The 576,716-nt window shown below is 38.2% G+C and overlaps 2 protein-coding genes across 10 annotated transcripts; one reads left to right on the top strand and one right to left on the bottom strand.

Annotated features, from left to right (window-relative positions):
• Positions 1-90,369: 90,369 nt before the first annotated feature.
• C21H8orf48 (chromosome 21 C8orf48 homolog) lies at positions 90,370-94,059 on the bottom strand. The gene is made up of 2 exons (XM_057537476.1): positions 93,015-94,059; positions 90,370-92,832 (listed from the first exon to the last, which is right to left on the bottom strand). The coding sequence occupies exons 1-2, from the start codon at positions 93,800-93,802 to the stop codon at positions 92,781-92,783; spliced, it is 840 nt and encodes a 279-aa protein (XP_057393459.1). The 5' UTR covers positions 93,803-94,059; the 3' UTR covers positions 90,370-92,780.
• Positions 94,060-153,989: 59,930 nt separating this feature from the next.
• On the top strand, positions 153,990-563,448 carry DLC1 (DLC1 Rho GTPase activating protein). 9 transcript variants are annotated; one of them, XM_057537468.1, is made up of 18 exons: positions 154,068-154,292; positions 166,122-167,267; positions 253,970-254,119; positions 261,195-261,335; positions 353,944-353,977; positions 534,784-534,855; positions 539,999-540,080; positions 545,884-545,947; positions 547,669-549,092; positions 549,572-549,748; positions 552,212-552,371; positions 552,480-552,678; positions 554,714-554,927; positions 556,491-556,605; positions 557,958-558,176; positions 558,958-559,175; positions 559,907-560,080; positions 560,877-563,448. In XM_057537468.1, the coding sequence occupies exons 2-18, from the start codon at positions 166,245-166,247 to the stop codon at positions 560,995-560,997; spliced, it is 4,587 nt and encodes a 1,528-aa protein (XP_057393451.1). In that variant the 5' UTR covers positions 154,068-154,292; positions 166,122-166,244; the 3' UTR covers positions 560,998-563,448. The 9 variants fall into 9 exon arrangements, with proteins under 9 accessions (XP_057393457.1, XP_028020270.2, XP_057393458.1 ...); XM_057537469.1 differs by lacking the exons at positions 154,068-154,292; positions 166,122-167,267; positions 253,970-254,119; positions 261,195-261,335; positions 353,944-353,977 and adding an exon at positions 386,251-386,475; XM_057537470.1 differs by lacking the exons at positions 154,068-154,292; positions 166,122-167,267; positions 253,970-254,119; positions 261,195-261,335; positions 353,944-353,977 and adding an exon at positions 518,091-518,512.
• The last annotated feature ends 13,268 nt before the right edge of the window (positions 563,449-576,716 follow it).

The raw sequence follows: 576,716 nt of genomic DNA, 5'->3' as shown, positions 1-576,716 counted from the left end.
CGACTATTTGGAAACAGCATTTTATTCACTATTGATATGAACAGACACGTAACACAAAGATCCCACAGTCTGCTCCTCGGTATATTGCCAACAGAAGTACACACATCTAGGACTTCCGTGGTGGCACAGTGGTTAAGAATCCGCCTGCCAATGCACGGGTCACGGGTTTGATCCCTGGTCCAGGAAGATTCCACATGCTGTGGAGCAATTAAACCTGTGTGCCACAACTACAGAGCCTGTGCTCTAGGGCCCGTGAGCCACAACTACTGAGCCTGTGTGCCACAACTACTGAAGGCCCCGCGCCTAGAGCCTGAGCTCCGCAACAAGAGAAGCAACCGCAATGAGAAGTCCGTGCACCACAACGAAGAGTAGCTCCCGCTCGCCGCAACTAGAGAAAGCCCGCGCACAGCAACAAAGACTCAACGCAGCCAAAAATAAATTAATTAAAAAATAAAATTTTTAAAAAAGTTACACATCTACATCTTTATCTCTATATCTAGCTATCCATCTATCGATCATCTATTATAGGTAGATATTATATAGATTAATGTATATAAATAATGATTCTAATTAAATATATTTCCAAGGTAGGGAAAACTAAACTATTATATTAGAAGTTAAGCTAGTGGCCACATTCAGGTTTAATATTTGGGAGAGGATATAGAGGTGCTTCTGAACTGCTGTCAACATTTTATTTTGACTTGGGCAGTGGTCAAATGGGTGCTCACTTTGCAAGAATTTACTGAGCTGTACATTTATATTTCATGTATACATTGATATTCTTCACAGTTTGTTTAAAACTTAATAACTATGTTTTAAAAATAAATATGGATCTTCGTATTTCCAAATGAAGTGGAACTTTTGTTACCTGAACAGGCAGAGATTTCAGGCTTACAAAATATAGATGCTCCTTCAGTGCCTGATGTGGAATATAGACTCCCACGCCACCTCACAAAACAGAGCTCTATCAACTGAATTTCATTGGTTAAAAACTAAGGATAAGTGTGTCTTATCAACGAAACAGAGAAAAATAATTCCATGCTAATTGGAGGTTGTCTAAGCCCTTACCCTTCTTTCTTCTTCATAGAAATTTGTTTAATTCTGTGAAGCCTGTTAATTTAAAAAACAAAAACAAAAAACAAAGGACCTTGAAAGAGTTCAAAGTCAAAGTGGCATTGTTTTGGGAAATTTTTATTTGGAAAATTATTTTTCCCTTACATTGTTTGATGGAAATCCTGCTCTGCAAAAAAAAAAAAAAAAAAAAATTAGGTCTTAGGCAAGGGCAAATTTCCTTGAGAAATACAAATTAATATTTTTAGGGGCTAAATTATTTTCATATCAGAGCATGATACTGATAAGCAGCATATAGTCAGCCTGAAAGGTTTTATTTAGCAGATGAATCCAAGTCCTCCAAAGTACCATGCCTCTGAAGCTACTCGTAAGGTGAATTGAGAGCTGTTAGACTTCCAGAAGAGCAATTGGATGCTTTGGGACCTATACTCATCTCTGAAGTAAAACCAGAGACAGAATTCTGTTCTGAGCAAAGAAAATCAATCTCTTTATCTTTTATAACCTGTGAGTAATGGTAAAATGTAGAGTGAAAGAAATGATGAAAACCTTTCTAGGTTATTAAACTGCTTATATTGCCCTTGAAACATGGTGCCCAAAGTCAGGTACTGCTGTTGGACAGAAAGTAAAAGTCTGGGCTTTGAATTCAGGGCTTAATAGAACATTAGCAAATAACTTGGTAAGTGAAGAGCCTGCCCGTCCATGAGTGTGTGCCAAGGTGGTTATTAGAAGAAATCAGACCCTGTCTGTAGGAAGCATTCAAACCAAAATGAAACCAAATTGACTACCTGGACTGGCCCAGCACTGCAAAGGAGGAGAATTCGTTGTACTTTCTAGTACAGACCCCAACTAAAGCAGTAAATCAAAGAAGAGATTCCATGACCTTTTTTTTTTTGCCCATAAAATGTAGTTTGCTCTGGTACAGAACTGCATAAAACATGAAGAGAAATCTATTTCAGTTAAAGAAAACCCTGAGGCAGAGGAAGGGAATCCTTGTTCTGGCCGGTAGTCGCCATTCTGAGTTATTATCATGCCAGCCATTCAGCATGTGAACCCTGTCTCTAATTTAGACGTTGCCTCTCCTACCAGCTGCCTCTCTGGAATGAAAGGGTGCGTAATTGGGAATAGAAACTCCTCTTGAGACCCCTCCCAAATAATCAGGAAAAGGAATCTCCTCAGTATCTCAGCCCATCACCGTCTTGCATCTTCCTGTCTGAAGGCAAAATAGTTTCACTTTGCTTTAGAAATGCTAGGAAGAGGAAACCCTGCAAAATGTCAAGTCCTTCTCTGGATACAGCAAATTGCATTAGAGTTTTCTCCCTGAATTACTCCCAGATAATTGCCTTAAATCTCTTCTATGGAAATACAAGCCTGGCCTCTGTGTACAACCCCCTAAACATTGACTGTCATTCTTACAATAGGGGAGCTTTACTTAATACACTGCAATATGTACCTCTCAAATTATATGACGATGCTGTTCAAGATTTTAAATCTATCTTTTTTTTTTAAACCTCAGAAATTAGATGTATCATTACCAAATTATATAGTTGATATTTCTTTAGACTTACCCACAGGTCTTCCATTTTCAGAGCTGACTCATTTCTTGCTTCTCAGATTTTCCTCAGGGATCATTTTTGTTCTTCCTAAATCACATTCATTAAAAATTCCTTTAGTATAGTCTACTGGAAATAAACCCTCTCAGTTTTTATTTGTCTGAAGCTACCTTTATTTCACCCTCATCCTTGAAACATTTTTCCCAAGTCTACAATTCTAGGTTGACAGCTATTTTCTCTCACTCTTTTAAATCTATTATTCCACAGTCGTCTGGCTTCCTTTGTTGCAACTGAGAAGAAAGGCATCAGTTTAACTACCATTTATTTATGTGTAACCCATTTTTCATTCTGACAGTCTTTTATTTTTCTTTGATTCTTTTTCTGTACTATCTGTTATACATAAATTTAATGTATCTTAATTTATATTATTTGGTATATATTTTGCTTCCCCTATATCAAGATTATTATCTTTAATCCATGCTGGATATTTATTAATTTTCATTGATTTGTATTTTTATATTTAATATTTATATTTTTATATTTATATATTATATATATTTTTCATTGTGTTTATCCTCTCGTTTACTTATAGAATTCAGATTATAGCCATATTAGACTGTCCCACTCTGTCTTCCAGTTCTCTTTACACCAATAAGACAAAAAGAAATAGCAACACACCCAAATTAGAAAAATTCAAAGAGAAAGAGGTTGTATATAAAATGTCTATTTAAAAGCTGAGGAATCTAAAGTACAACACAAATGAACATATCTACGAAACAGAAACAGACTCAGACATAGAGAACAGACTCGTGGTTGCCAAGAGGGAGGTGGGGGAGGGATGGAGTGGGAGTTTGGGATCAGCAGATGCAAACTAGTATATACAGGATGGATAAACAACAAGGTCCTACTGTAGAGCACAGGCAACTATATTCAACATCCTGTGATAAACCAGAATGGAAAAGACTATAAAAAAGAATATATATATGTATAACTGAGTCACTTTGCTACACAGCAGAAATTAATACAACCTTGTAAATCAACTATACTTCAATAAAATTAAAAAATGAATAAATAAATAAAAGCTGAAGAGATGAAGGGGAACCATGACACATGCAGCGACCAAATCCAGCAGCAGTGACTCTGTTAACATCCCAGATCCTAAGGAACAAGGAGGTGGAGGGGTTACCAGAACTCAGAAAGACAGACCTGTGAGTGGCAGGCCACTTTGTGATAAGCAATGACATTCTGTGCAAGGATAAAGCTAGACTAAGGCAACTTGCAGGGAGATAGAAGACTGACTATCCTTACACCATTCATCTTCCTCCCTCTAATCCTCTGCCAGGGCTCCAACCAAAAGCAGAGGGCATGGCATGTTGTCCATACAAGTCAGCCTGTTGGATAGTCACAGTGTTGGACCATGCTGACAAAGACTCACAGGCTATCAGAGTCATGTCATTGCTCATTAACCCCAGCAACAAGAACACTGCAGCTCTCTCGATTTTGCTTAGTGTCTGTGGCATAGCTTTTTTAATGGCTCCACCTTCTCTGCGGAGGTGACTTTCCAAATGTGATCAGGAGACCACCTCATTCGAAATCACCTGAAACCTTTATAAAAATGCAGATTTAGGACCCTAAAAGCTAATAAGGATCATTATGCTTAGGAATAGATCCAGAAATCTTCATATTAATTTAGTCTCTCTATGATCAAGAAAAGTCACTGAGTTATAAAATAAGAATTTTGTGCAAGCACCTTCATTCTCTTTCCTACTAGGTCCCTTGGAAAGGAGTTGAAATACTGTTAGGTGGAAATAATCATGACTTTCTATAGAAAGTAGGAAGTTCTCAGAGTCCTGTGACTTCTTTGTTTAAAATGATTAAACATCTCAGTAAGAGAGGTTCCCAATGCATTCTTTTATTTTTTTCTATAAAGCATATGGATATTATTCACACCCTACAATTTAAAAGCTACAAATATATCACTTATTTTAAATGGTACCTATCAGTACATTTTAAAAATGTGAAAATCAGTGTAATGTAGATCTGTGGAGAAGATTTCATGAAGCAAGTAGGACTTAAAGAAAGAATATCAAGGAGAGGGATCAGACATGTGCAGTAGAAGCAATATTAATGCAGCATCTGAAGAAGCGTGAGGGATCCCTGCGAAGGAGTAAAGAGTCCCTGTTAGTTTAAATAGAAGATAAGTCAGATTGTAACCGGCTGCTCGCCGCTCAAAAGCCAATATAGTAAGTCCCCTACATATGAATCTTAAAGTTGCGAACTTTCAAAGATGCGAACGTGCATTCACACGTCCAATCATGTAAGTTAGTTCACATGTCTGGTGTACATTGTCACATGCGTGCATCCTCTACAAGTGGTTGTGCTTTTGTGTACTTTACTGTACAGAGTACAGTAAAGAATAAAGTAGCACAGTATCTTTATTTCAAGCTAGATCTGCAAGAGGACGACTTCATTGAACTCCTTGCTGTGCAACACAAGGAGCTTACTAATGAAGACCTGATGGAATTGGAGGCCCAGAGAAAGGACAAAGAGAGATAAGAGGAAGAAGAAGTAACTGAAGAACTGAAGAGATTCATGATGCAGGAAATGGCAAGGGGATTTTCTTTATTTCAGGAGGCACTGTTAGTTTTTAAGGCACATGACCCAAATGTAGAATGGTACACAAAGGTTGCAGCAGCCGTTCAGAATGTAATCCAGTGCTACCGTGTCGTCTATGACGAGAAAAAGAAGAGCTACTACCCAGACATCACTGGATTATTTTTTCAAGAGGGTAGATAGAATTGAATCCAGCAAGGAACCAGAACCTGTGCCATCAACATCAGGCGTGAGGGAAATGGCAGCTTGCCCCCCATCTCCTATTGCTGACGATCCTTCAGCTCTACCATCTCCCACCTCCTCTCCCTCCTCCAGTCAGTAACGCTTCTTGCCTGTTCACTTGATGCCAGCCCCTCTATGCCAGCTGTTGTACTGTACCACTGTACTTTTCAAGGTACTGTACTGTAAGATTTAAAATGTTTTCTTTATTTTTGTGTTTATTTGTTTTTATGTGTTATTTGTGTGAAAAGTATTATAAACGTATTACAGTACAGTACTATATAGTCGATTGTGTTAGTTGGGTACCTAGGCTAACTTTTTTTTTTTAACATCTTTATTAGAGTATAATTGCTTTACAATGGTGTGTCAGTTTCTGCTTTATAACAAAGTGAATAAGTTATACATATACATATATCCCCATATCTCTTCCCTCTTGCATCTCCCTCCCTCTCCCTCCCACCCTCCCTATCCCACCTCTCTAGGTGGTCACAAAGCACGGAGCTGATCTCCCTGTGCTATGCGGCTGCTTCCCACTAGCTATCTATTTTACGTTTGGTAGTGTATATATGTCCATGCCACTCTCTCACTTTGTCCTAGCTTACCCTTCCCTCTCCCCGTATCCTCAAGTCCATTCTCTAGTAGGTCTGCATCTTTATTCCCATCTTGCCCTTAGGTTTTTCTGACCATTTTCTTTTTCTTTTTTTAGATTCCATATATATGTGTTAGCATACGGTATTTGTTTTTCTCTTTCTGACTTACTTCACTCTGTATGACAGACTCTAGGTCCATCCACCTCACTACAAATAACTCAGTTTCGTTCCTTTTTATGGCTGAATAATATTCCATTGTATATATGTGCCACATCTTCTTTATCCATTCATCTGTTGATGGACACTTAGGTTGCTTCCATGTCCTGGCTATTGTAAATAGAGCTGCAATGAACATTGTGGTACATGACTCTTTTTGAATGATGGTTTTCTCAGGGTATATGCCCAGTAGTGGGAATGCTGGGTCGTATGGTAGTTCTATTTTTAGTTTTTTAAGGAATCTCCATACTGTTCTCCATAGTGGCTGTATCAATTTACATTCCCACCAACAGTGCAAGAGGGTTCCCTTTCCTCCACACCCTCTCCAGCATTTATTGTTTGTAGATTTTTTTGATGATGGCCATTCTGACCGGTGTGAGATGATATCTCATTGTAGTTTGGATTTGCATTTCTCTAATGATTAATGATGTTGAGCATTCTTTCATGTGTCTGTTGGCAATCTGTATATCTTCTTTGGAGTAGGCTAACTTTTTTGGACTTAAGAACAAATTGGACTGAAGAACGAGCTCTTGGAACTGAACTCGTTCGTATGTAGGGGACTTACTGTAAAGAGGCAAGGTTGGTGGAAAGGAAAGTTTGCTTTATTTTGGATGTGGCAACAGGGGGAGGGCGAACTCCTGTCCAAAGGCCAACTCTTCCACCCCCCCACCACTGACAATCAGCGGGCAAGAGCTTTTATAGACGGAGGAAGGGGGCTACATGCAGAAACAGCACAGTCAGCTCTGACAGTCATATTCAAATGGTCATGCAGTGGTCTGGTCAGTGTCATCTTGATTGTTTAAGTACAGTTAGTGTTCAGTTCCAGGGTCGGTTTGTTCCCATTTCTTTGAGGCCAGTTCTCAGAATTGTGGCAGCTTATGTGATGCTACAGCCTGGTCATCATGTAGTTAACTTCTTCCACCTGGTGAGGGTTTCAGTATCTATAAGACAGCTCACAGGATACGGCTCAGAATATGATCTACAGCCCTTGAGGAGGAACTAAAGGTCCTTGACTTTGTTTAGTGCCTAAACTATTACTGTTTTGTACTGTTTGACTGTTTTCCTTTGCTTTTGTATTTTTTCATTTCTCTGATTAAACTTATCCTTTGGCTAAAGTTTTTCCACAGACAAAAGGTAGGCAGAGGACATGGCAGGGAAGGACCATAAGGTCCTGCTCCGTTTCAAGATCAGTAGGGGCTAGACTTGGAGGGCCTTATGTACGAGCCAGATCACTTTGGAATTTCAGTGCATGGCAGATCCTGTGGATTCGCTGAACAATACCCCATATGAACTCCCTATTCCTTGTTTACTGCCACTCTAGGCTATGCAAAAATACTCACTTCCCAGGATCACAGTTAGATGTGGTCAGGAGAAAGGGTTCTTGGCAAAGGGAAATTGCTGGGAGGTTTCAAGTACATCTGTTGCTTTCCCACGAAAGGAACAACGGGGATCGGCACAGCCCCATTCCCTCTTCTTGCCCTGAACATGGACACAAGCCTATATCTCTCATGGCTCACCTTGTGACCCTAAGATTTAAAAAATTAACAGAAGAATAGGGTCAACATGCTAATTTGGGCAGCTGGACACTAGCGCTCAGCTGACCTCTGAGCTTGGTGTTTCATGAGAAAAATGCACCCTTATGTTGAAACCACCTTTGGTTGAGTTTTCTGCTCTTTGTAGCCAGATGCATTCCTAACTTCGACTTTGTGGACGTAGGAAGTATGACTTAATTTTGCAACACTAGTGGGAAAGAAACGCCACTTCCCCTTTATTTTTCCAAATGGAATATAACCTGCTTCAGTTTTCCAGTTGCCTGACTATTGGAAAATCCGATGTCACTCGTGCTCGCGGAATTCCAACTTCTACTTTTAGGTGTTTTAACTGGTCATAAACATTAGAGGAAATAGCCCCATACATCTTTCTTCAGTAGTCGTCCATAATATGCCTCTTGTTCATGCTTCTTTGGCAACCTTGGCCTTGAAGCCTTCTGTTGTTGTTCCCAAGGCCCCAGGTCTTCAGCAGTCCTCTTTGACGTCTTTCAGCAACACTAGAAGGACTATCATGAAAGACTCTGCAGGAAATCAGGTAGTTGTACTCAGATATTCACAAGACCCATAGAAGTCTCATCTGATGTCTAGGCTAAGTAAGGTCTCCAAATATTTCCAGGTCCAACTATCTCAGATCTCCAACCAAACAATCCTTGCCTCCAACCCATCCCTTCTGGAATTATTATCCATAAAATCCCCTCAATATGCAGAAGTTTGGAAAACTTGGATACTGTGAGTATTTAGTTTGCCTAGCAACTTCTCCTTTTGGCTCCACAACATAAAATCTCCTAAAGGAGGGCTTCCCTGGTGGCGCAGTGGTTGAGAATCTGCCTGCCAGTGCAGGGGACACGGGTTCGGGCCCTGGTCTGGGAAGATCCCACATGCCGCGGAGCAACTGGGCCCGTGAGCCACGATTACTGAGCCTGCGCGTCTGGAGCCTGTGCTCCGCAATGGGAAGGGCCGCGATAGTGAAAGGCCCGCGCACCGCAGTGAAGAGTGGCCCCCGCTTGCCACAACTAGAGAAAGCCCTCACACAGAAACGAAGACCCAACACAGCAAAAATAAAAAAAATAAAAATAAAAAAAAAATCTCCTAAAGCAGAGGGCAAAGGAAGCTTTGGTTACCTTCTTGCAATGAGGGAACTGGTAGTGGGGAGGAAAATTACACAGAGCAGAAAGAAGAAAACATACCTTACTATCTAAAATGTTATCGAGTCACACCCAGGTGGTGTGGAGCCATCAAAGCTTTTTAAGCAAGTCAGTAGCATTTTAAGGATGATTAATCTGGTAGCAGTGATGGCATAAATAAGAGAGGATAATTCTTACGTTGAGAATCAAAGATAATTTATCATTTGCAAGTAAATAATCTAAAGTAATTTTATAGATATATGTTTCTATTGGAGCCAAAGATATTTATTCATTAAATACAAAAAGAGTATGATCATCTATGAATGTTCTGATACGCCATAGTTAAAAACTGGAAACTACCCAAAAGTCCATGGAGAGGTGAATAGATGAGCAAAATGGTATGTCCACACAATGCACTATTCATCAGCAATCAAAAGGAACGAACTATTGATATATATAGAACAACATGGATGAATTTAAAAATAAGCACTTTGAATGAAAGAAGGCAGACAAAAAAAAGAGTCCACATTGAATGGTTCCATATATATACAATATATAAACCTAGACCACACAAGCTAAGCTATAGTGACGAAAAGCCTACCATGGTTGCCTGGGGCAATGGGGGGGTTTGGGAAGGGGCAGGAAGGAAAGATTACACAAAAGCATGAGGGAGCTTTTGGAGATGACGATATGTTCACCATCTTGATTTTGATGGTGATTTCCTGGGTGTACGTGTACGTCAAAATGTATCAGATTATATACCTCAAGAGTGTGTAGCACATTATACGTCAACTATCTCGAAAACACTGTTTAAAGTGTTTTTTGTTTATTTGGTAAGTGCACTCTTAACATTACTTCCTAGAGCCACTGATTGTATCATAATAATGCCTAAATATATTTCAAGTTACAGCCCACATATATATTTTTAATGTGTTTGATACAAAGATTTTTCCTCTTTTACTTTTAGCATTTTGTTCCTTGATTCATAGGCTATTGCTGATCCCGTTCTTGCTTTATTTTCTCATGACCTCTTTTGTGCCCCTTCCTTCCAAGTTGATTTGATTTCTCTTTGAAAATGGGAGTTTTATAAAACTTATTGAAAGTACAATTTGTTGTACTTATAATTACCCACTAATGGAGTGCTTCAATTCTGATCACTATGCTAGATGCTGGAGATGTAAAGATAAGTAAACCAGTCCCTGCCCTGAAAGACAATACTTAGTTAGACTGCAACATCAATAACCGGTGGGAACTTCTGCATTCAAATACAAAGTTCATGCATGCAAAGCCCTGTTGTTTATAGGTAGGGAAGGTAATAATATACACACACAATAAAACCTTGCAATAAATCACATTGGAAGGATTATAACAATCATTTAGATAAATAAATAAATAAACAAACAAATAAAACTTTAGGTTGAAAGATGACCTAGGTAGAAAAATACCCAGAGTCAAAAATTCAAATTTTGTGAAGGGTCACGTTCACATCCTAGTTTCTCTTTATGCTTAGATTTTTTTTTTTTTTTTGGTAATTCATAAACTCTTAGGAAGTGAATTTAAAAAGAGTTGTTATTACTAATACATAAGGCACTCACTCTGCTAGCTTCTGAGGATTTGAGGATGAGTAAGACATCTGAGCCTTCCAAGAGTTTTCAAACTAGTAGTGAGGTTGACAGATACACACAACATACACACACATAACACTTACACACATATGCAGTCTCAACAACTGTGAATATTGGGTATTTTCTACCTGTTTCCTGCTCTATAAGCTTCATAAACACCTTTAAGATAGATAGCATTATCTTCCTTATACAGATAAGAAATCAAGGCACCTAGACATTAAGTAATTTTTCTAAAGTTCACACAGCTAGTAGCAAAGTCTGTTACAATGAGCTACTTACTACAATTAAAAGAAAGAGACTTCACAGTCTAAAAAGTACAAGAGTAATTACTGGAGACAAAAGGCCAGAATATTTGAAACCATGTTTGTTCTGAAAATGTTAGGATGTGTTGTTATAGTAACTATGCTAGAACCAAATTAATATAATTGCTATAAAACAAATATAGACAAAATGTTATAGAGGCATAAAGAAAGGAGTTAAAAAAAGAACACTTCTATTAACTCAATTTTCAGGCATAGGCAAACATAAAAATGAAACAAATGGCTCTAAACTCTCACTATACAGATAACCCCAATTATTTTATTAGAAATAAAGTAAAATAAGAGGAAAGTAATATATGTGCAAGATAGAGATTCAAACAATATAGACAGGGATTGTTTTAAAAGTAATGAAGCCATACCTCCACCAAGAATTTTCCTCCAAAGTAAACACTGTTAAGAGTTAAAATGGGGCTTCCCTGGTGGCGCAGTGGTTGAGAATCTGCCTGCCAGTGCAGGGGACACGGGTTCGAGTCCTGGTCTGGGAAGATCCCACATGCTGCGGAGCAACTAGGCCCGTGAGCCACAACTACTGAGCCTGCGCGTCTGGAGCCTGTGCCCCGCAACAAGAGAGGCCGCGACAGTGAAAGGCCCGTGCACCGCGATGAAGAGTGGCCCGCTTGCTGCAACTAGAGAAAGCCCTCGCACAGAAACGAAGACCCAACACATCCAAAAAAAAAAAAAAAAAAAAAAAAGTTAAACTGTCAACATGTATAATACATTCTATTGAAATTATTCAAATATATTCATTTACATACAAAATCTATATTTGAATTAAAGCAATAATACAATAAAACACACTGTTCTGCACTTTTAGATTTTCTAATAAATCTTGGAACTACTTTCATTTCAGAGTCATTTCGTTGTTTTAAATACCACATAGTATATTGTTACATGGGTATACCATAGTATACGAAGGAAATGAGTTATTATTTCAAACAAAGCTTATAGTTATTCGTAGCTCACAGGAATTTAATCATGTTTGTCTATGTACATCTTTGATAGGCTCCTTTAAGTCTTTAGTGTCAACCTCCTCAAGTTCCAGCAGATGGCGCTATAACAACACTCCAGGAAAAGTGAACTGCCTAACGGTGCCAAGCTGTTTAAAGTCAGCAAAGGACTGTCTCCTTCCCAAATGAAAAATCTACTTCACAAACGTCAGTCTTTCATGATATAAGGATGATTTTGGCCAATATATCATTAGGTATTATGTGCTTCAATGGTTTAAGTGTTCATTTAAAAGCCCTGCAAAAGAGTAGTAACAATAGGAGATGGGTCAAAGCATCTAAGCACCTACAGTCAAAGTAGTAGTATTTTTTAATAGCTTATCACTAGTGACACATCACTTCCACTTCCAATATCCAAACTGGTCCTTACAATGACCCTACGAGTTTAAAAGGTCAAAAGTTATCTTCATCATACAGGTAGGAAAGCTGAATTTCTCATGCTTTGCAAAAGTTCAGTCCAGAAACTGGGCTCAAAGGCTGGTCTTCTGACTCCAAAACACTGAGCTATTCCCAATCCACCCATTCATTTGCTGGATCTATTCTTGGTTTTGTTGTTGGTTTTGTTTACTTGTTTGTGCATGAGAGCTGTAGATTATAATATTTTTAAAATAAGATAATGCATTAGTAAGCAATGCGTACCACCAATATTCTCACCTAGTTGAGAGAACAGGAAAGAAAAGAATAAAGGAAGGACAAAGGCAAATTAGAAGGGAGTACAGGGAAAAGGCAATGAAGATGGAGGAGGCAAGAAATGCCGAAGGACTGAGGAACACGAAAAGGAGATGCATATACAATTGGACAGACTTTCACTTGGTGTTAGATTCAGTCCTAAACACTGATTACGCACTCTACTGCTCACATTTGAACTTGTTATCCACCGCCCACAGAAATATTTTAACTGCTTTGATTCTTGAATGTATTTATTTGATGTGTGTGTGTAAAATGTTTGGCAGATAAATATTTTACTATTTTATGTTAAAGTCACCTAAAAAGGAGCACGGAAAACTGGATACTTCACCACGGTTTGCCACACATTTTCTGGTGAAGTTGAGCATTTAATCCTCTTAAGTAGGATTTAATCCTCTTAAATCCTACTTCTCATCTACAAAACTGAGCATTTGAAAATAGAGAGTTATTGTGAGTCTTTAATGAGATTGTCACACAGCAGGTGTACAAATGTTCATTTTATTTGGCTGATACACAATGCCTGTATGTTTTGGCATTAGAGCACTAAGCCTGTGTGATCTGACCCATGTTTATTTCTCCAGCCTTATCTTGTCCCAGGTTTCTCTTCAATCACAGCGAGGACAATATCCTTCCTTCCGGGGTTTTGTTTATTTGTGTGTGGGGGGGGTGTGTGTGTTTACTTCTCTTTACTCTTTTCCTCTTTAAACTCCTTTTTATCTTTTTTTGTTTTGTTTTTTTTTTGGTCTCATATGCCCGCTAGACTGTAAATAGCAAGGTGGGGATCATGCTTGGTTCACCCCCATCGTGAGGCACGCAGCTCAGAGCACAAAGCAGATATGTGGCAGAAATTCAATTAAATTCTGTGAAGCTCATTATTTCAGGCAAATTAGTATGGCAGCATCTCTAATTGCTAATGAGGAAATCAATTTTTCTTCCAACGTAGGACCAACCAAAACTGGGTACCATGTCTTTGTAATAGACCAGGTCTTACTTAGCTTGTTTGCATCACAATGGGTTGGAAATTTCAGGACACCAGGAAAGTGATCAGTTAATCTCTGTCAATGTAATGTCAGGAGGGATGCTGGTGTTGCCTACACAGCCTCCAGGACTCCGCCTAGGGCGGGGCTCTTCTCTCTTGAGGACCCCCATGTTTCCAAGGTTCACTTAGTCATAGGAGCTGGTAAGAAGAGTTAGTACAGACAATAGCTCAGTTTTGTGTGGGAAATAAGGTAACTGCTTCAAAGAGAAATTTTTCTGATTCCTTTTATTACCTTCTCTAAAGCAGAAATATGAAGTACAAGGTGTCATCCATTACTGTCACCTTAAGGCAGGTTAAATGGAGACATCCAATCACACACTAATTTGAGGCACTTAGTAGGCAGAATTTTCTTTAGACAGCCATAAAACAAGCCAGAATAATTTGCAGACAAAGAAGCTTAGAGCAGGAGCTTCTTAAGTATACTGATTTCCCCTTCCCAACATTATTTACATTCCTGGAAATGATGTTCACAGATCTGAGCACATCTTATTTAACAATGGACAACAGTCATAATTAGATAATTCCAACTTTTCCACAACAAAAGAAAGAGTATCACTGGATAAATGCCAGTGTTCATTTCTATAAGGGGAGATTAGCCTAAGCATCTCATAACTCATTTCAAACTTGAATACTAATTCTTGGTTGGATTTGAGAAAAATCCTGAAGCTTGCTTTAATAAATGAGAATGTCATTTTGTGATTAGATTTTATTTCTATTCAATATGAGGCTCATGCCATGGTCCTTGATCTGGGAAAGAAAGAGAATCAGCAGTGGGGATGAGGCCTCCATCTCGACTGTCATTCTCTTTTTCATCCCAACCCTCTTCCTAAAGTTTCCACCTGGTTTCCAACATTTTCAAACAGTAGATAAGACATAGACATAAAGCTTATCTGCTTTACCTTCCCATAAGTTAAAGCAGAAAATAATGAATACATACTGAGGTACAGTTCAGGTTTTTAGTGCCCTGAAATCTGAGGGAATCCTAATTATGACTAATACTCCAAGACTGTGGTTTTCTTCATCTTCAGTAGAATGTTATTTTATTTTGTGTGTCTACAAATTTCAAAGATATGCAATGGACAAAATGCAAATGCATCAGCACACTTTCATAAATCCTTTCTGAGAAGGCAGGAGTGCCCCTGGTATAAAGATTAGCACAAGGTGGCACTCTTTCTTAATGTTAACCTCTTTAAAAAATCTAGATTATGCTGATGGTATTAGACTTCCAACCTGGAACTGGAAGATTCACTATATTTTCCATATCTCCAATAATTCCATTAGTTTGGTGTTTTGGTAGATTAGCTGACTCATTCATTCTTAAGTGACCCAATTTTTCTTACCATAAAATTTAATAAATGTGTTTCATGGAAGTGATGCTATTGTGAAGAGGTGTTTCTGAATATGGAGGTTGCTGATTAAGGAAGTGCCTCAGTAGAAAGTGCAGGGGCTCTAGAACCAGAAGATTTGGGTTTAGATTCCAGCTCAATTGATTTATGCCCTGAATAAATTGAAAACCTACTAAACTAAATGAGTCTGAATTTCCTCTTCTAGAAAATGACCATCATTGTACGTTCCTCAGGTAGTTGCTTTGATTATTAAATGAGATCATGTACATAAGCACTGAACATAGTAGTCTTTTAGAAAGGTGCCCCTCCTGCACATACATATACCCTTAAAAGCCAACCTGTGCCTAACTTGTCTAGACTTCACAATGATTTCTTCTTATTCTCAGAAATGAAAATTATCTAATAATTTGTGTAAGCCTTTTTAACCCCAAACCTTTTCTTTGAATTATTAAACCAAGGAAAAAATCTATATCATATTTAAGATATTAAGAAACTTTATATCATATTTAGTCTAATATTTATCAAGTGCCCACTATATGCCAGCTACCTATATCTTATATGCTTAAGAAAAAGCAGTGAACAGAGAACAATGTCTTCCCTAAAGAAATCATCAGTAAATATGTAACTAGAGAAGATGAGGTAGTGAGGGAACCAATGAGATAGTACAAAGCAGCCAAGTAGGCTTCGTGAATAAGGATATTTGAGGTAAACCATAATGTTGAGAAAAAGAGAGCCTTGCTCAAATCTGGGAGGAGAAAAGGACAAGAACAAGGAGCAGCAAAGGTCCTGACATTGTAATTCTCTTGAACTGACTGAAGGCAGAAAAGAAAGCTAGCACGACAAACGTGTGGTGAATCAGTGAGACATGGAGTGAGAAAAGTTGGAACTGTAGGTAAGGACTAGATCATGTGGTGTTAGTCCCTGAAAGTAGCTTAGATGTTTTGCTGAGATGAAATATCTCTGGGGTTTTAAGCTGCAGAGTGACTATTATTTCATGTGTGTTTCAGATTCACAAACATGATGTAAACAATAAATGATGGCTACTTTGCTTAGTTATATTGTTTAATAATTCCCAAACTGGCGCTTGTTTACAATCAATGACATTGTACTTTCTGAATATTTGAGAACAAACACTTGATCCTGTGATTGCAACATAATTTAAGAGTTGCTTATAAGGGAATGATTTTCAGACCACCATGAAAACACTGAAATTATTTCTTAATGGCATTAACATCGTGTAGTAGTACATAGTTTCTCCTGCCTCAAAGACTCAACTAGCTGTTCTCTAAAAATGTGTGCTTTCCCTTCCAGAGGCCTTGGAACCAGGTATAGCCAACTGAAAAGTACTCACTGATAGATTATGAGCAGAAGTGATGTTGGTCACTTCCAGGCTAAGGCCGTTAGGAAGTTGGTGAGTTTTCTCCATTCTGTTTTTCCCCTTCTTCCACTAGAAAACAAAAGTCTACTAGAACTGAGGCATTGGGGGACCCATAAATGGAATGAATCATTTCCCTGAATTACTGGGTAGAAAAAAGCAGCCCACCAAACTGAAACACCCCCATTAGGCTGTTACTTTACTCCACCCTCCCTTTCTTCCCCTCTCTACTATATAGATAGTTTTCTTCCATGAAGTTCTATTCATTCCCTGCAAGATAAGTAGTACCCTCAACAAGACCATTCTACTCTGTCAAATCTCAGATTGCTTGTGTGCTCTGCATTTCATCCCAAAGAACCTCTTGCCTCTCTTTCCTGCTCTGGAGAGTTTGGGGTGGTAGAGATCTAAGAGTTTAGTGATCATTTTCTCTGAGGGATATTTTTTCCCACTCAGTTCTTATATTCATTAAATGACATTCGTGTAGCTTGGGAACCCAAAGCCTTTCCTCCCATGTGTCAAGTTTTCCTGATAAAGACATGTCATATTTGTCATGGAGCAAATAATTAAATCTGACTGCAAGCTGCAGAGAATGGTGGGGCTGACGGAAATCCCATCAGTTTTTCTGGCATTTATCCCCTAAAATCGCTAAGGCAGGAGGTCAGGTAGTGAGAATCACAGAGTTATCAAAACTGAGGTGGTTATTCTCTTACTTCTTGGAAGAGCTATTCGTACCAGGAAAACCAGTCTTGAGTCAGATATTTAATAAGGACATGGAACAAGCAGCTGAGAATTTAGGAATACAAGGTTGTCGTTTCCTGAAGAATCCAAGCATTTGACCACAAACTGAAGTGATTAAGGGAAACGGTCCAGATCTTGTAAAGATGCTGGCAGAGTAGACTGGGATAGAGCTGCCATTTTAAAAAGACGCTCCGGGTTTCCCACACATCCTCACTAAAAGGTGTCTAGCCAAATCTTATGGGCCTAGACTGAATCTTTTTTTTTTTTAACATCTTTACTGGAGTATAATTGCTTTACAATGGTGTGTTAGTTTCTGCTTTATAACAAAGTGAATCAGCTATACATATACATATATCTCCATATCTCTTCCCTCTTGCGTAGACTGAATCTTTTGAATAGACTGGAGATCTCCACTCATGGTCTCACATGTTCAAGGAAAAAGAGATTAATTAGATGAAAGAACAAGGAAGACATTAGAGGGACATTGGGAGGGGAAGATATTTCATTAGTGATCAGTAATACTAAATGGTAAGATTAATGAGGGTAAGGATCCCTGCTGTCATGTTTAGTACTCAGATAATGTCTGGCATGTAATAGATGCTGAATGCATGAGTGCTGTGTGAGTGAATGTATGAATGGATAAATGAATGAATTAGTGATGACAATGAATTTTAGCTTTCTGGTTATCGTATCAACTTGGCAGATGGAGATGAAACTATTCACATTCAACTGAAGATCCACACTCAAAGATTTGGATATGTGACCTGTCCTCCTGCACAGCGCTACTCCTTGTAAGAATCATTCTTCAAGAATCACCTTGAGAGATGTTAGGGAGTGAGTATGGAGCAATGATGAGCTCAAGATTACTAAGGTGAAAGAAGACAAGAGTGAGGAGTTGGATCTCAAGTCCCCTGGAGCCAAGGTTCTAGATAAGCAATGAGGACTGGATATAAAGCAAGAAAAGAAAATCTAATTTTAGCCTCAAAGCGGTGAGAGAAAGAAGAATCACATTTTGGAAAAATACAAGGTCAAATACTAGATTTGATATTAAAATAAAAACCTATTTCTGGGCAGCTTCCCTGGTGGCGCAGTGGTTGAGAGTCTGCCTGGCGATGCAGGGGACACGGGTTCGAGCCCTGGTCTGGGAAGATCCCACATGCCGCGGAGCAGCTGGGCCCGTGAGCCACAACTGCTGAGCCTGCGCCTCCGGAGCCTGTGCTCCGCAACAAGAGAGGCCGCGATAGTGAGAGGCCCGCGCACCGCGATGAAGAGTGGCCCCCGCTCTCCGCAACTGGAGAAAGCCCTCGCACAAAAACTAAGACCCAACGCAGCCATAAATAAATAAATAAATAAAATTAAAAAAAAAAAACCTATTTCTCATTCAGTGCCTACCCCACACCCTTTTGTATACTATCTATGCATCAAGATTGTATTCCTTTCTCCCCATGAGAAATATTCAGTATTTCAACACAATTGTGTGGTAAATAAATTGGCCTCTGACTTCCCATTTAGAATAGCTGTCTCTGCAAAAAGAAGTATGTGCCTATAAGCACTTAAACAATTTTTGGAACACAGCCAATAACTGGGTAATTGAAAAATGTTCTATAAATATTTTCCTTTGCTTAACAAATACAGATTTGATTTTCCTAAACATGTGGAGTACTAATCTTAGGAAAAAAACAACACAAGTCATAAAGTGAATATTTTTAAAAAGAAAGAAAACAAGTTAATAAATTTTAAATATTTTAAAAATATTTAATCCTTTTGCTAATAGTGAATTAAAAGAGTGATTAGCAATGTCTACAGGCAATTTGTCTGGTGTATGTTAAGAACAATAATATCCTTAAAGTATATATTTTTAATTTATTTTATTTAACATCTGACTTCGAAATATCTACCCCGAGTCCAAATCTTGCTATGGCAATGCTACATCAGCTCTCTAGCTTACCTCTAGATGGCAACGTTTCATTAAAATTATAATCGTAGGCACTATAGGCTCTATTTACAGTAGATCCTGTCAAGCAAATTCTATTGAATTAAAATGCCAGGTATACAACCTCTGTCTATATAACTTGTCTCTTAGCAGACTGAAAAACAAACAAACAAAAAGGGTAGATTCGACCTAACCAGCAAGTTCAAAATGGAAGGCTCACTTTGAGCCCACATTGACCAGCTGTGGATAGTTTACCTGACTTCAACGGATTCTGAAAGTCACTGATTTGACCACTCTTGGACTCACTCAGCTCTGAGTTGTATTTTTGTGTTTGCATTCTCTTCTTTTCAATATAAGCTGTATGTCCATTCTCAAGGTTATTTTTCAATTTGGCTACCCAAGACAGATTGTAGGTTTTCTGATAGTCTAAAAACTGCATAGCAGGACTGAATGAGTTCAGTGGTCACAGAGCACCAGACAAATGTGTATTTGAATCCTTTTTGACCTTAAGCTAGTTACTTAACCTTTCTGAGTTTGGTTTCCTTATTAGTAAAATGGGGATAATAATATCTAACTTGAAACAGTTGTGGTGAAAATTAATGCATGTAAAGCAATACACACATGGGGTCTGATACAGTAGAAACTAAATGGTAGCTGTTATTGTGTCTCTTTCTCATTTTCATTGTGAGTCCTGCCAAGTTGCCACCCAGGATCTAATCTTCCTGAATAACATCCTCCATCATCTTACCTGTGACTGTGCAATCTCCATTCATTCTTCAGGAGCCAGGTACCAGTTTTTCTGTTTAATTTCCCAAGTTCCATAATCAAACTGAGTTGTCCACTTCCCTGGCTCCCACCAAACTTGTTGGTACTTGTGTTACAACCTCGCCACGTGGTTTTGTTACTTACCTCTTTGCACGCATCAGCATCTTCCAAATAACTATGAACTCTGTGTGGCCAGAAACAGTGTTTCTTTCACCTCTGTCTTCCCGGTGCATACTACAAAGTACACCACATAGCAGATTCTCAGTAAAAGTTTGCATCAGTGAATGAATGAATGAATGACCCTTCACAGACTCACCTTGACCACATTTCAAATCTCATATTTCCCACAGTCTTTTCTGAGTGGATTGCAAAATCGGTCTGCTCTGCACTTTTCCCAGGATGGTGGGAGGAATTGCTTATCTAGTCCCTTTGATTTGAGGCCAGAAGGAATTATTTTGGGGAAGATTGCCCTGCTGGAAACAGCAAACCTTTCACTCTTTTTTTCCTCTTGATTTCCCTTTTCAAACTCCCTTTGTTGTATCAGGCTGAAAAGGATTTAAGCCCTGTTTCTGTGCCCACTAAAAGCTCCTGCCAAAGATAAGAAATGAATAGGCAAAATTGGAATAGCCTTGTTAGAATTCTGGCATTATGGATAATTGAGCTTTTTATGGTATGATTTAATTTTTACAATTAAAAAACAGAGAAAAGAACTGCTGTGGTTGAAAACAGTCCCACTGCTATGTTAAAACCTATTTTCTACTCTACCAAAAATAATCAGGCCAATAATGTATTTAAAAAATTATGGCAGAGGGCTTCCCTGGGGGCGCAGCGGTTGAGGGTCTGCCTGCTGGTGCAGGGGACGCGGGTTCGAGCCCTGGTCTGGGAGGATCCCGCGTGCCTGTCGCGGAGCGACTGGGCCCCGTGAGCCGTGGCTGCTGAGCCTGCGCGTCTGGAGCCTGTGCTCCCAACGGGAGGGGCCGCGATGGTGAGAGGCCCGCGCACCGCGATGAGGAGTGGCCCCCGCTTGCCGCAGCTGGAGGGAGCCCTCGCACAGAAACGAAGACCCAACAGAGCTAAAAATAAAATAATTTAATTAATTAATTAAAGGGCTTTCCTTTAAAAAAAAAATTATGGCAGAGTCAAAGCATTTTGGAGACTAAAGAACAGATTAGTTGACTGTTTCATTTGGGGTTTTTCTTTTTTTTTTTTTTTTTTCAAACATCTTTATTGAAGTATAATTGCCTTACAATAGTGTGTTAGCATCTGCTTTATAACAAAGTGAATCTGTTATACATATACAATATGTTCCCATTTCTCTTCCCTCTTGCATCTCCCTCCCTCCCACCCTCCCCATCCCACCCCTCTAGGTGGTCACAAAGCACCGAGCTGATCTCCCTGTGCTATGCGGCTGCTTCCCACTAGCTATCTATTTTACATTTGGTAGTGTATATATGTCCATGACACTCTCTTACCCTGTCACATCTCACCCCACCCCCTCCCCATATCCTCAAGTCCATTCTCTAGTAGGTCTGTGTCTTTATTTTCGTCTTGCCACTAGGTTCTTCATGGCCTTTTTTTTTTTTTTTCCCTTAGATTCCATATATATGTGTTAGCATACTGTATTTGTTTTTCTCTTTCTGACTTACTTCACTCTGTATGACAGACTCTAACTCCATCCACCTCATTACAAATACCTCCATTTCATTTCTTTTTATGGCTGAGTAATATTCCATTGTATATATGTGCCACATCTTCTTTATCCATTCATCTGTCGATGGACATTTAGGTTGCTTCCATGTCCTGGCTATTGTAAATAGAGCTGCAATGAACATTTTGGTACATGACTCTTTTTGACCTATGGTTTTCTCAGGGTATATGCCCAGTAGTGGGATTGCTGGGTCGTATGGTAGTTCTATTTGTAGTTTTTTAAGGAACCTCCATACTGTTCTCCATAGTGGCTGTATCAATTTACATTCCCACCAACAGTGCAAGAGTGTTCCCTTTCCTCCACACCCTCTCCAGCATTTATTGTTTCTAGATTTTTTGATGATGGCCATTCTGACCGGTGTGAGATGATATCTCATTGTAGTTTTGATTTGCATTTCTCTAATGATTAATGATGTTGAGCATTCTTTCATGTGTCTGTAGGCCATCTGTATATCTTCTTTGGAGAAATGTCTATTTAGATCTTCTGCCCATTTTTGGATTGGGTTGTTCGTTTTTTTGTTATTGAGCTGCATGAGCTGCTTGTAAATCTTGGAGATTAATCCTTTGTCAGTTGCTTCATTTGCAAATATTTTCTCCCATTCTGAGGGTTGTCTTTTGGTCTTGTTTATGGTTTCCTTTGCTGTGCAAAAGCTTTTCAGTTTCATTAGGTCCCATTTGTTTATTTGTGTACTTATTTCCATTTCTCTGGGAGCTGGGTCAAAAAGAATCTTGCTGTGATGTATGTCATAGAGTGTTCTGCCTATGTTTTCCTCTAAGAGTTTGATAGTGTCTGCCCTTACACTTAGGTCTTTAATCCATTTTGAGTTTATTTTTGTGCATGGTGTCAGGGAGTGTTCTAATTTCATACTTTTACATGTTCCTGTCCAATTTTCCCAGCACCACTTATTGAAGAGGCTGTCTTTTCTCCACTGTATATGCTTGCCTCCTTTATCAAAGATAAGTTGACCATATGTGTGTGGGTTTATCTCTGGGCTTTCTATCCTGTTCCATTGATCTATATTTCTGTTTTTGTGCCAATACCAAACTGTCTTGATTACTGAAGCTTTGTAATATAGTCTGAAGTCAGGGAGCCTGATTCCCCCAGCTCCATTTTTCGTTCTCAAGATTGCTTTGGCTATTCGGGGTCTTTTGTGTTTCCATACAAATTGTGAAATTTTTTGTTCTAGTTCTGTGAAAAATGCCAGTGGTAGTTTGATAGGGATTGCATTGAATCTGTAGATTGCTTTGGGTAGTAGAGACATTTTCACAATGTTGATTCTTCCAATCCAGGAACATGGTATATCTCTCCATCTATTTGTATCATCTTTAATTTCTTTCATCAGTGTCTTATAATTTTCTGCATACAGGTCTTTTGTCTCCTTAGGTAGGTTTATTCCTAGATATTTTATTCTTTTTGTTGCAATGGTAAATGGGAGTGTTTTCTTAATTTCACTTTCAGATTTTTCGTCATTAGTGTATAGAAATGCAAGAGATTTCTGTGCATTAATTTTGTATCCTGCTACTTTACCAAATTCATTGATTAGCTCTAGGAGTTTTCTGGTAGCGTCTTTAGGATTCTCTATGTATAGTATCATGTCATCTGCAAATAGTGACAGCTTTACTTCTTCTTTTCCGATTTGGATTCCTTTTATTTCTTTGTCTTCTCTGATTGCTGTGGCTAGGACTTCCAGAACTATGTTGAATAATAGTGGTGAGAGTGGGCAACCTTGTCTTGTTCCTGATCTTAGTGGAAATGGTTTCAGTTTTTCACCATTGAGGACAATGTTGGCTGTGGGTTTGTCATATATGGCCTTTATTATGTTGAGGAAAGTTCCCTCTATGCCTACTTTCTGCAGGGCTTTTATCATAAATGGGTGTTGAATTTTGTCAAAAGCTTTCTCTGCATCTATTGAAATGATCATATGGTTTTTCTCCTTCAATTTGTTAATATGGTGTATCACATTGATTGATTTGCGTATATTGAAGAATCCTTGCATTCCTGGGATAAACCCCACTTGATCATGGTGTATGATCCTTTTAATGTGCTGTTGGATTCTGTTTGCTAGTATTTTGTTGAGGATTTTTGCATCTATGTTCATCAGTGATATTGGCCTGTAGTTTTCTTTCTTTGTGACATCTTTGTCTGGTTTTGGTATCAGGGTGATGGTGGCCTCGTAGAATGAGTTTGGGAGTGTTCCTCCCTCTGCAATATTTGGGAAGAGTTTGAGAAGGATAGGTGTTAGCTCTTCTCTAAATGTTTGATAGAATTCGCCTGTGAAGCCATCTGGTCCTGGGCTTTTGTTTGTTGGAAGGTTTTTAATCACAGTTTCAATTTCAGTGCTTGTGATTGGTCTGTTCATATTTTCTATTTCTTCCTGGTTCAGTCTCGGCAGTTTGTGCATTTCTAAGAATCTGTCCATTTCTTCCAGGTTGTCCATTTTATTGGCATAGAGTTGCTTGTAGTAATCTCTCATGATCTTTTGTATTTCTGCAGTGTCAGTGGTTACTTCTCCTTTTTCATTTCTAATTCTATTGATCTGAGTCTTCTCCCTTTTTCTCTTGATGAGTCTGGCTAATGGTTTATCAATTTTGTTTATCTTCTCAAAGAACCAGCTTTTAGTTTCATTGATTTTTGCTATTGTTTCCTTCATTTCTTTTTCATTTATTTCTGACCTGATCTTTATAATTTCTTTCCTTCTGCTGGCTTTGGGGTTTTTTTGTTCTTCTTTCTCTAATTGCTTTAGGTGCAAGGTTAGGTTGTTTATTCGAGATGTTTCCTGTTTCTTGAGGTAGGCTTGTATTGCTATAAACTTCCCTCTTAGCACTGCTTTTGCTGTGTCCCATAGGTTTTGGGTCGTCGTGTCTCCATTGTCATTTGTTTCTAGGTATTTTTTGATTTCCCCTTTGATTTCTTCAGTAATCACTTCGTTATTAAGTAATGTATTGTGTAGCCTCCATGTGTTTGTATTTTTTACAGATCTTTTCCTGTAATTGATATCTAGTCTCATAGCATTGTGGTCGGAAAAGATACTTGATACGATTTCAATTTTCTTAAATTTACCAAGGCTTGATTTGTGACCCAAGATATGATCTATCCTGGAGAATGTTCCATGAGCACTTGAGAAAAATGTGTATTCTGTTGTTTTTGGGTGGAATGTCCTATAAATATCAATTAAGTCCATATTGTTTAATGTATCATTTAAAGCTTGTGTTTCCTTCTTTATTTTCATTTTGGATGATCTGTCCATTGGTGAAAGTGGGGTGTTAAAGTCCCCTACTATGATTGTGTTGCTGTCAATTTCCCCTTTCATGGCTGTTAGTATTTGCCTTATGTATTGAGGTGCTCCTATGTTGGGTGCATAAATATTTACAATTGTTATACCTTCCTCTTGGATCGATCCCTTGATCATTATATAGTGTCCTTCTTTGTCTCTTGTAATAGTCTTTATTTTAAAGTCTATTTTGTCTGATATGAGAATTGCTACTCCAGCTTTCTTTTGATTTCCATTTGCATGGAATATCTTTTTCCATCCCCTCACTTTCAGTCTGTATGTGTCCCTAGGTCTGAAGTGGGTCTCTTGTAGACAGCATATGTATGGGTCTTGTTTTTGTATCCATTCAGCCAGCCTGTGTCTTTTGGTGGGAGCATTTAATCCATTTACATTCAAGGTAATTATCGATATGTATGTTCCTATTCCCATTTTCTTAAATGTATTGGGTTTGTTATTGTAGGTGTTTTCCTTCTCTTGTGTTTCTTGCCTAGAGAATTTCCTTTAGCATTTGTTGTAAAGCTGGTTTGGTGGTGCTGAACTCTCTCAGCTTTTGCTTGTCTGTAAAGGTTTTAATTTCTCCATCGAATCTGAATGAGATCCTTGCTGGGTAGAGTAATCTTGGTTGTAGGTTTTTCTCCTTCATGACTTTAAGTATATCCTGCCACTCCCTTCTGGCTTGCAGAGTTTCTGCTGAGAGATCAGATGTTAACCTTATGGGGATTCCCTTGTGTGTTATTTGTTTTTTTTCCCTTGCTGCCTTTAATATGTTTTCCTTATATTTAATTTTTGACAGTTTGATTAATATGTGTCTTGGCGTGTTCCTCCTTGGGTTTATCCTGTATGGGACTCTCTGTGCTTCCAGGACTTGATTAACTATTTCCTTTCCCATATTAGGGAAGTTTTCAACTATAATCTCTTCAAAAATTTTCTCAGTCCCTTTCTTTTTCTCTTCTTCTTCTGGTACCCCTATAATTCGAATGTTGGCACGTTTAATGTTGTCCCAGAGGTCCCTGAGACTGTCCTCAGTTCTTTTCATTCTTTTTTCTTTATCCTGCTCTGTAGTAGTTATTTCCACCATTTTATCTTCCAGGTCACTTATCCTTTCTTCTGCCTCAGTTATTCTACTATTGATCCCATCTAGAGTATTTTTAATTTCATTTATTGTGTTTTTCATCATTGCTTGGTTCCTCTTTAGTTCTTCTACATCCTTGTTAAATGTTTCTTGCATTTTGTCTATTCTATTTCCAAGATTTTGGATCATCCTTACTATCATTATTCTGAATTCTTTTTCAGGTAGACTACCTATTTCCTCTTCATTTGTTAAGTCCAGTGTGTTTTGAGCCTGCTCCTTCATCTGCTGTGTGTTTTTCTGTCGTCTCATTTTGCCTATCTTACTGTGTTTGGGGTCTCCTTTTCACAGGCTGCAGGTTCGTAGTTCCCGTTGTTTTTGGTATCTGTCCCCAGTGGCTAAGGTTGGTTCAGTGGGTTGTGTAGGCTTCCTGGTGGAGGGAACTAGTGCCTGAGTTCTGGTGGATGAGGCTAGATCTTGTCTTTCTGGTGGGCACGTCCACGTCTGGTGGTGTATTTTGTGGTGTCTGTGGCCTTATTATGATTTTAGGCAGCCTCTCTGCCAATGGATGGGGTTGTGTTCCTGTCTAGCTAGTTGTTTGGCATAGGATGTCCAGCACTGTAGCTTGCTGGTCGTTGAGTGAAGCTGGGTCTTGATGTTGAGATGGAGATCTCTGGGAGATTTTTGCCGTTTGGTATTACGTGGAGCTGGGAGGTGTCTTGTGGACCAGTGTTCTGAAGTTGGCTCTCCCACCTCAGAGGCACGGCCCTGATGCCTGGCTGGAGCACCAAGAGCCTTTCGTCCACACGGCTCAGAGTAAAAGGGAGAAAAAATAGAAAGAAAGAAAGAAAGAGGCTATAATATAGTGAAGTAAAATAAAGCTATTGTAAAGCAAAGCTATACAGACAAAATCTCACCCAGAAGCATATACATATACACTCACAAAAAAAAGGAAAAGGGGAAAAATTAATATCTCCTGCTCCCAGAGTCCACCTCCTGAATTTGGGCTGATTCGTTGTCTATTCAGGTATTCAACAGTTGCAGGCACTTCAAGTTGTTTGTGGAGCTTTAATCCGCTGCTCCCGAGGCTGCTGGGAGAGATTTCCCCTTCTCTTCCCTGTTCGCACAGCTCCTGGGGTTCAGCTTTGGATTTGGACCCGCCTCTGCGTGTAGGTCGCCTGAGGGCGTCTGTTCCCCGCCCAGACAGGACGGGGTTAAAGGAGCAGCTGCTTCGGGGGCTCTGGCTCACTCAGGCCGCGGGGAGGGAGGGGTACAGAGGAGGCGGGGCGAGCCTGCGGCGGCCGAGGCCGGCGTGACGTTGCACCAGCTCGAGGCGCGCAGTGCGTTCTCCCGGGGATGTTGTCCCCGGATCCCGGGACCCTGGCAGTGGCGGGCTGCACAGGCTACCGGGAGGGGAGGTGTGGAGAGTGACCTGTGCTCACACACAGGCTTTTTGGAGGTGGCAGCAGCAGCCCCAGCGTCTCACGCCCGTCTCTGGGGTCCGCGCTGATCGCCGTGGCTTGCGCCCTTCTCTGGAGTTCGTTTAGGCGGCGCTCTGAATCCCCTCTCCTTGCCCGCCGCGAATCAAAGAGGCAAGAAAAAGTCTCTTGCCTCTTCGGCAGCTGCAGACTTTTTCCCGGACTTCTTCCGGGCTAGCTGTGGTGCACTAAACCCTTCAGGCTGTGTTCACGCCGCCAGCCCCAGTCCTCTCCCTGCGATCCCACTGAAGCCGAGCCTCAGCTCCCAGCCCCGCCCGCCCCGGCGGCTAAGCAGACGAGCCTCTCGGGCTGGTGAGTGCTGCTCGGCGCCGAGCCTCTGTGCGGGAACCTCTCCGCTTTGCCCTCCGCACCTCTGTGGCTGCGCTCTCCTCCGTGGCTCTGAAGCTTCCCCCCTCCGCCCCCCGCAGTCTCCGACCGCGAAGGGGCTCCTAGTGCGTGGAAACCTTTCCTCCTTCACGGCTCCCTCCCACTGGTGCAGGTGCCATCCCTATTCTTTTGTCTCTGTTATTTCTTTTTTCTTTTGCCCTACCCAAGTACGGGGGGAGTTTCTTGCCTTTTTGGAGGTCGGACGTTTTCTGCCAGCGTTCAGTGGGTGTTCTGTAGGAGCAGTTCCACGTGTAGGTGTATTTCTACTGTATCTGTGGGAAGGAATGTGATCTCCGCGTCTTACTCTTCCGCCATCTTCTCTCCCCCCTCTGGGGTTTTTCTTTCACCCACTTTCCAACTGGAAGTTGTGTGCTTGCCTGATAAAGTTCAATCATTTGGCTAAGTAGAGAAGTGCAATCTATCTTCCTGTGTTCAAATAAGATCGTTAGTCACACCTTTTTAACTGACTGAGATGGTAATTACCTTCTGTACCTCATGCCTGTTCTAGATGAAATCCAAATCCATTACTTAGTGGAAAGGGTCATACCATAGTCCATCTTTGCCAAAATTTAACAGTGTAGTAGTTTCACAGGAATCTCCTATGTCCAAAAGGCTTGAAAAAAATAATTCATTCCAGGAAGTTTCAAAAATTGAGATTAATTACCAAGTGGAAAAGAAATTTTAAGAATAACATAGTAAGCCATAGTAAGATCTCCCAAGTACATAAAGTGTTACAGGTGTACAGGTGTTGGTGACCAGCCTGGTTTCTGCCGGGAAGGGGACCTGACTGCAGATCTTCTCGGCCTAGACAAAGCCGGGGAGCACATCCTCCTGCAAGACCTGGGGAAATCCAGCAACTCTCTCAGGTGGTGCCAGCAAAAGGATGCCCCATAGGAGCAGCAATTTAACCTTTTAAAGACTAGGTTCTAAACGTTTTAGAAATTGAGTCCAAGTACTTTGGGCACACCTCCCCATTAACCCACATACTGGCAACACATTCTAAGCTACAATCATGCACGTCATACATGGGGGAAAATCGTGTGAAGGAACAGCTTGATCTTCAGGTAAAGCGTTAACTTCTAAGGATAATCTCTAAGGATTTCAGAAGCTAAATGCTCTCTCAGGTGGTTGCTTTAACCAGCTTTGATAATTTAAGCAGGTTATCTTCATTCACATATATCATTTCCCCTCCCCCTCCTCTTCCTTCTTCTTTCCCAATTCTCAATGTTTTCTCCTTCTACATATCTTCTGATTTGGAGGTTACTAGTATATAGCTATGTGGGAAAGGCAACATCTTCCACAAAAATCGGCTCTAATGGGTATTACTCCAAATTGTGCTTCTCCCCAACACACACAAATTGGGAATTTGAAACAACTTAACTGAAAGAGACACAGAAGGCAGTTAATAAATTTGGTCTAAGCCAACTTCCTAGAATACTCCATTCCTTTCTCCACACCCCAACCGTCACCAGATGGTTATGTGACATTTGCAAATTTGGGGGGGGGGTCATATACAATTATCTCCTATGTAATACAAGTGGGTTATGTCAAACATGGGACAATAAACCAAAAGGATAACTTAATCAGAAAGTACCTTTGAGTGAATACTGGGTGGTATGTATTTTGTAGTTGGCCATTAAGAAAATTATTCCAGATCTGTATAACTGTGTAGATCAAAAATGGAAATTGTGTGACAAGTCAGAGAAATAAACAAGGGAGATACAATAAAGAAGAAATCAACCTTAGGATTCTGGATTTCGAAAGCCCTACCTAAGGCAAAGTAACCAAAATCAATTTCATACCCAAGGCAAAGTAACCAAAATCAATTTCAAAGTTTAGCATCCTGATTCCAGGGTGTGTTTTAAATGTCTGGAAACTGGATCAAAGTAAAAATTTAACAAAAATCTACTTTTTTAAAAAAAAATGTGAATATCTCTTGTCAGAGTCTGCTTTTTCCTTTCTGTGGTCCCTCGGAGATGTAAAAGTCCTTGGATTGCTTTCAAGCTCATGCCTTCACAGTCACATGCCATGGAAGCTATAATTAGCCAAGAAATAAGAACATGACAATCCAGTTTGTGCAATATTAGTGCTCCAGAATATAAAGACTGCCAACCTTATGAACATATTGCTACAAATAACCCGGAATAATAAATATGATAGTCTTTTAACATTTATACAAGTTATTTCAATTAAAAACCATTCAGAGGTTAATAGATAATCTGACATCAAGAAATGGCAACACATCAAACATAATTGATTAGTACCCTTAATTTATGCTGCTATGTGATTTATCACTAACAACTATTGAATATCCCCAATATACAGTGAATTGAAACCTCATGCTACTGAATAATTATTTGATGTTAACAAAGAACAGATTATATTCAGATCTTGTGCAATTTATAGTGCATCTGATTTTTATTAGTGCTTGGCTGCTTGCTTCCTTAATTCTTCCAATTTTTTTCTACTAAAATTGTTCTCAATTGAGTTTAGTGAGCAAGCTGAGCTCTCATTTTATTATCAAAGTTTCCAGCACATAATAATAAAAAGCTGTGATGTAACTGTATAAATATCTCAATTGCCTAGCAATGAGAAAGAACGTACACAAATAAGATAAATAATTATCAACTGAGGCATACTCCAGAAAATTATCACAGTGTTTTTCTTTTATCAATTCTAAATCTATTGCTTTTTACTTCAAAGGTAATGAAATGTATCCAATTCTACCTATTGGGATACAGATATACTTTTTATCACATTCATTTTTTTAATATTACTGAGAAGTAGTTACTGGATGGACATATTAGGTAGATATATTAAGAAAAGCAGTATCATAACAATTAAAAGCTTTTCAGCATATCTAATGTTTCAGAAATTCTATACTAATTAGCAATAACAGACCTTTTTTAATGTTTACCCAAGAAATTCATGAAACATACACATAGTTTAAAAACTCAAATATTTCTGAAAAATTTAGGATTAAATACAACCATTATCATCCTAATCACTATTTTTCTCTGTTTCTGCTTTCAGAGAAAAAAATCATTTGCTGTTCTCAATTCTTCTGGTGATTATCTCTTCATTTCTAAATCATGTATTTATATTGATGTTTTTGATTTATTGACTATAGACATTGTTTATTGAATTTCTGACAGGAGAGGGGAGAATTCAGCTCACTTAAGCTTTATTTTTCCTGCTCTTTCCTTCCAATAGTGATTTCATTGCTTATAGATGCTTCCCTGGTTACTGTTGCCACTTTAAATAATCAATTTAAACCACTTATTCTTTTTATTTATTGTGTGTGTGTGTGTGTGTGTGTTTTATTTTTGAATCTTATTTATTTTTTTATACAGCAGGTTCTTATTAGTTATCCATTTTATACATATTAGTGTATATATGTCAATCCCAATCTCCCAATTCATCACACCACCACCCCTCCCCCACCACTTTCCCCCCTTGGTGTCCACACGTTTGTTCTCTACATCTGTGTCTCAATTTCTGCCCTGCAAGCTGGTTCATCTGTACCATTTTTCTAGGTTCCACATATATGTGTTAATATACGATATTTGTTTTTCTCTTTCTGACTTACTTCACTCTGTATGACAGTCTCTAGATCCATCCACATCTCTACAAATGACCCAATTTCGTTCCTTTTTATGGCTAATATTCCATTGTATATATATACCACATCTTCTTTATCCATTCGTCTGTTGATGGGCATTTAGGTTGCTTCCATGTCCTGTCCTGGCTATTGTAAACAGTGCTGCAATGAACACTGGGGTGCATGTGCCTTTTTGAATTATGGTTTTCTCTGGGTATATGCCCAGCAGTGGGATTGCTGGGTCATATGGTAATTCTATTTTTTAGTTTTTTGAGGAACCTCCATACTGTTCTCCATAGTGGCTGAATCAATTTACATTCCCACCAACGGTGCAAGAGGGTTCCCTTTTCTCCACACCCTCTCCAGCATTGGTTGTTTGTAGATTTTCTGATGATGCCCATTCTAACTGGTGTGAGGTGATACCTCATTGTAGTTTTGATTTGCATTTCTCTAATAATTAATGATGTTGAGCAGCTTTTCATGTGCTTCTTGGCCATCTGTATGTCTTCTTTGGAGAAATGTCTATTTAGGTCTTCTGCCTGTTTTTGGATCGGGTTGTTTGTTTTTTTAATATTGAGCTGCATGAGCAGTTTATATATTTTGGAGATTAATCCTTTGTCCATTGATTCGTTTGCAAATATTTTCTCCCATTCTGAGGGTTGTCTTTTCGTCTTGTTTGTAGTTTCCTTTGCTGTGCAAAAGCTTTTAAGTTTCATTAGGTCCCATTTGTTTGTTTTTGTTTTTATTTCCATTACTCTAGGAAGTGGATCAAAAAAGATCTTGCCGTGATTTATATCAAAGAGTGTTCTTCCTATGTTTTCCTCTAAGAGTTTTATAGTGTCTGGTGTTACATTTAGGTCTCTAGTCCATTTTGAGTTTATTTTTGTGTATGGTGTTACGGAGTGTTCTAATTTCATTCTTTTACATGTAGCTGTCCAGTTATCCCAGCACCACTTATTGAAGAGACTGTCTTTTCTGCATTGTATATCCTTGCCTCCTTTGTCATATATTAGTTGACCATAGGTGCATGGATTTATCTCCGGGCTTTCTATCCTGTTCCATCGATCTATATTTCTGTTTTTGTGCCAGTACCATATTGTCTTGATCACTGTAGCTTTGTAGTATAGTCTGAAGTCAGGGAGTCTGATTCCTCCAGCTCCGTTTTTTTCCCCCAAGACCACTTTGGCTATTCGGGGTCTTTTCGGTCTCCATACAAATTTTAAGATTTTTTTGTTCTAGTTCTGTAAAAAATGTCATTGGTAATTTGATAGGGATTGCATTGAATCTGTAGATTACTTTGGGTAGTATAGTCATTTTCACAATATTTATTCTTCCAATCCAAGAACATGGTATATCTCTCCATCTGTTGGTATAATCTTTAATTTCTTTCAGCAGTGTCTTATAGTTTTCTGCACACAGGTCTTTTGTCTCCCTCGGTAGGTTTATTCCTAGGTATTTCATTCTTTTTGTTGCAATGGTAAATGGGAGTGTTTCCTTAATTTCTCTTTCAGATTTTTCATCATTAGTGTATAGAAATGCAAGAGATTTCTGTGCATTAATTTTGTATCCTGCAACTTTACCAAATTCATTGATTAGCTCCAGTAGTTTTCTGGTAGCATCTTTAGGATTCTCTATGTATAGTATCATGTCATCTGCAAACAGTGACAGTTTTACTTCTTCTTTTCCAATTTGTATTCCTTTTATTTCTTTTTCTTCTCTGATAGCCGTGGCTAGGACTTCCAAAACTATGTTGAATAAGAGTGGTGAGAGTGGACATCCTTCTCTTGTTCCTGATCTTAGAGGACATGCTTTCAGTTTTTCACCATTGAGAATGATGTTTGCTGTGGGTTTTTTGTATATGGCCTTTATTATGTTGAGGTAGGTTTTCTCTATGCCCACTTTCTGGAGAGTTTTTATCATAAATGGGTGTTGAATTTTGTCAAAAGCTTTTTCTGCATATATTGAGCTGATCATATGGTTTTTATTCTTCAATTTGTTAATATGGTGTATCACATTGATTGATTTGTGTATATTGAAGAATCCTTGCATCCCTGGGATAAATCCCACTTGATCATGGTGTATGATCCTTTTAATGTGTTGTTGGATTCTATTGGCTAGTATTTTGTTGAGGATTTTTGCATCTATATTCATCAGTGATATTGGTCTGTAATTTTCTTTTTTTGTAGTATCTCTGTCTGGTTTTGGTTTCAGGGTGATGGTGGCCTCATAGAATGAGTTTGGGAGTGTTCCTTCCTCTGCAATTTTTTGGAAGAGTTTGAGAAGGATGGGTGTTAGCTCTTCTCTAAATGTTTGATAGAATTCACCTGTGAAGCCATCTGGTCCTGGACTATTGTTTGTTGGAAGAGTTTTAATCACAGTTTCAATTTCATTACTTGTGATCAGTCTGTTCATATTTTCTATTTCTTCCTGGTTCAGTCTTGGAAGGTTATACCTTTCTAAGAATTTGTCCATTTTTTCCAGGTTGTCCATTTTATTGGCATAGAGTTGCTTGTAGTAGTCTCTTAGGATGCTTTGTATTTCTGCAGTGTCTGTTGTAAGTTCTCCTTTTTCGTTTCTAATTTTATTGATTTGAGTCCTCTCCCTCTTTTCTTGATGAGCCTGGCTAATGGTTTATCAATTTTGTTTATCTTCTCAAAGAACCAGCTTTTAGTTTTATTGATCTTTGCTATTGTTTTGTTTCTATTTCATTTATTTCTGCTCGGATCTTTATGATTTCTTTCCTTCTACTAACTTTGGGTTTTGTTTGTTCTTCTTTCTCTAGTTCCTTTAGGTGTAAGGTTAGCTTGTTTATTTGAGATGTTTGTTGCTTCTTGAGGTAGGACTATATTGCTATAAACTTCCCTCTTAGAACTGCTTTTGTTGCTTCCCATAGGTTTTGGATCATCGTGTTTTCATTGTCATTTGTCTCTAGGTATTTTTTGATTTCCTCTTTGATTTATTCAGTGATCTCTTGGCTATTAAGTAGTGTATTGTTTAGCCTCCATGTGTTTGTGTTTTTTTGCCTGTAATTCATTTCTAATCTCATAGTGTTGTGGTCAGAAAAGATGCTTGATATGATTTCAATTTTCTTAAATTCACTGAGGCTTGATTTGTGACCCAAGATGTAATCTATCCTGGAGAATGTTCCGTGCGCACTTGAGAAAAAAGTGTAATCTGCTGTCATTGGGTGGAATGTCCTATAAATATCAATTAAATCTATCTGGTCTATTGTGTCATTTAAAGCTTGTGTTTCCTTATTAATTTCCTGTTTGGATGATCTGTCCATTGGTGTAAGTGAGGTGTTAAAAGTCCCCCACTATTACTGTGTTACTGTCGATTTCCTCTTTTATAGCTGTTAGAAGTTGCCTTATGTATTGTGGTGCTCCTATGTTGGGTGCATATATATTTATAATTGTTATATCTTCTTCTTGGATTGATCCCTTGATCATTATGTTGTGTTCTTCCTTGTCTCTTGTAACATTCTTTATTTTAAAATCTATTTTATCTGATATGAGTATTGCTACTCCAGCTTTCTCTTGATTTCCATTTGCATGGACTATCTTTTTCTCTCCCCTCAGTTTCAGTCTGTATGTGTCCCTAGGTCTGAAGTGGGTCTCTTGTAGACAGCATATATATGGGTCTTGTTTTTGTATCCATTCAGCGAGCCTGTGTGGTTTGGTTGGAGCATTTAATCCATTCACGGTTAAGGTAATTATCGATATGTATGTTCCTATGACCATTTTCTTAATTGTTTTGGGTTGGTTTTTGTAGGTCCTTTTCTTCTCTTGTGTTTTCCACTTAGAGAAATTCCTTTAGCATTTGTTGTAGAGCTGGTTTGGTGGTGATGAATTCTCTTAGCTTTTGCTTGTCTGTAAAGCTTTTGATTTCTCCATCGAATCTGAATGAGATCATTTCCAGGTAGAGTAATCTTGGTTGTAGGTTCTTCCCTTTCATCACTTTAAATATGTCATGCGAGTCCCTTCCGACTTGTAGAGTTTCTGCTGAGAAATCAGCTGTTAACCTTATGGGAGTTCCCTTGTATGTTATTTGTCGTTTTTCCCTTGCTGCTTTCAATAATTTTTCTTTGTCTTTAATTTTTGCCAATTTGATTACTATGTGTCTCGGCATGTTTCTCCTTGGGTTTATCCTGTATGGGACTCTCTGTGCTTCCTGGACTTGGGTGGCTATTTCCTTTCCCATGTTAGGGAAGTTTTCGACTATAATCTCTTCAAATATTTTCTCGGGTCCTTTCTCTCTCTCTCTTCTCCTTTTGGGACCCCTATAATGCGAATGTTGTTGCGTTTAATGTTGTTCCAGAGGTCTCTTAGGTTGTCTTCATTTCTTTTCATTCTTTTTTCTTAATTCTGTTCTGCAGCAGTGAATTCCACCATTCTGTCTTCCAGGTCACTTATCCGTTCTTCTGCCTCAGTTATTCTGCTATTGATTCCCTCTAGTGTATTTTTCATTTCAGTTATTGTATTGTTCATCTCTGTTTGTTTGTTCTTTAATTCTTCTAGGTCTTTGTTAAACATTTCTTGCATCTTCTCGTTCTTTGCCTCCATTCTTTTTCCGAGGTCCTGGATCATCTTCACTATCATTATTCTGAATTCTTTTTCTGGAAGGTTGCCTATCTCCATTTAGTTGTTTTCCTGGGGTTTTATCTTGTTCCTTCATGTGGTACATAGCCCTCTGCCTTTTCATCTTGTCTATCTTTCTGTGAATGTGGTTTTTGTCCCACAGGCTACAGGATTGTAGTTCTTCTTGCTTCTGCTGTCTGCCCTCTGGTGGATGAGGCTATCTAAGAGGCTTGTTACCACTTATTCTTGATCCATTAGTGACAGTGTCACTTCTTGCTTTGTGAAATAAAGAACCTCTCACTCCTACCTTTCCTTCCACTCTCCTATCCCTTCCACATATAATGTCAACTATGCATTTAACTTTTATATCAGCAGAGTTGGTAATAATTATATTCTGTTGTGTCTAGTTAATCTCTGAAATGGGTCGATTAGTGGAGTTTAACAACAACAAAAAATATTTTAAATCTCTACTTACCTTAATCATATTCTCAAGTTTTTCTAAAATTTCAATCGTATTTTAGACTACTCTTTTTTCCCCAGAGGGGTGAGTCCCAGATAACTCCATTAACTCTTCTCATTCTGGTTTTCTGGGCCTACAACCTAACTGACCATCTCAGAAGTCCCTTTGTTATTACTTTGGGTTGGATCTACTATTCCCGGAATCCCATATTTTTTTCCATGTTTTGCTAAAGGTCATTCTCAAAAAGAAATGGTATGTAGAAAGGAAATTTTATGAGATTATGCATATCTGAAAATGACTTTATTTTACTTTCATATTTGATTAGTTGTTTGGTTGGGTATCGAATTCCAGGCTGGAATAAATTTTCTCCTCAGAGTTTTCAAGGCACTGTTGCATTGTCTGTGAATAATTAGGGCTGCAGATGAGACTAATGTTGCCTGGATTTTGTTCCTTTCAAAGTTATCTGGATTTGCCCTCACGAAACAGTATGGAATATCATTTTATATCAGTTATATTCTTCACTTTTTAAAATATTTTAAAGCACAATGATCCGCTTTGCCTCATTTTTTCAGTCAGTATATCTAGTCTACTTGTCCTACACTCTGGGAGTTTAACCTCAATTTGTTTTCTAAGACTTCATTTTTATTTTAAAAATTGTATTTTTGGGGGCTTCCCTGGTGGCGCAGTGGTTGAGAATCTGCCTGCCAATGCAGGGGACATGGGTTTGAGCCCTGGTCTGGTAAGATCCCGTATGCCACGGAGCGACTAGGCCCGTGAGCCACAATTGCTGAGCCTGTGCTCCGCAACAAGAGAGGCCGCGATAGTGAGAGGCCCGTGCACCACAATGAAGAGTGGCCCCCACTTGCCGCAACTAGAGAAAGCCCTCACACAGAAACGAAGACCCAACACAGCCATAAATAAATAAATAAATAAATAAATAAATAAATAAATAAATAAATAAATAAATAAAAAATTTTTTTAAAATTGTATTTTTTATTACACAAGAGATTTTACTATTTCCTGATTTTGTCCCCTCAGAAACGTAGCTGATAGTACATATATGTGTCAAAACTCAGAAAACTTCAAATGTGTGTATTTTATTTTATGTAACTTATACTTCAGTAAAGTTGGCTTTATAAGCTGGAAACTATCCATTTATCTCCATTTCCACTGTTAGCCTGCATTATTTTCTCATTCTTCTGAAACATTTTTGTTGATGATTTCTTTGTTTCTACTCTTGTCAATCTCAAAAATATCCTACCCAAATTTTAGCATGTGACCCACATCATGTAAGGCTTTCCACTGGACACGGAATAGTATTCAGACACCTTGGCATAGACCAGAAGGTCTATCTGGTGTCTGACTTTCTCTCTGACATCATGTCATGAATTATCTCTCTTATTTGCCAAGTTTTAATAATAGAGATTTTTTGCAGCTCATGCCCGCCTCATGGCTGTTACTTCAACATGGAACTCTTTCTCTGTGGCTGCCTGCACACCAGACTCTTTTTCATCACTTAGGTTTCAGGTATATTTCACCTCTTCAAAGAGGTCTTACCTGACCACCTATGTAAAGGTATCCTCCATTTACCAATCTACATTTACATTTTCTTTATAGTGCTTAGCACTATCTAAAATAATCTTGTTTTGTTTTCTGTCTTGCCTCAGCAGAAAAAAAGCTTCATGACAGGTAGTTTTGTCTATTCACACGTATCAAGTATTTTGTAACATGCTCATGTATCTGCATTTCATCAGCCTCTACCCCAAGATTATTGATATTAACCAATGGATTATACAACCTTGATTCTTAAAAAAACAAAAAAAAAAACCCAAAAAAACCTAGATAGAGGATGCATAGATTAGAGCCAGAAAGATCACTGGAGGAATTCTGGGTCTCCACTTATTTGTGATCTTTGTTAAGTTAGCCTCTGGGCATCAATTTTCTAATCAGTAAAATGAAGGTTATATTTGCAGTGGAAGGGATTATTGAATAAATTATATGACTGTTTTTTAGACAGGAAAAAAAGTAGGTGCTCAATAAATTTAAATTATCTTGCCTCTCTTCACTTATTCATTCCAAAAATATTATAGAACACCTGCTATCTGACTTTACAGTTCCAGGTCTGCATGAACATCCCTAGTGCTGGAAACTTACAACCCTCCAAGAAAAGTTCCATTTTGAATCAACATGAATGTTAGGATGTTATAGTTTATGTTAATGGGAAATTTGCCCTCCATTATTTTCACAGATTCTTCCATATGGCAGGCCTGTGACAGTGCTTTGTCTCTTCTAAATCTTCTTTGCTCCAACTTAAATATTTCCATTTGTAATAAGCATTCCCCATATGACACAGCTGCTATTTTCTGGGTGAATTCCTATTTGTCATTTTTCCATGTAGTGCTTATTGCCTAGAACTTCACAAAATTCCCCATTTGTTTTCATGTTAGGGCATACTAGAACAAGACTGTCATCTCCTGAATTTATCTTCCTCGTCATCACATTAAGTTTTATTTTTTCAAGTGGCATCCCATGAAGTCTTATGCTGAGGCTCCCAAATGTTTCCACATATGTTTCTGTTAAATAATGTCATCTTACTGTTGCACTTCTGCAGATGACTTTTTATACCTTAATTCAATATTTACAATGATCCTTAATACATTTCAGGCAAAAAGATTTTACCTATATACTATCCTACCTCATTTTCCATGATTTTAAACGGACAGCAAGTGTAATAGTAGAGAACATTCTCAGCTTTCCACCCGGAATGTGAATAATATTGAACGCTAACCATCATGTAATGCATGTTCATGTTCATCTCCACTCATTAAAAATGAAGTTTTGAAAATATTGACATCTGGGCTTTATGTACTTATACCATCTGGTGGATGTTACTGCCTTGTGGAACAAAAGAATTACATAGTATTCTAGGAAGGCAAGTTTGGCACACATAGCCATAAATATAGAGTGAAATGTAAAGAACAAATTTCTCAGTTAATTACAAATCTGTATTTATAAACAAGTAAGTAATAAATGTAAACATCTGGAATATGTAACCACAGGAACAAATTTAAATCTAATCCTTAAATACATCCTTATTTTGTTTTCGCTAAAATTGATATTTTGGTGGTATAGATTATTGTATTTTATGTCCATGTTACAAATTCAGAGTATTCATGTATCAGGATAGTTTTATATTCCAAATAGGTTATTTTCATTGTATCTTAAAAAAGAGAATTTTCTCTAATACGTGCTTGATAAGCTTCCTCTGAGGGTAGGAACATTGTGTCAGTTTTTAACTGAATCAAATTTTGTATTCATAGTGAGTATCCCTAGGGCTTGACTCAACTTCATAATATTTTTGTGCTTTTCCTTATGCCCTCCCCCAGAGCAATCATATACAAGGCTTTTAAAAAATATATGCCCTTAAAGTTTATTGAGAAAGCTGTGAATAATGAATTCATTAAATTATGGTTGACACCTGTTGTTTTGGATCTCCTTTTATGTATTCCCTCAGTTTCTGGTATAAAAGCTTGATTTTCTTTTGGTTAACCTCATCCATCTCACTTTTAATCCATACGGTATTGTTGGGATCCAACCTATCACATATCTCCAAAGAGTGGGAATGTGATGCATGCCTGGCCAATAAGTTATTCCATCCTCTTAGCCAGCAGGTATAAGGAATGATCATTTGATTTAGATTAGAACAGTAAGCAATATCCCTACAACTTTTGGTGAAATAGGAAAAGAAGATCCATATATTTACTGAGATTATTAAGCAAGCAGGATATAAGCCCAGAGATGTTGGAGACTATTTTCGAAACTGATTGGAAATAACTGACCTAAAAGTGAAAGACCACAGAGAGAAAAAAATACAGCTGAGAGATAGAGATATATTTCTAAAGATATTGTTTAATCATTTGGATCTTGCTGTATACCTGAAGATCTATTTCTAGACTCTTCAGTTACTTGATCCAAATGGTTTTTATGGATCCCAGAAGAAAAAAGAAAAATAAAGTAAATTTATCTAAGACTATCTTGAGGTTATATGTATGGTTATAAAAGCTAGAACTCACCACACTCTTTTTATGCAGGAAAAAAATGACTGAAAATAACTTTCTTATAATATAAAGGTATCAAGAAACTTAGATCACAGCAAATTTTAGCCCAGGACCTAATTCATCTGCCTTATGTGTTTTTGCCAGTAAATCTGTCTATGGTTGCAAGAAGACATCGTGACTTTTATACGACCATTAGTGGGTTATATTTCTATTTTCAGATACCTCTTCCCAAGGAGTCTGACTCAGTGGGTCTGAGATGTAACCTAGGCATCTACATTCCAAAATGCACACTAAAATGATTCTGACAAGAGGTGGAAGGGCTCTGTTTTGAAAAACCACTGCATTTCCTGCTTCCAATGGAATGAATTTTCCTATCAGGCTGTAGTAGTTAATTTTTGCAGTGAAACAACAAAATGCAAAATCTCAGTAGCATATGACAATGAGCATTGAATGTTCAAATGGCCGAAATCAGCTGGGTGTCTCTAAGCAGCTCTGTGTATAAAGGCTGGGCTTATGTGTCTGGGGGTGAGCTGGCAGATCTGCTCATCGGGACTGGCCTCCGCTGATGTGCCTCAGGTACTTCTCAGCCTCCAGCAGACCCGCCCAGACGGGTCCCTAAAGTGATGGCAGAGAAGCAGAAGAGCAAGTAGAAGCACTCTAGATCTCTAGTCTTGGGCTCAGGACAGACCTGCTGCCACTTCCACCTGACTCCAGCAGACAAAGCAAGTCACACAGTCGAACTCAGAATTACAGGCTGAAAAAATATTTTCTAACTCTTTAGTGGGAGGAACTGCAAAGCAACCTGACAAAGGGCACGGAGACAGGGCAAGGTGGAAACTTGAGGCCATGATTGCAGTCCACCCTTTAGTACTGAAAAGGCAAGTACTCTGAGTAGAAAGTGAGTCATGAGCCACAAATTTTATTCGGGGGAACATGGATTTGTAGATATGCTGATTCAAGGGAATTTCTAGGGTTTACATCCAAAGGGAATGGAGCAGTACACTCTATTCCTGTCAAGATATCAATACTTATCTAAAGCCTATGCTGTCTTTTCTTCTGCTACATAGGGAAATATGTATAAATAGCTGTGCAAGTTCATGTTTAGCATAAATACAACTTTGAGATGTGCTAACCTAATACAGTGCCAGGTATCACATACATTTCAGTTCATGAAGCCGTCCAAGGAATCCAAGCAAACAAATAAAATGGTTTTGTGTGAAGTTTTAAGAGTCCCAAACAATAGTTATAAATGTTAAAAATATCATCCACTTGAAAATCACTGAATTACGAAAACTCTGAAGATTCCACATTTTACAATGCATGATTTTCTGGGATGACGTGTGCGCACGCTTAAAGCTACTATAGCTTTGATAAAATGTATTTTTGACTGTGAGAGAACATACATTTTCAAAGCAGGACTTGAAATGCTAACACCTTATTTTAGTTTTTTTTTCTTGAATTATTTTCATATTCTGGATGGATTTTGACTCTAGCTCATTCCTACCTGTTTATTTAACTACATAATCTCAAGACTTTGACCAGTAATAGTTGTATTTCTCTAAGGCATATGTGTGTGGCAGTAATGAGACTGGCTTCGTTTAAACTTTTCCTAAAACTGAAACATCTTAATTCAGTCTGGTTTTTGTTTTAATTAATGTGGGTTCATGGGATTTGCATTATAAAAATATCAATATATCTTTATTTTAGTAGATTACTCGTACTCTGAAAATTGAAGCTTCTGTGTACATAACGTGTAAATATTTAACAGAAATCACTTTGACACACATGAATCAGTGCTGGAAGCGTTACTGTTCTCAAAGTAAATACAGGGAGTGAACAGATAAATTATTAGCCTTTTGCCTCTTCTTGTCATGGGAAAACATGAAGAATCTCACTGTAATAAATAGACAACTCTGTCTTATAAACTCACATGATCTCACATTTACAAAAGTAGAAATTACTGTTGATAAATACTCTTGAATTGTAATGCTAAAGAGACATCCTGCTTAGAATGTTTTTTACCCAAAGTCTTTATTAAATCCTAATATTCAACGAAGTTTCTAAGGACAAACTTGAGAAGAGAGGGAAGGGTTGATGGGACTTGAGTGTCGAAAATCAAAGTCCTCATTTTAAGAACGCGTTCATTGTTAATTAGAATGAAATGTCATTAGCTTATTTTTGTTACCTGGCTGGAATTTCTACCAGCCTTTGAAAAATGCAAAGGGCACTTTAAGGGCATTCAAACATGCCACGGGTACAAAAAATTTATTGAGTTGATGTTATAGACTCAGTAACATCAAAACAAAGTGAACATTGGGAGAAGGTTCCTGCTAATTTGGAGCTATTTGATGATAAATTAACTAAGGCAGGTCCTTAAACCAAAAATATCAACCACAAACTGCCCATCAAAAGATTGTCTTACTTTATTTCTTGTGATTTTGACACATAAGTTTAAAAAATTTTGTTGTTGTTTCTGAAAAGTCACTTTAAAAATGTAATAGCTCCAGAAGGATCTGTCCCTGAAGATTTTATGGAATTACAGTTGATACTTAAGTTCAGGATAGATTCCAGATTCTAGGGAAAAGACTTCCAAAGAGGGAAGCAACAAAGAAAAACTTTTCCTACATCCAATGCCAATTAGAAACAAGTTTAGACTTTTCAACAGGAGGCAGTTCTGCACTATTGTTTGGGCAACAAAGGACTAATTTTCTGTGTATGTGCCAATTGTGTTGGGCACCCTTGAGGTACAACTTTCCTGAGGAAAACTGAAAAGGTGCGCTTTTCCACCAGTTACTTGTATTACTAAGCAGTCAGTGGTAAGTTCCATGGCACAGGGAATTTGCTTGCTCGCTTGTATATGAGCAAGACCCCAAACCCTCTTGGCAAATAGTTTGTGCATTCAATCGACTGAATGAATTACAAACTTAAGGTATTTTTTAAAGTTCCCTGTAAACTTGGTGATTCTCTTACAAATGTAAAGGTCTCATTTAGATGTATGCTACAATTGCATAGTTATTGATCTGAGACAAAGATCTAAAGCATCTATGGTAGGACCTTTTGGAGAAAGGGTTTGCACTTAATCCTGACAACAGTGAACATTCATTGCTAATCCATCCACCACCACCAAGAAAAATATTCTCAAATTCTTTTTTACACCGTTGTTGATTAGAAGTATAACAAATCAATGCCATCTTACCTGTTTAATAACAGCGTTGCCTAATGTTCTCTACTGAGTCTATACGTGAATGTAAGTGATGAAGCTCAGGAAGTATAAATGTATTCTGCAACTGATGCTTCATTAAAGCAAGGGTAAGTATACATCGAGGGCTAAGACTTCCCAGAGAAAATTCTCATAAACATGTAGGTTAGGACAGAAGTCAATGCTTCTAGAAATCCCTTTATACTGCTAAACCATGCCCCCCCAAAACAAATAAGAAGCTCAAGAGAGACATCCCCAGATGAAGCAACTTCACTGGCCACTTCAAAAGAAAAGTCCCTTGAAGGTCACCTCTGGCCTCTCTTCATCAGTCTGTTGTCCAGATTCTGGTTTAGACTCCACATGTCTTTATCTGTACTTCCTGAAGGGCTCTATTCTTCTATAATGTCAAGTGAGCCAATGGCCGATAAAGACCCAATGGACTTCCCCAGGGTTTTCACTCCACACTCCGTTCCTCACCTCTCCTTGCCCCATACAACCTAGGCTTTCCTACCTACTTTTACTTCTTTAGGTAAACAAAGCTTGGAAGAAGGAAAACCGTAAAACACCTTTGAAAGAGTTTACCCACTTCCTTCTCCAAACCCTGGTTTATTCCTAAATGACCCCAAGCAAAATACCTCTATTACCAAAACATCAACAAATTAGTAACTTTAATTAAGATTTTAAAACTCAAACTTAACATTTTTTAAAACCACTTTTTTGAAATATAGTTGACTTACAAAAAGTTGTACAGTTTGGAGATAAGTATACACCCATGAAACCATCACCACAACCATGCCATAAACATATCCATCACCTCCAAAGGTTTCCTCCTGCCTTATTCATTTCTTATTCTTATTCTTATTCTTATTCTTATTCTTATTCTTATTCTTATTCTTATTATTATAGCAGAGAATAGCATGGTAGTTGCCAGGGACTGGGGGCAGGGGGATATGGGGAGGTATTAGTCAAAAGGCACAAAATTTCAGTTATGCAAGAATAAGTCCTAGAGATCTACTGAAAAGCATGGTGCCTCTAGTTAACAATACCATATCATACACTTAAAAGTGTGATAAAGGGGCAGATCTTACATTGTGTTCTTACCACGCAAAACAAACAAACAAAACCTGTGAGTTTCTTAATTCTTTCATACAGCTCTGTCGTGATTTTTAAATGAACAAACTGAAATGAATAATACTAGAATTGTTTGTCTCAAATAATGCTAAGAAATGCGGGACCATTTTCATTCTTTTTTATTTGGTCCTTCCTTCAAGAAAAAAGTGTACTAATTTAGACAGGGAATTTGATCCACAGAGGAAATGCATAAGGATGCTGAGGGAGAAAGGAACCAGGCACTTGGATTAGCCTAGCAAAATCTAGGAAATCTGTAGTGTGGGAAAACTAACAAGCAAAGAAAAACACATGCTCCAAATATTTTTCAAGTTTAAGAGCCAATTGTTGACTGTGAAAGACTCGGTCCTGGTAAATCTCCAAGCTTCTCTGCTTTCCATTTCTTCAGAACAACAACAAAAAAAGATGATTTTTAAAACTATGACATCATATTATTTTTTCTTTAATCGAGAATCATAATCATAGTCTACACATTATTAATAATATACAGTTTTATGGCATATTTTACCATGTATCATAGAGTGTTCACTTCCTTGACCATTTCCAGTATTATAAATTGAAATGTGTTTATATTTTTCATTGTCATGGGAATATTTCTAGTCTTACAGATCAAATTCTTCATTCCTGTTGTCTGGAGAGCTGACTGATTCCATTAGTTTTCCTTGAATGGAGAAAATTCTCTTTACATGTGAGTGAGGAAAACAGCACAGGTCCACCTGTAGCACGAAACTGTTCCTCCATCTGTTAGATGTTCTATTGTCCATTCAAATCCACCCTCCTTTCTTCTCCTTCGGCCAATATGGACATCAACAAAAGATTCCTTGCCCTCTGCCTTCTTTTGAATGGGGAACACCAGCAAAAGAGAAGAAAGGGAGAGACCAGAATGGGATCAGGGATTTAACCCCGTTTCCCCCTCCCTGGTTGGATACTGGCAACATCCCTCAACTAAAAAGGTCATAGGTAATGTCAGGTCAAACTCTTCACACAATCCTCTCTCTCTCTCTCTCTCTTTCTCTCTCGATGCCATTATCTTACTTGCCCTGGGATCCTTGCATCCGCTCTCTTAGTTTCTCTTGGTTTCCTTACACCTAACTTATCCTTGTAAAAGTATTCCTTTATTAAACTTACCTCTTCCTTAGTTCTCCAACCACTACCCTTCTCCTTGCCTTAATGGTTAGAGCAATTTACTTACTGAAAAAAGAACCTACGTCTTCTACATACAAGTCCTCACTGCCCATCACTCCACTGAACCTGCTACCACTGAAGTCACTGGTGGGCATCCACAAGGCAAATCCATTAGAAATAGACTTTTTATACTACGTGTGCCCTTCAAAGCCCTGGAAAATATTATTCATGCTTTCTTTCTCATATATTTTTGGCTCAGCTTTTTGCCATGTCACTTTCTTTTCTATCTCCTTAAAAGTTCCTGTTTGATGATCCCAACTTAAATGATGGTGTTCTTAAAGTCTCCGTATTCACTGTTCTAATTTTTATGATCTCTGCAGTAACTATGGTTTCAATGACCACGCATATGCTGAAGCTTCCTAAATCCATAATTCTGGATCTTTTTGCTAATTCAAGGCCCATATATTCAATGGCTTCATTACTGGTTCTAAGTCGAGGTGCTCTTCCTGTAGGATACATACAACTCTAGACATTCCCTTGACAGGTGCCCCAATGAAGGGGGACCTTCATGTGAAGCAAGGAGTTTTCTGACCACTTTCTTCTTTGTATTTACACCAGCTGTTACATGTAAATTTCCAGTGTTCTCCTTAAAAGTTATAGGGCATTCTCCCTTGAGCAGAGACCCACTCATCTTTTTAGTAGAGATGCTGTCACAACTACTGCTGGCATGGCCCTTATATATCATCACCCTTCACTTTCTCTACCGGGTTAAGCCTAGGTAGCTTTTCTCCGAAGACTAGTAAGAACCCAAGGGCAAATTGATTTTTCTGTAGCTGTATTGAGGTATAATTGACAAATAAATTGTACAAATTTAAGGTGTACAATGTGATGATTTGATATATACATATATATTGTGAAATTACTACCACAATACAGTTAGTTAAAACATCCATCATCTCACATCGTTACCTTTTTTTTTCCTTTGTGGTGAGAACATTTAAGATCTACTCTCTTAGCAAATGTCAAGTATACAATACTGCATTTTTAACTATAGTCACCACGCTGTATGTTATATCTTCAGAACTTATTTACCTTGTAAGTGGAAATTTGTACTCTTTGACCAACATCTCCCCACTTCCCCATGCCTCCTCCTCCCCGCAGCCCTGGCAACCACCATTTCTACTCTGTGTCTGTGAGTTCAACTTTTTTAGATTCCACATATAAGTAAGAGAGATCATATATGTCTTTCTCTGTCTTTTTGCACGTAGCATAATGCCCTTAAGGTCCATACACGGTGTCACAAATGGCAGAATTTCCTTCTTTTTTATGGTAAATACATATACCACATTTCCTTTATCTTTTCATCTGCTGAAGGACACTTAGGTTGTTTCCATTTCTTAGCTATTTATGAATCATGCTACAGTGGACATTGGGGTGGGAGACATCCCTTCAAGACAGTGATTTTGTTTCCTTCAGGTACACACTCAGAAGTGACATTTTTCCAAAGAAGACATACAAATGGCCAACAGGCACATAAAAAGGTGCTCAACATAACTAATCATCAGGGAAGTGCAAATCAAAAACACAGTGAGATATTACCCCACATCTGTTAGAATGACTATTATCACAAAGACAAGAAATAGCAACTGTTGGTGAGGATGTGGAGAAAAGGGAACCCTTGTACAATGTTGGTGGGAGTGCAAATTGGTGCAGCCACTATGGAAAACAGTATGGAGGTCCCTCAAAACATTAAATACAACCACCAAACTGATTCTTTTCCTTCCATGTTTGTTTTATTCATTGCAGAGGTCATGCTAGGTTTACTAGGTTTACATAATTTGGGGGAGTTTTAATATTTTAAAAAATTTAAGTAAGTTCTACATAATTTCTGCTGTCCCTGTAATTTTGCCTGAGAGCTTCAAAGAACCCCAAAACAAGTGTGTTTTTTGCCCATCCATCTCCATCTCTATTTATAAAAACAAAAGAAGGTGGATAGCTCACCTGATACACTTGAAGGAAGGAGATCTCTCAGACATCAAGACAAACCTGAGTAGCTTACCTGGATTTGTAAGATGATTCAAAAGTAGCTGTGTGACATCTAAAAAATTAACAAAGTGAAAGGGATCTTGGTGAAACTGCTCAACTCCTAAAATTTTCATTCTCTCACCGGGTCATTGTTTGACACATGAAATAACATAAAAGTGCCAGGACAACTTTAAGTACGAATCCACACAGTGGGAGGTCCATTCTCTCACCTACCTGTGGGGCCACACTGTACCCTCTGGCCCTCTGGACTTCTGCCTTGACAGGTAGATTTTACTTAACATTACACATTGGTCACACTCCCTCCCCTTAAGTTGAATATTTATAGCTAATGACTTTCTCTGCCATCAACTTAGAAAATCTATATTGCAGACAACACACACACACACACACACTACACATATGCAGCACATAACACATAACAACGACAAAAATATTTTTACAGCTTCTTTGAACTAAAGGTAAAGTTATTGTTCAATTCCATGGGTAGAAATATTTCCCCTTAAGCCCTTCCTCCACTGGAGGGAAATAATATATCAGAATCTGCTAGTGGACATTTTCAGATCAGGTAAGTTCTATCTGGAAATTTGGATATATCATGCTTACCTTTTACCTGATTTGAAAATTCAGATATATCATGTTTACCTTTTATTGTTCTATTTTCTGATTCTGTAACCCTAAGACAGTCAATTAAATGTCTCTCAGAATCAATTCTCCTAATTGCAAAAAGGGGCTAAACATTTTACTCTCTTACTGTTGCTTAATTCTGTCATTAACTAGTTAGATATCATTGATTAAGTTATTTCCTCCCTCTGGACCTTAGTTACCACTTAATCAATCAATCAATGAATCAATCAATCACACATATACAGTAGTTCCTCTGTACCCACATCTTTGGGGAATTGGTTCCAGGACACCTCCCCTTGGACTCCAAAATTTGCAGATGCTCAAGTCCTGTATATGAAATGGCATAGTATTTGCCTATAATCTATGACATGGATCCATATACTTTAAATCATCTCTAGATTACTCATAATACCTAATACAATGTAAATGATATGTAAATAGTTGTAAATGAAATGTGAATGTTATGTAAATAGTTGCTGGAGCAGGGCAAATTCAAGTTTTGTTTTTTAGAAATTTCTGGAATTTTTTCCAAATATTTTCAATCTGCAGTTGGTTGAATCTTCAGATGAGAGACGCATGAATACAGACAGCCAACTGTACATCCATAAAAGCATCAAACTAGACTAGATTTATTTAAAAATCTGTATCCTTTTGAGAAAAAATGTTAAGAAATCATTCTGACACACAAAAAGGCATAAACAATAATATCAACAACTGTGTATTCAATACCCATGTTACAAGTACAATTAAAGCTTCCTCAACTCCCAAAATATATTCCCCAACCTACATCATAGAGTTATTTGTATGATGGATTTAGTTTTTATCCTTACTAAGAATTTCTTTGTACTTTACTACATATGTATGTATCCTAAACCATATATAGCATACTCTTTAGGGCTACTAAACTTTCTATGACTCATAGCAGACTGGTAAATGCCTAGATGGCTTTCTGTTTCCCTCCCAACAGAATATTTGTTTGGAGATCCATCCAAAAGTGTATATTAACTCATGTTGACTCATGTTTTTACTGATGTTTATATTACTTTTGGTAGACACACTACAGTTTACCCACTCATTCTCCTATTGATAACATTTAATTTTTCCCGGTATTTGCTATAACTCACAATGCTGCCATGATTATTGTTGTACAAATCTCCTTAATCTGTAGGATATATGTTTAGGAATGCAGTTGCTGAGACATAAACTATATACATCTCAAATCTACAGATAATAACAAACTACTCTCCAGCATGGTTAAAAGTATTTATATTTCCTCAACCACGAAAAGAAATTCTGTTGCTCCATATCTTCACTCCCATTTGTTATTGTTGGACTATTTAGATTTTTCCCAGTCTGAGGACTGAGAAATGGTATCTCTTTGTGACTTTAATTTGCATTTTACTGATTTCTAGTGAGGCTGAGCATTTTTTCATGTGTTTATTGGCCATTTGTGTTTCCTCTTCTGTGAATTGTCTTTTCATATCTTTTTCTATTTTTCTACTTGGTGGTTTTCTTTTACTTCTTGATTTGTAGTTTCAAAAATCTAATTTGAATACTAATCTTGGTTAATTTTTTTCATTCCAAATATCTTCTTCCAGACTGCCCCAGTCTTTTCATTTTTATTGTGTCTTTTGCTACCAGACATTTTTCGTTTTAGCAGTCAAATGTATTAATCATTTCCTTTGGCATTTTTGTTCTCATGCCAAAATTTTATAAATATTCTACTTTCTTTTATTCCAGATGATTTTAAAGCTTTTTTTTTGCCTCTCTCTCTCTCTTTCTCTGTCTTTGACTTATCTACAATGCCAACCTTGTCATCTATAAAATTTCTAAATATATCAGAGTCAATTATTACCTCCATTAATTTTATTTTATTTTTTATTGTCTCCATTAATTTTAAGTTCTTCATATATACTTATTTTCTTCAATATCTATTGGTAAAATATTATACTTTTCTCCACATAGTTTCTCTGATCTTATGATTGATTTATTCCTAGGCACTTTCTATTTTTTGTTGCTATTCTGAGTTGAATATTTTGAAGTTTGTATTTTCAAAATGTTTTTTCTGGAATGTAGTAACTTAAATTATTTTTTGTAGATTGTGTATCTAGCAAATCTGATACATACATAAACATGTATCTATCACTAATTGTATTCCATTTTAAAATTCCTAATATCATTTATTTGTGCATTCTCTTTCTCTTTTTCTTTGAAAAAGATCTTCCAGATTTGACTATTTTACTAACCTCTTCAAAGAATCAGCTTTGAACTAGTTGGTCTTCTCTACTGTAACTTTTTCTATTTTATTAATTTCATACTTATTTTTATTATTGTCTGTTTTTACCATCTTCAGGTCTATTTTGTTTCTTCCATAATTTCTTGGCTTGAATATTTATGTCACTAATTTTTAAGCTTTTCCTCATTCCTAATATCTACATTTATGGAAATATGTTTTTCTAAGTATTACTACATTGAATACGCAATAATTTATTATTATTTAATCATAAATATATCTATATAATGATGTTTTATTGGCAAATAGTTTGAGAATATGCCTTTCTTTTTTCTAGATATGTCTATTATATAAGCTTGTTGTGTTGTTCAAATCATCTTTATGAATTTTTATCTGCAGAGTCTATCAATTATTGAGAGATTTACATTAAAATTTCCCCTCCAAAAAAGAACTTTTCAATTGTTTCTTACAGTTCTGACAATTTTTGCTCATAAATATTTATGTGATAGCTACATTCTAGTTAAGAATTCTTACATTTCTTAGTGAAGCTGGACCTTTTTCATTATGCAATAATCCTTTTAAAACACATTTTTCTTTTTTGAACTTAAGCCAATTTCTTTGTACCAGTACAGTCACTCCAGTCTTCATTTGTATTTGCCTAGTTTATTATTTTCCTTTTTCTTTCAACCTTTTTCATCCTTTACTTTTAGATGTACCTTGAGCTCGTAGATGGACCTTATGTATTCAATGTAACAGTCTCTCTCTCATAACTGACAAAGTTAATTCATTTATATTTATGGAGATTACTGATATTTTTGGATTTGTTTCTATTGTCATTAGAGCTAGCTTAGTTTTTTTCTCCATTCTCCTTTATCTTTCCTGACATATTTTTTTGTTGATTGGGTTTTTAAATTTCATTTCCTTTATTATTGTGAAATCTTGTTCCATCTTTTTCCTAGCCCACTGCTCCTTTAGACTTAGAAGATTTACCCACTTCATTTATAGCTCCTACAGACTCATCTTACTCTGTGTGTGTGTGTGAGTGTGTGTGTGTGTGTGTGAACTCAGCTATGCATTTGACTTTATCATTATTATTTTATCCACCTTATTTAACTTCTCTTTTCTCATTGGGAAGGCTTTTTCCTCCTTACCAATCCATGACGTTAGCTGAAATGAAAATCTCCACCATGCATTCCCTTTCCTGTTAAAGTTCCCTTTAAATTGATCATTTTAATAATGAGGAAGGTAGCTTCCACCCAGGGATAATGGAAATTTTTAATGATTATTAAAAGACAGAAGGGAAAACTCACTTTTTCCTTCTTTCTGACTGTCCATACTGATATCAATAATCAAAGTCTATGTGGAGGAGTAGTTCTCTAAAACGTGTTCTACTCAACTTCTGCCAATAAATTTGGTTGCAATACCCTCTTGTAGACCCTGATTCTCTATAGTCAATAAAGGCAAGTTCTGTATTACTTTTAAAAGTTGCCCATCTCTCAATTATGTTAAGTTGAAAAAAAGATGGAATAATTATCTGCATTTCTCTGAAAAATTATCTTTAGAAACTGTCGTTAGGTTCTACATAGGTGGTATTTTCTCCAATTCTCAGCTGCTCACCATATGTCCGCCTCCCTATGGCCTTTCTAAGAGTTTGAAATCTATGCTTGGAGAGTTGATGATGGTGGCAGAGAGAGCTGACTACCAAAGTTTCATGTTCCCCTTCCGTAGTATAGAATAAGTTCTTGGAAGTGGCTGAGCAATAGGGAGCTACATTCCCAAGTCCTCTCTCCTTTGCGTGTAGGTCAGGTCATGCATCTATTTCTTGCCAATAGAATCTGAGTGAAAGTGATATATATCTGCTTCTGGACTGAGGTAGTTAAGTATCAAGTGTGTGAGATTCTTCACTATTTCTGCCTTGTAGAAGCTTGATGCTGCCAGGATTATCTTGAAATTATAAAATGGAAGGCTCACAAGAGGGAATTCTGAGTTATTGCTCGGAGAGCCATCTAGCTCATTCTAGACTCTGATATGAGCAAAAAAAAAAAAATTTATATTAATCCACTGAGATTTGGGAGTTATTTATAATATCTGTTGCCTAACCTAGCTTATGCAGTGACACCCTCTTTCAATAGGCACCTTGTACCTTAAACTTCCAAAATTCATTGACCTTGCTGGTCTCTTTCATAGTAAATATCTCCACACAGTAGGTATAAAAGTGGAGATGTGCTTTCAAGGAAATGTGTTATATTATTTTATCTTTTAAGTTTTATTCTTTTGATGAAATCCCCTTACACTAAACATTTAACTATGAACATACACTTTTTTGGAAAAAGCTATATTTGAAGTTAGAAGCATTTTGTAGTGTATATCTGGATAGCAAGGAAAGTAAAAGTGTTATTTGCATTAAATTTGCTCTGCGTTATCAATAGAGTAAATTAAATTATTGTTCAAAGTGGTGGTAAGAACAGCCAATTTCATTATTTTAAGTGGTACTTAAAATGCTTCTAAGTCTTCACTCATTTATTATCTTAAGGCATTAGATGAAAAATATGCTAGTTCCTCTTTTCTGAAAATGCTTATAAAAGTAAGAGAAAGCTGCGAAATGAGCTTTCAAATATCTAGTCCAGTAACTGTAATTTTACTTCTTAATAGCTAGATAAAAATTAACTTCACCTTTAAATAAACACATGAAAATTTACTCAGTTGTCTAATTATACTCTATTCCATTATTAGAATTTTAGATGAGTGCAAAAAACAATGAAGATTTTTTTAAAAAAATAATGATTTAGTCCATTAAGCTACTGATATAAGCCTTCAGCATCTAATATCCTAAAATAGAATGAGTAAGCTTTTCTCCAGTCCTGGACTAAGTAAGGGTGCAACTTACACCACATATTACTCAAAAAGAAACTGTTTACCTCTCTACCAAAGTCATGATTAGAAACTGTATTTTCCTACCAAATTTGAGCTCTATTTTACAATATTGGGATACAATATCCATAGCATTTAATTCCATGATACTTTGTAAATGAGTCTGCAAGAATGGAAAGTGTGCCCTTTGCTTAGAAATCCTTATTTTAATAGCAAACAAATATATAGTTCAGTTAGCCTATTTATACACCAGATTGTTAACCCTATTTAAGTGATGATTTGACTGTATTAACAAGAGTGTTACAATGCAAACACATACGTTTTCCAGATGGAGCATATACACCCCTAAAAACACATTAAGATCATAGGTTTTTGTTATGATCAAACAAATATATTAGGGCATAAACTACAATAGTTACTACCGTTTATGAGGCAGCTGGTATGTGCCAAGAATTGTGATAAGTGCTTTACATACATAATCTCATTGGATGTTCACAGCATCCTGCATTCTTATTTTACATGAATAAACTGAGTCTCTAAAAGGATAAATATTCCAAAGCTTGTGCAACTTCCACAAAAACACACTGCCTGATTTCCCAACTATTTGATAAATCTCTGTTATAAATTGCATGTTTTATATTTTATTTAAACAGAATTTAAGTACTTTTTGTGAATGTACTGATTCTATCCCAAATCGGTGGAAAAGAGAAATGCCATTATTGTTATTGTTTCAGAAAATGATGGCTACAGTTTTCCAGATTATATATTAAACTACTGCAAGAAAAAAAATACAAATCTGCTTTTTAGCAGAAAGAATCCTAAGCAAGGAATCCCATCTGGTGTGACGGCCTCTGACACTGGCTACTGCCAATCCAATGTCAATTTCCTCTTCTTTCCCAGATCACAGTACCAATGGTGGAGACTCCTTAGTTTTAGGGACAGAAGCGGTTACTATTTGGGCCCCTGGGGATGAAACTTGAGTACTGTATGCCAATTACAGTAACTTCTTTCTCCTTGGGAAGTGACTGGAACTCAAGTGTTCTGCATGGGGCTTCTAGAAAGCCTTTGCTTTCCTAATGCAGACATAATTTCTTGAGATGCAGCACTCATATTATGGATGTGGAAGGTGGAAAGAACAGCTTAAAACTGGTTGATAAAATTGTTTAATCTTTCTCAGATCCAGTTTTCAGATAAATAAATCAAAATGGAAATACCTTATTATCCTACATGCATAGATATCATACACCCATGGAGCTGGCTGTTCAGAAGATAAAATTAGAAAATAATACATAAATGAGAGCTAAAGAACTTCAAAAGGCACATTCAATGTTTCAAACAAAAAAAAATCAGTAAAATTAAACGAGATTTTCCTGTGCCCATGTTAGAATATTAGAATTAAAAGCAAAATTTTGCATTCACTCCTCTAGCTTGGGGTTTTCTAAATATGTCCCTCAGGGGCCTCAATAAGTACAATTTAGGCTATTTTCACACATAACGGCTCCTTTCTGCTTGCTGACATTCAAGCCAATGCAGATGTAATTTGTCCCCTCCCTCCCATAACCCAACCTGGCCCCTCTCTACCTAGGGAAACCAGACTAGCATTAGGACTGGGGAGAATAACTAGATAATGAAGGGTAAAGAAGAAAGGGGAGTTTTAAGACTTAGGGTACAGAAATTAGGGTAATGGAAACATACTTTCAACATGCAGATAACTCTTTAAATCCAATTTTTTACAAATGTATTGTTAATCCTGTGGCTTAGGCCAGAAGGGGCAGAAAAGATCACTAAGATAACAGACTTTATTTCAACCTTTTGGCGCAGAGGGCTTCTAACAACCCCAGCACCATGTAGAGAGTGCTTTATGATGTTCTTTCTCATGAAGAAAAGCTAAAGACACAATAGCATGCTTATAATTCTAGAGCACTTTAGAATAATGATGTTGCGAAATGCAAATTGTCATCTCTCACTTCTCAGCACTCAGAGAAAAGGGTTTGATTTTCAATCATCAAAAAAATGTTTATTTTCAAATATAAAATGAGCTTATCCCAGGTGTATACATGACTTCAATCTCTTCTTGAGACACTGTCTTGATTATGAAGTACGTCATCTTTTCCATCACACTATGTACTGCCTCAGAAGGTAGAAAGGCAGCTGCTAACCATGCAAAAAGGTTTTCTATTTCCAAGGGAAAAGAATTCTTTTACGAATTTAATTTTCTCTAACAGAAAACACAATATACCTGCAAAATGGAGTAAGATAACTTAGTTAACATCTAACTATACCTTGGTTGCTAATGGGTACAGTGTTCCTTAGCCAGTAGGAAATTCAGAAAACGCTGCTGCCAGATTAAACCTCCCTAAAGCAGCAATAAGAAAATATATGTATCTAATCCGTTTATATGAGGAGAAATGACCTGGGGCAGTAATGTTATTTTCTATTAAGGTAATCCAGAAAGTGGATGGAAACCAGTTAGACAGTAATTTAATAGAAGCACAACACAGAACTCAGAAAATGAACAAAATTATTCCTTTACTGAAGAACAGTTAAATGGTATCTTAAGCTTGTATTTGATTTGAGAAATGGATTTCCAAAGCCAGGAATATAGTATTTTACGAACACTATGGAGAAGTATTTTCCAAGACAAATATAAAGGACATAGTTCCTCTTTAGTGACTATAAAAGAAAGCCATTATCTTAACTTCTGTATTTACAGTAAAAAAAATTTTTTAAACTAAGTTTAAGAAATCTTTACTAAGAATCAAATATCTGTCCAACATCACAGTAACACAGTAGATCCCATGATAGAAAGTCTCCAAGTAGACTTTTTGCATATTTACATTTTTTAAGTTATTATATATTTACATTTAATCGTTGCTTATTAGAAAATAAATGTTGTCCTCATAAATCTGATGTCTACAAAACAACTTACACATCCATTTATAAAAAGTCTCTGTGTGGTGTGTGTGAGCATGTGTGTTTAATGTTCAAAGGTCCTTCTAGATCTATTGTCTATGTAAAAACTGTTCTAAGCTGAAGTGGCATTTCTCTGTGCTCCTGCCCTGTTTCTCCATTCACAGCTCAGCCTGGGGAAGGACTGCCAGAAACAGCCACATGAACTGAGCAGTAAAACTGACAAGAAAACTGGTCAAGTTCTAGTTAGAGAAGAAGGATCACATTGCTCTATTCGGATTTGCCCCCCAAAGCTCCTAATATTTCAATGTTGAGACATTATTATGAGGCAAGTGAAATGTTCTTTATTTACATACATATTGTCTGCATTTGAAGACAACTTTTTGTAAAATACCTTTTTTTTTTTAAAGACGAGTTTTATTTATGTATTTGGTTGCATCGGGTCTTAGTTGCGGCACGCGGGCTCCTTTGTTGCAGTATGCATGTGGGATCTAGTTCCCTGACCCGGGATCAAACCTGGGCCCCCTGCTCTGGGAGCGTGGAGTCTTATCCACTGCGCCACCACGGAAGTCCCCATAAAATACCCTTTTAACAATGGCTTTTTCAAAGAAACAATATTAAATATCCACTTTTAAGCAATCAAAATAGTTTTTGTCTAATAACTACATTTCATCTGTCTTAGTAAGTGAATGTCTTCTTCAGTATCAGAATGAAAGTCTGAGTATAAGCTGTCTTCAAATCCAGAGAATAAAGATGCTTCTGAATCTCTTGCCTTCTTCGGCAGTTATACCTGGTGGCAAAGTCACACCTTACTCGTGATAGGTTTTGCTCATGATCTTGACCTCTTTAGCATATCAATGGCATGAGGCTTTTTCTCAAATTTCCTGTGGCTTAACTCATGGCTTCACCTTTTCCTTGACTGATTTGTGCATCTCTGGAAATGAAACAATCTCCACTGAAGCCAGCCGTAGGCTTCCGCTGGAGAAGCGTTTACATTTGCTTGACAGCCCACAGGGTGCATAAGTTTGCACGTGCAACCTTTTCTGCTTCTCCCCAAATATCATTATGATGGATTCTAATAGCACATTTGGCAATTTCTACTCTAAAGTTATCAAATTATTCAGTTGCATAAGCATACATGCCTTTTCATCATACATGATTCAAATAACGCAAACATAACTCAGATTCCGTTCCTTGGTTGTCACCTAATAGTTGAACATATATTTTACCATAATTTATTATCTGTAGCAGTCAGACCACAACTGTTGCAATGATATTAGGCCTGAATAGTGATTTCAGGTCGACATTATAAACAATCTTGCACTGATATTTAATAATTTAGAGAAAGACTAGCATAGACTGCCAAACACTTTAAAAAACTAGGTTATGGCTCTTTTTTCTTTCTTTTTAATGATGAAACAACAGAAACTGTTTATTTATTATTTTGTCTGTGTTGGGTCTTCGTTGCTGCGTGCGGGCTTTCTCTAGTTGCGGAGAGCGGGCTGCTCTTTGTTGTGGAGCACAGGCTCTTGTTGCAGAGCACGGGCTCTAGGTGCACAGGCTTCAGTAGTTGTGGCTCTCAGGCTCAGTAGTTGTGGCTCGTGGGCTCTCGGCACGTGGGCTTCAGTAGTTGCAGCATGCAGGCTCAGTAGTTGTGGCTCGCGGGCTCTAGAGCACAGGCTCAGTAGCTGTGGAGCACAGGCTTAGTTGCTCCGCGGCATGTGGGAGTCTCCCCGACCAGGGCTCGAACCCGTGTCCCCTGCACTGGCAGGCGGATTCTTAACCACTGCGCCACCAGGGAAGCCCCAGAAATGGCTTTGGAGTTTGTGTTACTTATATCACACATCCATTACTTAAACTGATTTGTTTGTTTATTTATCATTTGATAGTTTGTTCTAGTTTCTCAACAAGACGTCAAATCCCTAGAACACAAGTGTATATTTGTATCTGTACTTATCACCAGTATCTCCTACTATACCTGGCAACATAGATTGGGAAATATAAAATTCTGTTCAAGAACAGTATGGAGGTTCCTTAAAAAACTAAAAATAGAACTACCATACGACCCAGCAATCCCACTACTGGGCATGTACTCAGAGAAAACCATAATTCATAAAGAGTCATGTACCAAAATGTTCATTGCAGCTCTATTTACAATAGCCAGGACATGGAAGCAACCTAAGTGTCCATCAACAGATGAATGGATAAAGAAGATGTGGCACATATATACTATGGAATATTACTCAGCCATAAAAAGAAACAAAATTGAGTTATTTGTAGTGAGATGGATGAACCTAGAGTCTGTCAAACAGAGTGAAGTAAGTCAGAAAGAGAAAAACAAATACCGTATGCTAACACATATATATGGAATCTAAAAAACACACAAAAAGTGGTCATGAAGAACCTAGGGGCAAGACGGGAATAAAGACACAGACCTACTAGAGAATGGACTTGAGGATATGGGGAGGGGGAAAGGTAAGATGGGACAAAGTGAGAGAGTGCCACGGACATATATACACTACCAAATGTAAAATAGATAGCTAGTGGGAAGCAGCTGCATAGCACGGGGAGATCAGCTCGGTGCTTTGTGACCACCTAGAGAGGTGGGATAGGGAGGGTGGGAGGGAGGGAGACGCAAGAGGGAAGAGATATGGGGATATATGTATATGTATAACTTATTCACTTTGTTATAAAGCAGAAATTAACACACCATTGTAAAGCAGTTATACTCCAATAAAGATGTTAAAAAAAAAAATTCTGTTCAAGAAATGGTCATTAAGGGATGTATACAGCCCAAGATTTATGAAGATTGGGGGATACACCAATGGATAAAATGACTCTTTTTCGTGAGGAGCTCTTTATCTGGTTTAGAGTTCTCAAAGTTACAAATGAAGACCTCCTGTCCTCAACCCCAAAGAACAGTCTAGTAGCCAAATCAGGCAAGCATCACAGGAAATAATCACATGCAATGTAATAAAGGCTTCAAGAGTGGCACAAAGTTCAATTAGAGCAGAAAAAGCAATCTATTTTTTTTCCAGACGATAGCCAATTTTTTTTTTCTTCTCAATGCTCTGTACTGATCTTAGTGGTCAATTACCATTTATATATTGAATATTGAATATAATAATAAGAAAAAGATGGGCTTCCCTGGTGGCGCGGTGGTTGGGAGTCTGCCTGCTGGTGCAGGGGACGCGGGTTCGAGCCCTGGTCTGGGAGGATCCCGCGTGCCGCGGAGCGGCTGGGCCCGTGAGCCACAGCTACTGAGCCTGCGCGTCTGGAGCCTGTGCCCCGCAGCGGGAGGGGCCGCGATAGTGAAAGGCCCGCGCACCGCGATGAAGAGCGGTCCCCGCACCGCGATGAAGAGTGGCCCCCACTTGCCGTAACCGGAGAAAGCCCTCGCACGAACCGAAGACCCAACACAGCCAAAAATAAATAAATAAATAAATAAAGTAGCTATAAAATTAAAAAAAAAAAAAAAAATTTGAACTTTAAAAAAAAAAAAAAGAAAAAGAAGAGGAAGAAGAATACAAACAAAAACAGCAATAAGAAGTTGGCAGAGCTGAGTTTTCCTTCTATTATGTGTTCTTCATCAGCAAATTTACAAAGTAAAATCTCACAAGGTCAGCCAAATTTTTTTAAGCTTATTTGTAATATGAATTTCTATCCACTAATGTTAACAAGCAACCTTGCTATGAGAGTTTGTTGTGGCTTGAAATATTAACTGATAATTATGCACACATACCACAGTTTTTATCTTTACTCCATCCTTTAAATTTGTTTTCTTTGTGTGTAATTTAAAAATGCAGAGCTTACATAATTTAAGCAACCCTACCGCTTGTTAAATATCAGAACACTTCCCTACCAATTGGTCATTAGCTACTGTATCACGTGCCCTAAGTGCCCTTATACAGCTCATCACTGACACTGGGACCCTGTCTCTGTAATCCAGCAAATCAGAGTAATGCCTAGCAAAGTAAGGAGCTTCAAGACCCTGCTTCAAGGATTATGGCCAACATTCATTCCATTTAGTTACTGCCCCAGCTAAGCCTGCTGTTAAATATTCTGAATATCTCCCCTTTAAATAAGTGTGGTAAAATATAGATAGATGGTAGGTAGGTAGGTAGATCGGTAGAGACATAGACAGACAGTTCATGCTAAAATCCTAAAAGAAATATCCAATAAAAAAATATTTGGAAACAGTTTGTTTTAAAACAATCAGATCAGGACTCTGGTGTTGTTCATCCTCTGATTGGTTTACCAAGTTTACAGCCGCCTCCAATACACAGTTGTATATATTTTAAACCAACTTAATAAAACATGTAAACATTCCAACCATTCTGAAACTACCCCAGTCCTATGCATTCTACATTCCCTGAGTTCTAACACATTTGCTCTCACATCACCTCCCATATCTTGATCGATGACCTGGCAGAACCTTTAAAAGATTTACAAATTGATAGAGGCCTTTCACAAAATGAGAGTTACATGTTGCTTGCACCATTTTCCCTCACACTGTCTGGAAATAACCACTGGTGTTAACTAAAGGTAAAATTCAAAGGTTAAGTCTCGCTTTAAATGGGGGCAAAGCTACCTTTACTTGTATGCTGTTTCATAAAACTGATACCTCATATTTGAGTCTTTAGCTTTTAATATAGATGTACAGATTTTGCTGAAATGAATATGGAAATACATTTTTATTGTGAAAGATGTAAATTAAGACATATAGTGAATTAGGGCTTCAAAAAAGCTTCACATATTTTAAGGTAGAAAAAAAAAAGGCCTATTAAGAGATTTTCAGAGTCTTCTGAGAGATTATTTGTGGAAATAAACCAGTTTTTATGCAAAGAATATTTTCATATAATAAAGGTAATTAAGCCAATTGAGTGGATATAAAAGGAGATCAAGAAAAAACTGTCCCTAGGTTAAATTGTAGACCAAAATGCAGTGCAGCCTGGTAATAGAAGATGAATCATGATGAATGTTAAGGGGTTTTCAGGTTCCGAGATTTTAAGATACATTTGATAGTTATGCTGTCATAACTATCACAGTAACATACGCCATTATTAGAATAGACTGATATTTCATTTATTCCATTAGATTCTATTGGTTAGAATATTCTATAAAACGGGGAAGAAAAAGCAAAGCTTAACCATTCATTCATTCATTTAAAAAATGTTTATTCAATGCCTACTCTGCAAAGCCTTGTTCAGGATGCTAAGATACATCAGTAAATCAAAGTCCCCTTTCTCTGGGAGTTTATATTCTATTTGGGCGAGACAACTAGTAAACAAAAACACATAAATAACTAAATGCTATGAAGAAAAAAATAAGGTCAGGAGAACATGGTGAAGGTGTACTTACTGTTTCTATAGGTAGTCAAGGAGGATCCCACAGTTAAACTGACATTTGAACTGAAAATTAAAAACAGAGAACTCCATCTGGAGTAGAGTGTTCCGGGAGAGTAATCAGCACATCCTGGTTCCTGAGGCAGAAGTGCCCTTGACACTTTTAAGGAGGGGCAGGAAGGCCTGGGTGCCCAGAGTTCAGGGACCAAGGGAGGCAGTGCCAGAGAAGGGCCAAGCGTTACGTGAGGTCAGGGAGCTGGCTGAGCGGCCAGGCCACTGCAGACCATCAGTAAGAATTTTTATTATATTCTAAGTTAGGCTGGAAGATACTAAAGAATTTCAAGATCACTTATTAAAGTAGGACCTTACTGGAGGAGCAGGAGAATGACATGATCTAACACGTTTTAAAAGGATCAGCCAGGCTGTTGTATGGAGAACAGGCTGTGGGACTGAGGTTCAGCAAAGGGCAAGCTAGCTGGGAAGGTGAGCTCCTGGTCAGCTCTGCCAGGGTAGAAGAGGTCAAAGAGAGCTGTTGGATTCTAGATATATACTTAAAAGAAACAGACAGAATTGGATAGAGAACGTGTCGAAACAGTCTAGAAAAACTACACAGAAGGGAAATAATACTTCCAGAAAATGCATCTCTCAGACAGATGATCAAACAAAGCTCTCTGTTTGTAATACAGAAATTAGATGTATGAGTCTGTATACAATTATGGTGAAAATACTATGCCTAAATAACCATCAGATATAGAGACGTCTAATGGTAACACTGTCCTGAGCTGAACACTGAAATTTTCACTGCAGAGACCATGTATATCCATCCACAAGTATTGTTTCAGAGGGCTTCCCGGATCATTAGGTGAGACACTACACTGCCTGGAGTTAAGCCTTTTTGTGCTTTTCATCCCAATAGGGGAAAAATGAGAAGAAATGAATACACAGTGGAAAAACTTCAAAGAAAGGAAAGATCAATCTTATTTTCGTGTAATCCTTGTTTCAAAATATTCTTCATACCATAAATTTCAGTGAAATATATGTCAGTTCCTCCACTGATGCCTGAATACACCCACAGCAGATTGTACTTAGAAAACTAGGGTCAACAAATGGAGAATGGTTTCATTGTCTGCGATAGCATTCCCTGATTGGAAACAGTCCCTTGGGAATTCATTGCTGAAGACAAGTCCCACCCCTTCAAACTGCGGCCACTCTCACTCAGGATCATCCAACAAGACATTGCCGGGGAATCCATTTGTCCTACCCAGCTTCAGACAGACCAACTCAGGTGATAAACCAGGTAAAATCCTTACTTCTCCTTTTATATTTAATACCATATATAACAATATATGTGCATTCTTATGTGAGCAGTTTGCATCTTAAAGTGTTTCTGAAAACACAGTCATAATACTTTGTTCATGAACTGAAATTTTATAAGCAGAGAAAAATGCCTAAGATTAAATATACCTAAAAAAAACTTGAGATGCTTGCTTAGTGTCACTTTCTGGCATTGACTGAAATTGTATTCATCTAAAAATGTGGAATGCTTTCTCGTGGATGTATGAATTTTTAACAGTAAGTGATAATTGCAGCTCACTGGTGTATAATTGTTTGGAAAGATGATTTCCTCTACAGAGTTCAAAGTGAAAACCTTTGTTTCTTCTAAAGCAGATGATACTATTCGGGATTTACATTTTCATTTTTGTTTTTGTCTCCATTACTTTATTGAATAATTTCAGTACAGATACAAGATTATCACTGTATTTTGAAATAATGTTCATGTATGTTTATTTTGACTAGAAAAAATAATTTTATACTGTTCTTTTTATCATGAACTTTTTCATTGAATTTGATCAAGATCTGTTAAATAAATCATTTACCTCTTCTGACAATTAACTAATGTACCAAATATACCCAAGCAATCCCAGAGAAACATATTGCCAACGTGTTATTGTCTAAAGGCATAGCTTTTTTTTTTTTTAAATTCAGAGCTGCTTAATCAACAATGTTACTAATGAAATGATTGGTTGCCTTGAGGTTGAGAGTTAATTGAATGAACAGACAGCCTGTTTTCCCTTACAGCAACCTATAATGCTAATGGATAAGCTCATTTTTTCTTCCCTAAAGTAATTGCACAGTCTCTTTAATTTAAAATCACTTGCATTTACTCAGTTGTTTTCTAACAGGGCAAAGGTCCTGAACATTTAGACTGGGGAGATTTAAATTGTCAATATGATGTAGAGTGTAGGACATTTCAGCATAAGTAATTAAAATCTACCATGCAACTTTGTTTAGGTTATGTTGAATACATTATCCATTATAATTTGCAAGAAAGGTAATATTACTACAAATTAATCTTATAAAACCCTAATTATGATCTTGTTACTTCTTTGTTGATTTAATAGTTTCTCTTCTGTTAAAGAAGAAAACTACTGATCCTCATCAAACTCTGTCTAGATCAGTGAACTGTATATATTAATTTATGTTTTAATATTGCCAAGACTCATAAACCAATGAATGATGTTAGAAACGTTACATAGAGATAGGTGACAGTGAAAGTCAGAATCCTCATGAGAAAAACCAAGTTCATATTTCCAACAGCATCTCTAATGCACAATAATAAATTACTGCATGTTAAGTATTAATCTGCAAGTTTTCAGTATTTCTTATTACAGACGGTTTGCAGAGCAAGAAAGTTTTTTGAATTTTATTAAACAAAATTGCTCATTCTTTGAACAGTTTAATTTATTCATTATCTTTAATTATCTTAAAATTTAGCTTGTTCACTTTATACTAACAGCTGTGTTATCTAGGGTATTGTCACCTAAAAACCTTAAGAAATCTTAATTTCTGATATCTTAAAATAAATCTTCAACCTAGCAAAATGACCTATCTCTTAAAATTCAGTTACATTATCAGTACATGTAGAAATGGTCTGATGACAGATAAAAAATTACATTAGCTACAGGTGTTTTCATCTAAACAAATTTTAAAAATAAGGGGGAGAATACAAAGTTCTTCCCTCGAAACCTTCATAGAATTGGAAAGTTTATAGCCAAAATTTGGGGAGATAGTAGGAATTTGAAAAAGTTTATTTTATTTTGGTTTAGTTTAGTTTACTTTGTTCAATAGCCTGGAAATGCCTTTATTTTGGGCTAACTTAAAAAAAAATCTATGAAGAATTTTAAACATATACAAAAACAGAGCAGGGTAATGAACTTCTAGGTACCTAGGACCAAGCATTAACGATTAACACATATGCCCATTCTTGTTTCACACATAGTCCCTTCAGTCTGTCCTAGTTCCCATGTTATGTTGAAGTAATTCCTAGACAGAATGTCATTTCATATGCAGACATTTCAGTAGGCTTCTCTAAAAAAGCTTTCTTCTTTAAACACTATAATACCATGATCACAGTTAAAAAATAAACATCCTTAATATCACCAAATATATAGTAATATATAAATATCCTGTAGTCTCCTAAATGTCTTTTTTTTTTAACATTAAAAAAAATCAGGATCCAAATAAAGCTCACACATGGCAATTGATTGATTTGGGGGCAGGGAGGGGTGTTAATCTGCAAATTCTCCTGTCTCGTCTTTTCCTTGCACTTTGTTGGAAAAAACCTTAATTTTTGTCTTATGGAATTTCCCAGTCTAGATCTTCCTGATTGTAGTACCATGGTGTAGTTTAACAGATTTCTCTGCCTTCCATATTTTTTCTAAGTTGGTGTTTGGGTCTAGAGAATTGCTCAGATTCAGGTTCTATTTTTCGGCCAGAAATTACAGTTGACCTGGTGACCTTCCATCAAGAGGCACTTAACTTGTGGTTGTTTTCCTTTTTGTGATGTCAGTAGTCACTGGTGCTCAATGTCATATTATTTTAACTTGAAACGTAAAAACATAGAGTTAATCTGAAAAATAGTGCACACATTGAAAATACTTATGGAAAAACAACCCAAAATGAAATAGGAATTTTATTTCTGGGATACTTAGCTAGCAAAATCACCAAGGCAGGTTTTTTTGTTGTACATAAATGCAGTTTCTAGAACTTGAAATTATATGTAGTAAAAATTAAATATCTCAGATGTCTTAGATTCGTTCCTCTCTTTCCTTTTCTCTATGTTCTTGTTTCTTTGTCCTATTAACTCTAGCTCTTCACTGGCCACTTAGCCAAGTTATCCCAGTTGCCATCTCATATACGAGCTTCATAGTGTTAGCCTGATTATTCTAACAAGTACTTCCCTACAAATTAACTTGATTATAGCCATGATGTTTCCAGGAATCAAAAAGAAGGCCCATAGCTTGAAAAGTAACATTTGTCCCATTTCCAGCAATCTGAGAAATATGGCTCCCAGGCTAAAATGCCAGCATTTCTTTCAAAGTTCTGTTATTCATGAAATCAAATGGACAGAGTATTTTAAATGATAGTCTTCTCAGACAGGAACTTATTCTGTAAAGCATAAGATAGCATCTGCTATCAGAAGATGGGAATTTGAGCTCAAGAGCTGGTCAGAAACCTGATTACTGGAGCTAAAATATGAGAAGCCACACCTAGTGCAAGGCTAGCTTATTGGTGGATGGTTTTGTGTTGTATTAGAGCTGCTTGAGGCTGCCACACCTAGAATAACATAAACGGGACAAGGGTATGACTTCAGGAGGAGTTCACATGGCTTTATTTTGAGTGATTGGATGAAGATAGAGACCCATTTTTGAAAATGTATGAGGCCCAAAACAAATTAATATCCATTTGTTAGAAAGTACTGACCAAGCAAAGAATGAAACACAACTTAAATTGGGAAAATACCCATGATGATTTTATAAAATGGGTATTACATATAAAATGTGAATACTTCATTTGGAGTAGTTAAATGATTTTACACTGTAAATAGGCAAATATACACAAAGGCCGTGGAGTTGATGCTTATAACTATATATGTGCACAATATGAAAATAAAGTTAATGAAAAGGAACTTCTTTTTGGATGCTGTTTATGGCAATTCCATTATTTTATGTTAAAACAAGTTTAAATAAAAAAGAACTTTTTAATGGCCTAAGATTTTTTTTTTTTTTTAAATTCACGTTCTTTTATTTATTTATTTATTTTTATTTATTTATGACTGTGTTGGGTCTTCGTTTCTGTGCGAGGGCTTTCTCTAGTTGTGGCAAGTGGGGACCACTCTTCATCGCGGTGCGCGGGCCTCTCACCATCGCGGCCTCTCTTGTTGCGGAGCACAGGCTCCAGTCGCGCAGTCTCAGTAATTGTGGCTCACGGGCCCAGTCGCTCCGTGGCATGTGGGATCTTCCCAGACCAGGGCTCGAACCCGTGTCCCCTGCATCGGCAGGCAGATTCTCAACCACTGCGCCACCAGGGAAGCCCGGCCTAAGATTTTGAAAGGCACAAAAATGAAATCTCTATTAGGAATAAAGGTAATCATGTCCAAGAATACTATGGTATATTTTTATATTGCCACTTTTCCTTCATTTTAACTATGTCTGTACTACTTTCTGATTTGAGTGAAGATGATTGCTTGAGGGTTGTGCTAGTAATTGACAGAAAAGGCAAAATTTCTTTGACGTTGAGTTATTTTTAAATTTCCTTGGACACTCCAGTTGTCGCTAATTTTCTGGGGTTCTGATAACATGAGGAACTGTACATATCTTTGAGTGGAAACGTTGACTACTGAGCCTCATTGAGACATTTTAATTACTTTAGGTCTTAATTTCCCCTAGGAATTCTTTAATTCATTTCTTCTTACTAGGTTCCAGTCACTGACTTCTGTACAACCCATGCCTTAAGAGAGTTTATAAATTAAATGAAAGATTATCCAAGACACAGGTATGTCCCCTCACAGTCCACTTGCTTAAATACAAATCCATTAAAAAATAATTGAGAATTATATAACGTGGGGCCCCATATAGTCTGAACCTTTGGCCCAATTCCTAAGAGGAGAAAAGCATGTTTTCTACTGATTTCTCATGTTTAAAGTTCTTGAGATACTGCCATCTGTGTCAGTTTCTCCAAATAATAAAACCACTGAGCTGCTGATTCAGGCGGCTCAGTGGAGAACGGTGAACAAGATGAGGATGTTAAACTTGAATCAGACTGTTCAATATGCTCATATGTCGTACAGACTGACACACCTACTCATTTTGAGATTTGCTTTCCTTTCTCAACTGTACGTTTTACTTATTATATAAGATTTTTAGAATGCTTTTTCTTTCTTCAGAATTGTCCTGGCTAATTAAGGACTTTGCATTTCCCAATTTACAAGCATCTTGTCAATTTCTACCAAAAGAGAGAGATTTTTTATTTGGATTAAATTTATATATAAATTTGTCTAGAACTGACATTTCAAGTCTTCTAATCCATGTATTTGGTATATGTGTCTGTTTATTTAGGTATTTGTTAGTGTCTCTTAATAACGTTTTATAATTTTCTGGCAGAATGATTCTACAGGTTTTGTAGTATATTCCTAGGTATTTATGTTCTTGGTTAATCTTTTATTCCTGCCCTCTTTATCAGTATTTGGTAATAAAATCATAAGACACTCTCCATCCTTTTGTCATCCGAAATATCTTGACTAATATAAAAATGTTAGAAAAAACCACCTGAACCTAGTTTCTACTTTAGTGATAAATAATTAACAAATTTTTTCCTATAGATCTTGGCTGGTACAAGTTTTCTTGTTCTATTCAAATCACTTTTCATTATTTATATTGTTCTATGACATTACCCATTTTATTGAATGTGCAAAATCAGTGACATGAGATTAACATAATGACCTTTGTAATTCTTTAATTGTCCCTACTGTTGTGAATATATCCACTTTGTAATTTCTAATGGCAGGTATTTTTCTTTTCTTTCTTTTTGTCTTAATCACACATGAGGGGTATTTTTATCATTGATCTTTCTATAGAAGCAGACTTTTTCAATCAGTATACTTGTTTGTTTTCCAGTTCACAGTTTTCAGGGTTCATTTGTGTTAATTTTCTTCTGCTACTTCCTTTTGCCCTATTTTTTGGTACTTAAGTTAAATGTTTAATTTGATTTATTTTCAATTATATTTCAGTTACAGAAGCAATGAAGGCTATAATTTTTCTCAGAGTATAACCATAGACGTAGATCACTTTTACATTTATATTCTATACAGAATCTCATATTTTCCTATTTAAAATAATGAAATATTAGTTTTGCAATGGTAACATTCCAAATGGCAAAAACATTTCCTAATTGTTTTTCAAAATTTTAGCTCATTCGTGGAATGAGGCAACATTGATGTAACAATCTGCACTAGGGAACTGACTTTGGGCTGATTTGTCATATTCTAAGGCCATTGTGTAAACTGACTTATCTAATACTGATTATTAAAGCAAAGTAACAAATGTAATAATGCAATGGTAACAAATTTTACATTGAGTCATTTAAAGAAAAATCCAGTGCATGCAAATGCAAATGTGTTAATATCTGCTTGTAAATTGAAATAAAAGAAAGATAACTACTTTGGGGAAATTTTATCATATTTTCAGGTTCATAAAAGAGAGAATACTAAAATAGCAGATTAGTTCTAAAAGGGAGCTTAGGAAGCATTTGGCAGTCACTCCTATATTTTATTTAGCCAAGAAACTCTTTCTTCAAAGAAAATATTTGTTGGGTATGTAAATAATAAAAGTGACCAAAGCAGAACCCCTCTGAGTGGGCTCAGCAGAGATGGAGAGGGACTTGCTTGTCCCATTTCCCCCCAGCCTGCTCAATGTAGGGCAGCCCCTGAAAGGGCTCTGGTCAGCAGCGTGCACCAAACGCTACTCTTAAGTATTTTTAAAAAATGACATGAGTGGAAAATAGTGAAATTTTAGTAGGATTTTATTTTCTTTGTTGTACCTCTCTGAATTCTTTTTTATCTGACATTTTAATCATTCTAATTATACTTAAAAATCTGAACTGTCAATTCAAATACGCTAAAAGATAAGCTTCTCTATCAGATGAGAAAATTGAAGCCTAAAGGGGTTTATTTAGACAATGGGCAGAACATTACTAGTGCCAGAGTAAAATTAGTAATCAGACTCTTGATACCTCTTTTTTTTTTCCTATATAAATTTCCTTAACTCCCAATAATTTATGCAAGTCTACATTCCTCACAAAGGTGGCTAAATTTAGTTGTCTGGTGGCTCTCTTATTCTATATATGATGTAATTTCAAATCTTGCATATAGCAATTCAAGTTAAAAATAGATCAGAATGTGTCTACAAGTTTGTTTTTTTAACTTAGTCATTCTATGCAGTTATGAAAGGTATTTTCAGTGGGGACCTGCAAGAGAGCATGATGTTGACTTTGAATAAGAATATCTTCACTAAATATATATTTGTATATACACACACACATATTTCATATATCATAATATCATTTGTTATAGCCTGGTCAATGCCTCTTATGTTTGTGCACACTGCAATTCCATTCAAGTTTTTAACCTCCATCACACACACACATACACACACACACACACACAGACACACACAGACACACTATGATCTTTATCCTAGTGTAGATATATAAAATAAGAGTTGCCTATTTTAACTAAAAAGAGCAAAATATCTAAATTTATCACTATGCTAAGACTAGGCCAGTAAATGGGATGGTGTTTCAGGCAAATTTTTTACTAGTTTTAACATGGTATTAAACTCATTCAAGTGGCCAAAATTAACAGTCTCAACAAAGACTGGATGATTAATTGGCATAAGAAATGGGAGAAGCAAAGCAGATGGCCCAGTCACTTTTTATGTCATTCCTCTAGTTTGAAAATTGTCCAATGTCAGCTATAATAAAATCTTGAGATATAAGCTGGAAATGCATCCATCTTTCATCTGAATTTTTTTCCAAATCAAATGTGGATAATCTGTTTCAGAATGTTAAAATAATATCAATAAATGTGATAAGAACTTTTGGCTCCAATAGTGGAAGTGTAATAGTTTTGATATATGGCCAATAAATGTTCAAGTGGGCATAGTCAGATGAAAAATCTAAATTTTCCTTGTCTTTTCTGGACATTTTGTGAGGAACAAAATGGCACCACTGTTTTAATCTCTCCTTCAAACAACTGAACTTTGAAGAATAAGAGAGTGTATTTATATCATTTAGAGTTCAGAGTTGTAAAAGCATTGTTCCGATCTGCACCCCGCCCCTACACTGGGTGCACAGGTATTTAACACAATAGAACAATTATGATTCTAAAATAATTCCCTCTCTCAGGATTTGCATTAAGAAGACATTGGCTATGACAAGTGTTTGATAAGAAAGCATTCCTGAGCTTTAGCTTCTTAGCACAACTGTGGTTTGTGTGAAGTGATACATGTGATTATTTTTAGTTCCATGAAGCCAGGGTTTTGGAAGGAACCTGGAGGTTCCTAGGAAAATTTATAAAGGAAGTAAAACTTTCACTAGAAAGACTTCCGTATGTATCCCAACAAGCATCCCTGTTCTCTTTCTGCCTCCTTCCTCAGCTCACATGCTCTCATTCAAAACACAAGTGCCCCTGAAATCCCCAGTGCAGCTCTTCTGTGAATTTCCTAAGCAGTTCAAGCGTTAGCTTTACCACGAAGATATCAAGTACATTTAAAGAAAGTCCTCTAGAAATCTGATTATCAAAATGTGTGAGCAGGGCTGGGAAATTGCCACAGAGCCTCTGTGGCCGAACCTGAAATAAGAGACGCTTGAGGCTGAAGGCTGTTCCTTCTGGGTGTTGTGAGCCACAAGGCTGGGGGCTCTGCCAAAAAAGGCCACCCTTCTCTCTCTTTTTGTTTTTTTTGGCCACGCTGTGCAGCACATGGGATCTTAGATTCACAACCAGCGATGCAACCCGGGCCCCTGCGTTGGGAGCGCGGAGTCTTACCCGCTGGACCGCCAGGCAAGTCCCAGAAAGGCCAGCCTTCTGTCCTCAAACTGTCTTCAATCTCACCATCCTTCTACTTCCAGAGGACAAAGGAATAATGAAATCAAAGGCCACATGTGAGAGGCTCCTAATGTTTTGTGCTGAAGCAGCCACACGTAACCGACTATAAGGTGTGATACTATTGGAATTAATTTATTCATGATTTTAACTCTCTCCACATGACTTCAATCATTTTCATCTCAAAAAACATATCGAAGTGAACCATTTGGTATAGGTATACTAAAAATGATTTAACTCAGGGAACTGTTAAGCTCATCACATATACTTCTAGAAGACATATGCATATATATGTAAGGATTGCTCTATAAAAAGAAGACTTCTTAATATCTTATTTTTCTTAGATCATTTTTGAGTGACATATTTAGAAACAAAAACTCCAATACCATAACGTGCAATGATCACAGATTTCCCACAAGATTTATTGAAACTGTTTTACTTAGGTTGATTTAACATTTGTGCGTCTACAGGGGGAAAAATGTGCCGTTCTATTTAAAGATCTTTTTAAGGATATTAGTGTAATAAACCAGAGGCAACTCTTGGCACTGTGTTAATGATACATATTTTCACAATTAGTAATCTTTCTCTACTTCAGAGTATGTTTATGTTTAAATATGTATCTCTAGTAGTTACCAGCCTATCTTTCACCCAGATTTCTTTAACTCAACCAGAGTCATAGCTGTTCAACGAATTTGGTGTATGCGTCTTACTTCTTTTCTTTAATTGCTTCTTCGATAATTGTAAAATGTCTTTGAAGCCTTCAAGATTAAAAATAAATTTTAATATCCATTCGATATTCATTTCATTTTGATGAAATTCTCTTTGACAAAATTCCAAACACAAAAATGACATTTGAGTACTGAAAGATATGTTATTTCTCTTTACCTAATTATTCTTTTCATTATTGCAAGATGCCGTATTAGCTGATGTTGGTTTGATAGTGAGCATACGTTCATGAAAATGAATACATTTATCATAGAACAGTCAGGAGAATTGTCACCTGACATCTAGAACACTACCTTCATTCAAAAGGAACATGCTTGTGATTTTTATTAGCCAAAAAATTTGAAAGTAACTAAATGTGCCTTTGATTTGGGAAGAGGGACAGGAAGCATCTCCATCCTTTCCTTCTCAGTGATCTTACTTCTTGTGACTGTGTAAAACAATCATGAATACAATTTCACAAATGACCTTTATCCATTCCAGTCAGATTCTCTAGATGTCTAAAGAGAAAAATGGTGCCTGTGATTCAGACTCTCTCTCTTTTTTTTCTCAGCAAATAAAGACATCTATACAGAAATCTATAGAAACTCACAATAAAATAGAAATCAAAGATTGAGAGTCAATCAATTGTCCAATTTGAGAGGAGCTTCCACAGTCTATAAGACTGATTGAAAGGGAAGGTGAAATAAATTGACTTAAACATTCTTTGCATGAAATTTTAAAATAAAATAAAAACAACCCACTCTTAACTTGCTTGCAAACCTTCTGCAACAATCTCTATGTTGCAAGTGTATGTCTTGAGGGTAGTCAGAATATTGTTTTGTTTTGAAAAGACAACAACATGAGAGGTACAGAGATTGGCTGTAGGAGAAAAGGAAAGGTATCTGCACAATTAAAACGAGGACTGCAGACACCAAGGAGAAGAGAAAATTGAAGAACTGACGTAAAAAGCATAGATTTGTGAAATTCTCTCAGAATGGGGGCAAGTAGACGAAGGTAACTTGGGAAAATTTGGCACAATGTTAGTATAGAGAGTAGTGATAGAGCAAGGAATTAGCTTGTTCCTAAAAAATAAATCAAAATAACTTCCATAGAATCAACAATTACAGAAAACTGCTCTAGACTCAATACAGAGCTAAGTAGGCCACATGGAAAGGTCTTACACTATCCCAAGCAAAGTCATTACGAGGACTATACTTCAGAAGATCAGGAAGTTTTTTGTTTAAATCAGGAAGTCTTATATTTGGGCTTTATGTTTATTTTATTCAAGTTTTATCATTATCATGTGGTGAGAAGGTCTTTACGTGAACATTTTCTCTCAATTTCTTGGTCTGTGTTTTGTCACAATATTACAGTTTCACCCTGGTGTACAGCGGGGTACTCGTTATGAGCACAACCACAAGAATGAAGGATTTTGCCCACACTGCAGCCTTCCCTCAAGAATGTGCACAACTGATTTCCCAATTTTTACTGTATCATTTCTGGATATGACTAATATCAACGTCTTCTTTTAAAAAATATTGTCAAGTCAGGCTTGTCGCACAGGAACCCACTCTAAGGTACCAATTCTGTATCAGTCAGCAGGTGCTCCATTAGATTCTAACAATAATGACCCCATAAAGTAAGGGACTTAAAACAACGAAGGTTTGTTTCTCAGTTGAAGCTCCTGGCTGTTGCTCTTTCATGTTGGACCACGTCTGGCATCCAGGCTGACAGGGCAGCCACTCTAGAACTGGCAGGTTGGTGAATAGTGAATTGACACTTAAAGTTTCCGGAAGTGACATGCATCACCTCCACTCAACATCTCACTGATCACTGCAGCTCAGGTGATCACACTTAGTTTCAGGGGAGCAAAGAATTGCAATCCTACATGGACCCAGAAGGAGAACTGGTAATATCTGATGAACAGAACTCATGGCTGCCACATGTTCCCAGTTGAATTGAGGCAGTTAAATTCTCTAATGCTCCTAAAGTTGGTGTGATGATTAAAAAACAAAACAAAACAAAACCCTCAGGGATCGAGGCATTTGGAATTAGGGAGGCCAGATTCCCTCTCCAAAACACCTCCTCTTGGCCTGTTGCTAACAAAATTGATGACGGCGCTTATAAAAAATCACATCCAACTGGGACAAAGATTGGGTGAGGTGTGCTGGGGAATACTGCAGTGCAAATTCAGAAAAAATGTGAACAGCTGTGCTACCTTAGACCATAATACCTTATACCTACACTGAAGCTAAATCCCTTAAAAAGAAATGAAAGAGAAATAGCACTCAGGCTTGGAATATTTGGGGGAAAAAAGGGAGGCGGACGTAAGGGTGTGACCCTGTTTAAAGAGCATGACTCAATAAGATTTCTGGGATTAATTACAAAGCAACAGATTCAAACAGAAAAGTTGGGAAGCTAACATGACCAAACCTGGTTAACAGAGATTAATCATTGCTTAGCCACTAAAAAAAATTAAGTCTCACAAATGTGTACCAAAATGAATCTGTTGGCTCAGGCAGTAGGGTCTTCTGCTGAGCACTGCTATTAATGCTCTTCTTAGGGGTAGGACTCAGGATCTGAATGAGGGAAATTCTCCCAGTGGGAAGAAACTTAGCAGCAAGATTGACTACCCAAGATTCACACCATAGTTTCAAGAAATGTCTGCTCAGTTACCAAACTGCATTCCAGATGAAATAGAGAGCAAGGGTTCTGGTTTTTTTTTTTTTTTTTAAGATTTCATAAAAACTGAGAGAGATGTATTTGCCAATGTTTAGTAGATTTGGGATGGACAAGAACACTTAAAGAAAAAAAAAAGCAATGCATTACCTAGTACATTAAGAAATCAATCGATTTGGCTACAAAAAAATGGAGATATCAAAAGATAAATGAAACAAACAAAAGACAAATGGGGTGTGTGGAATTTAAGCATTGTATTATATATAACAGAGTCTATGTCTTTGATGTATGAAAAAATTTTGCAGTTCAATGAAAAGTCACAAATATCCCAATAGAAAAAATAGGCGTAGGAGGCAGAATAGTTGAATTTAAAATTTCTAAAGTCATTTCAAAAGTCAATAAATACAAGACCTTTTGCCTGGATACAGCTATTCTTTTTCATTCTACTTGCTTGATCCCCTTGCTCTGTTTGGTTTCTGACTGTTGGATTGCCCAGGGACCTCATCCTTCTTGGCCTGTTTCTTTATCAACAGGTGCTCCCTAGGTGACTTCACCCAATTCTAAGCCTTTATAACCCATATGCCAATGAATCAATATCTGATCTCTGCCCACCAACTCCAGTTATTTATATCCAACTGCTGATTTTAAATCCCCACAATAATATCCAAAGGGTACATTCACTAAACTTAACAAGGTCAAACAGAACCCTGGGTTTCTCTCCCCATTCCTAAATCTAATCTTCCCTTAGCTGTCTTCACGTTAGTATATTTCACCACCATCCATCTCACTTGTCCAAGTCAAAATTTATTTATCACCAAGAATCTACTCTCTCCTTATATCTGTGAGAAAAAAAATAGAACACTTTATATAGAACTGGGCAGAAAGGACACAAAGAACAATCCACAAGATAAGAAACATGCAAGTAGCTAATCAACATGAAAAAAATCCTCAAGGTCACTAAAATAAGATAAATGCAAATTAAAAATGATTCTCCATGATCCAGCAGCTGAGCTTCTGAAGAGCACAAAATCAGCTCAACAGAAGTCAATAAGCACCTGAATGTGGCTTTCAGAGAGCACATGGCGTCTACCCAACCAAGTGCCTATCTCAAAGCTGTGGGGAAGGTCTGCTAAAATTTTCCCAGAAGAAATGGAGAGTCATTGCCCTTGACTGTTGTAACAGCAGATGTTGTTCCTTTAGAGATTCCCATTCTTACAAAGATTTGGTTTTGCTTTTTTGTTTTTCCATTAGCTTTTTCTGTAATTATATGAAATGCAAAAAACTCCATTTGTTGTAACTTTGAAGAAGCATGCATAAGCATGTCTGAGCTAAGAACAGTTAAGTTTCGTAAACTAACAACAGCCTGTTGTTTAGACAGATGAAGGATAGTGTAATGAGGAATATGGATCATGTGGTTAAAATACAAAGAAAAACTTGGCAAGGACAGGCTTTGGTATTTGACTTCTCACTGTGCACTAGCAACTCATAATTGTTATCAGATTCTGTTTTATGTTGAGTGGATATGGTCCAGAACTGTGAAAAATATCTTCTCTTATAGGAATGTGAGGGCAATATGACTCCGTCTGTCACCTGGTCAACTGCCCTGGGGTGATCTAGCTTGTTAGCCAGGTGACCCTCTTCTTTCTTACTTATCTCAAAACTATGTGCTTGGTCACAGAATAAAAGAGTTTCCCTAAACGTGGAGCAAAAGAGTAGCCATGACCTCTCCCAGCCCCCATACTTCTCCTAGTCTAATAAATATCACTTAACCATGAATCCCGTGTCTGTATCTTTAGTCTTTGTGAAAACAGCTGCTGAGATAGTAAAGTAGCCATAATTTCTGAATCATTTTATATTGAGCCAAAAGTTCAAGGTAAATGGTACCAAGATTTTTATTTGAACTTTTGTTTAATACTCTTTCTGTCATTTTTATGGAATACACTTTAATGTTATTGCTTTATTATCCAGTAAAATTGGGGGTTTTAAATATGCTATACCTCCAGGCTGTATTTTTCTATAGTGGAATGAATTTATATTTAATGATCTTACGTTGGATGAACCTGGTGATTATAATTTTCTACTGCCTCCAAAATTTTTATCTTTGTTCTCTTTCCTGGCTCTTAACTGCTGTGGAGTAAATATATTCACCTAGTTGTCATACACCAAATTCAAAATAATGATTTCCTCCTCATTCTGCCAAACCTCTCTTCCCTGGATTCTCTCTCTCAGGTAATCCACACTGTAGCTTAAGGTAAATATCATGCTTGATACCATATTCTCTCTTTTAATCAATTTGTCACCAAGGTTTATCCATTTTATTATCTCCAATCTTTTTTTCCATTTTTAATCTGTTTGCTCTGCCATTACCTAGTTTTAGACCCTCAAAACTCATCAGTTGGGTTAGGACAATGGAATCTTTGCAAAATGTGTTTGTAATTGGAAGAACTGGAATTTGAACCAAAGACTTTTAAAACCTAGGCTTTAATACCTATTGAAAAGTGAAGTAGGACCTATAAAATAAAAGTCAAGGATCTGGGATTTTAGTCTATACACCATGGAAGTGATGTTACCAAAGTGTTTTTAAGAGATTAATTTGGAGTTATTATTTAGGGTCTATTAGTATAAAAGCATACTGCCATCAGAGAAAGAATGAGAAAATTATTATAGTAATTGGAGCATGACATGATAAGGATCTAGCAACAGTAGTTTTGGAGGGGAGATTTAAGGAAAAAGATGAATAAGAGAGTAAAGTACTGACAGAAACTTGAAAGATTGGTTAGCATATTGTTCTAGTTTTCTAATTATTCTATTCAAATATCAACATATAATAAAAGACTTCATTTTTACTTCCCAGATAAATACACCTACTGGTTAAAGTCTCAGCATTGTAGCTGGGAACATTGCCCAATTTCAAATATACATTAAATGTCACATCACCCACTGAAAACTCTATTTGCGATGTTCAAAGGTTTAGTTTTATGTTTGGAAAGCACACCAACGCTTTCGATTCTATAAAGCTCTTCAAACAAAAAGAGAATCATACATGTCTCTTCCACATTTATCATTCTGTTCAGCAGAGTTTTGTTTGGAAAATGTCTGTGATATCCAAAAACAAAGTTCCAGATGGAGGAGGTGAAAACAGACATATGTTCCAGCTGTTTTTAATCTCTCTTTTTTTTGGCTGCAGTTAAAATGAAAGCACACCCTTTAAAAGACAGAATCGTCACTCTCTTCGAATATGAGGAGTTCATATAAGTGGTCACTCACAAAATTGTGTGTCTTCTAATAAGAGTTGCATCTGTGTGTATACATGCTTGTGGCGTATATGTGCATGCATCTGTGGGTGTGCATGCATGGGTAACCGTGTGTTTAAAGAATTTCCCCAAGTAGATCTTGTTCTATAGGTGAAATGGTTACCTATTTGTACTCCCAAGTCACTGCTAGATATTCATTACATAAATCCAAAGTTTAAAATATTCCTTATTCCTTATTATTATATTGAGGTAGCGAAGTAGGTGGATCTTACTTCCACTTAGTTTTGGCAGATTTCTGGTACTTTTAGAGAGATCAAAACCAGGTAAGCACACTTCTAATGGAATGCCACCTTAACAAGTCTCACTTGATCACTATCTACAGGCACCTCAAACTCAGTATATCCCTGTGTGATGTTCTGTATCTTGACTGTATCAGTGCCAACATCCTGTTGTGATATTGTGCTACAGATTTGCAAGATGTTACCATAGAGAGAAACTGCGTAAATGGTATATGGGACCTCTGTATTATTTCTTAGAACTGTATGTCAATCTACAGTGATCTCAAAATAATAAGTTAATTTTAAAAAACTCAATTCAATTATTATGCTTTCCCCCAAGAAAACAAACTTCTTTTAATATCTGCTGACAATACCAACATGTACCTGATGGGAACTTAAGTATTACCTTTTGCTCTTCCGTAACGCGCCCTCTCCCCACAATTCGATGAGTCATCAAGTCCTGCTGATTTACTTCCTATTTCTAGAAAACATCTATCTCTTTCTCTTTTCCTCTTTTCCACTGCTGATGCCATGTTTTGGAGTCTTATTATATCTCCTTGATTAACAAAACAGCCTCCAAATTGGTCTTCCTGCCTTATCATCCCAAAACAGTAGTTCTAAATGCAGCTGTATATTATACTCTCTTAGGAAGCTTTTTGAAAATACTGCCAGATCTCCACCCCACAACTCTTAAATAAGAATACATAGAAGGAGGGCCTGGGCATTGGTACATTTTGAAAGCTTCTCAGATAATTCTAGTGTGCAGCCATGGGTGAAAATTATTACCTTGAGCATCTCTCTTTATTTAAGATTCCAGAATAAGTTAACTAAGATGAAATTCTGGTCATTTCATTCTTCTGCTTTACTGCCCTCTCTGTTATAGTTTGAGTTGTTTTCCTCTCAAAATGTATATGTTGAAGTCCTAACTCACATTACTCAGAATGTGACTTTATTTGCAGATAGGGTCTTTAAAGAGGTGATCAGGTTAAAATGAGATAATTGGGGTGGGCCCTAATCCAAAATGACTGGTGTCTTTTTAAAAATGGGATTTTGGACAGAGATATGCACACAGGGAGAATGTAATGTGAGCATGAAGGCAAACATTGGGGTGATGTTTCTATAAGCCAAGGAACATCAAAAATTGTCACCAAACCACCAGAAACTAGGCAAGAGGCATAGAACAGATTCTCCCTCACAGCCTTACTTCCTTGTTCCCCTAAAGAATCAATATGTTGCTAAATAATTAAAAACTTTATCAGTGTGGCCAATACTGTGAAATGAAAATATTAACTATCACATTTATGGTGTTGTCTTGAAGAGAGTGGTTGCAGAAATGTTTCTTTTATTTTTTTTCTCAGCATTACTTCATTGTAAGAGAAAATCTCTCTGGGGTACACATTGCTACCTCCTGACTTTTGGAAAAGCTGTTGACCTAGAGCTCTGTGTGATTAATTCCACAGGCTATAGTAATAGTCTCTCATATGAGAGATGAAGTTATTCTCCAGGGAGAGTGGATGGGATGTTTTTTCCAAAACTTCCTTTCTCAGGGACCCTATAAGACTATAACTTTGTCCATTTGTTCTACATCTTTCACACACACACGCACACACACACAACTTTTTATTTTATTTTTTAATGCATTAAAATTTTTTTCTAGGTGACTTGACATGTGTACTTTAAATTGCATGAAATACAATAAATCTCTTTTTAGACAGGAAGATAAAACTGAAAAAAAAATAAGAAGATGAGGAAGAGGAGGGGGAGCTTAAAAGAAAAGTGGGGGGTGGGCATTTCCCTGCACTTAGTACAAGGCCCTGCAACCTTGGTGAAATTCCTGAAAAGTATTTGGTAATCTGAGGGCCCCAGCATCTCTAACACTGTCAAGAAGTAGCAGTCGACCCTCTCTGCACTCACAATGTTAAACAAGCCCAGTATCTTTTAGGACTTTTGGGGATCTGGAGGCAAACATATTCCTCATTTACAAGTTTTACTTAAGCCTTTTTATGGGGTTATTCACAATTTATCCCATCTTGAATTGGGGCTCCCCTACAACAAAGGACTCTAGAATGTCCAAATGGTAATACAACAGTCTCTCCCATTAGTGTTCCCTTTCTCTGCCCCCAGAGAATCATTCACTGTAGAAGCTAGAGCAACCTCCTCTCATACCTCCTGAAACCTCTGGACCACCCATGATGATCATAAGTTGCCCATGCAGACAAGCCTCTCAGGCTGATAGAGCACTGAGCAACAATCGTATTTTGCTTAAGGAAGCTCACTGCATACAGTTGTTCCCAAGACATAACAGCAGATTTTCTTTGATGAACACACTGGAGCCAAGACATGAGTCTTTGAGAATGGCGTCGGAGGGGGGCAGCCATAGCAGTTCCTGACTGGTACATTTCCAACTCGGTGTCATATGATCACAAAAAGAAAAAAGAAAGAGAAAAAACATAAACAGGTTTCCCCTGGTCTGCTGGAGCCCACGAGCCCCGCCACCCGACTTTGCCACCGGCCAGAGGTGAGGAGTGAGGGACAGGTGAGGAAGCTGAGACAGGGTGCATGGTGCTCTCTAGAAGCCTGGATGAGGGGGAGAGAAGAGAAGGTGGCATTCACAGGGGGCGCCTTCAAGATGGCAGAGAAGTAAGACATGGAGATCACCTTCCTCCCCACAAATACATCAAAACTACATCTACATGTGGAACAACACCTACAGAACACCTACTGAACACTGGCAGAAGACCTCAGACTTCCCAAAAGGCAAGAAACTCCCCATGTACCTGGCTAAGTGGCTGACAGGGTCTTGGTGCTCTGGCTGGGTGTCAGGCCTGAGCCTCTGAGGTGGGAGAGCCGGGTTCAGGACACTGGTCCACCAGAGACCTCCCGGCCCCACGTAATAGCAAACGGCAAGAGCTCTCCCAGAGATCTCCATCTCAACGCTAAGACCCAGCTCCACTCAACGACCAGCAAGCTCCAGTGCTGGACACCCCATGCCAAACAACTAGCAAGACAGGAGCACAACCCCACCCATTAGCAGAGAGGCTGCCTAAAATCATAATGAGTTCACAGACACCCCAAAACACACCACTGGATGTGGTCCTGCCAACCAGAAAGACAAGATCCAGCCTCATCCACCAGAACACAGGCACCAGTCCCCCCAACCAGGAAGCCTACACAACCCACTGAACCAACCTTACCCACTGGGAGCAGACACCAAACACAATGGGAACTACAAACCTGCAGCCTGCAAAAAGGAGACCTCAAACACAGTAAGCTAAGCAAAATGAGAAGTCAGAGAAATCAACAGCAGATGAAGGAGCAAGGCAAAAACCCACCAGACCTAACAAATGAAGAGGAAATAGGCAGTCTACCTGAAAAAGAATTCAGAGTAATGATAGTAAAGATGAACCAAAATCTTGGAAATAGAATGGAGAAAATACAAGAAACATTTAAAAGGACTTGGAAGAACTAAAGGGCAAACAAACAATGATGAACATCAGAGTAAATGAAATTAAAAATCCTCTACAACGAATCAATAGCAGAATAACTGAGGCAAAAGAACGGATAAGTGACCTGGAAGATAAAATAGTGGAAATAACTACTACAGAGCAGAATAAAGAAAAAAGAATGAAAAGAATTGAGGACAGTCTCAGAGACCTCTGGGACAACATTAGCATACAAGGAACTCCCCATAAGGTTAACAGCTGATCTTTCAGCAGAAACTCTGCAGCCACAAGGGAGTGGCAGGACATATTTAAAGTGATGAAAGGGAAAAACCTACAACCAATATTTCTCTACCCAGGAAGGATCTAATTCAGATTCGACAGAGAAATTAAGACCTTTACAGACAAGCAAAAGCTAAGAGAATTCAGCACGACCACACCAGCCCTACAACAAATGCTAAAGGAACTTCTCTAGGCAAGAAACACAAGAGAAGGAAAGGACTTACAATAACAAACACAAAACAATTAAGAAAATGGTAATAGGAACATACATGTCGATAATTACGTTAAATGTAAATGAATTAAATGCTCCCACCAAAAGAAATAGACTGGCTGAATGGATACAAAAGCAAGACCCATACATATGCTGTCTACAAGAGACCCACTTCAGACCTAGGGACACATACAGACTGAAAGTGAGGGGAGAGAAAAAGATAGTCCATGCAAATGGAAATCAAAAGAAAGCTGGAGTAGCAATTCTCATATCAGACAAAATAGACTTTAAAATAGACTATTACAAGACACAAAGACGGACACTACATAATGATTAAGGGATCAATCCAAGAAGAAGATATAACAACTGTAAATATTTATGCACCCAACATAGGAGCACCTCAATACATAAGGCAAATGCTAACAGCCATAAAAGGGGAAATCAACAGTAACACAATCATAGTAGTGGACTTTAACACCCCACTTTCACCAATGGACAGATCATCCAAAATGAAAATAAATAAGGAAACACAAGCTTCAAATGATACATTAAACAAGATGGACTTTATTGATATTTAGAGGACATTCCATCCAAAAACAGCAGATTACACTTTCTTCTCAAGTGCTCGTGGAACGTTCTTCAGGATAGATCATTTCTTGGGTCACAAATCAAGCCTTGGTAAATTTAATGAAATTGAAATCATATCAAATATCTTTTCTGACCACAACGCTATGAGACTAAATATCAATTACAGGAAACAATCTGTAAAACATACAAACACATGGAGGCTAAACAATACACTATTTAATAACCAAGAGATCACAGAAGAAATCAAAGAGGAAATCAAAAAATACCTAGACACAAATGACAATCAAAACACGACAACCCAAAACCTTTGGGATGCAGCAAAAGCAGTTCTAAGAGGGAAGTTTACAGCAATACAATCCTAACTCAAGAAACAAGAAACATGTCAAATAAACAACCTAACCTTACACCCAAAGCAATTAGAGAAAGAAGAACAAAAAAACTCCAAAGGGGGCAGAAGGAAAGAAATCATAAAGATCAAATCAGAAATAAATGAAAAAGAAATGAAGAAAACGATAGCAAAGATCAATAAAACTGAAAGCTGGTTCTTTGAGAAGATAAACAAAATTGATAAACCATTAGCCACACTCATCAAGAAAAAAAGGGAGAAGACTCAAATCAATAGAATTAGAAATGAAAAAGGAGAAGTAACAACTGACACTGCAGAAATACAAAGGATCATGAGAGATTACTACAAGCAACTATATGCCAATAAAATGGACAACCTGGAAAAAGTGGACAAATTGTTAGAAAAGAACAACCTTCCGAGACTGAACCAGGAGGAAATAGAAAATATAAACAGACCAATCACAAGCACTGAAATTTAAACTGTGATTTAAAACCTTCCAAGAAACAAAAGCCCAGGACCAGATGGCTTCACAGGCGAATTCTATCAAACATTTAGAGAAGAGCTAACACCTATCCTTCTCAAACTATTCCAAAATATAGCAGAGGGAGGAACACTCCCAAACTCATTCTATGAGGCCACAATCATCCTGATACCAAAACCAGACAAAAAACTACAGGCAAATATCACTGATGAACGTAGATGCAAAAATCCTCAACAAAATACTAGCAAAGAGAATCCAACAGCACATTAGAAGGATAATACACTATGATCAAGTGGGGTTTATCCCAGGGATGCAAGGATTCTTCAATAAACACAAATCAATCAATGTGATAAACCATATTAACATATTGAGGAGAAAAACCATATGATCATCTCAATAGATGCAGAAAAAGCTTTCCACAAAATTCAACACCCATTTATGATAAAAAAAAAACCCCAGAAAGTAGGCATAGAGGGAACTTACCTCAACATAATAAAGGCCATATATGTCAAACCCACAGCCAACATCATTCTCAATGGTGAAAAACTGAAACCATTTCCACTAAGATCAGGAATAAGACAAGGTTGCCCACTCTCACCATTATTATTCAACATAGTTTTGGAAGTTTTAGCCACATATATCAGAGAAGAAAAAGAAATAAAAGCAACCCAAATCAGAAAAGAAGAAGTAAAACTGTCATTGTTTGCAGATGACATGACACTATACATACAGAATCCTAAAGATGCCACCAGAAAACCACTAGAGCTAATCAATGAATTTGGTGAAGTAGCAGGATACAAAATTAATGCACAGAAATCTCTTGCATTCCTATACACTAACGGTGAAAAATCTGAAAGAGAAATTAAGGAAACACTCCCATTTCCCATTGCAACAAAAAGAATAAAATACCCAGGAATAAACTTACCTAAGGAGACAAAAGACCTGTATGCAGAAAACTATAAAACACTGATGAAAGAAATTAAAGATGATACAAACAGATGGAGAGATATACCATGTTCTTGGATTGGAAGAATCAACATTGTGAAAATGACTATACTACCCAAAGCAATCTACACATTCAATGCAATCCCTATCAAACTACCAATGGCATTTTTCACAGAACTAGAACAAAACATTTCACAAGTTGTATGGAAACACAAAAGACCCTGAATAGCCAAAGCAATCTTGAGAAAGAAAAATGGAGCTGGAGGAATCAGGCTCCCTGACTTCAGACTATACTACAAAGCTACAGTAATCAAGAAAGTATGGTACTGGCACAAAAACAGAAATATAGATCAATGGAACAGGATAGAAAGCCCAGAGATAAATGCACGCACATATGGCCACCTTATCTTTGATAAAGGAGGCAAGAATATACAATAGAGAACAGACAGCCTCTTCAATAAGTGGTGCTGGGAAAACTGGACAGCTACATGTAAAAGAATGAAATTAGAACACTCCCTAACACTGTATACAAAAATATACTCAAAATGGATTAAAGACCTAAATGTAAGGCCAGACACTATAAAACTCTTAGAGGAAAACATAGGCAGAACACTCTATGACATAAATCACAGCAAGATCCTTTTTGACCCACCTCCTAGAGAAATGGAAATAAAAACAAAAATAAACAAATGGGACCTAATGAAACTTAAAAGCTTTTGCACAGCAAAGGAAACCATAAACAAGATGAAAAGACAACCCTCAGAATGGGAGAAAATATTTGCAAACGAAGCAACTGACAAAGGATTAATCTCCAAAATATACAAGCAGCTCATGCAGCTCAATATCAATAAAACAAACAACCCAATCCAAAAATGGGCAGAAGACCTAAACAGACATTTCTCCAAAGAAGATATACAGATTGCCAACAAACACATGAAAGGATGCTCAACATCACTAATCATTAGAGAAATGCAAATCAAAACTACAATGAGGTATCACCTCACACCGGTCAGAATGTCCATCATCAAAAAATCCACAAACAATAAATGCTGTAGAGGGTGTGGAGAAAAGGGAACCCTCTTGCACTGTTGGTGGGAATGTAAATTGATACAGCCACTATGGACAACAGTATGGAGGTTCCTTAAAAAACTAAAAATAGAACTATCATACGACCCAGCCATCTCACTACTGGGCATATACCCTGGAAAACCATAACTCAAAAAGAGTCATGTACCACAATGTTCACTGCAGCTCTATTTACAATAGCCAGGACATGGAAGCAACCTAAGTGTCCATCAACAGATGAGTGGATAAAGAAGATGTGGCACATATACACAATGGAATATTACTCAGCCATAAAAAGAAACGAAATTGAGTTATTTGTAGTGAGGTGGATGGACCTAGAGACTGTCATACAGAGTGAAGTAATTCAGAAAGAGAGAAACAAATACCATATGCTAACACATATATATGGAATTAAAAAAAAAAAAAGGTCTGAAGAACCTAGGGGGAGGACAGGAATAAAGACGCAGACGTAGAGAATGGACTTGAGGACACAGGGTGGGGGAAGGTAAGCTGGGACAAAGTGAGAGAGTGGCATGGACATATATACACTACCAAATGTAAAATAGATAGCTAGTGGGAAGCAGCCACATAGCACAGGGAGATCAGCTCGGTCCTTTGTGCCCACCTAGAGGGGTGGGATAGGGAGGGTGGGAGGGAGACGCAAGAGGGAGGGGATATGGGGATGTATGTATATGTATAGCTGATTCACTTTCTTATACAGCAGAAATTAACACATCATTGTAAAGCAATTATACTCCAATAAAGATGTTTAAAAAATAAATAAATAAATCTTCCAAAAAAAAAAAAAGTTGCCCATGGATTTCTGGTGTGAGAAACTGCTCTCCTCAGCCGCAGGGCAACTGGGGACTGCATACTGAGTCCCCTGGTAACAGAGATTCTCACAGGCCCTGAGCCTGTGCAGCTCCATACCTTTCCATGGATCAGGGAGGCAGCCTTCTATAAGCTCAGATCAGCCATCAAGGCCTCCTCGCTAAGCAGAAGTGTTACCTACAGGATAGAGCTAAGTCTGGGTCCTCTGGTGTATCCCACCTGCAGGAAACGGTGGCTTCTTCTGTCCTCAGTCCCTTGCCAGTTGAGTAGGTGCCTGAAGAGGTCACTCCTCTCTGGAACCCTTGTCTATTTGGGGAGCCCCTTGGGATCAAATGAGTGAACAGCAATGGGAGTTTGTACACTTTATGGACAGCATCAAAACTGCACATCATGGAGCTTTCTGGAGATCTGCTGCTTTTCATTCCTTAATCTAGACATCCTTGATAAAGGATGGGATCCAAGCACCTTGAAAACTAACTGAACCTCAGGCAGTCATCTTACCCTGGCCAATAACTGGCTCCATTGCTGCGTGTTTACAGACGCTCAGGCCATTGCCAATGGTCTAGCCACCTGGTTCCCCCAATGGTCTAGTGACCTGGTTCCACCAATGGTAGCCACAACAATTACTTATCCAAGGCTTCCATCCTTGGGGAAAATAACTGTGGGAGTCTCTTGCCTCACAGATACCCAAAATATAAATCAATGTGTCCTACTAAAGCCACAATACAGGCCTCACTTGACCCACTTTGGCATTCCAGATGTTGTTAAGGGTGACCATTTCACTTCTAAAAATATTCAATGCTGGGCTCTTGAACAAGGTGTTCAGTGGAACTTTCCCCACCCTTGTCAGTCTCAGGCTACAAGCCTCACAGAGCTCCCTTATGGCATACTCAAGCAAGATAAAATTTAATTAAATGAAACGTGACATTTTTATCATCAAACATCAGGAATGACTTGTAATAAAGAGTCTGATTCCATTTTTGATGCTTGACAGTCAGAAACTTCCAAGACCCATCCTCCTGCTCCACCTTTGGACTAGCTGATAAGAAAGCCCAGGTGTCCCTCTGGTACTGGCAGGAAGTTCAGACCATGTAAGCCCAGCCCACAGATGGGAATCCTCACCTCAGCCTCCCTCCCTAATCACAATAAAAGGCAAACCAGTCCTCTTTCCTCTCTGTCTAGCCATTTTTAGATCAGCTTGGGAGCTTGCCCTGTGCCCCCTAGAAGCTCTCATTACATGAGTAATAGACCTTTTCATACCTTCTCAGGCTTTGTGTGGGGTCATCAATCTTGACATCCAAAGCAACTTTTGGGTGGAATGACCACAACATACTTTCTCCTAAACCTCTGTTAATACCTCAAGAGTGGGCTCATCAAAACTAGGCTTTAGAATTATTTGAGCCACCCTGATAGAATTTTGCAATTTCCACTGTAATTTGAGTCTACTGAAAATTGGAAAATTTTGAAATTCTCTACTGCAAAGGGTATTATCAACTGAGAATTGCAGCTATCTTTTCTTTTTATGTTTCACAATTAACTATTTGTGTATGTACTTTTCATTTGTCAACTCCAGAAGAAATTGGGGGAGAGCCCACACTTATGTAGAGCCACAATTCTTATTTCTTTGCAGCCTGTTTAGCTATGTTGCTGCAGAAAAAACTAAGTTACTATATTAGGCTTCATCATGAAATAAACTAACATGTTTAAAATTGGAGGTATTCTGAGCTGGGTGTCCCAAACATTCCTAAACAGTTCTGAGATTGGAATCTGAATGACTCAGATGTTCAGGACTGAATTTTCTTTCTCTCAGCCGGGCACATCACTTAGTTCTGTTCCAAGGATTTCGTTTTCCTAACACTCGTTAAATGCATAGATTTGTTTCTTAGTGCAGAAATTTTTTTGATAAAAAATCTAGATAAAAACATAAACTAAATAGATGTGTATTTATATAATTTATATGTTATAGTTATATAAATTGCATATTTGTATAATCCTGTACGAGGTCGCCAGATACAATTTTTTTTTTTTTTTTTTGCCAGATACATTTTTAGCGCATTGGGGAAATAACGGTTTCTTAGCGTCTGATCTGATGGACTTTTCTTTCCAGCTATACTGGCATCTCTTGGGTGCAGCTATAAAAAGTCTGGAGAAAGGATATTCATTCCTTTTGAATTTGTTCAGAGACAATAAACACTATTTTCAAGTTTGAGCATCAAGAACTGGTACCTCTTGTCAAAATTGCAAAAAGTCATGAATTATCTTTCAAATTAACAATTCACATAAATGTTTTTTCTATCTGAAAATATGAATTCCAGAAAGATATTTTTATATTAATTCTTTTAAATGAATACTGTATTAATTGGCTGCATAGGGAAAGCTATCTTATCAAAAAGTTTTCCACTAATTTGTCACTGAGAAAAAGTATGTATATACATGAAAAAAAAAGGGAATCCAAGCCATGGAGAGAGAAAAATTACAGAAAACAGCTACACAAAAGCAAAACATTGACAGAAAAGAGTATGCTAGAAGATTATTTTCTTCTTTTGATGCAAAAGACATATTCAATGTCATTATTTGTGTGCACTTATTCTTTCATCCATGAAACTTGTTGAGCACCATCCTGTGCCAGGCATTGTGCTAACCCCTGTGGATATCATGGAAGATGGTATCAACTCTACCCTCCAGTTGCTCACAATCAAGTAAGAAAGAAAAGATTATTAAAACCCAAGTGTTATAATACGAATTTATATTTGTGCCTTAGCATACAGACTACAGCCTTTAATTCTGATTAGTCAGTGTTTCATGGTTATGGGCTGAGTCCAAAGAAGGTGAGGCTTTAGACTAGGTTAAAGAGTACATCAAACCACATGATCATCTCAACTGATGAAACACCCTGTTATGAAATAAAAACATTCAATAAACTAAGAATAGAAGGGAACTTCCTCAAAATGAAAAAGACCATTTATGAAAAACCCACAACTAACATACTCAATGGTGAAAGTCTGAAGCTCTTGCCCTAAGATCAGGAACAAGACAAAATGCCCACTTCACCACTTCTATTCATCATAGTACTGGAAGTTAGAGCCAGGGCAATTAGGCAAGAAGAAAAAAAACAGTATCCAAATCAAAAGCAAGAAGTAAAATTATCTCTGTTTACAAATGACATAATCTTCTAGCTATAAAATCCTACAGAATCCATTTTTTAAAACTGTTAGTGCAAATCAATGAATTCAGCATCAGAGTTTCAGGATACAAAATCAACAGGCAAAAATCAGTTGTATTTCTATGCACTAGCAATGAACATCCAAAAAGAAACTGGATTGGAAAAAATCCACTTACAATAGCAAACAATGGAGTAAAATACTTAGGAATAAATTCAATAAAAGAGGCACACAATTTGTATGCTGAAGACTATGAAACATTTCTTTCAAAATTAAAGAAGACCTAAACAAATTCTAAAAATCTCTTGCGCATGGACTGGAATACTTAGTTGACTAAAGGGTGAATTATGACCCTTAATGGGGAAATTATTCAGCATTCTGATTATGAGAAATGCGAATATATTAAGATGGCAAAGATAAAGCAAGATGTAACGTGAATTTCAATAAAAAGTTACTGTGAAAATGGTAATGATTTTATTTCCCATTTTATTTAGGAATGACTAAGAGAAAAGACACTAAATTTTATAGGGAAAAAAAAGAGTATCTAAATACATAAATGAAGGTCTAAAAGGCAAAGAGTAATATTGACATGATACAAAGGTCATTTTTTGCTGATACAAAGGCTATTTTTTTGCTGATTTTTACAAATTTTTGACTGTGATAGCTTAAGTGTTAGACATATAGAAAAATTACCTCTCCTGCTTTCCCTCCACAGCTAAACTTCAAGAAGTCTATACCCATATTCCTCATTTCCTTAGCTTACATTTATTCCTCAATCTACTGTCAGTCAGCCCAACTTTTATGAATGAAGTTGCTGTTGTTAAGTCAAAGAAGCAAACACATGACTAAATCATCTCCTGTGAACTCTGTGGCATTGGCATGCTTAGACAACCCATCCTTCTTGAAATGTTCTCTTTCTTTGGTCTCTCTGACACGACTCTTTCCTGGTTTCCTTTATCCTTCTATGATGACTTCTTCTCAACCTCCTTTGCTGTCTTATTCTCCTCTACTCAGCCATTAATTGGTGGGTAGAAGTTCTCAGGAGTTGGTCATAGCCCTTCTTCTCCTGTCATTCTCCTTTCTTCTAGAAGAGCTCACCACATCTATGACATATATGCCAGTGATCCCCACCCCCTCAGGACCTTTTCTCCAGATTGCAAGCACAAATAACCAAATGTTTCTCAATCTCTCAATATGAATGTCTCAAATATTCCTCAAACTAACCATGTCCAAATAATCACCCTCTTAATCAAACATCATCCTCTTCCAATGCTCCTATCTTAATGAATTATCATTCATCCAAATGCACAAGTCAGAAACTTAGTAACATTCTTAACATTTACCTTTTATTAAACCCCCATATCCATTTCTTCACCAACGAATGTCAATTATTACCTTCTAAGTATTTCTTAGATCTCTATTTCTATCTGTACTGTCGAAACCCTAGTCCAAATTGTCAGCATCTCTCTCCTGGATTGTTATAAAAACTTTGTAACTATTTCAACTAGAAAATGTTGCCCTCTAGAATCTGAAAAAATACTGGGTGGAAAGTCTTTAGTCCTCAAATCCGTGAAGGAAGCACAGTAAACTCTTAAGTTTCCAGAGTACCTGTAGAAATATTATCGAACTTAAGTCCGAGTGCCCGGCACACACTGAGGCCAAACAATACCAAAACGTCAGAGTTTGGAGCACAGAAAGGTTTATTGCAGGGCCATGCAAGGAGACTGGTAGCTCATGCCTTAAAAACCCTGGACGCCTGGAAAGCTTTCATCAAAGTCCTTTTATAGCCCTTTTATAGGGAGGGGCATGGTTAGTTGTTACAAACTTCTAACAAAGTAACAAAGGTGTTGGATCCTTTGTTCTTGAGGCCAGGTCACGGTGTTCTTATAAACCTCCACCGAAACAAATGTTATTCTCTGTTCTAACAAGAAAGGGCAAGGTCCCAAGGCTCAACTTTCACCCTCCGAGGTCCAGGCCCTGGCTTACAGGAGGGGGTCCCTGCGCGGGCCAGTTACCCTGCCCAGGAGCTTTCATCCAGCACCCAGTCTGGGTCATCCCGCCAGCGCCCAGGCCTGGGTGAGGGGGCAGCTGGCAGCGCCCTCAGGGCCAGGTCCCCAGACCCTGCCCAGCCATCATCAATGAGGGAGCCAGGCGGCCAGGACCCAGCCGGCCCTCAGGCTTTTCATTTAACCTGGAGAGAATCGTTTGTATACGATCGACAGGAATACGTGTTGTAGCAAATGCCCATCAGGTGAATCCCCAGCTCACAGCAACTGCCCTTCTTTGAGAAGAGCCCAACCACAGAGGTGGACCTGCTAATGACGTGCAATGTCCTTACAACTTAACCCTGGCCTCTGGCCACCTCCTAGGGGGAGACAACTGATCTAAGCTGCATCAACTTTTGAAACTTGAATGCAGAGACTGAAGCGGGTTGAAGCTGTTACCTCAACGGCAGTGCCCGTATACTCCAGGTGCTGAGGCCTCCACGGACTGCGACCCATGGAGACCGCCCGCCGCCATTAGGTTGCAGACGTCGGGATGGGGGAGAGGTTCGCTGCTGCTTCGCTGCTTCAAGGTCTGGGCCTGGCTAGCGGGCGGCTGCGGCGAGGGCTCTGGGGCTCTGCGGGACCCGGCCCTCAGCCTGTCCCAGGCCCTGCAACCGCCTCTCACCTCTCACCACACTCTCTGCCGCGAGAACCACTGCGAGCTGACTGTTGGCTCAGGGTCTCGCGATAACGGTCATGCTAACGGTCAGGCCAAATGCTCTGCTCCTATTACAGAAATGATGATAATTATTCAAATACACAACAAAACATTTATCCACATTACACATTATCATTAATAAACACCATCCCTTGTTTAGTTAAGAGTAAGAGGTTTGAAAATTGGCGGACAAAAAAGGTGATGACAAGCACTATTTCCATTCTGCTACATCTCCCGCTTTATATCTGACCTTTCAAACCCAGAGTAACCAATCTGACTTTTCTCCTTCAGTCTTTCCCAGATTATTCTGGGGTCATCGGAAAGCCTGGGAAGGCTCTGATGTATTTCTCCAATAAGGGTAAGAAAGTCTTTCATATGAAGATGTTCATCTATTTTCTCTTGGAGTAGAAGTGACTCCAGTAAAGTCTTCTTCTGTTTCAGGAAGGCAGATTGGGCCAGTTCCGCTCTTTTCCTGTTACAGTTGGGACACCGAGAAGAAATGTGTTGCTTAGCTGTTACCACCTCTTTGGGTGTTGTCCTCATGTTTTTAAAATAGATTCTGTTCAAAAGCTCATCGGGGACAGTAGTACAGTTTAAGGCATCTACCTCTGGAGCCTCTGCATCCGATCCAAGCTGCAGCTTTTTATGTCTGCTGCTCTTTTTCCCCTTAGAGTTCGCACTATGATGGATTAGGTTTATCTTAAAGGTGCAGAAAGACTGCAGGGCATTCAATTCTTCAAGGGATGCCTGAGTGATTTCTGTTTCAAGTTTAGTGTCTGGTTGGTACTGGCCAGAGTTCGTTTCCTTGCCCTTGAGGTTGTTGATCCATTTTCTGCTCAACTTCTTTTCATTATTTTTGAAGTGTGAAAACTCAGATTGGTTGTCTCCATATTGCAAGCGTGAAGTCGGCGTTCCACTCTCGGATTTACTCCCAGAGGCATAGGACCAGGGCTGCCGTCCTCCAGAGGAACTGAATGAACCGGAACTCTGCACCTCATCAGTAAAGGACTCAAAGGTCTCCTTAGAAAAGTCTGCCATAGTCCCGATGTCTGTCTGGGTCAATTTCCCCTGCTTCTCTGAATCCTCGGGCTTCTAGGCGGATGGCCATCACATTGCATCAGGCTCTATTCATCATCTGCTTTGCAGTGGTCAAGATTGCCTCAGGAACTAGTCAGTCCTGAGCCCCTGGGGAATGGGTTTTGGAGCTGACCGTTCCGTAAGGAAACTCTTCCGGGCAACGCCTTCCCGCTGCCTTGGCAACCAGGGGCGGTCATGCGCAGTAGGTCGCTGAGGCGCCTCGCTCCTCCCCTTCCCCCGCCCTCCCCAGAACCGACTCTGCCTGCGTTGTTCCTGTCGGGTTGTCGGCGCCGCCCTCTCCGTTCGCTCTCCGGAGTCTTCTCTTTAGTGCTATTTTAGTACAAAATCTAATAATCCTCCAGAAAAAGTTTCAAACTCCCCTTCCCCAGGGGTCAAAAAATTGTACATGTGTGTGAGGGCAACAGGGAAAGGCGGCCTCTAATCTGAGAACGCACGCCTCGCCTTCAAAAATTAAAAAAAAAAAAAAAACCCAAACAGAAAAACATCCTGCTGGCCAAAAAACACGAGCAAAACGTATATGCTAATCAGATAGCCAAGAGATCATCTAATCGTAAACCGTGTCTCAGGATAAAAATCGAAACTCTGAAACCATCCTGTAAGACTCCTGAATGGCACGGCTCCTACGTATTATTTCTCCAGCCTCATCTTGCACAGCTTTTTGTGCGGTAGCATTTTGGAACACTTCGCAGTTTTCCCAGGCACAGTTCCTCGGGTCTTTGTTCAGGCAGTGCCTCTCTGAATGGCACTTCAACACTCCTCTTCCCTCTTCGTAAGGTTAATTACTGCTCCTCTTTCAAGTCCCATTTTTTCAGGAAGTGCTTCATACCCACCCCTGCCCCATCCCTGCCCCCACTTTACAGCACAGCCTTTCTTTCCGGGTTTGCAACTGTGTTTTATGCGTATTTGAGAATGCCTTCCACATCGCCCCCAGATTAAAAACCCGGTGAAAGCAGAAATCCTGTCAGTGTTATCCAGCAGTCAGCAGGTACCTGATACATAGAAGGTGCTCGATAAATCTCTGTTGAGTAAATGTGTTGAATGGTTATGGAAACAGAAGTCAGTATTACCTTACACAGGTCCGCGCCTGGATCTTGTGGAATAAGTACTACCAGCTCAAGGAACTTCAGTCTTTTCCTCTTCCTGAACCCCCCAAATTAGGCTGCTACTCATAATACATCCTTTTACAACAGACTTTTTAAAAATATGGTAGAGTTTTATTAACTATTCTCAGAAATTATAAAATGTTAACTCTGAAGGTTGACTTTTTCTAGATCTTAATAAATATCTGAGTCTAGGTCTTAGTAAATATCTGAGTTAATTTCAAGAGAATGGGTTTCCTTGCTCGTTTCCTTCTGTGTGTGTGTGGGGGGGGGGGTGGTAGCGGTGGGGGGGATGTTATTCGAGTCTAGCCAGATATATTTAATGTTATTCCCAAAGTGCTCACTTTGGCAAAGAGTCAAAAGTCCGAAATGTTCGAAAAGCATCTCTCAAATATAAGCCAGCTTCATATTGAAGATAGATTCCAACTTCATTTATTCCACCCAAATCATATTTTATCCTATAATATTAATCTTTAAAAAGAGGTAATAGATAATTTGTGGTTAATTCCAAGTAATTTCCAGTTCAAGGTTAAAGATTTTCATTTTTAATTTTTGTTTCAAAAGTCTCCCTCATTCCCTGAAATATTTACCCATTCATATTTACACACAATTCACTATAGCACACATTTTCCCCAAAACATTGAGCAAGGGAGCTGTACTTTAAAGTATATTCATATCTAGTAATATGCTAAATATCTGGAGTAATCTTTTAAATTTTTTTAAATATACTGTTATAAATACCTCGATTTTTTAAAAAATAACTTTATCCTAGAAGCAAGTAAATTTGCTAAATTAACCAATTTCTTTGTAATAACCAGCTGGACCCAGTAAACTCTTCAACATTCTAATATGTGTGTTATCTAAGGAAGTAAAATAGCTCAACAGTACTATCATTATCAAAAATGACTCATGAAGACAGAAGTCAGTTTGATTTTAAACACAGAAACTATTACTCTTTGTATAAACCTATTCTCTTTACTTTTCAACTCTATCACAGAATAAAGCTTAAAGGTGACACTACTTAAAATCCACACTCTTGTCAGTTTTCTATATGTGAAATACAAATAATATTTGCCTATTCTCTTCCTTGTATATGAGAATTGTCAGTGATATATATGTGAAAAGAAAATCTCAGAACACTCCTTAAGCAGTACTGGCAAAATATATATATATATATATATATATATATATATATATATATATATATATATATACATATATATATATATATTCCATATTATTTAGAAATCCTTAAGAGAATTGTGAACAAGTGTGTTGTCTTAAACTAATTTTTTTACTTTAGATGTTTCAAATGAGAGAAAAAAACAAAAACCAGGAATGTATAAAGGGGAAAAGGGAGTAGGGAATTGCAACTTTCCATCTTATCTAAAATCTTTTTACTATCCCAATGGATACAAGTCACTCCTACTCACTATACTGAAAGCAGATTTTATCAAGCTTTGCAGGAAAAAAAAAAAGTAGTATGTCATTTTAAACATTTTTTTGTTTTTATCAGGAAAAGAAAGATCGAGGAATTAACAGGAAACATTTATAGCTGTCCCAGAAAATTCATAGAAATATTTCAGTGTCTCAATAACTTTGTTATATAATCGCTTCTTTATTTAGCAAATATCTATGAAGTTCAGAATAGTTTTTTGCAAAACTGAAATTATCTAAAACTAAACTTAACTAAAACTAAAAAAAAACTATAAAAAAGAATTATCCAATCAGCATCCAAATGTGCCAAGAACATGCTGCGCTTTAATTTTCTGTTATTAATGTAATCTTCTTTACAAGTTCTCACTCATTTTAGTAGCTATGGAAAACCATTAACCTGATAATTAAGGATATCCCAGGTATTCCCATGTTAGTCAGTCTCATTTTGTCAAATCTTCAGTCATATGACTTAATATGACTCTCTAACAAAGCTATTCCTTCCTTCCCTTTCCTCCTTCCCAAGACAGTGCTTTGTAGAAAGGAAAACTTTATTATCTTTGGGGCAGTTGGTGTAGGGGGCCTTAACTTTGTGCAAATCTTTTTGTTGGTCTCCACGGCATGGTGCAGGTGGTCCCTGGATGTGTGCTGTTTTCCACCAAGACACTGTTAGTCTGGTTCCTTCCAGGATCCTGACAAAATCCTAGGCTACTGGAACTTGTCAAACCCTCTCCTGTCTCTCTTGCCTGTATCTTGACACCCACAGGTACATTTCTTTCAAAGGCCTGCTGAGAAGTGATAGAGGAAAAGGGGAATGTGGTCTGGTACACACAGCATAGCCTAGAACCCTTGCAACCTAGTCATCACTCAGGCGACTTCCTGTGGCCAGCCCCTCCTCCAGAAATCTCAAGCATCTTGACATCTCTTAGGGGCTGATTGGAACGTTGGGGTCCTTTAGAAACCACATTGTGGCTGAAAGTTGCCTGGGTGGGTGCGGAAAGTCATAGGAGGGAAAGAGACAAATCAGGCCTAAGCATGCCATGGCACTATTTTTATTGTCCTGCTGTCACTGTCTCTTCTCTCCATCGTTCTTAATGGGAAGCAGGGCAAAAGCTCTCCTTCCAGCTTTTCCTCAACAATCAAATATGCTTTGCAGCTATGGGGCTTAACCCCAGAGACAGGAGGTCAAAACATATTAGTCTTCCTATCGGATTCCCTCTCTCTCTCCCTCTCTCTCTCTCAACTTTCAGCTTCTTCCTGCCAGGCAAGCACTTCTCCTCTGAGGGATCACAGTGGCCTCCTTGCCAAGGTGGCATTTGGTCTGTACCCTTTCCCAAAGCCGTTGTGGTGGACAGAGTACCAAGAGGAAATCTAGTTTATGAATAAGGGAAATTAACTTGACAGATCCTTTAAAAATAGCCTGCCCTCTACATAAACTACACAGCACTGTGCTTGGTTCTGTGAACAAGCAAAATGGAAAATTATTTCCTCTCCTAAGGGTCTAAGTTGAATGTATCAGAAATCTCACTGTGAGAAACAATTTTTGTGGAGTAAGGAATCTTAACATCATTCATGATAAAAAACGATTTTCATTTACAGTGCAGTGGCTGTTCTTCATATTTGAAAAATGTTATACCAGACAAATATCTCAGTCTTCACATTCTTTTTTTCCTGTGTCTTCAGTTTTGTTATATTTCTGAAATTGATGAATTGCCTTATGAAGAGCTGTGTTTTACTTTAATAGCTATTGTTTTGCAAAGATAACATATGTTTATTATTATAGGTAGTTTAAAAGATAAAGATAAGCTACAAATATTGATTTTAAGTAAAAGTTACCTGAATTCTGACCTCCCGAAGATAGTCACTATAAACACTTACAAAACATTTTAACATTTTTCCTTGAATAATTTTTTCTTAATAAAACCTAGATTATATTGGATTATGGTTTTATGAACTCTTTTCTTCATTAGCAATAACATGAACACTTTTCCATTCAATTTATAAAAATTCTTTTTCAACATAATTTTAAAGGTGGTATTGCATTATTTGATTTATTTAACTAATAAAATTATTTAAACACAAGGCATTTCCAGGTTTTTGCTCCTAAAAATCATTGGAATAAGCATTTCTCTAGCTAAATCTCTATATACATTCATAACTATATATTTAGGATAAATTCTAGAAATTGTAATTGATAGGTCAAAAATGTATGTTTAACGTTAAGGCTTTCGAGATATCTATCCCCCTCCTCACTTTTTTACCCCCTCCCTTCTGCAGTATTTAAAAATACAAGATACAATATTATTTTGTCCATAATACTTCAGTTTATATCTCTAGTAGGTAAGGCCTTTTTAAAACCATAACCACATTATTATGATTACCACATCTAAAACATAATAATAATTCCTCAATATCACCTAATGATTATTCTGTATTCAGATCTTTCTGGTTGTCTCGAAAATCCGTTTTGCAAGTTGCAGTGTTCGAATCAGAATCCAAACAAGGTCCATTCACTGCATTTGGCTGATACTGTTCTCATGTCTCTTACACAATTTAAAAAACTAAAAAGAAAAAAATGGAGCAGGCAGAACTTTCTTCTCTATTTATAGTTATGTTCCCTATAGAACATCATTATTTTAAAGTTTTTGATTTATCCTTACAAGTTTCTTTTTGAAAATATAAATCAATATATATCTGAATCCCCTTTCTTACCAAAAAAATTATATATGTATATCTATATGTTCAGCATATTCTACACGTTGCTTCACATTTTTTTGTTTCTTCTCTTAAAAATATATTCTGGATATCACTTCACATCAACCTATAGACATCTCTCTATGACTACATGGTATTCCATTGTGAGAATGTTTTTTCCCACAGTTGCTCCCACATTTAGATGGGCTTTTTGTGATTATAAGAAATCAAATTTTTCTTCGTATTTTTGGAGGTGTATCTCAAACAAGATTCCTAGGAGCGAGATTACTGGATCAAAGGATAAAGGTATATGTAGTTTTTCCAAGTATTTCCAAATTCCTCCCTATAGGGGATGTACATTTTGCATTCCCGCCAGCAAATGCGTGACAGGAGCTCTTTCCAAGAGCCTAGCCAACAGGAGATGTGCTCAAATTTATAAATTTTTGTGATGCTAATGGAAGAGAAGTGGTATCTCAGTGTAATTTTAAATTGAATTCCTCTTATTTTAAGTAAGATTAAACACCATTTCATGTGTATAAGGGACATCTACATTTCTTTTTATGTGTACTGTCTATTCACTTATTTTACCCATTTTGCATAAGATTCTTGTTTTATTCTTCTCAATTTTTAAAAAGCACTTTAGTATCAAAATATTATTATTTATTTTTCTGTGACATAAGTTCTACATGATTTTCCCAGTTTGTCTTTTTATTTGCTTATGCTGTTTGCCATGCAAAACTTTGATTTTTTATTTCATAGAGCAAATTTATAAATCATTTTCCTTGTTGTTCTTGGATTCTTTGTCACATTTAGAAAAATTTTCCCTACACCCATGTTATAAAGAAACTCACTCATGTTTTCTTACTGTACTTGTGATTCTTTTTATTCCTTTGCTTTAAAACTCTGATTCTTTTATGGTTTCTTCTCTATTACAGTTTGAAGAATGAGTTTAATTTTATATTTTTCCATATGGCTATCCAGTGAGCTCAACAGTACTTACTAAAATGTTCTTTGTTACCTCACTGTCTTTAGGTGCTGCCTTTAACATAAATTCCCATATGCACTTAGGTTTTTTTTTTCTGGACTTTCAACTCTAGTACATTGGTCTGTTTTTCTATTCACATACCAAACCATACTGTTTTAATGGGCTCTATAATGTTTTAACCTCTCATAAGGCCAGAGCCCTCTCCTCCATTTGCAAGAACTTCTTGGAAGTTCTTGTTTATTTTTCCAAATGCACTTTATAACCAACTTGTCTTGCTCCAGGATAAGAGAAAAGAACATATGGTATTTTATTGAAATGCAGTGAACTTATAAACATTGGGGATTTTTTAAAATTGGGTCTTCCTATCCAGAAATATGGTATATCTTTTCACGTCTTCAAGGGTATTTTGGCATCTTTTAGGTATTTTTCTTCATTTAGGCTTTGTCCCTTTCTTTTTAAGTTTATGTATTTTATTTTGTTTTATTTTATACATTTTCTTTTAGTGATTGTAACATACGTTGTTTCTTCTACTATATTTTCTAACTGGTTATTATTTGTGTATTAGAATGCTACAGATTTCAACATTTTTATTTTATAGCTTGCTAGTTTAGCTTTAGAGTAGGTTTTTATTATATTAAGGTTATTTATTTTATTTTTTAAATTGGCTTGTTTCTTTTTTTGCTGTACAGTTCTATGAATTTTAACACATTTATAGATTCATGTAACCAACACCAAAATCAGGATACAGAATCCCCTTGTGCTATCTCACTGATAGTCATCCCCTCAACCTACCCATGATGTTGAGAGCTGTGAAGGAAGGATATATTCCAGGCCTCTCTCCTTGACTAGTAGCCGGCCATCTTCATGATCATATAGCATCCTCCCTGTCTGCATGTCTCTGTGTCCAAATTTCACCTTTTCAGAAAGACATCAGCCATCAGTCCTACCCTAATGACCTCATTTTAACTTGATCACCTCTGTAAACACCCTATCTACAAACAAAGTCTCATTCTGAGGTACTGGGAGGGGGGTTAGGACTTCAACATAAGAATTTGGGGGTGGGTGGATAATTCAACCTATAACAGGTGATTTATATGAAAACCAGATCAAGGGCTAATTGGACAGTCTGCCTCTAGGATAGATGTTTAGTATAAAACTGCCTGTGATTTGCTACGTGAGAAAAATAGAATTGTTAAGTACAGGGACTTAAGACAAACTGCCTTATAGGTGTACCTAGAGCTACGTTACAGTAAGTATCACTTTATTTCTCTGTAAATTAAGCATATTTGTTTTAGATGGTGACCCATGGGAGCCTTTATGAGTGCAAATTATAGTTCTGCCACTATCACGAACTTGACTGACCAGCCTGTAGATTGTTTACATCTAGTATTTTAAGTTAGAAATTATTGTTCTTATTGGAAAATAAGTAAAATTTAAATTTTTAATTTTATGCAGTTTTTTAAAAGATATTTTGATTGGTGTATTTCAGGATTTTTAATGTTTGTAGGCATTAAACAATGACTTCCCACTGCTTCATCTGAGTATCTGGCAAAATTCCAAAGAAGTGTAGGTCATAAATAACTCAGTTATTTTAGAAATAAATATCTTCAATATATTTAAGGGCACCAATGGTGATATTCTTCACAAGAAAAAATGTTAAGTGTGAATTTGAATTGTATGATATCTTTTGCCATTTTGTTTTGAAAATTCTATGTTAACAACATATTATGTAGGTTTTCTAGCCTTATTTATTTCCCCTTCATTGTAGTTTAAATTCAGAGCTGTTCTCAGCATCTTTATGCAATTTTATGCAGTTAGGTTCCTGAGCCTTCCGGCAATACTATTTCAGATTGACCTTGGCATCTAGCAAATTAATATAAATTTGAACCTTAATACAATGTATTTCTCTTCAAAGCACAGAGGTTATATGAAATGAATTCAGACATTTTGCCATTGAGTTGAATTTGAGTTAAATAGTTTTGTGTTTTCCTTGAGGGACAGAGGTCTGTGGCTCTGGATGATTGGAGAAAAAGATCAAAATTCACAGTGGTTTTCCTGAAAATTACTGCATAGAATTATTTTTCCTCTACTTAATATCTTTGTAAAGCATGTTACTGTAATTTTCCTACTCACAAAGTCAGCTTTCACTGTACAATGAATATTCATATGATTACATAGGGTTGAATGACAGAAATTGCAAATAATTTCATCTGAGACAAATCTTTCTATAGAAGTATTTTATTGAAGTCTTCAAAGTAATCATAAAAATATCACTGTGCTCTGGAAAGACATCTAATTCCATAAATTGAGCTCACAGGCTTAACTTATTTTATCTCCTTATTTTAGATAGGCATTTTCCAAAAACAAACTCTATCACTGAAGAATGTAGGACTGTTTCTTTAGAGCCTTCCATGCTTAACTTGAAAGCTGTCAACCCAGGAGGCTGAAACAGAGCAAGATTATGAAACCTGAGTGAATAGCTCATTCTTTGCGCCCATGCCCTTGCTGCGTGCTGCCCCATGGTACAGGCCTGGGAGGTATGCACTATGATAGCTAATGAAGCACTTCCTTTATGTCCCACTGACCAGAACTCTTATTTGAAGCCCGCATATTATGCCACTGAAATCGTACAATGTCAGCCTTTGTTCCGGGTAGTAGAAGCTGTTTCTTGTCTTTTCTGTGGCTAAATTTTATGCATCAAACTTGTGAGACCCTTTATTAATACGTGTGGCTGTCATTAAACCACACTGCTGTTTGTGAAGTTGGTTTTGTTTGTTTGTTTTGTTGTGTTCTCCCCTCTTTTATTATAACACCCCCCCAAAGCCACAAATTTATCAGTTTGAAACCACTCAGAGACAAAGGCTTAGAAGTGAAAACCCTCCTGCAAGGCCCTCCTCTATGTTAAATATAGTGATAACAAGTAACATTATAAGAATAAAATTCACCCAGAATGAAGAGAACAGCATCAAATGGATCAAAATTAATTGGACTGCCTAATCCTAAATGTAGTTGAGAAGTATTAAAGTGGTCCACTTGTTATATTTTAACATGTTATTCTCATATGGTGTTATCTGATTAGGCACCTTCTTTCCTCAACTGTTAATTACATAGGTATGTCCCAACGCAAGCTTCGATAAAGTGAGCTAAAGAACAATCAAGAGTGATTGCCATAGAGCTCTATAAAATATGGGCTTCAGTTTACCTAAATACACACAAGAAATGTTGAAAGTTTCCTCAGAGCATATAAATTTTAAAAAGAAAAAAATTTGAAGGAGTTGCATCAATTCCTTCCTTTTGCTTCTTGTAATGTGATAGGGACAGCAGCAGTCATCTCTTGGGGAGGTGTTAAGTATTGTAAGTGACAATATGAACAAGAGCTTATTACCCGGAACTTCCCTGGTGGCGCAGTGGTTAGGAATCCGCCTGCCATTGCAGGGGACACAGGTTCGAGTCCTGGTCCGGGAAGATCCCACATGCCACAGAGCAACAAAGCCCATGTGCCACAACTACTGGGCCTGCACTCTAGAGCTCGCGAGCCACAACTACTGAAGCCCACGTGCCTAGAGTCCACGCTCCACAACAAAAGAAGCCACCTGAATGAGAAGCCCAGGCACTGCAACAAAGAGTAGCCCCTGCTCGCCGCAAATAAAGAAAGCCCGTGCACAGCAACGAAGACCCAACACAGCACAAAATTAATTATTTAATTCATTCATTAATTTTTTAAAAAAAGAGCTTATTATCCAATACATGGACATTGTGGTCACCACCATCATTACAGTTCTGGAGTAGATTTAATAGTGAACCTGAAGACTGAGATCCTTCTAATACTAGCTCTTCCATTATGAGTTATCTGATTTTTAATAAGCGTTTTACTTTTCTGATAAAGTTTCGTATTTGTATCTTACCAACCCAATAAGATGGTCCAAAGCACTATCTTGCACTTAAAAATACTTTGAATGGCAAATAACTACAAGTTACTTCCTCGAATGACAAAAATAAATAAAGTTATTAAAACATGTGAACTCCTTGAGTCCTACTAGTTTAACATTGCTACCATCCTCATATTTCTTCTGATTTTCTAATCTCCCAATTTTAATGAGATTATCAAACTTTTCAGGTCAATAGAATATAAATGCCAGAAAAGTAAATCTCACAATGCCAGCCTTTGTTCTAACCAGCAGAGGTCAAGTTCTGTCCTTTCCTCTGCTAAAATGCATGCACCAAACTTGTTAAACTCTTTAAATATAGATGAATATCCCTACATAGAATTTATTTTGTATTCCTCCTTTCATTTCATATTTTTAGCTTAAAAAATGTAAAAATGTTTTCTATCAAATAGTATAGTCTTTGATTAAGGAACATGTTGTTAGTGCGTAAAGCTATAATCTGAATTAGTTTCAGATTTTTATTTCATGTTAGAACATATATATTAGCATTAGAATATATTCATAGACTGTAATATTAATAATAGCATTAATGCATTTGTGTCAGACCTGTAGTATGTCCAATAATTGCTTAATCAGCTCTCCACACCACACATTAAGATATTTTTGAAGTATACCTAAAAAAACTATTGAATTCTCATAAAATTTCCCAAAATATGATGATGTCCCTCCTCTACATTCCTCACCTAATACTTGTATTGCTTAGAAGTATGTTAGAGATCAAAATCAATTTTGGAGAAGAAATCATTTGGAGTAGGAGTTTAAAACCACAAATACGGTTCTGCCAACATTTTCAAGTTATATGTAGGTCTTCTTTTCTAAGTATTTCACTGTCTCACAGAAAAAGATATCTTGGGTAAGTATCTATTTTATACTTGACAAGTTTATCCAAACAAAATTATTAAACAAAGATAAATTCCATATGAGATTATAGTGCTATTTTGTCAATATTTTTAGCAATTTGTATTTGAGTTCCAAATTATCATCTTGATTGGGTGCTTCTCAGGAGAGATAGTATTTTTTCCATCTATTTGGCATGCCCACCCTCCACCCCTCAGCGTAAACTGTAACTCACAGTCAGAGCTACTGTAGCCCAGTGACTCAGAAACATCATGTTCTAAGACTCACAGAGCAAAAGGAATTCAAAAGGATACCCAGGAACATACTTCCACTTATATAGTATTCCATTTCCCAAAAAAGGACAGCAAATTTTTTTAAATTTCTATGTAATTTGATTTCCTACAGTTTTTCCTACTACTACTATTTGAAGATACTTGTGTCATTGAAAGTCTAGAATTATTAGATATTAAAAGTAATCAGATAATAAAAATTGAGTAATTGGAATATGGACAAGAAATTGTGGTTATGAGGTTAGAAACTCACAAAAGAGCCCAAGAGTCTCAATTCTAGGAGTCATCCGTGGGTGCTTCCTCTTCCCCATCACACACTTCCAATCAGTCACAAAATACCGTGACAACACCTCTGCAAACTGGCTGCTTACCTTTTGTGCCTTCTCAAATCCCCTAGTCAAGGACACCACCATTTTCCACTGGACTTAGTGCACCTATCTTCAAGTTGCCTTCACAAGCTCTCAACTCTTCTCATGTTCTTCACTTCATTTCTTCCTTCCTTCCACTCCAACTCCTCTCTAAACAATTATCCTCACTGCAACCACAATGAGGCACAACTCAGACTCTGTCCCTCCCTTTCATGTTTCTTACTGTTTCTCGTCATTTTGTCTTGTCTGAAACCACTGGTTTCAAGTTACTTCCTCGAATACGGATTGGCTTTTTCAGATTGCAAAACAAAAACAAAAACAAAAACAAAACAAGAAAACAGTGAAGCACTCGGGATAATACTGTTACTAAAGGCTTTCTGTAAAAACACTTGAGGGAGGAGGAGCTTCAAGATGGTGGAAGAGTAAGACGTGGAGATCACCTTCCTCCTCACAAATACATCAGAAATACATCTACATGTGGAACAACTCCTAAAGAACACCTACTGAATGCTGGCAGAAGACCTCAGACTTCCCAAAAGGCAAGAAACTCCCCACGTACCTGGGTAGGGCAAAAGAAAAAAGAAAAAACAGAGACAAAAGATTAGGGACGGGACTGCACCAGTGGGAGGGAGCTGTGAAGGAGGAAAGCTTTCCACACACTAGGAAGCCCCTTCGCGGGTGGAGACTGCAGGTGGCGGAGGGGGGAGCTTCGGAGCCTCGGAGGAGAGCGCAGCCACAGGGGTGCGGAGGACAGAGTGGAGAGATTCCCGCACAGAGGATCGGTGCCGACCAGCACTCACCAGCCTGAGAGGCTTGTCTGCTCACCCGCCGGGGTGGGCGGGGGCTGGGAGCTGAGGCTCGGGCTTTGGAGGTCGGATCCCAGGGAGAGGACTGGGGTTGGCTGCGTGAACACAGTTTGAAGGGGCTAGTGTGACACAGTTAGACAGGAGGGAGTCAGGGAAAAGAGACTTTTTCTTGCCTCTTTGTTTCCTGGTGCACGAGGAGAGGGGATTAAGAGCACCCCTTAAAGGAGCTCCAGAGATTGGCGCGAGGCGAGGCTATCAGCGTGGACCCCAGAGACGGGCATGGGACGCTAAGGCCGCTGCTTCAGCCACCAGGAAGCCTGTGTGCAAGCACAGGTCACTCTCCACACCTCTCCACCCGGGAGCCTGTGCAGCCCGCCACTGCCAGGGTCCCGTGATCCAGGGACAACTTCCACGAGAGAACGCACGGCGCGCCTCAGGCTGGTGCAACGTCATGTGGCCTCTGCCGCCACAGGCTCGCCCCGCATCCGTACCCCTCCCTCCCCCCGGCCTGAGTGAGCCAGAGCCCCCAAATCAGCTGCTTCCTTAACCCCGTCCTGTCTGAGCGAAGAACAGACGCCCTCAGGCGACCTACACACAGAGGCGGGTCCAAATCCAAATCCAAACTCCAGGAGCTGTGCGAACAAAGAAGAGAAAGGAAAATCTCTCCCAGCAGCCTCAGGAGCAGCAGATTAAATCTCCACAATCAACTTAATGTACCCTGCATCTGTGGAATACCCGAATAGACAACAAATCATCCCAAATTGAGGAGGTGGATTTTGGGAGCAACGATATATATATATTTTTTCCCTTTTCCTCTTTTTGTGAGTGTGAATGTGTATGCTTCTGTGTGTGATTTTGTCTGCATAGCTTTGCTTTTACCATTTGTCCTAGGGTTCTGTCTGTCTGGTATTTTTTGTTTGTTTTGTTTTTTCTGTTTGTTTGGGGGTTTTTTTAGTATAGTTTTTAGTGCTTCTTATCATGGGTGGATTTATTTTTTGGTTTGGTTGCTCTCTTCTTTCTTACTTTCTTTTTTTTTAATTACTTAAAAAATTTTTTTTGAATAATTATTTTTTATTTTAATAACTTTATTTTATTTTATCTTCTTCTTTCTTTCTTTCTTTCTTTTTCTCCCTTTTATTCTGAGCCGTGTGGATGACAGGCTCTTGGTGCTCCAGCCAGGTGTCAGGGCTGTGCCTCAGAGGTGGGAGAGGCAAGTTCACGACATTGGTCCACAAGAGAACTCCCAGCTCCAAATAATATCAAATGGCAAAAATCTCCCAGAGATCTCCATCTCAATGCCATGACCCAGCTCCACTCAACGAACAGCAAGCTCCAGTGCTGGACACCCTATGCCAAACAACTAGCAAGACAGGAACACAACACACCTATTAGCAGAGAGGCTGCCGAAAATCATAATAAGGCCACAGACACCCCAAAACACACCACCAGACGTGGACCTGCCCACCAGAAAGACAAGATCCAGCTTCATCAACCAGAACACAGGCACCAGTCCCCTCCACCAGGAAGCCTACACAACCCATGGAACCAAACTTAGCCACTGGGGACAGACACCAAAAACAATGGGAACTACGAACCTGCAGCCTGTGAAAAGGAGACCCCAAACACAGTAAGTTAAGCAAAATGAGAAGACAGAGAAACACACAGCAGATGAAGGAGCAAGGCAAAAACCCACCAGACGTAATAAATGAAGAGGAAATAGGCAGTCTACCTGAAAAAGAATTCAGAATAATGATAGTAAAGATGATCCAAAATCTTGGAAATAGAATGGAGAAAATACGAGAAACGTTTAACAAGGACCTAGAAGAATTAAAGAGCAAACAAACAGTGATGAAAAACACAATAAATGAAATTAAAAATTCTTTAGAAGGGATCAATAGCAGAATAACTGAGGCAGAAGAACGGATACGTGACCTGGAAGATAAAATAGTGGAAATAACTACTGCAGAGCAGAATAAAGAAAAAAGAATGAAAAGAATCGAGGAGAGTCTCAGAGACCTCTGGGACAAAATTAAACACACCAACATTTGAATTATAGGAGTCCCAGAAGAAGAAGAGAAAAAGAAAGGGACTGAGAAAATATTTGAAGAGATTATAGTTGAAAACTTCCCTAATATGGGAAAGGAAATAGTTAATCAAGCCCAGGAAGCACAGAGAGTCCCATACAAGATAAATCCAAGGAGAAACATGCCAAGACACATATTAATCAAACTATCAAAAATTAAATACAAAGAAAAAATATTAAAAGCAGCAAGGGAAAAACAACAAATAACACAAAAGGGAATCCCCACAAGGTTAACAGCTGATCTTTCAGCAGAAACTCTGCAAGCCAGAAGGGAGTGGCAGCACATATTTAAAGTGATGAAGGGGAAAAACCTACAACCAAGATTACTCTACACAGCAAGGATCTCATTCAGATTTGATGGAGAAATTAAAACCTTTACAGATAGGCAAAAGCTAAGAGAATTCAGCACCACCAAACCAGCTTTACAACAAATGCTAAAGGAACTTCTCTAGGCAGGAAACACAAGAGAAGGAAAAGACCTAAAATAACAAACCTGAAACAATTAAGAAAATGGTCATAGGAACATACATATCAATAATTACCTTAAATGTAGAAGGATTAAATGCTTCAACCAAAAGACATAGACTGGCTGAATGGATACAAAAACAAGACCCATATATATGCTGTCTACAAGAGACCCACTTCAGACCTAGGGACACATACAGACTGAAAGTGAGGGGAGAGAAAAAGATAGTCCATGCAAATGGAAATCAAAGAAAGCTGGAGTAGCAATTCTCATATCAGACAAAATAGACTTTAAAACAAAGTGTGTTACAAGAGACAAAGAAGGACACTACATAATGATTGAGGGATCAATCCAAGAAGAAGATATAACAATTGTAAATATTTATGCACCCAACATAGGAGCACCTCAATACATAAGGCAAATGCTAACAGCCATAAAATGGGAAATTGACAGTAACACAATCATAGTAGGGGACTTTAACACCCCACTTTCACCAATGGACAGATCATCCAAAATGAAAATAAATAAGGAAACACAAGTTTTAAATGATACATTAAACAAGATGGACTTACTTGATATTTAGAGGACATTCCATCCAAAAACAACAGAATACACTTTTTTCTCAAGTGCTCATGGAACATTCTCCAGGAGAGATCATATCTTGGGTCACAAATCAAGCCTTGGTAAATTTAAGAAAATTGAAATCGTATCAAGTATCTTTTCCGACCACAACGCTATGAGACTAGATATCAATTACAGGAAAAAATCCGTAAAAAATACAAACACATGGAGGCTAAACAATACACTATTTAATAACCAAGAAATCACTGGAGAAATCAAAGAGGAAATCAAAAACTACCTAGAAACAAATGACAATGAAAACACGACAACCCAAAACCTATGGGATGCAGTAAAAGCAGTTCTAAGAGGGAAGTTTATAGCAATACAATCCTACCTTAAGAAACAAGAAACATCTCAAATAAACAACCTAACTTACACCTAAAGCACTTAGAGAAAGAAGAACAAAAAAACCCCAAAGTTAGCAGAAGGAAAGAAATCATAAAGATCAGATCAGAAATAAATGAAAAAGAAATGAAGGAACCAATAGCAAAGATCAATAAAACTAAAGGCTGGTTCTTTGAGAAGATAAACAAATTTGATAAACCATTAGCCACACTCATAAAGAAAAAAAGGGAGAAGACTCAAATCAATAGAATTAGAAATGAAAAAGGAGAAGTAACCACTGACACTGCAGAAATACAAAGGATCATGAGAGATCACTACAAGCAACTATATGCCTATAAAATGGACAACCTGGAAGAAACGGACAAATTCTTAGAAATGCACAATGTTCCAAGACTGAACCAGGAAGAAGTAGAAAATATGAACAGATCAATCACAAGCACTGAAATTGAAACTGTGATTAAAAATCTTCCAACAAACAAAAGCCCAGGACCAGATGGCTTCACAGGCGAATTCTATCAAACATTTAGAGAAGAGCTAACACCTATCCTTCTCAAACTCTTCCAAAATATAGCAGAGGGAGGAACACTCCCAAACTTATTTTATGAGGCCACCATCACCCTGATACCAAAACCAGACAAAGATGTCACAAAGAAAGAAAACTACAGGCCAATATCACTGATGAACATAGATGCAAAAATCCTCAACAAAATACTAGCAAACAGAATCCAACAGCACATTAAAAGGATCATACACCATGATCAAGTGGGGTTTATCCCAGGAATGCAAGGATTCTTCAGTATACGCAAATCAATCAACGTGATACACCATATTAACAAATTGAAGGAGAAAAACCATATGATCACCTCAATAGATGCAGAAAAAGCTTTCAACAAAATTCAACACCCATTTATGATAAAAAGTCTGCAGAAAGTAGGCATACAGGGAACTTACCTCAACATAATAAAGGCCATATATGACGAACCCACAGCCAACATCATCCTCAATGGTGAAAACTGAAACCATTTCCACTAAGTAAAACTGAAACCATTTCCACTAAGATCAGGAACAAGACAAGGTTGCCCACTCTCACCACTATTATTCAACATAGCTTTGGAAGTTTTAGCCACAGTGATCAGAGAAGAAAAAGAAATAAAAGCAACCCAAATCAGAAAAGAAGAAGTAACACTATCAATGTTTGCAGATGACATGATACTATGCATAGAGAATCCTAAAGATGCCACCAGAAAACCACTAGAGCTAATCAATGAATTTGGTGAAGTAGCAGGATACAAAATTAATGCACAGAAATCTCTTGCATTCCTATACACTAATGATGAAAAATCTGAAAGGGAAATTAAGGAAACACTCCCATTTACCACTGCAACAAAAAGAATAAAATACCTAGGAATAAACCTACCGAGGGAGACAAAAGACCTGTATGCAGAAAACTATAAGACACTGCTGAAAGAAATTAAAGATGATACAAACGGATGGAGAGGTATACCATGTTCTTGGATTGGAAGAATCAACATTGTGAAAATGACTATACTACCCAAAGCAATCTACACATTCAGTGCAATACCTATCAAACTACCACTGGCATTTTTCACAGAACTAGAACAAAAAATTTCACGATTTTTGTGGAAACACAAATGACCCCGAATAGCCAAAGCAATCTTGAGAAAGAAAAATGGAGCTGGAGGAATCAGGCTCCCTGACTTCAGACTATACTACAAAGCTACAGTAATCAAGACAGTATGGTACTGGCACAAAAACAGAAATATAGATCAATGGAACAGGATAGAAAGCCCAGAGATAAATGCACGCACATATGGCCACCTTATCTTTGATAAAGGAGGCAAGAATATACAGTGGAGAAATGACAGCCTCTTCAATAAGTGGTGCTGGGAAAACTAGACAGCTACATGTAAAAGAATGAAATTAGAACACTCCGTAACACCATACACAAAAATAAACTCAAAATGGATTAAAGACCTAAATGGAAGGCCAGACACTATAAAACTCTTAGAGGAAAACATAGGAAGAACACTCTTTGACATAAATCACAGCAAGATCCTTTTTGACCCACCTCCTAGAGAAATGGAAATAAAAGCAAAAATAAACAAATGGGACCTAATGAAAGTTAAAAGCTTTTGCACAGCAAAGGAAACCATAAACAAGACCAAAAGACAACCCTCAGAATGGGAGAAAATATTTGCGAATGAAGCAACTGACATAGGATCAATCTCCAAAATTTACAAGCAGCTCATGCAGCTCAATATCAAAAAAACAAACAACCCAATCCAGAAATGGGCTGAAGACCTAAATAGACATTTCTCCAAAGAAGATATACAGATTGCCAACAAATACATGAAAGAATGCTGAACATCACTAATCATTAGAGAAATACAAATCAAAACTGCAATGAGATATTATCTCACAATGGTCAGAATGGCCATCATCAAAAAATCTACAAACAATAAGTGCTGGAGAGGGTGTGGAGAAAAGGGAACCCTCTTGCACTGTTGGTGGGAATGTAAACTGATACAGCCACTATGGAGAACAGTAAGGAGGTTCCTTAAAAAACTAAAAATAGAACTACCATACGACCCAGCAATCCCACTACTGGGCATATACCCTGAGAAACCATACTTCATAAAGAGTCATGTATCACAATGTTCATTTCAGCTCTATTCACAATAGCCAGGACATGGAAGAAACCTAGAGTGTCTATCAACAGATGAATGGATAAAGAAGATGTGGCACATATATACAATGGAATATTACTCAGCCATAAAAGGAAACGAAATTGAGTCATTTGTAGTGAGGTGGATGGACCTAGAGTCTGTCATACAGAGTGAAGTAAGTCAGAAAGAGAAAAACAAATACCGTATGCTAACACATGTATATGGAATCTAAAAAACAAACAAAAAATGGTCATGAAGAACCTAGGGGCAAGATGGGAAATAAAGATGCAGACCTACTGGAGAATGGACTTGAGGATTCGGGGAGGGGGAAGGGTAAGCTGGGACAAAGTGAGAGAGTGGCATGGACATATATACACTACCACATATAAAATAGATAGCTAGTGGGAAGCAGCCGCATAGCACAGGGAGATCAGCTTGGTGCTTTGTGACCACCTAGAGGGGTGGGATAGGGAGGGTGGGAGGGAGGGAGACGCAAGAGGGAAGAGATATGGGGATATACGTATATGTATAACTGATTCACTTTGTTATAAAGCAGAAACTAACACACCATTGTAAAGCAATTATACTCCAATAAAGATGTTAAAAAAAATAAAAATAAAAAATAAATAAAATAAAAAGGACATGAAAAAATATTCAATATCAAGAATTATTAGACACATGCCAATTTAAACTACAAAAACATATCACCTCACACTAGTCTGAATGGCCATCAGAAAAAAGTGTCCGCAAACAATAAATGCTGAATGGGTGTCCGAGAATGTGTACCTTCCTATGCTTTTGCTTGGATGTAAACTGGTAACAGCCACTAATCAGAACAGAATGAAGGTGCCTTTAAAATGTAACAATTGAGCTACCATATGAACCTGTCAAACCACTAGTTGGCCTATAACCCAAGAAGGCCAGAATTCAGAAAGACACAGGCACCCAAATGAGCACTGCAGTGATATTTACAATAGCCTGACATGGATGAAACCAAAATGTCCATCTACAGATGAATGGACAAAGAAGAAGTGGTACATGTACACAATGGAATATTAGCCATGGAAAAGATGAAACAATGTCTTTTGCAGCACCAGAGATGAGCCTAGAGATAATCATACTACGTAAAGTAATTCAGAAAGAGAAAGACAAATATCCGATGATATCATTTACTGGTGTTACCTAAAAATTGATACCCATGAACATATCTCCACAGAGAAAGACCCATACAGACTTAGAAAAAGGTGAAAGGAATGGAAAAATTAGGATGGTGGGGTTAACATACATTTAATAATACATATAAAAAATATAATCAAGAAGGACCTACTGGATGCCAAGAGAGGTCTACTCAATGCTCTGTAATGACCAACATGGGAAAGAATCTAAACCTGATTAGATATATGTACATGTATGTAATGAACCAGATTCTGTACACCTAGAACAAACAAAACATTGTAATCAAATTTACTCTGATAAGAAATAAAAATTAAATTAAACATGAAGTAATGTGGAAAAAAAAACACTTGAGGAAGAAAGAGAAAGGAAATTGTTTAAGCAGCTGAAAACTCTCCTGAGAAATAGAGTAACACTTAGTATTCAGCAGCTACTTCCCTGCGCCTCCTATCCAGTTCTCCTAACTGATGACCACTCACCCTTCAGGCCTCAGCTTACCTATCATTTTTTCAGACAAGCAGTTCCCTCATCCCCTACTGCTCATGCTTTCAGTACCCAGCATGTGCATAGAACAATTACCACCTTATCAATAAGCTCACAATTGGGTAATAAGTTGTTTACTGTCCTTCATAACTAATAGCCTGTAAGCCCTACCAGGCCTGGGAAAAGTCTGTCTTCCCCATCATTAAATTATGTGCTTTGCACATTTCCAATCATCAATACATTTGGAAAATAATAAATAAGTGAAATGATTAAATAATTGATTTGATAGCCTGGCAACAGTTCTGGCAAGTCAGCAGCATCTCTGATAGCTTTCTTCTCTGAAGTAGGCATATGTTTTCCCTACAGTTGCATTGCATATAAAGGTGATTTAGGTTCTTGAAATAATTGACCAGTCAGGCCTCATTCAGGAAAATGCACACCCATCAGGTGTCTAGCCTAGGCCTGCATTTGTGTTCTAATCTCTGGCACATGGCCTTGCCTGGGCAGCAGCATCAATTGATACAGTCTAGTGACCTCTGCCCCAAAACCCCCCAGGAGAGAGCAGGAAGCAGCCATCTCGAAGGAGTCCTCATAGGAGGCAATGTAGCAGGAAGGCACCTGACCTAGACCCCTTAGAGTAGTTCTCAAAGTCTGCTGCACTTTAAAATCACTTCTTGGGGGATGGCCAGCCCACAACCAATGCCAATTAAATCAGAATCTTAGGGGTTGGACCCAGACATCAGTATTTTCTACAACTCTCCAGGAGATTCCAGTGTGCAGCCAAGTTAGAGATCCCACACTATAGCACCTTGTTACCAGTGCTCTAGGATCAATGTTGGGCATCACCTGGGGGAGTCTTAGAAGGTCAGAACCACAGCTCCCCCCAGACCAACTGAACTGGAATTTGCATATTAAAACAAATCCCTCTGTGATTCCCATGTAGGTTAAGGTTGAGAAGCACTTCGCTATGATGCTTGTTCAAACTACCCCTTCATAAAATAGTCACACTTAGTGCCACCGTTACTACCTTATACCTGGTCAGTGTCCTTCTTTTCTCTCCTTCTGCCATCTCTCCCTCTCCCCCACTCATGCTCCAGCCATTCAGATCTACAGTTCTGATGTGCCTCTCCTTCTTTCTCAGTAAACTGTTTTTGTTTAAAACATTATAAAATAGTTTAAACATTCAAAAATTTCAGAGGAAAAATACAACTAAAACCCTTGTACCCACCATTAATATGTTATAGGAATAAACCCTTACCATAGTTGGGTCCTTTATTATTAAAAACAACACGTTACAAATAATAAAAATAAAGCCACCTCTTCATCCCCATCCCACTTCATAATGTTCTCAGTTTTCCAAAGTTGGTATGTACATACTGTATTTTTCCAAACACACCTTTTTTCCCATTTGAAATACCACAGCGAATAAAACACACAAGAAAGCCTGTCCTCACAGAGTTTATATTCTAGTGTGGGGAGAATCATAATAAGTATAACACTAAGTAAATTACTTTAGGAGTGTGAGGAATTTCTGAAGAGTGTTGTAATTTTAAATACAGTGGTCATGGAAGATCTCTCTGAAGAGAAGAAATCTGAACAGACAAGGAGGTGAGGGAATGTGCCATGAGGTTGCTGAGGAAAAGTGTTGCAGGTGGAGGGAACAGCAAGAATAAGTATCCTCCACTGAGAGCAGCCTGGCATGTACAAAGACCAGCACAGGTGCTTGTGGCTGGTTGGAGCAGATTAAAGGAGCTGGAGGTTGACAGTGGAGAGTTAGTAAGAACCCAATCGTGTAGCATGTTGTAGGCTGTTTGCAAACTCTTCAGGTTTTTCTCTGAGTAAGAAAAATAGCCATTGGAATATTCGAGCAGACATTTTAACAGGACTTCTCTGGCTGCCTTGACAGACTTTGGATAGGGGATGCGAAAGTGAGACAGGGGTTGGAGTACAAAGATAAAAGCAAAAGTCCAAGCAAGAGATGATAGTTTCTTGAACCAGCAGGGCAACAGTGGAGGTAGTAAGAAATGGTCATATTTTGGAGACATTTTGAAGTCTGAGCTTAAAAGACTTCTCATTGGCATTGGGCATGAGGTGTGAGGAAAGAGAAGAGTCAAGGATGAGAACTGGAAAGACTGAGTTATCATTAATGGAAACCGATTAAACGCAAGAAAAATAACTGGAGGGGAAGAATGGAAATGGGGTGTTTGGAAATTCTAATTCTGAGATGCCTTTTAGCCACCTAAGTGGAGAGATCAAGTAGGTATCACAGTATATAAGTCTGGAGACCAATGGGAAAAACATGGAGATGGCAATGTAGAAGGTTGAAAGTCATGAGCATAGGGATCATATTTAAAGCCATGAGGCCAGATGAGTTCACGGGAGAAGTGTTTATAGCTAAGAAGAGAAATAAGGAAGCCCTGTGTCCTCTAATATCTAAGACTGGGAATATCAGGGACCCAGAAAAGGACCTGAGAAGGAGTAACGAGGGAAATACAAAATAAATAAATAAATAACAGGAAAATGTGGTGTTCTGGAAGCTCAGTGAAGAAAGTATTTCAAAGAGAAGGAAGTGATCAACCATAGCAAATGCCCTCAAGTAAGACAAGGGCTGAGAATTAACCATAAGATTTATTAACGTGGAAGACTAGGGTGACCTCGACAAGAGTAGCTTTGAAGTGATAGGGATCAAAGACACAAGGAAACTAGTTTCTTAGAGGATTGGAAGAGAGAAATAGAGACAATGAGTACAGATAACTCTTGGAATTCGTTCTATAGAGGGGAATAGAAAAAGAAAGAGCTGGAGGATCAACTGGAATCAAGAGGGGATTATTTTTAATACGAAAGAAAAATAGTATGTGTGTATGCTGATGAGACATCCAATCAAATGGGAAAACATAGAGATGCAGGAGACAGAAAGAGAAAGGCTTAAGTGATATCTACAGCAGGTGAGAGAGGAGGGGCTTTAGTACACGTATGGAAGGATTGGTCTTAGAGAGGCACACAGAGAATTCATCTAAAATAATAGGAAGAAAGGTCGTGGATACATATACAAAATCTGTTGGGTTTTGAATTTGCAATATAATGATTTATACAGGTTACTTCGTTGATCATTAAAAATCCATGGCACATTAGTGGCTAATGCTATTAAAATTTAAATATGTTAATGTTCTGTGGATGTTGATAATTATTGCATTAATGAGACCAATATTGTGTAAGCCAAAGTAACAAGATTTTAGTTTAATAGTCCTATTTCTAATTCTGTAGTTAGCCAATGACAGCCAGGTAAGTTTCTTAAAAACATACTGCTTTTCCATAAAAGTAAATCATTTTTCCCAATGTATCAAATAAAAAAAGGGCTATCTTGGAAGATGATATAGGAAAGGTAAGAGCAACCTGCCCCTACGATCAACCTACAGAATTGTTCTTAAGACAAATCAATTTTAAGAAATAGATATGGAACTAGATTCTCTTAAAACTATCTATGCCTACATATGTTAGGAAAATCCTTAAGTGCTCTGAGAGATATGTGTATGCAAATTGAAGACAGTGGTTTAAAAAAATGAGGGCTAAATGAAAATCTAAAAGTGAGATTCTTAGTCTTGGCTCACTATAGCTGATTTTTGACTGTGTAAATCACTTCACCCACTGAATCTTAATTCTGTCTTTGCAAATTAAGGGACTTGGGCAAAGGCAATATTTTCCAAAGAGTTTTCCAGTGCATATTCCCATGAAGTGTTCTTGGACAGTGTGTGGGTGTGTGTGTGTTCAGGGTAGTTTGGGAAATACTATAAACTGTGCTATCTTTTTGTGGAAAAAGCAATACACATTGGTAGAGTAAATTCACTGAAAATTCTTTTAGGAGAAAAACCCATTTAACTTCATTTAGCCCATTGATTTCTAGACTATTTGACTGTAAAAACTTTTATTTTGTATTATAAAACACACTTCAAGAACCTCTGAACTGGAGTCGTCCGTGATTCTTTCTAGCTTATGATTCCATGATGAAACATAAAACATGTAGCTAGATTCAAGGGATAACTGTAGTCACCAATCTGATTAAATGGTTTATCTATTCAATAGGGTTTAAGCTTATTTTCAGAGAGTCAAAGCTGCTTTAGAAATAACTAAAAGAATGTACATAATGATATTTTGTTTTAAGATTCTGTTTATATCATTTCTTTTCTATTTTTACAAAGTGCTTCTACAGAAAACCATATGCCTCCCTGTATATTTCGTCACCATTGGATGGGAATGAGGATTATCCTCAGCTTTAATTTTAAAATTCATATTTCCCTTAAACATCTCAAGCAGATCATGTAAAATCTGTCTGGGTTAGTGTCTCTTTCTATTGTGTGGTTAAGATAGTTGCCTGGCTCTCAGACCAGGCTCTGGAATCTCAAGGATGAAGATACACCACTTGTTTCTCTAATATCAGAACTGGCCTGGCACATAGTAGGCACAATAAATATTTCCTAATGAATGTGAATGTTTCTGCCTGTTCCTGTGTATCTCTAAAACAAGCCAGATCACCATCTTTGAAAACAATGGGAAGGATAAAAGGATAACGCATTGCTAGACTGACCCTTCAAGCTCCAGCATTTGCATATCATCCTTGAAAATCCAAATGTATTACATCCTTGAACTGCCTTTGTCTATTTTGGCAGTAATACTCTCAGAGTTCTTTTGGAGATTAGTTTAATATGATCTTCCATTTCTGAAACCATGCAGGCCTATTTCAATCAACCTGTTCTTTTCCAGATGTTTTTTTCTGCCACATCTTTAACATGGCTTAAAAATTAATTCCTCTGCTGTTTAATGTATTAGCCTTTTTTAGACTAGTTGTGTCACATACATGAGTTATGCTATGAGTATTAGCTACGCAGCAATGTTTCTGTGGAATTTCACTGGGATATCTTATGAAAATGTAGAAGCACAGATAGTGGAAAAGATATTGTAGGGTTAAAACAGTTAAATTTGCTTACCTCACCTAGTGCTCTACAGAGAGTTTTTGAAACAATTTTCGACTCAGCTAAACAAATAATCAACAATAATACCAATCCATAGAAACTAGGTTGCATTGATTACCGGCTATCTTGTTTATTGATATGTTGTCATAGAAGTAGATCATATTTCTATGCTATTAAGAGGTGGTGTGCTCTTAAGATACGCGGTCAGCTAAAGCCATTGTATTGCTAACTCCATATGAGAGCTGACCAGGGTAAGAATAGTTTTCTGAACCTCCATTACAATTTTTATATCAAACTTCTTTTTCCAGAAGTGATAATGTGTATGCATATTTTTACAGTTATATTATTGTTCTTAAGGTCAATACTTGACACTATTTGTTAAGCACCTGTTATATGCCAGATGATGACAATAAAAAGAATTATCTCAGGCTTAACTGAGAGTTTTTCCTTGAAGAAGCTATAAACAAGGCACACTGACTTTGAAGAAGAAGTCTTGGCAGTTGATGTAAGGCAGCTGAATATCTCTAATGGAACTGGAGTAAAAGGATGAGGGAGTAAACTCATTAATCTAACAATTCTCTACCATTTTCAGATGAATAACCTCTTGGGGGCATCTAACAAAATGCCTCAAATGTCCCTTCTTTTACTTTTGTAAATATTTATTTTATATTCCTCATAGCTTTTTAATTTTCTTTTAAAATCCCATAATGTTATCCATCATCCCTATGTCTACTTCTATATTCCAGACCCTCACATGTCTCTACAAATCTCATCTCCTATTTTTCCCTCTGGAAACTAATTTGTTAATTCAGTTTAATAGTGGATGCTTGGTTTAGAAGAATGAATGAGACATACACAGAAAGACAAGTATTAGTTGAGTGTGTGAGTGTTAAAAATGGCCAATATTGGAGTACAGAATGCTATGGAAACATACATAGTGTTAGCTAATCTAGCATGGGAGGCGGGTGAGATGAGGGTAAGGAGAGGGTAATTAAACGTAACAAAAAGAACTAATAAAAACAACAGCAAACATATTGAGGTCTTGCTCTGTGCTAGGCACCACACCTAATATATTAGCCTCATATATATATAAGCACTTAACATTTCAGAACTTAATATTAGCACTTAATGTTAGTATTTCATATTTTAAGTGCTATTTTAGATCAATCTATGGTGAAGTGTGGGGTTCTTAAGAAAATTTCAAAGCAGTGTTAACACTTGAATAGATTCTTGAAGATGAAAAAATTTCATCCAGAAGACAAGGAAGGAAGAGAGGTTCCAAGAAAGGGAACAACCAGTGAAAAGTGAGTGAGAGATAAAGGTGTTTTAAGAAATGGCAGGTATTTCAAAATGACTAGATAAAGTGTTTAGAGAGACAGGCGCTGAGAGAAGAAATTAGCAAGAGAGGAGGAGTCAGATATATGAAGGTGGGACTTGAGGCAGACGAGAGTACAAATTGAGGCTAAACATTTAAGCTATAAGTCAAGCTACCAAACACTTACATAAAGTCTGCTGTATTTTCCAACCTCAACAAATATGCCTTCTTAATGCATGAGCCATGTCTGTCTCTGTTGCCAGCAGAGACAAAACCCATAAGCCTTTACAACATTCAGGGCAATAGGATGTACCCACCTTCCTTTTTCAGACAAAGAACAAGAGATGGAGAGAAGTATTTCCCTGGGGCCTGAAGAGTGTTAGTCAAGAGAGTGATATCTATGGTTACAGTTCTGCTGTGTCAAAGACAGATGTATCGATTTTCTTCTTCAATAAATGTGACTTACTAGGGAAAGATCAATAATTAATCAATAGGGGCTTCCCTGGTGGCGCAGTGGTTGGGAGTCTGCCTGCCAATGCAGGGCACACGGGTTCGAGCCCTGGTCTGGGAAGATCCCACATGCCGCGGAGCAACTAGGCCCGTGAGCCATAACTACTGAGCCTATGCGTCTGGAGCCTGTGCTCTGCAACAAGAGAGGCCGCGACAGTGAGAGGTCCGCACACCGCGATGAAGAGTGGCCCCCGCTCGCCGCAAGTGGAGAAAGCCCTCGCGCAGAAACGAAGACCCAACACAGTCAAAAATAAATAAATAAATAAATTTATTTGAAAAAATAATAATAATTAATCAATAATAATTATCAAGAATTTCCAGAAGGCTATAAAAAAATCAGTTTGGTTGTTTATTATAAGTTTTGAGTTGAAAATACTATTATTTCCCAATAAACTGCTTTTGATATAAGGTAGTACTGTACTTTCATTATATCATCAGCTTTCTGTCAGATAATGTGAAATTTCCCTCATTATTTTACTGAACAGTCACATGCAATAAAAGTAGTTGATTCATCCAAAGATTTTAAGGAATTATTTGTCATAGACATTTAACACATGATTATTATTGAGTATTTTTTTATACTTAAGAAGAAAGAACTTCTCCAAAGATTTCTTCACTCTTGGACACGTAGAACGTCTATTTCAGGGAATGTAGGATTGTTTTAACAATATACAGCATTCTAGAGACTTTTGCCAAGTTATGACAGAAAACCATGATTGATGAATAAAATATGGACGATGGAAAGAAGCCTAAACCTGGGATGTAATATTCCAGAGTAATTAGGGCCAATTACTAAGATGTCGACCCCATTGGAAGCATGGCCTATCTCCTAATGCTGGCTTTCATTATCAAAAGGCAGTACAGACTGAGTGGATCCCATAATAAAAGACCCAAGAGAACAGAGGGCTCTGGTATTTCCTTAGTTTGCATGAAACTTCAATGCGGAAGCAAATGACATGCTGGTGATTCATGGATAAACTAGTCATATTCCATAAATGAGACATTTGGAAGGTGATTTCAAGTTGCACCTTGAACATAATCTTGCAAAACTTTGCAGCTAAATATGGCTTTTTAAAAAGTTCCTCTGTTGATTCCAATATAAAGGATGTAATTCAATCCTGTTATGGCTTTTTAAAGTGTTCCAAAGTATTTCATCATATTAAAATAGTTCTTCAAGATTGAGATTCATAAGCATTTTACATTGCAACTGATTAAAAGAAAATATATTCTCAAATTCTTGGTCTATTTTTAATGTTTGGGCATTAAAGTGCAGAATAATTTCAGACCATGAAATTCCATGGGTATTTAGAATTTATGGTGGTCTGTGATTATTGCTGAAGTAAAGATTAATGACCAATATGAGAAAACCATTACATCTGACAAGCTGACCATGGGCCCTATAAATAGCACATCCTTTATAGGATTTTCAAAACTATTTTTGACTTTATAATAGATAAGAATTCCAAGATGCCATAAAAAATGTTTTCTTAATCTGCTCTCCTATTCTCTTCAACATATCTTTTAAGCCAATGCACACATCTAATGACTATGTATGAACTCTTGTGCTTGGCTGGTATCCCAATGTGCCCTTAAAAAAAATCAATAAACTTAAAGTTGCAAAAATGGTTAACTTTTAATATGTCTAACAGAGTTTGTAGCATTTTATTCATCATGAGGTATGGAAACACTGGATTCCAAATTGCTTAATTGCTATCCATAATAGTATGATAATGCTGAAGTTTTACTAACCTTGTAGATAAATAAAAGATACCAGGCAAATACAAAGTTTTTTTCCCCCAAATATAATATCATTTATCTTAGCATAGATGGTTTAGCCAGATGTAGAATTTTAATCTCCAGATTCCAAATTCAATGTGTTGTCATCATTAGTATCACCATCTGTCTAAATGCTCTCCATATATGGTAGGAAACTAGAAGTGACAGAGTAAATTAAGCAGAGTCCACCACCACCACAGAATCAATTTACAACAGACTGAGATTTTAAGAGCAGAGAATGAGAAGGGTAAACCTTGTCCATGCGATGCACCATGATCCAATCCTGGGAGTGCAGGAAGCCACCTTGGGCCCCACTTTTGGCCAGAAAAGACACTGCAAACCCTGGCAGACAAAGGTGACTTAGAGGAAACCCCCAAGCTTTCATCCAAGACATTCATGAAGTTGAAGCTTTCCCAGTTCTTTCCTTTCCTTTATAGACACCTCCTTGTTACCTTTCAATCACATGTTCTGCTCTCATTTAAATAGGATGTCCTGAATGTTTTGGCCATCTAATAAATGGGCATCTAATGAATTATTCGTTTTTCTGATAAATAGTTCTTCAAATATTCTGTTTCTAAATGTTACAGTTTAAATTTAGTTACGTTTGCATTCATCCATAATTCACTTTTTTTAAAAAATTTATTTGTTTATTTTTGGCTGCGTTGGCTCTTGGTTTCTGTGCGAGGGCCCCCTCCAGTTGCGGCAAGCGGGGGCCACCCCTCATCGCGGTGCGCGGGCCTCTCACCATCGCGGCATAATTAACTTTTTAAAATGCTATTATGTACCTACTATGTACCATGCACTATGTCTTAGCACTGGGGATATTGACAGGGAACAAAACAGAAACATAAAATCCCAGCCCCTGTAAACAGGACTGCAATACCGCACAATTCCAGAGAGGGAGTACTATTAAACTTGACGTTTATGTGAAGAGCGCCCCCTTAGGTTGGCAGTGTACCGACTGTGTGACCCTTACGTGGTGGTGACTGCTCCGGGATATACCAAACTCCTCATTTGAGCAGCGTTACTGAACAAAGAGATGTTGAAGTGTGCCTTCCAAGTGAGTTTCCCTTGGAAAAACGAAATTTTTCCCTTGGAAAAAAGAGAAATAAAGCTTACTCCAAAAAGTGCCAAAATATTTTTAACTATTTTAACGGACAGCTTTTTAAAATGGATTGTACATTTCTATGCCTTGCTGAACAGAATATACTGATCAGACTTAACTTATTTTTAATGACTCCATTTCATCGTCTTAGAACGTAGGCTATTAGACTGTGCTAAAATTCTGTGATTACACTCAGGGGCATGAATCATGCACAATAGAATGCAATCACTGAGCAGCCCCAGCTGCTACATTTTTCAGTTCTTTTGTCTGCTTTTTGTAATCTCTCCCTTTGTGCTGTCTCTCTCAGATCCTCCCATCTCTGCACCTATTACTAAATTTCATTTTCTCATGCTAAAGTACTGTGTTTAATCTATGATGTAAGGATTAGCCACATAGCCAAACTTGCTCCAAACAATTGTACCACATTCTCTATCTTATATATATATATAATTATATATATATATATACATATATATATATATATGATCATGAGGAAATACATGATAAAGAAAATCACTGATAAAAGTTGTTCAGTTTGGCTGCTCTAAGACCTTCATTAGGCCTCTGGTTTGTAAGTTGTTTGGTTTGTCATCTAAGTAAACAATGTATTAAGTTACTTCCTATTTGCCCACATGTGTGTGTCTGTGTGTGTGTATGTGTTTGTGTATGTGACAGAAAGAGAAAGAGGCGAAGAGAGAGAGAGAATGACAAAGAGAGGAGAGATAAATTGATTTGTGTACATATATACAATTTATGTACATATCCATTATATATGGGATGTAAATGATATAAAATAATGAATAGTAAAATAATTGTCTTTGTCATTCCTTATTTGTTTGATGACTGCATTGGCTATTTGGTCTAAATTATCTCTCTCTGAATTTAAGGAAATTTACAACACACAATACCACAATTCTACAACAAGGTACTACTTCAGGAAAGCCTGCAAAGTTATATTTTCTCTAAGTTTAACCTTTCATAAAAATTTCTTCCCTAGTTTTCATTTACTTCTTTTAATTTACTATATTTAAAACTAAATATTTACTAAATGCCAATCACATACAAGTCTCAGTAATCATTAGAACAAGCAATACCTTCTTCTTCTTCAATTTATCTCATCACTGCCTAGTAGAGTTTATCCACATGCAAAGCTAGTTTATGATTAGAAAATCAATCAGTGTAATTTATGATATCAAGAAGAAGAAAAACCATATAATAATTAGAGTAAATTATAATAAATGACAAGTATATGTTTGTTACATAAACATTTGACAAATTTCTTTTGACATTAATTACAATAAATTACAGTACATAACAAGTATATATTTGTTAAACCTTTGACAAGTATATAACTGACATTTGACAAATATGTATTGAATAAAACTGTCTTTATTAATAGACAACATAATCATCTAGGTAGAAAACTCTAAGAAATACACAGAAAAACTATTAGATCTAATAAGTTATTTAATCACATCTCAAATTACAATATCAATATACAAAAATCAATTGTGTTTTTATATATTAGCAACAAACAATTAAAACTATTAAGAATAGCATCAAAAATAGAAAATGTTTGAGTAAATTTAACCAAAAATGCAAACTTATTAACCAAAAACTAGAAAATATTGTTGAATGTTTAAAAAGACCTAAATAAATCTAGAGATATCTCTGTTTATTGATCTGGAAATCAATAGTGTAAAAAGGGGTATTTTCCTCAAATTGATCTACAGATTCAACTCAATCCTAATCAAAATTTCAGAAGACTTTCTTTTGAAGAAATTCATAAACTGTTTCTAAAAATTATGTGAAAATTCAAAGGACCTAAAATAGCCAAAATAATTTTTGAAAAAAAATAAAGACTTATTGTAAAGTTACAACAGTCAAGACAGTATGGCATTGTCGAAAAGATAGACTTATAGACCAGTAGAACAGAATAGAGAATTCAGAACGGGGTCCACACATACATAATCAATTTAATGTCAACCAAAGTACAAAGTCAATTCAGTAGTTAGAGGACTGTCTTTTCAACAAATGTTAACAAAAAATTTGTATATCCATGTGCAAAAGATATATGTATATATTTATATATTATAAAATATATTTCATATATATATATAAGCCTCATAACATATACAATAATTATCTCTACATAGATCACTCATAACATATACAATAATTATCTCTACATAGATCACTGACCTAAATATAAAAGCTAAAGCTATAAAACTTTTAAAATGAAACATAGGGAAAAATGTTTGTGATCTTAAGTTATGTAAATATTTATTAGATGAGACAGAAAAATCTCAAACCACAAAAGAAAAAAAATGAACTTCATCATGATTAAAAACATTTGTCCCACCAAAAGACACTCTTAAGAAAATGAAATGAAAGTCACAGGCTGGGAGAAAATATTAACAAAATACATAGTGACAAAAGACTTATATTCAGAATATATTAGAGATCTTACAACTCAATAATTAGGAAACAAAACCCAAGTGAAAAATTGGCAAACTATTTAAATGACACTTCACCAAAGGCTATACATAAATGTCAAATAAGTACATGAAAAAATTCTCAACATTATTAGGAAAATGAAAATTAATATCACAATTAGATACCACTACACACCCACTAGAATGACTAAAATTTAAAAATTTGACCATACCAAGTGTATTTAGGATGTAAAGCAACTGGACTTTCCAGAGATTGTTGGATATCAAAATAGTTCAGCTAGGGAAATATAATCAATATTTTGTAATAACCTATAAGGGAAAGGGATCTGAAAAAGAATATATATATATGAATATATATATATAAAATATATATATGTATATATAAACGGAATCACTTTGCTGTATACCTGAAACTAACACAACATTGTAAATCTTTTTTAAAAAAAAGTTCAGCTACACTAGAGAAAAGTTCAGCAGTTTTGTATATAATTAGATATACACTTAATATGTGACCCAGGAATTCCATTCTTAGGTACTTACTTAAGGGAAAGAAAATATACCTCCACACAAAGACTTGCCCATGAATGTTTGTATCAGCTTTATGTGTTATAACCCCAAACTAGAAATAATCCACATGTCCATCAACTTGTGAATAGATAAACAAATGGTGGTACATCCATATAGTGGAATCCCACTCAGAAAAAAAGGGTTGAATTACTGCCACATACAATGATCTCGATGAATATCAAAACCATTATCCTGAATGAAAAAGTCAGATTCAAAAGAAAATATAACGTATGATTTCACTTATATGAAAAGAAAAACTATAGTGTCAGAAAGAAGATTAATGGTTGCCAGACCCAGGGGTTAAGAGAAAGGAATTGTTGCAAAGGGTACAAGGGAAATTTCTGGTGTGAATATGATGTTCCATAGCATGGTTTTGTTGGTGATTACAGGACTCTATATATTTATCAAAGCTCATCAAATTGTACACTTGAAATTGGGTGACTTTTACTGTATGTAAATTATAACTCAATGAAGCTAATGATAATAATAAAAAATTATTCTGTTAAATTGTTTGTTTGATAGCACAGTAATTTGGAGTATCAGTTCCATGTCTCTCAAAGAGAACTGTGATAGTTCTAAACAGTTAAGATCCTGCATTTATTGTATAAAAACTAATAACACAGATTTTGCTAAATCCTGAGAGGATAGTCTGAACTCTCTTGTCCTGGTTTTCTTCTGTGATCAGGGTCTATTCTGACATTCAAAACCATGTTTGTAGATGGCTATTTGAACAAATCCCCAGATGAGTGATGGTCATGTCCCAAGGCTTCATTAACTAACTGTTTGGGGTTTCTTATCTCGTCTTAACAGCCTTATTACCAACTTCAGAAATAATTAATTTTGTACTTCAAGCCTAACAAGCATTTTGGTGATAACAAAAATTGACTGAGCTGAATGCATGCTTTTTGAACAATACTTATAGAGAAAATGTGTGACACAGCCAAAGCCGAAGTTTGTCCAGACAAACTTTGTAAGGGATAGTGCTTTTCTAGTGTATCCAGTTCAAGAATCAGAATGTTGAGTGGAATTTTCTGTTGAGTACCGGACTTCAATCACCTCACTTTAATCATATCTAAACAGGCTCATTAAACCTGGGATTTCATAAAGATCACAAAAGTTACGCACTAAGAAGTATTGAAGTTTTACTGTGGAGTGGGATATATGAGTGGTTGATTTAAGTTTAGAACTATTTTTAATCATAGCAATACTTTCTTAAGGTAGTAATGAAATGCTGATCTGGGATGACAGAACTGACCATAGTGAATTTTGACCGGATCTTCTCAGCTCTTGCTGTTTCTCAACTGCCTATTTATTCACTTATTTTTGATGTCTGTGCTTCTCAGTATCCCATACTTGCCATTCCATTATACCTTCTTTTTATCAGGACTGATATATTGAGGTCAGCACATTCTCAGAATCTATGTGATTATCGAAAATTCCAAGTCCTCTGTGACTAGATTTATAAAGCTCTTATCACTGTTATTTGATTTTGCACACATCTCTGTAAACCATGTCTCCTCTCCAGTTCTTAAAAATATATCTGTGGCTAATGTTAATCTTCCTTCTCTTCACTGCTGCATTGGAAAAGATTTTCTAGTTTATCTTAGCTTTGGTCAAAAAAACTAAAACAATCTTCTAAATCACCACTACCTGAAATCTTTTTTTCTCTCCTATCACCCCATACTACCCCACTACTTAGAAATCATTCACTCCACATATTCTTTCAATGTTTACTATAAAACACCCCACCCCCACTCTCTAATGCCTCATCTCCAGGAACAGAAACAAAGAATAAAAGCTATTAACTTGCTGACCTGCAGAGGTTTTGATATTTAACCTGAAAGACATTTCTGGGCACCCACTCTGCATCAGTCACTGGCTAAGGGCAGAAGGCATCCAGCCGCAAGGGATAAATTGGGGGGAGGTCAGTAAACGTGCATTTTTAAAGTAGCTCTCAGCTTTCTGATCTCATCTGAGCTTTCACTGAAACACAATTAGGAGATCTAGCAAACAAAAGCATAATTAAATGTCACCAATATGCTACATAAATAATGATTATGACCAAATGTAATAGTAGGATGTGAAATCATTCAAAAGAATAATATTTTAAAAGATTTAAGAGTAAAGACTTATCTATGAAGAACAAAAGAACGTAAATGACTAAATAGAAAAAAAAGGAAAGTGTTTAATTGGCCATGTATTTTAAGAGAGGAAAATGTAAAAATAGGAGAAATTTATGAGATGAAATTATTGTTTGTGTGCAAAATAAAAAATGTCGATAATATTGTTATCCACTTAGCCGGGGCGGGGGTGAAGGGGAGGGTCTATTTCCTCAACCAGTACTTTATTCACACAGAGTGAGGGGATAATAAGTGAAGAGTTGAGGTCAGCCATCCTCAGGTTGAAGCCTGCCTCTACAACTAATCATCTGAATGACTTTGGACAAGATACAGAGTGACAGTAAACCTCTGATTCTCCATCTGTAAAATGGGGACATTCACCTCACCCTGCTGCAGTGTGTCAGAAGTACTCACTGGAACAATGACAGCATATTGTCACATCCATTGATACATCACACGTCGAAGCAGTTAGAGTCAGCTCCTCATTTAAATGGCCAAGGACACACTCAAAACATCTCTGAAGCAAAATGGCCACCCTGCGTGAGAGCAGATGCAACTTGGCATCATATCCCGTTGAATTCAACATCCCTAACGAGGGCACATAGCTGCTCTTGACACCACCTGCCATCTGCAGAGCAGGGTCTCACCAGATCTGGAAACCCTAATTCTTGATGTGCTGCTATCCTTTTATGTTCAGTATTTGCATCATCATTCCATAAGGGCCTGTCCAACATAAATGGTGTCCCTATCAACAAGAATGTTTACAAACATTGGCTTCTCTGGGTTCTTGAACCACATTCGATCTCAGCAAGTCCCCTTCCTCACCTGGAGGGAAAAGGTGGCATCCATGCTCAGGGAACCCTAGTAATGATCTCTGCTCCCACTTGCCAGCATTTGAGACTATAGCTAACAATACTGTATTGCATATTCAAAAGTTGCTGAGTGAATAAATCATGAAAGTTCTCATCACACACACAAAAAAATTTGTAACTATGTGTGGTGACAGATGTTAACTAGACTTATTATGGTGCTCATTTCACAATGTATACAAATATGAAATCATCACGTTGTGCAAATGAAACTAATATAAGGTTATATGTCAATTATACCTTGATTTTATTTTTTTAAATGCCTATTTCCCCAAGAACTTTGGAGGGTTTTGTGAGAATTAAATGAGATAATCCTGTAAAGTCTTAGGCACATAGTGAGCATTCAATTATTTAATAATTATTTAAATTATTTAAAAAATAATATTAATTATTTTTATTATACTCCATAGAGTCTTTAAATGTGGTTATTGATGTCATATGCCTAGTTCAGAGCCTGAGACATACTAAGCTTTCAAGAGTTAGCTGTTACTACTATTACTGTTAGAAGTAATGAATTCTTCTTGCTGCTGTTGTCATTATTATCATTCATAGTTGCCCTCACTCTGCACTAGTCTTGTGCCTAAACAGGCCACAGTCCCATAACCTGTGTGTACTTTTTCACTAAAACCTTGGTTCAAGACTTGATATTGTTTCATAGTGTAAACAACTGGTACTATTTTTTAAAATTTTTATTTTATACTGGAGTATAGTTGATTAACAGTGCTGTGATAGTTTCAGGTATACAGCAAAGTGATTCAGTTCTACATATATTATACATGTATCTATTCTTTTTCAAATTCTTTTCCCATTTAGGTTGTTACATAATACTGAGCAGAGTTCCCTGTGTTATACAGTAGGTCTTTGTTGGTTATCCATTTTAAATACAGCAGTGGGTACATGTCAATCTCACACTCCCTAACTATCCCTCCCCCTCACCCTTCCAGAACAGTATGGGATCTTCAGCTTTGCAAACATTATCAGTGGCTTATTATGCTCCAAATGACAAAAGAACAATCAATGAGATTCAGTGTTGCCATTCATACTATTTGACAACAGCATGTGTTAGGATGCTTAAGCCTAGTGAACATTAAATGGACCATGTGGTCACGGTTTCTCGTGGAGGGTATAAAGAACAGAACCAGAACACAACTACAAAAAGTGATTCTTGATGTGTTAATGGAAAAACAGAGCTTTTATCATCCTTGATTTTGTTTTCTTGATCTAAAAACAAGTAAGACCTTTCTAGCTTAAGTTTGTGTTCATATATAGCAGACTAGTGTGTTTTTACTTACTGTTAAGATTTTTTACTAAATATTTGATGTGCTTAAAACAGAAACGTCAAGATTCAGAAATAAACCACCTTATCAATTGCATCACTCATTTTTTATAGATCCTGTAAAAGTATAATGGCTGTTTTACAAGAAAGATATTAATAATTTTGGAATTTTAACATAAAATTTCCATTACATCTTATAATACATAACAATGATGTGTTTTCCAAAAATATGGTAACTTTGGAACAGATTCTTGGATGCACTGAGACATTTTTGAAGTGCAGATGACCTAATACTTCATAGTTACAAAGAAGCAAGATGAAGAAGATTGAAAATTCTCTAAATATATGACTTATGTCATCATGTCATACGGATATGCAATATACCTTCTCCAAAAGTCACCACTGGCTTAAAGCTAGGTCATAGTGCAAGGCTGGCCCATGATTTTGAAATCAAGAGGCTACCTGGGACAGTGGAAGGAGACTGTGATCACGGATGATGTAAATTAGGAACCTAGTGAGTTCCTACACTGAGTTCCTGCCCTGTAACTCACTAACCACCTGCCAGGGAGCAAGGCAATTAATATCTCTGATCATCTGTAAAAATAAAGCATAGGTGTAATTGCTTTGCTGCTTTACATAGTTAGTGTAAAGTTCCAGTTTAGTACTGAATATGAAGAAGCTTGCTCCTTAAGACTTTCATTCCTCCTTCATCGGACCACTCCTAAAAATACACACACCTCTTACTATGACTCTAAATGACACTAAACCAAAGCTTTGAACTCTGTAATTCTCTGTGATTATAACCTATAATCTTTAGAATTCCTCTATCCCTCCAATTTCACCTTGTCACCTCTCAGGATGGAAACTCTTAACTTCCTTTGCCTCTCTATGGAATCAGGTCAGCCTCCCCTCTGTGTTATGTATGAAGTGTACCTCTTATTCTTCATTAATCTTGACGTCCAACTTGCTTAGCTGGGTATCTTTGGTGTATAAGGAGGGAAAGGCTGTTTACTGTCCTTTGTTGTTACTGTCATCGGTGGTAAAAGGAATCTCCTCTCCCCAGACTAATTTATAAGCTACTTGAGAGCCAGGATCACACTTGTTACCTCGGTACAACATCCAATATGGATGTAGCATCCTGGATGGGTTAGGGGCTCAGAAAGGTCTTGCTAACAGTGATGTGGGTCTGCACCTCCACCTGCCAGTAAATATATGGCTGGTTCTATTGGGCCGAGAAGGAATATATAAAATGTTGGGTTGTCAAAATCTATTAATCAGATAAACAGAATTAAACATATCAATAGACATTGTATAAATGTTAATATACTTCAAACTATAGTACACTTTTATATAATAATCCCTAATATTTGAATGACCATGTATAGCTTTTTGGTTTGGGGGTGTTGTCTGTTTTATGAGCAATCATACCCACTACCTCATTTAAATCTTGCTGTAACCGATTTGATAGTTTTCAGGGACAAACAGGTCTTTCCAACAGCTATGTCCCTGGGGCTCACTTTATAAAGCAAATAATTGCTTAGGCACATAATTTAATATTTAAATGTTGAAATTTGCCTTTATAAATATTTTCTTGAGATATCTTATTTCATTTCTTTGTAAACCAGGAAACAATATATATAATAGGAGACTCAGTTTATGCCTAAGACATGTCCACCTTGAATTGCAGGGAAATCCAGATACTCCTGCTTGTGACATTTATGTTTGCTTCTCCCTCAAATGAAACCCCTTCCCCACACTTCCATTCAAATGCCACTTTCTCATAGAGGAATTCCTTCCTAGAGCCCAATCTAAAATAGTGCACACGCAGGCACACACATGTATATACACACTCGCACACACACACATGCATGCATGTACAGGCACATTACTATTTAGTCCCTTGTTCTGACTTTTTTTAATAGCATCTATCATTACAGTTAATATATACTTACTTGCTTAATATCTGTGTTTCTCTTTAGAATATAAACTCCAAAAGGGGGAAGGGGCTTTGCCTCATTCTTTTTTTATTTTATTTATTTTAAATTTATTTTTTATTTTATTTTATTTTTTATGCTCAGCTCTCCAAGATTGGCTCCCCCATGTCTCATTCTCGATCTGTGACAAAAACTTCAGTCACATAACGAACTGGCACATAATGAACTTTCAATAACTATGTGTTGAATAGTTGAATTAATGATTATGAAGAGATAAGTCATCTCCTATAACTTGTCAAAAGGTGAGTGAGAGTCAGAAGGACTAGGTCAGTTACAGGAATGTGGTCCAATGTTTCAGGGGGCAGACGTGATGTTCAGTTTAAGGTCATATAGATTTTCCTCCATTACAAACCCCAAAGACTCAGGAAGGGATGCAACAACAAAACTATTTTAATAAAAACTAAGTTACCTATAGAACACTAAGAGTACAAAATAATGATAGCATCGGTTCTACAGTTTTTGCAGCCAAGAGGGAGAAGGCAGTGGTATAAGGGTTGCCAGTGGCTGGCTCTGGCTGTGACAGTGACAGATAAACATCCCCATGAACATATTCCCTGCCTGGTCAGCGGGACTGGTGGTGTCTTACGTGGAGATCAGTACCTTAACTTCCACTTAGGACCTGTAGAGCGAAGAGTCACCTTTTGGCCTCATTTGAAGCAGAAAAGGAGGAAAATGGCGCTTACTATGTGGGAACCCAGCGTTTGCAGAACACACACACCACTTTCCGGGGACTTCCCCCAAACTGATATAATCTGCAAAACCCAAGTTACAATGTGCTGACCCATCTAGTGATTTGCAACTGTTGAAGCATGTGTGTGTGTTTAAGAGTAAAATACAGTGTCAACAAAAGATATGGTCCTTATCATTAATGAAGTAAGAGCAGGCACAGACATGTAAGGTCTCAACAACCTCATCGTGTGTGTGTGTGTGTCAAAAATGGTGAGGAGATACAGTCAGCTAGGCTGATTAAGGAAAGGTTTTTGGAGAAATAGGTAAGATATTCTGTAATTGCTAGCATAAATGGGAAAGAAACCACTGAACAAGACCCAAAAGATTGGAAGGAATTTGGAGGTAATAGTCAAAAAGAATGACGTGAAGAAAAGAGGTCACAAGTAATAGGAACTATATGAATGTAGTATATAAAAATTTTTGTGATGGGAACTTCCCTGGTGGCACAGTGGTTAAGAATCTGCCTGCCAATGCAGGGGACACGGGTTCGAGCCCTGGTCCGGGAAAATCCCACATGCTGCAGAGCAACTAAGCCCATGTGTCACAACTACTGATCCTGCGCTCTAGAGCCTGTGAGCCACAACTACTGAGCCCGTGTGCCACAACAAATGAAGCCTGCATGCCTAGAGCCTGTGCTCCGCAACAAGAGAAGTCACTGCAATGAGAATCCCGCGCACCCCAACGAAGAGTAGTCCCCACTCTCCGCAACTAGAGAAAAGCCTGAGCACAGCAATGAAGACCCAACGTAGCCAAATATATGTATGTATATGTATATATATATATATATATATATATATATATATATATATATATATACATACATATATATATATTTATGATGGAGGAGATTTTAAATATCCTCTTTGGAAATACATGGTTTTGACTCTTGGTCCTCACCACCTACTGTTTGTTTCTTAAGTGCTCAGAAACTCAACTTCTTCATTCAGAAGAAGTTGGCTAATATTGTCTACTTTTCATGATTATATGAAAGATTTTGAAAGTATATGTAAATGAAAGTTACAATATGATATATGGGAGTTGTAATTAATATTTAGTCACTTGTGCTCTTTTTACAAATGAGGAAACTGATATCCAAAGAAGTTATTTACCTGAAACCACACAGATATTTGTTGACTAAGACTCAGGATATCTCAGCTCTTGCACATATACTATTTCTACTACATTTCAAATGTGTCTGATACTTCCACTATTGAAGTATTATGTGCTCACTATGGAAAATTTAGAACCTACTAAAAAATAGATAAATGGAAATATCTCACCAGGATTCTATTACTCACTGTAATAGATTTTGTTATTAAAAATATATATATTTCGTTATTTTTTTCAGTGTTTCTGTGGATGGATTTTTGAAGGTTTTTGTTTTTACTTCATGGTGATTTTATTGCCTCCAGCTTAATTAATTAGTATTCTAATGTAAGCATTATTAATGGCACACAGCATTTCAACTAATGCATACTCCAAGTTTATCGATATTTATTCACATTTATTCAACAGACTATTTCCAAATTTTTACATGGAATTATGCTGTCATAATGTCGAACATGATTTAAAAATAATTGGCACTTACAGTATTTATTCTTTCTATTCATCTTGTGCCTTTCAATGTATACAACTGGAAGATTTCAGGCCAATATTGAGAGGAACTTGGTAAATGGACAAGCACAGTAGTTTAGAAATAGAAGGATAAGGGTCAACAGGGTGAGAAAGTGTGGTGAGCAGTGTAACACACATACATGGAAAGGCAGGAGTTAAGAGCTTGTGCTTTGAAGTTCAACACTTTCCAATGTGAGAACTTTGACAAGTTAGTTAAACACCTCAGCCTCAGTTACCTTATCTGTACAAGGAGCATATTAATAGATCCTAGCTCCTAGGATTGTTGTCAGGTTTAAATAGCAATCCGGTACAGCCCTGAGAATACGATCTGACAATTAGTGAACACTCAATGCATATCTGTTATGATTCCCAAAGCTTTAGTAACAAAAAACAGAGTCGGGAATTATAGTTCCAAGTGAAGACAGGATTGAATGATGGCTTCCTTATTTTAGGAGAAGTTGAAGTGTATGTAAGTATAGAAAGAAAGAAACAGATGGAGAGGGCCGCTGAGAGATAAGTCATCCTTAAACTATCCCTTAGATAGTTTGGGAGAATCATATTCAGAAAAACCTTCTCCTGTTCATTTTCTTATTCCCATTCCACACTATGGTATGTAGTTCAGTGCTTATTGCCTCGTGGGAAGAGATGTGTTAGCAGAAAGCAGGGGAAAATAGCCTCTTCTGGCTTTTGAAAGAAGCCCCAATTCTTTTTAATTTATTTATCTTTTGCCCCTTTTAGCTCTAATCAGGCCTTAATGAATTCAGAGCATAGACAAAATATTTCCGAGAAAAAATATCATAGGCTAGAGTTAGGCTTCTGCCCTGAGACTAAAACAACTTTCCTTGGGCTGGGAGGAGGGAGCCTTGTCACTGACTGGCTGAGTGACTGGACCAGTCGCCTAACCTAATTGAAGTTCCATAACTGGATCTATTTTAAAAAGTAGCAGAAATATATGGTGGCTTTTTTCCCTTTGTAATATATGATGTCTTTTTAAAAATAAAGGTGCAAAATGTTTTAATTCATTTTAGAGATAGCGGAGCTAAGAATGGTGCATGTGCTCAATGTCCACAGCGCCAACATTTACTTAGAAGGAATAATAAAATTTCATCCCCACCTTAACTGACTTTCCCCCAGGAATTTTAGCAAGAGAGAAAGGATAATTCATTAAATTCCATCATCACACCATCATCATTAATACTACTACTACTACCTCTTATAGACATTGAGTTTCTAGTATCAAGTTTTACTTTAAATGCAACTCAGTGAAACTTCCAAACTTGAAAACGCTATGTTAGTCAGTTCGGGCTGCTGTAACAAAACATGATCGATTGGATGGTTTAACAACAGACATTTATTTCTCATAGTTCCGGAGGCTGGGAAATCCAAGATCAAGTTGCTGGACAATTTGGTTCCTGATGAGGGCCCTCTTCCTCATCGGGTATGCAGATGACTTCCTGTGTGTCCCGTGTCCTCACATTGGCAGAGAGAGAGCTCTGATGTCTCTCCCTCTTTTTACAAGGTTTCTAATCCCATCATTATGCCCATGAAGGGTTCCACCTTCATGGCTTCATCTAAATCTAATTATCTCCCAAAGGCCCCCAACTCCAAATACTATCACACTGTAAAGTTAGGGCTTCAAAATATGTATTTGGAATGGGGGAGGGGACATAATTCAATCCATAGCAAATGCTAAAATACTTACATATAAAGTTAAAAAAAACCAAGCAAACTACATTTGGTGACTCCAATGTTAAATTCTGTAATAGTTTGGATCTGAAACTAGATTTTGTTTGTATTTGAAAATCTTGATAGAACGCACTCTTCCTTTCCTTATTAAAATATGAGTACTAATGTAAAATTGGAACAATATGTCATCTGATTTACTATATTTTGGGTCAAGTAGTGAAAGAACTATTCAGACAACCTGCCAGGTTCTGTTAGGTTACACCCAGAGCTTCACGGTTTAAGACAAACGCAGGCTGAAGCTTTGACTCATAGGCATGTGGTCTGGCTCAAGAATATGCTACATGTTTCTGGAAACACACACACACACACACACACACACACACACACACACACACACACACACACACGGAGCCAAGAAACACAAAAATGTCTTCAGAGAATGAAAGCAAAAACCAGAAACAGTATCTTGTCCTACCAATTTCCGCCATCCCTTAGAGAAGCAACCAAGTATTTCCTTTGTGGTTTGCATTTCCAGGAATTTTTAAAACTCAGCAGTAACTAAGTTACTTTTTGTATTATCTCATAATTCTATTTCTCTCAAGAAATGGATGGATTAACCTTGTGACACCAGTAGGTTGGTAGGTAAGCACAGAAAATGTAGGAAAAGCATTCAAACATGTTACAGGAAAAGAAAAGTAACATACTGGTCAACTCCACAAAAGGTTGCAAAACAGTCCTTGGTGTTTTTTGTTTCTGTTTTTGTTTTGTTTTTTTACTTTTAACTTCAATCCCTCAGGTGCCCTCATGTTTCACTCCAGTTTCCCATAAGCCCCAAAGTGTAATTAGAGACCAACTGCTCAATCCCACTCTGTGCAGACTTGCCCCTTGTTCTAAATTACCTACCTTGGTTCTCCCCCAACCCTCCTGCCCAAAGTCCACACTAATCAAAATTCCTGTTCCTATGGATAGAAGGGAAAAGATCTAATTAAATTAATGCTTAGATGTGATTCCCTGATAACTTTCCATCCATTTTCTCTCTAGCCCTTAACTGTGTAGTTAGGAACAGAACTACAAGTAAGACATGGCCTTGAACTCACAATAGGAAAGTCAGATGTGATTCATCTTAGTAGGCAGGATAGTAACATATATTTGCAATACAGGAAAAATTAGGATTCTGGCAGTGACATCCCATTAATTTCTAGAATTTTATTGTTTCATCTTTCTGGCAGGATAGATGTTCCCTATTTCTTATCTATCTGCCTTCTTCCACCCTGATATTTTTCTTTCAGTTGCAGGGAATGACCTTCCTAAATGTTAGAGATCAGTCTTTAATTCAGGGTATTCCTTTAGCAAATCTCCCTTACAATATTCCTTAAACAAGAGGCATGTTTGAGTAGGGGTATAAATACACTGTTGAGAGAAAATAAAGACAAGAGTAGCTGCATATAATTTTTGGCTCATCTGGGAAGGCATTTACAGAAAAGCAGATACTAGAGTTAAGCCTTAGGATAACAAAAATTTGGACAGAAATGTTAAAATGACTTGCACTTAAAATGGAAAACAAAGCAGCACCAAATGCTTACAGGGTGCATGCGTGTCCAAAATTTTTTTATTTATCAGATTATAAAGTAATTGTTTCCATTTTCTTTAAATTGTCACAATTATCTTTAAAATCATTAACAACACTGGGCCTTGCTGTAGGTGCCAAAAACATTTGTTGTGTTTAATTCATCTTTTTTTTTTTCTAATCACTACTTGGAAAAAAATAGATTAATGCTAACAAACCTACTTGATCCACTTAATTTTTTTTTTTTTTAACATCTTCTTTGGAGTATAATTGCTTTGCAATGGTGTGTTAGTTGCTGCTGTATAACAAAGTGAATCAGCTATACGTATACATATATCCCCATATCTCCTCCCTCTTGTGTTCTCCCTCCCACCCTCCCTATCCCACCCCTCTAGGTGGACACAAAGCACTGAGCTGATCTCCCTGTGCTATGCGGCTGCTTCCCACTAGCTAGCTATTTTACATCTGGTAGTGTATATATGTCAATGCTACTCTCTCACTTCATCCCAGCTTACCCTTCCCCCTCCCTGTGTCTTCAAGTCTATTCTCTATGTCTGCGTCTTTATTCCTGTCCTACCCCTAAGTTCTTCAGACCCTTTTTTTTTCTTTAGATTCCATATATAGGAGTTAGCAGACAGTATTTCTTTTTCTCTTTCTGACTTACTTCACTCTGTACGACAGTCTCTAGGTCCATCCACCTCACTACAAATAACTCACTTTCATTTCTTTTTATGGCTGAGTAATATTCCATTGTATATATGTGCCATTTCTTGTTTATCCATTCATCTGTCGATGGACACTTAGGTTGCTTCCATGTCCTGGCTATTGTAAACAGAGCTGCAATGAACATTGTGGTACGTGACTCTTTTTGCATTATGGTTTTCTCAGGGTATATGCCCAGTAGTGGGATTGCTGGGTCATATGATAGTTCTATTTTTAGTTTTTTGAGGAACCTCCATACTGTTCTCCATAGTGGCTGTATCAATTTACATTCCCACCAACAGTGCAAGAGGGTTCCCTTTTCTCCACACCCTCCCCAGCATTTATTGTTTGTAGATTTTTTGAAGATGGCCATTCTGACTGGTGTGAGGTGATACCTCATTTTAGTTTTGATTTGCATCTCTAATGATTAGTGATGTTGAGCATCCTTTCATGTGTTTGTTGACAATCTCTATATCTTCTTTGGAGAAATGTCTGTTTAGGTCTTCTGCCCATTTTTGGATTGGGTTATTTGTTTTTTTGATATTGAGCTGCATGAGCTCAATATTTTCTCCCATTCTGAAGGTTGTCTTTTCGTCTTGTTTATGGTTTCCTTTGCTGTGCAAAAGCTTTGAAGTTTCATTAGGTCCCATTTGTTTATTTTTGTTTTTATTTCCATTTCCCTAGGAGGTGGGTCAAAAAGGATCTTGCTGTGATTTATGTCATAGAGTGTTCTTCCTATATTTTCCTCTAAGAGTCTTATAGTGTCCAGTCTTACATTTAGGTCTCTAATCCATTTTGAGTTTATATTTGTGTATGGTGTTAGGGAGTGTTCTAATTTCATTCTTTTACATGTAGCTGTCCAGTTTTCCCAGCACCACTTATTGAAGAAGATGTCTTTTCTCCATTGTATATTCTTGCCTCATTTATCAAAGATAAGGTGACCATATGTACGTGGGTTTATCTCTGGGCTTTCTATCCTGTTCCATTGATCTATATTTCTGTTTTTGTGCCAGTACCATACTGTCTTGATTACTGTAGCTTTGTAGTATAGTCTGAAGTCTGGGAGCCTGATTCCTCCAGCTCCATTTTTCTTTCTCAAGATTGCTTTGGCTATTCGGGTCTTTTGTGTTTCCACACAAGTCGTGAAATTTTTTGTTCTAGTTCTGTGAAAAATGCCATTGGTAGTTTGATAGGGATTGCATTGAATGTGTAGATTGCTTTGGGTAGTATAGTCATTTTCACAATGTTGATTCTTCCAATCCAAGAACATGGTATATCTCTCCCTCTGTTTGTATCATCTTTAATTTCTTTCAGCAGTATCTTATAGTTTTCTGCATATAGGTCTTTTGTCTCCTTGGGTAGGTTTATCCCTAGGTATTTTATTCTTTTTGTTGCAATGGTAAATGGGAGTGTTTCCTTAATTTCTCTTTCAGATTTTTCATCATTAGTGTATAGGAATGCAAGAGATTTCTGTGCATTAATTTTGTATCCTGCTACTTTACCAAATTCATTGATTAGCTCTAGTAGTTTTCTGGTAGCATCTTTAGGATTCTCTATGTATGGTATTATGTCATCTGCAAATAGTGACAGTTTTACTTCTTCTTTTCTGATTTGGATTCCTTTTATTTCTTTTTCTTCTCTGATTGCTGTGGCTAAAACTTCCAAAACTATGTTGAATAATAGTAATGAGAGTTGATAACATTGTCTTATTCCTGATCTTAGTGGAAATAGTTTCAGTTTTTCACCATTGAGAATGATGTTGGCTGCTGGTTTGTCATATATGGCCTACTATGTTGAGGTAAGTTCCCTCTATGCCTACTTTCTGGAGGGTTTTTATCATAAATGGGTGTTGAATTTTGTCAAAAGCTTTTTCTGCATCTACTGAGATGATCATATGGTTTTTCTCCTTCAGTTTGTTAATATGGTGTATCACATTGATTGATTTGCATATATTGAAGAATCCTTGCATTCCTGGAATAAACCCCACTTGTTAACCCACTTAATTTTTTAAAAATTTCTTCTAATTCACTTATTCTATTTGCTTATATATCTTGTACATTCTGTGGTTTCTATCCAGTTGGTTTTTAGTAGTAACTATGATTATTATTTGTTCCCATCTAGAAGAAAATCAAATAATCATCTTGGCATGGCTATACAGACATGTGGTAAAATCATTTTTCTTACATGCAAATTTTTGAGCATACATGCTAGTGATAAAAGACTCTTCTCTCAAGAGCTTCAGTATCATCAGACTGGTTTTCTTGATGCATAGTCCAAAGAAAACAGTCCTGGGGCCCATCACTCAGGGGATTCTATCTCCAAATTCAATGTGTCTGTTGCTCAAGATGACTTTCCATGTTTTTTTCCTAACTTTAAAGTCAAATGTCTGTGTTTTTGATAGTTCACACTTTCTTCTCAAAACCCAAAGTATTATTTTAACTCATTAAAAATCTTTCAGCTCAGCAAGGTCTCAAATAAAATAGCTACTGTGTTTTTCTGATTCATTTGTCTACAAAAGAACTTGGCAACTGTAATTGACACTCCATTTTGACCCACAGATAACTAATATAAGTAGAGGAAACTCTATTATATTTTATTCCACAATAGGATTATTTTTGCAGTGAAATTCAGCCTTCCAACATAAGGAATAGAAGAAACCTATTATGACACATGTTTTACAGACTCTTTCAAACTATTTTTCTACCATTTGAATTTTGGCAAAGTTTTTGCTCTATTCTGCCCAACATACTTTTCTCCAACTTAAAATGAGATATATAATTTCATGAAAACGTTAATTTTAAAGTTAAAAATTTCTTTTTCAAAAAAAAAAAACCCTTAATTTCTATTTCCCCTGTGTCCCTGTCAAACCAAGGACACAGCCAGATTTCCTCAAAAAAAAAAAAAAAAAAAAAAAAAAAAAAAAAAAAAAATTTCTTTTTCTTCTCTCATACAAAATGGAAAACTCATCAGTGAAATTCACGGAAGAAAACACTCTTGTGTGTTGCTTTATCCAAGAAAATAATTAAGACCAGGCTGTAGAAGTGATACTATATAAATGTGAACGTGTCCTATTGGATACTGAATAGAATATCAACATTTTTCTAGAGTTTGAGAAAGAAATATGTCTTTTCGGTTCTAATTGTGTTCTTTACTTCTAATGGCATACATATCACTTCTATCAAGGCTGATAAGCACACGTGAAATAGTGATTTCTATTGGATACTCAAACAGGCACATGCACAGATATGTTTACACTTTAAAATTGGCTGGATTCAATTGTCAGAGCTTTAGCAAATACCTAGCTAATACTCATCGCAAATACAAGTGATTATCCTACTGGTATGTAGAGTTTAAACTGGATAATGCTTAAAAATTCCAGGAGCAGGGTGACCTCTATTCCAAGAAAATATGAGGCTGCTCGGTGGGAATCCATTGAAACTAAGGGCTCTGTAAAGATATACCTCTAGTTTATATATAATGGATGCTACTTCATCCCTGCTTGACAGAATAGTGGTGAAAATTTTCCAGTTCTCTGGATTTTGATCAGATACTTCATCTATAAAAACATTACCAAAAAAACAAACAAAAAAAAACCCCACACATTCTTTTCAAATGCGCCTACCAAAATGGACCATATGTTTGGCCATAAAACAAGTCTCAGTAAATCAAAAAAACTCAAATTATCCATAGTATGTTCTCCAATCATAATGAAATTAAATTAGAAGTCAATAAGAAAGATAACAAGAAAACAGCAAATCATTAACCCTTTTGATCATAGATGCAAAAATTCTTAAAAGCATTTTAGCAAGTTAAATTCAATAATATATAAGAGATAATAATACATCATGACAAAGTATGATTTATTCCAGGAATGTAAGATTTGTTTAACGTTTGAAAATCAATTAATGAGGGGCTTCCCTGGTGGCGCAGTGGTTAAGAATCCGCCTGCCAACGCAGGGGACACAGGTTCGAGCCCTGGTCCCAGAAGATCCCACATGTCGTGCAGAGCAACTAAGCCTGTGCACCACAACTACTGAGCCTGAGGTCTAGAGCTCGCGAGCCACAACTACTGAAGCCCCTGCGCCTAGGGCCCGTGCTCCGTAACAAGAGAAGCCACCGCAATGAGAGGCCCGTGCACCAAAACAAAGAGTAGCCCCTGCTCGGCACAACTAGAGAAAGCCTGCGCACAGCAACAAAGACCCAATGCAGCCAAAAATAAATAAAAAATAAAATAAATAAATTTAAAAAAAAAGAAAATCAACTGATGAAATGCACCACTATTAACAGACTGAAAAAAGAAAAACTTCATACAGACTAAAAAAGAAAAATCTTATTCAGAAAAATATTTTGGGATTACAATATCCTTTCCTGATTTTAAAAAGAAAAAACTCTCAGCAAACTAGAAATAAAGCAGGGAAGGGTTTCTCAACCTCGACATTGTCGACATTTTGGTCAGATAATTATTTCCTGTGGGAAGCTGACATTTTGGGTCAGATAATCATTTGTTGTGGGAAGCTGTGTTGTGCATTGCAGTATGTTTTGCAGCCAGAAGCACCACTCTGCCCCAGTTGTGACGACCAAAAATATCTCCAAACATCTCCAAACGTTCCTATTAAACAAAACCACTCCCAGTGGAATGGTTTGGAATGGAGGGAAATTCCTTCACCTGATAAAGGACATCTATTTATAAAATATCCTTGCAATTTATATCATAATTAATGGTAAAAAAAAAAATGCTTTTTTCCTTAGATCCAAGACAACACGAGACTGTCCACTTTCACCAATGTTATTCAGCATTGTAATGCAGATTCTAGCCGGTGGAATAAAACAAAAACAAAGAGAAATCAAAAGTGTTCAAACTGAAAAAGAAGAAGCAAAACTGTTTTATTCACATACAACATTATCTATGTAGGAAATCTTAGGGATCATCAAAAAGCTACTGGAGGGATTTCCCTGGTGGTCCAGCGGTTAAGACTCTTCACTTCCACCACAGGGGGTGAGGGTTCGATCCCTGATCGGGGAATTAAGATCCCACATGCCCCAAGGTGCGGCCAAAAATTTTTAAAAAGAAAATTTTTTTAAAAAAGCTACTGGAATTAGTGAGTTTTGCAAGTTTGCTGGATGCAAATCCATGTACAAAAATGAATTGTGTTCTATGTAATAGCCATAAACAATTAGAAATGGAATTTTTAGAAAACACCATTTACCATAGTCTCAAAGATACGAAATACTTAGAGATAAATCTGACAAAAAACGTGCAAGACCATTACAGTGAAAAGTAGAAAACACTGGTAAGAGAAATTAAAAATCTAAATAAAAGAAGAGATAGTGTTCATGAAACAGAAGACTCAATATTATTAAGATGTTAATTCTCTTCCAAATTGATCAAAATCCCAACAGGCATTTTTTTTTTTTTTTAACTTTTTGGCCGAGCCGCGTGGCATATGGGATCTTAGCTCCCTGACCAGGGATCGAACCTGTGCCCCCTGCAGTGGAAGCTCAGAGTCTTAATTGCTGGACTGTCAGGGAAGTCCCCCAACAGGCATTTTTGTAGAAATGGATGAGCTGCTTCTAAAATTCATATAGAAATGCAATGGTCCTAGATTATCCAAACAACTCTGAAAAAGAACAGTTAGAATATTTACACTACTTGATTTCAAAACTTACTGTAAAGCTACAATAATCAGTATGATGTGATATTACATAAGAGATAAACAAATAGGTCAGTGGAACAGAATAGAGAGTCTAGTACTAGAACCACACATATTTGGTCAATTGATTCTTGTTAAAGGGACAAGACAATTCTGTGGAGGAAGACTGTTACAAATGGTGCTGCAGCAATTGGGTATCCTCATCCAAAAAACAACAACAACAAAAAACAAACCTTCAATCCATACTCTCACTGTGCCATATAAAAAATTAACTCTAAATGTATCAAAGAACCTAAATGTAAACTCTAAAACCATAAAATTTCTAGCATAAAATATAAGAGAAAATCTTTGTGATCTTAGATAAGGGAATGAAACCGAATTTCTTTGCCTTGAGACGAGAAACACAACTCATAAAAGAAAAAGGTTAATTTTTTTTCACTTATCAAAATTAAGAACTAACTTTACAAAAGGCACTGTTAAAAAAAAATGAAAAGACAAGCTAAACTGGGAAAAAACATTTGCAAATCATCTGATAAAGACGTATGCAGAGGGCTTCCCTGGTAGCAGAGTAGTTGAGAATCCGCCTGCCAATGCAGGGGACACGGGTTCAAGCCCTGGTCCGGGAAGATCCCACATGCTGTGGAGCAACTAAGGCCGTGCACCACAACTACTGAGCCTGAGCTCTAGAGCCCGTGAGCCACAGCTACTGAGCCCGTGCACTGCAACTACTGAAGCCTGCGCGCCTAGAGCCGGCGCTCTGCAACAAGAGAAGCCACCTCAGTGAGAAGCCCCGTCTGGCTGCAACTAAAGAAAGCCCATGTGCAGCAACGAAGACCCAAAGCAGACAAAAATAAATAAATAAATAAATTTATTTTAAAACAAAAAAGACGTATGCAGAATATACAAAGTTCTCTCCAACTCAATAATAAGGAAACCACAACCCAATTTTTTAAATGGATAAAACATTTGGACAGGCATTCCCTCAAAGATATACTGATGATAAATAAGCACAGGAAAAGAAGATGTCCCCAAATTATTAATTATTAGGAAAATGCAAATGAGATATGACTACACATCTATCAGAAGGGCTAAAATTAAAGAAACTGATCATACTGTGTTGGCATGCATATGGGACAATAAAAATTTCAGGAACTTCTGGTGGAAATATAAAATGGAGGATCCACTTTAGCAAACAGTTTGACAGTTCCTGAAAAAGTGTAAAATATGCCTATCAAATGACCCTGCCATTCATTCCTAAGTATTTATCCAGGGAAATGAAAGAATATGTGCATACAAAGACTTGTACATGAATGTTTATAGCAGCTTTATCTGTAATAGTCAAATAACTTTGTCCCAATGTTATTGTCCCAAATGTCCATTAATAGGTCAACGGATTAAAAAAATTGTAGTATATCCGTACAGTGGAACCCTACTCAGCAATAAAAAATGGACCATTGATACATGCAAGAGCATGGATGGATCTCAAATAATTATGCTAAATGAAAGAAGCCAGAAGAAACTACATACGTATGATTTCATGTAAATAAATGTCTAGAAAATTTAAACTAATCTGCAGTAACAGAAAGCAGATCAGTATTTGTTTGGGGGTGGAGAGGGAGAAAAGAGCAAAAGAAAGATGACAAAGAAGCATGAGACAACTTGGAGGTAATGGATGTGTTCATTATTTTGATTACAGTGATGGTATCACAGGAATATGCATTTGTCAAAAGCAACCAAACTGTATACTTTAAATGCATGCTGTTTATTGTGTCAATTATATCTCAGTAAAAATATTAAAAATACATTTGAGAAATGCCAAAAGCAACTGAAATCTAGAAGAATTGAGAGATGAATTGAAAAATAAAAATGAAGAAATTAGCAGGACTCAGAACCAGAAAACAACAGCAAAAATATACTATCTGAAGATGAAATACAAAAGCAATAAAAAGATAGAAAAGCGAATGCACAGTGCCACGGGAAAAAGCCCTCCTGCACCTGCTGTACCAGGTGTCATCAGAGAAAAAACAGGAGGTAGGAAAATACAAAGAACCACAAGGACAAGCATATTTGCAAAATTTTTGTGGTTTTACTCCTTAGATATCATCTATTCAACCAATTATTTATTACGGGTATAATTTTTTTTTTTCCGGCCGCACCATGAAGCATGTGGGAATCTTAGTTCTGAGACCAGGAATGGAACCTGCGCCCCCTGCAGTGGAAGCTCAGAATCTTAACCACTGGACCGCCAGGGAAATCCCTATTATGTATATAATTTTTATATGACTAAGAACAACAAAAAGTAATTGTAAATTGAATAGCAATGAAAACCATAATAGTGGCTAGCTGAGATTTGCTGAGTGACTAACTGAATCATGATATTGAATATCCACTAAAGTTTTCACATGTATCATACTCCTATCCAAAATCAGTCTCTGTACTCCACATTCCTAGTACTCTTCTCCTCCTCAAAATTTCACTCCAACATTTCTCCACTCTCTTGCCTACAACATCTTTCCTCTCCCTTTGGGAAGATGTCATGCTGATTTTAAAAAGCAAAACAAAAAATTTGCAAAAATACTGTCATTCTCCCATCCTAATAGAAATTTCTCATATCTCAGACAGTTATCATGCCATTTGTGTGCTTTCCTTTGCAGTAAAATTTCAAGGGTTGACTCTACTTGTGTCTTCAGTTCCCTTCCTCAAATTCTCTTTTAAAGCATGCTAATTAGGCTTTTGTCCATATGATTCTCTGAACTTGATCCTGTCATTATCAACAGTGACTTCTACATCATTAAATCCAATGTCCAGTTAGTTCTTTCTACTCTTGCTTTCTCCATTTACAGTACAGTTAGTCTCAAGGTGATCTCATTGTCTTTTGCTTTAAATTCCAACTATATGTTTAAGACTCCCAAACTTATTTCTCCAGCTCCAAAATCCTTTCCAAACTTGAATTCGTGTATCCAACTGCCTCCTTGACACGCCTATTAGAAATGTTTAACAGATCTCAAATGTCATATGTCCAAAACTAAAATCCTGGTCTCTACCATGCAAAACTTGCTTCATCTCCAGGCTTCTCTTTTTCAGCTGATGGTAACCCCATCCTTGAGTTACTCAAGAAGCTTTTTCAACTCCTTCTTTTCTTCTTATGTAGCAAATCTAATTCTTCAGGAAAGACCAAAAAAAAGTATACCTTTCTCATCACCTCCATCTGAGCCATCCACTTCTTTCACCTGGATTTCCATAGTAACCTCCTAACTGGTCTCCCTGCGTTGGCCCTTAATTCCTTTTACCTTATCCTTAACACAGCAGCCAGAGTAACCCTATTAGAATGTAAAGCAGATCTTGCCACTCAGCCTTGCCAGGGCTCCACTTTTAACTCAGAGTCAAAGTCAAAGTCCTTACAGGACACCACCTAACATGCTCCTCCTTACCACCCTGAGCACATCTTCTTTTCCTTTCCCCTTTTCTCCTTCTATCCCAGCCTCATTGATTCCCTTGCTACTTTTGGAAACTGTCAGGAACACTCTTTTTTTAGGACCTTGTTTACTCTGCCTGGACCTCTGTGACCCCCAGATATCTATATGGCCATCTCCCTCCCCTTTTAAAACTTTTTACTAAAAAGTCCCTCAGAAAGACCTCCTTTGATATCTCTTATTTAATTCTATAACATGACTGCCTCTCACTCCCCATATTCTTCATCATGCTATGCACTTTTCTCTTTTCCCTAGTAATTATCCGTATACTAGATAATTTACATATTTATTATGTTTCTTGTGGATTACCCATCCTCTACCCTCCATTTAAGCTCCATGAGGGCAAAGCTCTTTCCTTTTTCTGTCTGGTGGTGTTTAATGATGTATCCCAAGTGCATAGAATAGTACTATGTATAGTAAATACTTAGTAAGTATTACTTGAATGTGTGGATGGATATTAAGTATGTTCATTTGGTATGTATACTCAGGCTTTCCAATGGTTCCATTTTAAAGGGACAAAGATGAAAAGTATACTTGTATTTTAACAGAAATTGAACAGATATTCCTTCAAGGCTACAAGCCCTTGTAACAAGTTCATGACCCTGGTCCCTTCCCTCCCACCCCACCCCCCAGTGGTGGACTGAGAACGCTGCCCTGTATTCTGTAGGAGAGTATAGGATAAGGAGTCAGGTGGAATGACTCTCAAAGGGTAGACGTTTAACTGGAGCAAAAATTTTATGAGATGAAGGAATCTGGACACAGATAGTTTCACCACTTTTTCCAGGTGAACAGAGGGTGCAAGCGATAATGTGTAAGAACAATAAGAACGTTTGAAAGGCCAATAGGAGAAGCTAGAGTGAGCATGAGCTCTCAGCCTAAAGTGAAGAGGAAACATTTTTTGGATAGACTGAAGATCCAGGGAAATGAGCATTTCAGAGAACATTATGGTAACGTTAACAAGGATGCTGAAGAGTACCGCGTGGCGATGTTAGCGTACGTTTTCATATAGAACAAATCTTTGTGTGACATAGAACGAACCTCCACTTCCACTAGCTGGGCACAGCTAGCCTTCTCTAAAACATCCTTCATGGCTTGGAATCTTCATGCTTCTGAGAATATCCTGGCCCTTTTGAATAGGCAGGGATATTCTTCAGTTTCTGAGATCATATACACTCTGGTGTCTGTGCCAATGTAATTTTTTTTTAAACTACTTGCTAAGTTTATGTTTTCATTTCTATTTGAAATTTATCAATTTATTTATTACTTTTTTTCATACCTATTCTTGAGTTGTAATAATTTTCAATGAAGGGAAGCAATGTACATAAAAGTCCAAGAAGTAGGTGTAACCGGTTTGGGAGAATTTATACGATTTTGATTCTTTTGTTAGCTTAATATCAAACTTAATTGTGTTCCTTTAATAAATTCTTCTGGATGAATACTAAACGTTTAGCGAAAGTGGGGTGTCAAAAGATTGCAAAGTTGATCAAAAAACTAGTATGCATATGCAGATTAGTAAATAAAAACTGCAAAATTGTATTTTTTCCTATGTGGGTATATGTCTATCAAAATGAAACTGTTGGAAGAAAGTACACATAAATATTACTGAAAAAATAAGTAGAAATCTGTCAAATACATTCTATTTTTATTGCTTTGACACACATGTGGTAACTCTAATAAACTGCAAGCAAAGTTGTTAAACAGATTTTTGAAGGATCAGTTTTCGTAGACAAAGTGTTTCTGCATGTATTACACTAACTGTACTTGTATGGACACTTCTAAAGTGCTTTAAAGGCATTCCATCTCTCTATATATTAATTTTAAATTCATTACTATTAAGACAGTATTCTTTCATTAAAACAGAAAGAATAAAAGCCTACTTACACCCACAATATCACAAATGTTAAATGTGAGTGCTGAATTAATGATGTTTGCTACTCAATTCATAAAGAATAAGACATTTTTTTCAAAGGATACGTCCCACTTTGCACAGTCAAAATGTTGTTGGTCTATTTTAGAGTCATCGAACAATTCTGTAAAAGTGCAGATTCAAACTTCCTAAAGGTGGCTGGGGATTAGATAGTGTTTACTATCAATCATAGCCAGTGTTTACTATTTAGATCCTAGTACAGGGGAAGAAAGTTGATCTTCACAATAGCTTCTAACCCCCATTCTGCAATTCCTTTTTCTTTAAAAAAAATAAAGTACCTAATCGTTCCACCAATAAAATTGTTCCAAATGCATATATTTAACTGAGCTCAATAGATAGATAGATTCTTCAGGAAAACAATCATAGAAAAGAGATGTAAACATGAAAAGGACAATAATTTAAATGGTAAAAATAATTCTAGTTAACAATGAACACTGCACCAGCCATGAAGTCTAATGGCTTGACACGGACTATTATCTCTAATTTTGAAAAACCCTTAGATCCAGAGGCTAAAACTGAGGTTTGTGCAGGCAAAGTAATTTGCATGGGGTCATCATGATTGTTAGTTTTGGAGCCAGACTCCTTTCCTGATACTTTGTTTTCAACTTTTTAACTGTCTCTATACCATATTTTATTAGCTGATCAAGTACAGAGTAATAGGCAAACATTTAAGGGAGTTATGTATTGAGATTTACAAGTGGAAAGGAGAAGAGGACAAATATTTTGGACCCCTTCTATGTGCCTGACACTATGTTAAATATTTAGGAAGCAATCTCATTAGTTATCTTTATACTCATATTTGGTAAAGCCTTTATGAGAATATAAGTTCTGGGATTTGTTTGGAGTCAGGCAACTGAAGAATGAAAAATAAATAAGAGTGATTAAAGATTTGAGAAGTATTCCTTCTAATAATAGAATAAATCATGAAGTCTTATTTGTTTAGAGAAGAGAACGTTAAGGAGAAAATTACTAATAAGAGTGTCTAGATATCTAAAAAGGCATTTATAAATCTATGTGAATAGGGTTTTGTTGTTTCCTCAGGCCAACATAAACAGAAACAAGGCTAAATTATACAAGGGGGTGTGGGGATTATAGTACTCATGAGGAGAATCTAGCTAAGAAGAATTAGCAGAGTGCGAATGTTCTAGCCCTCTATATACTAGAGGCAGGGCTAGAAGCAGATAGGGATAGAGATATACAAGTTATTTTAGGAAAGAACTTACATCAATTCTCATTCCATTCTGCTCCAGTGTTTTCCTAAGGGAAAGAAATATAATTTATAAATATATCTATATATAAAGTTAATCCTGTTTTCCAATCTGGAAGTTATGTGGAATTGTCCCTATTTATAAGGAGGAATCTGAAACTCAGAAAGTTTAAGAAGTCTTCCCAATTTCACACAGCAATTAAGTGAGAGTCAAGAGAGAGAGTTGGACTCAGGGAGTTAGAATCTGAAAATTTGGGTTCCAGTGTAGACTTGGCTACTCCATCATTTGATTGTGAGAAAATTACTTCCATAAATTTCTAATACTTGATCTGTAAAATAAAAATAAGAATACACACAACGATAGTTGGGAAGATTAAATGAGCAGTAGTTTCAGTGGAATTATTCTGAGTATGAACATAAATAACTCTTTAAAGAATTTATGAAATTATGGACTTCCTTCTTGCCATGTGGTTGAAGGTTAACTTAAAGGAATCTAAATGCTCATTTTTTAATCAGTAACGTTTTTTGACAAACTTCTAAAAATTGTTTCTGCCTCCATGTTTTTATTTGAATGCTTCTCATCTGAAAAATCAATGTGTAATATGTCATTCTTGCCATTTGACCAAATTTAACATATAAACCACACGTTAAACATTAAGTTTAATATTTCTAGTAGTCCATGCTTTGCACTAATTTTGAGAGATTTTCTTCTCCAATAAGAAAAGAAATAATGGCTATACCATAGTACTTCTCTGAGTTATCACCTACTCAGTATTCTCAGGAAGTACTCAAAAGATGATCATTGCAATATCTAGGTGTCTGTCAGCCTTTATAAAAATTAGAGCCAACTGAGAATAAACATGAATAATGAAAACTGATTACAATTTCAGAGATGTACAGCATAAATCTTAGGGCTAATAGGTTTACTATTTCTTGTACCTCTGTATATGGTACTCATTTATCATATTGAAATTGGAATTGTTCTTGTGCCTCCCATTATTGGAAATCTCTGGATATTTGCAAGCCCCATGTAGACCCAATAATCAGATTAATCTGGTCACTAATCACTGAAAGAAATGCCTAAGTCATAAACAGCAAGAGAATCCATTGATTGTAAAGGGAGGCATTACTGAGCAGTTTCAACCAAGCAGGATAGTTAAACTCAGAGATGCTGTTTCCTGTTTCTCTGGTATAAACAATCAGGCTGCCCCACTGGCCTCTGCACAACCTGGACGTCCCAAGGCCACATCTCTCTTCTTTCCTTCCACTTTCCCTAAAGAGAATTCTGGGTCATAAAGGAAGGAGAATTGGTGCAACTTCTTTCCTGAAACGACTGGAGCTTCCTCTGCATTTATATTTGTGTCATCTTATTATAAGACGAGCGAACATCTATTATTAATTGATGTACTAATTAAAGCCATACTTGCAGTTTCCATTAGCTTATTCCCTAAATTCTCCAGAGTTGGCTGTCTGGTTTTAATCAAAACCAAATGGTAGTCCAAGTTCCCAGCCTAGAGCAGCTAGGAGGAAGTCATCCAGTGGAGGCACAAGAAAGCAGAAAAGATAAACAGACGATAGTTCACAACATTTGTGTGGAGGAAGGATGCGGATATTGTGAGCTGCTTTAGAGTGATTCGGGCACTCTGTCCTGCTGGATGGAAGCAGTTGCAAGTGGTTAATGTCAGCAAGATTGTAATAGGATCAAGATGGAGTCTGTCTTCTGCTTTTCCAGCGCTAGATGTGTGTAACTGGAGGATTCTGACCAGAGGCAATACTGCCTATGCCATGACACAAACTACTTTAATTCCGGGAAGGATTCTTGGGGTCTGGAAGAAAACGTTCTATTCGCTGGATTCCTAGGATTTTACTTACAGATCTTCTCAGGTACGGTATATCAGGCTGCAGCATTTTAAATGAAGGAGCGTTAAAAAGGTTTTCAAATTTAGAAGAATTACGGTATTAAAACTAACTGCATCTTGCTCCCTTAAAAGATCTTTTGAAAGGAGCACTGCAAAGGTATTTTGATTACATTGTGTGTATACATTGAATACAGTGGAAAAGTTGTAGAGGAAGGAGAGAACGATGTTTTCTTTCTTTTTTTTTCATAAGCAGCGTGAGATAGAAAAAGCTCTACGGCTTTATGACTCTCCAGCTAATCACCTCAAGGGTTTTGACAAACTCACTTAAGTTCTGTGTAAAATCAGAACTCCTAAATCGCCTGGGCGGGCCTCTGCTCTGCCCCCCTCCCCTCCTCTCGGTTCAGTCTTTCTCACATGCACACCACTCAGAGGCAGGAAATGCTTCCCAGGCAATCTGGGCCTGGTTGTGGAGGCCCCTTTTGCAAAACATCAGTCTGAATTTACTAGACAGAAGTCACTAGGAACGCCTTGACAGACTCCGGCTTCAGCTAAGGCTCCCTCCAGCTGCGGAGGCTGTTTTTGTTAGAATCACACACTGCGCAGAACTGCTTAGAATAGAGCCATGATCTCAACCACGAAATGTGAACTTATATTTTGGAGAAACTAACGGGGACGGACTCCTTTCCTAGGCTGAGTGTTGAAGCATGTCTTGCCTCGGCGTTTCAGCTCCTCCTCGTCTAGGTAAGACGCTGTGGACTATCTATCTTTACGCTTTGAGGCAATCTTTGAAGAGGCAGAAAGATTGAGAGAAATGTTAGCATCTTGCACGGAGTGGTGATTTCCTAGGTTTTAGAGCTGAGCCACGAAATCAGAAGTGGAAAAAGTTTAGTAAGTAAAAAACTGTGAGTCAAATTGTTTTAGCAAAATGTCAATTCTAAAATAGGCTCCATGGAGATTTTTCTCCGTAAACTAAGATCTTATTTTCATCCCTTTTTAATCCTTAACTTATTTATGACTGGAGCCAGAAGACAGACCAGTTTTCCTATTATATGGCTTATATGAAACAGATACATATTCTCACACATTGTGAGGTGTAAATGATTTTTTTTCTTTCCCCGTCTTTTGCCAACAGGAAAAGTAGATCCCGCTATAGAGTGACTTTTCTTAATAATGCATCTCCAAAGAAAATTTTGTGTCTCATTTAAAATATGAAGATTAGATTCCTCAATATTTCCCCACCCAGTTTCAACCACAGGTCAAACTGCTAATGCACAGCTTAAATGGTTTATTTTTAAAAAGAGTAAACACACGAAATTTTACAAATATTTCTATCCTAAATAGTATTTAATCTGATTTTTAAAAATTTAAAGATCAGAATTGGATTTAATTTATATTAACTTTCTTGAATTCACTATTCACTGCTCAGATCATATTCTGTGTGAATATTTTTGAATAAAGTAAATCTCAATGACAATGACATTCATTGTTACTATTTTAAGGCAGCTAGAAATCACTACAATCATATGAAAAGCTGATCTGCATTCATAATTCATGTAATCATAAAATTACATTTCCACTGGGCTATAGTGTATTTAAGTTATGTTTACATGTGCAGTATATGAGAAAAGAAATTTAGTAATGACTGACATAGCAGAGAGTTTTAATGCATAACATACTGTTATATTTCTGAATATTTAGAATGAAAATCATTATTTTATAGAAATCATATGGAATGGTATGTGAAGAGAACAAATATCCATGCATATTTCCAAATCTATTAGATGAACACAAAAGATCCCAAATGAAATATGAGAGCTATTTGACAGTTGGATCATAAGAAATCAAGTGTTTTCATCATAAACATTTACATAGTATAAGGTGACCTTTTGCTGTATTAGCTAATTATGCTTAAATTTTATGCTAGAATAACTTATATTGACAAATTTTAACTACTCACTAACAACTTGTTGTGTTAAGACTTCTAAAAGTGATTAAAAGAATCTGTTTTTTAAGTATGTTAAAAATAAAATATTGACTTGTCTAAATTATGATTTAATAAAATTCCTCAATAGAATTTTAAGGAAGGAAAGAATATAAGAGGTCACCTCTTCTAACACTGTCTTAAAGGTGCCAAAAAGGGAGCTGAAGCATGACATTCAAAAATGACCTGTCCAAGGTCACACCGCTAGTTAGTAGAAGAGATGACAGTGGAACCATAGTACCCTGTATCATAATTCAGGTAACTTAATATGACATCACCTTGTTCTCAAATAATAACTGCTCATAATAAAGTATGAATATATTCGTATCCGGTAGAAGGCTACCTTAAACAGAAAATTGTAATGCTTATTTTTTAAAAAAAGGCTTACAGCTGCCACCAGTATTACAGTGTAGAAAAAAATATATATTAATGGTTTTAAAAAAGAATCAAATTTACTAAGTAATGAAATTTCCTCAAATGCAAAAGTTTTCTTATGCCTTCAACAAACATTTTAAAGGAGTAACTTGTTTGTGACTGTTTTGTTACATTTCATGTTTATGCCAAGAAAATCAATCCATATGCTAATAATTATATTAACTTTAAACTGATGTTTCTTAAAAACACAGAGCTAGAAAGGAGGTTGTCTGATTCATATCCTTGCCTCCAAATGGTATCCTTATAAATCAACTTAACCAGTGACATTCGGAAAAGATTTTACTGCCCCCCACTGGAATCGGTTTAAGAATCTCACGTGCCCGGACATCCTTTTATTTATCTAACCTAAATCTCTATTGCTGCAGCCTGTTTCCAGTTCTGTGGGTTTCTACCTCAGTGGAAATGTGAAAAGCCTAAATGGACGTGTGAAAACATGAGTGTACATTTCTAGGCCAAATAAACCCACTTCCTTTCATCTTCCCTTCTACAGCTTATTTACAGTCCTTTAATTGGTTCATATATCTCCTCTGAGCCTTCTACAAAGTCCTTTAGTTGTAGCATGCAGAATTTGTTATAGTATATAAATAAATGGCTGACCAGTGCAGTGTCAAATGGAGGAGCTGGCTGCTTCATCTGTACATTCTTCATATATGACAGTATATGTTGCTGTGCACGCCGACATTGCACTTTCCATGGCAAGAGCCTTTCTAATAAAGCTAATATGTGTCATTTCTAGTACATACCATTTCCTTAGAGAAAATGTGAGTCATGATGCTTTTTTTCCCCATTTTTCTGAACCAGATTGGATTTCCTGATGTTATTACCACTTAAAAATAGGCTATTCAACATTTCCAGTGTCTCCACACTCTACATGATTGGAATGAGGAATAAATGCAGTAAAGCAATAGCCTATACAACTGATGGCATGATTACTAGAGGGCCTAGTACACCGTTTTATTTATTTTTTTCTTGAGGACGTTGTAATAAAAAAGAGAATTTTTCTGGCCCTATCCAAACCTGCTCATACCATACACCTCAGTACAAATACTTTAGGCATGGTTTAATCTTACTTATAGAGGATGGGTGTTATAGGATTAAAACAACTCTGAACTGGGACATTTAAGATGTGTCTTTCGTTTTTACTTCATTTGTTTCCTCTTGGAGAATGAATGAATTGGTGTCAATATCATCTTACAATGAGAATTCTCTCTGTAGAAATCATTATAGTACAACAAAGTTCCAAATGAGAGATGATTTAGATCTGGATCAGAAAATTTTATTATCTGAATAAACGTTAAGAATTGTACATGAGAATTTAAAGAGGATGAGGGAAAATTCCTCCAGATTTGAAGGAAATAGCATAAGTATTGTACCTTCTTCTCCCAGGTGAATGATAAGCCCCTTAGTTGCACAAATCAAACAGGTTCACAGAGAAGCCCAAATCCAGATTGACTTTGGGGTGGATATAGAAATACAGCATACTACTTCTAGTTTGGCATTAAACTGCTGGTCAGCTCATAGAGTTTTGAGAAATAGATGCGCTTAGTTTTTGAAGAAGGTAAACAGAATAAAGGTGAAGTGTGGATCTTGAGACCTAGTTTAAAAGAGATTATTGATTTTGATTCAGTGGATTATAGAGTATATAAGTGAACTTGAAAAGATTAAATAGGAATTCCGATGTAAAAAAAAGCTGAAAGGCAATATAAACAGCATGCGTATAAACTTGCTCATGAATTAAGCCAGAGGACTGAACAAAGCAGTTGTAGTTGCTTGTATGTGTGAAAAGCTTTCCCTACTAGACTGAAATAACAAAATGGTTTAGCAATACAATTCAGATAATCCAGAGGAAATCAGTCCTTTAATAGAAATGAGATCCAAAGGAAGTAGGAAGATCAGAAAGCAAGTTTAGAAATTCAACCAGTGTTTCTTTTTATTCCCAGCAGTTGGCAAAATACCTAGCATGTCAGGTATTGTCAATACATGTTTGTTAATAAATGTTTGTGGAATAAATAGGAGGGAAAGAAGAAAGAAGAAAGAAAGGAAAGGAAAACCAGCATTGAAGAGTTGGTGTTGTGAGACTTTTTTTAAAAATTTTCCAGACATCCTGTAATGATAGAATAATAATTTTTAAAGAGGAAGGAAAATAAGAGGTTGGCAAAAGTCATCGGAGCCTGAGGCCAGAGGTTAATAGCACTCTCATAAGATGACATTACAAGTTCATTAAGAGCCAGCAGAAAGCATGAGTATCCAAAAATAGTTCAAAGTTAAGTTACACGAGGCCAGTGAGAGCAGAGCACTAGTGAATTTTCCACAATTTAAATGGGGGTGGTGTACTGGAAAGCTCGTGGGAAGAGACAGAAAACTGGCTCAGATTTGCATCTTTGCCATTTGAAATCCTTGCTCTGTGATTTCAAGCATGCCCCATCCTACTTTGAGCTTCTGCTTTTTATTGGTAAAGTCTGAAAGATAATGCAAATATTTATATCACCGGGTCATTTTGAGCATTAGATGAGACTTTTTATGTACAAATTGGGTCGCATACAGTATAACAAACAAAATTTTGTTTTAAAAAGCAGAGGTCAAATGAATCAAGAAAGAAAGAATCATGGCGTTTCACCTTGTGGTCAAATCACTCATCTATATTGAAATAACATGGGCATGCAAGGGATAGTTCCAGCTCCTACTCAGCCATGGATTCTGCAGCTAAGATCCGTCAAAAACTAAATGAATCATTGCCATCACCATCTTTATCATCATCATCATCATCATTTAGTATCTAGTGATTCTTGCACTATGTCATGGATTAAGTGTTTTACATATATTACCAGCTCATTATTATTATATTCTCTCCCAACAATTTTCATTATTCCCATTATAGAAGCGAGAAAACTGGGGAAGACAAAACCTAAGTAACTAATGCAAATCACCAGAAAAAAAAAAAAAAAGTTTCTTTAACAGACATCTTGCCTTCACAAAAAATAGAGGTAATAATCACTGCCCATCAATAGGTGTTAGAGATTGAGCTAGTTACTTAGTCCTGCCAAAATTTCTCCCTGTAAAATCAGGACAATGATAGTACTTACTTCATAGAGTATTTGTGAGTATTATTACTAAAGGAGATAGTGTAAGTGCAACACCAAATACAGGGCCTGATCCACAGTAAAGGCTTAATACATGGAAGCTCTTTTACTATTACTATTATCACGATCATCAAAAGTTTCTAATGCACCTACTATTACTTGGGTATATGGGACACTTGGTAGTAAAAACAAGCTCAAATGTACATAGGAAGATGACAAAATAAGATAAGAATTATAGATATTAAATACAGAAGACAAAAGTTGATATCAGAGGCATCAATCCCTGATAGGATACCAACCTAACAGAAGTAGCTAAGTTCTCAGTGATTTCATGTTCCTGATTTCAGTGAAAGTTGTACTTACCAAATGACTGAAATCTCAGTATTCTGTTGTCACCTAGCTGTCTGAGCACCTGTGTTGCTGTAGCCCTCTTGTTTATATTTGGTGATTACTGTGTCTACCCTTAGAGTGTTCTTAGAAATGATAGCAAAGTTAAAAATAGAAAGTGGCCACTTAAAGCAAAGCCACATCTCACCATGCTGATGATAAAGCATTATAATTCATGTCCGTTGTGGAATAGAAGTATCTTTTTATAATAAGGCAAAACCACATTTCAATCATATTGCTTTGCCATTAAAAAAAAAGACAACCAAACTTTTGATATCAAATTTAACTCTAAGCTATTTCCTGTTGCATGAAAAATTCCAAGTGAAATAAGTTAGGAGCAAAGGCAATACTTTTCTTTGGTTATAAGGGAGTCTGCAGAAAAGAGATATGAAGTCAAAAAACCAAATGATTAATTATTCATTAATGAATTTATTTGAAGAAATAGCTAAGATACAGCGTAGTTCTAGGTGCTCAAAGGGTTCTGTACCAGATGGAACACTGTTATTGAGAAGACTGTGTACTTTCTAAAAAAATTAAACATGGAATCCCAAAGGAAATACAGGTGTCTATAACTTACTGCATCCATGATGCAATATTGTCCCCCAAGACTGTGTTAATTCTGGGATCTCTTAGAAACCAATTATCCCCAGAAAAGTCTTAGTGGTATCAGACAAATATGACATTTTTAAAGATTTACTCAAATTACACGTGGTTATTTAAAAAAACGTTCTGAGAATCCGCAAACCTGGCTGACCTGAGCGGCAAAGTGGTGGTAAGTCAAACACTGCCAGTATCTGGGTTCCTCCCTGCAAGGGAATTAGAAACTACCGAGGCTACATTAAATAGTAGGAAGCTGGAGGTAAAAATAGGGCACCTCAGAAATATTAACTTGCAACTTTGTAACAGCCTGTTCTTTCCTGAGGAGCTGACAGAATTCTAGTGGATTGACAGAGTTAGTTTCAAATTTACTTGATTCTTGGAACACATTTGAGAGCTAAGAAGGAGAAAAAACTTACCAAGCTCAGTAAAACTAATATATACATAAAAATAGGTAAACATTTTAAAAAATATTTTAATTGGGTACCCATTTCTTCATTCTTCTTCTAAAGACCAAAAATGATGGAAGCTTGGATGTGTCTCTCAGAAAAAGTGATGTACTACTTAATCCACTGACTTAGCTCATTATAGATGGTTTATTCTGTAATTTACTAAGACTTTTGATGATTTCCAGACAGCCTAAAGACATGGAAGCTTTTTCATATATAATATTTTAAGCTTCGTTAAGTAATTTACCAGTAAAGAATTTTAAAAGGAGTTTGTTTTTTCCACAGACAGCTAATGAGGCATAATGAGTAAATTCCAACATTTGACAAAGTATGTAAAAGTAGATGGATAATGATTTTGTGAAGGATTAAGACAAAGGTTGCCACTAAAGAAAGGAAATCTGCCTGTAGTCATACAGAGATAGGTTTTTGCATCGTTATTAAAGGTTTCTCTCTCCTAAGCCTAATTCTAGCCCTGTCTCATTTCGATTAGTTAGCATGAGTATTTTAAAGAAAAAGCACTAATTGTCTTTTACTAAAAGTTGGCTATCCTGATTAGACTCTTAGAAATGCTTTCTTTGAATGTGGTTTGTTTTTTTTTTTTTGCTATTTGTTCATGCATTTACATAAAGGGATTAAGAATAATCATATCTGTCCTAGGCGTTTTCGCTGATCCTAAGCCTCTTGAATATTTGACAGTTTTGCGTTGAAAAGCATTCCTCTCATGTTATCATTGAGTTGGGGGCAGTGGAAGGTGCCCAAATGTGCCACAATTTAGTTTGCTAGATAATTTGTTCTTTGACAGTTCCATCAAGAAAATGAATTTCATTTTGACCTCCACAAAAGCTCAGTCAGGAAGATTTACTTTGCCATCAGTGAGCACACATTTGAAGAACTACAGTGAGCTGTGATCATGTCTGTTTATATGTTGATTCTGCTGTAATCATCTAATTCAATTCAATAAGTGTTTGGATGGCACTTATCACATGCAAAGGTGACTCCCTGAGTGTAGGCCAAGATACATTAAGATGTCACATCAGGGCTTCCCTGGTGGCGCAGTGGTTGAGAACCTGCCTGCTAATGCAGGAGACGCAGGTTCGGGCCCTGGTCTGGGAAGATCCCACATGCCGCGGAGCGGCTGGGCCCGTGAGCCACAGTTGCTGAGCCTGCGCGTCTGGAGCCTGTGCTCCGCAGCGGGAGAGGCCGCGATGGTGAGAGGCCTGCGCAGCGCGATGAAGAGTGGCCCCCACTTGCCACAACTAGAGAAAGCCCTCGCACAGAAACGAAGACCCAGCACAGCCAAAAATAAATAAATAAATTAATTAATTAATTAAAAAAAAAAAAAAAAAAGATGTCACATCACTCTAGGATGTCCAGATTCCCCATCTCTCCACCTCACCAACTTGACCCTTATATTAGCAACAATGTGGGCCATTGTAGAAATGCTCCCTTCTTGGTTCAGATGCATTCTCTATTCTTGCAAGAGTGCATGTTAGAGAATTTAACCTACCTTTAATTAAAAGGAGATTATTTCCCTCATGTCTTCTCTTCTTTCTCCCAGTGACTGAGTACAAGCTATGTGGTAGCTATTGCATATAGATATGCATTAAAGCAGTAGTAGGAGAAGAGAGAAGAGTAGGAGAAGAGTAGTAGGAGAAGAGAGTAGTAGTAGAAATTTAATATGGGATGGGTAATTAAGAAGAAAGACCTGATGGGAAACCAGAAGTAACTCCAGCCATCTAAGGAGAGAGTAGGAAAATACAGAGAAACTGGCAGTACTATTATGCCTTCTATTAAATATGCAGCAGCTGTGTGAAGGTGTTTAAAAACAACCCAGGAGTCAATCATGTGCATGTGTGTGTGAGTGTGTGTGTATTTATTTGTATATGTGTATGTATACATATACCTATATATGTCATCTGTTTTCTGAAAGGATAAAACAATATAATATATATTTAGGCTTATATTCCCAATGTTTAGTAGACTGCCTGCAGCCCATTCGGCACTAAATAAACACTTGTTGAATAAATGATTATGATCAGGCAATGTTGCTCTCAGTTCTAAGGTACTGCCCACTTGATTTCAGCCACAAGTACTTCATCTGCACCGTGTTTTCCCAGGCTATAGTATCGGCAATAGTGATTCCCATCAGGCTTTTCTTTCCTAGGGACAATTGCCAGGTCAAAATACAAGGTGTGTGTTTATTTCAGGAGCAAGTGCAAAAGAGAGCATGATCATTTGATGTCAGACATAGGTCAGGGATTCTCAAACTAGAATATCTTCAATTGTTTTTTAGTACAGTAATTCAATTTTGATTAATTTTAAAATATACACTGCATGCCACTGTATGCTTATGTTAAAGAGTGGTGTTATGAAATTAACCCAAACAATAAATTTTAAATCACTCTGTGTCTAAACAGCCTATGCACTAATATCACAAAAAGCAAATGTGGGCATTTCACAAATATTTTCCAGAATCATTACATAATTAGAGGTACATAGAGTTTCTTGTAATATTAATACAGTGGTGTTTGAACACATGCATCTAAGAAGTGAAAAATCCCCATGGAAATTCACTTCATAAAATCAACACCCTGGAATGACTTACACTTTTCCAGATCCTTCATCCAAATCCTCAGCAGCTGAGCTCATTCTGAATGAAACTGCATAAAAGTGATTACAAGAAAAAGTAGTAGAAGTTTGCAAAATAAGTAGTCGGTAATTAGAAATATAATTTTGAACAAGGCAGCCTGGTGAGAAGGCTCAAAGGGAAAGTGAGGTCTTTTACAAAGACTTCTAAATCTTACAGGACAGATTCTAGTCAATTCAGATGACTTAGAAAATGAGGCCAATATACTCCAATGTGATGGACAATATATTTTAATTAATACGGTGTTCAGCCTTTAGATCCTGAAGGCAGGTTTTAACTATAAATCTTACAAATCAGAATTAAAATAGGAAGTATGAATAAGAAAGCTTGTTGAGATAAAGTTTTTAAAACAATCTATCAGACCACAGGATATGGAATGAACATTCAAACTGTAGTGATGATGGTCATAATGAGAGTTAGGAAATTTTATGTCTTCAAAATAAAGACACTATAAATTCACAGGAATGATTTGGAAATGTCCAAAGAACGTAGATTAGAAATTAGGACAGAAGGAGTTAATGTTGTGTCAAATCTATCTAATTTATAATCTCTCTTTGCGGCTAGATTGTCTCAGAACTTGTTGAACTGTCTTCCTTTGATGTTATAAAAATACTTACCTAGGGGCTTCCCTGGTGGCGCAGTGGTTGAGAATCTGCCTGCCAATGCAGAGGACACGGGTTTGAGCCCTGGTCTGGGAAGATCCCACATGCCGCGGAGCAACTAGGCCCGTGAGCCACAATTACTGAGTCTGCGCGTCTGGAGCCTGTGCTCCGCAACAAGAGAGGCCGCAATAGTGAGAGGCCCGCGCACCGTGATGAAGAGTGGCCCCCGCTTCCCGCAACTAGAGAAAGCCCTTGCACAGAGACGAAGACCCAACACAGCCATAAATAAAAAGAAAGACTAGCAACCTTCATGCCATAAAATAAAATAAATAAAATAAAATAAAATCACTGTGCAACTACGGGGTATAACCTGGGTTTCTTAAGACCCCAAAAGCTTCATGGATCCAAAAAAAAAAAAAAAAACTTACCTACTTGCCAAGGTTGAGTGCAGTAAGCTAATTAATATTATGGTAAGGACTTAAAGGCAAAAATTTTATGTAATCTGTTCCCCAAGGGGTTAATAAAACTCTTTCTCCTTCTTCATCAGAGAAAGAAAACCAGAATTGTCTGAACTTAAATGTAAGTGTGGCTTAGGCATGACACTAATACCACTTGGCATTTCTTAAGTTAGCCTGCTCTTTCTACACTGGATAAAAATAAAGAAAAGAAAGCATCTAAAACAGAACCGCCCTATTACAACCCAAATTTGCCCATGAAAGCAGAAATTTTCTGGCCTGCATCTATGCGTTTTTTCCACTTTCCGTAGCCTACCACACTATAATGACTTATGCATGGAATTCAGGGACTTTATATTTTCTTATGAATGCCAACATGGAAAATGTGAATGCTGACCATTTTCAAAGATACTCACAGACACTTCAAGAAACAGAATAGTAACCAGAATGATATTTGGTCAGTCTGGGATACCAAAATTCTAGTACATTCCTGGTCTTTACAAGATGGGAATATTTACCTTTCTGGCATGTGCTTAGTCAGAATAGCTTGCGATTTTTGGTGGGGAGTCAGAGTCCTTTTCAATAGACTGAAGTGACCCAAAACCAGCACTTCAGTTAATCTTGTTTATGATTGAAATCAATAAGCCAACCCATGTTATGTGCTGACAGTTCTTGTGTGGTGTAAAAACTGGAAGTGTCTGCTCTTGAATAAGATTTTTCTTTTACAGTCCAGTCGTTAGGTTTCATAATGGGACAACATTTGGATTAGTCATTTTTATAAGGTTGAGTTTACACTGGTATAATTTGTTGCCTTTAACTAAGGCTTTGAATAATTTAAGGCAAAAAGGATGGATACCTGGAATGTGTTTATATTCTGACCTTATCTTATGTCTGGTTTTCTTGTTTACTTAAAATTTTATGGCCAAATGCTAACAGAAGTATACAAACTAAACTCCTTAGAAGCCAAAGAGAATGAGACTGAAATTTCTGAATTATTTCAGTTGTCTTATCATGCTCACATCTTCTTTTTGGGTCACCCGAATTCCTGCCTGAAGAGTTTAGATTTTATATCTACTAAAGATGTGTGGAGGGAAGAGGTGGCAGTAGAATCACATTCCATGGATGAAGTTTGTTGGCTCTCTAAGCCTGGGTCTTAGAACCGGGGCCTACTTTGAATCCAGGCTTACCTCCTAGATGTATGACCTTGGGCAAGTTATTTAATTTCTCTAAGCTTCAACAGTACTAGCTTGCTAGCGGGTCGTAGCAGCAATGAGATGCATGTAAATGTATTTATCCTAAGGCGTTTTAAGTGGTGTGTGTTATGCTTTCTTATGCATGAATTATGTGTTAGTATGAGCTAAACTGGATTACTCCATGTTTCTTAGTCACTCCCTGGAGTAAATGCATTCTGGTAGTTTGGGATCTGTATTAGCTCTTTCACACACTAATACATTACACATGCTGTCTCTATAGCTCAAGTTTTGCATGAACAGTTCCCTGGTGGCCTTCAGTGCAATTCAAACCAAACAGCCAATAGATTTCTGTAATGATTTGTGTCCACAAAAGTAAATCAGGAAAGCATCTAAGCTAGAGCAACTAGTTTCTTCCAGTGAATTTTATTAAGTATAGCAATCCAAATATTTTCCTAATGGAATTTTAAATATTCAATATGTATATCTTTATTCGTTAATAGATCAGTCAATCCAGCTGCATTTAAAAGTATTGTTAATGATTTTTGACCAGAAATATTGAATGTGAAATTGTCTTCTACTATTAGCCTGCTTCTTAAAGAAATAACCTTATTAAGGCTATTAAATAGAAGCTTTATACAATCTCTGAATCTTTCATAGCACAGCTTAAGTGCTCTCTTTTCTAAGATATATTTTGACTTTAGAACTATATCCTGAACTATGTATATTTCTTTAATTTTTTAATAGGTGGTGCAATGACAAAACTTACTCTCTTCTTCAATCAGTGAATTTGAAGTAATCTTTCATCATTTCATCTCCTTTAGTCTCATATGGAATGTATCTCTCTATCTGTTGTTAAACTACGATGACATGTCTGTAGCTATCAGAAAGAGAAGCTGGGAAGAACATGTGACCCAGTGGATGGGACAGCCTTTTAATTCTGATGATTGTAACACAGCATGTCATCATGGACTCGTAGCTGACAGCTTGCAGGCAAGTATGGAAAAAGATGCAACTCTAAATGTGGACCGCAAAGAAAGGTGTGTTTCACTACCAGACTGCTGTCATGGCTCAGAGCTGAGAGATATTCCTGGGAGGCCAATGGGTCACATTTCAAAGGAGGTGGATGAAGATGACAGCCATGAAGGTGAAGACCAGTTTCTTTCTCTGGAGGCCAGCACGGAAACACTAGTGCATGTTTCTGATGAGGATACTGATTCTGATCTATATCTTACAGATGATAAACAGATTTTAACTACTCAAGGGCCTAAAACGTCAGACCAACATAGCATCAAAGGAGCAGGCTCCTTAGTAAAGACGCTGCCCATCATGGAAAGTAACCAAGGTTCTTATGACTCCTGGGGAATGGCTGGTGGAGCTGGTTTAGTGCTGGTAGAGGAAAAGGGGGACAGAAAAGTTGTTGACATGGTGAGTAAAAGCCTGGAGCTTTGTAAGGATATAAGCCTAAGTGAAATAAAAGATGCATCCAAAATGAATGCATGTGATTCTTTGAATGTGAAAGATATTGTGCCGGAAAAGCAATTGCTTAATTCTGCTGTAATTGCTCAGCATCGAAGGAAACCCGACTTCCCTAAAGATGAACATGAAAGAAACACCTGCAGTGCAGTACAAGATGAGTTCTTGGCTATTCCTTGTACAGACAGAGGACTGCCATTATTAAAAACAGATTCTGGAAGCTGCCTTCTGCAGCCTCCTTCCTGCCCTAGTGGAATGTCAGCTGAAAATGGCCTGGAGAAGAGTGGTTTCTTAGAACATCAAAACAGAAGTCTTCCAAAGGTCAACTCAGGAGATGGCATGCAGTGTTTACACATAAAGGAGACTCTGGCCACCCATGAACCCACAGATAACCAAGTCAGACTTCGTAAAAGAAAGGTAAGACACATGCACCTATTATCTGGCTTTTGGAATTTTGTAAATATCCTTGTTTCTGTCACTTATTATTTTGCTAGAGTTAAAAAGATATGTGGACATTTCTTTTGCTCAGTAGTGTAGCTGTATGACTCAAAGAGCATCTTCTTGGGGAAATCATCAAAATATGTAAAAATTAAAACAGGATAACCTATCCATTTCACTAACAATATTTATAATGGTTCATGAACATTCTATTTTAGAATAGTGTTGAAGACAGAACTGGTTTCACTTTCTTTGGCTGGAATTAAATAGCCACCAGATAGTTCAAAGCCTATCTAAAGAGTGATCTCTAATTTTTAGAAAGAATGTCATGGTAATTTTTAATTAAAATTGTTTATTTTAGCTTGCTTCTTTTTCCCTTTAAAAAGTATATTTTATTATAATAAAAGTGGTATAAATCACATATTTTAAATGAGCCCTTTGCATATACCAAGGCAACAGTAGCCCCTCCCCCAAAATATGCTAATGCTATTTTAAATGATACCCTGGCACATTTGCTATCCATAGCTATATGACATTTTTTTTAAACTCTTGACCAAAAAGGATGAATAACTGAAGTAAATTTTTATGCTGAGGCACCTTTGAGTAATCCTGTAAATGCCATGATCCCCCAAGAAGTTTCCAAGTGAGAGACACAAGGATTGGAAGGAACTACGTGGATCATGATTTAGTTAGAGAACTCCTGACCAAAGTTTGTCATACCTTTAGGATTTCCCCAACATTCTTCCCACACTGTAGTACTCTATAATCCTGATGTAAATACAAGTAAAATTTCTTCTGTAAATCCAACATGCCCATTGGCATCAAAAAAACCCTGCAGATTGGACACTTTGGTGCAACATCCTTGCCCTTCTCTTGATATACTACTAATCCATAATTCCTATTCTCCTAAGACAAAACTAAGGTTCTTAGTTCTATTCAACGGGGCTATCTACAGTGAGAAAAAAAAAATCTTCAACTATCTTTTGGTGAAGAAATCTGGTTTCCATAAACTGTAGTTTTGCTAACAAACTAGATCAGTAACGTGTCATAAGTTAAAGTGAAGTCAAAGACTTTACAGCAAAGATCAATGTGCTCAAAGTACATGCCAACAGAACTTTCTGTGCTTCTGGCGAACTCTTCCTTCCTTACATAAATTGTATTAAAAAGTTAATGCTGCATAATGTTGTTATGATTAGACTGCTCAGGTCACTTTTTCAGAAATGTCCATATAGTCTATCAAATCTGTTGGAGGGAATGTAATAATGACGTAAGAAAATATTAACTGACCTATGACATAGCTTCCCTAAAATAAGACAGACCCTGCCCAACTGCCGCCAGAAACATTAAACATTCCAGAAACATATGCTCACCACTTGGACATTTATATCAATACTAAGAATGCTGGAAAGAATTTGCTCTTGGACATGTCACTATAGCATAGTTGCATTACAAGAGCCATAATTATATCTCATTTACAAGTTCTAACTTAAATATTCTATTTTAAGCATTTCATCATTCTAAAGTGTTGTGGTATTGTCTGGTGGAGTATTTGTTTTGACTCTACAACTCATTTGGGATGCTTTGTAATAAACAGATTAAATGCAAAGTTTCAGGTTTGGAATTTACTCTGGGGAAGTATGATTATGGGAGAAGCCTCTAGAAGCAAAATGTGTAGGAATTTTTGTTCTATCTGATGCTGAATGAGTGCTGAAATACCTTCAAGTTTTGCACTAACTATTTTAGAACTTTACCAAAAGAAAAAACAAAATAAATTCATAAAAATATATGTACAGAGATGTTCGTCATTGTATTATGTGTTACTGACAAAAAAGATACAATCCAAATTTCCATCAATAAAGGATGTATAATGATTGTTTAATCTATAGTTTGGAATGCTATGCAGCCCTGAAAAAGATGGAGTGAGATCCATGTGCTCTAACTGAACGGTGCTCATGATATAGTATATGTAGAAAAAGACAGTGGCAGACCAATATTTGTAGCACATCCCAACCTTATATGATGAAATGTGTGGATACAGATACAGATAGAAATATAGATGGGTTATAAACCTCTCTAGATGACTAAATAAGAATATGCAAAATTCTAGATAAATAGGCACAAAATTGTTGACAGCAATTACTTTGAGAGAATGGAAGTAAAAGGATAGAAGCAGGGGATTTTCAATTTTTAGCCTATATAATTTTTATAAAAGGTGATAGTATTCTGGGTGAAATGCACACAATGAACAGAAGTACAAAAACAAAATAATATTTGATATATAAACTATTTGAAGCATTTTCTGCATGGCACAGAACAACCCTTTATCTATATAGTTATTATGATTATTATTACTCTTATGAAATGAAAACAAATATGAATTTTTTCAAAATATCAACAAAAGTTTCAATCAACTACTCCAATGCTAATGCCAGTGCAACTAGTTTAAAACAGATAAACCTTTTGGAGAGACACATGGACCCCAGTTTCATGTCTAAAGTGTTAGGGGACTGATTCTGAAAAGAGTTGGCTTAGTTGTCTGTATCTTTTAAACTATTTGTCAACCACTGTGACAGCTTTGAGATGAAGAGCTTAGAAAGGTGAAACAGAATATAAGCTAATAAAATTTTAGTTACGGAACTTTAATCAGCTCATTATCTGATATGAGTGAACCAAATCCTTCATAGAGTTTATGAACATGAATTTTTTGTGGGAGGGAGTCAGGATAAAATCAGGTTCTAAAACTTGAAAAAAAAAAGAAAGCAAAAACAGAGATTATAAGGGTAATGCTCAGAATGCACTGAGCTACTACTCTAGAGATATCATTGTACTTTAGATACAAATTATCATTCCTTCAAACCTATAAATATTGGCAGGCATTTGTTGCTCAGCATGACGTATTTTTTCTTGTTTTCCAATGATATTTCTGGCCATTAAGGATAGCCACACATACTTATTAGGAGTGTCAATTGGAGATGACTGCGTTTGTAGTATGTGTAAATATTGACCTTTAAGCTAATAATTTCCTTAAATATGATGAAATATATCATTAAATTGGAGCCACTGAAATCAAAGGGAAACCAAATAAATCATGAGCAGACATTAGTAAATGAGCCAGGAAGATCGTGTGGCATATGACGAGCGCTTATAGGGCGTGGGTGGGTCTTTGGGGTAAGGCAGCTGGTTAAGAGCAATTCTCAGAGACAAATTCCAAAGAAATGTGGAGAAGGGAGACAGTCTAAGAAGTGGTCTCTTCAAACCAAATGAGATGTGAAGATGGAAAATATGTAGGGAAAGACTTGAGGTTAGACTTTTTTTTAAAGAACTAGTGTATTTGTTCTTGATGGTGGTTTACTAATTAAAGAGAGTCCAAAATTCAGTCTTCCCTAGAGACTATTTAAATAGTTCCCAAACTTCTGAATAGCCATAATAGTTGTATAAATATATAAAATATTTTTATTGGCTTTCATAAAGCATATTCCATATTACCAAGAAAAATAAACACAAAAGATAATATAAAAATGACCTGAACTTTGAAAAGACACCTAATTCCACATTTGAACAAAACCTCACATTCCAGCAGCCAACGAAACTGTATCATTTATGCTTTAGATTTGACTGCTGTCACAGAAAACCAGTATAAAAGTGGCTTGACTAACATCTTTCTCTCACACATATATAATTGGGTATAGGTAGTTCTGGAACAATATGTAGGCCTTATGTTTTCAATACCTTAGACCCTCTTATCCAACTGCTCTGCCACCTTGAGCCTTTATCCAGTAAGGAGAGGAAAGGGTGCAGGAATGGCCACACCCCTGGGTAAAGGCAAGACCCAGAAAGGTACACTTCTTTTTCTTTCTCAAATTTCATGTGCTAGAACTTAATTGTATGGCGACACCTAGCAATAAGGGCTGAGAAATGGAGTCTGCATCCTGGGCAAGGTGTCTGCTGAAAATTCTATTATCAAAGAAGAAAGAAAAAATATTTATTGAAGGATAACTCATAACATGAATATGTTGAGGAACAACACCTAACATAAATATATTCCAGTATATCATGGCATGTTGTGAATGAAATAAACAGGCTGTGTATGTGTTCTGTGGTATCTGTATAAATCCTTGATGCTTTAACTTCACACTGCAGAATACCTTTCCATGTTAGGAAACTTTTATGTGTGGAAGTGATGTGGATGAAATGCTATACTCTTTCTTATGGAAAAATTGCTCAGGACCAAAATATTATACTATATATACTGTACTTTATCTGTGGACAAATATAATACATTGATTAGCAATGATTGAAAAAAATCAAATATTATCTCCTTACCCTATCTTTAAAATATGTACGTATTTGATAAAAGCACACCTATACCTGAAAAGACTTTCTCATTTCTTGCTATAACCTTCCTGATCCTTTCTATCTCCTGAATGCCTATATGGGGGCTTTGTAGCATGAGAAAGCTAACATTGACCAATGGGTGACATAAAGAACATAGTAAATTATGCAGAAGATGGAATGGACCAAGATAGGAGGTCAGCTAGAAAAATATTAAAGGGAAGGGAAAAATTGTCTAAGAAATAAAAACCTAAAAGATGGTCAAGCTGTGTCCCCAACGTTGAATGAAAGCAAGGACTAGTGGAAGAATTAGAGTTTGTTAATAAGCCTAGTATCAGTTGACAAAGAGGGAAGGGATGGGAAACAGAGTAAAGTATACACAGCTCTGCAGATAGATTCATAATGACAGTATGATTTTACATGAAGGTCACACTGGTTTTATAGCTACTTTATTTATTTATTTATTTATTTTTGGCTGTGTTGGGTCCTCGGTTCGCGCTTTCTCCAGTTGCGGCAAGCGGGGGCCACCCCTCATCGCGGTGCAGGGACCGCTCTTCATCGCGGTGCGCGGGCCCCTCACCACCGCGGCCCCTCCCGCTGCGGGGCACAGGCTCCAGACGCGCAGGCTCAGCAGTTGTGGCTCACGGGCCCAGCCGCTCCGCGGCATGCGGGATCTTCCCAGACCAGGGCGCGAACCCGTGTCCCCTGCATTAGCAGGCAGATTCCCAACCACTGCGCCACCAGGGAAGCCCCCACACTGGTTTTAAAGACAAAGGCTTATTGAGCAGATTATATTGTTTTTAAACCTTTTTCCCTAGTTCTAACATTAGGGCTGGCAGAGAAAAGTTGTTACCAGGTGGAAAGTCAATGTGTAGATGGATAACATCAGGTCTTCTCAGCCATATTTTTAACTGGATTTGTGTCCCAGGTAAAGTTGGTACCTTTGTGAGTAGCTCATTTTGTGTGTTAAGCCACAGAAAACCATCAGATTTTTTCATGCTATTTAACCTGGGTTTTTGGCTCATAAACAACTAGAAAGCCAAAAATATTTCTGCAGGTATTTGGGGCTCAAATATTTTGCCTCATAGCAAACATAATTCCCCTAAATCCAACCAGAAATGCAAAAACATTTAATTATATGATACAGGATAACACTAGATATACTGTCTGGTAAAATTAATCAGTAATTAATATTGAGCATCTTCAATATCCCAGGTCCTGTTCTGTGGACGTGGTACACCACCATGAGCCAGATGGTAGAGTTCCTTACATTGTGAAGCATATAATCCCTGAAACACTGCTGAAGTCCCCAAATAAGGCTTTTGTTTGACTAACACATAAGGCCAGCACTGAGGCAGGAAGCATTAGTGAGAGAGAAAGGGAGTGAGGGCACAGGAGGAGTAGGGTTGGGGAGAAGAAGGAAAACAGGAAGAGAGAGAGAGAGAGACAGAGAGGGACAGAGAGAGAGAAGGATGGGCTAAAGTAGGGTACCAAGGGAAGCACCAGTCAATTGCAAGAAAAAGCAATGATACAATTCCTTGACAAAAAGTGGATTTGTAGGAGGCTAGAATCAGATTCTATCTCAACATGATGCAGTTATGGTTATCACCAGCACAGGTTTAACAAGGAGACAAGTAACATGATTTTGACTTCCGCAATTACAGAGCAGGTGGAGACAAATAATATTTCCTGCCATTTCACAGGAGGAACTCTGCCGACTAGAGCCAGCCCTCATGGGCTGTCTCCACCAGGCTGAAGGTGAAGACCGGATAAGCTCATATTTCAGGATCCTCAAATGTCTTCACCTTGGAGGGACTTTCCCCAGTTTCCTCAGCCAAGTTAGTTGCTTGATTCTCTTCACCCACAGAGGACTTATTCCTATTAGAATGTTTACTGCAAATACATCTGATCCCACCACTGCTAACGAAAATGTCAGCTCATTTGGGGAGAGTTTTATGTCTGTAGCAATTTAATTTTGTGTCTATAGCATCCATCTCAGAGCTTAGAACCCTGTTCATAAGTGTTTAAATGAATGAATAGCCATGTCATGGTAAAGGATTTACTTTCAGAAGATAGTATCAGGAGTCAAGAACCCAAGTCATAAGGATACAGAAGAAATGAAGTCATACAACCAAAATCAGTGATCAGTATCCATAATCTCCTCTCTGTTCTCCCTGCTATTTCCATGCTAAAATAGGGCATGAGGGGACAAGAGGGAGGAAAGAATTATGTAAAATCTGGGTCTCTGAGGCAACCTTCAAATTTGAGATGATTATTACCCTTTGCCACAAAACAATTAATTGTCACTAAATAGTTATATAGCAATCTGAGTGGTAAACGTTATTTAGAAACTACTCAGTTGTCTCCTGAAAGGAGTGGGCAAGGGTGAGTGTAAGGAGGAACATATTAGAATATCCGTTCACATTTATTTGTAATTTATCCTTTAATTTTGTATATATTTTATAAGACATATGATATATTAAATGAAAGTATATGTTATAATTTATAAGTAAATAGCATACACATCCTCCCTGAAAAGTACATAATCAAAAATGTTGGGAGGCCACTGGTTTAGAAAATCTCTAGTTTTTCTGGTTAATGTCATTGTGAGGACATTGGGAGTAGAAGAGAGATGACAGGAATAACAGAGTAAGAAATTAAAAGACAAATGAATAAGGGAGAGAGAGGGACTTTTGTTCAGAGAGTGCCAGACAACAGTAAATTTATTTTTAATTTCTGTTGTGAAAACCACATAAAGTAGGGAGATTTGATGCTAGGTGCCTTTAAGGCAGAAAAATATACTGTGAACGAGAACAATTAGATTTGAAACGTTTCTTGTCCCAGATATTTTTGAAAAAAAAGTAGTTATGATGTGTGATGGGCCTCTGATCCAAGAAGTGACTTGGACCAAAACTGCAAATTTACATTATTAGTAACGAGATCATTAATAAGTTCACATTAACCCAGCATCAGCTTTTGTTGGAGCAAGAATTAATACACTTTTATGATGTTATTTTAAATAATTAATGGGTATTTCAGAGCCAATTGCACATTAGAGGCTATCATAATAGTGAAACTGATTTAGTTTCTTCCTGATGGATTTCTGTTACTATAAACCAGGACCAACTAATTAATCTTTTAATACCAACAAAACTAGCACAGGTTTTGGCTGCCTCCCTCGAAGAAATGCCAGTATCCACAAAAGTGGGGATAACTAGCAAAACCTACAACACAGAGCCCTACCTCTGTTATCTGGGCACTAAGCACAATGGTGCCAGTGGAATCGGTTCATTTTCTGGCTCGTGTTCTTAGAAATAAAGTACTTATCCCTGCTGCCAACAAGATCTCTGTTCCACAAATAATTTTCTGTCAAGAAAATTATAGTGGTACTTTAGAGATAACCTCACAATTTTCAAAGGAAATACAAGCAAATAGGAAAGTCCACTTTTATTCTTTTTTCAGTTCTATTTCTACGTTGGCATAGGAATAAAACTAGTGATTAATGAACCTCTTCCATTTTGGGTTCCATTTTTTGAGCCAGTAAAACTTCAAAAGGATATACTGCTTTTCATATACATTGAAAGCTAACCCAGAGGTTTTTTTTTTTAAGTTGAAATAGCATCATTATTTCGTCTAGGAAATGAATAGCTTTGGTCTGAGCTTGATTTTCTAACCAAGAAATTAAGCTGTGATGAGGAGGAGCATTGTCTAAATTGAGGGGTGTTATTTAATTTGTGGGCACTTTATATGTCCCTGAAACATGGAGACAACAGTCCCTATATCACAAGGTCGTTAGGGTTATTAAATGAGATGGAAAATATTGTTCAGCGCTACATAACACAACCACTAGAACAATCCATTACTTAACCAAAATTTGAGGTGAAGATTTGACAGATAAATAACTGAAGAATTGCAGAATTAGATCTGGGAATAGGTTAAGTGCTAGTGGAATCTCTAGTCACAGTATATATAGTCAACCAGGGTATAGTAGCTACTTTAGTTGGAGATTCCTCCAACGCTTCACAGCCCATGGTAAATCTCCACAGCTTCTACACTGTGGTGCTATACACAGAACAAAGCAATTAAGCCAATGGACTCTAAAAGCAAACTGCTTCCCTCACTCACAGCTTTGTAATCATGTAGGTTACTTACTGTCTCTGTGCCTTGGTTTTTTCACCTGTATAATGGGATGCTTCATTTTGTTCTTGGGAAGATTAAATAAGTTCATATGTATAAAGTAATTAGAACAGTGCCTGACACATAGTAAACACCATGTGACTTCAGCTATTAGTAGTAGGAGTTGTTGTTTTCTGTTTGTTTGTTTGCTTTACTAAATTGCTCTAGTTACAGATCTAAGAATAAGCTGAACTGTCTGGGAATAATTGTGGAAAAAGACTGGCAACATTTGAGAGAGAATTTAGAAAGTAAGTCAAACCACATGCACATCTTTGCTATCTAATTATCATTATAGAATAGAGTCTGGAATATGCATTCATTAACTAAATAAATATTAAGTAACTTCTGTTCCCCCCATGCACTTTGCCACGTATGGTGTAGAATTTGAATAAGAATCATATATGCATCCTTACCTGAAGGAGCTTACACATTAGTAGGGGCAATGTAACCAAAATAACAAATAAAATAATCAGTTAAACTAACTTTAACAGCTATTACTATTAGAACCTAATGTAATATTAGGTTTTGAACCACAAGTACAGAAACATCCTGGCTCAACCTAATCCAAGGTAGAAAGTATTAAGATCTGTGGAGCTAGAGCTTTAAAAGCTAGGGTAGGGACCCCATCCAGATGAGGTCAGGGAAGGCTTCACCAAGGGGTGCCTGAGCTGAGCTTTGAAGGATGAAAAGACTTTGCATTTGTGAGAATGAGAGAGAGGGATCTCTCTGTGCTTACTTTAACTGTTCTTGGGAAATACAATTTTATTTTTAAATACACAGAGTTAAATCTTAGGGAATAAGTGAAATAAGCAAATACTTCCAAAAGGCCATTTTGTAAACAGACACTTTTAAATGCTAAGGTCTTTTTTTTACAGAATATTTCATGGTGATATGAAAATCAAAAGAGGATGGATGGTACTTTATATGCCAGACTTTAGCTTTGGCAAAACAGCTTTCTGTTTTCAAACTTAGATTTTAGCTAAGTAATTTCTGGGCTCACTTCATCTTAAATAAATAAATACAAAATCTAGGTTTCAGTATACTAATGGGTTCTGGAAAAAATGCCAGCTAGCCATGTACATTTGCTCCCCAGCTAGTGTTTGATTAGTTAGCAGAAAAGTGAAATGAATTACGGAAATTTGCTTGATGACTAAAGCATCAACAAAATGGTTCGACTATAAATTAATGATGAGAAGAGAGAGTGATTCCCACTAACCTTCATACCCTCATAGATATGTAAGAATCATGTAGGGAATGCTATTAATTTTTTTATAATTAAGGACCACTGTCACAAAGTTATTTAAAAGCATAACTACCGGGCTTCCCTGGTGGCGCAGTGGTTGAGAATCTGCCTGCTAATGCAGGGGACACGGGTTCGAGCCCAGGTCTGGGAAGATCCCACATGCCGCGGAGCAGCTGGGCCCGTGAGCCACAACTACTGAGCCTGCGCGTCTGGAGCCTGTGCTCCACAACAAGAGGCCACAATGGTGAGAGGCCCGCGCACCATGATGAAGAGTGGCCCCCGCTTGCCGCAACTAGAGAAGGCCCTAACACAGAAACGAAGACCCAACATAGCAATCAATCAATCAATAAATAAATCTTTAAAAAAAAAAAAAAACAGAGCCTATTAATTAAAAAAAAAAAAGAGCCTATTAATTTAAAAAAAAAAAAAAGCATAACTACCTAAAAGCATGAAAAGTAAAAGCAAGAGGATAATTCGTTTTTTGCTAAAAATTAAATTGCAATTGTGATGTTTTGTATTCCACTCACATACTGGCCTTTGGAAATTGGAAATTTTCTTTAGAGTGCTTCAAAGAGGTACCCAAAGTTGTTTCAGTCAGAATGTAACAGATGAGAAATGTGCTTTATAAATATCTGATAAAAGGTAAAGCTTCCATTTTCATTTTACTTGAGTATAAATCAAGAAATTCTTTAATAATATGAGCCCATAGGTTCTATGAGTAATGGGAATTCTCTGACGCATGACAAGTTCAGAGGACAGCACTCAACCACGATGCTGCTCACGGTGTTGCTACGCGACACACTGGGAGTGGGAGAGGCTGGTGCTCACGTTCAGCGTGCTGGGCAACAGCCTTCGTTTCTGACATTATAATTTAAATATCATTTAGATTAAATGTCTATGTATACTACAAAATCCATTTATGAATTTCTGAATGACTTAAACTTTCTCTTAAGAGAATTATGAAATATACAAAGGCCAAACCTATAGCAGGAAATCTAAGGATAAAATAAGTTCACTTAACAAAAAATATTTTATAAATATACAAAATTAATAATGAATACAGGTATATGCATATAAATTAAGTTTCAATATCTGCAATAATCAAGCACAACCTGAGATGCGATATTTGGCTACCTGCAGTAAGTACGGTCTCTACTGAGACTTGGAATAGAGGACAGACCACACAGGAACTAAGTGGTCTGTATTGCAGGGAGGTTTAAGTCAGCTGATGGTGCTCTGCTCCCATGAGTGCAAAGGAAACCAGAAGCAGGCTCCGCCTCTGTGGTTAACATCACCTTCGAGGCCTGTGGACCATTTTCTCACACCCTCACCCCTCAAAGGCACAGGGAAGTGGAGTTTGAGCCAACGCAGCCGACTAGAGCCTACATTAAGAAACAAACAGCTGAATTCTTGGTGCAGAGGAATTTCTTGCAGTATGTATTTGCCATTGCGTAGATGGGACTTTAATTTTCAATCCATCCCTCAATAAACCCCCTTCATTTTGTCTTCATTTTGCTGTAAGATGGTCACATGATGTTGAATGTCCTGTCATGTGTTCATTTACCTAACAAGCAAGATGTTGCTCAGTGGACTAGTCTGTTGTAGGCAGCATCCTACGGACAGATAAGGGATGAGAGATGGAGAATTTGCTTTTCATAGGTTCATGGAATGCTCCAGCAGGAAGAGACTTAAAACGTTCTTGCGTTTCACTTTAACTGGAATAATGTGTGTGTCTTGACAAGGCTAAGGAGCTGTAATTTAGACTGTTAATAGTGGTATGTCCTGTTACCAATGCAAAGTTGCTGCCCCACGGGGAAGATGCTGACTTGCATATTATCATGGAAAAGCTATAATTTAAAAGTAATCAGAAAGAATTGGCCAACATCGAAATGTAACACAAACCTAATATTAAGGTTTTTTTGAACGATGAAAGGAAATGTTTTATCCTCCTATTTCAGACATTCGTCCACTTTGTGTGCAGGAAAAAAACCCCAACACATCTTTGAGAATTTAACTACCATTTCAGGTATATGCTGACAAAAATATAAAATAAATTTTTAGAAGCTGAAAATAGAGTCTAAAGTGAAGTTTTTCTCAGCTTCTCTTGCTTTCTAGTTTTATAATAAAAAATGGCTCTTTCCTGAGGCATGAATTTTCATTTAATTCAATTATTCTGTACTCTTTCCCTTGATCAACTTAGACTTTTATCATAAATATTATCTCTCTCCACTTAGAAGTTACAAAGTGCTTTCTCTCAGATGTCCACTGTGTTTGGGTTGAGGCATGATAAATTTTAAACAAGCTGAAAAGTATTTCAAACAATTTCCATACTGTGAGCAATCCTTAAGGAGGCCAGAGGAGAAAAGAAGCTAGCCAGCCATTTCAGCATCATCTTCATGCAAATTTTTCTTTTAAACATATTAGTAATCATGTAAAGCACTAAATTTTTATGCTTAAAATTCTATCTAGACTAGAAACAAAAAGCGTGCAAAGTTGTACATTGGCCTGTCCTGGGCAACTTACAATGGAAATAAATCCATTTTTCCCCATGCAATACCTTATAGTTATTGTAATCCTGAATTTCCAACCCTGACCACTGAGAAAATGTATGTTCTTGATAGAGAGTGAATGGGCAATAGCTGTATTGCTTACATGAAGCCAGTTGATTAGGAGATTTAATTTCTAACTTTCACATAAATCTTTTCATTTTTAAGGGGACCGCGTTCACTCAGGAGATGTATTGATACATGAGTGAGTGAGTGAGTGAGGCGTTTGAGTTGCTGCTCAGCGTGTGCGCCTCCAGCATTCCCTTCTAAAACCAGAGGACTGTGCTCTGCTCAGCTGGCGCTCTGGTTGTCGTGCCGATCATCACAACAAACACTGGTGCACATAAAGTTGTTTGAAGCAGGGAAGAATGGGTGGGGACGGTATATGAGAACTGGGAGAGTACAGGCTCTAAGGGGGAAGGGACATTTTTAGGCTCCTCTTTGTTATCAATCTACATTGAAGTCATTTCAAATCTATGGTTTAGGCTGAAAGACCAAAACAGGATATTGTGAATAATCAAAATGGCCACACCATAGTTTCCTACACACTATGGGGGCTTGTGGCAGAAAAAGTAAAAGTCAGTCTCTCCTAAGGAGGAAATAGTAGATGTGTGTTAGTGGAAGCCAGGATCCCCGCTACTGGAAGGGAGTATAAAGCAGCCACAAAGTCATGCTTAAAATACCAAAGAGGTGTAGCCAACACACTTAAGGTGAATCATAACCTTGTCTAGGGATGTTTGATGTTGTTGTTTTGCATTTCAAATCCATGGGAGTTATACATGGCACAGTGTTTTGAAGTTAGTGTTACCATTGCAACCACTTACCAATAAAACTCGATTCTGGAAGAATTATTAGCAAATTAGCAAATATTTCCCCCTGAGGTTGCTGGCCACTTTTAGATGCCTGGGAATCTATCTACTGCAGGTCAATTATTATACAACCCCGGGTTGTGGTCAGTGGGCACCCAGGTGAGAGGAAGCAGACGGAACTGCTTATGTTCAAAGTGACATATTTACCTTCACCCCCTGCTGCTGCCTTGGTTCTTGCGGCACAGAATTCCATTGCCACTTTGAGAACACCCTTCTGCATTCCTCACCTTCTACTCATGCAACTTTTTGAAACCAAAACAGTTAAACAGGTACAGACAGTTAAGAGTGAGTCATACGCAGTACTCACCACTCAAACGTACAGTCCCATCCTTTCACTTAGGAAGGAGTTTAAATTTACTTTGAAGCAATGCGAATAAAGCTCTAAGAACTACAGGAAATCAATCCATGCATCAGAGACATGATTCAGAAATGCAAAATGTTTATTAAAAACTGCTGTTAGGGCTTCCCTGGTGGCGCAGTGGTTGAGAATCTGCCTGCTAATGCGGGAGACACGGGTTCCAGCCCTGGTCTGGGAAGATCCCACATGCCGCGGAGCAACTGGGCCCGTGAGCCACAACTACTGAGCCTGCACGTTTGGAGCCTGTGCTCCACAACAACTGAAGCCGCGATAGTGAGAGGCCCGCGCACTGCGATGAAGAGTGGCCCCCCGCTTGCCACAACTAGAGAAAGCCCTCGCACAGAAACGAAGACCCAACACAGCCATAAATAAATAAATAAATTTATTTAAAAAAAAAAACCAAAAAACAAAACTGCTGTTAGGGCTTCCCTGGTGGCGCAGTGGTTGGGAGTCTGCCTGCCAATGCGGGGGACACGGGTTCGAGCCCTGGTCTGGGAGGATCCCACATGCCGTGGAGCAACTGGGCCCGTGAGCCACAATTATTGAGCCTGCGTGTCTGGAGCCTGTGCTCCGCAACAAAAGAGGCTGCAATAGTGAGAGGCCCGCGCACCGCGATGAAGAGTGGCCCCCGCTTGCCACAACTAGAGAAAGCCCTCACACCGAAACGAAGACCCAACACAACCATAAATAAATAAATAAATAAATAAATAAATTTAAAAACGAAAAACAAAAAACAAAACTGCTGTTAGATGCATGTTGTTCCATGCCTATATACCTGTGGACTAATCACAGTTCTAGAAAGTTCAGGTGAAAATTTAGAGATTTGGAATCCATCTTTACTTTGGGCACACTGTAGAAAAGCACCAGTGAGTTTAGCTGTAATGAGTAGTTGTTATGGAAATGATAATTCTACATCCCCAATATTTCTCATGCCGTTCCTCTTAATCTTCCCACAGTCTCTTGCTCAAATTACTGCTACATCATCCTAACTGGTTTCTTTGTCTCCAGTCCATTATCTATACTGCAGTTCAAATTATCCGTATACAATGCAGTTCTGTCACGCTCCTGCTCATAGCTTTAAAATTCCAATACTCTAGATGAGGTTTTTCAAGGACAATCACACTCTGGGCCCTGTTTGCCTACATAGTCTCATTCTGCTGTGCGTCTGCTCACCTTATATTTTATAGCCACATTCAACTTCTCCTAGTTACCTAAGCTCACCTTACTCTCTCTCTCTCTCTTACCCAGAAAGTTCTCCCCAGCCCACCTTCCTGTCCTTACTATTCTTCAGATTTTATCTTACATGTCACTTCACCCGAATAGTCTTCCCTGAACCCCTCAGACTGAACTGGGACCTCCTTCCAGGTGTTCTCCGTGTACTGTAACCCCCATGTACCCTTCCATCGTGCCTACCTCGCTGCGTTATCTATTATCTATTCCCTTCTTCATACTGCATTAGTTGAGTTGTGACCCCCAGAAGGTATGTGTGTGTCCTACACCCTGGAACCTGTGAATGTGAACTTATTTGGAAAAATGGTCTCTGCGGATGTGATTAAGCTAAGGATCTCAAGATAAGATCATCCTGGATTATCTGGATGAACCCAAAATCCAATGCCCAGGGTCTTTATAAGAGACAGAAGAGGAGACACAGACCCAGAGGAGAAGCCATTTGAAGATGGAGGCAGAGACTGGAGTGATGCAAGCCAACAGGCAAGGAACACCTGGAGCCACCAGAAGCTGGAAAAGGCAAGGAAGGACCCTCCTCCTAGAGCCTTCTGAAAGAGCACGGCTCTGCCAACACACTTTGATTTCTGGCCCCAGGAACTACGGGAGAAAAAATTTCTGTTGTTTTAAGGCACTGAGTTTGTGGTAATTTGTTACAGCATCCTCAGGAAACCAGAACACATATGTACACTTCAAACTAAATTCCTCGAAGGCAGGGACTAGGATACTCACAATTTGTTCATTATTCTCTCCTCACGCCTAGCATATGCCTGGCATATAGTGTGCACTTATTAGACTTCTGTAGAATGAGTGATTGAGTGGAGATGAGCACGGTATTTCAAGCATTATCTTAGTGCACAGTAATAGTTAAAACTGCTCTTTTCACTGTCTTCTTGTTCCAATTAAATCACTTAATCACCTCACACTGTATTTCCTTATCTTTAATGCTACCTGATAGCTCTTAGGAAATTGTAATGAAAAATAACTGTAAACTATAGTGAATAATATGAGGACTTTTCTACATAAAATATGCCTAATTTTGTTTGAGAAATAGCATGCTTTCCACAAGTAATTATATGAAGTCAAAATTCCTGAATTAATTCCAAGCTTTAAATTGCCTCACTGTTTAACTCACAAAAAGGATGCTTTCAGTAAGATAACACTGGTTTGTTAATCAACTATCTTTTTATTATGTAAATGATACATGCACATGGCCAAAAAGAAGCATAAAATGAAAAATTAAATTTCCTGATTTAGTCTCATTCTTTCAAAGACTACAATCATTAACTGTTTCCAATTCTGGTTCATTACCTATATGACTATAAATACAAGCTTTTAGTTATAGTTATTAATTAATGACATGACACAGAGTTTATGATGCCCGTTTGTGAAAGATGAGGTATTTTATTTGTATATTTAACAAATATTCTTTTGCAATTATAACAAAGGACCTTAAACTATGTGCTTAAACAACAGAAATTTATTGTCACGGCTCTGAAGACTAGAAGTCTGAGCTCAAGGTGTCTGCAGAGTTCGTTCCTTCAGGTGACTGCTATGGAGAGTCTGTTGCCTGCCTCTCTGCTAGCTTCTGGTGGTTTGCTGGCCATCTTTAGTGCTGCTTGATTTGTATAAACACCTGATCTCTGCCTTTACGTTCTCATGGTGCTGTGTGTGTGTGTGTGTGTGTGTGTGTGTGTCCGTATTTCCTCTTTTTATAAGGATACTTGTATTGGAGTGGAGGCTCACCCTCCTCCAGTATAACTTCACAGGTTTTCAGCAAATGAATTTGTAGGGTGAAGGCAGCCACAGTCTACCCTATAACAACTGCTGATGTTATGCCAAGCACTGTTGATGTAATGGACTAGAACTATGGGCTCACAAATTTTCTATCACCAAAAACATACATTTCAATAGAATTTAGCATTTTCCTACTAGCTCAAAGCTTCCCCCCTGCACCTACTGAGTTTTATTATTCATGCTATTTATTTATTTATATTTATATCATTTTTATTTCATTATTTATGTATTTATGTTCTAGTATCTGCCTTCATGAATATGCCTGCTAAATAAAATGCTTATTTCCTCTATTTGTTGATTTATCCATTTTAAATAATACTTATTGTATTACCATTTCAAAAGTTTAGAAAATTAGTGCATATCCATTGGTCTGTCTGTTCTCCCCTACTCTTGTCTTTTAATTTTTGTTAATAATATTATTTCTAGAGTTTCAAGACTTTAACATATATGTTCTCTCTTGTGACTGTAATTAATTGTTCCATGCTTCATCTATAGCTTAATTATAAAAATTCAAAATCCATCAAAGGCTTTATTATATGTAAATATTCACTCAAGAAAAAAAAAACAGTGAAATTGGACCCACAGAGAAGCAGATATAGCCTATATTATAAGGGGGATCACTCAGACATCAAGGTCTAATAGATTTTCTTTTGAATTTCTCCTACTTTGTTTCCATTTTCTATGTCACACAACTGTCTTGTATCTATGTTCTTTATTTTTCTTATTTACTTTATGGTTGATATATCTCTTTGAAAAACTTCATCACATAGGGTACATATTTTTTAAGTTCTTTTACATCCATAAAATCATTATTTTGCCCACATTTTAATGAGTAAACAGGTTTAGAATTCTAGGCTTATTTGATGGCATTCCTCAACTTTCCTGTGACCCTGTATTTAAACTGTGAAGATCTATGTCACAGTGTTAACTTGTTTTTGTTTTTGCTTTCAAGTCTCTGAATGTTTTAAAGATATCTTCTTTATCCTTGAAGATATAAAATTTATCAGGATGTAATCTCCCATTGTTTCTGTTGTTTCTGCCCAGGATTCCTATTAGATGTTTTTGAATAACCTGTATCTAAGTCTCTTAACTTCCATCTCTTATTTGACATTTATTGTATTTTTTGCTTTATTTATTTTTTGCTTTATTTACCAGATCAGCAGCTTGGTCTTCAGATGTATCCATTTTATTATTCACTATCCATTAAACTATTTATTGTTTAGGTTATATTTCTAACTTACATAGCTCTTTTCCTGTTTTAATTCAATCACCTAGTCAATAAACAGTTATTGAGCACTTAACTATGTACAAAGCACTCTTCTGGATGTGAGGGATACAAAATAATATCTTCTCTCACAAGGACTTAGTTTCCAGTGTAAGGAAGCATAAAATAAACCAACTAAGGAGTGAGCTGAACAAATGAAGGAAAAGAATCGAAGAGTAGGAGCCTAGAAGCCATGTAAAGAAGCTGACTCTAAAAGAAGAGGGAAATCAAACTTAAAATGCTATGGGTTGATCAAGGAGAAATTTGGCATTGAACAACGTAAAGTCCATTGGCCAGCTTGTTCATAGCAGTCTGGGTAGGAACAGATGCTTGCTTTCAGCGAGGTTGAGAGCAAAAGGGAGGACAGTAATTGAAGAAAGCGAGCAAAGCCAACTATTAAGTAATGATTCAATATTTGCTGTAAAAGAACGCAAAGAAAGAGGAAGATGTGGTGTCAAGAGAGATTTTTTTTAAAAATTTTAATGGGAGATATTTGGACATCATATTTAGAAGCTGATAGAAATGACCCAGTAGAGGAAACATCATTGATACAGGAGAGGAGGCCACTCTAGGAGTGGTGTCCTTGAACTGTAACATGTTCTCTTTGCTGGTAACATGTTCATGTTTTATAGATGTGACATTCTCTCAAATCTCTCTGAGAATACCAATTATGGAAACAATTTCATGTGAGGTTTTGAGGTTTTTAATGTGTTGTTGGCATTTCCTGAATTATTTCTTTTTGTGCAGTGGTCTGTTTCCCTGCTACTGATTTTTCTTAAAGATACAGTGATTTTGGTTAGCCTTTCCTAGTATGGCTAAGGAAAATTGGTTAGAATAGGTGGCCGGTTTGATCGCTCTCTGATTCTTGTAGGAATGTATCACTAATGTGTGTCCACTTCTCGTGTGTCTACCTTATCCACATGCATATCAGCATGAAAAGGTACTATAATAAATTCCTTGCTATCTCCCTGGATCCATTTTTTTCTCTTATTCTAGCACATTCTACATAGTATAATCAGATTTAAACTTCCTAAGAAAACATCATCACCAGGTGATTTCCCTTCATTAAAACAAACAAACCTAATCCAATCTTGGTTTTTATCAGAAAAGACCATATCCCCCAGCTTGTATTTTAAAGTCCTCTGTATTTAGTCCTTGTTAAAAGGTTAAGCCTATTCTCACTACTCTAATGAGTCCTATAGAAACACTACAGATCCATGCTCTTTGGCCACCATGGGCTCTTAGAGTCTCTTAGCAGTTACTCTATACACTTACTTGCCTCACTCCAGCATCTACCTCTTAAATGTTCCACACTCATTCCACTTTCTTTAAGTTCCCAAAGCTATTATCTTCCTCCCTCCATCCTGAAAATGTCTTCATTAAGGAAAGAAGTAAAATGAATGAAGGTTAATATTTTTTTTTCATCTTGTTTGTGGACGAACCTAACAAATGCCCTCATTTGGTGGTACATATATGCTCACTGAGGGCAGAGAATATGTGTTTCCCCGGTGTAGCCTCAGTGACCAATGTGGTATAGTGAAAAATAGGAAGTTGTCTAGTGGGATGTATGGATAGATGGATAGATGGGCTGGTGGACAAACCAATGAGTCTGTACTCCCCCATCCACAACTGACTACAGAACTGTCTCCAATTTCAGTAAGGTTGATGTAGGAGAAAAACACAGCTTCCTTTACTATGGAAGAAGGGGAAAAGAAATACTCACTATGCTGTCTTCTCATGTCTTTGACTCTGATGTTTTAATCTTTGATTTCACATACACGAAGGCGTGTATCCCACAATAAAATTATAATTGCATGAACATATAATTTTGTTAATTTACTCAATCATTAATTTATTCATTTAGCATTTTTTTACCATATAACATTTGAGCATTTTATTAGTTGCCAGATAACCAAAGATGAATAAGTTACTGTCATTATCTTCAAGAAATTCAAAAAACTTGAAGGAAAAACATTTATAACTGCAACTCTCATGGTACATGCTCCGTTAACACAGTGACTGTTCATCCTGGTTGGTCCGGCTGCTCTGGTTATGCCGTTGTCCCCACATCCTGCCTGCTTAGCTCCCACTTTCACTCTGAAGTGTCCCATTTAGGTGACAGATTACTTATTTGACTTATGAACGAGCCATCCTAAAAAAAAACGTGGCATGGATGTGTATGTAAAAATGAAAATATTCCTTGTCTCCTCCTCTAAATTTAAACTTCTTGGAGGCATAAGAAAATTCTGTTGAAATTATTAGACTATATTTGCTTATGTGTTTAATTTTGCTAATATTTTGAAACCTCAATCCAATTGTTTGGACAGAGATTCATCTGTGGATAACTGGTATAATATTTTAAAACCATCATGAAAATAAAGCTCTTGGGCTTCCCTGGTGGCGCAGTGGTTGAGAGTCTGCCTGCCAATGCAGGGGACACGGGTTCGAGCCCTGGTCTGGGAGGATCCAACATGCCGCGGAGCAACTAGGCCCGTGAGCCACAATTACTGAGCCTGTGCGTCGGGAGCCTGTGCTCCGCAGCAAGAGAGGCCGCGATAGTGAGAGGCCCGCGCACCGCGATGAAGAGTGGCCCCCGCTTGCCGCAACTAGAGAAAGCCCTAGCACAGAAACGAAGACCCAACACAGCCATGAATAAATAAATAAATAAATAAATAAAATTTAAAAAAATAAATAAATAAAGCTCTTAAAGCTGGATATTCACAGAAAGCCATGGAAGAACCAATATTCACAAAGCAGTAAATGATTTGCAAAACAATTAGGTTGCTGAAATAATACTAAAATAATTTCTCATTTATTCCATTTAAAGTTCAAAAAGTATAAATGCTTATTGCTTTTAAATGGATACATTTCCACATCACAATTCACTCCTACAGCTTCTTTTGTTCCAAGAGGCAACCTACTCACTTTTCTGATTCCCTGGGAAATAATAAATGTACTGAGAACTGATTCTTGTAGAAGTTTCTGTGTCAACCATTTGTAATTCAGCAGAAAGCTGATTAGGAAATAAAGACCCAAGCATGTGGGAATGACAGAAAATATGGGATTGAAGGAAATGAGGAGAGTGTAAATTCATTCTCTTTTTAGAGTCCACATCATTTCACTCTTGCTAATTAGTTTTCCAAGATGACATCCTTGTCTCTTTCACATCACAAACTCAATTCTTAATCCCACGTACCCAACACTTGTTGATCACTGACCTCAGTCCTTAGTATGTTCTTCTAAGGATTTAAGGAGAAGCCTCAGGGTTTGTATTTCTTCCAATTTACCCTCAGGGCTGAAATACACCCAGGAGTCTCCCCATCTCTGGAAGAGATTTTTGTGGTTACAGTTATGTCTTTCTTTTCATCATGAAACTAGTACTGTTTATAATCTTTATTTTCTATGGTTGCTATTCATAATGGAGTCTTTTATTCACTTTCATTCTTTAATTCACTAAGTATGTCCAAAAGTCTCCATGGCTTCTGGGCACATGCTAAGAATAACAGGAAATTCATTATTTGAACCACTATTTTTTAACCAAAGACCTGATAGGAAAGATGGCCTTTTGCTGGGCCCTCCAAAGTCAGAAGACTCAAGTCTTTTTGAACAAAAATGGAAAATCAAGGTTTTTTTCCAGAGTAAAGATTTTCAGAAACAAACTTTAATTATTAAGATATCTGTACTGTACTGTCAAAAACACCTTTTAAAGGCAGTTTTAAACAAATTCAACCCTGATACAACATAAGTCAAAAAAAGAAAACTAGCTACAAATACTAAGAAATTTAAAACTGAAATTATAGTGTGGTCTTCTTTGTCTATTAAAAAGGCCATTATAATTATATCACTCACAAAATATGTTCTTATTCAATTGCCCTTTGATTTAGTGTTAAATCACAGGAAACTTAGTGACCAAATGAAAGAAAACAGAGAAAAAAAATCGGGGAATGAATCTCAGAGGTATTTTATTCTCAGGAAGCCAGATTCACATATTTTCACATACATACTACAAACAGCAACAATGAATCTGTCGTTGCTTCTTATGTTATAATGGAGGGGACACAGAGTTAGCTCATGGAAGAGTGTTGACAACACCTCTGAAAGCACCTCTGAGCAAATCTGTCCCCTCCTCAGGCTTGTGTCCTCATTATTCAAGGGAGGGCGTTGAATTAGAAACCTTCACATTCCTCCCAGCTCCTCACTTCTCTAATCCCCAACATACTTGTTTGTTAGTAAATTGTGTTTGTGTCTCAATGTAATGATTGCTTATTTGTCAGTTTACTTTCAAGCATTAAATTTATCTCTCACAACACACACAAAGTTGTCAATGAAACTGAGAAGTTTCATTGTCACAAAAAAAGAACTTAAAAATTCTCTTTCAGGGACTTCCCTGGTGGCTCAGTGGTTAAGAATCCACCTGCCAATGCAGGGGACACGGGTTCAGGCCCTGGTCAGGGAATATCCCACATGCCACGGAGCAACTAAGGCCGTGTGCCACAACTACTGAGCCTGCGCTCTACAGCCCACCTGCCACAACTACTGAGCCCACATGCCACAACTGCTGAAGCCCACACACCTAGAACCCGTGCTCCACAGCAAGAGAAGCCACTGCAATGAGAAGCCCACGCACCGCAACGAAGAGTAGCCCCCGCTCGCTGCAACTAGAGAAAGCCCACACACAGCAACGAAGACCCAACGCAGCCAAAAATAAATAAATAAATTTATTTTTTAAAAAATTCTCTTTCAAAAATCCATCTTCCTATTACATATGGATGCTTTACTCAGAGATGCCACCCGAGCACTGGGTGTCTGTCTTAGTCTGCTCAGGTTGCTGACTGAAATACCATAGGCTGGGTGGCTTAAACAATAGACATTTGTTTTCTCCCAATTCTGGAGGCAAGAAGTCTGAGATCAGGGTGCCAACATGATCGGATTCTGGTGAAGTCTTTCCTCCTGGCTTTCAGATGGCCACCCTCTCACTGTGTCCTTACATGGTGGAGAGAGGAAGCTCAGCTCTGGTGTCTCTTTCTTTTTTTATGAGGATGCTAATACCATCATGGGGGCTCCAAACTCATGATGTTATTTAAACCAGCGGTCCCCAACCTTTTTGGCACCAGGGACCGGTTTCGTGGAAGACAATTTTTCCACAGACCGAGGCCGGGGGCGAGGGGATGGTTCAGGCAGTAATGCGAGCTATGGGGAGAGGCAGATGAAGCTGTACCCACTCGCCCGCCGCTCACCTCCTGCTGTGCAGCCCAGTTCCTAACAGGCCGGGGACGGCCCTGGGGTTGAGGATCCCTGATTTAAACCTAATTATAGGTTTCCCCACTATAGGAAAGCAGAGCATTTCTATGAAACCTTTCCTAAACCAAAATGGCATAAAGCAAAGAAGCGATTACCTTAGGACACATCTTGCTAATGGATGCACAAAATAAATCGAGATAAAACACAGATGCTCACAGGCACAATTCAGAGCTATGGGGCGTGATGCTGAGATGCTGGGTGTAGTTCCTGGGGAAGGAGCTTGGCAGTGCCATTCCACTGCTCTGGGAGCCTCTCTAATGGTTGCAAAACCAATACTGAAAACTATCTTCACTTTTTGCCGTTTTTCATAAAAGCAAAACTCTTCTTCTGATTTCTTTCAGTTAGTGAAAACAGGTACTAATATAGGTCTTCCTTAAAAGCGAAGTTCTGCAAATCAAACTTTTGAAAAGCCACGGATACCTATACTTCCCATAGCCACCCACACCCCTAATGTCATCACACTAGGGATTAGGACTTCAGTGTATGAATTGGGGGTGGGTGCACAAATATTCAGTCCCTAGCAGTATCTCTTTTCACATACCTGGTCAGCATATTATCCTGTGCTCCACACAGCATCACATAGTCTGGCCCTTGGTGGTCCCTCAGAGATATTGCAGGTTCCGTTCCAGACCACTGCAATAAAGCAAATATTGCAATGAAGCTAATCACATGAATTTTTCGGTTTCCCAGTGCCTATAAAAGTTATGTTTACACTATAGTGTAGTCTTTTAAGTGTGCAGTAGCACTACGTCTAAAAAAATAAGTACATACCTTCATTAAAAAATATTTTATTGCTAAAAAAAAATGCCAAAACAATTACAATAGTAATGTAAAAGACCACAGATCACCTTAACGGATATAATAGTAATGTAAAAGCGAAATATCGCGAGAATTACCAAAACGCGACAGCGGCGCGAAGTGAGCAGGTGCTGCTGGGAAGGTGGTGCCGATAGCCTGCTCCGCGCAGCGTTACCACAGAGGTTCAGTTTGTTAAAAAGAAAATGCTCTATCTGCGAAGCACAGTAAGGCGACGCGCAGTGAAATGAGGTACGCCTGTATTTATCTCTTCAATTATAACCTCTTTAAGGTAGAGACAGGTTTTTCTTTTTTCCTTACTCCTACAGTGACTAGTATTAAGGCACTCAGTAAATATTGATTGCTTGATTGATTGACCCTGTGTAGTGCTGAGTGAAAGGTTTTACCAAAAGGAAAAACGTAAAATAAAGTTAATACGTTTGAATTTGTAAAGGCTGTGTACTTAGCACTCTGCTGTAATACCCTCATTAAAACCATCAGTCTGTTACAACACAGTTTAATTTTTCAATAGTCAATCTTTGTGTTTCTTCTGAATCGGGAACCCTTTAGCAAATGGCATAGTTTTGTTTAAGACACACGCCTTCCCTGCCAGTTGCAGCCCAGGGATGCTTCTCCCCAGTGAAGCCTGACCCAGCAAACCATTAGGGGAGTTCAACTGTGTCCTAGGAGACGAATGCTGAAGATTTCTGGGGACAGGCCAAGTCTAACAGCGGGTAAAGCATTCCTAAGGATTAATGGCCATTCGTTCAAGACAGTTAAGGAATTCCTATGCAGGAATATGAGTTAATTTAATAATGTTTGGAGTAAGTTATAGAAAACTAAACATTGAATGAAAACGTAAATATTTCTGCAAAATTTCCATCTTCTCATTACCTCTCTCATTCCCCTCCCCCAAGAAAATGAACAACCACTCCCTTCACTTAATATATGTGTCTGTCTACGTACATGTAAGTCTGTAGTGAGAACAGCCTTAGTTTCTTCTGGAAGAAGACTCGGATTCCTAACGTGAAGGACACTGCTCCCAGCCTCTCAACCTTTCCCTGGGAAAGTTAAAAATAAGTCCCACTGAAAAAATAAGTTGGCACGTGTTATTTGAGAAAATTGCTTTATTCCAGGAACTGTCTCATGTAGCAGAAATTTATTTACCATCTGTGTGGACTTTAAAATTTTTCCATCTTAACTGATACACAACTGAAATAGAAACAGACTTTCCGTGTATAGGTTTTCCACAGGCCTCAATTTTTTAAAGGGTGTCAGCTAAGAAACTTTTGGGACTTTTGTGGTCCCAGAGTGAGAGAGTTCCATGACTGCCCCTCAGCCCTGAGATCTTCTGGGGAAAGGCCCCGAGCGGCCCCAAGCTGATGTCACCCAGAGAAGTGGGTGAGAGTGGAAGGGGTAAGGGAATCTGCCAGGAGCATTCCAGGGACTTTACTGAAAGGCATTCTTTATACTAAATGGCCATTAGGATAGTCACCTAGCACGTTATGCTCAAATAATAAAATAAAATAAAAATAAAAGTCCCTTGCGCAATAAATTACTTTTTTTCTGAATCACTTTTAAGTGATGTAGTCAGATAAGATAAATGTGCTTTCCTCTTTTTCAGCTGTATCAAAGGATTATTTTATTCAAATGTCATATTAAATTCTTCCACAAGAGGAAGTAACTTTGTTCACTAAGGGAAAAAAAATGAGGTTGGATGGGTGGCTGAACACAAGTGGATTTATTGTTAGGCAGTGCTTTATATAAACAACAGAAAAATCAAGGGAAATCCAATTGCCACTTTTTATACAAAATAAGCTGCCCTGTCCGGATGTTCTCCTACAATATTGAGCTATTATACCACTATTCTGGTGAATAGAAGCTAGAGTTGTTTATATATTTAATTTTCTTCAAAACTTATACTTTTCCTTCAGGAAAACTCAAGAGCTTTAGACTGTTTAGATGTCTGTATAGATCTTAGCAAAGCAATATCACTTCTCTAGACATGCAACTTTAACAACTAAAGTTGTTTAGAAGGTCAAAATCATGTCAAATTAGGTAGGTTACATATTTCAGTAATATCTATCAATCATTTCTTATTGAAATAGTTCATGTTAATCTTAACCTTCAAATACAAATTTCAATAAAACTTTCAGGATATGGAAAATTACACTGCCTATATATACTTTACTTTTGCAAATACCTGTAATTCCTATTATTTGAGCATTAACTATGTGCCAGCACCAGATCCAGACTCTTTATGTGCATTACCTCATTTAATCATCACAACAACTTACAAATTAGGTACAAAGTGGTAGATGAAAAAACTGAGGAGTTGGCAAATAACGAACATACTTCTGGGTCACAGAGCAATTAAGTGTCAGGGCTATTATTCAGAGCTCAGTGCATTAGGGCTCCAAAGCCCATTATTCTAGCCATGGTATAGGCTTTAGGACCAGGCATTAATGTGAAAACCCAATTCTAATGGAATACGTAGGATTTTTTAGAAAAGCAATATTAATCTCATTTTTTAAGGCTTTATTTAAAATATAAATGACTCCCAGAACTTCTAAGACTTGTTTATTTACAAAATCGAAAAGAAAGGAACTTTTACTCTTTGACCTATTCATTGGAACACGGGCCTATGGAAATCTAAAAGTCAGTGCTATTCTTCAGACTATAATCACTGTCCAGTATTTTCGCACTCCTAGAAAGCAGTGTTGCTGCACAAAATGAATAAAAGATAGAAAGTATAAGAGACTCGATTCTGGAAAGATTCAAAAATCCAGCTTGATTCTTGGATCTCACCACATATTAGACGGTGACACTGAGGAAGTTATTTAATCTGTTAGTTGTATCTATCCGTAGGGTTGAAGTAACAATGAGACCTAAGTATGGAAAATTATTATCACAAAATCTGTCACAAAGGAGACAAATAAATGAATTCCTATGCAAGAGTATGCATTAATTTCATACTGTTTAGAGTAACTTCATGATAATGATCTGACTCCTGGGAACTGATATTGGCAAGGGTTGGTGGTACTAGGAAAATATGAGAAGTAGTACACATGTGACTGAATTCCACATATTCTTTAAAAACAACAGTTGCTTCTACGAGAACAAAAACCCTGATAACATCCTGGTTCCACCTCCCCTCAGTATTAGTGTGTTACTGCTTTGCACAATTATTTTTGTATGTTTTAATAGTTTTAAGATAAAAAAGAGTATGGAATTGAAGTAAAAAAGCAAAATCAAGAGTCTTATAAAAGAAGAAAAGCTGAAAGATACTGAGGCAGGTGTATTAAGGAGTAAAAAAAGAATAATATAAACTCAATAAAAATAAAGAAAGGAAATAAAGATAAAAACAAAAATTAAGGAAAAAAGCAAATATAAAATTGGAAGAATCGACAACAAAAAAGTTGATTATTTGGAAAACTGAAAAATAAATATACCAAAACTTCTATCAAATCAAGAAAGAGAGAATTCACAAATAGTATTAGAAAGTAGAATATAATGATTGATAAAGATTAATTAGAGAATACAATGCAAAACTTTAGGTCAATAAACTTGAAAAATTAGATAAAATAGACAAATTACTAGAAAATATAACAACTAAACTTAACCAAGAAAAAATATAATCTTATAACACTTTAAAAAATAAAACGTCTTTAAAATTCTTCTACAAAGGAAACACCAGACCCAGATGGTTTTACAAGCAATTTCTACTGAGCTCTGAAAAAACAAATCATTTCAACCTCTTGTAAACTCTTCCAAGGAATAGGAAAGAATGAATCTCACTCATGAACGCAGATGTAAAACCTGAAAAAAATATTAGCACACAGACTACAACAGTATGAAACAAGATAAAACATCTTAACCAAATTGGGTTCATCCCAGAAATAAAGGGTGTTTTAACATTAGAAAAGCTCTGTATGTCATTTTAAATATTTCTTTATGGGTTAAAGGAGGAAAAAAATGTATGATCATCTCAAGAGATGCAGAGAAAGTATTTGGCAAAATCCAACATCCATTTATGGTTTGGTTTCTTTAATTAAGAAGATAATTACACCCTAGAACTGTCTTAAACTAACAAGGTGATATCTATTTTTTTTTTAAAGCCTACAGCAAACAGTATTTCTAATGTGGACACACTTTCATGGCCTGTCTTCAGTTTTATGCTGGAGATCAGTACCAATGGGGGAAGAATCAGATTTTTTGCAGATGATATCATTGCCTACTCAGAAATACCCTCAAAAACAATCAGATTATTAAAAAGAATAAGAGTTTAGGAAACCCACAAAAATTTAGAAAATGTATATTTTAAAATTTGCCATTTATGAGAGCAACAAGAAGTATAAGTTACAAAGAAGTAAATCTTTAAGTGTTGTATCTTTTTATGTTATGCTTTATACAGGAAATTATAAAACTTGATTGAAATATTTTAAAGATGATCGAAATAAGTAGAGGGATGCATCATACTCACAAATAGAAAGACTCAATATTGTAAAGATATCAATGTTTCCAAAATTGGTCCATTGTTTCTATGAAATTAAAGTCAAAGTTTCAAGAGTTTTTCAAGAAGCTCTACAAACTGATTCCAAAATGTATATGGAAAAGCATGGGACAGAGTATAGCCAAGAGATTATTGAAGAAGTAGCCCAAGGTGAGAGAACTGACCCACCAAATGTCAAAAAATTTTAAAGGTATTGAATTAACATAATGTAATACTTATGAAGGAATAGACAAATTAACTGAACTGGAACTGAAGAGAAAGCCCAGAAGAACCCCATGTAGATAGAAATTTAATATAAGGTAGAGGTGTTTTTGAAAGTAAGGGGGATGATACCTGGAAAATTGATTATCTATATAGAGAAGGGTAAAATTAAATCCATCTCTCTCTCTCATACACACACACACACACACACATAATTATGGATGGATTAATGATTTAAATGTGAAAAGAAAACTTGAAATATTTAAAAAGCATAAATAGATAAACTTATGACTTTGAGGTACTATAGTAAGGAGTTAATAAATGATATAGAGCGAACACTAAGTACATAAGAAAAGATGGCTATATTTAATATATTAAAATTTAGAAATTCTGTTTACCAAAACAAAGTATAAAGGAAGCATTTTAAAGTGCTTTCAAATCAGGTAAATGACAATTAAAATCATAATGATGTACCACTTTACCATCTCTAGATTGGCATTAATTACAAAGTCTAACATACCAAGTGTCAAGAGTTGACTAGGCTCAATGGAAACTCCTATACATTCTGGATATCAATATAATTGATATAATAAATTTAGAGAAAAATTTGGCATTATATCTTAAAGTTAAATATTCACATATTCTAGAAATAACCAATATTACTCCTAGATATATATCCTTAGATCAATATTGAATTTGTCCTCCAAGAAATGTGCACAAGAATGTGCATTGCATTAATGTTCATAATAGCAAAAAGCTAGAAAAATTCAAATATTCATTGATAAGAAAATAAATACATTGTAGTATATCAACATAATGGCATATTTTGCAGATGTAAAGTAAATTAAGCACCTCAACCCACAACACTGGGTGTTTGTAAAATAATGTTGTACAGAGTGAGGAAGGCAAGTTTCAGAAAACTATGTAAAGTTCAATACATTTATAGAGCTCAAAAAAAGCTAAGTAATATCTTATTTAAGCATACATACACATGCAAGTTAAAACTTATATTGTTTAAAAAGCAAAGGAATGAGAAAAACAAAAAACTTAAGAGTGGAGGGAGGCAAGGAAAAGATAGAAGAGGAGCATACAAGTGGATTTAAATCACTGGTAATGTTCTAGTTCTAGAGTGAGATGGTGGATTCAGAGGGAATTGTTGTAATATCATGCTTTATAATTTACATATATGGGATATGTTCCATATATCAATGTATATATTATGTATATATGGAGTAATGGAGTATGGAGAAATGCTTAAATGTGATAACAAATGTGAATGTGCTTTAACCATACAGATTTAGAGGGATTTTTATTGCCACGTTTTAAATCCTTGTGTTTGAGATCTGTTTTCCCTAGTTGAGTTGTAAACTGCCCAAAGGCAAAGATTATGACTTTAATTCTAAGTAACATTTGGTAAATGTGATGCATGAGTGCCTTAAGTTGGCGAAGAAGAAAGAATGTCTACTGTTGCCTTTGGTTTGTCTGTGTTGCTTTTTTGCTTGTGTGAGTCTAGATGATATTGGACCCCATGCACTTGGTCACAACACACCTAGCTCTCCAGACTAACATGATAAAGGTCTCTCTTCCTAAGGTGCTCAGGGCTTTAAGGAAGCTTTATTCTCTGTGTCCTCTGGCACCAACACTATAAATTGCCCCAAGGCCTCAGCCCACATCAATGAAGCTGAGTTTTTGCTCACTTTTAGCCTTAAGCTTGAGTCTTTCTTGACTCTGGGGAAAAACTTTTCACTGTATTCAAATTTCATCTTTTTTCTCCTTTATTGTAGTTTGTCTCTTTGATTTATTTCATCCCTTGGACTGCAGAGAAGGAAGCATTTTAGCTGTCATTTTCTCCTTCTAGCTCTTCTGAGCTCTTTCATGTCCCCACAAATAGAACTGCCACTCTAGTCCCAGATGGCCCTCTTTCCCTAACAGACATCTCTCTGGGGAAGGGTGATAATCTCAGTCTTTAAAGACATAGGTCCTGGGAATCCAGCAAAATGTCAGATTTCTGTTTCCTCATCAGAGACTAATAAACCAAAAATAATAGCTCTAAACAGCTTTTAGACCAATGTTTCTTCTTCAAGACCGGAAATGACTAGTCCCAATTTGGAGACAATTAGGCACAAAATCAAGATAATTTATCTAATCTACATGAAATCTTTACCAAATTCACTAGCTTCAATAGGCCTACTCCAAAAGTAAACACAATTAAGGCTTTTTCATAAACAAATATCTGTAAGTAATCAATAGGAAAAGCAAAATAGTGAATATCCAAGTACTCTGAAAATGTATCAAATTAGTCTTTTATTTCTTGAATAGATCTGAAGAAAGTAATCCATGTCCTATCAGGTCTTATTTTTAAACATTCTCTTTCCACGATTCCTCTCTCTTACCTTATAGCTAAGAGGTCAGAATCACCCCCAAGCAGTTATTCTTCTTTGCAACTAATATAATCTGAAACTATGGTCCTAATCAAGGCCCAAATTCCAGTGATCATTTTCCCACAGAATGGCAAACCTAATATATGTTCAGTCACACCAAGTTATCATGCTAGATAACAGTTTTTTGTGAAGTTTCTTGAATGTTGGCAACCAGATAAAAAACATCACCCAAACTCCTTTGCTTGCTTTTCTAAGAATGTATAAGAGGCTATCTTGTATAGTTGAGATATCTCAATTCAGAACTGCCAGATGTATGTTATCTGTAATGACAAAGAAGAAGGCCAGTAACTTCTGGTTTATTTTTATTCTTTGCATGAATGATACCTATGCATCATAATGATCAACAATAAAACCATAGGGTTATGGGAGCTCCAGAAGCACCTAATAAAACATGTTCAATGCTCTTCTCTAAAGACTCAGAGTAGAGCATGAGCTTCAACACCTTGTAAAGTTCTTTGATTACAGCCCTGTTCATTTCTTCTGCTTTAAAGGGGCATTGTATCAAGATGTAAAGAACAGATACATCTGCAATAAGAACAAGAATGGCAAAGGTATTTTATTCGTCTTGTTCAGGATGGATTGCCAACTGAGTTATAAAAGAAAGGTTCCCAGGTGGACTCAGGGTTTCTCAATTATTCTTGGCATATGTGGTATATGTTACTGTAGACTACAGGATGAAATGACAGCTGAAGAATTGGTAGATTTTTAATTAAAATTATCTTGAATAGATTTGGATAGAATTTGTATATTTGTATATTTCTAAGTTGAAAATATATTTGCTGAATGATAAGGCCTGTGTAGCCCATGGCTTTGCAGTTGTAGATCTGTGCCCTCCTAGGAAAGGGCTGGAGTGGATGGACACTAAGAACCTCATTCTGCCCCATCTGACCCTGTGATGTGGCTTTCCCCTTTCCCCCTGGTAGTGCAGATATGGAGCAGGGTGGTAAAAGAACAATGCTACAACAGGACTTTCTCTCCACTATTGCTAAGGTAAAAAGCGCTAAATGTTAGCAGAGATAAATGCCCCACTACAGTTGTTGCTGCCAGACATGCAGAAGCGTCACCCAGTATGTCTCAGGCAGCAGCCTTGCACACCATGCCTATTGACTTGTATATAAATCAGGAAGATACCATGGGGTGACAAAAGAGCACTTGTGTCAGAGGGAAGAAGTGAGGCTCGTCCCAGCTCTACCACTAACTAGCTCTGTGATCTTGGGTAAGTCAGTGAACTTGCTCCTTAAACTGCAGAAGAAAGGAGACTGAATATAACATTTTGCAAGGTGTTAAGCAGGGTTGGGGGAAATGCCCTCTTTAAAGGACCATGTGTAGTTTGAAATCAGTACTAAATACAATTTTATATTTGAATAAGGGACAAACAACTATTGTTTTTTCATTTATTATTATTAAAAACTATAGGAGATAAACGCTACAAAAATCTGGCCTGATGGAGAGTGACAGGATACATAGCGTTTACCACCCCAAGGCAGAGGCATTCCCTGGGCAGGGCAGGGGTTGAAGGGGAAGGGCAGGGAGAGGCTGAAGATGTGAATGTTTGTTAAAGAGGTGGAGGGAGATGACTGTACATGTATTTAAATGTTGAGAAGTACTGTGTGGACCCAAGTGCTGGATCTTCACATAAAGAGATGGTGAAATCATCCCGAGACACATTGACATGGGAAGCTAATTCACTGGCATGGTAGTTTCCATCATCGCGTTGTTTCTACACATATTTTTATAGCCGTAGGAGCCTGTTTTTCCCTCACACTCTGAAGCATGAACCGCCATAGTTCCGCAGAAGAAAGGAATCTGTCTTTAGTATTACCCTCACAGCAGTAGTGTTTGCTGTATCCTTACGATTCCGAGGTATGCCTGGCCTTAGTCTCAGACATTTACTCCTCACTAGTAGTGATCATTTTTACTCTTTGAATAGCAGAAATGTGCCAGCAGGAAACACAGGAGGAAAGTATCTCCTTGTCCCCCTAAATTTGATCCACATCACCACCTCCCCAAGTGTCTCCTAACCCATATTGTGTCCCATCTCAGAACCTTACACTCCCACAGCTGTACTCTCTTACCATTAGACTGACACTCGTGACCTTGAACTGTCAATGTTTATTAACTTTGTCCCTACCCTAGGAGATTAGATGCTCAAGGTAAAGACCATTTTTTATTTGCCTTTGTAACTCCAGCCCATAATGAGGTCTAAATAACTGTCATGATGACTAAATGAATAGATGCATAGAACATTTACAGTGAGATTGAGGAAAATCATTATGGAAATCTATTAATTAGACAACCAACATTCGCTGAGCTTTTATCATGAACTAGGAAGGCACTTCACAAGGAGCTATGAGAGAGAAAAATTTGCTAAGAAGAGAAGAAACAACCCTTTAAATGCTGTGAGGCAATTAGACAGATAGACCTATTCAGATGTAAATGAGTACAAAGCAACATATTTTTAAAATCTGCAAAGGACACAGACAGTACTTCTCAGGGTAGGGCAACCTCACTGGCTGTTGGGATTCATTTGTTCATGTGCTCGACAATTTTATAAAGTGCTCAATACCTTCCAAGCACTGCCCTAGGTGCTAATCCTTCAGCAGTGAGCAGAATCATCTGGGGAAATTTCAGAGGGAGGAAGTCATTTCAATTTCATGGAAGGATGGGTCGGTTCAGGAATAGGCAGCGTGGAATCAGGATGGCATTCCAGGCACATGTTGAGTAAGTGGAGGGGGTGTTCCCCAGGCAGTCCTCCTACTCATAAACTTATAAAAAGAGTTGTGCACAAAAATCTTTTTATAGAGGATGTTCTGTGGCATTTGTATCTTTCTACCTTTATTATGCTTATTCACAGGAAGCAGTTTTTTCATAACATTTCCCTTTTCTGACAATCAAAGAAGCCACTCTTTAGACCGGATGGGAAAGGGAAATCATAACGGCAAGCCTTCAGAAACTTCTCTGTGCCGCAGAAGTGGGTCCAACAGTATTAGCATAGGGCACACTGATGCCAGGGAGTCCAGGGCCTGTGGACCAGAGGGCTTGTCACTGTGCACCCCCAGCTCCAACCCCCGCCCCTGTCAGGAAGACACAGTGCAGTTTCAATGAACAAAGAGATAATACTTGTTTCTCTAAGAGCCTAGTAATTAGTCTCAAAGGAGTTGCTTGGTGATTTTACAGCTATGGGGAAGGAGGAGGAAAAAGAATTTAGAACTCATTTATTGACACAATTATCTGAAAAATAAAATCAGGAAGAAGTCTACATCAGGAATCCTTTTGAAAAGACCACTTTCTGAGATTGGGAAAGATCCAGATGAGATCACCACCCTCAACTTCCTGTCCTGGGGAAAGAGTTAAAAAAAAGAAAAAGAAACAGAATGAAAGAGGAGGGAAAGAAAGAAATCCGAAAAACATAGAGCTTCACAGAACTTAGAAATCCTCCAGAGATCAAGGAAAAAAAAGAACTTTCAAGAGAACTGCTTTAAAGAACTTTTAGAAGATGTGCTACATTTAGAAAATCAAACTACAGTTCGGTTGGTTTAAAAATTATATTTTATTAGGAAAGAATTCTTATTCACTAGCTGGACACAAGAAATATATTGATCTGTGCTAATGGAACTGCACTGAAGGCATTACATTTTTAGGTGGTTAGTGAGTTAGTTGGATTTTATTCTATAAAAGAATACTCTATATTCTTATGTCATATGAGGCTTTATCTTTAATATCCTAGTTTACGAAATTGGTTACAAACTTAATAATATGTAAATGTGGGGGGGGATTTTACCAAAAGTAATAAGCAAATATTTTTTCCTAAGTGAAGGAAAACTGTGGACTTGTTTTTCTAGTGTTCATCATAAATGACAGGGGTAGGAGAGTGGTGGAAATGTCACCAAATCTGGTTTGAGGGGGAAAAAATTGCAATTATAGATTGAACCCATATTTCAAAAGGTCATTTGAAGTACTTTCAACTACTGACTTACGATGTGTCAGCAACATCTGTGATTTCAAAAGTGTAATAGACTTAATATCAGATCACTGTTTTCGTATGCTGTACAGTGCGAGCTCTGTGGTAACAGAGAACAAAGTATTATTTCGGAGTTTTCTCAAATGTCAACTTAGCATTTCAAATAATAAGGGAATTCTTTAACTGGTTCACCCCATGTTAGAACATTTTATTGACTATATCTTATCAAGGCTCCAAGAATATCAAAACTTCAATTAGTAGAAATAGCAGTGGGCTGAGAGTTAGGAGTTCTGTGCTTTACTTTTTACCCAGTTTGACCCTGGGAAAGTCACTTTATCTTTCTGAACCTCCTGTCCCTTATCAGAAATGCAAAGGAGTGAGACTAGATGATGGTTAAGGTTTCTTCCAACTCCAAAATTATGGATCTTGCCAAAATGGCTCCATTGAAGTTGTGCATCTAATGATAATAAACTTATAGCACTCAAATTTTGAATAAAATTAATTTTTTAACTCTGTTAATATTTGATTGTTTTATATTCATATATGACTTAAACTTTGTATTCTGTAGTTTCTAGAAGCTTCCTATTTTCTTTTTGAAAGGAAGAAGACTTTGCACTAGCCCTTTCCCAGCATTTAGAGGTATTTTCTAGTGCCCACTGATACCTTGAGATTTGCACTGAGGCTCAAAATTCTCTTTACTGTCCAGCATTGTGGTCTGTGTTGGTTCTTCTTGAACCTATTCTATATTTTAATAAAGTATTTTGGAGAGGATGATAAATGATAATAATTTGGAGAAATGACAAATAATTCCTCTTTTCAACTATTCTTCTACTCTACCATAATGCAGAGGTAAAAAGTAAAGGTTTAATTACTTCTTGGCAGGGTAAAAGCATGAGTGTGACTAAATCTCATCATTAAACTAAACCACCAGATTCCCAGGGAGAGTTTGTGTGAACTTTGTTTTTACTTTCAGTCTCACTTAACATTATTTGTTTATACATTGGTTTCTTCTAGAAAACTGCTCATATTTTATTCTTCTTAGTATCCTTAGAGTATCCTATAACATCAAGTTATTTAATTAAATCACTTGTTCTTGCCTTGCTCTCTTAAAAATAAATAACTATAATGCAAGTTTTCTGTTTTTTCCCTCATGAGTGATATACTTATTAAATAATTTTCTACTTCATTTTATATATTTTGTAAGACACATCTTACTTCTAGCCTCATTTCTCCTGATTTAATGTCTAAGAAATTTCCAGTCATTATTATAATAATATAATAGGACAGGAGTATATTTTCTAATATACAGTAATTTTTGTTTGACAGGAGAGTATTTTAAATAATTCAACAAAATAGACATAGAAATGGTGGTTTTTAAAATATTTTGTCTTCATTCTTTTATTTAGTAAACATTTGTCGAACAACATGAGCCCAGTGGTAGATTCAGGAAAGGAGTTCACAATACTCTGAGAAAGAGAGACACATTTTTATTATTTTCTTCCAGTTTTATTGAGCTATAATTGACATACAGCACTGTAAGTTTAAGTTGTACAGCATAATGATTTGACTTACATACATCATGAAGCTATTTTCACAAATTTAGTGATCATCCATCATCTCATATAGTCACAAAATTAAAGAAATAGAAAAAAAGTGTCTTTTTCCTTGCAATGAGAACTTTTAGGATTTAGGCTTTTAACAACTTTCATATATAACATAAAGCAGTGTTAATTATATTTATCAGGTTTAACATTATACCCCTAGTACTTATTTATCTTATAACTGGTAGTTTGTACCTTTGACCACCTTCATCCAATTCCCCCTCCTCTAACCTCCCACTTCTGGTAACTACAAATCTGATTTCTTTCTCCATAGGTTGGTTTGTTTGTCTGTTTGTTTTTGAAGTATAATTGACCTACCAAACTATATTAGTTACTGTTACACAACATAGTGATTCTATATTTCTATACATTTCAAACTTATCACCACAGTAAGTCTAGTTATGATGTGTCATCATACAAAGATATTACATAGTTATTGACTATCTCCCCCACTCTATACATTCATACTCATAACTCATTTATTTTGCAGAGAAACTCATTTTAAAATGCTAAGTACAAACAGAGTCATGCACAGAAATAGAAATGTATCAAGAACAAAGACTTTAAATCCAGTTTTTGAGTTGAATACAGATAACCTAATCCACAATTAAGGTTGTATTCTAAAAATGGACAGTGTTTTCAATTATGACAACTACAAAATAAACAGTGCCGCCATTCAAACCCATTGATAGCATAGCAGATTTAATTATGTCGTTGTGAGTTGATTTTCTGCAGCTTGATATACAGCCAGAATAGTCTGTGCAAGCGCTCAGAACAGTGCTGTAGTACGAGCGCAATCAACGTTAGTAGAATCTATTTGGAGCTGATTCCAGCTTTCAAACCTGAGGGCCACAAAGGCCATCTGATTTGGGGGGTCTACTACCTGTCAAGTCCTATATAAAAGAAAAGGAAGCACATAATTCCTGCTTCCGAGGGCAACATAGGCAAGACGACTTTCACATGTGAAACTATTGGCCTACAAGTACTAGACTGTACGATTCTGGATTTGAAAGCAAAAATAATTGAGAAGAGAGGGGGCAGTGTGAACAGAAATAGTAGAGGAATGAAACATAAAGGAACCACCTGTAGATGGAAAAACCAAAAATTTTATAAACCACATAGAGATGTCACAAAATGCTTCTAAAACTTCATTTTGCTTGAGCTATTTACTGTTTAATTGCTCTACATATTTACTTGATAGCATTGAAAGATTCAATAAATGTCTTGAGTGTTACTGGAAATGTTATGGCTGCTACATTAGGAATATCTCTGAATTCTTTATGGAAGAAGCTCATCAGAAAGTATACACATAGAGTAAAAGACCCTTGGACTTAACTTTAAGAATTAGGTCAGATCACTTCTCCGCAGCATCAGTTTCCTTACCAGGGCACAGAGGAGGAGCTACCTACCTTTATAGGCCTCACTGGCCTGCTGAGATGTTAAGTGACACTATGTAACCTTGAAGACAGGTGAACTGGTTATCACATTTCAGGGGGTCACAACCCACTGGAAGCAGTGAATCTTGAAATAAAATTTTGATTAAAAATCAACTAGAAAAATTGCTGCAAAATATGTTATCCCAGGCCCATCCCCCAGAGATTATGGCTTCAGTATGTCTGTAGAGGGCCCAGGAATATACAGTTTTTATAAGCACCACCCCCCAACCTTGGTTATAGCACTGTGGATGGTAAGGAGACCATACTTTTGTAAACACTGTCTTTGAGTATGTGACAAAGGCTATAGTCTATCTTACCAGAAAAATAAGTACTATACATAATACAAATTAGCCTAAAAATATACAGGTTCAGAGACTCCTTCTGAAATTGTTAGAGATCCATGAACCCCAGATTAAGAACCTCTAATTTAAGATTTTACTTTTACAGAAAACTCTGTTGCATGAAATCTGCAGAAGAATTGATATTTTTCCTTTTTTGGACACAAAGCTCTTTTTCTCTTTTTAATAGTTGCCATTTCATGCTGGAGAGGGTGTGGAGAAAAGGGAACCCTCATGCACTGTTGGTGGGAATGTAAATTGATACAGCCACTGTGGAGAACAGTATAGAGTTTCCTTAAAAAACTAAAAATAGAACTGCCATATGACCCAGCAATCCCACTACTGGGCATATACCCTGAGAAAACCATAATTCAAAAAGATATATGCACCACAGTGTTCACTGCAACACTATTTACAATAGCCAGGACATGGGAGCAACCTAAGTGTCCATCGACAGATGAATGGATAAAGAAGATGTGGCACATGTATACAATGGAATATTACTCAGCCATAAAAAGAAACAAAATTGAGTTTTTTGTAGTGAGGTGGATGGACCTAGAATCCATCATACAGAGTGAAGTAAGTTGGAAAGAGAAAAACAAATACTGTATCCTAATGCATATATATGGGGTTTAAAAAAGCGGTACTGATGAACCTAGTGGCAAGACAGGAATAAAGACGCATACGTAGAGAACGGGCTTGAGGGCACGGGGTGGGGGAAGGGGAAGCTGGGATGAAGTGAGAGAGTAGCATTGACATATTATGGGGAATGATGCACACCTCTGTGACTGTATTAAAAGTCATTTAAATGTACACTTTTAAATGGCCAAGAAAAAAATAGTTGTCATTTCAATCAATTTGCATCTTTAAAAATTTTGGAAATGAAGGAAAATAGATGATGAAATTCAACCAGAAAGCTTCAAAATTTCTGTTAATTTGGTTAATTTATTCATTTGCTCATTCATTAATTCAATAAGTGCTGTCTTTCAAACAATGTTCTAAAGGGTTAGGATACAAAAAGTAGACACAATAGCTGCAAAACAGACAAGAATCCCTACCCTCAAGAAGCTTACATTGCAGCGAGAGAGATATAATATAGAAGGTATCAATATATAAGTAAAATACAGAGGAAGATATATAGTGATATGTGAAAATAAAGCATGAAAAAAGATAGGAGATGCAATTTTAGACAGGGTGGCAAGAGAATGCCCTGTTGAGAAGGTGACATTGGAGTAAAGACCTAAAGCAGATGAGGGGGTGAGCCAGCTTTGCAGGTGGGGATGAGGGTCTGGGAGCTGTAGTGCCCGCAGGTACAGCCAGCAGGAAGGGCTTGAAATAGGAGCTGGGCAGGCAGGTGTGGCTGGAGCAGAGTGAGATGGATGCAATCTGGAGGAGAAGAGGTCCAAGAAGTGAGGATCTTTGAGGACTTTTGGCCCTTAACCCGAATGTCATGTGAAGCTTTGGAGGGTTTCCTAGGAGAGGAGTAACATGATCTGATGCACACATTTTAACGGGCCAGACAAGTAGTTTTCTCTGTGGGCAACACATGTACAATGTATACATCTGAACATATATGATTTTGGTATTACAACATTCCATCTCCTGACTTTTCTTTACCAAAGGCAAACATTTTCATGCTTGTTTATATTTGTTTGTAATATTTGCTTTTGTAAACAAAGGAGTCATTTCACCTCATTTGTGATGACCTGTCCATAGGTTCTGATATCAAATCAATTCTCACACCTTTGTCTAACTAAATTGTTTGCTATTTACTCATTCAGTCATTCTACAAAAATTTGTTGAGAGTCTCCCATGTGTCAAGCATTCAGTGGTGAATGAAACCAACAGGATCCCAGAGCTGATAGAAGTCACAGCCATGCTTGTCTGTGCTGCATAATCTTTCCCACCTACATACCTCCACCACCCTGTCCCAGTACTGCCCATTCTACAAACGTTATGAAGCTCTTTCATACCCGCTTCTCCATAGGCAGCCATCAGGCAGTTTTGTTCCCAGTCTAACTCCTCCCTTCTCTGTAAAAATGCTGGAATTTGATCATTACTCTTCGCCTTCTCAGGAATGTTAGAAATGATCTTTTAAGAAAATAATGTACTTTGTGAATGCGTTTTGCATATGAACTATTATTTTAAGAAGACAGTAACTTATTTTTTTCCTTAATAGATGTTTCAACCAACAGAATCACATTTTTTCCCCAACCACCTCTTTACTTTCTCATATTACATGCTAGTGTGCTTTTACAAGATTTTTTTATGCTCACGAAACTATGACCTTGTATAAGTTTCCCAGGAGACATGACTCTCAGCATTTTCTTGGACAAACATTTGTTTTTTGTAACTACATGAACAAGCCGAACTGCACGTAGTCCAAAAAATAATTCTGCCTTTTTCACCACATTCTTTTCTAAATGCCATATTCAAGAAATTCTAGTATAGTGGCAATTGAAACATTTTACCGTTTAATCATGAAGAGGATTTTAAAACAGCACATATAATAAAATAATTTAATATTCTCAGAAAGGTTTTGCAGCATGTTCTCAATTTTGGTTGTCATCTGAGTGGACATGAATTAAAAACAAGGCAGCCATGTTTTGCAAATTCAGAATGTATTTATTTGCTTAAACAATTAGCAGAAATCAATATCTTTACATTCTAAAGCATTTTAGCAAAGAAGGCATATTTGTAATTAAGTTTAACTGTAAAATAATAACATTTCTACAGTGGTAATTGAGTACTGTTGAGTTTCAGAATACAGGAAGTCGAATAAAAAAAATCTAGCCAGGCTAGTGGCATTTCTATAAATTCTTTTGAGGGTAGTCATGATATTTCCAGTGAAGTGTGCTTTCTTAAACCAGTCAAATGAATTGGCTGCTCAATTTAGACTCAGTAAGCATATCTATCTGAAGAAACCAAAAACTAAAATATCCTAGGCTGTGTATTCTGTTAATAAATATGTAGGGAATTTCTCTCTATTTTCATAATTATAACAAACAAAAACAGGAATATCTATAAATGACAATGATTTATTAATCTTTTTTTATAAAGCAAATGTATTGCTTATTATGTATATCTAATTCCATTTCTCTTTATTTTTAGAAATAATTATATATATTTAAAATATTTAATCTTTTGATTTTGGTGAAAATACTGAAGACACTCGTGAAGTGGGCTATTCACTTACCTGTTTCTCAGTCTTCTGTAAAATAAGAATTAAATTGCCTGGTAGGGTTATTGTGAAGAGCAAGTAAGGTAATGACTGTGAACTCTTTCTGATAAGAACAAAGCAAAAAACTGTGAGCCACAATTGTTACTTCATCATTATTACTCATACCATACCCATTCTCCCCTGTAAGCTGGAGTCAGCTCAGCTATGGAGGTAGCTGAGCAAACACAGCAATGGGAGACTATCTTGACGTTAGAATATCCCAGTGAGGAAACCCAGCAGTCCCAGAACCACCAAGCATGTATGATTGTGGGCTAACCCTAACCCTGAGACTCCAGATTTGGCCCAGTGAGCAAAATAGTTTGGACAGATCAGATGTATAGCCAAGGCAGCATTCTCAGATCTAGGTTACCACTGTTGCTCTATACTGTTTTCATTCTAAGATCACTTGAGATCAGTGTCTTATACTGAAGCAGTTCAAGTTCGAGAACAGAGCAATAATTTCAATTAACCACTTTATTTTCTTCCAGCGATTATATGATAGTTATTTGTATCTAATGCTTCAGTTAATGGTTGAAAAGTAAAAATCCTTGTGAAATATAGCAATCACGTCACCAATTTGGCATGAGGATATCTGGATATTTTGATATTACGTAGAAAATATTTCAGTATCTCCACCAACCATACATAGGATAACAGGAGTTGAGTAACCCTTTTACTCTCATTTTATGATGTTTAATTTCTAGAACAGATATAACTACTGAGGTCAGTCAAATTATAGGCAGATATAGATATAATTATGACCTGGTACAATTTTTTAAATTAGCTAATGTTTAATATATTTATAAACAATTATATATATTTATGAAGGAAAAAAATTATTTAAAATATTAAATTTACTTTACCTTTTCTCATTAGATAACTCTTCAAATGTTGCTGTAGTCTTATTGCATTTTTATGTAAGGTTTCTAAAGACTGTCTCTCAAACAATATTTGATGCTAGATGCTGCTGAAAAGCAAGTCAGGCTTAATGGCAGTAAGTCTGGTTAAGAAATAGCCAGTAAATGAATTCAGTGTGACCTAAACCAGGCAAAAGATAATTATATACCTTTCTTTTCTCAAATATATTTACTGTCTATTTTCCTTTATCTTACAGTTATCTTAAGGAAATTTAACATATATATGTATAGGCTTTTATTTTTATTGTGATGATAATGTTCTTTGGAAAAATTTGTTCACGACCATTAATTTTGCAAGATTATTCAGGAAAACTTTTCAGTCTTAAACTATGAATTCATCAAAATATTATTAAATTATATGCTAGAAAAAGAAAAAATTTTCAGAAAATAAAAGAGTACAATTTCAGTTAAAACTAAATCACTTTTCATATTCTCATTCTAATTTTATTTTTATACTAAACCTTCTAACTTTCATTATCTCTAATTTTAATATGTTTTATTGTAGAATTTCTCCTTGATTCTTTAAAAACATGTTTTCCTCAGTTTATAAGAAAATGATACCAAAAGAGTTGTGAATTATGATTAGGTTCGGGGACTAAAACCTGAGAATCCCAATGGCACATATAATTACTGAGACTTTCACAATAATTCAGATTTGGGGAAATTTGTAATCTAATATTACCAAATTTTAGCCACCACCAAATTAAAAACTTTTCCTCAGTTAGATAATACCTCACTGTGTTCTTGATCAAGATTTTGATTTTTCTTCACATCGCATCACAACCTGCCATTATTAGCATGCAAAGGTACAACATGGCATTCATGTCTCCTGCGTCAGATTCCTAAATCCTGTCAATGTTTGCCAGTGATGCATACAATATCCAGTAAATAACAGGTAAAGTTTGAAAATTGTACTTTTTAAAAAAAATCGATTTATTTATTTTTTGGCTGCGTTGGGTCTTTGTTGCTGCGTGCAGGCTTTCTCTAGTTGCGGCGAGTGGGGGCTACTCTTCGTTGCGGTGCGCGGGCTTCTTATTGCAGTGGCTTCTCTTGTCGCAGAGCATGGGCTCTAGGCACGCGGGCTTCAGTAGTTGTAACACGCGGACTCAGTAGTTGTGGCTCGCAGGCTATAGAACACAGGCTCAGTAGTTGTGGTGCACGGGCTTAGTTGCTCTGTGGCATGTGGGATCTTCCCAGACCAGGGATCGAATCCATGTCCCCTGCATTGGCAGGCGGATTCTTAACCACCGTGCCACCAAGGAAGTCCTGAAAATTGTACTTCTTGAGTTAATTAAAACAAACACCAATATATTCTTCTCTGTGAAAGAGACAATTATCCCTCATTTGACACTGGAAATGTTGTCTCATGAATTCCAAAATGACCTTCCCTTGTTCTTTCTCTTGCAAAGGCTAAAGGTTACCTCTATTTCTCTCTATTATATCAACTCCATCGGAGCTGAGGTATCTGCCAATCTCCACCTCGCCAAAGACTATTATTTACTCAAGTCCAACTGTATACTTAGCTTTCTACATAAAAAGAGTCTTTGTTAAGCCCAGTGATCTCTGATTCTAGGTCATTTCACAATACTGGGATGATTTTTCTTAATTGCTTTGTAAGGTTAACCTCTGGAATGATTGTGGCTTATAAGGTACAAGATGTTCCTTAAATTGGTTTTTTCAGTAATCCATGAAGTGCCAGCAAACTGGCCTGAGTTGCCTGAGTTCATCTTGGTCTCAAAACAGAATGGCTAAAGGGATCTTAGTAGGAAAGCACAAATGCCCAAAAACCCCTTTAAGTCTCAGAAAATGATCAAAAACAATGGTGTTTCCCTGTTGCCAAATCTGCTACTGTTTATTTGTGGCAGTATATTAGAAACTGCATCACCTACACCCCCAAATTTTCTAAACCAAGATGGTGTATTATTTCTGAAATTAAAATGAAAAATTAAACGCTGAACACTGTGGAGAAAAGAGAGGGGTGGGATTCATGTTAAGGATAATGTGGACACTACTCCTAAAAGAAATTTTAGAATATACAGGAGAGAAACTATTCTTTCAACCCTGGGAAATCCCATGAATATTGCTTGAAAATACACTTCTATTCCAGGACTTCATGATTCATTACCAAGCTTTTTTCCATGTGAGTGTCAGTGGATACCCACAGTGACATATCATAGACTGAGCAATTGCGAATGGGGGTGAGTCACCTGGTAAGAGGCCTGCCCAGCCATAATCGCTGATGTTGACCAAGTTGACTGGAGGTAGTTTCCAAGTTGAGTTTTATTTCAAAAATTGGGCTCTTCAGAGTAAAAAATATATTAACATTTAGTTATCCATACTGCCAGTATCCTGGACCTTGCATCTTTCACATATGTCACTATACTAGGGACACAGTTTAGGAGGATTTACACATATACCATTCAAAAATATTCAAAAGTATTCTCAAAGGATCAGGAAAACCAGTTTGATTGGGCTAACTGAAAAAAAAACAATAAAATTCAAAAAATAAAAATAAAAGACAAGGAACTGTAACCACATCTTCCACTCCAGAATGGCAGCAAATATTAGAAAAAAGTTTTCTTATATGACTTGTACCTTAAATCTTAGCCTATCCTCTGCATAAACCAAAATTGACTAACTCTAAAAAGAAGATTTATTGTAATATTTATCACATAGAAGAAATAGAGATAGTATCTAGCAAGCAACTTTTTTCTTTTCTAATATAGTACTGAGAAGCAGTAAAGAGCAAAGGCTCTGGAGTTAGATTACATGGACAAAAATCCCATCTCCACTACTTACTAGTTGAGTGAATCTGGTCAATAAAGAAAAAATATTTGAAAATGTATGGCAGACCAATTCTTCACAAACACACATTCACCTGAACCAAATCTAACATATGCCAAGTTGATATTACTCAATGTCACAAAAAGAGTTAGTAGCATAAATCGTATACTTAATAAGAAAATATAAGAATTACATGAATGCACAAAAAAATCTTTAGTAAAAAACAGCATATATTTTAATCTCAGTGTTGGAGATGAGTCAACTTCTAGGGGCATTTTTTATTTCTAGGGAAAATGAGTTGCATTCTGATTCTAAAAATGAACATTTGGAAAATAGGTTGCTAATAAATTGAGACTCATAGAATACATGTTACTCAATGCAGTGGAAGCTGGAGCCCTGAACACAGTAAAAGTTTGAGGAACTTTTTTAAAGTCACAAGAGACATTAGAACTGAGACCTAGATGGGTTTTTTTTCTTTTTTCTGGTTTTTGTTTAGTTTTAATTTACATAGAGCCAGAAGTTTCTGCCTCGAGTATATGATGATTTAAAACTTGGTCATGACTAAATGAACAAGCCCAGGCCATGGTTTCCAAAAACAATTTTTCCCATTAGGAAGGGTTTGTGGAACAAAAGAAACATAAACAAAAAATGAATGTTATTTTTTCATTCTTTGCAATTTGAAAGTAATAGAGTAAGGAAACAAATAAGCTTATTTTAAAATGCCCAGAAGTACTATATTATGCATGAGATTAAATTCTGTTATAGTGTTGCTGAAATATGTTATATCATATATTTTATATCCCTGAAGATTGTTGCTTGAGTAGCTTCACGACAATAAGACGAGCAAGGTAGAAATTTCATTGATATTGTTAATTTCTATCCTCATTTGTCATGTTTCTTTTTTCTCAGTTGTGGAACATTTCTCGTCATTTTTTATTCTTGTTGGAGGGAATTTTACCATTCTTTCACTGAGTGTTATAAAGCTAATTCAAGGCTAATTAGCCATGGAAGGGGTTGTTTGTTTAACTTTTAGAAAACAAATTAAAAGTCTTTTGTGATATTCTGCTTTGTATTTGACATACTACTAAATCTTTTCAGGTCATGAACATGGATATAAGCGATTTTACCAATGGGCTGATCACTATTTCAGTTGACAACCCTATGATTCAGTAATGACTTACACCGTCTCCTAACTCTTTTCTTAGGATTTTCTAAGTCTTCCTTAGAGATGAAGTATACTGAATATGGATACAAGGCTTTGAAACGTATTTCTTTGTATCTCTCAGTTGCATGTAGATATGCTGAATTCAGTTTGGCTCCTTGGAAAACTCTTAGGTGCTGAGTATGCAGATTCCTCAGGTTTTTTAACCTAGAAAAAGAGAGATGTCTGGGTTATTCTTGCTTTGTTTTCCTTTCTTTTATAGCTATTGCACCTCAGGGTAGGATGATATCATTCAAAAAAAAAAGAGGCCTTCCTACAGTAACGTTAATAAGTCTGTAGTCACCGGCGTGTCATAGATACTAATTCTGTCCCTACTCATTACTGTGGCTTTTGTGGAATTAACCGGATGTTCTGTTTCTTTGGGTTGTTCTAGGTGATAGCTTTAATAACTGGTGGTTCCTTACTCTGTGCCTATATTTATATCTTTGGGCTTAGGGTGGAAAGTCATACTAGAAGCCCTGCAGCTGTTGTTCCATTCCCTGGTTTACGAGCTCTGTGAAGACCTAGGCTGTGTATTTGTGCTTGTCTCTGAAGTACAGGCTTTTGTTTGTTAGTGCCTAGAACTTCCTCCTTCTTTCTTCAGATCACTCATTTACCCTCCTGCCTCTCTCCTCTCCAAAATGATTCTGCTTTCTGTTCCTGGTTAAAGATGTAATGAGTATAGCGATCTGTAGCCAACTGCCTGCTGACTTTTGGACAAAAGTGGAAAGACACCAATAGCATGCACTAAGATCAAACTATGAAGCTGTTAGCCAACTCGCTCTCTCTCTCTTTCTCCCCTTCCTCCCTTCTTTCTTTCTTCAATCTCTCCCACTGTCCTTCCTCTTCTCTGCTTTACTCCTCTCTTCCTCCCTCCCTCCCTGCTTTTCTCCCTCCCTTCCTTCCTGCCTTTCTGCCTTCCTTCTTCTATCTTTTAAATATGAAGTTTGGAGAATACATGACCTTAAACATGAATGTCCTGGCCTTTTCCCTTTTTTGTGGAATTTGTGAACTGAGTGACTTCTTTAATGCAGGGGGTGTTTTACATTTGAAAATTTTGTAATTACCTACACAAATAATACCCTTAAATGGAATTTCCTTCCACGGTTGCTCTATGTTGCACACAAGACAAGTAAGATGTTTTGTACTGCGTTTTCATTTGTCAGATCCCAGTGCTTTTTTAAGTCAATTGAGTCCCTTGTCACATGACCATCTTGGAGACAGGCTTTGACTTCCACTTAGTTTAAATACTGTAGCTTCTGCCTTTTCCCCCCACTTTGCTGATATTGATCCAACTGAAACCCCATAAAATCCAATGCAAAATAAAGGTATTGAAAAATCATCAATTACATGAATATTATCTTGGAAAACATCAAGCAAATAGTTTTATCTAATTGTATTTCCATATATTTTTCATATCTTGCTTTTGTCCTTGTTACATCCATAATTTCCTAGTAAATTTTTCCCCGAAAGAATATATTTATTTATGTTTTAAGTCACTTTTACCACACTTTATGATTCAGTTTGTATATGTTTTTTCAAAATGTCAGATTGATACATCTTTGAATGTAGTGGTCAAGAGGTTCATTCCAACTTTTTCCAGAACTATGACAGAGAGTTTGCTTTCTCAAATTTTCATAGTCTCTGAGAATCTGTCAATTCAAAATCAAATAGGGATTTTAACTTCTCGCTATGATGGAATAGCTCATAGCAAACCAATGCTCCCACCAAAAATAATAGTAAGGCTAAAAATAATTTTTTTTAAACTCTGTATATGAAGGCATCAGAGAGCTATTGAGGCAAATAGGAATTAGTGTCCAAGATATCAGAAAGAAGGGAACTCCACAGTATGTGGAGAGATAACTCCACATACTGTGAGGTGCTGTTCTTCTCAGAATATTTCCTCATCCTCTCAAGCATTTGGCAAGGGAAAAGAGACAAAGGCAGAGAGCCACTGCTAAGAGGTAAGAAGGCAGCATAACTTTCAGCAGTCGCATGGGTAGAGAAAGAAAAATATTGGCATTGAGAGCTATCATCACATCCAAGACATGAGAGGATATGACCCATGGAGAAAGAGGACCAGGGAAACAGGTCTGATATTCAGAGGTTTTACATTTAAGGCATTAATGAATTCTAAGGCTGCACAGGACCAAAGAGTGAGAAAGCAAGAAGAGCTTTTAGCAGTCACATGGAGCTGAGGGAAAAACTGAAGTTTAGGTCTAACTAAGGAGAAGTTATTAAAACTCTCAGGTCCTCAGTCGGGACCCCTGAGGGCAAGACACCTGGAATGGGAGTGAACAAAGAGGGAAAATCTTATCAAGACTTCAACTCAGCCAAAAGGTAACTCAGTTCCCAATTGAGTTGTGATTGGCCCCCACTATAGCTGCTTACCAGGAAATAGGCTGAACTCTCTCTGAAGGGAAAACATATTATCCAGAGTCTCTACAATATTTCATGCAAAATTCCTAATAGATGATCAAAAATATCCAGGCATACCAAGGAACAGGAGCAAAGAAAAACAGATACTAGAAGTAGACCCACAAGTGATCTAGTTATTAGAGTTATCGGTTATGGACTTTTAAAAACTGTAAACATTCAAGAAAACAAACAGTAAAATAGAGAATTTTAACAGACGTATCCATAAAATTTGCCAGAGGCATCTATTAAAAACAATCAAATGGAAATTCTAGATATAAAAACTACAATGACTAAAATTAAGGTTTCAATATATGAGTTATACAAAAGGTTTAACCAACAGAAGAAATACTTAGTGACCTGGAAAATCAGAAGTAGCCAGATTTATACACAGATTAAACAATGAACATTTTTAATGTGATATCAGCACAGAGAAAATATCAACATACATGTAATTTGATTTCCAGAAGGTGAGTAGTTTGAGAAAAAAGGACAGAAACAAAAGTTGAAGAGAAAATGGCCAAGAATTTTCCAAAGCAGGTGAAAGACAATTTCAAGAACTGCTACAAATACAAGTAAAAGTAATTGTAATGGTATCCACTTTTAAGGAAGTCATCATTTAAAAAAGCAGTCAAAAAGATAATCTTAAAAAGTAGAGAAAAACATGAAGTAAGCCAGACAAAGACAAATATCATATAATCTCTCTTTGTGTCGAATCTTAAAGAATGATACAAATGAATTTATGTATAAAACAGAAATAGACTCACAGACATAGAACACAAACTTATGGTTACCAAAGAGGAAAGGTTGAGGGGTAAGGATAAATTAGAAGTTTGGGAAACTTCTAATTTATCCTTAGAAGAAAAACAGCCATACATTTAAAAGGCAGCAATAAGACCTAAAGGAACAAAAATCTCAGCAATGAATAAACATGCAGATTCCTGCATTTTATTAGTCAGATATCGTGGAGCATACTTTTGAGGAGAAATAAGGAAAAAAGCTAGAACCATGTGTGAGTGTTATAACTATTGGTTTATAAATGCCATATTAATGAAGAAAATGGGACTAGATCTTATACAGCCTCCAGTTAGAGAAGAAGAAAATTGAACTGTACAGACTAATAAGAAGTGTAATTAGAGATAGATTACTGTAGATAATCACCCTGAATCTCTTCTAACACTAAATGATATTTGCTTGTATTCTTGTAATTTTACAAATCAATACAGTGGAATAATATTTTATACTAAAAAATAACTGGATCATAACAAATGTATGAGAAGAGAAATATTGTAGCTTGTATTAATCAAAAACTCAATATTATTTTGGTCTTAAGAATAATCCATTAAAGTTTTTAACATAGTAATTTTCTTCATGCATTAGAATGCACCTAAACTTAACACATCAATCATTGAAATCTTCTGTCACTCATTTGAAACGATCTTAAGACTGGGAATTCTAAACCTATCCTCTGAGCTTATGATTCTGAAATAATTTTGTTTTGTTCTGTAAGAAGAATTTGTGCATTATGTATTTAGTCTAGAGCTTAAAAAATATATTGATGTATTTACGTCAGGATATGACTGATAATGATGCTTTGCAGATTCTGGATAACTACAGTATACTGCTGACTAAACTTCCACCTTAAATAAGAACAGTAAATCCTGGGTAAAAGGGATAGATAAAAGTGCCAAACATTTGACATTAATTTAAGAAGCAGAGGTACTCCTTAGCGAAGATGTGTTATAGAATTGTGATACAACAGCTGCCTTTGGTAACTTCATAAAGCTCATGATCACACAAAGGCTGGGAGAAGTATTACAGCTTCTCTGAGATCTGTTTGCCTGTATTTAACATAGTGGTTCCCTAATTAAATAGCACCCAGAATCCTTTTTTTCATGAAAGACCTTTTATATATATATATATATTTTTTTTTGAAATTAACATTTGATGGAACACTTTGATAAAATACTAAGTAGTCTAGAACTTCAGCTGCCCTTGAAGCTTCCAGTGGCCATGAGGGGTGATTTCATATTAGGTCAGCATAATTTAACAGATCGTGGGGACCAATGTGTCTAATAGACAAATTCAAGACATTGGAATTACAACGTTTTTATATATTATTTCTCTAGTTTATTTTTTTTAATACTAAAAGGACTGTGGATAATAAATGTTAAGAGGAAAGCAAAGCTGATCTCTGTGCTCCTAACATTTCCCTCATGTTCTCCTTTGGTTTCAACTCAAATTGGGTAATAAAACAAAATGGGGATGAAGGAAATATATAGAGAATACCATGTTTCTTCTGGCTCTCAAATCAGACACATTTGTCCATCTGGGAGTTTTAAATATATTGAAGATGAATGAAATTCTTCATAATGGTAGTTTGGTAGAATTATCCCAGGATATATTTCAAATTTGAACTGTTTGACAGTTAATATCACTTATCATAATTAGAATTCACTTTGTGAGGAAGTTGAATAAAGCAGTGTTCTTGCAAAATATTTCTAAGCATATATGTAGATAGTAGGAAGTAAAAGCAGTTCAACACAAAATGCTAGGTAGGAAAGTGAAAAGGAAATTACTGCTGAAGAGAAGTAGTTTTTGCTCTTTCTGTCTTTTTAAACTGACTTACTTTCTTCTACTAGTCAGCATTGTTCCTTTGGTTTACTTTTTCACCTAAAGTTCCATGAACATTACTCTCTTACTGAGCTTTAATTTTTGAGGAATCACTACGACGACCTACTTTGAAATATTTCTGTATTACATGGAAATAGAACTAGATGCATCATCTCAGAAAAAAACGATCAGGGTTCCTTTAATGTCCTTTAATGTTTTTATTGAAATTTTAAGCATGTAAAAGCAGTATCACTATGTCTGGGCATTACATTGATACATGTGATATATGTAGCTATTCAACAAGAGCTAAGATAGGATATTTGAGATTTTTATGGGCAAACTACTTCACATATCTATTTATATTTATTAACATATTTTCAAATAATAATACTAATCAAAGCAGTTTGTATCAGTAGCATTTCCAGAGGTTATTAAATAACTTTTAATGGGCACAAGATTTAATTGTTTTTCTTAAGGTAGATTCTGTGATACCCTATTTCTGAAAGATATACCATAAGTTTCTATGTTCAAAAAAGAATGAGAAACCTGTACATGCTCTAGTTCCGTCTTGAAAATTCATAATGGATAAAAGTATCCATTGACATTTTTATCCACAATATTCTGAAAACCCTGCAGTAAAGAAACTAGTATTTCCCAAATTTATGTGACCAAAGACTTTTTCCACCCTAAATCCTGTTATCATCTCACAAATCCAGTGTTCAGTGGAATACACTTTGAGGAACACTAAACTATATTTATGGACATTTCATCTTCCTTCTGGGAAGGATATTCTTAGAGTAAATTCAAAAAGCTGATGGTTCAGAAAAAATGTCTACCAGGTGATTGTGTTTATCATAATCTTCCTCATCAAAGATGAATTGTGAAGGGAAGGACATGCTTTCTTATACTAAGCAGGTTTAGGAAAAACAGAGACACCAAGGGATGTTCCAGCAGTTGGTTAGTAGTACTCACAAGGTGATGTAAGTCTTCTTTCTGTGAAATCACAAACCACTAGCTGTAGTCTTTTGATGTCAGATCTGCTACGAATCCCCAAAATACTGGAGAACAAATAGCTAGTTCGGGTTTTATCCCTCAAAGGATTTTTGACTCAAAAAGAGCATACAAGATATATGTTTCCGTTAGAATTGGAAAGAATGCCAGGATTGGTTCAAATACTAATTACATTTGAAGTTTGCTAATTTACACTTGGATCATTAATTTGGATTTTTTTTAAATGGAGAGGAGTGTATCAGCAACAGAAAATGCAGTACCTAAACCCAAGTTTCAGTTACCTGTGGTAAACTGTGGTCTGAAAATATTAAATGGAAAGTTACAGAAGTAAACAACGCTTAAATTTTAAACTGTGCTCCATTCGAAGTATCGTGATGAAATCTCTTGAGGTCCAGCTCCGTCCCGCCCAGCGGCCCGACCGTTCGTCACTTAGTAGCCGCCTCAGTTATGAGATCAACTGTTGTGGTATTACATCACTTGTGTTTAAGTGACTCTTGTTTTACTTAATAATGACACCAAAGCTCCAGAGTAGTGACGCTGGCATGTCAGATATGCCAAAGAGAAGTTGTGAAGTGCTTCTTGTAAGTGAAAAGAAAGTTCTCGACTTAATAAGGAAAAACGTTGTATGCTGAGGTTGCTAAGAGCTATGGTAAGAAAGAATCTTCTGTCCCTTTAATAGTGAAGAAGGAAAAAGAAATTCATGCGGTTTTGCTGTTGCACTTAAGACTCCAAAAATTATGGCCACAGTGCGTGATAAGTGCTTTAGTTAAGATAGAAAAAAGCATTAAATTTGTATAAAAGATACCTGAGGGAGAGAGAAAGAGGCCATATTCACATAACTTTGATTACAGTATACTGTTATAGTTGTTCTATTTTATTATTAGTTATTTTTGTTAATCTCTTACTGTGCCTAATTTATGAAATAAACTTCATTACGGGTATGTATATATAGGAAAAAACATAGTATATAAACGGTTCGGTACTAGTGTGGTTTCAGGCATCCACTGGGGGGTCTTGGAAGTATTTCCCACAGATAAGAGCGGGACTTATCTGTTGTAAAGGTTTATTGGAACATAGTCACATTCATTTGTTTACATATTGTCTGCAGCTGCTTTTTTTTCACCTAGTGTGTTTTTTTTTTTTTTGGCTGTGTTGGGTCTTCGTTGCTGTGCGCGGGCTTTCTCTAGTTGCAGCGAGCAGGGGCTACTCTTAGTTGCGGTGCACGGGCTTCTCATTGCGGTGGCTTCTCTTGTTGCGGAGCACGGGCTCTAGGCGCGCAGGCTTCAGTAGTTGTGGCAGGCGGGCTCAGTAGTTGTGGCTTGCGGGCTCTAGAGTGCAGGCTCAGTAGTTGTGGCGCATGGGCTTAGTTGCTCTGCGGCATGTGGGATCTTCCCAGACCAGGGCTCGAACCCGTGTTCCCTGCATTGGCAGGCGGATGCCCAACCACTGCGCCACCAGGGAAGTTCTAACCTAGTTTTATTAAATATTGCTTCTTTGGGATGTGTTTATAACAACTCCCAGAACATTTTCATGTAAGGATTCAAAGTGGTCATATTAAAATACAACTTCAATATAAAGTTTATCTCAGTTTTACAGTATTAAAAATGACAGACCTGCCTTAAAGACAAAACAAAAGCCAAAAAGGACTATTACACCCAAAATATAAGGAAACCATTAAATAAACAAGTTTGGCATTTCCATAACTTTGTATCCGTCTATTCTTTTTTTTTTTGGCCGCTTGTGGCATCTTAGTTCCCTGACCGAGGATCGAACCCAGGCCCCTCAGCAGTGAAAGCGTGGAGTCCTAACCACTGGACTGCCAGGGAATTCCCTTTTTTTTTTTAACAAATACTATTTTATTATTTACAAAATACATAGTGATCATAAGGGTACATGATGCAAATTACAAACAGGAAAAGTACAGGGAAAAGTAGAGACAAATGCGTTACGGTTTTTTTTTTTGGTTTTTTTTTAGTGGCTTAGGAAAATTTTTAACTTTTTTTTTTTTTTAAGGAAATGAAGCTACATAATTTCTACCAGAGCCATACTAGCAGTGAAACATTTTTAACTGTGGAAATTGTGGTTTTGGTTCAGAAATAAGTTATATATTTTTCACCCCTGATGATGGGGGAAAAAAAAGTCAGTGCTGTGTCTTTGTGGGTTGCTTGTCTATGGAGATCAGCAGTTACTGTGACAGAGTCAGCCCATTCTGTTTAGAAATATATTTTAAATGTTTAGTAATTGACATGCGTGGTTGTCCTTGATTACATTCATAGATTTCACCAAACAGGCACACTGATAACAGCTAAGTTGAGTAGTTGTGACAGAGACCATATGACATGCGAAACCTAATTTATTTACTCTCTGGTCCCTTACGGAAAAATTTGCTGTCCCCTGGTTTTAAAGGGTATTGTTGTGTGTATTGATAAGTGCAATGAATCAGGGTTAGTGGATGAAGAGTAGTCATGGAGGGGAGGTGGCTGTTTCGGACAGAAAACGTCTCTGTATGGCGATGGCATCTGAGCGTAGAAAGACCTGAAAAAGTGAGCAGGTCAGCCTATGAAAATCCGGGGAAGAGTTTTCCTGGCAACGGCATTGTACTTGGCATGTTTGCAAAACAGCTGGAAATCCAGTGGGAGGCGAGTGATGTGAGAGATGCATGAGTCTTAGGAGATGTGGTGTTAGGGCTGGGCCAGATCACAACATCTTTTTAGCCACAGTAAATTTGGATGTCGAGTGATAAGAAGGCTTTGAATTGTTTTGAGTTAGGGAAATAACATGAACTGATTTGTTTTAAAGCAACCATTCTGGCTGTTTTGTTGAAAACTGACTCCAGAGAGACAACTAAGAAGGAAGCAGGGCAATTCCCAATTAAAACAAACAAACAAACAAACAAACTGTTCTGAACAGTTTTAAAATCAGACCGGGGACCCATTTGTCTGAAGCAGATATATCTCTGCTTAGGAGCTGTGTCAGTATCAGATGGCCTTTAGAGGTCCCAGGCAGCCTTCTGATTCTGTTATTTGAATCAATTTGTACTACATTTATGACATGATGGTGTTTACTGGCAGGGAATATCATAGTTTGGGAGTTTTAAACACCATCATCTGCACCCAGACCATCCCCTAAAAGACAGCAAAGAGGCCCCTGCAGGTCCACGAACACAGTGGTCCCTAGGAGCTAGTTACCAGAGTAATACAACAATATTATTTGCTATACGTAAGCATGTGGACCTTCTAAGCCTCAGGCATAGCCATTACATGAGGTCATGTGTGCTGATGTGATTTGTTGAAAGAAATAAACATAGAATTAATCACCAGAAAGGAAACCTTATTACTTAATGTGAAAATGATTCACTTGGCTTAGATCATGTGTAAGATAGAATTCTGTTTTGACTGTAAGAAAATAAAAGACATATTTCAATGTTCAAAAGATGTTCAATGGACTAAAATATCCACCAGCATGTCCTAGAAATATAAGAAATCAACATGAACCAAAAAGAAAGCCAGCAGCATGTCTAATGAAAATCAGGCATCAGGCCTTAAAATACACTCTCACCTTCATCTCCTGCCCCTGTTTTTTCTTCACCTTGATTAATGTTTTCATTCAAGGGAAAACTGAGTCTGTTTGCTAAAGCCTTCATTTCTCAACTTGTCAACTTGAGAAGCAGTAAGAATGGCACAGAGAAGAGAAGGAGGGCAAAAAGAGGTGGGAGCTGTGTAAATTTTGAGGACAAAATCGAAGTTCCGTGGGCCATCAGAGCTTTTGGAAAATCTCTGAAAGATGACTGAAAACTATTTTAATGTCTTAGATTACATTAAGATGCCTCAAGATGATCAACTCAAAAACTATGTGACTGTAAATTCAAATATATTCTCTCAAAGTTTACCTTTTAATATATAGATTTTTAGAAATGCAGATTTTATAGAATATTTTATACAAGAAACCCTCAATCTTTTTTTAACACAGAGCTGAGTCACTAACCCCGGTCCACCCTCCACTACCCTCCCACCCCGGCCCTGCCAAAAGCACAAAGATATAAGGAAAGTTCCTTTTTTAAACCTCAAATCTGTGAGAGTCCAGTGACCAAATACATTCTCACATTTCTGGTAGTATGTGAATTTTTAAATATTCTATGCATTTTGGCAAGGGGTCAAATAAATAGGCCATTAGAGCATCAAGCATCTTTCACATGGCACTAGATCTTACAAGATAGAGCAATGAAGCAGAGCTCTGGGAAGATACAGTTTCCTCCTTAGCTTGTATGTTATCTGCATTTTCCAGTTGCTGTGTGTTAAAAAGCTGCTTAAAAAATAAAAGTTTTTTGTTTACTCCTAAAGGAGCTTCTAAATTTGTAAAGCCCCAATTGTCCAGACAATTATATATATATATATATATATATATACATATACTTTTTTTAGTATTAGTTGTTTTTTTTGTTTGTTTGTTTTTTTATACTGCAGGTTCTTATTAGTCATCAATTTTATACACATCAGTGTATACATGTCAATCCCAATCGCCCAATTCAGCACACCACCATCCCCACCCCACCTCGGTTTTCCCCCTTGGTGTCCATACGTTTGTTCTCTACATCTGTGTCTCAACTTCTGCCCTGCAAACCGGTTCATCTGTACCATTTTTCTAGGTTCCACATACATGCGTTAATATACGATATGTGTTTTTCTCTTTCTGACTTAATTCACTCTGTATGACAGTCTCTAGATCCATCCACATCTCAACAAATGACTCAATTTCATTCCTTTTTATGGCTGAGTAATATTCCATTGTATATATGTACCACATCTTCTTTATCCAGTTGTCTGTCGATGGGCATTTAGGTTGCTTCCATGACCTGGCTATTGTAAATAGTGCTGCAGTGAACATTGGGGTGCATGTGTCTTTTTGAATTATGGTTTTCTCTGGGTATATGCCCAGTAGTGGGATTGCTGGATCATATAATTCTATTTTTAGTTTTTTAAGGGACCTCCATACTGTTCTCGATAGTGGCTGTATCAATTTACATTCCCACCAACAGTGCAAGAGGGTTCCCTTTTCTCCACACCCTCTCCAGCATTGGTTGTTTGTAGATTTTCTGATGATGCCCATTCTAACTGGTGTGAGGTGATACCTCATTGTAGTTTTGATTTGCATTTCTCTAATAATTAGTGATGTTGAGCATCTTTTCATGTGCTTCTTGGCCATCTGTATGTCTTCTTTGGAGAAATGTCTATTTAGGTCTTCTGCCCATTTTTGGATTGGGTTGTTTGTTTCTTTAATATTGAGCTGCATGAGCTGTTTATATATTTTGGAAATTAATCCTTTGTCCGTTGATTCGTTTGCAAATATTTTCTCCCATTCTGAGGGTTGTCTTTTCGTCTTGTTTGTGGTTTCCTTTGCTGTGCAAAAGCTTTGAAGTTTCATTAGGTCCCATTTGTTTATTTTTGTTTTTATTTCCATTACTCTAGGAGGTGGATCAAAAAAGATCTTGCTGTGATTTATGTCAAAGAGTGTTCTTCCTATGTTTTCCTCTGAGAGTTTTATAATGTCCGGTCTTACATTTAGGTCTCAAATCCATTTTGAGTTTATTTTTGTGTATGGTGTTAGGGAGTGTTCTAATTTTACATGTAGCTGTTCAGTTTTCCCAGCACCACTTATTGAAGAGACTGTCTTTTCTCCATTGTATATCTTTGCCTCCTGTGTCATAGATTAGTTGACCATAGGTGTGTGGGTTTATCTCTGGGCTTTCTATCTTGTTCCATTGATCTATGTTTCTGTTTTTGTGCCAGTACCGTATTGTCTTGATGACTGTAGCTTTGTAGTATAGTCTGAAGTCAGGGAGTCTGATTCCTCCAGCTCCGTTTTTTTCCCTCAAGACTGCTTTGGCTATTCGGGGTCTTTTGTGTTTCCATACAAATTTTAAGATGATTTGTTCTAGTTCTGTAAAAAATGCCATTGGTAATTTGATAGGGATTGCATTGAAAAGACAATGATATATTTTTTTTAAATGTCAGAATCTGTTTTTATGGGAGAGTCTGGAAAAGTGAAAATAATGAATATTGAAAAAGAGTCAGTCCTTTTGCGGTACCAACACAGTCATTTCAAGGATTAGTCTTGATTGGTAATCGAATAGTTGACAGTAAAATTTGATACATTATTTTCAAGAAAGCCACAAAACCTGATGAACAAATACAATAAGGCAAAATCAGGAATAGAAGTAGTCTCTTTTTCCATTGTAGCTCTACAGAGCACAACATGTTTCCTATGTACATTTGGACAATATGGGAAAAAAAAGTTAGGACCTGGATTCTGGTCCCTGCTTCCCAATAATCAGTTTGGGGAAAGTAATTATTATCTCAGTAGTCCTAAATTTCCTCATTTACAAGTGAGAAAGTTGTATTAAAGCTCTAAAATTCCTTATCTATATCTTATTCTTGGTAAACTTCACATTCGTATCCCTTTGGTGGGTTATCAGAAAATGTGTGTATTAGTTTCCTAGGGCTGCATAACAAAGTATCACAAATCGAGTGGCTTAAAACAACTGAAATTCATTTTCTTACAATTCTGGAGGCTAGAAGTCTAAAATCAAGGTGTCAGAAAGACTACGTTACCTTTGAAGTCTCTAGGGAAGAATCCCCCCTTGCCTCTTCCTAGCTTCTGGTGGTAGACAGCAATCCTCGGCGTTCCTTGTCTTGAAGGTGCATTGTTCCAGTCTCTCCTTTTGTCCTCACATAGTCTTCTCCCCTGTGTGTCTGTGTCTGTGTCCAAATGTCCCTCTTCTATTTTGTAAAAAGAGCAGTGGCATAGAAGTCATTATTCTATCTCAACTCTATTGTTAGCTAGTTATGGGAGCTCTATCTGAAATAGCATCCTCATTTGTAATGCTACAGAATTAAATTAAAGTTTGTCATCAAATCCATGGTTCTATATGAACATCCAGTTTTCTTTCTTCCTCCAGTCAAAACATTGTAATTGGAGGAAACTTTGTCATTTTTTTTGTATTTGTTCCCAAAAAAAGAGGGTTGGTTTTTTTTTTTTTTTTTTGAGTCAACAGAGCATGTCTTGCAAAATTTATAGGACCAGAGTACTCTGACATCATACATAATTGAAGATAACAGCCTGCATATTATTGTATAATCTCACTTTAGCCTGTCAGTTTTAGAGATAAAACAAAAGTCAGTTACTTGCCATTTTGAAGGAAGAAAGCTTAATAGTCTTACAACTTATACTTGGATTTATCATTTAGATATTTGACAGTTAATCAGAAAACCAGACTTGGTTGTTAACTCTTCCCACTTGGGACAGGCATTTGTGATTGATTTGTGTAAGAATAGCTCTTAATCCATGCCTTTTCCTGACCTGCAGCTACCTTAATAGAAGTTTCCTTTGTGGAAATATGACACTCCCCAGCCCCAGAATGACTATGCCAAAGATTTCTTTCACCACATCCCTCAAGCCTTACTGGGCACCCTTGCCCCAGAACACCCTCACACACTTTTCAGCAGTGAAACTTGCCTCTTTGTTCAAAGAGAAATTAGAGTCATGGGTTAGCTAATTCCTTCAAGTCCCTGTCCTGTCCCCACACATGTACATGCCTTTTCATGAATTCTTCCTTTCAGCCGTAATGGAATATGCATCCGTCTTCCCTTCCACAGCCAACACCTTCCCCTGTGCTCTGCATCGCATCCCCTCTACCTCCTCAGTGGCTTAGCTCCATCACTTTTCCTACATTTCCATGCTATCAACAACTTTTTCCTCTGCTGGCTCTTTGTCTTCAACTTGCAAATTAGATATAGTCTCCCCAAACTTTGAAAAAGGAAAAGAGAGAGAAAAAAAAAGGAGAGGCAGGATGAGGCAAGAAAAGGAAAGGAACCTGCAACAACTGAACATAATCAGCTAGCAGCTACTTTTGAACATGTTTTTTCTTCTCAGCCCAGCTTTTTGTAAGGCCGATCTAATATCATTGTGTTCATGTTTTCACTTCCTATTTATACTTCATGCACTGTCTCACAACTTCATTACTCTACTCGAACTACTCTTACAGATGTCGCTAACCATCTCCTAGTTGCCAAAATTTCAAAGCATTTGAATCTTTTTCTTGCGTTTTCACTGAGGCAGTTCATACTCTACATTGCCAATACATCTTCCTGTAGGTAAAAGAGATTTTCCAGCCCTGAATGGTGTAAAGCAAAGATCAGCCTTAAAATTGATTTAGAGTATTGCCTTTCTTAGTGAAAAGAGAACACTTTTGAACACTTCTCCAGTAATGTTTAATAGAATGTAAATAAACCTGTTATGTATTTAGGAGTTATAAAACTGTAGGATTAAAATGAGAATTCTAATGTTCTTATTAGCATGAGTGTATATAGGATGTATTAATCATTTAGTGATTGGTGATAAATTGTTTTATAATTGTTCACAGTAATTTTTCTTGGGTGTATGTTTTGCTCTCAAACTAGATCATGATTACCATGTACACCATTTTTTAAGCTATCATCCATCCACATTTGCTTTTAGCTAAAGAAATGCAATAAATATCCGTTATGAAGCTGACTATAGTTAATTACTTTTCATTTTCAACATAATGCGTTGAGTTGATTACAATTTGTGAGAAAGTGGATTTATTTTGGTCAAATTTAGTAGCCTGTTGATATTGTTAAATTTGCTCCATCATTTTAAAATGTCAACCTAAGAATGCTTTCCAGTAAATAGATATTTTGTTATTTTTAACAAGAAAATTTGATAGGGAGGCAGAAAACCACTAACTGAAATAGACAGATACAAGAGCTGTGATAAAATGTTACATATGAATTTCTAAGATCTGCTCAAAAAATATTCCTTTCTTTGGACTCATTTTCTATACTAACTATTGTGGGAAGCCATTAACTTTTATTTGCCCAGAATATTTTAATTTCTGTATCTGCTCTACTTGGCCTTAAGAGACTGTCAATCACATGACCCCCTTCCCTCCACTCTGCATCCCCTGTTTTCCCACCCACGACTCTCTATCCCAAGCCCTAGACATGAGTAAACATGTCACCCATTCTGGCCAGCCATAAATTATCCCCCTGGACACAGTTATCCTGTTTTGTTTTGCTTTGTTTTGTTTTCTAAGAGTACTTTTTCTAAGAAAGATTATCTTGAAAGTATCTTGAGCTCAAAATCTTGAGCCCCAGGTGGCCATGTTTGGTATCACATTGAGAAAACTTACCTGGAAATGAAGCCATCACAGAGACAAGGGAGACAGAGTTGTGATAACTTGGTATTCCCTAAAAAATGATACAAATGAATTTATTTACAAAGCAGAAACAGTCTCACAGACTTCGAAAACAAATTTATGATTACCAAAGGGGAAAGGTTGGGAGAGGGATAAATTAGGAGTTTGGGATTAACATATATACACTACTATATATAAAATAGATAATCAACAAGGACCTACTGTATAGCACAGGGAACTCTACTCACTATTCTGTAATAACCTGTATGGGAAGGGAATCTGAGGGAGAATGGATGTGTGTATATATATGATTGAATCACTTTGCTCTACACCTGAAACTAACACAACATTGTAAATCAACTATCCTTTAATATAAAATAAAAACTAGGTTTTAAAAAAACTCAATGTACAGAGATTTAAAAAAAACCCCACAAACTTTGGTAGATTCCTAAATGCATCTGTGCCTGCATCCCTGCATCCACCTCCTGGACCTCTCACTGATATCCCCAAAACATTTCCTTTTTACTTCAACTAGTTTGAATAGTATTTCTGTGAGGGGCACAAACTAATGCCATAGCCTAATCAACCCTCGCTTGACTGGCATGGAAGAAACAATTGTGGATCTTAGAGTTTATCCTCATATTGTTGAGGATTTTATAACTTATCCTCATTTGTTGTCTATTCATTCTCTCTTATTTTTTAAATTTATCAGTGTCCTTCATGCAACTAGATATGATGGCAGTTAACTGCACATGCCATGTTTTAATGCTTTTAAGTATCAAAATATATTGTGAATTTTTCTATCTGAATAACTATTTATCCATAATATAACCCATTGTTGGTAATTTAATGGCCATAAAATACATTTCACAAAAAATCTAATGGTTTATAAAATTCTGTTTAATAACATTTAGTTTTAAGATTGAGAATGTATATAGAGAATTTATATATTAAGCAATATAATATTGACTCTTCTCAGCCTTCCCATTGTATAGAGTTTTTAAAATCAATTGCCAAGTTTCATAAGTCAAAATATTTCAGGTAATTTTCCAAATTTTTTATTTAATCGAGAAGATGCATTTCCAAGTTGAACGTCTACTTTTTACCTTCCAAAGTTCAGCAGAGAAAAAAACAGTGAGCAGCACCTCAAAATATAACAAAAAATCATTCTTCAGAAGATTGACTTAAGGTGTCTCAGTGGTCTGTTGTCTTTAAGTGTGTCTCCTGCCGCAGTTAGTGGGTAAGTCAAAAGCTTCCAGGACTCGAATGTGTAATTGTGGCCTAGCATCTATCACAGATTAGAGGTCTCCAATCATGTCCACTGGTAAAGGGTAATTAAACAGCATTGGAACGATAGAGCACATTTTTACTTCCTATGCCAGCATTTACTTTTAGATTTCTTTTTAGAATTTGTTTGATTTTTTTTCATGGGCTTTGGTTTCTCAAATACCACTTACAGCACAATCACATCTAAATTTTCAGATAAACCTACTGGATCAGAATCTCAGTTGTAGGAGAGAGGGGAATTTGCATTTCCAATAAACCCTCCAGGTAACTTTTATGCATTCACTAATATGAGAACTATTGATTAAAGCTGGAACCTTGGCTTCACATTGGAATTCCTGAGAGAGCTGTATAAAATACTGGAGGTAGGTCCCACCCTCAGAGATCCTGATATAATTATTCAGGAGTGTGGCCTGGGTATCATTAGGCTTTAAAAAAAAATGTTTAGTCCAGGTTGAGAACCACTTAGATGCTCATGTAGGTATCAGGTAGCATTTAAGTATGGCATGTATAAGTAAAAATGAAAGCTATCAAAAACAAATGGGGATTTAACCTTTGGATTTTGTGCTCCCCAATAATTAATAAAAGTATTTAGACATTATTAATTATCAGCATATTTTTCAAACAAATATTTTGGTATTCTTGGAGTTATACTTAGCTGACAATATTTTCATGTGCCTTTTTGAGCGAGTAATTTTTTTAAATCTGTAGGTCTTACCACCACAATAAGAGGCACCAAAAAAGAAATGCAAGAGTTCTTCCAATAAATAAAAATATACTTATTGAGCATTACTTTATGCTCTGCACTGCAATGAGCATGGCAAAAAGATACATAAAATAAAACTTTCTCTTTTTTGCTTTAACTGGTAGGAAGCTCAAAGCTAAACTTGCTGCATAATGACAGCACCTGTGTACATCTCAGCTTTTGGTATTTTACCTCTCTTTGAGAACACTGGTTCTCAAAGGTATACAGAAAATCACTTCTGAAAGTTTTTTAAAAGTACAGATGCCTGGAACTCATCCAAAATGTATTAAATCAGAACTTACGGTAGGAGTAGCCAGATACTTACATTGTACAAAACGTAATAGTTGATCCTATTACGTGCATCCTAACGGTGCACGGTTATGTGCACCGTTGTTTAAAATCACTATTCTACATCATTGGTTTTCAAACCTCCATATTTATACAAATCACCTAGGGGACTTGGTAAACTGAAAATGTCCAAGTCTCACCCACTATGATTCAGTTGGACTCAAAGGGGACCAATGATCTGGCATCTCTAACAAGCATCACAGTGGTTCTGATGCAGGTGTTCAGTGAACCACACCTTAAAAATCGTTATGGGGTATGGATTTATTTTATGATTTTATTCATTTGTAGTGATGTGTTTGTCCATTTTAGCATAAACCACTAAAGTTCCTCTGATGATTAAATTCAAAATCTTTAAAGTCTTAAAAAACCTTAGAGATCATTGAATCCAGTGGTTTTCTGGATTTCTGTGCAACTTTATGATTAGACGGAGACTCTACAAATACGAGAGGGATGTGCAAGAGGAAAGTCTCTGCCTTCCTCACCCCACTATGTTGCCCTGCAGCCCTACCAGGGTCTACTTTGATCTCTTCCATATATTGGGTTACTATGTAATATATTCCTGGAAGAAATGGTTCTATGTCTGCAAAGTATTTGAAAACCACGGATTAGTCCAATGTTTGTATTTCACAGATGAGATAACCAGGTGCTTAGAGAAGTTTTCTTTCTGCCCACAAGCATGAAAGTAGCAAATGCAAGAGCCTAGAAAAGCAGAAAACAAGAAAGTAAAATTAAAATTTACAAAAGAATAAGACGTACCCTGTTCTGAAAGAACCCCAGGTGTAACTGTGAGCCGAGAATGTTAAAATAGCAAATGAAGAGCAGTAGTGCCAGTTATGTTCTGTAGAATGTGCTTTGGGGTGATTAGGAGAGGCTTTATGAAGAAAGCAGAACTTGAGCTGGGCTCTCATTTGAGTAAGAATTAGAAAGAAAAGGAAAACATGGATGGGCAGCCTGTGTCCTTGCATGAAGGAGGAACTTAGTATGGCATGTGAGTAGGCTAAGGAAGAGACTAGACTAAATGGGTCTAAAAGCTCTGGATTGAGGAAAAGGAGAAAATGAGTTTGAATTGATGGTTTAGGATGATTATATGGAGGACCTTTGAAGAACAATATGAATAATTCCTTCCTAACTTATTTCCTAATTTCTTAAACTTCCCAATTCCTCTTTGTCTGTACTCAGAAAATTTGTACTCAAAGACTGTCAAACAGAAGCCAGGCAGAACACTCATAGACTTTCTAGAATGGCAGATATTGGGGAACAAACAGACAGGAGTGGCACCACTGCCCATCACACTCAAGAACAATACCTTGGAACGGACATCAGATTCTGAGAAAGTCAGAACTGGAACGAAATAGCCATATGCCATTGCAGAACCTTGGCCTCGAGCCCTGTTCTGCCATTCCAGCATTCCTTGCTTGGAGGGCACCAACCCTTTCCCTGGAATCCTAATGGGGCTGGGGTCCATGATAGCACAGTGGCTCCCAGACCTTATCTACCATCTTAACACTCTACTGCCTTGCTACTCAAGGGGCTTTTTCAGGACCAACATCATCAGTATCACCTTGGAGTTTATTAGAAATTCAGAATCTCGGGCCCCAACCCAGACCTACTAAATCAGAATCTGCATTTTAACAAAATCTCCAGGTTATGTGTATGTCCATTAAAGTTTAAGAAACAGCGCTTTATTAAAATTGATTTACTTCAACATTAGCTGTAGCCAGTCTCCAGAGAGCTCTTGTCTTGGACAACTTAATTCTTAACCTCTCAGAGACCAACAGATGGAGAAGAGGTGACCTACAATCTCCCAGGGAGTATCTTTTCTTCCGAACTCAAGTCACCCTGGAGTAGTTGGGCCAGCATTCCTCAAACTAGTGTTCTGTGAAAAACAAATGAATGGATAAATGGATGCCATGCTCAGATATGTTTGAGAAATAAAGCTAAATAATTTTATTTACTTCAGGAATTCTGAAAGCTTTCAATATGCTAATGAACATTATAATGCTTCAGTAAACAATTATAGGAAACAAATATCACAGAAAAGAGAATTTCACAAATTTATTTGTTTATTCAAACATTTTTCTCAAGTCAGAACTATTTACATCTCAAGTGAAAAATCCCTGCTAAAATCCTCAGTTTGGGGAACATTGAGCTAGGCCCACGTATGTACTTGAAATCCAGTTATGATTAAAGTAGAGCACACAGCATCTCTTGCCAATGACATGTTTTCTTATCCCAAGACTCCAGTGGACCCAGTGAATGTGTTTCTAACTTCCATTCCTTTGTTCTCTTTTGCTACATTATCTTTCTACGCCAGCACACATCCACACAAAGACCTAGGAATGCTGAGATTGAAAGACTAATAAGAAAAACTAAATTCCTTTCTTCCTGAGCCCTAAATTTTAACCAGACCCTTCCCTTGTTCCCAAATCCATTTGTACAGAGGGTTTTGTCTCTCTAAGACCAAACTGAGAACTCTGATACCAGATTTCTGGCCAAATGGTCAAGCAGTCAGTATATCTAGTGACCACCGTGTGCTCAACATTTTATTAGGTACAGTGAGGGGTGCAAAGGAATAAGAAGACATTATTCCTGCATCTGAGAGCTTTAGTCTAATAAAGGATTAAGAGTTTGTTTTCTAGAAAGGGTAGAAATTGTAAAAGGCCCTAAAGAGAATCATACAATTTAAAGGAACAAGATTTTTTTTTCTTGACCCTAAGGAGCTCACAGTTTTTTCAAGAAAATAGACAAAAATGACTATAAAAGAACAAGGGGCCTATGAGTGCAAGGCAAAAGGGTTGATTAATTCTGGGGGAAAAGGGAATAGGAAAGGAGTCATAGAGAGGAAAACTAATAAATTATGCCCTGGAGAACGAATAGGATTTTCCACACAAAGTAGGAAGCGAGGTCAATTCTGAGCTGAAGAGTAGCATCAATTTCAAGCTGACAGAGAAACAGATTAAGATTTTTCTCATCTTCACATGTTAAAAAAAAAAATCTCATTCTGTACGATTAGAAAGAACTGGTGTGAAATCATATTGCACTCACTAGACTAGTGATACAAATTCAAAGAAAGAAGAAATGAGTGAAGAGGAGAGTTATTCTTGGGAGCTGAACTGGCTGTCCTTGTGTGGGAAACCAGAGCACAGAACAGAACAGTCCAGTGTCAGGACAGTGCAAGAGTGTGGAATCAAAGCAAAGAGCAGGAAGTCCGAAAATACAGATTAAAGTTTGGGCCACATCTGCATCAGACAAAGGCCTTAGAGGTGGCAAGTTATAGGCGAACACTGGACAACATTAAGAAAAGCCCATGTAACAAGAAACTTTTCAGTAAGGTCTCATTGTAAGTAATCTTGAGAAGTTCTAATGACAGCAGGGAGAATTGGAGGAAATCCTAGGGTGAGAGATAAACGTAGGCAATTTTTAAAGAGAAGGAAAAAATATATGTAAAATAAGGCAACGGCACTATAAAGTCAAGAGTCCCTCTGAGATATGAAGTACATAGGAAAGTGGTGGAACACATCTGGGAAGAGTAAGGACTGATTTCTGGATCAGTCTTGTCCTGCCTAAGCCTCTCCTTGGCCTCAGTTGTCATACCTGTTTAAAGATAAAGATAATCTAAATGGTCTCAAGTTCTCCTTCAAGCTTTAAATTCTATGATCCTCAGAACAAAGATGGTGCAGAGTGAGAAAATGAAGCAAAGAGGCTTAAGCACAAGGTTTACTTGAATGTAGAGAGTGAGTCAGAAGAATTATATCTGAGATAGAAAAAGAAGGTGTTTATTACAATACAGAAGTATTCAAATGACTGAAAAATATTAGTATGTACTTACTACTGCAATTGTTGCTAATACTACTAATAATAAAAACCCTTCACATCTGTATTGCCATATGTAATTTAGAAAATGCTATTGAGGCTCAGAAAAGAAGGGAAATTTGTTGAGTGTCTACTGCTTGCCAGCTTTATATTAGAAGTCTGTACATAATGCCTGCAATTACTTTATGTGGAAAAAATGACTGTTACTTCACAATTACTTGGAATATTAAGCATAGACATCTGTATACAGATTGTATACAGATTGGTCCATTCAAAAAAGGGGGAGAAATAGTTTTTAGGTGTTTTGAGGGGTGTGGGGTAGGTTGTTTTTGCTTTACATGTATTAAACTACAATTAGTTTGACCATTGCCAATGTGACATATTTTTGCTACAACCCACTATAATAAGGATATTGATCCGAAACATCAGAAATTCCAGCAAAATCCAATTTCTCAATCACCAGGAGGGCTTTGTAATACTCCAAGTCACCTTCTGCTGAAAAAGAACCCTCTGCCCCCCAGGGATTGTATAAATCAGAGATCGATTGAGATAGTGACCCACCTTCTCACTGTACATTAATCTAAAGATGTCAGGCAGACTGTTAGTGCTGCTTGTGTCGTTCCCACCACTGTTTGTTTGTTTTCTGAGCTTTCCTCTTTGGCTGAATAAAAATACTCTGTCCTGTGAACTCTGAGAGCAAGATGTGCCACTCTCTTGACCCCCCACATGGCTCCATCAATATTGATTTGAAACAAACCCTCTAGGGTCGTCTGCGTTCCTGGCAACGTTTCAATACTAACATGTGGTTAATTTTTTAGAGGATTTTTCTTTCCCTTCCTGTGCTCAAGAGGAGCCGTGGGGTGTGTGGGAAACAGCAGCTTGATGTGTGCATCTGTGGCGCTTGCATATTTCCCTTAGAGATAGTGACTCTTTCTTCCTAACTGTTCTTCTTTTACTGGACGTTGTGTCCTAGGAACTCAGAAAGAGACATCTAAATGCTTGGAGGGCTTTTGAGACAATATTCCTAGTGACATGGTATGTGAGAAAGTTCATAGAATTCTTACTACTCACTTCCTCACAAAATTTAGCAATTAATATTTTGATAATATGTAAATATTATCATATTTACAGCCATTTATATTCAATATGCATTGGCACACTTTGTTACTAAATGCAGAGGCTGTTATAAATACTTGCTCAAGGATGTCAGTTCTATTAAATAACTAATTTCTGACCAAGAGCACAAGAAACATCTTAAGGCAAATAATGGAGATCTGATTTTGTTTTTTTTACCATTACTGTTATCTTTTCCAGGTAGGACAATGAGTTGTGTTGTTTTAATTTGCAAAGTTTGTGAGAACCGTCAGCCAGAAGAGTATTGATGTGTTTCTATTTTCAATAACATAAGGAAATACCCACCTTAAAATCCTATTATATGGAATAAAGACATTTCTTAAGATTATTTACTTCCTATTTTTATAGACATACTAAAATTCACATTTGGGTTATATTTTGCTCAGCAAATAACAATCTTAAAAATAATGAGATCATAATTCTTATTTTCCCCTTGGTTGGACTTTCTAAGTCTGTAATGGATCAACGCTTTCAAATCCAGAAGGAGACATTTAGAATAAAAACATCCAGTCCTTTCTTTAACTTGCTCGCAGTAGAAAAATATGTACTTCAAATTATTTTATCAGTAATGGTGCCAGGTTCTACTAAAAGATCTATGCTTTCTCATGTATTTGACCATTTATTCATCAGCAAACATCTGTGGTTAAATAAAAGTTGAATAGAATTTTATCAAATTGAATAATGATATACACCAAAGCAGATATTCTCTGGAAATGCCATTTCTGATTAAATAACCACAGAATGTTTAAGAAATGCCTGGAAATTTTGTAAATGTAAAAAAATATTTTAATGCTTTATACTAGGACTCAACTGTTACCAAAAGAACAGTGAGGTGAAACTTTACCGACCTAGCAGGGGCCCCTCCTCACCTGCTTATAAAACAGATCTACTTCTGCAAATCACTTAACTGGTAAATTTAGGTTCATCTTGAAACAAATAGGGGGAATATATTGTGCCCCTAGAAACCCCAGACAGAGATGACACCATGAGGCAATGGGGATTTCAGAGAGAGTAGAAAGAGGTCATTTGCTTTTTGTACTTTACAATTATTTACCTTGTAAAAATATCATAACGAAGACCTGGAAAAGGGAAGTTGGTGGGTGAAGAGAAAAAATAGAAAGGTACATGCATGGTAAGCTTGAGGGACAGGACAAACCTGTGGAGTTCAAGTCAACTGCTCTCTGTGCATTTAGTTTATCTTTCACTGTGTTTTGCACAAGCCTTTAGCCAGAGCTAGTCTCTCATGCCTCAACTCAATCAATGCACATCTATTTTTCAAACATGTTTCATGTCCTATGATATTCCCAGCACTCCTTGCACTTCCATGCCCTCCATCCCTCCAAGTCTTATTCAGTTTCAAGGCTCAGTTTAATTGTTGCTTTCTCTATGAAGCTGACCCCATATCACCCAAACAGAATCTCTTCTTTTTTTTTTTGCTTTAATAGCACTTTGCTCTAGCACTAAACTCATACTCATCCCATTTTGTTTTGGCTGCTTGTTTGCATGGCAGTCTTCTAGGTGTAATATAAACTTCTTAAATGAAGAGAAGATTTGTTCTATCTCTTGTATGCAACACAGTGTTGTTGATCTAATAGTTGCTCAATATGGGGAAAATCTTATACAGCCCCCTCCCTGAAACCCAGACTATAGAAGGAGAGATGGGCCAAACTTTCTCCAAGAGTAACTTAAACACTCAAAAAGAAGAGATTCACATTGGCTAACATACCCATTTGTCAACTAATGTGTACATTAATCGTGTGTAGTTTTCTAGGGTATATATTTTAACCTTCTTTCCAACTACCCTCTCTTGCAGTCAAAACCTAACAAGCCAATTGTTTCTTGATTTACTAATCTTAGACAGTTTTTTCATTGGTAAAAAAGCTACAAACATCTGAAGTCCTTTCCAGCTCTAAATTACAGCTCTGTGGTCTCTTTCATAATTTTACCATGAAAATAACAGATTTTTATCACTAAGTACTAGTCCATCTCCCTTGGGCTTCTGAGAAGAGTGATACTATATTGTCTTAAACCCCACCTTTTGAAAACTCAGAAAGTTACTTTTATTCTTTTGTTCAACCCTCATTAAATATGTAATATATATATATATATATATATATATATATATATATATATATATACCTCAAACTAAAATATTTTAAGCAAACCTAAATCCCATTTTCAAATGCTATTTAATATTATTCTTTAACTCACAAGCTTTATCGGTCACATTCTACTTTGTGCTTATTTGTGTTTATACAATAAGTAGCTAAATAATTACTACTCATTATAGGAAGTAGGTGCAAGTCAACTCCACAGGTGACTCATATTATTGAATATGACCATTTGAATTAAAAACCATAGAAACTTATGGGTTCCTTTCATGGGCCCATGGTTTATATGGAGAACAAGAAAGACAAAAATCCTCTTCAGTGTGGTGGAGAGATTCCCTAGGCAGAAATTTGGGTTAAGAGTTATGGCCATATTGGGAAAGAAGAAGGCATTGTTTGGTTTCCTTATGCACAAGAGAAAAGCAAACAAACAGGTCTTAATGATCTCAGGGAATTGGAGGATGAGTAACCTCAATATTTTGGAAGCAAAAGGCTATTTTTCAAATGTCCCTTTCCTTCAGAAATATTATACCACAAAGACGTTTTTGAGTGTTCACTAAGTCTTGTAAGGACACAAACAATGAACCACTCTACTGCCAACACATGTTCTAATCAGTGCATCTGAAAAGTTCTCTTCAATTAAAAAGGAAATTTCCCATAGTAGCTGTTTATGCTTTCTCTCTGTAGAATCTTTAATTTTTAGAGATTGACAATATTATGTGGATGCTCACTAAAGATTGTGACTTAGTAGATAACTAATTGTTAATTAATCAAAAGATACTTTTGAGTCCTACTATGGACAATTTCTCTGCTAGGTCCTTTGGTTACAGAGAAGCATGAGGCCCAATCTCTTCTCATGTGGGTTTTAAAAATTAATTGAGGAGGCTATATGTGCATGAAATACTTGATAATATAAGGGAGCTACTACTCACTAGCTATTCCTTTTCAAATTAGTAATCATCAAAAAGAGATCAATGAAAGAAATACTTATGCTATAAGTAAATGATCTAAATCCATGATTTTTTTTTCAACTTTACTGAGGAACAATTGATAAATATATTTGTATATACTTAAAGTATACAATGCAATGATTTGATATTCATATACATTGTGGAATGATTACCAAGATCAAGATAATTACCACATCCATCACCTCACATAGTTAACTCTTTTGTGTATGTGTGTGTGTGTGTGTGTGTGTGTGTATGTGGTGAGAATTCTTGAGATGTACTCTCAGCAACTTTCAAGTATACAGTACTGTATTATTAACTATAGTCACCATGCTGTACCTTAGAGTCTCAGAAATTATTATTCTTATAAATGAAAATGTATGTACTTTGATCTACATTTCCCCATTTTTGCCTCCCCACAGCCCCTGGCAACCACCGTTCTATTCTCTGTTTCTGTGAAATCAGCTATACTGAAAAAACTGTCTTTTCCCCATTGTGTGTTCCTGGTGACCTTGTAAAATATTAGTAGACCATATATTCATTGGATTATTTTGGGGCTCTATTGTGTTGTGCTGGTCTCTGTGCCTATTTTTATGTCAGTACCATACTGTTTTGATTACTATAGCTTTGGTATATAGTTTGAAATCAGGACATATGACACCTCCAGTTTTGTTTTTCTTTCTCAACATTGCTTTAGCTATTCAGGGTCTTTGGTGATTCCATATGAATTTTAGGATTGTTCTATTTCTGTGAGAAATGCCACCAGAATTTTGACAGGAATTGCACTTAATTTGTAGATCACTTTGGGTAGCATGGATATTTTTATAATATTAATTCTTCCAATCCAAGAGCATAGGATATCTTTGCATTTATTTATATCTTCTTCAATTACTTTTATCAATCTTATATTTTTCAGTGAACAGGTTTTTCATCTCCTTGGTTAAATTTATTTCTAAGTATTTCATTGTTTTTGATGCTATTATAAATGAGATAATTTTCTTAATTTCTCAGATAATTCGTTGTCAATATATAGAAACACAACTGATTTTGTATGTTGATATTTTATCCTGCAACTTTACTGAATTCATGTATTAGTTCTAACAGATTTTTTGGTGGAGTCTTTAGGGTTTTCTGTAAATAAGGTTATATCACTTGAAAATAGAGATAATTTTACTTCTTCTTTCCTGATTTGGATGCATTTCTTTTATTTCTTTTTCTTGCCTAATTTTTGTGGCTAGGACTTCCAGTACTACATTAAATAGAAGTGGCGAGAGTGGGCACCCTTGTCTTGTTCCTAATCTTAGAGGAAAAACTTTTAACTTTTGACCACAAAATATGACGTCAGCTGTGGGCTTGTCATATATATGGCCTTTATTATGTTGAGGTACATTCCTTCCAAACATGATTTGTTGAGAGGTTTTATCATGAAAGGGTGTTGAATTTTGTCAGATGCCTTTTCTGCATCTGTTGAAATGATGATATGATTTTTATCTTTCATTCTGTTAATGTAGTTTATCACATTTATTGATTTGCATATGTTAAACTATCCTTGCATCACAGGGATAAATCCCACTTAATCATGGTATAGAACCCTTTTGATGTGCACTTGAATTCAGTTTACTAATATTTGGTTGAGAATTTTTGCATCTATGTTCATTAGAGACATTGGCCTGCAATTCTCTTTCCTTGGAGTGTCCTTTTTTGATGTTGGTATCAACCAAATGCTGGCCTTGTAAGATGTCTTTGGAAGTGTTTGTTCCTCTTCAGTCTTTGGAAGTACTTGAGAAGGATTGGTTTTAATTCTTTTTAAAATATTTTGTAGAATTCACCAGTGGAACAATCTTGTCTGGGCTTTTATTTGTTGGGAGAATTTTGATTACTGATGCAATCGCCTTGCTCCTTGGTCTGTTCGTATTTTCTATTACTTCAGATTTTGTCTTGGTAAGTTGTATGTTTATGGGAATTTACCATTTTTTCTAAGCTATCTAATTTGTTAATATAGAATTGTCCATAGTAGTCTCTTATAACCCTTTGTATTTGTAATTTTATTAATTCGAGTCCTCTAGCTAAAGGTTTGTCACTTTTGTTTATGTTTTCAAAAAAACAACTCTTACTTTTGTTGAACTTTTCTACTGTCTTTCTGGTATCTATTTCATTTATTTCTGCTCTGATCTTTATTATTTCTTTCCTTCTGCTAACTTTGGGCTTAATTTGTTCTTTTTATTTTTCCTTGAAATATAAGTTTAGATTGTTTTCTGTGGTCTTTCTTTTTTTCTTAATGTAGGCATTTATTGCTGTAATCTTCCCTCTTGGAATTACTCTTGCTGCATTCCATAAGTTTTAGTATGTTGTGTTTCCATTTTCATCTGTCTCAAAACTTTTTTTTTATTTACCCTTTGCCCCCTCCCAGCTACACCCCATTTTCCAGTATGAGTATCCTTCCAGATCTTTTTTTGCACATCTATATGTATGCATATAGAAATACAGAATTTTACTCTGGGGTGTATGTGTGTGTGTGTGTGTGCATGTGCGTGTTCATTCAGTACATAAAAGGTTTCATGCTATAGGGTGTTGTTCTTTACCTTTCTTTCTCCACTTAACAAACCCTCTTGGAGCACTTGCCCTATAAATAGCAGGGCCCTAAGTTCATTTGTATAGGCTGTGCCCTACACAAGGACACCAGACTAAAGCACTTAGTGGGGGCTGATGGGTAATCTGAGTTTTATTCATTAAGCCATGAACCTTGGCAGGGGCTGCATCCCTCCCAAGGGAAACAGTTTTCTAACTCAAATTGAAGTGGTGGATAAGTTATTGTGGCTATGTCAGTGCATGTGAATCTACTTCATATTTGTAGCTACTGGGTAGTGATCTAAGGGATTATGGTACCATTACATTAAACAGTTTTCTGTTGATGGCCACATAGGATATTTCCAGTTCTTAGACCACTAGGAAAAAATTCTTTAATGAATAGTATTGGGCATACTAATTTTTTGCATGTATGCAAGTAATTCTCTAGGCTAGGTATCTAAAATTAGATTGCCAGGTTGAAGGATACTCCTACTTTAATTTTAATAGATACTGCTAAACTGCCCTCCAAATAAGGCAGAAATTTACATTTCTGAAGACATGGTCAAAATATTTTTTTCTTTTTTGACAATCTGATAGATGAAAAACAGTAATTCTCATTCTTTACTTAATTTGCATTGTTATGATTACCAGTGAAGTTTAGGGTTTTAAGTCATTATAATTTTTCTGTGAATAGCCTTTTTGTATGCTTTGACCATTTTTACTAGCTTGCCTTTTTATAACTTCTTAGTTCTTCATTATATATGATCCAAATATTTTTGCTCAGTTTGTCAGTTGTATTTTAACTTTTATCAGTCTTTTCATTTGTAGGTTATTAGACATTGTCATGTCTCATAGAATATTTTGATTGTTCTGTTTTATTTTGTTTTGTTTTTAAGATATTTATGATTAGTACTCCTTTCCTCTTGCAAGAGAATTTTAAAATCAATTTATCGTATGTAAGCATTTGTGAGTGAAATATGTTTTTTTAAGTAGGGATGGATAAATAAAGTAAAATTGACAAAATAATGACAACCTTTAAGCTGATAGGTACACAGGGTTTATTATATTATCTTTCTCTATTTTTGTATATGTTTAAAGATATTCATATTAAAAAAGGTTTTTTGTCTGCTTCCTTTGGGATTTTTTCCTTATCTTTATTTTTGCTCTTTAATAATCAGCTTTCCAAGTTCCATTAAAAATCCCATGGGAGTTTTGGGTTAGACTACTATGGGTTTATAAATTAATTGAAGGACAACATTTCATTCATTCATTCATTCATTCAATAAACCCTTATTACATGGCAATATGCAACCACTGCTCTAGATTCTTAGGTTACATCAGTGAACAACAGGCAACGATTGCTACATTCTAGTGGGGAAACAGACAATATACACAACAAATTAGCTGTGAAGCATATTAGAAAGAATTTTCCTATCCAGAACAATCATATAGCTCCGCATTTTTTCAGTATTCTTTTAGGTCTTTTGGTGACATTTTTGGTTTTCTCCATAAAAGATCTTGATTATTTCTCAATTACTTCTGGATATTGTATAGTCTTTGTTGTTACTATGATTTTTTTTCTATTCCATTTTTTAAATGGTTAAAGACAGTGCACAAGAATGCTCCTGTGTTTTTATTTGTTGAGCCAAATCCTTTTGTTGTTGTTGTTCTAATAGATTATCAGATTATTCTCTGAGATTTTCAAAGCACAGATTCTCTTCGTTTGTAATATAATCACTGTTTTGTTGTTGCTGCTATTGTTTTTGCTGTATCAGCCAGAACCTCAAGTACAATGTTGAATAGAATATGTGATAACAAGCATTCTTACTTTTTCTTAATATTGTAGGAGTGTTTCTAATGTTTCACCATTATCCTTAATACTTACTCTATTGTCTGATACTCCGAATCAAGTTAAGAATGTTGCCTTCCAAATACTTGCTACCTGAGAGAGTTTTTATTGTTGTTGTTCTATTTATCAAATCACTAACAAGTGGTCTGAAATAGGTTTTCAGTGTTATAAGTGCCTTTTTGGCATTTTTTGTTGTATGTTTTCTATTAATCTGTTACCATAGGGAATTAATGGATTTCTTATTGTGGAATTACTCTGGGGGAGAATCTAATTTTTATTGTCCTAATTTTTGTCTGAAGCCATGAAATGGCTTTCTCTGTAATATATTTCCGTGTTCCTCAACCCTCATATGCTTTGAATACATCTGTGGAACTTTTAAAAAACACACTAGCTTGGTCCTGTGCTACACCAACTGAATCTGAATTTGGTGGGTGGAGCCTTAGCATGTGGAAGTTTTCAAAGCTACACAAGAGTACTTATAATCAGCCACTATTGAGGACTGTTGCTCTCCCGTGTGTGGTCAGAGGTTCTCAAAGTGTGGCTCCCAGCAGCGGCAACGACAGCAGCATTACCTGGGAACTTGCTAAAAATGTAATGCTCCATCTCCATCACAGACCTACTAAGTCAGCAGTTCTCTGTGTTTAACAAGTTCTTCAGATGATTTTGATGTGCACTAATATTTGAGAACCACTGGTAGAGTTTGTTGTTGACAGAAAGACAAAGAGAAGGAAAAGGAGGAGGGAAGGGAGAGAGGGAGGGAGGGAGAGAAGGAAGGAAGGAAGGAAAGGGAGAGAGAAAGAAAAAGAAAGGAGGGACAGAGGGAGAAAGGGAAGGAAGGGGGAAGAAAGGAACAAATCATTAATAGGATGATTTATCTTCTAAATGTATAGATTGATAACAATAAGAAGATACCGCTCATGTGTGACTAAGTCTATTTTTTAATCTGCGTGTATTCAGCCCAGATCTCTCAATGCCTGTGAATTTGTTTGGGAAATATAACCTTTGGGGTCACCTGTAGAGTTGAAGAAAGTGCCTTATAGGACTAAAAGTGTTAGTGGCTACCTGTTTAACAGGAAGCAAAGCTGAGTTGAATCAGGAGACTCAGATTTTCCAGTTCTGCCATTAACTAAGTCTTAATTTGCCAAGGTTATTATCACATTGGAAAAAAATGAGAGGATTGGGCTAGATAAATAGTTCCCATACTTCTTCAGTGTGAGGACTCTTCATTAATGTCAAAAAAGCCACAAACACACATCACATAATTAGTAGTTAGAAAATATTCAGTGGCAAAAAATTTACTCTGACTTGGCTCACTCATGGAAGATTTAGTACCAAACATTAACAATTTAAGTAAATTCGTAATCCTAAAAATATCACAAGAGCAGCCTTATGCATTTTCCACATTTAATTTTGCTACTAAAAAAAAACAAAGTGGCAAGTCTTAGATTTACTTGGGATTATTATAACATTGAATAAGATACTGAGAAAAAAAGTTTACATTCTTTGAAGTTGTATAACAAAACTTAAGAGGCAGTTAATGTTCATTCATTCAAGGAAACAACCTTGTGAAAGACCTCTGCATTGGAATTTGAAACCAAGGAGTTTCCTCTGATATACCCAGGCAAGGGAGAGGCGTGTTAAGCAGAAGGAACATTATTACATGAGTCAAAAATAGAGTTGCCAGATAAAATACAGGATTCCCAGTTACATTTGAATTTCAAATAAACAACAAAACATCTCTAGTATAAGTATATCCCATGCAATATTATCCCATGGAATATTTGGGACACATACTAAAAAATATATTTTGCATTTATCTGAAATTCAAATATAATTTTTGTTTGCTAAATCTTGTAATCCTAGTTGCAAATGAGAGAGAACATGGCATATTTGAGAAACCAAAAGTTCTGTACTTCTAGTATAGTATTTCCTAAAATATAGTGTGGTTTATGTGAGATTACATCAGATAGTATAAGGATTTTTTATTTTGATAATTTTGGCATTTGATACACATTAGAAAAATATAAGATTTTCACTGGTATTTTATACAGCACTTATATATTAAAAATTCATTTTTCAATTGAGATATAATTGACATATAACATATTAGTTTCAGGTGTACACAGTAATGATTCGCTATTTGTATATATTGCAAAATGATCACCACATTGACTCCAGTTAACATTCAGCACTACAGATAGTTACGGTTTTTTTGCGATGAGAACTTTTAAGATCTATTCTCTTAGCAACTTTCAAATACACAATACAGTATTATTAACTATAGTCACCATGTTGTACATTACATCCCATGACTTATTTATTTTATAACTGAAAGTTTGTACCTTTTGGCCCCCTTCACACATTTTTCCCACCACCCTCCAACCAACCTGACTCTGGCAAGCACCAATCTGTCCTCTGTATCTATGAGTTCAACTTTTTTTTTTTTGTTTTTTAGATTCCACATTTCAGTGAGATCATATAGTATTTTTCTTTCTCTCTCTGATTTAGTTCACTTAGCGTCATACCATCAAGGTCCATTCATGTTGTCACAAATGGCAAGATTTCATTCTTTTTTATGCCTGAATAATATTCTGTTATTCATTTTCTTTATTTTCTTTATTCATTCATCCATTATTGGATGCTTAGCTTGCTTCCATGTCTTGGTTATTATAAATAATGCTGCAGTGAATATGGGGATACGTTTATCTTTTTCAGCTAGTGTTTTTGTTTTCTTCAGATAAATACCTAGAACTGGGATGGCTGGATCATATGGTAGTTCAATTTCTTTATTTTTTGAGGAACCTACATACTCTTTTCCACAGTGGCTGCAACCAATTGACATACCCACCAACAGTGTACAAGGGTTTCCTTTTCTCCACATCCTCACCAACACTTGTTATTTCTTGTCTTAATAGCCATTCTGACAGGTGTGAAGAGGTATCTGATTGCTGTTTTGATTTGCATTTCTCTGATAATTAGTGATATGGAGCATCTTTTCATGTACCTGTTGGCCATCTGTACGTCTTATTTGGAAAAATGTCTAATCAGATCCTAAAAATGCATTTTTGACTGTAAAAATTGTCTAATTAAAGAAAAACATTAAGAAATATATTGTTGTCCTCAGAATGATTGAATTTGAGGAACACTGGGCAGGATCAAGGAGAATGATGAGAGGTAAAACTAGAAAAGTAGATAGAAGCCAGGTCAATACAGGACTCTTTCTAAATGAAGTCATGTATTTTTATGGAAAAGGAATAAATTTTTACTTATGCCTTTCTTTGTTATCCACACCTAAGGAAAGACCATCACATTCCTGAAAATAGCTTATGGAATTTTAATGTTAAATAGATGTTTTTCATATGTTTTCAAACCAGAAAAAGTCCTGTCTCCTTTAATACATGAGCCTAAGCAAAGAACTACTGAGAAATGCTAAAGGAAGGAAGGAAGGAAAGAAGGGAAGGAGTGAGGGAGGGAGGGAAGGAGGAAGGGAGGGAGGGAGGAAAAAAGAAATGAAAAGAAAAAAAACTGCAGGGATTTGCAGATATGTAGGCATGATGACACAGGAGAAATAACCAACCCAGAAAGGCTGACTTTGTGTCTATAAATGTATTAAGTCTGCATCCAAGGTAGATTGACATCCAAGGTCACTTAATATATTAGTACTTAGAGTGAAGACTGGTTTCAGAATGCTTACCAAATTACTTAGGTAGAAATTATATCCCAGCCAAAAGTGGAACTTTAAAGCCAGTGGAGGAAGTCATCCTCAGATTCCACTGGGACAGAAAGGAACTGCTGCCCACATAGCTCTCTCCCGGTTCACACCTGCCACTTCTAAGCGCTCCTTAGGACCAGCTGCATAAAAGTCCTTCTAAATCGTTCAGGAGACTTAGGCAATTTACAAAGTCCCAGCTAAGAAATGCTCCATTTGAAGCCTCATTGGAGTTTAAAAACTGAACAAAGGAGAGACCAATTTTCTTCACCATGCCTTTTAAATGAAAGGAGATAAATAGGGAGTGAACATAAACACTTAATGTAAAGCCACAATTTACCTATCAGTTAAAAGATTCCTTGTAGCAACTTTTTTTTTTTTTAATTTTTATTTATTTATTTATTTATGGCTGTGTTGGGTCTTCGTTTCTGTGCGAGGGCTTTCTCTAGTTGTGGCAAGCGGGGGCCACTCTTCATCGCGGTGCGCGGGCCTCTCACTATCGCGGCCTCTCTTGTTGCGGAGCACAGCCTCCAGACGCGCAGGCTCAGTAATTGTGGCTCACGGGTCTAGTTGCTCCGCGGCATGTGGGATCTTCCCAGACCAGGGCTCGAACCAGTGTGCCCTGCATTGGCAGGTGGACTCTCAACCACTGCGCCACCAGGGAAGCCCTCCTTGTAGCAATTTTAAGTGAGGATAATATTTATCTCTCTCCACCATCTAATATTAAAAAGATATTGCATATGTTATTATTCATTAAAGAGAATATACAAAGATTTTTGTGTTTGAGCAGACTGTATCTGGCAAGTGGAAGATAGTAGCTGGGTTTTTTTTTTTAATTACCTTTATTACCAGTCTACATCAATTTCATCTTAAAATGCACCCAAATAAAAATTAAGGCTGACTTATTAACTTGCCTAGAAATTCTGACATAAAATAATTACATTATTTTTAGCTTCTGTGGGTCACCTAAGATGAAAATCTTCACTGCTTCTAAAGAAACAAAGATTTAATAACTTTCTGGTTCTTTAAGCAGGATATTATATTAAGAAAGGAAAGTCTAGAATGAGGAATTTATTGTCAAATGAAATTTATAACACTAATATGAGATTTCATACTAGTCCAGCTGGCTGTAGATCAAATAATTTCAGAATGAAATTGAGCCAAGCTTTTTGCTAAAAGGTCCCTTTCTTTTACGGGTGAGCAAGGAGCATTAGCAGCCCAGAAGAGCAGTAAGATGTGTATGGAATCAAAGACAGTGTACGGACCAGAACCTTGGATTAGGAATCAGGAAGTCTTAGTTCTATTCCTGGCCTAGCCTTTAATTTATTATGCCTGTCTATGTGATGCCACAACTCATTGACAAGCAGAACATTCAGGCAGTGCTGTATTTGCTGAGCCAAATATCTACTATTTGGAAGCATCCGGGTATTTCACCGGAATTCTTGGTTTTCTTCCAAATGCTTGGCATAAGAAGAACAGAACCTGTGTGTCTCTGAGGGAGGCACCCTTTTCTCTGGACCTCATGTTTGCCCCGTCTGTGAAATGTCCAGTAATGTACAGTTCCTCCCCACTCCCTCTGTGTGCTGTGTTCTATGTTGTTCAATAAAGAGCACCTGGAGAAAGAGGAGGGTCAGAATTATATTCTTCAGATGGAAGGAAAGAAGGAGCATAGAGGCTCGGGTTCAGAGGATTTCAGTTTATGTCCCTGTAGAGAATAGCCCCCTAAAAACTCTGTTTATCTCCCCCAGATACCATTGTGATCAAAGTGACTTCACTGCCCAGGACTAAGTAGCTCTTGGAAGTAAAGAAGGAGATCTTTCGGATTGCCCAATGAACACCATGTGGCTTGGCCATTTTAGGTTTTGACAACAAATCAAATTGAAAAGAAGTTTCTTGCGTAATTTGCCTAAGTATCCACTGACTTGTGTTTGATAAAGATACAACTGGAGATTTCTTCCACAGTAGCTACATATATTATCTATACCATGACATCAGCTGGTTATAGTCTCAAGACAACAGGATGTTTTTGTTCTTAGCAGGACACAGACACATACTGGGAAAAAGAGACATATATCATATCGTTGACTCAAGGTCAGCTCACAGCCAATGAAATACTTTTCCTCATTAAAAAAGCAGATTGTGGCTATCCCATTAAGAATAGCCTGTTCATATTCTAAACAGGCACTTAATTCTTAGGCTGCATTAAAGAGGGTATACAGAACATGGGGAAATACTTGCCTTCTCTGTCTTCATGGTCAGAGAACATGTAGAGTAATATATTTAATCCTGGTACCAACCATTAATTGGGTCATTGACAGAATTATATCCAGAGAAGAGTAAACAGAACTAATAAGGATTTGAAAACATGTCATATAAGAAGTAAAGGAACTGAGGATGATTTACCTAGAAAAGGAAGAAAATGGGCACAACATAGTTTTTCAAATATTTGAAAGGCTGTTTCATGGAATAGGCACTACTTATGCTGTCTGGTTCTGGAGGGAGAAACTGGGAAGTTAGAGGAAGGCAAAATTTGTCTCCATAACATTTCTAAAAATTATAACTGTACAAAATATGAAATTGGTTGCTTCCTATGAAATAATGTATAGCACGTAGTAGACGGTCAATAAACATATCTTGAACGACTGTTAAATAAAAGTGTAAAGAATTGGACCAGATGCTTCAAAGGTGTCTTGCAATAAATTGTGGTCATTGGTGTTCTTCCAAAACATAGTTTCTGTATGCTGGAAAGAATGGAAACCAGGGTGTATTAGTCGTGTGGCATTGCTGGGCATAAAATATGGTGAGGTTCCAAAAATGTTTGGTTGTCAATATGTGGTGAGAACTCTAAAAGTTTAAAAAAGCACAGTAAATCACTCATTTGCTTACATCCTACCCATAGCCCCGCAGCACACAAAGAATAAAATTGACCTCTTTATAGTGACCTTCATGACAGAATATAATTTGACTCCTATTTATATTCAACCTCATTTTGTCCTAGCACCCACTCACTCCCTCACTCACTTTCCCTCTCCTGGCTTCCCTAACCTTTTTTCAAATCCTCTTATTCACCAAACTCATTCTTACCTCAGTGTCCTCGTATCACTTTTCACCCTGCGTGGGACACTGCTTTCCCAGTTCTACTACTCCTCACTCCCTCCCTCCCTCCCTTCTTTGCTTCCTTCCCTTTCTCTTTCTCTCTCTCTCTCTCCCTTTCTCTCTCTCCATCTCTATCTCCATCTTTCTCTCCTCTACCTCATTTTTTTCACCCCATCATGGTTTACTCCCACTTCTTCTCTGACCACCCTCTACAAGGTGGGACACTCCCCCTGCAGTTACTGTTTACCTCATTACCCTATTTATTTTCTTCTTACACTTGTTCCTATAGGAAACAATCTTATTTATGAATTTGTTAACTTTAGTTATCTGTCTTCTCATGTTGACTATAATATTCAGGACAGCAGAGATTTTCTATCTCTTGTTCAGTGATGAACATTTTGTCTCTTTCATAGTACTTGGCCCAGAATAGCTGTGACTGCAGGAAAGAAGGAAAGAAAGATGGGAAGGGAGAGAATTTCACATCTTGGCTTTGATGTAAGGGGGTTAAGTTACTGAAATACCTAGAACTAAGGCAGCTTCGCTTATTAAGAAGTTCCTCTTCCTGGCCTATAGTGACAGCATGAAATGGAAGCTCCACTGTAGGGTTCAACTTCGCCAGAATCTGCAAATGCACAGCTCTGTTTTCAGGCATGAGCTATTCGCTGGAGTTTAGCCATGGACATATGAAAGGTTAGAACTTTGCGAAATATTCATACTTGGGCTTTAACAACAAGGACAAAAACTTTATCCAAAGCATCTGATTTGTAGCCAACTCAATTTTGTGATGTTTAACTAATGTGTAACATACTATATGAGTCTGTGTACTTCACACTTCAGGCTGAACATTGTAATAGATGGTGAATAAGGAAGCATCCATGAAGAAAAGGGAAAATCAAAAGGCTTATTTCTCTAAAGAAATATCTTAGACCCAGGCTGTTTTGTTTTATTCTTTTGGCAGATAATTTAAAATAATTTGATGCTCAGCCAATGGATTTGAAAAAGTTTTTAAAGCACAAACTCAGCATCTAGTTAATTCAAAGACAAATAGTTTCTGAGGCTACTGCTCATAGGTCTAGGATAGCTGCAGGGTATACTGTTTTTTCCAACATTAACTTAGTAGCTGGAAAAATATCAAGATATATTTTCTAAGGCTTTGGGAAGTGTTATTTCACTTGCTCCTGTTGATTTCATTATTATTATTATTCCTGAAAATGTATTGTGTATGCAGTGTAGAACTTGACTCTGTGTCTGCCAGGTAGAAAAACTTCATCTTTGTGCTTGAGGATGTTATTACTGGGGAATGAAAGACAATCACACAAAAACATACGTGGATATGTATAGAGATGCAAAGAACATTATCTTGCCAAACACAACTTTGGTTTAAAAGAGAAGGAAATTATATAAGCAAACACATTGGGGGAGTAATTAAGGGGACTTTGAGTCTTCTATTCAGGCAGATTCTTCCATTTACTGGATTATTTAGAAGAGAATTAAACTGAGTAATCTCTAATATTTCTGGGACTCTTTTAAGGTATAAACAGGGTTTTACTATAAATAACGTTCTTTTAAATATAACTAAGTTCTGTAGCATTGAGGAATATGATGTATAGTAAGGTTCAGGTCTGTTTGCAAATATCCTGGCCCTTCTTAAGCACAATAAAACTTTATGATGACAAAAGTTCTGTAATTCTCTGTCAGAGCCTCATTAAATGTTTTAGACAGCAGGGACGGTAGAAGGAAATTGAAGAAATAATCATAGCATAGTACCCTAAAGGAATTAACATAACTCAAAAAAATTCTTAATTTATTCTCAAAATTAATGACTTTGTGGAAGCAGGACTAGGTCTTTCAATTTGACATTAATCTTTAAACCAAGCACAAGTTCAGCTTACCCAAATAACTTGTCCATGTTAGCTGAATTAATGATTTTTTGACCAACTTAATCTAATTAACCAATTATTTGACATGTGAAAGATAATTATTATTATTATTAACAGTCTGCTATTAATATTAACAGATAATTATTATTAATATTAGCTAATCTAATTTCATCTATATCATGAGATGAATCCATGAAATTACCCGAGTCCTCGTTCTTTGGGGTCCCCCCTAATGGTGACTAGGGAATTCAGGGTGATTAAAAGTAAAAGGCCCAAAACAAAAGATCTGATTCAGACAGTCACCTCATTCATACCACTACTAATCCCATCACCTCAGCAAAGCCTCCAAATTACTCCCTTGTGCCGGCACCCCTCAGGCTTCCATCATGGTACAGTTTCCCTTTGAGGTCACCACTGATGGTCCTTTTAAAGCTGATTTCACCCAGGTAAATATCTCAGACAGATGAGAAGATGGCAAGGGCAACATGAGTCACAAATGATGACTTGCCTCAAAAGGGCTGGTCCTGAGTCTGTGACATCCCTCAATAGATTATGCTTCTAAGGAAACTTACAGCACTTTCCATGTTTTGTTTTGTTTTGTTTTGTTTACCCAGTACTCTGCCCAGCCCTGATATCTTGCACATTACAGAAAGTCTGAAAGTTTTCTAATACTAACTGACTTGATTTGAACACCCAAGAATAGTGAACAGTCATGCCCAAGTAACTCTATATGGTCAGTAAGAAGCTTTAGTTATTTTTATAAACAAAATTATTTCCATAAATATGTCTATATTATAGAGAGCTCAGAATAAGTAACCATTATTCATATGATTGTGGAGGCTTTTTTCAAAAGTGTGTGAAAGAAAAGAAGCTTGAAAATAAATATTGGCAATGACATAGCTTGAAGCAGCAGTAAGTAAATGGCCCCATGCAAAAAAACAAAACAAAACTGAACAATCCTGCCTTGTTTGTTTCTTTTCCTATGTTTTACTATACTCAGAAATATTCATCCAAAAATATTATCTTGTATGCATCCTTAAATATCTAACCCACAAACAATTATTAGTATGTTATAATTGATTTGTACTCTGACAAAAGAAGAGTAAACATACAACTTTTCTCAAGAATAATTAATCGGAAATTGTAAGTAAGTATCAGTACTGATATGATGTTATACTTCCTTTTCCTTGTGCCTTGCTCTAGAAAATATGTATTTAATATGCATGTAAAATGCTTTCTTGGCAGGTGGTCAGTATCTTTCCAATGAAGAGCACATTGATGGTACAGAATAGAACTTCCCTTCCCCCTTAAGTAGAAGACTGCCTATTATTCAGTGTCCTTTTTGTCACATTGAAGAACAGAGAACTTTTTATTTTTTCCAAGAAATGGCCTTTCAGATTCAGTAACAACATGTTCTGTTCCTCAGGAAATAAGAGAAGATCGAGATAGGGTGCGGCTAGACTCGATGTTGTTGCTGATCATGAAACTGGACCAGCTTGATCAGGACATTGAGAACGCTCTCAGCACCAGCTCCTCTCCGTCCAGCACACCAACCAACCTTCGGCGGCAAGTCCCTGTGAGCTTCCCACTTCCCACTTCTTTGCGTATGAACGTGATGTCTCTACTTCGTATAGTCCCTCTTGCAAATGAAACATCTTGGATGGCCCCACTACCCACATGTGACCCTGATAGTGTTCCATAAATGTCACTCAAATCATTCTAGGCTTCATGCAGAGTCCATAAGAGAAGTGTGTGACTCAAAAGAAAATGGTTATTATTAGATAGGAAAGAGGGTCATTTTGGGAAATTATTTTGCTTCCTAGTGATCAGATTCTCTTCATTGTCATTGTTTCCCTAATTGTTGGTCTTCCTTGATATGCTGTAAACACCATTAGCAGTGCTCTGTTTATCTTGTTTAGTGTCTTATTTCCAGTGTCCCACAAATTTACATTGCATATAGAAGATGGTTAATAAATATTTGCTGGACAGATGGATGAATGGTTGGATGGATGAATGGTTGGTTGGATGAATGTGTGGGTCGATGAATGGGTGTATAGATGGGTGGGTGGGTAGGTGGATGGATGGATGGAGGGATGGATGGCTGGATGCTGGTTGAACTAACCAAGCATATTACAAAAAAGAATTTAGATGAAATCAGCTTGAGAACACTCTAAAATTCACTTAGTGAAACACAATGAATAAGACAGAGTGAAAATTTTATTCTACTGTGCATTAATTTCAAATAAGATAGACACTCCTATCAGATTCTAACACTCAAAATAAAATTTAGAAGACATAGATTCCAAAGTGTCTATACACTTTACATATTTAATATTAGCTTCAATTAAATGGCTTAGTTTTTGCAGATCTAGCAAATGTGATGGTAGAATTTACTTATAATTAAGCCATGCATTCCTTTTCAATTAATCTATCACTTTTGATATTCAGTAATCAACACATTAAGTCAAGAAATTTTGTAATTACCTAAGATCAAAGGGGTGGAAAATGTTATATATACGTATGTATAAGCACCTTTCAAAATAGAACTATTCTGTATCAAATTCTTTAATTTGTATAGTTCTATTATTGATTCCGAAGTTATTCAAGACTCATTCTGACTGTGGTGCAGAATATTTCAAAGTCAATAAACAAGTTAAAATAATAGCTAACCTTAGTATATACGAAGTATTAATACTATTCTAAATGTGTTATGTATGTTAACACAATCATTCCTTACAACATTGTTCAGATGAGTAAAAAGAATAGAGGCAGTAATTGTATGTGCCAGAGCTGGCACAGAAGCCCAGCCAGTCTTGATTCAGAGCCATGTCACTCAACCACTATCCCATACTGCCTTTCCTAGCTGGCTATAATGGAAATCTGATAGCTTGAGCAAAAAATATTTTTGATTAAAAAATGAATAAATATGAAATTAAATGCTTTGACCTAGAAAGCTGGTAGGAATGACATTTTTCTTTTAATAATTTTTCTTCATCCTTCAGGATTCATCTCAAATGTTTCCTTTACAGTGAAGTCTTCCCTAAATCTCCTTCTGTCTTCCCAGACAGAATCGCTTACTCCATCCCTGGTGCCGCCGTAGCGTCTTGCACATACTTTAGTAGGACAGGCACCCAGATGGAGGAAACGCAGTGAAAGTGATCTCCTGAGGCCAAAAAGAACGGATGTTTTCTCGTTTACATATGAAGGGTGTAGAAGCTTCAAACTCATTTTCATCAACACTTTAAAGCCCAGTTTTTCAATAGGAGATGCTTCTCAGTACTTTTGCCATTAATGTAGGTGTGGAATACATTTTCTCTTTAAAGTTTTCTGGTGTGAATTGCTGATCTCTCCCTATCTCTTTAATTGCTCCCCTTTTCCCTCTATATTGACCTTTCCTCAATCCCATGTATCTAGGGAAAAAAGCACAGTCCAGATTTCTGCTAAATACAACTCCATGTTGTTGTCTCCATCTCAAAGAGCAAAATAGCCCTTACCTGCTAGATATGGTTCTTTGTTGAGTGGTGAAGTCAATGCAAAACAAGAGCTAAGGTGGGTGATGATTAGGATTTGTCTGCATCTACATCTCTGCCTCCATTTAAAGTGTAAACTGGATTTTATATTGCATGCACTATCTCATGGACCATCACCACCCTTGCTGAACAATGGTTAATTCTGTAAATAAATATGTATTTCTGAGTTTTTAGTTCAACAGATACTTGAAATAGGCCAAATAATACAGTAGAAACATAAACTTTGGAGTCTGCAGGCCTGAGTTCACACGCCAGCTGTACTACTGAATATCTGAGAACATAAGAAAAGTATTTAATTTCTCAACTTCAGGTTCATGTAAAAAAAGGAGACATTGTTTCCTACTTAATGGCTTGTTGGGAGGAGTAAATGAAAGAACACGTGTGAAATGCATTGCAGAGATCTGGCACAGAGTACATATTTAGTATTTGTTAATACCATTGCCTTCTCTCAGTATTTGTTAGTACCATTGCCTTCTCTCATGTACTCACTCACACCAGACACTGGGTTAAAGGTAAATAAGACATAGCCTGCATCCCTAGAAACTTCTTTTTGTCTCTGTGTTTTTCTAGGTCATCCCTTTTTCTTTATTTCTGTTCCTTGGTATTTAAAGCTAATTTTAACATTCTCTCGTCATCAAAATTTTTTCCACATGCGATTTCCATTCCTTTTGATAACTGTACCATGGAATAAGGGATTATAACAAATAATTATGACCTTGATTGTCCACCAAGGAGTACTGTCCCAGATTCAGAGGAGAAACCCCCTCTGCCACACCCTCATACTCCACTGTGAATGTACAGTTTAGCAAGGAGGGCAAGAAATGCAATGAAACAGTGACCTCAGTTTGAGATTATTTGTAAGAAAAGGCTGGAGTGAGTTGTACATATAATAAAGGGGGTAAAGAATAATATGGGCTGGAGTCTTTAAGAATGGCTTCAAAGAGAAAAAAATATTAAAATAAGGGTAGATGTAAAAATGTATAGAAGGCTGCCTTGATAGAGCCTGACAAGTGAGGGTCAGGCAGATCTGAGCTTTAACGTCAGCCCTGCCACAGAACATGAATTTGGTCCAGTTACTTGCCTTAAGCTTTGGCTTCATCATCCATCAGGTGGTGATAATAATATCTTCCACATAGAGTTTGTGAACATGGAAGCAGAGAATGGCTATACAGTATTGTCTTTAAATGGTAAAAATTTTTTTTTAATATTTATTATTTCACCTCAGAATTATTGTATTGTTAGAAGGATGCAAGGTTACCCTGTTATTTGCCTAATCAGGTCATAAATAAGAAGGCAAAATTCGTGCAAAAGATTCCTGATAAACATAAATGTAAAATATAAATGGCTTGTAAACTACCTGCTACTTATGATTATGCATTTGATGTTTATAAATAACCTGCTATTTATGACTATCCATTTGATGTTGATTTAATTTGAAATCTTAATGAATCATTTTTCTCTTAGGTTAAAATGTCTTTTCTGTGCAAAAAAGAATAGATGACCCTTAATCTGAAAGTACTCAGGGCATGAGAAATTTGGTTATATGTTTTACACACACACACACACACACACACACACACACACACACACACACACTTAAAGAATTTAGTATTATGTTTCATATTTATTATTGTTATGTATGTCTTTTGTACCCTTTCTGTTTTATCTTTGTTTTCCACTTTTTTCTTTTCTTTTTTTGTAGCTTTATTGAGATAGAATTGACATACAACATTGTATAAGTTTAAGGTGCACAATGTGATGATTTGATACAGTTTTTTTCTGCAAAATAATTACCACAGTAAGGTTAGTTAACACGTCCATAAACTGGTATAATTATAATTGTGTGTGTGTGTGTATGTGTGTGGAGAGAACATTTAATATCTACTCCCTTAGCAACTTTCAAATATATTATACAGTGTTGTTAACTGTAGTCACCAAAATGAAGATTAGATCCTCAGAACTTATGCCTCTTATAACTGGAAGCTTGTACCCTCTGACCAGCATGTCCCCATTTTCCCCACCTTCCAGCCCCTAGCAACCACCACTTCATTCTGTTTCTATTTTGGCCTTTTTTTTAGATTCCACATATAAGTGAGATCATACAGTATTTGTGTTTCTCTGTCTGGCTCATTTCACTTAGCATAATGCTCTCCAGGTCCTTCCATGTTGTCACAAGAAGCAGAATTTCCTTCTTTTATATGGCTAAATAATATTCCATTGTGTATATATACCACATTTTCTTTATCCATTCATCCATCAATAGACACTTCAGTTACTTCTGTGTCTTGGCTATTGTGAATATAATGCAGCCATGAATATAGGGGTGCAGATGTCTCTTTAAGACAGTGATTTCATTTCCTTTGGATGTATATGCAGATGTGGACTTGCTGGATTATATGGTAGTTCTATTTTTAATTTTTTTGAGGACCCTCCATACTGTTTTCCATAGTGACTGTACTCATTTACATTCCCACCAACAATGCACTAGGATTCCCTTTTATGATAGCTGTCTGACAGGTGTGAGGTGATATCTCATTGTAGTTTTAATTTGCATTTCCCTGATAATTAGTGATCTTGAGCACCTTTTCATGTACCTGTTGGCCATTTGTGTGTCTTTTGAGAAAATGGCTACGCAGGTATTTTGCTCAGTTTTTAATCAGATTATTTGTTTTTTGCTATTGAGTTGAATGAGTTCCTTATATATTTTGGATATTAACCCCTTATCTAAGGTTTGCAAACATTTTCTCATAATTCTATAGGCTGCATCCTTCATTCTCTTGATTGTTTCCTTTGCTGTGCAGACGCCATGTAGTTTGATATAGTCCCATTTGTTTATTTTTGCTTTTATTACTTGTGCTTTTGGTGTCATACCCAAAAAATTGTTGCCAAGACCAATGTCAAGAAGCTTTTGCTCTATGCTTTCTTCTAGGAGTTTTACAGTTTCAGATCTTACATTTACGTCTTTAATTCATTTCAAGTTAAGGTTTGTGAGTGGTGTAAGATAAGGGTCCAATTTCATTAATTTGCATGTGAATATCCAATTTTCCCAACACCATTTATTGAAAGGACTATTTTTTCCCTATTGAGTATTCTTGGCCCCCTTGTCAAATGTTAGTTGACTGTATATGCATGCTTTTATTTCTGTGCTCTCTGTTCTATTCCATTGGTCTGTGTGTCTGTTTTTATGCCAGTACCATACTGTTGTGATTACTACAGTACTATAATTTGAAATAAGGGAATGCGATGGCTCCAGCTTTGTTATCATTTCTCAGATTGCTTTGGCTGTCCAGGGTCTTTTGTGGTTCCATACAAATTTCAGGATTGTTTTTTCCCATTTCTATGAAAAATGCCATTGACATTCTGACAGGGGTTGCACTAAATCTATAGATCACTTCGGGTAGCATGGACATTTTTCACAATTTTAATTTTTCCAATTCAGGAACATGAGATATCTTTCCATTTATTTGTGTCTTCTTCAATTTCTTTCATCAGTGTCCTGTAGTTTCTAGTGTACAGATCTTGTGCCTCCTTGGTTACATATTAATATTTGCCAGTTTGGTTATTCTTTCATAAAACAATATTTATGAGCATATTCTAGGTGTCAGGCACTATTCTAAGCCTGGGGAATGTATCAGTGAACAAGACAGGTGAAGCCCCTGCTCTTGTGATGCATAGATTCCAATAAAGGGAGACAAAAAAGATTTGAAATAGAAATGAATGAAAGGTGGATAGATGGTCAGATAGAGAGATAGATACATACGTACATACATAGGTAGAGATGATGGATGGATATTGTTGATACGTGGTAGATAAACAAGGTAATAAGATTGTAAAATAGAAAATGATACACTGTGGTGGTTGAAGAGAGGAAACTATTTTAGCTTGAACTGTCAGAGGATGCTTCTCTGAGGTAGTGATATTCAAACTGAGAGCTGAGTGACAAGAAAGGGACAGCAAAGGGAAATACTTGGACAAGGGACAAGAAAGGGCATAGTCCCTGCCATAAACACCAACTTGGTGTACTAGGAGGACTGACAAACAGCAAGTATGGCAGAGCATAGAGAAACAAGAGAATGATAGAGTCTAAGACCAGAGAGTCGGGGTGCAGGGTAGATGATATTTAACAATATGGGCCATGGTGAAGTTGAGATGTCGAAAGAGTGGACGTAAAGATTATCAAATAATTTTCTCACGTTAAAATTATAGAGTGATGTGTGCCTTCACTCCCTCCCCTTTGCATTCTCCTCACCCTTGCCTTTCCTCTGTGTTCTCACATATAACACAAAGATATCATTTGGTAAATTAAATGCACAGCCTTTGGAGGGATTACCGTGTAATTGCACTCATTCAACAGACATGTCTTATCCACATACTGTGCACTAGTTGCTCAGAAGGCATATGACGTTAATAATAACAATATTTACAGTAATGCCCAGCATTTAATGAAAATGATTATGTGCCTGTTACATGCACTTTGCATATATCTTGCTTAATCTTCATAAACCTGTATGAGTACATGCTATCATTATACTCATTTTCAAATGAGGGAATTGAATTGCGCATAACAAAGTGTAATTCCTGCCCTCAAATAGCTTATAGTTCATTAGATAGACATACACTTGAGCTAAATGATTCCAGGCTATTATGGTAGGTGTCACCATGGAGATCTGATGGGAACATAGAAGAGAGTGAGGTGAGAAGAGCTGAGAACTGTCTTTTCATTTGACACTCATACCCTGTTGCAAGAGAGATGTAGAGTGAGTTACTCAAAGTCACACAACGAGCAAGGGTTGTCTATGGACTTCTTCCTCCTGACTTATTGCAGTGTCCCGGCTAGCTGCCCCTACTGCCCTTTCCAATGCACAATCAGCTGTTAAATTATCAAAGTAGTTTACTGTCTCTTTTTCAGTATTTGCATTCTAAAATCAGACCCTCTGAAGAGTACAATTGTTAATACAAAATAATGCATGGTTATGGGTGACGTGTCACTGTCGGTTGTCATAACTCTGTGGTGTGTCCATGTGTCTTGGGAGAAGGAGGAGGTGGAAAGGTGTTGGAGGTGGGAGAAAGGCATGTAGAGAGTGTGGACATGCCCTTCATATCAATGCATTTTTTTCATAGGATCTGGAATCAGGATCTGAGAGTGGAGCAGATAACACTTTGGTAAATCAGACACAAATAAATCTGTCTTCTAACACCGAGTCCACTGACCTATCATCTTCCACCCCAGTGGCCAGTTCTGGAACCAAACCCAAGTCTATGGTAAGTTGTTAATTATAGCAGTTTCCACATGAAGTGTTGATTATTTTCAGGTAAGAGTTGATATCTCATCCATTCAGTTTAGAAGAAATACTCTTGGATTCTTAGTTGCAGTGACTTGATAGTACTTAATTAAGTACAGCCCAACATATGCTGTTTTTTTGTTTTATAAATGCTTACACAAGTACTTTACTAACATAGGTCATTGTTCCAGAATTATGCAAAATATGGTATTAAATTTTATTACTGGATACTCAGAACTTGAAAGAACCAAGAATGCAAAATGTAAAGATGATTCTCCCTATATTATTATTCTGACTAAATGGCTTACCAATGGGAAAATTAATGGATGGATGGATGGATGGATGGATGGATAAGTAGATAGATAGATAGATTAAAAAGTAGAGATATATAAGATCATACACATGATAAGTTTTATGTGGGTATTAAATGACATAGCACATGTCAAGTGCTTAGTGAAACGCTTGGCACAGAAAAAATACTGAAAAAATGTAAGCTACTATTGTTATTATTATGATGCTTCATAGACTTTACAATGCTACCAAAACAAATGAAAAGGAGAATTACTACATGTAATAGTATAGCACAGTGAATTGTGAATAGAAGTTATTTTCCTTTAAGTAAAAAGTTGAACTGCAACAGGAAAGCAGTATTTGACTCTAAAGGTAACATTTATGGAGGAAGTAATTACTACTTCAAATATCTAAAGTCCCAGCAGCTCCAAAATAACCTTTCCTAGTTTAGTGAAATCATAGTGTTGTATTATTTTTTAAATGCCCATGTTAGCTTAACACAGAGAAACAAGTTTGGATTGCTTTTCTGCCTGCCTTTAAAATAAAAGGCAAATCTGAAATAAAACTAAAAAGAGAATACTTGAATTTAAAACATAGTATGTATGTTCAACTGCAAGAATATCTAGAGTATTTTTGATGGAATAAATATTTATTGAACACCTACGATGTGCCGTGTGTTATACAAGATAAAAAAGACTTGGAGAGCAATAAAAATATATTCTCTGTCTTTGAATATCTCACAGTCTAGCAAGGGAGGGAGGCATGTAAACAATGAAATGCAATGACATGCTGTATGGTCGTGCTGTATATACAGGAAATAGGAGGAAGCAATGACATACTACCCAATGCTATTTTGCGGTACACTGAAAAAATAGGGTCAAAAATAATGTGTGCCAATGGGCAGACTGCAGTGACGTGGTGCTCTTCTTTTCCACAATCGCTAGGGAAGGTTGAAATGCAAAATTCAAATATGAAACTCAACGATCTCATTTTACCACGTTCTTATTAAGGAAAAGATAAAAGCCTCTTAAGCGTTTTAGCTTGAAGGTTTGGGAACCATTGGAGCATTGGCTTTTTGAACACTGGGGACAGGTGTGGGGCTGACATATAAGAAGTAAGTAGAGGGACTTCCCTGGTGGAGCATTGATTAAGAATCCGCCTGCCAATGCAGGGGACACGGGTTCGAGCCCTGGTCCGGGAAGATCCCACATGCCACAGAGCAACTAAGCCCGTGTGCCACAACTACTGAGCCTGTGCTCTAGATCCCGTGAGCCACAACTACTGAGCCCACGTGCCACAGTTACTGAACCCCACGCACTTAGAGCCCGTGCTTCGCAACAAGAGAAGCCACTGCAATGAGAAGCCTGAGCACTGCAATGAAGAGTAGCCCCTGCTCGCCACAACTAGAGAAAGCCTGCGCACAGCAACAAAGACCCAATGCAAACAAAAATAAAATAAATAAGCAAATGTATTTAAAAGAAAAAAGTAAGTAGAAAGGAAGGTGAATTCCCTTTTTTAAAGGTATTTATGCTTAAATTAGCTCTTTAAAGCACCTTCTATTGTCCCTAAGAGTGTTCTTTTCACTCTAACATTTATTCTGTGTTCATCTTTTACTTTAGAATAATTACTGTTGGTATCCACTATTTCTCCCTTGAAACGTACATATTTTAGAGTGTAGTCACTTTATAATTTGTAACCATTGCTACAACTCTGTATGCAGTTCCTTAGTCTTTTTTCAATGCTCCCGTGCTTATAAATGTGGTCAATATATTTCCATTGAGCAATGTATATATTTTTATGGTAACCATCTTCAGTAAAGTTTTAGAATGAGAAACATAAAACCATCAGTTTTCCTAGGACTTTAATCCCTTAGAGTACTTTATAATGGGTCCTTTTTCAAATTGTTCATGTTTTGCCGTATCAGTTAACCAAACTATTCACCCCACAGGCAAAATTAAGAAATAATTAAAATCAATTGTTGAACAGAAACATATTTTTTCATGCACTGCAAATCAAATATTAACTGAAAAGTTGCCAACTTGGAATAAAATCAGAAGTGAAGATGTATCCAGCTGTTCAGGTGTGACCTGGGCACACGATCACAACTTTGTAGTGATGCCACAACTCACTAGTCAGTGAGTGATGAGAATCATTATGCAATTGACTCGGCCTTGAAACCCAATATTCCACTTCAAGACACCCAAAACCTATTTAACACATCTTGATCAATACTGCAGGTGGAGTTAGACAACTGGAAATGCAACTCTGTTCAGCTACTGAACTATAATTTAGTCAAATTCTCTAACTGGCCATGAGAAGTACCCAGAAGGGAAGAAAGCACTCTGCTATCAAAGGCAACTGACTTTTAGGAAATTTCTCAAAGAAAATGACCAATTAAAAAAGTAGCTTAGGAGACTGGGATTGACATATATACACTATCGATACTATGTATAAAGTAGATAACTAATGAGAACCTACTGTATAGCACAGGGAACTCTATTCAGTGCTCTGTGGTGACCTAAGTGGGAATGAAATCCAAAAAAGGGGATATGTGTATACGTATAGCTGATTCACTTTGCTGTACAGTAGAAACTAACACAACATTGTAAAACAACTGTACTCCAATAAAAATTTTAAAAAAAAGTTAGCTTGAAAAACAGGCTTTTGTGTTGGCGGAGGGGCTGCTTTAATGTGAGCATGTGTGTGTTTTATTTTTTGCTGGTTTTGGTGTTATTATTATTTTCAGTATTCCCTTTTTACTAAAGTTAGAAAGTAAGTCTTGAGCCATGGATCAATTTTATGTTTTTAAAATATTAGAATGAAGAATTTTACCTATTTTATGAGATATGAAACAGACACTTTTCCCCTCAATTTGGAGCTTAGGGAATAATGGCAGCCTGGCTACTTCGTGAAAAGAAAGAAAACTCTAGTATCCTACAGAGCTGTTCTTTTCACTATGAACTAAAATTTCAATTTTAATATTAAGTAGAAACATTAAATTCAAAGAACACCTGCTTCTAACATCCACCTAAAATGAACCAACCTCTGCTCCATAGTGTCACATTTTTACAGAATGCTTACTTTCATCTCAGAATTATTTAATGTTACATTTGATTTGCTGCTATGAATCTATTTATAATGGTGACTGACTACCACAAATATTTGGCTTTCCTTTTGTGTGTAAGGTCTTTGGATTTCTAAGTGCCAATTTTTCAATAAGATTTCTACTTTTATATTTATTATTAGAAGGGGACCAATGAGTAATCTTCAGATTTTTCATAAATACTGTGTATATATCATGCTGAAAATTGAGCATTAAAGTAGATTTCTGAAATGTATTTGACACAAAAAAATTTAAAAGTTAAAAGGTAGGAGATCCACTACCAAAAAACACATTAGTAAAAACAAGGTCTGGTGCTTAATGCCAAAAATCTCATCAATTTCTTTCTTAAATTCTTGGTTTTGTTCCTTTGAGGCAGTCTCATAATGCCTTTCACACTACACACTTCTGCGAACAACGCATGTGTAGTCATAATCATTTTTTATACAGTGCTTTCATTCACTGCAGAACAATATTCTGACATCCCTCTAACCAGGGTATTCAGTTGCTTGAGTTGTTCCTGCATGAATTAATATAGGGTTGTTACATGAAAGATTTTAAAGCTGGGCACTAAAACCCCACAGGTTTTGTTGTGGTTGTTGTTTTTCTTAAAGATACTGATTAGTATAGGTGGTCATTAAATTAGTATTAATCATACATTTGTGAAGAAAGAGACCAAGCCTGAGATAAGAAAAACAACATATTTTATTTGTAAAATAAGTACTGGAGGAACAGAGAAGGTGTTCTGCTGTGTATAGTAACATCAGCTTCATAGAGAACACAACCCCACTAGTTGCCATGTGATAGAGAGAATTCTAACAACCGGAATGAGAACCTCAATCATTTGGGCATTTGGGAACCCCAGCTAGATAGTTTTGAGTGTATCCTAAACTATCTAAAGGAATGTTGGAAGATACTAACATTCATATCAGAATGTATTGAATGTTGGAATTACAAAATAACCCTCCTTTGAAGATGTTAAAAACAGCAGAAATTATTAACCTTCATTATTGTAATTGCTACAAGGTGAAAAAAGACAAATATATCTTAATCCAGCTCAAGGTGGCAACAGTAGCTCTAACTCCACAGACCGAATACACCCCTAATCTTTTCATCATTACCACCAAAATATCTATGAGATAGATGAGGGTGGAGACAGCAGCTCATGGAGGGGGTGGGAGCTGAGGGCAGGCTGAATGCCAGAGACTGCCGACTCCTCCCAAGAATGGTTCAGAGTAAATCCTGCCTAAATGCTGCTGTAGTGTGACCGAAATAAAGCTTCAGGAGTATGTCCTGACTGCAAGTTCATGATCATTTCTAGATGACTTTAAAAAAGAAAGTACTCCAATGCCACAGTCAACCTGATATTTTAGCCTCTTTTACCAACAATTTCAAAAATTGCATGGTCAGTGTAACCTATTGTTGAAGAAAAAAAAAAATCTCTCAATGTGACTCTGAAACACAACTGTTTATGCTATAGTCAACTTAGTGAGACACTTACATACAGTCTATTATCTTTCTTCCCTCTGGCATGATAGAAGCAAACAATAATTTTTGGGTCTGACATTCACTTGTCAATAGTATTGTCGTCCCTAAAAAGCATAAATGTTTTGAAGTGGAGGTAAAAAGGAGGGTGATGACATTGTGTATGAATTTTGACATTACATTATTTTTAATGAATGCTGTTAACGTTTAAGTCATTTAAAAACAGGATCTTATTTTTTTCCTTTTTTCACCCAATGAGATATGGTCTAATCTGCTATGAAACTATAAAATGTTGTTGGCATTAGTCCCAATTATACAGCATATTAAGGAAATTAAGGCTGATCCAAGAAAGAAGAGAGAAACCATCAGAGGTTCCTCATAATTATTTTCAGTGTAAACCAGGTTTTATATCTAAATGCAATCACATATGTCATACATGTGATCATTAAGCTAAAGTCATTATGCTTGTGACATATTAAATGGTAGGCACTAAAATTGAAAAATAGCATGTAGATTCAGGAGTCCAAATCACATCACTCTCAAGTATCATTTAAAATGCAATTCATATGCAGAATTTTAGTAGATGCCTATTTTGTTTTACCAGGATATTATTCTATATTTTTGCTTAAGTGATTATCAGATTTTTTTTAACAAAGCTAGTGATTTTCTCTAATGCTGCTCACTATTTAAAACAAAATAAAGGGATAAAACATTGTCTTTTTTACAAATGGGAACTGCAAATACTCCTTTTTACTGAACTCTTGGGGGGAAAATGTTAGGTAACATACAAAATTGACTAGCATTTAAAGAGTATTTCATAATGTCACATATGATAAGTAAAGAAAATAGCATAGTAAAAGGAAAAATGACACACATAGAATTCTTAAAGTTTAGTCTGAAACATCAAAAAATTTGAATTAGTACAATTTACCACTTTGCAAACAAAAATGTAATGGTCTTAGAAAAATGCCTTTGATTGTAATGCTTTTGAATGTGGCAATTTAATTTTGACATAGCCAAGCAATAACATTAAAGTAAGTGGATTTTTAAAGAAGTATTTATTCACTAAGATCCTCATTGTTTATGAGAAGAAAAATAAGCCAAATCTTATAGCTTTTTTAAGGAAAGGTGAGCCACGAGAGAGCTGGGGAAAATATGTTTCTAAAAAGGAAATCATTCTGTGATTATTATAATGAGATATTTCTTAGAATTCTGATTCTAAAGTGTAGAGGATTCCATTCACATATTCTGGATTTTGAAATAATAAATATGTAATTCATTAACCTTGGGCTTTGAAAAAGAGAAACATTTTTCATAACCATTTGCTTTTCTATTTAAAATTATTCAAAATTCTCTCATTTCTTGTGTTTGAAGATACTGACATCTGTTTCCAATCTATTTACATGTTAATTCATGATAGTCTTGTTCGGGATGGATTATTTGATCTCCACAATAACCTCCTCACTTAAGACTCTTCACTCAGAATCTAGGAGTTTCATTGTGCCAAGAATAAGTACAACTTGCATCCAGATATACTGATCCTTAATACTAAAGTCTGAGCACATGGTGTTTAAGTAATTTTTTGAGTTGGAAAAATTGTTTTTATATTTTGTTTGTGTTTCATTTATAATAACCTGGCTAATTAGACATCTGGAGCAGAACTCCTACAACCAAAAGTATGATGGGGAAAATGGAACATAAAGATGAGAAGCCAGTAAGAATTGAATAGATTCTGTTAGGGCAAGAAACAGTAAAAAAAAAAAAAAAAAAAAAAAAAAAATCTCTGCAACCTAAGATTTGGTCATATGAATAGTACTTTTGTATGTTATCATCATTACAATGAGGAAAATTTAGTTTTTCCATGTGCTGATGTTACTTCTCGAATCCAGCTCATATTTTCATCCAAGAGAAATAACAACTTCCAGTTATTTCTGGGCAATGTAAAATGGCAAGCCAACGGCATGCCACATCACAGCAACCAAGAATATAATTCATAGCATTGAGCAATAATAATAACCCGTAAGCCATTTTCACAGAGCTCTCTTCATCTCAAACAGAGTTGTCCCCAAGTTCTAATTATATATTTGGTGTTTCCATTCTTTTTCTGGTTCCCTACTTTGATTCTCTGATTGATAATTAATGATGCCCCTGGCATTTGGTGGCCTCTACCCTCACTTCTCAAAGACAGTTACAGTCAGTTGAAATGCTTAACTGGGGATTCCATGTGAATATTCAGTAGCCATTGTACAAAGTTTATACAGAGGGCTTTTGTGACTATAGTTTTGAGCTGTCTACCACATACCAGATTTCTAAATGAAAAAGTAAAATCAGCAACCAAGCATTTGAGTATTCTGAATATCACACATCTAAACAGTTGGTGTCGTAACAAAAATATGAAGAGTGTCATTTACTCTTTATCTTCACTCCTTATCTTTTTCAAGGCACAATCACTTGAAAATATCAATATTCTTGATATTCTGCTTATTTAATGAGAATTTTATATGCTAGTTTCTTTTTTTTGAATGAATGAATGGTTCATATTCCTTAGATTATTGTTGCCACTCTCACTTTTTCGTGATTCTCTGTTCTTTCCACTGTGACAACTTGGTGTAATCCAGGCAACTTCTGAATTAGTAAACTGCTTCAAAGGAAATCAGTTGACACTCATGAAAACAGTTGTTTCCTTTTTACTGTAGATTGCTTTATCCGTTTTATTTTGTTGTTGTTCTGCTGATTCATGTTGAAGGCCCTACCTTTGTATAAATACTATAGTAATTTACTGAATGGGAATTTACCACATTAGTCATTCTGTGAAATGCAGAGAATCATACAAATAGGCAATAATAACAATAAATCAGTGCTGTTCAGACTGTGCACTCTGGGCACCCCCAGAACTGCCTTCCTCTCCCTACCCCAGCCAGACTTATTTACTTTTATCCCTTTTATATATTGGCCTTCTGAATAAAATCCTCTTTGATCAATCCATAGCATTAATTTTGTTTAAATGCCAAACTAAACGAATTCTACGGGTGAGAAAAACATTGGAGAATTTTTTCTTGGGTCCAGATAGCCTCTGATTTCCAAGAGCATCCTGGCGAAGTTGACTCCAGAACTTCTCTGTTGCTAGGGCAACAACCTCCGGGTGCCAATAAGAAACAAAAAAAGTGGGAGAGAGAGCAGACTCTGGATCGGAGCAACTCGACTTAGCCTGGGTCTGGAATTCTGCTGAAGCAGATTATTAAATTCTATATTGCAGACACTGAGCTGTAGATAGATAGTTTTACATTATTTTTTACTGTCTATTGGGGAGTAAAGTCAGAATTTTATATAACTTTTAATAGATAAAAACATTTAGAATTCAGAACTAGTAGAATTTCCACTTAAATGTATTTCCTAAGTAAATATTAACTAAGTATTAAATTTTACAGTTTGAATTTCGTGAATATATCAAAATCGTGCAATTATTTCCCTACTTATAGCACATCTGTAGTTTTTTTCTGTATTAAATACAGTATTATATAACACTATGATGATAGTTCTACAAATATTTTTATCTGAATTTCTAATATCCTCTTATGTAGTTACATAGACTAAAAAGGACTTGCATATTTGTTAAAGAGCAATTTTTTGTTTCTAATAATACTGAACTTTTAAAATATTTATTAGAACACCTTAATTTAATCAGAATGTAAAGAAAACTATTACTAGCCATGTGTAATATATCTAAGTGATGTATTCATGTCCTTATGAAATTATTCTACATTTTATTAAACAAAAGCCTTTCTAATTAATAATGTAGCTGAACTCTAGTACTATTAATGTTGTGAACATTAATGTTATAAAACTCAATTCTTTTTTTTTCCCAAAAAACTATAAGAACTCACTATGGCTATGTGTAAGCCACTGTGCTGGACACTGGGATAGAATTTAAGAAAAAACAGAGGGGGGAAATGACATGATTGGAATCTTTGGAATCAGACCCAAGACCAGGAATTGCCCGGGGAAGCTTTATTGGTGAATGTTCTTGGGAGACAGACATGCATAGAAGTGAGGAAGGCAGAACTGGTCAGAGAGCAGAGTTGGCTGAGCTGCAATGCAGTAACAGTTGCAGCCTCGCCTAACTCTCTGCAGCTCTCTGGAGCTTGGGTGGCCCTTCAGAGTTGTCCCAAATTGAGACAGGGAGGCTGGATCTCTGTATCCCTGCACTCTTAGGCTGCCCCTAGAAAGTGATGTAGTCTCGAATGAGGCAGTTCCTTGCTGTCAAGGGCATCTCCCAAAGAGGGAAACAGATGTAGCCATTGGCAGCCACTATTCCCAGGAGCAGGGGAATCGGCCCTGGAGGGGGAATCTGGGAGTAGCTCTGCAGTCTCCACCACACATGTCATGGCCTTCACCTTCATGGGGAGCACTCTGTGATGTAAGCAAACACGTGGTTAAAAAAAGATGTAATAAGTACCAAATTAAAGTTATGCCAAATCTAAGGATTAAATGTTTAAGAAATGTATTAGTTCTGTTAGAGAAGATGGGAACCCTTAGGTAAGACTTCCGAGAGGAAATGACAATGGAATGTGGTCTTTAATAATAACTAGGAGTTTCCCAGGTGAGGAAAGGGGAAAAGGAATAGAGTGTAAAAAACATCAGAAAACAAACAAAAAAGCAGTCTGCTCACAGCTTATTGGTAATTGAGTAAAGAATGGGGTACATAACTATACCTGGCAGAAAACGTATCTAGAATAGCCTTTGGGCAAGTTTGTGGATAACTTTCAATACCCCATCCAAAAAATCCACTTTAAGGGAAATGCGAGGATGGCTTTTAAATAAGAAAACAAAATGATTTGATTTATATTTTAAAGAACTAGAACTCCACAAATGCAGGAAAAAATGGAATCAGAGTGTAGGGGGTCTAGGAGGCATCGAAAGGAGGTAGGAAGAGCAGATAAACTTTTGTGACAATGATTTAGGCCAGGGAGAGTGATGACCTGAAGGGAACAGCAATAAGGAACAGGGAAGATACACTATTGGAGGTAGAACTGATAGGGTTTGAAAACTGAGCTTTTGCAAAAAAGATGAGAGAAAGGAAGGATTAAGTGTGGATTCAAAATTTGTGTCTTGAAAAAGTAAGACAATGATAGGGTCGTTGACTAAGATAAGGAATAAAGAAGCAGAAGTAGGTATGAGGAGAAAAAGCAGTGTTTTTTCTTTAAATCAACCTTATTAAGATAAAATTTACATACAATAAAATGTACCCATTTTAAGTATACATGCTTCCAGGATGTTTTTGATAATAATGGAAAGAAGGAAAGACAGAGGCTAGCAGAGGAAGTTTTATTGAGGGAAGATTTATCATCTTTTCTTGCATTGTTTAATTTTTTTAGGAATGTAGTCTTGTTAAACATGTACCACCTAATGGAAGAAATCACAAAACAAATTAATTTTTCCACAGCAAACACCCATGGCAGCTACTTTTCTCCCTCCCTGCTTAGACAAAAACTTAGGGACTCTCATGGCTCTTTCCAGATATTGTTAAGTAACACAATCATTTTTAAATTCCAAAATATGGAATTTTTGGAATACTGCTGTCTTGAATCAGAAATGAAAAAGTTCTGTCCCTATAATAATCAACATTTCAATCTTCCTTTCCTGTAAGGCTCTCCCCTCTCTTCTAGTTTTGTTCTGCTAAGGCAGGTGTCTGCTTGCAGCCAGGGAAGATTGGGGGTGGAGGGTTAGCTTCCTTTTGCATTCTAGCTCACCACATACATCACTTGCTAGCAGCTATGTCAGGGAGGTGAAAGGGAGAGGAGCACAGAGAAATCCTCACTGGAAGAGCATGAATGCTCTGTGGGTCTAGGAGATATTCAAGGATCTCTCACCTGCTGTATCAGTTATCTTTTGCTGTGTAAAAAATCATGTTTAAACTTTGTGGCTTGAAACATAATTTATTACTTCTCATGGTTTTTAGTAAGTTCGGAATTTGAGAGAAACTCTGGTTTAACTTAGGGTCTTTTATAAGGTTGCAGACAGGTGCCTGCTGGGATGCTGTCATATAATAGCTTTACAGGGGCTTCAAGATCCACTTGTAAATTGACTTATGTGACTGGCAGATGAGTGCTAGAAAATTGGTTCTTCTCTATGTGGGTCTCTCAGTGGGGCTACTTGAGTGTCCTCATGACATGGCACCTGGCTTCCCCCAGAGTGAGTAAAAGAAACCAAGGAAGTCAAACTGGCATGCTTGCCGTATTCTATTGGTCACACAGACCAGCTCTGGTTCATTGTGAAAAGGGACTAAACAAATGCATGCTTACAAAAGTGAAAATTATTGAGGGCCATTTTGAAAACTGGGTACCACAATTTGTCATGTCTCTCCCACATGCAAAGACATTCACCTCCTCCAGAGGCCCCCTTAAGACTCATCTCATGACATCTTTGCAAAGTCTGAGGTCTTGTCGTGTAAATCAGATCCAGGTTCCGATGAGACTCTTTAGGTACAGTTCGTCAAGTACAGCCCCTCAAGTATAGTTCCTCTTGACCTGAAGACCTGTGAACACACCCAACATACAATGGTATGACAGACACAGCATAACCACTATAAACTTCCCCATTCAAAAAAAGGGAAAATGTGAGGCACTTAGAAGTCACTTGTCTATAGAAAGTCTAAAAAACAGCAGGGCATATGCTTGAAGGTTCTTGGCTGGGAATCATTTCTACTACTACGTGGTTTCTGGTTCAGCCTTCTGAGATGCCCTTAGTTCTGCCTCTTGATTCGTTCCTTTTTCTTATGAATTGACCACTGTTTTTACAGCTGAGCAGTTTTCATCTTGGTTTCTGCCTGTAGAGGGTTGGGAGGTTCATGGCCTTCTATTGCTTTTGCACTGTCTCTGAATCTTTTGATCCAAGATGGAGATGTTTCTACTAGTGCAATCTCTTTAAAACTTTGTACATTTCCTGTTTGTCTTATCAGGGCTCACTCCATTAGATAAAAGCCACACTTACAAATCTCTTCAAGATAAACCTTTCTCTACCTTAGACCCCCCTATTGAGGCTTCTGAGAGTCAACGCCCTGGTGATTCTTAAAAACTCTATTATTTAATGTAAAGGATCTGTGACATATACCCCAGAAACCCTTGGAGAGCTTTTTGTCTGAACAGTTCTCTGAAGTATTAGCTTAGATATATCTGAGGACTTTACCTTTAGACCATACTGTCTTGGCTGTAACCTGGATTTGATCTTACCCAGAAACCACTTAATTTTAGCAACATTTATTGTCTGGAGAGACTGGGAAGAAACAGAGACCGGGAAGAAACTTGTCCCTCCCCTTTTGCACTTTAGTATAATAAGAAGTCAGGCAGCACCTTTAACCCAACTTGGAAATCTCCTTAGCTAGATTACTAAGTACCTGAGGTACATTTTCTACTTTCCACATTACTACACAACAGTACTGCTAAACTTTCTGCCACTAGATAAAAAAGATCCCTTTTCTCCTAATGACATTTTCCTTGCTTTTCTTTAAACTATAACTGAAAGCTTGCTCAAAGGCCATCCAGCTTATGCTTATGCAACAGTATCTTTGACGTCCTTTAGTCTTTCAATATCACTCCCCTCATGGTCCATCTAGCATTCACCTGCCACCCGAACCCAAAGCCACACCCACATTTTGTCAGTTTTTAGGTTTTTTGTTCTAGGAGCACCCCATTCCTAGTGTCGAAATCTGGATTGGTTATCCATTGCTGCATAACAAATCAACCCTGATTTAGTGGCTTAAAACCACAGTGATCATCTGGCGTGTCTCATGGTTTCCATGGACCAGGAATGCAGGAGTAGCCTGTTCACGCAGTTCTATCTAGTACTGTAGGGCCTCTCATGAGGTTGCAGTCATGTGTTGGCTGAGGATGGAAGATTCACCTCCAGAATGGCTTACTCACATAGCTGGCAAATTGCTTTTTCTTTGCATGAGTCTCTCCATGAGACAGCCTTAGTGTCCTCACACCATAGCAGCTGGCTTCTCCCAGAGTGAGCAACCTAAAAGACCAAGTCAGAAGCTCCAATGCCTTTTATGAACTAGTTTTGAGAGTCCCACACCATAACGTCTGTTATATTCTATTGGTCGTACAATACTGATCAGCGTGGGAGGGGACTAACCAGTGCATGTGGACCAGGAGAAAATGATCATTGGGAGCCATCCTGGACATTAGCTACTGTATCTCTAATTCTCTTAATGTAACTATCTTTTCTATTTTTGCAGGTCCCTTATTTTTCCTGCAGCCCCTAGGAATGTAAGGACGTTTTTAGCTTCTCCCTGCTGAGGCCAGTTTACACCTCTAGTCAGCCCTCTGAGCAGGTCCTTAAATGATGCCATGGGGTACATCTGAGATCCATAAGAAATACTAACACTGCCTTTTCCCTGAGCAATCTAGGAATTCACCTGATACTAGGACAGCCACTTTTCCTTTGGCTCATCCCCAGCTAGGCCGCCCAATCAGGTCTTGTCAGGCTCCCGTGGACCCCATGCTGTAGCGACACATATCCTCTCCATGTCTGAAGGATCCCATTGAAGTCCCTCTAACCAGCCTTGAAATTAGAGCAGCCTCCCTACTCACCTTTCCTTATAGGGAAAGATGTGGGAGAGAATTCATAGCACCCCCAAATCTCTCTCCAAAATCACTTTATCGCAAATATCTTCTGATTCCTGATGCTATTCGATCCTTCGGGGGAAATTGAGAGTTCTCTAATGCAGTGGTTCCCAACTTTTTTGGCACCAGGGATCGGTTTCGTGGAAGACAATTTTTCAATGGACCCGGCGTGGGGTGGTGTGGGGGGGGATGGTTCAGGCGGTAATATGAGTGATGGGGGGGATAGGAAGCGGCAGATGCAGCTTCGCTCACTAGCCCGCCGCTCACCTCCTGCTGTGTGGCCCAGGGGTTGGGGACCCCTGCTCTAATGCTTTCTCCTCCAAATACTTTTTGCAAGATGTACTTTTTTTTTCTGTCTCACAACTCACTTTGATATCGAATCTGTCACCTTAGAGTTTAAATCACAACTTCAATTTTAACATCCTATCACAGGGATCTGTGTCCTGAGCTGTGATTATGACTGCTAGGGAACACATTTCCTCTCTGCTGCTGTCAGAGATAAGAACACTGAGCAAGATGAAACCACAAATTCAAGGTTATGGTTGTACTTTTTTGTCAGTCACTGAAACTGTATTCAGACAGGACTAAAGATAGGTACACACAACCCAAAATTGAATGAGTACCACTCTTCAGTTCCTTGACAGGCCCAGCTAAAGGCAGAGCTTATATCCCCCAAAGGAGGGAAAAATATTTAAAAATGGGTTTTCTTTAAAAACATTAAGTCAGAACACAGGCTGATCAGGTGACATGTTAAAATATTACAAAATAGTTTGTATGTTGACTAACAATTGAGCTGTAGATTAACAAATTTGAACACAATAAAAAAAAACTGATGATGACAGAGGTTTAAAATGAATAATTGTATTCTTGCAGAGAGAATAAAAAGTGTTTAGCAGTTTGCCTAGACTTTCACTTTTTTCTGCTTTGGGGTCTACATGACATAATTTTTTGTCTATTATGGGGCTTGATTTCTTCTTCCGCTCTAAGAAGTACTGAAGAAACATCCTTCCCATAAGAGTCCATTTCTTGGGAATTGTGTTGGGAAAGAGGTCCAATGCAATGACCAGGGATGGACCCTGCCGGGCCAGGAGTACTGGACGTTCAGTTTGGGGCTGAACTCTAGAAGCTTCAGTAGCTTCTTGGGATAAAGAAGGATGGGTTTCAGCAATAAGTACACCTGTTGGGTCTCAAATGGTCAGATCAAGCATGGATGGAGAGAATTAGGTCAGGCTGATTCAGGGGAGTAAAGGAATATATTCTGACTAGGGAGATGCCTGGGCAGCAGGAATAGGCCCCAAGGATACCTGCTTATATTCAGACTCAAGCTGATAGACTATTTTTTAAGCTTTTTGAAGTAATAGGATACTAAATGTAATTTTTTCTTACAAAATGCCTGAAAACTTTCATTAAAATATTGCCATCAGGGCTTCCCTGGTGGCGCAGTGGTTGAGAATCTGCCTGCTAATGCAGGGGACACGGGTTCGAGCCCTGGTCTGGGAAGATCCCACATGCCACGGAGCAGCTGGGCCCGTGAGCCACAATTGCTGAGCCTGCGCGTCTGGAGCCTGTGCCCCGCGACGGGAGGGGCCGCGATAGAGAAAGGCCCGCGCACCGCGATGAAGAGCGGTCCCCGCACCGCGATGAAGAGTGGCCCCCGCTTGCCGCAACTGGAGAAAGCCCTCGCACGAACCGAAGACCCAACACAGCCAAAAATAAATAAATAAATAAATAAATAAATAAGAAAATCCTTTAAAAAAAAAAATATTGCCATCAAACCAGAAAATAATTATGTGGCGAAAACTATACGATGCCAGGCACAAAATTTAAATCATTTCAATGTTTTTCATTAGTTACATCATGTATTTATTTATTTTTTTTTACAATTATGCTAGCATATTTCTGAGTTACATAGAATAAACAACATTACTCATTTAACTGGCTTGAAGAATATTGTCATAGTGGATTGTCCATAATTCCATTTGCTGTATAAATTGCAAGGGACATTACAAGGACATGAGCTGTATGCTTCCCTGTGCATCTTTTCAATTCAATTCGTTAGTAAGTTACACACATAAGGGAAGTTCTGTTACTCTTTCAGGCTGATGTAGGGCTTTTTTTTTCTTTTAAATATTTGTAAATAAATAAATTTACGCCTAGATATATAGATAGATAGATAATTCTCCATGGAAGAATGTTTTCATGTTTTTTAAATTGTGTTTCTATATAATGCATTTACAGCATACAAGAACATTCCTTCAACCCAAACAGATATTTTGGAGAAAAATTCTAACACATTTAATATCTTTCTGGAACATAAGTTTGAGTTCCATATGTATTATTTTAAGATATTATTTTTACTTCAAGAGAAGTAAAAATACACTACTAACTAAAAATTCTATCTAGAGGGACTTCCGTGGTGGCACAGTGGTTACAAATCCGCCTGGCAATGCAGGGGACACGGGTTCGAGCCCTAGTCCGGGAAGATCCCACATGCCGCAGAGCAACTAAGCCCGCGCGCCACAACTACTGAGCCTGTGCTCTAGAGCCCACGAGTCACAACTATTGAGCCCATGTGCCGTGTGCCACAACTACTGAAGCCCGTGCTCCTAGAGCCCATGCACTGCACAAGAAAAGCCACCACAATGAGAAGCCTGCGCACCACAACGAAGATCCAATGCAGCCAAAAAAAAATAAATAAAATAAATAAATTCATTTAAAAAATTCTATCTAGAGATAATTATTGTATCTTTCAAAGGACTTTCTTCTTTGATGAGAAAATAGTACAGGTAGGCTCTTACCATTACTCGTTATTTTTCTTGGAATGAGGAAATCTTAGACCTTGAAAAGAATAATGTACAAAAAAAATTAACCCTAATTAAAATAGTGTCATCATTAAGACCTTGAACAATAAAAAGCATGGTAATTGCTCTATCTTGCTTTTTGTTTTCATGTTTGCTTTGTTTTGGTTCTCTTTTTTCTTTCAGAATGCTGCCATCTTCTGGTCAAATTACATATCGCTTCATAAACAAAATAAGAGATCCACACTATGAGGCAATTTAGGTTATATAAATTCACCTTTTATCATTAGGAGTCACCTATTTAAGAATTGTGCCTCCAATGTTCCAAAACCAGAGAACTTTAGGTGACTTTTCAGGAACTTTAAGAAGTTAAATTCACAGAGAATATTTGAGGACTTTCAATGCTATCAAAAAATGTATATTAAAAAAAAAAATCCCACAAGGACTCAGAGGCAAAGAATATACAAATCAATTTTCACTGCAAAGTAAAGGAGCTGTTACAATGGAGGATTACTGGACTGAATGTCAAAATTATGACATAGTATGAGTGTGTTTCATGTTTGGTAATTGCAATCATTGTTGCTTTTGTTGTGGTCATCCATGTACAATGCTTGGTGTCAGTCTATTTATCTCTTGTAAAAATAAAATAGTGTGTGTGTGTGTAAAAAAAAAAAAAAATGCATGGGTTATATGCCTGAAAGATAGAATATAATTTAATCTTTCTTTAAAAGGCAAGGCAAGGAAAATATTTTAATATCATTATACTTTACTGGTGGAAAAATCATGATTCCCTGAAATGTTACATAATGTTTTGTGTAAAATGGGGAAATTTACCAGAAAAGTACTATGGTAATTTGAAGGCTACATACTCATAGTTTCTTCTAATTCTAATTTGTCCTTTCCTGGTAGTCAGCAAGATCCTAATGCTTTGCTTGACTACTCAAAGAGGTGACTTCTTTTCACTAAATTAAATCAATTTCCATTTGCAAAAAAAAAAAAAAAAAAATGTATATTGCACAGAAAATGCCAATGGAAGTACAGGTAAGGCAAAGTATCTCTAGGGCAGCAGTCCCCAACCTTTTTGGCCCCAGGGACGGGTTTCGTGGCAGACCGTTCTTCCATGGAATGGGGGGGCGGTGGTGGGGTGGGGGGGATGTGGTTCAGGCGGTAATGTGAACAATGGGTAACAATGGGAGCGGCAGATGCAGCTTCGCTAGCTCACCCGCCACTCACCTCCTGCTGCACAGCCCAGTTCCTAACAGGCCGCGGACCGGTACCGGTCCACGGCCCAGGGGTTGGGGGCCCTGCTCTAGGGGATATTTGGCTTTGCTGTATTTCTGTAAGAATCTATGGCTTAGCATGGTTAGGGAATTTTGACGTATATTTGCCATTTCCTCTCTACAAACTTTTAATTTTCAAACTGGTTCCCCTTGAAAGAATCTTTTTATAGTATTTTATGAACACCCTTAATGGCCTTCTTACAACAAAGAGGATTCTTGTGGCAGACATCTGTCTTCTTGTCATAGAGTTGTTCATATTTATAACTTCTTTTAGAATTATTCATTAAATGATACATAATTTAAAGGGCTAGATTTGGTAAATGTGATTACTTCTTATTTCCACTAGTTTTTATTCCTTTTCATTGATTCCCTGAACAAAAGGTGGAGTTCTTACCATGTGCCGATCTCTATGGTAGGCACTGAAAATTGAAGGAGAAATAAGATGCCGTCCCTGGACTTAAAAGCATGCAATTTCGTAGATTCTTTTTAGCCAAGTCCTAAAAATCTCGTTCTACCACACTGTCCTTAACTTATCCACCAAAAACATCTTCATCCACCAAAACCAAAAGCTAGTAAATCACAGTGCAAGAGTTTGGAACCACTAAAAGGCTCATTAGCTACTGCTTTTTGTCACTGATGGTTTCTACCAGATTTTCTTTTTTTTTCTTCCGTGATATTTACAATCTGCTGACACACATAATCCATGCTGAATAGCCATGAAATCAGCCACGGTCATCAGTATTTAACAGGTGGAGAATACTGACACAGACCCACTGATTTGAGTCACTAGACAAGAACTAGGATTAATATTGGCTAAAAAGAGCAGTCTTGTCTTACTTCCGTCATGCGGAAGACTTTTGTAGGTAAAAGCAGGCAGTTACTTTGTCAGAGTTTTGGAATGATATCATGAGACAGAATCCTCAAGAAAGATGAAAAGTGTACTGACAACTCTAAATTTCCACTCTCCCTGTGCTAGTTATGAATCCATAAAACAAAGCACTCCTCCCCTCTCCCACACACCTACCTGCCTTATTTCTTAACATTTCTAACTCTACTATCCCCAAATCACACTTTCTGTTCTAACTATATTGTCTCTCCTATATTCATAAATTGCCTGATGAGTAGGGTGGTCATGGGCGGGGAGAAGGGAAAGGAAAGGGTGCTGGGCTTCAGATCAGGGCGTGACCAGAGGGTCACCCTGTGCCCTCTCAGTGCCAGGTCCCAGGGAGGGCTGCTCCGTTAAGGGGGACTTAGAGGCAGGAGGAACACACATCCTTCCTAATCCTCCCAGCCGCACTGGCAGCACCCCACTGTTCTCTGCCTTATTAAAAGAAAGCAGGGAACTGATCACATGCGTTGTTGAATGGTGTTTACTGGGTGGTGTGAAAATCCTCCCCATATTCTCTATAAGAGAAGGTAGGAACCACTGCACAGGCAGTCAGTGTAATAGTTCACGGGAACAGTTAGTTCCTCACAGTCAGACCATCTCTTCATTCAGAAGACAGAACTAAGACTACATGGGGACATCTTTCTTCTTTTGGATACTTTTTCTTGGAGCAGTAACTAGAATACAATTTAAACTTTTTCAGATTTCATGCTGGTGAAAAAATCAGGAGAAAATTAGAAAATCTGCAAGCCACTCTAACAAGAATCCTAGATATCAATATTTCCTGATATTTTTAAGTTGACAATATACATATAACACAGAATATATATTATAATGATAATATATAATATATAAAATATTATATATGTATAATCTCCAGGGTTTTTTTAACCCAAGTTTAATAAATGATTCATAGTTACATGTACATTATGCTCTTCTTTGAATTAAAATGGTAGCTAAGCTTTGAAGTATATAAATGATTTCTTTAATTTTAATCATATGCCAAAAAAAATAGCTGTTGAAATTTCCAATTTAAATAGTAGATGTAAAGAATTTAGGATTGAGCCAGCTTGCCCTTTGGCCTCTTGGGTCAGAGGTTAAGTTGAAGCTTGGATTTGAAATGCTCACTGTGGGGGATCTAAATCCATAACAACTACATGACAATTAACAGAGCATTTCTATTCCACTGAGACCTATTTTATTTTTTTAAACATCTTTATTGGAGTATAATTGCTTTACAGTGGTGTGTCACTTTCTGCTGTGTAACAAAGTGAATCAGCTATATGTATACATATATCCCCATATCTCCTCCCTCTTGCATCTCCCTCCCTCCCACCCTCCCTATCCCACCCCTCTAGGTGGTCACAAAGCACCAAGCTGATCTCCCTGTGCTATGCGGCTGCTTCCCAGTAGCTATCTATTTTATAGCTAGCTATTTGGTAGTGTATATATGTCAGTGCCATTCTCTCACTTCGTCCCAGCTTACCCTTCCCCCTCCCCGTGTCCTCAGGTCCATTCTCTACGTCTGCATCTTTATTTCTGTCCTTCCCCTAGGTTCTTCAGAACCTTTTTTTTTTTTTTAGATTCCATATATATGTGTTAGCATATGGTATTTGTTTTTCTCTTTCTTACTTCACTCTATATGACAGACTCTAGGTCCATCCACCTCACTACAGATAACTCAATTTCGTTTCTTTTTATGGCTGAGTAATATTCCACTGTATATATGTGCCACATCTTCTTTATCCATTCATCCATCGATGGACGCTTAGGTTGCTTCCATATCCTGGCTATTGTAAATAGTGCTGCAATGAACATTGTGGTTCATGACTCTTTGAATTATGGTTTTCTCAGGGTACATGCCCAGTAGTGGGATTGCTGGGTCATATGGTAGTTCTATTTTTAGTTTTTTTAGGGAACCTCCATACTGTTCTCCATAGTGGCTGTATCAATTTACATTCCCACCAACAGTGCAAGAGGGTTCCCTTTTCTCCACACCCTCTCCAGCATTTATTGTTTGTAGATTTTTTGATGATGGCCATTCTGACTGGTGTGAGGTGATACCTCGTTGTAGTTTTGATTTGCATTTCTCTAATGATTAGTGATGTTGAGGATCCTTTCATGTGTTTGTTGGCAATCTGTGTATCTTCTTTGGAGAAATGTCTATTTAGGATTGATTCCTGTTTTAAGAGGCAAATTTTTAAATATTAAAAATCACAACTTAAAAGAAGATATAGTTCTTTCATTTATAGCATTTCCACACAAACCTCTTGAGCAGATAATGTCACGTTATAGGTATGTATAATTTGTCCTTCTTTAATGCTTTTTCTATTTTTTTGAATTCTTTTGGAAAATTATTAGATTTTGGTTAAAATTCAATAAAGCACTCCAAACCTGGAAATTATAGTAAATATTTTCATGAATCAGAGCAATACAGATTTATATATGTTCTGTAATGATAATTTATACTATTATATTATAATAATTATGGTAATTATACAATTTCTTTTTGTATGAATGTACATTTACACATTTTACCTTTTTTATTATTTATAATAAGCTAGTTTTAAAATATTTTTATTTTAATTAAATAATTTAACTAGCCCCTTCAAAATGTTATTCATGAAGATTCAGTGATTTATGTAAGTAAATTTCTTAGCAGAGTGCTCGATGCATAGTAAGCCCTCTACCAATGATAGCTGTTATTATACTTCAGTTTATACAACAGATGTGCTCTTTAAAAGGAGTACATAAAATTATTTTGGCAAATTTACAACTATTTTAAATAGCATGTTTGCATTTTGCTTAAATTCTATGGAAGATTTTTCTGTGAGTTGAATCAGATTCTGGTATTTTCTGTACTAGGGTGAATTAAGGAGACTCACATGTGTGATTTAGAAAGGGAACAACTAAGCAAACCAACAGTCCATAAAGGACATGCCCGTTCTACATGTCCTAGCATAAGATGAGGAGCACTTTATAGCGTCAAGTTCCCAGAAAGATTGGGATATTCCACTACAGGGAAAAGTGAAAGAGGAAGGAGCCCTTTCATCATCGGGGAAACCCCACTGCGCACTTTTGTATTCAGAATGACACTAATGAATGTGGTCATTATCTGGGAAGCTGAGGATGATGGAAAAGATTAATAATTCAGTCACCCCTCTCTGCATCCATCTTAATAATTGCCATTTGGGTTTCAGTTATAGCCATCTTTGCTGCTTTCTGTAGCTATGCTTCTTCGTTGCTGTTCTCTGAGCCAAACCATGGTGGCTGCTGGTATTGGGGGCATCCCAACCATCTTACCTCATTGGGAATATTCTAAAGTATATATATTATAAATTTGAAATGCATATATTCCTGGAAAATTTGTTTATCTGGCTTTTTAATGGCTTAACACCTAGGCTTCTTTCTATACGAGCAAAAATCTTGTGCTGAACAGAATATTAAGAGTTCTGTGTCTTTTAGAGTGAAGCATATTGTGTACCTCTATTACTTGCCTGTTTCTATCAATGGTGTGTTCCTTTGTGCTTGAGAAGATGAGGAAATACTTTACCCTTTGGTCAAAATATGACAGAAAGTTCACGAACCGTGTTTATCTCATATTTGTAATAATTCAGATGCCAGCAAGTAAGCATCCATTTTATCAATGATGAATACAAACACTTAAAAAAGGGATTTCTGTGTTAGCGCCTGTGTTGGCACCTCTGAAGAAATGATGTTCTTGTCACACCCATCACAGAAGAATTTGTTTGGACATTTTCTTGGAATGGTAGTGAGCTGACTACGAATCTTAGAACAATACTGCTGTTTGTGTACAAAATGGTTGTAACAAGCTACCCATGTAAACAATGGCTTATATTGATTGCAGTTCTCTCTATAAATGTTTAGTCTTTATTAGCAATTATTAAGGAAAGCATGAGTTTGAACCTTTGACTTGGAATTTTCTGGGGCTTTTAAAATAATGGATGATACAGGTCAATTCCCTTTAGCCCCATTTTTTTTTCAGACATTTAGTATCCTATTTCCCATTATCAAAATCACACATGCACACATTTTAGAAAGAAGTAATAAATGGAATGTAAATAGTAAGGAGCTATAACTATTTCCCAATAAGCACAATCTCAAATCGCAGGTCAAATGAATCATCTCTCAGTCTATCTTAATGCATCTGTTACCTGCCTCCGTCACTCCCCAATGAATGTTTACAAGAGGATTTGGCTCTTGAGAATGAATCATTATAGAACCATAGCTTTTATTTGATATGTTTATGATGTATTTGCTCAGTAGTGAAGATGCTTTTAAATACCAAATTTACCTTTTGGTTATTTACAGTTTATTTCCTTATTCAGTAATCATTTTTTGAGTGCCTACTACGTGCCAAGCATGTGCTAGATACTAAGATAAAACAGACTTCATCAAGGAGCTCACAGTTAAATAGGGAAACACACTAATAAACAACCAATTCTAACTTAGGGGCGGGATACCTAAACTAGCTTTGAGGGAATCAGGGAAAAACAATACGTAGTGAGTGCTCAGAAGTATTTCTTAAGTATTTAAGGACTGATGGAGCTACCCTGGTGGAGGTGTCAAGAGCCAAGGGAAGAACTTTTCAGGCAAAATGGTCAGTGGGAACAATGGCATGGAGGTGAGAAAGCAGGTGATTCGGTCTGGCCTAAGTGCAGGGCTTTGAGCTCAGAGTGGAAGCTGCAGAGGACGGTTACAGTCAGATCCAAAAGTGTCCCCTACAGCATAACAAAGATGAGGGGGCTCCATCAGAGGACACTGGGAGGAAGGGTTGCGCTGGAGACCATATGTGCATTTTGGAAAAAATCTCTTTTGCATGGTGATAGAACACATTGGAATAATTCTAGGAAGGGATTTTATTTTAAAGGCTTTTACGGTGATCCGGGCACACAAAAAATAACTGAAACATGAATGAGGTCATAGGAATGTGGAGGAGGAGGCATGGGTGGAGCCAAGATATATTGAAGAATTGTAATCCATATAGTAAAGTAATGTATCAGATGTAAGGAGTAAAGAGGGAGGAAGCAACACCTCTTAATGACTGAGCAACTAGAAAGACGATGATACCCAAGCAGGGAATGTTTCGACATCCATTTCTCCTTTTGAAAACCACCCTCAATTTTCATTTGAGGATCCTTCTGCAACATCCAGTTCATATGGTATGGCAAGGCTACCCCCAAGAGTACAGCATGTAACCCAGACCAGAGTCACTAAACATCCTGCAATTCTCCTGGCCCGAGGTGTGGGTGAGTGTGTGTGTCTGTGTTGCTGGTGGCTGAGTGAGGGGGGCTGGGCTCCACCTATCCTAAGCCAATCCCATTAGAGGTTGAATATCATGAATTTTGTGGGACCTACTAGAAAAGAGGCTCTCTCCTTTGCACTGGATTTAGAGTCACAAGAAGATGAGGCTAGGGCTGCTGTAGCCATCTTGCCACCCCTGAAGGAGAAACTAAGAAGGTAGCCAATATAGAGAAGGAGGGCTGAGTGAGGGGGCAAGAACAGGCAGGTTTTGTTGACATTGAGCCCTGTTCTCAGCCACACCTGAAGCCAGCCCTACAACTGGACTTCGCAATTATGCATATCAATGTGCTTAAGTCATTTGCAGCAGAAGGAGTCCAATTGAATACAAATGCCTATTTTGTATACAAAATCCTATTGAATACAAGTGCCTCCTATTGAATACAAAGGAGTCCTATTGAATACAAATGCCAATTCCTGCGAAGGAATTTGAATATACATGTCTGGAGCTCCAAGAAGGAGAGATCTGCCATAGAATGTTATCTGTAGATAGATGATTTTAAAGGTGAGATAATCACCCAAGTGATGTGAGAAAGGACTGAGAGAAAACCATGGGAAACACCAACATTAGGTCAATCAGTCACTCAAACATTTATTGAGCACATGGCAAACTCTACATCAGTGAACAAAAGTGACAAAAATAATAATAATTATTATAAGTCCCTTCCCTTTTTGAGCTGATAGTACACAGGAGGAAAAAAAGCAACAAAAAGGTAAAGTATATTAATATGTTTAATAATGATATGTTCTCAGGAAAAAGAGAGATAGGCAGAATGGGTGAGATGTGGGCTTTTGGTGATCAGGGTGGGCCTCACTAAGAAGTTAACATTGTTTTTTTGAGTAAAGATTGGAAGGAAGTGAGAAAGCAGACCATACAGGTTCCTGAGGAAGAGCATCTCAGGTGGGGGACCGGCAAGGGCTGAAGGTTGCAGGCAGGAGGGCACCAGGTATGCTGAGAAACCAGCAAGTGAGTCAGTGAGCTAGTGCTGAGTGAGCAGGGAGAGGAACCAGGGCATTGGAATCCTCGTGGGCCATAGTGAGGACTTAGGCTTTGATTCTGAACGAGATGGGAAGCCTGGAGAAGGTTCTGAGTAGAGATGTCACATGATCTGACTTGGGCTTAAAATGGACCACTCTGGCTGCTGTGCTGAGAATAGCCTGTTCGCACAAGGGAGAAATCAGGGAGGCCGGTTAGAAGGCAAGTGTAACAGTCCAGGTAGGAGACGGAGCTGGGCCACGGTAGTAGCAATGGTGGTGGCAAAGATGTTCATATTCCAGATATATGTTCAAGGGGGAGAAAACATACTCTGATGGATTGAATGTCATCTGTAAGAGAAAGAAAGAAGTCAAGGATGTCTTCAGAGTTTCTGCCTGAGCTACTGGAAGAATCAGAGAAGACCCCAGAAGAAAGTGAATTGGGGCATCCAAAAAGTTATCAGAGAGCATTGTCGCAGAACACAAAAGAACATTGTTTTGAGAAGGAGGGCATGGTGAATGATTTTAGATGCCTAAGAAAAACCAAGCAAATAAAATAAAGAGTAAAAATTGCCTATTTGATTTATAACAACAACAAAAAAGGAGGTCTTTGATGACTTTGGTGAGAAAAATCACCTTTTTTTTTTTTTTTGCCAAAGTCAATGATACCAAACTTACTAGACTATGAAAGAAGATGTGTCTACAGATTGAATAGAAGGAATGAACCTATTTGAAGCTCAACCAAATGCAACAAATCTACTCTATGCACAGCAGGCTGGGAGATGGGGAGAAGTTGAAGACATGATGCCCGCTCTCTAGGTGTTTAGGAGCCACAGGCTACATATATGAGTATGAACACGCCATCATACACAGTAAGCATTGTTGGAGAAGGGCCGAGCAGGAAGAGCATTGCTAACATCAGTACCACTTCTCTTTGCTCAGAAAAAAACTTCTGTTTGTTCTAGAAACTCTGAACCATTTACATTCAACCCTCACCTGCCCTCTGCAAGGGCTGTTTAGCCTGAAAGCTCAGAACATATGTGTTCTGGAGGTGAATCCAGACCACCTAGATTCACCTCCCAGGAATCAACTCAGTACACACATAAGAATGGCTAACATGGAAGGTGCTCCCCCCGCTGATAAAACATTAATATTTTGTAGTAATTTTTTTCCATGTCAGGAAGAACTGCCTTGCGTTTTCAGTTGGGTAGGGTCCCTCTGTATCAACCTCAGGTCTTTCGTGACTTCCCTGCAGCAAATAAGAACTTGACCTTATTATTGTGTTGCTGCACGAAGGGTAAAGCCAACGCTTCAATCAGCCAGAGATGCCCTGACCTTGAAGGAGAAGGGGCCAGGGCTCTGTGGAAAGAAAGACGGGAGGTGGAGAAGGGAAGGAAGAAAAGAACACCACGTGAACTTGGGTTTGGTGTCATGGAAAATATACTTCCCGAGGAGACAGACGACGTGGTGTTTAAGGCCCTTTATCACTGTAGGACATTCATCTCTCAGCTCTGAAGTGGGGATCAGAACCTTATCTGTTTGAAAACTCCCTATCACTTATTCCAACAAAACAGCTTGGATTTTCTTTTCCACTCTGAGACATTACTGGAAAAAAAAAAAAATCAGCTGTTTGGAACACAGTGGTCACTTGAGGCCAGGGTCAAAGATTTGGTCCTTGACTGGACTGATCAGCTTACGCACAGAAAACTGTCCAAAAGCCACATTCAAATCCCACAACATGATTGATAATCGGAGCCAGAAGACAGAGTATGCTTATTTCTGTAAAACTGCTCTCTCAATTGAAAACCTCCCCAAAGCTCCTGTCCTAATTATATCATGTCATCCTCATTTGCCAATTTAACTCAAAAGAATCTCTCGAAACTCATTTCTATCGTGCCTGCTTTGCACTCGTGCTGGCGGGTAGGCGAAGCACCAAATTCATCCTCAAACAGTCCAGTTTGATGAAGGGAAGCACACAGAAGGGAAGAATAAACCATAGAATGTTTCACTTCTACAAACAATGTTAACTAAAGATTATGGAGAATCTGATTTTAGGATTTCAAAGGATACAGGAGAGATTCAGTGTGTTGGACTGAAAAGAAAACAAACTCTTCTCAAAAACAAATAAGCACTGTTTTGTTTTGTGCTCTAATAAAGAAACAATATTGTACAAAGAAACAATTCATGAGAAGCTCTCTGGTAGGTGGAGGCTGCTTTTTCCTTTCCTTCCATCATGCCCCCTAATGAGGATTGAGCGGTGTGGGCTAACATGTAAGCAGCTCCCAAAAACAGGATGCTGAATGTATTACAGGATCTTTAAGGACAGCGTAAGAGCACTGCCAGCAACTCTCCATGTCACACGTCCCAGCAGGTCAAGGTCTGGACTGGACGGACTGAGTAAGGAATATTCCATATCCTGAGTCATACACATGGCAGGTTGCCCTTCCACATGTAAAAGTCTGATCAGATCTAACCTTGCTGGAGACAGGACTGCACATGGTTGCAGATGTGAAGGGGAGAGAGGCACAGCAGGCAGGACGAGTGACCAGGACTAAATTGATACCCAACATTTTAAAAAGAGTGAGGGGGCTTCCCTGGTGGCGCAGTGGTTAAGAATCCACCTTCCAATGCAGGGGACACAGTTTGGATCCCTGGTCCGGGAAGATCCCACATGCCGCGGAGCAACTAAGCCCATGCGCCACAACTACTGAGCCTGCACTCTAAAGCCCGTGAGCCACAACTACTGAGCCCATCTGCCACAACTACTGAAGCCCACACACCTAGAGCCCATGCTCTGCAACAAGAGAAGCCACCGCAGTGAGAAGCCCGTGCACCGCAACGAAGAGTAGCCCCCACTCTCCACAACTAGAGAAAGCCCGCGTGCAGCAACGAAGACCCAATGCAGCCAAAAATAAAATAAATTAAATAAAATAAATAAATTTATTAAAAAAATAAAAAAGAGTGAGGGCTTTTAAACAGACAGAGAACAAGGCAGAAGTGCAGAGTCAAAAGGAAAGCACACTGAATTGTATCCCACCCCATCCTGGTTTTCAGCATTACAAAAGTACAGTAACAGAGAAAGGAAAAGTGGCAAAGTTCATGGTTGGGAGAATGAGCAGCAGGAATGGGGGTTGGAGAGAAAGTATTACGGTGCATGCAAGAAGGGAAGGAAGGAAGTGATGCAGGGCAGCGAAGAATGCGAGAGAGCCCCAGCGATTTCCACAGAAACCCGTGCAGAAGGGGCCGCATGAACACAGCGGGACTGATGGGGAGGCTCTTGGAACGAAGGGCAGCCAAATGACCTCTGATCGGAGGTGAATCGGAGACAGTGGTCTGGAAGGAGTGAGGCCCATGCAACTGATTTTCCCCAAGCCCAAGAATGGGCGTACAGTTTCACTTGCATCTTGAGAGAGCACTTGAATGAGTAGAAAGAGAGATAAGACCCAGTCATGGACCAAAATTCACATCCTCTGCAGTTGAGCAGTTTCTACACTTTTTTATTCATTCTCTTCCAGTGTGTGCTCTGAGCTTAGGAGGAGGAACACTGAAATATAAGTCATGGCATCTAGATTCTATCCCCAGCTCTTCAGTTAATTATTTGGGGGGATGTTGTCTGGGCCTCAGTTTATTAATCCTCAAAATGAGGTGTTATCATTCATACCATCATGGTGTTAACACTCACACACCTCCCAACAGCCCACAAAGAACCTTGCAGAGGCCACAGGCTCCATGAGGCCGAGGCCACGTCTACTCTTGATCACCATCACATAGACCACACTTGGAAAGTGTCAGCATCATAGTGAATGCTCAGTGAATGTGCGTTAATGAATTAAATTCGTCACCACCACAATCCATGAAGCAGCTAAAAGCAGAGCTGTCCTGGCTGCAGCAACGTGGCACCTCCTACTTCAGCTGCCCTCTGCACCCTGGGGTCCCGGGGGGGGAACGCCAGGACTGCAGGGAACCCCCTGTGAACACCACTGGACTGGACATAGAGGCTTCTCCTCTACAAATCATAGCTCTATGGTCCTCACGCAGCACACGTTGAAGTGTAGAAATTAATCTGGTTTGGCCCCCATTCACCTGACTGGAAGATCACTTTTCCCACTTCACACTCTACTTCAAAGTCTTGGTCTTTAAACCTTCTTGCTGGTACCATTCCCCCCCTCCTTCGCAGAAGATGAAAGCATTTTTCCAGACAGGCCTGCTGTGAGTGACTTCATGGAAATGAATATCTTGTGTCCCTAATGTGCCTCTCACACGAGGAACTTCTTGTATTTATTTATTTTTAAGAATAGTGCTGGGAGGTTGACGTTTCCATTAGCAGTTGAGTGATATTTTTTTAAAATAAAAACCCTCCTCCTCGGTGAGACATGCCTTACATTCCCGTCTCCCCACTTCAGGCAGTTATGTGCTACTAAATATGCAGTGGAAATGACACATGTCTGGAAACCCAGCAGCAACACCGTCTCAAGGCTGCTTGCTCGGTGCTATACAATGAAGGTGCTGTAGGAGGTTAATTGAGGAAGGCAGACTCCTGGACTCTCAAAGCGACATGTGTGGCACCTTATGCATTTGAATCCGATGTACTCCAAGGCGCCTTTTGTTTGAGGGCTGATCACACCTATAGCAGGATGAAGGCACAGAATCACTGACCTTCCAGAGGATCCTGGAAACATATTAGTGTCTTCAGGTGAACTGAGACCAGTAAGTCCTCCTACAAGGGAGGATAATACACCACAAAAGGGGATGGATCAGCTCCTCCTACATAACCTTGGGTATCAGCAAGCCACGTAGGACTTGACTGATTGGATTCTATGGCCCAGTGTGCCCCTAATTCCAAAGGACAGAGGTAATCAGTTTAACTCAAAGTAATTTTCCTCAATTTATGTCAACGAATGTATTCCTACAGGGTACTCTCTTGACCTATGTGAAAGCTAGTAATAGGATAGAGGTTGTGAAATGGAAATTAAAAATGGAATTGGATGGCTAAGGATTATACTAATGGAATGCAGATTGGATTAAATGTAAATTAAGTATCAGAACAGGAGGACATTTGTCCCAGTTGAAGAAAGTGTTGAAAGTCTTTGGGCATTGATTTATCATCCAATCTCAAACACACCAAGTTTAATCCTCGGCAAAATATGAGGTTAATTAAGCATGAGGGGAAAACTTTTCAATTACCTTTTAACAAGCTCAAAAGAGATTCGTAGGCAACAATTAGTTCTTATTGTTTTGATGGTTTACAGATAAATGAATTAGAAATATGAGATGATTTTTCTTAAAATATACATGGTTTTATTTAATTAGAGAAAAGGTGTTTAGTTTTGACTGATTTTTGAAAGGTTTGGAAAGAAGTCTTTAGTATGTGATAAATTTAAAAATCACCTAACCCTATGCCAAAAAGGGAATCCATGTAAGCTTAGAGATTTTTGTGCCAGTACTTAGGGCCACCAGGCACAAGGGGAGCTAAGAGTGGCATAACCCAGAGACCTGGAAACTTAAAAACAATGCTTGACTTGCGAGGAGGGAAGCAAACTGGGTGGGGCAAATCTGAAGAAAAAGCTGATGGGCTGGCATTCCATGCAGAGTTCAGAGTGTCATCTGAGAATCTGAGTCAGAAACCACTTTATTAGTGTTCTCTGGCTTCTTCTGAGCTCTTGCCTTTTCTCTAAAGCTGGAGGCTAGCCCTATATTATCCAAGATCTGGAAGGAGAGATCTTGGAGGAATTAAAGGAGGATATAAAAGCAAATATGTGAGCAAAATACACACCTGCACGTGTATACACATACACATGCACACGCGCGCCTCTCCTTGCTAACACTCAACGTCATAATTAACGAAGAAGCCACTGTAGGAATTTCTTCCAAATTTCAGAGAACTTCTCAGAGTGTAGAAAGAGTTAAGAGAGTATGTACCTTTGTACCTGGTTTCCTTTAGCCAAGTCAAGCAAATGCCACACAAGCATACAGCTTTGTTCTTGATTGTTCAAGTTGTTGTTTTGGTGCCAGATACAAAGGGATCCAAACGAAATCCAATTTTGCAATCACCAAACACTAGAAATATTTGAGGTTGCTTGGTGAAGTTAGATTTTGTTGGTACTGCGATGCTATTGAAAAATAAAGTTGTAGGATTCTTTTGCATGGTAGTAGGTTTGTTTGGTTTGGTTTTTGCTTTTGATCTTATGAGGAGAACACACGAAAATGACTAATGTGCTGAGTTTCTACATCATTGTAAAGCAATTTACAGTAATTTATTCTTTGCCTCTCCCATGCCTTTTGTGGAATAGAAAGAGCAATGACTTGGGATAAGAACTAGGTTCAATTTCTGGTTCTGTCACCAGCTTTATGATCTTGAACTAATTTCTTATCTGAGCTTCAAGCCTATTTATCCATAAAATAGGGATATTTGTACATAGTTCTCATGGTTACCATGAAGTTTAATGGAAAGTGCAAATGTAAATGCTTAGCATTCATTTATCCAATGACACTTATTAGGTCCTCACAGTGTGCACGCTATGGGGCTACAGTGCAGAACCAGACAAAGCAAAGACTCTGCCCTTAGGAAACACATATTCAAGTGCGAGACAGATAACAAACTACAAAGAAATCCAAAGTCGGATACTTACACGTTAGTTCCACGGGCTCTCATTCATAGATCTTAACAGAATTAGGATTTTGCAATGATTTATGAGAGTGTATGAGTCATGTTTCTATTCCCTACTAAAGTGTAGGCTCCTGGTGGTCGAGACCAACTATTGTATGCCATTAGCATGCACAGAGTAGGCAGATATGCGTAATTCCAGAAAAAAGGAATGACTGCATTGTGATAAGGGGAAAAAATTGAAAAAAAAGTAGAGGTAAGAGGGAGTAAATCTTTTGGTAGGGTAGTCTAGAAAGGCCTCTCTAGGATGCTGTAATACTTGAATGATGAGAAGAAGCCATCCATGTGGATGAAAAGAGCCAGAAGAGGAGAGGTCTAGATAGGAAATATCCAGAGCAAAGGCCCTGAGACAGGAAAGTGTGTGGAATGTTTGGGGAACGGGAAGGGGCCAACAGTGAGGTCACACAGGGCCTACAGACTATGGTAAGTTTGAATTTTATTCTAAACGTAATGTAAGTTCCTTTCCCTCTTCCACACCTCACCTTGTTCATAGTTTTGTTTTAGTAAGAAGATTAACATACATTTAAAAAATAGGCAACAATACTAGAGGACAGATAATTAATCATGGATTATGAGAAACAGATGTGCCTGTTCAAAAATGGAAGAGTTGTGAGGTAATGCATCCAGGAAAGGTGAACCTATATCCGAGTTTACCTCTCACCTAAGGCTTAGCCTTGAGATGATTATGTTATCAGGTGCTTGGCTCCCACTTTAGAGAGTACCCAGAAATCTGACTGCACCAAGACAAGTGTTCTAATTTCACACTTTGGTGCCTCCACTCTGGAGGATGTTGAGGAAATTTTTCCAAGCCAGACTATTTACAATGCTCCCGAACACAGACTGTTCCTCCAGTTTTACTGGTTAACTTCCAGCAAGTCATTGAATCTTCACTGCTCAGCTTCTACATCCTTTAGTGTCACTGAGTTCATCTTCCCTGAAAATTTTATCCTCAGCTTCTAGATTGATTCCGCAGACTAGATGAACTTAGTTTGTGCTAATTCATCTTTGCCCTGTAAGCAGCTTCAGTTTAAGCCACTGCTCAATACTTTCTTCCGTATGGGCAAGAAACTGGCAAGTTCTGCTGATTTTCTCAAATGCTTAGTAGTTGACAGTCTACTGTGTCCAGTGACTCTGGCTCTGAATTTGGATTTATTTCTTTGGTTTTAGGACATTTTCCATTCATCCATCTTCTTCCTGCCTTGACTGTTGGAGGTCTATCTTAGCTTGGCATTCAAATCATTACCTGGCCCATTGCCCAGCATCCAAGGCCATGACTTCCTTGTAGAAGATTACTGATAAATGGGATTGATGAGGAGAACTCTTGGGCAGCAATACCAATGTCAGCTTCTTGAGTTCTGCCTTGAGCAAGAAGCTTGAGGCTACTCCTTCCTCAGGGAAATTTGATTTCGGTAGGGGAAGTTTGCCAAAAAGTTCCTAGATAATTTGTCTGGAATTTTCTTTGAAATATGCAAGATAATAATATGTAATGGAGATTTTTTTTAAGGTAGGTTACTTCTTTAAAATGATACCTGAAATGTATATTAAATGACATTGAAAAATATTGTGTTGTAATGTAAAATAAAAAAGAGAAGGAATATAATACTGTGTATGCAGCATAAGCCCCACCATGTAAAACAATTAGCATACAAAGACAAAACAAACCAAACTGTTGATGATGTTTATATCTGGGCAGTGAGATTATGGATTGTTTTAAATTACTATTTTCTTCACAGTTTTCTGCATTCGATGATTTTTAGAGACACGGATTACTTGTATAATCAGAAAAATTACACTATTTATAAAAGAAAACACATTATGCAACCAGAACACACAGGATAAGTGTCATCCTCCTAATTCTTTGTGGTCCTCAACCTGGGGCATGTTAGAATTAACTGGGGGAAAAATAAATAAAAATAGACAAAGGGGGCTGGAGGAAACTTTTGGAGGTGATGGATATGTGTGTGACCTTGATGGTGGTGATAGCTTCAGGGTTGTATACTTATCTCCAAAGTCATCAGTTATAAACATTAACTATGTACAGCTCTGTGTATGTCATACTTCAGTAAAGTGAGATTTTTAAAAAATAATTAACTGAAGAACGTTTAACACTTCCAGTTCCCAAGCTGAACCTTGTATAAATTAAATCAGAAACAGAAACCCAGGCATCAGTATTGTTTAAGTTTCCAGGTGATTTCAAAGTGCAACCAGGGTTTAAAACCACTGTTAGACTAATTAGATAGCTTAGGTCAGTGGTTTGCAACCCTGATTGCAATTAGAATCTCCAGGGGAGCTTTTATAATACCGATGTATGTATGGTCCCTAACCCCAGGTTCTGATTTTAATTGGTTTGTAGTGGGGCCCTGGAAATAGTATGTTTTAAAATTTCCCAAGTGATTCTGATGTACACACACCCCCTTAGGTAAATTAACACGCATTGCGTGCGTATTCACCCTGGGCAAGGAAGGCCCTGTGCTGAGTGTCTTATGTGCATTTAATTCTCAAAATAATCCAGTGAGGTGGGCTTTATTATCCTCATTTTACAGAAGAGGAAACTAGGACTCAAGAGACATACAATAAATTGCTCAAGGCAACACAGCTCATTTGAACCCAGGTTGTTCTGTCTCCCGTGGGGATAGGCAAAGAATGTATTCTCTCCAGTTCTGGGAGGATGCTTTCTAAGTAACCTAATGGAGAACCCAGCTTACCCACTTTTAAAATGTTGATACAGTAGCTCTTCATAAGTTTTGCCTTTAGCAGTTGTCCCATTCCTGTCAAACTCCATCAAGTGTAAACACATCTGCAGTTTGCTACGCATTTCTGTTTATTCTTTCCATGATGCCTAAATAGTATTAGTTTAATTTCATGTATGTTTTGGTACATATTGTAATGCTTTAGAACTTAAACTTCCTACTTGTTAAAAGTTATAACAGCATCTCATTGCTTAACTTTATGTCACTGTCCATCGTCTCTCCTGAAATCGTGGCATGGTTGATATTTTTATTTTATTTTTTATCATTTTTTGGTAATAAACAGTTAAGAATATTTTGAGAATTCCTTAAAGAATTTTGCAAAACTCCTTAGACAATTGAAAGCACTCTTGGATGTCACAAAACCAGTTTTTGGATTGCTGTTCCACACAAATTTCAACATCACTGGATTTGCTGAGATTTCCTCTCTGATGTTGTATTTAGAATAAGTTGTGTTTTGCTAAACCGGTTGAAAGTAAACTTCACCTCTTCCAATAGTAGCAATTACCCCTGACCTCAAGCGGAGCTGCAGGTGCACTTGGACAGCAGAACTGGGCCATTTTCATTTATAATCTGAGTCTCAGGTCTTGAAGTAAAACTCATTTGCCCAGATTTACATAGCATTACCTGAGCATAACATTACCCAATAAAGCCAAATTGATGGGTTAAGGATACAAAATAAGCCACTTCAGTTGCCAGGAATTCCAGATCAGCTTATGGGCCAGGTTTTGTGAGACAGCAGAGAGGACAGAGAACAAATACTGTTTAAAGAGACAATTTGTAACTGTTTCGCATAATAAAATAGGCATCACCTTTCAAATAATTTGGAAACAGATATCTTCCACAAGCTTGCAATGTACCATAGTCTTCTTTTGAGTAACTTTGTCAGTGAGTATATACAAAAAGGGAAAAGAAAGAAAATCTAAAAGTAATGGCCATCTTGTGTGCTTGGGTTCATATCAAAGGGAATCTTTTCTACTCACCACCTCTTTTTTATTTCTTTTCTCTGTTAACGTTTTCATCTGGCTCCTTCCTTAGCAGGAATTTTATGTTGTACTTTCAAGGATATTGTAACCCTGTGTTCTGTGATTATTTGGGAAAGAGAAACTATAATGGATAAAATGGGAAAATATTTAATGTTTGTTTCTTAAAAGAAAAAAAAAGTCTTATTATATTTCTTTCACCTATTGTAGGCCAGAAGAAAACGAAGGAGGTAAATTAATAATAGTCTATGCTGCTAAGCAAACCCATAAGAAAGAATACTTACCAGAGAAATCAAGCACTTTTTGGAGTAAATGCAAATCAAAGGTCATCCCCCTTTCTTCGACTTGCATATTGGAAAAGAGACTTGTTCTGATAACGTCGATTTCAGTTAATTAGTAAGTTAGAATTTTCTGACTTACAGCTATTAGTTCCAGAAAAACTTAAGGTGGATAGGAGAATGTTTTTTATAGAACAAAATGTTAAAGCACGATTAGCTTTAAAGATTTAACTGGGGATTTTAAGAAAGTCCTTATCTCTTTTAAGATAATACCTAGTTTATGAGAATATATACACAGGTATTTTTATAAAATGTGTACCCTAAGTGGCATTTATATTTTTTATTATCAAGTAGCCCTCTTCTAATTTCTTCTAGACATTTTTACATCTTCAGGGGATGTAAAATTTCTAATATCTTATTGATTTCTATCTTATTAAAATAATAATTTTAATTTCTTATTAAAATTTCTAATATCTTATTACTTCTGAATATTCATACAACATTAAAAAATAGGTGTTTTTTGTCCATCTCGATTTTCATAAGACTACAACACATCTGTGGCAAAATATCTCAACTATTATAATTCCCAGGACAAAAAAAAATTTGAAGATGAAAAGAATTGGAATTTGAATCATAAGAGGAGAATCAACCTGTCTTCTTGTAACTTTATTCAGAATTTCACAATCCTTGCTAAACCCTAAGGGAAGGGCCAAAAGCAATAAAACAGCAGAAACCCGGTAAGAATGTGCCAGAGTTCAGAGAACAATTGCCCCAGACTTAACTTCATGACCTTTAATCTGTTTGGGGCATCAGTGATTTTTCTATACGCATCCTACAACGTGACCAAACTCAGTTCCTGCACTATTCTTCCAGTTCTTCCACAAGCCAGAGTCATAACAGTAAAATTCAAACTTGACTTTTGGTGCTGAATTCTTGGGGTAAATTTGCCCCCTGAGAAATACAACAGTTTTCTTTGTTGTGGTGTATTTGAACTATGTAGGCGTCAGACAGTGAATTAGGATGTCATGTCTAACGCAGGGAAGGACTTTTGTGAGGTTTCTCTGACTTATGTTTATGAAATGCTTTGCCCTCGACGACCTTCCAGAACGCTAAAATAAGTATCTGAAGAGTGAAGTGTGATCTAGGAATAAGAAGAACATTAATCAGGAAGTCAGGAGACCCAGATTTCCGTTATTGACATATCATTTATGAGCCACATGACCTTCAGAAGGGAAGTTTGGAAATCATTTATTAAGGTCCTATACTAAGCTCATAATTTAATGAAGAATGTAAATTAACACAGATTACTTTTACATAATTCAAGAAGTAATATGCAAGCATTTGGAAAAATTCTAAAGAGACAGAGAGAACTGAATAATCAATTGTGTTTGGGCAGTGCAGACAGACTTGTCTTGAGAGATTTCAATCAGGACTTTGAAAAGTAGTTGCCAAGTAATCTGGTATGGTGAAAATATACAGTGCAGGAGAAGGAAGGACAATTTAGATAAAATGTAAATTGAAGCAAATTGTGAAAGACTTTGACTAACTTGCTAGGAATTTGGGCAACTCAAGCTCTTTGACCTAAATTTCCTCATCTTTAAATAAAGGAATTGGACTGAGTGACTTCTGAGTTCATGGCCAGGTCTAAAAGTCTAAATAAGATGACATTAAAAAGTTCAAGAGGAAATGCCTTGTGTGATATCTGGCCAAATGATATCAATTCCTGTAAAGATAATGCCAAGTCAGTAACTATTACTCCAAACTCCAGAAAAATAACTTCCCCTGCATCATAGTAACAGTGCTTAATTGAAAAAAAAGATTTCTTTTTTTAATGAATCAGTACTACTTTGTGTAATACACACCAAAAGAAGTCTTTCCAGGGCTTCAAGTTATATTACTTAAAATGTTATTCTAGAATGATAAAGCTACGAACTGCATTGGGTGCCCCAAAATTCATATCTTGAAGCCCTAACCCTCAATGTGACTGTATTTAGAATATTGAAGTAATTTAGGTTAAATGAAGTCATAAGGGTGGGGCCCTGATTCGATAGGATTAGTGTCTCTATTGGAGGAGACAAGAGAGCTTGCAGTCTTCCCTTATGTATTCAGAGGACAGCCCATGTGAGGGTGCAGCAAGGTGGCCATCTGTTAAGCCAGGAAGAGAGTTGGTACCAGGAATCAAATCTGCTGGACCTTGATCTTGAACTACTAGCCTCCAGAACAGTGAGGAGTAAATTTCAGTTCTTTAAGCCACCCAGCCTGTGGTATTTTGTTATGCAGCCCATGCTGACTAATACAGGTAACCAATAAATGATTATGTGCTGTGGGATAGATTTTCTTTAAGTTTCATTTCAGATAGCAAAGTGTTTTTAAAATGTGATTGCAATATTTAGAATATTTGAATTATTCTTTATGGTAATGGTCAGTCTCTAGAAAATAACATATTTTAACTGATGTGCAACAATATGATGATTATAAATAACAACCCTCCCAATGATGTCTTATTTCATTTGAAATGAGAACAGTCATTGATTTCATCAATGATTTATCAAAATCATTGATTTTCTAATTTTTCTACATATCTGAACTTTTTCAGTGAGCTAAATATTAAACATGCTATGTGGCTAATGAACTCGGTGCATAAATGAATTTCAAACCAAACGTGTTCAATTTTCAGTTTTCTTTTTTCTAGTTCTAAAGGAGTTCTGTTTATATTCATACCTATACTAAAAGCTCTGGTCATTATTTTTGGTGTGCACTCAGTATGAATCTTTTCACAACTGCTTAGTGCCAGATACTGCATTGGGCCCTGGGAATAGACAAAGGTGAAGATGATAGACCCATTCCCCGTTCTCGCTAAGCTCACAAGTCAAGCCCATATGACAATGAAACTGGAAGTGATGGACAATAAAATATGTTAAGGGCTATGATAGAAGTGCAAGTTGCTGTGGGAGCCTGTAGCAAGATCATCTAACTAGTTAGAAGGGCCAGTAAAGGCTTCCTAGAAAAAGTTTTATTTAAGCAAAGCCTGGAAGGAGGTTGGCATATATAAGGTAGCAGTAACTATGTCAAATGAAGAAAGTTGAATCAGTAGGAATTAGCCAAGCAAAGAAGCAGAGTATGAGCTTTTAGGCAGAGTAAACATCATGTTCAAAGGTCTGAGGTGGAAGAGCATTGCCAATTACAATAACAAAAAGAAGTTCAGTGTGGCTGAAGGGCAGAATCCCAAGAGGCTGAAACACAGAGAAGCAGGGATCCAGGGACAAATCCATTAGCCTGTTTCACTCTTGACCTTCACTGAGTAAATCAAGAACTGTGCCTCTGACTATGCACTGTAGAACATCAGCATTGGAAGGGCTTTAGGAAAACAAACTTTTGTTGTTTTAAGTAAACAAGCAGTAAAAGGTTGTGAAACCTTTCACAGGTTTTATATATGAATTCAAACATATTTTTTCCATCTGACTCAGAAGAAATGCCACATATGTAGTTGAGGAAAAGAATTCTTTAGATGGTCTGAAACCCCTGACCAGAATGCCCGTCTCCACTTCCTCTCCCTGGGAGTTCCTCTTCCAAGAACTGGACAGGGCAAGCCTCCCCTTGGTTTAACTCATGTAGCCTGTCTGGTTTGTAGCCTCAAAGAGCAAAGCCACCCTGGCCACCATTCAGGGCAAAGTGGTCTATGTTAACAAGGACAACTTAGAAGGCAGAATATCATCTGGGACATGAAAATTATATAGTATCTTTGGGATAAAAAGGCTTTATTTTCTAATAAAATGAATTTACTGTGGGGCTTTGTTGTTTTGCTAAGATGGATTTTTCTTTAAGTAGATGTCTGTGCATTTCGGCTTTTGTCTATCCTCTCTACAGAACGAGCAGATTACTTGGGTGAGTTAGAATACTGGTATTATTGATAGGTGTGGAGTCAGTGTTGTATATGTTCTGGCCACAAATTTAATTTATTTTTTCCAAAATCATAGTTATCACAATTGGCTAATGATTCTTCTTCCCCAAAAGACAATGTACCATATACATATTAATGACAAAATAATGACTGGGCTAACAGATTATTATTTTATTTATTTAAAGCAAATTCACATAGGGAGCTTCCTAAACAAAAGGATCCCCCTATATTTCCTTTTCCATCTGATGGCTTTCTAGGTATGCATATGTGAATATAAGCCTATGTTCACAGCACACGTGTGTCATGTGAGTGCACACACACACACACACACACATATCACAGGTAACAGTGACCTGCCTTTTAATTGAAAAGTGTTTTTAAACAATTTTCTTAACGCAACTACCCCAAGAAGCTAAAACTTAAAAATAAATCCTTGTTTAACAGGACATAGACTTTATTTTAAATGAAGACTCGTGAGTATTTTCTCATGCAGTGTCTTGTTGATAGTCTCTTAAAAGACTATCAATATTTCAAATGTATGTCTTTATTAAAATAAGTATTTTCATATTACTGTCCTATAGATATAATAAAAGTTAAAAGTCTAGGTGCAAAATATGTCCCCAAGAAGAGCTATTACCCATCTCTACAAATCTCTAAATGAATCATGTTTTGAATTGGAGAATAAAGGAGGACTTTCCAACTGTTTAGATTTGATAAAAAATTACTCAGCTTTAACTATAGTTCTGGACAATTTGTTTAGGCATCAAACTCATCTCTACTGTTATATATTTTTCACTTCACTTTGAAAAATGAAAGGACCAATATGCTTATCCACGCATGAGTGAGGATTCTGCTTTTTAAAGGAGGACAAAATAATTCATCTAATATTACAAAGCAGTGGTTAATGCTTAGCCAATGGTAAATATTTATTTGACCTCGTTCTTATCTCCTTGTTATCCCACATCACACCAAACAATGTCTCTTAATGGAAATGTTAAAAATCAAAAGCCAGCGTATCTGTTCATAAAATCCTTGAGACCGTACAGATCCTTTCATCTCAAGCACAGAAGTCTACAGACGAGGAAACTGAAGCCAGGAGAGGGGGTGATTTCCCACCCTAGGGCTTCCACGTGTAACTTGAGTAGGAACTTAGTAGCATAGCAGGATTGGAAGGCAGACAGTCTGGCTCCAAGACCTGCCTTCAGCTGCAGTGCTCCATTGCCTCTTTCTAGTTCCATTAATGTTTTACATTTTTTAAATCATAAAGCTCTCTCTGCATAACTTCCTTTTATCTCTTTATAAGCATATGGAGCCATTCAGCACATAATGGGAAACACACTCTATGTGTAAAATGCAACAAAATTAATTACTAATAAAGATTTATTGATCTCTTAACAGTGTGCAAAGCACTCTATAGATGTTTTTGAGAGCATGAGAACTGACAGTAAAATAATGATACTAAAATTTTTATTTTACTCTTTATACTTTCCTGTGTTTTCTACAAGCAGTGTCTGGCATATATGAATTAAACATTTCTTGAATGAATGGATATATGTTATTATATGCCATGAAAATGAATTTAATTTAAAATAAGAAATGTCAAATCAAATCACTAAAATATAAACTACTAAAACCAGTTTCTTTTGGAATTTCTTTTGAGAAATATGTCAGAACATAGACATCCACAAAAATATTATTTTTCTAAGTCAGGGGTCAGCAAATTTTTCTATAAAGTGTCAAATAGCAAATATTTTAGGTTTTGCAGGCCATTTGGTCTCTGCCACAACTACTCAATTCTGCTGTTATATTGCAAAAGCAGCATGGACAATACATAAAGCAATGTACGTGGTTGTGTTCCAATAACATTTTACTTCTGGATACTAAAATTTCAATTTCATGTAATTTTCATGTGCCACAATATATTCTCTTTTGTTGTTTTTCAGATATCAAAAACTAACTTACAGGCTGTACAAAAACTGTAACTTACAGGCTGTACAAAAACTGGGGAGAATGGATTTGGCTCAAAGGCAGAGCATACACCTCCTTTTTTAGTGATCATGTTGGAAAAGTGAACATTACCATGATAGTATAGCATGACATCAGTGGTAAAATACCTGGATTTGGGACTGAATCCCAACTCTATTTCCTAGTCTGTGACATTAGTTTCTTAAATTCTTTTTGCTTTAGTTTCTTCATTTATAAAATGAGGATAATAATAGTACCTTCCTCATTAATGCACGCAAAGGACTTAGAATGATGCTTGGTATACAATAAATACTATGTTTGTGTTTACTAAATAAATAACCTCATTGTTTAAAAGTATTTGGGACTCCTTCAGAAAGACGTTCAAAGCCAATTTACAAATCATGGAAAAAAACATCATTATATTATCATTACCTTATTCATGAAAACTGTTCTTGAATTTGTCCATTTCAAAAATCTAAATCTAAATCAAACATCTTTATCAAAAATTTACTTCAGAAATTCTGCTTCATGAAACCTGTCACTAGATTTGACTGTTTAAAAATGTAATTATCTTGAAAAGGACAAATATTTCAAAAGAAGATATCAAAAGAATAGAGAACAATCTAGTGGTTACCTGTGGGGAGAGAGGGGGAGTGGGAGGTGCAAACTGTTGGATGTAAGATAGGCTCAAGGATGTATTGCACAACATGGGGAATAGAGCCAATATTTTGTAATGACTGTAAATGGAAAATAATCTTTAAAAATTGTAAAATTAAAAGAATTTTATTTAAAAATATTTTTTAAGAAAAGAATGAGTAGTAAGTTCAAAAACAATTACCAAGAGGGCCTTCTAGGTAAGATGTGAGTAGTGGAATCATTAAAATCTGCAAACTTCCCAGTTTACTCTTGGTCAGTCTTATTTAGGTAGAAACCTTCCAGTGTTTTTCTTTATAGTTACATTTTACACTTTCACATAAGGAGCTTAAAATCTCAGAGAGGAGATATAATATACACACATAAAAAAATTCAACTAAATGCAACAAATGATAAAGGACATACAGGTAATAAAGCAATGGGTGTTATGAAGGAACGTTAAATGAATTCCAGTTGAAGTAGTCACAACGTCTATCATTAGGGTATATTTTGAGGTGGGCCTTGAAAGAAGGGAATACAATTTTTAAGAAAAGTTATGGATGTGGTGTGTATTACTTTTCTCTTAAGACACCTTCTTCTGGTAACACATCCAGCCTCTGGCCACAGAGGGGAGCATGTCATCATCCAGCTTAGACTGCATAATATCTCCAGAGATTTTCAGACCTGTCAAACAAGACTGCATACTTTAGTTTCTGGTCACAAACTAAACTATGTAATTCTCAATATGCTTACAGCCATATCGTCTGCTGCATGGAGAAGCTCTTCTCAGAGATTAAGGTCAGCAAACAAAAGACAAGCAAAGAGGAAAGATAGAATCCTGATACAGTTTGATCAAATCATCCTGAGGCCACATACACCTTCAAACTCAGGATATCTAAAATGCAACTTAATCTCTTTTTCTTCCTCATAGCTCTTGCCACCAGATACCTGCTCCTTTCCTAAAATCAGCTTCACATTGCCTAATCTAATTATTCACGTAGAATACTCTACCTTTGTCACCTCACCTACCCAGCCAACTTCAAATCCAGATGATTTTCCCTTTGTTTCCTTTTGTGATATTTATTCTTTATTTGTATCAACAAAAAACATGCTCATGTTTTAATGGTCAAAGTAGTATAACTACATGTATAATGAAAATTAGCAACCCCCTACCCCATCTCTCCCCCTCCTGATTTCTGCTCCCCAGAGCAATCATTTTAAATGTCTTGCTGTTTCTATTGATATTTGTTTCTATGTTTCTAAATAACATGCTTAACTGAGATTTCATGATTTTCCCTTTTAGTTATTTAGCTGTAAAAGATAAGGATTTATCTCTCCTATACCACATACACACACACACACACACACACACACACACACACACACACACACATACCTCGTAATATTATAATATGATTATATTCCTTTATTGGAAACAACTTTTCCCCCTTAGTTGCCTCCTTTGAGGGGAACAGGGCTTATTCTCTATATTCTTCTCACTTATTCGTCTCCAAACTCTTTGCCAGAATTGTAAAACTTTTTTCAATATGTTGACATTATTGATCTGGTAATCCATCTGGTTTGTTTTGTCTTGTTTTATTTTTTTCTTGAAGGTATTTCTCATGAAGATTTCTATTTTTCTGCTTCCCTGTGGATTATCTGTTATCTATCCCTCTTCCCAGCTGTCAGCCTGTCACCATTATCCAGGGGGTTTTCTTTGACTCATCGTGGGATGGATCCCCTGCTTCCTGGAATTCATTTATATTCCCCTTTTTCGGTTTACTTCCTTCTTATGATGGAATAGATTTTCTAATGGCTTCCTAAGAAATAGTTTATGGAATATATCATTTTTAAAATTAATTTCCATGTCTGAAAATGCTTTTAATCTTCCCTGACAGTTGATTGATAGTTTAGATAGGTATAGAATTCTTGGTTGGAAATAATTTTCCTTTATTATTATTTTTTTTTTAATTTTTATTTATTTATTTATTTATTTATGGCTGTGTTGGGTCTTCGCTTCTGTGCGAGGGCCTCCTCTAGTTGCAGCAAGCGGGGGCCACTCTTCATCATGGTGCGCGGGCCTCTCACTATCGCGGCCTCTCTTGTTGCGGAGCACAGGCTCCAGACACGCAGGCTCAGTAATTGTGGCTCACGGGACTAGTTGCTCCGCGGCATGTGGGATCCTCCCAGACCAGGGCTCGAACCCGTGTCCCCTGCATTGGCAGGCAGACTCTCAACCACTGCGCCACCAGGGAAGCCCTAATTTCCTTTAAAATGTGTAAGCATTTTCCTTTTTCTACTTACCCTTGACCTTATCTGGCCCCTTGAGACATGCAGAATTGTTCTTGGTACTCTAAGAAATAAAAATGCTCTTGGTAAAAAAAAAAAAAAAAAAAAAAGTCTAAACATTACTTGGTTGCCTTCTAGCTTGCAGTTTTGCTCTTGAGAAGTCCAATGACACTCTTATTCCCAATCCTATATGTGAACTGTTTTCATCTTCCCTATCAAAAATTTAGATTCTCTATATATCTCTAATGGAGTGAGAATTTACAGTGATATACCTTAATGTTAGTCTGTTTCTTTTTTCTTTCCTCTCTCTTTTGTTTTCTAGTTATCTGTTTGTCCCTTTAAATCTGAAAACTCATTCCTTCATTTCTGGTGATATCCTTGTATTTTTAAAAATAATTTCTTCCTCTTGTTTTTCTGTGTTGTCTTTCTATATCTCCTATGATTTAGATATTAGACCTCTTGGGCTTATCCTCTACTTTTTTAAACCTTTGTCTTCCATATTCTGTGCCTTTTTCATTTTTATCTTCTTTCTGAGAAAATTTTTGCTAATTTTCCAAAATTCTATTGAAATTTTTAAATTTTAAAAAATACATGACCATTCATGTTCTCTGGATAGTCCTTTTCTATGGCATCCTGTTCTGATTATGGTATTTTTAAATCATTTACTTCTCCATTGATTCTAATTATGGCTTTCTTTGCAGTTTTCTTTTCCTCCTTGCATTATCTCTGTTTTCTCCAAATTTCTTTTTTTTTTTGTCTGTATTCTTTTTTGTTCTGCCTTTGATGTTAGCAGCCTTCCTTATATATCTGGTGAGCATTAGCTATATTTTTATATATAAAGATAAGTCACTAAAAGTTGATTGGATGCTCTATGCTGGAACGAAGATGGGAGGGGGCCACTCTAAGACTTGTTTACTAGTGATGACTAATGATCTGGTTGAACTGCAGCTCTCTTTGGGAAGTTTCACAAATGCTAGGTGATTTCCGGTTGTCAAAATCCAAAGGGGTGAGCAGGAGAAGGGAGTGTCAACCTTTCACTTACTCTCTATTTCCACTCCTGAATCTTATCCTGCCCTCAGCTCTGCCTAGTTTCTTTGGGTCGAGAACCTGTGTGATTAGTCTCTGGAGAGAATAAACTTCCTGTGCCCTATTGAAGTGGCAGATGGGCAGTTAACTGGCTATGCAGCATGGGCCGGTGGATCTGGGAATCTAAGTGCTACATGTTAAGTCATTCCTCCTCTTTTCATCCCCACATTCCCATCCCTAATAACTGGTGCCTCCATTCTTTGAGCAAGTTCAGGTTTCTTTAAGCTCAAGGAATCTGCTTCCTTCTTACTGACTTCCCCCAGGAAGGCTGAGAATACAGCTCTCTGTAGCCTCTATGAAGCTATCAACAGTCCATCTATCAATACTTTACAGAGTAAAAATATTACTGATATGGCTTGCATTATCTCTGTGTCCTCCTTTGTTTCCATTTTCTCTCTCTCTCTCTCTCTCTCTCTCTACTATTACAATGTGTCTGGCGGAGGGATCTAATCTAAGTGAATGTGTTTATTCAGTCATATTTAACCAAAGTATCCAAATATTTTTGGAATCAGAAACCATACCCTCCATTCCTACTATCAACACTCCAACAATGGTCTTCATACAGTCTTCATCATCTTTCTTATGGCAACAGTCTCCTAACCGGTATCCTTTGCCGTCTGTCATCCTTAAATCCAACACACACTGTCATCCATCCAAAATGCAAATCTCTCGTTGTCACTTCTGCTAAGCTTTGGTAGCTCCCTATGCTATAGAGAACAATATCCAACTTCCTTAGCCTGGCACGCAGCCCTGAGTGAGCCTATCTCTCTAGCTTGTTTTGCACCCCTTGCCACATAGTGGACCTTAAGCTCCAGCAACACGGAACAGCTTGTGCTCAAACATCAGGCACATACACGCCACCCCCATGGAGACCTCACTTTCTCCCACGTCCTTCCCTTCATACACACCTTTTTTTCTCTCCCTCCACATTTACACACTATTGCTGCAGGTGAGATCTCCAGGAAGTCTTTTTTTAATACTCCCCCGTCCCTCAAGGATTAGGAGCCCCTATTCTATGTTCTTATAGAAAGTGCCTTTTCCATACATACTTCATATACTGAAATGAGCTTCTCATGCTTCTGTGCCTGTGGGAAAGGGACTGTTGCTTATTTGTCTTTCCTGATTTACTGGTGACCAAGACCTCCTGGAGGTAGCCATGGAAATAGCAGCCACTTCTCTTCTCTCTTCCCTCCTCTCTCTGCCATCTCTAACCTTCTAACTGATTTAACTAAGGGTTAAATCTGCACACCAAGGGTGGTCCAGAATGGGTATATATTGCAGAAGACAGATTAAATTCCCAGATATGCACCTACTTGTGCCCCCACCCCCAGCACTGCAGCTCTCAGCCTCAGAGCACCTGCACATCCTCAGGCTCCCGTGAGGACACACTTGGGGCTGTATGTATCTGATTTTCCTGACAAGTGTAGATAAAGCTTTCTTTATCACCATTATTATGAAAATATACTGTTGTTTTTGCATAAAGAGATTCATTTAATAGTTGTTTCTCCCTTTGTTTTCTAAAACATTCATAAAATACCAAAAGCAGTGTATTCTGGGTTTTTTTTTAACATCTTTATTGGAGTATAATTGCTTTACAGTGTTGCGTTAGTTGGTGCTGTATAACAAAGTGAATCAGCTATATGTATACATATATCCCCATATCCCCTCCCTCTTGCGTCTCCCTCCCACCCTCCCTTATCCCACCCCTCTAGGTGGTCACAAAGCACCGAGCTGGTCTCCCCGTGCTGTGCGGCTGCTTCTCACTAGCTATCTATTTTGCATTTGGTAGTGTATATATGTCCATGCCACTCTCTCACTTGGTCCCAGCTTACCCTTCCTCCTCCCCATGTCCTCAAGTCCATTCTCTACGTCTGCATCTTTATTCCTGTCCTGCCCCTAGGTTCTTCAGAACCTTTTTTTTTTTTAGATACCATATCTATGTGTTAGCATATGGTATTTCTTTTTCTCTTTCTGACTTACTTCACTCTGTATGACAGACTCTAGGTCCATCCACCTCACTACAAGTAACTCAATTTCATTTCTTTTTATGGCTGAATAATATTCCATTGCATATATGTGCCACATCTTCTTTATCCATTCATCTGTCGATGGACACGTAGGTTGCTTCCATATCCTGGCTATTGTAAATAGTGCTGCAGTGAACACTGTGGTATATGTATCTTTTTAAATTATGGTTTTCTCAGGGTATATGCCCAGTAGTGGGAATGCTGGGTCATATAACAGTTCAATTTTTGGTTTCTTAAGGAACCTCTATACTGTTCTCCACAGTGGCTGTATCAATTCACATTCCCACCAACAGTGCAGGAGGGTTCCCTTTTTTCCACACCCTCTCCACCATTTATTGTTTGTAGATTTTTTGATGATTGCCATTCTGACTGGTGTGAGGTGATACCTCATTGTAGTTTGATTTGCATTTCTCTAATGATTAGTGTTGTTGAGCATCCTTTCATGTGCTTGTTGGCAATCTGTATATCCTCTTTGGAGAAATGTCTATTTAGGTCTTCTGCCCATTTTTGGATTGGGTTGTTTGTTTCTTTGATACTGAGCTGAATGAGCTGCTTGTAAATTTTGGAGATTAATCCTTTGTCAGTTGCTTCATTTGCAAATATTTTCTCCCATTTTGAGGGTTGTCTTTTGGTCTTGTTCATGGTTCCCTTTGCTGTGCAAAAGCTTTTAAGTTTCATTAGGTCTCATTTGTTTATATTTGTTTTTATTGCCATTTCTCTAGGAGGTGGGTCAAAAAGGATCTTGCTGTGATTTATGTCAGAGTGTTCTGCCTTTGTTTTCCTCTAAGAGTTTTATAGTGTCTGGCCTTACATTTAGGTCTTTAATCCATTTTGAGTTTATTATTGTTTACGGTGTTAGGGAGTGTTCTAATTTCATTCTTTTACATCTAGCTGTCCAGTTTTCCCAGCACCACTTATTGAAGAGGCTGTCTTCTCCATTTTATATTCATGCCTCCTTTATCAAAGATAAGGTGACCATATGTATGTGGGTTTATCTCTGGGCTTTCTATCCTGTTCCATTTAGCTATATTTCTGTTTTGGTGCCAGTACCATACTGTGTTGATTACTGTAGCTTTGTAGTATAGTCTGAAGTCAGGGAGCCTGATTCCTCCAGCTCTGTTTTTCTTTCTCAGTATTGCTTTGGCTGTTTGGCATCTTTTGTGTTTCCATACAAATTGTGAAATGTTTTGTTCTGCTTCTGTGAAATATGCCATTGGTAGTTTGATAGGGATTGCATTGAATCTGTAGATTGCTTTGGGTAGTATAGTCATTTTCACAATGTTGATTCTTGCAATCCAAGAACATGATATATCTCTCCATCTGTTTGTATCATCTTTAATTTCTTTCATCAGTGTCTTATAATTTTCTACATACAGGTCTTTTGTCTCCTCAGGTAAGTTTATTCCTAGGTATTTTATTCTTTTTGTTGCAGTGGTAAATGGGAGCGTTTCCCTAATTTCTCTTTCAGGTTTTTAATCATTAGTGTATAGGAATGTAAGAGATTTCTGTGCATTAATTTTGTATACTGCTACTTTACCAAATTCATGGAGTAGCTCTAGTAGTTTTCTAGTAGCATCTTTAAGATTCTCTATGTATAGTATCATGTTATCTGCAAACAGTGACAGTTTTACTTCTTCTTTTCTGATTTGGATTCCTTTTATTTCTTTTTCTTCTCTGATCGCTGTGGCTAAAACTTCCAAAACTATGTTGAATAATAGCTGTGAGAGTGGGCAACCTTGTCTTGTTCCTGATCTTAGTGGAAGTGGTTTCAGTTTTTCACCATTAAGAACGATGTTGGCTGTGGGTTTGTCATATATGGCCTTTAGTATGTTGAGATAAGTTCCCTCTGTGCCTACTTTCTGGAGGGTTTTTGTCATAAATGGGTGTTGAATTTTGTCGAAAGCTTTTTCTGCATCTATTGAGGTGATCATATGGTTTTTCTCCTTCACTTTGTTAATATGGTATATCACATTTATTGATTTGCATATATTGAAGAATCCTTGCATTCCTGAGGTAAACCCCACTTGATCATGGTGTATGATCCTGTTAATGTGCTGTTGGATTCTGTGTGCTAGTATTTTGTTGAGGATTTTTGCATCTATGTTCATCAGTGATATTCGCCTCTAGTTTTCTTTTTTTGTGATATCTTTAACTGGTTTTGGTATCAGGGTGATGGTGGCCTTGTGGAATGAGTTAGGGAGTGTTCCTCCCTCTGCTATATTTTGGAATAGTTTGAGAAGGATAGGTGTTAGCTCTTCTCTAAATGTCTGTTAGAATTTGCCTGTGAAGCCATCTGGTCCTGGGCTTTTGTTTGTTGGAAGATTTTTAATCACAGTTTCAATTTCAGTGCTTGTGATTGGTCTGTTTATATTTTCTGTTTCTTCCTAGTTCAGTCTCAGAAGGTTGTGCTTTTCTAAGAATTTGTCCATTTCTTCCAGGTTGTCCATTTTATTGGCATATAGTTGCTCGTAGTAATCTCTCATGATCCGTTGTGTTTCTTCAGTGTCAGTTGTTACTTCTCCTTTTTCATTTCTAATTCTATTGATTTGAGTCTTCTCCCTTTTTTTCTTGATGCGTCTGGCTAATGGTTTATCAATTTTGTTTATCTTCTCAAAGACCCAGCTTTTAGTTTTATTGATCTTTGCTCTCGTTTCCTTCATTTCTTTTTCATTTATTTCTGATCTGAACTTTATGATTTTTTTCCTTCTGCTAACTTCGGGGTTTTTTTGTTCTTCTTTCTCTAATTGCTTTAGGTGAAAGGTTAGGTTGTTTATTTGAGATGTTTCTTGTTTCCTGAGGTAGGATTGTATTGCTATAAGCTTCCCTATTAGAACTGCTTTTGCTGCATCCCATAGGTTTTGGGTTGTCATGTTTTCATTGTCATTTGTCTCTAGGTATTTTTTTTATTTCCTCTGATTTCTTCTTGGTTATTTAGTAGTGTATTGTTTAGCCTCCATGTTTTTTTATTTTTAACAGATTTTTTCCTGTAATTAATATCTAGTCTCATAGCTTTCTGGTTGGAAATGATACTTCATAGGATTTCAATTTTCTTAAATTTACCAAGGCTTGATTTGTGACCCAAGATATGATCTCTCCTGGAGAATGTTCCATGAGCACTTGAGAAGAAAGTGTAATCTGCTGTTTTTGGATGGAATGTCCTCTAAATATCAATTAAGGCCATCGTGTTTAATGTATCATTTAAACCTTGTGTTTCCGTATTTATTTTCATTTTGGATGATCTGACCATTGGTGAAAGTGGGGTGTTAAAGTCCCCTACTATTATTGTGTTACTGTCGATTTCCCCTTTTATGGCTGTTAGCATTTGCCTTATGTATTGAGGTGCTCCTATCTTGGGTGCATAAATATTTACAGTTGTTATATCTTCTTCTTGGATAGATCCCTTGATCATTATGTAGTGTCCTTCTTTGTCTCTTGTAATAGTCTTTGTTTTAAAGTCTATTTTGTCTGATATGAGAATTGCTACTCCAGCTTTCTTTGATTTCCATTTGCATGGACTATCTTTTTCTCTCCCCTCACTTTCAGTCTGTATGTGTCCCTAGGTCTGAAGTGGGTCTCTTGTAGACAGCATATATATGGGTCTTGTTTTTGTATCCATTCAGCGAGCCTGTGTGGTTTGGTTGGAGCATTTAATCCATTTACATTTAGGGTAATTATCAATATGTATGTTCTTATTCCCATTTTCTTAATTGTTTTGGGTTTGTTATTGTAGGTCTTTTCCTTCTCTTGTGTTTCCTGCCTAGAGAAGTTCCTTTAGCATTTGTTGTAAAGCTGGTTTGGTGGTGCTGAATTCTCTTAGTTTTTACTTGTCTGTAAAGGTTTTAATTTTTCTGTTGAATCTGAATGAGATCCTTGCTGGGTAGAATAATCTTGGTTGTAGGTTTTTCCCTTTCATCACTTTAAATATGGCCTGCCACTCCCTTCTGGCTTGCAGAGTTTCTGTGGAAAGATCAGCTGTTAACCTTATGGGGATTCCCTTGTATGTTATTTGTTGGTTTTCCCTTGCTGCTTTTAATATTTTTTATTTGTATTTAATTTTTGATAGTTTGATTAATATGTGTCTTGACGTGTTTCTCCTTGGATTTTTCCTCTATGGGACTTTCTGGGCTTCCTGGACTTGATTGACTATTTCCTTTCCCATATTAGGGAAATTTTCAACTATAATCTCTTCCAGTATTTTCTCAGTCCCTTTTTTTTCTCTTCTTCTTCTGGGACCCCTGTAATTCAAATGTTGGTGCATTTAATGTTGTCCAAGAGGCCTCTGAGACTGTTCTCAATTCTTTTCATTCTTTTTTCTTTATTCTGCTCTGTGGTAGTTATTTCCACTATTTTATCTTCCAGGTCACTTACCCGTTCTTCTGCCTCAATTATTCCACTATTCATTCCTTCTGGAGAATTTTTAATGTCATTTTTGTGTTGTTCATCATTGTTTGTTTGCTCTTTAGTTCTTCTAGATCCTTGTTAAACGTTTCTTATATTTTCTCCATTCTATTTCCAACATTTTGGATCATCTTTACTATCATTACTCTGGATTCTTTTTTAAGTAGACTGCCTATTTCCTCTGCATTTGTTTGTTCTGCTGGATTTTTACCTTGCTGTTTCATCTGCTGTGTACTTCTCTGTCTTCTCATTTTGCTTAACTTACTGTGTTTGGGGTCTCCTTTTCACAGGCTGCAGGTTCGTAGTTCCCGTTGCTTTTGGTGTCTGCCCCCGGTGGGTAAGGTGGGTAAGTGGGTTGTGTAGGCTTCCTGATGGAGGGGACTAGTGCCTGTGTTCTGGTGGATGAGGCTGGATCTTGTCTTTCTGGTGGGCAGGATAGTGTCTGGTGGTGTTCTGGGACGTCTGTGACCTTATTATGATTTTAGGCAACCTCTCTGCTAATGGGTGTGTTGTGTTCCTGTCTTGCTAGTTGTTTGGCATAGGGTGTCCAGCACTGTAGCTTGCTGGTCATTGAGTGGAGCTGGGTCTTAGCGTTGAGCTGGAGATCTCTGGGAGAGCTTTTGCCATTTGATATTACGTGGGGCTGGGAGGTCTCTGGTGGTCCAGTGTACTGAACTCTGCTCTCCCACCTCAGAGGCTCAGGCCTGAAACCTGGCCGTAGCACCAAGACCCTGTGAGCCACATGGGTCAGAAGGAAAGAGAGAGAGAGAGGGAGAGGGAGAGGGGGAGGGAGAGGGAGAGGGAGAGGCAGAAGGAAAGAAAGAAAGAAGGAAGGAAAGAAAGAAAAGAAAGAAAGAAGAAAGAAGGAAGGGAGGGAAAATAAAATAAAATAAAGTTGTTAAAATAAAAAGAAATATTATTAAAAATAAAAAAGTAATAAAAAGAAAGAAAGAAAGAGAAAAGAGCAACCAAACCAAAAACCAATCCACCAATGATAAGAAGCACTAAAAACTATACCAAAAAATAAAACAAACTAAAAATAAAACAGACAGAACTCTAAGACAAATGGTAAAAGTAAAGCTATACAGACAAAATCACACAAAAAGCATACACATACACACTCACAAAAAGAGAAAAAGGAAATTTTATATATATATATAAAGGAGGAGAGCAACCAAATCAATAAACAAATCTACCAATGATAATAAGCTCTAAATACTAAACTAAGTTAAACATAAAACCAGAAACAAATTAGATGCAGAAAGCAAACCCCAAGTCTACAGTTGCTCCCAAAGTCTACCGCCTCAATTTCGGGATGATTCGTTGTCTATTCAGGTATTCCACAGATGCAGGGTACATCAAGTTGATTGTGGAGATTTAATCCGCTGCTCCTGAGGCTCCTGGGAGAGATTTCCCTTTCTCTTCTTTGTTCGAACAGCTCCTGGGGTTCAGCTTTGGATTTGGACCCGCCTCTGTGTGTAGGTTGCCTGAGGGCATCTGCTCTTCGCTCAGACAGGATGGGGCTAAAGGAGCAGCTGATTAGGGAGCTCTGGCTCACTCAGGCCGGGAGCAGGGAAGGGTACGGAGTGCGGGGCGAGACTGTGGTGGCAGAGGGCAGCATGACGTTGCACCAGCCTGAGGTGTGCTGTGTGTTCTCCCATGGAAGTTGTCCCTGGATCATGGGACTCTGGCAGTGGCGGGCTGCATAGGCTCCCAGGAGGGGAGGTGTGGAGAGTGACCTGTGCTTGCACACAGGCTTCTTGGTGGCTGCAGCAGCAGCCTGTTTTATGCCTGTCTCTGGGGTCCGCGCTGATAGCTGCGGCTTGTGCCTGTCTCTGGAGCTCATTTAGGTGGTGCTCTGAATCCCCTCTCCTTGCACACCCCGAAACAATGGTCTCTTGCCTCTTAGGCAGCTCCAGACTTTCTCCCGGACTCCCTCCCGGCTAGCTGTGGTGCGCTAGCCCCCTTCAGGCTGTGTTCATGCCGCCAACCCCAGTCCTCTCCCTGGGATCTGACCTCTGAAGCCCGAGCCTCAGCTGCCAGCCCCCACCCGTCCCAGTGGGTGAGCAGACAGGCCTCTCAGGCTGGTGAGTGCTGGTCGGCACCGATCCTCTGTTTGGGAATCTCTCTGCTTTGCCCTTTGCACCCCTGTTGCTGCACTCTCCTCCGTGGTTCTGAAGCTGCTTCCCCCCCCTCCCCACCCCCTTCTCTGCCAGTGAAGGGGCTTCCTAGTGTGTGGAAACTTTTCCTCCTTCACAGCTCCCTCCCAGAGGTGCAGGTCCTGTCCCTATTCTTTTGTCTCTGTTTTTTCTTTTTTCTTTTGCCCTACCCAGGTACGTGGGGAGTTTCTTGCCTTTTGGGAAGTCTGAGGTCTTCTGCCAGCGTTCAGTAGGTTTTCTGTCGGAGTTGTTCCACATGTAGATGTATTTTTGATGTATTTGTGGGGAGGAAGGTGATCTCCACGTCTCACTCCTCTGCCATCTTGAAGATCCCTCTGTATTCTGGTTTTAGGTATGTTTCCTCTTGTTCTGGACCCAAGAAGAGATAAAACCTAGTCAGGAATATCTGCTGTGCCTGGAAAGGGAATCAAGAGAACCAATCACAGGGGCTGTGAAATAAGAAGGAGAGTGTGTGCTGGGGGGTTACACTGGCAAGACTATTCATTCCTTCTGTCACCTCCCTCCTAGACACACCCCAGTCTGTACAAGGGGAATGTCAGTAAGTCCGTACATTAGAGGAACTATGCACTTTGCCATTAGGTTCTTGTACTTGTGGCTTATGTTACAAAGAACAAGAAAAGCAGTTAAATTTTAGGTACATTATTGTCTAAAGGGATTTAGTGAGCAGACTCGGCAATCTGGGCTACCAGGTCAGGTGTTTTGTGTTTTTTTTCTATAAGAAAATATTTCAGTATTCCAAATAGCAGACTTGAAAGTGGACATTTAGACCTCAACTTGTTTGCAAATTCAAATTAGCCTACATTTCATTCCTCCTGCTAATTGCAAAATCTTAGACTATGATTGTGAACAATTTTACTTCCCTCAAACCCAGTAGAATTGAAATATGGTTCAGAACTCCAGCTGAAGTGAAAGAGCCTCTTTTAATACTGTTATGAATCTCTTTACCTTAAAAAAAAGTACACTCAATATTTAACGAAGTTTTAGGGACAGGTAACATATATTCTCCAAGCATACCGCTGTATAGTCCCAAAGTACCACTCAGGATATATTTTCAGAATATTTTCTCATGTGTCAGATTCTTGTGAAATTGTTTCATAATATGGTAGAAGGTACCTACCCAATGTAACATGATATGGCAGATGCACAGACCACAACTTCCCAATAACAAATGTGAATGGCTTTATAGTATTTATAAGCATCTTAAACAACATCACCAAAGGTTTATGAAGTCATCCTTTTCTAAGTTAAAATGAAAACTTTATCTTTTTACCCTAATTCGTTGCTGAGTTCCAAAGAGTGAATGAGAAATGTACTTCAGCTAACGCTCGATCAACCACATAAGTCTATTATCTCTTCCAAGAGGTCCCACCCTCTGAACCGTCTGCCGACTCCTTCCCTCCCTCACTCTCATTCCCAAGATAGGCTTTAACCAGTGCCTCAAGGAGATTCATTTCCTTTACTTTCTCTGAGATCATTACTTTGTTTTCACTATAGGGGAACTGAAATCAACTGGCTTTTTAATTCTCGATTTGCTTGTAATTACAGCAACTCCTGATATGTTTGGCACAATACATGACAGTTGGATATTGTCATGCGGTGGGGGGGTAGGGGGACAAGTTTACAAGCTCCATCCCCACTATTTCCTTGCCCCTCAAGTCCTATCCCATGTTCTTACCCTAGTTTGTCTATCACACATGGCCAAGTGTGCTTCCCCTCTGAGGATTACTCTCCTCATGTGCGAAGTTAGTGGGGAGGGAGGGCTCTAAATTCCTGTCCTACTTCACTGTACTGGAATTATAGATACTGTTTGCATTTTCAGTATACCAGAGTCACTTTTTCATCATTTCTCATTATCCACCTATCATCCAATTTGGTGAAATAATTAAATAGTTAGAAGTTGACTAGACTTACTAGGTTAAATGTGTGCACACAATTAGACATTTTTCCTTTCACACCACATGCAAACTATGTCTAATTACAAAGTGAAATTCACTTTTATGGTTATTACTTTCTTTCTCTATTTCTAGCCACAAGGAAAAAAATCTACCCAAACAATTTTTATCTATACTTCCTGTCCTAACAGATCAATCTAGCTTGTATTATTATGATCATGGTCTTCATCATGATGGCTTTAGAGGAACAGTGGCTAACCTTATGCAATATTTCATCCATAACCAGTTCTGCATCCGTTTGCCAAGAACTGTTTTGCTGGTAATGCTTTGTGGCAGACATCAAAACCCACTTGTCACTCTGTGCTCTGTCCTCCACTTATTTACTAGAACTTCTCCTCAGGTTGAAAGTACTGTAAAAGGAGAACCTATAGCTAATTCATCTTCATACCTTCCTAAGTATAAAATACAGAATTTGCATATAATAAGTACTCAGTGAGTATTGAATGAAAAAATAAATGAGTAAATGCATGTGTGGCTTACAGGATACATAGATTCAGAAAACATAAAAGCGAAATAAATCCCAAGATTCTGAGAAACACTCACCACATTCCCAGAGAAAATGGTATTAACCAAACATCTTGCTGGCTTGGACCACTTTGTGCTGCCATTCTGGAAACGTAAACATCCAGCTATTTCAAATTTGGGTCCCTAGGTAATTCAGAATGATATGCAAAGTTAACTTAGATTCACCTGCTATAGACTTATTTTCAGGTCAATGTCTAGAAAGGGTGCCTCTCTGAGAAAAATCAGGATGGCATATCTATAAATTGAACTGAAGGCGTTAAAACTATGTAAAAGTCTAACTTTCCGGGCTTCCCTGGTGGCGCAGTGGTTGAGAATCTGCCTGCTAATGCAGGGGACACGGGTTCGAGCCCTGGTCTGGGAAGATCCCACATGCCGCGGAGCAACAGGGCCCGTGAGCCACAGCTGCTGAGCCTGCGCGTCTGGAGCCTGTGCTCTGCAACAAGAGAGGCGGCGATGGTGAGAGGCCCATGCACCGCGGTGAGGGGCGGCCCCCGCTTGCCACAACTGGAGAAAGCCCTCGCACAGAAACGAAGACCTAACACAGCCAAAAATAAATAAAAATTAAAATTAAAAAAAAAATGTCTAACTTTCCTAGGGTAGGAAAGGAGTACAGGCTTTGGGATCAGATATGACTTAAATTCATATCCCTTCATTTACTAACAGTTTGACTTTCAGAGGTCACTTAATATCTCTGACCTTCTTTTTCTTACCCAGAAAATAAGACTCGTCGTCGTCATCATCATCGTCATCACCATCATTTGCTTCACAGACATATTAAAAAATCAAATAAGATTATTCATCTAATTACTTTGCATAGTGCCTTGCACAGAATAGACAATATTCCCCATCTTATAACTTTTATTTGAGCACATTTTGTCTCTAAATGTACAGAGACATGTAGTTTTAATGCTTTCTTCCATTCAGTGATCATAATTGATTTGGGTCACCACATTGCACAGTCCCAGAAGTTGTGTAAGACGGCCTTGTACATAATGTCCCTGTCTCAGGCAATGAGCCATCAATTTCTGGCCAGAATAATGACTTGGTGTAGCTACACTTAAGGCTGCAAAGGACATGAACTACCTGGAGAAAGCACAGCAGAGGACGATCCAATCTCTCAAATTGATTAAATCACTGAGGAATCATAAATCTACCTCTCTTGACATCTTCCAAGCAAATGAAATTATAGAAAGCACAGGTGAACCTGTTTCACAGAAGTATCATCAGTACATAGACAATACGTGTCTCTGCTTTTTGATGGGTAAAGGGTGGAGACAACGGAGATTAAGAGGAAAATTAAATCACCTTCAAGTAGTCAGAGATTATTGTGGCATTCACCATAGTCACATTAAAAACAGTCTGAAGTCCAATAATTCTAGCCTGATTGGTCTTGTTTTGTCTTTGTTATATACTGTGTTAGTCAGTGTTCTCCAGAGAAATAGAATCAATAGGAGATTAGATAGATAGATAAACAGATAGATAGATAGATGGATAGATAGATGGATGTAATATGAGAGAGAGAGAAAGACACAGACACTGAGACAGACACAGGCAGAGACAGAGACAGAGAGAGATTTATTTAAAGAATTGACTCATGTGATTCTGGAGGCTGGCAAGTCTGAAATCTATAAAGCAGGCTAGCAGGCTGGAATTTCAGGAAAAAGTTGATGTTACAGTCTTAAGTCCAAATTCCACAGGGAAGCAGCTTGGAAAGTTAGGCAAGGTCTCTGTGTTTAGGCAGAATTCCTTCTTTGGGAAATCTGTCTTTGCTCTAAAGGCCTTCAACTGATTGGATGAGGCCTACCCACATTATGAAGGGTAATCTGCTTTGCTCAGTCAACTGATTTCATGTTAATCACATCTGAAAAAGGCCTTTATGAAATATCTAGACTTCAGTTTGACTGAACAACTGGCACCATAGACTAGCCAAGTTGACACTTGAAAGTAACTCTCATGTATCCCTTGCTCCACAAACTGTTTGCTTTTCTTGCTATTTTATTTTTTTAATCTTGTTTTTTTTAATTGAAGTATAGTTGATTTACAATGTTGTGTTAGTTTCAGGTGTACATACATATATATCTATTTTTTCCAGATTATCTTCCCTTATAGGTTATTATAAAATATTGAGTATAGTTCCCTGTTGGCTTGCTATTTTAATCATATAGAATTTTCTGGAATTTCCTCCAAATTTCCTATGTACTTTTAAATACTTTTCCCTGACATATGAAGTAATAGTTTCTTAATAGAAGCATTAAATAGTTTGTAAGTAGGGTAGTTCCTATCACCTGTTGTGGATTACTTCACCTTTTTTACAGATAGGAAAAGGTAGGGCTTTGCTTTCATTTTGTCATAGCTCATCAATCATATTTAGATTCTTCAAGATCAGAAATGATTTTTAGTTTGGAATTCACAGATTGAAAGCAAATAAACTCTTTTAATTCACACTGGCCAAATGTACCCTCTTGATGTGATACATTTCAATTTTAAAAGTCTCTTTATTGCTAGGATAATTACTGCCTGGCTTATACAGTGGCAAACAGTTTAGGTATTTTATTATTTTACTTATTGAAAGATTGTTCAGCTGCTCTTGTGTTCATGTGTGATTAGAGAATTTGATGGATGACTTTTGGACCTTCACACTTCGGGTATAGATGTAATCAGTCTGCTCTTGACTCGCCTTGACGGGGCCTGTTCTTCCCTGGGGCTAACCTAAGAGCTGCACAGTGTCTGAAAAGCGTCTTGCATCTCAGCAACTGCATACCAAGAAGATGAGCCTGCCTGTTCCACTTACTGGAGTCACCACCTTGGCTGCCCTGTTTTAAGGCCTTCTGCAAGGATTCCTTATGACATTCCAACTGCTGGGACACCCTCAGCAGCCCAGTGGCAGTTCTCCAATCAGGAACTATCTGGGAATTCTCTAAGCCAACAGTTCTCAAAATGTGGTCTAGTAGCATCAGCGTCATCTAGAACTGTTAGAAGTAAAAACTTTTGGGCCTCAGAGACTATGCCTGGGGCCCAGCAACCTGTGTTTCAAGAATCCGTGCAGGGGATCCCCATGCACGCTGGAGTTCAGGAACCCTCAAAAGTTTCAATACCTACTCTAAGCTAAAGGCACAGTGTGTGCCCACACCCAAAGTGTGAGTGACACTCACGGCTGCATTACAGGTCCACTGATTTCATTCCTGTCTGCAGGCTGGTCTCAGTTTTGCGGAAGGCAGTAGACAGTGGACAATTCCCAGCGATTCTGTTCTCTGTGGTGGCATGCGTCAAGCTCTCCAATATCTTAAGGGCTTTCTTTCACTTTCCTGTCTTTTCTTTTCTGTTTTTTGTTTGTCACTAGTTCCTTTTGTACGATGTTGTGATTCTAAGTTAGAGAAATTGGTTCAACAGGAAAATCAGTAGTTTTGCTGAAATGTGACCCTCCATCCATTATTTTTATTCCAGTCCTACCACACACCTCTTTCTCCCAGCATGAGTCTCAAAGGAGCAATATTGATTGTGGACATCCCTGTAGCTTGAGGAGATTATGCCTTTTTTTGGTGCCACAACGTAGGGAATTTCAGACAGACACAGCTGCTGGCAAAACCACCCTGAGGAATAAGAACAATTTTTTGCAATTGAATGCAGGCATAGAGCACAGTTGAACATTCCAGGAAGTTGTTTTTTTTTTTTTGGCTGCGTTGGGTCTTCGTTTCTGCATGCGGGCTTTCTCTAGTTGCAGGGAGCGGGGGCTACTCTTCACCGCAGTGCGGGGGCTTCTCATTGCGATGGCTTCTCTTGTTCTGGAGCACAGGCTCTAGGCACATGGGCTTCAGTAGTTGTGGCGCGTGGGCTCAGTAGTTGTGGCTCGCAGGCTCTAGAGCACAGGCTCAGTAGTTGTGGCACAGGGGCTTAGTTGCTCCGCAGCATGTGGGATCTTGCCAGACCAGGGATCGAACGTGTGTCCCCTGCATTGACAGGCGGATTCTTAACCACTGCGCCACCAGAGAAGTCCCCAGGAAGTTTATTGCTGTCAGATTTTAAGCTCTTCAGAGGCAAGGACATACGTTTTACTTCTTTGTGAATCTTTGGTGGATGAATTAATTATGGAATGTATGGCTTAGCCCAAATTGTCACCAAATTTGGGAGAACTCTGAAACATGTGAAGTTTATAAAAATAATAAAACAACAACAGGCAGTACAATATGTTAACATGTTAAGGAATCAGATTGTCAAACACCCTCGTCTTACAGGAGAAGAAATGGAGAGCCAAAATTCACATGCATTGGGCCTGTGAAAAAAAACAACCAAAAAAAGGAGCAACAAAAAGTAAACAGGACCGTAGACAAGAGAAACGTCAGCGTAAAAAATTGAAGATGATTTCTAGCTTAAAAGAGTGCCTGGAATGGTCCTCACCACTTATGTGAATGGCTTTCTCCTGCCTTTCTTTGAAGTCTTTGCTCTGAGGACAGATTACCAGAGAGGTTTCCCTGAACCTGTGGTTTGCCACGCCATACCAATCATGCTCTACTCCTGGCTCTGCTTTTTTTCGTAACGCTTGTTGCTACATGATTTTATATTGTATTTTATTTACTTTTTGTCTGTCTCCCCCCTCTAGAATATAAGTCCAATGAGAACAACAGATATTTTATATGCTTTATTCACTGCTGTGTTCCCACTGCTTTAAGCGCATAGTAGACATTCGATCAATATTTGTTAAACAAATAGAAAAGGAAAGAAGGAAGAAATGAATGTGAACCCTTGAGCCACGAATGAAACATATCATAAACTATTTCATTGTTATAGACTTTCTATACCAATAATTCTTAATTTGGAGAGAGTCATAATCCCTGTGTGTATTTAATGAAAGCTGAGGGATTGTTTTCTGAAGAAGTAAACGTACACATGCAGGAATAAATTTGGCATGCAATTTTAGGGGTTCGAAAATGAGGGGCTCCAGGTTAAAAAACCCTGCTTTATGTGCTTACAGATTTACTTTTGTAAAAATAAACTTTTAAACTTAAATCAGCAATAATCTGTAATTCTTAATAAAATTTTCTGGCAATGAGAGCCATCTACTCTTTTTATTTAAGAACAATGAAGTAACGACAGGACATCTCTACCCTGTATCAAGTCAGAAATGAAGGGTGATTTTAAAGCACACACAAATGTCAACAAAAGCTCTAAAATAAATTGGGTCTGTTGCCTGATGTACCCTATAAAAGGAACAAGCTGTAAACTGAGACTAGGAATTGAAAAGATAATACTTTATTTCTTGGGCACTTGTTATTTGCCTGGTGCCCTGCTAACTGCTTCACATGCATCATCTCATTTTTATAAATACTCTAGAAAGATTGTTACCAGAGGCCTGAAAAATCACACCTTGGGCTTCCCTGGTGGCACAGTCATTAAGAATCCGCCTGCCAATGCAGGGGACACGGGTTCGATCCCTGGTCTGGGAAGATCCCACAAGCCGTGGAGCAACTAAGCCCATGTGCCACAACTACTGAGCCTGCACTCTAGAGCCTGTGAACCACAACTGTTGAGCCTGCATGCCACAACTGCTGAGGCCTGAGTGCCTAGAGCCCATGCTTTGCGACAAGAGAGGCCACCGCTATGAAAAGCCCACGCACCGCAACGAAGAGTGGCCCCCACTCGCCACAACTAGAGAAAGCCCACGCGCAACAACGAAGACCCAACACAGCCAAAAATAAATAATTAATAAATAAATTTAAAATCACACCTTGTCCTTTCTGACTTAGAGGTCAATTACTGTATCATTTGAGCTACGTTCATCCCTTTGTATAGCCGTTTTCACTTTGAAACTTGTTCTTATATGCATCATCTCATTGTCTTTTAACCTCACAGCAACTCTATAATAAAGGTAGTTTAGTCTGTAAAATTCCTATCTGATGAGCAAGAGGATGATTCAGTTAATTCAGGGGTCCCCAACCCCCAGGCCACGGACCAGTACCAGTCCGAGGCCTGTTAGGAACCGGGCCTAACAGCAGGAGGTGAGTGGTGGGCTAGCGAGCAAAGCTTCATCTATATTTACAGCCGCTCACCACTGCTCCCCATCACTCACATTACTGCCTGAACAATCCCCCCCCACCCCACCCCGTCCATGGAAAAATTGTCTTCCATAAAACCGGTCCCTGGTGCCAAAAAGGTTGGGGACTGCTGAGTTAATTAATTCATTATCAGTCATTCCAAAAATATTTACTGATCTCCTGCTCATATGGAAATTTCCCTCTCTTGTTACCAAACACATGTATAGTTATATATGAAGTGCTTCTGGTAAAAAAAAAAAAAAAAAAAAAAAAATCCAAATCCGTAAATGTGTTTGGTTTAATCGCTTGATTAACCTACAGACATTTTATATGGAAAAACAAAAAGCAAACAAAGTATACGAAAGTAGAATTCTAGATGTCCATAACTATTGCTGATTCTATAGAATGGTTTGATTTCTGCAACAATAAAAGCTATTTATTATTACTCCACTGTCTCAAGAATTGAGTAAGCAGAGGCTTACCAGTTGCTGGTCAGACCTGTGATGTGGGCATAGAGCCACAGCATGTTATAGAAGGGGGTGAGCAAAAGAATGGGACTTACTTCTTGACACTAAGGGACTCTTGCTTGATTCAGTAATTTAGTTAATACTGTATTAAGTTTTTCTCTACTGCTGCAAATCTATCTCTGTTAAACATCGGTAATGTTACACTTCCTAGGAAGTCTCATTTTACCAAATTTATGGGAAAGGTGCTTTGTAGGTACGATTATGTATATACATATTGTATTGTATGTATATACATATTGTAATATATACATTACCTTGGAAATTCAGTTTTCTTTATTTTGTTTTATCCTCCTAAATTCTCTCATGTATATGCAGTAAAGTTGAACAACGTGACAAGACACCAGAATCCACCCACTATTTTTCTATTTACAATTGGTGGTGCTAATATGATTATCAAACCAAAACAAGGCATTAAAATTAATTACAAAATACAGATTTCCTAGAATATGTTATTACCCTGCATCATGACCTTTGAAAATATTGGACCAATTATTTTATGTAACTATGAGTGAATTCATTCTTAATTACAAATGAGGTAATTCATTTTTCTGAAATGAGGCAGATAATGAGTAATTTAATTTAAAAATAATTCTAATTGAATCAGAAGTATCTTTACTTGAACTCAAAAACCATATTGCAAATATCCAATGCTTGTTATGGAAATAATATCCATTTACTATATTCTTTCATATAGACCTTTTAAGTGCTATATAATCAAGATTTTAGGATAGAAGAAATATAAAGAAATTAAATGCTCTTATAATATTCTGGAATTCAGTTCTACAGTAAGGTATCATCAAGCAAGTATTTGAACAAGTCTCCATTCTATTTCTATGTTTTCATCCAGGAAGGAGGTTATACCTTCCCTTCTGCCTTTGGCCAGAAACAATTGGTTCTTTTTATACTTTGTTTATATTTTCTATTTTATCTCCTTTAGCTGGTTTTTTTTTTTAATTAATTAATTAATTTATTTATTTATTTATGGCTGTGTTGGGTCTTCGTTTCTGTGCGAGGGCTTTCTCTAGTTGCGGCAAGTGGGGGACACTCTTCATCGCAGTGCGCGGGCCTCTCACTATCGTGGCCTCTCTTGTTGCGGAGCACAGGCTCCAGACGCGCAGGCTCAGTAGTTGTGGCTCACGGGCATAGTCGCTCCGCGGCATGTGGGATCTTCCCAGACCAGGGCTCGAACCCGTGTCCCCTGCATTGGCAGGCAGATTCTCAACCACTGCGCCACCACGGCAACCCTAGCTGGTTATTTAGTAAATCATTCATTTCTATTCAATGATTTATTTATCTATAGTGTAGTAGAAAAAATGACAAATCTGACTCCAGTCTTAATGTTTTGGTTTTGTCTTCTCGAGGTACCATTAATGTCACATAGTAGTAATATCAGTGTATATTTGGGTGCATATTACATAGTGTTTTCAAAATTATTTATTAATTATCACAACAACCCTGCAAATACTATGTTATTCTTATTTCATAGATAAAGAAGATGAGGTTAAAGCCAAGAATATGTGGCTAGTAAGTGACAGAGCTCGTATTCAAACTCAGCCTTCTGATAAGTCCAATTCTTTTTAACCACACAGCAGCTCCCCACAGTAGAACACTTGGCTTAGCTGTGTGCGCTAATACAATTGCTTAATCTTGACTTCTTTCTCTCTCTAAAGTCTCAGTAGCTGTATACCTAACTTCAAAGCAAAAGCTAATCTCTTACACTGAGAAAAATAGGACTTCACTTTTTGAAGGTTAAAAAACTTCCCCTGGAATTGTTAAATTTCCTAGTCTGAAATATTAAAATAATTTAGCAAATATCATAACTCATCTTGATACATTATAATTTCTACATTGTAATTCAACCTCTAGTCCCGATAATAAATCATATTATCTCGTAATCAAGTGACTTCACCTTAGGACTGTATATTTGTTAGAAAAATAAACTTTATTAAAGGTTCTGTTTCCTTGAATTTTAGCAGAAATGAAATATGCTTCATAGATTTAGATGAATGATCTCTAGCTCCTATTGGAAGGTTTAGAAGAAAAAGAACTCTCAATTATATTTTCACAAGAAAGATGAGCCTTTGGAAATATGCATTCTTTCCAATTTTTGGAAGGATTCTGCATATCATATCTTTTCCTCTCCCAGCTATAATTCAAGTACAGTAAGTGCTAAAATGTACCTTCATAAACAAAAATATAAAGTAAAAATTTTTTTCATAATTTGCAGAGCAATTGTTTATGAAAACCTATGTCTTGTCAAAAGGTCAGGTTGTTTTGAAATTAATAAAGTTATAATTATACATGTCTCAGTATAGGTCCAGTGAACAATGGCTGATTAATTTTTCTTCTTCATATTGTCATGCACCATGACAGACACTGTGTCGTGTGGATAAGTGAACTGGTGCTGTGGTTTTATGGAACAACAGATCTAGATTTGGCTTGAACATTTTGTTTGTTATTAGTGTTTTCTCTAAGGCAGAATATGTGATATATATTATCCTATACTTCTTCAAGTCTATTCTTATGAAAAATAGGGATTTTTTCATCAGCTTGACCAAGGGTTGACTTTACCATGAGGGAAAATAGGATGTTAATTTCAAATATGCTTTGAGAAATTCAGTCAGGGTTCAGATAACCCTCACTTAATTGTCTTCTGCCCTAACCTCAGAAAGCCTCATGACTTGATAGGAAACATGAAGTTATCTGGAAAATAAATTCTTGTGTGCTCACATTGCTTTCTCTAAAAATATTAAAATCTCATAGAGAAAAATGTTGGACACACATGTCCTTGGTTTCCATAACTTCTGAACATGATGTTTTTTTAAAGTTTTATACTTGAATGCCAGTGAACTTTGGACAGATTCTATATCCATTTGCCTAATTTCCTCCAATCACACTAGCTGCTATTTCTTACCTTCCTTTGCTCTTCCTTCTTCGAGAGACCTCTAAACTGCTGAAGGCCCCAAGATGCTGTCTCCAGCCATGTTTTCCTCTCCATCTACACCTTTTCTTTGGGAGGTCCCATCCTGCCCCATGGTTTTAAAGACACCTTGTAGGCTGATGACTCTAAAATGTATGGTGAAATTTAGATCTCTCCTGTAAGGCCAGACTTTTCTCTCTTCCTTCAGCTCAGCACAGTGATGACCAGCTCGGGTCCTGAGCCAGGTTTTCTGGGGACTAATTCAGACTATGCCACTTATTATAAACTTAGCAGTCATAATAGTAGCCCCTACTTGCAGCTATCACTGAGAGGACTAAATTAGCTATTGTGCCTGAAAGGGCTTAGAACAGTGTCTGGTGCATAGCAGACATGGAGAAAGCATAGCCAAAATTATGACCTATCTCCATTTGAATATCTACCAAGCATTTCATGCTTAACATGCCAAAAGCAGGACATTTGGTTTCTTCTCCTCCACACACCCAGGTTTCCAGCCAATATCTAAGCCAAATACCCAGAAGCCATCTCTGATTCTTCGCTTTCCTTCAAATGAGCCATCTAATCCATGCCTCAGGAAGTCCCGCCCACTTCCACAACAAAAAATTCCGCTATTTTCCCCTTTCCTTATCCTTGGCCAGAGACAAGTGATGTTTGTCTCCCACAGTCCCAGCTCAAGTTTCCATTGTTTCCCAGTGTCCCAGCTGGTCCCCTGCCTTCCCTCCTACCCTCAGTGGATCCTGGGCACAGCGTAATCTTTCTAAGCACTAATCAGATCAAGCTACTCTTCCTGCTTAAACCCTCCCAGTCGCTTTCCCCTGCAGCCAGCATAAAATTCCTACAAGGGCTCACAGGCTCCCTGACCTCTTCCTCTCTTCTCCCCCGTCTTGCACTCTGCTACACCAACTCTAACCTAGTTTCTGCACTAAGAGCACATCAGACTCCTTTCGATCCCAAAGGTTTTGCACCTGCAGCTCCTGGTGCTTCCCTGTATCTCATTGCTCAGCTTGCAACTCTAATGCCACCTCCAGAGAGTGGACTTCCCTGACTGCCTTGGCTAAAGCCACCTCCCATTCACTCTCCCAGCCTAGGTCACTCAAAACCACGTAGCCTTATTTTATTTTCTTCCTCATATTTATCTGAATATGACATTAACTTATTTGTTTTGATGTTTCTAGTCAATCTCCCTTCCTGCAAAGTTAGCTTCCTGAGAGAAGGGGCTTTTCTGGTTCTGTTTGTCATGGTTTTCCCAGTACTATAACAGTGCCTGGCACACAGAGAAGATGCTTGAAAAATGCTTTGTGTCTGACTAACTCTGGGCTTGCTAACATCTTATAGTGAGTTTCCTACGCTGATGTAGAGCCTAAGAAAGTGACCATGTTTGTAGATATCTGACAAATGGATGTTAGGTAATGAAGGAGAAGGAGGCATTCTGAACCTTTTAGGAACTCGCATTGGGTTTGGGTTGCTGTGCTTTTTGATTTATATATTCTAAATAAAGTCCTATTTTAAATGGGGAGAAATGAAGGACAATCTTGTAAGAAATTGGAGAGCCATTTCCCACCGCAGCTTTAATTCTCCCTTTGAAGAAAGGTGGGGGGAAGGATAAATTAGGAGCTTGGGATTAACATATACACACTACTATATATATATATAAATAGATATTAATAAAATAGATAATAAAATATATAAAATAGATAATCAACAAGGACCTATTGTATAGCACAGGGAACTCTACTCAATATTCTATAATAACCTATATAGGAAAAGAATCTGAAAAAGAATGGAGATATATATATATCTGAATCACTTTGCTGTACACCTGAAACAAACACAACATTGTAAATCAACTATAATATAACAATTAAATTAGAAAAAATTAAATAAATGGGAAAAAATAAATAAATTCTCCCTTTGAGCACTTTGAGTCACCAAATTCTTATTCTGCATCTCAAAGAAAAACTCATATAATATTGGTAGGGAACAGATATTTTGCAAGATTTTTTCATGCATTTTAATAATAATATAGACAACAAAAATTTTTTTAAATTATATATGAAGAAGTAATAAGTCCTATATGAAAATACTATCATCTTTTAAAAAAATTAATTTAATTAGTTATTTTACTTAAATAACTTTTACTTAAATTTTACTCAAGTAACTTCTAGACTCACAGTGCTGTAGAAATTCCAGAGAGGTGATTTAATCCATTTCTCTGTCTTCAGGGAGGATAAATAGAGATCCCATTTTTGTTAACTTCTGGACAGGAGATTCCAGAATCACAGAATCACCCTTATGCATCCATTTTAGTAGAGACTCAGTATAATTCAGAAAACATCACATTTAAATATATTGTTGTACATTATCTTAATTCTCGAAAGTATCAGTTAACCTGGGTTAATTGATGGGTTAATCAAGTTACCTATAATTTACCTCTCAGACAAAAAGCAAACCCAAGAAGATCACCTACAGTGTATATTTACTATTATAACAGCTTCCAGGGTATGCTGTGTGTACTCTGCTCATCCTCTGACCCCCACAGGTACTTCTTGAAAATAGAGGGTGGGGTGTGCAGCTCAGATGATAAGGAGCTGAACACATTGCAAGAACCAGAGTCTTCAAAGAAAGATTGCATTGTGTTCATTATGCTTTATTTGCTAGGGCAAGAAAATATCCTGATCCACTTTCCAATGATTTTCAACAATGGTTGAAATAAACTTTTCCTTTTTTAAATTTAAAGCTACATTAAGGAAAAAATGCAATTTATGTTCCATTTCCAAAATAGTCTGGACAATCAAGATTTTATTATGTGCAACTTAAAGGTCATTAAAAATGCTGAAGCTAATCTTTTTTTTTTTTTAATTTATTTATTTATTTATTTATTGGCTGTGTTAGGTCTTCGTTGCTGCGTGCGGGCTTTCTCTAGTTGCGGCGAGCGGGGGCTACTCTTTGTTGTGATGCGTGGGCTTCTCATTGCGGTGGCTTCTCTTTTTGTGGAGCATGGGCTCTAGGCTTGCGGACTTCAGTAGTTGTGGCACATGGGCCCAGTAGTTTTGGCGTGCAGGCTCTAGAGCGCAGGCTCAGTAGTTGTGGTGCAAGGGCGCAGTTGCTCCGGGGCATGTGGAATCTTCCCAAACCAGGGCTTGAACCCGTGTCCCCTTCATTGGCAGGCGGATTCTTAACCACTGTGCCACCAGGGAAGTCCGCTAATTCTTAAGTTTAAAAAAATTCTGTTGTATTTTATGGAAGCTGAACTCAACCTAACATGGTTTGAGTCTTCCTCCGCAGTAGTTACACACATTGTCCTGTGGTCACATTCTCAACGCATTATGTCAAGGAACAGACTAGCAAAAAGCAATAAGGCAAGGAAAGGATAATATTAAAGCCACTTAAAACAAGGAGCAAGGCCTGACTTGATGCCAATATCAATATTTTACTCTTTTTGGTATGTAAAAATATTTATGCTCCTAAAATCTTAGAAATTTCAAAAAAAAATAGATTGTATTTTTCAAGAAAAAGTGGAATATCCTGAGTTTTAGCATTTTGGGGGTTTTTTTGTTTTTGTTTTTTTTGGTTTGGGGATTTATTTCTTTTTTTGATGTTTCTATCTGCATCATTTCTAAATTAGAACATAGACATTTTACGTTTGAAGACATTCTAGAGTGAATACAGCTAAATGACAAAACCAGGCATGTTGATTTCTTTCCCTTTCTTAACCCTCCATGACAGTAGCTATTTTAACAAAACAATACCTTATCCTCAGAATTCCTCAAACTAGATGGTCTTTATTCTAAGCTTTCTTTGGAGTGTTACGTTTCACTGAGTCAAACTTATTAAAATACTATTAGGCTTAGAATTTGTTCTTTGTACAGCTAGGCCATGGCTTCATAGCCTCAGATCTCTGAGCAAAAAAGGATCCTACCAACTAGAATTGCCACCTAGGAGAAAACCATATTTTCTCCTATCCATCATTATTTTGCATATACAGAGCAAAGAAAGTTTCTTTTTTACAAGCTCACCAATGCTCACAAGGCCTCAGTTTAATTGTTGAGAGAAAGACTTATTTTTGTGTATCAGTAAAAATTATTTTTGTTAACAATCTGCTTCAGAATTAGGGTCAATCACAGAAGTAATTGATACTTGGGGTATCTTCTGTTGTTTATAAATACTTTACGCTAAGACTAAAGCATGCACGTACTTGCCAGGACCTAGGTGTGGGGTGCCTTACTGAGTATTCTGTAAGCTCCGCCCACACCCTCACCTCCCTGTCACAGGGGGACGAGGCAACGCATTGATGGAGAGGAAACTGTAATAGAATAACCAAGGTGGCCGATCCCATACAGGCAGACCTTGGAGATACTGTGAGTTTGATTCCAGACTGCTGCAGTAAAACAAATATTGCAACAAAATGAGTCACGAGTTTTTTGGTTTCCCAGTGCATATAAAAGTCACACTACACTATAGCTATTAAGTGTGAAATAGCATTCCATCTAAAAAAACAACGTATGTACCTTCATTTAAAATAGTTCATTGCTAAAAAAAAAAAAGCCAAATAATTTGAACAGTAACATCAAAGATCACTGATCACAGATGACCATAACAAATATAGTAATAGTGAAAAAATATGAAATCCTGTGATAATGCCCAAAATGTGACACAGAGACATGAAGTGAGCAGAAGCTGTTGGGAAAATGGCACTGGTAGACGTGCTCAACACAGGATAGCCACAGACTTTCCATTAGTAAAAAAGCGTAATATCTGTGAAGTACAATAAAGAGAAGCACAATAAAATGAGCTTTGCCTGTACTTACAACATAACAAAAATCAAAAATAAAAGTAAAAGTTTGGGCTTATTTACAAACCATCAATCCATATAGTTTCCCAGCATAACCAGTGTGAGAATCTGTTACTAGGGAGCTGGTGTAACAGAAGCCAGAAAGTCACCCAAACCCCTGTAACCCGAGGAACCCGGCTCAGAGGAGTCCCAGATGAGTGAGTGAGCTTTTCTACTGGCTCCGGTATCCTTGAGGCTTATTTTAAGCTTTGGGGGGGCATATTCTTTGCTTTATCTTTTTTCCTTTTCGTATCTATTCTTTATGTTCTTTTCAAGCTAATTTCAAGTGTGCAAGCATTTTTCAGAGAGAGGAAACCCCACCTGTAAGGCTGACCTGTTCTTAGGCTCAGGACACTCTGCTTGTGAGGAAAGTATTTTGGAATAGCTGTTTTCAGCCAGTTGTTGCACAGAGAGTCTGGAGAAAAGTTAAGCAAGGAAACAAAAATAAAATTTAAAAGGTGAGTATTGAGGAAAGACAGATGTATGTGATCGTAGCCCCTGACTAGATGGTCACCTCATAACCTCTCCTTGAGTGTTGTCACACACCTGGGACTTGGGGGCCTGGGAATGTGATGAGAAGTATCACAGCCACACAATACGAAGGTCCCTGTTGGCCAAGAAGACTTGGAGAAAGGTAACTAGTTACTGGTTTGAATGTGTTGGCCTCAAAACTATTACCTATAACTAACATTTTCTCAGAGCTCACAGAATATTCAACATCCTACTCAAAAAATGTGGCACAGAGAAAGAGGCACAGACCCCACCCCTACTTCAGTGAGGTAGACGTTCGTGTTCAGTCAAAAGTTCACAAGTATTGAGTTAAATATCTATAATCAGTTTTCTAAAAATAGACTGTGTGCCCACAGTCTGCTAATGCTTCACCTCAGCCAGATTTTTGCTGGTATCAGATGAGTCCACCAACCAAAGGCAAAAATCAGTGTTGATTTTAAACATTGGATAAGAAAGCAATGCTTTCTCTTCTACTACAAACAAAGCCTGAACATGGAATGTGGATTTCACATACCTGTGTGTGTATCAATCAATAAGCGTTACCTACTGCGTGCAAGACACTACACTGCAGGACAAAAAGAAAGAAAATGTATCCATAGCGCCTGTCCTTGAGGATCTTAGAGTTCCCATGGAGAAATAATAAATATATAATAGGAATATGTAAAAAGATTTTAAATAATAATATATATCAGATAAATACTACATTAGTAGTGATAACATTTCCTACTCAGAACAGAGGAGAGGTCAAGAAAATACCCAAAAGCCAGGCCACCCCAAAACTCAGTAGAAGATTCTTTATTTCTGGAAGACTTTTCTTTCCACTAGGGCTCTTGAACCATAGTGTTGATGGCTGGAGCCTAGATGTGAATAGAACAAACCATACCTGGGTTGAGGTGACAGCAGACTGAACCAGTCTGGGGATGACAAGGATTCTGCTTATCCCACAGGCTTGAGCCAAGGATGGGGGTGTGTTTGTCTAGGACACAACTCCAGCCTTAAGCAGCCCTGCTAGTCAACTCAGTGCTCTGTACCAATATTATCATTTTTTTATGTAGGTCTTGACATGAAAACATTGGGAAGCTCTGTGAGATCAGCAGATAGTCATGACTCCAGAAAGTAATAACTTGTTTGAGGAAAGTCTGGGGAGAGGGGGAAAGGAGAAGGTGTTTGCTGTTTTGTCTACACTTGTAGATTGTAATGAGCCACTCCAAGGCAGGAACCCAATTCTTCCTCTTTTCCCCAGGGCTGAGCTCACATAATATTTGTTTAAAACTGAATTGGATGAATCCATGTCTGAATCAATGATTCAGTGAATAAACGTCTTTGATTCCTCCCCTCCCTCTCACTCTTCAGCTCTCTCAGTCCAGCTTCTCTTTCCCACCAGGTATCCACTTCGCCTCTGCTGATTTTTCCAGCCTTCCCCTACTTCCTTGTTCCTGGATGAAGTGATCACATTTTCATTCTCTTCCTTGACCTCAGCATCACTCCCATCTCCAGACTGCCCCCTCTCGTTTCAAAAACGTTGTTTCTTTCAGCTTCCACACCATCATACTCTTCTGGGTTTTCTCTTTCTTCTCTTCCAGTCCTAGTCAGTTCGCCATGCTGGCTCCTTCTTGACTTGGCCCTTAAATACGAGCGTCCAGGCCTACTCCCTTCCCACATCGCACCCCCATACTCTGAAGCCTCATCTCCCCAGCTTCAGGTCCCACCCAACTCATATTTCAGCCCGGACCTCTCTTCTGATCTCCACACTCCTGTAACCAGTGGTTTAAGAGTCTAATTGAGCTTGTCCAAAACGGAAATCGGCTACTGCTACCACCCAGCCCACCCGCCCTGCAGTTTGCTCTGCTTCCACTACTCCATCTTCTTAGATCCCTAAGACAGAAGGCTGACCATCTTCTTTGGCATCTGCCTCTCCCATGCTCCCACAGTCAACCCATTGCCAAGTGTCTGCTGTTGACTCTCTCTCCAAAATGTAAGTGATGTCTGACCACTTTTTCCCACCATCATCACCAGCCCTGCAGCCTAAGCAGCAGTCATTTCTCTTTCCTGAACTGTCACCTCTTACCTGTCAGTATATGGGTCTGATCCTCTTCTTCCCAATACGTTCTCCTCAAAGCAGCCAGTGTAGTCTTTGAAAACTGCACATCAGATCACATCACTCATCTACTTAAAACCCACGGAGAGATTGTCAGGGCTTAACATAAGCTACAAGGTCTGTATAACCTAGTTGTCACCTAATTCTGTAGCATCATCTCATGCCATCCTTTCCATCAACTTACCAGACTCCAGCCACAGATTCTGTTTTCAGAACTAGAACCAAACCACTGTGGTCTCCTAGCTCAGCAGTTCTCCAAGTACAGTCGCTGGAGCAGCAGCAGTGACATCACTTAAAGAAAATGTAAATTCTTGAGCCCCACCCTAGACCTACTGACTGAATGAGAAAACTCTGGGAGCAGGGCCCAGCAGGTGATTCCGATGCACACTTGAGTTTGAGAACCACTGATCCAGTTAATTTGAGATGAGAATGCCTGGAAGTCCCAGTTTTACCTGTTTTATTACCTAGACATACCTGATTCGTCAGGCTTTTTTGGGGAGCTTAGTGGAAGAAAGAGATTGGGGCCCAGCATTGCTTGTCCAACTTAATAAGTTGACTGGGGAAAGCAGTGGGTGGCTTTTGAGTTCTGAGTGACAAGATTATATACACTTACGTGTACTTTTTTGTGAGCCTTTAGGTGTTCTACTATACCACATTCCAAACTCTAAGTAGAGGTCAACTGATACTCATTGAATAATCTGAGTGCAAGACTTCCTTAAATAAAGAGCTAGCCCCTCTTACTGTCAAATATCACCTCTTAGTTCCTTGCATTGTTAGTGAAATTTGCATGTGGATGTCTTTTTCTCTCTCTTAAATCTCAAGTTTACTGACACTAGGAATTATACTTCATAATTTTTAATATCCATCCCAATGCCTTGTAATACTAAGTTTTGGTATATATTGAGTGGGTGGTTGATAGAGCCATTTTCTTAGTTTAATTTGGAATAAATATAAACCACCGGATGTTTTACAATGTGATGCAAGAAGGCAGTCTTTTCCCGGAGATCATTCAGTCCTAACTTTCATCTGTTATAGTGCCAAAGTTCTTTTTCAATGAATTCTTAAATCTCTATAGAATTTTCCAAAAAGTTCTAGCAGCTGTTTGTCTTCACATGAAAGACCAATTATTTACTGAAAATTGTTCACTCAGCCTGCTTAATTTATGTCTCTACCTTATGATTGGTCCTTAGAAACCACCCACTTATCAGCCTTTAATGTAGCAGGACAACATTTATGGCCTTTTGAGATTTTCTTTGTGTATGTATAAAATTATTGTCCCAGAATACGTTTAAATGTTTGAGAAGTGTTGTTGAAGGATTGTACAATTTAGTAGGACTACTGGAAGCAAGAAAAAATTTTTTTCTATGTATCATATTATCCTTACTTACCATACTTGAAATAATCCAACAGTGTCCTCAAGGGACCAGCTCTGGTCCGAAAGCCAGAAGCTCATTAGCCTCACTTTTACTTCCTTTCCAAGCTATCAGGGCTCTAAACAAGCTATACAGGCAAAGACTGACCAACTTCTGAGATTTCCCTTTTCTTGTTTATTTTTTCCAATTGTTTTGTAAAATAATTGCCATCAGTTACAAGGTTCTTAAAAAAATTCTCTGTTATGATCCTCACTCCCAATTGTGTCTGTTTTCTGTGTAGTCATATACATGCCCATGTAATTTCAAGAAAAGCAGAACTGCTTTTAGCACCTAGTGTTTAAACAAATCAATCACTTGGATTATCTTATGGTAAATAATCATTACATAGCATCACCAAAGTATCGTCAAAAGACTATTTGATACTCTAATGATTGCCTTTAAATGTATACATGTGTATATATTTAAATACAAACATGCTTCACACAAACATAACACTTTTGATATTTATTAAGGAAAACACAATTATAATTGCATTTTGGTTGCTTTAAATTCCAAATTTTTTAGTTTAGTAAAGACTCTACAAATGCTTGATGTGCAATAAGATTCTAATCTATAAAAACAATCTTCCATTTTTCACAAGTACATGGTATGAATTTGGTTTGGAAGCTAAGGCTTACTCAGATTAACACAGAAAAGAAAACAAAGAAGGATGCTGTATCCTACTGATCAAGTTAGAACTTATTTTAAAGTCACCTTTAAGGAATTGCCCTAGAGACACGTCTCCTACATATTCCTCAATAATATGAGCTACTAAAAATCTGTTTGCTTTCGATTGCATTTTAGAGAGTTTCCTTATGAACACATTTGAGAAAGAACAGCAGCAACAACAAAAAATTTTAAAAAACATGGCCAGATCTCTGTCTGATGTAAGACCAAGAAATTCAATCTGATTTGTCACACTCTGTAGGGAGTGTTTTCAAGTAACAGACTGTCCCTACTGTGCTCAGTGGCACCTGCTGACAGGCTCTAATGAAGCCACGGAATGGGATGCATTGAGATACAGTAGCTATTTCACATGATTCATAAGCCAGCTTGCTGGGTTGATTTACACTAACACTGCATTAGAGTATATTTCCGTATTTTTAAAGTCTCTAAGATATACTTAAAATCAGAAAAAAATCTATTTTCAAAAGAAATAATACCACCAACGAGTGAAACGCTTTTTGGATGCCTCATAGGATTACTGTAAGGATTACTTAAGATACTATATATATATATAAAAATAATAACAATAAGGCATTCACTTTGTTGCGTTACCTTATCTCTGTGTATATGTCAATATGGTATGAACACCATATGCCTGTGTATGCTCACATCACTCTTAGATTGAAAAATCTAAGTTCCTTAATGGTAGAACTAAGTTTTTATTGTATTATGCTGTATATAGTTCTTATTTTTGCTTAAAATGTGCAGAAGAATTCAATAAATATAAGTTAATAAATGATGGCCATCAACCCAAGCAGAACGCTTAGTTGCAAAGAATGATGAAAGAGAAAAATAATGAAGAATAGAGGCCAGTTGTTCTGCCTATTTCCACCAGGTCTGCCACAAAGAACATGCTATTTAATTGTAGCAGGGGAAATTTGTGATTTCGTACATTAGGGGTGAAATACTGTCTTTGAGCATCAAACAGTCTTTTAAAGGAGCATGACAAAATCTAGATCTCAAGGAAATAAGGTGAGTTTTAGTTTAGTTATAGTTTTGCAGATGTGTGCAAAAGATATTCATAAATTCCTCATTTAAATATATAGGTAAATGGATTTGTTATTTATTGCTGCATATCAAATTACCCCGAAATTTAGCAACTTAAAATAACAATGAATAATCCCACACAGTTGCTGTGGGTCAGAAATTCAGGAGCAGCTTAGTTGGGTGGTTCTGCCTTAACATCTGTCCTGAGGTTGCTGTCAAGATTTCTGAAGGCGTGACTAGGATCGGAGAATCTGTTTCCAATATGGCTCACTCACTTGGCTGTTGGCCGGAGGCTTTGGTTCCTTGCCATGTGAACCACATAGGGGGACTTAAGTGTCCTCATGATGCGGCAACTAGCTTATCCCAGCGCAGGCCACACAAAAGAGAGCGCAAGGGGGAAGCTGCAATGCTTTGTATAACATCATGTCAGAAGTCACACTTCACCATACTTTATTAGAGAAAGGAATGAGTCTCCACCTTTTAAAGGAAGGAGAGTCAAAGATTTGTGAACATATATAAAAACCATCACAGTAAACTCTATGGGTGATAGCATCTCTATGCAGTAAAGAAATATTACTTCCTAGAACTCATATGGTTTCAGTTTGGCTAAGTTTCTTGCTGACAGACATTTTCAAGAGAAACTCTGACGTTTCAGCACAAATTAAGAATTATTTAATGTTTGGAACTTTAAAGATATGCTAAAACTTTATAACTAAAAAAACTGTGATCTAAAGTGTTTAATTTTCTTGAGGCTGCAGAACTAGCTCTGAGTTCTCTAAATATCCAATTAAGTCCTTTGGGGGTTAATTATATGGTAGAATGTTAGCTCTATATGAAATCCAAGGTAATAATCTAAATTCAGTGTAGCAGTTTGTGCCCATCAGAGTACAAAAGTTTTACAGGGGGTAAAAATAGATAAAAATACTATGGTCCTTGCCTGAGTAGAGCAAAATGCTTCCAAACATTTAAGTATAACAAGACTATAGTATTTGTTTATTTTAACAACTGACATATGGCTGTTTTTCAAAGGCAAAATGATCAAGGGTATTGTATAGCAGTAGGTACCAGCTAGAAGAGCCAGTAGATATTATCTTAAATATCTTGATTAACAAATTAAAGCATAATAAAAGCAATTTTGATTTATTTTTATTCTGAATTTTGCCCATCATAAGAAAATTTACTATAGTTCTTGAAAAAAATACATGTTCAAAACCCTAATGTAAATAAGGCATTTGAATAGAAATATTTTTCAGGCCTACTTCAATAAATCTTTCATTTTCCAGTACTCAGGGTTCTCAGTGTGGAGAATATATGGAAAAGTACTGTTTGTTAATTGAATTTTGACCCAAATAGTAAGGAAAACAGTTGTGGGAATTAAAAGTAGGCCTACCAGAGAATGTAGTACATTTACTGAATTCCTACAAAAGACACTTAAAAATAGGTCACTCATTCATCTGGGCCATGTGGATTTGATGTGAATCATTATCAGGAGAGCCTGCAAATAACAGACACTTTAAAAAGTATATTTGTTTCTTACCTAAATAAAGATAGAAATTTCAGAAAACCCTGAGAACTGGATGAATTATGCTCCTGAGTCAGGGCTCATATAATGGTAACTTCCTATAGAAAAGACAGTGGCTCATAGGAAAGAGAAAAAAGGCCTCATTACAGAGGGAACCATTCTCTCTGTTACCCAAATGCACTGAACTGCTTCACTTTGGAATCACTTTACCATCTCCAGTCCCTTTATTGACTGTTTCCCTGTTTAGTGCATAGATTAATAAACATAAGTATTCAAAAATGTGTTATTCTTAGTACTAGATTTTGCATTTTAAGTAATTGGGATGATATCAGTTTTGTGGTTTGGGGATTTCACTGCATTGTAATCCTTAAAAATGGAAAATATGACATTGTTTTCATATTTTAATTTTAAAACATGTTACCAAATATGTTCGTTTGTTAAGTACAGAAAATAGATCATTGGATGAAGTTGGGCACTCAATACAAAGGTTTAACGTTACCCCAACAGGAGCCTAAGTTCTCAAAGTAAGAATTGATAGAACAAGTTTTTAACCCATTTCATAGAGAGCAGAAGTCACCAAGAGGCCAAATATTCCAAATGGAGATCAGGAAGAGGTTTAAGATAATAAAGCAGCATTTTGCTGATGTTCAGAACAGAAATCATTTGACTTAGTGCCAATTTGATCATTTAAAACCCAAACCAGCTTTTAGTCAGCCTTAATAGTCACAGAATTGAACAATGTTTGGAGGAGGATCCTGAAAGCAGTGGGTTGGGGAAAGCAGACAATAATGGGGCGGTGTTGAGGGCATGATGTTTTGCAAGCATTCTTTGCCACGGGGGAAAATGGGATCTCAGTTATCATGCAGTTACTTTCTCGGGTCGAGTGTCTATTCTATGCTTCCTATATTGCTTTCATTTTTGTGGGATGTTTTTATTTTGTTGATGTACTCATAATCACAAACATGTTTATAAACTAAACAACCACTAAACCAATTTTTTTTTAAACATCTTTATTGAAGTATAATTGCCTTACAATGGTGTGTTAGCTTCTGCTTTATAACAAAGTGAATCAGTTATGCATATACAATATGTTCCCATTTCTCTTCCCTCTTGCATCTCCCTCCCTCCCACCCTCCCCATCCCACCCCTCTAGGTGGTCACAAAGCACCGAGCTGATCTCCCTGTGCTATGTGGCTGCTTCCCACTAGTTATCTATTTTACATTTGGTAGTGTATATATGTCCATGACACTCTTACCCTGTCACATCTCACCCCACCCCCTCCCCATATCCTCAAGTCCATTCTCTAGTAGGTCTGTGTCTTTATTCCTGTCTTGCCACTAGGTTCTTCATGGCCTTTTTTTTTTTTTTTTCCCCTTAGATTCCGTATATATGTGTTAGCATACTGTATTTGTTTTTCTCTTTCTGACTTACTTCACTCTGTATGACAGACTCTAACTCCATCCACCTCATTACAAACACCTCCATTTCATTTCTTTTTATGGCTGAGTAATATTCCATTGTATATATGTGCCACATCTTCTTTATCCATTCATCTGTCGATGGACATTTAGGTTGCTTCCATGTCCTGGCTATTGTAAATAGAGCTGCAATGAACATTTTGGTACATGACTCTTTTTGACCTATGGTTTTCTCAGGGTATATGCCCAGTAGTGGGATTGCTGGGTCGTATGGTAGTTCTATTCGTAGTTTTTTAAGGAACCTCCATACTGTTCTCCATAGTGGCTGTATCAATTTACATTCCCACCAACAGTGCAAGAGTGTTCCCTTTCCTCCACACCCTCTCCAGCATTTATTGTGTGTAGATTTTTTGATGATGGCCATTCTGACCAGTGTGAGATGATATCTCATTGTAGTTTTGATTTGCATTTCTCTAATGATTAATGATGTTGAGCATTCTTTCATGTGTCTGTAGGCCATCTGTATATCTTCTTTGGAGAAATGTCTATTTAGATCTTCTGCCCATTTTTGGATTGGGTTGTTCGTTTTTTTGTTATTGAGCTGCATGAGCTGCTTGTTAATCTTGGAGATTAATCCTTTGTCAGTTGCTTCATTTGCAAATATTTTCTCCCATTCTGAGGGTTGTCTTTTGGTCTTGTTTATGGTTTCCTTTGCTGTGCAAAAGCTTTTCAGTTTCATTAGGTCCCATTTGTTTATTTGTGTTCTTATTTCCATTTCTCTGGGAGCTGGGTCAAAAAGAATCTTGCTGTGATGTATGTCATAGAGTGTTCTGCCTATGTTTTCCTCTAAGAGTTTGATAGTGTGTGCCCTTACACTTAGGTCTTTAATCCATTTTGAGTTTATTTTTGTGCATGGTGTCAGGGAGTGTTCTAATTTCATACTTTTACATGTTCCTGTCCAATTTTCCCAGCACCACTTATTGAAGAGGCTGTCTTTTCTCCACTGTATATGCTTGCCTCCTTTATCAAAGATAAGTTGACCAAATGTGTGTGGGTTTATCTCTGGGCTTTCTATCCTGTTCCATTGATCTATATTTCTGTTTTTGTGCCAGTACCAAACTGTCTTGATTACTGAAGCTTTGTAATATAGTCTGAAGTCAGGGAGCCTGATTCCCCCAGCTCCATTTTTCGTTCTCAAGATTGCTTTGGCTATTCGGGGTCTTTTGTGTTTCCATACAAATTGTGAAATTTTTTGTTCTAGTTCTGTGAAAAATGCCAGTGGTAGTTTGATAGGGATTGCATTGAATCTGTAGATTGCTTTGGGTAGTAGAGTCATTTTCACAATGTTGATTCTTCCAATCCAGGAACATGGTATATCTCTCCATCTATTTGTATCATCTTTAATTTCTTTCATCAGTGTCTTATAATTTTCTGCATACAGGTCTTTTGTCTCCTTAGGTAGGTTTATTCCTAGATATTTTATTCTTTTTGTTGCAATGGTAAATGGGAGTGTTTTCTTAATTTCACTTTCAGATTTTTCATCATTAGTGTATAGAAATGCAAGAGATTTCTGTGCATTAATTTTGTATCCTGCTACTTTACCAAATTCATTGATTAGCTCTAGGAGTTTTCTGGTAGCATCTTTAGGATTCTCTATGTATAGTATCATGTCATCTGCAAATAGTGACAGCTTTACTTCTTCTTTTCTGATTTGGATTCCTTTTATTTCTTTGTCTTCTCTGATTGCTGTGGCTAACACTTCCAAAACTATGTTGAATAATAGTGGTGAGAGTGGGCAACCTTGTCTTGTTCCTGATCTTAGTGGAAATGGTTTCAGTTTTTCACCATTGAGGACAATGTTGGCTGTGGGTTTGTCATATATGGCCTTTAGTATGTTGAGGAAAGTTCCCTCTATGCCTACTTTCTGCAGGGCTTTTATCATAAATGGGTGTTGAATTTTGTCAAAAGCTTTCTCTGCATCTATTGAGATGATCATATGGTTTTTCTCCTTCAATTTGTTAATATGGTGTATCACATTGATTGATTTGCGTATATTGAAGAATCCTTGCATTCCTGGGATAAACCCCACTTGATCATGGTGTATGATCCTTTTAATGTGCTGTTGGATTCTGTTTGCTAGTATTTTGTTGAGGATTTTTGCATCTATGTTCATCAGTGATATTGGCCTGTAGTTTTCTTTCTTTGTGACATCTTTGTCTGGTTTTGGTATCAGGGTGATGGTGGCCTCGTAGAATGAGTTTGGGAGTGTTCCTCCCTCTGCAATATTTTGGAAGAGTTTGAGAGGGATAGGTGTTAGCTCTTCTCTAAATGTTTGATAGAATTCACCTGTGAAGCCATATGGTCCTGGGCTTTTGTTTGTTGGAAGGTTTTTAATCACAGTTTTTTTTTTTTAAACCAATTACTTTTGACTTTGATGAAAGGTATACCCATTCTAAGTATAAATCAGCCCTTGGGCATCCCTGCTGATTGATGAAAAATTCCAGATCTGCAAAAACTAGCTCCATTTGAAGTGCTCCTTTGTCAGCACCGGCTTTGGATAGAGCTTCACTTAGTTGTGATGCTTTGGAAGAGAGACATTACATGAGGCTAAACTACAGAGCATTCAACTGTCTCGTGAAAGTGTATAAACATTTTCTAGTGTGGTCATAAAAATTAAGTGATTTCTCCTTTTATTCCAGGACACGAACTCTTAGCCAGCAATGTCTGATTGCAAAGGAAGAGGGGGAAAGGGCAGCCTGCCCAGGACTGACATGTAGAAAAGGACAATGTGCCAGGGCTCACTTTGTGTTAAAGTTCCCTGCTCCTTTCAAATCCACGGCACCCACCTGTTTAGGCATCTCGAGGACGATGAATGGTCAATTACTCCTTTAAGCCCACATTCCAGTTAGGTTTTTTTCTTCCTCAGTAATTAAAAACAATACCAATATCTTTGGTTTCTAACTTCCTTTTTTTTTTTTTTTCCTGTTGCTACCTATGGTGGAAGGTATTTACAGAAAAGTCCAAAAGAAGCTGTGTAGTATAGAGGTTAAGAACACAGACAATCTGGGCTAAAGTATTGCATTCAGTTCTTGGCTTGACCATTTACAAATGGTGAGACCTTGGGCAAGTAAGTCGCCTTGTCTCTATATGACTTGGTTTCCTCATATATAAAGTGGAATAGTGACAGTTCTCTCTTTGTAGGGTTAGTTATTAATATTATATGAGTTAAAATGTGCCAAGTGCTTAGAAAAGTGCCTGGCACAGAGGACGTGCTGGATAAGGGTCACCTCTTACTATGTGTTGCCTATTCCCTGTGGCATTGAGGCATTTTACTATCATTTTGTCTAGCTATTCATGAAATGCTGACCCCTCTGATGCCTACTTTCACGTGCCTCTTCTTGACCAGCTTCTCTCTCTACCTTTCTTTTCTCAACCTCTTTCCCTTCTCTTCGGCTTCTGCCTGCCCTTGTAAATGCAGGTCTCTTAATAGTCCAGATTCAAACATCTCTCCTTCTATACTCTCCCTTCCTATTTGGCCTTGCCTAGTGCCTTTAATCCAGGCCCTCCCCACCCTGCCTTTTTTTCCCCCGCCTCTATACACAGCCCCCAAAAGACGTGAGCACTCATTCCTTAGTGATATTGGTTAAAAAAGTGCTGCATGTGGTCATTTCATCCCTGTCTTTTCCCTAGAACTCTAAATCATTGCCTTCTCCCACTATCTCCTATCTCCTACTCAGCCTTTGATAAATATTTGTTGGAAACATATTTAGTAAAACATTTAGTTAATGATGATGTCAAATTTTTATCTAACTTCTCAAGTTGTGTGTAAATTTCAGTTAGCCGTGCTGTGTCTACAAAGTCTTCACTTTTATGGCTAATGTGCAAAATACACTTAACAAGTTTTCTATAGAAAATTAGTATTGAAGCAATTCAACCGGGACACTAATGATTTCATGCTTGCTATGGATAATTATTCTTCCATCTAAGTTTATAAACAAAAATGTGGCTAATTGTTAATATTATTACTTAATCTTATATCTTATAAGCTTTCATGGCCTCTCTGAGTGCATTACTCTCCCCAAATATTACACTCAATGATTCTAACCTTGTCAACATTAGCATAAGTGGAAAATGTGTCAGTGTCACAAATTTCATCTCACAGAAGGCTCAGTATTCACTGACCATTTTGAAATGCAATTTTCTGGGACTAAGTTAGACATTAAAGACACATCAGTGGTTCTTAAGACTTTTTCATTTATTACAATCTGTGCCCTACATAATGCCCCACACAGAGAGAGGGGGACAGGAAGAGAAATGGAATTTTCATGCACATTCATAGCAGAAAGAAAGGAATAGAAGTGTACCAATCAGGGCTCCAGTAAGAAATAGAAGGAACACTTAAAATAGGATTATATGGGGAAGGATTAGTTACAAAGGAACTATTTACAAAGGTGTGCGGAAGGAGAAACACAAGGGTCAGTACTGTAACCTGTGGGGCTTAGTCCTAGCTGAGCCATCACCACCTCAAGGCCCCAAAGAGAAGTAAAACAGTTAACAGAACCCAGAGGGGAAAAGTCTGCAAAGTCAGCTGCTTGAAAAGAGCAATGACCTTGGGTAAAAGGACACAACCAGTTCAAGGCAACTATGCCATGTAGGATCCAGGGGAATAAATACTCCTTCCCCCTTTGAAGAGGTTCTGGAACCAATTCCCAGTGTGGGAGAGGGTTTCCTCCACACCACCAAGCAATTCTCCAGACACCTCCTGGGTGTCCTACTGTTCAACTCAATCCTGACGGTATCCACCTGGAGATCGCATCAGATCCCACCTGTTAAGGGCTCAGTCACACAAACTACCCCTCCCTCCCCACTTCAGTTGCCAGTTGCAAGCCCAGGTTATCACCTGTGCTTCAGACCAACAGGCTATAGATCGGAGGCTCCTATGACCCCCTCCTTGGGTTGAATTAAGCTGATAGAGTGGCTTACAGAACTCAGAGAAACATTTTACCTACTAGACCACTGGTTTGTTGTAAAAGGATGTAACTCAGGGACAGCCAGATGGAAGAGTTGCAAAGGGCTAGGTATGGGGAAAGGACGAGGAGCTTCTATGCCCTCTCCAAATGCACCAGTCTCCCTAAATCTCCAAGTGTCCATCAACCCAGAAGCTCTCCAAGCACTGTCCATTTGGGTTTTCATGGAAGTTCCTTACATAGCCATGATTGATTAAATCATTGACCACTGGCGATTGAACTCAATCCCCAGCCCCCTCCCCTCCCAGGAGGCTGGTTGGCTTCGCTGGCAGCCAGCCCCCATCCTGGGTGGGGTCAAAGAGCCACCTCATTAACGTAACAAAAGACACTTTTATCACTCTCCTAACTTAGGAAATTCCAAGGGTTTTAAGAGCTCTATGCTAGGAATGAGATGGAAGATCAAAAAGATGTATTTCTTATTATAAATGACAATATCACAGCCTTATATCCCCTACTGGGGCTCCCCATAGGCCAACCTACCCTGAAGCCAGAGACATGGGATGCTGTTGATGGAATCCATGCAAAGTGTTCCCATATAGTTTATCATCCAAACTGGGACACTTTTGAGAGTTAAAGGAGTTGTTAAAATTGTAACTACTGCAAAAAAAAGAAAGTTGCTACCCAACAATTACATAACTGTTGTAGATTTTTATACCATTCAGTAAATGACAAACACAGCTGTAGTAGGAAAGCCTCTACTACTCTATACATTCTGTGACGAAACTGCTCCACCTCTGCTTCCCTGCATATTTCATATATGCATATGTCACATACACCTAAGCCACAATTCCCTCCTACCCCATCAGACTCTGTGTATCCTGCAGGCTGCAGGTGGCACCAGAGCACAGCTAGCTGGTACACCAAGGATGGGTAGGGCATCTGAAGTCACAAGTCAGCTGTCCCAAGCCACTTGGGTCTGAGTGCATTTTGTTAAACCAGTGAGCAACCTATGTTCTGTTCTTGAAAGGGAGGTGTTTGTTAGATTATATCTGGGAAGGGTCAGGGAAAGAGTCAGTTTATCACTAGTTGTCTTTAGAATATAACCATATATGAAAGTAAGAACTTTGTTCTCTGCACATGAATCTCACACACTGTCACAGACGAGACCGTAGGAGTCATAAAGTCAAACCCACTCTGATGTATATTAAAACAATTATTCATAATTTTATGTCATCAAAAAATGAACATTACAAAACTAAACATACTCTTACAGCAATTGTACTCTTTGGTATTTATACAATGAAGTTGAAAACTTATGTTCATACAAAAACTTGCACATAGATATTTATAGGAGCTTTATTCATAATTAATTGCCAGAACCTAGAAGCAACCAAGATGTCCTTCAGCACACAATGGAATATCATCCAGTGCTAAGAAGAAATGAGCTATCAAGCCATGAAAAGACGTAGAGGAACCTTTAAATGCATATTACTAAGTGAAAAAAGGCAATCTGAAAAGGCTACATTCCATATGATTCCAAATATATGACATTCTGGAAAAGGCAAAACTATGGGGACAGTAAAAACACCTGTGGTCACCAAGAGTTAGGGAGGAGAGAGGGATGAATAGAGCACAGAGGATTTTTAGAGCCATGAAACTGTTCTGTATGATACTATAATGGTAGATACGTATCCTTATACATTTGTCCAAACCTGTAGAGGAGACCACAGCAAAAGTGAACCCGAATATAAACTATAGACTTGGAGTGCTAATAATGTGATGGTGTAGATTCATCAGTTGTAACAGATGTACCACTCTGCTGGGGGCTGTTGCTAAATAGTGAGGCTCTGCATGTGTGCGGCAGAGGATTTAAGTGAAAACTCTGTACCTTCCTCTCAGTTTCGTTGTAAACCTAAAACTGCTCTAAAAATAAAGTCTATGTTTTCAGTGAAAGAACGATGACTGTCAAAGCTGGAGAAAGACTTCGTAAACCAAAACAGATGATATCAGATTGCCAATCAGACACAGCTTCTCAATGAACTTCTTTGTTCAGATGAAAGCAAACAGAAATCATTGACTGGTTAACAATATCACAGACTGGAGTGATTTCAAAAGAGTCTTTAAATAGTCATGGAAACAAACGCATTTTCCAGTGTACCTTCTTTTCTTTAATGTTGTCTTTCATGTGTTCCCAAAAAATGTGACTCCCCAACCTCTTCCTGTTGCCCATTGTGCCCACAATGGGCTCTTGTGCTCTTATCTGAGACTGAGGCCGTTCCATCACTGAGGGACATTTGCCTGCAATTTCTAAGGATGTAATTAACCATTTTGAAATTTACTGTAAAATACTTTTGTGGGAATAAAAGTGAATGTTTTCAAGGGAAAGGAATAATTTACTGTCACTGATTCTTCCCATTTTTAAAAAGGCAAATAGAGGAAATTCCTATAGCACAAAACAGAATATTCCAGACACTTCTGCATGAGCATCTCTAATATTTGAAAACATGCAAAACAAGCACTGCCTATAAAGAGAGAAAGCACAAAATAAGTGGTAGCATTTTTTCCCTACATGGAACCCACAAGTAGAATCTTTCAGCCTGTCATAGCTGTCCAGTATTCGAAGGGGTTGACTTTCAAAGGGCCTTTTTTTTTTGGCCACGCTGCGTGGTTTGTGGGACCAGCCAGATAGAATCCTGTGCCCCCTGCAGTGGAAGCACAGAGTCCTAACCACTGGACCGCTGGGGAATTCCCTCAAAGGGCCTTCTTAATGGTAGTAGTCTATCCCGATTATAAAACACTAAGAAGAAAATAATTTATATAGGTGATACATAAATGCATTTATATAATATATATTATATATATTATATATATTAATTTATATTAAATAAGTTATATGACATGACATATTAATAAAAATAACATGTTAAAGAGGAAAAATCCTACTCTATTTTCACCTGAAATCATCAAGATGAAATTGAATCAATTAGAATGTTTCAATTGTCATTATACGAAAATGGATTCAGTTACCACACCCATTACTTAGTTACCATTTATGTTAGCAGCTTCTGTGTAGTTGGTGTAAATTCCTAAAAGGTATCCAGCTGAGGTCCTTCTGTAAGTGCAGAAAGCCATTCTAGCAACAGACCAAATGAATCAACATATGCCTACAACATTTCCGCAGGGCACGTCAAAATGAGCATTTCCCCAGCCACATTTCATGTCTAAAAACATAAACAGACACACACACAGTCCAAGCTCCCACACACAGCTTTAAAAGACCTCATTTAGAGAAAGCAAATTGTTTCCTCCCCTTTTACTAAAAAGTTTCTCTTTAATGGCTTTTAAAAAATTCAATTGTAAAATACCTTAACAAATCAACATAAATGAAAATCTTTGCATGTGGAGAACTACTGGAGAGTCAGTACAGCCATAGGAAAAGTTGTTATCATTTGAATATCACAGAGAAAAATAACAAAAGACCATGAATAATTTTCTTCTCTCATTTGGAAGTTATTAGTAGACTTCCCTTTGTTCCATTGAGAAATGAGAGAAGAAAATATGAAGTTACAGCGAACCCATATGGCCAGCAGGAAAATCCTCTTTAATTGCTTTATTGCCAGAAATGTTAAATCACTTCCTGAGGATACAGTTCAAATGAAACATATGGCAGCTATTAACAAAAACCCCTAATGAATTCAAAAATATGCTTTTTATGGGAGCTTTCTCATAAGAAAGTCATACATGTTATTTAAACTATATATACAAATACACACTTGGCATTTTAATCCCACAAAGGTTTGATGAACACCTACTCTGTACCAGATGATACAGGCAGCTTGCATGAAATGTTTTTTCCCCAAACCCAGGAACAGATATTAGACTATGAAACCTCAGGACATGATCCCAGATCTAGCCATGCCACTTCTCAGTCAAAGACAAAAAGAAATCTCACCAGCACTTCCTCCCCATGGGTTCAGCGTCCAGGAAAACCATTCCGTTTCCACCCAGGTAGTCCTAATTACCTACTATCTTCCTATACCTATTAATGTCACACCAATGAGGGTGCTAATCACTGTCATTCAGCAACCTCTGCATGGAACTATTCTCATGTATCTTCTTCAATTGGATTGTGAATTCCACAAAGAAGAAAACTTTGCTTAGGGCTTTTGTACATAGAATAATGTGAGGCATCTAATTAAGAATCAACCAATAGCTTTAATTAATTGAAAACCAAGTGTCAGCATTTTTTTTTAAGTTAATGCCTTTCATCTCTGGGAAATTTCACAAATCTAATCAATGTATTCATAAACCCTTTTCTAAAGAGACAATTCTCCCTCAAATTCAAAGATAAATCAGCTGAGGGATATCCAGCTGTTATTACTATGTGGTTTTACTTTAAAAGAGAAGTTATTAAATCTTGGGTACATTAAACTTTGACTTTTCTTTCTCCACATAATAATATGGCCATTGAAGTTATTTAATGGAAGTGAGCTTTGGTAGCTTAAAAATTCATGCAGAACATGGGGTAAGATTCTAAAGTAACTGGCATTGTCTACATGACATATTGGCTTTGGCTATATGGAGGCTAAAATATTTTTGTTTGTAGGGTAACTCATTGATTAACATTTTTATTAAATATTTACTTATCCATGCTTGGTTACACATTTTGTAATCAAATAGAATAAAATATGGAAAAGGCCTGTCACTGGTCAACTTGTGATTTGGTGTAAGACATTCAATTTGCCTAAAATGCCTTAGCTATAAGAAGAGAGAGCTTACTTAGAGAATTTCTAAATGTCTCATACAGATACTCCTGCACAAATATTTTGTAATCTAAGTCAATGTCTGCTCATAGGACCTCTCCAAACCTTTCTCCTCCTTCATTTCAAAATATTCTGATTAGTATTTTGAAATTAGTGATCTCAGAGGTCAGTGTGCCAGTTGTTGTGTCCTGGCTTCCATTCCATTACTGTGACCTTGCGAAAGTTACTCTATTTTTTAAGACTTCACGGAGTTGGTCTAAGGATTGAGTGAGTTTATGCAGGTAAGAGCTTAAAACCGTACCTTGTACGTTCTGAGAACCTAGTAAGTGTTAGCTCTTCATACACTGAGGGACTTTCTCCATGAACGTCCTTTAATTACCTATCACCAACCTTTGCAATCTTGTCAATGAAAGGGTTTCTGTTTTGTTTTGTTGTTTATTTGCTTAAAACAAAAGAGAAAATTTAATTTAAAGGCCCTGATCTCCAGTCAGGGGGCAAATCTAGGGGCTAGGCTTAAAATATATAGTATGGATTTAATTCCATTTTTAGACCTTTCCCAAAATATAGACATAAAAAGTAATCAAACATCACCAAAACTGTAGGAAGACTTTCTTTTCAAGGGAGTATAGAATCAGAGAAGTTCTTGAAACAGAGGAAAAATCAGATGATCCTGCTATAAATGAAAGGATGCTGAGGAAGATGCTTACAGCCTACGCAGTCCCTCTGATGCCCTGGTCTCTGGACATGGTTCTCCACTCTGCCATTTAATAACCTAATATTCTCTTCATGGCTGCATCTTTGCCAGGACACAGAGTCCGTGTTCACACCCAGAGAACAAAAAGTGAACAACTAAATGTAGATCAAGATTAAGTCAAAATACGCTTTCACTGTGGATCAATCTTGCCAAAACAAAACCCCCTCTATTTTTTTATCTGTAGAAAGATTTTTTCCCTTATTTGAAAAATTACTTCAATCTCCAAATCCTGTAAATTCCAAAGGTGAGGATCTCAAAAATAATCAGTATCTCACAAAGATATAGGTGTCTTGATATTTGATATTTCCAGAAATGAAGATTGATATTATTATTTCCTTAGGCTGATCTACAACAGAGGTGCACGGGAGCCTTCCTCTCTCTCTCTCTCTCTCTCTCTCACACACACACACACACCCACGCATATGTGTGCACACACACACATTTGCAACAAAATTAATTACCCATTTGAGCCTAGTTTTCTTACTTCAACTCTGAGGATTTTGTCCCCTAAAGAAGGGGAGAGAGACATGCTTGTAAACATCTTGTGTGGTCAGTGGCTGTGGAGTAGAAGGCGTCAGATCCCAGTGGGCTGGATAGATTTATAAAAGGCTTCCAATAACAGTTAATACACTCATGCTAACTGTATTTTATACATGAGTAACTGAGGTGAATGGCAACCAAAAGCTAACTTCCTTAGTTTGTTTTAGGGTATTGACAAGGAGTAGAACTATACTGTTCTACTTTAAAGTCTGTTGAAGACATCTCATTCTGAACTCTATTTTCTAAATAATAGGGATAGATAATAGTTACTGGGAATTGAACTTCTAAACCTCTCATATCAGTAATTTGGCCCATTGGCCCAGTGCCCATAGTAACAAATAGTAAGAGCAGCTCCCTTTTCCCAGGGACCTCATGTGCTTTACAGAAGCTACTACGTTTAGTCCTTTCAGCAACCCTGTGAAGTAGAGGTGTTTATCCCCCTTTTATAAAGGAGGAATCTGAACCTCGAGGGGACAGAGCAGAGACTTGAAAGCCCAGACACTAACCAAACAATTTACTTTTTCTGCCTCCCAAAATAGGACAAAGAAATCGAACTACAAAAATTCAACCCCAATTCAAACGTGTTTTTAGTCTCATTTATTGCCAGTATCTTTTAAGGGTAAGACGGGTCTGTCGTCAGAGAGGAAAACAATTACATGACTGATTTAGCATTAGCATAACTGGCTCTCGTGACTTTACCAATAGTTCCACAACTCTTTTTTCTTTTCAGCTTTATTGAGGTGTAGTTGTCAAATAAAATTGTAAGATATTTAAAGTGTACATTGTAGTGATTTGATATATGTATACATTGTGAAAGGATTCCCCCTTTAGTTAATTAACACATCCATCACCTCATATACTTTTTGGGGGGTGGGAATATTTAAGTTCTACTCTCTTAACAAATATCAATTATATAGTACAATGTTATCAACTATAATCACCATGCTTTCATTAGTTCATCAGATCTTATTCATCATACAGCTGAAAGTTTATACCCTTTTACTAATCCTTCCCTATTTCCCCCACTCCACCAGCCCCTGGCAACCACTTTTCTACTCTCTCATACTATCAGTTGCACACTTTTTTTTTTTTTTAAAGAATCCACATATTAAAAATACCATGTTTTATTTGTCTTTCTCTGTCAGGCTCATTTCACTTAGCATAATGCCTTCAAGGTACATGTTATTGCAAATGGTATGATTTCCTTCTTATTCATTTATGAATAATATACCATTACACACACACACACAGACACACACACCCCACATCTTGTTTACCCATTTATCCATTGATGGACACTGAGGCTGTTACCATATCTTGGCCATTGTGAATAATGTTGCAATGAATATGGGAGTGCAGATACCTCTTTGATATCCTCTTTTCATTTTCTTTTCTTTTTTTAATTAATTAATTCATTTATTTATTTTTGGCTGCCTTGGGTCTTTGTTGCTGCACGTAGGCTTTCTCTAGTTGCGGCGAATGGGAGCTACTCTTGTGCGTGGGCTTCTCATTTCAGTGGCTTCTCTTGTGGTGGAGCATGGGCTCTAGGCACGAGGGCTTCAGTAGTTATGGTGCATGGGCTCAGTAGTTGTGGCTCGCGGGCTCTAGAGAGCAGGCTCAGTAGTTGTGGCGCATGGGCTTAGTTGCTCCGTGGCATGTGGGATCTTCCCGGACCAGGGCTCAAACCCGTGTCCCCTGCATTGGCAGGTGGATTCTTAACCACTGCGCCACCAAGAAAGTCCCGAGTAGTTCTATTTTTAACTTTTTAGAAACCTCTGTACTGTTTTCCATACTGCTGCACCAAATTACATCCCCACCAACAGTGCACAAGGGTTCCCTTTTCTCCACATCCTTGCCTATACTAGTCATCTCTTGTCTTTTTGATGATAGCCACTCCACAGGTATGAGGTGACATCTCATCGTGGCTCTGATTTGCATTTCCCTGATGATTAGTGACGTTGAGCATCTTTTCGTGTGCCATTTGTGTGCCTTCTTTGGAAAAAAAAAGTTTATTCAGTTCCTCTTCTCTCATATTTCTAGTGTCAGGTTCTATTTAATTTTTGCTCCATTTATGGGACATCATTTTGTTCCTAATAATGTTATTTTCCTAATAATGTTATTTGCTGTTTCCTTTTAATAATACCACAATTTTGTGGCTTTTTTTCTTTTTCAGGCTATTCCAGGTACTTCAGAGAAGGAAAAGGCTGGTAAGTTGACATTGGTTGTGTTTTCACTCCTACCTATTTTAGGATAAAATTCCATCTTCATATAGATATTTTATTAAATATCTAAAATGTATACATCTTGTCAGTCTCTGGGCAAAAGTTTTGGTTGAATTCCTGAAAAATAAGTTTTGCTCAAAATGTGGGAAAAAATATGGTTTTCTAGCATAGCATTACATTTTGTTAGAATAAGGTGTGTACTTCTTGTAGCATTAACTGTAACTGCAACCACAACTTTTTCTTGAGGAAAATAATTAGATGTCATTCAATGTACTGAGGAATGGTCTTTGGACATCTGTTGTTAATACAGTTGGCCCTTCGTATCCATGGGTTCTGCATCCACAGACTCAACAAACCTGGGTTGAAAATATTTGAAAAAACAAAAAATTCCAGAAAGTTCCAAAAAGCAAAACTGGAATTTGCCACAAAGGCAACTATTTACATAGCATTTACTTTGTATTAGGTATTACAGGTAATGTAGAGATGAATTGAAAGTATACAGGAGGATGTGTATAGGTTGTATGCAAGCACTGGGCCATTTCATATAAGGGACTTGAGCATCTGTGGATCTTGGTGTCCATCAGGGAGTCCTGGAACCAATCCCCTGCGGATACTGAAGGAAGACTATAATTATCAAGATTTTTAAAAATCTTAGTAGCTTATTTAGTAGTCCTAGAAAAAGATGTACTTGTTTAAAGCCGATGTCATACCATCAAAAATATAATTGTGAAGCAATACGAATAGTTGTATTAGAGAAAAATTATATTTTCTATGCTTTGTGCTATGATTATAACTACTTAACAGTATTATGGGAAATGGATAAGGACTAATGAAAAATACAGATATATGAAAAATTAGACTTGAATTGATGGAATTATGTGCTTTTCAAACATCTTTTGATCCTCCTCAATATTGTCTTATGTTTTCTGTGTAATAATAATCAACTTTTTAAAAAACTGATTAAAGGTGCTTTACCAAACTTGAAGCATATCACTTAGCTCTTAGACGTGTGTAATTTTTGAGCCAATTTAAAAGTTTAGAGTATCATCTAAAAGGTGTCACGACTTCAAGTGACTTTACACTAACGCATTAGAGTTGGTCTGATAGGATTGTTATATGGGGAATGTTCTCTGTCAAGTTCAGTGATTTGATTTTTGCTGCCAGATAGTTTTCACACACAAGTGTTCATAGTTTGTGTTCTTCCATGAGCTAAAGTGTTCTCCTCTGTTTAGGCTGTGTCTGGCCTCTTCTCTCTAATACGTTGAAAGGTAAGCCTTCAGAACAGAAGGAAAATATTGAACTGGCATCATGTGTCAGTTCAAGAGAAAAACTGCTCAGTTTATCCATGCGTTGGTATTACTTGGATTAATAATATATACTAAACGAATTCAAATTACCATTCCAGAGCTCTAATACCTTCAATAATAGATGTATCAGCTATCTCATTAGGACAAGACATAAATGGTTAAGAGAGCATTTGCATCACAAAGAAAAAGAAACTTAGCCAAAGTTGTGCTTTATCTTGAGTTGTGACATTCTCTGTAATTCGCAAGATTGGCTGCAATTTAAACAAAGTGTGTAACAGAGCAAAGTTGTCATCTTATTGCAGAAAATCAGCAAATTCTTTCATACCCCAAGGAGAAAATTAGGATAGGAATTCTTGGCTGGAGGGAAAGGGTGAGGAGGGATGGAAATGCCATTGCTTGAGGGACTGGAGAAGCAAAGACTTCTCCCTCTGCCACTAAAATGATGTCAATGTGATAGGCAGAAGCATTTCAGTTATCAAGCTTCTCTTAAAGATATTTTTATTAAATCAAAGAGCTAATTAAACAGAGAGCATAAATATAATGCAACCACCACTTTTTGTCATAATCCTGGATATTTTCCTCCCCAACAAAAACAAAAACACAAACATGAAATTAATTGTCACTATTTAATGATCTCTTTTGGTCATTTCTATACTGCTGGGGCACAAATTTTAAAAGTTGATAACTTCCTTTCACAGAGGTTCTGCAAGACGATCTGTGAAAGGTAGGATCCACCAGTGGATATATATGACCTAACCAGGCCCCTGGATGTCCCATCTCTGATGTTTAACCCAGGATGGGCTGATTTCTGCAGAACCTGGCTTCTGTGTATTAAAATATTAGAATGATGGAAATTTACTCCAGAATGGATTTTAATTTAGATTTCTTGAGAATGTACTGATTATTTTAAGAGGAAATACAATTTTGTTTGACAATATAAATATAAGAAAGAAATGATTTTTTAATCAATGAATTTATATGTCAAGATAAAGAGTTATGTTTGAATATTTTATTCAGTTGGTAACAGATTTGCCAATTCAAAAGAGAGTATGATTTATTTCAAAAAGTTTTAAAGGCCCATGAAAGTCCAATCAATTTCTTCTATTTCTAAAATTTATTATGCCATATTTAAAATATTTTGAGTGTTTTATATACAAATGTGAATCTCTTTATTCCTCTTCATGAATCTCTATTTTTAAGCTCTGCTAGACAGAGGAATGGCAAGGAAGGCAGAGGACCCACTCAACCTTCTGGGGGTTAATTGAGCCTCTAAATAGGGTTAAGCTTCATTACCACCCATAAGGCCTGTCATTTTTTTTTTTCTCTGTTTTGCTAGATGAATGTAGCCTATTGTTTCTTTTTTTTTTCTTTTTAGAGAGATGGTGGAAAGCTTCTAGGTTTGTTATGCTTTTTTTTTTAAATTTTTATTTATTTATTTATTTATTTATTTATTTATTTATTTATTTATTTTTGGCTGTGTTGGGTCTTCATTTCTGTACGAGGGCTTTCTCTAGTTACGGCAAGCGGGGGCCACTCTTCATCACGGTGCGCGGGCCTCTCACTGTCGCGGCCTCTCTTGTTGCGGAGCACAGGCTCCAGATGCGCAGGCTCAGTAGTTGTTAGCCTATTGTTTCTTATTAAGAAAATCTATTTTAATCTGTGTGACCTCTCATCCAAGCCAACTGGAACCAACTCCACCAGGCTTTGTGAAGCTCTAAACAAAATCATTTTGGGAACATTCCATTAATAATTCTTGAGTTGCAGTTGTGTGGTTGCCCCAGTGTGTGCTTTATTTATTTATTTATTTAATAAATTTATTTATTATTTATTTTTTGGCTGTGTTGGGTCTTTGTTGCTGCGCAGGGCCCTCTCTAGTTGCGGCCAGCGGGGGCTACTCTTCATTGCACTGTGTGGACTTCTCATTGCGGTGGCTTCTCTTGTTGCGGAGCACAGGCTCTAGGCGTGTGGGCTTCAGTAGTTGTGGCTCGCGGGCTCTAGAGCACAGGCTCAGTAGTTGTGGCACACGGGCTTAGTTGCTCTGAGGCATGTGGGATCTTCCCGGACCAGGGCTCAAACCCATGTCCCCTGCATTGGCAGGCGGATTCTTGACCACTGTGCCACCAGGGAAGCCCCAGTGTGTGCTTTAAGTAACCATCTTCTCTTCCGATCCATGCTGCTGTGTAAATTCAGCCTAGTGGGATCATTCTGCTGCTTGTGTGCCATCTTGGGATGACAAAACCCTCCAAGGGGAGACTGTTTTGAAACAGCATCCCATTGGTTCATTTATTCCACAAATACTTACTGAACAGCAACATATAGTAGACATCATACTAGGTTTTATCAAGGAAGCAGTTATGAACAAGGCATGGTCCTTGCCTGGAAGGAACTCAGACTCTAGCTGAGCATATTTCACTGGGCCAGCGTCCCCCTTTTCCTCTTCTCAATTGAAAAGTTCTTAACCCAGGTTATTCAGAAATCTTCCCAGGAAAAGAATCAAATAAAAATATTGTTCCCAAGAAATTCTATATCGGAATGTGTATTCTCCAGATCTGAAATAGAGTCCAATAAATTTGTTTTAAAAAATCAGCATTAATCACACAAGTATCAATATGTGTAATTGTATCCAACACAGAATAATTTCATTTAACTTCCCTTATGCCACCAGAATCTGTAAAGAGTGGCCCAATGCCATTGGTATATTTTCCAGCACATCTGCTTCCTATCCGTGTGGCCTTGAGCAAGTTACTTGACCTCTTCATTTTCCCATTTCTAAAGTATAAATAAAGAAGTTGCCATGTTGTTATTGTAAGGCAACAATGCTTGGCACAAAGTAGGCTCTAAAAAATGGTAGCTGTTTCTTATGATAATGAGTTGTGCTTATAACCAGTATGTGTACAAGCCAAATAGAAGCTAGCTGTGTTACTGCTGCTCTCGTCTGCTCCAAGAGTTCTTAAATGCTTCCTCGGGGCGCCAATTAACAGCTGAACAGCTGTCCATGTGGAAGAAAGAGATCACTTTCTCCAAAAGCCTCTGAGTAAGTTAATTCAGACAGAGGTCATCATAGCATAGGCAGACTTGGCCATATTGTAACATGTCTTTAGAAATTCCTAGCTCTATTAAGGTGACATTCTCTCTAGTGAACAGATAATCTTCGATTTTCACAAAAGATAACTCCGTAAGAAATATATACCCTGAGTCCCATTTTCCTAGGACTCCCCGGCATCCCTAGACCCTGCGGTAATTGGATCCTGTCTACCCAGCTCCCATCCTCCCTCCCTGACCTCCTGCACACAGTCCTGTCAACACTGCCACCTAATCATCCCATGTCCATTCTTCCTGCCATTGTTTTAAAGCAGCCTTCACTTTGCACTGGACTTTGAAACAGCATCCAGAGCTGGTTTCCCTGCCTTAACTGATCATTACACCTGTTCACTCTCTACACTGTCACCAAAGTTATCTTTGAAAAGCATCACCTGATCATATCGATTTCTACTTCAACTTTTTTGGGGCCTCCTTACTAATTACAGGATAAGATCAAACTTTCCTGCTTGACGTAGCTGGCCATTTGTAATCTGGATGTGGTGTATGGTATTGGATATGCCCAGTTCACCCCTCAGATCCACCCTCCACCCTACTTCTCCCCAGCTCTGTGACCTGCAGGCCAGTGTGGGCAAAATCAATGGGCTGTCCTCCTTTCAGTTTTCCTTTCGCACCAGTGAGGAGGCCCAGCAAGAGACTGACGGTTGGGAGGACACTACGGCTGTGAGGTTGGGTAGTTTATTCCCCCCTCTGCTTCCCGAGGAGTCACTGCTGGCCTTTTCCACCCAGGTTTCCAGGTTCTGACAACCATTCTCTCCTCTTGCCTTGTGGTTCCCCTACACCTTTATCAATAGTTCTGTTACTAAACTCCCCTCAGTTTACCTAGGGTGCCATTTGTTTCCTGCTAGGAGTCTCACTGATAAACCTACCAATGTTTTCTCTTCTTTCTATTCCTTTGTGTTCATTGGTTGGTTTGTTTGTCCAACTTCAGCCACAGCATACAGCCACAGAACCCCTTCTAACTTTGGATCTTTCTGCTTCTACGTAGATCGTGCACTGCCTTTTTAAAAATACAGATGATAGGGGCTTCCCTGGTGGCGCAGTGGTTGAGAGTCTGCCTGCCAATGAAGGAGACACGGGTTCGAGCCCTGGTCTGGGAGGATCCCACATGCCGCGGAGCAACTGGGCCTGTGAGCCACAATTGCTGAGCCTGCGCGTCTGGAGCCTGTGCTCCGCAACGGGAGAGGCCGCGACAGTGAGAGGTCTGTGCACCGCGATGAAGAGTGGCCCCCGCTCGCCGCAACTAGGGGGAGCCCTGGAACACAAACGAAGACCCAACACAGCCAAAAATAAATAAATTAATTAATTAAAAAAAAAAAAAGGAAAAGAATAGCTTTATTGTTTAAAAAAAAAAATACACATGATAGGTAAAGATAGAGGGAGAAAGAGAGAAATGACTTGTCCAAGAAAAAGAGAAGATATGGACCATGTTTTTCTTCATCCTAAATGAATGTAGTTTCATTCAGTCACATGGAGGAGAAAAATATCTACCCTTATGATTTAGAATGTGTTCTCTATTGCCTAGAAGCAAGTAAATTAGAAAATTAGCCTTGCATTTTAGTCACCAAAATGTGACTCTCTGAGCGTATTTGAGAAGTAGTATTAAGGAGTAATATGAAATCTCTCATTCTAAAATGAAATCATAAAACACAAATTTTGTCAGACTACGTAGCAGCCCATAGAAAATAGACCACAATCATGAGCCAAAAATGGCAAATTTTTTTTGCCTTTTCTGTCTTGAAAATTCTACTTGTCCAACAATAACACCTCCTTAATGAATTATTTCCCAGGCAAGGTTAGTCCTTGATTTTTCGGTGTTCCTAGAACACTCTGTGTTTTCAGTTACAGTCTTATCATCTTGCTTTGCTGTATGTTCTCTTCTCTAGGCTGTGAGCTTTTCTAGATCAGGAATGTGGTCTTTGCATGCTCAGTAATTAAAACAGCTATTAGCACATAGTGGGTGCTCTGTAAGTACACATTAACCAATTAATTATAGTTATGACAAAGATGCTTTGGCTCCCGTCTTAATCATTTAGAATTAACATGGTTCTAAAACGCCCCCCCCTTTACGCCTATTGCCCCCACAACTGCCAAATATCTCAGCTGGGCAACTACTTAATGATGTTATTTGGGGATCTATCCCATACAAGTGTGTGAAGGGCACCATTGAGAAAGGTGACTCAGAATCCAACTTTGATTATGTTCCTTGGTCATTTTTCTTAGAATGTTTGTTCTCCTGCCTCTAGGTTATTTTGTTGGCCAGAAAATGTTAAAAATCAAGATAATGAATAATTATAGCCTGAAACACTTGTGAAAGATAGCTTTCAGAAGCATATGACAGGTTCATAGTCTCTCCAAACTTTGTGTTGTGGCTAGTAAGGCAGAACATAGAAATCAAGCAGTACTTTGTGACACGTGTGAGGGGGAAAAATAGGATTTTCATAATTTCATTCCAAGCTCCTTGTAAACATACTAAATAACAAAGCCCAGACTTGGCGCCTTTTGGTATTAATTTTCTTGGTTGCTTTTGACCACGGAGAAGGGAAATGCAGAGGACCAAAAACAAAAACAAACAACCAAAAAAAACCACAAAAAACTGAAATGCAAAGACATTCCTCGTTTTCTAGTCTGATCATCATTTCTTTGATTCAGAGAATTACCAGTGTGATCTATTCCACTCTGTCATGTTCCAATATCAATAGATCCAAAGGGATTTGATGAAAAGACAAAACTAGAACTGCTAGATTTCAGCGTTGTTCTTTGAAAGACTCTGCCCTCTTATGTCTCCATTTTAGTACAGATCAGGTCGTTTGTAGTGCTGTCTCACTCACTAGCCTGTAAGCACCTTGAAAGATGGAATTTTGTTTCATTCAATTCTGTTTCTAATGGCTGGCATTACTGTAGTTGCTTGATGTTTGGGAAATGAAAGAACAAATGACATATTTAAAAAATCGACAAAGGGGATTTCCCTGGTAGCACAGTGGTTAAGAATCCGCCTGCCAATGCAGGGGACACAGGTCGAGCCCTGGTCCGGGAAGATCCCACCTGCCGCGGAGCAACTAAGCCCGTGTGCCACAACTACTGAGCCCACAAGGAACAACTACTGAAGCCTGAGCACCTAGAGCCCATGCTCCACAACAAGAGAAGCCACTGCCATGAGAAGCCCATGCACTGCAACAAAGAGTAACGCCAATCACCGCAACTAGAGAAAGCCCACGCACAGCAACAAAGACCCAACGCAGCTAAAATTAAATAAATAAATAAATATTTTTAAAATTAAATAAATATTTTTAAAATTAAATAAATAACTAAATCAGCAAATACTTTATATGCACAATACTCCCAAAGCTAAATGTAGAATCCTATCATTCTATTGTAGGTGAAGCACTTTGTGTAACTGCAAAGACCCCCAGCTGTTCTACAGGGTTGGACAGGATCTAAAAGTTGTCTTTATCAGGCCAGGCTGGACTTTGGCCAGCATTCCAAATTCTTTATTCCCTTTCACTCTCAGAAAATGAAATTCATTATTTCTTTACTAATGGCTTATGAATACTCACTTATTTCATTTTTCTTAGTATTATGGTCTCTGCTTGCCTGCTTTTTTATGAGAAAGGAATTTAGGGTATGCCCACACATAACCTCAGTTTTTCTGAAACTTAATGTAAACTAATCCATGAAAAGTTGGCTGTGCTGAGCGGGCTGTTGAGAGGAAACACATTAGCTTTTAGGTATCAAGGAATTCATGAAAAATACAAGTAAGCTATTCTTAAATGCCAAAGATCTCGAATTCATAGGATATTTTTCAATACAGATAATTTTTTAAATCTATTTCTTAACGTTCTATTGATATTTCTTTTATTACCAAGTAGGTAAAACAAAGCTACTGTATCACCAGAACCAATCAAACATATTTCCTTTTCTTCTCAATTATATTGCAAGCAACGTGAGTACACGATAATTTTTCTTTTAACAAGTTGCAATTCAGATATTACCGGGCTTCCCTGGTGGTGCAAGGGTTAAGAATCCACCTGCCAATGCAGGGGACACGGGTTTGAGCCCTGGTCCAGGATGATTCCCACATGCCACGGAGCATCTAAGCCCGTGTGCCACAACTACTGAGCATGCACTCTAGAGCCCGCGAGCCACAACTATTGAGCCCACGCACATAGAGCCCATGCTCTGCAACAAGAGAAGCCACTGCAATAAGAAGCCCGTGCACCACAACGAAGAGTAGCCCCGCTCGCCAAAACTAGAGAAAGCCCGCGCACAGCAATGAAGACCCAACGCAGCCAAAAATAAATAAATAATTAATTAATGAAATTTTTTAAAAAAGAAAAAATTCCTTTAAAAAGAAATGTTTAAAATTAAAATATATATATATGTATATGTGTGTATATAAGTGTATATATAGATAGATAGATAGATATAGATATAGATATATTACCTCCTGCACTTAGAGTGGTTATCCAAAGGTGGCTGTATCTTTCTACAGCATTTAGTGATTCCTAAATTTGATTGATGAATTCTCTTCCCTATCAGTCTGTGACTTTCTTAAAGGCATAAACCCCACATTTCATCTTTGTCAGCCCCTCACCCAGTGTATAATCTTGCACACAGCAGATGCTCAAGAAATAGTTTTAAATTAATCCATTTGTGTGACATGCCAAAAAACTCATGCAGGCACTTAGTTAATCTCTGGTCTGTCAATGACCATAACTTTTCACAATATTTGACAAGCTTGAAATTTCTTCCTTGAAAACATCTTGTGCACATTTTGTTCCCCCATTTATCCCTTGAAAGAATGGCTTGTCAGCATTGAAGAGGTGGCTATGAACTACCAGAACAGGCTAATGAGGCAGTTCTGCATTTCCATATTTTAATTGACATTGACCTTTTTCTTTTTTAATATCTTTATTGGAGTATAGTTGCTTTACAATGGTGTGTTAGTTTCTGCTTTATAACAAAGTGAATCAGCTATACATATACATATATCCCCATATCTCCTCCCTCTTGCGTCTCCCTCCCATCCTCCCTATCCCACCCCTCTAGGTGGTCACAAAGCACCGAGCTGATCTCCCTATGCTATGCGGCTGCTTCCCACTAGCTATCTATTTTACATTTGGTACTGTTTATTTGTACATGCCACTCTCCCACTTCGTCCCAGCTTACCCTTCCCCCCACCCCGTGTCCTCAAGTCCATTCTCTATGTCTGCATCTTTATTCTTGTCGTGCCCCTAGGTTCTTCAAACTTTTTTTTTTTTTTAGATTCCATACATATGTAAAGCATACGGTGTTTGTTTTTCTCTTTCTGACTTACTTCACTCTGTATGACAGACTCTAGGTCCATCCACCTCCCTACAAATAACTCAGTTCCGTTTCTTTTTATGGCTGAGTAATATTCCATTGTATATATGTGCCACATCTTCTTTATCCATTCATCATGAATGGATAAAGTCAATGGACACTTAGGTTGCTTCCATTCATCATTCATCATGAATGGATAAAGTCAATGGACACTTAGGTTGCTTCCATGTCCTGGCTATTGTAAATAGAGCTGCAGTGAACATTGTGGTACATGACTCTTTTTGAGTTATGGTTTTCTCAGGGTATATGCCCAGTAGTGGGAATGCTGGGTCATATGATAGTTCTATTTTTAGTTTTTTAAGGAATCTCCATACTGTTCTCCACAGTGGCTGTATCAATTTACATTCCCACCAACAGTGCAAGAGGGTTCCCTTTTCTCCACACCCTCTCCAGCATTTATTGTTTGTAGATTTTTTGATGATGGCCATTCTGACCAGTGTGAGGTGATACCTCATTGTACTTTTAATTTGCATTTCTCTAATGATTAGTGATGTTGAGCGTCCTTTCATGTGTTTGTTGGCAATCTGTATATCTTCTTTGGAGAAATGTCTATTTAGGTCTTCTGCCCATTTTTGGATTGGGTTGTTTGTTTTTTTGATATTGAGCTGCTTGTAAATTTTGGAGATTAATCCTTTGTCAGTTGCTTCATTTACAAATATTTTCTCCCATTCTTAGGGTTGTCTTTTTGTCTTGTTTATGTTTTCCTTTGCTGTGCAAAAGCTTTTAAGTTTCATTAGGTCCCATTTGTTTATTTTTGTTTTTATTTCCATTTGTCTAGGAGGTGGGTCAAAAAGGATCTTGCTGTGATTTATGTCATAGAGTGTTCTCCCTATGTTTTCCTCGAAGAGTTTTATAGTGTCTGGTCTTACATTTAGGCCTTTAATCCATTTTGAATTTATTTTTTTGTATGGTGTTAGGGAGTGTTCTAATTTCATTCTTTTACATGTAGCTGTCCAGTCTTCCCAGCACCACTTATTGAAGAGGCTGTCTTTTCTCCATTGTATATTCTTCCCTCCTTTATCAAAAATAAGGTGACCATATGTGTGTGAGTTTATCTCTGGGCTTTCTATCCTCTTCCATTGATCTATATTTCTCTTTTTGTGCCAGTACCATACTGTCTTGATTACTGTAGCTTTGTAGTATAGTCTGATGTCAGGGAGCCTGATTCCTCCAGCTCCGTTTTTCTTTCTCAAGATTGCTTTGGCTGTTTGGGATCTTTTGTGTTTCCATACAAATTGTGAAATGTTTTGTTCTAGTTCTGTAAAAAATGCCATTGGTAGTTTGATAGGGATTGCATTGAATGTGTAGATTGCTTTGGGTAGTATAGTCATTTTCACAATGTTGATTCTTCCAATCCAAGAACATGGTATACCTCTCCATCTGTTTGTATCATCTTTAATTTCTTTCATCAGTGTCTTATAATTTTCTGCATACAGGTCGTTTGTCTCCTTAGGTAGGTATATTCCTAAATATTTTATTCTTTTTGTTGCAATGATAAATGGGAGTGTTTCCTTAATTTCTCTTTCAGATTTTTAATCATTAGTGTATAGGAATGCAAGAGATTTCTGTGCATTAATTTTGTATACTGCTACTTTACCAAATTCATGGAGTAGCTCTAGTAGGTTTCCGGTAGCATCTTTAGGATTCTCTGTGTGTAATATCATATCATCTGCAAACAGTGACAGCTTTACTTCTTCTTTTCTGATTTGGATTCCTTTTATTTCTTTTTCTTCTCTGATTGCTGTGACTAAAACTTCCAAAGCTATGTTGAATGATAGAGGTGAGAGTAGGCAACCTTGTCTTGTTCCTGATCTTAGAGGAAATGGTTTCAGTTCTTCACCGTTAAGAACGATGTTGGCTGTGAGTTTGTCATATATGGCCTTTATTATGTTGAGGTAAGTTCCCTCTATGCCTAGTTTCTGGAGGGTTTTTATCATAAATGTGTGTTGAATTTTGTCAAAAGCTTTTTCTGCATCTATTGAGATGATCGTATGGTTTTTCCTCCTTCAGTTTGTTAATATGTTTTATCACATTGATTGATTTGCATATATTGAAGAATCCTTTCATTCCTGGGTTAAACCCCACTTGATCATGGTGTATGATCCTTTTAATGTGCTGTTGGATTCTGTTTGCTAGTATTTTGTTGAGGATTTTTGCATCTATGTTCATCAGTGATATTGGCCTGTAGCTTTCTTTTTTTGTAGCATCTTGGTCTGGTTTTGGTATCAGGGTGATGGTGGCCTCGTAGAATGAGTTGGGGAGTGTTCCTCCCTCTGCTATATTTTGGAAGAGTTTGAGAAGGATAGGTGTTAGCTCTTCTCTAAATGTTTGATAGAGTTCACCTGTGAAGCCATCTGGCCCTGGGCTTTTGTTTGTTGGAAGATTTTTAATCACAGTTTCAATTTCAGTGCTTGTGATTGGTCTGTTCATATTTTCTATTTCTTCCTGGTTCAGTCTCGGAAGGTTGTGCTTTTCTACGAATTCGTGCATTTCTTCCAGGTCATCCATTTTATTGGCATATAGTTGCTTGTAGTAATCTCTCATGATCCGTTGTGTTTCTTCAGTGTCAGTTGTTACTTCTCCTTTTCCATTTCTAATTCTACTGATTTGACTCTTCTCCCCTTTTTTCTTGATGAGTCTGGCTAGTGATTTATCAATTTTGTTTATCTTCTCAAAGAACCAGCTTTTAGTTTTATTGATCTTTGCTATTGTTTCCTTCATTTCTTTTTCATTTATTTCTGATCTGATCTTTATGATTTCTTTCCTTTTGCTAAGTTTGGGACTTTTTTGTTCTTCTTTCTCTAATTGCTTTAGGTGTAAGGTTAGTTTGTTTATTTGAGATGTTTCTTGTTTCTTGAGGTAGGATTGTATTGCCATAAACTTCCCTCTTAGAACTGTGACATTGACCTTTTATTAGTAGAAAAATTTATTTGTCCTTTTCAATCTCCCTTGAAGAAAGACAATTTATGGAAAGGCCTCTTTCTATCAGTTTTATTTACAAAGCGATGCAACTTTCATTTAGTTTGAAAATCATATCTCATCATATCAGATAATCTGATGCCTTCAAATATTTACCTTTATAGACTGCCCCATTTGCAGTTCAGTTATTTTTATTATAATTTGAATATATACACAAATATGTACCCACAAGATAATTGTATGTTAGTTCTAATTTCTTTAGAGAGGTACACTTACTTTGGAAAAGTACCTGTAACTAGGTATTACTTTGACCTGTCTGAGTATGAAATGACCTAAAATTCTGCTGGTGTGACTGTACTTTTCTCCTCTTATTGACCTTCCATTGGTTTGAAGGGCTTCGATTTGTGTTTCTGTAGGCAAAAGTTTGAGCTCAGTATCTCTTCCAGACTGATCCATAAACATTTCTGTTTTAGAATTAATATATGATTTTGAGGTATGATTTATCTAAGTGGAAAATCTAAGACAGTAATTAACAACCATAACAAATTAACCAGTGCCCAAGAAAAGGCTGGTGCCCATATTGTTGTATGCAGGCTGTCCAGAGCACCAATCTGGCCATTTCAGGAGAATGGGTTATGAATACAAGAAGCTATTTTGTCCTAACTACTGTAATCAGGTAGAAATGATCTTATAGAATTCTACAAGTGATGTTTAAACAAAATGGTCACCAAAAGCCCACACTCACCCACCAAATTGGGGTTTTGCTTTTTGTTTTGTAATTTTTCTAACCATTGAGCTTCCCCAGAAAACACATTCCAGTGACTCCCAACTGCTAATTTTGTAAACTGTTTCTTTTTTTCTTCCAGTTTTGAGATATAATTGACATACAACACTGTGTAAGTTTAAGGTGTACAGCATAATGACTTGACAGAGATACATCATGAAATAATCACCACAATAAGTTCAGTGAATATCCATTATCTCATAAAGATACAAAATAAATAGGAAAAAAAAGTTTTCTTGTGATGAGACCTCTTAGGATTTACTTTCTTAAAAACTTTCATATATAACGTACAACAGTGTTAATTATATTAATCATGTCGTACATTACATCCCTAGTATTTATTTATTTTATAACTGGGAGTTTTCACCTTTTGACCACGTTCATCTGGATTCCCCCTCCCTGCCCTTGGTAACACAAACCTGATCTCTTTTTCTATGAGTTTGTTTGTTTGCTTGCTTGCTTGTTTGTTTTTGAAGTATATTGACCTACAACACTTTGTTAATCCTGGTGATAAACTTCTTCTTAAAATAAATGTTAAATCAGTTCTTTCCTATGGATTTAAGGAAATAGATAAATGGAGGACAACACGGTACACTTCATCATTTCTTTATCTACCTTTTTAAGTCTATGATCTTCTATATATTTATCCAAATGTTTTCCCTGCTGTGCTGTGATTTCCTGAAAGGCAGACATTTTCCCTGCACCTATGTAGTGCCAGCCTCTTAGGAGGTTTTTGACTTAGTGTTTGTCAAATGAATGGTTGAATGAATAATAATATCAAACATTTCCTCTGTGCCTGCACTTTTCTGAGCACTTTATAGATATGACCTCATATAATCCTCTAGCAACCATATAAGGGAGACGTAATGTTTTCCACGTTATAGAGATGAGGAAGCTGAGACTCAGAGAGGCTTCCTAAAATAACCAAAGTCACACTATGGCCAAGGCAAGATTCAAAGCAAGCAACACAAGCTAGAGTGCATGCTCTTAACCACTATGCTGTACGTAGTGGTTTAAGTGCCAAGACTCCTCAGGCTGATGAACAAATTTTTCCTTAATCAGACTTTTCCCTTCCTTTCCAACCTTATCTCCCATCCTCCCCTAACGTGCACCTTCCCCTGTAACCATGGTAGCAGCCTCACTTTTCTCCTGAATTTGCTTCTGCATAACTTGACCTTTGTTCCAACTGTTTCCCTTCCAGAAATTAACTCCCCCATCCCCCAAGGTCTCATTTGGGTCCCACCTTCACCCTGAAGTCTCCTATGACAACTCCTGCTCATGATAATTTCATATTTTTTGAAATGATACATCTATAGCATATATAGTCTGTACCGGTCGTTTTCATTCTTAATCACATGTGGATTGTCATTGTCCATTGAGTGTGTTATTTGTCTCAGCCTTGCCTCCCAACAGTCTTGTCAGCATCCTTTTAAAAAGCACTGGGACTTCCCTGGTGGCGCAGTGGTTAAGAATCCACCTGCCAATGCAGGGGACACGGATTCGAGCCCTGGTCCGGGAAGATCCCACATGCTGCGGAGCAACTAAGCCCGTGTGCCACAGTTACTGAGCCTGCACTCTAGAGCTGGCAAGCCACAACTACTGAGCCCGCGTGCCACAACTACTGAAGCCCACGTGCCTAGAGCCCATGCTGTGCAACAAGAGAAGCCACGGCCATGAGAAGCCCATGCACCACAACAAAGAGTAGCCCCTGCTCGATGCAACTAGAGAAAGCCCGCATGCAGTAACAAAGACCCAACACAGCCAAAAATACATAAAAAAATAAATAAAAGCAATCACTAAAAAAAAAAATCTAAAAACACTTAGTGTGCACCAAAGAGGGAATTATTGAATTAATAGACTTTATTTTTTAGAGCAGTTTTCGATTCACAGAAAAACTGAATGGGAAGTACAGTTCAAATTATATGACCTTCTTTTAAAGCAAACTATGGACATAGTAAAAAGATCAGGAGTTTCCAGAGGTTAGGGAAAGTGAGGCATGAATCGATGGAACACAGAGGATTTTTAGGGCAGGAAATCCATTCTGTGATGCTTTAATGGTACAGCATGTAGGCTTTTCATACTGTCTTCTTTCACTTACACATATGCATTTAAGGTTCCTCCATGTATTTTCATGATGTAATAGCTTGTTTCTTTTAAGTACTGAATTAACATTGCTTTGTCTGGGTATACCACAGTTAAAGGTGCTTAGTTAACACATTTTTAGTGTAAAAACTTTTTAAACTCATTGATCATAAAATATATTACACGGTCCACTTTTGTTAACTTTTATCCTTTCTTCTTTAGGCAAAAGTAACTCTCTTCTCTTAACCATTGATCATGATTTCTTCATTTCTCTCCTTCGGAATTCTCCCCAAGTTTTCAAAAGAAAAATACTACTACTAAATATGTTATCAACGGCTGTTATTTGCTGTGTACCTACCTTGCCATCTCTGAGATGCTTCCTCTGCATTATCTTTAGTACACACTAAGCTCCACAGTACATGACTCTCTCTTGCTCCAAAGCTGATGCTTTTTCTACCTCTTCCTACCTAACAGCACCATTTTTTCTAATAAAAGTATGACCAAAATTAATAAAACTGTAATAATTCATATAGTTTATATGATCTACATATTTCTGCCCTTATGCCTTCGCTCCTGAAGTTTAATGCCCCCCAAATACTCTTCTATTATTTTTTTCTCCAAATCACATGCTTCCTTCAAGGATTTGCTTGAGGGCCTCTTTTTGCCCAAGGCCTCCTCAATTGCTCTTCTCTTGGATGAACTCTTCCTTTGAATCAGACAGATTTCACTGCTCATTTTATCTTCCGCCCTGGAAAGGGGCAGCCTCTGTGCACTGTGACCCCCCTGTCCTAACCCATGGCCAGAGTCCATTGGACTGGGGGCAGGCGGGTGGGGTGAGGGGCACATGTGACTCAAGGTCAGAGAAAAATTGAGTGACCTGACAGGTGGACAGTCTCCTTCTCTCTCTCTTTCCCTCCTCCTCCTCCTCTTCCTCCTTCTCTCTCCCTCTCCCTCTCCTGCATGTTATGATCCAGACAGACTCAGTCAACCTGCAACAGGTGCTTTGGCTGAAAGTTCACATATAGTGTTAGGTGGAGTCACAGAGGAAACCATTCTGCAAAGAGGAGCGGGATAATGGGGCAACTGAGCCAATAAAGAAAAGTTAGAGACAATGCAAACTAGAGAAAGAGATGGAAAATTTAGCTGCATCTGTCCCAGGTGACTCCCTAGGTGCCAGTGGCAACTCTCAGGAGGTCCCTACCCCACATCTGCAGGGTATCTCTGTATCCTCATGCCTCAGGCTTTTAGTTAGACCTAACATGAAAGAGTTCCTTGCACTCAGATGATCAGACATCCTTCTCCAAATTCCTATTGAATATAATTAGTATCAAAAATAGGCTATCATTTAATTTTACCTGTCTTACATTATTTTCTGCTTCATATATATATGAAGCCTTCAGACTGTGTTATAAGCAGCCACAGTGAAGAACCATGGCATATTTTGGTCTCCTGTTTATAGTTTACTCTAAAAGATCTAACAAGAACTACATATATAGTGAATGTTCAATAAAATTATAATTTTTCACAGTTATACTGCCTTTTTAGGCCACGGAACTACATCACTATTTTGTAATTACCTTTCAGCCCATAGAACATGTCTCCCCTCTTTCAGCCACCCTCAACCACATCAACACCATCATATCTTGTATTTACGAGACTTATGGATTAATTTTCTTTTTCCCCTTGACCAAATAAATTATCTCCTTTTGAAATCAGTTAACGTCATCCTGACCATGCCATTTGGTTTTTAATGTGCGTTGTAATTTGTTTGAGTCAAGTGCTGTTTCCCTCAACAATTTCATATTTTCAGTAGACTAGCTTCACATTCTCTCATTCCACTAAATGTAATTAGTAAGATATTAAATAATAAGAGTTAACAATGTAAAACCAAAAGAGGAAAGAATACAAACAGACAAATGATCAGGGAGTGAGACAGTTGATACATTTTTAAAAATAAGCTGCCTTTAAAAGAAAAAATCTGAATTCTACTAGACTTACTTGTATTTTATGACTTAGCATTTTTTTATTTTAAAAAGTCACCTACGTTTGTGGGCTGTGGGGGCATTTCTATGACTTTTTTTTCCCTAAGACCACCAATGACTGCATTCCAGCTGCAATGAGGAAAACAGTAGCTTTCCTCTGTGCAAAACAAAGTTCAGCCAGGTGACTGGAAGGGGGAATATAAGGGTTTTCTTATTTTGTGACTTTGGTGAATCGAGATGCCAGCTTATTTATTATATCATGAAACTGTCATTGTTTTGTAATATTTTTGAGCACCAAATTTGGGGGCCTTTAAAAAAAAGTCTGATGTGTGGCCCTGACTCTGAGATGGAAGTCATCGCTCTGCAGCTAATCAGGAGCCATGCTTCCAGATGGGCCCTGACAGCAGAACATAAACAGAGCAGTGACCCTGCCATCCTCACATGCAGGCAGCGCCCTGGCCTTCTGTGATGTGGACACAAGGACTGTGACAAAGAGGTGTTAGAAATGTCTTCCGCAATGGAGATAGCCCGACACACCGACAGATATCTTCAGGCGTTCCAAAGGCACTCCCATCTGGAATGGAAGCTAGTTTTTAAAGAATAACTGCAGATCACAGATAGCAAGACTTTTTCCTAGAGGAAACAAAATATAAAATTTCAGCAAAGGAGGCTTAGTTAGATTACATATAGAAATTAGAAGGAAGCCTTAGTTGCATTTTTTTTTTTTCCTGGTAGAACTTAAGTGAGCCAGGCTGACAGCACAGATCCATAGGAAGAATTCCACATCTGGAAAATCTTTGCTCCATCTGTGGTAGGTTTCCAGCCTCTTGCTCTTTCTTTACCATTTCCCATGACTTCAGCTTATCTCCTTTCTGTTTTCTTTAGTGAAATTATTTAACCCTTAGGGGTTTCAGGTTTTTGTTTTGTTTTGTTTTTAAGAGGAAGGAGAGCAAAGGAATACCTCATAATGTTTTTGTGATTCTCTAGAATTTAGCCTGGTTTATATTTGTTTAAGTGTCTGCATAAGTGATATAGACGTTAAAAAAATATATGTGTCTGGTCAATTCTATGGAATTATATTTTAGAAATACCTTAGGTAGACAGTGCTTTGATTTTTATTTTAATAGATTGAATACTGGTGTTAATCTTACAATTTGGGAGTCTTATTTTGTTTGCCTCACATAATAAATGTTAATATCATAGAGCACAAAGAAATAAAGTTACATATTCATATCATAGAACTCATTAATACCATATTTAATTAACAAATAATATTTATGATTGAATCTCACTGAATCCCCTCCTAAGCCTTAAAAATGTTACATGGCTTTGATGTTTGGATTTTCTTTTCTTGTCTGTCCTTACAGTTTCTCTTAGGAGTCTCATCGAAATAAAGATATATCTGCACAATCTCCAGCCCTAGTTACTCAGCCAAACTACCCACCTCATTTCCAACCGCCCCTGAGACTCCATCACAGGAATGCCCACACTCTCCACATCCTGTACTTTCTACTTCAGTGTCTTTGCTAATACTGTTACCTTTTCCTAAAATGTCCTTTTATGCTATCTCACATTTCCATATATACCTCCTCTTTGAAAGCTTCCAAGATTTCCACTACTCTGAAATGAGCCCATTTTCCCAGAACTCTCAATACTGTATTTGAAGTTCTCATAAGGTTTTTATCCTTTTATGCCTTTTGTTATGATTATTGAGCTTATTTTTTCATATTATATAATAAAATCCATGTCTGATTTATCTTTGAATGTCTTACACATAAAGAACATTTATAAATTTTCTGCTTGAAAGAAAAATGGAGTTTTTAATTGAAAATAAAAGCATACTCTCTTAATGTAAGATTTGTTAAAATGTGCCTCAAATTTTTCTAGAATATTTGTTTTAAAACGCAGGCACCTGGATTCCTCCACACTTCCTGAATCAGAATCTCTTAGGCCCAAGAATCTTCAATGTAATCTACTCTCCAGGGAATTCTTATCCACACTGAAGTTTAAGGATCATTGCTTAATGTCAGTGAAAGCTTCCCATTTATTCTTCTTCCACATGCATATAAATTTCATTATGTACTTCAGAGTTTGTACTGCATAACAGAATCCTCAGGCTTAAGAAAAATTATCATGACACTGAAAGACTAGAGAAATGTCATATTTTATTATAAATATAATCAGAAATACTTCTGAATATCTATTTTTACCAAATAGTGTACAGGGCTTATAAAACTGTTTAAGACACCAGCCTCAGAGAGCTTATGGTAAAGGTAAGAGAAAAGATACACACATATGAGAAGCTGATTGAACAAGCAAAGTAATCAGAGACGCCCTATTGTGTCATATAGTTTCGCATACTTGCCACTAGCCAGCCTACTCATTGCCTAATCAAACAAAAACAACAGCATTTTAAAGCAGTGGAAATAATTCCAGATGCAGACATGATAGAAGGAGATAAAAAGAACGATGACCGCAATGAGGAGCTAGAGGTCCTGCTTGTTCCCTCGTTCACATTCGATAAGGAGATGTCTATCTGGACCAGGTTCTTGTTGTAGATATAAATTTCTCAGCAGCCCTACACCCTTCTCCTCTCACACAGCTAACCTTCATCTTGGAATCTCCCAGCAAGTATTATCAAGCACCCCATAACAGGAATTCCAACCTCTGTGAGACGGGGGGTATTTGGAGGTGAAGGAGTCAACTATGCAGTGGTGACTCTGAACAGTCAGATGACAGAAGGCCTGGATGACTTAAGGAAAAGGAAGAGATTTCAGGAGTGAAGATGTTCAGAGAGGGAAATGGAAGAATGACACAAACAAACATACCTTATTTGCAATTTTGGAATCCTAGAAACAGCCCAAGTGACACTGAAAAATCACTACCATATATTGCTGACAACTGATGTAAATGTTATAATTCTTTAGTAAGTCTACGGTCTTTAGCTTCCCCTCAGTGGACCCTATTATCCCTACTCCAGGTTAATCCAAGTCCAGGCAAATGTCAGCCCATTCTTACCCTCTTTCTCTCTCTTCCTTCCACCAAAAAGCTGAGGGCCAGGGTTAAAGGGGGGAAGGACTGGGAACAAGTGATGTTGATATATCTTGCTTTTCCTGCCTTTTCTGTTTAGTTGGCTCAGGATTTCCTTGTTCTAGACCTTGAGGACACATCCCTTGAGAATGTCTCCAGGCTGCTGGGCAAGATAAGTAGCAATGGCTAAGTGGTGAGAAAGTCAAGAGATTCTAGACATTTAGCTGAGAGAGGTCACCTGGGCTGGAGTGATCCAGAAAGGATCTGGGGGAACAGAAAGCTGTGAAAAACTGGAAAGGAAGATCTGAGACATTTCTAGGCAAGGAAAATGGTATTGGCAAAGTTAGGCTAGTGGGAATGCACAAGGCACCGTGATGCAATGGTGCAGCCCAGCCAGCAGGAGCACGGAGTTTGTGTTCGGAAGGAGAGAATATTGGAAAAATGGGATGAGTCCAGACTCCAGCAGGCCTCAGAGAATAATTATAATTTTCACTAAGAATAGTAAATCTTTTAAAATTAATCAGTGGTATTTAACCCAGCTGCAAAGATCTAGACATCCTTATTCTTAACTCTTTATTAAGCAGTTTGGAAAAAGAGACAGAAGCGGTTTTTAATGATGAGCTACAATACCAGAAACCCATTAGATAACAACTGTAGTCACTACTGAAAAGGACTTTTACTATGTATACATCACAGTGGATTTAGTGAAGAGGTTAGAAAAAAGTCAGAAGATTTTAAATTATGTTTTTGTTTTGATGATACACTTTTAAAACTTGAATTCTGCTTTATTATAATTCGACCATTGCTCATGATAATAAATAACAAGTGACACCATTAAGATAAAAAAGAGATAACATATGAATTTAGAGAACTAAAGAAAAGAGCTGCTTCTAAAGATTTTAGAGCAAATCATCCTCCTAAGAAATGCTAACCATTTCTTTAAAACTAGCTAGATTAAAAGGAGGCTTATTTTAAAACAATCATATTTTACACTAAATGACAAAATCGCCTGATCTGTTTCCTACCATCATCCATCCTTTGTTTTTCTTCAAATATTTCAGTTTTGGATGTTCTTGCATCACCGATGATCTATAGGCTTGGTGGTAGACATGAACCACTTATTGTGCTTGAAATTTACAAAGGCAAAAAATACTTCCATTTCCTTTAATTTTTTTTTCAATTTCCAATTTGAGATATTAACAATTCTTTCTATGTTGCTTTATTTGTAAGCAACAAATAGCAAGAAATGTGCAAATACCGACAATTGTTTAATTCAGCGGCTGATTAAACACTTCACAAAAGAGTGTTTTACCTTTTCTCTCTATGTAGATACAAGATAGCTGAAGTACCACCCCCTTGAAATACTCAAGCAATCATTTTCTCTAGATGTGTTGTACATGCATTTAGAGCAGGGTTTCCTAAACTATTTATGGTGACCGACTGTTTTTCAATCTCTCATGGACATATATCATTTCAAAATATAATGAAAAAAAGAGTGCTAGAAAAATAAAATTGGGGGAAAAACACAGAACAGAAGAAAAATAGAAGCCACAGTATGTTATCATTAGATTCAACAGACATAGAATTACTCTGTCAAACTACTATAGATATTTCTAAATGCTTCCTCTCTATTTCTGTGCTCATCTCTGACCATCTGTCCAGACCCTGACCAGACACTGGCCACACATTGAATAGTCTCAGAGACCAAGAAGCCCAAGGCAACAATGAGTGTGAGGGAAAATTAGCGTCAGAACTTCCCAAGTCTCCAATTCAAGTTTAGGGAAGCAGTGCAGGAACAAACAAAAGAAAAGGAATTTGTCCAAAAGAAGAACTTGCTAAAAACTCCACTGCCCTTCACCATCTTCTTTTTTTCCTTCAGTGGGGAGCAGCTCAACCTTCACTTCAGATGCCCTTTTTCAGTGAAGTTTGCACACTGTCATTTCCTGTACAGCTTAATTTATGCATATGATTGCTAATGTTCGTCTCCCCTAATTCTACTATTTTTTTTCTCAAGGCTTTTCTTTTTTACTTTCTTCTTCTGACTTGTCTTTCTTTAGCTTTTTGTAAGCCAGTCAGAAGAGTAAGAGTTTCACTTTTTTCCTTTTTTCTCTCTTCTTTAAAATGTTCAAGAAGAGATTTTTGGCTTATTTTTTATCAGGAAGAAACTGTAAAAATTGTATTATATGTTCTTTTGCTGACATTGTTAGAAAAATGCCTGTTCACTTAAATAAGCATTTTTAAAAGTTCCATTAGGTACCCTGAAAAGGAATATATGGCCACACAATTAGGATATATTATATCCTAATATAATGGTGCAATTCAATAATAACCTATCATTATTGAGTTGAAATGTTTTTATTGTTTTGGTTACTAACATGCACTAATAACTGCATGAAATGATACTAAGAACTATTCATAGAATAAGTCTTTCATGATACTATTCAAATCCATTTTATTATTGATCACATCTGAAGTGCCTTATTATAATTCTCTTATATAATTTGATCTAATAACACAGACTGGGAATGTCATTTCTGTCTGTACATACTCCAAGACAGTGATCATTCTCTAAGCAGCAAGTCCCTACCCACCTCTCTGTGAAGGCGTGTATCTGATTTTCAGAGAATTCAGAGTTCTGATGATTTGCTTTTGTCAGAGAATTTTCAGCAATATCAGAATTTGAATACTGAGTTTCTATTTCCCAATTCTATCACCTCCATATGTTCTGCAGAATGCTTGTTCATAAAATCCACTGATTTTTTTTCAGTTGGAGGGTTTCTTTTTTGCTCTTTTTGATTTGTAGAAGTGCTTTATTTATTATAGATAGTAACACTCTATTGGTTATTTATGTTGCAACTATTTTCCTGTTTTCCAATTTCCTTTTTTTCATTACCCTCAAAAAATCCTTCATGTACTTTATAGCATATCTCACCCCACCTTCACCCCCATTCCTAAACTCTGGCAAGCCCATCTCTGTCACTATAGTCATGCCTTTTGTAGAATTACCTATAAATGGAAAAAGGTGCTATATATATTCTCATACAAGTATTGTGTAAACACATGTTACTATTTCTCTTGTGTTATACCCAGGAGGGGAGTTAGTTGGTACGGGCATATTTAACTTTATAAGATACTTCCAAACTGTTTCCAAATTAGTTAAACCATTTTACATTCCCACCAGCAATGCAGAAAAATTCTAGCTGCCCCATATCGTCTCCAATACTGTACTTGGTATGGTTAGTCTTTTTAATTTTAGTGTGTAGTGGTATTTCAATATGATTTTAATTTTCATTTCCCTAATGACTAATGAGGTCAGTCATCTTTTCATGTACTTATTGGCTATTCATATATCTTCTTTTATAAAGTGTCATTTCAAAACTTTTGCCCCTTTGTTAAAGTCTGGTTATTTTCCATTTTGTTATTGAATCATAAGGGTTCTTTATATATTCCAAAAACAAATTATTTATTAGATGTGTTTTGCAAATATTTCCTCCCAGCCAGTGGCTTGACTTTTTCTCTTCTTTGCAGTGTTTTTAAAAGAACAGAGGTTTTTGTTCCATTTTGTTCTCTCTCTCTCTCTTCTCTTTTCTTTTTTTAATGATTCATGCTTATTGAGGCCTAAGAAAGCTTTGCCTAACTTAAAGTCACAAAATTTCTTCTACAAGTCTTAGAGTTTTACTCTTATATTTAGATCTCTGGTTCATGGTCCATTTAGAGTTAATGTTTAAGGTGTGAGGTAAAGGTGGAGGTTTATTTTTTCCCATATGATTACCCAGTTGTCCCAGCAACATTATTGAAAAAGATTATCCTACCCCATTGGCTTCCTTGGCATTTTTATAAAAAATCAACTGAACATGTAATATGGACCTATTTCTGGAATCTTTATTTTGTTCCATTGGTTTATATGTCTGTCCTTAAATCAGTATCACCCTTCCTTGATTACTGTCAATTTATAGTAAGTCTTGAAATCAGGTAGTGTAAATTCTTCAAAATTGCTCTTCTTTTTCAAAATCTTTTTGGTTCATTTAGGCCCTTTGTATTTCCAAATAAATTTTAGAATCAACTTCTCAAGTTAAAAAAAAAGAACCTTATGGAACTTTGATTCTGTGTTGAATCTGTAGATGATTACAGAGAGAAATGACACCCTAACAATGTCGAATCTTCAAATCCATGAACATGGTATATCTCTCTATTTATTTAGGTCTTTAGTTTCTCTTAGCAATGTTTTATAGCATTTAGTGTACAAGTTTTTGTATACATATTTGTTAAATCTATCTCTAAGAATTTCATAATTTTTAATATCATAAATGGTATTTATTTTAATTACAATTGTTCATTTCTAGTATATGGAAATACAATTGATTATTGTATGTTGACCTTGACTCTTGTGACCTTGTTAAACTTACTTTTTATTTCTAGTTAATCCAACTAGAGATTGATCCATCTTATTGATCTTTTCAAAGGAACAGATACGATCTTCCCTATTGTTTGTCCATTTTCCATTTCCATGATTACTGCTTTTATCTTTATTATTTCATTTCTTCTGCTGGCAGATTCAGAGCAGCCATTTTTCTGCCACTAATTTAGCCCCACTACTGAGGCATGACTCTTTTGGGGATTTTATCCAGTGCCCCAGATTACACAAGGTCTCTTCATGCCAGCTGGTGGGAACAGAAACTAATCCTAGCCCTGTGTGACCAGGAAGTTATCTGCCTACTGACTTCCAATACCTCTTTCCTTGGCTTGGGAGGGTTCCTTCTTACACCTGTGCCAATCAATATTCAGTCAAAGCCTTGGGGAGATCCCCCTGCAGATCTGCAGAGCTCACTCTCTATGCCACTCCCTTTGACCTGCAAATTCTAGCTGCCTCAGTCTCTACGAACTCTGATCTTTTTCACCTCAAGACTGCCAGGTTATGTTTGGTTTTCCTGTTTCTACTCTGTGGCCCAGAAACTTCTCCCAGGCAGTAGGTGGGGGCGGTATAGCTCATCTATTTGTTTTTTTAACCTTCCTTCAGAGATTACAGTCCTGCATTACCTATTTTACATTTTCTGAAAAACAGTGTTTTGTATTTGTGTGTGTGTGTATGTGTTGTGTTTATGAGCAGGATCCCTTCATGGGCAAAAGCTAAGTCAAACTGTAAAAGAGTTTTTTGCAAAAACATTCAAGCCTGTTAGTATTGGCAGTGTTTTGGGTCTTGTCACAATATATGACATTTATTGGAAGGGTGTAATCAATAGGTTATATTAACATAGACAAATATTTGGATTCCTATTTCATCTGACTTTGAAATTATGCCTGAATGTATATGCTTGAGTATATCATTCAGCCATCATCCAAAATTGCTTTTGATTTTATTATTAGTGTAGCATGTTATTTGAGGTTATTGTTGATTGTTATAATCCAGAGGATAATCCTATCTGGCATTCTTTACCGAGATTTGTGGCAGTGGACTTACATAAAGGTAAAATAAAACATTTGAATATTTTATTTATTTCTCAGAAGGAAGTCTTATAATTCAGAATCAGCAAGAGGTTATATTTTTTTTGGTCCCAATCTCAATAAAAATATACATAAAATAGCTAGTATGAATTGAAATAAATACAATTTAAAAGCAATTCAAGTAGTCATAATATACTTCTGAGTAAGCAGAGAAATCACTGTAATTCTATGTCATAATGCTCAACTCCTTTAATTAATAACATACTGGAATTTTACACTGTGAAGAATGAAGGATAGGAAACTAAAAGGATAAAAGGAAGAATTTAAAATTAAAAGAAAATGAAGAATAAGAAAAAGGAAATCATTTTCTTCTGAGGTTTTTACTGTACCTAAAATTTATGGTACCATTATTCCTGTTCTTTTATAAGGAAATATAAATTATAGATGCATTATTTCTTTAGCATTAGTATTGGTGAGGTATCCTTGTTGATTTTTCTATAGAAATTAAAAATATTTTAACCTTCTGAAATCATAACATAGAAGAAAATCTGAAATTATTACATTAAAAAAATTCTGGGAGCATCATTACTTCCTCTTCCTATTCTCTAGTATCTTTTATTTCCTGTCTATTTGCCAAAAATTCCAGTATAGAAAATGAGTCAACTACAGAAAATAAAAAAGAAATAATTGAGAAAGGAGTAAACCAAAATAAACAAATGAACAATTCCAAAGAAATATATTCAAAGCCACTTGAAAATAGCTTGAGGAAAGGATAAAAATGGGCAATTAATTTACTAATAGTTAAGATTCTGTTGAGGTATTTTTTAGAAGTGGAATGAGACCATCTAGCCCAGTAGAATTATTTAACCTTTTTGTTCCACTTCAATAGGAGAGGCCCCATCCTGCGTGATTCTGATATTCACCAGTTCCATCTCCTGCTCTGGGCCAGGATCAGTGAACTAGTCAATCCCCTCTTTAGCAGTTGTGAAAATGCTGTCTCAAGATCACAAAGCCATCAAGGGGCAGGACTGAAATGAAACCTGTTTCTATCTTAGTCTGTTTTGGCTGGTTTAACAGAATGCCATAGACTGAGTGGCTTATAAACAACAGAAATTTATTTCTCACAGTCTGGAGGCTGGGAAGTCCAAGATCAAGGTGCAAACAGATTCAGTGTCTGGTGAGGGCTGACTGCCTGGTTCATAGACACCGTCTTCTTGCCGAGCCCTCACATGGCAGAAAGGATAAGAGAGCTCTCTGGGGTCTCTTGTATAAGGGCACTAATCCCATTCATGAGGACTCCACCCTCATGACCCCATCACCTCCTAAAAGCTCTACCGCCTAATGCCATCACATTGGGGATTAGGTTTCAACATATGGATTTGTGAGGGGGGACACAAACATTTAGTCAATAGCAGTTTCCTTTCTCACAAGCAAGGTGAATTTTCTCAGCCCAGGTGAACTTTGTTTCAGAAAGTATAGATAGTAATGAGATTCCATGGTTGAAAAGGAAATAAAGTATTGTTGCATCAGTCAAGAATAAAAGGAAGTCTTTCTCTCTTTCCTTATATTCACTTCCTGCTCTATTACACCCTTTCCTCTTCTACATTTATTCAACACTATGCCCCAAACAAGTTGATTTTACTCTGAAAGATAGTGTGATTTGGTATATATCAGTAGTTGCAGAGAAACAGTCTCTGAACTTCTTTGATCACTAACTCCCGTCAGTAAAACTTTCTGAGCATATACACTTATTTAAATTAGATCATAAATCACTATACTTATGTCCTTTGCACATTTGACAAAAATAGAAATATTTAAATAACTATATACATAGATACAGATTCTAAGATCTTCTTCCTGCCTTCTAAGGAGGATCTTGTCTGCCCCCAGGTCAGAGATCACCAATTTGAAGAAAATTGTCATTGTGATCTATTGGTCTATCAAGCATAAATAGATACCTAATAGTGTACACAACCTTGACTTGAGCCCTTTGAGAACATTTGAGTTTGTCACAAAAGAGATTCTCAACAAATTCAGTGTAACCCTTAGGGTCCCAAATGCAGAAGCAATTAAGAAATAAAGTTGTCACTTGCATCAGAGCAAGTATACTAATGATGGTCATGCTAAATAAACAAAATTCAAAATGAAACAGTCATTGGCAACATGTAATCTACATGCTAGATGTTGTTCATTGGAGCAAACAGAAACCATTTACACCTTCCCCAGAATTACAGAAGCTTCATATTATGAATTCTCCTTGTCATGGGCTTCTGGATACCTACATAATGGAAGAGAACTCCCTTTTTGGAGTTACAGCCCTTGAGGCCGACCTGTAGGGCCAGGGTAGACACTGTCATTCACTAAACCTGCTGTCCTGTTGCAGGGGCTGGATCACTCACAGAACTTAACCAAATGGAGTTTTAGTAATTTCCTTCCTGCACCAAAGACCTAGATCCATGCATGGCAGTGACTCTAAATAAACATTCCATTTCCCTTCATTATTCACATTGTTTTGAAGGAACCTACCAGAACTTCAGGTAATCCTAAATGTTCTAATTGCTCCAAAGAAGGCGTAAATAAGTTGCATCAGCAAATGAGAGTGGCCATAAGGCCCAAGTGGATTTATGTTATACGGGCTTGGAAAAGAAGATGTCCCTGTCATTAGATCGAAGCACACAGCACCTAGAAACACTATAAAATTAAAAGTTTTGTTTGCAGTAAGAAGATGAAATTTATAAATTAGACAAAATTAGATAAAATCTGTAATACATTACCAAAGTGGGATGATCTTCTTAGATGGACAATACTAGAGATGTACTTAAGCCAGAATCTGTAGCTTAGTATACTGACAAGAATCTCTGCTCTCCAGGGATCTAGAAGAGTTTGCAAAGCTTCCCCAGGTCAGAGGGCAGCTCCACCAATGGCTGAAACTAGCCCTTTATCACAAAAAGAAGGCTCTGAAAAGCAATCAGAGCATAATGTTGCTCTTCTGACTGCTTTTACAGTTCCCAGCGGGATCTTGAAAAACACCAAATGACTTCTCATATTCCCACTCCTCCCATCTGCCAAGCTGAGACCAACACTAATTATCACATACTATCTTCACCTCTCACAGTTACAGGAGATTTGGATTATCTCAAATTTGTAGAAATAAAACTTGAGTTATTCTATAAACAGTGAATTCTGAAAAGCACTTTTTCTGTGTGGAACATTTCTAACGGCCAATAAATGCAGACAGAAAACAGAAATAAAAATAATTTAAAATTGGCTGTCTACTAGAATGGTTTTTACACTCTACCCATGATATGTGGCCAAGATTCATCCTTAAGTACTTGAAATAGCCTCACAATGAAATTTGGATTTAATGAGTTTTTAGAAATGAGGGACCAAGTTGCCAGCCCCGCTTTGGGCTATGGTTAAATCAATAATGAAAGCCCACCTTGCTGGAAAACATTTAGCTGTGTTCCTCCTCTCCGATCGTCGATCAATAAACATTACATTTATGTTGGTAAGTTTCCTTTTTTAAAAGACATAAAAACCTTTCAGATAGCTTAGGTCATTCTACCTAATGGAACTTGTACTTAGAATAAGTAGATTTTTTTCCAAGAAGCAAAGTACTAGGAGTATTGTCCTGGAAAGTGAGTGCTGCAGAGGAGAAGGAGGGTCATTTGGGAACACTTTGGAGCTCAGACTTGAATGCTCCATCATTAGACAGTATGCGTTGACTTGATTGTCTTGGTTCTCTTGACTCATTGCCCTTGAGTTTCCATAGCTAGCATCACCTAAAACTCATCTGAAACTCAGGCTTCTTCCTCCACACCATAGGTCCAGTGGTGATTTTATTTGGATAAGATTATGGAGCTTTGGCCCATAGCTTATTATCAACTGAGCCTAGATAGTTTTAATGAGTCATTACCATCACTGTCATTCGTTTCTGACCAATCAAATTGATTGGGAAGCTAATGAGCTTTGGACGCAGACAGTTCTGGGTATGAATCCTGGATCTGCCAATTACTATCTGACCTTTTCTCTATGTGCTTCAGTTTCCTCGTCTGTAAAGTAGAGATAATAACACCGATAGTGGTCTGTATAACAACAATAGTGGTCTATATACATGAGTCTATAGCCAGTGCTAAAAGAGTCTGTGGTACATCATAGGTGCTCAGTAAATGCTATTTCCCCTTTATTGCTCCCCCTTCCTTTCTGCATTTGGGTATAGAAAATCTTTGTGCCATTATAGTCAGTCACTTGGCATGACTCAGACAGTCAGTTGTTGGTATCGGTGCTAGGAATGACTGTATGCCCCTGACTTTGTCATAGTTCTAGAAATTCAGATGAAGTCAGTGCCTAAGAGGAGTTAGGAATCCAGGCTACCTTTTCCTTCTTTGTGCTCCTTTGCGCATGCTTTGATCATAGAACTAATCACACTGTTTTGAAATTATTTGTGGCCAATGTGATTCTTCCTCCTCAGAGACAGAGCCAGTGTCTTATTCATCCTCAACATCCCCATGCCTAGCACGGTGTGTGGTTCATTGCTTGTGCTATGGTTGCTTCATGCTGCTCCTCTGCAAAAGGGGTCCACATAGACCTGTCCTGTTCCATGTGACCAGGAAATGAGTCAACCTGCTTCAAGGTACCCAGACTTCTTTGAAGGAGAAACACACACACACACACACACACACACACACACACACACACACACACACACACACAGACTTTGGGTACTTCGCTTTAAAATAGACCCAGATATTAGGCAGTCAAATTTTTTGAGATTTTATGGAGAATTTTCCCTTGGGATTGGCTTCCACAGGCACAGAGGTCTACACGCCTCAGCAACTGGTACTTATTGCCTCCTAATCTATGCCCAGCCCAATAATAAGGCAAAGAAGTAAGTATCTACCAGAAGCACATTGGTAGAGTATGAACAATCTGGAAACAATACAGTTTAGGACACATAGGTTACTAATAAGCAGTGGTACTAGAGTTAGTTGTAACTCATGAGCACAATTGCACTAATTTAATCATCATCCTTTGAATAATTCAGCTGTCAAAGTTGATGGGAAAGAGGATGCACGCTGTGAAAATTTGGAGACTGAAAAATGATTTCATGTATAGAAATAATTATGATAATCATTAGCATTTCCATGGTGCCGTGCAATTTATGAAGTGCTTTTACGGCATTATGTAATTTTGCAAAGGTGACGGACTAGCCCTTAGATACTGTCTGATGCCATAATTAAGCCTCCATGCCAAACATTGAAAATTATAAGATTGGATTTAGGGGACAATAAAAAAAAAGAGAGGATTATTAATGCATTGAAAGGTAAAAAATCAGCCAAATTCATTGTCAGAGAAATAGATTCATTTGGCATTTTAGAAACTCAGAAACATATCTTGTAAAAGAAGCAGTTGGCCCATATTTTGATTTCATGGTGCTTGGCACTACTTATTTTTTAAATTCTTTTGGGCAGAATTTTTGATTTGCAATCATAACGATGAAGTTTGCTTACTGGGAACCAAAAGATTCACAAAATCAGGGGACATTTGATCCTTATTTAGAATTATCTGATGAAACCACTGAATGTAAGTAGAAACATAGTTAGAGGGGAATTATGAGGAGCTGATCAATATTAAGTTTAAAACTCAGGTGTCTGCTTCCTAGCCGGAATCCAGACCGATGTGAAGAACATTCATTACAGCCTATCTCCTTCCCACAAGCACGACTAAAGGTTGGACTTTGTCCCGTAAACATACCAATCTAAAAACACAAGTGAGTTGATAAAACATAAATGTGAGTGAGAATTATCCTTAAGAATGGAAGAGAACCCTACCTGCCACCCCTCCTCCCCCTCCCTCCCTTTTCTGCCTCCTGCCCGGCCTTTCCTTCAAAACTGCAAGGGGACCTGGCTTGCCAGGGCAGGGGGGACACGTTATTGACTAGAGCATCAGCCGAGCTCTACCAAGTCAAGTTACTGGATTACACAGGAAGCGAGAAGCATCTAGACAGCCACGAAGGCAGCTCGAGAGCTGCGCGAGGGTGTCGTGGGCTCATTTGTAAGCCTTTCCAGATGTGGCCGCCGCGCGGGCCTGGCGGCCGGCCAGGCAGCCGCCTGCAGTCGGCGCTCCCTGGGCAGCTGCGCGAGCCCAGCCGCAATGCCGGGCTCCTGAGGGCGCGGGGCTCGCGCGCGGCTCGCTCGCCCCCGGGCCCGGCGCGCACGCAGCCCGGCCGCCTGGCACGGCGACAGCCCGCAGCCGGGGAGGGACCTCCGCAGGAGCGGCCCCGAGGGATGGTCGCTGCGCCAAGGCTGCGCTGAAGTCCTCTGCAGCTGCGGCGGATGGGGGACCCCGAGGCCAACGTGATGGCGCGGCCCCTGAGAGCCCCTCTCCGGAGGTCCTTCAGTGATCACATCCGAGACTCCACGGCCAGAGCCCTGGATGTCATTTGGAAAAACACCCGAGACAGACGGCTGGCAGGTGAGGGGTGAAGGGCGGAGGGTGAGGACGAGAGGTTTGAAAAGCAAAACGATGAAATACACAGGCACAGTTATTAACTCGGATAATTCATGATCTCATCAGCTGGATAAAGTTCATCACTGTCATGGCAATGATTTCAATCTCCCTTGTTCTGGGGTTTAACGTTTCTGGAGTGGGTTTGTTTTTTGTTTTTGTTTTTGTTTTTGTTTTTTAACTCAAATGCCTCTCTGATTTCTGGTCTTGTTATTTCTAGATAAGGTTTTATGAGAGGGTTTGTGGGTTTTTGTTTTTTTTTTAACCTTGAAAAGAAAAGCAAGGTCCTTTCAAATGTCAGGAAATCAGTGGTGAACAACACCAGGCAAAAGCACCAAGGTCTGTTGGGCTGGTGAGGGTCGGCTGTGGAGCTGGTCTGGCAGAGGTGGCCTGGCGCAAGCAGGAGAGGGGCCTGGGAGGCTGAGTGGCAGGGGAGTAATGTGCCCTGCCTGGTGAAAGCCTGCTGGTATTTCCTCTGGCAGCCTGGGGCTGCTCTGAGGTCCAAGAGGGTGTCAGGTATGCTAGAGGCAGGCATTTGAAATATAATAAAACATAAATACAGTGTGCAGTTCAAACGTTCTAGGGCTCATGTGACAGCCACCAAATGGCAGACTGTTTGAAAGGGTACATTAAGGAAAAGGGAACTTCTGCTTGATTCTGGTATTAAGAATATTCATAAATTGATTAAAAGAATAGCATCTTGCAATTAAAAAAAAAAACCTCTCCAAATCCAGGGAAGGTATCCCAAGAGTGTTTAATGGCTCCTTCTTGTTTGCTAAGTCTGTATACTTATGTCCTTTGCATAGATGGGTCAAAGATTGTGTTTTCTTAACCTTCTTGGTTAACCCAGTTGTTTTTCCATATATTGAATGAAGTTCTGAATGGTTAAAAATATTAGATGTGGCCTCCAAGTGTCAGTCCAGATTTCCGTGCTGTGTGTTCTTGATAAAAGTCCATTTGACTTTGATCTAATTGTCCTGACATGACTTGAAGAGGTGAAAGTTAAGGTTTGTGATTGTGATAAAGCAGATTAGGAAGATAACATATCATTGTAGGCTATAAATTTGTCCCAAATGCTCATGAATATCTTTCTCTTTCTTAAACTAAACCCTATTGCCCAGGACTGGGAGAGAGTAAACAATGTCAAGTCTACCATAAGGTAGGGGAGAGAGTAAAATATTTTAAATTTAATCATTTTATTATGGCTTTAGAGTAAAATGTGATACCTTAAAGAAATCCAACTTTACAATTAGTGGGTTTTAAGGTAGATTTAAGTGATAGCAATTTCTAGTTGGCCAGAGGAAGTTTAAGACATAAAGATATGAGAGTATAAAATTCATGACTGTAATTGGTTGAGGCTTGGACAAAAAATAACAATTGTTGCTTCACTGTTGCTTTTCTTGACAAATCCATCATCCCAAATGGAAAGATTCCACAAATAATGCCTTATTAAAGATAACACAAAAATATCTTATTGTAGCTTGGTGTTTTGATTTGAAACTAAGGTTGATTCAGTCTTGCTTCCCAGACCTCCTCTTAAATTTTCGTAAATGAAGAGCTTTTGACAGGTGTTGACCTCTTTTAAAAAAAAAAGATACTATCCCTGGAAAGTTGCTGTCTCTGCCTAGTCAGTTATCTGTTATATATTAAGGGTCTATATGGAGTCCAAAATATAGCACTGAATGAAGACCACTTAGAGAAAAATAGTTACTTTTTACATGTGACGAAAAATTAAACATTTCCCCAACTCTAACAGCAAGTAGGACTTTTGCTTCAGGTCCACTGAAGGAAGAAATTCTTTGTATTTTCAGGTTTCTCTAAGACAAATATGACCTCTTTGGTGATTTACAACAGTAGAATATCCAGACATGATACTTGAAAAGAAAGGACTTTGGCTACCACAACTGCCTCTGATTACTGGGGACTTGGACTCTTTCTGTGTTCTCTCTTATCCTTGGCTCATAGCTCAATCAAGTGGAGACCCATCTGGTGCACATCCAGACCTCAAGACCACTTACTTCCATCCTTTCCCTCAAACTTCTCCTCTGCACCCCACCCTCTCACTGGCCAAAGGCTAAGTATTAGCTGTTAATTATCCACAAAAAAGCCATTTCTCTAAACATCAGATCCAATCTTTATTTTACATCACACCACTTTGCCCTCTCTTGCAGAATGGAGAGCAGTAGAAAGTCCAAACCTCCTGCTGCTCTTATGTTGTGGAATTAATGAGATGACAGGTAAAACATGTTTGGAAGGCTCTGGAGGGAAATGCTTCTGTTAATAGTACCTGGAATGTTATTTCCATGATGATTGTTACCTTGATGGCAAGTTTCTCAAAAACTAATCTGAGATTTCAGTTTCTTTCAGAGGTTTTACCTGACCGGACTGTTTGGCCATGGGACAAAGTTTTGTTTCCTTGTTAGGTATTTTCTCTCTCAATCAATTTAGCTCTCTATTTTTCTCTGTCTCTCTGTCTTTCACACACACACACACACACACACGCACACACACACCCCCTACATAACTTAGAAGTTCCCAGTTCATCTACCCCAAATGGTGTTATGTACGCAAACCATCATTTACCTCTGCTTGCCTTAAACTTCCTTATGTATAAAACAAGGATTCCGTCTGTTATTTTTAAGGATCCACAGCCTTATATAAACAAAATACAGAATTGCTGCTAGGGAAAGGCCTTCTAGTCATGAGGAGTGATGGAACAGACTGTCTTAATTGCATCTTCCTTTATATGTAATTGTTATGTTCTGCCTACCCACAGCCCACAGGGGTTCTCTTACTCCTGTTCCCTCTACAACCATTATTCCTAAAAGCGTAGGATGGCACTGTGTTTTCAGGGAATAAGAACTTTGAGGTTAACAGTGGGTGACAGATGGGGCCGACAGCCATCCTCTGGGCAAATTGTGCGTCTTTCTTACATGTCTGCTGTGTCCTTGCCACTCCTTCCCTTGGGCACAAGGACATCTTGGCTCCAGGGAGCATTTTATTCCTGAAAACCTGTCGCCCCTTAATCCTTTCATATAGGATTTCTTCACCTTTTGTGTGCCAATGGATCTCTTTAGCATTCTGGTGAAGCATATGAACCACTTCTCAGAAAAGTATTTTTAATATATAAATAAAATATATAGAATTATAGCAGAAACCAATTAGAATGAAATATAGTGATCAAGGTGTTCAAACCAAAATTTTCTGATATGGCAATATAAGATGAATGAATTCTGTAACAGGATAATGTGTTCAAAATATAGGGAAGTAAATGTAAATTTGATGTTTTTTAAAGATACCAGCATGCAGATTGTTACTGCAGCTATAATAAATAGCATTAAACTAAACAGTCATCTTTGATTCGTCTCCTTGTCACCAACCATTATAGAGAGGAAATGCTCGGGAACAACATCCATATCTAGGTGACCAACATGCAAATCTTCAGCTTTCCTGTTTAGCGGCTGAATGGGGCCGGCAGCATCTCATGAACATCTGTGGAGAGAAAAACTGCAATCATGTATGTCCTGGAATGGGTTTGACAACTACCATAACTGTGGAGGAGAGATGAATGTAAATGAGATTTTGTGATATCTGCAACAACTGTAATGTGATTTGGAAAAGTCAAATTTCTATTGGTGACAAAGTCACAGGACAGCTAGTACCATTGTGTGTGCAGGGATGGCAGTTTGTCAACATTCATAATTGGAAGAAATGCTACCTTTCAATTAAAGTTTAGTGACAATAAAAATGTAATTTTTCCTCCTCCAAGTTCATGGACACCTTGAAATCTATCCATAGACCCTAAATTAAAAATCCCTGCTTAATACTTACTGTGGCTTTCAAATACTTATAGTCAAAAATTCTTATAGCCTGAGATGCTGGGCTGTCATATATGAGATGGCTGGCATTTTTTGATGTATATTTGACAAAGCTCCACAAACAGGTTTGGACTGATGCACCAATAGGACTGCCTCTAAGGAAGAAGAAAAGAAACTAAAATTCAGATGAGAAAGACAGAGAGAGACTGAAAGTAAGGCAAAAGCCAGAAGACACATGTAGCTTTCATCAATTTGGAAAGTGGAATGAATAAATAAACCAAAAAGAAATTAAATATTAGTTCTTATTTAAAAGCATCTAATAAGGTAAGAACAACTTCTATAGTGTTTTTTAAAACACTGATTTTTTAAAAAGTATTCAATCTATTCTCTCTATTAGGGAAACATAAGGACAAAAAAATCTAAACACCTCAACATGTTATGAACACGTCACTAGTTCCATTGCTAAACATTGAAGAGAAGGAAGAGAAACTGAATTGCCTATGAAGAAGTTAGGAAAATTTAGACCAGTCTCAATCCAGATGAGATTCAATGGACATAAAATAAATGCTTCAAGTATATACGTTAGATTGGACCCTCCTCCCACCCCTGCTCCCGGGGGTATTTTGTTGGATGTTCAGCATCTTCTGTCTTTTGTGAAATAGATTTTTACATTTCAGCTGACCTCTCCAATTCACCAGCAAAAAGAATGCTTAACATACTGTGCAGTATATTGGCTCCAAATTCAGTAGGGCATCAAGAATTCTGGCCCATTTCCCATGACAGGCAACCACAAACACTGACTCCTGTGAACTGTTTTCTGCTCATTGGTTCACCATGAAAAGCAAGTAAGGGCAAATAGAATGCCTTTTAACCAAGAGTGATGTATGCCTCAAAATATGCAGGCTCCTCCAGTAAACAAAGACTTCTCTAGAAGAATGCAACACGATAGAACATTTCGAAGGGCCTGAGAGACAACCATTAATGATGCTTCATGAGACACGGTCACGTTTCTGGAGGGTGGATATGAGCATGTATTAAATTAGATGTGACTTTTTCAATAAAAAGAGAAGCATGTTGATGTTGATGCCAGCTTTGATGAGAGGAAATATACTATAGTGGCTGAGAGAGCTGGCTGTGACATCAGACTGCCTGGGTTTGAATCCTGGTTCTTGTACTGGGTAACTTGGGGCAAGTCTGTTCCTCACCAATATAAAGAGGATGAAAATAGTACCTGTGTCATGAAATTATTTTAAGGATCATATGAGCTACTATGCAAAGTACTCAGAAAAGTCATTGGCGTAAGTAAACCCTCCATCAGTTTTGGTTGGTATAACTTCTCTTTTCCTTATGCCCTGCTTGCAAGGAAGCTTCACCACTATAGTGTGACACTCCTATAATTTGCCTAAGCCTTTTGGGCAAAAGTAGTTCAACAAGTCCAAATAAATGAAAAGAAAAGGTAACATTTCAATGGAAATGGGATTTACTTCTGTACCTGCAGAGCAAAACAAAGAAGAATCTAATGAAGGTGACTTTTGTGCAGACCGTGTTGAAATCCAAAATGAAGTGACTAGAGAATAACTGTTTTCGCACATTGATGAGGGAATCAGTCCTTGCATGTGACTTTGTCAGGCTAGGTATACAATATCTGAGAGTCTTCCCAAGCGAGTTGGAACCTGCTTTGAAAATTGCTATGTAGATGGAGGCAAACATGGGAAAGAGCAGCAGTACCAGCAGGTGAGATTTCAAGCACGTGGCCCAGCTCCGAGATGGGAAAAAGTATGTTCAACATCAAGGCTGCCACTTGAAGGGATATTTCGCATGCCTCTGTTTCTGGAGCAAAACTTCTGTCACTTTCTTCATTTAAAATACTATGTAGGAACAGTCTGCATAGTTTGCCAAAGGTCATTGTAATTACACAAATGTGTCTAAAGTCAAAGGCTTAATAGAAGAGGTATATTAGTCACAGGTCTGCCTAAGCATCAGAAGCTATATCATGAAGCCAAAACTGGATTAAAAAGAACATTCCACTGGAAGGTCTCTATTCCAGAGAAATGATTAAGGAGTAGATTGAAGTTAAGCTTGCCATTGTATGTGTTTTTCAATTTCTGGTTCCCGTCACTTAATAATAATCTGCCATTCTTGAAGAAAGAGGATGTGCTGTCCGGGAGGCATGTGTTGGAGCCGCTTATTTGTGATGATGATGGGTTTGCATTGATCCTTCTGTGCTCTTCCCACATTGCTTGTGAACAACCACTGATATTTTTGAAGCATTTGGTTGGAATTATTGATGAAGACCTAACCATGGAAGAAAACCAAAGTTACACATCCCTTTAATAATCAAACTCACAACTATAGTGCTACTGTTGCTTTTCTCAGGCACAGCCAAAGGCTAAGCAGCTAATACAAACTAAATTTTTTTTGTAATATGAACTAAACGTGGCACCCAGCCATAGGTGGTTATTATCATTGGATGCATTCTTTATGACAAATAATATCATAACAATAATTAAGTTGTCATTTGATTGCCTACTAAGTGCCAGAATCTGAGCTGAGAGCTCTAAAGGCATTTTCCCATTTAATCTTCAAAATAATCCTGAGAGGTATAGACTACTATTTTTATCCCCATTTAAGCTAAGGTATTTTTTGACAATACCTTAAAAATCCATTAGTGGATGTCCACGGACAAAACTCAGTAACATCCAAATCGGCCCATAATTATTAATTAATCTCACAAATATTTATTGAGAACCTATTGTACACAAAACACTGTGCTAGGCACCAAAGGACAAACAAGACAGACACAGTCCTTAACTGCCAGCCATGAAGATGACATCTGAATTCTACCTTTGAATTTAAGAGGGGCCCAGCTTGGGCAATGTGAACCCCATGTTATTAAGGAAGAACTATATAGTGTCTCTTGGACACTGAGGGGATTCTGAAGCTCATCACTGATTTGATCTTTAAACCAGTGACTCTCAGCGGGGGATGAGAAAAGACACACTTGGAAGGGGCAGTGATGGAAAGAGCACTTGCAGCTTTTAAAAATATACACAACTGATTTATTGTTTTCATAGTGCAAACTGCATCTTACAAAATGCTGAAGATAGAGGAATCGTGGGTGGGTGGGAGGGATGGGACAGGAGCATAAAGGTTGAGAAACACGTTTAAACTGCTCCGCACATCCCTGTGGGCCCAGCTCCTCTCATGAGCAGAGTAACCTGTAAACATAAATCAATAAATCAAACCCTCGGTGGGTGCCCCCGTGGAGCCAGGGAGACCCTCTCTGCAAAGAAGGGTCAGACAAATTAGTGCATCTTTCCTAATGAACTGGCCATTCTCTTTATGGGACAAAAACTTGTTACTTCCAAAGTTGCTATGAGGTCATATCTTTAATCATTTTTTTAAGATGAGATACTGACCTTTTTACAGAGCTGAAGTGTACTAAAGTTTAAAATAGGTTACTATCTAAAACAGGGTGCTTTTGACTGATTCAGAAATCAGAATGAACTAAAGTTGGAGATTGCGCTTTAGATAGTTTCGTTTATTGGCAAGATTGGTCTCAGATCTCAATATACATGGGCTATAGACCTGAAATAGATTGTCCTAAGTCTTTTGTTATTTCACAGAATTTCTTATGGAACCAATCTGGAAGTAAGGACATCTTTTCTGCCGATAATAACTTTGAGAGATATTCCTATTTTGGATTTTTTTTTTAAAAAGAAAAATAATGATCGATGAGTTATTAAAACTATGACATAATTATTACACCATTATGCCATATTTTAAAACTATGGCATAATTATTATATTCTTAAATGTTGACCAGTCACCAAGGTTCTGTCACACTCTGAGCAGAGAAATACTTGAGATAATAGAATTTGAAGATTAAGTATTCAATCATAGTGAAGCAATTCTATATTTTCATATATATAAAATGATCTCAAAAAATTCTAGTTCATTTCAGATCAGTGACATTCTAGATTGCTTTCAGTAGTTTGAAAATCAATTATCTACTGAATGCAAAGGTTAATTAAATCAATGAGAAAATCACCAAAGAAGATATGAATTTGTATTAGTACTTCTTTTATCAGCTTCCACATTTTAATTAAAGCATGTTTTGAATACTGACAATATGTTCATGTATCATGGCCTTGTTTTTCTTAGAAGTGACTTCACTAATATATTCCAAAGAATCTAGTTAATTGTGGCATCTTACTGTTCCCAGGTAGAGAGGCCAAAGGATGAAAGAAAGCAGGAAAGTTTTTAAGGCTGAACATTTCATTTTCCAATAAGGGTCCTTAGAAACAGAGAACACGTGAGACGTGGCTCAGACACTGTACAATCAAGAAGGCAGACAGCATCCACTGAAGCAAAGAGTAACAGAGGGTTTTTATATTGGATGGGCATAACCTTGTACTAACTACAAATTAGCTAATATTGATTGTGCACTGAGTATAATGCTATGTGGTAGAAAAGATAGAGATAAATTAAAAACTGTCTCTGAACTTCAGTAGTCTAGAGTCTATTTGGCAGGAAAAAAGTAACCCACAGAGAAAACTAGCCTCTAAGGCATGGTGTGACAGATACCCTAAGGTACTTGCTGAGCCAATCGGTGTCTGTCTCCCCTCCTTCCTTCCCTCCTTTTTTCTTCCCTCCCTCCCTCTTTACCTTTCTCCCTTCCTCCCTCCCTCCCTCCTCCCCCTCCCTCTCTCCTGTCTTCAGCAGGAACTGACTGCTGACCCAAGTTCATTATAACAAAGGATATCCACACTATTTCATCATTACTGGTTTTTCTGTACTTTGGTAGTCATGCTCATTTGTATCCCAATGAACATTATTTATAAGTGAAAATTTCCTTGACATAACTAACTTTTCAAGTCATAATTATCACTTTCTCATTATTGCACGTGGAAATGAAAACATTTGAATCATTGCAGAAAAGAGCCTCTGTGTCACTATGAGGATGTGACAGTAGTAGGGTGTGTGTGTGTACGCCAGGAGGGTGGTAAATACAGGGATTACATATTGAAATTTTTTTCTCATTAACGTTGGTATGTTCAGCCAGGTAAGTTATTTGGATGTTTCTCAACATTTGAAAAAATTCTCACGCTAGTAACTGGACTGATTTCACCTGGTTGCTTCCTCCAGTGAATAAAAATAAAAGCATAAAGTACTCCACCATGATTTTACTCCAGTATAGGCTGGGAAGCAGTAAGGTTTGCCTTTTTTTGAGACAGTTATTGACCCACATCTTGCATTCAGTATAACACAGATGTGTTCCAGGTCGAAAGTTCAATAAGAGCTTGAGAGTGGCAGCCAGGAAATGGAGAGTGCAGAAGGCCATTTTTATGACTTGCTGAGATACTGACCCAGTCTCCTCATTATTTGACAGTAAAAATATCTTCGGGTTGAACTCAGTATCCTGACAGAGGGGTGTCAGTTTTGATCCTCTCCTGCAGGAATCTCCAATCAGTAAACTATTTCAGTCAAGAACTGAAACACTATTAATAAAAAACAAATTAACGACTTCTAGACAATGGAAATCACCAGGACATAGCAAAAAAAAAACAATGGCATATTATTGCTTGCTGAAAATCTCGCTTGGTGATCTCTGAACATCCTAACACCACAAATCACTTTTCTCTCTCTTCCCTCTCTGTCTCTTTAGAGAATTTATTATTAGTATGAACACATCTAGGCAATTGTGCACACACACATACACACACACACACACACACACACACACACCCTCAGGAAGCCATGACTTCAGGGAACCTCTCTTCATAAAAGATTAAGGATTCCTGATTTACAGGATGCTGATGTAAAAGTTACAATGTAGCATCTGGTTGTTGACAACTTGGAGTAGGGGCAGGGGTTCAGCTCGTTTAATGATGTCTAGACTTTGTTTTATCTTTCAGATTTTTTGTGACATATTTAGTTTTTTGCAGACAACTCTCAAATCACTGACTCAGCATTCAGTGTGGTTCCGTTTATCATGAGCCATCATCTCTAATCTGGTTTTGAATAGCAGGATGTTGTAGGTCCAGATTGAAGTGTGACCTCTGAATGTTTTCCATTCGTGCTTGATTACTATATCCTAGAGGTCTAGACAGTGTTATTGGTTTCTCACCAACATAAACATCTGGCAAAAAAAAAAAAGAGAACTAAACCAGATGAGTAAGGACATTCCTAATATACCTTTACAATATGCTATATTTAAAGTAAAACTTTTGAAAACGAACCCCATCTCAGGTTGAAAAGGATGCCATCAAATGTATTGCTTTTCAACTCAGATAAGGCAGACTTTGGACTATAATTTTTCACTGATGGAAACAAGTTAGAACATGTAACTTTCAGACTGCAATAGAAACATCTTTCCTTTGTGCTATTACAAGAAGCTAGAATTTCATTTAGTGAATTCCAGCCAAATGAAATTAGCACGCGCATGTTGACTCATGTGTAGCTCCTGGGTGGACACATGAGATGACAGGCCAATGGGGGTGAGAAGGGAGTGATGGGACCAAACCCAGAGCAATGTGGGGATGAGTATGATACCAGGCCTTCTCAAGTCTTATTTTATGTGGGTAGATTTTCATATTCGAAGAGTTATTGATTTATTGGAACTATGCAGAGGGCTTATTTAAGAGCCAGAACCCAACAGAGTAGAATACTGTGCCACTGACTTATAGGGAAAGACTGAAGCCCTTTCTCTTATGCTGGGGCTACAGACCACATGCAACCAAACACCAACAAAACTTGCCTGCAGCCAGGAGCACCAGGGTGGAAAATGTAGAGGGGTGACAAGACAACCCAAAGTGTCTGCCTTGCGTCCTTTGTATGCAGATGGCGCCGATAGCAATACTATGAGAACAACACTGGAAATGTTACACATAGGATATTGTACACTTATAAAATGTACATTCAGTAATGAATTCCAACTTACGTACAACATCTTGTGCATAATATTGATTCTTTCTTCTTCTCTTTTGGCTAGGGTTAAGAACAGAGAAAGGTTTCCTTCAGTGATACGTATAAATTGATGACTTAAAACCCAGGCTGTGTTTCCAGCCAAAGCTCTTTGGCACAGGGTAATCATTGCACAACTGAAGGTAAACATGGAGGGTAAACCTCAGAAAACTGATTTCAAAGCGGAGCCTGAAAGTCTGTTGTAAATGCCCTTTTGCCCCATTTAGGACAATAACAACAGCCTGTGACTGGCCACGCGGCTCGCCCCCCGCGGAGTGGTTGGCACACCAGAGCCAAGTGTTAATAAGCAGGGAAAGGGGGGAAAATAAACATTTAGTTTTAAAAAAAAAGAAAGAAAGGAGAATAAGGAAATGGAGTCTGGGAAGGGCCTTAACGGGGAGGTGAGGGTAAACCCCCACCCGCTGATGCCACCAGGATGGATGGGTCAAAACAGCGCACCCACCTTCTCAGCCATCGCCACACACATTCCGAGTTCCCATTCTTGTGAGGCCAGTTCGCAGAAAATGTTTTTATTTCTGTGACCCTGAGCATGACTCCCACTTTGCCCACGAAGTATTCCCGGAGTGAACCTTCGTGGCCTTCCGTGCTCATTAATCCCACCACCGACCCACACAGACCCCGACTCCAGCTGATTTTGTGACTGTCTGCTCTTTTTCTTTACCCAATTTGCACTGAGAGTGAGCTACTGAGTTGAATCAGCTCAGAATGCATAATCTGTCCTGTGTGTGCCTGCTTTCCTGTCCTTGTTCCATATTCTTCTCCCTACTCAGACTTAAAAGTATTTTAACTGATTAATAAAACACCATGACGTGAGCTATCCACTTGTCTCTACATAAAAGTGCATGCTTTTGAATCACAATAACTTATGTAACATCTCTGCTTTTAAAAGGAGTCTAGGAAAATGACATTTTGCAACTTTTATTACAGTGGAAAAAAGCTGACCCAAATCTTGGAGCAGCTGAGCTCAAAGGGTCAAAAGCCAAGTGCTTTTATTAACTTTTTGAGAGTAGGTAATCCTTGCTCACTTTGAAGACTGAAGCATGTACTAATTGCTTTTGTAAAATGAAGGTGAGGTTGCTTTAGCTAATGGGCCATGCAGTCCTACCCTGGGACATTTGATCACAGTGTCTCATGTGGCTTTAAGTTGCTGTTTTCATAACATACTCGTTTTTTTGATTAGATAGAGTTCAGGTAACATTTGAAATCAGTACCTTTGCTTTCCAAAAATCTTTTGTCCAAAAACATCTTTAGATATGTTATCAATTAACTAATAGCAAGATTAGCATTATTAAATATTTTAGACATACAAGAAACCCATGTATCAACCACTAACTTAAGTAATAAAACATTAAAGCTACTGTTTTAACATTTTTAATTTAAAATTACTGCATGTCCCTCCTGGATCCCATTCCCTCCCTCCACTTCCTTCCCAACTCCCCCTGAAATTCCAATCCTGAATTTAGGATTTAATCATTCCCATGCTGGTTTTGTACTCTTATTACGTATGTAAGTAACCCAAAACAATAGTAATTATTGTTTTGCACATTTAGAAGTTTTAAGTGGGACCATACTGCAAATGTCCTTCTGCAACGCATTTTGCTCAGAATTATATTTTTGAATATATTTTTTATCAATTAAATTTTTATTGAAATATAGTTGATGTACAATATTACATACAGGTGTGCAATGTAGTGATTCACAATTTTTAAAGGTTATACTTCATTTATAGTTATTATAAAATGGTGTCTATATTCCCTGTGTTGTACAATATATCCTTGTAGCTTATTTTATGCTTAATAGTTTGTATGTCTTGATCCCCTGCCTCTGTATTGCCTCTCCCCCCATCCACTCCCCCCGGTAACCACTAGTTTGTTCTCTATATCTGTGAGTCTGTTTCTTTTTTGTTGTATTCACTAGTTTGTTGTGTTTTTTTTTTTGATTCCACATATAAGTGATATCATACAGTATTTGTCATTCTCTGTCTGACTTATTTCACTTAACATTAATACCCTCCAAGTCCATCCATGTTGTTGCAAATGGCAAAATTTTATTCTTTCTTATGGCTGAGTAGCATTCTACTGTATATATATATACCACAGCTTCTTTATCTGTTCATTTGTTGATGGACACTTAGGTTGCTTCCACATCTTGACAACTGTAAGTAATGCTGCTGTGAACACTGGGGTGCATATATCTTTTTGAATTACTGTTTTTGTTTTTTCTGGTTATATACTCAGGAGTGGAATTGTTGGGTCATGTGTTATTTCCATTTTCAGTTTTTTTTTTTTTTTTTTTAATTTTTGGCTGCATTGGGTCTTCGTTGCTGTGCGCAGGCTTTCTCTAGTTGCGGCGAGTGGGGCCTACTCTTTGTTGTGGTGCTCAGGCTTCTTATTGCGGTGGCTTCTTTTGTTGCGGAACATGGGCTCTAGGCGCACGGGCTTCAGTAGTTGTGGCACGTGAGCTCAGTAGTTGTGGCTCACGGGCTCTAGAGCGCAGGCTCAGTAGTTGTGGCGCGTGGGTTTAGTTGCTCCACGGCACTTGGGATCTTCCTGGATCAGGGCTTGAACCTGCATTGGCAGGCGGATTCTTAACCACTGCGCCACCAGGGAAGTCCCCCATTTTCAGTTTTTTGAGAATTCTCCATGCTGTTTTCCACAGTGGCTGCATCAATTTACATTCCCACCAACACTGTATATAGGGGTTTCCTTTTCTCCACATCATTGCCAACATTTGTTTTATATGTTCTTTTTGATGATAACCATTCCAAAGGTGTAAGGCGATATCTTGTGGTTTTGATTTGCATTTCCCTGATGATTAGCAATGTTGAACATCTTTTCATGTGCCTATTGGCCATCTACATTTCCTCTTTGGCAAAATGTCTATTCAGGTCTTCTGCCCATTTTTTAATCAGGTTGCTTGGTTTTGTTTTTGTTTTGATGTTGAGTTGTATGAGCTGTTTACATATGTTGAGTGTTAACCCCTTATCAGTCATATCATTTGCAAATATTTTCTCCCTTTCATTATGTTGTCTTTTTGTTTTGTTGATGGTTTCGTTTGCTATGCAAAGGTTTTAAGTTTAATTAGGTCCCATTTGTTTATTTTTGCTTTTATTTCCTTTGCTTTTGGAGACAGATCAAAATAAAATATTGCCAAGATTTATGGCAAAGAGTGTTCTCCCTGTGTTTTCCTCTGAATTACATTATTCATGTTGAAACATAAAGATCATTTATTCTTACTACTATTATATGAATGTGCCATAATTTACTTATTCATCCTCCTGTTGGAAGGCATTTAGGTTGCTTCCAGTTATGCACTATTACAAGCACTTGCTATTAGGAATGAATACTATTGTTTATACCTCTGTGTACATATGTATAGAAGTTTCTCTATGACAGAGTAATTCATCTAAGGATGGAATTTCATAGTAAGATATGCACATCTTATGTGGCCAAACTGTTCAACGTGTATTACATACCCACCAATAGTATAAAAGAATACCCAATGTAGAAGAGAATTTTTCAAGTACTATAAAAGTCATAGAATATTTACTTTAAAAAAACACAAATGTAAATAGTATAGATATAAACAAAGTCAAATTTATATATATATATATATGCATATATAGATACATATAAATATATGTGTCCATATATATATACATGGTCATGTACATATATAAATTTGTATATCTCATATATAAGTACATCATGAAGAGTTTTAAAATTATTAATAGAATTAAGCAAAGACTAGATAAGTAAGCGTTGGAATGAAGCTTGTAAATAATAAATAATATTTCATTTTAGCGTTGTTTTTTGAGCTAAATGTAATTAAGTATCTGTTTAAAGGTGACAATAAATGTCAAGTTCATTTAATGCCTGTTCTGGACCTATATTTGGGTACAGATGCAGCTTAGGTAGGTGATGAGGATAAAAAATAGAAGGAGAGTCTGTCAGAATTAGAGGAAGCAAAAACAAAAATGTGATTCAGAAATAATATTCTCACAATAACCTATATTAAGAAATGCTTATAAGAACACCCAACGGAATACCTCCTCTTCACCAAAAAAAAAAAAAAAAAAAGAATCCCTTGAAGGCTTTCATGAAGACCAAGGGTTCTGTGGAATTAAGTGGGAAAACCTGGCATAGGGGACCAACTATTTAAATGTCACTGAAAAGCAAGTCTTTCCTCAAACAGTGGATCATTATCCTCAAGTGGAGGAAGCATTAATTTGCAAAAACTAGGTTTTGATTTTATTTTTTCATTCTTCTCTATTAAATGAGTAAAGTAGCAATACTTTATTTCTAAGATGTCTTTTGTAGGCAAAGCATCATGCTTTAGAATGCCATTTTCTCAGAGATACATAACTAAAGAGGGTTATTCACTTTTAAAGTTGAGACTGCTGAGTAAGCGCATGGTGACCTCTGTGCATGCATTTATCCATCCACCTAGCAATCTTTCTTCTTATCGTATCGGCAAGTTGGGAGCAGTGCACTGCATGGTGCTGTGAAGATCTCAAATGTCATTGTGAAAATAGGCTCTTCAAAGTTGCCTGACAATATTGGTGAATTCACAGCTTTCTTAGTTAAATGATCTCTTTTCACGTTACTAAGTTGACCACAAGTCATTTCTTTGAGAACGTGAAATGCAGACGGAAACAAGCCATGCTTTGTAAAACATGTGTTGATTTTCTTCATAATCACATGATTATCGATGTTCCCCCTTATTTTAATGACTTTTATCATTTCTCATGGAATATGTTCCCCTCAAGCAATTCTGTAAATTCTTTCTGTTCTTTTCTTCAAAATATAAACTCCATCTCTTCTTTGACGTCTCCTAATTGCAGTTAGAACATCTCTCTAATAACCATCATTTTTATACTAAATTTACTTATTCGATGACAGTCACCATCAAAATTATTGTATTTTTAGCACACGTGGCATACTTGACATTTAGAACTAACACTCTCTCCCACAACAGTAGCACCCATACCCCAAAAGAAGGGTCATGGAAGAAATTGTAGCTAAGGTTTTTAAGCTTTTCTTTTAAAACTCAGAAAGAAGGTAAGACTGAAGTTTTTTCCTCAACTTCCTGATATTTAATTTTAGCTGGGCCCCTGACATGCAGTGCAGGGCTCTGCTCAGAGCTTCTCTTGCATTGTTATTTAATACTTACATAAGACGATGAAGTAGATTCTGAAGTAGATTTATTAGCCCTGTTTTTTCCTTGTTTTACAAATGAGGAAACATGTCCAGAGAGGTTAAGTAACTTGCCAAAAATCATGTAACATGTCCAAAATCGACAAGTTCTTCACTTTGTCATAAAACTTGTCTTTTCATCTCAGTTCATCGGTAACTTCTCTCTTCCTTCGTACCTCAAGTTCCTTCCATCTGCCAATCACATCAGCTCTCCCTGCAAAATGCATGTGGAATCCTACCACCATCCTCAGTGCTACCACCCTGGGCCAAGCCACCATCATCTCCAACCTGTATTCTTACCATCGCCTCTTAACTGGCCTCCCTACTTGTACCCCTGCCCCCCTCCAGTAAGGTATTCCAAACGTGGCAGCCTGAGGGATGTTTTTAAATATAAATTATGTCTTGTGACTCCTCAGCTCAAAACCCTCCAGTATCTTTCCCTCACACTTAGAATAAAATCCATCCTGTGTCCAAGAAGTCTTTACCTGACCTGGGGCCTGCCTACCTCTCCTACGTCACCTTCTTATATTCTTCCTCCAGTTCACTCCTTTCCATGCACTCTGACGTCTGCTCTTCCTTGGCAGTTGCTCTTCCCTCATTTGGAAAAACTCTTTTTTCAGATAGTCACATGGCTCTCTCCCTCACTTCATTCAGGTCTCTGATAAATGGTACCTCGACTGAGAGGCCATTCTGGCTCATTCTATTAAAATCGCATTCTCCTATCAACCAATTGCAATCCATTTATCCCAGTATGTTGTATGTGTGTTTATTTTCTCTCTTTCTCTCCTTCTAGAATCTACATTCTTCTTTGAAGCCAAAACCAAATGCACATACACATATTGCCAAATGCAGAAATGCATATATGAATATAGTATATCAAAATATACATTTTGTATAGGACCAACTAAAAGAAAAAAGTAAGTATCAGGAAACTGAGGCAAAACGTCTACCTCACATTCTTTCTGAATCAACTAAACACTCAGAAGCTATTTGAATCAGTACCCTCCCCCTTGTACATCACATATATTGGTTTTTTGTGAATTATTTTCAGATTATATTCTTGCTTCCATGTTGATAATTCCTAAAGCTCAAAGTACCATATATATAAATGATATGATAGTTACACTTGTATCCATCCAGCATCAGTTGAGTCTTTCTCCTTTATCTATCTATCTATCATCTATCTATCTATCTGTCTGTCTGTCTATCTATCGATCTACACATCTAGCTAGCTAGCTAGCCAGCTTTATCTGTCCTATCCTCACATTTAAACTCTAATCCTCTTATCTCCAACTGTCTACTGGACATGTCCAGTAAATGTTGGAGGTCTTGCAACATCAGACTAAATTCAACAATTGCAAGGTTAACCTCATAGCCTTCTATAGGTTGCCTCCCCCGCCCTTCATCCCTCATGCCACATCAGTGACCAAATCCTGTCAAATCTGCCTTCTGTGTGTCTCAGTGTCTGCCACTTCCTTTCTAGTTCCACATCTACCATGAGGGCACAGACTGCCATTGTTTTTACATAGATAAAGTCTAACAATTGTTCTAAGCTTGTCCCTATGACTCCAGCATCTACCACTTCAATCCATCTTGTATGACACTGCCATCTTCACTTTGTTACTGTTTTTGCTCAGAAACCTTGTGTCGTGCAATTTTTAGACTCATAACCAAAACACCTCTATGCGTTTGTGAAGGTCCTCTGTTACCTAGCCAAACTCTCTTTAGTCATCCTTTTCTCCTTATGTTCCACTAAAGCACTGTGTTCATTTCTCCTCCAACAAACGGAGCAGAATCCCCTAATCCAAGTCATCTCCGCCTTTCAATTCTCTTGCTTTTATAATATTTAGAACAATGTCAGCCTTTACTGATGTCCATTTTATTTGCAGTCTTGTAACACAGAATTTTTAAATGTCTGTAATTAATTATATACTTCTTTTTATTTATTTCATCTCTTTGTTTCTATTTCATATGTTAGTCTTCTCCACCCAGCTAGATGGGAATCTACTTGAACAGAAAAAAACATCTCTGGTGCTTGTATATAGAGCTGGTATGCACCCGCATAGCATACCAGTACTTTTTTTTCAGGCAGCATACACACACACACACACACACGCACGCACACACACACACACCAGTTCAAATAAGTCAACATCCCCATCACTTACTTAGAAGAAACAAGTTTACATGCCAATTCAAGTAGGGCAGGTGGGAAAAAAACAAAGGAAATATGATAGGTTTGGAGAGTTGTAAAATTTTTGAAGATTGTAGTATCTTTATTTTTAAAATAATAGTAATAATAAAAAGCACTGATTGCCTACACCCCACAGTCCGAGGCAGATTTACATGAGGCTAATGACCTTCAGAGTCACTCACTTGCCCATATCCCTCTGAGGTCGTAAGGGAATCCTAGCACTGTGTTTAAATGTTTTGGTAAAATTTGTTAAATTAAGATATTTCTAACTTCACTCAACTCGGATCATTACAGTTCATTATGATTCACGGCACTGGATTGTGGGCATTTGGCATTCATAATTTCTTGTATTGGATAGTATTGGGGTGGCCAAGATCTTTCTTTATAGTCGTAATTTTCATGCCAAGTACCACTGGTGTGACTGAGTGGGCATTTTGTAATTATAATTTTTAATCTTTTTTATTTTGTCATTGTTTCCCTAGTTGCAAAATGAAATTGAGTGTTCTAAAGGCTAGCTCTAGACAGTCTCCTGCCCATTGGAGAAATCACAGGAATGAAATATCAGAAGAAAGAGAAACCAGTTTTCACTGAGGACCTACTGTAGCCCAGTAGTTTACTTGGGACATGCATCTCTCTGAGTGCTGCTACAGCCATTTAGGGCAGATAGCCTTTCCTCATTGACAAGTGAGGAAACTCAAGCCCAAACTGTTAAGCAACTTGTCAAAAGTCACATAACTAGTAAGAGTTTAAATATGGATGTGAGCTCAGTTCTCTTGAATCCCAAGTCCATGATGTTCCTATAACCTTATAGGAATGAAACAAAACTCAGGAAGCAGATATTATAGATAAATGGGGACATATGTGGGTAACCATTTTTAGAAACTAACAAAAGTCGAAATCGCTTCCTCTTTACGTATTTTTTCCACAGCATAGTTTTGTAAACCAAAAGTAAAAATGTTCTTTCTTTCCTTACTTCTGGTTATCCCCTTGACCTGTTACTTCAAGAGATCCAGAGTAAAGCTACAGTTTCCTCTGTGAAGTCAAGGATTTATAATTTGTCAGTCCCTAAAGAAAAATGTGAAGGAGTAGTAGTTGAAAGATCTGAAGAGTTTGGAGTGTGACACTTAGACTATTTATCTTCAGGTACTGGAATGTTGTGTTTCTATCACCCTTGCACTTGTGATTTGCTGGGGCGATTCAAGTTGAGATAGTAACCACTCTAAAAGCAGTCTAAGTGAATTGAAACTTGCTGTGTTTCAGTAATTACTTAATTGTGGCTTCTTGGCATTTAACATCCTTAGAGAAGTCTGTTGTTGGTACTTACATATATTTTGTTTCAAGTTGACTTTTCAATATTTCCCTCTTACATTGTCTTAGACACTTTGGTAGCTAGAAAACAGCTTTGCCATTGCTATAGTAAAATGCATACAGAGCATGCTACTCACCAAGCACATTATAAGAGTCAGAGAAAGAGAGAGATTGCTATTAAATTCCCATGCATTCAAACAAGGACAGCTGGTTAGGATTAGGAGAACATTCTACCTTCAGCGTACAGCTTTCCCACAGCTTCTATTCCTCTTTTAAAAATGTTTCTGTAGCTGACATAAACAAAGTCAGCATCATATCCTGTATGCAGTTAACATGTTTGATATAATCAGGATATTCCCCTAAAAAACTTTTAATGCTGAATTCAACAATTTCTTATTCATGAATCTGCATTTTAACCGGAGCATCCATTCACACGATGACTAAAACATACAGATTATCACACAAAATCATCCATCCCTACCAATAGTGCTATTCACTTGCTCAATGGGCATGTCAGACTTCTGGCTTTTCTTTTTTAAGATAAGCATTTGCATTCTTGGGAACTGCCTGTGAAGATTAGACAGAAAATTCTCGTCAGAGAACTTGGTCTTGCAACACAAGCCATGACCACTATGGACAACCATCCTGATTGCAGTGCTGCAGAAAGAAGTTCAGGGGAGAACTTGGTCCCTGATAATACCTTCCAATACAAACGAGACAGTGCACAGACTGCAGATAATAGAAGAGTCAGAGCCTGCAAAATGTGTTTAAAGAGTATCCTTCATTCTACATGTTAATCAATATGTTACTGGTTTTTATTCCTAGTCACCTATGGCCATCTCCAAGGAGGCTGCCCTTGCCTGTTGACTAGTTAAACTATTTTAGAAATCTGTGACCAAAAAACCTGTTGTTCTTGCAATAACTTAATCTAAGTAAGACCTTGTTTGAGTTCTCAGGAATTTTGAAAACTTGAGTTACGTAGTAATAAATACATGTGATCACTACAAACCTCCTTTAGGACATTTTTTTTCCATCTGTTTAATCAAACATGATTAGTCAAGAGGTCTGATTTGTATTCCCCACTCTGGGACTATACCAGCTCTGTGAGACTTGAGCAAGTTGTTAACCTATATAATCCTCATGTTCTTCATCTGTAGAGATGGGGTTCAATTACGTTATTGCCAAATGTCCTTCAAATCCAAATATGCTATGTATCTAAGTATTTGTTCATCGTGATGCTGTGTTGTGGTGAAAAGTAGAGCATAGGTCCTACTCTCAAGACAGGTACGTTAGACATTAAACAACAAAAAAGGCAATATTTTATTTAACAAATATTAATAACTTCCTGTAGGTTAGGCATTCTGCCATGTGCTGCAGAGATGACTTTGGATGACATTAATACCCAGTGCTGTGGGCATTACAAGGAAGGCGTCCCTGAAGTCATCTGGAAAGTGATCATGACAGGCAGTCAGGTTGGGACTAGGCTAGTAAATTCAGGTAAAAGTGGGCAGGATGCAGGAAGAGGAGGAAACATTGTGAACCCTGGCAAAGGGCACAGAGACAGTGAAAACAATAGCCTGGTTAGTTCAGGAAACCTGGGGTAAACTCACTTGGCTACAGTGGAAGGCTGTGATTTCAACCCCTGAATCTGTTCATTTACTCTTTCCTCTTTCATTTATGTATTCAAAAACTATTTGCTGAACACTTATCAAGTCACTGTATATTGGGATACAAAGATGGACAGGACTTATCTCTGCCTTTAATATGATTAATGATGCTATTTATTGAACTTTTTTATGGCATGTACTACCGGAGGCTTTTTATACATTTATCACTAATTTTCACAAAAATACAGTAAGTTAAGTATCACTTTCCCCATTTTATAATACATAAATCGACACTCAGCGATATTCTAAACTCCTCCCAGCAGGCTGTAACTCTTCTAAGATCATATAGTAAGTGAGAGAGTCAGGATTTGAATCCAGATCATCTGTCTCCAGGGTCTGTGCCCTTAACCAGCACTATTCTGCCTTCTAAGTATTTGTTAAATGAACTCTAAATATTTTGTTAAATGCAAAGTGACTTTTAGTCATGTCACAACCCCAGGATATGAAATCACAGAAAGGTATATGTATTATATTGAGAACTTCCATCTATGAGTAAGTCAGATATTTAACCATAATTTGGTCTTTTTCTAATCAGTTTCTCCAATGATATTTGACAGTTGGGAGTGTGGGTGGGTTAGGAGATAGGGAATGAAATTTTCTTCCATTTTATTTCAATATCATCCCAAAGACAAGCCCATGTAGCATAGCTTCATTAACTATACAACTGTGAAAAGTATATAAAGCATCAATTACCCATTAATTCAATATAGTAATCAAAAGCAGAAAGAAATTTAAGATATAGGTTATTGTTTTCTTTTCCGTCTGCATTCTAATAAGTCTTCCCTTGTTCTTCAACTGCCTAGAAAATGTGGAGACTATACATAAAACACAGAAATCTGGCTGCTTATCCCAGCAGGCTACAACTGGAAAAGACAGCCTGCCCTTGAGTGTGTAGGAAGAGTGTCCTGACTTATATCCACATGTCTGTTAAGGCTCAGGACTAGTCACTTCTCATTTTTCCATTCACAATTTCCCTTCTTGCTATCCTTTCCAAGTACGTTTTATTTTTTTTCATTATTCTTTTCCTGGGGGCTGGCGGGTTGGGGGAATGGGATTCCAGGTGGGTGACCACAGCATTCCAAGGAGATGAATGCACATAGAAAGCCAGTATATTTGTGTGATCCCAAAGTTGGTCTCCTAAATATTTGGTAGACTACTTACATCCCTAAGCTGTTATGTTTTCAAGGATTTTTGCAAAAAGGATTTTGCAAATTAAAGGAAAGACCACATTCACCCAAACTTTAGATGGTTACTATAGTTAACATCTGGGCTGTGTCCTGACGTCAGGGTTGCAGTGATGAAGTCCAGATGTTATAACTTAGCCATGTTTTTGTTACTCCTAAGCATCTGCTGCATTTGTCTTTTTCTTTTTTTTTTTTTTTTGTAGTTGTTTTTCAGACTCTGACTTCTTCGTACATCATGGTATTAGAGAAGAGGGGAAATGAAATTAGCATATGGCAGAGGCCCAGAGTAACAATTCCTCCTCTTTTTAAGCACACTTTCAGGCCATCACAGGATGTGCAGTGGGAAGACCGGCCCCAGGACCTGCTCAGATAAGGATATTTCTAGTCAGCTGCTATTTTCAGTTAAAACAGGTTATGTGGTTTGTTAAGTCTTTTTAGGTTCAATATCATGTAATAAGGAAACAGGAAAAAGAATAAAATCAATAATAAATATTCGAAATTTTTGGTAGTTGTTTTCTTTTAATCTGATGTTAGTTGTATGTATACACATACATGTACATCTGTAAGTATATAAACACAACACACACACGCACGCACGCACGCAATATTTATTGTTCTAGAGGAGAACTCACACAAGAGCAACCACACTGGAGCAGATCCACGTTACAATGAACATCCCAGAACAGTTTGGAAAAAGCATTGTTACTGTTACTCTCCGACATGCATGCCCAGAAGTTCAGAAAATCCCCAATAACAATGTCTTCCTTCAAAACTCATTTTAGCTCTGTATCCATTAATTTATCTATAATATTTGCGTGGCTATTCATAATTTTAACTGATTTCACCTCTCATGCTAATGAATTCCATATGCATTCCGAACACTTTCAGACTGGTGTTAATAGCTCAGCTTTGGTTTAACCTGAAACTATTCCCACTGTTTTCTGGGAGTTACCCCAAGTCTGCTCTGCTATTGCAAGGTTTGAGGAGGGGATCATATGAGAGCTTCCCATTTCCCTCAGTCCTTCAGATGACTTTGTGTGAACATTTTATAGCTTCATGATAATGGACTTTAAGATATACGTGGTAGTTTAACAGTGAACCTATGTGGTCTATCCATGGTGAGATTACCTTTCTGGTTTCAGTTTTTGTTTTTGTTTTTAATAGATCTTTATTGGAGTATAATTGCTTCTCAATACTGTGTTGGTTTCTGTTGTACAACAAAGTGGATCAGCCATATGCATACATATATCCCCATATCCCCTCCCTCTTGAGCCTCCCTCCCACCCTCCCTATCCCACCCCTCTAGGTCATCGCAAAGCACCGAGGTGATCTCCCTGTGCTCTGCTGCTGCTTCCAACCAGCTAACTATTTTACAGCGCTTGATCAAACTTACCTTTTCTTTGTGTAAATCCTAGCCTCAATAGAAGTATGCCTTAAGGGTCAAGACACTCTTCTTACTCCCAGTATTGTGCTATTACTGTCTGGTCAGACACCTTAGCAGGACAATTATAACGGGACCATTCTTTGGAGCATCACATAAAATGTTTGCTCACTTTTCTACATGATGAACCGTCAAATATTTGAAAGCAAGACAAGAAAGATACCCTCTTATTTCCAGGGTATATCTCCTTAATTATGTCAACATTTTCTTACTGGGAAGGGTTTCAGGATCTTTAAACAGTCTCTTCTAGATGCTTCCTAGCTTGCTAGAAGCCCTGTGTAGTGAATAAGATACTCTCCATCTGCTCTGAGCAAGGTAGGATGTGGTAGGATTCTCTCCTTCCTTAGTCTAGGCCAGTGACAGTATTAATGTAATCTATAATTGCTATATATTTATTCTTTGTCTTTTTATCACTTACATCATATTGATGGTTCATAATAAGCTTTGATCACCTATAAGCAAGAGGTCTTTTTAACAGGACATAGAATCCTCAAGCCTTTTCTCTTGTGCAGCAGGGTTTTGTTTTGTTTTGCTTTTTTTCTTAATCTAAATATAGGGTTGGCATATGTCCCAGTTAAATCTTATCTTGCTCACTTTACATACACCTCCCCTTACCCATCATTCCAGACTATTGAGATAATTTTGAGTCTTTATCTCTTCATATACTAGCTCTTCATTTTAGCTTTGTGACATCCGTAGACTTTGTAAGCATGCCACTTGGAACTGATAATCAAGGATTTTTTATTTTATTTAACCAAAATGTTACTTAGGACAAGATCAATGACAAAATAAAGACTTTTCTCCATATTCATCCAGTTATCAATACTCTTAAAAGGCAGCTGCTTGGCCAAAATATGACTCTATCTAGTTGTTCCCAGCACCCATCCAGTCTGAAAGAACATCGTTAAAACTTTGTAAAATGCTTTGCTGAAATCAGGAGGCATGCCATTTCCCTGATCAAGTAGTCTAATAACTTTATAAAATGGATTGTGTATTATTAAGAATTGCTTTTTCACCTAATTCTTTCATGTTTCAATGTTTTTAACCCAACTATGTTATCTCTAATAATTATTATTGTACCTTTATTTGTATAGTGCTTTACACATTAAAAAAAAACTTCAACATAAATCCCCCTCATGGAATCCCTTCAAAGATATTAAGGAAACATATGTTATTATCTCTATTTTAAAAATGAAGAAGCTTAGTCTCAGAGAGGTGGCTAGAATCCAGATCTTATTATTTTAAGCACAGTTTTCTTTACATGACACCACAGCTGACAGGATTCAATTGCATTCTATTTACATGGTAGGTGCTCAGTGAATATTTTTGATAGGATAGATAAATTTGTCCAAGAAATCCTTGCATCCTAGGACTTTGCCTCAAAGCATTTTGCATTTAAAAGAAATGGAAAATTTCACAAAGAACAAAAATTAAATACTATATACTACCAAGAGGTACGGCAAAAAGGTCTAAACTTATACAGAAATAAAATAAGTAATTTTTTAGAGGCAGTATAGTGATATTTGCAATGTTTAGAACCGTGTTTCCCAAATCCTGGCCTGCAGATTCATGCCAATTCAAGATGAAATTTCCAGTGACCTACAACAAAATGAGAAATGAGCAATTATTATGGACTGAATTGTGGCCCCTCCAAATTTATATTTTGAAGTCCTAACCCCCAGGACCTCAGAATAATTCAGAGACTATATTTGGAGATAGGGCCTATAAAGAGGTAACTGAGATTAAATGAGGTCTAAAGGGCAGGGTCCTAATCTAGTAAGGCTAGCGTTTAGAGGAAGAGCAAGAGGCACCAGGAGAGCGCACGTAGAGAGAAAAGGCCATGTGAGGACACAGCTGGAAGGTAGCTGTCTACAGTCCAGAAAGACAGTCCTCACCAGACACTAACCCTGCCAGCACCTTGACTTTAGATTTCCAGCCTCCAGAACTGTGAGGAAATAAATTTCTGTTGTTTAAGCCACCCAGTCTCTGGTATGCTGTTATGGCAGCCTGAGCAGACTAATACAGCAACATACTGAATTTTTGAAAGTATTCAATGCATTAATACTTTATTAAATTAATACTAAATCAGTATTAATTTTTTAAGCATTCAATTTAAAGTCTTGTCCTTTATTCTGTCTTTATTCTTTATTCCTTCTTACTTTTTTGTTATATTAGAATATCCTAACTTTTATGAAATTATAGTGATCTAGAAGTTGGTTTTGGATTATGTGGATTAATGCACTTACTTAAGGTAATAAAAATTAGCAATCAAATCCTGTGCCCACATAGTTTGGAAATTTTATTAGTCTATGATGTTCCTAAGTGTAGAAGTCATTGGAGGAGAATACATGAGTGAAGAAATGATGTTCTGTTGGCCAGCTGACTTCAACCAGAACTCTGAACTACAAAGAACTATCTAAGATATTTGCAGAAGCTTAATGAAGCATATGGGAACAATATTGTTCTGGCAGGGAGCAGTGATTACTTGGGTCAGAAATGATCAAATCATATTAAAGCAATAAAGAGGTAAAATGAATGGAACAGAGCCGTTTGGTAGAACTTTATATGGAAACATTTATTCAACAGACACTTACTGATGCTCTCCCATGTGCCAGGCATTGTGCTGGACAATGGAGATACAACAATGAACATGGCGTGCTCCATGTGCAAAAGGGTCTTACTGCCTACTACTCAAGTAGAGTGAAGGTAGAAATGGTAGAAGTAGTAGAAGTGGGCACAATGTCCCAAAGCAATTCCAGGGAGAGACCCCAACCCAGCCTAGAGGGTCCTGGCAGGCAAAGATATTTCAGGGAGAGTGGATGACACGTAGAAAGACAAGAAACAGCCAGGTGTGTCAAGGAAGGGATGACATTAGTGGAGGCTTGTCATCTGGAGACATTTGTCTGATATGGAATAAGAGTGATAGACAGGGATTGTTTGGGATAGGAGAGAATTGGTTCCAGATATGTTTTGGTTTTCTGTTAATTGCTGCTTTTGTTATTTTCGTTTGGATTGTTTGTTTTTTAATCAGGATGAGAGAGACTTAAGCTGAAGGGGAAGTTGCCAGTTAAAGAGGATGAAGACGGGGAAGGAGGAAGAAAGGGAGGGAGGGAGGGAGGAAGGAAGGGAGGGAGGAAGGAAGGAAAAAATAGAAGTTGAAACTCTGAGAAAGGGATAAGAAAATGGTGAAAGCAAGAATTCTGAAGATGATAAAAAGCACAGGGGAGAAGAGCCTTGGCTAGGAGAAGGGCACCCCTACCCTGAGACTAGTGGAAATGGGGTGGAGATCGTTGGGGTAAGAGATTACTTGATAAGGAGTGTCTGGGGAGCTGACATAGAGCATAACTGATAGTCTCAACTTTCTTAATGCAGTTCGGGCAATGCAATCTGCTAAAAATGGTTCAGAGCTTGAGATGTGTGGGGAAGGTTTGGAGGAATCACTAAGGAGTGGAGAGGGAAAGGTCCAGGAATGAGTCAAGAGCCCCACTGAGGTTAGAGAGCTTGGAGTGGTAATGGCTCCTTATCTGCAAAGCTGTGGGATCTTCTCCAGCAGTAATTCACTATCGCAGGGAGGAAAAAGAAGGGGTGAATTGCAACTTTAATTCAATGTGGAGGTTCTTCTGGTTGAAGGCAGTAAGAAGCCAGGATTCGAGAGAATTGAGGGTGCGTGTCAGAGAGGAAGGAGTGAGTGGCTTACCCAGAGCCCAGCGGTGGAAGGAGAGAGATAAGATGGGAGGTTGATATCAGAATGAGGTATTGGAGGTGAGAACTTCTGAAGGAAGCCCTCTAGGGATAAAACGACCCAGACTATGTCCAGTCATGGTCTTGGAATTGCAAGGTTACAGCACAGATGGGAATTGTAAGGTTGCAGTGTCTACAGGGACTTTGCCTCCTGGTGAGTCTGTCAGAGTTAGAGTGAAAGGGAAATGTATGAACTAAGGGCTAAAGTCTTCCGTGAAGAAGGAGGAGCAGCAAGAGAGTAGATTGATATAGAGTTGGTGGCCTCAACTTCAAAAGAAGTGGGAGCATAAGGATTGGGAAACAGTAGTTCAGAGAGAACAGCTCTTCCTGCAAATAACTTTATGGGATATGGAAGCAAGAGAAAGCTGCGAGAGAAGAGGTGTGCTTCGGGGAGATCCAGGTCTCTAGTAGGAGCAGAAACGGCAGCAAACGGGGATATAAGAGAGTATGTTAACAATTAAGTGAGGATGCTGATGATACGGGAACAAGAACTGGGAGGAGGGTGAGAGCAAGGAGACTGGTGTGAGGAAATGCTGGGCAACACGGCGTAAGAGGTGCTTCAGTTACCTATTGAGCCCCCCGCTCTGTGCAAATACAGCTGATGACCAAGACTAACCAGGTCCCTGCCTTCCTGGAGCTTCATTATCAAATGGTTTGCCTTTTGCTTCATAACTAGAGGTGATAGAGAGCAGAGGCATGGTCTCATGTGACTGCAAGACTACATCTGAGTATTTACATGTTATTTACTAGATTTGCAATAAACAATATCCCACTAAGATGAATTGCAGACCAGAAAGAACATTTAACTTTGAGCAGTTTCAGGTAGGACCATGGGGCTAGTTACAATACTAACAAAATATTGCCTAGTTGGGTTAGAAAATTATTTTAGCACCATTGTTAGCCTTCAGCATTTGGTATTTAGCCTTGGAGGTAAAGCAGGTCTATATTTTGCACCTGTTCGAGTGTACTCGTAACATATATTCACAGTCAGGCCTTTGCACTGCATCGGGGCAGGTGCCGCTGTGGTTGTCAGAAGCAGTAGCAGGTGGCAATTAAAAGCATGGATCTTGGAGGCAGACTTACGGGGCTTGAATCCCCATTCTGCCACTTACAACGTGGGTAAGTATGAACAGGTTACTTAACCTCTCTGTGCCTTAGTGTCCTCATCTGTGAAATGGGCATGATATTAACTCATCTACCACATAAGGTTGTTGTGAGGGTGAAAGGAGTCACTTTAATCAAAGCACTTAGAAAGCTTCCTGGCATATTCTCAGTGTTCTGTAAGTGTTAACAGTTACTATAATTGCATACAGTGTGTCGCTCTTTTAAAAGGTGTTATATCTTCTATAGTGGATCCTGCAGGGCAAAGTATTGGCTGTACTAGCTTTGCAATTATAATCCTGACCTAGTAGCAACTGTGCCAAATTGCACAAGCAGATAGTAATGTCTGGCTGTGCCTGAAGTTTGGACTGTTAATGGAACAACTGGAGCTGACTTTTACTTGGCATCCAACCAAGTCATGAATCCTTGCCATCATTTCAGCCATATTTTTACCTCTTTTTTTCTCTACTTGCAGTGGTCTTGCATTAAATACTTACTTTAAAAAAGCAACTTGCTTGCTCCTTTCTGGGCAGTAGGTGAAACTCCTTGCAACGTGGTTAAGGACACGGGATATCAGGATGGTATGCTCGTTAACAGAGGAGGCTGTTTCGGCCTGTGTTGATGAGAGACACTCAGTCTGGGTTTTGTTCATTATAGTTTTGCAATCAAGGTCACTTCTAGGTGGGGCACTGTACTGACAACAAAACAGGAATGAACAGTATTTATGATCTAAATGATGGGATGCATCACCTTATGCACTGCTTTATTCATTCAGCAAATACTATAAATATGTGTCAGGGGCTGTGCTAGACCCTGGGACATAGCCCTTCTCCCCAGACTATCTCCAGATATCCAAATAGTAACTCAGATAAACGTGGTAAAGAAATGAGTGAGGCAGTGGTCTGCAGGTGAATGTTGGATGATGGAATGTAGTCATGTAAAACAGTCATAGTTTCCTGGGTATCTTAATTATGAATACTAGATTGAGGTCAACCTCTGTCTCTGGACTCTTCATTCAATAAGACTTCTGAGTGGTCTTCATTTTCTAATGCTTTTGAAGCATCAAATTCTTCTATTTTAGACGAGATACACACACACACACACACACACACACACACACACAAACACACAATCCATAATGCTGCCATATGACTGAATCTACCCAGTAAAAGGAGGAACACTGTATATGTTGAATTATCAATAACTTCACTCAACACTAAGGGATGAGTGAAGTTATTGCCATCTTAATTCCTAATTCTCTCTTGGTCAAATCAGTCTTTTCTAAATAGTTACCTGAGAATCCTATAGAAAAAGAAAATCTAAGATATTTTAAAGGCATGCTTTCAGACTTTTGGAAGGAAAAGTTATTTTTTTCTCCAAATGAAAAATAAATGAAAACATATCATTAACCTCAATTCTTTCTTTTAATTTGCCATCTTTGCAAACAGCCTCTAAAAATCTCAGTTCTGGGCAAAAGTTGTTACTGGACTCCTTAAGCCTTTAGTATTTGGTATTTAGCCTTGGAGGTAAAGCAGGCTACTTTGCCTTCTCTAGTAATTGTGCTTTCTTAAGACCACTATAGCTTGTTTAAAGTGTTATTTAAAGCATTTTTAAATGTTTTACATCCACCTGAATAACTTCTGAAGGTGGGGGCTGGGATTTACATTAACTTGTATTTCCCTTTTTAAAAAAGTCCCTGAGACAATAATGTGGGTACATTAGCTTATTAGGATGTGATTCCAGAAGCACAATGAAAGAATGAGGAGGAGAGATCAGTGACGAACCAATACAGAGTTAATGAGCAGATTACTGCTCTGGGTGTGTGTTTCAGTTACCATCTCTGCAAAACCACCCCAAACGCAACGGTGTAAAACAGTCATTAATGATGTTCCCAGAGTGTGTGGGTCAGGAGTTAGGATGAACACAGGGGCCTCGGCTTTACAAGATCTGGAACTTTCCTCAGCTGGAAAGTTTCAAAGGCTGGTGGTTTTGATACTTGAGGTCAGCTGGCACCTCGGCTGGGGCTCAACAGAGCACCTACACGTGGCCTCTTCATATATGACCTGGGCTTCCTCCCAGCGGGGTGACCTCAGGGTAGTCAGACTTCTTACCAGGTAGAACAGGGCCCCAAAACGAATGGCCCAGAGAACAAGGCCAAGAAGCATCACCTCTTCTGACCACACCTTAGAAGTCACGCAGCCACATTCTGTGGGTCATAAGCAAGTGGTAATCTTGGGGGGTAATCTTGGTAATTCAAGGGGGTAGGGAGACTAGAGCTCAGCTCTCAAAGTATGTCAAAAATTTCCAGCATTTTTTCTAAAATCAAAAAATTGCATCACAGTGTAGGCAACCATCTGTCTTCTTGACTGAAAGCATCAAAGGGAGGGGGAAAATGTGGGAGGGAATATGAATTAACAGATAATTAGAATGTAATGTAACATACAGGTGATAAAAGACAGGTATGTACAAGGTATCATAGGGTCGCAGAGGACTGGCACTTAGCTTGGTCATAAGAGTCAGAGAAGGTGGGTTAGAGTCAATCAGATGAAGAAAGGTAGGGAGGAGATTTCAAGTAGAAGAAGAAAAGCAATCGCTTGGTATGTGCAGTTTGGTGAAGTGGACCAGGGAAAGTGGCAGATGAAAGTGGAAACGGAAAGTCATGAAAAGTCTTGAATGTCACAAGAACAGGCAGGGACCTTATTTTTAGGCAGTGGAGAGTCATTAAGTGTCCCTGTAAGCATCCAGGGCAAAGACTACAAGAGCCTGCATGAAGGAAGTTTAGCTGGGCTCCTCAGTAGGGGATGGATTTGATAAATATTTAGAAAGTAAAATAATACCTGGAATATTAACATTAATACTCGAGAGTGTGGAGTGAAGGAAAGAGAGAAGTCTAGATTTACCACCAGGTTCCTACCCTGGATGCTTGAAGGAATGGTGGTCCCAGTGAGCTGAGGAATTTTGGAGGAGAAGCAGGTTAAGGAGGAAGACGTGAGTATGAGGTGCCTGTGACCATCCCAGTGCATATGGCCAGTGGTCAGGTGCGTATCTGAGTCTAAACTGGAAAGAGAAGATGGGGCAGGAGATACCGATTTGGGAGTGATCAGCAGATAGGAAAAAATGAGGGAGTATAAGAATCCATGGAAAGACAAGAGCAGTTTTTTGGTTCCAAGAATGCAGATGTTGCTAATAACTTGAAGTAGTTCACACCTGATCATCTCTATTTTCTTGATGATGAAGACAAAGTTATCTGTTGAGAGAAGATGGAATCCAAATACTCAGAACAATTTGCAAAGCAGTGAACAAAGAGAAAACAAATATGGATCATAGCACAGGAAAAAAAAGTTTGCTCTTTTAGTACCATGCATGTTTTTGCAACTGTTCCTGATATTAGCATGCCTTCTACTTGTACCCTGAAATTCCCACCCTGAAGCCAGTCACTACCTAGGCAACAACAATGCTAAAAACACGTTAGGGTCATACTCTCCATAATATCAGCACTCTAAAGTTGATTTCAGTTTCTTTGGATTCACACATATATTGAACCATCACTGAGCAAGAAAATCATTAACCATCTTCAAATTTAAGCCTTCACACATGGAAACACCTATCATGAAATGGAAAGAGATTTTTCTTTCCTTTTCCCTTGGTATTTAGTTTTCATTATTCCAAAATATCTCAACAATCCGTATTTGTGTGTCAGTAAGAGTTTCCAACAGATGATAGATACCAGGCTTCTCCTGTAAATCTTCATTGCTTTGCTTGAATCTGAACCACAAGGAATTCAGAGTATTGATGCCCTAGGAAAGATCTCTTTCCAAGAGGAGTTGGCGGGGGAACAGAATGTGTTTGAAGACCAAGAAGACAAGATGAACAAGCCTTTCTTTTGTCTGAGCACATGCTCACCTTCGTCAACAGACACAAACAGTATAAATACTGTCCTGTCAGGGTGCGCAAGTTTTTGTTTCTGTTTTTGTTTTTTAATCTGTAAAAGGACTCCTAGTTAAAAGGGTTGAAAACCACTGGTTTAGATAATCCTAATCCATAGGTAATCCACACATATCCATTCAGTGGCTTCGATTGCCTTCCCCAAGGACACTCCCATCAGCGCCCCTAAGGGAGACACAGGGGCAGATCTGAACCTTACCCCTGTTAATGAAGCATGGGAGACTACCAGAGGCAAGCTGCTAAAGGAGGAATGAAAGGGACCAACAGCCTGGAGAGTCCAAACCGGCTAACTGGCCCCTGAAAAATAGGGAGTGGTGTGCTAATGCCTCTTGTTTCCTAACAGCTCAGCAGGGTCCCCTAAGAAGGAGACCTCACCACCTGGGGGGGTGTGGTCACCAAGAGGGAGATTCTCCACCAGCAGCCTTTGTCCCTGTTGAAAAGACTGAGAGCTGCTCTTCACAGTGTTCCTTTGCCCTTTAGAGAACATGGGGAGGGAGTGGGGATGAAGAAGGAAAGGGAAAAAGCTTTTCTTCTGTTTTCTCTGCTACATCCATAGAGCCTCTTACCAAAATATTAATTTTCCAGATCTCTTCCTTTTATGGTCTACAGTTGAACCTGAGCTAGAATATAAAAACATACGAAAGGGTATAATGAGTTTGAAGACCAGGAACTGAGGAAAAAGAAACCAAAGGAAAAAGAAAAATGTACCCCAAATCAGGTTGGGAATTTTAGCCTGGGAAAACTTGTATGCAAGTGTGATATTGTCTCCTGCTTGTTCGCACGAAAGGTGTTTACCATAGAAATTTGCATAATAATACCTTCCTAAGTGACCTTAAGTCTTAACTGAAAGCCCTTCTCACCTCTTGGGATAATATCTGAACATCTGCTTTTATTTCAGGTGAAGAGAAGTTCAAAGTGTGCATACAGGGACAGTAGAAATCCGCAATTTGACCTCCCAAAGCCCCCTTGTGGAAGTGCAGTTTTTCACAACTAGACTTTGAGTCTGTGCAAGAATAATGTAGATGTAGAAAAGCCCTAGTGCTTTTCTCCTTTCCTTCCCAGCTGTCTGCCTCTCTCTCTCTCTCCTCATAGATTTATTTATCCCTTTTCTCTTCAGTCCCTTCTTTGGCCTTTCTTACCCTGTCTTTCTCAGCCTCCTGAATCCATTTAGAAGAGAGAGCCTAATACTATCCAAAACTATTCATAATTGAATAGTTTGCATGCCGAACCACCCTTACCTGCTGCCAGTGTGACAGTGTGAAGCAAACAGCCTGATCCATGCTGGTAATGTGCATCTTCAGGAAAGGTTCAGATTTTACCCATCCGGGGGTTTTCCCCACCAGAGCAAAGATACTATGAAATTAAAGAGAATGCCTATATTTCCATTTGAATAAAAATCGGTCATGAATAACTTGGTTGTCCAAAGTTGCTAAAAAAAAAATTGCCAAGTGATTATTGTATCCTTTTCCTCCACCAAAATTAAAAACATCTTAAGGAAGACTAGATGAACCATCACATGACTCAGACAAAGGTCATTTTCCTGTTCCTTTGAACAACCAGCCCTTTCTGCGCCTTTGAATCTGGTTAAGCCCTTTACTTCTTTTAAAGCTTCTGTGGCTTAGAGGACACTATTATGGGAAAAGAGCAAGTCCAGTCTGGTAAACTGCACAGAGATACACCCGGGTCTCCAGAAACATCTACTTCAAGTGAAATTTCCATAGTAGGCTGAAGTTTGTTCCTCTGGAAGTTTCCATAAAGGGCTAAGGAAAAAAGTCTCCCTAATCTTGTTCCCATGTGTCTACTGTTCATTTGAAGATTAAGATTATTTATGTTAAAGAGCATTGCAGCCACTTAGATAGCTCTCAGTGGCCAGAGGGCTGGAGGGATGCACTCATGTTTATCACTGGCACCAGAACAAGCATTACAGAAATGCACGCTCCTTGGCTCACCTCCCAAACTCTGCTTTCTCTCCGACTGACTTCAAGCCACTTTGTAAGTTGTTTTGTTGTTGGAGGAGAACATTTCTCTCTGGGTTACAATTCTGCAGGAGCCAATATTTTAACACTCTTCTTCTGGAAAACTTCCCATTTCTAATACTTCCCCTCACTGGATTCTTCTTTGAAGTAGAGAACATGGCACAGGCCTGAGATTACAGATCAGGATTGTTTCCCTCTTGAGGTGTGTGTGTGTGTGTGTGTGTGTGTGTGTGTGTGTGTGTGTGTGTGTGTGTGTTCTGTGTCTGAGCTGGGTAATTGTTTCATTGGGTGCTTAGAATATGGTATAATGTTGGCCAGGATCCCAAGTTCAGTCCTGGAACATATCACACTGAGGAAGGCTGCTCTATGGCGACAGATCCAACTTATGTCCCCAAACAATATCAAATCATTTGGCAATTATGTGCCTGGGATCCGTTGGAGAGGGTGGAATGGCAGACCCCAGTCTGGTCTTGCCGTATCTGCCTTCCCCTGTATAACCCAACCTTGACACCTGCTTCAGTTACCTTGGGCTTTTCAGTGTCTCACACACATCTCATAGCAATTCCCATCTTTGCGCCTTTGCTCCACAGTGTCCCAATACTGGAATATTCACCCCAGTCTTCTCCAAGGATTGAACATTAAATCCTTAATCTCGGACGCCTCCCCAGCCATCTGCACATCACAGCTACTTGTAGTTGTATCTTCACCATGAACACTAGATATGACGTGTGGAAATTGTTCTTTGTAGATCAGAGATAAGAAACCTATTGCCCTAAGTCGATACACTCAAAATCCTCCTGCCCAATCTCCTTTTTATATAAAGAAGAAAGAGAAAAACCGAGTGGTTGTGTATTCAGAACCAGACTTCCAGTCACACCACGTTGCCTAGTTTTGTTTTGACTTTCCAACCAGACTGTGCTCTGAAGGCAGGAACCTGTCTTCCCTTCACTTACACAGTCCCATACCTCCCAGCAGAGTGCCAGGCACACAGTAGGCTCAGCAAATGACTGCGCAGTTTCTGAGGGTTCTGGAGAGGAACAGTTTTTATGAGCTTCCAGGAAATTAAGCTGATTCCAGTTGCTAACTGTATAACTCAGGGCCACGGTGGGGCAGCAGTGGCCCTGCTCAAGGGCTCCCAGCCAAGAGGACCCCTGGAAGCTGAAGTCCAGACTGTCCTCAGATCTCCAAACCTTGGAGGGGAGCAGCTCCACCAGAGAAATGGAAGCTTTTTTCTAGTTTGTTAAAAGGTACTAATACCTCACTAAGCCACATACTTATGGGGCAGTGTCTCCTGAGAGGGCACATTTTCTAATCTCCTCGATGGTTTTGTGTGGGTTAGCAGAGGTTCAAGTCTAACATAGGGAGAGGAAAGATGATCAAAATTAGTTTAGTGAGCTGATAGGTTTTAGTTTTATGTTATCACAGAGTATATATAGAGAGATTTTTTTCTTTTTAGATTTCCTTTAAAAACATAAATTGCGGACTTCCCTGGTGGAGCAGTGGTTAAGAATCCGCCTGCCAATGCAGGGGACCCGGGTTCGAGCCCTGGTCCAGGAAGATCCCACATGCCGCGGAGCAACTAAGCCCGTGCGCCACAACTACTGAGCCTGAGCTCTAGAGCCCGCGTGCCACAACTACTGAAGCCCGCACGCCTAGAGCCCATGCTCCACAACAAGAGAAGCCACCACAATGAGAAGCCCGTGCACCGCAACAAAGAGTAGCCCCCGCTCACGGCAACTAGAGAAAGCCCGCACACAGCAACAAAGACCCAACGCAGCCCAAAAAATAAATAAATAAGTAAATAAATAAATTAAATAATAAACAATAGTAAAAAATAAATTGCTTCTGTATACCAATATAAATACATGTGTTAACATATGCATATTTATACACACACATACACACACACACACACACACACACACACACACACACGAAGAACTCGATTTGGGATAAAAATGAAAATACATGCAAACCTGAATGTTTAAGAGCATAGAGCTACCCGATATTTATTAACTTATTCCAGAGGATGTCAGAATGATACTTTTACCTGTTCATTCATTCATTCATTCATTCATTCTTCCAGCATATGTATTAGGTGCATACTGTTTAAAATTGATCAGTTATAACCCAAGAAGAGATGTGTGACTCTGACTGCTCTACTCTAGAAATACTATAAATATTTCTCCTGTGTGGTCAGAAACTCCAAGAAAATTTGAGAAATCTGAGCAATAGAAAGCTTTGTCCTCCCCTTGTACAATGTGAGCGCCTCTACGCCTGGATCATTGTGCCTGGTTCTGTCCAATGTACTGCAGGTCCTTTGAACAATCAAAACACCTGAAAGGATGTAAGGGTTTCCGTATGAGGATAATTGGTATATAATCACGGAAGATTAGGGTTGGAAGGGACCTTGAAGCCGTCTAAGCCATCAGTCTCCTCATTTCACAGAGAAAAAACTTGATATCTGAAAAGGCTCAATGCTTTGTATTTTATTTCTTATTTTAGAAAGGTCAAATTATATTCAGAACCAACCAGGTCTCCTTTATCCCCCTGACTCCTAGAAGCCAAGAACATCTAGCTATAGCTTTGTCTTTCCAGAACCTAACAGTTCACCCAGGCAAGTAGTAAATTCTTTTATTAGAGAGAGATGAGATTGTAATATCAACCTCAGGTTGTATTTATTTCAATAAACTCATAATAAAAAGTAATTAATCATTGCCCTGCACAAAATTTATCCTAAATATCTCTAATTTATTCTTTTGAATCCATCTCCAAAACACATACAATAAGACGTACCTGGCTCAGAGTTGTAAAAGGAATATTGTCAGAGATTAATAAATTTTTAAAAATAATCCAAGAATCTATGGTTTAATACACTCAAATGAATTACTATTTTTTTTTCCCACTGGGGACGTTATATAGGTAATTTCCTATGGATGTGGGTAAAGCAACTCTATGACAAGGTTGACAGCCTAATTAGGGGGTTGGGGATTTTAAGTTTTAATTCTGTTTTTAACATCAATTTACAAAGAGGAGCAGACAGAATCTTATAATCACATTTCTCATTAGTTAAGGTATAATAATGTCATTCACTGATGGCAATGGACTGGAACTAAGGTTGTTACAAAGAACTGAAGTAATAAATATAATCCTTGAAGTTTACAGAAAATCAAGAATCTGCAACAATGTTAGAAAAGTGAATGAGACTTGAAGAGACTATATGCAAAGAAAGACTTAAACACTTTGATTCTGCAATATTTTCCACACCTGGAACACCACAGTAGAGCCTGCCTTATGCATTCTTTTAATCTTTAAGTAAATTAATGATTTCTTCTATTTTACATGGTTTTAAATGTTTTATGTTAACAGAATATATTTTAGATTTACTATAAATAAATTATTCAAAATTTCAAAAATGGGTTCCATTTTAACGTCAAAAAATGGGTACTACCTTAATTGTAGGTTTTTAAATTTCACTTTACCTTTTACTGCTTCTTCCTGCTTCCTACTATTAGCGTTTTGTATAATAAGTATTCAAGGTTCTAGTCTTCAAACAATCTTTCTAAAAACTGTCATGTATTTATAGTCCTTTCTCCTCTCTTTTGTTTTAATGGATGCTTTTAAACCTGTTAGAAATTAAAGGCCGCCAGGGCTGAATGTGTACATGGCAATTTGTCCAAATTGACTTATTACTGTGGCCTGGTGGGTAATGGTGAGCCATCTGGCTCCATTTCTTAGGAAATATCCTCCAAGAGAGTGATTTCTGGGAGAAGGTTTAATTATCTTTCAGCTAAAAAAAGACTCTAGTTATCCTCTGGGTTAAACCTATGGAATAATTATTGTTAAATTTCAGTTTAGGAGAATCTGTCCTTTAACATCTCATCTATTTCTACTGCACAAGAAAATTAACACAAATTAGCCCCAGATTGATATTTTTATACACAGGCTCAGAATATCACTCATTGAAGAAATTTATCATTCTGCAAAGATGAAAATGATAAGTTAGTTGAATATACAAATTTCCTTTTGGCCTTAAACTTTGAGGGAAATGCAGTACATTCTCCCCACATTTTCCTTATAGCTCCCAGAGCAAAGAGGTACCAGCTTTAGACCAGCATTTAGCTGTTATTACCTCATTTTATAAATGTAAATAAGGCCACCATTGTCTTTGGCCCATCGAATGTCACTCGATAGTCAAAGAGACATTAGATACTGCATCTTCATCTGTAAAATTAGAGTACAAGATAAAGTATACCTGTTCCTTTTATTGCCTCACTCCCAGCTTTTCATTACTAAATGGATATGCTTATAAAAATGCAAGCAACCTCAAACATGCTTTTATTATTAAATGCTGTATAAGATCCTATCACAATAAAAATGGCCAGAAGATATGAGCTATCATGAGTAAATTGCCTGTTAATCAAATGTGTTATACACCCCTGTACAGCGTATTTATATGCTTGAAACACCTTGACTTTCCTTTGGAGAAAACTATGGCTGATATGATGCAGCAAATGTTAAAAGTACACAAATTAATCCATTTTTTTTTTAAATTCACATTCTTATTGATTGATTGATTGATTGATTGCTGTGTTGGGTCTTCGTTTCTGTGCGAGGGCTTTCTCTAGTTGTGGCAAGCGGGGACCACTCTTCATTGCATTGCGTGGGCCTCTCACTATCGCGGCCTCTCTTGTTGCAGAGCACAGGCTCCAGACGCGCAGGCTCAGTAATTGTGGCTCATGGGCCCAGTCGGTCCGCAGCATGTGGGATCCTCCCAGACCAGGGCTCGAACCCGCGTTCCCCACACTGGCAGGCAGATTCTCAACCACTGCGCCACCAGGGTAGCCCTAATCCATTTTAAAATGTTTTATTTTTATTGCTTTAAATCTGCTAAACTTTACCTTACCTTTTTTTTTTCTTCTTTTTTTAAATTTTTATTCGGGTATAGTTGTTTACAATGTTGTATTAATTTCAGGTGTACAGCAAAGTGAATCAGTTATACATAATAGCAGCTTTTTTTTTGAATTTTTGAATTTTATTTTACTTATTTTTTTATACAGCAGGTTCTTATTAGTCATCCATTTTATACATATTAGTGTATACGTGTCAATCCCAATCTCCCAATTCATCACACCACCATCCCCATGCCCCCGCTGCATTCCCCCCTTGGTGTCCATACATTTGTTCTCTATATCTGTGTCTCAATTTCTGCCCTGCAAACTGGTTCATCTGTACCATTTTTCTAGGTTCCACGTATATGCGTTAATATATGATATTTGTTTTTCTCTTTCTGACTTACTCTGTATGACAGTCTCTAGATCCATCCACGTCTCTACAAATGACCCAGTTTCGTTCCTTTTTATGGCTGAGTAATATTCCATTGTATATATGTACCACATCATCTTTATCCATTCGTCTGTCGATGGGCATTTAGGTTGCTTCCATGACCTGGCTATTGTAAATAGTGCTGCAGTGAACATTGGGGTGCATGTGTCTTTTTGAATTATGGTTTTCTCTGGGTATATGCCCAGTGGTGGGATTGCTGGGTCATGTGGTAATTCTATTTTTAGTTTTTTAAGGAACCTCCATACTGTTCTCCATAGTGGCTGTATCAATTTACATTCCCACCAACAGTGCAAGAGGGTTCCCTTTGCTCCACACCCTCTCCAGCATTGGTTGTTTGTAGATTTTCTGATGATGCCCATTCTAACTGGTGTGAGGTGATACCTCATTGTAGTTTTGATTTGCATTTCTCTAATAATTAGTGATGTTGAGCAGCTTTTCATGTGCTTCTTGGCCATCTGTATGTCTTCTTTGGAGAAATGTCTATTTAGATCTTCTGCCCATTTTTGGATTGGGTTGTTTGTTTCTTTAATTTTGAGCTCCATGAGCTGTTTATATATTTTGGAGATTAATCCTTTGTCCGGTGATTCGTTTGCAAATATTTTCTCCCATTCTGAGGGTTGTCTTTTTCTCTTGTTTATGGTTTCCTTTGCTGTGCAAAAGCTTTGAAGTTTCATTAGGTCCCATTTGTTTATTTTTGTTTTTATTTGCATTACTCTAGGAGGTGGATCAAAAAAGATCTTGCTGTGATTTATGTCAAAGAGTGTTCTTCCTATGTTTTCCTCTAAGAGTTTTATAGTGTCCAGTCTTACATTTAGGTCTGTAATCCAATTTGAGTTTCTTTTCGTGTATGGTGTTAGGGAGTGTTCTAATTTCATTCCTTTGCATGTAGCTGTCCAGTTTTCCCAGCACCACTTATTGAAGAGACTGTCTTTTCTCCATTGTATATCCTTGCCTCCTTTGTTATAGATTAGTTGACCATAGGTGCGGGGGTTTATCTCTGCGCTTTCTATCCTGTGCCACTGATGTATATTTCTGTTTTTGTGCCAGTACCATATTGTCTTGATTACTGTAGCTTTGTAGTATAGTCTGAAGACAGGGAGTCTGATTCCTCCAGTTCCATTTTTTTTCCATCAAGACTGCTTTGGCGGGGCTTCCCTGGTGGCGCAGTGGTTGAGAATCTGCCTGCCAATGCAGGGGACACGGGTTCGAGCCCTGGTCTGGGAAGATCCCACATGCCGCGGAGCAACTAGGCCCGTGAGCCACAGTTACTGAGCCTGCGCGTCTGGAGCCTGTGCTCCGCAACAAGAGAGGCCGCGATAGTGAGAGGCCCGCGCACTGCGATGAAGAGTGGCCCCCGCTTGCCACAGCTGGAGAAAGCCCTCGCACAGAAACGAAGACCCAACACAGCCAAAAATAAATAAATAAATAAATAAAAATTAAAAAAAAAAAAAAAAAAAAAAAAAAGACTGCTTTGGCTATTCGGGGTCTTTTGTGTCTCCATACAAATTTTAAGAGTTTTTATTCTAGTTCTGTAAAAAATGTCATTGCTAATTTGATAGGGATTGCATTGAATCTGTAGATTCCTTTGGGTAGTATAGTCATTTTCACAATATTGATTCTTCCAATCCAAGAACATGGTATATCTCTCCATCTGTTTGTATCATCTTTAATTTCTTTCATCAGTGTCTTATAGTTTTCTACATAAAGGTCTTTTGTTTCCCTAGGTAGGTTTATTCCTAGGTATTTTATTCTTTTTGTTGCAGTGGTAAATGGGAATGTTTCCTTAATTTCTCTTCCAGATTTTTCATCATTAGTGTATAGGAATGCAAGAGATTTCTGTGCATTAATTTTGTATCCTACTACTTTACCAGATTCATTGACTAGCTCTAATAGTTTTCTGGTAGCATCTTTAGGATTCTCTATGTACAGTAGCATATCATCTGCAAACAGTGACAGCTTTAGCTCTTCTTTTCCGATTTGGATTCCTTTTATTTCTTTTTCTTCTCTGATTGCAGTGGCTAGGACTTCCAAAACTATGTTAAATAATAGTGGTGAGAGTGAACATCCTTGTCTTGTTCCTGATCTTAGAGGAAATGCTTTCAGTTTTTCATCATTGAGAATGATGTTTGCTGTGGGTTTGTCATATATGGCCTTTATTATGTTGACATAGGTTCCCTCTATGCCCACTTTCTGGAGAGTTTTTATCATAAATGGGTGTTGAATTTTGTCAAAAGCTTTTTCTACATCTGTTGAGATGATCATATGGTTTTTATTCTTCAATTTGTTAATATGGTATATCACATTGATTGATTTGCATATATTGAAGAATCCTTGAATCCCTGGGATAAATCCCACTTGATCATGGTGTGTGATCCTTTTAATGTGTTGTTAGATTCTGTTTGCTAGTATTTTGTTGAGGATTTTTGCATCTATATTCATCAGTGATATTAGTCTCTAATTTTCTTTTTTTGTAGCATCTTGGTCTGGTTTTGGTATCAGGGTGATGGTGACCTCATAGAATGAGTTTGGGATTGTTCCTTCCTCTGCAATTTTTTGGAAGAGTTTGAGAAGGGTAGGTGTTAGCTCTTCTCTAAATGTTTGATAGAATTCACCTGTGAAACCATCTGGTCCTGGACTTTTGTTTGTTGGAAGATTTTTAATCACAGTTTCAATTTCATTACTTGTAATTGGTCTGTTCATATTTTCTATTTCTTCCTGGTTCAGTCTTGGAAGGTTATACCTTTCTAAGAATTTGTCCATTTCTTCCAGGTTGTCCATTTCATTGCGATAGAGTTGCTTGTAGTAGTCTCTTAGGGCGCTTTGTATTTCTGCGGTGTCTGTTGTAACTTTTCCTTTTTCATTTCTAATTTTATTGATTTGAGTCTTCTCCCTCTTTTTCTTGATAAGTCTGGCTAATGGTTTATCAATTTTGTTTATCTTCTCAAAGAACCAGCTTTTAGTTTTATTGATCTTTGCTATTGTTTTCTGTGTTTCTATTTCATTTATTTCTGCTCTGATCTTCATGATTTCTTTCCTTTACTAACTTTGGGTTTTCTTTGTTCTTCTTTCTCTAGTTCCTGTAGGTGTAAGGTTAGATTGTTTATTTGAGATTTTTCTTGTTTCTTGAGGTAGGCTTGTATTGCTATAAACTTCCCTCTTAGAACTGCTTTTGCTGCATCCCATAGGTTTTGGATCATCGTGTTTTCATTGTCATTTGTCTCTAGATATTTTTTGATTTCATCAGTGATCTCTTGGTTATTTAGTAATGTATTGTTTAGCCTCCATGTGTTTGTGTTTTCTACATTTTTTTCCCTGTAATTGATTTCTAATCTCATAGCGTTGTGGTCAGAAAAGATGCTTCATGTAATTTCAGTTTTCTTAAATTTACCGAGGCTTGATTTGTGACCCAAGATGTGATCTCTCCTGGAGAATGTTCTGTGCACACTTGAGAAGAAAGTGTAATCTGCTGTTTTTGGATGGAATGTCCTATAGATAACAATTAAATCTATCTGGTCTATTGTGTCATTTAAAGCTTCTGTTTATTAATTTTCTGTTTGGATGATCTGTCCTTTGGTGTAAGTGAGGTGTTAAAGTCCCCCACTATTATTGTGTTACTGTCTATTTCCTCTTTTATAGGTGTTAGCAGTTGCCTTATGTTTTGAGGTGCTCCTATGTTGGGTGCATATATATTTGTAATTGTTATATCTTCTTCTTGGATTAATCCCTTGATCATTATGTAGCATCCTTCCTTGTCTCCTGTAACAATCTTTATTTTAAAGTCTATTTTATCTGATATGAGTATTGCTACTCCAGCTTTCTTTTGATTTCCATTTGCATGGGCTATCTTTTTCCATCCCCTCACTTTCAGTCTGTATGTGTCCCTAGGTCTGAAGTGGGTCTCTTGTATACAGCATATATATGGGTCTTTTTTTCTATCTATTCAGCAAGCCTGTGTCTTTTGATTGAAGCATTTAATCCATTCATGTTTAAGATAATTATCGATATGTATGTTCCTATTACCATTTTCTTAATTGTTATGGATTTGTTTTTGTAGGTCCTTTTCTTCTCTTGTGTTTCCCACTTAGAGAAGTGTCTTTAGCATTTGTTGTAGAGTTGGTTTGGTGGTGCTGAATTCTCTTAGCTTTTGCTTGTCTGTAAAGGTTTTAGTTTCTCCATCAGATCTGAATGAGATCCTTGCCAGGTAGTGTAATCTTGGTTGTAGGTTCTTCCCTTTCATCACTTTAAATATGTCATGCCACTCCTTTCTGGCTTGTAGAGTTTCTGCTGAGAAATCAGCTCTTAACCTTATGGGAGTTCCCTCGTATGTTATTTGTCATTTTTCCTCTGTTGCTTTCAATAATTTTTCTTTGCCTTTAATTTTTGCCAGTTTGATTACTATGTGTCTTGGCGTGTTTCTCCTTGGGTTTATCCTGCCTGGGACTGTCTGCGCTTCCTGGACTTGGGTGGCTATTTCCTTTCCCATGTTAGGGAAGTTTTGACTATAATCTCTTCAAATATTTTCTCAGGTCCTTTCTCTGTCTGTTCTCTTTCTGGGACCCCTATAATGCAAATGTTGTTGCATTTAATGTTGTCCCAGGGGTCTCTTAGGCTGTCTTCATCTCTTTTCATTCTTTTTTCTTTATTCTGTTCCGCATAAGTGAATTCCACCATTCTGTCTTCCAGGTCACTTATCCATTCTTCTGCCTCAGTTATTCTGCTATTGATTCCTTCTAGTGTATTTTTCATTTCAGTGATTGTATTGTTCATCTCTGTTTGTTTGTTCTTTAATTCTTCTAGGTATTTGTTCTTTAATTCTTCTAGGTCTTTGTTAAACATTTCTTGCATCTTCTCAATCTTTGTCTCCATTTTTTTCCGAGGTCCTGGATCATCTTCACTGTCATTATTCTGAATTCTTTTTCTGGAATGTTGCCTATCTCCACTTCAGTTAGTTGTTTTTCTGGGGTCTTATCTTGTTCCTTCATCTGGTACATAGCCCTCTGCCTTTTCATCTTGTCTGTCTTTCTGTGAATGTGGTTTCTGTTCCCCAGGCTGCAGGATTGTAGTTCTTCTTGCTTCTGCTGTCTGCCCTCTGGTGGATGAGGCTATCTAAGAGGCTTGTGCAAGTCTCCCGATGGGAGGGAAACTGGTGGGTAGAGCTCAGTAACGGTGGGTAGTGGTGGGTAGAACTGGCTGTTGCTCTGGTGGGCAGAGCTCAGTAAAACTTTAATCTGCTTGTCTGCTCATGGGTGGGGCCGGGTTCCGTCCCTGTTGGTTGTTTGGCCTGAGGTGACCCAACACTGGAGCCTACCCAGGCTCTTTGGTGGGGCTAATGGAGGACTCTGGGAGGACTCATGCCAAGGAGTACTTCCCAGAACTTCTGCTGCCAGTGCCCTTGTCCTCACAGTGAGACACAGCCACCCCCCGCCTCTACAGGAGACCCTCCAACACTGGCAGGTAGGTCTGGTTCAGTCTCCTATGGGGTCACTGCTCCTTCCCCTGGGTCCGGATGTGCACACTACTTTGTGTGTGCCCTCCAAGAGTGGAGTCTCTGTTTCCCCTAGTCCTGTCAAAGTCCTGCAATCAAATCCCGCTAGCCTTCAAAGTCTGATTCTCTAGGAATTCCTCCTCCCGTTGCCGGACCCCCAGGTTGGGAAGCCTGACGTGGGGTTCAGAACCTTCACTCCAGTGGGTGGACTTCTGTGGTATAAGTGTTCTCCAGTCTGTGAGTCACCCACCCGGCAGTTACGAGATTTGATTTTGTTGTGATTGCGCCCCTCCTACCGTCTCATTGTGGCTTCTCCTTTGTCTTTGGATGTGGGGTATCTTTTTTGATGAGTTCCAGTGTCTTCCTGTCTATGATTGTTCAGCTAGTTGTGATCCCGGTGCTCTCGCAAGAGGGAGTGAGAGCACGTCCTTCTACTCTGCCATCTTGAACCAATCTCCTACCTTACCTTTTAATATTAACATACGATGGTAATTGGTGCTTTAGTGTGACGTGCACAGTAATGAAGATTGTCCTACCTGCATAGTACAGGTGACTCCTGTACATAGTACAGAGCGCTCGCAGGTCAGCAGCAGGAGCGTGAAGTCTTCTCCACCACTGGGATGCAGAGGAGCACCACTTCCCACCCACTTCTCTGTCCCCAGAGCAAGGCCCGTCCCAGGTAGCCTGGCTTCACTGTCTCATGGGCTCCTGACTCCGCTCAGAATTCAGCCTCTGCCTTATCAATTCAGACCAACTTTTAGAGGCTGCAAAATGTATAAACAGCAAAGAACATGGGCTTTGGAATAAATAAGAGTTAGGTTCAGATTTTGTCTCAGTAGTTTAATAGCTGAATGGCCTGGGCAAGATACTTAACTTTTCTGAATCTTAGTTTTGTGATTCACCTCAAAAATAGGCACAATAATGTCTAATTTATAGAATGGTGATGGTGTTTAAATGAGACAACTCCTCAGGTCATCCTCTGACTGTAGTGTCTGGAACACAGCCAGCACTCGGGAAGTGAGGTTTTCCTTCTCTTTCCTTTTCTGAAAGAAGCAGAATAAGAGCAGTGCTTAACAGATAAGGCTGGTCAGGACTACAGGCCCCAGAATTCAGTCTTGACCGTCCATACATACTTTTTTTTTTTTTTTAAATGTTCTGTTTTTTTTTTTTTTAATTATTTATTTATTTATTTATTTTATTTATGGCTGTGTTGGGTCTTCGTTTCCGTGTGAGGGCTGTCTCCAGCTGCGGCAAGCGGGGGCCACTCTTCATCGCGGTGCACGGGACTCTCATCATCGCGGCCTCTCTTGTTGCGGAGCACAGGCTCCAGACGCGCAGGCTCAGTAATTGTGGCCCACGGGCCCAGTTGCCCCGCGGCACGTGGGATCTTCCCAGACCAGGGCTCGAACCCGTGTCCCCTGCATTGGCAGGCAGACTCTCAGCCACTGCGCCACCAGGGAAGCCCCCATACATACTTTTAACTAAAGGTCTCAAAATAATTTCTGGTTTGTCTTCTTTTAAAACAACATTATTTATAAGTCAGTAATTTGGACTTTTTTTCTTAATACATAACTCTTTTCTTTGCCGGGATCCCATGCCAAACCGACCCCACAAAATTCAACTTTTCAGCATTTGTGTGCCTTTTCTGGTTAAGTGTGGCTTCAAAATTTAATCCATACAACTCTCCAATGTTCATTTGACAAATGCAACGTACATGCACCATTGTTTTAAGTTCAACCTAAGATAGATGTTTAAAAAAAGGAACCAAGCAAAGGTATTTCTACCATTTAACAGATGTTCTCCTGGATAGCCTCCTTTGCTCTGAGATTGTAGTGCTTAGAAACAGTTTTCTTCATTTGTAGTGTTGTCTTCAGATCTCCATATTTACAGATCTTTTCTTCATAGTCTGTGTCGTCTTAAATTAACAACTACATAGCCAAAATATAAGTACTAATTAAGGCTGATTTCAGGATGCTAATTAGAATTAGACTAGGATACTTATGTAAACAGGAAATAGGCTTGAAATAGACCTGTCCTGAATTACCCAGCTACTTACTAAATGTTTTATTGGAACCTGTGTTTGTCTTCAACTAATGGATGAGGGACCGGTATCTAGCTTAGAGTGAATTGCGTGCTATTACCAGGTTTTTTGAATACACACAAATAAGTTGTGTGAAAAATAACTGCAGTGTGATTCAAGGTTTTACATTGCCTTGAATATACCCCATTATTTTAAAAATAAGAAAGAAAAAAAAGACAAAGAAAACATTTAATTGTTATAGCTTGTTGAGTGGTTGAGACTTTGTGGCATTCAGTGTTATGATGTTAGCCTCAGAAAGAGACAGTAAACCAATAGAATTCATCTCCCTGCAACCAGATCCTCAATCCCAGACTCCCTTGCTCTAAGGATTTATGGCATATGAAGATCGTGTTTATTTAATATCAAACAGCTTCATGAAAATGAACAACTCAGGCATATCGAAATATCAAAACATTGCATTGATGAAATATCCAGATGACAGGCCAAATTATTACACCTTCATTTATGTGTTTAAATATTTTATTGAAACTGAAGCACTGTGATAGAAGATGAGGTACATATTGATTGTGGGATTATAGGACGTTTATTTGAAATTCCTACTGAGTGCATTCTTATCCTATGCAAATTTCCTTCTATGGAATATACTCCATGATCTGAATAAAATATTAAAAATAATAGTCTTTAAAATACCTTATTTTTTGAGAAAAAAATGTTAACTGTTAGGAAGAAAGAGAACATGCTAAAAATGTATTGAAATTTCTCTCAGTTGAAAATAGGAGTATCTGTCTGAAGTGGGGATAACAATGGCCAAGGGCCGTAAAAAAATATAAACCAGAGTTGTAAAATACCTATTTAGCAGTAGTCAAAAATATGAATAAATACTGTACTTTTAATACTTTATTTTGCTAAATATTCCATTATTTCTCCCAAACTATTATTGCTCCTTCAGAGAAAACAAACAGAACTAATAATGGAAGAGCTTTATTTCTTTCATGTTAAAAAGAGTTTTCACCTATTACAGAAGAAGACAATAAAATGAAATAAATAGCTATTTTTAAGAACCCTAATACAATGTGGTATTTTATGAATGTACAGCACTAACTTGTACTTGACTTTAAAATTCCAGAAATGATGAAACAAACGAGTCTTTTACAATCGCCAAGGCAACCTTAATGTCACTTGAAATGAAGGTGGGTAATGGGCGGGTAGCCTTTTGGCCGTGGCTGTCTTCACACCCTGTGACTTTAGTTGAATCGTCAGGTTAGAATGGGAAAGAAATAAGTAAGAATGGCTACACAGGGGCTTCCCTGGCGGTCCAGTGGTTAAGACTCCACACTTCCACTGCAGAGGGCATGGGTTCGATCCCTGGTCTGGGAACTAAGATCCCACATGCTGCACAGAGCGTCCAAAAAAAAAAAAAAAAAACAGCAACAACACTGGCTTCATAGTTAGTGTATGTGGCTGACTGCAGAGAACGAGAATCTTAATCTGTCCCCACACATCATCCCCCAGCCCAGCTTCAACATTCATTGCTCCAGAACTGTCATTATCCCCCACCCCGTAAGCTTGGCTCTTTCCTCTCCTGATACTGCTTTACCCCTGACCCCATACTGTGTCTGCTGCAGACACCAATGGCCAAGTGAGATAGGGCCACCTCTCTATTTAGGAGAACAGCTGCCACCACACTGATTAAAGAAATAAGAACTCAAGAAGAAGGGCCATTGTGACAGACTTAGAGTGAACCAACGTACACATAGTGGGCTAAATTGGATATGCCAGATATTCAGGGATTCTTGGGTTATTTGTGTTTTCTGGAGACACCAGCAGCTGGACACAGATATATATATTTTTTAAAAGTTATGGGCTTCCCTGGTGGCGCAGTGGTTGAGAATCTGCCTGCTAATGCAGGGCACACGGGTTCGGGCCCTGGTCTGGGAAGATCCCACATGCCGCAGAGCAGCTAGGCCCGTGAGCCACAAGTACTGAGCCTACGCGTCTGGAGCCTGTGCCCCGCAACGGGAGGGGCCGCCATAGTGAAAGGCCCGCGCACTGCGATGAAGAGTGGCCCCCGCTTGCCACAACTAGAGAAAGCCCTCGCACAGAAGCGAAGACCCAACACAGCCTTAAAAAAAAAAAAAAAGAAAAAGTTACAAAGATTCCCTTTGTGAAGAAAATGCAACTAAGCATACCTGTATAGAAGAAATGATGGTTCAAATTTCCCACTTTTGTAGAGAACATTCAAGGGGAAGATCAAAAAATGCCATTTGCAAACAATTAGGAGACAAGACATTTTAAACTAGTTTGAGCACAGTGATGTGCTCAATCAAGTATGCTGTACGACCTTGGAGAAGTCATATCTCAGGCTCCTCATCTGTTAAATGAGAGGGTTGGACAAGATAACTGCTGCCGTACCTCCCTGTTCTAATAATCTTTGACTTGAAACGTACAAGATTATAAAGAATCAGTGACCAAGAAAAGTGAAAGAAATTTCCGACTCTTTGATTCTCTGTGCTTTCTAAATTTTCTGCGAAGAACACATATTCCTTTTGTAAATTAGGAATTAATAACTTATCTGTATCTTTTTTAATTTAAAATATTTAGAAGAATAGAAACACTAGAGACCATCTCATTTAATAAATGAGGTCATGGAAGAGTAAGAAGGTTAAGTAATTTGCCCAAATGTATATACAGTAGTCGATGGTGAATCTACGATTCTGACCAAATTCGTTTGACCCCAAGGCTGTTGCTCTTTGGTGATACATTAGACAGAAAATGGCAATCATCTCCATCAGTTAACAAAAATAAAAACCCTCTCTTGATTTTTTTTTTTGCCTTCCTGTCAGGATTTAAAAGACATCGAGGCTTAGCAGTAAAACCAAGAATTTAAAGAACTTGAAGGTCAGGCACTTATTTGTATAGTACACAAGTCCTGTGATAGGCGAGCCCCGCTTTCTCCTGTGCTGGGTATCCTGGCCCCAATGTATCTCCCCTGTTAGTCACGTGTGCATGTGACACAGTGACCCACCAGCCCCTTCTTCAACCACAAGCAAAGTGGCAAATCTTACAACCCTCTGGTGTGGTGTTTCTTCGTGATGTAATCCTGAAAACTCTGTCTATCTGGATCGAAGCCACCTCTACACATACTCCAAACACTCCACGTAAGCAGCCTGTCTTCCCTCAACTCCCCAAGTGTCAAAACCTAAAAGAGGAGTGACGTGCGCTCTCCTAGATGCATCACAACCTAACCTTGCTTTACGATTTACTGTTGAAATTACCAGTATCATGAGACAAACAATGACTTTTAAGCTTTAAAAAAAAGAGCAATAAACTAGAAAAAGCAAACTGCTGCATGAGTCTGATTAGGACTTCCAAGGTGTTCTTGACTTTTGGCTGCAACCCTTTCTGGTGCACCTTCTGTTCACACCAGCAGAGGCTAAATATAGTATTTTTGAAGATATCCTATAATCACTATTTACTGGCTGAGAGTGCAAGAAATGGTTTATTGGTTAGTATCAGTAAAACTTCAAAGTCCCCTCTTAGAAGGCAGTGCAGTTTCCCGCCTGTTTGGTGCACATGAAGTCAGTGACCCTAATAAGGCAGGGGAGGCTCATTAGGAAAAGCAACAGCCTTCAGTGTCCTTTAGGAGCTTGCAGTCACCGCAGAGGAGATCAAAGCCTCCCTTGGTGGTGTCTGTGCATCTGTTTTCTTTTCATCTAATGTGTTATTTGCTTAGTTGTTTGACAGCATCAAAGCTTTTGACCATTAGTTTCTTTGGTCTGCACGGCACCAAATTCATTTTACTAATCCATCTGGTCTAAGATAGAAATGTTTCCGATAACTGCAAGTCACCAATTTGAAGGAAATGAACACTTCCAGAATTTATCATTAGTTTCTAGGGCCCAGGTTCACTTCATCAGTCTGGAGGTAGAGAGCTTCTTGCTTCCTGCATCTTGTGAAGTCATCCATTATTCCTAAGGAAAAATGCAATTTAGAATCCAGGAAAAAGAAGGATATTTCCCCTCCCCACCATCTCTCAAAAGCTTTATTGACATATAATTCACATACTGTACAAGTCACCTTTTTAAAGTGTATAATCCAAATAGTTTTTAGTATGTTCACAAAGTTGTGCAATTTTAGAGCATTTCATCACCTCATAAAGAAACCCTAGATCGAATCAACATGTTGTATACCTTAAATTTACACAATGTTATAAATCAACTTTATCTAAATAAAGTTGGGAAACAAAGATAGAGGGAATAAAGGAAAGGAAAGAAACTCTGTGCCTCTTAGGAGTCACTCTCCCTTTTTCCCCCAACCTCTCCCTGCCCCCTCTTCCTAGGCAACTACTCATCTACTTTTGCTTTCTATGGATTTGTCTATTCTGAATATTTCATATAAATAGAATTATGCAAAATATGGTTCTTTACGACTGGCTTCTTTCACTTAAAGTTTTCAAGGTTCATAATATGTAGCATGTGTCAGTACTTTATTTCTTTTTACTACCAAATACTCCATTATATGTATATACCACATTTTATTTATTCATCTTTCAGTAGATAGACATTTGGGTTGTTTCTGCTTTGGGCTATTATAAGTCATACTACTATGAACATTCTTATACAAGTTGTTGTGTATACATATATTTTCATTTCTCTTGGGTATATACCTAAGAGTGAAATTGCTGGATCATATGATAACTCTGTGTTTAACCTTGTGAGGCTCTACCAGGCTATTTTCCAAAGCAGCAGCAGCATTTTACATTCTCATCAGCAGTGTATGAGAGTTCCAAGTTGTCCACATCCTCACCAACAAATGTTATTGTCTGTCTTCTTGATTATAGCCAACCTAGCAGGTGTGACATGGTATCTTTTTGTGTTTTTGATTTACATTTCCCATTCTGTATTCATGGCTAATACTGCTGATCATCTTTTTATGCTTATTGGCCATTTGTATGCCTTCCCTGAAGAAATGTCCATCCAGATCCTTTGCCTAATTTTTAACTGGGTTGTCTTTTAATTATTGAGTTATGAGTGCTTCATGTATTCTAGATATGAATCCTCGAATACATAATTTGCAAATTTTTTCTCTTTTTAATTTTGTTTACATGTTCTATGGTAATTGTGTGTTTCCTGTTAATATGAACAGGAAACTCCTTAAAAAGGAACCATGAGTCACAATAGAGGAAATAAAGCATGTTTCAGAACACCCTTTTGCCAAATATACAGATTCAAAGAGAAGAAATCTCTAATAATAATATTAGAACAAGAACTTAGTAGGTCATTACCATAGCCCCTTCAGTTTTGTTGCAACAAGAGTTATTCATGTCTGTATATAGATTAGAGTTTACAAAGTACCCTGATATACATACTCTGTTGTAGCCTTCCTAACAGCTCTCTGAAATATTACAATTATCCCATTTACTAATGAAAAAAACGAAGGGAAGGGAACGGGGTAGGGACATTCAGTAAAGTACCTTCTCACGCCTAAGTCCAGCGCAAACACCCGCTACATAAATACCAGAATATACAGGCCAAAGTCCATTCAATGAAATACAAAAGCCATCAAACTAGTTGTGTAAAATGAGTTTTTAAATAATTTATCTCTTTGTATGTCATGCCTAAATGTGAGATGAGTCTTAAAACAGTAGCCAGTGTCACAATAAATTAGCCATGGTATAACTACAGATATTGAATATCCAAAAAACTTAATTTATCTTTTATCATGTCTTGCAACGCATAGGTCTGTCCCCCTGAGAGTGTGCATTGATTGTTGTTAAAGGACTCAATGTGACCATAGAGCCTGTATCTTGAGTTTTTATCTAATGGTAATGAATGGACTTGAGAAAATAGTGCACACACTCTACTCTGCCATTAACTTACTGTGTGAAACTGGGCAAACCACAAACTTCTCCCAGCCTCAAATTCATCATCTAGGAGATCCACTGAGATTCCTGTCCCTAGACTCTCAGGCCTCTGGGTTTCTGCCCTGTGAGCTCTGAAATGATGTGGATTAGGGCTTAAATAAAAGGGGGAGGAGCATAAGAGAAGAAGTGGCCTCCTGGTAGCTGAATAGGAGAGAAGTAGCAGTAATGATATGGTGATACAGGTCTTGTTGACTAATCAGCATGTGAGACTACATGTAGAACTAGGATGAGTTGTGTTTGTTAATATTTTCACTGAAGCAAGCAGTAAATTCAGATGAAGCTGAGTAATCAGTCCCGTCCCTGTTCGCCATAGTCTACACAGAGTACTAATGAACTGTTTCTCACTTGTGCCCAATTATTTGCCATGGTTGATAGTGGCAGTTACTACCTCATAGTATTAGTCCTTGGGGTTCCAATTTGGTTTGTACTCAAGACTTTGATCTGAATCACTTGAGGAAAGCTCAAAAGTAATCAAGTCTATACCCAGGACAATCTACTAAAGTGGACTAGAATCTTCCCTCAGACCAAAGTCCAAGCATTTCCCAAAGCTACAAAGAGTCAGGGAGACTCAAATTCGTGACAGAAAATCCAAGTAGCTTCTATCCTGATATAAAGAAAAATATCTTCTGAAACAAAATAGTTCACATAGTCTTACAATAGAGAGTACTGTATATACAGACCACCCTGGAAAATCTAGGACCTATGATTGCCATGTTCTTGTGCCTGCCATTGGCATCTCCCCCAAAGGACAGACTTGGAGCCAGGAAAGAGAAGTCCACACTCCCAGAATTTAAGTTCTGAGACTTGACCATACAAGCTGACCATGTTGTCAACTGTGGAAAAGGGTAACTTCTAAGTCTATTTGAATCCATCTATCAGCATTTATTAATATTAAATGAAACAATGGGGCAGATCTCTATAATGTATAGAACGATGTATATGGTATATAGGATATATATCTCATAAAGAATAGTGTAAATGTGCTATTCACTACCATGTAAACAGCACTGATTTCTCTATATCTCTACCAAAATATGAAAGCATATGTGAAAGTACCTCTAATTCCCTAGAAAAAAACTCAAAATGTAAATCAGAAATAATATTAACCAAGAGTGTTACATTCAAATCAAGTAATCAATTTTTGGAAAAAAATAATTCTCCAACTGCAGGAAAAAAGGCAATCTCTATTTTTGTTCCACCCAAAATGGACTCTTGGACATGGGCACCTCCCCTTCTATGTGCTGTACATGCAGTTTAGAGTTCTTAGCTCCCTTCTAACCAGCGGTGAGTTCAGAAGTACCTGTGCAGGGGGAAGGGAGTGAATGAGCTATTTGCCCTCTCTAGTTGTAGATGCCAGCCAGGCTGTTCACATTCCTTCCTGAGCTCTGTTGGACCAGTCTCTTGACTTACCCTGTTTGGGAAATCTTCAGATGTAGATGTGATGATTACATTGATTGGAGTGCCTGGAGAATGAAGCCTTTGAAAGCATCCTGGGACTACTTCAACAGTCCAGGGGAAACATGCTCTCAGTCAAGAGCCACTTTGACAAAGAAGTATGGTTTTCTTCCCGGCAGAACTCCCACCTTTACAAAAGAATATCAGCTTTCTATTTAAAATCGCACAGAAGTGTTGAAGAGACAGACATTTCTGCCTATGCAACAGACTTTAATTAGTTGAGATTAAGTGGCTGAGCTCTCCAAGAATTCTTCAGATTGGCCTTTCATTTCCTGATATAGATAGGAAAACTCATTGAAAACCTAACAAAGAAATGAATGGCTGAGTCCCTAATCCAAGAGCCCATGTTCTGTAATTACCTAGAAAATTCCTAAAGAAGCTTCCATTTTTTGGTTTTGTCTTTGGTGGTTAACTTACCTGATGCATTATACTATTTGTGCAATGAGTAACTTGGCCTTTGGCCCTGGAGGAGCAGCTACAGTAGACATAGTAGGAAGAGAGATAATCTGTAAGCACACACCCCTGTGGATACTGCCATATCTCACCCTTAGTGTACACACTGCCCTGTGCTAATATGCAGCAAGGAAATGTTGTTTAGGAAGAAGTAGCTCCTTAAGGAAGGAAGTGGGCAGTGCAGGAAAAACAAATCAGAGCCTTCCCAGAATAGAATTCACCTTTGACCACCACTTAAAACTCCCCAACCCGTATCCAAGTCCTGTTGGACAGGGATACACATGTCAAAACCTGTCCAAGCCTGCCCTGCCCATAAACAATCACAAATGTTCTAAAATCAACTTCACTGGCATTTGTAGCTCTCAGATACTACTTAGGCTCTCAAGTCCTTAATAAACAGATGAGTCTACACCATTTGTTCACACTTTGCAGAGAATTTTACGTTCCTCCAACAACAGCCAAGAAGCAAAAAACATTAATGAGATTTAGTGGCCCTTTAGTTCATGAATAAGCTCTTCTGACCAGCAGGACTGCCATCTGCTCATAGGCAATGAGATCCTCTAGAAAATAAGCTCTGGTTTAGTGTACGTGTCTCAGAAAACTAGTAGATAGTCGTTTTTACAGAAGATTCACTATTTTCATAAAAGCTTTATGGTTGCTTTACAGAGCAAACATATTTAATTTATTTTATTCTGAAGCCCAGGAAGTCCAAGATCAAGGTGCCAGCGGATTCAGTCTCTGCTGTGAGCTCACTTCTCTTTTCTTTCCGAGCTCTCATCAGAATCGGCCTGAACAGTCCATTTGTGACAGTGGCCTTTTTGCTTAGGCTTTTTCTAGCATGCACCTGAAAACTTTTCCAGCTTCTACTGTAGCCCAGCTCTGGTCACTTCATTCCCCAGCTCACACACCTTCAGAAGATCCTCCATAGCTTTTGAAGTAGAGTTCAAACACTTTACTTGGCACTGAATGTCTCCATAACCTTGACCACTGCTTCTCCAGGTTTCCTCTCATTTCTTATACTCTGCATTCCTTCACCCTGGCATAAACATATATGATGAGCAGGCATCATTTTTTCCTGCAATTTTTCCACAGTGGTAGAGCCAGGGAATGGGTGAATTGCCCACTAGCTCTTAAAGACTTCTACTTAGAAATGTTCTGATAGCCAAAGCAAGCCATATGGACACATTTGTCTTCAAGGAGGTAGTGAAAGACAAACTTGACATACGCCCAGTAAAAGGAGAACTGAAGTTCTGATGGGCATCCCTAATGACCACCACACTCTAACATCATCAGATATTAAAGAGAAACAGTATATGTGAAATACTAAGTAACTTCTTATAATCAAAAGATCCCAAATGTTTTTAATCAAAAAGGAAAAGTTTTGTTGTCAGGTATTTTATATGCCCTCAGAGCCTATAGTTATTCCAAAAACTAAATAATCTGGTCATGGCAATACAGGGTAAAATAAATGCAAAAAGAAACAGCTTCTTAAACATACTCTATACATTTTCCTTTTTATTTGAGTTGGTTTCAGACATTCTTCACATTTTTAGGAAATCTGTTGATTTGTTTCTGTTTTACTGTGTAATTTAAAACCCTCCACCTTTTACTGAAATGTATTAACCACTGAAAAATTAAAAGCAATATAAAAGTAGGAACAGTTGAAGCCAGTTTTAAAGACTTTAAGGCTAAAATAAATTTTTCAAATTATAATGCTCTACTTTCATATATATATGTATTCCTAGCAAACCAATAAAATGGAGTGCTTGTTGTTTATTGGAAATTGACATTCCAATGGTGTTAACCAACCAAGTAATTCTTTTTTTAAAGTTTCCTGCTCAAAAATGTGTACAGAGAAATGTTTCTATACCAATTAGTGTTGATAGTTTGGTTTGGAACATTAAGTTAAACTAACTTTAGTTAGTTTTATGTATTCTCTTTTTACCGTGTTTAATGAATATCCTTGGTGGTCAGTTTTTTCTTCTAGACTTTTTAATCCTTGTGGCATTGCAGAAAAGTAGCAAGGGAATGATGAAAAATAGACATAACACAAAAAATAAGCTTCACAGACATAAACAGATTATAATGTTATTTTAAATGAACATTTATTGTTCTTTAAAAAAAGCGCAACTGGCTTATGTGCAGAGATACCACACGAGATATTAGGCACCAACTGAGAGGCTTGTGGGGCGGGGCCTGGGGGGGGAGGTACAGTTCTTGTCTAATGGGCCAGGGGCGTGATTTTTATTGAGTTCCTACTGTGTGCAGTACTCTGTACTAAGTGATTTAAATATAGTCTTTCACACTATCCTTTAACAAACCTATAGTGTTACTCTCCCCAGTCTCCCCATTCTGCAAATGAAGGCATTAAGGCACAAATATTTAGGAAGATTGAAGAAGGTCACACAACTAGTAACTGATAGAACTAGGATTTCAACCAGGTTTGTTTGATTCCAGATCCTAAGCTCCTCTCATTATAATAGAGAAAGAAGATGCAGTTCCTAGACAGCAGAATCGTGTGGCAGGACAGTATCACAGAAAAACAAGTGGCAGAAGCAGGAGGGAAGCTATGGTAGGAAGCAAAGAGTTCTGGAATCACCACATGGTGTTTGGATTTTAGAAATACTTTTGAAGTTTTAACAAGTAGATTTTGGGAGCTTCTGATGAAGGAGCAATCGGATGGCAAGGTCTCAGGGGAAAATTTTAAAAATTAATATCTTAACTTGCCTTTTTAAAAGATGTATCTAACCTCCATAAAACATTATCAGTATACTCAACAAAATACTGATGTGGAATGTAAATTTCCTCTCTCAAAACACTTTTAGCACAATGGCTCAAAATCCAACATAGGATAATCTATACTAACTACCTTTTTTGGTTTAATTTTCTTACCATAATCTGAAGGGTTTGAAAATATGGTGCTTCCTCTACCCCCCTCTTATTTACAATAGCAAGGGTGGGTGATTAAGTGATTTAATAAAAATATATGTTTTTGAGGGTGGTCCTAAGTTTCCTGATGTAATACATCCGTGATATCTTCTGCCACACAGTACCGTGAATGCCAAAGGTTGCCAAATAAATATTAATTGATGAAAATAATAAAAAGCCCCTCTTGGGACTTCCCTGACGGTCCAGTGGTTAAGACTTCGCCTACCAATGCAGGGAGTGCGGGGTTCGATCCTTGGTCGGAGAGCTTAGATCCCACATGCCTCACGGCCAAAAAACCAAAACATAAAACAGAGGCAATATTGTAACAAATTCAGTAAAGACTTTAAAAATTGTCCACATCAAAAACATTTTTAAATTAAAATAAAATTAAAAAATAAAATAAAAATGCCTTCTTAGACATCAGAATTTCAATCTTTGTTGTCTCTTAAAAGAAGAACTAAGCCTAACTTGTACTTGGCAATGCTTTCCTTGGCATTAAGAAATGGAAGCCTTTGGAAACAATTTTTCCCATTGTGCGGAATGGGTCCCTGAGTAAGGATTCTGGTTGCCAGCCAGTTTTTGAGGCCTCTTTCCAATCGAGATGTCTCTGTTTGGGTGTGCTGCCAGCAGCAATCATCGGGGTCAGTGGTGTCTAACATCTCCCATGGAGAGAAAGAGGTGGCGACACAACAGCGTTTGTTTAGTTTGTAGGGAAAACTCATGAAAGGTGATGACCTTAGTTCAGGGCTGAGAAAACCCAATGAGTTTAAAGTGGCTAAGAATTGAAGACTTGAAAGCTAGTCCCTTCACCTCCTTGTGCACAGGAGTCACCTCCAGTACCCCCTTGGCCCAAGTCTACGCCATTAGATTTAAATTGCAATCACCTAACACCTTCTTATGGGGGGCTGCTTTTCATCACTCAGCCCACAGCCCTTCTTGCCGACATTCTGGGCTGTGACTGTGTGGCTGTCACCGAGCTTCACCTGCAGGACACAGTCACGCCTCCTGAGGCTATTGATCTCCACATGAACAGTTAACAGTCCCTATTTAAACTGTATATTTCAGGGGGCACTTTAATGCAACAGTAAATCAAAGACTGTATTTAGCTCCTAAAACAGTGATGTATGGATCCACTCTGATGTAGAAAAAATAAATATGCTATGTGTGTCCACACCTCTCTCCTTCACAGGAACACAGTGTTTATAAAACAAATGTTATAAAAATTGATGAACTGTGAGTGATCCTGAGGGTATTTGCTCCTTTTCTTAAGGGTAATAAGACAATATCTGATTACGAAATACAAAGAATATAACATCCTATTTTATGTGTTCACTTATTGATGGTTGTATTTAACAGTGTGAGAGCATTTGGTATCTGATTAATATATACTTTGTGTTTTGAAGCAATTCTTGCTTGGATCAAAATTGTAGAATATAAAGGGACTTTCCTTAGTATTTCTACATGAACCCCACATGTCCTACCGGCCATTCTACTCAGGCCTCCACCTTTATCTGCGTCACCCTTATCTTTCTTTGCTGAAAATTCAAATTTTACATCTCCTCTGTGCTCAGAAACCTACCTTGTTCAAAAAAGTCCTTACTGACACCCCTGCCGCCGAACCATTGTCAGCCATTCAATTTTGTTTATTGTGGCAGAATACACAAAACACAAAATTCACCATTTTAACCATTTTAAAATATACAATTCAGTGTCAATATTATGACATAGTATAAGTGTGTTTCATGTTTGGTAATTGCAATCATTGTTGCTTTTGTTGTGGTCATCCATGTACAATGCTTGGTGTCAGTCTATCTATCTCTTGTAAAAATAAAATACAGTGTGTGTGTGTGGAAAAAAAAAAAAAAAAAAAAGGGCACGATCATTACAGAGGCTAATAAAAATCGCAATTATGAAAAAAAAAAAATAAATAAATAAATAAATAAATAAATAAAATATACAATTCAGGAGTATTTAGTGTATTCACAGTGCTATGCATCATCACGTTATATAGTTCCAAAACATTTTAATCACCCCAAAAGGAAACCCCCATACCCAGTAAGCAGTCACTCTCCATTTTCATTGCTCCCCAACACCTAGAAACCACTAATCTGCTTTCTGTATTTGCCTATTCTGCATATCTCATATAAATGCAATTGTACAAAATGTGACCTTTTGTGTCTGGCTTCTTTCACTTAGCATAATATTTTAATTTTCATCCATGTTGTAGCATGTACCAGTATTTCATTCCTTTTATGGCTGAATAGTATTCCATTGTATGATTATACTACATTTTATTTATCTGTCCATACAATGGTGGACATTTGGATTGTTTACACTTTTAACTATTGTGAAAATATATTTATTGTGAAATATGTTGGCTTGGCCAAGAAGTTCGTTTGGGTTTTTCCGTAACATCTTATGGAAAACCCCAAACGAACTTCTTGGCCAACCCAATATTTAACTAGCTATTGTTCAGCTGTTGTGAACATTCTTTTTTTTTTTTTTAATATATTTATGTATTTATTTATTTGGTTGTGCTGGGTTTTAGTTGTGGCAGGCGGGATCCTTAGTTGTGGCATGCAGACTCTTAGTTGCGGCATGCATATGGGATCTAGTTCCCTGACCAGGATCTAACCCTGGCCCCCTGCATTGGGAGCGCAGAGTCTTATCCACTGCACCACCGGGGAAGTCCCCCTGTTGTGGACATTCTTGTACAAGTTGCTATTTGAACACCAATTTCCAATTCTTTTGTATCTATACCTAGTAGAATTGCTGGGTCATATAGTTATTTATTTTGAACTTTTTAAGGAACTGCCAAACTATTTTTCAGAGGATGAACCATTTTACATCCACCAGCAATGTATGAGGGTTCCAGTTTCTCTACATTCGCACTGACATTTGTTATTTTCCATTTTTTAAATTATAGCTCTCCTAGTGGGTGTGAAGTGGTATCTTATTGTGGTTTTGATTTACTTCTCCCTGATGGCTGGTGACCTGGAGCTTCTTTTCATGTACTTGTTGCCATTATCTTCTTTGGAGAAACATCTATTGACTTGCAAATATTTTCTCCCATTCTGTAGGTCGTCTTCTTACTCTCTCAATAGTGCACAGAAGTTTTAATTTTGATTAAGTCCAATTAATCTCGCTTCTTTTTTGAATTTCAAAGTCTTAGCGCAAAAAGAAAGTCAAGGGGGCTTCCCTGGTGGCGCAGTGGTTGAGAATCTGCCTGCTAATGCAGGGGACACGGGTTCGAGCCCTGGTCTGGGAGGATCCCACATGCCGCGGAGCGGCTGGGCCCGTGGGCCACAACTACTGAGCCTGCGCGTCTGGAGCCTGTGCCCCGCAGCGGGAGGGGCCGCGATAGTGAGAGGCCCGCGCACCGCGATGAAGAGCGGTCCCTGCACCGCGATGAAGAGTGGCCCCCACTTGCCGTAACCAGAGAAAGCCCTCGCACGAACCGAAGACCCAACACAGCCAAAAATAAATAAATAAATAAATAAAGTAGCTATAAAAAAAAATTTAAAAAAAAAAAAAAAAAAAAAAGAAAGTCAAGGCTCTTATTTTTTTTTTTTTTTTTTGGACGTACATTTTTTTTTTAATTTATTTATTTTATTTATTTATTTATTTATTTTTGGCTGTGCTGGGTCTTCGGTTCGTGCGAGGGCTTTCTCTAGTTGCGGCAAGTGGGGGCCACTCTTCATCGCGGTGCGGGGACCGCTCTTCATCGCGGTGCGCGGGCCTCTCACTATCGCGGCCCCTCCTGCTGCGGGGCACAGGCTCCAGACGCGCAGGCTCAGCAGCTGTGGCTCACGGGCCCAGCCGCTCCGTGGCATGTGGGATCTTCCCAGACCAGGGCTCGAACCCGTGTCTCCTGCATTAGCAGGCAGATTCTCAACCACTGCGCCACCAGGGAAGCCCAAGGCTCTTATTAATAATTTTTATATTAATTACATTTTGAAATGGTAATATTTTGGTGTATCAGATTAAATAAAATATATTATGAAATTAATTTCACTTGTTTCTTCTTACTCTTTCCATGTGATTTGCTCATATTTCCATTGGTCAACACTAAGCATAGACAAACAGAAAATCAAGCAAGTATCTCACAGCTACAAACTAATAACTGAAAGAGGTGATATTAATGCCCATTTCTTAAAATTTCATAGCCTAGGCTCTTAATTACTATGCCATAGAACTTAAAATCAATCAGGAATGTGAAGATATGGTCAGCGGCTCCCATTTGAAACTGGAAGGGGAGGCAAGGGTCCATAACATATATTGAGTGCAGAACATCTTCAGAGAATACAAAGGAAATACATTCTGCCCACACTTCAGAACTCATGAGGAGACATACCAGACCCACATCATTCAACTAGAGAATAACTACAGGCTAAGCCAGTGACTGTCAACAAGGGGTGATTTTGGCCCCCAGGAGACATTTGGCAATATCTGGAAACGTTTTTAGTTGTCAACACCTGGAGGTACCACTAGCATCTAATGGGTAGAGGCCAGAGGTGCTGATACACATCCTACAATGCACGGGACAGCCCCTGCACAACAAAAGTTATTTGTCTCAATATGTCAATAATTCTGAGGTTGAGAAACCCTAGGCTAATAAACCTTCGCTAGAGAAACATTTCAGAGAAAGAAGAGGCAACTGTGTGGGAAGACTATGGCAAGGAAGAGACCCTAAGAGTATTGGCAGGTCCAGCTGGGACAGGCTTGGGGCAAATTGAGCAAGAGAGTATTACCAGTCAGGAGGAGTGTGGCTGGTGGTGGGAACTGGCAATGGACTGGAGCTAACTGGAGCAAAGAGTACGTCATGAAAAGGAGAAGCAGCGGCCAGAGAATTGGTTTGGAATTCAGAAGCATTGGGCTCTAACCCTGGTTCTTCCACTTGCCAGCTGGGCAGCTTGGAGCAAATCACTTGACCTTTCTGAAATTCAGTGTAACCCTCTTTCAATGAGGATCATTTTAATCAAATGAGATCTTCTGTGTACAATCGATTTATAAGAAAAAATACAAAATATTGCTGGTAACTTTATGATTGTGGTTGTTACCAAATTAAGTTGGTTGCAGAGTGTCAGGGCCTTGAAAGCCTGGCAAGGAGACAAGGTTGGGTCTGATGGGACCATCTGGAGCAGGAAAGGCATTAGAGGAGAGTGATGGTGTGGGCGGTTTATTTTGTCACAGTGTACAGCAAAGAAGGGAGCAGGGAGAGAGTGTGGTGAGGACAACCATCTAGGACACCTTTCCGGGGAAACAGCATCAGCACAGCAGGGGCCAGAGTGGAGGCAGCTGGGGGAAGGCCCCACCCCACCATGTCAGGCAGCTGCTGCCCTGTGGGTGCACATCGGAGACCTGGCGGCACTAAACTGACTCCAGGGGTTCTTCTGGGGATACGTTGGGGAGTGAGTTGTGGCACTTTGCAGAGATGGACAGAAACACAGGCAGATTACTCCACCAGCCTGTGCACCGGTCCTATGTAATAAGGTGGAATTGAACAAGTGAAAACAATACATGTGATTTCTAAGGCTGAGTATTTAATATTTTGTAATCAACATAGAATTCTAAGATAAGGTAGATTCTGAATTTTCCTTGAATTTGTCCCACCTTCCAGAGCACTACAATGGTAATATTTTTTGAAGCATATATAGATAATGGAATGTGTGTTTATAGCTCTTTGAGGTTTAATTTTCCCACATTCAGTCCTTAAATTCAAATTTCCCCAGCCTGGCACTGAGGCAGAAAATTTCACATGTTAATTATTTTTAATTAAAATAATTTATTTAATGACATTTGAGAAACAGCCTAGTGGTTTCATCATGGCATAAGACTGTTGAGACTGTTGAATGTAGGCTCCATTGGGATATAAGCTTTGAAAGGGCAGGGATTTGGGGCTGCTTTGTTCACTGCTATAACTCTAGTGCTTAGGACAGCGCCAGCCCATGGTAGCACTCAATAAGTTATTTGTCAAATGAATGAATGAACGTACGAATGAATAAGAAGTGTGTGCTGTCTGTGCATTCTTCCTAGGTGGTTGTGTGATTGATCAAATGCTGTGTGCATCTGTGGGGCTGGGTATGACAGTATCTGACCCCCATCGTGAACTAAGGCTGTTATCAAAGCTGTCCACTGAGACCCATCTCTTTCACTGGTTCACTGCCACGAGCACTCAAATCAAGCATTTTCCCCTCTCCTTTTTACCTCCTCTGGAACCCAGCAGAGGTAAATCAGTAACGTTGGAAGTGGATGAAGATATGAGCACAAAGGGATCAAATTTTCCCCCTCGGAAGTGGCAATTGGTTTGTCTTCTTACACCTTTCGCCAAAAGTGGCCTTTCCATGTTCCCGAGGAAGAAAACATCACCCGGGCGGGTGCGCGCCTGGCAGGACCGTTGCACTCCAATCTCCTCGGCGGCTACAGAAATAAGGGCTCTTCAGTAAGACTTGACAATACGTCAGTTCTACAATGATAAGAGGAGCCTGAAACACCAACAGTCACCACAGGCCACAGGCTGTACTTCCCAAGGTAGGGCTGCAAGGCCACCAAACAAAGCAAAGAGGAGAGCTATCTCGACAGCTTGTCAGCAGAGTTCTGAAAATGTAAAACGTGGCTTTCCTAAAGAACTACTGAAACAACGTAAGAACTCTAACTCAATCATTTAAGGATGCTCTCCATGGTTCGAATGACCCACATTTGCATATTTTCCATTCTCTAGCCATTTTGAGTATTTTGTAGCCATGAATAATGTTTCCTCACTTTCTACATCAGCTTGCAAGATGTTCTTTATGATACCTGAACTCTTCATTTGGTGTGGGGGGAAGTTCAAGGATATATCTTCTTATAAAGGAAAACAAATAAACAAAAAAGGTACTTACTCTAACATGCATTAAAGTACCAAATTCTCATGAAACATTAGTCTGAGATGTTACTGCGTTGTTGGAACCTTACTGCAGACATAGCCAAGGCTCCTAAAAGATACAGTTTTATTACTGAGGAGGAGTCAAGGAGGGGAATTTCTTCACTGGAAACAGGAGCCCTCTATTTCAGATTTGATTCATGGGAGAAGCCAGCTTTATTAGTTTTCTTTCTTAATGTGATGTCTTTTAAAATAGTATATCCTTGGGTTAAAAACCAATAACTTTCCAACACCTTCCCAGTTACATGTTTTCTGAAAATATGAAGATTTCTGATTATTTCAGTGAGAGCTTTTTTTAAAAAAATCTATTTCTTTATCTATTTTTGGCTGTGTTGGATCTTCGTCATTGTGCACGGGCTTTCTCTAGTTGTGGCAAGCGGGGGCTACTCTTCGTTGCGGTGTGAGGGCTTCTCCTTTTGGTGGCTTCTCTTGTGGGGCACAGGCTCAGTAGTTGTGGTGCACGGGCTTAGTTGTTCCGTGGCATGTGGGATCTTCCCAGACCAGGGCTCAAACCCGTGTCCCCTGCATTGGCAGGCGGATTCTTAACCACTGCGCCACCAGGGAAGTCCCAGGGCTTCTTTTTCTATCTTTATATAGACATATAGAAGTATATGTTGTTAGGTCTATGTATTTCAAGAATATAGTGTCATAGATTTGAACAGTGTCCTTGAGGGTGTGTGCTACACAACTGTGAGCCTGTACACAGTGGGTATGCGTGTACATTCATGAGGTATGTGTGGTCACTTTGCTTTCCTAAATTACCTATAGCCAGTAATTACTCCTGAGGAAAAGTCTGTTTTCTCAGTGTTTTTAAGTTCTTTATTAGGGCATTTTTAATGTTGATATTATCCTGCAGAATTTTTATTAAAAGCCTTTCACCTTGTCTCTGAGACTATAAAGAAGGGCAATAAATTAATAAAATTAATGTGAATAAATGTTTCTTGTAATTGTGAAATTACAAATAAATTATATTTAAGCTCCCACCACATTAAACATCTCTTCCAGAAACTTAAAGATTCAAAAGGAAAGCATAAGCCATTTTTAAAATCTCTACTATAGCAAATAGAAAGCTATACAAACAAAAATGAATCCAGTACCTGGAATAAAGCAAATTTTGATTAGGTCAAACAAAAATGAGTGAAATCCAGAAGTAGAAACAAACATTTGGTCAAATGGAAAACATTTCTGGACTTCTGCCTTTCAGACCTGCCTGCCTCCCAGCTGTTATATGGTGATATTGAAAATACTTCACGTATCTCAGAGATAACATGAGGATGAAAGGCATGTTTGAAGTTCTTGAAACTATTCTGAGAAAGCTACTTGAGAAAACACAAGCGCTGTCAATGATACCAGGCAGCCTGTCATTAAAACCAGGCAATCATTTTTCATCCATTTCATCTTTCTCTCAAATTTATGACATTAAAATATCACATCATAATGAACATTTTCTAAATCAGTCTTCTTTGGTAAAAGGAGTGCCAAAAGCAATACCAAAACCAAACCCTCAGATGAAGCAAGATAAGCAGAAAATATGGTCTTAGGAAATGAACAAACATGGATTCATTATTCATCCATTCACTCATTCATATATGTCAAGCATTGTCCTAGTTGCTAGAGACGTATCAATAAACAGTGCCATCACAACCCCTGCCCTCATGGGACTTACAATTCAACAGAAGAAACAGTAATTACTGAGTGTTCCAAAGAAAAGCAGAGTGCTATTGAATTGTGTCTTAACAGAGTGACCTAACTTATTCCAGGAGAGAATAAGGGATACAGACAGGGTAGAGGCAACTCTGGAAGCTTGGAAGGCCAGCATGGCTGGTCGTCTTATATGACCAAAATAAAAAGAATGCCATTTATTTTGTTGTTCAACAGAGATGGAAATCTTTGTAATATTAACTTAAATTCTCCCTAGAGTATTTACATATTTATACCACTGTTTGTTTAAACGGAAGGCACTGATTATTTCTTATCCATCAGGCAAGGTGCCAACTGTTTGTAGGAGAACCTTTCTATGGTTATGATTTATTTAACCTCACTCTTGATCAGCTTTAGTTTGCCAACATACAATGTGTGAGTTCTGTTCAATTTTCATTCTAGAACGCTAATATATACAACACATAGGATTATTTTACCTGACAGGACTTCATGTAGATTTAGAAAAAGCCCCCCACTCCTCAGTTTGGGGGTTTCTTTTCTCTCCCCTCCCCTCCCCTTCCCTCCACTCCTCTCCTCTCCTCTCCTCTTCTGTTCTCTTCAATGCCAGCCTAGTTTTCATTTCTATTTTATAGCTATCATGCTATAACAAATAGTTTCAATGATAAGGAACTAGAAAACAATTTGGCATTTCCCTTACCAATCATGGTATGGTATTATTATGTTATTTGTCTAGTAGACAGAGGAAACATGACTTGTATTTGTTGTTAACTAATACAGTGGCTTCCGATGAGTTTTAGAGACAGGTTGATACGTATCGTAAAAGTTCCCTGCAGAAGATATTGCTCTCCTTCTCTTTCCTTTTACCCCACCTTTTACCCTATTATTTGTTTGGTAGTTTTCAGTCTGGAAGAATGAGAAAACTAAAATTCTATTCGTTTTATATTTCTATTCTTACAGATGAAATGACCTAGATTAATAGATTATTTAAGGCTTATATAAAGAACTTCAAACCAGAGAAAGAGATTTAAAAGCAGCAAGAATGACAAATGCTTTATATAGCTTTCATTTTGAAGATAATGAAGGCATAAAACAATTTCTCCAAAAGATGTCAAAATACGTGTTTAACTATCAAGTCACTAAAGGATTGAAAATTTAAAGTGGTTCTATTTAATCACCAGGTAACAAATAAAAAATAAGGACCATCTGCCTTGTGATACCAAAGTATCAATTTCCTTCTTTCCAAAAGTCTGAGAAAGAGCATTTCCAAAACTGATTTAACATGGTAAATGAATTTGCAAAAATGTTTTTGAAATATGGATCTCTATCGAAGATCAGATCCATTGTTTCTGTTCACTTTATGTTCCAATTTTACAATTTATTAGCAGCCTCAGTGTATTTTATTTCTTCTTCTGAAGTTTTTTGCTCCCAATAAATACTGTAAGCTTTGTTGATATATTTCAGTGCTGTAACCTTTGATATTCTCCTTTAGTGGATATTTTGGTATTACTAAAACACTATTTAAAAGTAGCCACAATTGGGGGAATAAAAAACATTTGCTTAGCACAGAAGAACAGGAGAGAACTGTGGGAATATGGGGTGTTTTAATGATTTAAAAAAGAAAATAAAGGCAAGAAATTACTAGCAAGCAATCAATAATGACAGATGGTGACAAGTTTGTCATACTTTCCTACCCTTGCTGTAGCATTTAACTATGGAAACTTGAAAAGAAGATAAAAACACTTATATTCTACTCACCATCCTCCCCAAAATACTAAAATGTATCAACTGTAATCCTTGCATTGGAGAGCTCATAATCAATTTTAGCTTATTGCCTAGACTTGCCATTCTCATATTTAACATTTACATGATTTTGTTGCAGATACTTTTTCTATTTTCTTCTATGGTATTTCTGTGAGCAATGCCATAATCTCAAATAACTTTCAATTTCTTGTCAGAAAGATTATGGGCAGAAGTCATCTAGCTTGTGAGTGAATTTAACCAACTTATCAACATCTGTATTTGGTAACTTTATTGTTCTCTGGTTAAAGTTTCATATTCAGTAACTCTCCTAAAAAACTATGCTTTTTAATGGGGAAAATTATATACAATTGTGGAAATTAAGACTACATAGATTCTCAAAAATCTTGAGATAATCTTTATAGATATGTCTACATATATATCTAGAAAGAAAGATAGAATGATAGTCACAGATGTACTCCTGCATGTCAGTATATATCAAATATATCTACTAAACTGTAGACCCTTCCTAAACAGGCAGTTCCCCCCTCCCCACTACTACCTAAAAATTATTTTTCAAAGGGAGTATTGATTTTTCTAGAATGTACAGGCTTTAGGAAAAATAAGTAGAAAAAAACAAAGCCATCAGTGACTCAGCATTCTCTTTCTTTCCATATTCTTTAACATTCTTTATATTTTTTAACATCAACTCAAACAAAATAATATATGGAATGTAATCAGTACAGACAATTATAAATAACATTTTCACAACTTAAGTTGGTGGTGTTCAAAGTCGGTTTCCTTCTACCTTCCTCCAGATTCTCACAGGAATGTAACCATGCCCCACAGACATTCAAAGCTACGGAAGCTAAAATAACTCATTCCCCCCAACCCCAAATAATGAATACTACACAATTAATTTTTCTTTTTTGATAGAAGGTTTTTATGATCTCTTTCCTCCATCATCAATTCCTCCAGGTTCTAAGGAAATACTTGTAAAACTATCTTCCTTCGTTGCATTTGTCAGGCATACTAAAAAGGTGTGTGTGTGTGTGTGTGTATCTCTGTCTGTCTGTCTGTCTCCATCTGTCTGGTCCTATATTCAAAGGTCCATTGCCTTTTTAATTTTATAACTTAGTCCCTAAATCTCTAGTCCAAAATCATGACTCATGATTGATCTGAAACTCTGGGCATTGCAGAAAGGAAACAGAAGTTTGATAAACCATCAGATAAGAGGAATTTAAAGTTGGAGAGTGATTCTCATACCTCTGGTCAATTTTTAATCCCCAACCCCTACACCAAACACAGGAAAACTAATATACTAGCCTTTAAAACTGAAATTGTGAATCTGCAACTTTTTTGTAAGATTTAGTACCCTTTTACTGGAAAAAAAAGTGATTGGTAACTGCTAACAATCATGTTTATCTGCACAATGTTCTTGTGAAGACTGACCAAAATATAGACAAAGATCCTGATAGATAAAATCTTTAGCTGCATTTCTAAATTCAGTTATTCTCTGCCTGGAAACTCATAGGTGATAAGATGAATAAGTTTTATGAAATTCATTGTAGTGCCCCTACCTTGAGATTACATTTCTTGAATTCTGTATGCAAATGTATATATAACCTCATGAAAATCTAACTTTGTTTTAAACATTTTGGTACTTTAGAAAAACAACAACAAAACAGCTCCAAAGATATCATACAGATGTGACCTTGCTTACGGAGAAGTCCTTCTCTTGTCAACCCATGATTTATAATTCACAGGGATAAAAATTAGGTGAATTTTGAAGAAAAATATTATGGTGAATAGAAGCAAATACCAGATATTTTGCACTTTAAACCAAACAGCATCTCAACTCATAATTCAGCCTCTGAGAAGTCATAACTCACAGTGGTCTGCAAACTTTTTAAATTGAGTACACACATGAGTAAAATATTTTTGAGTACATACTATGTATTATATATATTTATATTTATATATCTCTAAAGTAGGGTTTCTTAGCCTGTGCACTCTTGGCATGTGGACCAGATAATTCTTGTTATGGCGGGTTGTCCCGTGCATTGTAGGACATTTAGCAGCATCCCTGGGCTCTACTGACTAGATGTCAGAGCACCTTCCTCAGTTATGACAGCCCAAAACCATCTCTAGACACTGCCAAATGTCTCCTGGGGAGCAAAATTGCCCCAATTGAGAACCACTACTCTAAATCACCTACATGTAATGCTATATGTAATAATACTAATATATTATGTAACGCGAACATGAAAAATATCTGGTTTTAAGGTTGAGTTTTACTTTTTAGTAGTGCTAAACATTTTTTTTTTGCTTTCTATATAAATGTTATCATTAATAATTTTTAAGGAAAGAAATGTGACAGAATGTGCTTCAACTTGTTTTTTAAATCTTAATTTAGCAAGAGGTGGCATCCTGATTCAAACTTCAGTTTATTTCAGTACTTGAATTTAAAGGCCATAAAGGTAGAAAAAGATAGGTAACTCCAGTTGGACGAAATGCAACTTTTTAACTATATCATGATACAAAATTGTCCATTCAGTCTAACAAAAGGATTTTGCTGAAATTTTATTAATAAAACATCTTTGTGTTGATGTTTTGAGAATAAATAAGAAATTGCATTTTTATATTTTTAACATGTATGTTTGAAATTACTGCAACTCTTCATTTGGAAAAAAATTTTAGCTGGTTAGAAAACTGTATTCAGGTTGTTTTTTTTTTTTAAGTTTGCTTATGGGAGTTGTAATAGGTGACACACACCATTTTCAATAATAAATTCGCATACCAATGCACACCAAAATATTTTCAGAATGCTTTGTAGATAACACAAGTTGTTGTTTGTCTGCTTTTAAAAACAGTTACTTCCTCCCTCATTGTTTAAATGTCACCTTTATCTTTGAGAACAAATCATATAGGATTTTTTTTAAATGTATGCTCAGGTAACATAATAGTAACAGCAACTTGTCCCATCACAGAAATGTTAGCAAATTTGAAATATATACTTTTTTTTAAAAGAAAGATGAATAACTCATCTTCAGGTTCAAGTTCTTTCCTATGAAATAACCAGTGAACCTCTCTATGGTAAAGAATGATTTTTGTGGTCACTCCCTACCTCATTTCAAATATTGTAAAGAATTCACTACACTTTATTAGATTTTTATTTATTTTTTTTAAACATCTTTATTGAAGTATAATTGCTTCCATGGTGTGTCAGTTTCTGCTCCATAACAAAGTGAATCAGCTATACATATACATATATCCCCATATCTCCTCCCTCCCGCATCTCCCTTATTAGATTTTTAAATTAAAATATTAGAATGTCACTACCATCCTGTAGCATTTTGTACACTTTTGGCTTTTACTTCTTTGCTAAAATAGTTCATCTATTAATTTTGCAATGTTATCTCTGTAAACTTAGCCTAGAATACTTTCTGTGGTTAAATTAACAGCTTTTTTGAAAAATATTATTTTTACTGAAAGAGCCATTTATTATGAGAATATCACCTCATTGGTTTTTCTTTCCTTTAGTGACTCATAATAAAAGTGAAAAGGTAGTTGTTCATATTCCATCATTGAAATAAAATACAGCAAATACTATATAAGCTGAGACCTATTAGAAACATCTGTACTTTCATTTAACTATACCACACCTCTTACACTACATAATTTGCTATATAACTTGTTTCTTCAAATTTTAGTAATATTTACTGGCATTTTTATCAGTTTTTACTATCAAAGGAATGTAATCTAACTTGACATCATATTATTTTTCTAGGATTATTTTAAGCATTTTTATCACGGAAAGAAGAGCAAGTGTTTCCTTAATGTGTCTTTAGGTTATTGGCTATTAAGTGAAAATTTTCGAGTATGGCTTCTAAACATTTAAAATTAAACATTAGATTGAGTATCACATAACCAATCATCATGGAAGAAATCAAAAGAGTATACTTTGGATGCACAGGATGGATGCATCATGCTCATTATTATAACTTTATTCTATCCTTATCTGATATCTCAAGGCACAATTTTCGCCCAGGTCAAGCTTCATTCTGAAAAATCATGAATATCAATATGTTCTTCTTGTCTTCTTGATAATTTCATGGCAGAGGCAGGTGGAGGCCAACATTTTGCCAAATCTGATCAGATTGACAACATATCAAGAGTTTATATTAGGAGTAGAAGAAATATCAGCTTCATCTTGTTTTTCATTATGTATTGACTGATTAGCATTATTTTCAGTCAAATTTCTTCTCAGATGAGATGATATCTTTTAAATCTCTTAAGATTACCTAAGTTTATTCATAGGTAAATTGAAATGTATATGTATATGATGAAAGCCGATGAGTAACGGAGACTGATAACCCATCCAAGACATGAAATTCACAATCTTCCCAGAGTAGACTCTTGAGTATTGTGACACATGACATGTGGATGAAGGTGGGAATCAACATCAATCTACATATTAAATATTAGCAAAGCCTAATGTCATTCTCTGTTAATCAAAAAATTAATAAAATATAAGTAGAAGTTAATCATGTTTTCTTCCCAGACCCCAAAGAATCATCTTGCACACTCACTGGGATGCAAGATCCCACTTTCAGGGCCCCTGCCTTACAGTAAGTACTACCTATTCTTAGAGGTGCAAATGATGTATACTAGACTGCATTGCAGACTGAAATGAACTCTATTTTCCTATAGAAAATTAAAACTTGCAGTGTCGTTTTGTTTTTCCTAGTGTGACCTCTCAGTAATGCCATCTGGTCTATAATCGTTTCATTTTAACATGTGATCACAAAATGCTCCATTACAAGACTGGCCCGATTCGGGCAGTATGATCAAGAAGGTGCTAAGGAGCAAGCCAATTAGTGTCAGAGTTACAGTTACGGTCCAAATACAAGACAGGTGCTTGTACCAGTAACCAACTGAACAGCATTCTCTCCACTGAGTCATAGGTAAAGGCAATGGAGGAATTTGACCACAAGCATTCTCATAAATTTTAAAAACAGTTCCCTGGCTGAGTTAATAAATGAATGGAATGGTTGAGAATTTCCAGCCAGAGTGTGACAAATAATTGGCGAAATCGGCAAAATATCTAGTGACCATTTAAAAAGATGTTATGTTTTAAGATCATTAAAGTGCAGCATTTTATTTGCTGATGATTTATTTTATTTGTAAAGTATCCTACTCATAATAAAATGAAATAGCCATGACTTTAGCTTAATAAAATATTTTATTGCTTCTAAAACCTGTGAGTATATGTGTGTGTATATATATATATATGTGCATATATATGTATATATATAAATTACCCTGAGATTTTCTAGATCTACAGTAATTTATTTATTTATTTCTACATAGAAATGTTTTTTTAAATCTGGAATTTGAGCTTTACCCATATCAATACTTATCAACAGAATACTAAAGCTATCTTTAAAGTCTGAGGGAAATAGTGTATTTAACCTTAACTTGTGCTGGGGGTTCTCATTACCTTGACCTTCAAATATCTGAAAGTAAGTGAACTTTGTAACAACATTTACTACTGTCAGAGTTCAGCACTGCCCATAGGCCCTCTGTTTTCCAACCCCTTGCCCACACCCAGCAGAGTTTATTAGTCCGTGGGTCCATTTGTCCTTGGAGTTACCTAGACTGAATGAAGGCTTCAGAAATATTTCTGGCTTTACAGCAATATGTTTCTTAACAGGAGTTTTTCTCCCTGAGTGTTTTTGCCTCTACAAGCCTCAAGACTCTCTTCAAAGCCACTCCCATGATAGGTGCGCTGCAATGATTCTGTTGACCCAAAACACATCAAAGACCCAAGAATTTACCAACGCTTATGAGTATGTGTGAGACTTATAATGGTGTCTCCCCCCAGGGTAACAGCCCAGGCAGGGAAATGAGTCAGCACCAGGCTTTTAACAACTCCCCTGGTGAAGAGGTTGGGTTTAAAATTAACACAAAACTACAGAGCTCTTTTCTTATCATGTTATTTCCCATCCGTTCTCTTTTGTTTCCCAAAAGGTTTATTTCGTGTAAAGGACAAAAGTCCTATCACAAAGCTCTTTTAAAAGGAATTTCCTCTTCTGTCCATAACCCTGAGGAACACTAGCCTTAAAAAGCAGGGCCCTGTGTTTACAACTAAGTACAGCAGGAGGGAAAAGATATTCTTAGCGTAAAACCAGCCAAAAAAAATGGATGGGACACCAGTTCACTCTATCAGGCCACACAGACAGCTGACTCGTTTAGACAGGGTTATACACAACTTCAGGTTTTCTCACTTTCTTCCTTTTCATAGAAAATTCATTCTTCATGTCCCTTTTGGGAATTGTCCAACGTTACAAATACTCATCCCAGCATAATTCCAAAACCAGTAGAAGCAATCTAGACACTTTTTATCACCTCTTACTTATCTTCCTTGTTTCTAATTTCTGAGTGAAATTCTCTACTCATTATCTTGGCTGAGTAGAGCCAGGGTATTGTTTTTTTAAAAAAATCACCCAATAAAAATTTTAAAAGCAGTAAGCACGGTGATTATTGACACTTCGTGCTGAGTTCTTCTAGTATCTTACAACCTGAAACAGAAAACACAGAAACTAGTAATAGGACAGTATGTACGTGAACATCACCTAAATAACTATGAGGTCCACATGATCTTAGGTTTAAGGAAGGACAAAGGTAAAGTGAGTGAGATGAGTGTTCAGGAGAGGCGTAGGAGTGGATCCTACTTTCCCAGTATTCATTTCTCAGGAAGGACTGACTCTGTAACTAAAATCTCAAGCTGTGCTTGAAAAAGATAACGAATGTAACATGTTAAAAGGGGGAAGTTTGATTTTGATAAATACAAAGTCATGGTGTAGGAAGTGAAATAAATATTGAATGAATGAATGGGTGAATTAATAGGGGGGGAAAAGATGGAGAAGTGAAGGAGACAGGGAAGTTAATAAAAATGTAGGGACAGAAAAAAGGTAATTTAAGAAAGTTTGGAGAATAAAGAACCAGGTCATTTGGCCTAAATGTCTAGGAATAAAACTTTATATATAACATTCAAGATGTGTTTTAAGGAAACAGTAAGAGATGTATGTATATTCAGTATTGTTAAAGTATAGATGAGAATGTCCAGAATATATTTCAGGGATTTTGGAGACTCCAAAAACCTCAAGAGCATAAATTGTTTTTCCTTCTTAATTACTGAACTACAGTAGTATTTAAATAACTATAATAGTGATTGTGAATTTTATTTTAATATGTTAGAAATGAGAAGTTTTTCTTCCTGGACGCATTCTCAGCTATATTTTATGGTTCTCGTTGTTGTTCAGTATTGCCTTATTAAATTTACTTTCTTAATAAAGTAAGTTCTGATTATTATCAAAGGGCACAAAATATTTATGAAGATTTGTTCTTATTTGTGCTTTTAGTTTGTTGTTATTTAGGTTTTATACTCAGGTAGTCTTTACAAGGTAAGCTGTAATGAAGATGTTTGCTCCACTCTTTATTGTTCTACATGTAAAGAGTCTTTCATATGGCAGCTTGTCACAACATGTTTTACAATTTTATTTTTCATCTCAAAGATATTTCAAAGGAGACCAGTTGCTTTGGACACTCAAAATGCAATTCTGAATGATTCCTACAACCTTGAATGGAGTCCCAAACAAATCAGAAATAGACTGTTTGCTTTTTTTTCTCTTTTTTCTTTTTCTCCCTCAATTGCCAGTTTCCTTTATTATTTGTAGTGTAGGAAGGGGAAAAATTCAAAAATAAAAAACCTACTTGTTTCATAATAACTATCCACATGAAACTCAACGTACTCAATCATCTGAATCAACTCCATCTCTCTTTTGTGCTATATAATTATAGTTGAGGCTATAAATGGAAAACCAGAGCCAGATCTTGGTTCCATAGTAAGTATAGAATCAAAATTGAAACCAATCTTGTAGACGGTGTTCATGGCCAAAGTTCCACTGAGGAGAGAAAACACCAGTAGTTAAGTCTACTTCCGTTAAGAATATGGGTTCCAAAGCCAGACCACCTGGGTGTGAATTTCAATTCTTCCCACTCTTTAGCTGGGTGACTTCAAGCAAGTTATCTCACCATTCAGCATCTCAATTTCCTGACCTGTAAAATAAAGATAATAATAGTACTTATAGGATCTTTATGAGGATTAAATGAATTAATAATCTAAATCTCTTAGACCATTGTGGGCATATTATAAAACCTCAATAAATGTAGACTGTTACAATCATTGTTACTTTTAAAATTTTTAATTACTACAATTTTAAGAAACAAAAACAATGGTGATACTTGTAATACTTAGCGAAATTGAGCATCCTACCATGCTATAAAGAGTGGTGCTGCAGAGCAGAAAGAGCATGAGTTGGAGACAGAAGACCTAGTTTCAAACTCAGGCTCTTAAACTGACCAGCTCTGTAGTTTTACTCATTTCCCTAACCTCTATGTCATCATCCATAAATCCACAGAAATGACATCCTCTCCTCACTGTCTTGTGTGGAAGACTTTTATAAAATATAATTTTAATATAAAATAAGAACTATTTTTAATTAAAAAAAAGAATACTTTTGAATATAAAGTGAGAACTATTTAATAAAAGTACGTACAAAACACAGTGAGAATGAAAAGAAGAGAGCACCACGTGCGGACTAGCGGCGCAAGAGGAAAAGCTTCCCGGGGAAGTGATGTCCAGTGGGATTCTAAGCAATGAGGAGAAATTCGCTAGTCAGTGTATTCAGTGGCATAAAAGAAAGTCACGTTTGGTGATGAGTGGCTAGGGATGAGTTTATGTGTAAAAGTTCATTATGAGCTGTAAACTGCTATTAGTTGTATATGTTGGTTGAACTTCATGATCCCAATGCCACGCCAAGGATTTGCGGCTTTATCTGAGGTGTTGATCAGTTGGGACAAAGTAACATCTAAAACCAGGTGCACCATCTCTACGCTGCCTTATAAACAGTACCAATTCAAAACAAATGGCAGAGCTATGATATCGAGACTTGCTGGTGTTAATTTGAGGAGTGAACATTTTTTTCTTTGTCCCCTCCCAACACTCTTTTTTAAAATTAATATAACTGTAATGATTATATATCATTATATACTTTTATATAATTACTAATATATTATATGTTATATAATTAATAATAATTATTATTCCTGATTGTGAGTTTCTTCTAAGGCTGACCTTAGCGTCTAGGAGATTTCTTCAATCTTTTTTTTTTTTCTTGAAAACCTTTTTTCTTCAATCTCACTCCTGCTTTTTAAAATAAATCAAGAGCTTAAATAGCTAGCAGTTAGGGAGTCTGATCAGCATAGGATAGCTGCTGTTAACAAACTACGTTGATATAATTGCAGTTTTTTTCCTGATTTCAGAGGAAATGTCAGATCTGAAAGAAACTGTAAAAGGTGTATCTACTGAAAATTAAGAACCGTAGAACCACAGACTCACGGAACTAGAGGATGCACAGACACAGTGCCTGGCCTGCAGCAGGCTGTAAGATATGGTGGATAAGTGAAGACTCCTGTCTCCCAAATAATGACCTGTGGATCAGTAGTAATAGAGAATTGCATTTACATTAGTGCATGTTGAAATGAGAAAAAACACAGACAATGCAGTAAAGCTTGCTGTTCTGTTTTGTTTGGGAGGAGAGGGTGATTATTTTAATACAGAAAAATACAAAAGAAAAAGATAACAAACATTCTTGCTTCTTGCACCCAGAATTGACAGATGTGGACATTTTATCATATTTGTGTTATTTTTTACATAAAGAAGTAAAATAGTGTAGATAAAGTTGACGTCCTTTTTAAACACCACTCTAGTCCCATTCTCTCCCCCCCATCCACTCTCATGAGTTGACATTTCTTCTTCCGTCCCCATTTGTGTGTGTGTGTGTGTGTGTGTGTGTGTCAACGTAGAATGTACAGTATTGGTTGTTGTGTGTTTTAAGTTACATAGCTGGTACATCTTTCATAGAGCTGAATTTATTTACTACTCAAAAACTATCCTTTATTCTTAGATTATTTCTTTCCTATTCTTCTTGGCTTTATCCTTTATCCTGTTAAACGGTGGTAGTAATAAATAGCAATTAAAATATCCTTAAGTGGCAAAATTAAAAAGCTGCAGCCTATATTTCTATAATGACCCTTTGCTTATTTTTAGATGCTCCTTGAAATCTAGGAAAAGGGGACTACTTCTGTAGTTAAATCACAGTGTTTCTGCCACATGACCATCAAGCAGTTACTGGGTTGGCCAAAAGGTTCGTTCAGATTTTTTTCCGTAACATCTTACTTGGACACCTCCAGGAAAGGGCATGTCATTTGGTACTGTGGCATCATCTTTAAGGAGCTGTGTTACAAAATAATCCTTGAGTTGGTCTAGAATCTGTTTCCATGTGGCTTCTGCTGTTGGCCATGTTCTATACTTTGAGGTCACACAGGCAAAAACATATTTAATTCTCCTTCTTCACAGAAGTCCTTCAATCACACAGAGAAACTACTTGATTTTCTCTGACTCTTCTTTTTTACAAATTCAGTATCCTCATTTCCATCAACTATTCTTCATGGGACATGGTTCCAGTAGCAACAAGCTGCATTCACAATCCCTTCAGCTTGATGGTTCACCACTGACAGGAGCTCTTTATTTATATATGGAGGTTCAGAAATGCCATTGCAGCTGTTGCTACTTGTAAGAACATTCTGATGAGAAGACTCATCTGCTTTTGATCTTGCAACAGAATGACTGCCATCTCCAATTGCTACAAACTATACTAGTCAACTTCATCAGGTATCCCAGGGAGTCTGTGCAACTCCAAAACTACAAGGCAAACTGGTGATGAGTTTGGCATTAGCACCTAAAGATTTCAAGGTTCCAGCTATTCTTTCCCACATGATAGGATATTATGGCATCAGCTTTGGCCAAATAAATGAGACATGGCTAGAAAAACCACTCTCAGTATTTTTCTCAGTGTATGCATAGCATTTTTTAAAGGAGAGGTTGTTTTCTTAGGTCTACTTTCTTATCCATAACAAAACGAGACAATTCAAGATCACAGTGCTGTTTCAAGTTGCCTATGAAGGGGTTAAAATTAGTTTTTGTTTTGTTTTGATTTTTTTTTTTAATTCCCAAAACGGAGTCCTTGGGCTTTTGCCAGCACCACCAGCCTCTGCCTGTGACAGGCAGCCCTCCAGATCAGGTGTGTTGACTCAGACTCAGAATAGCATCTGCAAACATTTTTGGAATATATCCAATTTCAGGGTACACAGCTCACCAGGGCCTGCTTTTTTTACTCTGGGACTGTCTAATGCCATCAGGAAAAGCATTCTTTACAAAAATGCAAGGTATTATTTTCATATAATATTCCAAGGAAATCAGTAATGATAAGTGTAAAGGGTGAGAGATGATTCATGGCTGCCCACTCAGCTCCCCTGGAAGTTTCCAAAGCTGATGTGGAATCATTCCACATGGCAATTGGCACGAGGGCCTTGGAAAGCTGTTCTGATTGCAAAAGCAGGCCTCTCACTTTCCTGAGGTTGGTGATGGATGTCTCCCCTAGAGGACCTTGGTTCACTGGAAAAATATGGCATTTGATAAATATTTTGAACCCAGGTATGTTTTCTTACTAGGAAAGTAAGTGTGCAGTTTCTCTATGAGTAGCTAATGCAGATTTGGGGGTACTCTTATTCTGGGACTAAGTACTGGCCACTCTCTTTTATCAACCCTTTAATGAATTACTATATTGTATTTAGTGCACATTTAAGCCTGCACCCAAAAAAGTGCTGATAAGAAGCATAAATCAAGCATGCTTGTGAACTTTGGAAGGGCCACAGATATTCCCTATAAATAACCAAAATAGATACTCATTTCCTTTGAAGACTTACTTAAAATGGATTTGTTGGTTGAAATCCAATGAATATTGGCAGATTTCCACGTCCCAGGGAGCACCATGGTAATTACAACTTGTTGGCATTCTTTTCAGCAATTTCAGAAGGGATACCAAACCAAGAATTAAGCACTCAAAGAGGTTGAATCATCCTTTCACCCTTGAATGTACTCACTTCCTTTGGTTCTGGCCAAAGCTCTTTGGAAGATATTCTTGTGAACTTCCGTTACTGTTGTAAGCAGTAGAAAAACAGAAGGCAACATCCAGGATTGGGTGGCTGCAGCAGAAACAAAGATAAATGCCCCTGACCCACTGCATTAGTAGGAAGCAGTGGGAGGGATTAGGGGACTTCAGCCATAACAGTTGTTATGCTGTTTCTATCTGTTTAGTGCAGATATAGCACTCAACTATCAGCAAATATGGTAGATTCCATTCTCCTTTAACTTTGAAAGTAACATTTTTTAAAAGCCCCTTTTTTTGTTGTTTTATCATCCACAGCATTAGATGGGCCTCCTCCCTCCTAATTCAAAAAAGATTATTCAAGAAATGTTTGAGGGAGTTCCCTGGTGGTGTAGTGGTTAGGATTTAGCACTTTCACTGCCATGGCCCAGGTTCAATCCCTGGTCAAGAAACTGAGGTCCCACAGGTCGTGTGGCGAGGCCAAAAGAAAAAAAGAAATGTTTGTAATGTTCCAATTTGATATAAGACATTGTCCCTGATAGTCTTCAAAAGACTAATCTCATAAGGGAGAAAAGAGATGTATTGAAAAGTCAAAGTAACACTGCGTGGGACTAATATAGGAGCAGTCACATGGAAACTCACATTCCCTAGCCAAATGATGAGGGTCAGTAAGTGTGAGTGCACTCTGAGCCCGTGAGATCTCTCCATTAGGAAGACTTGAAGGAGAGAAGGCTCAGGTTGTGTTGGATCAGAACAGACCGAGAGGAGGAGAGTGCTGGTTAGCAAGGGGATGAGGCAGGAAAGAGCAAAGTCCATAAGCAGAGGAAGCTTATCAAGAAGCTAATTGTACCACATCTTCTTTATCCATTCATCTGTCAATGGACATTTAGGTTGCTTCCATGTCCTGGCTATTGTAAATAGTGCTGCAATGACCATTGGGGTGCATGTATCTTTTTGAATTATGGTTTTCCCAGGGTATATGCCCAGTAGTGGGATTGCTGGGTCATATGGTAATTCTATTTTTAGTTTTTTAAGGATCCTCCATATGGTTCTCCATAGTGGCTACATCAATTTACATTCCCACCAATGGTGCAGGAGGGATGTGGTACATATATACAATGGAATATTACTCAGGCATAAAAAGGAATGAAATTGAGTCATTTATAGTGATGTGGATGGACCTAGAGTCTGTCATACAGAGAGAAGTCAGAAAGCAAAAAACAAATACCGTATATTAATGCATATATATGGAATCTAGAAAAATGGTACTGATGAACCTAGTGGCAGGGCAGGAATAGAGACACAGACATAGAGAACGGACTTGTGGACACAGAGGGGGAAGGGGAGGGTGGGATGAATTGAGAGAGTAGCATTGACGTATGTACACTACCATGTGTAAAATGGATAGCTAGTGGGAAGCTGCTATATAGCACAGGGAGATCAGCTCAGTGCTTTGTGACGACCTAGAGGGGTGGGATGGGGAGGGTGGAAGGAAGGCCCAAGAGGGAGGAGATACAGGTATACAAATAACTGATTCACTTTGTTTTACAGTGGAACCAACACAACATTCTAAAGCAATTATAGTCTAATAAAGATGTCTAAAAAACAAGAAGCTAATTGTATTAGTTTGCTCTGGCTGCCGTAACAAAATACCCCAGACTGGGTGGCTTAAACCACAGAAATTTATTTTCTCATGGTTCTGGAGGTGGAAAGTCCAAGATCAAGGTGCCGGCAGGGTTGGTTTCTCCTGTGGTCTCCCGCCCTGGCTTGCAGTCACCTTCTCACTGCTTTGTCCTCACACAGTCTTACCTCTGTGCCCTGTCCTCTCCGTGTCTCTTCCTCTTCTTATAAGGACACCAGTCATATTGGATTAGGGCCCACCCTGATGGCCTCGTTTTAACTCAGTCACCTCTTTAAAGACCTTATCTCCAAATGCAGTTACATTTTAAGGTACTAGGGATGAAGGCTTCAACATGTGAATTTGCAGAGGCATAATTTCGCCCGTTACACTAATGAAACTTAAACACTTCAGACACCCTGACTTAGATGGGCCCCTGTGAGTGCTAGGAGTTGTACTGGTCAAGTTGGGGAGGGGAAGCCAGGTTGGAATCAGGAAACAGTTCTGTATAAGTGTGTCTGGTAAATTGCCAAGAGAGATATCAAAAGAAAAGGGCCTGAAACTTCAAATCTCCAGTAACTCCTTGTGATATCTTTTTTCATTCTAAATTGATATTCACTTTCATATCTAATTTTGTATTAGTAATGTTGTCATCCTCTTGTTAAACAGGGCATCATCCAAAACTGCAAAACAGTAGGTTTCACAAATGAATCCACTCTTTGAAATATAAAATACACACCAGATTTCAAAGACTTACTGTGAGATAAAGAATGTAAAATCTCTCATTAATAATCTTTATATTGATCGCTTGTGGAAATGATGATATATTGGGTTAAATAAACTATATGTACTATTAAGATTAATTTCACCTGTTTCTTAAAGTGTCTACTAGAAAATTTTAAATGACAAAGGTAGCTACCTCATGTTTCTATTGCTCCAAGTTCTTGTAACACACCTATCTCAGGCCACATGCTTCTCTCCTGCCCTGCTAAAGCCTGGAACTTGTAGGGAAGCAAAGTCCAAGAGTCCCATCTTCTTTTGCCCCTATGCTAATTGTGTTCCCAGTTTGGATCTGAATGCATTTTTATTTAATTATAGTTACATTTAGTGGTTAGAGCCTGAGTATCATCACTAGAGTTCTTTTTTTTTTATTATTTTATTTATTTATTTTTGGCTGCGTTGGGTCTTCGTTGCTGCGCACTGGCTTTCTCTAGTTGCAACAAGCGGGGGCTACTCTTTGTTGTGGTACATGGGCCTCTCATTGCGGTGGCTTCTCTTGTTGCGGAGTATGGGCTCCAGGCACGGGGGCTTCAGTAGTCATGGCGCGCGGGATCAGTAGTTGTGGCTCGTGGGCTCTAGAGCGCAGGCTCAGCAGCTGTGGCACATGGGCTCAGTTGCTCCACAGCATGTGGGATCTTCCCCAACCGGGGCTTGAACCCGTGTCCCCTGCATTGGCAGGCGGATTCTTAACCATTGTGCCACCAGGGAAGCCCATCACTAGAGTTCTTTGAGTTAAATATGCTTTTTCTCTCTTGGCTGGAATTCCAATCATATTGGCACTAAGAGAAGAATATTTAGAGTTTAAAACAAATGACTTATAAACAAACAAACAAACAAACAAAAGGAATCTGTATACAACCTTCATAGGAAGAGGCTATTTTAGATTCTATTGTTGAAAGACTCTTACATAAAAGCTTTCCACAGGGAGAGCTGAAATGCTTACAATTATTTTACCGTGGAAAATTTTTATGCTATTGAAGTGACTTTGGTGAGTTTAATTCTAATATGCATTAAGGATCTTTAAATGATTGTTTGAGAAAAGTCTTGGTCCAGAGGAGCAGTTCCTTTTTTTAATATTTCATAAAAATGTGTCTCATAGAAATATATTAAAAAGTGATAGCATGTACTCACTACCCAGCTTAAGAAACTAAGTGTCTCCAATGCCTTAGAAAGTTCCTCTCACCTCCCAGAAGTAACCACTAGTCTAAATTTCATGTTTATCATTACTTTCCTTTTAGTAAAAATTTTACTGCCAATGGAGCTCTTTTAAAAGCTGGTTTAGGGCTTCCCTGGTGGTGCAGTGGTTGAGAATCTGCCTGCTAATGCAGGGGACACGGGTTCGAGCCCTGGTCTGGGAAGATCCCACATGCCGCGGAGCGGCTGGGCCCGTGAGCCACAACTGCTGAGCCTGCGCGTCTGGAGCCTGTGCCCCGCAACGGGAGGGGTCGCGATAGTGAAAGGCCCGCGCACCGCGATGAAGAGCGGTCCCCGCACCACGATGAAGAGTGGCCCCCGCTTGCCGTAACTAGAGAAAGCCCTCGCACGAACCGAAGACCCAACACAGCCAAAAATGGATAAATAAATAAATAAAGTAGCTATAATTTAAAAAAAAAAAAAAAAAAAAAGCTGGTTTAGCCATTTAAAAGCTGCCTCTGTTGTATGGACCTGCTTAAAATAATTATCCTGGATTCTATATAGCAACTTAAACTCCCAAAGCAACTATTCTATTTTTACGAATACTTTTCCATTAAGGAGAAGGAGGAGGAGGAAAGGGGGCAAGAGAAAAAATATTACTAACTTGTATGATTTTACTTCTTGTATAAGAAAGTGTCCCCACATAGAGAAATGCAATTATTCAGGCTGGAGCTAGAGGGGTGAGGGCCAAGAAAACACCAGTGGGCAGCTGGAAATCGCATCCAAAAGTCTGGCACATAGTAAATATTCCATAAATGTTAGTGGCTCTCCCAAAGAGGTAGTGTTGTTGAATCCCTCAAATATTCCCAGGTAATTATGATTAATATCCTCACTCCCTACTCTCTTGATAGTAAAAGTCCGGAATCTCCCTAGCCTCAATTTATTTCCCAAATTCTATCTACATTTTTATGTAAATGTAAAACTTAATATCTGTGTATTTGTTGGTTAACTGAGACTTTCTCTGTCTCTCCTCTCTATCATGTATCCAGTCCTTCTGTCCATCTTGGAATGCAGTACTCAAAGAATCATAGAGTGTGTTTTTTCTTCAACAGTTCACTTCAATATTAATGGCCACCTACCCTTTGCCAGATACCATATTAAACTCTGAAGACAGAAAGATGAACATGACATGATCCCTGCCCGAAAGCAATTTACGTTTATTCTAGTGAGAAAAGCAGAGAGGTTAAAGAGACTCTTTCATTCAACAAATATTTATTGAGCACCTATTATGTATCAAATGCCCTTAGGCTCTGGGGACACATCAATGACTGAAACAATATTTCTGCTGTCATGGAGCTTACATTCTACTGGTGAGAGGCAAATCAAGGAGAGAATAAATAAGTAAATTATATATTGTGTATATATTATTATGTTGGTAGGTAAAAGGTGCTATGGGGAAAAAAATAAAACAGAGAAAAAGGAAGAGTACAGAGCTGGTGAGGGTAAGGAGAATGTGAGTGGCATTTGAAACAAGGTGGTCAGAGAAGGACCCTCTGAGAAAGTGACATTTAAGTGAAGACACGAAAGGTGGGGCAGCAGCCTTGTGGGTCTTGGGGGAAAGAGCTTTCCAAGCAGAGAAAAGAGTAAGTGCAAGGTTCTTGAAGTGAGAGCAAGCCTCAGGTCCCTTTTTCTCCCCAAGGTTCTTTCTTAAGAAACATCAAGGAGGCCAGTATGGGAATGAGAGTGGCGAAGGAAAGGGTGTAGAAGAAAAGGTCAGAGAGGTAACAGAAGGAAGGACCTGGTAGGATATTGGAAGGACTTTGGTTTTTACTCTAAGATAAGAAGCCAGTGGAGGATTATAAGAGGAGTGATGTTAGTTAACTTAAATTCTAATAGAATCACCCTGTTATACTGTAATAGACTCAAAGGGGACAAGAGTAGAAGGAAGGAAACTAAGAAGCTATTGGAACAATCAGAGCAAGTGATGATACTGGCCTAGACCAAGTTGACAGCAGTGGAGATGGTGAGAAGGGTTTAGCCGTGGCTAAAGGTTGAGCCAATAAGATTTACTGATGGATGAGGGTGGGGATAAGAGAAAGAGAGGAGGCGAGAATAATTAGAAGACATTTTGAAAAGAAAATGGAGTTATCAGGAACCAAGATGGACAAGACTGAGGGAGAAGCAGGTTTTGAGGGGGAGATCAGGAGTTCATTATTGGTTCAGTAATTAAGTTTTACATGCCTATTCGACATCCAAGTGTTTGTGCAGTTGAGTAGAATTCAGGGGAGATGTTTGGAGTAAAGTTATGTATTTAGGAGTTATTAGCGTGTAGATGGTATTAAGGCCATGAGACTGGATGAGCTCACCAAAGAGGGAGTTTAACTAGAGAAGATGCCAAAGTTGTCTGAGCTTCAGGCACTCCAGCATGAAAAGTCTGGGAAAGTAAAACCCAGCAAGAGACTGAAAAGGCACGGCCAGTGAGGTAAGAAGAAAACTAGGAGAGGGTAGTGCTCTGGAATCCAAGAGAAACAAGTTTTTCAAGGATGACTGAAAGTGATTAACTTATCAAATAATGGTGGTAGGTCAAGAAGATGCAGACTTGAGAATTAACCATTGGATCCACTAACATGAGAGTCAGTGGTGACCTCCAGATGAACGGTTCTGGTGGAGATGTAGAGTGGGTTCACAAGAGACAGGAAGGAGGGAGTTGACAGTTGAGTGTAGAAGACTCTCCAGAGTTTTACAGTAAAGGCAACAAGCAGATGAATTGATTCCCTGAAGGGGGAAGCAGATTCAAGAGAGGGTTTTTATGCTGATGGGAATGACTTAGAAGAAAGAGAATGTAGTGATGCAGCAGAAAAGGGGGAGGATCTCTGGAGCCCTTGAGTGGGCAAGAGGAGGGGGGAGCCAGTCTATGCTTACTCTTAGATGAATGTAGAGATGAGATTAATGACAACCTGGCAAATAAGCACATGATGAAAGAGATGAAGACAGTAGGAAATTATCATACTGAAGTGTTTCCCTCTCTCAGCTCCACTTCACACAAAAAAAGCATTTGAACTTTCATCTTACCTTTTAAAACTTCATGTTGTTCCCATTGATTATTTGTACCGCTAAGGAATTCCATACTAGACATTGATAATAATAATATATTTCAGCTAAAATGGGACCTTACTGCTGATAAATTTTATATGTGTATATGTATGTACACATATAAAAGATACATATCTTCAACAGCAAAAAATTATCAATTAATAATATGTAGAAATTCTGAATGAGAAAATAAAATTGATTCTTTATCTACATTTTATATCTGATAGTAAAAGTTTGGATTTACCCACATGGAGCAACTGACCATTTTCAGGGTTTAAATGCAGCAAATGTTCTAATTTCAGAAAGTTAATTTCATGTGATTGGTTTTTAACAGGATTCTTAACGAGAAATTGGTCAATATAGCACAATATAAGCCTAAGAACTGAAGTAAACTGTACAATGAAAATAGAAGGTATAGCAGGTATTTATATATGATTGACTTGATTTAGTGACCAATCCCACATCATTCACTTTAGGAACATCTTAATTTAACTTGAATTGCCAAAATTGCACTCTTTCTATTCATGGTCTGTTGAACAATGGCCCCCCAAAGTGCTTAGTTTGGAGTTCATAACTATAATAGTTACCCTTTCCTGAGGTAGTTGGCCTCACAACATTTCTGTAGGAAGAAGATTGTTTTTACCATTTTAAAGTGAAACTCCCTGAGTTTAAATAATTAGCCTAAGTTTATACCCTTGTGGAAATTCTTAGGACCCTCTTCCATAGAACACATGCTATGGCCACAAAACAGAAAGCCTTGAAAACCAAAGGTAACTTCAGTTTGAATTCTGAAAGCCACATAAAGCTTTTGGAGTCCAGTCATGATGGAGAACAATTTAAAAGGCGGGCTTACCTCATTGTACATTTGGGAAACAGCAAAGCATTTATTTGGTTAGTTAATCTTCAGCAGCTATTGAAGAAGAATTTTCAAATTTAGTTTAAATTACATTTCCTCTGTAAAGTTAAGCAAAGTTCATGAAAGTTATTTTCCTTTAGGTGTTACAGTTTAACCTCTTACATCTAACAATAATTTATCATTAAAGAATTCTGTAGGGAGAGATTGTGCGAAAGAGAAAAGGAAAAAGTAAGAATTGTCCGTTGAAGATTATCAAAATGCTTCTTTTGGTTCCTTTTATCCAAAATAATTAAATGGACTTTTTTTAACAAGGTCATTATTTAGGAATAAAGCGGGGTCATGGATGGATGGATGGATGGATAGATGATTAATAGATATTTATGTAAATATTTCCTAATGTCATTTGAATGAGTGAAAAACTTCAAGATAGTGCTCAGTTTAAGTGCATTCTGCTAAAATCTTTTTCAGATCAATTCTTTATTCCAAAGCTGTTTAAAACTTTAGACTTTTGCCATGTGGAAGCATGATCTTTCATGCAAGATGAGGCACTGAAAAAGATAGTTGAGAAGCATTTCAATCTGTGTTCAGAATTTGTGTTCTGACCCCTGTATCTACAGATTTGTCAGTCTACCACATTCCCTGCTTCAATAGGTTCTAATATTCATAAATAAGTCATAAATTGTTGATGTAATTGTGTCAATAAAATGCACAATCTGGTGATGCCTACAGCAAATGTCAGTTTCAGCAGGGGTCCTTTATCTGAATTATTTATTGACTTGTGGCATTGGTCTGTGCATTTCTTAAGAAGAGCATCAAGAACACAACCAGAACAAGCAAAGCAAACCCTCCTTCTGTCCTTCCTTCTGCACGGAATCCGTAGCTCCTTGTTTGTTTATATGATATGTATTTTGCTGACATTTTGTTATGGATCTCATAAAAAAATACAGTGCAGGGATTCTGAAGGTTAAACTTAGGTTTGCTTTTTAGCAATGCCTGGCTTCAAAAGACTACAAATCTGGAGTCCTAAAGACAATCTAACATCTATTTCATATCTGGTATGTATAAGCCACTGTGCTCTGTGACTCAGAAAAGGTATTTCCCCTCGGGGAGGCTAACAATCTAGTGGGTAAACTTAGATGCATAAACAACTAAGTACAACTTCATAAGCAACAGAATAAGTGCTATAACAGAAGTACAAACCAAGAACAATGGAAGCCAGAGCAAAGGACAATGAGTTTTACTGGGCTGAAGGCAATAGGTCAGCTTCAGGAAAGAGACAGCCTTTAGTGGATACTTTGAAATGTGAGTTTAGGAGGTATAGGAATGTTTGCAAACAGAATCTGCATTTGATAAGTACCTGGATTACTAATAATCTATATGAACTCACTGCAAACTCAAGGTTTACATCTGGGGCTGCCACTGATATCCAGTAATCCACAGCAAATCCAGTATCACAAAGGACGTGTTTATGTAAAGGGAATCAATCCAAATAGGCACACCAAGCACGCATGCAAAGTAATTATTGCCTTTTTAGCTTTTTATTAAAGGATAATATACATGCAGAGAAATGCATGTGTAAGTGTTGAGCTTGGTAACTCTTAAAAACTGAACACACCTGTTTATTGAGAAGCCACTCCAAGAAAACGAAACATCACCAGCTTTGCAGGAGACACCTCACACCCCCTTCCAGTCACCACCACTACCCACTAGCAAGGTTCCTGGTTTCTTAACAGTAGAGCTTAGTTTGCTTTCACATAACACAGTCACACAGTCTGCACTGTTTTGCGTCTGGCTTCCCTCACGCAGAACCATGCTTCTAAGATTCGTCCGTTACTGCTGTGCGTCATTGTAATTTGTTCTCATTGCTCTGTGGCATTCTGTTGTGTAGATGTACAGTTGACCCTTGAACAAGTTGGGTTTGAACTGCGCAGGATTTTTTTCGGTGGTAAATACTAGAGTACTACACTATCCTAGGTTAGCTGAATCCTCTGATGAGGAACCCGGGATATGCAGGGCTGACTATAAGTTATATGTGAATTTTTGACTGTGTGAAGGTTTGGCGCCACTAACCCCCATGTTGTCCAAAGGTGAATAATTTGTTTATCTATTCTACTATTCATGTGCATTTGGATGGTTTCCAGTTTGGAGCTATTACAGATAATGCTGCTATAAATGTTCTAATGCTTGCGTTTTGGTGAACAAATGTGTACATTTCTATTTGGTATATATTTGGTAGAATTGCTGTATCACAGCTGATTAATACTACCAAATAGTTTTCCAAACTGTACGACTTTATCCTCCTACCAGCAGTTTATGAGAGTTTCATTTGCTACACATCCAACACTTGATATTTCTCATCCGTTTCATTTTAGCCATTCTGGTGGATGTGTGGAGCATTGTCTGTCTCTTTCTTACTGATTTTTAGGAATTCTTTATACATTCTGGATATAAAAACCATTGTTGGATGTACATATAGTGAAAAATCTTCTCTCATTCTCTTAATGCTGTCTTCTGATGAACAGATCTTAATTTTAACATAAAACATCTATCACTTTTCTTCTATCATTAGTGGGCGGTTTTGGGGTTATCTATGAAGTCTGCCTACTTCCAGGTCAGGAGGAAGTTCTACTTTTTCTCCAAAAGCCATATTGTTTACTTTTCACGTCTAGACCTGCAGTTCACAGAATTGATTTTTTTTTTTTTAATTGCTGTAAGGTCAGGGTTGAGATAAGTTTTTATCCTGTATGGATATCCAGATGACTCAGAACCATTTTATTAAAATAGGCAATTATTTAAATTCAGTTAAGTTGTTTTATATCCACTGAAATAAGTAAGAATCAAATATATGCTATCATCTTAAATGTTTTCTGTCATCTGAAATCTTAGTGTAAGTGTCAGGGGCATTTGTGTGTGTGTGTGTTTGACTAACTCAAATTTCCAGCAAATAGTAGGGAGGAAATTAGAGAAGGAATAAGTTAATTTCACTACTATAAATCTATCTTACAGATATTAAATTGGAGTAGTTCCACTGTGATTCTGCATTTTCCATTCTGTCCAGAAATAGCACGTGGTTTTTACGTGATCCTCAGTCCAAGAACCAGAATTTCTCCTGGTTACACTAATGATTGGAAAAACATCTGAAATATAAAATAGCAAAGTGGACAGGAATGTTGGCGCTTTTGCCCTAGACCACCACAATTTCATTTGCAGCCCTTGCTATCACTGTGCATTATTTCCTTCAAATTCCATTTGAAAGAGTGATTGCTTTGTAATTTATATACCAATAAGCCTCTAAACCTCGAGTGTGTTACCACATCTCTCATGCAGGAATTTGAGGGAAGTATGGTTAGAGACTATTGCACTTACTAAATTCTATAAGCAATACACTCCATTTGCTGAGAGCTGCTATATTTAAATAACTTAAATTTGCATTTTAGTTCTTTATAGTTCTTTTAATTATGAAGACAATGAAAATTTTTACTTCTCAAAGTAAACAGATGATACATAGAAGATTTAATGGCAATATCATCCACTATCCAGCTCTTCTTATAAAAACACTTTCAGAGAATAACAGGAAAGGTGGGAAATATATTATGAAGTTTCATGCAACCCAAGTATCCAACAAAATTCGTTCCTAAAACAAAATTTAGACTTGAAAGCCTCAGAGTCAGTAGATTCAATGTCTAATATATTATTGTCACATAAAAATATTTTGTTCCAGTCTGATACTCAACTGTAAAAAATAAAATTTAAAAATTGTGGGAGAGTTAAGAAATTTGAACATTTAATAGATATTATGATAAACTATCATTAAATATTTTAGGTGTGATTATTGTTAAGTTTTTTAAAACTTAAATTTAGCTTTTAGAGATACATTCTGAAATACTTATGGATGAAATGATGTGAAGTTTGGGGTTTACTTCACAATAAGCCATTCAAGTTGGGATGGAGTGAGCGGGGTTTGGACAAAACAAGACTGACAGTGAATTGATTGATCATTGTTAAAGCTGACTGCTTGGTACATGGAAAGTGATTATGTTATTTTTCTCTGTTTTTGTTTATGTTTGAATTTTTCCATAATAAGTTTCAAAATATTTTATTTCTGATACTCATTAATATGCTGAGGCGGTAACTCTTCCCCATTTTTGGTATTTTTACTTGAACTACTATTTAATGCTTTTCCTGGGTTCTACCAATGTCTCTTACATACATACCTGTCTTCTGAAAATTGGCGCAGGGGTATGCTGTTTCACTTTGGAAAGTTGTTCTGTCTAATTTAAAAATAAAAATAACAACATTGTATGCATACGTATGCATACTTCACATATGAAATCATATATTCATTTATTTATATATGTGTATAAATGCACATACACAGCAAAAGTGCACTGACACAATAGAAATGTTTATTGTCTTAGTGGTTCAAATAGGAATTCATTTTTGCAGGAAATAGATTTTTTTATTGAAGTATAGTTGATTTACAATATTGTGTTAGTTTCAGGTGTATAGCATAGTGATTCAGTATTTTTGCAGCCTACATTCCATTATAGGTTATTGAACGATAATTGATATAACTCCCTATGCAAACTCACCACCAGTCTAAACAGGCAAAATTTTATTCTGTTCTTAAAAATCATGGAGAAATATTTGTACAAAATGTCTCCTCTAATTGTTTTAAGGTTGACCATCGTGTTAGTTTTCTAACTTCACATTACTTAATATTTCTAGGACTCAAAACAAAATGAATTTATTATTTGTATAAAAAATTACCACAAACTTTCAAAAACACAAATTTATCATCTCATAGTTCTAGAAAGCAGAAGTCCAAAAGGGGTCTCACTGGGCCCCATTCAAGGTGTTGGCAGGGCTGCATTCCTTCCTGGAGGCTCGAGGGGAGAATCCTTGCATTTCCCAGCTTCTAGAGGCTGCCCCACATTCGTTAGCTCATGGCCCCTTTCTTCATCTTCAAAGCCAGCAGCAGCCAGCGAGCTCTTCTCATATTGCATCTTTCCAACCTTCTATCTCCCTTGAATGTAAGGACCCTGGTGATTACACTGGGCCCACCTGGATAATCCAGGATAATGTCCCCCTTTGAAGATCAACAGATTAGCAAACTTACTTCTCTCTGTAGTTTAATTTTCTGTTGCCAAGTAACATAACATCTTCATAGGTTCCTAGGATTAGGACATGGAATTGGAGGTAGGGGAGGAGGGAGGCATTAATCTTCCTACCACAGCCGTCTTTTCTATAACAAAGAAAGTTCTTATATGTAGGCAATTGTCATCCTTCTCTTGGCAATTTAAAACTTCTTGTTCCATTTTTTTTCCCCTGGAGGAAATGGAGAACAAATGAAAAGCATATTAAAATCTTGCTTCAGAAGCCATAACCAAACCAGGTCCTAACCTGACTGTAATATATTTTACTTTTTATGAAATACAATAAGAAAGTCTGTATCCAGAAAAACAAAGCAGAAAGCTAGAAATATAATTTAACAAAATAAGATCCAGTGAAGTTTGAGTTTTACAGATTCATCTCTAAAAAATGGCTAAGTTTATTCTCTATTCATAATGAAAAAGCAATACAAACTGTATGACTCCATGTATATAACATTCTGTGGAAAGACAAAATTATAGAAATGGGGACTAGATAAGTGCTTGCAGGGGTTAGGAAAGAGGAGGGAGGGTGTGGCTTTCAAGGAGCAGCAAGAGAGAATTCCCTTGTGACAGAACAGTGGTGTATCTTGATTGTGGTGATGGTTATAGGAATCTATACATATATGTGATGAAGGGTCATAGAATTACACACAAAGACTTTTTTTTAAATGAGGGTATGCAAAAATTGTGAAATTTGACTAAAGTCTGTAGTCTAGTTAATTGTATTAGGCCAATCAATTTCCTGGTTTTGATAATGCACATTGTGAAAAGCTGAGTGATGTTTGTAACTATTTTTGCAACTTCTTGTGAGTCTATAATTATTTCACACATATGTTGACCTTTTTAAAATGCGTGTTTATAAAACAGAGAAGTGAGAGTGTGGGCAGATGGTTAAAGGTTGAAGATAAGCACTTAAACATCTGTCTGCAATGTTTAAATTAGAAAAAGTGGACTTTATTTATGGTTTAACATTTGGTGGAGACATGGACCAGCTAAATGAATACAGGTTCCAAAATGCATTCAAATTCTCAAATCATTCCAAATCTCTAGTCTCATATGTACTTTAAATTCAATATACTAAATAGTTCTATCCTTAATCCAGTAGCTTAAAAAAAGAGAGAGAGAGAGAGAGAGAGACAGAAGAAAGAAAAAGAAATGTTATTTGGTTTCTTTAGAAGCACCAAAAGTTAAGTAATCAGAGTGGTCTGAAAAAGGAGACCACTGTGAAGTGCTTAAATTCCCATCCCACATGAGCTCTGAGGGAATAATGGAGTGTGTCCAGAAAGAGGTTCCCCCACCGGTTTGCATGAAGCCAAACCTCTGATGGGGACTTTTAAAAATAGGGCTCAAATCCTTGTTCACTTCGATATATTCAAGACAATTCCAGAATGCATCTTTCAAAAATATGTTGATTTTTCAAATGTGTGTGTTTATTCAAAGTTCGGAACATTTCAAAACAATCATCCTAACTGTGCTGGGAAGAAATGTTTAGTATCAATGATGACTAAACATATAGAGAAAAGGAAACATTGTATATAGATTAATGACTTTTGTGTGACCTGGTGAGGGTCTGAAATCAGAGAAGCAGCAACATCAATTTGACAAAGTTAGAGAAGTAGAAGAAATTAACAAGAGAAACTGAACTCAGGATGAAAGTAATCTGGGGTTTGTTAAATTGAATTTTGCTGTCTCTGGATGATTCTGGTAGCTGATTCCTGTGTTCCTTTTGATAGGGGATTAGGAAACTCCTGTTAGATCAGTTAAGCTACCAAAGAATAGAACTTACATTTTCTGATTTTTGAACAACCATACAAATCTATATCAGGACTTCCCTGGTGGCACAGTGGTTAAGTGTCCCCTGGCCAATGCAGGGGATGCGGGTTCGAGCCCTGGTCCAGGAAGATCCCACATGCCGCAGAGCAACTAAGCCTGTGAGCCACAACTACTGAGCCCACATGCTGCAACTACTGAAGCCTGTGCACCTAGAGCCCGTGCTCCACAACAAGAGAAGCCACCGCATTGAGAAGGCCATGCACCACAATGAAGAGTAGCCCCCGCTCGTCAGCGAGACCCAACGCAGCCAAAAATAAAATATAAATAAATCTATATCAGAAGTTTGCTCAAAATAGTACCTATTCCTGACCAACTGAAGTGAGGCAGGTTCAAATCCCTGTTTTGTCACTTGTTAACTATGTGAGTTGGGGAAGTCTCTAAAATAAACTGAGTCTAAATTGCATCATCTATAAAAGAGAATCATAATAATGGTTGACATTTATTGAGGAATTGCTATTTTCCAAGCCAGATCTAAATTCTTTATACATATGGCCTCATTTAATCCTACTATAAAAATAATACTAAAATACTACTACTTATCTCACAGGAAATGATTAAATGTGAGGAATAAATGAGCTACAAAATGTTAAAAAAAACCCAGCCCTTTGTGTTTGGAACATACTAGGTACTAAGTAACTGTTGATTTCCTTCCTTCAGTTTCTCTGATTCAAATACTTTCCTAGCAGGGATTTTGGTTTAAGGATCCGCTGGCCACACTCTGTCCGGGTCTGCTAGTGAGGTTGAAAGTGTATTACTGAAATATTTGTGTAAGTGTCTTACAAGGCTAAGAACTTAACTCTTAAAATAAATAACTACATCTTTAACTCCCCAGACTCTATAAATTAGATATACAAATAGCACCCCCGAACGATGTCTATAAAAAGTACATTTTTCTCAGAAGCGTGGTGCCGCAGAGATGAAGCATCATTATTGTTCCTATTGGGTTGATGGTATTAGGATCAGCTTTTTTATCGGGGTGATCGCGTATAGACCTACTGATCTCAGACTTACTCCTGAGCCCGTAAACTAATTCTGAGTTCTGCTCTATGGTGGATGTAAGCCGTCTCCTAAGGTCAGCCATCCCTCTAGCTGCAGCAGTAGGATTCATTAGGAATTCACTTTGGATCCAAACTTCTTCCTTTCTCTCGTCCACAAAAAGTCCTCATCTAGAGCATCACCTTTGCTAGAAACACTGACTTCCCTCAAGGGATTTGAGCCTGAAAGTAATCTTTAGCAGTGCCCTTTGGAAGGACTTAATTAGATGTTCTGTGCTAGACCTTACATAGAAACCCGCTTTCTCCAGTATGTGAATGATGTTTGAAGAGGAAATGGAGCACCTGTGAAAGCTCAGTGAATGCTCAGTCCCCACGGACTTCACATCTATTAGAAGCTTTTTAAGAATCACATGAATTGAGAATAAGAATAAACCTAGGTTAGTTCAACCTAAATGGCATAAATCATACCATTCTGGAAATTTTCACTTAGTCCTTCATAAAAACCCTTTTGGGAAGAGATGATAATTTCATAGCAGCTCCTTATTTCTTCCTTTCTTGCCTTCATCCTCAGTTGTAACTAGAGGGGGGAAGGGTATTCGCTTTTTCATCCTACACCATTGAAGGATTTCTAAATCTTTGATAAGCTTAGCAATTTACTTTCTCCCACTGTTTCAGCAGCTGCTGAGAACAGCTACCCATAGCATGTTCTAATAACCAGTAAATGACAGTGAAATTAACATGCTCTGTTAAACACTAAGTGAGTTGTATTTTGTACGTCACAGAATTTGGGAGCTGTAGGGGACCCTCAGCCACAATGTGGTCTCCTGTGGATCTCACTCCTCTTGAGCGGTGTATGAAAGGTTGGGCCTGTAGGCTAAAACCTCTAGGCTACATTGTTTTTCACAGACACTCTAAATGATGGTTTCCTCTAGCATTAGATGTCTGCAAAATAGTTAGCCCATGCGTTCTCTAAGATGTAGAAATATTTTCAAAGCGGTCTTCTGGAATCAAAAGTACATGTCCATTTACATCTTACTAACTCTCAAGTCATATAAGACTTCTATTGATTTCTAACTGTGAAAGACCGTTTAATAAAATTTCTTCCCAGTGACTATGACTACGTTTTAAACGAGACATTCTACTATGTTTGACTCATCATCTGAGAACCGTTGGCTCTTCAAATATTAGGGAACACGTAGAAATGCATCTATCATATCTTTTATCTCTAAAGAATTTTATATACATCAATAGCCTTGTCTAGCATGGCATGGCCTAACAACAATTAGCAAAAATTAAAATTTTATGCTAAATAAGCTTTATTGAAATCAGATTTCAATTTATTGAAATCAGCGTTATTGCATAAATCACAGGATTTCAGTGCTTAAGTTATCTAAATCATGAAACGTTCTTCCATGTTCTTAATCTCTTGGAGAATTTGGTGAAAGGCAATAATAACAACAGGCTTTAAAAAAAAAAATCCTGATTTAGACCACCTCTTTTTTTTTTCAGAGAAGGCAACTGAGGTTCCATAGGTTAAGACTTGACCAAAGCCACAAGCAAGTTCTAGGACCCAAGGAGGGACTGAAACCTAGGTACTCTGACACCTGACCAGTTGTGATTTTTATTAGTAAGAAGAGCTATTCATTACTGCATTTCTACTAAAAACCAGGCAATATTCCAAGGTATTTTACACATATTAGCTCTCAATTTAAAAGCAATAAACCCCTACAAGGTAGTGATTAGTTCCCCATTTTACAAAAACACTCAACTCTGGGGGATTAAGTAATTTGCCAAAGTTCTCATAAGTAATTCAACAACAGAGCCAAGGTTTAAATCCCTGTATATCCAAACTGCAAAGCAAAAAAAAAAAAAAAGTATTACATTCCACTGCTTTTCTTTCTAGTTCTTAGATATTAAAACATAAATATTCTGAAAACAGTGTCTCATTGGATGTCGTTGATCTATGAGAAACAAACACATCAAAACTTAAAAATGAGCAGTGTTGTTAGGTTCTAACCTTGAGCTATCTAGAAGTAAAGCCCCCAAATGTCCAAGTACTGCATGTCACATTTCCTTCTTACCCATAAAATGATGAAGATAAGGATATATGCCAGGACTTCCCTGGGGGTCCAGTGGTTAAGACTTTGCCTTCCAATGCAGGGGGTGCAGGTTTAATCCTAGTTGGGGAGCTAAGATCACACATGCCTTGCGACAAAAAAAACATAAAACATTAAAACAGAAGCAATATTGTAACAACTTCAATAAAGACTTAAAAAAAAAGATATTTGCCTATGTACTATTTCTGGACTAATAATAAACTTCACAGAAAATTCTAAATCCTATTTCCTATACCCATGACCTTTGCTGCAATGCAAAGAGGAGTATGAGCTCCCCCTAACATTATGACAATAAATTAGAGTCTTCCATCCAGCAGTCATAACTGCAGGGTCGCCATCAGGAAAAGCAGCCCTCTAATCATCAAGTCCATTTCCTGACTGCTGTGGAGGTTTGGGGAGGGTCCTTAGGAAAGCAGATAGATAGAACAACGAGAAGGTTACTGGTGTAAATAATGCCCACCAACAGTTGGTTTGGTGTGGACTTCACTTTGAATTATAAAAGCAAATGTAAAACATCCAGTTGTTTACCTCTCCTTATTCCAGAGGAAGATCAAAAGGAGGCTTATCAAGACTGGAGAAGGTTTATTTCCATCTCAGAACAAAAGACAAAAGATACTGTGTCTTTTCCTTTCCTTTGAGGTTCCTCTGTTCCTCTCCCCTCCCTTTCCTGATTGGCAATAATATCCTGACTGTTAATCTATGTATTTTTAGCATAAAAATCAATTTCGAAGACTTGTCTCATTTATTTTCATGACAGGGACAATAGGAATGGTATCATGCTGCTGTTGGGGGTAAAAGAGATTTTTTAAAACTCTGTTAGATTTTCCTATCTGGCATCTGATGATACAATGAATTGAAGTGTATCTGGGACAATATCTACATGCAGATTAGACCTCTGAGAAGAAGAGTTCCACCGGGGAAATAATATTGGCTTGGCCAACCATTGGAATTTTGGAAAGCCATCTAATATTCATATGAGTAAATTTTCTTATAGAGGAGCAACTCTAAGCTAAAAACTATTTGTGCTGCTTTGCTTTTTTAAGAAAAGCCTTAATGACAGAGTTTTTGTCTTAGATGTGAGCTCTAAGAAATAAATGGAGATTGAGTCCAGTGCGGCAGCAACACTAGAAATGTCACTGTGGCATAGAGAGGCCTTTCCTGTGACAACTTCTAGCCTGATCCTCATTTTCAGAAGCTTAATTTCCCTTAAAGCAGAAAAAATGAAGAGAAAATTTGGATTTGTTATATTTCTTTTAGAAAACAAAATAAGATTCTGCATGGACTAAGTAAATGGTATTCAGTGATATTGTGAGTCATAGAAGACCAGATTGTTTGATTGAGTGGTCTAAAAATAAGTTTAGTTTTTGCTTTTGTTTTAAATCATGGTTTTATGAAATACCCAGTTGGAGATTTAACAGCTAAAATAATCCATGCAGGTGATGCCATATGCAGGACTGTTGGACCCAAGAAATACTGTTTTGTGGGGTTCCTCTGTAGTTAAGTCACTGATCCAATGGCAGTTGTTATTAGAAAATGATTTTCGTAGCTGCCATGGTGAGTTCTCACATAGCAAGGCTCACGTGAAAAGCTGTGCTCTCCTCGGGAGCTGGACACTGATTTCAGGCATCATCAATTAGGCCACGAATAACAGAGCCAAGACCCATTAAATAAAATACCCAACTTTCCCCACTGAGAAGCCATTCAGTTTTAATCCGTAATCCTCAGGGAAATGAGTGTAAGAACTCCAGGTAAATCCAAGGGGAGCTATGGTCCAGGTCACACACATAATATATGTAATTCTGTGTAATCAGAGTCGCTTACTAAAGAGTCCCCAAATCCCTAACATAAAGATTAAATTCCCTTGCAACCTTTCAGAAAAAGTCTCGACCAATTAGACTTAAGAACATAGGAAATGTTAAGACAAAGGGCGGTTTAACAAAGTCTGCTTCTGTTAGCTTTTGTACCTTTTACCCGCTTAACTCCCTTTGTAACCATTTTCCGAATTATCTTCTTGCTGAGTGTTTACCCTAGAATGTACACAGATTCCTTCCACTAGAAAAGGTCTTCTGTTCATTTCCTCTGGTTGTGTAGTTAGCTCACTTGGAGCCTTCTGATTGTTCGTTCAGAATTCAATCCATTTTCGGAGTTTTGTTTCCTTTGAAAGGAGATGAACTGGACAAAATTTCCCTAACTCTCTTCATTTTCATCATATGGAAGTGGGTTCATGGCTCAGGAAGGCTGCCTGCTTTCCTGCCAGCTCTGACAAATAAGGAATTCTCTCAAGGGCCACAGGGCAGCGAATTCCCAGTAGCCCCTGAACTCACCTGTCATCCCCCACCTGCTTCCTCTTCCATAGGTGGACTTAGTATGAGATGGGGAGTCTCTGGAGGACTTTAAATAGCCAAGCTCATAATCAGAGGTGTGTTTGAGAAAAATTAGTCAGCAGTCTAAAGTTGGCTTATTTAATCAGTTCGAATAAGATGACTTAAAAGAGAGAGAAATAAGATACAAGGAGACTAGTTAATGGTCAATGGTCCTGGTGAAAAGTAATGATGGCCTGAATGAGGGTAGTAGCAATAACAATGGGAGATGCACTGCAGAGATAAAATGTGTTGGGTTTAATAACTCGTCAGCTGTGCGGGAAGAGAATAACATGCAGGGGTAGGTGGTCAAAAAAGATGCCAGGGCTCTGAGCCTGTGTGACTTGGATGATATCATGCCGTTAAGGAAAGACTGAGAGGAAAGATGGTAAGTTTAGTTAAGAATATATTATTTGGCCATACATTTTAAGATGCAGAGATACAACGTCTTCACAATCTCCACAGCCCACTTCCCACCTCTAAGGAAATTGCCCCGACTCAGTGGCATAATTAGTGATATAGTATCTGGCTATACCACTAGGGGGCGTAATAGCAGCGGACCTGGATTAAACACTTTTTCCTGGATTTGCTTTCTGAACTCCTCTAACCATCTGAGTGACCCAGATGAGCCAATATAACGATGTGTGCTTAAGGAAATGGACCCAAGGAGGCCATTCACCCTACTTCTAGTCAAGGCCACAACACTGAGTGGAAAGAGAATCGCTGCCACCCATGTGTGGTCAGCCCATTTCGCCAGGGTACGGGAATCCACGGAGGTATGGAGGCTAATGTTTTCACTGGAGCTTCCACTGCTTTGGCTATACTCTTCAGGAAAATGTAGCTGAAGTAGCAGCTGTTTAAGTTTCAGGGATCCAGGCCAAGTCTTTCCTTCCAAAAGAGCCACGGCAAACAGAAATCCTGGCCCTGCTTCCACCTTCACAACTAACAGTGCTGTGTTAGAAGTGCCAACAGAACATTCAGAGAGAGACCACTAGCTGGTAGTTGAAACTAAGTGCTCAGAACTGGAGTACTTTGTGACAAGGTCAGAATCTCTCTGGAAATATGGAAATACTGTTTCTCAGTCCATATGCTGTTTATCTAGCAGCTGCCTTTTCAGTGCATCATGCCCAAACCACTTCAAGTTCTTTGCCCTCTGAATGAGGCCACTTATCTTTCTTTCGTCTACTTTTTTTAACTTAACATTGAGAATCCATTAAGACCACAGTATAAAGTAACGTTGCTAGATCTAGCAAATAAAGATACCAAACACACAGTGAAATTTGGATTTCAGATAAACAATGAAGTTTGTGGGGGGTTTTTAGTATAAGTATATCCCAAATATCACATGGAACATACTTATGCTAAAAAATTACTTGATATATATCTGAAATTCCAGTGCCACTAGGCATCCTGCATTTTATCTTGCAGCTCGACTATAAAGAGAAAACAACTTGAGAACCAATCCCAGAACCAGCTCTGTCTCCATTCTGCAACTTACCTGTTCTGATAGCGTCCTTACTGATCTCCAGGGCTATCACATGCACGTAAACTTGTGCTCACAAAACACAGCAAAACCCACCAGGAAGTGGAAACTCCCAGCTCACGATCTCTTCAGATTTGGATTTAATTTCACAGTCATCATAGCTCCCTCTTCACTAATATAGTTTTACAAGTTATTCTACCGAATTACCCAAGCCGACAAACAATTTTAGTCCTAGTCCAACACAGTCAAGTTTCTTTGTAGAACATTTGCAAAATCTTTGAAGAAGTCTCTGGAATAAAACATAATTATGAGAAGAGTTTTCTCCTGGTGTATGAGGGTCTGCTCCGGGTATGCCTTGCTAGCTCCAGAGGGGTGAAGTTTTTAGACCAAGCTGCACCCTGTGTCCCATACCTATGGTCCCCAGTTAACATTTTCATAGAGATAAGATTGGGTTAAAGTCAATGCCACAGAAAGTCTTCAAAGGGAACATCAGGAGGTGAGATGTCACAGGAAGGTGCTAAGAAACCAAGGGAAGAGGTGGGGCCATAATACCCAAAGACCAGCCCAATTGCTGTGATTGGATGAATATTATCTCACCACACTGAGATGATGAATACCATCCTGATCTTGCTAGCTCCTTCTCCCCAGACTGCCTGCTGAATACTTTTAGCCACCTTGTTCTAGAAGCAGTAAGAACCTTTCCTCTGCTTCCCACTATTTCACCCACTACAATGCACCACCACCCATGACCTCCCTACCCCGCTCCACACACACAAGGGGCAGAACCATCCCAGTTGGTGCTGCCACAGGCACTTTGTTCATCTGGCTGAATTAATCCCTTACGTGAGATTGGAGGAGCCACTTTTCCTCCGCCTTAATGTCTGCCAACCCTAGACTAAGGAGCTTGCCGTTCATTTTCAGAATCATTTCTTGGTCCTGGGTACTTTGTGGGATGTCTCGCAGGTGGTGCTGAACACAAAGTGAATTATGTTCCTTTCTCCCAAAGTTGATCAGCTAATCATGCAATTCACCAATCAAACAATCCAATACTAATAGAATGCAGGTAAAATGTGCTATAAAGGTATGAATTAATATTTGTGTTATATTGCAATTTTAAGTTATATTAGGGAAGTGTGGTAAAAAAGGATGGACTTCAGTTGACTACTAGCCAGGTAACACACATATAGGGTTGGGTCTAAAATCATACGCTACCTGGCTGTCCGTCAGCTGTTTGTGTATGCACGTAATGAGTATGCCTGTACTACTAATAATATCTGCTTATGACTTAGGGAGGCTTAGTCTTACTTAGGGAGGCTATGTGGTGTCAACCTCACACACCAGTGCAGACAATGGCTCTGAGAGAGATCTTCTGCCAATTTGATAAGCATTTAAGCATCCCCAAACCCAGTTATGTAAAACTATAATCTACCAACATTTAGTTGCCAAGATAATAATTGCTTTAACTTTGATACTCTTCAATCTCCAGAATTGTTTCAGTTCCTCTGCCAGGGCCCTACACTTGTTTATCTTTTCCTGACGTCCTTCTTATGATGTTTCTATTAAGCAGTAAAGCTATTCCAGTAACAGTAATGACAGTGTTTCTTTTATCAGAAGTCTCCCTTATCTAGGCAGGCACTCTTTAGTCTTGCTTCCTAACCTTTCAGATATACATTCTTTATTAAAGGGAAAAACTTTTGTAAATACCTGCAGAATTTTATCTTTCCTTTTATTTCCTGTTGATTGAAATGTGGTACCAAAAAAAAGCTGCTATAAATTTAGTACACTTTGAAATGAGTTTGTGTTTTATTCATCACGAAAGCATCTACCTGTATTTTAATAACAGGGTACATATCAGAATGAAATAGTTTGTCCCTTCAGTCTGTAAATACTACAGACATTGATTTATGGACCTTTTACATGAAGTGCGAGGCTCCTAATGTGGGTCCCCATTCCGTTCTATTGTTCTATGTGTTCTGTATCTCAGAAGGGATCCGACCAGGGGCTGTTCTCTCTAAGGGATGTGACACATTTCCATAAGTGACAGAGGCACACAAACCAGTCAGTCTCACTCCAGAAGCAGCAGATATGGGGAGTGTGGGATAATTTAGGATCAGGATCAGGACTCTTCTTTGAAAAAGCCTGCACAGGTTATCCTAAAAGATCCCCACCCCTCTGTACTCCATTGAAGACTGCTCTTACAATTTCTAGCTTTGTTGTTGTTGTAGCTATTTATGTTAGTATTGTGAATAAATGTATTCATTGAGGTTTCAGTTCTGTTTCATGTACACATAGGTGGTACCTTTGAGGTGAGGAGAGACTAGATTAGGTTAGATTAGATAGAGAATAGTCTCTTATAGTGTTATCTCCCCCACTGCCAACACCCCAGATGCTGATCACCACCTCCTCCTTCACATAGTGTTTCCCCAAAACAGGAGGGGCATTGACAATCATTACCTCTCCTCTCTCCTCCCTGATAAAAGTCCTCTCTTTTGACAGAGAGTTAGAGTATGCAGTAAGCTTTGTGTGGTTTCAAAGCCAAATCATTCTGGAGGTTTAGGTGATGCCAAGTAAGAGAGAGAGAGGAAAAGAGGTAGAAAGTAGGGAGATGGGTCCAGGGCCCTTGCCCTCTGAGTGAGGTGAAATGGAGATGAGACTGCCTAGCCACCAAGTCCAGGAGGGCAGTACCCCGAAAGCCATGTGCAGATGATGAGAAACACGTTGTTTTTTGTTTTTTTTTAATAGACTTTATTTATTTATTTTTGGCTGTGTTGGGTCTTTGCTGCTGTGCACAGTCTTTCTCTAGTTGTAGCGAAGGGGGGCTACTCTTTGTTGCAGTGCGCAGGTTTCTCATTGCTGTGGCTTCTCTTGTTACAGAGCGCGGGCTCTAGGCGTTCAGGCTTCAACAGTTGTAGCATGCGGGCTCAGTAGTTGTGGCGCATGGGCTTAGTTGCTCTGCGGCATGTGGGATCTTCCTGGACCAGGGCTCGAACCCGTGTCCCCTGCATTGGCAGGTGGATTCTTAACCAGTGCGCCACCAGGGAAGTCCCTCACGTCAAGGTTTTAAGTCAAGCTGGGACAGGTACTGGAATACTCTCTGAGTCAAACAGCATTTGGTCCACTCATCAGTAATTCTTTATGACTCAAAGGTTCATGACTTAAAGCTGGCACTACAGTGCTTGTGGTCCTCCCCTTTCCCCTTTTCTTGCTAGGTTTCCACTCCTCCCCCATGTCCCCTCCTTTCTTCCTCTTTGCTATTTGCCCTTCAGATTCACACACCAATTGGAAGAACATTCCAAGGACCATGCATCAGCTAACCCACCAAGGGCTCCAGGATGGAGGCAGACATTGCCCTGGATGCCACCTGGAGAGACGGTGGACATGTGTGGGATCTGTTCCACAGAACCTGTGCCAGCTCACCCAAGGAAAACTATTTAGGCGACAGGGGATGGGGGCGTGGGGAGGGAATAGCCCCTGTCTGGGTTTATAATTGAGGCAATACGCCTATAGGTTACAGAGGGAATGTTGAAGGCCATGGTGCCTCAAGCAAGGGAGAGGGTTCTCAGGCTTCATGTCTGGGCACAGAACAAGGAGAGCCAATCAAGTCCCTTCCCCACTCCTAGAACGACCTCAAAGCAAGAAAGTGCAGCTGAGTCCGATCCCGTGATAAAGGACACTGCTCTGGAGTCATCCTGAGTGACCCAGTCCTGGGCCTCTGGGGAGCCTAACACCACTGCCTAACAAGGGGAAGAGTGTGAAATGCTCAGCCTTGCTTCCCTTGCTTGAATTTCACTTGAAACTGCGAATCCAAAGCTTCGTGGACTGGACGCACGAGAATTTTCTGCCTCGATCTCTTACAGTTTCTTGGGCTCCTGCCACAGTACTGGTATTTGAGTTAGAGGCCTAAGAGGGAAATCAGTCCCACGTGGGTAGATAACAAAACACTCTCCACCTTGGAATCATGAAGTGGAATTTGAATCTGAAGCCAAAAATCCTATCTCTGCCTGCTTCGCTAATTACATAAATTTCCTTGCTAGATTCTGCAGCTGTTTCTATGAATACAGGTCTGGTTCCCAGAAGTAGCACCTCTCATCAAGGGGCACAGGGCACTCATGCCTGGTCTGGAACTCAGACTCTTAAGTGCTGGTCTTATTTCTGTTGACGATGCTAGGCGACCCTGGATTCATTTCATGCTTTCATAAAATGAAGCTAATCACTGCCCTGTGATACAGAGGTATCAAAGAAAAATGAGACAGAAAGGTGTGTGATGTGTGTGTGTGTGTATTGGTTGTGAACAGGAACTAGCAATAAAGGTTAAGTGCAGAACCCTTACAGAGGGCATTGGAAGAGAAATAGGGCTATAGCTGAAAATAAGTATATATGCAGCTTCTTTTAGAATGTTCCAGATTTCACTATGGGAAGGATCGTCAAGCTTCACAGATATCCCCCCCCCTTATAAACTGTTTGACCTGGGGAAGAACAACCTGATATTATGGGATGCATTTCCCCCTCTCTTATCTGACCCAGAGCCTCACCTGCCTATCTGACAACAATGTCCATCTTAGCTTTCATGGAGAACAGAGAAGTTAGGGGAAAGATTTAGCTGAATAACCATGAATTTCCCCCAAATATGTAAATTATTTCAGCACAACTGTTTCTAAATTGAAGTGTAAACTGGTTACTCCACGAAGAGCAAGTGCTCTGTAAAATTTTGCTGCTTTTGTTTCTTGCATTCCTTTCTTTTTTAAAATAAATTTATTTATTTTATTTATTTATTTTTGGCTGTATTGGGTCTCCGTTGCTGCGCGCGGGCTTTCTCTAGTTGCGGCGAGAGGGGGCTACTCTTCGTTGCGGTGCGCGGGCTTCTCATTGCGGTGGCTTCTCTCGTTGTGGAGCACGGGCTCTAGGCACATGAGCTTCAGTAGTTGTGGCACACGGGCTCAGTAGTTGTGGCTCGTGAGCTCTAGAGCGCAGTCTTAGTAGTTGTGGCACATGGGCTTAGTTGCTCCGCAGCATGTGGGATCTTCCCGCACCAGGGCTTGAACCCGTGTCCCCTGCATTGGCAGGCGGATTCTTAACCACTGCGCCACCAGGGAAGCCCTCTTGCATTCCTTTTAATAGAAAGATGAACAAGTCTGACTAAATGTGGCTTCCACAAATTAGTACTGTATTTTAACAAAAATTAGACTCACAATTAACCCGTCTTGATGATATGGAGTGATTGGGCAAAGAACCTAGAGACCTACTATGGTTAAAAATATTGAGGACTTTTTATATGACACACAGATGAACCAATAAAAATGTGACCTCTTGACATCTATAAAAAAAGATATCTTGGGTTTCTTTCAGTGAAATATTTGAAGGCTTTAAAATTTTCAACAAAGCCCAGCTGGTTTATATGCACAAGTTCTAAACCCTGAAATATTCCCATGGTATCTAGTTTCAAAGAATTCTACTGCTGTAAACTAGTGGACAAACTAAACTGGTAAGAGATTTTTCTTTTTAAAAAATTTGCTTTATTTTTGATATAAAGTAGTATGTGTGACAAGTAAAAGTTGAGAGGAAAAATGTGAATTGCTCTGGTGGGAAAGGAAAAAGAATATCATCGTGATCCAAATGTAGTAAAAATTATAAAAGCTAAGTTCCCACTCTGAGTGAAAAGTATACCAGAGACTCTCCAAGGTTTTACATTTAGTTCGAATTTAAATATAGTCACGGTGTCACACATTTAGATTCTAGAGCTCAGAACATCATTTTTGAAGTTCCCTCTTTAGATCACAGCCCCTGTAATATATTATTTTTGTGAAGGGACAGACGGTCTGACCTTTCTTCACTCAGCCTGCCTAGATTAAGCTCCTTTAGCCTATGATTTGGAAGCCAATAAATAGCTATGTGGTGATTACCTACCGATGCTTTGTTATTTTTCAAATGCTAAATTACCTTTAATCAAGGCCTCCTCTTTTTTTTTTTTTTTTAACTTTTGTTTTATAGCTCTACTTATTCCTATTGTTCCCTCTGGAGCTAACTACTAGCAGGCTGTCCTGCAAAAACACATGTTCTTCTCAGTGGTGAATTTTCTTTTCCTGCACTCCTCCAGGATCAATTTCACTTTCCACTCATGCACTTTCTCTAACCCCACCTCCTCAAGTTGCATGTAAGTTTTCATTTTTTCTTTTACCTCCAAAGAGTCTTAAGTCTCTGAGTTCTTAATGTGTCAAAGTGTTGCAAACTTACTGGATGGTTTCTACCAAAACCGGGGAAAGTAGTTGCAGTGGACAACTGCACTTAATTTGCAAGTAACAGTGTGGAGAAGCACCCTGCCTCTTCTGACTTAGGAATTGAGTTTGTAAGGTCAGTGTGACATGCCTGAGAAGTCCCAACGAGCTCCCAGTAAATCAGTCTGAAGGTTCTGCGTGAACAACATTCACACAATTGTTTACACTTCCTGTCTCGGAATCAAATTCCAGTCACTGCAGTGAATCCTGACATTTTTGTTTAAACTTCATACCTGAAAAAAAAAGTTATTCCCTCAGAAAGGCAATAGGAGGCAACTGTTCTTTCTCTCCCTAATGTATTCTCTGAAAATACACATTGACTTCAGCCAGGTTTTCACTTTCAAAGGGACAGAAGCATCAGGTTGCTCCTGAGTAGATCTTGTAATAGTTACTACATGCTGGCAGCATCCTGCCCAGGGATGCTCTCTCAGCAAGACTTTCGCCTAAAATCCCTGACTTTGGAGTTGCAAACATTCTCTTTAGCCAGAGCAGATACAGCGACATTTGGACTTTTCATAACCTCTCATTCTAGAGTTTATAAATGTAGGAACCCACCCTTTCCTCCTTCAAACCAACAACTATGATTAAACCCTGGAAGGAAGGGATGGGAAGTGTGTGAGTACATAGCCCACCAATGACTCAAGAGTCAGAATTTCCGAGAGAAAATATCTGATGGGTTTTTCTAGGCTGTGATGGGAAGGAAGAGAAGAGTTTTCCTCAGGGCGTCTCACAAGGCAGAACAATGTAAGGCAAAGTTAGACCTAATGTATAAAAAGCATCTGGTGTATCCAGCACGCTTTAACCTCCTAACCTTGTAATCATTTGGCACAGTGGGAAGAAATTCAGAACAAAACTATGCACTCAATATCCTTTGTGTGACTGTAACTTGGATCCTTCAGGATGGCCTTTGGGGCATCGTATTGATGGTAGGAACTTGCTCTCAGACACAGCTTGAGGTAAGGGTTGGAGTGGCTGGTCACCAATGAGCTTAACGATATGTTCATTGAAGCTAACTTTCCAGGAGAAAAGAATAGTTCTGTATTTTAGAGATTATTCATCTTAAATACTGTAGCCACGTCTTTGCTAGATTGCTGAGTTGATTCTCCTTGCTGATTAAGCAAAGCAACAGGAGAGTAAATTATTACATTTTCTCAAATTTGAAAAGTCAAAAAATGAAGGATGCCATATTCAGAATAAATCTAGAGAGCATGTTACTTTTTTAAAAATCTTAAAAATTAGGATTCAGAATGAAAAATTAAACAGGATTAGTCTCCATTTCATCTACTCAAAAATGTTTCATTTTGGGGGACTTCCCTTTTTGGAAGGTGGTTAAGAATCCACCTTCCAATGCAGGTGATGCGGGTTCGATCCCTGGTCCAGGAACTAAGATTCCACATGCCGCAGAGCAACTAAGCCTGTGCTGCAACTACTGAGCCCGGGTGCTGCAACGAAAGATCCCACGTGCTGCAACTAAGACCCACTGCAGCCAAATAAGTTTAAAAAAAAAATTTCATTTTTATCAAGCAAAAACTAGTTAGGAGGTTTCAAATTCCATTATAGAGGTTTTGGCTTACAGTTAATATATTCAGATAAAATTACTACTGACCTGCAGCCCTGGGTTCTTTTATTACTCATGCGAACTATTAAATGATACCTTTATTGAGTTTTCATCCGTAAGTATTATTTAGCAGGAGATCTCAAATAAGGAGTAACCCTAAATTAGCAAGATTTTCAAAAAGTTATGATGAGGGCCTTCAAATTACAAATTAGTACAGTAAACAACATAATTTAAAATACAGGGAAACTTATTAAACAAATATTAGACTATTTAACTTTAATTGAAAGCATTTATCACAATATTTTAGGGTACCTACTGAAGCATTGAAAATATCTGATTTTGGTGAACATGTTTTTTTGTAACATATAAGTAGATTAAAAGTTTAAAACTGAAATAGTTTATAAACTAGGACATCCATTACAATTATAGTATTTAAGATTCTAAGACTAAAAATGTTGATGTCCAACCACATAGTCTCACAAGCACTGGAATAGTTACTGAAGCAGGGTTGTAGCAGTAAAAACTGGATACAGTACATTACGGATGGTCGTCAACAGAGGGCTAGTTAAATGATTAGGATATAGCCATATAGCAGAATTCTATACAAACTTTAAAAGAAATTGGGTACATCTATATCCATTGACATGAAGACATGTACATTGTATATATGTATATGTATATTTTTAAGCAAGTTGTAGAACAGTTCACATAGAAATTTGTGAACAAAAAATAATGTGTTTATGTAAATATATACAGAATATATAAAATATGCTAGTAATTGCATAGAAAATTATTTGAATAACCATATTAGCTACCTCAATAATGGGGGAGTTTCACTTTTGAGTTCACTCGATTCTATATTTGATTTTCTAAATGGGATCACGTAGTATATGCACAAGTTTTTTTTCAATTTGCAAAAAAGAGATTGATACAATATAAAAGGGTTCCCTTATCTACATATTAAAATATTAATAGTGCTTACTTCTCTATATTTTTCTTTGTTGATCATTTGTATTGTTTATTTTTTCCACACTCTGTATGTGTAACTGTGTAATAAAGAATTAATTTTTAAAATGTTAAAGCAGAGAACAGAACATTCCCAGCAGAGGGAAAATGTACAAAGGCAACAGAGTGGGAAGGAAAATTCCTGAGTGTGTAGTGCCCCAAATAGTTCCAAGCCTTATTATTAGGTCATAAGCTTAAAGCAAATTCCTCTTACCAGCTAATTCCCCACAGCAAAAATGGCAGCAGCTTTTCAGATAATTGATGAAGAGGCCCCAAGTGGTTGCATACAGCCATTTCTTACGCATAATAAAGATACAACATTCATTTCATTTCATATCAGAGCTTACAATCAATCCGATTTTTAAAAAACTGATATTTGACTGGGAACAGTTCAGCTTGTTTCTCACCGCTGCCTCCGTATCCCTTGCAAATTAAAACCGTCGCTTCCTTTACTGAGAACAACCTGTAACTTCATCAAATAAAGATGCTTTAATTAAGGCTTATTTGAGACATCATTAAAACCCATCAAATTTATTGAGTCATTTCTTTTGGATATATATTTATAAACTCAGAACTGTTGTGTTCTATCCGAAAACCTTGCAAATGAACCCAAAAGAATGATTAGTGCCTGTCAGGAAAAGCACACAAACTTGCCAACCATGGTTAGCAATGACTGACTACTATCTGCCGTTTGAGAGTACGTCTTGGGGACCAGGATGTATACTGCAGAAAATCTGGCATAATTGCCACTTTTTACAGGCACTGCACTTCTCCAAAGCATGCCTCAAATTCTAGCACTGTCTCTCACTCAAAGCAACTCAGACACCGTATTCAGTAACCTGGAGGAAAAGTTCATCCTGTTCAATTAATAAGAAAGTATAAAAAGTGAGCCGTCTATAACATCCCATAGTAATAGACACAAGACTATTACTTATTATTACACTAAGTAATATTACTTATTATTACACAGTCATCTTTTTCTGGGTAAACCTCCAGAGATCTATTCCTTCAGGAGCAGGTCTGAATAGCACTAGCATTAATACACACCACACACACACACACACACACACACACACACACAGTTAGGCAGCCCTACCACTTTCTTTTCTTTCTCTTTTAAAGTAATTAATTTTAACGGATAATAAATGCCAATAGTATAAAATTTAAGCGTCTTCCCCTGACTCCTGTCATTCAGTCACCCGGATTTTCTTCAGATGGTTTTCTTTTCATTTTACATTTTTAAATCTTTGATACATTTGAAAAATACTTTGGAGTAAAGAGTGGGCTAGGGTTCAACTTTATTTGTTTCCAGATGACTGCTTAGGTGCCTCAGCTTTAGGTATTGAATGATCATCCATCTTTTCCTCCCATGTTATGCAGTGCTACATTTAATACCATCTAATTCCTGTATTTGAGTCAATTTCTAGACTCACTATTCAATTCCATTGACTTGAAAGTATGGATGACGGTTAAGTTCTAGAGCCTGAACCCTTGGGTTAAGAATCTCAGTTCTACTGCTTACTGGCTGTGTGACCTTAGGCAAGTTGCTTAAACTCTGCCTAAATTCTTCATTTATAAAATAAGGAAATGAATAATCATAAGATTATTGAGGGATTGAACTATTTAAGAAATGAAACACTCAGAAAGTACAAAGTACTTGACATAACATGCAATACATATTAGTGATCATTACTCTTAAAACATACTGTTGTTGTTTTTATTGGTACTTCATTAAATTGATGGATTAATTAAGGGGGAACTGACGTGTAAGTATTGAGCCTCCCCAAGTAAATATCACGTGCTTGTTTTTATATATTCAAGTCTTCTTTTGTGTCAGACATATACCCACAGATCTTTATCCGTGTTTTATAAGGATTCACATTCCCCTCTCTACAATTCATCTTCCCTGGATATTTCATCATCATATGATTCCAACCCCTGTAATTCTAGTTATTACCTCACAACCGCCTTGCTCCATCTTTAAACATCCCTTATCCAGGACTCTTAACAGAGGACCTTGACTACAGCCAGTCCTTAATGGAGCAAATTTTTCTATTTCTTTAAAACAATTGAGATTCAAAATCATGTACCAAGGCTCGAGCATTTTTAAGGCTGGCGTTTTCTCTAGTGAAAAGATTTCGCTATTGAAATCTTTTTCTGGATGTGAAGTCTGAGTTTATAGAAAGTATCTTGAGAAATCAGACCTTTCAATACAATTTTATGCTTGAACCCTTTAACTGAGTTTTTGTTTCATGGGCATTAAACTATTACTGAAAAGCATGGGTCCTTTAAAGTTCAGGGAAAAGTGTTTATAAAGATCTAAGCCTGAGCTAAGACAAAGCTATAGCCAGAGGCCTGGTTTCCTGAGAAGGAAGGAGCTCCCCACTAATCTGTCATGCTTCTGTCTCACAGGATATTAAAGCCATCCCAGGCTCCTTTCGTTTACAGCCAGTCCTGTGTCTGACAATCTCGTGTCTGTCCCAGTGAGCCACATGACCAGGGTTCCACACCAGGGCTCCTCCAGAGCTCCTTGTAAAGGACCATATAGTAAGTCATTAGGGTAGGGGCGACAAAGAAAAAAAGAGAGACAATGAAACCCTGATTATTACCATCCTTCCAATCACTGTCTAATGTAATTAGAAGAAAGAAATATACCTTTAAAGGAATAATTGGGCCTGCTGGACAAGCCATTACAATTATTATTCTCTGTCAGTTCTCCTTGGTTATGACTCCTTGATTACATTTAGGATGAGATGAATTTTTAAAGAAAACACTCATTAAACTTTTTCTAATTAAAAAAAATAATGGTTGTTGAAAATAGATGGCGTGTAATAAAAGAAGATCCTCCCCAGACCCAACCCACAGTCCTGTCTTTCCTATATGTTTCTCTTAAGCTGCTAAGAGGGTTGGGGGGATATATATTCACACACACACACTCACACACACACACACAGAGTCCCCTACATACAAACGAGTTCCGTTCCAAGAGCACATTCGTAAGTCCAGTTTGTTCGTTAAGTCCAGCAAAGTCAGCCTAAGTACCCAACTAACACATTCGGCTATATAGTACTGTGATGTAATAGGTTTATAATACTATTCACACAAATAATACATAAAAAACAAACACAAAAAAACAAAGAAAACATTTTTAATCTTACAGTACAGTACCTTGAAAAGTACAGTAGTACAGTACAACAGCTGGCATACAGGGGCTGGCATCGAGTGAACAGGCAAGAAGAGTTACTGACTGGAGGAGGGAGAGGAGGTGGGAGATGGTAGAGCTGAAGGATCATCAGCAATAGGAGATAGAGGTCGAGCTGCAATTTCACTCACGCCAGACATTGATGGCACAGGTTCTCGTTCAATACTGTCTATAAAGATACTGTACTACTGTACTCTATACAGTACTGTACAGTACAGTACACAAAAGCACAACCACTTGTAGAGGATGCATGCACGTGACAATGTACGCCAGACACGTGAACTAACTTACATGATTGGACATGCAAACGCACACTCGCATCTTTGAAAGTTCACAACTTGAAGGTTCACATGTAGGGGACTTAACTGTACCTACATGTATACACCCCAGACTGCAAAAGACATTTAGGTGGTGTTGGTCTTATGGCCAGTACTACACCCTTCAGAGACAAATGGCTGATCTAATCCTGGCCCAGAGCTGACAGATCTTGGGAAATGCCTGTTACATCCTTTGGAAGAGTTCTATAAACAAGCGTTGTGGTTACCACCAGCATGGAGTCTCAATTTCAGACTTTTCGAGTAATTCACTTAGGCAAGCCTTCCCAAACCAAGTGCAAACAAGAGGCCCGATGACCCTGTTGACTGTTAATGGAGCCTTTGGCCTCACAGTCACCTGTTTTATTCCAGCCCTAGCCAGTCGGGATGTAAGTTTGTTTATATCTCATTCCTTCCTACTTACAGATGTTCTTCCAGCTGGTGGGAAGGCTGACCGAGTTTACATATCTCTTTGCCTTTCTGAAGATGCAGGAAAAAGTCATCCACCATCAAAGAGCACTAGAGTAACATTAATGTTGTCTGTGTTTGTCTGGGGAGAGTGAAGTTGCAGTTGGGTCTGCGTAGAGCCAGGAAGGAGGACACAGATCAGATTGTGTAGAATGAGGTGAGGAGTAGACGGAGAGAGGACAAATATGAAAATTTTTACGAACTAACGGTCAGTTGGTCTTTGCTTCAATAAAGGGCTAGGAGGCAAGAGAAGAAGTTGAGTCAGATAGTTTGTCCCTAGGAAAGAAAGAGATTGTTTCAGAGCGAGTTCTGGGAGTAGGAAATGAGGCGATTATTAATGCTTAGACTATAATGGGTCAGCTTAGTCGCACTGTTTTGGAATTTAAGGGCAATTAAAGGAAAAGAATAGGGTTCATATATGAGCAAGAAGCTAGGAAAAAAGAGCTTGATTCCTGGGTGGGATATGAATGAGGAAGTGCAAATGGAGGGGCTTTGAAAGTTTGTTTGAGTTAAGCTTTGTCAGGAGACTAGGAATTAAGACTGTGCCTTCTGTACTTTGTTTCTGCTGAGAGATTTCCAATCAGCATCATAAAAAAATATTATTCACATTATTACTGATCAAACTGGGTGTCCGCTGTCCAGGAAATGCCTGGAAGAGTAAGAAATGAGAGCATCAGGGCTAAAAGCTTAAGGTTAGGTCTTTAGGAAAAATCCTCTTAAGTCCTTTATGAAGAAATGCCAGCATGTGTGTGCCCCATTTATGTATCATGTCACCTGCACACAAACACACACACTCAGGGTTTAGTTGAAGTTTCTCCTTATAGTCCCTGCTTGGCTGTTGGTGGCCTAGAAACCTAAATTGGGTGTGCTACATCCCTGACACCCTCCTTTTCTCAGTCACAGAGGATCCCAGCAAACGCCATTTAAACGTTAGCCTCAGTTGCAGTAGATCTGCTCCTTCACACACTTCCTAATTGTGGAATATCCAGATGAAGCATTGTCAGCATGAGCCACAAGATCTGAAAATCAGCATGAAAGAACTTCCGTTTCTGATTTCAAGATTTGAGGTTGGTGATGGAATAAAAGCTGTGTGGATAGAACAATTTGGGTCACAAAGCTGTTAGTACCAAGAAGCACTACATTCATTTTGAAAAGGGGAAAAGAAAATCCATGCATACTAATTTAGCTTCCCTAAATTTGCCATTCTTCAGTTCTGCCCTGGAGATTTATTTAGGTCAGGGTTTTTGGTTAGATCTCTCACTCCCCCAGGAGACTGAGATTGTTATTTAAAAGCTCAGTTCTGAGGAAGAATCCCAGAGATTCGACTGATGTGTTCAGTTTCTATTATAACCTCATGAGGAAAAACATTTTTTTGACTGAAGTGTGGCTCCTAGACACAGACCTGCAAACCCACCCTACGAGACAAAGAAAAAATATATACATTGCGAGCTGGTAGATTGATATTTAACACTGTTTAGAGGATGCTAATAAAAGCTCTTGCCTTCATTTTGCCTAGCATGAGATTGATCATCCCAGAGAGATTCCAAATTTATACCACATTCATCGTGTTCTTTCATTCTTTCTAAATTCAGTGCAGATTTCAAAGTGTCATTTCGGAGCAGGGCTATATTAGGACCAGGTTAAGTCAAAACTAACCAGGAATGTCCTGTCACTTCCAGATTAAATTTCCTGGTTTGCTTTTCCCTCTGGATCTCTGTGCTAAGGAATATTAGAAACCTTTCCATAACCCTATCTTGGACTTTATCCTCCCAACTTTAAACGTTCTAGTAGTATGAGCAATAGAAATATGACACAATTTTTTTAAAAAAACATAGAACTGAAATAAACATGCATGCAAGTCCCATGTCTTAGATGCTATGTAATAGGAATAAACTTTAACGTTGGAAAGTAGATGTTCCATTACAGAGTCAAATTACTATTACTACTATTATCATTATCGTTATTATTAATATCATTTACCTTTTCATAATGCAAATGAAGGTAAAAGGAGGAAATAGGTGTAGGGGATTGCTTTGAATGACATAAATTCAGATATTATAAAGTTAATGGTTTTTATTTTCAGTATCACTAATTCACTAGTTTTGGAACTTTTCAACAATAACACTACAACAGAGGATAACTAGTGCAATAATATCATAGTAGGTTGAGAAGCCTAAACAGATAAAACACACGCACACAGATACCCCCAAAACAGATTTTGAGTTAAGGTTTCAGTTCCTATTTCTTAATAAGTTCATATATAAGTAAATATTGAGCCCTTTGTAAACATAATCTATTTCAATCCTCGCAACTACCCAAGGAGGTATTATTATTGCCATGTCATGGATAAGGAAAATAAGATTTGAAAATAAAGTAACTTTTCCAAGGTAAAGCAGCAAATAAATGGCGGTTTCGGGATTCAAATCTGGACCTTGACTCTAAAGTTGATTTTCTTATCATTATAATAAGCAAACTTTCTCCAGGATTATTTCACTTATAAAATGTTAGTTACATAATATTTAATACCAACAAGAAAATATATGTGAATATAAATTATAAAGTATAATAATATAGCAGCCACTAACCCAAAACCCAACTGAATAACTAGAATTACCTTTTCTGTTAAAGCTACCCATGCACTCTTCACTAGCTCATCTCCTTGCCTTACCCCAGACACTATCACAGTCCTGAATGTTGAATTTATTATTCCCTTCATATTTTATGAAATTTTTTTACCATGTAAGCACTTTATTTTTAATGTTGATATTTTACCCAACATTGTTTCAAAGATTTGTCCATGTTGTTGCATGTAGCTATGGCTCACTTGTTTTCACTGCTGTGTAATATTCCACTGTATAAATATGCCATTTTAAAAGATCTATTCTCCAGTTGATGGACATTTAGGTTATTTCCAGTTTTTCCTAATACAATGTTACTGTAAGCATTCTTGAGCTTTCTGGATGCACAGATGCAAGAGTTTCTCTAGGGAACAAATCTCAGAGCAGAATTACTGGATCATAGCATAGTCAGTATTCAGCTTTAAAATGAATGTAAAATTGCTTTCCTAGGAGGTTGAACCAGCAATATATATGGGTTCTCATCTTTCTAACACTTGGCATTGCCAGACTTTTCCATTGTAAATCTAGTATATGTAAAGTGGTAGCTAATTATGGTCTTGACTTGCATTTTTTTATTGCTAACTACTTTAAGCATTTTGTCATGTGTTTACTCACTATTTGTTTTCTGTGCCTTTCATATCATCTAATTTGATTAATTTGTGCTCTTTTCTTTATTAATTCCTTTGTTTTGCCTTCTTTGAGTTCATTCTTTTGTTCTTTTCATAAACTGGGTGCTTGGGACTTCCGTGGTGGTGCAGTGGTTAAGAATCTGCCTGCCAATGCAGGGGACACGGGTTCGAGCCCTGGTCCAGGAAGATCCCACATGCCACAGAGCAACTAAGCCCCGTGCACCACAACTACTGAGCCTGTGCCCTAGAGCCCTCGCATGGCAACTACTGGGCCTGCAAGCCACAACTACTGAGCCTGCGTGCCGCAACTACTGAAGCCCGCGCATCTGGAGCCCACGCTCTGCAACAAGAGAAGCCACCGCAATGAGAAGCCCGTGCACCACAACGAAGAGTAGCCCCCCACTCACTGCAACTAGAGAAAGCCTGTGCGCAGCAACAAACACCCAGCGCAGCCAAAAATAAAATTAAATAAATAAATTTATTAAATAAAAAAATAAACTGGGTGCTTAATTAATATTTAGCCTTTCTTCTTTGCTAATATAAATAATTTAGCTATATATTTCATCAAATACTGGTTTCCATTATATTTCACAGTTTTAAATATGCATTACTTTCACTATCATTCAGTATTAAATTTTTTTCAGTATAATTTCTTCTTGAATCGTGAGATATTTAGTAGTTTTTTAAATTATAAGTAAAAATATTTAAAATATACATTGACATTACTGATTTCTAACTTAATTGCATTTTGGCCAGAGAATGTGGCTGTTCTGGTTATCTATTTCTGTATAACAAACTACCCCAAGACAGGGGCATAGAATAAAGGCAGTCACTTATGCATTTTCCTCATGGATCTGGGAGTTGACTGGACTCAGCTAGGCATTCCTAGGCATTCCTCAGGGTCTGTCGGGCAGTTGCAGTCAGATGGTAGCTGGAATTAGGATCTCCATTCACATGACTGGTGCCTGGGCTGGGAAAACTCAAAACAGCTGTGGGCTGAAACAGCTGGATTTCCTCTGGCATCTCTCACTCTCTGGCCTTTCCATTTGGAGGCTCTAGGGACTCAGGGTAGCCAAACTTCTTACGTGGAAGACTCCAGAGGGAGCAACTGTCCAAGAAAAACTTGCTGAAGCTACATGACCTTCTCTAACCCACCTTGGAAGTAAAGCAGAAGCCCTTGTGCCACATTCTAGTCATGGAAGGTCACAAGGACTGCCTGGGTTCCAGGAGAGGAGACAATGATGCCATCATTTGATGAGAGGATTGCAGAAGGTTTTGTGGCATGTTTTAAAACCACCACAGGAGTTGATATGATACCACTTCTTTAAAATGTGTTGAGATTTGCATTATGGCTTAGTATTTATATGGTCAGTGGTTTGGTTTTGTTTGTTTGGTCTTAATATTGCAGTGTTGAGAATGTATATGTTCTTATTGATGGGTACAGATATATCTATACGTGGTCATTAAAACTTTCTTATTTTACTTTTTTTTTCTTTTGTCTGCTCAACCTATCCAGAATAGGTTTCAAGTCTGTTGAAATCTCTCACCAATATCATATTTGTCAGTTTCTCCCTCTAATTCTACCAATATTTGCTTTGTAAATTTTGAGGTTTTTTTATTAGAGGCACACAACTTCAGAACCACTTTATTTTCCTCATTAAATGAGCTTTTTAGTGCTGTGTAGTAACTCTTCACCATTTATAGTCCTTTTTGATTTAAAGCCTTTTATTTCTATTTATGTAGCTACCCTAATTTTTTTTTGCTTAGTATTTGGTTGGTATATTCTTTTCTATGCTTTTACTTTAAGCCTTTCCATGTCCCAATCTTTTTAATGTAACTCAAATAAACAATATATAGCTGGCTTTTTATCTTTAGGAGACCAGTGTAATCTACAAGTTTCAGCTTTTAAGTGGCAATTTGAGACCGTTTATATTTATTATTATTATTATTACTGATAAATACTGACATATTTGAACATATATGCCCCCTTATCTTGTGTTTTTCATTTGACCTGCTCTCTCCTATGTCTTTATGCTCTGCCTTTTTTGCCTCAAAACATTTAAAAATCTTTGGTTTTGTATTCCAGTTTTTCCCTGTACTAATTTAGAAGTAATGGACTATTTCTAATCTAGAGATTATTCTTGAAATTTTGCTATGCATACTCAGTAAATAAACACAAGGACCTTAGAACACTCTACTCCAGTTATTCCTTCCTGACTTATTGTTGTCTCTAGAATTGTCTTTTTTTAAGCTCCACAAATTAAACTTGTTATTATTATTAATAATAATATTTTTATTTTCCATAGAAGGGTTTTTTTCCCAATTTACCTGCATTTTACCAGTTTCTTTGCTCTCCATTCTTTCTTGAATCTCAGATTTTAAGGTCATTTTCCCTTTTCTTTAAGTATATCTTTCCAAATCTCCATTAGTAAAGTTGTATTGGTTGTTACCTCCCTCTATTTTTATTTATCTGAAAATGTTTTTCACCTTCATTCTTAAAAGATTGTTTTTCTGGGCACATACATCAAAGTTAACTTCTCTCTCTCTCTCTTTCTCGCTGTGTGTGTCCCAACTTGAACATATTCCAATGTTCTCTGACTTGCATTTTTGCTGTCGTGAAGTATGCCATCAACCTAATTGCCATTTTCTGTAGGTGACCTCTCTTTTCTCTCAAGTGCTTTTAAGCTTGCTTCTTTTTATAGTATTCTGTAGGTTCACTAATTGGTGTCTGGGTGTGGATTTCTTTCTATTTATTCTGCTTGGTATACTGTGTGCCTCCTGTGCTTATGAATTCATGTCTTTCATCAGTCCTGAAAAATCCTCAGTCACTATGAACTCACATTGCCTCTGTGCTCCATCCTCTATATTCACTTCTTCTGGGACACCAAAACACTTATGTTTGATCTTATCATTTGATATTCCATGTTCACCTAAAGCCTATTTTATATTTTTTAATAGGCTTTGTATTTTCCAGCAGATGTAGGGTCACAATAAAATTGAGAGGAAGGGGAAGAGATCTCTCATATAACTCCAACCCCTCCCCACATGTATAGCCTCCCCCTTTATCCACATCCCTCACTGGAGTGGTACATTTATAACAACTGATGAACCTACATTGACACATCATTATCACCCAGTGTCCATAGTTAACACTGGGGTTCACTCTCGGTGTTGTACATACCATGATGGGTTTGGACAAATGTTTGATGATATGTATACACCATTATAGTATCATACAGAGTAGTTTTATTGCCCTAAAAGTCTTCTATACTTCACCTGTTCATTCCTCCCTCCCTTCTATCGCCTGGCAACTACTGATCTTTTTCATAGTTTTGCCTTTTCCAGAATGTAAAATAGTTGGGCTATAAACGGGAAAGAACATGTTTGGGAGGTGGGAGAAGGAAGGTGAGAGAAGAAAAAGATAAGAAGAAAATACAACAAAATATCTTGCTCAGTTATTGAATGTTATGGGAAATGAAATTTATATTTAAGAGCACTATGCAAATAAAGAGTATTGTTACATACCAAACAGATTAGATAACGGCTCAGATGTCGCAGGTTGTAGTGCATAAAAGCAAGACAGCCAGCACGCGCATTGTCATCTTTTTATTAGTTTGGTAGTTGTTTTAAAACTGTTTGTGTCATTGTGAGGAAAGGCATGGGTCCAAAATGTTCTATAAGTAATACTTTGGGATGGTGGTTTTGTATTCTTTTATAATAATCGCAATAGGTTTCTTGGAAGGGAGAATAAATTTAGAAGAGTGACTAAGTGTATGAAAAGTGGAAAATTACTCTTAGTGAAAAGTGTGAAAGAAATCACACAAATAGAAACATTCCATTTAAAAATCCAGGTGGGGGACTTCCCTGGTGGTCCAGTGGTAAAGAATCCGCCTTACAACGCAGGGGATGCGGGTTTGATCCCTGGTCGGGGAACTAAGATCCCACATGCCATGGGGCAATTAAGCCCACGCACCACAACTACTGATTTCACGTGCCTCAACTAGAGAGACTGTGTGCCACAAACTACAGAGCCCACGCACCCTGGAGCCCGTGTGACGCAACATAAGATCCCACATACCTCAACGAAGATCCTGATTGCTGCAACTAAGACCCGATGCAGCCAAAAATAAAAATAAAGTAAAATAAATAAATAAATAAATAATAAATCTTAAAAAAAATAAAAATAAAAATCTGGATGGGAAGATTAAAATCAAAATATGATTGGCAAATTAGAGCAATGACACAGAAAAAAAGGAAAAGAGGTCGTTTTTAAGAAGGTCATTTGGGTGCAGCACCTTGAAATTCTACCAAACTAAACTGCATGGCCTGAATTTCTTGAGCAAGTATAGGGACCACACCACATACCTCGTGAGGCCTCAGTGATAGTCAAGAGAGTTGTCCAGGAAGGAGAAAAGCTTTACTTACGGATTTCCGAGAACAGGCAGGCGGATTCTTAACCACTGCGCCACCGGGGAAGTTCCGGAAATTATCTTTCTAATTTTTTTTAATTAGAGAAACCAGCTCTCATGGGAAAAGAGTTCTAACACAGCAGATGCAGTCCTGGAATTTGCAGCAGCATGCTCAGTGGGGCACCATGTTCTGTTTTGAATTGGTATGAGGCATGGTGGCCGACAGAGTGGATGCTTCTTCCTTTCCACCATTTTTTTTAATTAGTAGAGTTTTTGAAGGTTGGATATGTTAGAGCCCTATACAAGGAAGTGAATGTGAATATAAGTTCAGGTTTACACTGTAAATCAGGACAAACTAGAACCTATAGATGGCTGAGGAGACCAGAGAGAACATCTGGTCCAATCCCCTCATTTTACATTCTAGGAAAGGTGAGACCTGAAATCCTGCTCCAAGCTCACATAGTTTGACTTTAAAGCCCTGGTCATGATTATCATTGCAGAGAGACCCAGATTCAAGTCCTTGCTTCCTCAGTTATTAGCAGTGTGAAATCAAGCAAGCTACTAAGTAACCTCTCTGAGTTAAATACCTTATCTGTGATAATGTTTACCTCCAAATTATATTATGTCTTCAACCTAAAATCCTTAGCTAAATGATCCAGTATCCTTGTTTTGTCATATAAATTATATCTATTTTTATTTATATGTAATAAAGTATAATACTGATATATCATATATATCTAATATATATAATTTTTAAAATAAACCAAGGAACAAGCGATATTATTATGTGAGCAACTCAAGGTCACTGATAGTATCTGTGACCAGGTCAGGAACATGATTTATATCAGCATTCTTTCTTCTACACATGCATGGACTTAAGGACCCTCACAGATTCATTTTTCTAACTCAGACCCGGAAAACTCAGTTATGAAATTTACCTTTATTATATGTTTGTTTTGTCAACCCATCAAAAAGATAACAATAATCAGCACAGGAATAGCTGTGAGTCCAACAGTAGAATATTTGTATAGGAGAGAGCCAATCTACTCTGTCTTCTGATAAATCTTCAATCGCCAGTCTTTCACAATTCATGATTCTTATTGCCAGGGCTATTTTTAAAATGTCTAATTTGGTGCCTTGCAGTTCCCCCCAGTACAGCTTAATTCAGCTGAATCCATGAGAGATAATTGACTGAGTTAGTTATTCATGAAAAGCCAAGCTTGACAACTTACTGCAGCTTCATTCTCCTGTTGGCCATTAAAGTAAGTTGATGATCTGGAGCTGTGTAGGGGTTTCCAGAAATAACACTATAATGGCCAACATGCTGTATTAGCAGCTGAGAAAAAGAATTGTTTATTATTTTTCAGGCAGTTGCCCAAACCCATGCCATAGTATTTTTATTTTAGGACCCAATCTGCTATGAAGAAAAGCAACACATTACAACTCAAGTGAACACAAAACATCTCCTTAGTAAAAACAAACTCATGAGTGATTTCACACAGATTTTCAAAACTATGGAAACTCAATGCCCCTAGGTCTCCAGCTTTTACACTGACCCTGCCAACCTTTTGCAATCTTTATGGAGGCCTTACTCTATATACGGCACCTGTATGTGATGCTAGAGTAGATAGAAAAATCAAATAAGACACCTAGAATGTTTCCTTGAGTAAATAATGAAACCTATAACTAAAGCAGGAAATCCTACCTGTTAAGTGACCTTGTTTTGCAAATTGATTTTGTGTCTTAGCATTTTTGGCTTCAAACCACATAGAGAAAACTACCGAGTTAATCATTAAAAAAAACAAATAAGATCTTTGAATTTTGTTTGAATCTTGTTAATTTTTTAGTATCATAAATAAACAAGCTTAAAAGGCAGATAACAAACTAGTAAAAATATTTTTATAATAAATGACAAATGGTTAATATTGCTAAGAAAAGACAAAATGCTTCATCAAGAAAAAGCTATGAGATTAAATAGGCAAATCCTAAAATTACCACTGGTTAATAAATATGAAAATACTCAACCAGTATAACAAAAGGAATGGACACAAAAGGACAAATACTGTATGATTCCAGTTATATGAGGTACATAGAATAGTTAAATTCCTAGAGACAGCAAGTAGAACAGTGGTTACCAGGGACTGGGGAAGAGAAGAATGGGGAATTATTATTAAATAGAAACAGAACTTCAGCTGGGGAAGATGAAAAAGTTTTGGAGATGGTTAGTGGTGATAGCTACACAACGATATAAATGTACTTAATGCCATTGAAATGTACACATAAAAATGGTTAAAATAAATTTTGTTATATATGTTTTCCTACAATAAAAAATTTATCCCATTTAGTATTCAAACAAATATAGACTTAAACAATAATGAGATAATATATTTTTGCTTATTAAATTAGCAATAGAAATGGAAATTATAATGCTGGCAATACTTAACATGAAGAGAAATAGGTACATTCAAACACTGGTAAAAATGTAAAATAGGTACATACTTTCTAGTTCAGAGATATATATCAAATGTCCTAATACCCTTTGACCTCTTAATTCAAAGTAAGTGAATTTGCCTAAGGAAATTTTCATTCTGTCTTTTTAATTTCTTTTAAAAATTTATTTATTTTTGGCTGTGTTGGGTCTTCATTGTTGCACACAGGCTTTCTCTAGTTGCAGTGAGCGGGCGCTACTCTTTGTTGCGTTGCACAGGCTTCTCATTGTGGTGGCTTCTCTTGCTGCAGAGCACGGGCTCTAGGCACGCGGGCTTCAGTAGTTGTGGCGCACGGGCTTCAGTAGTTGTGGCACGCAGGCTCAGCAGTTGTGGCGCACAGGCTTAGTTGCTCCGCGACATGTGGGATCTTCCTGGAACAGGGCTTGAACCCGTGTCCCCTGCATTGGCAGGTGGATTCTTAACCACTGCGCCACCAGGGAAGTCCCGGAAATTACCATTCTTGCTCTTTAAAATTTATTATACAAGGATGTTCACTAAAGGAAAAATGGTGAAAAATTTAAAGTTCAACATTTAACTTATTTGTTGCGTATCCATAAGAAGGAATATGAAGCAACTATAAAAAGCTCTATTCTTCAATACAGCAATATTTTAAGTGCAATAAAATATTACAAACAATATATTCTATGATCCCAATGCTGTACAATAAAATATCTGTCCTAAAAAACGGACTGAGGGCTTCCCTGGTGGCACAGTGGTTAAGAATCCTCCTACCAATGCAGGGGACACGGGTTCGAGCCCTGGTCCGGGAAGATCCCACATGCCACTGGAGCAACTAAGCCCGTGCGCCACAGCTACTGAGCCTGCGCTCTAGAGCCCACGAGCCACAACTACTGAGCCTGCATGCCACAACTACTGAAGCCCACGTGCCTAGAGCCCGTGCTCCACAACGAGAAAAAAGCCACTGCAATGAGAAGCCCGCGCACCGCAACAAAGAGCAGCCCCCGCTCGCCACAACTAGAGAAAGCCCGTGCACAGCAACGAAGACCCAACGCAGCCAAAAATAAATAAATAAATAAATAAATGTATTTATTTATTTATTTTTAAAAAAACAGACTGAGAAGAGAGACATAAAAATGTAAATCATCTGCAGTTGTCTCTGGTAGTGTGATTATGAGTCTTGTTTTTTTCTTTATACTTTCCCTATTTCCTAAACTTTTTAACAATAAATATTTTATAATCATAAAAGTTAAATAATAAGAAAGCAAAATATTAAATATTATTAGTTCTTATAAAATAATGTTGTCCATCCTCAGCTTTCAATAAATTATTTGCTACAGACTCAAAAAAAGAAAACTGTACAATTGAGGTTAATGTCAGAATAAACAAAGAATCAAAAGCATGCCATTAAAATTGGCTAATTCAGTGGGAAAGTAGCCCAGTTTCTTTTGTGGATTCAAAAAGGATCGCGATTTTTAGTTTTCTCTGGCCTGATATTTGTGTTGTCAGAGGCCACTTGAAAGAATCAGAGCAGTCCTCGGTGAAGCTCAGATGGCAGTTGGGGGTGGCAGAGGCTCTGACTAGGTGTCCCGGGGTCCCTTCTCTGCCATTTTGAGCTGTGAGGCCTTGGGCTGATCAGCTATCTAAGCTATTAAATGAAATAGCCTTTCAAAGGAGATTCTACTGTAAATATTGTAATTATCTCAGGAAAGCATGCCCACTGATTTACCAAATCAGGATTATGTCCAACCCACCAGTGAACTATGACAGAACTGTATCTATTTCTACTTTCTACCTAAGAGCTTTCTTCTCCAAGCCCTCTTTTTATATTCTTTTTTTTTTTTGTCATTTGCTCAAGTTTTTTTTTAATTGAGATATAATTGACATATAACATTATATTAGTTTCAGGTATAAAACGTAATGATTCAATATATGTATATATTGCAAAATGATCACCACAGTAAGTCTAGAATAAGTCTAATTAACATCCATCACCACACATCATTGCAAAAACTTTTTTTCTTATGGTTAGAGCTTTTAAGATCTACCCTCTTAGCAACTTTCAAATATGCAATACGGTGTTATTAACTATAGTTACTATGCTCTACATGACATCTCAGGACTTATTTATTCCTGTTCAATTTTGTTTCATCAGCACACTGCCTTTCTAGGGTTTAATAAATTGTTGTTGAATGATAAAAGTTCTGTGCCAGGCTAGATCATATTTGGGGCTTAAGTGATTATTCAGAAAGTAGATTTATATCACATTTATGCAGGAACAAGGGACTCCCCGCTCTGAACTAAAACTATCACTGACAGATTAAGTTAACCTTCCCCATATTTTAAACTTCACTTGTTCAAAAGATGTAGTCAAAAAAAGGTCTGACTGAATAAGAGAGCTATTCTAGGTAAAATTAAAAGAAGGCTAATTTATCTCACCTCCTAAACCCTTGCTTTTTCTCCTCTTTCACCATCCTACACCCCTGGCATCTGGGTTTCAAATATTTTTGAAAAGACTAAATAAATACCAGGATAGACGGTGGGGAAAGAACCCAGACTTGGTTCATGGAAGCTTAACCATAAATGAATGTTTTAAGGACAACCATTAAATTTCAAATTTAATTATTTCTCTGAATTGGATACTGTTTACAAATTATTTTAACAACTTTCTACTATTTGTCATATTTCCTTTGAATATTACAAATAAAAAACTATTTTCCACACTCATTTCACAATGCTCCATTGAACACAAATTATATTACAACATTTTCCAAGCATCAGAGTCTTTTAGTTCCTGTGGGAGAGAAATAAATTTCCAAAGAGATTGCTTGGCTCCTATCACTAGAGCAGAGTTTAAACTAGTTGCCCCAGGACTAAATGAAGCCCAAAGTTGAAATTACTTGGTATGTGTTTCAGTTTTTTTTTAATTAGTGCCAGCATCTAAAAACTGGGATGTGTGGTATAAAAATTTAGAAATCTATGGGCTCTTGAAAAACAATCTCTAAACCCAGAACAATGGGTTGCTGTGTTAACACAGCCAAGAACCAAGTGAGCCTGAGTGGCACTGCTTCTTGGAGGGGTTCTGGGTTCCTCACTTTTCACCATCCCACTGTGACTTGCTTCCCTCACCAGCATTACCTGCCTGAGTGCCTGTAGACACCTAAGTTTTATTCCTTTTTTTTTTAATGGAAAAAATGTGGAAAAAAATGCAAGAGGACAAATGCCCTTGGACAATATCAATGATATCTCATAGTAATCATTAAAATAGAGTAGGAACCAGAGAGTAGCCCACTTAGCCACTCAGCCTTCTGTCATGCAGCTTAGGAATTCGCTCTGTGATTTTTGTGGCCTTGGTAATACAACACTTGAATGTGGAAACATCCATGTAGATGACAGGGCACAGCTATCCTTGTGAATAGCTTTCTGAAACTGATGCTTCAGCTGAGAAGAGCATGGCAGGAAGTGAACAGCAGCAGCGCAGGTCCTCATGTCAAATCTTTTTCTGTTGTTTTTTTTAACCTCCGTTGAGAGCAAATACTTCACAGCAGCAACAACAGTAGCAACAAAACTTGGTGTAATTTGTGACGGCTTTTTATTCTCATGTATTGAAGGGGTATCAGAAGACCATATATACTGCGGGCTGGGAAATGTGCTACATTAATCTCTGCCTCTTACAGTCCAGTGTTTCAATACCCAAATCTCATGTCATGCATCAGCTAACAAACCCAGTCTAATGGCATCTTCCAATGACAGACAAATGAAACCACGGGTGATGAGTTGAAGGTTAAATGGAGAGGAAGGACTCTGCGCTGTCCTGGGGACCCTCCTTCATCTGGAAGGGACCACTGTTTGTTTAACTCTTAATGACTTTTCACTTCTTCCTTCCCCCAGTTTGTAAAGGCTCCTCAGATTCACAAAGGTTGAAGTCAAGGTCTTGTTTTGTTTTCATCTTCTCCTGGATGATTAGTTAAATACTAATTGCATAGCTTAGTTTGATGTGCGCACTTAGTAATATATAATAATAATGTCTAGCCTTGTCGAGTGCTTATTATGTGCTAAGCACTAATGTGCATGAGTTTTTTCAATCCTCATTAAAAACCTCATGAGATACGCACTGTTTAAACCTGTCTTTTCAAAGATGAAGAAACCGAAGTTTGGGAGGCTAAATAATATGTTCATCACACAGCTGGTAAGTGGCCTGTTCCAAAAGGCCTGCTTTCAACCATATTCTACAAGTGTAGCAGTTTTCAAAATGTAGCATGTCCATTTCTAACAGGAGTAAGAATTTAAAAAATAAAATTTGGGATTTGGCCCAGGTCACAGGCTGTGTCAATAAACCAAAGAATGGAAGAAAATGATGAGATTCAGGGGAGGTCAAATGCAGACCAATGCATCACCAAGGAAAATGTGCCGGGAATTATTATTACTAGGTGATGAGCAATCCATATCACACAAACCTCCAGAGAGAGGGAATGAAATGAGAGAAAATCCAGAGGAGACAACGTCAGTGATCAAGGAAAAGGGAATGAGGCTTGAACAAGAAGAGACAAAAAGATTAGCAGGTTTTATTCTGGAAAGATGAATACTTAGTGGCAGGTGGTACATCAAGATTGCACAGACTCCTAGAAACCTAATTCACTTAAAACACAACTTCACCCAGCTAATAATAAATATTAAGAATTTATTCTGAGAATTGATATGCTTTGGAGGAGATGCTTAGAATATCTGTAACTTTGAGGTTTGGATTGTTAATAAATAAGGGAAGTTAGTGTATAAGAGAAGTTTAGGTGGTATACTCCTATTTCCTAAGTTCGAAGTACGCACTGCAGCCTGAATGAAGATTTCAAAATGCAAATCTGATCCTGGGATGCCTTCTTCCTTTACAGTGGCTTCTCACTGTTTATTGCTGTTAAGGATTTTTAAAACTCCTCAACACAGTCATACAGGGAATTGAAAGGTCTTGCCTTTACTTTTCCAGTATCCCCTGAATCACATTCCCCTTTGCTGGCAACTGTGGGTGTTTTGACAGTTCCTCCAGCTCCCAAATTTCAGAGGGAAGCTCCCTCTTCTTGTCTTCCTGGGCCAGGTCAGGTCCCCACTTCCTGGGGCCCTCACAGCACCGCTTTTTCATAAGCCCCTGTTGCTTCCTCAGTAGATTAAACTCTGAGCAGGCAGAGGTGGGCCTGCCCTTGCTTATTTTGGTGTCCCCAGCAGTTCTAAGTAGGTAAAAGCCCTGGAAATACCTGTTAAGTAAAGGAGCCCTTTGCCCTCCAGAGATGCCACTCTTCAGAGCCCAATTCTGGTTTGGGTAAATTAGGAAGTCAGTGGTGAAATGGGTGTTTTTATTTTGTTTTTGAAAAAATGAGGTGAAAAAGAGTCTTGTGTATGTCAACTAAGACACAGCTATGAAATCAATACATTTTAAACTATAATCAAGAGACTAAATTCTCCCATTTGTATTTAACCCCACTTAAAAACAGACTCTGCTCCAAGCTTCCATATCCCCTCCCCTTTATATATCTCCATCTAAGACACTATATATATTTCACTTATTTATTTTGTTTATTGTGCATCTTCCCCACTAGGAAGTAAACTCTAGAAGGGAAGGGATGTTTATATTTTTTGCTCCCTGCTATATCTCCAGAGCCTAGAACAGTGTTTGGCACGTGGTAAATAAATGCTCTGGATATATTTGTTGAATGAATGAGTTTAGGTTAATAGTTTTCTTTGCGCAGCGGTAATAGGCAGAAAGCATCAATTAGCCCCAAAGGAAATTTTCATGCAATCCTGGTCTGAGTTTTTAAAAATCTTACAAAGATTATAGTCAGTTGTGATCTTTTAAAATGAGGCTTCCTTTTATATCAGGGGTCCTCAAATTACAGTGCACCAGAATCACCTGAGGGCTTGTAAAAAATGCAGATTCTCAACATCAGAGATTCTAATTCTGCAGTCTAGAGTCCACTCTACCAGTTCCAGGAGCTGCACTGGGTTGTGGCCCAAGGGCCTTGGTTTGGCAAACACTGGTTCTGACTGCACACTGCAGAGTCAGCACGTGCTGAGTATAAGTTGTCCCTCTCTACCACAGTGTCAGTTATTTACATTTGCTCTGTACCCCTGTGCACCTTAGCAATGAATGATGACTGTCCCAGGGACAGGTACTCTTCTCCCCATTTTACACATGACGAAACACTGATTCACCCCTACCTCCCCACTTCGCCTCCGTTCCCAGGAATTTATGCGGTTCCCATCAGGATGAAAGGCAGAATAACAGAGGTAAAAAAAAAAAAAAAAAGTGTGCAAAGCTACCAAGAAAAAGATGAGGGGGAAAGTGCGCGGTGTCCCAGTGTGGAGCCCAGACCTCCCCAGCAAGTAAACGCCTCCTGGGTCCAGCCTTTGTCTTTGGCCCCAAGGCCGATAGTTGGAGAATTTTAGGGGCTTCCCCCTGCAGACTTGCAGGCCGGAGGAAAGCATTCCAGCCCCTGGCGGAGGAGGAGCGGGGCGGGCGGAGCTAGAAGGGGCGGGGCCAGGGGACTGCCTGAGGCGGCGGCGGGCAAGCCGGGCCGCGGGGAGGAGGGGAGGGGAGGTGTCTGAGCTCGAGGTGGGGCGGGGCCGGGAGAGCGGGGTGGGGCCTGAAGCCTGCGAGAGGCTGCTGCTGGCTACCCTGGTAGCGGGGAGGAGGCGAGGCGCAGGGCCTGGTCCCTCCACTCAGGGGTGGGCGCTGCGGGAGGGCGCGGCCGGCTGGCTACGCGGGAGGCAGAGCTCTCCAGCGGCTCGTGCGAGGAAGCTTCGCTCTGGTCCTGGCCATGGCCAAACTCCCGGGAAGCCAGCGGTCCCGGGCTTCTCGCCCAGCTCCCTGAGCGCTCTCCCTTTTCGATATCGGGCAGACACCAAGTTCTTTCCGGAGTGGCGAGTAAGGATGCGCTGAGGACCGCTGGGTCGCGCGTCTCGGGTGCCGCCGTGGGTCCGGGCGCCGGAGCCGAGCTGCGTGGGGCTGCCTCGATTTCCCCACTGCGCGCCCGCTGTCCCCCGCCGCACTTGATGTGCAGAGAGAAGCCGGACACCATGATCCTAACACGTAAGCTAGACTTGTGCCTTGCCGTCAGGCCGGCCGCAAGAGCCAGCTGCGGAGGGGACCCGCCGCGGAGGAAATGTCACCCTGCCTTGTCAAGTCGGTGCCTGACGTTCTGTGATTTTGCAGCGCTTTCCGAGGAGTCTCGGAACCGAGTCGCTCGAGTTTCTTGGAGTGGAGGAGGTGGAGTGTGGGGAAAACAAGGGTCGTAGTTCGGAGAGGGAGGTCTTAATCTCGGGTAATGACCCCTGGGGGCCGCAGGCCGGCGCGCCCGGTGGGCTCCGGGAAGGGCTGCGGGCTGGAAGGCGACCGTGACTGATGAAGTGAAACCCACAATAACTTCCCGCCCGGGCTTGGGGAGCAGGCCGGGCTGGGGGCGAAGGGCCGGTCTGGGGTCGCAGGACCCGTTGGCTTTCTGCCCAGCCGCGCTGGCGGCCCTTCTATTCTTATTCTAAATCGCAGGCGGCGGCCTCTGGCTCTGAGGGTCGCGGCGCGACCTTGTTTCTACTCTCCTCCCTTCGAGGACCATTCCGGGCTCGGTACTTGCTGTCTTTCACCATACAAGTCCAAAATCAGCGTTGACTCCCTTGAGAATCTTATTTAGGGATATTTAGACCGTAGTGACCCTTGGAAAGTTTTTTTTTTTTAACTACTTTAAAGTAAATTCACCAAAAAATTGTTTTAATTTCCAGCCGTCTTTGTTCAAGTATTTTAGACTCTGGAAAATAACTCAGGCTTAGCCAGGAAAGTCTCGCTTTGGTGGCTGCTGGCCCCTGGAGAGTGTTGAAGGTGTTTAGCCAGTCCAACATGTGGGGCGCCTGCTGGAAGGCTATGCCTTCACGTGCTGGGGCGTTGGATTGGGTTTCCTAAAATGCCCCATGGAGACGCCCACGCCCTTGGCTCGGGAGGAGGCGCCCGCGCGCCGAGAGTCCCGGGGCCGGCGAAAGGAAGGAAGCGCACCGCTCGATCCGGCTTTTTCCGTAGCGAGGCGACGGCCTTTTGGACCCCTGGCCCCCTCTGTGTCCCTGTCCCCACCTCCAACGTCGCGGGCCGAGCCTTTGATCCTTCGGGAGGAGTTACACCTCTGGCCACGGCAAACCGACGCCGCCACGTGTAACTTACTGTCTCCGCGCTACTTCCCAGCGCACAGCCCCTGTCTCTAGGGGAGTCAGAGCGAGCCCGGAGTGAGGCCGGCGGGGTGGGAATCCTGGGTCTGCAGCCTGCTTGCTGGGCGAATCTGGGAATTGACAGGACCTCTCTGTACCTCCTTCATCTGCAACATGGGGGTAATAACTGTTTACTGCGTGGGGAGGTGCTGAGGATCAAACGAGCTAATACAAGGGCTTAGCCCAGTGTCTGGGACTGATGTTCAGTACCCAATTTATGCTAATTAGTGTAGAAGTAAACCCCTGCATATAGTCATTAGTCTGTACTGTGGAGAAGAAAACCTTTCTTCATGCTTGCGTTGACTGAGTCATTTTACACTCAACCTGGTTAGCAAATGGGTACATTCTTAGGATTCAGAAGCTGCCTCAGTGATTGCCGGTGAGATGGAGGAATGCAGTCCAGGCAGAGCCATCCGTTATGCAAAGATGCGTGAGGGCGGAATATATGACGCACTTGGATGGAAAAAAATCACAGCTATGGAGAAGGCAGAATACTGAGTCTCAAATTACATTTTTTTTTTTTTTTTTTTTTTTTTTTTGCAAAACTCTGTTTGCTGAAGGGATGAGGGAAAATAATAGCCCAGCAGAACTCTGGATGTAAATCTATCAGCAGCTCCAAGAGGTTGACTAATTCAGCATCCATCTGGACTGCAGGCTGGTCCTCCGCAGAGATAATTTGCCGAGCATAAGTGTGGAATTAATGGAGGCACTCAGTGCCATCTTGGCTTGCAGACTGCAGCAGATGGTCCGAGGGGTGCCCCGTAAGTCAACAGCCCCCATAATAGAACTAAAGTCCTGGGAAATGAGTGTCAAATAGTTAGCAGATGTGCGTTCAGACGTTATTTGGAGACGTTTTCTGAGAAGATGTTGGCGATTGCGTGTATTAATTTTTATTGTGGCCTGCCAGATTTACAGCGTGGTCCAATCCTAGGTGCATATTTTTTTCATTAGCACTACTGTTCAGAGTTTAAAATGAAGCACAGCAGACTTTCTCTCCCAGCTGTTTCTAAAAGTTTGCTTTTGACAAAAACAGATTTTATTTTATTTCAAGCCACCTTACACCAGGAGGCCGCAACCCCGGGCCCGCGGACCCATACCGGTCCGTGGCCTGTTAGGAACCTGGCCGCACAGCAGGAGGTGAGTGGCTGGGGAGTGAGCGAAGCTTCATCTGCTGCCGCCCGTCGCTCCGCATCACTCGCATTACTGCCGAAACCATCCCCCCACCCCGGTCTGTGGAAAAATTGCCTTCCACGAAACCGGTCCCTGGTGCCAAAAAGGTTGGGGACCGCTGCCTTACACCAAACTTACTGGAAGCTCAAGAAAGGGGGCTGACTTGGTTTCCGCAGAATGAGATTAAGTAGCTTCCAACCTGATCTTTCCCTAGAGTGGATGAGAAACATCATTTCAGTGACTTACTTATGTCTTAACTTCCTAATTGTGGATCTTATGAGAAACACCATTTACCTCCTTAAAGGATGAAAATGTTAAACTGTTAAGCAATTAACTATGGCTAAGTGAAGGCGGTGTTCCAAGTTTTAATACACTGGACTAATCAAAGGATTTTCCTATAGTTCTGGAGCAAAGGTTCTGAGAGACCGGATGCCCCTTTAAAACTAAAGCCTTTTTTTCTTTATTTTGTTATTGTTCTATATTGTAGTTCAAAAACCAAAGACCAAGCAAAGTTTAAGGGCGTTTTTACATTAAAGGGGGATGTTTGGTTGCTTCCGGAAAATATACCAGATTAATAGAAAAGCATGTTATGATTAAACAATTTATCACTGTGAAGTGGGTGAAAAATGTAGATGGTACTTAAACTCTTCCTTGTAAAACTAGTGTGGGGCTTTAAAGAAGGTATGGGAGGCCCCAGTGAGATGCCTTGCAATCAGAAGCTTGGTGGGATTCCAAGAGGTGGTTTTAAATACAAAAATAAGTACTTGGGTTTCCCTTGGTGTCCCCATGGAGATTTTAAGCCATGATGCAACGTTCAAATGAGAGTGGTATTTTTATGACTTAGGTGGGTAAATAAGCAATTTGAAAATATTCAGGGGAGGGTGATTTGGTTCAGAAGAGTGGGGGCATCCAAAGTACAGTGGGTGAAGTGAATCGTACTTTTCTGAAGAGAGCCTTGTGCTAGACAGGATGGTCCAGTATTGTAAACACGCGTTTCTCATGCTTAGCTCTCCTTCCTAGCAACAGGAAGACGGAAATGAGGCCATGCAAAAAAAAAAAAAAAAGACCCTGAAGGTTCCAGACAATACTTGACCCACCCTAGCATTCACCCTGTACAACCAGAGGACTTGCAAAAGTAAAAATAACTTCAGATGTTTCCCCTTCCTCCCTGGACATTGCCAAATCGCTGAAGACCGAATTCTCGGTGCTTTAGAACATTATAGCACAAGCTAGCCCATGGTGCAACCGGCAGGGAGGCTCACGTCATGCCAAGCCTGTTGAAATTATAAAGCAGACCTGTGGAGAAGGGTGATTTTCATTTTTAAAGTTGGCTTAGTCTAATGCTTAGAATTATATGAGTTGGAATCCAGTGGAGGAGAGAGAATTTAATTTCTAAACTTAGTCATTTCTCTGAGTTTCTCTGAGTGCTCATTCTAGCTGGGTTTACCTGTAAGATACTTACTTTGGCATTGTGGGGCTACAACACAAAGGAGTAATCTATACAGCATTCAAGACATCAAAAATTGTCCTCATTGCTGGTGGTCAGGGGGAACTTACACTCAACCATAAAGTGTAAATATCCAACACTGTGTCCTAAAAAGCACAGTCCCAAGTGCCTCTTTTCCATGGCTGTGAAATTAGGAGGAAAATGCTTTTCTGCAGTGGATTTTCACAACTGTCTGTGTATCTGATTGTGTGGCCATTGTGTAGGGAGGAGTTCCGGGACTTGAGGGTAATTCTTACTATTTTAAGAAGGACAGTGCTGTAGGGTTAAAATATGTTTTATAGGAATGGATGGCTGGAGTGAGTACAATCAGTGGTGTTTTCTTGTCACCTCAAATTAGTCAGAAATCTAATTAATGTAAAAGGGGTAAGATTCCCAGCTGAGAAAGGCTCTTCCTGTCTGTTTGCACTTTTCCTTGTGGGAGCCTGTGTTGTTGTTAAGGATTATCATGATCAATGATAAGTAGGGTGTAGTCCTGCTGGGGCTTCTTTAATTAGGTCTACTGTGTCTTAACATTTTTTTCACTAGCTATTCCCTTCTTGCCATCATAATTAACAATGGGTAGGAAGAAAGTCTTGAGTTTTTAGCCCATATATATATAGATAGATATACATACACACATATATATATATATATTTTATAGTCTCATAAACAATAGTCATCCTTCTCTAGTGTGGATACTCCTTTTTAATTTTTATTAAAAATCCACAGACTTTTGACAGAATAGTAATAACATTATAGAAGCTAAAATTCATTGTGAAGTTTGCTTTCATTGTCACATGTAATCTTCACAGCAACCTCACAAAGTAGATATAATTATTCCCATTTTACAGATGAGGAATCTGAGGCTCGGAGGAGTTAAATACCTTTCCTGAGATCACCTACTGTACATGATAGCTAGGATTTCATACAGGTGTGTGTGGCTGTAGATTCCAGTTATGGACATATATTTGGCAGGAGTTGATTCAATTGAGGAAACAATATTTGGTGGCCAAATAGAGCCTTGCAATTACTTTGCAGTTTCCTAGGGGGCTTGTGCTGGTAGGTAGAGAGCTGTAATGTTAGGGTCCCAGGTTGACAAATGAGTGGTTTCTGCGTCCTGTCTCAGGGGCCTCATGAATGGAGAACTCGAGCCTCTGTCTTTAATATTTGGGGAAGGGGGTTGGGATACCATTTTCTAGCCCCTATTGACTGTACTGAACAGTGCTTTCTTCAGTGAAAGTATTCCAAAATAATATTTCTAAGGGAAAGTTTTCTCCCAGACGTCACTGAAAACATTTTGAATGGCATCTTGAAAAGGCCTACCTACCTGGAAATAATGTTCTTGGGCACCAAAAGGTAAAATATTATTCCTCGCTAAAGTCAAGCCAACACACAATGGGAATCATTCTCTCTAATCCTTCATCCTTGTTTTTTAAAATGCTGCTACTAGAGTGAGTTTCATAGTGGAAAGTAAGCTCCTTTTCTGTCCACACATACCTCAACTTGATGGCCTTCTCACGTCTTACCCCCTCCCACCCCCAGGAGAAAAATCAAAGGCGAACTGAAGGCTGAGGTCAGTGCATGGAGTCCTCAGATGCCTTTGACACCTCCCATCCATATTTTGTTCTCTTCCCTGCCCCACCTCTGAGTGTCCTGTGGAGAGGGCTGGAGGCTGCTTCCTGCAGCTCGACAGAAAGGCGCCTTCCTCCTCCTTGCAGGAGTCTCTAGAGGATGTCTGAGGGACAAAAGTTTTCCACGCCCTGAGTTTGTAGCATTTCCCAGGCTGCAGCACTTAGGAAGCCAGAGAGGAAGGGACCTGGGAGGTGCAGTCCAGCCTTGCTATGCCCGTTGTCACACTCAGGTGACGAAGTAGATAGAAGATGCAGAAATTCTGAAATCATCTTCACCTGCCCTCCTGAGTTTGGAGAAATCATCAACTCATAAAAGGACATCTCCTCACAACTCCCTTTTTCAAACTGTGTGGCACCAAAAAGGGATCTTGTATTGTGCTTATGCATTCGTAAAAGTCATTCCATGTGAAATTCCAGAACTTTGCAAAGGCAGCCTGGAAAAACATTGCCTCTTCCCTACTGGGGGCAGCTGAGTTGCCTGGAAGTTCAATGACTAGTCCAAGGTCATATGTGAGTTGAATGGAACTTCAGACCCCTTCCTGCCCCCATGTGTAAACAAAACGGGGAAACAACAAAATAAGGATCTTAATGTGTTTGTAGGAAAAATGTATGTTATAGAACCAGTAATGTTCTTAAACTAAACAGATGGACCTGAGTCACATTTTGACCAGTAGATTTTGTGTGTTTGGGGGGCTGGGTGTCATGAGCAATTTTGATGAAAATAATTCTTTAGCTCACCTAGAAAACAGTAATACTTATTTTTCTTACACCTTTCACACAAAACTGAGAAAGTCACATTGAACACAGGCATACCTTGGAGGTATTGCAGGTTCGGTTCCAGACCACAGGAATAAAGCAAGTCACATGAATTTTTTGGTTTCCCAGTGCGTATAAAAGTGATGTTTATGTTATACTGTAGTCTATTAAGTGTGCAATAGCATTATGTCTAAAAAACAATATACATACCTTAATTTTTTTAAATGCTGTTGGAAAAGTGGCCCCAATAATAGACTTGATCAACACAGCGTTGCCACAAACCTTCCATTTTGTAAAAACTGCAGTATCTACAAAGTAAAGTAAAATGCGGTCTGCCTGTCGTGTTTCCTGTTTGAGGTTAGACATAGGAGTGGCTAAAATCTGCTTGTATTAACCAGTATCTGCCATGTTTTTATTTTCATTGGTCTTTGATAAGGCAACTTGATGTTTCATTCAATTCTAGATCTTCTTTTTTCTCTGTCAGGATGCACTGAAATATGAGTGAACAGTTTCTTTAGAATCTCTCACTATTCTCTTTATTTCTAACTTAAGGTTTTTGTAACACTACAATTTGCACAGTATTTTATCTCTCCTGTGCTATAACACTGTAGAACTTAGGGAAAGAGCCAAAGATTGGGGAGGGGTTGTTTAGTAGAATAAGCTTTGCTAACATATGTAAAAGAAAGACTTGATGAGCCTGTCAGTCTTTAATGGTGAAGATAGGGAGGTAGGTGTTATTTTAGGTTTGTGACCAGGTATTTTTGCCTTGAAAAATAAGTTTAAAAGGAAGCGGATTATATAATCCTAAACCATGTACTTCACTTAATGAAAAAAATGAGGCTCAGAAAAATAAGGCCCTTAAAGTTGGTTTAAGATGGTTTCCTTTCTTGAAATTAATTTTCTTAATCTACCCAATTATCATCTTTAAAGGACTTAGTATTTAAAGAGCTATTTCAAATCATTTCTCTTAGTAATGCATGGTTTGAAATGCATAAATATTTGATGCAGAATACTAGAAGTGTGTGTGTGTGTGTGTGTGTGTGTGTGTAAATGGAAGTTTTTTTTGCCCCACCCCAGATTGAAATGAAGTAGAAAGATGTGATGATGCAGTATCCATTTCCTTAATAGTTTATTTTCATTTCAGTTTGACTATTTTGTGCTGGATAGTAAGTGCCAATTTTTGATTCATTGGGAGATGTTTTCTGTTCCTGGAAATAACTAGATCAACTCAAGTCTGGAGTGCCTGAAGGCTCCTGGTCATGCCTGGGCTTAAATGAATACAGAGTTGTTTGCCTTTGCAAGGGAAGGGCATATATTTTTTGATATGAGCTACTTGCTTTTTCCCGGTTTGTGTGTTAAAAACTGTGTTTTGCAAACACTTGACCTAAATGATCCCCAAAGGGGATTTCAATTCATTTAACTCTGCATTGCTAGAGTGTGGCCTCCTGTGCAGAATCTCAGGTGTAGGTTTGCCTTGTGTGTCCCAAGGTTTCCGTTTTTCGAAGCAGAGCCATTTATTAAGTTGTCATCACATCATTGGGGGAAATAGGTCCTTTTTTCCCCCTTTATGTTATTTCTAGGAATGTTCTTCACTAGAAAGCAACATATCTGCCTCCAAATCTCAAGCAGGAGGGGGGAAAAAAACTTAAGAAGAGAACTCCCTCAAAACTCCCAGTTCTTACTTGTACTGGAAAACAGTCTAGTGATTTAAAAGTGAGGGTGATCTTTGTAGGCAAGACTGCAGTGTGCAGGAAGTTCTCTAACCGGGAATGAGGCCTGGGTGGCTCTGGACCTTAAGCAAATTACCTAAACTTTGGACCAGCTTCCTCATTTGTAAAGAGAAAACATGAAAAGTTCCAAGATGCTTTCCACCCCCCAATTCACTGGTTAGGTAGATGCCAGGATGGTGCTATTAACTGAAACACAAATGTACAGGATCAATAAACAAAGTACAACTCAAAGTTTTCTATGGGTTGAAGTGTTTTCTTCCTATAAAGACTAATTTTAGTTTGAGGGTTGTAGATATACATATGCAAAAACACCTAGGGTTTTGAGTTCTCTGTAATATGAACATCGGCTTCGTAGGACAAATAAAGAAATTGATCTATTAAGAAGCAAATTAGATACTTCAGCAATAAACCAGTAAATTTACAAAATTGGAGAACTCAAAGTAGTTACTATTGATCTAATTTAAGGAAGAAGGATGTCTCCATGTAATTGATGATAAATCTGGAAAATTAACAGAAATGGAACCTAGTCTAAAGGTTGTCTTAGAGAGCAAGGGAAATGGGCATAAAGGAATTCCTAGAGTCAGAAACTCAGGGGATTTACAAAGCCTATAGCAATCCCACATTTTACAGATGAGGAAACCGGTCCAGAGAGATTATTTTCTTAAGGCTGCTTAACTAAGCAATGGATTCTTTCCTGGACCTATTTTCCTGAGCTGTTACAGGTCATACTTTGCCCCCTTTCTGTGATGGATTATTAGAAGGAACTTGGGAAACTCAGATGCAAAACTCTTACATCTGAGGAAATAGTGTTGGTTGCTCATTGGGGAACCAGGCTAAGGAGATGCTTATATCTGCTCTGTGGCATAACCCGCCTTCCACTGCATGCCTCCCCTTCCTTTGTTCTCTGTTGCAGTAAATTGAGACTACGTACCATTCCTCCACACACACCTGTGCTTTGCCAGCTCTCCGCTTAGCTTATTCTCTTTTATTCCAAATCCCCTCTCCCGCAATCCAATCTTATATAAAAGATCATAACGCCTCCTTAAATAAAGGCTGAGCATTAAAATGAGTGCCCAAGCAGCCCCCTCCCTCTCTCCCCCTCCCACCTCTGAATTCATACGTGTCTTTCCTTTGTCACATCACAATCTCCTCTGTACTATACAGAAATGTTTTAGTTTACTATTTTCTTTTTTTTCTCCTCTCCTTTCTTCCTTCCCTCCCTCCCTCCCTCCCTCCCTTCCTTCCTTCCTTCCTTCCTTGCTTCCTTTCTCTTTAAGAAAAAGCTGTGTGAGAATAGTGTATTTCAAATGGGTTGCTTTGGGAGGTAACAAATAGTATTTTTTAAAATAGAGTGGAAAAATGTAAGACTGCATTACTTATTGTAAGTGTTATTTGGGGAAACTTGTTTCAGTTTTATATATGCTTATATACACACATGTGTTTGTGTACATGAATGGGTGCATATGTACACATATGCATATATGTGTGTGCCAGGTTACAATGTAAAACGTGTTTCTTATGGTGGATCCTGGTCTGAAAAATTAAGACCACTTCACTAGAAGAAAATCACATTGCAGTTTATTTATTTAAGTATGTAATACTTATTTGTCGAGTAACTACTATGTGCGCTACACTGTTGGCAGTGCTTGGGGTATATCAAAGAGTAAAACAGGCAAAGAAACTGGCCTCTTGCGAGTTTGCAGAGGGGTGAGACAAAATAAACGCAATAAATGTTTTGGAAGAAGAAAAAATAAAGCAGGAAAGGGGGCATGGGGTGTGTGAGATCAGTAAGGCTGGATCAGTTAGCCCGAGGTAGATGGGGTGACAGAAGGGGTAGAGGAAGGAGCTGGGACTTAAATACAGGGATCTCAGAAGAGCCCTTAGGAAACCAGTTCATTCCTAAGTAGAGGATCATCTGACATCATGCCCTCAACTGTGAATTACCTTTCCCTTTGGCTTCCAGCTTCGGGGCAGGAACCTGTGCCTTTGATTGTCCCTGAGCACAGCTGGCAGCACAGACAGTGGATGTTCAATAAATAAATATCGAGTTAAGGGGGGAAATGAAGGGTGATTGGCTTCACGTAAATGTGTGGCTGTACTAGAATATATCTAAAGGTGGATTGGGGTCAGCTCCTGTGAGGCCAAATGGCCTAGAAACTGAATTAGTATTGACCAGTCTTCCAAAAGCTTCCTAACTGGTTTCTTTCAGAATAGGCACAGCAAATGTTTAGAATTTTTTTAGGCTTCTGAGGGTAGGAATGTTGCTAGTGGCTAGTCATAATCTTTGCTGTGATTAGATAACAGAAGAGTTTAATAAATATTAATATATACGTTGTGCTATCTGACTTAGCCCAACCAGGAATTCACTTTACATAGGTAACTCCCGATAACCACTCTTTGACAGTGTATGTGTTGAACATTTATTTTTATTAATTGCAAAGAGACAGGGGTTTAAGTTGTAGTTTTTTCAGTCTGTCTTTGAAGAAAGGGAAATTTTAATGGATTCTTTTCCTTCAAACAAATGTATGTGTGCTTCCAATGTGGAAAAAGTAGTCTTTCAGGATATACAAATGAATTAAGAAGCTTCTGGTATTTGCACCTCACCGTACCGAGGAAGGTGGGGGAGAGGGGTTGATGGGGTGCAGAGGGGGAATTGGTTTGCGGCAGGAGAGAGAAGAGATGAAGAACTTGAAGTGTTAAGAGAGCATATGCATCCTGCGAACCCCAAGGAATTCAGGAAGACAGGAGCAGAGCTTGCATTTGGAGACCTTCCAGGAGCGGAATGGCTGGGCAGAGGCCGAGTTAAGACGGCTGTGCGTCTGCTGAGGAGTCGGAACTGTATTGTATGTGAAAGGCAGTGGAGAGTCACGGAAGAATTCTAAGCAGAGGAGTGACATGATGAATTATGTATTTCATACAAATCAATCCAGGGCTCAGGAACCCTTTGGACTAGGATAGGTTTCTTGGGGGCAGGGAGGAGCAAGGGTTATCAGAGAGTTCAGTTGGAAGGCTGTTAGGATAATTGGGGAAGAAAGAGTCTGGGATGAAGGCATGCAAAGAAATGTTGTCTGGTTCAGTGGTTCCCAATCCTGGCTACCTTTACTTAGGAGCTTTCTTAAAAAGATGCTGTTTGGGCCCTCCCTAGACGGAGAAAATCAGAATACCTGGGAGTGGATAGTGGTGGGGGGTTTTAGAAAGCTCCCCAAGGTGATGCCTACTAAGATCCAAGGCTCAGAGCCACTGAGATCAAGTGTCTGAGACTGTGGTTTGCTTCTCTGCCCTGTGAAACCCTGCTGCCCTGGGAAGTTGGGCTGTTGGTGCCCAGCTGTATGGCAGTCCTGTAAAATTGGCCACCTTAACGGAGGCGAGAGAACTGATCATTTGAAGTAATTATTCCTTCCATTTGAAGGAATTTTTGTGACCAGGGCAGGAATCTTGGTGTAGATCAGAAAGCACTGCCTGCCTTCACACAGTTGACGTGCTTCTCCATGGCTGTAAGAACATCAACATTTCTATGGATCTTTGCCTGCAAGTCTGCTATAGTTGGGGGAATCCAAGGAATCTAGAAAATGTTTGAATTTTCTTACATTCCTCCAATTCCTTAGAATTTTATTTAAGAGGTAAAGTCCATGTAGCATTTGCCTTGAGCCCTGATTTCAGGAGCACATTGCAAAGAAGGCAGGAAGCAAGCATGAGGGTTCGCACTGTGAAGGTAGAGCAAAGGGAAGATGGAAGTAATCACATCCTGCTTCGACCCGATTACCATTGCTCAACCGGTAAGATCAGCGAGTTCAGCGGAATGATGACGGGGTTGGGGAATTTCTGTTTAACTTACTGTTGAGAGGTAAGGGGAAGATAGGGTCATCCCATCATGCCAGGAAGCATGCAAATATGGCCTAATGGTTCCCAAGCCTTACACCAAAAGTGTCCTGAACCTCATTCATCTAATAAAACTAATTATTAAAGGTGGTTCCAATAAAAATTTCCTGTTTCCTCCTTCACACATTTGTCTGTTGTTTGCTAAGAGAAAACCCAAGTCTAAAAGTGTCATTGTATTTCCACTGTATTTTCAGTTTCTGATGGCACTTCTGCCTGGTGGGGAATGTTTTTTAAAAATCGTCCTGATAGTTTTTCGTTCGACCACTGAAGGAAAAGTCACACCCTGAGAACTGGTTAGAAGCCTCCAAAAACAGGCATGGGGAGTTAAAGTGACAGCAGTAATGCAACGTTTACCTGGTTTTGTTTAATTTTTTTTTTAAATTTTATTTATTTTATTTTTGGCTGCGTTGTGTTTTCGTTGCTGCATGCGGGCTTTTCTCTGGATGCGGCGAGCAGGGGCTACTCTTCATTGTGGTGGCTTCTCTTGTTGCAGAGCACGGGCTCTAGCCGCGCGGGCTTCAGTAGTTGTGGCACACAGGCTCAGTAGTTGTGGCTCACGGGCTCTAGAGCGCAGGCTCAGTAGCTGTGGCTCACGGGCCTAGTTGCTCCGCGGCATGTGGGATCTTCCCAGACCAGGGCTAGAACCAGTGTCTCCTGCATTGGCGGGCAGATTCTTAACCACTGCACCACCAGGGAAGCCCTGTTTAATATTTTAAATGTTGTTCACTGTTACGTATTTTTTCAGGAAATTCCGGTGTTGCTCATTTCTGCACGTCTTAGCTCTCTTGTTCACTAGGGCATTTGATTGGAAAGGAAGCTTGTTTTCGAGGAGAGCTGGTTGTTTCTCCACTTGTTTCTTCATCTGCGTATCTTGGGGATGATATTCCCAACCCATGTGGGATGATATTCACAACCCATGTGTTAGGATCAGTATGAGGAGTCAAGGAATTCATATGCCTTAAGTACTTAAACTGGGCCTTGTGCACAGTCAGTGCTCAGGAAAAGTTAGCCATTGACAGAATTGTCAGGAGGCATCTGGGAAGACTTCCTAGAGGAGGTGGCGCTTGGGCTAGGCCTTGAAGGATAATGAGGGGATAGGAGAGAATTTCCAGCCAGGGATGTGTGGGGAGATGAGGAAGGACCAAGTTTACTTTGGCTGGGGTATGGAGGGAGTACAGGGAGCTGAACGATTCGTTTGGATGCCACATGGAGAACCTTGAAAACCTAGGGAGATGTTTAGACTTGATTTTCTAAGCAGTGGAGCTCCAGGGAAGTTTTTGCAGGAGAGACGAGATCAAAACTGTAATGCAGGAAGTTTGATGAGGCAGGGTTGGTGGCTGGAGTCTCAAGAGAGGAGAGAATTGGAAACTTGGAGTTTCAGTTAGGATAAGAGTCAAAGTTGTGGCCTGGATCCAGGGAACTAGAAGGGGTAAATCCCTACCTGACCTGAATGTAGACATAGGTTCATTTCATGTTAAATAAAATGGAAATACTGATTTTTTAAAAATCAGTACTTAGATCGTTATCATTTTCACTTGGTAACTGGAAAGGGGTGGGAGTGAAGTCAGTAACTGTCTCATTTATTAAAAAATCAGTGACAGCTTTTTACAATTTTTACAATTTTCTAATTCTGATTTCTATAGAAACAGTGGGTTTAAGTTCTCATTTATTATTATGCAGCCTAAGTTTTCATGAATGGACTTTGTTAAATGTAAACTAGATACAGGCTTGTCTGTTTCCCATGGTTTCATATCTAAAAGAAAGACTTTCTCATCTATTTTAGGGAAAGGAAAAGGCAGGTAAAATTACTAATCTCTGTAGTTCTTGGAAGTGCTGCTTTTTAGCCATTGTAGACCTTTCATTAAATTATCTGCTGAAGAAGCAAACCTTGGCCTGTTCACATCATTTCTTTCTAACCAAGTGGCCCTAAGAAGAGTGGCTGTGTGAACACAGCTTTTTAGATCGATTTTGGTCATTTGGGGGCATTTCTTTTTGTAGTGGTGGAAAATGAATAAGGATGACAACACAGCAGTAGGCATTTATGTGTTCCTGAAGTCACGTGGGGCCTTAAGTGAGTAATATATGTGAAAACACTTTGTGATTTGTAAAGTATTATATAAATTTAAAGGTTTTTTAGAAAAATAATACCTTATATCTTTCGTGCCTCTTGGCATGAAGCCATTTTAATAAGAAATCAGGAACATTCTCTAAATAGGTGGTGATACTGGCTGGAGAATTGTGTCCAGTTAAGGCATGTGTGTGTGTGTGTGTGTGTGTGTGTGTGTGTGCGCGCGTGCGCACGCGCACATGCGCATGTGCACTGATCTGTTGTCATATCTGAATATAGGCCAGAAAGTGTGGACATTGAGAATTTCTGACTACTCACCACTTATTAAGTAAAATATTTAGAAAGCGAATACATTTACTTTTTAGCAATCTATTGTTCGATGTCTAACAATGTGTTGAATGGAAATAACCTCCAGATAGTCAGAAGAAGTGACATATTTAAAATATTTTTAAAAAACAAACCACTTAGCTTTTTTTCTTTCCATATCTATCTTTGAGCGAGGGCCATGGCGATAGAGAAAAAAGTAGTTTCCACATCCTTTAAAATAAAATGTTGAGCTTTTATACATTTTTCCAGCAATATAGTTCTCTGGAAAATGTTTATTTTATGATTTTATTTAAAGCTTCATTAATTCCTTTCTGAAACAAGGTATGGTTATGAATACATGAAAAAATGTTAGCACAGGTAATTCACATTGGACAATTCTATGATTTAGTACAAACATTGAGATTCTTACACATTCATGTCACTCTATCCTTCTTCCCTGAATTCAGTCCTGAATCTTGTGTTTTATGATGCTACTTTCATCGCCACACTGAAAAGATTCATGAAAGTAATAAACCTTGTCATGTCATTTATTGCTTCTCTGCTGCCATAATTGTTTTTGTTTGGGTATTAACTAACTCATCAGAAGATAGCAGCAGACTTTTATCTTTGGCACGTTCGTTCAATAAGGACATTCCTACTTGCTTTAATGAATTTGAGTGTTCTTAATTCTCTTTTCTTTAAAGACTCAAGGAACTCATAAAATAATAGTTTAAAAAATGCTCTGAAACTATAAAGTTACTAGACAAAAGTGATATATAAGTTACTAGACAAAAGTGATATATATATAATTCTCTATGATGGACTGTCCACCTCCTATCTGGCTCAGAGAAGAGATGCATAATGAAGATTTGAATCTGGAATAAATTAAGCAATGTTGAGACATTTATAAATGAGTGACTAGCCTTACATACCTTAAGTACTCTAATGGTCTGAGGAAGGTGGGAAGAGGGTTGAAAGAATATTCTTTGTGCAAACTGAGAAACTAATGACTGTGCAGACCTCCTCTGTGAGTCAGTTTTAACTGGATTGTAAATAAGTGCTTGAGTGAATTTGAACGCCGGTGTCAGTTGCTCTTGGCCTTTCTGTTTATCAATACTATCTACAAGATGTTAACCACGGGGAAGTAGAAGCTTTATTAGGCATCTCAGCCTGCCAAGATTGTGGGGTTTATTGACTTAATGCCCTCCAGGGCCCCTGACCGCCCAGGCCTCTCTCACTGCCTGATGCACCCAAAGGCACACCTTCACAGCCCCTGGGCAGTTACACGCATCCCATTGGGTGGCAGAAGCTCAGTTCCTTTGGTCAAGTTAGTGCTCTTCCAGGGTGTCAGATGTACTTGGTGGCCTTTTATTGACGTGAAAAGTAAAGCAAGTTAGGCCATCTAGGCCTAAAATTAATTATTTAATCCTTCTTCAACTTTCTCATTAAGCCCTATTTTCTTAATCATTTGTAACCAGAACACAGAAGCAGCACAGAGTAACTTACTGCTGGGACTCCAATTTTTTTTTTTTTTTTTAAAGAAATTCACGTTCTTTTATTTATTTATTTATGACTGTGTTGAGTCTTCGTTTCTGTGCGAGGGCTTTCTCTAGTTGCGGCAAGTGGGGACCACTCTTCATCGCGGTGCGCGGGCCTCTCACCATCGCGGCCTCTCTTGTTGCGGAGCACAGGCTCCAGACGCGCAGGCTCAGTAATTGTGGCTCACGGGCCCAGTTGCTCCGTGGCATGTGGGATCTTCCCAGACCAGGGCTCGAACCCGTGTCCCCTGCATTAGCAGGCAGATTCTCAACCACTGCGCCACCAGGGAAGCCCTGGGACTCCATTTTTGTTTTTTGTTTTTTAAAGGAAAGATGGATAATTACATGTATTTTTTTTTAAGTCTGAAAAGATGCACAAAAATCTAAACCATTGGAATAAGTGGATTTTCTTTTTCACTTTTTGCTTATCCCTTTTCAACAGATGTCATCTTTTGCTTATATAACAAAACCAGGGTTTATTAAGGAAGAAGAAGTACGCTGAGTTACACATGACTAACATGTTTGTCTGTCCTCTGTTCTATTCTAGAAATTGAAGCCAAAGAAGCTTGTGATTGGCTACGGGCGGCAGGATTCCCCCAGTACGCCCAGTTGTATGAAGGTGAGCCGGGAATGCCATTCTTTTTTAATGGGCAAAATCGTATCCTTGGTTCATGATTATAATTTTTTTATAAGCTTTGCACTTTTTTTTTTAATTTTTGGCTGCATTGGGTCTTCGTTGCTGTGCGCAGGCTTTCTCTAGTTGTGGCGAGCGGGAACTACTCTTCATTGTGGTGCACGGACTTCTTATTGCGGTTGGCTTCTCTTGTTGTGGAGCACAGGCTGTAGGCGAGTGGGCTTCAGTAGTTGCAGCATGCGGGCTCAGTAGTTGTGACACACGGGCTTAGTTGCTCCGCGGCATGTGGAATCTTCTTGGACCAGGGCTCAAACCCGTGTTCCCTGCATTGGCAGGCGGATTCTTAACCGCTCTGCCACCAGGGAAGTCCCTCATGATTATTATTGATCTATGATTTATTTTCAGACATGTTATTATTTACTTAAATATTTCATTAAGGAAACAGTGTGGCAACCACCCGAAACAGCTAGGACCTTGATAATAACACACCCACCTGTCTCCCATCCCTCTGCCACCCCCTAGCCACAGTAACCATCATCCTGAAACCTTGGTTTATCATTTCCTTGCTTTCCTTTTATATAGCTTTATTGCATTTCCCTAAAATAAATATTTTTATAAAGTTGTTTATCTTTATAAAAAGGGTATCATGCTCTATGTAATCTTGTACGATTTAATTTTTTCATTTATCATTGTTAAGGTTCTTCTGTACTGTGTGCCCTCATAGTTCATCACCTTTGGCTGCTGTGTAATACTCCATTGTGTGGATATGCCACAGTTTATCATATCCACACTCTGATTGGTGGGCATTTTGGGGTTTTTTTGTTTTGCTTTTATAAACTGTACTGTTGGGAACACTCTTGCACTCTTGCGGTACACGTGAAATAATTTATCTTGCGTGTATGCCTAAGAGTAGCATTACTGGGTGATAGAGATGTATGTTCAACTTTATAATGCAAGTTTTTCAAAAGTTCCTGTACCAATTTTCACTCCTCCCTGTAATATATAAAGATCCTGTCTATCCACATGCTCTCAACCCTTGATATTGTCAGACTTTAATTTTTGCCAATCAAATGGATATAAAATGATATCTTATGGATTTTGACTCCCATTTTCCTAATTTTTAATGATAAGGCACATTTCTTTGTGTCATCTGGCCATTTTTGTTTGCTCTTCTGTGAAATATCTGTTGCCCATTTTCCCCTGAGTTGATTGTGCTTTTTTTGATGATTTATAAGAGCTCTTTATTCTAAATACTAAGGCTTTGTTGGTCATGTGTCATAGATATCTTTCTCCACTTTGTCATTAGACTTTTCACTTTTCCATAGATTGCCATTTGATGAATGTTATTTCTCCTATGTTATTCGATTTTTTAATTAAGAAAAAATGGACCTCTTTTTTAAAATCAAGACCTAGGCTGACTTTTTACTAGTTCTTCGTTTTCTCGTTAGCGCTCTGGGCATCGCTCAGATGCTGAGGCTGGTGGTGACGAGCACGTTGAGTCTCGCTCACGCCCTGAGCCTCAGGCTGCCAGGGTGTGCAGTGTGCTCTGTGCAAGGCGAGGGGAAGAGGCTGTTTATTTAAAAGGGAGGCTGACTGTTCTCTACATGAAACCATTAAAAAAAGGCTACAGTTGTGAACTCGTGAGCTCTATTTTATGGGTGATTTTCAAGCCAAGGTTGGGTGGATAGTGAAGTGACTCCTACCTTGAGAATAAATGACTTCCAAGGCCTCTTCCAACTTGAGCATTCTTTGTTTCCTTAACTCTACCGAGATGACAGCACCTGGTGTCTCTCATTCAGCCATCCCTCCATCCATCCATTCATCCGTTCATCCCTCCATCCATCCAGCCATCCATTCAGCTAATCAACAAGCCAGTGTTAATTCTGCACCAACAGGGATGCCCACCACTGTGGTAGACGCTTCATATTTTATAGAAATAAAACAGTTCATACCTCAAAGAAATTGCCAAAAATCTCAAAAAGCAAGCGTAATATTGGTTAATTTACATTTAAAGAATACATCTTTTTTTTTTTTTATCACTTAAGAGGAAGGAGATGCTGGGAGACATTTAGCCATGATGTGACAAAACTGCTGAAAGATCCAGGTTAAATGATGTCACTTCAGTCTTTTCACCAGGGATGTTCAACTCTTCTCACAATAAATAGTGATTTTAAAACGTGTCTTTTGCTCTTCCGTCCTTCTAGCATGATGACAAGCAGCTGCTTCCTGTAGCAATGGCAGTGGGCTCTCAACTGGAGCTGGTGGTCACCAGCATCCTTCGGTAACACATGAGCAAAATGCCATGAACCCGTACTAAGAACGGATACAGGTTTTCAGCTTGGAAATGCTAGCATGGTCGGCAGGGATATAGAGGGGGTGGGGGTGCTCCCCGGAAGCAAACTGGGGCGAGACCACAGAGGTCGTTTTACTTCCCTGGCTCACTCGGCTAGTTTAGTTCCTTACCTCGTTTATAGTGCCTGCCCTTCCTCATTGTAGCCCAGACTGAACGTATGATATTTCTCCATGAAGATGGGTTTAAAATTATTTTATAGTTAGACTATGTAGAATATCTTACTCTTCCTCCATTTCAGAGAATATCTCCAATTCTTTTTCTTTTTTTTTAAGGTGTTTGGTTAACCTGCATGTTTATTATGGTGGAGTTGCTTATCCTGCCTTTGGGAGAATTTTTGACCTGTTGCCGTTTGCAGCATCCCTGTCTCTCAGTAGAGCTTTGGTGGCGGTGGGGTGTGGATCAGCATTCTATTGGATTTTCAGTTCACAGCTCTACTGGAGATAAGGAAAGATAATTGCATTTGCAGTGGTAGTAACATGCTGTCCTTTTGTTCTCGTGTTTTGAAATTAAATTTCCTTCAATTATGTCAAGTTTTGGTGTTGATTTGCTGCCAAGAAGCCCTTTCTTGTGATGTGTATGTTTGCTAAGATCCAGTTCCGGTCTCTGTCTTACGTCTTTCCAAATCCTAAAATGCAGACTGTATTTTCACAAGTTACATTTTGGGGTCCCTTGACATTTATAAGTCCTTTGAAACATAAACCTACTTTTGAAGTTATACTGTACATTGTTCTGAGCATTTATAATTTCTCCCCTTCATCCTACCCCTATGTGCAGTGTGGGTACACACACACCACATGCCATCCCACTCATTCCTTGATTCCTGTTTACCTTTATTTCGGTCCTTGACAATATAAACATCCTGCCCTTAAACCCAAGCTGAAAGATTAAATCCTAACCTGAAGAACTCTGAGAAATACTGAAAAAAAAAAAAAAATGTAATTATTTCACTCATCTCTTGAATTTAGTCCCTACCTATCCTAGAATTTTTTTTTTTTTTAAACAGAATTTTAAAGTTAATTTGGATCAGGAAAGTAAAATACAGTTCTGGGTACACTGAGTTAGGAATTGCTAAAATAACAGAGTTGCTTTCTCAGATGCACGTAACAGGCATGTGAACTTTATGATTTACATTTATTAAGTATTAAAAATATATTTTTTAATATCAGCTCTGTCCTTTAATAATTAGAGTGCAGGTTATCTGTTCAAAGTGAAATACAATTGCCAGCACCTTCAAACAGCTTTATAGTCTGGCTTGCTTCTATTTACTAATAGTTTACATTCACTTTAAGTCTTCTCTTTTATTGCCACTATAGTGGTGCCACTAATCATTTGCCTAAGAGACTTGTTCTATAAGGTAATGAAGAGATAAATCCTGTGATACTGAATTTTACGAATTTCTTCATAAATCTTTAGGCTCTAGCTACTTCATTGGTCTGCCTGTCTTACCATTCAGAGAACAGGATCACTAATCTAATGCTAGCCTTCAGAAAAAAGAATAGACCACAACACTCATTATGTTAGTTTTCAACATTATTTTAAAAAAAAAAAAAGGTACTCATAAGTGTAGTCTCTGGAAAATAGATGACCAAGAATAAGGAGCTCCATACCATCCTGTAAAACCAATGATCCTACGTTAGAAAACATAAAAACATAAGGGACAGTCATGTGCTCCCTAGTCAACCCCAGAACTAGAACATTGTTAGTTACTTGCATCTCCAAAACTACCAATAGCCATGTCTGTTTCAGTATGCAGCATTAGCCATTTGGGGGCCCAAAGCGATTTTTTGGTTCTGTTAATCCTGGTGTCCTGCAGTGCTCTTATTTTGCCTATTCCTGACCCACAGAGTTGCATAGAAGGACTCTTCCTCATGATATTTTATAAGCATTTTACTAGGAAGGCCCATTATTTACCCTAAGTGCTTGGAACACCAAAGAGGGATAACTTGCTTTTATCTAGTGGCAATTCCAGAGCTGTTGCAAATTTCCACAGAGGTGCTGCTGGTCTTCTTCCTCCCTACTCTTTCTGGAGTGTATTTATCAACAAGGGACAGAAAAGGGAATTCTTCCATTGATTTGACTTTTCCCCCCTTTTTGCTTTTCGATTTTAATATAACTTACGTGTTCTTAGAGTAGTGAACTCTTCCAAGGATGAAAGGATTTGGGATTCCATTGTTCTACAGCTGCTTTAGAGCTGGCCTTTTGTTTTAGTGGGAGTTATATAAACTCCTGAAAAGCCATATGGAAGTGCTAGTATTTGTTTAAAAATAGCACATCCTTAATTCTCGTTAGCTTTTGATGTCATGCAAATGGTTGGATTCCATTGACAACCACCATAGTTCTCTAGATCTTTCCTTGGCCCGGTTTTCTGTGACCTCTTCCCTGATCAAATGTGAGCAAAGACACACATGGGAGGGAAAAAACAGCCACATTACCGTGAACATCCTTCTGGTATTCATTCTGGTTTAAATTATAATTTACATAGCAGAGGTCTGTTGCCTGCTGATGTGTTTAAAGGTGGAACAGTGTTTTGAACCACTTATCTTTGACAACAGATAATTTGAGTCTGCAGACCACTTTATTCCAAGCTCCTTTAGGACACTGATGAAATTGTCTTAAGCTGCTTTACATACCCACAGCACTTGATAGGGAGTGAAGTGTCCTGCAAACAGTAAGTATTCAATAAATTACCTTGTTTTTTTTCCCTCTGCTAAACTGGGTTAGACTGGCAAGAGCTTAGGTGCTCAATAAACGTATTTGTTTTTATTTTCCTTATAGATCTCCTGTTCCCCATTGATATTTCCTTGGTCAAGAGAGAGCATGATTTTTTGGACAGAGATGCTATTGAGGCTTTATGCAGGTAAAAGGAAATGTTTTGAGTGTTTTCTTTCTCTTTTCTTCTTTTTAAAGAACATAGTACTTATCACTGATGAGATTGCTTTTGTTCTAAATATGTCAGGGTTTTGATCCGTAAATGGATATAGTGATTTACTTCATTATAAATCATAGGCCTTTTGATTAGAATAAGTAACTTCCTGTCATTTAGTACTGCCATTCAAATAGCACTGTCCTGGGATGTGCTCATATGACTGCTGGAGCAGATAATGTCCAGGCAGTTTGGAAACTTGGAATAGGGGGGTTAAGGCAGTGCAGTTGACTGTGCAGTCCCAGCCAGGTACCCTCGCTGAGTCAGAGCCGCTGTTGTATTGAATGGAAATGACGCTCAGAGGGACAGATGGAAGTAGGGGCTGTGGCAGACTAGAGGCAGGAGGGCCGTTGCTTGAATTCCAGGAAAGCATTTCCTCAACTCTTCAGCTTCCCCAGGCACACCGTCCTAACAATAGGGTTAACTAAGGCTGTAAAGTAACTCAGCACAGCCTTTAACATAAAGTAGACAGGCAGCAAAGGAGCATTGATGGGAAACGTGAACAAAACTGTCAGAAACCCATGTTCGTGGTGCTGGTGGATCTTCAGGCTGAGGAGCAGCTTGCAGGGTTTAACGAAATGGAAGTAATAAAACACGCAGCAGAAAATGACGGGACACTGATACTCCTCTCTGACTCTTCATGACATATTATTCATTTTAAGTTAATCACCCTTTGAATTTTTCTCAGAACCTATAAGCCATCAAAGCTGAACTCTGGAGAAAAAAAATTAAACACGGACAAAATTCACTTGTCGATTTGATCGTAAAATTAAAACAATTTTCTTTTAATTTCAATATTAATTTTAACTTGGAAAAACATCATTAAGGTTGAATGGCACCCAGGATTTATTTCCCCTTTATAGGCAAAGAAAGCAGTTGTAGCTTTGTGAAAGTACTATTTTTGCCTCTCTTATGTAATACAGTGTTTTTTGAAGCACTTAAGTTAAGCAGGGGTTTTAGGGGAAGATAGGTAGGATGTTTAGAATGGAGTAATAGACTAGTTCTCCTGGCTTAAGAAAGAAAAAAATGCCACATTAACCACAGAAATACTGTCACTTTTCAAATCCAATGGAATGATTGCTTAGAAATGTCCAGGGTATGTACACTTTTTCTGGAAGAAACTTAATTCCAACTCCCCACCCCGTTCCCTAGAGTGTAATATCATAGCTATGTCATCTGGAATGAAACAATTTCACCAACACAGTTTAGGAGGGAAAGAGTCTGCATCTGGAATATAAACTACTCCAGACATTTTTGAAATGTTTGAATGCTTAGCTGTGGAGCAGAATTAATTTCTTTTCAGTTCATCATTGGTGATAATGCATAGAGATGACATCACTCCTAAGATGTAACCTAGGAAATATTTACTAGGTTACTGCATCAGATCATCCATTTCACACATTTCAAGCTACTTAGTGAGCGTGCCCTCTGAACAGCAGCAACAGCTTAGGAATTCCTGGGTCATAAAAATATCACTGCAGCATTGCAGCCCAAAGGATCGTGATTAGATTCTTGCATTTCTTTTTTTTTTTTTTTAAATATCAGTTTGAAACCTAGTTACCCTGTTCTGGGGATAAGGGCATCCTCCGTACTTTGTGATTTACACTGGCTACACTGGCTCTTAGCGCCATCGGAGAAGCTGCCTCCCTTTAAAAGGAATAAATCTATACTCTTAGATCTTTTGCGAAAAGAAAAGCCTGAAAACAACTAGACCTTGATCTCTTTGGATTCTGCAAGTGTATTCTGATTGGGCTTCAGTTTCTCTTATGTGTAGAATAATATCTCATAGGTTAAGTGTAAGAAGGAAATGCAGTGATGGATGTCAAGTGCTTTAAAAATTATTAGGCCTAAAACCGACACCCAGAGTTGAGTATGTGGAGAAAGGCTTGAGGTTGGGTTCAGAATTCACAGGAACAGTCATCAGCTTGTTTGTAATGGAAAACCCAAGGTCTCTGTCCACGTGTTTGCATAAATAGACTTCTCATGGCAAATGATTTTCCTTCGAGAGGGCTAAACAAATGTTCTGAAGAAAAAGGTGGGGACAGGCATCTTCCTTGAAAATGCACTACAGGTCCTGAGCTGTCAGCAGAGTAGTTGAGGATACTTGTTTAACTGATGATGTGATATTCATCTCATCTGGTAGACTGGCCTCTTCCATGTACTCTCTCAGCCCATGAAATTCAAAGGGCCAGCAAATCTTGAATCTACAGTGTTTGAAATTTTGCCTTGTCATTTGTCAAGTTTTTTTCTAGATGGACGGACTTTTTTGTAGACTTCCATCTTTTGCCTTGTTGAAATATTTTGAGCAGTTGATTTTAAATATATACGGTAATATAGTTACAAAAACGCAGCTGAAAAGTTTTACCTTAATAAAATATTATTAAATATTTAATATTTTTACTTTAAGTAAAACTTTTTTAGATTTGTTTTAAACGAAATAATTCTTACATGGTTTCTCTTTCCTGCCACCCCCTACCCCAGCACCCCCCCACACACACACGGATGAAGTACTCCCATGTACACACTAGTATATGCTCCTATGTTCTGCTTAATGATTATTATAAACATTCATGTACTTATAACTTTTGCAGATCTTAAAGCTCCTTTGGTCAAAAATCTGGTAGGAGCTGATCTCTTAAAATAGTCTACTTAGAGCAGAAAACTTGTAGCTTAATGTTTTCTTGAGAATGATAATGATACTGTCTTCAATAGTTTGTAATGACCAAAAGTTGTAAGTATGCAACTACTAGATTTTTTGAATTTAGATTGCTAACCAACATTCTTACACACACACTTGTAAGGGGTAAACGTACTTGTTTCCTTGGAGAGATTGGCTTTTGTCCCAATCTTGCTAGCTAGCTTTGCTGTATAATCCAACCCTGATGATAAGGCCCAGATTCTGAGAGTATCACATTCAGTATTAATACTGGAGGAGTAATTCACTTGTCTTGAAGCGTATACAGGTGATAATGCAAACTGTGACCTACTCGTACAATACCTTTTATTAAATGTTCTTTCTCTTTATAGCTTCTGAAAAATATCCCATCTCGCTATCTTCCTTTGGGATTACAACTGACTCCTATGAGTACAGCAAAGAATTATGCAAATAAGGTGATAATCATGTAATGACAAATAGATATCCGTAGTATCATCTCTAGTCTGCACTTTATTGTGAAACAGCCCTTGAAGTGCCTAAGCTCTGTGAGGCAGCTGGCCACATAGTAGATTTCAACTACATTACTATTTTGGTCCTATTAAAAGAAAAGCAATTGCATTAATTCCAAGAAAATATCTTTAAGGATTGGAACAATTTTTATTTGTCAGGTCTACTTGGGAAATCATTCCTTTTTCCTTTCTCACTTCTCTTCTGCTTTCCCTGTTTTCACTTGGAATACTTGAGGCCCAGATCCCTGCCTGCCATGCTTTTATCAGGGCGCTTGTGGCCCCCTGCAGCAAAGCTCTTGAACCTGTGATGGCTCACCCTGTGCTCCCTCCCCCCTCAGAGCAGAGTACAAGTTGCCCAGCAGATAAGACTGACACATTCCTGAGGAGCTGAGCCAGTGAGGGCCCTGTGGGGTGGGAAAGGCCAGGGCTTCTGGACAGACAGTGGGAGATACCAGTGTTCTGCCACTCACTGGAGGGAGCCATACTTAGGATAGAAGCTGCTCCCATGTATTATCATGATTAACATTTATTTTAGAAAGGAATGCAGAAGGTATTGTTTTTGAGGGCCAGAGCCACCATGTTTTAGTCATGTGGCCTTGGACAAGGTTGTGTCCACTCCAAGCCCCCATTTCCTCATCTATAAAATGAAGATAAATAGTAATATCTCTACCATAGGGTTGTTGTGAGGATCAAGACGAAATAACACACGTGAGGTTCCAGGCACAGTGCCTGACCTAGAACGCAGCCCCGACTCGGCAAGCCAGAACTACTACCTCGTGTCCGTAACATCTCTAAATCGGTAACATCTCACCACTTTGGAGGTTCCTAGGGGTCAAATGAATCCCACGGAGACCTCGGGGAATAACTTCTGGGCTTCAGTTTCGAAGCGCCATTAGCTTGGTGCTACGGATAGAAAAAGGTAACACTGACCTTTACAAAAATGACCTCCTTCGGCCTTTCCGTTTGACTCAAATCTGGAGCTTGTGAAGCAAGTCCCTCCCCCACCCCTACAGGCATCCACGCCTAGTAAACTGGGTTATAAACACCCCTCAACCATTACAGCCCAAATGACATCAAGTGGGTATTTGATTACAGGTTTGATTAATGAAACCCAGACCTAAGACTAGCTGTGACCCTCCCGATTCTTTAAATCTTAAAAACATTTGAGAACTAAAACACTGTGGGTAGAAGTCATTTAAGTAATGGATGCCCCTTAGAGAGGGACTTTATATCCACTCGTTTTAATGTCTGTGGATTTTTTTTTAGTTATTTGTTTTCTTTCCCTTTCCATCATGAGAGAGAATTTTCCTGAACATAGGTGCTCTGGGTTATCTTTGTTTATCCTATAAGCAGGCTACCACATAATCTATGAAATCAAAGGCAGTCTTATCAGCAGGCAAAAATACTTTCTACCCTCCTGCATCCAAGTTGTTAGACAAGCTGCAAGAACAGGATCAGAAAGATAGAGCCTTGAAGAGGGCTCATGGTCAGTTTGAGTTCGTGTGAATTAAATGCGCTTGTCCTGTGGAATTGGAAGAATTGCAGTCTTAGGAAAAATTGGAAAACTGATGGTACCAGACAGCAGATAGGTTAAAGGTCCATTTGAGGAAGACTAAGTGATGATCATCTGGAAGATGTTAGAAAGAATTGGGGCTTGAAAAGCTGTCCTTCAGACTTTTACATGCCATTTATTTCTGCATATGTAAAGGGCTTCTTTTTTTCAGCTATTACTTACCAGTGAGGTGGGTTTTGTTTTGTTTTTTTTTAAGTACTTCATTTTCAGTGAAGCTAAATTACTTTCCTAATTTTAAATTACTACTCTTTGGCAGGGGTAAAAAATATTCAGAGTAAAAATGTGACTCCTGTTCCAGAGAAGAATCTGATTCAAGTGCTTATGTTTGAACTCTTAAAGATGTTGACCCTTGAAGCTGAAGTATACAAATTTTTAAATTAGTCATTTGTGCTGTTGCTGCGACTATACCACGCATTATCCTGTCCTGTACGGGAAGTTGTAAAAAAGAATTGGGTGTTAAAGAGGGCTCAAATTTCTATACAGAACTTACCGCATTTTTTAACAGGCTGTCTAAGGTTATTATTTGTCAGAGATTATTTTTATATTTGAATTTTGATTTGAGATAGAATTCACTTTATTTACCAACAACTCTGCTTGGTTCCTTGTTCATGTTTCTACTTCTGTGAAAGAAGACATCACTGCCTTTTATTTCTTGGCACTGGGTGGAGATACCTAATGACTCAACCTAGGGGTTGTTGAAAGAATAACCGTCCTCATTGAGGGTTGTTTGTTCTGTGAGGAATAAGAGGCACCTGACAGAACCACCGCAGTGTGCCATTTTACTATAAAATAGTAATATTAAATTTAAATGAGAAAACTTGTGAAACATAAATATTTTTAAACTATTCACTTTTTAAAGAAGTTTCAAGTACTCTTCTATATTATAGATATTAATGGATTCAAAGAAACTCGATTAAACACGTCAGCTGTTTGGAAAAAATATTTATCCACCCATCAGTGGTTTCCTGTCTCTGCTAATGTTATTTCTTTGCTCTGTAGGCGTCTGAATACTTTAAACAAATGCGCGGTGATGAAGCTGGAAATTAGTCCTCATCGGAAGAGAGTGAGTCTATAAAATGTATAGCATGGTGGGAGGAAAGGGGGCAGATCAAAAACTGGGTTATGAATTTTGTGATAGATTTTGTCTCTCAAACTCTTACTTCCGTGGTCCAAAAATATCGACATTTTAAATGTTATAATCCAGTCAGGTTTACCAAAAGCTGTGTGGCCTTATGTAGTTGAAACCAAGAGCTGCAGCCAGCCAATAAATTGTGTCTTCCCTGCTGTTTTTGATCTGAAAAGATCATCTGTGATTTTTGCCTCATTAGCTCAATGCCTATGACATATTAAAGGGATGAGGCTTAAGGAATTACGGTGGATTTTGCATTGCCTTCTTACAGAAATTAAAGCTGAAGTTCTTGGGAACTCTGTCTTCCCATATGTAACAGTAACTGTGTTTTGAAGCTGTAGGGATGGCAGTGAAGGCTGGCTGGCAGGGTATGGAAGAATAATAGAGATTTGGAGGGAGAAAAGGAATTAGAGGAGGAAGAGGGAGGGCACGAAATCCCACACATTCTAGTGAAATGGTGGCACATAACTGATTCAGATGGTATTTTCTTCTGCGTATGAAATGTGAGGACGTCTTACGAGATCTTAGGAGAAGAGATGGGTGTAGTAGTGGGAGTGAGTGTCACAAATTAGAGTAAACAGGAGTAAGTTTGGTCAAAGAACATATTTCTGACTGTTCAGAAACAGACTGTTCCATTTTAATTATCTAACCTACAGCAAGTTGCCTTCTTGGGGGAGTTAAACCTTTTAAACAAATGAGCTGGAACCTCACACCCGCTGAGCTGTGGAGAGGAGCCTGCAAGTCAGCGTTTAATGCTCTCCACTCACTGTCCTGGGAAACTCTGGTCACGGGACATTCTCCACACCAGTGGGAAGGACATGCATCACACTGAACTGTGCCTTTTGATATCCTGCCTCAAGGGCTTTGATGCAGTAGTCTGTCACACGGTAACCCTGAGTCCCACCAGTAAATCAGGCATCATCAGCGGAGATGTAACTTCGTGTTTGTGAATGTTACATGCTGTCAGGACTGGGTATTTGTGAAGCCTTGTTAAAAGGCAGGAGCATGTCTGAGGTTGAAACGTCACAGGACACTTGTGGCATTAACTCTGGTTCCCGTGTTGGTGGGGGAGGGAACGAAAAGGAACAGGTAAGAGGATGAGAAGTACCCACTGACCCAATGAAGAGATGGGATGGCTCACCTTGCTTTGTGTCTCCGTTAATCTGTTAGAGGAGATCTTGTGTACTTTTAGGGTAGCTAGAGATTTCGGTTACCCCTCTTCTTAAAGTGTTTGAAAACCACCATTTTAATTGCAAAAGGGAATATAAACACATACTATCAACAGACAGCAAAATTAAAGGCAGACCAGAGGGAGTCCTACCCATTGCTAACTCCAGTTCAAAATATTTTACATGCCTGGAATTTTCACAGATCTCAGAGGTTTCCTCTGTGAGCAATTAAAGGGCAGCCTATAGATCCCAGTGTTTCCATTAAATAACTCCTGTTTAGCTTGAAACACATGGTCAGGCTTTTTCCTGTTAAATTCTTTACATACATCTTGGTTATTTTTAAAAAATAATAAAATAAAGATGCAAGGGGGGAAGTGACACAGCTGGCGTTACGATCAGTGTCCTGGCCCCTGGCCCTTGGCGCACACACTGCCCCCTGCGGCCTGCCAGTCCCAGGGGACGAGCGGCTCCATTCTGTCTCTGCAGAGTGAGGATTCGGACGAGGATGAGCCTTGCGCAATCAGTGCCAAATGGACTTTCCAGAGGGACAGCAAGAGGTGGTCCCGGCTTGAAGAGTTCGATGTCTTTTCTCCAAAGCAGGACCCCGTCCCTGGGTCCCCAGACGATCCCCACCTGAAGAACGCCCCCAGCCGTGAAAGCGTGCTGACGGACCTCAGCGAGCGCCAGGAGGTGGCTTCTGTCCGCAGCCTCAGCAGCACCAGCAGCCTCGCCACGCAAGCGACCCACCTCGGGGGCGCGGCGACGGCCCGGACTAACTCCGTCACCAGCGTCTGCTCCTCCGGCACCTTCGTAGGCAACGATGACTCTTTCTGCAGCCTGCCCTCTCCCAAGGAACTGTCCAGCTTCAGCTTTAGCGTGAAAGGCCACGAGAAGAACACCAAGTCCAAGACGCACAGCCTGCTGAAACGCATGGAGAGCCTGAAGCTCAAGGGCTCCCACCACAGCAAGCACAAGGTGCCGTCCAAGCTGGGGCTGATCATCAGCGGGCCCGTCCTGCAGGAGGGGGTGGACGAGGAGAAGCTCAAGCAGCTGAACTGCGTGGAGATCTCCGCCCTCAACGGCAACCGCATCAACGTCCCCGCGGTGCGGAAGCGGAGCGTCTCCAACTCCACGCAGACCAGCAGCAGCAGCAGCCAGTCCGAGACCAGCAGCAACGTCAGCACGCCCAGTCCCGTCACCAGGACCCGGAGCCTCAGTGCCTGCAACAAGCGGGGAGGCATGTACCTGGAGGGCTTCGATCCGTTCAACCAGTCCACCTTCAACAACGTTATGGAACAGAACTTTAAAAACTGCGAGAGCTACCCGGAGGACGCGGTGTTCTACATCCCAGAAGATCACAAGCCTGGCACTTTCCCCAAAGCCCTCTCCAACGGCAGTTTCTCTCCCTCGGGGAATAACAGCTCCGTGAACTGGAGGACTGGAAGCTTCCACGGCCCTGGCCATATCAGCCTGAGGAGGGAAGACAGCAGCGACAGCCCCAAGGAACTCAAGAGACGCAATTCCTCGAGCTCCATGACCAGCCGCCTGAGTATCTACGACAACGTGCCCGGCTCCATCCTCTATTCCAGCTCCGGTGACCTGGCCGACCTGGAGAACGAGGACATCTTCCCCGAGCTGGACGACATCCTCTACCACGTGAAGGGGATGCAGAGGATAGTCAACCAGTGGTCGGAGAAATTTTCAGACGAGGGAGACTCAGACTCGGCCCTGGACTCGGTCTCCCCATGCCCGTCCTCTCCCAAGCAGATACACCTGGACGTGGACAATGACCGAGCCACCCCCAGCGACCTGGACAGCACGGGCAACTCACTGAACGAACCCGAGGAGCCCTCAGACATCCCGGAAAGGAGGGATTCTGGGGTCGGGGCCTCCCTGACTAGGTCCAGCAGGTAAGAGCTTTTCTTCCCTTCTCCATCCAGTCTGAGGAGGGAGGGATCGGAAGGAGGCTGCTTCTGCTTGTCGTGTAGGGAGATGGGAATAAGTCCGGCCTTCACAGCCGTGAACGTTCCTAAGGAAAGTGACAGACGGGGCAATCCTACCACCCTAAAAGAGTGAACACTGTTCAGTGGGTACCAGAGCTTCAGTTTGGGAAGATGAATGAAGTAAGTTCTGTGGATGGATGGTACGGATGGTTGTACAACACTGCGGATGTACTTAATACTTAATGTACTTAACTGTGCACTAAAAGTGGTTGACAGTAAATTTTATGTTATATATATTTTACCACAGGGGGAAAAAAAAGACTGGAATGGAAGTTGAGTCTTCTCAGTTCCTAAGATAAGAGGCCAGTGAGCGGCCCACTGTTGACTCTGCATCGACCCATTAAAAAGCTTTCATACTCACTCACATTCCCCGCCTTCTCTCGCAGGCACAGGCTGAGATGGCACAGTTTCCAGAGCTCTCATCGGCCGAGCTTAAACTCTGTATCGCTGCAGATTAACTGCCAGTCTGTGGCCCAGATGAACCTGCTGCAGAAATACTCCCTCCTGAAGTTAACCGCCCTGCTGGAGAAATACACACCTTCTAATAAGCATGGTTTTAGCTGGTAAGGGTTTAAACTGTCCAGTGAACTGTATTTGAAAATGTTCTCAACCAATGCTGTCCTAACACTGAGGATATGACAGTTGGATCCTGTATCTTTAGTCCATCGTCCTAATGCAGTCAGTTTCTGCATTCTTGAGGCTACATTTGACACTGCTTAAGCCAATATAGCTTTAGGGAATTTCCATCAGGGCTGGTTGAGTTTTCAGTGCTCTGAGTAACAAATCGCCAGTTGATGGGATGAGAATGCTCTACTCTCCCATCTCATTGTCCAGCCGCTTCCTTCCCAGTGGTGGGAATAGCCCACCACAGACAAATACACGTACAGGATCAGATCATAATTTAGAAGGAAGGGAAGAAAACTGTTTAGATCATCAGGTGTTATGAGACCAACTTTGAAATGCTTCATGTACAGTACCTGGTTTTGTACCCTTCTTCGTGCACATTTTTAGAAATCATTTTTGATGTATTTGCAGCATCACAAAAATCTATCTGAGCTAAAGAGTTTAGCTATGTTTTTTCCAGCAAAGACTCTTAAGCAGTGGATAATCATTTTAAGGAATTCACCACTCTAAGATATCATAGACTAAAATAATATACGAAGATAAAATTTATTGAGCTGTCCATACTTGCAAAAGGACGGCCCTTGGTGTGTATAGTGTGAGATGTAGACTGTCGGGCTTGATGGGTCATGGATAGGACCCATTATGTGCATATTTTAATTTTTCTACTGAGTGCGAAGCAGAGAAATGTCTCTACGTTGACATCCCAGCGCATTTTGCAGTGTCAGCTGGGTATCTATCCTTAAGTCTTTTCACCAGTCTAAGTGTTCATTATCCAGTTGCACAACTACCACTCCTTATAAAAATGGAGAAGTGGCCCAATTCATGAGTAGCGCTCAGTAGCAAACCAGAGAGTCAGCGGAGCAATGTAACCCTTCTCTCTCCAGCTCCTCCCCTCCTTGGGACTCATAGTGAGGTTAACTTCGGCATCAAAGCATCTCCTGTTCAAAGGCTGTTATTATGTGAGCCCTGCTAAATACAGAAGTTGTTTGTTCTGAATGACAGAAATAAGTATTGACTGGTTTATCCCCACATGCTTCAGATTCTCGGTGGAGATCGTAATGTGTTCCTTGCACATTCCGCCGCTGGGCTTTTCTCCCCCGACAAAGCGAGTATTATGCACACTTATAGCCGTGATACCATATACTTAACTGTATGGAAACACAAATTTGGCTGTGTGCTTCAGTTTTACCTTTCCTAGAGCTATAAACAGTAACACGCCATGGCTGTGGGGTAAGCACTCAAAAGTCAAGGCAGTCTGCCTTGCGCCGTGTTCCTCTATGCCTCGAGTCAGGGTTTCCCAGCTGGCTATTTAAAACTGCATACTTTACGTTCTCATTTCTGGGTTGTCCCCACCAGCACCACCAAACCCTCAAGAATCTGAAAGTCCATAATACCTCCTGGGTTCTGGTCAGTTTTTCCAGTGAGTCCAAACCAAATGTTAAAGCCTCACATTGTGGGATCCACGGAGTGAGGAGAAATTGTACACAAAGTTCTTTTCCTGTTTGGCCTTGCCCTTTCTTGTCCCATTTAGAGAGGTCATTTGTAGAGCTGAAATTTCTGCTTGACAGCATTAAATGCATGACATTGGTTTCCTGCTGCTGCATATACTGCTCCGGCTGGACCTGGTGTCAGGACTCCAGGGAGCCTGGCGTAGGCTCACAAAACCCTCATTGTTCTTCTCCGTCTTCCTTTAGAAAGCTAAAGATGTTATATTCTCTGGGGTCATCAGCAGGAGAATTTATTTTGACTTCGGGTCATTAGCTTGGCCCCCACTGTTGAGCTCTGGAGTTGGTTCTCATTATGTCAGACCAACATCATGCATCTGCTGTTTTCTCGTCCTGATCTTTTTTTTACCCTAAATACTTTGGATCTCATCAAGAACCTAGAAATGATTCTTGTCCATTTTCAGGACAAATAAGAACTTGTTTTTCAACTCTGTCCTGAAGCTCCTACTTAGGGTCTTGACTGTTCTTTTCTCCTTCTGTTCCTTCCTGTGCTGCCGTTTTGTAAGGAAGCCCATCACCTCCTTTAGGAACACAGACCCAGTTCTCAGAGTTACCAGTGGAAAGACAATCCCCAACTGAGGAGCTGTAACTGGGCCTCACAGCCCCAACCCTTAGAGGATGTAGAACAGCACTGTCCGATGGAACTCTCCGTGGTGGTAGAAATGTTCTATATTTGCACAGTCCAGTATGGTAGCTACCAGCCACAAATGGCTCGTGAGTGCTTAAAATGTGGCTGATACAACTGAGGAACTGAATTTGTAGTTCTGTTTAATTTAAATTTAAATAGCTACCTTATTAGCACAGATCTAGAGCCCACAGGGTTTAACTGCACAGATGGACAAAAACGTAGACAGACAAGTAAACATATCCCTCCAACCCCCAATATTTTTTCAATAGGGCTGTGCCCAAATTCATGAAAAGGATCAAGGTTCCAGACTACAAGGACCGGCATGTATTCGGGGTCCCTCTGACGGTCAACGTGCAGCGCACAGGACAGCCCCTCCCCCAGAGCATTCAGCAGGCCATGCGCTACCTCCGCAACCATTGTCTGGATCAGGTGAGAGCCGCTGCCTGCAGGTCCCGCTTAATCATGGGAGTCCAGATGCATGCATCTTCTTCTAGTTTTTTGCAGTGAAAAAACACTTAATGTTTCTTTTTCCAATAGGTTGGACTCTTCAGAAAATCGGGTGTCAAATCCCGGATTCAGGCTCTGCGCCAGATGAATGAAAGCGCCATAGATTGTGTCAACTATGAGGGGCAGTCTGCTTATGATGTGGCAGACATGTTGAAGCAGTATTTTCGAGATCTTCCTGAGCCACTAATGACGAACAAACTCTCGGAAACCTTTCTGCAGATCTACCAATGTAAGTGTTCTTTGATCTTGACATTGTTGGCAGTGGGGAAAAGTGGGGTCAGCTGAAACCTGCAGTTCCTTTGATGTCATTCTCTGGGACCCACATGATGATCTCTTAGAAATACGTCATCGATTTCTTTCTTCCATGACTTCTTGTTTGTGGAACAGGTTTCTGTGTACCTGTTGAATAATGCAAAAATAAATTTCCCTCGTCATCATTCTCTAATTACCGAAGCAACTGTGCATTTTTACATTCTGATCCAGGAGCTCGTTTTTTTCATTCGTTTCCAGAACAGTGTTATCTAAGACACTTAAAAGAGCAGATTCCAAGATCTCTCTCTCTCTGCCTTGTCTGTAGGCATTTCAGTTGCTTCACATTTCTCTAGCAGGGCCTGTTGTGTTTAAAGTTTCACAGGTGTCTGTGTTTTATCTTGCTGTAAAACGAATAAATAATCTTTTTCTGCTATTCATCTCAGCTTCTACCAGAAATACTTGGGAAAACAATACCCATGCCCATCTCACTTTTAAGTAAAGCTTAAAGCAAACAGTGGTCTGAATTAATGATCAAGATCAGGATTACAGCTTTTACAGCCTTGTGTTTTTCTTGGCTCAGTGTGGTATTACAGCAATGTAATTTAAAAGCAGCTTCTCTCAGTGCTTGAACTGTCTTTAGAACTGGCACGTGGGACTTTATTTTATGAGAAATGGAGTTGGTCTGGATTATTTCATTATTTGTTTCGTCCTTTCAGATTTTATGAAAACACAGGTCACATTTCCCCCACCAAGGTATTTGTTATGTATTGTAACCATGGAGCTGTTTAATCAGTTTGTCCTATGGAGCTGCATTTGAGTGACTTCAATTTTCCACCACACGCCTTTTAAAAGAAAAATTTGCCTAGTAAAGGAGACCTGAAAGTTGTGTTCCACATTTTCTACGTGTATTATTTTATTTATATATATATAATATTATATATAATACATTATAATTGTATTATAATACATAAATATTATATAATGTTATAATACATTATATTGTTATATTATTTATATTATATATTTTTTATGGGTTTATTTCTCAAGCGTGTATTTTTATAGTAGCCTCTCAGTAGGGCTTTCTAAAACTTAAAGAAATTACTAGTTAAACATACGTGTTGTTTAAATGGAATATTTTAGCAGCTTCCTTTCCCCATTTAAAGAATGAGCAGATCAGCTGAAATCAGGAGAGTCCACAGAGATGCTGAACATTTTGTAGTCAAGGTGAAGAAATCTCGGTTCTCATCCTCTTGTATGTCTTTGATAAGATTTCTCGTTGAAACTAAAGTATAGCCTATAATGTTCAGTAATTAAGAATGGTAGGGCTTCCCTGGTGGCGCAGTGGTTGAGAATCTGCCTGCTAATGCAGGAAACACGGGTTCGGGCCCTGGTCTGGGAGGATCCCACGTGCCGCGGAGCAACTAGGCCCGTGAGCCACAACTACTGAGCCTGCGCGTCTGGAGCCTGTGCTCCGCAACAAGAGAGGCCACAATAGTGAGAGGCCCGCGCACCGCGATGAAGAGTGGCCCCCACTTGCCACAACTGGAGAAAGCCATAGCACAAAACCGAAGACCCAACATAGCAATCAATCAGTCAATAAAGAAATCTTAAAAAAAAAAAAAAAAAAAAGTTGCTTATATTTAAAAAAAAAAAAAAAAAAGAATGGTAAACTAGGAGTTTCAAAAAAGTACTTAGAAAAGAAAGAACCGTTCTGTAAAGTGAAAGAAAAGAGCAGGCATCATCTGGAGCTGAACTCTGAGGTGGCTTCAGGAGTATATTGGCGTTGTGGGTTTTTAAAAATTGTAACTCCTCCACAGGCAGGAAGTACTTGAGGGTAGTGACGCTGGTGGCCATCCCTAATTTCTTCCGTATTAATCTCAAGTACACTTTTTGCAAGTGCTTGTTCAGTGCTGGGCTGAGGTCTTTGATGCCGCTATTTGCTTTGGGACGTTTCCTTGCGAACGTACATGGAAAATCACTGGGTTGATGGGGTAAATGCTGGTGTCGTGCAGATGTGCCCAAGGACCAGCGCCTCCAGGCGATCAAGGCCGCCATCATGCTCCTGCCTGACGAGAACCGGGAGGTCCTGCAGACGCTCCTCTACTTCCTGAGCGATGTCACAGCAGCTGTGAAGGAGAACCAGATGACTCCCACCAACTTGGCCGTGTGCTTGGCGCCTTCCCTCTTCCACCTCAACACCCTCAAGAGAGAGAATTCCTCTCCAAGGTACGGGTCCGGTGAGACGCGCGCGTGCACGGTGAGACGCGCGCGTGCACGGTGAGACGCGCATGCGCATGCTCCATTCTTTAGACAGAAGAATCCTCCCTTTCCTTGTAGGGCTGTCCGTGTGTTTTTGTTGGATTCATACCTGAATCCAGCAAAAAGGAGTTTGACCTCCTTCCTTCACAGCCCACGTTCCTCCCTTGTGCTGCTTCCGCTGCTTCCATTCTTCTCGGCCCTGGGGGTGTGACTTCCTAGACAATCTCGTTTCAACCAGGTCTTGAGAGAGATTTGCATTACTGCTTTGCCGTGGCAGGTGTTTCCCCTGCTCCTCCCCTCAGTGCTCTCTGTAACATTGTCATCATACTTTCTGCCGACAAACAGACAAGAGAGTTTACAGACCTCAAAAACTGGATGGGGGACGAGAGCCCTGCTGCCTTGGCTTCTGCATAAATAAAACCAAGCTGCCTTGGCTTCTTCAGTAGAACCAAGCTGCCGGCCTGTGTGGGAAGTTGAAAGGAGCTGGATCTGAAATGACTAAGGATGACGTTGAGCCTCAAAGTTAAGACTCAGCTGAGCCAATTGTTGCAAAGTTTCTCCTTAGATGTAGACAAGATCGAAGTGACTGTGGAAGTCGAGGAATCTGGAACATAACAAAGGCTCTTTTGCTCAGCACTTATTCTGTCCCCAGCATAGGGCTACACCCTGGACATTGATTATCCTCTTTAATCCTCATAACAATCGTAGGAGGTGAAGCTCCTGTTAATATCTATTTTACACATGAGACAAGACTGCAGGGCGGGTCACTTAAGTAAGTATTGAATAACTTGCCTATACTGATAGGAAAAAAATGGCAGAACCAGTTGGATCATCTTACTTATATGAATATTTCGTATAAAGGCCTCATGGTGAAGTGTGTGAGAAAGGGGTCACTAACCCCCTTCTACTAAATTCATCCTGCGGATCCTTTCCCTCAGCTGTAAAGGAACTTGACAAATGTTTCTCAGCTGTAGGCATGAGGCCTGGTTGTGCTAGTGAAGTTAGCTTTGCTTCTGAAAGCCATACAATGCTTAATTAACTAGTTCTATGTTTAATGGGATGGAGAGCTAGAGGTGAGCAGAAGAGAGAGATCAGATAAGATTAAGACAAAAGCTCTAGGAAACAATAGACTTTTCTCTCACTGACAGGAGGGGCTCCTGTTTATTTACACTGGAAAGAATGATCCTGTTTAGCCCCTTGACTAGTGCCTCCCACCCACATACTCCTCAAAGCTGCCTTTCCTTCCTGCCACCCCACACGGTATAGACCTTACAAGCTGCCCTATTTAAATAAGAACCTATTTAATGTGATGGTTTTAAATAACCTAGATTTCAGTCTCTTCCGTGTTTTTTGTGCATCGCTGATACGACTGAGAAATTCTAGTGACCAAAGTAAAGCTCTCCTTAACCACTTAATGACAAATAGCCTCCAGTGAAAGTCTTTTTCTCTCCTTTAGGTTTCCTCGAATAACACATTGATTAAAAATATATAAATATTTGAATCTTTCCCTTTCCTTATTTCTCTCTCTAGGGTAATGCAAAGAAAACAAAGCTTGGGCAAACCAGATCAGAAAGATTTGAATGAAAATCTTGCTGCCACTCAAGGGCTAGCCCATATGATTGCTGAGTGCAAGAAGCTTTTCCAGGTAAGGAGATGGGAAGTTTTGTTATTTGTCAAGGATGATGTAAATGAGGACAAAATCTTGGGCACCATACTTGTTCACATTTTTTTTTTGGCCGCGCTGTGCGGCACGCGGAATCTTAGTTCCCAAACCGGGGACTGAACCCTTGCCACCTGCATTGAGAGTGCGGAGTCTTAACCACCCGACTGCCAGGGAAGTTCCAACTTGTTCACATCTTAACCAAAAGGTCTTTTCCACAGCTGAAGATTATATATGTAGTCTGAGAATGTCTTATTTATATATTTTATAATGTATAAGCTCATTAGAGTTAATATGTTAATGAAATTGCCTACCTCCATACCCCTTTACTTAGAAAGCAAAAGTAACAAATTATCTGAAATAAATTCTGTATCTGAGGCGCAGCCGCTATGGAAAACACTATGGCCATTCCTTAAAAAATTAAAAATAGAACTACCTTAGGATCCAGCAATTCCATTCCTGGGTATATCCAAAGAAAACAAAAACACTAATTCAAAAAGATACATGCACCCCAATGGTCATAGCATTATTTACAATAGCCAATGGAAGCAACCTAAGTGTCCATCAACAGATGAATGGATAAAGAAGATGTGGTGGGGAGGGTGTGTGTGTGTATGAAATGAAATACTACTCAGCCATTAAAATAAAAGAATGAAATTTTTAATTTTACCATTTGCAACAATAGGGATGGACCCGGAGGGTATTATGCTCAGTGAAATAAGTCAGGCAGGGAAAAACAAGTACTGTATGTTATTGCATACATGTGGAATCTAAAAAAATAAGACAAAGAATGAATATAACAAAACAGAAACAGACTCACAGGAATAGAGGACAAACTAGTGGCTTGAAAGGTAAGAGGGGTGTGGTGGGCAAGGGGATTAAGAGGTACAAACTACTGTGTATAAAATAAATAAGCAACAGGATATATTGTACAGCATAGGGAATATAGCCCATATTTTACAATAACTTTAAATGGAGCATAATCTATAAAGTTTTTGGATCACTATGTTGTACACTTGAAACTATTGTAATATTGTAAATCAACTAACTGTACTTCAATTTAAAAAAATCTGTCTTCGTCAATGTACACCCTATTTTAGTCACTTTACTCTCCTACTGTAACTTTCTAAAGAAGAGGACCTCACACAAAAATAAGCTTTCTGGGTACCTTTATGAAGGTGATCTGCTTGCGTCCTCACGATACCACATGAGGTCGGCAGGGACACTCCTCCATCTGTTGGAAGCAGGGGGACTGGACTGCTTGCACTGCCTTGAGGACCCTGCCGCTTCCTCTGATGGGCAACAAACCTCCTTTATGTCTCTCGTGTCCCTCCCAGGTTCCTGAGGAAATGAGCCGATGTCGAAATTCCTACACCGAACAAGAGCTGAAGCCGCTTACCCTAGAAGCGTTAGGACGCCTTTGTAATGATGAGTCAGCCAACTACCAACACTTCCTCCAGGACTGTGTGGACAGCCTGTTTAAAGAGGTCAAAGAGAAATTCAAAGGCTGGGTCAGCTACTCTACATCTGAGCAGGCTGAGCTATCCTATAAGAAGGTATGTCGTCTCCCTGTTGTCAGCCATTTGAATTCTAGTGGTCAGGACTTGGGTTCATCAGAGACGAGATACCCTTTTGCCAACACGCTTCTCCTTGGGGATCTGTCACCCATTCCCTTCCTTATAGAGCTAGGCAGCCAGGTGATTCATATCCCCCATGTAAGAGTGGAAACCAGTTCAGTGAGGAATAGTACTCATTGAACACGTGTCAGGGGAATCAAAATATCTAATGAAATCCTTTGGTTCCACAGAAACACACTAGAATTCCCTGGAATGTTTTACTAATGGTATTGGGCCTTTGGGCATTTTGTGACGTGCTTAGATATTTCCATCATTTGATTGGAATCCTCTTGGGCTCTCTTCTGTTCTCAGTCTCTCTTCTCTTGGCCCTTTAATGAGCAGGGAGTGCTGGGTGGGTGGGTGGTTAACTTGAAAGCCCCTTAAGGGCAGGGGCATTCTGTATTGCTTTGCATGATAGGTGCCTGGAGGTATTTGAGAAGAAACAATGAGAGCAGTCGGATGGCCATGCAGGCTTGGGAGTGCAGATAGATCTTAGTTTTATTACATTGACCCTAATATGGGTCCCAGGAAAACAGATATAACCGGAGGTGATGCCAGCAGTACTATTTGCTTTCTGGCCTGATCTTGAATGTACTTGGGGGTCAGCAGCCTATTAAAGCCAGAAATAAACATTAGGACCACGTACCCAGCTAGTAGTTTGCCTTCAGAGTCTAGGTGTGTGGGAATTGTCTCAGCATTGAAAAGTACATCTTCTCTTCAGGTGAGTGAAGGACCACCTCTAAGGCTTTGGAGGGCAACCATTGAAGTCCCTGCATCGCCTGAGGAAATCTTAAAGCGCCTACTTAGAGAGCAGCACCTCTGGGATGTAGACTTGTTGGATTCAAAAGTGATTGAGATCCTGGACAGCCAAACTGAAATTTACCAGTATGTCCAAAACAGTATGGCCCCCCATCCTGCTCGGGACTACGTTGTTCTGAGGTGAGAGCTTCCGGATTGATTATTGCGGCAAGGATGAGCCTCTGTGGCACCGAATGTTATAAGATGTTAACATTATTTAAAATAGAAAGTTTGCTTCCAGAAAAGCGTTGAACCCTTCCAAATATGAAAAATATATTCTCATTTATTCCAACAGTGTGTCCATCCCTGAAAATGGTTTGAACTCTTTTGGAATTGAGCTCAGAAAGAGAGGCACATTCCATTGAACGTGCTCAGTGGTAGCTGATTTTTGCCCCCTTTAGGATAGATTTTCTCGTTAGAAACAGCTAGTGAATGCATAAGCCAGGAAATAACATTTGGGTCCCAAGTGAGCTGTGGTTAAAGCTGATTCATATGTGATTCATAAATTCTCTGAAGATATTATTGAAAGAAGAATTCCAAAAATCTTTGAGGAAATATCACATCATTAGTCCAGAACTTCTCCAACAGAGTAACATTTGGATGTCCATGTTCTAATACATTTGTGAAATATAAAAAGGGTTTTCAGACCCACTTCAGATTGGTTCTCTTTCCAAGAACTGACTGTGTGAGCTTAAATACCACTGCAGAAGGGGCTCTGTTGTAGTTAGTCATTCAGGAGTCCTTGCACAAGGATGGATGCACGGTGTGGCCCCCATCCTGCCCTTCAGCTGCCTCCTCTAAGAGTGAGGCCCCGTTCTAAACTCGGCTTCCAGGAAACTCCATTTTTTTCCCCTCTCGTTTTGTCCCTACAGAACATGGAGGACTAATTTACCCAAGGGAGCTTGTGCCCTTGTACTCACCTCCGTGGATCACGACCGGGCCCCTGTGGTGGGAGTGAGGGTCAATGTGCTCCTGGCCAGATATCTAATCGAACCCTGCGGGTCAGGGAAATCCAAACTCACCTACATGTGCAGAGCTGACTTAAGGTATGTTCTGATGCTGATTTTGTTTTGTTTTGTTTTGTTTTACATCTTGAGTGAGGGGCATAAAGAAGATTCAGACTTCTTGTCTGATGCAAAAAACGTCTTAAATGAACACATCCTTGCATCTTGGATGCTCTGTGGCGAGCGGTGCTTATAAAGTAACTCCTTCATGTTTCTTGGTCTTCTGGGTACCACTTACTAATTTCCACCCCTTAGAGAATGCGGTACTAAAGCAATGTGGATGTGGTGGTTCTGCCGTGAACTTAAAGCCACAGGAAATGAGAGTTTGAATTAGCAACCAGATGTTTCTCATTTTGTATTCAAAGAGGCTTGAATAACGTGACACGCCCTTTGAGTAATTAATGAGGCCCCCACCGTGTGCCACAGATCAGTGCGAATTCTTATCAGAAAATGAGCGAAATGCAGCAACACCCACAAGAAAACAACAAACCTCTGAAAACTTTCCAAAGGGGCTCTCCTGTTAAATAAATCCTCATTTGAAGTCTTTACAGCTCCGTACTGCAAGTATCTGTATGGTCTGTTTTTGTTCTCTATGCCAGAGCTTTCTTTCCTGAACAGTTTCACTCAGTATCTGCACCCAATATGTTGTTCCTTGAGAAACTTCTGGTTCCAAAAGTGTAACGGAGGTACCAGCAGATTACTTTGGAATAATAAGAGGGATCTTTACTTGCACATTTGGCTGATCAAGAAATAGAAGTATATTCAGAACTCCCTTCAGCTGATTCAGGGTTTTCCAACTCGAATAATTTATTTGCGTTTCCTTTTCTGTCTGTCGTAGGGGCCACATGCCAGAGTGGTACACGAAATCTTTTGGACATTTGTGTGCAGCTGAAGTTGTAAAGATCCGAGACTCCTTCAGTAATCAGAACACTGAAACCAAAGACACCAAATCTAGGTGATTCCCGAAGCATGTCCATTATCTGGGCCTTTGTTTCTAGAACCGTTGCCAGTCCTTGGAAGATTGGGTTCAGTGTCTGATCCTGAAACAAAACTACAAGTTGGAGTGTGGGAATTGACTATAGTGATTTGATACATTTTTAAAGCTGCTTTCTATTTGTTTAAGGTCTGTATTATGGACCTTGACTGGAATATATGACTGTGCAAAAAAAAAAAAAAGTATTCCTATTCGAATTGCTTCTGAGAAGCAAAACTATAAATACATTAGGGAAGATAATGAAGAGACGTCACTCTCTTGCGATGTCGGTGTCTGTGTACGTGTACCTATGTCATTTTCTTTGCAGTGTGTGGAGGGACTGGTGTATCCACTGGAATAGTTGGTCCTCTTTGACATATTTTCTCGCTGAGAAGAGCAAAGAAAGGTTTGCACAGAGGGGTGTGTGTATGTGTGTTTGTTGCTGGTCGAATGGCATAGATGTGTAAGTTGGGCTACAGTGTCTGGCACACTGAGACACCTCCAAGAAGGATCTTGATGCATCAGGTTCAGTTTAACCTGGAATATCTGACTACCCATGGAATTATCCAGAAAGTGAACCCATTTATTTTGGGGTGTCAGACAACCCACCCTTGTCTGGTTTTTTTTTTTCCTGAGTTAGTAAACATATTCCTTCTCCACCAACCTCTTCTTTACCTTAAAAGTGATTGTAATAAATTTGCTTGGATAGCCCATTTTAAACGCAGTTTGTCTCTAGACCTGATTGCAGATAGCAAAGTTGTTTTTATACAGTACAGGTGAATTCAGGGATGGAAATTCCCCCTTGCTAGATCCAAAGCACAGTTTTGTTTTTTTGGTTTTTAAGTTGAGATGTGAAAACTGAGCACTCTTAACATCTACTCCTGAATCAAATATCAACACCTTTTACGTGTCCGCAAATTCTTTGCATTTCCGTGTTAGGAGAAACTCTTTAAGGCACGATGTATGGGAACACAGGAAACTGTGTCCCAAGGAAATTCTTATAAATTTAACCCAACCACAAAAGTTGCTTGTTGTTATGGTTATTAACAGCATTTTTGAAAGCTGTGTATGTTAATTGGATTTGTCCTTATCAGCAAATAGGGGTTTTTTTAAATTTTGTTTTTCCTACATTTCTTTCTCTTCTCCTTTACGAAGCCCCTGGAAATATATTTTAGTAGTAATGGAAAGTAGTAATCACAGTAAAAAACAAACAAACAAAAACACACTAGTGCAGGGTTTTGGAAGGGTGGTCTTTATACAGGTTTTACTGTAACGGTAAAGGTTGGCTCAAAAGACAGTATTAGTGAATTTATTTTATATGGATCAAAAGTGAATAATGTATGAATGAGAGTTGTAAGAAGGACTTTTATTTTGTTATAATTTAGTTACCATTGTCAGTGTTATTTCAAAGGTTCTTTGAAGAATTAGGGGGCAGGGGACAGATCAGAGTTTAATTTGAGTATTTTGGATATTAACGTGCCTCATGAAGATATACTTGTATATTCAACTTTAATGGCTTTGAGATTTGTAAGATTATATGTTGTATATACCATTCTATTAAGAAACATGTACGCCTGCCTGTCCACTGTGCTTTCCAACATAGATAAAGCATGATAAAGATTATTATTTAAAATATACTTGTATTTATACCTCAGATATTCTTTTGGATTTTGTACCTCAAGACTTTTTTGGGTTTTTTTTTTTCGTTTGTTTTTTTTTGCTAATGTAAATACACTTTACATGAATACAGTCTAAGTGAAAAAAAGTAAATAAGAGGTTTATAACTTGCTCTATATCTGTACAGAATATAATCAATAAGTGCACTATTAAATGTTTAAAGTAAGGGAAACGTCTGGCCTGCTTTCCACTGTATCACATCTCACTCCCACCCTTAAAACCACAGATGGCAAGGCATACCATCCTAGCATCAACTAAACTGAAAATACAGATTTGCTACAGGAAAAATCGGACTGCAAACCATTCCAAGGCCAAACTGCAACTGAGCCACTCACTAACAAACAGGAAACCCTGGTGAAGGTTCAGGAAGCACAGAGATGCTCTCCAAACAAAGGTCTCGAGGAAACGATACTGAGAAAGTTACAAGAATAAGCAACAGCAACCGAAAGATGCTCATAAGCAAAGCCAAGGTCACCGATTCATCCCACAAAAGGTCTCTTTCCCACTGTTTGGCTTTCCTGTTGAATGGATTCCTTACATATTTGACCAGAGGAGAATGTGAAGGATGTGAACATTTTCAAGAACTCTGCTTTAAGCCACCTAAAGTTATATTGCCACAACTTACTAATTGTGACTAATTGCCTAGGTTGTAAGCTCTCTGAGAGCAGGGCTCTTCTACACGTCTTTATAATCCCCTACAGCAGCTTTCAGTGTTTTGTACTTGTAGGCACCTAATAAATTTATTATTTGCCAAATGGAATCGATTGAATCAGCGTCTGTTATTTGAAAAGGAAGAGAATCTAGGATGCTGTCTGTCTTAAGCCCTCACTTTGGCTCATCGATGCCCATTTTGAGATGGCAGAGACTGGAACTCGTTAAACCTAGTGAAATCTTAAAGTTCAAAAACTGGCGAAGATGACATAGATATTCTACAGAGATGCTCTGGATTCTAAATTAGAGAGTTCTTCGTGCTGGAATTTCAACCAGTCTCATTCCTCCGATACAATGTGATATGCATCTTAGATTTGATTTTGACAGATACTCACTCTGGGCATAGTAAAGGAGAAAAACCAAAACCAATCTCGATATAATTTTTTTAAAAGACACACACAGACCAAAGCCTTTTTTATTTACTTCTGCCTCCAGTCCTGGTTTCCTCAGAGCCATATAAAATGGAAGATCAAAATGTCTGAAATACCTAATAATTCAGTTGTTTGCACAGCTCTGGAGTCATGAGTTACTAATAGGCTACATGTGGTTACCAGGATGGAAGAGATGCTCTCACGGGCACCCAGGTAGATTCAGATTGCTTTTGTCACAACCTGTTTTCCTATTTACCTCATTTAGTCAGTTATTCCAACACCTATTTATATTTAGCTCACACGGTGCTCAGACCTGAAGATTCCAAAGTCCTGAAAATCTGCTCTCAGAGATACTAAGATAGAAATGATAACGCCCCGTAGCATCCTGCCTACCAATTTACAGATAGCATAACTTGGAAGATTCTAACAAAATTAAATGGATTCTTAAGAGGGTTTGTTTTTTTTTTTTCCCTCCCAGGGCTAAGGGAAACAGCTGAGATTTTGGGAAAGTAAAAACTGAGGAAAAACTGGGGAAGATAATCCAAATTGGTGCTTTTCCAACACCACTGGTTAGGGCGGTGTGTGTGTGTCCAGGGGGAAACAAAGTCTGTAGAGAGGTGTGTGGGATGTAATAGTTACGCTCATGGGTCTTTATGCCACTTTTGTCCACTTTTCACATGCTTCATCCTCACATGCACCCCACAAAGCATAGGTATTATCCTTCTAAGGACTATGGCTATGACTTAGTGACGAATTAAGGTGCCCAGAGCCAGAAAGAGGAGCTGAAATTCCAGCTCAGTACCTCTACCCCAGACCATCTCCCATCTGCTGATCTTTCCCTAATCCGGAGGCAAACTCATAGTAAGGGCCAATTCACTTACGTCGCATCAGCATCAGAATCGGGAAGAATGCAAGGAAAAGGAAGGTCCATAGCAAAATAACCACACATTAGTCAAGGTTGTCAAGAAATTATTCTGTCACCCGATTACTGAGATGCTTAAGGAGAAATTAAGTAGGTCAAGATAGAGGTGAGGCAAAAGTTTTGTTTCAGGTTGAAAGAATGTGTAGTTGTGTTTGCAAATTGAATACGTGATTTGCAGTGTACCGGGACTCCAGTGATGCCTCCCTGTGAGACATAGGACCTGCTCCTCCCCATCTGCAAGCGCAGAACGATCTGACGTGTGGTCAGATTGCAACCCACCCAACCCCTCTGATCTTGCATTGCTTCATGGATACAAGGGGCATAACTACTTACAGGCTTCTTAATCTGCAGCCCAGGACCAGAAGCCCGGTCCTGTGACTTTCTGCAATTCGTCATGATGCCCACCACACAAGAACATCATGAAGTGCAACTGACGTATTTGTGAAGGTGCTTTGAAAACCAAGAGCTATTGAAAGGTAAAGGAGCCTTCATGAAAGCAAAGTGGAATTTAGCCCAAATGCTTTTCCCCACCTGCCTGTTGAAGCATACATAAATGATTATAAAGCAGAAATCCTAAACAATGAGATCATGGCATGCATGTCATCTTGGTGTTCCATCAGGATGAAATTTGCCTAAGGAATTTAAATTCCATTTGCCTAAGGAATGCAAATTACAAAAAACCTCAAAGAGCCTGTGGCAGGGAAAGCTCAGGTAGGTCTGTGCAGTTGCAGTGAAATTGGGCCCATTCTTCAGGGAATGATCAGTTTTTTTCAGGCTGGGAGTTTGCTAAATCATGTTGGCAGCTGTAGCCCAAAGTAATTACCCTCTCTGTGTATACACAGTTCCCATTAGAGCAGCCGGTTTGCCTGTCTGGACCCAAGGCTGTGTTGACAACTATAGTATAAACACCTCTTTGCAGAGATTTTTCATCTCATTAGACTTAAAAAAAAAAAAAATGAGGGCAAGAAATGTTCCTCATGGGGGATTTTCATTTCTTTCTCTTTCCTATCAAGATACAAAGCACTGTGGAAAGCAAAAGACTTACTCTTTTTATGACTCATCATCAGCCATGATTTGGTGATGTTGTTCCCACAAAAATAGTGACTTGTTCCCATAAAAATAGTCTGATTCCTAAGGAAAATGTTTTTAAAAGCTCTGTAGGTTACAGGTACTTGACAAATACAAAGATGTGTTTGGCTCACATCTGAGAGGACTTGCTGTTGAGCTACCATTTATTAAGCCTAATAATGTGCTAGGTACTGAAATGTATGCTTTATTCAATTAATATTACATTTAAATCCCATAACAGTCCTTTGAGGAGAACTTACTAGCCTCATTTTATAAATGAAAAAGTTTAAAGAGGCAGGAACGCTTAAAGAAATAAAGAGACTCAAGAAATTCTAGAACAGCACTGTATGACAGAGCATTCTGCTCTAGTACGTGCGGCTGTTGTTGAAATGTGGCAAATGAGACTAAGGATCTGGATGTTTAATTCTATTTAATTTTTATTAAGTTAGATTTAAACAGTTCTAGGTAGCTAGTGGCTACTGGACTGGACAGTATAATTTTTATTGCAAAGATCTGAGAATAATTCCAAGCAATTCAATTCTTCTCTCTCTCTTCCACCTATAATAATCCTCCAAGGAAGGAAGGAAGGAAGAGGAAAGAAAGAAAGAAGAAAGAAAGGAGGGAGGGAGGGAAAGAGAGAAAGAGAAAGAAAAGAAAGAAGGAAAGAAAGAGAGAAAGAAAGAAAGAAAAAGGAAGGAAGGAAGGAAGGAAAGAAAGGGGGAGGGAGGAAGGAAGGAGAAAGAAATACAGTAAATATTTGTAAAAATCCATATTTTGGGTCAGATAATACCCACTCAACATTCCACCAGCCACAAGACTAAAACTGTGTCTCCCCCCGCCTGTGGCCAGCTCCTAAACTTCTCAAGCTTGAGTTGGATGATCTCTTTTCTTTGCTGCTAGAGTATTTGTACATCACCAAACCACATATACTGCTGTAGCTGATCTGAAAGAACGTTCTGTAATTCAAAATATTCTCCTCGGCTTGCTGCAAGCCACGGCATCCTCACAGATGCTGCGGTCCCAGCAACCACAGCGGTCCCTTCGTGGTCGGCGCCTGTCCCCTCGGTTTCCTTGTCACTGGTGTCCAGGCCTTCTTGCAGGCTGGTGAGACCAGCTACCTGGCAGCAGCTGTCAGAGCCCAGGGTATCCTTCACTGATAAAAGAGTTCTTGGTGAGGTGTCTGAACTTAAAAGTCAGTGGTAACAGCTCTAAGATAAAGATACATCTTCAACACTGGGTCCTAGCTTTTTGCTTCCAAGGACTCTTCACTATACTTCTTAACACCTTCCAGTCTTTTTCAAAGTTGTCAAATATTTGTGGTATTAAACAGTATAGCTTACTAAGAAGTAATGTGTTTTTTACAATTTTCAATATAGATATGTATTATTTAAAACTGCTAATCAAGTCTAGAGGCATCTTAGAAATAAGTGTGAAATAACTTTTATTGGCACATGATTTGAGAGTTTTCTTAATGAAAAATAGCTTATGAAGGCTTTTAAGCTGAAGACCGTCCAAGGCCATAGACTCCTCCCCATCACTAGTCTGTAGCTGAGTGATGGTTCCTAGCCCTGATACTCAGATAATTAATCAAGGAAAAGGGGGATTTAATGTCATGCTCCAGAGAAACTAGTTTTCTTGACTTCCAAGGCTGGCCGATAGGATGTATTTTTTTCAACAACAAACATAAGGCAAGCTCTATTTTGTTGCAGTATTTTAAAATGTAAAAATATGAATAGATCATTAATATCATTCCAGGAAAGCAGGAAATGAAGAATTCACACAGACTGTAAAGATTATTAAAGCAAGAAGAGATGTGAAGCCCCTGGGACCATGCAAAATGTTTCAATATCTCAAAGAGCTAAAGAATATTTCACCCCATGACCCAGAATACTGAAAATGGGATATGTTTTCCTGCCACCATCCGGAAAGGAAAGAAGATAAATTTCCAGAAGCAAAGCAACCTGACTGGTAAGGCAGGATAAGCATACAGCTGTTGTTTGTTTTTAACCAACCTAATGCCGTAAACACTCTTGGGTCAGATTAATCTTCACCACAGGGTCACCCATGGACACCTCCAGTTGGCTGACCCTGAGAGGTCCAACAGGACCCTCCATGAACTCCCCCTTTTCAATGACTCCAGGAGATAGTTCAGCCTGACATCAAAGGACCAGCGGCCATTTAAATTTCAGGATTGCAATTTTGGTGATTTTTTTTCTTTTTTTTTTTTTTTTTGCCATTTCATGACAAAGCAGACCCAACAGAATAAGAAAGTAATTTCCAAGACTGATAACTTCGTTTCTTTGGTTTGACCCACTTTCTAGTTTTCTCTGATCCTAAACCCATTCCATGCCAAGAAGAGTACAAATAGAGATAAAATCAGGAAATATAAGGGACACTGGCTCCCAACAAAACCCTCATTTAAGCAACAAAAGAAGAAAGAAACAGTACAGGGAGGAAGCAAACAAAAGAAGGACCAGTGCTGGGTTTCCAATGGCTAAAATATACTCACTAAAATTCTTAAGTCTACATCACCCCTCCTGTACCTACCTCTGTGTTTGGAGACACCCAAAGAGCCAGACTCTCTTTCTTATATTGCCTAATGAAATGCCATTTCTTATTTCAATTTTCACACTAACTCCTTGGCCTCCTCCTTTTCTCATCCTCTCACGCTGGCCACTGTTCCTTCACACGAATGCCTCCTCTCTCCTATGACTTTTCTCTCCTCATTCTTTCAAACCAGCTTTACTCCTGGACCCTCCCCTGGCCTCCCACGTGGCCTGGACGACTCCCTCTGTCTCTTCCTTCGTCTCTTTCCATCTCTCACATCTCCACATGCCTCCCCTTCCCACCCCACATCCCTCAAAAAAAAAATACCAAACCACACCAAAAGAAAACAAAAACACCACTGTAGTTTCTTAGGCTTCCTTTAATTTAATGCAAAGCAGAAAGGTCACTTTGTATTTCTCTTGCTTCTATTAATTTACAGGTATTCAATCTATCTCTGCTAGATAGGCTAAGGAATTCTTTATCCGTTGCCCTATTTGGGCAAGGACAGCTATGTGAAGTTGTCACAGAGGGAAGGTTACAAGACATGGTAAGGCACTGGGGAGAGAATTAATGGTCTTTCACTAAGCTAGACAGGTAAAGCCATAGCCGGGTAGTCGGAGAAAGCAGATCTGGGCATAGTTTTGTTAAGTTCAGGGACACATGTGCATAGGTTTGAAGACAAAGGAAATTTGCCAGTGGAGATGGAGGGAATACAGAGAGCCTCAAAGTCCCTCTGTAATGGGAAAGAATGTGCTCACAGGACAGAGGGTGACTTTAAGGAAAGAAGGAGGATGCTTTGCTCTGGGACAGAAAGGAAGGACAGGCTGATAAAGGATTTTGGTCAACCAGAGCCTTGGGCTGTGTGATCAGAGAATGTTGAACTGGATGGAACTTTCAACATAACTAAATCCCACCATCTGATTTTCGAGACGTGGAAGCAGGGTTAGAGAGGCTATGACTGCCCTGAGGTTTCAAACTGCAGCAACAAATGGGCTAGAAGTCACATTAGGGTGACAGTGGTCACCTGGAGGGGCTTAAGTTTTTCTCTCCAGTAAAACAGCACACGAATGCTGCAGTGATAGCCATTTCTCTCTGAGTTTACCTCCATCAGGTGCTCTGGTGTGACTTTCATTCACACTTCTGACTCTTCTAGGGCTGGGACCCACGTCGCTGTCAGCCAGGAGTGTCATTTCCACTTTCTCCGTCGTTACTCCCTAAAGCTGTGAGTAGCCATTGGGTTGCATGAATAATTGTGCATTTAAGCAGGTAGGTCTGCACAATTCTAGTGTTTCCATGTATTATCTTACTTAATCCTCACTGCAAACCCAAAAGGTTGGAGGCATTATTATCCCATTTTACAGATGAGGAAAACAGAGCATGACTAGGTTAAACTGTCTGCGTTCCCATCAGATAAATCACATAAAGCATTTAGAACAGAGCCGAGCATGTGGTAAGCACTCAGAGTCTGTTAGCTGTTGTTATTTTTAACATTATACTAGAGGTCATTTTATGTAGCAGGTGGGAGCACAGACTCTGGACAGATTCTCAGAGTAAAACCACCATTGACACTAAGGGTGTGATCTCAGGGAAATTGTTACTTAACCTCAGTTTTCATATCTGCAAAATAGACATAATAATCGTAAAGAAATTACAACCATGCCCAATGCATAGTAAGTACTAAGTATCATTACTTCTAGATGTCTCTTATTCTTTCCTAGTTTAAACCTGTGCCTAAAATAAACTATCCATACGCATCAGATTAATATTAATTAAGATTAATACCATCCAAGCCTGAGTGGCCAGACACCATGAGCAAAGTGGTGAAGACCTGACAGCTTTGTTTCCTTATGGGGTCTCTAGAATTCAGCAGCATTAGCCCTCCATTTTTACTTGGTTATTCATTCAACCAACATTTGTTGAATACCTACTAGGTACCCAAAGAGGAAAGCCACAGAAGTATAAGTCATCCCTCTTGACTTGGAGGTGCTTCTAGTCTTTTCAAGGAGACAGACAGAGAAATTATTTCAATAAAATGTGCTGGAGTGGAGACTCCACCCCGATACCCAGAGAAAGAGGTGACATCTGAGCTGGGTGCTGAAGGATGAAAGAGGGGGAGAGGGCAGAAATACATTCCAGGCAGGGGCAACGCTGGGCAGCCTGGAGGAGCCTGGCTTGGTGAGGAAGCAGGGAGGGAGGGGGGAGGAGGTGCTCTGTTAGGGAAGGTGTGGCAGGAGAAGCAGGACCTGTGAGATGGAGAAGGGTCTTACACACCCTTCTAGAAAATCTGAATGTCACCCTACAGGCAATGGGAAGCTTGCAGAGCTTTTAAGGAAGGGAGCGATAGAATCAGATCCGACTTTTTAAAAGAAAAGTCTGCAGGTGGCGGGCGTGGAGGGTGGATTCGGTGAGAAGGCTGGAGGCCAGGAAGGCAGTACTGAGTCCCTTTCAGGAATCCTCCCTCTCAAGATCACGAGCACCAGGACCCAGAGAGCACCATGGGGACAGAAGGGGATTAGGCACTGGGAACACAGTTAATTAGGAGGTAGAATCAACAGGACTTGGTGACAGTCTTTTTGGAATGAGCGATTGGGGATGAGGATTACACACCAAGTTGCAGCGCCAAAGCCTGGATGGAGAGGCTGCAGCTGCCTCTGAGATACGCAGATCAGGAGCAGAAACACATTTGAGATGAGGGTGGAAAGTGCGGTGAGTTCAACCATGAGAGCATTGAGGCTTCTGAGGGCATCTCAGCGGAGCTGACCTGTGGGTGGTGGACAAGATATAGGACAAGAGTTCCTGAGAGAAGCCTGGCGTAAGGCATGGATGGAAGGGTAAACGGTAGCTGAAACCATGGAACGTCCTGACCGGGAGAAGAACAGAGAGGCCACCTGTGCCTGGAGGTCACAGTACGAAAGATCCCAGGGCTGTGGGAAGGGGAGAAGGTTCCTGGATAATTACCAGGAACTTAAGGGTTTTTCTCCATAACTTGATGTGTTAGGTTCCCAAATGCCCTAGCTTAATTGGAGACGATGAATTTTGTTTCTGCATCACTTCCATAAGGGGCTGGAGGCGTCATGGAGAAGTGGAATGGAACAGAGTGACTGGCAGCAACCAAAAAACTCAATTAAATGGAATACATGTGCACATCAATACAAAAAGTCTGAAATTGCCCTGCCCAGACTCTCTGATACTCAGACCCAGTCCCCAATTCACAAAGTTAGTGTTTCCCAGAGAAAAGAACCCGTTGCTACTTCAATATCTTAAAAAAAAAAAAAAAAAGACAAGAAAAGGCTAATTCAAATCATGCCTTAACACAGTAAGTCTGTACAAACTAATTAAAACACTTGGTTGCTTTTATAAGAAATTACATCCTCCCCAGTGTAGTGTCATTTGCTATCCTGTGATAAGCAGAAGCTTCAACTGGCAGTTAAATTATAATTAATAATAATTACATGTCATTTAAATTATTAACTAAATTATGAGAAAACTAGTTAGGTATACTTAATGCACTTTAATTGAAAGACATCAGTTTTCAAAACGTGAGGTTTCTGAGGATTAAAAAAATAAAAATAAAATGATATCCTGGCTGGCAGAAAGTCTGGGAGCCCATAGCAAATGCTCTGCTCTTATTCACTGCCCTACTTAATGAGTTGGGAGCCATCTGGCAGGGCCACAGGCATCTCCTGAGGTGACAAAAGGGTCCTGCCTGCTCACATTTCCAAACACGTCTGTGAAAGAGATGAATGGAAAATTGAAAATCCTGCCCAGCTAACTCCAAGTCATCCTTCCAGAGACTCTAAGAAGCCCACCAGGGTGGGTGAAGTCTCCCCCTGGGTTCTGTTTTGCCAGATTCTTTTGTCATTGTCTGGGTTTGTGTTTCGGTTTGTTTTGGTTTTGGTCTGGCTCTGCTATCAGACAGCAACCTCTTAGGGGCAAACATTACCTTATTCCTGCCTCTGCTCCCAACACCGAACACAGTGCCTGGCGTATTTCCAGAGCTCCAAAAATGTGTGTGGAGCAGAACACAGACAACCTGCTCTACAAGGAGATTTGCCTTTGAAGACAGAGGATGAAGAACGGGTATTTTCTACCACGAAAGCCCCAGCGGCAGCTCTGGGCTCAGCAAGATGGTGGAGAGGAGGCCACCTCGCAGTCCGGGTCTGCTGGATACAGGAATCTCTTCCTCCAGGCCATGCCTGCAGCTGAGCACTGGATGGTGATTATCAGTTTGCACCCTATTAGACAATGGATCTAAATAAGCTTTCATCCTCAGAGTTAGGACTAGTGGAGCCTGGAAGAAATTTTAATTAGGGCAAAGATGGACAAAAGTATTTGCATTGAATGCTGGGTCTTCCCTTTCTGGCAAATGGCAAGAGTAAGGTTCAACTCCAGATGCTCGCTACGTGTGTTTCTCCCCCTTTGTAATGAAGATCTCAGTTGTCTCCGGCTTTACCAGATCTGTTTGTAATTGCATTCCTTGTCTCTGCTTCCAATTACTCTGACTGTTTTCTGGGGAGCTCTGTTTTACGTGCATCCTGGTAGGTGTGACTGTTTCTTAGCTGACTTCTCCAGTCATTTACCTACTCACTTACCCAAGTGGCTCTCCTTTAAAAAAACCAAGCAACAGAGTCTTCAGATATTTATTTCACTCAGCACAAACAGTTCACAAATGGAAATCTAGGCTTACGAAAGCATTTGGGGGAAGGCTACTTTTTTAAAATCTTTGAACTGCCAGACATCTGTCCCTAATGGATAAGAAACGTATTGTATGTAATTTAACTACCACCCTCTGTTTTCTATTCTACATTTGTCTTCCCAGATAAAGGGCCTCTCCTCATATCCTCTTATCTTTGCCTAAAGCATCACCTCTGGAAGAAGCAACTAGGAGCCATGAAGAGAATTAATGTGGTCGCAACAATCTGGGGAGGAAAAAATAAAAAGATGTAAATGAGGCTGAAGGGCGGAGGTTTTCGGTTCAGACTCCAGTTGCTACTTACACCTACCTGTGTCCTTTAAGTGCGTCAGTGTAAACTGCCTGGACCACGGGAGGAGGCTGCATTCTGGTTCAAAGATGAGATTTCAGGCTGGGATTCTCCAGCCTGGTCCACAAGGGAAGTCTGGGATTCCACCAAGCCAGGAAGAGACCTCTGGACTTGACAAATCCTTCAAATTAATCCTCTACACGAAAGGGCTTATAATCTATTCATCTGATTTTTTTTTTTTTTTTTGCATTATCTTTAGAACCTGGTTGTCTCAGGTATAAGAAGCTGCTTAGAAACCTGCAGAGGCTCGTGATGGAGTGTAGGGGTCCGGGAGGCGGAAGGGAGGAATGGGTTTCAAGGCAGAGAGACCCAGTCCAGTGACTCACTGTATGATACTCCTCAAGGGAGATCCACTTCATAAGATCAGATGCTAAAGTGGATGATTAGTGCTTCTGGTGGCTAGGATGCATTCTGACCCCTGGCAAGGATTTTCAAGGCCACACTGCCGTGCTTGAGAATCACATCAGTTTATGTCCAGGCTGAGATGCCAGTTCTGCAGTGTGTGTGTGTTTGTGGGGTGGAGGATGGGAAAGGTCACGCTGTCGTTATCCAGCCTACATCCCCTGGCTTAATCTTCCATTCATGGCTACTCTTTTGATACCACTAAGTACTGGTAGTTGGGAGAAACAGGACATGATTGATTAATGGGGAACTTCAGTGGGGTCAGAATTTTAGGACTCTACTTCTTAAACTCTCTGAGTATCTGTCTCCATGTCAAGAAACAGGAAGAAGAAATATGTCACCTAGATGAAGGGTCAGGGTAAGCATAAAGGGACTTCAGGTATACTAGACTCTACAAGGGGCTTAGGAGAAACACGGTTTTTCTGTCTGTACAGTGTAAGCATTGCTGGAATTTTTTCAGGGGGTGGTGGACTTTGAAAATCTTCCAGGATGAAATCACCTTGAGCCCTCTCTGTAAAATAAAGCCATGACTTGTTCATGGGCAAGGGCGGACCCCGAACTATTTCCTGAAAAAAATCCCTGGCTTGGCCTCTGATCCCTTTACCTTCCACAGTACTCAAATATTTCTAAAGTCTACGGATCACCCCTCAATTAATGACACAAAATAGGGTCTCTCTAAGCCCATGAACGGATGTCTTCTAACTTTTATCCAAAGGCTAGGCGAGAAAGAGTTCCTTGTGAAGGGTTATTTCAGAATTATTCAGTCCATCACTCTTCTTGGTACTTCGAGTTCTTTCTTTGGATACAGCCAGACATCAGAAAAGTAAATACTTAGACATTTAATCCTTAGGTTCCAAAGAAAATAGAGAGCTGCATTTTCATTGGGGAAGCCCCAAGAGGAGAGCAGGACGCAGTTAGGCATTGGGTTGGATCTGCTTGGGTTGTGCCGCTGGGGCCCCTCCATCCCCTGGGTCCACCAGAAGAGACCTCAATCAGAAAAGGCTTTTACTCCTAAGGGCTGCGGAAAGCCTCTCCTCCACCGAGTGTGCTCTCAGAAGTGACTTTCTCTCCCCTGTCCTTGTCTTTTGAGATGGAACCTCAGAATTTCCGTTGAAACTCAACGGAATGAGTCCGTGGCCCCTCCTGCCTGCCTGATGGTCTGCGCCACTCCTCAGACCTCAGCACCTATCCTGTTAGTCTCCCTCCTCCTACTGTAACATGTGCTTGGGTTGTGAGCTGTCTCCAACCCTTTCTGGACATTAGAAAGTCCTAACAAGCCAACAAAGTGCTTAATCCGTTTCAGAGACCCATGATTCGAGTTATAAAATGGCCAGGCCTTACGTTTCAAGTCTTCTCTCCTCCCAGCGGCCCTTTACACTTCAGTTCTCAGGACACTGACCAAGGGAGGGCGTTCCTATTTAAACTAGTAACTGACTGGCTTCCAACCCTCAGCACCGACTCCTGCAAATTCAAAGGTATAGATAAATGTTTGTTGAATGAAAACCAGATCTGCAAAGGGAAGACATTGAAGCTTTGCCCCACAGTTTGAAAATTCTCTCCACATTCAACTACGTGAGCCCCCAGTTTCCTGACCTCGTGACTGGTTTTGTTTTGCTTTTCTTTCTGAGCTCCCGCTAGTTTGGACACGGTTAAGGAGGAATCAGTTCCTTTCTGCCCGTTTCACTCTCTTCAGGCGAAGGCTGAGAATACTGGTGAGCAAGAGATGGCAGACTGTTTTTGTAAAGGGCCACGCAGTGAATACTTTAGCTTTTGCAGGCCATGTGGTCTTTGTTGCGAGTAGAGTTGATCTTTATTATTCTTGGGTTCCATATTTGTGAATTTGCCTACTCACTAATGTTTATCTGTAACCCCCAAATCAATACCTTTGGTGCTTTGGCAGTCACGTATGGGCAGAGCAGCAAAAAATGCGAGTCACCTGACACCCATGTTCCCAGCACTGAGGGTGAACAAGGCAAACTTCTGCCTTCGTATTTCAGCTCTCACACTGTACACAAACATCCTTTTTGGGATCTATTTAGTGTCACGTTTATTGCGTTTTGTGAGTGATTTTGCTGTTTAAAACAGCCCCCAAATGTAGTGCTCTGAAGTGCTGTCTAGTGTTCCTATGTGTAAGAATGCTGTGATGTGCTTTAAAAGGGGAAAATTCACGACTTACATAAGTTTTGTCCAAGCATGAGTTACACCGCAGTTGGTCGTGAGTTCAGCCTTAATGAACAGTATATATTGAAATAAAGTTTCTTTAAACAGAACTACATAAAATAAGGTTATGTATTGATCTGTTAACAAAAATGTGACCAGAGACTTGCAGGAAATTAACCCTGTATTTCCCTTAGGGGCAATGGTTCAGTATTGCTGATTTACAGAACATGGATTCCATTCAACTCTGCGTTTGTAATGCGAAAGCAGCCATAGACAGTATGCAAGCAATGAGCATGGCTGCATTCCAATAAAATTTCCTTTGTGAACATGGAAACTTGAATTTCATATAATTTTTTATATGCCACTAAATATTATTCTTTTGATTATTTCCCCCCTAAACTATTAAAAAATGTAAAATCCAGTTTTAACTTGCTGGCCACACAAAAACCGGTGACGGGCTGGATTTGGCCCATGGACCATAGTCTGCCAACTCCTGTGGTGTAGCCTTATTTTCCATGAATCCCACTGCTTTGAAGCCAGATCATGGTAGACTGTAGAGACCCACATCTCACTCCCCCGTAGTCTCTGCCATCCCAGGACTAACACTTTTATGACGCATGAGAACATTCATGACGTCTGGGTCTTTGGAGTACAAGGAGACAGTTCTGAAGCTGGAGTTCAGATAGCTGGATTTGAAAGCTGGTTGTGTGACTTCCCAGCTGTTTTACTTGAGGGAACTTTCCTGGGCTTTATATATGCCACAGAGAGAATCATGGCAGTCTGTCTCCTAGGCCTGCAGTACAGG

This window comes from Balaenoptera acutorostrata, chromosome 21 (genome assembly GCF_949987535.1).
Source record: "Balaenoptera acutorostrata chromosome 21, mBalAcu1.1, whole genome shotgun sequence".
Lineage (NCBI taxonomy): Eukaryota > Metazoa > Chordata > Mammalia > Artiodactyla > Balaenopteridae > Balaenoptera > Balaenoptera acutorostrata.
The sequence above is the reverse complement of the archived record's forward strand: the minus strand, read 5'-3'. Positions and strand labels throughout refer to the sequence as shown.

Bases quoted from the DNA above. Each gene is read 5' to 3' on its own strand.
- C21H8orf48 (XM_057537476.1), bottom strand. From the start codon at position 93,802: ATGGCAGACTTTTCTAAGGAGACCTTTGAGTCCTTTACTGATGAGGTG. The intron at 92,833-93,014 runs GTCAGATATAAA...TTTCTGTAATAG, and splicing joins GGTTACTCTGGGTTTGAAAG to GAGCAGAGCATTTGGCCTGA.
- DLC1 (XM_057537468.1), top strand. From the start codon at position 166,245: ATGTCTGTAGCTATCAGAAAGAGAAGCTGGGAAGAACATGTGACCCAG. The intron at 556,606-557,957 runs GTAAGGAGATGG...TGTCCCTCCCAG, and splicing joins AGTGCAAGAAGCTTTTCCAG to GTTCCTGAGGAAATGAGCCG. The intron at 560,081-560,876 runs GTATGTTCTGAT...TGTCTGTCGTAG, and splicing joins ATGTGCAGAGCTGACTTAAG to GGGCCACATGCCAGAGTGGT.